This window comes from Ornithorhynchus anatinus, chromosome 6 (assembly GCF_004115215.2).
Source record: "Ornithorhynchus anatinus isolate Pmale09 chromosome 6, mOrnAna1.pri.v4, whole genome shotgun sequence".
Taxonomy (NCBI): Eukaryota; Metazoa; Chordata; class Mammalia; order Monotremata; family Ornithorhynchidae; genus Ornithorhynchus; species Ornithorhynchus anatinus.
The window spans coordinates 35,499,128-36,008,723 of NC_041733.1; the positions used below are offsets into that span (position 1 = coordinate 35,499,128).

A 509,596-nucleotide genomic window follows, 5' to 3' on the forward strand; every position below is an offset into this window, starting at 1 on the left:
CCGTGACTCACTCGATTAATCTGTCAGTCAGTGGTATTTACTAAGTCCTGATTGTGCAGAACGCTGTACTGAGTGCTTGGGAGAGGTCAGTCCAACAGAGATGGTTGTCCCGTTCCCTTCCCTCGTTGGGGAGACAAACTGGCCTAGTGGGGGAAGCACGGGCCTGGGAGCCTGGGGACCTGAGTTCTACTCCCTGCTGTGCGCTTGGCCGCTGCTGACTTTGGGCAAGTCACTTGACTTCTCTGTGACTCAGTTTCAATACCCGTTCTCCCTCCTACTTAGACTGTGAGCCCCATGTGGGACAGGGGCTGCATCCAGCCTACATAACTTGTATGTACCCCAGCACTTAGAACAATGCTTGACACATAGTAAGCGCTTACTAAATGCCGTTAAAAAAACAAAAACCAAGAACAAGCTTGCAGAGTAGTGGGTAACTTCAGCTCCCATTGATATTTCCATTTAAAACGTTTTGTTCCATGACAGGAAAGGGGAAGTACTTGCTCTCTGCTGTGAAAGTGCGACCAGAGTGAAAGCCCTCCTAAAATCACGCCTCCTCCAAGAGGCCTTCCCTGACTAAGCCCTCATTTCCTCTATTCTCCGTTCAGTCTGTGTTGCCTGTGCACTTGAATCTGTACCCCTTAAGCATTTGATATTCACTTCACCTTCAGCACCACAGCATCTATGTTCATATCCTTCTTTTCTACCATTTTCCCTTCTGGAATTTAATATCTGTGTCCCTCTCTAGACTGTAAGCTGATTGGTGGCAGGGAACGTGTCTGTCAACTCTGTTGTATTGTACTTTCCCAAGGGCAGAGTACGGTGTTCTTCATGTAGTAAATGCCCAATTAATACCATTGTTTGAAATCTGCTCCATTTCGAGCAGGGTTGGTGGAATTGGGTGCCACTGTGGTAAAGCTGACTTTCCCAGGGAGTCTCTTGTCTCATGCTAAGTCGTCTCCGACTTATAGCGACTCCATGGACACATCTCTCTCAGAACGCTCCACTCTCTATCTGCAGTCATTCCGGTAGTGTATCCGTAGAGTTTTTTTGGTAAAAATATACAAGTGGCTTACCATCGCCTTCTTCTGCGCTGTAAACTTGAGTCTCTGTCCTCGACTCTCTCCCATGCCGCCGCTGCCCAGTGCAAGTGAGTTTTGACTTGTAGCAAATGGCCTTCTACTCGCTAGCCACTGTCCAAGTTAGGAATAGAATGGATGGGCCTCTGCTTGACTCTCCCTCCTGTAGCCAAGACTGATAAAGTAGTGGAAACTCTCCAGGTGTGATCCTGAGAGGGTCCAGGGAGTGTAATACAAAGGAAATAAGCCACGGCCCCCAGATCAAACCCTCAGGTGACTCAGTGGGGTACTCATGAGCTGCCTGGGCGATTTGTCCGTATCAGCTGGATGCCAGAGTTCTCGTGATTATTTCTTTGACCTGTTTGTAGAACAGTGTGATACAAAAGCATTTTAAGGCCGTCCATGTGACTGTGGAGTCTCCCGCCAGAAACGATGGATGACTCAGTTGTGAGACTTCGCCATCAAGAACCTGTGCAGGGGAATTACTTCCAGTGCTAACGGCTTGTACAGGTTCACTCTCGTTCTCTCACGTCTGCCAGTCGTGTTCCCTCTGGGGCAGGGTGGTGAAGAGCAAGTAGACAAGGAAGCGGTTTCAATATTGGGTCTGACACTAATGTCAGTGTGTCCCTGGAAAAGTTGGGGAACGGCATGACCTTGTGGAAAGAGAATGGACCTGGGAGCTAGAGGACCTGAGTTTTAATCCCAACTTTGCCTTTTGCCAGTATGTGACCTTGGGCAAGTCACCTAACTTTCTGTGGCTCAGTTCCCTCATCTATAAGATGGGGATTCAGTACCTGTTTACCTTCCTACTTAGACTCCGAACCCCATAAAGAAGAAGGGACAGCTCCAACCTGTTTATCGGTGTCTGCCCCATTGTTTGAATAGTGCTTGGCACCTAGTAAGTCAGTGATTGACAAATCCCAAAATAGTTGTTACTATTATTTCACATATTGGTAGTCGGAGATTTCCTAAAATGATTTTGCAAGTAGCAATAATTTGAGCATCTACAGAGTGAAGAGCACTGTAGTAAGTGCTTTTACATATTGGGTACCTCTGAAGGGCCATTTAAATGTACCCTATACAATTAGGAATTCAGATTTGGGCATCGAAATTTGCATTTCATCCTAATAGTTGCTTCTTTCAAGCAGCTGTATTTGTTAAGCATCTACTGGGTCCAGAGCATTGTATTTAGCATTTGGGAGAGTGTAATAGACTTAATAGTGATGTTCCCTGCTTCATGGAGCTTACAGTCTATTATCATGCATTATTCGTGATTGAGCAAACATCCAGCAGCCAAGGGAGCAAAACTCCTCTCTCCTGAATATAGGTCACTTCCTACTGGTTATAATTATTAATATCCAGAAACAAATATTTGAATTTTCACTCCATTTAAAGACATGTCATTCACGCTCCGAATCGAACATCTGTTCTCCTAGTATGTATATTCCGCGGCCAGCAGTTGGGAACAATGTGGAGAAACCACTGGGGTAGCTGCCGTAGGGTCTATGGGACTCTGGTTACTGAGCTAAGGTGACCGAAATCTTGTGGGCTCAAAAGGGCGGGGAGGGACAGAAGAGAGGAGGAAAGAAGAAAGGAGTGAGGAAAGAAAAAGGGCAAAGAGCAGAGGGAGGAGAGGGGACCTTTATTTGATGAATTCATTCAGTCGTGTTTATCGAGAGCTTACTGAGTGCAAAGCTTTGTACTAAGCACTTGGGAGAGTACAGTTTAACAATAAATAGACACATTCCCTGCCAACAATGAGCTTACAGTCTAGAGGGGGAGGCAGCCGGTAGTATAAATAAATGAACTACAAATATTTACGTGAAGAGAGAACTTAGTGATCTTAAAGGGAGAACTTTAAGTGAATCCTGCCCTAGAGTTGTTTGGTGGATCAGAACCCTCAAAAGTATGATTGTCCTGCCCAAATGAAGATTTCTAGTCTCTTTATAGTAAACAGTGTTGCTTCAGAGAGTAGTGACTATTTCCCCCAGGGTTATGACCAGATTGGTAAAGGCCTGGAGGAAAATGATCCATTCAATCTGGGTCAGTGACTGAGCTCTTACTCTGTGTTGGACACTATACTAAGCGCTTAGGAGAGGGCAATACCACAGAATCGATGGACATATTTCCTGCCAACGGTGAGGTTACAATCTAAAGGGGGAGACAGATATTCAAATAGTATAAGTAAGTATTGTGCACTGAAAGTGGGTGAATATCGAGTGGCTTAGGACAGAGGCGGCACAGGAGGGAGAGGGAGTAGGGGAAGTAAGGACTTAGGGAAGGAGAGAAGCGAGGCCCAGTGGAAAGAACGTGGGAGTCAGAGGTCCTGGGTTCTAATCCCAGCTCTGCCGCTTGTCTGCTCTGTGGTCTTGGACAAGCCACCTAACCTCTCCATGCCTCAGCTCCCTCATCTGTAAAATGGGGATGAAGACTGTGAGCCCCACGTGGGACAGGGACTGTGGGGCCAATCTGATTATCTGCAATCTACCTCAGCGCTTAGTACAGTACCTGGAACATAGTAAGCGCTTAACCATCAATACAAAAAAAAGTCCTCTTGGAGAAGATGTGATTTTTAATAGGACTTTGAAGGTGGGGAGAATGGTGATCCGTTGTTAATAAAGGGGAAGGGAATTCCTGGCCAGAGGGGGTATGTGGGCAAGAGGTTGGTGGCGAGATAAATGAATTAAGGTACAGAGAGTAGGTCGGCATTGGAGGAGTGAAGCGTGTGGACTGGTTTGTAGTGGGAAATAGGCAAGGTAAGGTAGGATGGGGAGTGTTGACCGAGTGCTTTAAAGCTGATGGTAAGGATTTTCCGTTTGATGCAGAGGTGAATGGGCAACTTTGAATGAATGAATATCTCCTCATCCCTTAAAATTTCCAGTCATATTTCTTGAGCGCTTACTGTGTGCAGAGCACTGTATTAAGCACTCGCAAAGTACAGTTCGGCAACAGATAGAGAAAATCCCTACCCCCACCAACGGACTCACAGTCTAGAAAGGCGAGACAGACTACAAAGCAAAACAAGTAGACAGGCATCAGTAGCATCAAAATAGATAATCTCTTTAGAAAAATGATCGGGACAGCAGAGTGAAATATGGACAGTAGAGGGGAGAGACAGGAGTGCAGGGAGATGAGCAAGGAGGTTGATGCACTAGTCGAGGTGGGCTATGGTAACTGCTTGGATCAACATAGAAGTCAGGTTATTTAGATACATAGGAGATAGGCCACTGGAATCTCTTCTGTTGATGATTATTGCTTAAATGATTTTTAATTTTTTAGTCTAGTCCAAGATTGTCTTCGCACCTGAATTTCCTTAGTCTAAGCATCCCTAACTTGGGGATTGAATTCATTTGTTCCGGTATTCCCCTTTAAGCACATCATAACTGGCAGAGACTGAATGAACATTTTCTCACTGATTGTCAGTGTTATCCTCTTGAGATAACTCACCTTGAATTTCCTGGTGATCCCATGCAGCCGAAGAAGGGTCTCAGTCCTCTGAAACCCATCCTCTATCACAATCACGTTCATTCATTCATTCATTCATTCAATAGTATTTATTGAGCGCTTACTATGTGCAGAGCACTGTACTAAGCGCTTGGGATGAACAAGTCGGCAACAGATAGAGACAGTCCCTGCCGTTTGACGGGCTTACAGTCTAATCGGGGGAGACGGACAGACAAGAACAATGGCAATAAACAGAGTCAAGGGGAAGAACATCTCGTAAAAACAATGGCAACTAAATAGAATTGAGGCGATGTACAATTCATTAACAAAATAAATAGGGTAACGAAAATATATACAGTTGAGCGGATGAGTACAGTGCTGTGGGGATGGGAAGGGAGAGGTGGAGGAGCAGAGGGAAAAAGGGAAAATGAGGCTTTAGCTGCGGAGAGGTAAAGGGGTGATGGCAGAGGAAGTAGAGGGGGAAGAGGAGCTCAGTCTGGGAAGGCCTCTTGGAGGAGGTGATTTTTAAGTAGGGTTCTGAAGAGGGAAAGAGAATCAGTTTGGCGGAGGTGAGGAGGGAGGGCGTTCCGGGACCGCGGGAGGACGTGACCCAGGGGTCGACGGCGGGATAGGCGAGACCGAGGGACGGCGAGGAGGTGGGCGGCGGAGGAGCGGAGCGTGCGGGGTGGGCGGTAGAAAGAGAGAGGGGAGGAGAGGTAGGAAGGGGCAAGGTGATGGAGAGCCTTGAAGCCTAGAGTGAGGAGTTTTTGTTTGGAGCGGAGGTCGATGGGCAACCACTGGAGTTGTTTAAGAAGGGGAGTGACATGCCCAGATCGTTTCTGCAGGAAGATGAGCCGGGCAGCGGAGTGAAGAATAGACCGGAGCGGGGCGAGAGAGGAGGAAGGGAGGTCAGAGAGAAGGCTGACACGGTAGTCTAGCCGGGATATAACGAGAGCCCGTAACAGTAAGGTAGCCGTTTGGGTGGAGAGGAAAGGGCGGATCTTGGCGATATTGTAGAGGTGAAACCGGCAGGTCTCGGTAACGGACAGGATGTGTGGGGTGAACGAGAGGGACGAGTCAAGGATGACACCGAGATCGCGGGCCCAAGAGATGGGAAGGATGGTCGTGCCATCCACGGTGATAGAGAAGTCTGGGAGAGGACCGGGTTTGGGAGGGAAGATGAGGAGCTCAGTCTCACTCATGTTGAGTTTTAGGTGGCGGGCCGACATCCAGGTGGAGACGTCCCGGAGGCGGGAGGAGATGCGAGCCTGAAGGGAGGGGGAGAGGACAGGGGCGGAGATGTAGATCTGCGTGTCATCTGCGTAGAGATGGTAGTCAAAGCCGTGAGAGCGAATGAGTTCACCGAGGGAGTGAGTGTAAATGGAGAACAGAAGAGGGCCGAGAACTGACCCTTGAGGAACTCCAACAGTTAAAGGATGGGAGGGGGAGGAGGCTCCAGCGAAGGAGACCGAGAATGACCGGCCAGAGAGGTAAGAGGAGAACCGGGAGAGGACAGAGTCCGTGAAGCCAAGGTGAGATAAGGTATGGAGGAGGAGGGGATGATCGACAGTGTCAAAGGCAGCAGAGAGGTCAAGGAGGATCAGAATGGAGTAGGAGCCATTGGATTTGGCAAGAAGGAGGTCATGGGTGACCTTAGAGAGAGCAGTCTCGGTAGAGTGGAGGGGACGGAAGCCAGATTGGAGGGGGTCTAGGAGAGAATGGGAGTTAAGGAATTCTAAGCATCGATTGTAGATGACTCATTCTAGGATTTTGGAAAGGAAGGGTAGTAGGGAGATAGGACGATAACTGGAGGGGGAAGTGGGGTCAAGAGCGGGTTTTTTTAGGATGGGGGAGACGTGGGCATGTTTGAAGGCAGAGGGGAAGGAGCCCTTGGAGATTGAGTGGTTAAAAATAGAAGTTAAGGAAGGTAGGAGGGCAGGGGCGATGGTTTTAAGAAGGTGAGAGGGAATGGGGTCCGAGGCGCAGGTGGAGGGGGTGGCACTTGCGAGGAGGGAGGAGATCTCCTCTGAGGATACTGCAGGGAAGGATGGGAAAGTGGGGGGGTGGTTGGTGGGGGGGAGGGGAGAGGTGGAGGGGTGACTCTGGGGAGCTCAGACCTGATCGTGTTGATTTTCGTGAGGAAATAGGTGGCCAGATCATTGGGGGGTGAGAGATGGGGGAGGGGGAGGAACAGGGGGCCTAAGGAGAGAGTTAAAGGTCCTTTTCGGAATGACGTCTTTCTCCTCACTTGACTCTTGCACAGTTATATCTGTCCAGAGGGGTTCCTTTTTAGGGCATCATGCATATAATAATGAATATTATTCAGAGCTAGCTGGGTAAATACCTTTCTTCATCATCTTGGAGACTTATTCCACAATGGACATCCCTTTGACTGGCTTGAATGTGATCTTAAGGAGCGATGAATGTAATATCTGTGCCCTTGATTTGGCATCTCAAGGTTTGCTAAGAATATGGAAATGAAGAGCTTATGGACTACCCCTCCTTTAGAATCATTTTTAGAGATGAGTAGATTATATGACAACTCTAGCAAATGCACTAATTTCCCATTCTATTTATGCTTTGCTTTATTTCATTTGAGAATGAACCTTGGATGACTATTCCATTACAAAATCAATGTCAAACAACATCCACTCTTTTTTCTTAATGCTCTTTAATGTTAGGTTGGCTATCTAATTTTCTTTTAGAGCTTTACCTGATTTACTATTTGTATTTCATGTCGTGAATGTGCACAGATATTCTTCCTATTTTAGCTCTATCCACAAATTACCTCCAGTAATTCAGAGTATGTTGGTTTGGGCAGTGTCTGTAGGGTAACCACAAATTCATTACTGAGCCTAGGGCTTTCGGTCAGTTTTTCTTTTTCCAGAAATTTTTATCCTTCTGAGACCTGTCACTTGCCAAGCTGCCGGTGAGAGCGCAGTCCCCACTTGCGTCAATCAATTAATCAGTTGCACTTATTGAACACTTACTGTGTGCAGAGTACACAGAGTACTCTGTACTAATTGCTTGGGAGAGCACAATACCAACAACAAGCTTACAGTCTAGTAGAGGGGGAGACAGACATAAATAGAAGTGAAGAAATTATGCATATGTTATAAGCGCTGTGGGGCTGAGAGAAGGGTGAATAAAGAGTGCCAATCCAAGTGTAATCTCCCAGGAAATGGTAAGCAGAGAAAGAGGTGGGACTTTAGGAGTCTTTCCCACTACAGTCTGGGTCCTCCAGTTCGGGAAGAGGTCAGGCCAGATGGCCAAATCCTTTGTTGTTCCCCTTATGGACGGACGGTTCATAGTTTACTGTACCTGGTGGTGGAAAGGGGGTGGGGGAGTGAGATTATGAGTCTCACCCCCTAAACCTTTCTTCCCTCTCTGTCCCAGCACTTTGATATTGTGAAGGGTGATGGAAAAATGAGTGGGCAGGACCAGACTATCTTTTCAGAGGACACTGAAAAGAGTGGGGAAGGGAAGGGACATGAAAGGCCACAGAATCGAAGTGGTCCAGTTAGCCCCGAGAAAGTGCAAGTCACCTTGGAATGATCTATTTCACTGCCCCTGGAGCATTAAGGACTGTTTGCTGAGAGAGAGGCACTGGGATTTGAGGCCCTCAAGTTTTCCTTGGGCCTGACTACAGTGATCCCTGCAGCGCCCCTGAATTTTGGGCAACGATACATGAACGCAGCATCACCTGCGTTACCCTGGGCCTGACGCGTTTCACGATGGTGTCCTAGCTGCCATGTAGCTGAACCTTGCCTATTTAGAGTGACCTCAGACGTTGCCCTGGGGAAGTCCCAGAACCCTCCATTTACTCCAGAGCCTGCGTCTTCCCCTCCCAGGCCAGAGTGGAGTCTGGCCCAGCTTCTGAGATGCCAAAATTGGTGGCAGGAGTCATGGTGGATGAAGGGTCGGGGCTGAAAATTTTAAAAAGACATACAATCATTCACTCCAATTAGGAAACCAGTCATGGACAGTCCAGCTGAAAACTGAACTGTCTAGTTTAAAATTGGTCATCTGATACCCTCCCCCTGACTCACCCCTTATTTTTTCTCCATATTGCCACTCGGGTCAGGCGACTTGGATTCTAATCCCAACTCTGATACCCTGGAGTCCTCTACCTGAAAAAAGAGTGACACCCCGTAGTTTCTCCCCCTACCACATTTTCCTTAAGAGAAAGAATATATGTCTGCTGGAGAGACCCTCATCTCTGCTGTACAGTCTTAGACAAGTCACTTAACTTTTCTAGTTTGTAAGCTCCTCGTGGGCTGGGATGTGAATAGCTGCTCTGTTGTATACTCTCCCAAGTGCTTAGTAAAATGCTCTGAGCACAGTAAATGCTCGACAGATACCACTGATTGATTTGCTTTTCTGTTCCCGAATTCCCTCATCTCTAAAATTGGGATTAAATGCCTGTTATCCCTCCAACATGTGAGACAGAGACTGTATCTGTTAGTAGTGTGCTTGGCAGATAGTAAGCACTTAACGAATGCCGTTACTGTTATTATGCCGTTATTGTTATTATGCCCCTCACATACGTCCTGTCTCTGGCCCGGAACTACCTCCCTCTTCATATCTGACAGATTTTTCACTCTCCCCACCTTCAAAGTCTTATTAAAATCATATCTCCTCCAAGAGGCCTTCCCTAACTAAGCCCTCATTTCCTCTTGCCCCACTCCCTCTACATCATCCTTGTACTAGGATTTGCTTCCTTTATTCACCCTTCCCTCAGCCCCATTGCACTTATGTACATATCTGTAATTCAATTTGTTTATATTAATGTCTGTCTCCCCATCTGGACTGTAAGCTTGTTACGGGCAGGGAACTTGTCCACCAACTCTGTTATATCCTCTTCTCCCAATCACTTAATACAGTGCTAGGCACACAGTAAGCACTCAGTAAATAGGACTGTTTAATATTATTATTCACACGCACTGTAATAGTACATGCCCGTTCATCCTCTCTCTGTCCTGTTTTGGACACGTTTAATTTGTGTTGGCAGGACGTCCAAATGGAGATGTCCTGAAGCCAAAAGGAAATGCAGGACTGCAGAGAAAGAGAGAGATCAGGGCTGGAGAGAGCGATTTGGGAATCACCCGCATAGCGATGGTAGCTTGGTGTGGGAGGAGCAGCATCGTGTAGTTTAGAGAGCATGGGCCTGGGAATTAGGCCATGGGTTCTAATCCCCGCTCCACCACTTGCCTGCTGGGTCATCTTGGACAGCTCATTTCCCTTCTCTGTCCTCAGTTCCCTCATCTGTAAAATGGGGATTGAGGCTGTGAGCTCCACTTGGGCCAGGGACTGTGTCCAACCCGATTTGCTTGTGTCCACCGCAGCATGTAGTACAGTGTCTGATACACAGTAAGTGCTTAACAGATACCACAATTGTTATTATTATTATTGAAGCCTTGGGAGCAAACGAGTTCTCCGAGGGAGTGAGTGTGGCAGCTGTGCTAAATGCTACAAATACCTAAGGACAAGGTATGAAGTAGGTGTTGTCACGGTGACCCTAATTCACTCTGGTTGACCACTGAGGGAGGGAGGGGACAAAGGAAGTTTGTTGATATCAAGAGCATCATTTTCCTCTTACTCTGCACCCTCCCCCCCCTTCCTCTCCCTCCTTCCTCTCCTCCCCCTTCTCCTCCTCCTCTTCTTCCCTTGACCCATCTTTGGGAGGAGAGGACGGCGGGGGGAGAATTTATGTACCATAGGCACCAAAATGGCTGGACCCCACTGTGGCCTGCCCTCACTGAAGTTCTCTAATTATCTCCCGAAAGCATGACACCTCTGTGGTCTCTTCTGCCCCACTTAAGCCTCCCTGTAGCTCATTGTCTTTAAGAGAAAGATTGTAGGTCTGCCAGAAGGACCCTCACTCCTGACCTCCCTGTGGAGATTGCCAGCAAAGATGCCAATTATGAGGCCCACTTTTATGATTTTTGGCTTCAGAACATCAAATTCATTCAAATAGCCCTTAGGGTGAATCTCGAATGCCAACTCAACTAAAAACAATTTTTACAGCCAAGTGATAATGCTCTGAAGAACAGCTTTTAGACCTGAAATGCTGACATGACCCTAACCGTTAGTGGAATTGATAGAACTCACAACACGGAAATGCCTTGTTTAACTTTCTTTAGTTGTTGAGGGGCTGATCTTGCTTATCCAGCTGTGTGTTGGAATGGTTCTGCCTGAAGTCCGGTGTGTGTTCAATATTGTAGTCTTTACTCTCTGAGCAGTTTTACTGCCTTTTTTAGAAAAATGTACTGTCAGATTCAGAAAAACATATTTCAGGTGTGTGGATCTCGTGGTGACAGACCGAATGGGGGATAGATATACTCATTGCGGTCGGGGACACGTCTACTGACTCTATCGTGTCGTACTCTTCCAAGCTCTTAATACCGTGCTGTGTACACGGTAAGTGCCAAACACATACCATTGGTTGATAGGACATTCTGCATATCCGCTGTCAAATTCAGATGGGCTCTGGGGAATGTAGACTAACCAATGAATTAAAGATCATTCCCAGATTAAGATGTTCAAGATGAGGAAATGGAGGCAGAGAAAGACGCAGTGATTTAAAGCCACTCACATGTGCAGGAAATAATTGGCAGTAGTCACAAATAGCTTTTGAATGAATTCTCGTTGGGTGAAATGCGCTGCCCCAGCAGCAGAGTGTAGCGCTCATCACAAAGTCAAAGCTTAATAGCACAGAATCAAATCAAAGCTGATTAGAACTGATTAGAATTTGAACCCATGAAACACTGACCTCAGGACTCGAGACTCCCAGCACGAACCCACAGACGATGGAAGGACTATTAAGACAACTTGGCGTCAAACCCAGGGGGTGATTGAGTAGAGTGGTACTGTGCATCTTTCTACCCTGAGAGTCCTTCCACCAGTCAGTGGAGAGCATCTGGCCAAGGCTTCCTCCATCCCTCCAGCGCAAATTGACTCTCAAAATTCCTGCTTCAACCTCCTGCTCATTTCATTCCACTTGCTCCCATATACATCTTGTAGACCAGTGGCCTTCGAGACACTAGATTGGCCTATTCTTGGCCAGAGCGTGCTTTCCCTCCATCGCCGCACATAATGTCAATTAATTCTAATGGAACTAGGATCCACTTACCAAAGAACAAATATAGCCCTCATAAGGAAGATCCAAGTGAAGTAAATATGTCGCTTGTCAGGAGAAATGACTCTATTAATAAACAGTCACATTTTGGAAACACACTGTAAGTACAATAGGAACTGCCACCACCAAAGGATTATTGAAGGTTTCTCTGGTAAACTGATTGCAACTGCTCCTGCCAGTCACTGTGATTGATGATAGCATAAATACAGATTGAAGCACACTTCAGACGAATAGCCCTGTCTGAAGACTTGCTGTAAAAAAAAGCAAAACAACTCTTGGGAAGTAATTTAAGACTTAACCCCCAGAGAATCCTGAAAGGGTTTCTGAAGACTCTTGGAAATATACGATCCAGACAAGGGAGTGAAATAAGAAAAAATGAGGCCCAAGCACTGTTGTTGAACAATAAAAATAGTGGAAATTATGCAGTTGACAGGGTTGAACGTTAAAAAGAGAAAGTTAAGCAAATTTCTGCCAGAGTATTTTGACATGGTGCTTCGGAGAGCTAGTGAGGACCAGAGAAGAGATCCTCCGGTTGACAGACGTGGCTTCTGTGTCCTCAGTCAATCAGCCAATCGTTAGAGCTCATCGAGCACCAGATGTGGGCAGAGCACTGTTAAGTGTCTGGGAGAGTACGATAGAATTAGTAGTCACGGTCCCTCCTTTCCAGGGAGCCTGCAAGCTAGCAGGGGAAATAAACATTAGAATACTTTCCAGGAAAGAGGAAGTTGGAGAAAAACAGAGTTCAGGAGTTAGTGCTTAAATAATGGGGTCTTGAAATACACACATGAATGCTATGGGGGCGGGGGGCAGGGCTGAAGTACTCTAGTGGCACTGAAGTGGCTGTTGGGAGAGATATAAGCAGAGGAGAGGAGAAATTAGGGAAGAATTTCTAGAGGATGTGTGATTTCAGCAGGACTGAAAATGGGGACAGCCGAGGTGGATCACATGTGAAAGGGGAGAAGGTTTCATATAGGAAGAAAGCTAGAAGCACGAGATCATTGGTGGGAGAGTTGAGAATGAAATACATGGAATAGATTAGCTGAAGAGTGAAAAGTACAACCTGGGGTGTAGTGGGAGTAGAGAGTGGATACGTAGGAAGGAGAGAGCTGATTGAGTGCCATGAACCCAAGGGATAGGAGTTAATTCTTGATGTGGAGATAAATGATTAACCATTCAAAGCTCTTGAGGAAGTGGGAGATGTGGGCAGATGACTTTAGAAAGATGATCTGGGCAGAGAAGTGAAGTTTGGATCCAACTGGGGAGAGAGTGGAGGCAGGGAGACCAGAGAGAAAGCTAAGCTGGAATTCCAGCTGGAATTTGACTGTGCCTGGACAAGAGAATGGTCATATGGAAAAGAGGAGTTGGATCTTGGAACTGTGGAGGAAAAGGATATCCTGGTGGCAGGAGGAGAAGTGAGATTGCTGAGAGGAAGAAAGGTTGGGGTTAGCGAAGTAGTTCTGTGAATCATCTGTGTAGAGGAGCTAGTCGAAGCTGTGGAAGTGTAAAGAGAGAAGAGATAGGGTCCTAGATTGGAGCCCTTAGGGGACATCCACTTTTAGGGGTGCTGGATAGAGATGGAGCTGGAAAAATAGACTAAAATGATTTTAAAAGGGTGTTAAGAGGAGAATCGGAAGAGAAATATCTGTCAATCTAAGGTTAGAGAGTGTTTTAAGGAAAAGGGGGTGGTCCACAATGTTGCAGCTGCCAAATGGTTGAAGAGGATGGGGATAAAGTAGATAGAGGACATTAGGCTAGGCAAGGAAGATGGGTCACTTGGGAGCGAGGGATCTCTCTGACTAGAAAAGGGCAAAAGTCTGATCGTAGAGGGTCGAGAAAGGAATCGGAAGAGAGGAATTAGAGGGGGTAGAGTAGATGCAACCTCTTTTGAACAGCTTGGGCTATAATGGAGGCGGGAGAGAGGCGATAGTTGGAGGGTGCAGTGGGATTCAGAGGTGGCTTTTTAGGGGAGATGGGAGCATGTTTGAAGGCAGAGAGGGGTGGCGGCCATCACAGAGTGGCCAGTTGAAGATGACAATCAAGAAGAGCCAGAGTACCGCAAAGTGTTTTTAGAAGATGTGAAAGGATGGGATTGGAGACACGGGTAGATTTTTTGAAAGCCCGGCCAAGAAGGGCAAGAGAGAGGTGATGGAGTGGGAGAGAACTTGGGGAAGCTCAGCTCGATGATGCTGATTTTTGTCAGCCGAGTATTTAAGAAGGTCATCTGGTGTGAGAGAGGGGAGTCTATCTTCCTGATTTCCCATCATTATGAAAAGGCGAACGGTAGTGCTTGCCACCCACCTACCTCACAAGGCCATCGTCGGGACGAATGGTTTATTTTTAATAAAACCCTCTGAATGGGAAGTGCAAATTGTCATTATTATCCATCTGCCGTAATGAAACAGCCCGAGGATCATTCCAACCCCATGATTCTCTGCTGCTAACTGTTTCCATCTCAGGGTATTATGTTAAACATTAAGCCATTGAAATTCGTTCTTGGAAGTTACTTGCCTTTGAGAAGTGTCTCTGTAACGATCTTCTCTTTGCCAGAGATAATACTTTTCATTTGGCAAATAGCTGGCTGAAACCTCAGTTCTGGAAATTGCAGCTCTGCAAGGGAGTATTTTTGGACCTGTCAGGCTATTGTAACTACATCATTTCCTGAGCTGAGAGGTTTGTTTGTGCTTGCTTCCCCGTCCAAGAGATCTCTGCTAACCTGGTGCCGGCCCTCGATTTGGGGCTGTTTATATGATTATGAGCTTTCACTTCCCGACCTGTCTGATGTGCTGGCGGGTCTTGAATAATATGGATCTTTTCAGTCTTTCCTGGGAAGGGGGGGGTTTATACAGACCATCGTAGGGAATTGTTAGCTGGCATTGAGCTGTTTTAGAATTCCGCATATGGTTTTTTTCCTCCCCCCTGTCTCTTTTGCACTTGTACTACGGACTGTTAAGGACAGAAAAGTCTAATCACGTCATCACGCTCATTGTCGTTATCCCGTTGAAAAAAGTGTTGAGTGTGCCTTGATGCCGTGCTAAGAACGGAATAAAGGGTAAGCAGACACCGTCTCTTCCCTGTAGCAGCTTTCGGCTTAGGTAGGCAATAACCCATGTTGCCGGCTGTATAAAAGCCAGGTAAACAAGTGCCAAATATAAAGTAAATACAGGCATCTCTCTCATGCTATAGCTGTGATATTTTCTCTGATGACACAGATGTATCATGAACAGCTGTTTTTATGGGGTATCTTTTCACATGGGTTTACATACAATTTATTAGATTTCTTTCCTGATTAGTAGCTCTAGACTGTAAGTTTTTTATGGGAAGGGAACGTGTCTGCTAATTCTGTTGTATCGTCCTCTCCCAAGCGCTCAGTACACTGCTGTGCAGATAGTAAGTGCTCATTAAATACCACTGATTGATAGTAAAAATGACACCGTTGACCTCTCCCCTCCTCCTCCATTGGCTCATCCCTTCCTCTCCATTGTACCTAGGAACTTTTAAAATTCCATTTGTTTTGATGGTAATTCAGCAAGGTGCGCTGTGCCACCCTCTCAATCTATACACCACTGCCACTGCCAGCAGGAGAGGGGAAGGAAAATGCTGCGAGCTCTCCCTCCCGGTGCCCAGACATCGGACTCTCAAGGGGCAGAGAGGCAGCTGTGTTTGGCCCCGCTGTCTCACTGCTCTCTGTCTGGCTTCCATCTCTGGCCCCGAGCACCTGGGCTTCACTTTCTGCGGTTGTCCCTCTGAATGTCTGCTCAGACCCCACCTCCCCCTAGAGAGCCAGTTCCCTAGTGCAGAACCTGATATGCCCAAACCTTTGACTGCTCCCAACATGTTCTATGCCTACTGGATCGGGTACCTCCTTGGCACCCGTCTTACATTCACGACTGAGAAAAATGCGTGTCCTGCGTGTTCTTGGCCCTCCCGCCATGGCCAAGGAACTTACTCCCTGTCCCCAGCATGTCCTGCGCACGTCGGGCTAGGTATAAAAGTCACTGCCGAGTCTCCCTGGTTCCTCTTCACTTCCGGAACAAAATATCTGACACGTGCAGCCTCACCATCTCTCGGCACCCCACTCCGCGGTCGAGCTGACTGTCTTCCCTCCCCTCCGGCCAGGGCCGACACCGGCTCCCCCATATACCCCATCCGTGGGACTCCAGCCTGTCCTGCTGTCCACCACCCTGCTTGGAATGAGAACAGCACTTGCACCATGAGGCCTCGAGAAAGCTAGTGGCTGGGCAACCTTTACTGTGGAGCCTGAATCACAAGTAGAAATTCTACTCTTTTATCCACAGTTCCCTAGGCTTTGGTTTTTGTTTTGTGAATTGCGTATTTGTCCTTGTTCCTTAGACTGTTTTACTGTTTTAAGATTTCTTTATACCCATGTGTTTGGGTCTCGTCCTCCCCAAATATCCTCCCTCCTATATTCTTAGATTGTAAAACCCTCAAGGGGCAGGCAGATTCCATGGCAAATTCCCCCCGTGTACTCTTCCCCAGAGTTTAGTCCAGTACCCTGCACACAGTAAATGCTTATTAAATACCACTACTTCTCCCTGCCCTGGGCTACAGTGATTAACCACACCCTTTTCCCATGGTAGCTGTGCTGGCTGCTGCTCATGAGGGCCAGGTTCTGGGAGGAAAGTGAATCGGTGGAGTTCCCTTTTTCTTTTTTTAAATGAAAGGGATTGAAGAGAAATCGGAGAGGGAGAGACTGAGTCAGGTGTCCGGAGGGGGAGGAAAAACTGCTCAAATCAGGGTGGAACAGAGCCTAAATGGTGTGAGAGGAAGGGTGATTTTGCCCAGTGGTGTTTGGATGCATTGTCAGGTGGGACCTAAGGAGCCCAAGCCATACTAGCAGTTGTACATGCTGTATATCCAGATTTTCTATATTGTGGTGGTTTGGATGCAGAGGTATGCCTATAAACAAAATTCGTGATGATGATGATGATTATAGCAAGAGATTCCATCATCACTATCGACTGTGGAAACACCTTGGTCCAGTCACAACTATTTTGAAACCTAGAACCTACAAGAAGGAATCGATTCTATTATGAGTCCTTTCTGCAGCACCTCCTGCACTCGTTCAACCTTGTCAGTCCTGCTCTAGTTGAGTACTCTCTTCCTCCACGGCACTTGGGTTGGCCCTCTGCATGTCTCTCAAACCAGTCTACTCACTGGGTCTTGCCTTCGCCTTTGATGCTGCCAACCTCTTGCTCTTGCCCTCCCTCCTCTTCGCATCTGATAGACTACCATCCTCTCTATCTTCAAGGCCTTTCTGAAATCTCTTCCGGGAGGCCTTCCTTCAGTGATTTCTAACTTACCCAATTTGTATTTCCTCAACTGCCGTATCAGTGCCTAAGTGCTGAAGTTCAAGTGCTTAGCTTAGTGTACTGCACACATTAAGCACTCAAATGTGATTAAGTACTAATAACCACTGCATATCTTTATACTTTTGTTCGTAAGCTTTTCGCGGGGTGGGATCTTATTCAGTAATCCTATTATACTCTTCTACTGCTTGGATTAGTGCTCTGCACACAGTAGGCAGTCAATAAATGCTGTCAGTTGAGTAGTCAGCCGTGTATTAGGAATGTGGTCTTATTTTCAATTCTTTATTTTGAGCTGAATTAAATCCTTGAACTTTTAAGAATCTTAGCCACTGAAATCAATATATAGATAACCAATCCTTGACCATTTACTCGTGAGTTATTAATGTAGTGAAGTGCCTTCTGGGCTAATGACCAAGATGGCATGGATGTCCTCTGTGATCAAAATGCGAGCAAAAGCTTCACATCTTTGTAAGAGAGCCTTGGAGTGGAAATAAGGACGCAAAAGTATTTATGTTAGTCAGTTCTTGATAAGAACCCTCCTGCTCAAAATGCTGGGAAGGCATAATTCCGTACCAGTTACACAGACTCAGCCTGGCTCTCTAGGAATTTATATCTTCAACATTTCATAGACTGTGCCATTTACACTCCCCAAATTTAGTAATTCAGAAAAAAGTTGGATGTTGTATTTAATCAGCCCTGTGCAAAAGAAGAGGATTGCGAGAAGACACTCTTTAGCATGGAAACTCTATGCCATTACAACTGAAGCATGGGGAGTTGGATTCTCCGTTGCACTTGCGTTATTCCCCAATAGAAAGTTGGGTGCTTTGACTGCTGAATAGATGAAATGATTTTTTTTTTCCCAAGCACCTAGTTTTATATAGCCAACTCTTCTTGATTTATTGCTAAGTGAGGGCAAGAAAGGACATAGCACAAGACAACAGATAATATAAAAGAGGTAGTTGGTCAGTCTGTCATTTATTGAGCGCTCACTGTGTGCTGAGCACTTGGGAGAGTACAGCACAACCATATAACAGACATATTCCCTGTCCACTTGTTTAGAAAGCCATCATTGCAGTGTTAAGAAATGGGCCCAAGACCAGCTTTGTTGTATTGTGTTCTCTCAAGTGCTTAGTACAGTGGGCTGCACACAGCAGGTGCTCAAGACATACCACTGAGTGATTAACCTAAGGATAGGCAACCTTGAATAAATACATTCTGAAGAGAGCCATTGGGTCAGCAGAGATGAGTAAGACAGCTAGAGTAGAAGAAGGAAGGCAGTCTTTAAGCTGTTCAGTTTTAATAAAAACTAAGTTGGTATTGGACTGCATTGTCTTGAAAACAAACATTCAGCTCTCTTTGGGGGAAGGATTAGCTTAAGTAGGGTGAGTCAATCAATCAGTGATATTTATTGAGCACTTAATATATGCACAGCACTGTACTAAGCACTTGAGAGAGTCCCATACTGTGGAGTTAGCAGACACATTCCCTGCCCACAGTGAGCTTTACCCTCTAGATGGAAAGTCTCCTTAGGAGGCAGAGGGTATTTCCTGCTCCTCAAGAGGAATCTGAAAGAATAAAGCCTCCTTCAGTGACTGCTACATTTTCTAGAAAGCGTTTCCTTGCACTTTCAGTTTATCCCTGTGCCCTGACTTGTCGGATCTTTGAAAAGAGGTGAAATGGACCATTTGTTGTTCTCTTCACCTGGTGCCTAGAGATCTGAGCTGGATTCAGCTATTCAGTCTCCCTGAGGCAGGGAGGTGTTTGCTTCCCACTCCACCCGGATCCTTCCTGATGATGAGTGACATCCTTAAGAAGTCCTTTTGAACTCCTGAACCTAGAGCACTTGTCCCAGAGTACCCGAACCTTCATCCCCTTCCCCAGAGACTTTGCACTAGTCTCTGTCACGTAGACGCCACTGCCGACCTGGGGGAATCTCTGGCTCATGCTGCACACTGCCCCCTTTTCCCCCAAACCTTCTGGTCCCCCACCCCACCCCTTCTGAGGTCGTGCCCTGAGACGGCTGCCTTGTTCATTCCCAGTTTGAAGCTCACCCCTCATGGGAGAATGGGGAGCATCTGAGGAAAGCTCCTCTGCCTCTGGGCACAGTCTTTTTATACCACCTTTGTGGGGAAGCTCAAAGTTCTGAGGAACTTGGAAATTTTTGTTCTGGGGGAAACGGACTCTGAATTAAACTCCTCTAAATGTGACTACTGGGACTTTTTAAGTTAGAGTAGTTGAACTTACCATGCAATTACTGTCTGCAAAGCACTGTACTACATGATGGGAAAGAATACAAGGGGCTCACAACTTAAGGATAAAGGAGGACTGTCAACAGACACGTGAGGAAAAAAATAATGACACAAATTCAACACAGAACAGGGTTAAATACAAATATACTCTCACGAGTGTGTAGTACGGTGCTCTGCACACAGTAAGCATTGATAAATACCATGATCGATCGTAATAAAGTAGGCACAGGGTACTGTGGTTAGAGTTTTGGGCCTCTGGCAGTTCAGAGGCTAAAAGGATTATTTTGGGACACTTAACACCTCCTAAGAGCCTCTCTCAGCATCTCTCTAAGATCTAATATTTCAAAACCCCTGGATTTACTACTGTGCGGTAGGATTATCGATTTTCATCCAAGATATTATTTCAAGGATACGGCCCAGCTCTTGGAAAATCACTAAGTGGATAATCAGGTCTTGTCTATGCTAAGGAGGCACTGTGGGACCAGGAGGAATCGACCCCCAGGAGTTGACAAGGTTACCAAAATGACATGCATTGGATCATGAATTTCAAAGAGCAGAGAGCCTTTCCTTCGACAATTCAGATCTACCAGCACAATTGCCTGTATAGGAACTTAGGGGCTGTTCTCATTTTACAGGTTTCCAGTTTATCTGAATACTGAAGTCATTTTTAGAAACTGCAGGTGTTTGTAGTGACAGATGGGTCTTTGGCTTGTTCGGAGTTTAACAGGTCCCTGAATTTCTGCAAAAGAGGAATTGTCAAGTTACTTAGGGCTGAACTGCCTAGTTGAGCTGGCCCATTTCATATATGTCTGGGATACATGTTAGATATGCTGATATAGGCTTTCTTTATCAAAACGAATTTGGATACCATCCATTCCTGTGTGTACCCATGTATGTGTCTGAACTACTCTCAGACATCTCTACAACTTCTATTCAGGATGTCAGTCAAATCTCTAAATTCCGTGAGTACCATTGGGAAGCCAAATTGTCCTTTGAAAAATTGAATATCATTTGCCTTTGCACTGTGAAGGGGCGCTAGCCTATTCCCTTTTCTCGTCAGTGGTGTTCTGGGTCCTCAAGACTCACCTAGCTTCTCATTGCCCAAGTAGCAGAGGTGTGCGGTGATGGTAAATAAAAAGAAAAAGCAGAAATGTGGCTTTCTAAGTCGGGCCATGAGGAATGCTTTATGTCGCTTTTCAAATTTACAAAAGAAAGGGACTGGGAGGGAATTCCTCTGGGAACTGGCTGCTGCCCTCACACTGGCCCATCCTGGGTCTTGTTCCCCACCTGTCCCTCGCAAACAGAGCCGCAAGGGGGTTCATTTGTGGCAGCATGAGGCCACCTCACATTTGGGAATGTTGGGAAGGTTCTGGTTATGACTGGTAGACTCAGGACAGCCTACGGGGGCTAAGACATCTATAAATGGCATCTTCAACCTGTGTTCTGGTGCTTTTATTGTGTTTATCTTTGCATTCGTGCTGTGTTGATTTGCCGATATGTACGCAACCCTTCCTCCTGTTAGCCGCCTTTTAGATTGTGATTCTTTGACTGCATTCCTTCTCAGCATTTCGTCCCATGAACTGCACACAACGTGGACTCAGCGAGTACCTCTGGATGGTTGAATTCTCAGTTGTGTTGTCTGGCATTGGCCATAGAGGAAGAGAGTCCTGTGCATCGTTACTGAAAAATTCCTTTACTCCACTTTGACTGAGGGCAAACTGTGAGGGCAAGAGTTATCAAGTGTTTACTGTGGACAGAGCACTGTACTAAAATCTGGGAAAGAATTAGACATGAGTCCCTGTCCCTCGGGAAAACGAAACAGCATTTGTTTAATAGTGATTACTCCAGGCAGGCAAGATTAATCTTCCAAAAATTCTCATCCATTTCTACCCGCCCCACCTTGATTTGATGTATTTCAATCCTTCCGGGCTGAATTGTGACACAACATCCTAATGGCAAATCCCTTTCGCTGCCTAGCAAGGTAGATTTCATTTGTCCTGTTGAAGAACGTGGATTCTGCAAAATACTTCCTGACCAAAATGGCAAATTTGAATCACAAATGATAGTGAAAATACAAATTCAAACTGTCTCTTCTTGTATACTTTTGAAATTGTGAATGGAAATGCCAGGTACCGTTTGCCTGCAATTTGTACTAAGTGGCCTGATGTGTCAGGCTATCGTTGTTTCACTACCTGCATTGCTCGTCTTTCTGTTTTTACAAAGCTATTCATTTTCATAAAATAAATCTGGAATGGCATAGTTTATTTTTTTTAAGATGAAATGGAAAGGCTAGTTTTTGTTAACTTTTCTTTGGTACAGAATGCACTTTTAATTGTTCACTGGGGTGTAACAGCTCATTAAAAGCCAAAATGATATATAGTATCTATTAGTCGATCGGATGGCAATGCTTTAGTTCCCAAATGTACAGTGTTGAAATGTATCTCTTAGGGATCAATATTGTTTCTAAGTAACTAAAACTAAATCAATACCAGACATAGACTTCATTTTTGTTACAAATCATTACTTGCCTATGTTTCTGGACCCGTAAGTACGAAGAAAAACTGCCTAGAAATACATTTGGAGAGTAAATTTTCTTTCATTTTTGTCTTTACAAATGGATTTATCTGCTTTTTAAAATACTTGGTGGTATTTCTTTTCACTGGAGCCTACCGCTTTGATTTTGACTTGAGGAGGTGTAAAGGCCTTGATTTCTCAAAGCAAACATGTTTTCCATTAAATGTTTACGGAGAGCCTATGGGCCAAACCGCAAATGCATGTGGATTCATGAAAATCTCGTAATAAAATCCTTCTTATTACCGCTCTCACCAAAGAAGCATAAGAGAATCTAGTTGGCCTGAATTGCGTGTCCCGCCACAGAGTGCCAGCCCTGAAGCAGCAGGAAACGTAGGTGGTGCATTTGCCGAGCCTGATTATAATCTTGAAGTGGTAAAGGTACCCTGGTGACCTTCTTGCCCTGGTCAAAAACTTCCAAACTCTTTCCTGCAGGGAAGCCCAGTGTGTACAGCGTAACCAGTTAGGATACTGGACCAGTAGGTTATCCAGTGCTCTGATGTTAGTGCTCAGAAGAAGTGATTTGAGGACATTTATTGAGCGCCTTCTGTGTGTGCAGAGGACTGTACTAAGTACTTGGGATAGTACAGCCCAACAGACTTGGTGGACTTGTTCCCTTTTATGTTGTTTCGTATCTCTCTTCCCTTGTCTCTATCCAAACCCTTTCACATCTTAACTTTGGATTGTGAACCTCTAGACGTACCTCAGTTCCATCTTTTTCCTCGCCGACTCCTTGCCTACATCCTCCCTCTGGCCTGCAACTCCCTGCACTTTTATTTCTTAGAGGGCACCACTCTCCCCACTTGAAAGTCCTCCTAAATTCAGAGCTGCTGCTCTAAGAGGTCTTCCTTCCCTAAGCCCTCATCCCATTTACCCTTCTTTCTGCACTTTGGTGAATACCTCAAACACTTTGCTGTTTACCCCACCCTCTACCCCAGAGCACTTGGGTATATTTCCATCTGTAATTAATTTTCACGTCAGTCCCCTCCTCTAGTCTTTGGACTCCTTGTGGGTGGGGAGCCTGTACACCCACTCTTATTGTTCTGCATTCAGAGAAGCAGCGTGGTTGAGTGGAAAGAGCCCGGGCTTGGGAGTCAGAGGTCATGGGTTCTAATCCTGGCTCCGCCACTTGCCAGCGGTGTGACTTTGGGCAAGTCACTTAACTTCTCTGTGCCTCAGTTCCCTCATCTGTAAAATGGGAGTTAAAACTGTGAGCCCCACGTGGGACAACCTGATCACCTGGTATCCTCCTGTGCTTAAAACAGTGCTTTACACATAGAAAGCGCTTAACAAATACCACAAGTTATTTTTATTTATTTTTTGATTTTATTCTCCCAAGTGCTTGGTACAGTATCCCAGTGGAAAGAGCGCGGGCTTGGGAGTCAGAGGTCATGGGTTCTAATCCCGGCTCCACCGCTAGTCAGCTGTGTGACCTTGGGCAAGTCACTTAATTTCTCTATGCCTCAGTTACCTCATCTGTCAGATGGGGATTAAAAAAACTGTGAGCCCCACGTGGGACAACCTGATCACCTTGTATCCCCCAGCGCTTAGAACAGTGCTTTGCATATGGTAAGTGCTTAACAAATACCACAATTATTATACAACACAATTGATCAATCTGTGATATTTATTGAGCAGTTCCTGTGGCAAAGCACTGTGCTGAGTGCTTGGGAGAGTGCAAAATAGAGGCATATTGATTGACTTGTAGATTTTTTTCTCCAGCTAATAATATTTTTCCACAACCCCCATTCCTAAATGTACTACTTCAGTTTACTGGGCTATGTGCTTTAATTCCATGCTTTTCACACAGTAAGTACTTGATTTGCAGCATGGCTCAGTGGAAAGAGCACGGGCTTTGGGGTCAGAGATCATGAGTTCGAATCCCGGCTCTGCCGCTTGTCAGCTGTGTGACTGTGGGCAAGTCACTTAACTTCTCTGTGCCTCAGTTACCTCATCTGTAAAATGGGGATGAAGACTGTGAGCCCCACATGGGACAACCTGATTCCCCTGTGTCTACCCCAGCGCTTAGAACAATGCTCTTCACATAGTAAGCGCTTAAATACCAACATTATTATTAACAAATACCATCATTATTATTATTTAATACTACTACTGCTGCATTCAGGTTTTTTTGTTCTTGTCTTTTTTCTAGAGGGGCAGAGAGTGTGACTGGAGAAGGCCCTGGAGGCTGGGGAACAGGAGGTAACTACTACAGAGACAGAATAAATTACCTCTTGACAAAAATGGGGATTTGCCTTGAAACAGGGAGGGTCATATAAAATCATAATTATGGTATTTATTAAGTGCTTCCTATCTGCTGAGCACTGCACTAAGCACTGGAGTAGTAAACAAGGTAATCAGGTCCCACATAGGCTCACAGTCTAAGTTGGAGGGAGAAAAGTTATTGGGTTCCCATTTTGCAGATGAAGAACTGAGATCCAGAGAAGTGAAGTGACTTACCCGATGTCACACAGCAGGCAAGTGGCAAAGCTGGGGTTAGAGCCCAGGTCCCCTGTCTCCAGGGCCTGGGCTCTTTCCCGCAGGGCGCTGCTCATCTGGAACCGGCATCTCATTGCCCGATGAATTAAGGGGCCTTAGCAATGAGACTTGTTCTAGATAGAAAAAACACTTTTACTCTTAGACAGGACCAGTGAAAGTGAACTGCAGATCGGTATTCCTCAGTGCAATGCATTTGAAAGTGGAGATTTGAATCCAACGTGCTCGGCTACCGAAGAGAGGGACTGAAACCGCTGATCCCTGGCAGAATTGTAGTATGCAGTAGCCCATCACACTTGCGTGGGAGGTAACTTCAATCTTCACCCTTGAGCGGAAGCTATTGCACCGCTAAACAGTCTCCCGAATCTTCCACAACTGCCCTTCCGTGGGCATCTAAAGGACAAATCATGGATCTCCTAGGAGGATTTATCTTACCATCAATCCTAACCGGAACAAAACTCCTCTAACTTTGTCATTAAAAGGGAAGCTAATGGTGCTGTTCTTGCTCTTCCCAAGCTAGGGAAAGTTTTTCTCCATCTGACTGTAGTCACATAATTATTCTGCTCATATGCTTTGGAAAAATATCCAAATTTTGGAGGGTTCACAAGACACTCTAAACCATATTTCATGAGTTAAGGCTTCAACACCATCTGGTTGTTGCTGGGAGGAAACCTTTTATTTTTCATCACTGCAGGAATTATTTTCTTCTCTTCTCAAGGATGGAATCATCCATAACTTCCTGTAACAGTTAATCAGATGTCCTCACTTTAAATTACACTGGAATACTGATTTTACGTTCCATCCCTTTAATATGCTAACCAAATCATTTGCTGTTAAAGGAAACTCAAAAACTCCTTTCATTATTTGGACAAAGACTAGAAAAGATTTTTTTTTTCCTTCTCTATCACAAGCTATTGTTCCACTGATCAAAGAGAGGCCAGGTTTTTTGCAGCTGGCTGTTACGAGTTTCCAAGTTTTAGTCACAATAAAAGCCAAGTATGAAGCCTAGAGTTGTTCTCCTAAGGATTCTAAGAATCATCATTTTTTTCATTGACAAGACTTCCCAACATGTCTTGAAGAACAATACATTGTGACTTTTGGAAATGCTCATTGCTAGAGAGAGACGACTTTTGCGAAAGGTCCTTATATTTTTCAGCAGAAGCTTTCATACTCGTGATTTCTCAAAATGCATTTGAAGACAATGAAGTGACTACACATTTGTGAGTCAACTCATTTGTACTGTGTCTACACTGAGCAAATTGTGTGGCAGTTGAAAAAATAAATTCTCATTGGAATTCCTGCCTGCTACTTAAAAACTATTGTGCTTTCAGTCTGCCCGTTCTTCCTCCATAACCTTTTCAGAATTAATTCAATAGTATTTATTGAATGCTTACTATGTGCAGAGCACTGTATTAAGCGCTTGGAATGTACAGTTGGGCAACAGAGACAAGAATCCACCCTTTCCTCTCCATCCAAACTTCCACCTTGCTGATTCGTTGTGGGGCTGGAACGTGTCTGCTCACTCTGTTGCATTGTACTCTTCCAAGCGCTTAGCAGGTGCTCGGTACGCAGTAACCGCTCAAAAAACGCCATTGATTGATAGATTCCATACCTGTTCTCCCTCTTACTTAGACTGTGAGCCCCATGAATTGTCTCTATCTGTTGCCCAATTGTATATTCCAAGCGCTTAATACAGTGCTCTGCACATAGTAAGTGCTCAGTAAATACTAATGAATGAATGAAAAGGGGGGGCTTAGGGAAGGCCTCGTGGAGGAGAGGTGCTCTCAATAAGACTTTGAAGGTGGGGAGAGTAAATGTCGGATTTGAGGAGGGAGGGCTTTTCAGGCCAGAGGCAGGAAGTGGAGGGGTCGGTGGCTAGATAGGTGCCATCGAGGCACAGTGAGAAGGTTAGCATTAGAGGAGCGAAGTGTGTGGGCCTGTTGGTAGCAGGAGAGAAGCAAGGTGCGGTAGGAGGGGCAAGGTGATTGAGTGCTTTAAAGCCAATGGTGAAGAGTTTTTCTTGGATGCGGAGTTGGATGGGCAACAACTGGAGTTTCTTGAGGAGAGGGCAAATGTCCTGAGAGTTTTTGTAGAAAAAGGATTTGTTCTGGGTAGAGCCCCAGCTGGCATACTTATCATTTACCCTTCTGTCAGTCCGCATCGACTTCCTTGTTGCTCTGAGGCACCTCAGGATGGCAGAGGGATTAGGGGACAGAAATGGGAGACTGAAGAGCCTGAAATGCCGACAGTCAACCATCAACAAATGCCATTGGCGACGCCAGCTAGAATCCAAGTAAATTTATTACATACTCTGGGGGAATAATGGGAAGTGATTGGTTGGGAGTTCTGTATCTCTATGGAATATAGCACCTGTGTTGTTGGCATAATTCAGAGACCTGGCATTGAGCAGCTGGAGATTAAAACTGAAAGTGAAGGTGATTATTCTCTTCCAACTTTATATTATACTTCAAACAAAAAGGAAATAATTCAAAAACATTTATTCACACTGGCTCTTTGAAGCCAAAAGATATCTGTTAGTTCCTATCTGCTGCCAGGCGCGAGTACTTTTTGCTGTCAATAACTGTCATACTCAAGACACGATTTAGCATTCACCTCAGGAGTTTAGTGCCTGCCAAAGTCTCAGTCTTCTACTGTTATGAGCAGTAACATGCCAAGGGAATCTATTAAATAGTGTGCAGCCTACTTAGTACAATCATTATCCCCTTATGACTTCCTAAACCAGATGACAAGTAAAAATAAATGTTGTCTCCTTACTTAACCCGGAAAATTAGTCCAACACCTGAAACAGTGATTTAATACACGAAATCCTCATCAGTATTATGTGTTTATGAAGAGTGAAGAACTGCTCTTTGATCTGGGAGGGAGATTTCTTGAGGAAAGGTACACATGGTCCCTGCCCTTGAACCGCTTTCCGTCCTGGTTGCTGGGGAGACAAGCAACCGCAATGACAGGATCATATAATTAGATAAAAGTGTAAAATGATAAATTAGAGCAATATGTACATGTCGGTAGTCTGCTAGGTGCCAAGATGGCTGCAAAAGATGCATTCGCCAAACCTGAGTTTCTAAAACCTGATGGATTCCAGTAATTGAAAATCATCTGGAACCCAGAGAAGTTTAAACCAAGCTTATGTGGTTTTACTTAATCATAGTCTTTCCAAGTGGAGATAATAGTCTCTTCATAGTATATGAAGCCATCGATCTTAGAAGATAGAAGCTGAAAACGCGGACGTGCAGGTTCATGTATCAGCTGGCAGGGTCTTTCATTTGGATCTTCGCTCAGGCTTTCCGGAAAAGAGAAACCAAATGAAATGTGCCGAATGGATTGCCTTTCTAAACTTCGTTCTCTTCTCTGAGTTTTCCAACTTCACCTCAGCCTTCTGTAGTGGGTTTTTCCTTCCATAATTGATGTCAGAAACCTGAGGCTTTTTGAAAAACTCTGTGCTGCTATTCACTTTACAGAGTGACAAGCTCAAAAAACTCAGTGAAGAGTTTCCTGGAATTGATCATTTAATAAATCAAAACTGGAAATTAAGCTATTAATTTTTCCACAGTATTAAACATCAAAATAAATAATGGAGAGTATGAAATTAGCACCTAAGAAATGTGTCTTTTGGTGCAACCCCTGTAAAACATTTCCGATTCAGTGACTTTCTCAAGTCATACTATTTATTATTTTATAGGCTAGCATTGGTCATGAACTGCTCCAAATTAATTTCCTTACTGATGTTACGAATTGGCGGTTCAGGGCCTGAAAGTGATTCAAGTCGACATTAAAGTTATCAGGCTTTGAGGCAAATAAAATCTTAAAATAGGAAAATTCAACCCCTAGCAGGACTTTATTACTTTAGGCTATTACAGCCAGAATATAATTAGCATATTGGTAAATGAGGGAAAGGTGGTTTTCTGTGCATCTGATTGCAGTACAGTATTTCAAAGGCCAAAATAATTGCAAAAAAATTCAAATTATCTGTTCACTGTATATATGCAGTGTATTATTCAACTGTCTTAAAGGTTTTTCTCCCCATCATTCTCAAAATCATTTTTAATTCCATTTTGGCCAGGGGGCAGAGTGCGGATAGAAGGCTGAGGACCTGGGTTTGAGTTCAAGCTGTGTGGCTAACCGGCCATGTGACCGTGGATGAGTCCCTTGATTCTCTCTACCTCAGTTTCCCCATCTGTAAAATGGAGATGATAATGATACCTGACTTTTCTTCCTACTTCATAGGGTGGTTGTGGGGGCTGAAATGAACTAATTAATGTGAGCGCTTTGGGAATAAAATCTCCATAGGAAACCCAAGTTTCACTATATAGAGAGAGTATAGTGTACTCTCCCAAGGATTTAATACAGTGCTTAGCACGTAGTAAGCACTCAATAAATACCATTAATTGATGAAAATGAAGCAAGGATTCTCTACCAGATCAGAAGCAATGACATCTAGAACTCAGGTTCCTGATGTTCCTTTTCAGTTCCTTGTCGTTTTCTATTCTGTTGCCCAGGTAACAACAACAAAACATTCCAGATTGTGTACAATTTAAGGAACTATAAATAAAACACATGCTGAAAGTGTTAAGGAATTTCTCCTTATAGGATTGTTGTTTAAATTTGTAACTCTGGGAGTGAATTCTTAAAAACAACAACAACCAACCTCAGTTCAGTGTTGATGTTCTGGTTTGGACATGTTAAGTCTGAGGTATCAGCAGATATCCAAGTAGAGTCAGAGTCTTTCCAGAATTTATCCTGTCCTGTGTATGGAGCCACTGAGGTCAGTTTTGTTTCTTTTGTTGACTTTGCAGACAAGTTTGACTCTACAAACTATAATGTTGCATGTTGTAGGGCTGATGCATCTGGAATGCAAATGCTTTCCTCTCTGTCCCTCAGTTACCTTGTACAGTTACTTCTGTAAATTGGGGATGAAGACCCTGAGCCCCATGTGGGACATGGGCCGTGTCCAACCTGATTAGCTAGTATCTACCCCATCACTTAGTAAAGTGCCTGGCACAAAATAAGCAGTTAACAAATGCCAAGGAAAAAAATGTCAGGAATTTTCCCAAGCCTCAGAATACACATGCCATGATTTAAAAGGAACTTCATCTCCGTAGGTTAGCCGAGGTTTTCAAACCTGTGGACACAGCATACATTTTTTCTTTCGTGCAAGTTCCCGTTGTTCCTATAATCTTACCCAGAATGACCGGTGAGCACCCGCTATGTTATAAAACCTTCACGAGACATGGATGAGGTGGCTATCTGGGTGAATTTTTATTTGATGACCCTATTGCAAGTGTGTGTATGTGGAGGGAAGGGAGGAGGGGGAGGGGGGGAAAGAGTGACTCTCAACAGTCCAGGGCTAAGAGATCAGCAGTTGAGTCCAGGATGAGGTTTCAACTGTCTTCTGACCGGGTCCCTGAATTGCCACCTATTTATGTCCAGAGTTGTTGCCTTGCCTTATTTTAGCTTCTTAAATAATACTGCATTCTACGTATCAATTACACAGAGGGAGTCTTTGGTTTTATTGCTGCTGTCGTACAAACACTATTGAAAATCCCAGGACAGCTCTTTCTTTGACTTTTCTTTATTCCTTTGAATATTCCTTTATTATTAACTAAGATTAACCTACTTTAAATTGATCCAACCCACCGAAAGATTTTATTTTTAAAACTATAACAAAGACATTGTATAGTTGCAGAGGTCCTTCTCCTGTGAAATGCAGCAGATAATCTACTTGTCCCTTTTATTTTTCAACCCTCCCAGAGTCGTTGTAATACATAGCCTGATTAAGATTCCCTGTGCCATCTCAGGAGTACTAGTCTGAGGTTTCGTGATCTCCCCATATGGTCCAAGAATGATTGCTTTCTCCCTGGCGTTGGGAAAACTGACTTTACTGATGGTTTCAGAAATGTAACTTAATAGGATTTCAAAGATACAATGTCCCTTTGCTTTGCCTTCTCTTCCAGGGAAGAAGGAGTGTAGAAACCCCATTTCCTCCTACTGTAATGGAAGCCTGAGACACAGGATAGTTGGCAAGAGAAAACCTGCATTGGTGCTTCCTGACAATAACATGATTAGGCAGATTCAGAACAACATTTTCGGTGGAGTGATTAGTCTTTTGAAGTTCCCACAGGGCAAGACTAAACGAAATATCTTGACAGTAGAATTCTCCACTCAGCTAGTGTTCTCTCTTAGCATAGAGAAAACTGGAGTTTGTATGCTTAGGAATTCAGGAAGGAGTTGCATGAGGACAGAGTTGGCCAAAACAATGCCAGGACATGCCTGTTCTGACATCTCTGTCTTTGTCTCTATCTGTCTCTGTCTCTCTGTCTCTGTCTTTCTGTCTCTCTCTCTGTCTCTGTCTCTTTCTCTCTCTCTCTCTCTCTCTCTCTCTCTCTCTCTCTCACACACACACACACACACACTCACACACACACACACTAGTGTATGGTGAGTCTAGCTCCCAAAGTTACACTCTACAGTGCTTGAGAAGCAGCGTGGCTTAGTGGAAAGAGCCCGGGCTTGGGAGTCAGAGGTCGTGGCTTCTAATCCCCACTCCTCCACTTGTCTGCTGTGTGACCTTGGGCAAGTTACTTAACTTCTCTGTGCCTCAGTTACCTCATCTGTAAAAATGGGGATTAAAAAACGTGAGCCCCACATGGGACAATCTGATTGCCCTGTATCTACCCCAGCGCTTAGAAGAGTGCTCTGCACATAGTAAGTGCTTAACAAATACCAACATTATTATTATTATTGTTATGTCCTCAGACTCACATAATTTGCCCTATCCTTAATTTTAATATCTGTTTCTCCCTTTAGACTGGTAGCTCCTTGTGTGCAGGGATCAGGTCTGCCAGCTCTTTTGTATTGTACTATCCCAAGTGCTTAGTTACGTGCTTTGCACACAGTAAGTCCTCAATAAATATCACTGACTGACTGATGCTTCTGCATACCATTCCAGTTTGGTCTAATGTTTCCGCTGGAAAACTCCCCTGTCCTGGGGCTAACACAGGGAAATGGAAAAGGGGAGGTAAAAATAGAGGGGATCGAAAAGGAGAATTTAAAAAAATATTGAGGAGGAAGATGTGAAGAGGAGCATGCTTACTGGGGAGGAAAGAGAGATCAATTAATACGTTTCGATGTGTTTGTGTCCTTCGAAGTTTTAGAAAATAGGGTGGCCTGAGGGTGCAAAGAGAGATTGAGGTCTGGAATAAGAGAGCCACTCAGCAGTGAAGGGAGAGACCCTCAAAAAAGGGACCAAGAACAAACACCCAAGGCTATCTCACCCCATCCCACATGGGCTCACAGTCTCCATCCCCATTTTACTAATGAGGTAACTGAGGCGCAGAGAATAATAATGTTGATATTTGTTAAGCGCTTACTATGTCCAGAGCACTGTTCTAAGCATTGGGGTAGTTACAGGGTAATCAGGTTGTCCCACGTGAGGCTCACAGTCTTCATCCCCATTGTACAGATGAGGTAACTGAGGCACAGAGAAGTTAAGTGACTTGCCCACAGTCACACAGCTGCCAAGTGTCAGAACCGGAATTCGAACCCATGACCTCTGACTCCCAAGGCCGGGCTCTTTCCACTGAGCCACGCTGCTTCTCAAAGTGAAGTGACTTTCCCAAGGCCACAGAGCAGACAAGTGGCAGAGTCCGGATTAGAACCCACGACCTTCTGACTCCCAGGTCTGAGCTTTAGCTACTAAACCACCTCCCAAAACTTTAAGGCCATCTATTTTCATAGGGGAAAAAAATAACATTTTCATTTTGAATAATATCCCAGGAAATTAAAAATACTTTTTGCATCAGTTTTGTATGCTTAATTATCTTTACATTATCATTCTTTACCCTTGTCCTCTCTTCCATCAGATATGTTTGGAAAGAGTGCTGTCCTAAAGTATGTAATACTGGACGAGTTGTCCATAAGTGTAGGATTTATCAGAATCATAAAGTCCACACTAAAGGAGAACTGAGTACTCTTCTGGAAATATTTCTGTGGAAATAGAGCTTTAAAAAGTTCAGGGAGTGCTTTAGAATTTCAAATGCTCATCATTTCTTTCCTCTCAGCTGAGGCGCAACTTTGATTTAACAAATACGGTGTAAAGGGAGAGCTTTATTGTAGCAGTAGGAAAACAGCCCTGTTGTAACACACGGTCATGTGATTACCATTGACTATAGTGAGCATTTATCAGGGTGTTTGGTGCTCTCATTATAATAAGGTTTCAGCTGTATGAGCTCTTTTGAACTTGGTCCATTTGATTCCACATAATGGATTGAACATATAGCTTGAACATTGAACATTGGATTGAACATATTTAGTTTCAACACTGTGTCTTTGGACCTGAGAAATATGAGAGATAAATCATGTTCCGAGTAATAAAAAAAATTGGTGTCTGGATAGTAGCATTTTCAGTAATAAAATGAGCCTTCATCAGTCAGATGACCTGGGGCAGCAAAAAACTGGTTCTTTCAAGGGTAATATGTTTATCTCTCTGCTTAATTGTGGGCCATAGAATATGGTCATTTTCTCCTCTTTAAACTCTCCCCCGGTGTATCAATTTTGCTGACTAAACAGAGAGCCCGATCAATACTGAACAAATTCATTTTAACAAGATTTTGATTCTTTGACATTTCCGATCGATGTTTATTTGAGACACAAGGCAGGAATTAGATGTTAGCAATCTAATTCTCAATTGTTTCTCAAATAGGCAATCAAAAATTCTTTGATGTTAACAAATTTTTATAGAAGGTCATAAAGCCTTCTTGCTCAGGGGTAATTACCTTCAAATTGTCAATTGCGTTTTAGGTGTATATGTTGGAGAACAACTGTATATCTTTACTGTTGTTTTGTTGTTACTTTATCTGTTTTAGGGAAGTGTTGGATTGGTTTTTAAGTCATCAGCGCACTTAAATGAAAGTCTTACACATCAATATTGTCCACTTAACTTAAAGGTGGTGTTGCCAACAGACATATGTTCTTTTACATACGTAATGAAGAGAGCATATGCAATGGTGACATAGGGACCCACTGAAAGATAAAATCCATGGGATCTAGAGCAGCTTAGTGGAAAGAGCACGGGCTTGGGATTCAGAGGATGTGGGTTCGAATTCCACCTCCACCACTTGTCTGCTCTGTGACCTTGGGCCGGGCACTTCACTTCTCTGTGCCTCAGTTACCTCATTTCCAAAATGGGGATTGACTGTGAGCCCCACGTGGGACAACCTGATTACCTTGTATCTATCCCAGTGCCTAGGACAGTGCTTGGCACATAGTAAATGTTTAACAGATACTATCATCGTCATCATAAACTGGGATAACTGAACTCCTCCGTATTGCGATCCTCTTCAAGGTCTCCCTAAACACAGATATTTACCCCCCCCCCACCCCATTTTACAGATGAGGTAATTGAGACAGAAAAGTTTAGTGATTTAGCCAAGGACCCATATAGGTCACTGGCAAGTCTGGGATTAGAACCCAGATCTCCTGACACTTAATCCTGTGCTGTATCCTTTAGATCATGCTTCTTCTCTTCAGAGATGGGGAGACTGGGCTGGGTAGGATGGAAAAGTGAAGGGATAGGAGGAGGCTTTTTCCAAGTCTCCCTTGCCAGTGTGGACCTGTACTAGAGGCTGTTGAGCTCCTGGTTGGGGAGATGGCAGGGGGTAATAATAATAATGTTGGTATTTGTTAAGCGCATACTATGTGCAGAGCACTGTTGTAAGCGCTGGGGTAGATACAGGGTAATCAGGTTGTCCCACAAGAGGCTCACAGTTAATCCCCATTTTCCAGGTGAGGTAACTGAGGCACCGAGAAGTGAAGTGATTTGCCCACAGTCACACAGCTGATTAGCAACGGAGCTGGGATTAGAACCCACGACCTCTGACTCCCAAGCCCGGGCTCTTACCATTGAGCCATGCTGCTTCTCTAAGCAGAGTAGTTGAAGGGGAGAGGGCGTGATCGGGATCAGTAGCTAGGAATGGAACCAGCATGGATGTGAATCAGCCCCACAACAATCTACTTTACCTTAAAAAAAAAATGGCCCTGGGTGGGAGAAGAAAGGGAAACAATTTAAAAAAAACATAGTGGAGGTGAGAAGGGGGTAATTTGGGGAATTTTTCCGGGTTAAAAAAAAAAAAGATGACTAGCCTTGGTTTAGGACTGATTGCCTATTTATAAATATGTTCCCGTGAGAAAATTGGTTTTAATTTACATTATTTTGACTCAAGCTACCGTTTTCAGGAGCAGATTGTGTTTTAGACCAAGGACTTCCTGTTTAGAGACCATTCATAGAACAGGCATTTCAGCACAAATTCTGAAAAGATTGGTCAGCTGAAGCTACAACCTCAGAATGTCATCCAGAACTGTATTGGGGGAGTTATTCTGGGCAATTGGTGGAATAGCTTCCTAGGCACAAAATTGATTTTTCTTGACATGAGGGCTTTCTGCAGAGATAGAGAGAAATGGCATTTGTCAGCTGGCTGACCTTTCTTTTCACTGTGCACAGGTCAGTCTGCCCTGGCACTGGGATCTGAATAAAGACCCATGCAGAGTTTAAATTATCTGTGGGAAATAAAAGATTAAGGCACCTACTGAAGCCCAGTTATATGACAGTAAACCAGATTGTGTATACATGGAAATCATGTGATTGTGTCAAGCATTATGAATGTTGGGGGGAGGTTAAAAGCATTTTCTTTTCTTCACTTTGTTCCCCCCGCTATGTTTTTTTTTTCATCAGCTGCAATCGTGTGAATACTTATCTTAGCCTTGATTAAGAGCCCTGAAAAGAAAGGCTCTTTTCAGCAACTAAAACATATCTTTTCCAGCTCTGTATGTCTGTGTCTTTAGATGGTGTGTATATGTTAACTGTGACCTCTCCAGGTCAAATAAAGCTTTATGTACAATAAGTGTGAAATAAAACCCGGAAAATTCCCGTCTGAGGTCGTGATAGACGAACTTTAAGCTTTCAGTTTTTTTCTTGTGATGTTCATTTCCTGAAATAGAATCCTGAAAGGCCATTTTAGCCATATGTTATACTCATGGCTGTACTCTTACCCTTGTAGAAAAATGTAGGCTTGTTAGTAAGTATGCGAGAAAAGTGTAGTGATGCTGAAATTGCTGACTGCTTAGGTATACCATTGATTGGGAGTACTGCTCCTGCATTATTGAGAATAGAAATGGTACCCACTTTGTTCCCCCTAAAGCTGAGGAAGCTCTTTTTTTCATTTTCCTTTTTTTTTTCTTAAATTGCGGTGGGTGGCTCCGTCAGTCGAGTAGAGCCTGTGGTTTGTAATCTTAGAAAGATGACCTAAATGAATTGAAAGCCGGATGTCAGCAAAGAGAATGCTCTCTGAGAGCTGTGGGTAGATGGCTCATGTTTTGCCTTTGTGATGACATCAGCTTTGACCTTCATCAGTATCCTTCAAAGGGGACAGTTCTATTCCCACCCACATGGTCCGATATTCATTGTGCGATACTGATCTTTGCAGAAGTTTTGATATGCTACTGTTTCCCAACTGAGGAAGACCAGAGCTGGAGGAAAAACAAAACAAAAAACAGTGAGCATGACTGTTAAAATGTAGAGGTTTCCCCTTTGCTATTGTTCTTGCTTTTAGAATTTTATCCAGCCTCATTGCAAAGAGAAATAATTATGTAATCTGGAATCTGTGCTCATTTTTAACTATCACAGTTACATTTACTTTATTGCCACTTGTTACCAGCTCCACCGCTTGCCTGCTCTGTGACCTTGGGCAAGTCACTTCACTGGGCCCTAGTTCCCTCATTGGTAAAATGGGGATTAAGACCCTGAGCTCCATGTGGGACACAGACCGTGTCCAATTTGCTTGGCATGTGCCTACCCCAGTACTTAGTACAGTCCCTGGCACATAATAAGCACTTAACAAATACCATTAAAAAACTCTAAAATGAACATACCGGCTTTAATATATTGTATTCTCCGAAAGAGAAACTGGGTGTAACTATATAGAGTGAACTGATAATTTGGAAGGATTATACCTAATGAAGCATTATAAGGTGATTAGCATGGTTTATTTGCCTAGCAGATCAATCCCAAGCACCTCTTTAAGGTCTAGTGTTTCTCTTCCAGAAATATTTGGGGTTTAAGATGGAAAAGAAAACCTCAGGAAAGGATGTGGTTTAGGCAGTGGTTTGAGTGATGAACAAATGTCACCTAGCTCTTATTGAAATTGTTTTGTTATCTATGGGAAGCAGCATGGCTTCCTGGAAAGAACATAGGCCTGGGAGTCAGAGGCTCCGGGTTCTAATCCCATCTCTGCCATTTCTCTGCTGACTGATCTTGGGCAAGTCATTTACCTTCCCTGTGCCTCAGTTAACTCATCTGCAAAGTGGGGATTTAATACTCGTTCTTCCTCCTCCTTATTCTGTGCACACCTTGTGGGATCTGATAATCCTGTATCTGTACCTGTGTTTAGTACAGTGCTTGGTATTTAATAAGAACTTAAATATCACTATTATTATTATGGGATGAATTTAAACAGGTATAGAGTAAGTATCATTTTTCAGAGGTAGGTCAGCCAATGGATTAAGGCTAACTTATATCAGTTTCAAAAAATTGAATCCTCTATTACCTCAAAAGCATTTTAAAAATGCATCCTTGAGTTGCCCATGTTTCCCTTTCCTCCTTACTCTTTCCTCCTCCCTGTATATTTTAGACCCAGGCCCCTGGACTCTCCCTGATCTCTTGAGAAGCCGCAAGTTCATCGTGAAGCCATTGAAAGTTTATTTTGTTTTAAATTCCAGTAAGACCCTATAATTGCCATTTCTGGACATTGTTCTCTTGCTTGATGAGGATAGCTACCAACTTTGTGAATGGTTTCAGGCTGAATGCTGTCTATTGTGTTTAAAAATTCATCTCTGTGGTTTTAGTTTGGTTTTAGTTTTGTTCTGTAGAGTTTCACTTGGCCAGTATTTGAAAGATCGATTTTTCCGGTAGGTAAGTTTTAGTTTAGGGTGCTGCTGGCATAATTTGAAATCCAATAATCATTTTCAAGCTGGAGGAAGGGAATGAAAGGAGATAAATAGGTTCCCTAAACAAAGTCTCCATTTCCAACTGGAAATAATTCCTAGGATTGTGAATTGTTAATGGATCATGTGGTGTATGCATAAAATCCCAAACACTTATAAAATGGTATGCTTTACATTCCTCTGAAGCGTATATTCTAGAAAACAAGAAAACCATATGTTAAGAAAAACGAGAGATTTTGTCATTCAACGAGGAAATCCCCTAGTTAGCTGGACAGAATCCAGTATTCTAGGCCTCTTAAGACAACAGATTATAATCACCTCTCAAAGAATTTCTGGAATGTGGGCATTAAAATGGTAGTGCCAGAACACAGTTGCAGATGGAGGCCTGGCTGCTCTGAGACGGTGGGTGTTGCATGACGTTAATCTGTCTCCTTTCCCCAGAGCTCACCATAAATGATTAAAAATCTTCCCTCAAGGTCTTGGCTCACATCTCTTAGTTGAAACAGGAGGTTCATAAGTAAAAGAAGAGCTGCCATCTGCTACAGAGGTAAGAAAGGAATTAAATCCAGCCCAACCACTAAGGCTTGTGTTCTGCATATTTTCATACTATACAAAGATCCATAAAACTGACTGGGTGGGAAGCGAGAAAATGACCTCCATTCCCTACCCAGCTCAACTAGTTAACCGCAGCTGAGCATCTCAAAGTGTTTTTAGACTGTGAGCACATTGTTGGGCAGGGATTGTCTCTATCTGTTGCCGAATTGTACATTCCAATCACTTAGTACAGTGCTCCGCACACAGGAAGTGCTCAATAAATATGATTGAATGAAAGAATGACAGGGTAATGGAAACATGGCTCAGGAAGTGTCAGGACTTGACAGTGTTTCAGGACACCGGTTAGAGCTGGGAAATTCTGCTCCAAAAGGCTTTCCTTACCTTCCTCCTCAAACTTCACCTGAGTTTCATGAAACCGAATGTAAGGTATCTGGACTAGCCCAGAATGGGGGGCTGTGGAGCCTGTATAATTTAGAGGTTGGCTGTCTGGATGGGGTTGTGCTTCCACTGGTGGTATAGTTTGGGGCAATCTCGAGATGAATTCTGGGTAGCTTCCTGAGTTGGAGCAGAATCCATCAAGGCCACCCTGAAAGCACTGAAACTCTGGGGGCAAGAGGGTAGGAGAACCACTCTAGCCATGTGGGGGGAATCTCTGAATTGGGGGGCTATTCCAGTCCAGTTGGAACCTCAACCTCCTTGATCCCCATTCAGGCTATCCTGCATTGACTCAAACTTCCATGGCAGTCTTGGGGAAGCTGAAAATTGCCTTTGAAATTTTTTTACTATTGCCCATCTGCCCAACGTGGGAAGTTTGGTTATCTTCTCTGCCTCTGGAGGTACGTATGACAAAAATACAGTGTCGGGTCTTCATCGTGCCTCTGGGTTAGCTGCTTCCAAGTCAATTCACAGATACAGAATGCTGTTTTGGGGTGCAGTGCCAAGTCAGCAGTAACTAGTGCATTAGAAACTAGGGAAGTACATTTTTGAGAAAGTAATTGCATTTACAAGATGCACCTGTTTTAGGAATGCAAATCTGCCTTCTGAGAAGGTGAAGTGTGATCCTTGAAAATCTGGTCCATAAAGTGGAAAGATTAAATGTTTTAAGGGAAGAAAGAAGAACGAGTGAAAACATCAGGAAGATAATAATGATATAGTATATAGTAGCTTTAAATCCATCATTTTGTGGGAAATTGGTTTAGTGGAAAGAACAGGGACGTTGAAGTCAGGAGACCCAGGTCTAATCCCGGCTCATCCGCTTGTCTGCCGTTAGATCGCTTTACTTCTCTATGCCTTAGTTTTCTCATCTGTAAAATGGAGATTAAATAACTGTTCTCCCTCTCAGGTTGTGAGCCTTATGTGGGACAGAACTATGTCCTGTCTGAGTATTCTGTATCTGTGTGACCTTGAGCAAGTCACTTAACTTCTCTGTGCCTCAGTTCCCTCATCTGTAAAATGGGGATGAAGACTTTGAGCCCTACATGGGGCAATCTGATTACCTTGGATCTACCCCAGCCCTTAGAACAGTGCTTTGCACATAGTAAGCGCTTAACAAATGCCATAATTATTATTATTATTATCCCAATGCTTGGCAAATAGTAAGTGTTAAACAAATGCCAAAATAATCACTATTGAGCTCCTAATTACAGAGGGGTCCTCCTGGAAGAGGAAATCCACATATTTCATAAAGTTTCTGAAAATAATAAATATTCTTCAGGGCAAACTGAGATCATGAGAGGATAAATCAGCCCCATGTATGTGCTGGACAAGGCCCAGTTGGGGGAGGTTTTGGCAGGGCAGCTGAGGTTTTCACTTCCAAAGTGTCCTCACTGTTCGTACACTAACTCTACACAGGCATTCAAGTGAAGGACTGAAGCCCTTTTATTTGGCCCAAAATACTTGATCAGTCAGCTTAACCTTTAGCCTATTTGGACCTGAACATGGGGGAGCTTCGCTAAGGTAGCTATTTCTCTGTGCTGTTAACGGCAAATTGTTTGGATGTGTATATGTATGTGTATATCCGTGCATTCAGTTTGGAAAATGGCTTGTACCGTCATGACGCTTTTGTCAGTGAGTGCAGATGTGACTCATAAACTGACAGTTCCTTCCACATCAGGCCACACACATCTGTTAAAGATTTCCCTTTGCTTCATTGTGGTATTTGTTAACCATAGTGCCTGATGCTGTCTGACTGATTCTCCTTGACCGAGATCTACTAGAGGCTTTAGGTTGCCAAGTATATTTGCTGGGATTTTTTGCCCACGAATATTCCCGAGTAAAAATATTATTTGGTAATTTTGTCACATGCTACAAAAAAGCAAAGACGTCATTTTTTTCTCAGCTGATGTGTGATTTGAGGTGGCAATGATTTTTCAATCTAGTAGTGTTACGGTGCTCCTTTCGCACACCTGTTTCTCAGTGAAGACACCAATGACTGGCATAGTAGTTATGAATGTTTTGTTTTGTTTTGTATGGTTTAGCGGTATTAAGCACTTACTATATTGCCAGGCACTGTACTAAGCACAGTGGGGGGAAGGGAGAGTTTCATAGTCTTAATCCCCATTTTACAGATGAGGTAACTGAGACACAAAGGAGTGAAGTGACTTGCCCAAGGTCATAGAGCAGACAGATGGCAGAGTGGAGATTAGAACCCAGGTCCTTCTGACTTGCAGGCCTATTCTCTATTTACTAGGCCACGTTGCTTCTCCATTGTTTGTCTCAAAAATGGTTTACAAACTGGGTGAGGGCACGGAAGGCTCAGTGCAGAGAGGAAGAGCAGAGATATTCTGATAATAAAAATAGCATTAAGTGCTTTTTATGTCAAGCACTGTGCTAAATGCTAGAGTAGACACAAGATACTCATGTCCCACATAAGGCTTGCAATCTAAGTAGGAGGAGAACAGGTATTGAATTCCCATTTGGCAAATGAGGGAACTGCGGTCCACAGAAGTTAAATGAGTTGCCCAAGGTCACCCAGCAGGACTGTGGTGGAGCCGGGATTAGAACCCTTGTCCTCTGACTCTCAGCCTCCTGCTCCGTCTACTAGGCCGGGTTGCTTCTTTGGCCACAGACCACACACCCGATTTCCCAAGTGAAGATCCCAGTGTTTGGTAACAAAGGCATATAAACTGGATTAGCGCTACCAGAGGCCAGACGGACTTAAAGCTCGAAGGCCACAGAATGCACCGAATCCCTAACCAACCTTCTCACAAGCCCGTGCTTGGCTTCTGGGGGATTTGATGGGTTTGTGGAGGGTTCCGCACATCCCCACTAAGGACAATCAAGTTAAGCATAAGTCCTCTAGATGGTGGGATGTCTCATGGCATCACCCTGGCTACCGATACAACAGTAGACAAGAAAGAAGGACACTGAATTTAGATAGAGGGTGGCAGTAGCATGATATTTTCTAGACCCACAGAACCTCAGCATTGTCCAAATTCCTTTGGATCCCACACTGGTGTCCTGTCCAACCTCTCGAGCAGTACCATCAACATCACTTATGTGCTATCCTCAAATTAAGTGGCGGGACAAGATCATGAGCCGTGGAGTTTACGCCTCCTCAGCGTTCTCCTTACATTTCCTCTTGTCAGTGTTAAGACGAGTATCAGCAGTGTAGTTTTGGAGGGTAGTGAGTCTTGTGGCACTAAAGCTAGGGGACCGTGTGCTCTTTGGGGCCGGGATCTGGGTCCCATTTGGCTTTTTCAGCCCCATGGGTGAATTTCATCATCATTGATGACTTCGAATACGAAGGGCAAGTCTCTATTTAGGTTACCAGTGATGTTTTCCGTGGAAAAGATGTTTTTTTGTGGCTTGTATTTGAAATGACTTTTAAAGTCTCGGTTTGGCTGAATGCCTAACCCCTTTTCGGGAATCTGCCCTTGAATTTCCGGTTGTCAGAATGAAGATGGCGTTGACTTGGCTGTTTTATGATTGGAATAAAAATGGCACGATGCCTGCAGAAGCAAAATTTTGATAAATGGATCCCTTTTTAAGGATGACCTCTGAAGCAAAAATTTGAGAGAAGCAAAATTTCTACGATGACCTAGTTTTGCAGTGGTTCCCAAACTTTTAAAATGTGTCCACAACAAAATTGGACAGCTCTGTCAAACTGAATACTTTTAGGTGATAGACTCTGAATAAACATCATTATAGATTTACATTTAGTTAAGTATAACATGTCCCTTTCTGACTGCTGCCGTATACTAAATAATTGAATCTAAATCAAAAACATCCCAAGCCACTGATTAACATATTTAGAAATCATTAAAGCTGCCGTCTTTATCATTTGAATGTATCGCACTTAGTGAGAGGCACAGAAATTAAATTTGCAGTTGCCTTTTGGCTAACCAAATTTTTTTCTTTAATTTTCTGTAGTCTTAAGTTAGTTATGAGGGTGGAAAATAAGCACTGCATTAGTTAACTTTTTAAAAAAAGAACTTAAAAAGCAGTTCCTCAGATCTCTAGTGGTGCCTTTGCTGGTATTGATACAAGAGGGCTCTTGTGAATATTGATATCTTACACACAAAAAATCGCAAATATACTAAATGCAGGAAGATCAGAATTCAGAATATTTGACAGACTCTGAACAAGGGAGTAAAAGTCTGTTATATTGCCAAATTGTATGCCAAGAGGTTCCCATTCTAATCGATTTCAATTATCCACTAATTATTTCTATTCCTTGCTAATTTCCTCTATAATCCTTCTAACTACTCAAGAGTCCCCAGGTATGCCCAGGTATTTCGTTCGCTAACTAGAGAAATATATGGTTATGGGAAAGCCCAGATGATAGAATTATAATGTTCTTCACTGTTAGGATGCTGACTGCCCCCTGAGATGGTAAACACCTTGAGGAGAGGGATATGGCTTTTTACCTCTATAAAGTGTCTGTATTGCTTTCTCTTTTTTTGACTGGAACATTGTGCAGGCCATATAGTTGAAGAACTTTTGTCAATGACATAAATGGTTGTTTTATGTGAGGGGGTGACCTAGTAGTAGTAATACTTATCAATCACTTACCGTGTGCCGAGCACTGTCCTAAACACTAGAAAAGAGTTCACAGAGTTAGCCATGGATCCTGCCCCTCGAGGGACTCAGGGTGACCTAGCATCTTCTTTTCTAGAGACAGGTAAGAGACATTTAGATGAGATATTGGGAAAGAACATCTGGATAGTCAACACAGATGTTGGATCTGGTTATGTCAGCAATTTTCCACTCTCTTCCTTAGAGAGCTTTAGGAATCGGAGAGGTATTTGGTGAGGTTACTTTAGGACCAGGTCTGTCAGGAGTCAGAGGGTGGGTCAGATGTTCTTTGAAGTTCACTCCTGGTCTGGGGATGTCTGAAAGGACACTGGTGAACAAGTTTGCTTATCCTCTGAGAACAGGGCCTTTTGGCAGCTGAATTGATTCTTTTGGTCAAGCTTGCCTAAGTTTAAGCGCCTTGCCCTTTCTACATCCAGAGAATCATACTGATGCTTAAGCGAGCCCTAGCACCTCTTTTATTCCAAATTAAGTACTGCATTTCTGTCTCTGCCGCAAAGGGATTCCTGCTGCACATCTGCCCTTGTGAACTGGCATCTTGAGGGTCATTCATTCATTCATTCATTCGATGTTACTACTGTAGCAATCAGCTACCTGAGTAGCGCTAAATTGTCCATGCAGCAGGAGCGGGCTTTTCTTCAGGCCAAGGTTTATTATAGCCTTGCAGGCCCAGTGCTGAACGTTCTCTGCTTCCTGAGCTTTGGTTCTGTTTTGAGAAGAGCTGTATGAAAACCCTGCACTGAGCACTGACTCCTCATCAGGAGATTGGGTTCTGAGTCCAGGCCTGCCACTAGTTTATTGTCCCCACTTGAACTTGCCATTTGACATTCCGTTTCCACAACAGTAAAGTGGAAGTCCTAGTAGTTTTCTCTCTGTGAAAAATATTTCCCTCCCTATGAAAGACATCCTAATTGAGTGGCTCAGTGGAAAGAGCCCGGGCTTGGGAGGCAGAGATCATGGGTTCTAATCCTGGCTCCGATGCTTGTCAGCTGTGTGACCTTGGGCAAGTCACTTAACTTATCTGTGCCTCACTTACCTCATCTGTAAAATGAGGATTAAGACTGTGAGTTCCAAGTGGGACAGCCTGATCACTTTGTATCCCCCCAGTGCTTAGAACAGTGCTTTTCACGTAGTAAGCGCTTAACAAATACCACCATTATTATAAAATCCAAGGCATTGCATCATATCATGTCGTGTGTGTAAGGATAAGAGTGAAACAACTTGAATTCTGTACGTCCCAAGGCCAAGTTTGAACTCGCAACCTGGAGAGTATTCTGAATATCCAACAAAACTTCCACTCCAGGGTAGTTAGGATAGTTATGGAATCCTTATCAATGCAGATGAGAGCATTCCTCCTGCCTCAGAAAGCTCTATACCTCCTAATCTATAAGAAAGTATGAATACTCTGCATCAAAGGGTCAGGATCCTTAATTAACATTTAGATTTGGAGAATAGTTAAAATAAATTCAGTTCAGTGGGAAATTGAAAATATATTACGAAAACCCTTTCAGACTAATGTAAACTAATAAAGGGACTTGGAATTGCTGTAATAATACCTAGGATTGATGTAGTGCTTTTATTTTCCAAATAGATTTTTCACTGCTTATAATAAGAAGAAGAACTATGGTATTTGTTAAGCCCTTACTCATCACCACATTCCTGGGAGGAGGGGAGAAAGGCAGGTGGTGTTATCTCTATTTTACAGATGAGAAAATTGAGAGGTAAAATGGTTAAATGACTTGCCCGAGGCCACACAGCGGCCCGGTATCAGAGATGATCCTCTGACTCCCAGACCTGTTACTCTTTCCTTAAACCATACTCCCTCCCTTACTGTACCTGAATCACATGTTTCTGAATAGTAGCAATTCACTGGGATATGCTTCCTAATGGGGGGGGGGGAAGATCCGTTCCCCCTGGGGATGATGCGGTGGATATTTAGTGGCCAAAGCTGCAAGTGTGGTAATAACACCGGGTGAGGTTGTAATTTGGGGTTGGATGCATCAGTTAGGGCCATTCTCCCAGTATGATTTACACTTGATGGATCGGCACAGTAAACGTGATCAGACCTCATCATTTGGACTGCAGATTACAGTGTTGAAAAGCAATTGAGTTGCTTGTGCAGGAATGCTCAGTGTCGTTTAAACATATCATTTCATAGCGGGGGTAGCGCTTCAGGCAGATTCTGTATAAGACAGGGTAGGTGCTCACTGAAGATCAGACAGCAGTGGCCAAACTAGCGAAAAAGGGTGCAGTTTTCTCTACATCTGAAGACCAGCCAGGCCTAGGGGAAAGAGCCCCGACTTGAGAGTCAGAAGACCTGGGAGTTCTAATCCCAGCTTGGCTACTTCCTCGCTGCGTGGCTATGGGCCGTACACTTACGAGAAGCAGTGTGGCTTAGTGGATAGAGCGTGGGCCTGGGAGTCAGAAGGTCAGAGGTTCTAATCCCGGCTCCGCCACGTGTCTGCTGGATGACCCTGGGTAAGTCACTTCACTTCTCTGGGCCTCAGTTACCTCTTCTGTAAAATGGGCATTAGGGCTGTGAGCCATATGTGGGTCAGGGACTGTATCCAATCTGATTAACTAACTTGTATCTACCTCAGAGCTTAGAACAGTGCCTGGCAGAGAGAAAGTGCTTAACAAGTACCATGATTATTATTTGGATTATTATTAACTTTGCTGTGTCAGTTTCCTCATCTGTAAAATGGGGATTTATTATCTGTTCTCCCTGTTACTTAAGCTGTAAACCCCATGAGAGACAGGGACTGTGTCTGGCCTGATTAATTAGTGTCTACCTCAGCGCTTAGAGCAGCGCTTGACAAAGAGCACATTATTATTAATAATAGTAACAGTAATGATAATTTTGGTATTTGTTAAGCGCTTACTATGTGCCGAGCACCGTACTAAGCGCTGGGGTGGATACAAGCAAATGGGGTTGGACACCGTCGCTGTCCCATGTGGGGCTCAGTCTTGATCCCCATTTTACAGATGAGGTGCCTGAGGCACGGAGAAGTCACATGGCAGAAGTGTGGAGGAGTCGGCATTTGAACCCATGTCCTTCTGACTCCCAGGCCCCGTGCTCTATCCACTGTACCGTGCTGTATTACATAGAGAGATTTTGGTCATTTCGTGTGCCATGCCGTGCTCTGATTGCCAGGCACAAAACCGACTGTTGCACTTGTGAGCGTGCAGCGCGACAAATTTCACAAGTATTCCGAGAAGCCTCATGTACAGTAATCAGTCCATTAGTCGATAGGTGCATTCATTGAGCTCTTACTATATGCAGAGTGCTGTAAATAAATGCTTGGTAGAGTTCAGCGCAATAGAGTCGGTAGATATGATCCCTGCCCGCAAAACTTTCAATAACTAACCGAAGAAATATAATACTAATAATATAGAAAGGAAACTGTCCCAGGTGTTATAGTGAGAGGAATAAAATCGAACCTTAAGACCAGCAACCGTGCACGAGGCCCATGAGGCCCAGAGACCGAGTCTGAACTTTCACTTCTGTATTCTGTAAGGTGCTCTGCACAAATAAATGATTAATTAATACCATTACTATTAGAATTACGATATGTAATGCTAACCTTTTGACTAAAATTTCACAGATGTGTCCCTCAGTAAAGTAATACTCAAATCACACAACTTTATGTTTTGTCATTACATCTAGTTTGATGAAGCGAAAGAGACTGTTTCTCTGCTTGGAAAAAATATGTGGCTACTGCAGGATTCTTCTCCAAAGACAAAAAGGTCATAGTTTTATTCCCATACCCCCCAATTTTCCCTGATCAGTCAACTCCTGATATTTATTGAGCATTTAATGTGTACAGAGCACGGTACTAAGTAGTCGGGAGAGTACAGTGCAACAGAGTTAATAGACCTGTTCCCTGCCACAAAGAGCTTGCAGTCCGGGGGGAGAGTCCAACATTAATGTCAATAAATTACAGATCTGCAATTTATTTATAACCTGTGGGGACTTCTCTATGGGTCATCTCTATTTTCCTCCTCTGTCCCAGTACAATACTTTTAGTTCTCCTTCTAAATCTAAACACTCTTTTAACTTTCCCTACCATTGGTCTCCAGCCCCGTCACCCCTCCTTTCGCTCTTACTGTCTCTCATCACTGGGCCAAAATCTATTTTTACTGACTTTCCCGGGCATTCCCCTCTTTAGCCTGACTTAAGCCAAGTTCTCTCTTCCCAGCTTTGTGTCAAGTGAGAATTTTACATTCCTACATTGCTAAAATCTGCCCTTCCCTCTCCATCCATACTTGTTCGCAATGGCTTTCAAGACATCTCTACCTGGACGTCCCACTGACACCTCAAACTTTGCATGTCCAAAACAACTCACTCTTCCATCCATAGCCTATCTTCCCCTTCTCTTTCTCATTTACTGTAGACCACACCACTATCCCGCCTGTTTCACGAACCCCTTAGCTTGGCCGTATCCTTGACTCATATCTCTCATTCAACCCCCATAGTTTGTCACTAAATCGCATCAGTCCTCCCTTCACGACGTTGCCCAGATCCGCCCTTTCCTCTCCATCCGAAGTGCTGTCACGTTAATCCAAGCGCTCGTACCACCTGGGCTACTGCTTCGGCCTCCTCGCTTACCTCCCTGCCTCATCTCCCAACTCCAGTCCACACTTCACCCTGCTGCCCGGATCGATTTTCCCCCAAACCATTCAGTCCACGTTTCCCCACTCAAGAACGTCTAGTGGTTGTTCAGCCACCATCGCATCGGTCAGAAACTCCTTAACATAGGCTTTAAAGCACTCAGTCAGCTCGCCCCCTTCTGCTTTACCTCACTGATTTCCTACTCCAACCCAGCTCTCAGACTTCACTCCTCTAGTGCCAACCTACTTACCATACCTGTCTCATTGATCTCACCACCAATCCCTTGCCCACAACCTCCGTCTGCCCTGGATCTCCCTCCGCCTTGGTATCTGACAGGCCGCCTCTCTCTCCCTATCTTCGAAGCCTTCTTAAAATCACTTCTCCTCCAGGTGGCCTCCCCCAACTAAGGCCTCATTTCCCCTACTCTCTTCTCCGTTGTCGACGCATTTGAATCCATACCCTTTAAGCACTTGCTAGTCACCCTCTCCCCCCTTAGCCCCACAATACTGTACACTGTTGTAATTTATTTTAATGTGTGTCTCCCCCTCTAGATTATTAGCTCCTTGTGGGAAGGGATTTTGTCAACTCTACTGTATTGGACTCTCCCAAGTGTCTAGTACACTGCTCTGCACACAGTAAGCGCTCAATAAATACCATTAATAATGGTGGTATTTGTTAAGCGCTTACTATGGGCAAAGCACTGTTCTAAGCGTTGGGGGGGGGTACAAGGTGATAGGGTTGTCCCTTGTGAGGCTCACAGTTTTCATACCCATTTTACAGATGAGGGAACTGAGGCACAGAGAAGTTAAGTGACTTGCCCAAAGTCACACAGCTGGCGAGCGGCGGAGCCAGGATTAGAACCCATGACCTCTGACTCCCAAGCCCGGGCTCTTTCCACTGAGCCATGCTGCTTCTCATTGATTGCTTGATATATTAGCAGCAGTCATAGTAGTAGGGATAGGTAGTAGGGGTAATGACGATGGTATTTAAGCACTTACTGTGTGCTACGGACTGAGTACCCACGGAGTGCAGTGCCCCCAACGGCACAGTTGGAAAAGATGAAACAGAGAAGCCCATACTCTGATGGGGGAGATGGACTTAAAAATATTTAAGTCTCTGCCGCTTGTCTGCTGTGTGACCCTGGGCAAGTCACTTCACTTCTTTGTGCCTCAGTTCCCTCATCTTTCAAATGAGGATTAAGGCTGTGAGTTCCACGTGGGGCAGGGACTGTGTCCAACCTGATTATCCTGTATCTACCCCAGCGCTTAGAACAGTGCCCGGCACATAGTAAAGCGCTTAATAAATACCATAATAATAATAATGATAATACTTACAGATGGAGCCGTCAAAAAAATTGGAGGATCAATTGAATAAATATGTCCGACAGACCTGGACTTAAATTCAGGCATGTCTGCTGTGTGACCTTGGATGAGTCACTTTACTTTCCTGTGCCTCAGGTATCCATAAAATGGGAAATAAAAGTGTGAGCCCCACTTGAGATATGGACCATCTCCAGATACCCCAGTGCTTAATATAGTCCCTGGCACATAGTAAGTGCTTAACAGATACCATTTAAAAAATAATAATACATATACAAAAGTGCTGAGGGTGAATGCCAGAGGTGCCCGAAAGGTTTATATGAGTTGAGGATGCTGGAAATTAATCAGGGAAGGTTTGTTGGAGGAGATGGGATTTTAGGAGGGCTTTGAATGGGGGAAGAGCTATGGGGCTGCCAGATTGGGAGAAGTTGGGAGTTTCGTACAGGAGAATACTACAAGCCAGGGGATGGAGGTGGGAGATTCCAGAGTGAGGTCAGGGCAGAATCCACCTAATGTAGTTATCTATCATCGTGGGATATGAACATTAGTAGTATATCGTGAACATTCTCCAGTGAGCCTATTTGTATAATGAATTTTCCAGCAGCAACAAAAATATGAAGAATACATGTTTGTCAAGGGGGCATGTCTCTGATCTTTTCCTCTGGTCTTTTTTTATGGTATTAGCTAAGCACTTACTGCAGACCAGGCACTGACTTAGCACTGGGGCAGAAACAAGCTAATCAGATGGGACACAGTCCCTGTCCCACATGGTGCTCATAGTCTCAATCCATACTTCACAAATGAGGTAACTGAGGCACAGAGAATTTAAGTGACTTGCCCAAGATCACACAGCAGACAAGTGGCAGAGGCAGGATTAGAACCCAGGTCCTTTGCTAGGCCTCTGTACCTTTCTGTTCTAAGTACTGATCGAATACAGTAATTTGAAGATTATACAGAATTCAAGTTAAAAAAGAATTGGGGTGCATAGGTTCTGTCAGAATTTTCACAAGACAATCTGACTTCAAGCACTACATTTTTAATAAGTCCCCGGATTGCATTTGTTCCCAGATACAACTAATTGGGCCATTGGTTGGCAAATTTTTTTTTTTTTTGCCATTAGCCATTTGTTCTCTCTTAATAAGAGAATGGTTGGCAGATGCAAGTGCTTGGACACTCTCAGCTAACTCATCACCTGAGGGGAAAGGGATTTATCCTTTGGATCTCCTTGCAAATCTAAATTCTAGGTGTTCTCAAGTAGGGGATTTGTCACTGATTTAGCGCTGCTGCCGTTGTTGGTCTTCTGCCATATGACTCAGCTAACCCAGAGGAGATCCCTGACTTCTCCGAGAAACACTTTTGAGCAAGAGTTCACGGGAAATGGGCCAGGTGGAATGTCACATGGCCTAGGACTAGGGAGAAGATTCCCGCTTCACTTCTGTGGCATGTGAGGGATTTTAGGAGATGTTTGTACCTGGGCTGGAAAGGTGCCTGGTAAACATGGGCCTGTGTGGGGTTGAGGTGTTGGAGAAGTATATCGGAGGGATTGTGGCAATGGGTATTTTTCCGCCAAGGTGCGTAGGGGCCTCCGACCACTCTTAGGTGGGGCTGACGGGAACCCGTGGGTTGGGCAGGAGCAGGAGGAACGGGCCTTCAGTTTAGTTCAGAAGAAGGGTCAGCGAGGCAGTTGCCTCAAGGTGCAGCATCAGAGAGAGTGGTCATCTGGCCCAGCTGCAGGTGTGAGCGGTGTTCGTGTGGCGGTGAGCCAGCAGAGGTTAGAAGTTTTGAAGCACCCAACCCAAGTTGGAAGTGGCCCCGGCCTCCTGGGCGGGGAACACAAAAGCTCCTGGTGCAGAAGGAGATGTCAGGGCTCCCCTTCCACCCTCCACTACCAGAGAAATGCTCTAGGGTTCATGATTCCAACAGACTTCTGAACGACATCAATACGTCAGGCTGCCTGCCAACACAACAAAACGGAATGACATCATAGGGAACGTATGAGGGGGTGGATTTCTCTGCATCTCGAGGCAGCCAAATGTCAGAAACCAGCCATGGTAGTGGGAAGGGAAACCTTCTTCTCGTCCGTGTACTTTCCTGGGATTTTTAATGATGAGTTACTGCATTTAGTTCATTTGGCCAGTGAGCTGGCCCACCTATTGTCTAACTCAAGAGTGCATTGATGACCCACTGTTTTATCTTTTTGCAAATGTGTGTGCACACTCATTTATCTGATCCCTTTATTAAGTATCTAAGCCCTTTGAAGTTAGGATCCATGCGCTTGTTCAATGCTGTATATAATTTGGAAATACCCATAAAGGGCATGGAAAACCTGGATCAGAATTGTCGTTCACCAAATCTCACATCCTTGGGTCCTAGGATCATCTTAAGTGGTAACTTAAAACTTGACTTGACTTGACTTGAAATTAGTCAAGTCTAAGATAAACAAAAGGAAATCTGACTTCACTAGGGAGTGATAAAGAATGATAAGGAGGCAAAAATAGCAGTAATAGTAATATTTGTTAAGCGCTTACTGTATGCAAAGCACTTGCTTAGCACTTGGAGAGACTGCACAGGTAGAAATTAGACATGGTCCCTGTCCCTTGGGGGTAATCACAGTCTGAGCGTGTAATCGGGGAGAAGACATATCAGGAGTGATGAAACATGAACCGATACACAACTTAGGCTCAAAATCTCCCCAGGAATAGAGGAGTCCAAGAACACAAGGGAGCAGCTCTTATCCCCCGGAGCACGCCGGGTGCAGGGCCACTCAGTGGTGGGAGAGAAGGTGGCGGTTACCACGGTGCTTTTCTCCATGGAAGTGGAGGCGTCGGAGAGAGCGCGGGAGCAGCTTTTATCCCCGGCCTGGTGTGCCCAGAGCACGCTGGGATCAAGGACTTTCGGTAAGCCTCCTTTTGAATGATGTTAAAAATGGAACTTTTCTGTAGGATTGAGATAGATTCAAGGGCCAGTTGGGTCTGTGATGGAGTACTAAAGGGAAGAGTTAGAGGTAACGAAGGGCAGGGAAAATGTCTACATGCTCTCCCAAGTGCTTAGTATAGTGTTCTGCAGATGGTAAGTGCTCAATAAATAAATTTGGTTGATTGATTGACTTTCTTAACCCTGAGGTGAGGGTTAAGACAACTCTCACTATTTTCTTTCAAGTAATGTTTAGTGCAGTTATCCAGAGACAGAGTCATGGGCTTTGTGGACCATTGATCTTACTCATTAATGGCATTTCCTTTTGTCTGTGTTGCTTGACAGAGACTTGTTCACTGTCTGACTGACTCTTTTAGGGCATTGTTGGAGTGAAAAATTTTTTTGTCCATCACAAGAAGCAGCATGGCCTAGTACATAGAGCACAAACCTGGGAGTCAAAAGGAACTGGGTTCTAATCCAGGTTCTACCACTTGTCTGCTGTGTGACTTGGGGCAAATAACTTAACTTTTCTGTGCCTCAGTTACCTCATCTTTGAAAGAGTGATTTTAGAAAATTTTAAAAGATTGTGAGTTCCATGTGGGACATGGACTGTGTCCAACCTGATTAGTTTGTTTCCACCCCAGGACTTTAGTACTGTGCCTGGCATATAGTAAACGCTTAGCAAATACCATAAGAAAATTTAATCCAAACTCATTGGTAGGATTAGGGAAGAAACTGATGTCAAATATCCACAGCAGTGAAGTGCAATTAGAACGCAGTGACTCCCTCTTTCCACCTAAATATTTTCCAGTTTTCCAGCACTACTATCAAGTAGGTAACCCTCCTTCCCTGCTCATGGACATGTTTATGATCAATAAAAGAGTCAGTGAGAATCGAGAAGAAGCTGTAGTACAACAAACCTCTAAACCGAGTTGTCAAACTTTGGATAATTGAAACTTAGCTGTAGGCTGATTAAACAGAGTACAGCTATAGACGCATGCCTGAATATTTAGGTAATATGTAGGGTACTTCAATAAAGGGTTCTTTTTTGAAGGTCCATAGTATATGCAGCCAAATTGAATTCCTACTAAGTTTAATTTTTTTCTTCCACTCCAGATTAGTAAGTAGACTAAAGAAAGCAAAAAAGAAAAACACACACCCCATGAAAACCAAATATATAATCATTTTAGGAAAGACAAAGGTGGATATTGTTTTAAATTCAATCCAGTCAAATGGTACTAATTTTACTTGATTTTGAGTACCCTAAAATTACCAGCAAATGGTTTCCACAAAGGTGCTGAGTAATCAAGAACTGTTTATGGCTTTATAAACTCACAAGTGACAGAAATTATTTCTTTTAATAAAGAAGAAAAATGAAGGATGTAAAATAGGCTATACAGAGAGATTAATAAGAGCTGAGGCACAATCACAGTTTATTATTTAGAATTGATGGAGGGACTTATATTTCCAACAAAATGACTGACAACAGGGTGGGTGGTAGAACTGTGACAGAAGCATATTGATCGCCAAGAAGTCCTTATGAAAATAATCACCGCTGTTACCTTGCTTTTAACTTCACACTGGGTTTCATATGCCACATTTTCAGGGTCAGTGCAGTGTGGTGTTGCATTTCAGGATGATGGATCTGCTACCCTGGTCCAATCCAAAATGGCTCCCAGAAGGGCTGGTGGTCATTGCCATCTCAATAGTAAGTGATTGAACCTGAGACGGTTTTTCCAAATTGTTCTTGAATATGAAAAGTTAAGGTACTTTACTTTCTGCCAATTTTGACTCAAAATCTTCTGTGCTAAATCTCAAGAATTTGATGTGGAGTTAAGTACAAGCACCCAGTTTTCTTCCCCAAAGCTGCCCCTTCTCACTGTGCCTTCTCTTTCCCCATCCCTCCTCCATGCTCTTCCCTGGCACAACTTGGCAGCTCTTTTCTGAAGGTTTTAAAAAAATAGAATAAGTGCGAGGTTGACAGAATCTATCTTCAGTGACTCCAGAGGCTGGAGGGAGATGATCTCTCTCCCTCTCAACCCTATGTTCAGGCTGTAAGGCCCTTGCTTATAGATGCCACCTGCTTAGACAGTGGATGCAAACCTTCCTCAGATATACCAACTTGATTAATGACTGTGGCTGATGGCTTAAAGCTAATTCATTGCTTTTAAAAGGCATGCCTCTCCTCAGGGGCACACCTACATTTGTCTTACTTTAGCAAATGCTTCTCGGCAGACATTCACAAATGTCAAACATTCTGAATGGGGAAAATACCTTGTTGCTTTCCTAATCCACCTGTGAGCCCCGACTGGGACAGGGAATTCAGTCATGTGGATACATTCCCTTGTTTGGGCACAATGATTGAAGCCTAAATCTTGCTTCGGCTTAAATGCGTCAGCTAGTCTAGATGAACAGAGATGAACAGATGAGCCATGCACACTTGACAGTTGAGATAAGACTGTATTTTAGTGATTAGATCATTGGTTCATGGAGACAAATTTTTCATAGTGTATTTTTCATAGGGCACATCAAAAAATGCCCAGCTTAAAGATGGACATTTAGTCCACTTAATATAGGCTATTTGTAGCTTTATTTAATGAAGCATTAAATAAACAACACCGCCTAGTGGACAGAGCACATGACTAGAGGTCAGAAGACTAGGAGACCTGGGGGCTAATTCCTGGTCCGTCACTTGCCTGCTGTGTGACTTTGGGCAAGTCACAACATCTCTGTGCTCAACTTCCTTGTCTGGAAAATAGGAGTTAAATACCCATTTTCCTTCCCCTTAATACAGTGAGCCCCATGTGGGATTAGCTGTATTAGCTTGTACCTATCTACCCCAGCACTTAGTTCAGTGCTTGGCATATTGTAAGTGCTTAACAAATGTCATTATTAGTAAGAATAGCATAATCATCGTTGTGATTATTATAGACCACAGCACCAACACTGAAACTTCCACCTGGTGTACTGTGCTATTTTTAGTGAATGACTTCTACCAAAGAAGCTAGACAGGGGTGGCTTACTGTATTGATTTCAGGAAAAACCGCTCAGAGGCATATTGTTGTGGATAAATGCAGATATCTGGAACAAATGACAATGCGGTAAAGGTAAGCGAGTGTGCAAATATCCCTCTGCTTGTCATCCCAGAATCTTTGCTAATTTATTTCAGGAGCGATTTCTGCGCCCATTTCCTTTTCAGTGTAGGAAGATGAGAGAATTCATCAACGTTCAGCGAGTTGAGAAGCGGTAGCTTCTGAAAAAGGGGCTGACAGCTGACAAACTAGTTAACTCAAACCATACTAATCCCAATGTGACCCCACAGCCCCTTGCAGTGGAGGCAGGAAAGAGGTCGGCTAGGAAGCAGATAGCTGGCTGCTGTTTCTTTAGAAAAAAACATACATTATATACAGACTGTCCCCTTATGCAGGGAAATCTTTGAAGGTATTAAGGTCACAGCCCCCTAATTGTGGACAACGTATGGCTTTGAGATTAGCACAGACGGGGCGACAAGGTGGAAGGGAACAAATGTAGAGTCTATTGGGAAATGTAGACCGATATCGCAAGAATTCTTCCAGTGCTCCATACACTTTTGTGATTGGTTGGACAGAAGTAAGATCATATTGGGTCAAGCCAGTATTCTCCCCCCAAAGTGACCTTAGAGGGCCAGGTAGAGGAAGAGTGTGATGCTTCCTCCTCCTTCATAGCCATCCTTGGGATCAAGAAAGCTAAGATCCCTAGCTTTCTATGCTAATTCATTAGGATCCATCACTCAGGACTCTATTTAACCCCTTCTCGGGTCTTCTAACATTTAATTTTTTCCATTAATTCCTCATGGACTCCATAGCCATTTATTTTCCAGCCCCTCTTTGAACCTACCCAGATTCATCCTGAACTCTTGGTATTTTCTGCTTGACAACTTCCTGTGGTAACGAGTTCCATCTGCTTACTACCCACTGAGTGAAAAAAGCATTTAATGTGTGATTTTATGTCCTAGGCATCTTTTAATTAGGAAAGTAGAAGCTGTAGCAGGAAATATCAATCCCTGTGTACTGTTTGGAAAAGAGCTTGGGTTTGAGGGTGAGGGGAACAGGTAAAGAAGCACTGAGTTGAAAACTGGCACTCTTATATGCCTTGGTCAAAGAAGTTCCAAGAGATCCAAGATTTCTTCTCCATCCCCATCCGCCCCTTTCAGTTCAAGCTGTTTCATCCTTAAACCTTCTCCAGCGCACATTTAGCAATTCTAGGTGATGGGGCAAGATGTCCTGAAACTGAGCTGAAGTGGCCTTAAGTGGAGAGAGATTTAAGCTGGGGGGGGGGGGGGGGGGCGGGCATGCAGGGGAGAGAGAGAGATAAAAAGAGATTCACCTGGTACCTTGTCACTCTCTTGCCTTTTCGCTACCTCTGCAGGCATTATTTTCAAGATTGACTTTTGGGATATGGGGACTTTTTTAATGGCGTTTGTGAAGCGCTTACTATGTATCAAGCACTATTCTAAGCACTGGGGTAGATACAAGGTAATCAGGTTGGACCTGCTCCCTGTCCCACCTGGGGCTCTCAGGCTTAATCCCCATTTTACAGATGAAGTAACAAGGGTAGAGAAATTAAGTCCATGAGGAACAGGGACTGGGTCCATCCTGATTGTCTTGTATCTTATCCCAGCATTAGCACTAAGTAAGTTTTATGTAAACCTAGGTCATTCATTCAGTTGTATTTATTGAGAGTTTACTGAGGTCAATGGATTATGTGTTACATCTTCCTACAGTCTCACTCCACACTCATCTCTCCACTCCTCAAAAATATCCATGTGAAGCAAAAACATCTTACCATTGACTTCCAGGTTGTCCACCACTTTTCCCTGTCTTAGCAGTTCCCTTCACCTACTCCTCCTGGCCTGCAATCTACACTTCTCTTAAGTTTGCCCATACTGTCCCCCCAACCTGGTACTCTCTCCCCCTCCGAATCCACCAGACCACATTTGTGACCCCATTCAAAACCTTCCTTTAAAAAAAAAAAAAAGAATCACACCACCTCCTGGAAGCCGGTTTTGGCTGATTCCCAAACCTCCAAATGGTGTCAACCCAAAAGCTACCCTTAGCGCTTATGTATTTATATTCGTTCTCAGGACTTTTGAGTATGTACATAAAATCAAGTACTTATTCAGCTATCATCTCTTTTGTCCTTTTTCTTTTACCTGCTCCCAACTATGCCAATTCACTTATTACTGCCCGTCTTCTCGTTTAGATTACAAATCTCATAAGGTCCGGGAAGGTATCTTTTCTTTCTGTTTTTCTCTCCCAATCTTAGTAACATGGCCTTGTGGAAAGAGCACAGGCCTGGGAATCAGAGGACCTGGATTCAAATCGTGACTCTGCCACTTACCTTCTGTGTGATCTTGGGCAAGTCGCGTAACTTCTCTGTCCCTCAGCTTCCTCATCTGCAAAATGGGGATTCAATACCTCTTCTCCCTTCTACTTATACTGTGAGTCCCATGTGGGACTTGATGGTCTCGTATCCACCCCATCAGCTAGTACAGTGGCTGGCACTTGTTAAGCACTCAACCAATACAAAATACTCTAATACAAGTATTACTACTCGAATACTCAAATATAAAATACTCTAACAAATCAGAGAAGCAGAGGTTGTGGGTTCTAATCCCGGCTCCACCCCTTATCAGCCGAGTGACTTTGGGCAAGTCCCTTTACTTCTCTGTGCCTCAGTTACCTCTTCTGTAAAATGGGGATTAAGATTGTAAGCCCCATGTGGGACAACCTGATTAACTTGAATCTATCCCAGTGCTTAGAACAGTGCATGACACATAGTAAGCGCTTAACAAATACCATTATTGTTATTCTTTTATACCACAGTTATTAGCACTAGTCTTCCAGTTCTCTGCACTAGTAAGCATTCAGTGAATTCTATTAATTACAATACTTATTGATACTGAATTCTTTTCCTCTTCACACTATTAACCTACCTTCCAGTAGTAAGCAGTCTATCTTCTGTTAGATACACGACACACACAGGGGCTATCCGGTAACTACTGTTTGTTGATCGACTTAGTGTGATTATCAGTGGTATTATTTTACTTTTCATTTCCATTTTCGTTTTGTGATGAACAATTTTTCATGGGGAGTACTTAGGTGACTTCAGTCTACCTTGATTTAGTAATCTGAAAAATGTGGGAGAAGACTTTTTAATAGCTGTCTTTTCTGGTGATATTAAAAGTTCTATCCAGTATATCAGTGAGCTGAACCTTTTGGGATACCTCTAGATTAATATGCCAATCTATCCAATTGGCAAGTACCATTGAAATCCCGAGAGAAGCCGAGTGGCTCAGTGGCAAGAGCCCGGGTTTAGGAGTCAGAGGTCATAGGTTCAAATCCCAACACCTCCACTTATCTGTTGTGTGAACTTGGGCAAGTCACTTAACTTCTCTGGGCCTCAATTACCTCATCTGGAAAATGGGGATTAAAAAATGTGAGCCCCACGGGAGACAATCTGATTACCCTGTATCTCCCCCAGCGCTTAGAACAGTGCTCTGCACATAGTAAGTGCTTAAATACCATAATTATTATTATTAAGATTGAGAGGGCAGCTGGATGACTTTGATTTGGTTCTCCGTTGGTTTTGATTTCCCAGATTTCCTCCATTTTTTATTTCCATTAGTTATAGCATCCCCATAAGTTGTAGGGTAGGGGAAGCCTACCCACCTGAAATCCATTTGGGTGCAGGAAAGGGAACTTGTAGAAGAAGGTGGCTGAAAGGTGATACTGAAGAGTTGAACTCTACAACATAATGGTGCCCGGGTCAAGAAGAGACATTGAAAATTTCAAGTTATGGAAGCCCCCTTGGAGGGTTTGATTGCATTCCTTACTGGATTAGAATCTTTAGAATTGGTTGACCTTCTCCGATAAGGTAGGTCAGGAAATCAACAGTGTCCTTTTGTACCATCATCTAAAGCTTAGTGCTCCTTTTCTGAATGAAAAACAAATCTGAAGGGTAAAGAAGTGAATGTGAAGTCACAGCGACTTGATTAGGCCTCTGAAGACTAGTTTAGTGGCTAAAATTATAGACCACGTAATTTCATCTGGTTACCCAGGAGGGTATTTTAATTTTGAGTTTGGTTTCTAGTACTTGCCCCCAAAACAGTACTCCCATTGGTTTACTAAGCCCCTTTCTCCCCTCCTTCCCTTTGAAAGAGAGCCTGAAACTCTTTATAAAAGCATTTTTTGAAAGAGCTGGATTTGCATTATAATTTTTTTTATTTTCATGTCTTGGGGAGTTGATGAAAATCAAATGTCTTTCTAAAAATGTAATTGACCTCATTGTTGTGAGTTTTTGATTTTCATATGTGTCATTTATAAAGGATCCGCAATAAAGAATTCAATTTGCAGCATGAATAGTTCAACCACTAGGTATGGCACAAATTTGGACACTGTTTAATTACAGTTAAATCGTGTCACAGAACCAGTGGAGCATTAGTTGAACACAACACAACAGATATTTGTAAAACCATTTGAGGTCATACCCCTCTAAAATACAGGGGGAGTGTAACTAATTGAAAAGCAGCAGAAATTCTATTTAGATCATTTAATTAGTAAAAGACAGAGTGAAAAATTAATTAATGGTATTTGACATATGAAGTTCTAGCAGAACCCTAGCTTATCCAAGAAGTAAATTCTTCTGTGAAAATATCCTTAGCTATAACTTCGTGAGTATTGTTTTCCCAAAACCCTTTCTCTTAAATGTGGCTCAGTGGAAAGAGGAAGGGCTTGGGAGTCAGAGGTCATGGGTTCTAATCCCAGCTCTGCCGTTTGTCGGCTGTGTGACTTTGGGTAAGTCACTTAACTTCTCTGTGCCTCAGTTACCTCATCTGTAAAATGGGGATTAAGACCCGAGCCCCTTGTGGGACAGTATGATGACCTTGTATCCTCCCCCGCGCTTAGAACAGTGATTCACACAAAGTAAGCACTTAAATGCCATCATCATTATCATTATTATTCTTATTATACATTAAATAGAATCTAAGCTCAGAATCATGTTGGGATACCGTGATTTCTCTGTTTCAGGGGACATTCATAATTTAATTGGTAGTATTCCCAAGAGGCAGTTTACTAAAAGTGGGCCCACTTAATATTCATTTAATGTGGACAGAAGTCATAACTCTTTTTTTTCCCCTTTAACACCCGCATTCAGACACCTCTTATGAACACTTTGGTCTGACCTATTTTCTATTCGTATACACTTTTAGTCACATTTTCCCTACCAGTGCTTCCACTTATGCCAATTTTTTGCTTTTAGGTAAATATGGGGACACAATCAGGGAAAGCATCAAATATGATTGTCGGGCGCTGATTACTATTACCACTGTTAGGAGCCTTTTAAGATTGGTGGCCTTTATGCAGTATTAGCACTGCTTGCTCAGCAGAATGATAGAACTATTATCTTAGGAAATGTCGTAATGAAGAAGAGAATAATTTGCCACAGGAAGCGCTCTGATCCAAGACAAAAAGGAAGCTTGTGGGAGGGTTATGTAAATATTTGCTATTTGAATTCAGAAGTGATAACTGACAGTGAGATTTTTATCTAGGTGTACGAGAAAAAATCCATGCAGCAGAGTGAAGTAAGGACTGGAAGGGGAAGAGGCAGAGAGGTCAGTAAGGAGGCCGATGCAATATGATAAGTGCTTAGATTAGCGTGGAAGCAGTTCGGGTGGAAAGGAAAGGGCTGATTTTGGAGATACTGTGAAAGTAGAACCGACAGGATTCAGTGACAGATTAAATATGTGGGTTGAATGAGAGAGAGGAGTTGAGGATTTGAGGATTATGCCAAGGCTACGGGCTTGTGATATGGGGACATTACCGTTGTCTCCAGTGATGGGAAATTCATGGGGTGGACTGGGTCTGGGTGGGAAGATGAGTTCTGTTTTGGACATGTTAAGTTAGAGATATCCAGCAGGACATTCAAGTAAAGATATCAGGAGGAAGCGTGAGAATGCCTTCAGAGAAGGAGAGAGGTCAGGACTGGAGAGCTAGGTTTGATGGTAATTGAAGCCATGGGAGGGAATGAGTGCTCCGAGGAAGTGGGTGTAGAGGGGGACCCAGATCCGAAGCCAAGGAACAAGCAAAATATGGAGGTGTTTTAGGGTTAAGGGTTTGTGCTACAAGAACAGTGAAGGGATAGCGAGGAGAGGGATAAAGTGAGGGTGTGTATTTTTGCCTCAGGCGAGTGGAAGAGCTGTTTGTCTGTTTTGGTCAGGCGAGCGCATGCCATCAACCTACAGTCAATCTTCATTAGGACCCTAGAATTCATATTTATTCAAAGATATCATGTTGGAGAGGGAAATACGAGAGTGGAATAGCCGCCTAGGTCAGCTCTCCGACAGGCATCGGTATTCACGATTTTCCAAACAAAACAAGTTGCAACTTTCGGTTCCGTATTATTTCTCTGTTTAGTGCCCATTCTGTGCAAGAAAACCCTTCCAACACAGATCAAAGCAAGGCACCTGAGGCCAACCAAGTGGTTGGTTTCTTCCCCTGAGAAATCAAGGAAAGTTAGATACATTATATTCTTTTCAAGTTAGGCAGCTTTGGCTATTGACCACATAGTAAATGCATCAATTAAAAGAAAATATTCTATTTAGATGAGATTCACAACTGCCTCGATTACACAATCATTTGCCGACTATGTAATTACCAAAACATGGGATGAATTGATGCAGATTTGGTCATTGTATATGAAGAACCGGTAGATTGTTTCTACTCTTCAATTCTCTGTGTTAGGCTGATGGAAAAAAAAAATCCCAGTACAAAACGATACCTTTCCAATGTGGAATTTTGAAGCTTAAATCTATCTTCGCAAATATTTGATTTCGCCCAAGTACTTGAAGCTGACCACTTGAGCATTAACATTGACTTCATGCTCTTTCGATTTTACGTGATTCTTCACTCAATACTCTTGGTTTTTCTTCCATATCTCTCCAAGATCTGCCTCTTCCTCTGCATCCAAATGGCCAGTAAACCTGTCCAGGATCTCATCCTATCTCTGGCTACTGTGTCGATTTCCTCACTAGTTTTCCTACCTCCCGGCTCTCTTCTCTCCAGGCCGTACTTTTCAAAAACCTTAAACATGTTACCCATTCCTCTCGGTATCCAACTCCTGACCACGGGCTTCTCCCTTTTACCTGTTCTCTCTCTTTTCTCACTGCAGTCCAGTTTGCACTCACAGGCAAACCTACACAACCATGCCTAGTCCTGTTCTCTCCCACCTCCAACTCCACGCTTAAACCCTTCCTGCTGTCCCATTTCAAATCTGCCAGGCCTCAGATCTGCCCTTCTGAAATGCCATCTTCTCCAGGAATCTTTCTCTGATTAATTTTTGTTCTCCCAACACTCACCTCAGAACTCTAGCCCAGAACTTATAAACTCAAAGCCTTCCTTAGTTCTTTTGAGTATATTGGTTTATACCTTTTATTATATGGACATTTCTTCCACTTATTGGTAAAATTATTAGGTGTCTATCTCCCTTGTTAGATTGTTAGAACAGGAATCGTGTCTTCTACCTCTTATTATCCTCTCCTGAGCTCAATGCACAGTAGCGCTCAAATACTATCGATTGATGTTTACATTTTCTTACTCTCAGTGAATTTCTGTTAAAAGTAGAAGGATTTCCACCTTGGAGTATCTTCCTCTTGGACTTATCTTACAACTAAGTTATTCTGCTGATAATGTGACGTTTTCATAATCACAATGAATCATTTTACCATAGGAGTATAACTTTACTTCACGATGCAAAATAAAAACATAGTACAAGAGAAAGACATTTGTACATTTTACTTTATAGTGGAGTAACAGCTTATGTAGGAACTTATTGATAGTTATTTAAACTTTGTCCTCGCCTAAAGTTGCAATCACACGTAAGCTATAGTCTGAGGACATGTGCCTTCATTTTTTTTTTTTGAAGTAAAAGGATGATCACAGAAACCACAGAGCTCTAAAACCAGTTTCTACATCTGAAAAAAAATCACAAAACTGATTCGCAAACACCCCTAAAAGAATGGGAAGTAGGTACAGCCAGCATGGCTCTAAAACTAGGGAAAAAAACAAAGCCCAAAACAACAGCATCAGGCTTGTGATCCTAATTCTCATCATCTTCTAAAAGAGTGTGATTGGCCTTCGGTCTTCCCTGGAGGGCCTCCTCTCTTCCAGGATGGGGATCAAGGAGGAGTGTAGGGCTGGAGCCTGTGAAACTCCAAGCTTTTGTTTGTCTTTGAGGCTGAGACCATGCCATAGAAATTTCTGGAATGGGTTCTAGGTGGGATTAGGGGATGTTACCCCCGCAAATTAGTCTTGTCTGCTTGGGCAGCTACCAGAATGTATCTTTCAGAAAGTCTTTCCCTGAGGGTCCAGTGGTGCTGAACAATTTTATCAGTGATGATAATAATAATAATGGTGGTATTTGTTAAGTGCTTACTATGTGCCAAGCACTCTTCTAAGCACTGGGGGGATACAAGTTGATCAGGTTGTCTGACATGGGGCTCCCAGTTTTCATCCCCATTTTACAGATGAGGTAATTGAGGCACCGAGAAGTGAAGTGACTTGCCCAAAGTCATACAGCTGGCAAGCGGCAGAGCGGGATTAGAACCCATGACCTCTGACTCCCAAGCCCGGGCTCTTTCCACTGAGCCATGCTGCTTAAATGAAGAGCGTACTAGTTAAGTCTGCAGGTGAAACAAATATATACAAAGGGAGAGCTGAGAAGGAGGGCAGTATTCTCATAGAAGAAAATCTGTAAGAGGATCTTGGAATATTTAAGAAGTGGCCTGAAACAAACAATGAAATTCAGCCTTTCCTTAGGAAGAAAATCAAGGATCCCAAATTTAAGCTGGGGAATCATGGGCAGTGGGTAAGGAGAGTGAGATAGATCCAGGGGTCAGAGTGGACCTAGCTATGGTTAGGCTGAACATGCCGGAAAATCTCATGGTCGTTAAAAGTGAAAAACAATACAGGGATTCATTAAAAGAAGGAAGACTGTCAAATCATCCTTCCAATAAAGCCACACTGGATGATCTTTTCTGGAGGGCAGTTGTGATCATCACAGTACAGTAGTAATGTGACCAACTGTGGGAAATCGGAAGAATTAGAACGTGGTTCAGAAGGGAATTTTGAAGTTGATTAAAGTTGTAATATGTGACTATGGGGAAGGATAAGAGAAATAGGATTGTTCAGCCTAGAGTCAAAAAGGTTGAAGGGCAATTTAATTATGGGCTTCAAGTACAGAAAAAGAAGAGCTTTTCTACAGATCTGTCTTATCTCATCCTTCACTGATAACAGAATAGGGCAAAAATGGCTTAAACTATTATATGTGAGATTAGGTGGTAAATGAGGAAGATTCTCTGGAGTTATTAACATTTGGAGTGGTTACCAATTGGAAGTTGAGGTTCAGTTCTGTTTGTGATCTCTAAAAATAGGATATGGCCTCACCTATCAGAAATTAAGTGTAGAGTAGGGGAGGAGTAGAGGTTATCCAGGTAACCTCTCAAGGCTGAGACTACATATCTTCGATTTTAGTTATTTAATTTCAATTATTTCTGTGAGTCAGTTATCACACTTAGCGGTGAAATCTTCATTTTACTTTTCCTCTCCAGATGAACTTCAAGGGAATAAAATGTGTAAGAGAGAGAAAAAAATAAGAATTCATAATTATAGGAACATATATTATCCAAAAGGTATAAAGCTAGAGTAACTTAATAGGATTTTGATTTTCTTCATGACCTTTTTGTTAAGGAGCAAACCTGAATTTTAATATCCAGCATATTCATATTATATTTTTTCTTGAAAAATTGTCTACAAGGCAATAAAAGCCACAAAATATGATGAATTTTGCAAATATTTTGTGGTTGCAGTAAGAATAGAAAATATAAAAAATAATTTGTTCTGACATTTTCCATAATTCGAATATGAAATGTTGTGACACAGTTACATTTCCTGGAAAACAAGCCCTTTGGCTGCTTTTATTTCTTTAATTCACTGTGGATCATTATATGATTTATGTAAGAAATATTATCCTGGATCAAACCGATGAAAGTCCTATTCCGGTTTCTGGAGTAGGAATGAGGCCATTATCTTCCTTGTTATTGTTCCCCATAGGTAGGAAAGAATTTACCTTCTAATATCCCTCACGCTTTTTTTTTAATCTGCAGCTCACATTTGGCTTACGGGTGGTGTTATGGACAATTACTTGTTTTTATTGTTGTAAGTGAGCCCGAATGATAAGATTTAAACATAATTGCCAGTCCTGTCCACATTTCTCTATCATGTGCATGTCGGTTGTCCCCTGCAGAAACAAAAGAATTGCTCCTCTTTTGCCTAGTTCCATTTTAGTTTCTCCTCCTTTGTGTGGTGATTTTCTCAAAACTTCTATTGGAGGAGAAGATGCATTCTCCATAAATATATCTCTTTTGGAAAATGTTGGATAGACTCATAGCGACTGCATGCCCAGTGCCTTGTGTTAATGAATTCCAAATATTAGTCAAAATGCTGTTTGTGGAAGTTTCTCCTTTAGTCAGTCCCAAAACCATTTTCAAAATTAAGCGTATGCTCTCCAATTCGGGGGTTGTGGGGTTTAATGAATATTGATTCTGACTTTGCTACTTTTTGATAATTTCATGTATTTAAAATGCATGAAAATGTCACAGCTTCTCTGTACCTCAGTTAACTCATCTGAAAATGGGGATTAAAACTCTGAACCCCATGTAGGACATGGACTGTATCCCCCCTGAAAGTGCCTGGCACATAGTAAATTAATCAGTTGAATTTATTGAGTGCTGATTGTGTGTGGAGCACCGTACTAAGAGGAAAAAATACCTTTAAAAAAAAGCATGCCCTCAGTCACCTTTCCATTTTCCAATCAAATGAAGCCTAATCTTTTCACTCTAATCTCCTTTGGGAGTGTCTGCGCTCCCTAAACCATTTTAGATGTCCTCCTCCATATCTACTCTAGGTCTGTGTGATTGCGAAGTTGCTGTGACTGTGTCTAGGACAGTGACTTCACATGGCATTACAGGTGTGATAAACTGTAGCTTTTTGTGGTGGTAAAATGATTTTCTGTTTTGTTTTCGGTTCCCATTCTGTTGATGCCCAGCATCGCGTCAGACACACGTTAGGATGATGATTTTAAGGGGCCTTTGTAATAACCTAAAGCCCCTTTCTTTTGTTCCCCCCTTTTTAATAGTATTTGTTAGGTGCTTACTATGTGTTCTACATGCAGGAGTAGATATATGCTAGTCAGGTTAGACACAGTCCATGTACCACCTGGGTCTCACATTCTTAAGCCCCATTTTACAGATGAGGTAACTGAGTTCCAGAGAAGTGAAGCAATTTGCCCCCCCTCACCCAGCAGACAAGTGGCAGAGACGGTATTAGAATCCAGGTCCTCCTGATACCCAGGTTCTATTGACTAGGCTGTGCTGATTTTTCATATATATTGAAGGCTATGCTCTTCAATATTGAAGAAGACATCAAGTTGTGTTTTTTGTCATCCAGTAAAAAAACATTACTGTGTTTGGTGTAAGGAAACATCCATAAATCTGGTTTCTGGACACTTCCCTTTCCTCAGTTATTTTATAATGTCTTCCAGAAGACTGATTGTCTGGGTGACTTGGCTTTACAAAATTCTAAGAGCATAAAATATTCGGAGTGTGTTCATATGTTCCCGTTGAGCCCAACAGACATTTGCATCTGTAAATTTGAGCTTCATCATAGACACACTTTTATTTCTCAATGGTACTGTGAAACAGAATATTACTATTTTGAAAAGACAGATAAAGAAGTTCTACAGGAATAAGTCACCATTTCCTTAAAAATTCCATGTGAATAGAAGCAGCTGTCTTATCGTACGAAACGTGGAAATAAAACCTTTATAAAAAATCAACTCGGCATGTAATAACCTAGTATTAGAACACATAATGTTTTAATTTCTTTCTTTGTGCATCTTTTTTGCAGTTGAAATAGTGCATTTGCATGTGAATGGTAAAAAACAAAATTATATTCCTAGGTTTGTATAAAGAAATTACAAACTGGGTTTTTAATTTGGCATTACCATCTGAGGCACTTTCTCGATTGACTCTCAGCCTCTTCTTACTGCCAAAACAGTGTTTGCCAGACGAAGTTCTAAGTCAAGCTAAATATTTGATAAAGGATCTATGGTGGGGAAGGTTTACCAAAATCTGTGTTTGGAGACCTGTCTACCCTTGAAATTCCTTTTTATTTTCTTCTCTGTTAGAATCACATGCTTGGCGAAGACCTGGATAGATCGACTAGGCCATTCCTTTGTCAATCAGTGAAATTGGCAATCTTTTCTTATAATGGAATATTTGTGAAACACTTGTGCTAGCCTTTGGGGTGGAATACAAGACAGTCAGGTCAGGCATAGTCCCTGTCGCCTCATGGTAAACATTAATCCCAGAGAAACATATTTTTGGGAAGGAGGAAAGGTGGAAATGGCATTTTCAGCATCCCAGTTCCAGGTCACCCAGTCCCAAGAGACACACTTGCTGGTACCATTCATTAATATTTACTGACTATTTCCCAGGAACTGAACAGTGTACTAGACATATGGGAGCATACAGTAAGAGCAAAACTCAAGGTCTCTGACCAAGAGGAGCTTGCATGCACTTGAATGGGGGAGACAGGAAGACAAAGTTGAATACATACTTTGGACCCCGAAGGAAAAACGTGGATATAACTGATAAGAGCGAAAGAGGGGGAGAGAAAGGATAAATATATAAGTAAATGGAATAAACCAGTGTGCACGTAAGTGCTAAAGGCGGCTGAATGGTTGTCACCACGAAAGAAGAAAATACAAACTGGTGGAGGTGGGGAATTTATCTGGGAGTTCCTCCTGGACGAGCTGTCCTTTTAGGAGGGCCTTGAATGGGAAGAGGCACACGGTCTGGCCGACTTGAATAGGGGAAGAGCGTTCCACGCAGGAGGATGTGCGTGAGCGATGGGGCGGGTCCCAGGAGCTCCTGCCATTTGGGAGGCACTCCGGTTCCTCCCCTCTGACTGCGAGCGGCCTAGGACAGAGACCCAGGGTGTTACTCCAGGACAGCCCTGAGCCCGGTGCTTTTTGACGCCTGCCAATGCCACCCAGCGATGGAGTCGTTTTCTGTCCCCCAGAGTAGTCACGTTTGTGGAAAAAAGTCCATGTCTGCATTCTGTCGGGCTCGCTGATGCGCAGGGAGAGTGTTCCACTGTTTGGTTCAACTCATGATTTCCCTCCAACTCATGAGATGTTCGTTTAGTTAGAGCGTCATTGTTTGGGAATAGGAAAAGATTGTACTTTCTTCTCTCTTGGTGACAGCCATTCAGGTTACTTATAGAGCCAAATGATCGACATGTACAAAGTTGATTTTAGTATCACTTTGACTTGGTGTCTGTAACTCCAACCGTATCTGATGGTTTATTATTCTCTAAAATTCCCTTGACAGACTCAGAGATTAATTTTGTTTTGTGAGCTTCTCAAAAATATTTATACCCAATTCTGTTGTGGCGAAAAAATTTGACACTTAAGTCTTCTTTGGTATTGTGGAATAACATGAAATACTGCATCCAAGAGGGAAATTAAAATAAAACCTTGATTTTTTTTTTTAAATGAGATTCACAGACAACATAAAGTGTTTAGTGCCAGGAAGTTTCACCCAGAAGATAGGAATGACTGAGTGAACAAGTTACTTTTGGATGACAGATAAAACTGCAAAAAGAAAACATTAGGGTGATGGAAAGGAAATACCATTTGTCTATCTTTGAATTTTTATTTTCCTTTTCAGTGTTATTCAGATGTCCTTCATTCTACTAGAGGGCCGCTTTACCTATCAAAATTATTCAAGTAGATGAACATTTTGTAAAACTTGAAAGAGAATGTAAAAGGTGGTGCTGAAACCAGCTTCCGAGAGGAAAAGCGGTTTTCAACAGTAGTGCCGACGAACATCTGGAAATGGAATAACTACTTCCTTCCAGCTCATGTGAAGGAGAGAAAGTGTAACACTGTGTCTCTTCACTCAGCTTTGAAAGGCGTCAGCGGTAGAAGCAGAAAGAAAAATCTCAGTGCCTTTAGATTCTTTTGTATAACAGGTTGGGCAAAGTGAACCAACGTCTGGCCGTTCCTTTTAGAACAGGTTAGCTTATTCTCCTCCACCAAAGTCGGCTTTTTAGAGTTCATGAGAGATCCTGAGGACCTCAGATGGCTTTTTTCTTTACTGCTTCCTGAACACTTGAGGCCGTGTCTGGCCCTGGTGGCGAGGCTTGACCGTGGGCACGACGGGGGCCATTCGGTGGTACAGTCCCACAGCAGAGGTGCTCGCTCTGAGTTGCGGTCTTTCGATTTTCTCTGGCTTAATGGTGCGCACAACAAGATATGGCTGTAAGGGTGGGACTCGGGATGCCTGGGCCTCCTCACTCAGCTAGTTTCCAGCTGTACCCTTAGCTGGCAAACGGGGGCAAAGACTGCCCCTGCTCATGGCAACATGCCTCCTTTGGTCATTTTATTCTGTGCCCCAGGGGGAATGTGACGACGGGGACCCGCAAGGCACCAGCGCTGAAATAAGTTCCTCTGCGAAGGGTCCCAGTCCCAAAGCCTCAGGCCCGAGGCTCAGCCGTCGATTCTCGTGGGACTAACACCTCCATCATCGGGGCAAAGGGCGGCAGCGCCCTCACAAGCCCTTACTGGGCCGTGGAAGGAAGCATGGTGGGATAGCAAAAGCCCTGGGATGCGGGTGAGGAAGCCTGGCTCTCTCCCTAGCTCTGACACTGTATGATGTTGAGCAAGTCACTTCCCATCTTCCAAACTGTTTCCTCATCTATTAGAGGGGGATAGTTGGACCACCCGACCCACCCTATGCTACAGAACTGTTGTGAGATTAAATGAATTCGGTGTTGGGGTCTGGCAGGTACTGTCTCTCCATTATTATAGTTACTCATCCTACACTAACTGTATGTGGCTAAGCCCCGGGTAACAGCAGACCCAGAAAGTGAGGCCGCTGTGGCAGTGGGGAACAGGATGTCTGTTTCGGAGCAGAGGCTTTGGCACAATAGCAAGAACAAGGCAAAATGGAAAAATAACAGCGTCTTTCCGCAGATAGCCGATGCTGAGGCTCGTCTCTGTGATTGTAGAGTGGAAGGGCCCTTTCTTTCATGAATGGCTAAAACCTCATTATAAGCATCTTTGTTTTCCAAATCAAGGATTAAACATCTCTATTATGTAAAGGAAAGAAATGCCGGTGCCATCCTTTTTACAATCCCCTAAGATTATCCCTGAAGAGCAACGGTTTGGATTTGCAGTGCCAAGGTGGTTAGGTTTATTTAAAAGTAGATAATTAAGTACCCAAGAATATCCTTTCCCTGTTAGTCTCAGACATCAGGATGAAAAGGTCTCTCCCCAATTCACATCTTGAGCAAACGGCATCAGGTTAAAATTTTCAGCTCAAATCCATTGTAAATAGTGTGGAAAAGTGGCTCAGTCCAACTGATTTGGATCTGAATAGGCACAGTTCCTTGTGTAGTCTCCTCTCATCTCTCCCTGCCCATGGATTTTTTCCTGGCTTTTTTTTTTTTTTATGGTACTTGTTAAGCGCTTACTATGTTCCAAACGCTGAAGTACATACAAGCTAATGAGGTTGGTCGGGGTCCATGTCCCACTTGGGACACTCAGTCTAAATCCTCATTTTACAGATGAGGTAACAAACACAGAGAAGTTAAGTGATTTGTCCAAGATCACCCAGCAGACAAGTGGATTAGAATCCAGGTCCTTCTGACTCCTAGACCTGTGCTCTATCCACTAGGCCATGCTGTTATCATCATGTTGTCGTCATTATCTCATTGTTATCTCCATGTCATGTAAGAGGTATTTACTGAGCGCTTACTAGATGCAGAGAATTGCACATAGGAAGTACTAAACACTTGGGAGAGTACAAGAGAATTGGCAGAAATGTTCCCTGCCCACAATGAGTTTATAGTCCAGAGGGGGAGACAGACATTAATTTTTAAAAAAGTGTAATATTGAATTTAAAGATATGTATCAAAGTGTCAGTGGGATTGAGTGTGGAGCGAATATCAAATGGCCAAATGTCACAGATCCAAGTGCATGTTGGGGTTAGGAAGGCAAGTCTCAGATTGTTTATTTCCTGTTGCCTCTGTGGCCCCATCTGGAGCACTGTTTCTTTCCCCTTAGTGGAATTAGCTGAAGAAGATAAATAGCTCCTAGCCAGGCTCTATGTAGGATTGATGGATTCTAAGCAGAAAGGTACATTTTCAAGATTTATGTGGAGTCACATATTGGGCAGGTACTGTGATCAGAGCCTTGTAATTGGGTACCATATACTGGGTGCTTACTGGGTGTGGAGCCCTGTGTGCATGTGGCACTGTGGTGATGCCCCAGCCTTTCCTTGGCTGAAATCACTCCAGGCCCCTTGAAAGAGAGCTTGGGAACCCAGAGGTCTTCCCAGGGTTTGAAAGCCCTCAGGTTTTTCCTTACACAGAATGAGAAGCAGCATGGTGTAGTGGATAGATTATGGGCCTGGAGCCGGAAGGACCTAGGTTCTAATCTCGGCTCTGCCACTTGTCCGCTGTGTGACCTTGGGTGAGTCCCCTTACTTCTCTGGGCCTCAGTGACCTCTTCTGTAAAATGGGGATTGAGACTGTGAGCCCCACATGGGACAGGGACTGTGTCCAACCCAATTTGCTTGTACTCACTCCAGTGCTCAGTACAGTGCCTGGCACTTAGTAAGTGCTTAACAGAGTCCCCAATTATCATTGTCCCATGCCACTTACGTATTTATCCATGATTTTATTTATTTGTATTGATGTCTGTTTATTTGTATTTATGTCTGTCTCCCCCGCCCGGGTAGACTGTGAGCTCATAGGCAGGAATTGTCGGTCTTTATTATTATATTGTACTTTACCAAGTGGTTAGTACAGTGCTCTGCACACAGTAAGCACTTAATAAATACGATTGAATGAATGAATGAGAAAAGGATTCTGAGGGATGTCAGTGAAATAACTCTTAATACCCTCTCTGGCTCTGCCACAGATGATGCCCAGTGGCGTGTGTCTGGCTCCTGGTTGTTTATGCTAACAGATTTCCTTTGGGAGGAATAACTAATGTTTAAAATCAACTGTGATTCCAGTTGGACCCCGTGCACGTCCTGTGCAGGATTGCTGAGGCCAGAAATGACAGATTACTTAGTGGAGTCAGCCTCATCATCTGTGGATAGAAATGCATTTCCACTTTAACATCTCTCTGTTACCGTGACGTTCTGCTCAGTCAGTCGAGATACTTATTGAGCGCTTATTGTGGGCAGAACTCTGTAGTAAGGGTTTGAGAAAGTACAGTACAGTAGAGTCCTTACCCATAGGAACTTTCAGACTACATGGGGAAGACAGAAATAAAAATAAATTATAGATCAGGAAAACAGTAGAGTTAAAGGACATGTGCATAAATACTTTGAGTAAGGGGTACACAGCCAAGCATATGATGCGTGAATGTAAGAACATTTTATTTAGCTCAAATCTTGGAGTCCTTTTGAGTTATTAGAGTACGCAGGACACCGACCTAATTGTTGGTCCAAAAATCCAAGTTGGAACTCTTTGGGGCACATCTTTAGGATCAATTGGACTTTTATCTTTTCACTTTGCAGACTCCCAGCTGATTGGGTGGGGCCTTGCCTTTATCGAGAAAAGCTGAGCTGCCTCATTAATTAATTAATTCATATTTAACGTCTACAGTTTGCAGAGCACTCTGAGAACTGAGGAAAGGAATAAAAATGAGAATTCAGTCGAGCCCTGGTCCATAATGGGGCTTCACAGTCTCTTGGGTGAGAGATGGCATCAGAACCACAGAGAAAGATAGAAATAAGAAAAACACCAAAACAAATGAAGAAAAGAGGGATGATAGTGGAAACAGAGCTGCAGGACATTTTGGTTAAAGGAACATGGTTTGGGGTTTTTTTAAATGGCATTTGTTAAGTGCTTATTGTGTGTCGAACACTGTTTTAAGCACTGGGGTAGATACAGATTAGGTAGGATTCCTCACCTCTCTGTGTCCACAGTCACAACCTCACCATGGTTCTTAAGGTTTGGAAGTTCTGCTCCAAGCTGTACCAGTTCCGCTCCAAGCCGTACCATTCCCCCACCACCTAAGCCCCAAGGCCTGTGGGACAGATATTGTCCTCTCCCCTATGCCACCCTGGGGGGCTGGTTGACCTATTGACTTCTGCGCTGTGGGGGTGAACACATGAGAGTCATTTTCTGGACATTGTAAAGCAAAGAGTTAATTCAGTTACCTTGGAGAAGGCTGCAGATTCAATCCTGCTTGTTTATGTGCATCTCTCTAGCTTAGATTGGCCTAAAGGATTTTTTTTCAAACTTGCTCCTGAGCCATGACCTTTTATGACAAATTTCAGCCCCAAGCAGATTGTTTGCCGCTGAGTTATCAACCGCCCCAGCAGCATTCATAAACGGAAATGTGGCGCGTTTCCTTCATTACAGCTAAGCTGGCGGGGGCTGCTGAGAAGGAAGGTCACGGTGGCTGCGGAGCAGCTTCTGCTGTTGGTTTGCTTGCCCAGAATCCACTCGCTGCTCAGATCATTCTTTCTCCACTTGAAGTTTCATTCAGAAACTCAGTAAACTTTCCTTGCAGCTGAGTAGGGAACAGTTTCAGCAGTATTTCTTTCTCCAAATATACTTCCTGCTCTCTTTCCTCCCCCTGGACATCCCCTGGACAGCTCTATGTCATAATAATAATAATAATCATAATGTTGGTATTTGTTAAGCGCTTATTATGTGCAGAGCACTGTTCTAAGCGCTGGGGAAGATACAGGGTAATCAGATTGTCCCACGTGAGGTTCACAGTCTTCATCCCCATTTTACAGATGAGGTAACTGAGGCACAGAGAAGTGAAGTGATTGCCCACAGTCACACAGCTGACAAGTGGCAGAGCCGGGATTCGAGCCCATGACCTCTGACTCCCAGGCCTGTGCTTTTTCCACTGAGCCATGCTACTTCCCTAATCATTATCAACATTTGTTGAGTCCAGTAGGTGCCGGTCAGGATACGAGGTGAAGAGAGCTGTTGAGAGGAAAGACTGCAGGAAGCAGAGTCCATGTATTTGCTGAGAAGCAGCATGACCTAGTGGAAAGAACTAGGGTCTGAGAGGCAGAAGACCTGAGTTCTAATTCCGGCTCCGCCACTTTTCTGCTATGTGACTCGGGCAAGTCACATAACTTCTCTGGGTCTCAGTTCCATCATCTCTACAATGGGGATTAAGAACGTGAGTCTCATGTGGGACATGGACTGTGTCCAACCTGATTAGCTTGTATCTTTCCCCAGGGCTCGGTGTAGTGCATGGCACAGAGTAAACACTGTACAAATACCATTGAAAAAGAGCTTTTATTCTAAAAAGGAAGCTGGGACGATTACAAATAAAATTGCATAAAACTACAAACACAAAGCTTCATTGAGTAATCACAGAATCAACACCAGGATGCCACCTCAGAGGTCAGCGGGGCAGTTCCCTTGCTCCTGGGGAGGGCATGATTGGTTGTCTATTCACTGTCTAAAGATCTCCAGATGTTTCACTTCTGAAGTCAAAATGTGTTTCTCTACCCAAACTTTCTCTTGCTGTAATTTAAACTCATTGCTTCTTGTTTAATCCTCCATAGATGTAGTATCTTCTCTATTCAGTGTATATAGGGGTGCACGTGTTGTCTTCATCCTTAGATTTTAAGGGGGCACCGGTGATGAGGTTTTATCAATGGGGGTGGCTGATATAATCAATCAGGACCGGTAATCATTTCTGCACTGCTGCAGTTGTTGCCCACAGTGCCTGGTGTTGTCTCTGTCTCTCTCCCCGTAGCTTCTACCCCAAGACAGCGATCCCGTTTCTCATTGCTTCCAGAGTGTTTTCATCAGTGAATAGAAGTGTTTTGAGCACTATGGTGCTCTCAACCTGTTGGATTGCAAGAGTTTACCAGAGGACCATAATTGTGTTTGACATCAGTTTCCAGAAGCCTCGTTGCATCCCCAAATAGGGCTGTATAGAGTATGTTGATGGAGACTGGACTAGATACCCAGAGCCACCATCCTGATGGTTGTGTTGGGTACAGTAGAAATGCGCTCTGACCATTACATGCCACTAATGCTTCACACCAACTCCACTGATCGCCAGAATGCTCTTCTTTAGCTAGTTGCGGACAGGGAACCTGTCTACCAACTCTTTGATAGTGTACTCTCCCAAGCACTTAGTACAGTGCTCGGCCCACAGTATGTGCTTAATAAAAATGCCATTAATTGATGGATTGCTGGTGACTATTCTTTTCTGGAGTTGCCGACTGTCACCAGGTCATATACAAGATTAATTAATCAGTGGCATTTATTGATTGCTAGCCGTGGGCATAGAACTTGACTAAACTTGGGAAGTTAATCAATCAGTCTTATTTGTTGAGCCCTTACTGTGTGCAGAGCACTGTACTAAGCACTTGGGAAGGTATAATTTAACACTATAACAGTCACACTCCCCGCCCAAAGTGAGCTTAGAGAGTAGAGGGGGAGACTTGGTAGAGCCAATCCATGCCCATGAAGAGCTTATAGTCTAGAGGAGCAGACAGACATTCAATTCCACCCATCCAGCCTGTGTCCTTATTCCAAATGCATTTATCCCAATAGACAACCTTGAAGATGATCTAAAAGCCCCTACTGACTTGTAACAATGGTATGGCTGGATGTAGTTTTCAGCATTCGTGCTGGCCTGTATACGGTAGAGTTGTATCTACTGACAGTTAGCAACTGTGGCCTAGGCGTGGTGCTATTCTATGGCTTCTATTTTCATGGTTTCTGAAATGCCTACTCGAGAGCGGTCTGATTTGGGGGCCGGTGCACCTACTATCTTCAGTATGCCTTAGAGGAAAAGAATGGTTCTGGGAATCAGACGACCTGAATTCCAATCCCTGCTCTTCCACTTACCGGTTGTGTGACCTCGGGCAAGTCACTCACCTTCTTTGTGGCTCAATTCCCTCATCTGTAAAATTGGGACTGAAATGGCCGTCCTCCCTCTCAATTAGGTTGTGAGCCACCCGTGGGGCAGGGACTGCATCTGGCCCTATTAGCTTGTTTCTACCACTGTGCTTATACTAGTGCTTAACACACAGTAAGAATGTAGCAAGTCCCGTAATAATAAGTTATTATTGTTCAGTAGCCTCTACTAATTTAGAAGTGCTGTAGTTCTCTTGGCACTTGCCTTACAAAATGGAAAGCGAGTGAATGTCATAGCTCACTGTAATGATGGGTGAAGTGTGGGCCAAGATCCAGGCCCAGGTCCAGTGCTTAGACCACGAGACAGTTTAGCCCCTAAGAGGAGTTCATGTTGTAGTCCTTGTTGCAAGGTGACAATGTCATTATTTGTTCTGGCATCTTGTGGGGTCCTCAGGTGGCAAATGGGTCAAATACAAATTTCTAGTGAGTTACCCTTCACTTGGCTCTGGCAATTTTCCATTGAATTCATAGTCTGCTCATTGAATTGTGTCCAGCTAGAATTAATTTGCAGAGAATTGCAGCCTTTGCTGTGGGCTTCAGCAAGAAGGGCTGTTCCCAGATGTTCCCTTGAAAACCCCCTCAAGCAGCGCTGAAGGAAAACAAAATTTGAATCAGTAACGTTGCATTTTTTGAAAGCATCATCAAAGAGCTATTAAAAAGGAAGGGAACCTCTCCTTCGTTCTTCCCATCTTCCACCTATTTCAGGCAACATTACCACAGACTGCTTTTACTCCGATTTCTAAAATCTTAAGGAAGCCCCTCATTATAAAGTAATGTGGTCTGTTTCAGTTAGAGAGTGAAAAACAACATTACCTGTCCAGAAGTACCTTTGTCTTTCTGGGGTTTTTTTCTCGTTTCCTGAGATAGGAGAAACACTTCTGTCATGGAGGAAGGAAAATGTGTTTTGGAGACTCACATTATTGACTTTCTTTGGAAAGTATGGAAAGATCCTTGAGAGTGTTGCTTTTATGTGAATTGCCCTAGCACCCACAGCACTCAAGTAAAAGTTCTTATTCTTTACTATTTCCCCTATCCCTAATCTATTGAAATGTTTATCTCCTCCTACAGACCGTATGCTCCTTGATGGCAGGAATCTTACCTACCAATTCCATTGTAGTTTCCCAAGTGCTTAGGACAGTGTTCTACACATAGCAAGTGCTCAATAAATACCATTGATTGATTGACTGACTGAATGGACTAAGAAAGAGAGTGCATAGATAGAAAGGCAAGAAGTAAAGGCTCCGTGGTCCTCCAGAAAGTTCTCCTCATATCTGACTTAGTGTGTTGTGTAATTGTGGAAACCACAGATGGTTTTCCTCAGTGCTGTGATCCAGTGAATTGCCATTCCTGACAGTTACACGCTCTAGCACATCCCGAAAGGAACACTGACTCTTTCAGACTCCGATGGGATCGTCTTTTGCACCAAACTGAGCTACTTGGTGAATAAAAAAGTTCACCCCTTCCGCCAGACTGCAGTCCTTAGAGTCCCTGGTGATTTCCTTGCAACCAGGTGCTAGAGGTTTTACTCTGTCCTCATCCTCCTTGACCTCTCAGTTGCCTTTTATACTGTGGCCCACTTCCTCCAGCAGGAAACACTATCAAGCCTAAATCACTGAAATGGTCCTTCTCCTACCTCTCTGATCATTTCATTTCATTTCATCTCACTTTGATTCACTGACTCTTCATCTACTGCTCATCCCTAACTTTGCACCTCCTGCCGGGCACTTTTCTGAGTCAGAATAATGAAGCTATTTGTTAGGCGCTTAAATAGACCTTTAAATACGAGGCCTGTTAGGCCTCTAAATAGGAGGGAGAACAGGTATCGAATCCCCATTTTACAGTTGAGGAAACTGAGAAGTAACAGAGAATTTAAGTGACTTGCCCAAGGTCACACAGCAGGCAAGAGGCAGAGCCGGAACCCGAACCCAAGACTCTGCTCTTTTCACTAGGCCACGTTATTTCCCACCATTCTTGCTCCACCCTCACTCTCAAAGAGAGCTCATGCATTTATGAGGCTTTGGCTATTTATCACACTGTACAGACATCTTCCAAATCTACCTCTCCATCCCTGATCTCTTGTCTAATTTACAATCCCACATCTCATCTGGCCTCCAGGACATCTCCAGTTGGATAAGCCATTGACACCTCACTTGCAACATGCTTAAAAGGGAGCTACTCATCTTGCCTTTTCAAACCACTTCTAGCTTCCCAAATAACACCACCATCCTCTCTCTCCTAGAATCCCACAAATTTAGTATCATCCTTGACTCCTTCATTGCCTTTCAGCTCCCTCGTTTTAATCTATTGCCATATCCAATCCAACTTCCACTGGCTTCCATTTACTCGCTTCATCGATCAAAAACTCCTCACATTTGGCTTCCAAGATCTCCACCGACTCTCCTCACCTTATCTGTCTGCTTTCACTCCAGCCATTCCCCAGATCAGTCTCTTCATTCCTCTCAAGCAAACTTTCTAAATGTACCTTGCTCTCATCTCTTCCTCCTCTGTCCTCTCTCTCATGCTGTTCCTCTCATCTGTAACTCCCTCCTCCGTCACCTCTTGTGGGATTAAAAGCACTTACTATGTGCCAAGCACTCTGCTATGTGCTGGGAAAGATGCAAGATTATCAGATTAATCACAGTCTGTTTTCCTCAGGGGGGGCTCTATCTAAATGGGAGGAACAACAGGAGGAAACTGAGGCCCATAGTAGTCATGTGTCTTACCCAGGGTCACATTGCAAGCAGGTGGAGGAGCCAGGATTCGAACTTGTGCTCTTTCCATTATTCCTCATTGCTTCTTTTGTCAATCACCCCCCCCCCCCCCCCCATGTTGATAACCCTCCTGTAATCCAAGATCTTCCAACAGACCTTCCCCAATTTATTTATTTTCCCCAAGTCCCATCATCTCATCAGTCATCACAAACACTTAGGTACTCTTCCCATCCTAAGCACTTGTATATATGCTTATTCAGTTGCACATTCAATTCTTTGTTCTGATAACTCTGTAAATATTTTTTGTTCATCTCCCCTGTATTCTGATGGCCTAAAGTAGTGAAAGGAAGTGAATGATTTATTACGTGGTATCCAGAGTACCAATTTGGGGGAATTCATTGGTTACTGAGAGCCTTAGTTTGCTGGTCATTATTACCATTTTTTTGGCAGGGAGGAGGGGTTGGGGGAGATTTGTCCCTAAATTACCTGGACATAAAATTTAGACTACTCCTAGGCTACTGCTAGTGAAAAATCCTCATCAGAGTGTATGCGTGTTGTATATCCTTGTTGTTTAAACGTTATTTGTTAAGCACTTACTATGTGCCGGGCACTGAACTAAGCACTGGGGATAGAAGCTAACCAGGTTGGGCACGGTCCATGGGGCTCACATTCTTACTCCTCATTTTACAGGTGAGATAACTGAGGCACAGAGAAGTTAAGTAACTTATCCAAGGTCACACAGCAGACATGTGGCAGAGCCAGGATTAGAACCCAAGTCCTTCTGACTCCCAGACCCGTACTCTAGCCACTTGGCTATGCTGCATCTCAGTATTTTCTAATACTGGATCTCTGGGTAAGGTCTTTGATTTTTCAAGCTGAATATTTTAAAATCAGACTCCCTCACTTCCCTTCTCAGAAATGCCTAGGCTGATTTAAAGTTGTTGAACATTAAATTTAAAAAAAAAACCCAAAACCCAAAAACATTTATTCGCACAAATAGTTCTTAAAACGTGGGTAAAGATATTAAATTGTAAATCCGTTCCTCAAGCAAATGAATCACTGGGACCTTTAGTGTTCCTCTTGACCTTGCTAGGATCATGTGGAGGGATGTTTTTTTCTGATAAAGGAAAGACCTCTATGATCCCGCAACTCTGGGATTTAAGTCTGCTCTGATAAGCAGGAATTGCGAAAAGGGACCAAACTATGTCTGGTGGTTTTACAACAGACTGCTTTTTGTCTGAGACAGCAAACACCGGCAAAAACCTGAAGCCTGTTCTCCCTGCTCAGGTCTCAACAAAGAAATGGCCATGGGTCTTGGAAAGAGAAAGGACGCCGGGTTTAGCCTCAAAAACAAATATGATAGTTCAAGAAAATCCAATTCTCCTTCATTGTTTTCTCTTTGGTAAACTGATGGTTTTCAGAAGGCAAATAGAATAAATTTCACTAACTAAACTGTCTTTTAAAGATGGCTATTATTGACTTATGATGTTATTCTTCTTTAAATTATACACTCTGGGCCATAAAGACTTCCGCCTGGCATTTCGAGTTCAATATTTATATTGATTTCATGCAACTGACTGGTTTACTGCTCCAATTTTGGTTGCCGGTGACTCCAGAAACTTACACAGCCCCTTATACTCCAGCTGATTGGAATGTAATGCGGTTTTGCAAGTAAAGCAAATCGTAGTGGTGTATGCAGTCGATTTTGGTTAATGAAAAGTGTGTCGCTCTCGTTTCCTGTAATGGGCTATTGCCAGAATTTTATGACCTCAGACCCACATTTCTTTGTGAAGTTTCCTATTGCATAGAGTAGAAAAGATAGCTAATGTTACAAGGAAAGTATTGAACAGACTGAATCAACAAGGTTCTACTATTTAGGAACCAGAGGTGGGAACTGTTCTGTGAGCATATTTTGCCAAAGAGCAGTTTCCACCTAATAGTGGTTGTTTACATTAACAAGGCATTTAAATGTTATACAATCTCCAGAGTGCCCGAGTTGCTTCCAAACCAGGCTTCTTTGGAAGCTGCTTGAATGCGTTTGAACCACCAGGATCCTATTGAACATTACTATATCAGTATACTAATTAACCCCCCCGGTGACTAATTGCAGGGTAGCATAAGCACTGGGAGAATCTTGCTAAATAAGCAATAACCTCTGAATCCTCACTGACTTCATTTTGGGAAGATGATAGTATCAAATCAACCCCATTTTTACCAAGCAGTAAACCCATGAAATGATAAAAGCAAGTAATTATTCTCTAGTCACTCTTATTAAGTAATAGATAGCTGGGCAGCTGAGTGATTTTTGCATGCTTGAAGTGCACATTGTCAATAGGATTCATTTTCAACTGACTTCTATCCAGTTTAGCACTTCTCAACATCTTTGCATAGCTAGACATTTATATCTCCGCAATAAATGGTTCCAGCATAGTCAGGTTGTGGTCATCGTCTCATAATGGGTAGAAACAGATTAATCAGAGGAAAAGTCTGGTCACAAGAAGCCTCCCATATATGTAAATAGTATTCTTTTCCAATGAACTCTAACTGCCTGTACCTATGTCTAATGACCGCCATTCTCACGCTTTGTTAGGGTCTGGGAGTGGTCACCCAATTTGTAGCACTGAAAAACAGAGAGAAGATTGGGAACGGAACTCAAAGAGTCCCTTCTGTGTTAGTGCCAGGACTGGGGTGGGGGTGGTTATACAGTCTCTTGGAGCACAGTGAGCTGGAGCTCCTCTAGACTGTAAGCTCTTTATGGACAGGAACATGTCTGCTAATGATGTTGTATTACAGTCTCCCAACTGCTTAGTATAGTGCTCTGCATACAGTAAGGGCTCAATACCCCTGATTGATCGGAAAGGGTAGCAAAAAGCAGCTTCTATGCAAGCCCTGTGGAGAAACTAAATTCAGTTGCTTAATAATATACCCATTTTGGCATTCAGCTGACTTTCAATTTCTATTAGAATCCTCTTCTTCCTCCATGACCAATCTGATTTTTAAAGTGTTTTTCACCTAGGTGGTTTCAAAGATAGTTGAACAAGTGGAATTACCAGGAAGCATAATGCCTAGGACAAACATCCTTGACATCAACAGATATGCGTAAAGGACATACAGGCAACAGAGTGAACATTGAAAAGAACACTACTATACTATGAGTATACTGTGCAGTGGACAGCTGTTTATTTGTTGAAATGGTGTGTGTGTGTGTGTGTGCGCGCGCGCGCGTGCATTTCTGTGTCCACTTTTCAGGGATACGTAGGGCAGAGCAGTGAGGCTTAATGGAAAGAGCACAGGCCCAGGAGTCAGAAGGGCCTGGATTCTACTCCTGGATCTGCCACTTGTCTGCCATGTGACCTTGGGCAAGTCGCTTGTCTTCTCTATGCCTCAGTTACCTCATCTGTAAATGGGGATTAGGGCTGTGAGCCCCATGTGGGTCATGGGCCGTGTCCAACCTGATTAGCTTGTATCTACCCAAGTGCTTAGTACAGTGCCTGACCCCTAATAAGCACTTAACAAGTACCATTAAAAAATGTCCTCAGTGTGGTATACACAGCCCTGTATTACTTCAGCCTTGGTTTCTCCCTGCAGTCATGTTTGCTTCTTGACTTGTTCTGTACTCCAAAAGATAGACTTTGATAAGCGTCCCTTTTGTAAGAGACAACCACCGGAAAAAAAGAAGTTCCTGGTCTCTATTTCCAGGAGCTGACTTTTATCAGGAGGTCTTGCTGCATTCAGGGTTACGTTATCAACCAGGAATCGAGCCACCTTACACATGAAAGGTTCCATTCTTCTTATCGGATGCCTGCCGTTCTCACCATCATGGAATGTCCCCTGTACTGTGGAAGCGTTGTTTTTTTCCTTTGAGCTTGGTAGGATTTTGTTTTGTGTTTGCACTGTCAGGTGAAGCCCCTTCAGTTGCAGTTCCCTGGTGCCCATTATATTGGGATAAAACACAATAGTATGATATATGATTTAAACTGATTAAAAATAATAGGGTGCAAACCACTGGATTTCCAAAGATTTAACCTTAGATGAGCACAGCTGGTAGATAGAAAAACAGGGGACAGTTTGACAAGCCTCCTGCCAAGTATATATGCAGATTCTGCCGTGACAGACTCTTTGCCTAATATAAACAGCAAGTGTGATCTCAAAGCTTTTAGTGAAATTCTCTGAGACTGGATGTGTGCAGTTTGTAAGAACAAAATGTGGGAGAGGAGCCAAGAATAGGAAACTTGATAAGGTCATCCGCTTGATAAAAGATAATATATCTGAAAAGATAATTATGTCCATGTAATGATCCCAAGAATATTGGGCCTATACATTGGGCCTGTGTATTGGGCCTATAAGGAAGCTGTGTGGCTTAGTGGAAAGAGCACGGGCTTGAGAGTCAGAGGACCTGGGTTCTAAGCCCGGTTCTGCCACTTGTCTGCTGTGTGACCTTGGGCAGGCCACTTAACTTCTCTGTGCCTCAGTTACCTCATCTGTAAAATGGGGATTAAGACTCTGAGCCCCACGTGGGACAACCTGATTACCTTGTATCTACACCAGCATTTAGAACAATGCCTTGACACATAGCGCTTAACAAATACCATCATCATTATTATTATTGTTAGTTAGTGCTTAACAAATACCGTAATTATTATTATTATTACATGTTGTCAAACCCATCGATAAACCAGACATCACAGGCAACGGTAGAGCTCGTTATTTTCATCCATGGCCGTGAGTCATCTAGAGCCCCTTCCTTCACCTGCCAATTCAGGTTAGGGGAGAAGGCAATTTACTGAGCCCCTTGGGCTTTCCAGCCATTTAGGCTTTGCCCTCTAGTAGGGCCTGAGAGAGGGACCAGGAAGATTTCTCCTCAGGAGTTTACATTAGTCAGTGAAAACCTCCACAAGGGACCCGGGATTACTCCATGTCAGGTCCACAGAGATGGGAGTCCGGGCAGGGACGGGGTCTTGTCACTTGGAGTAGGAGCAAGTGGATGGGCTTTGCCCTCGACCTCAGACCTCCCCCACCCCCCTCCCGACAAGTAACCCTCCCAGTAGGCCAGAAGCTTGGCCCTGTAACCCAGAGTGAGTCTTCTTCATTTACTGAAGAATTAGCTCAGGCTATCTGGAGTGGGCTGCTTGAAGACAAGCAGGTGGGCGAATTAAAGAGCACTGATGCGTGTCGTAAATACTCCAGTACAGCTAGGGCCACAGTGGTGAAGGAGCTAAGGAAAGAGAGGGCATGGCATTGGGACCTGGGGGCACGTGGAAAGTAAAAATAAAATTGTGGTATTTATTGGAGGAGCAGTGTGGCTCAGTGGAAAGAGCCTGGGTTTGGGAGTCAGAGGTCATGAGTTCGAATCCCAGCTCTGCCACTGGATAGCTGTGTGACTGTGGGCAAGTCACTTTACTTCTGTGCCTCAGTTCCCTCATCTGTAAAATGGGGATTAAGACTGTGAGCCTCATGTGAGACAACCTGATTACTCTGTATCTACCCCAACGCTTAGAACAATGCTCTGCACATAGTAGGCGCTTAACAAATACCAACATTATTATTATGGTTATTATTAAGCCATCCTGCTTCTCTATGATTAGCCTTTGGTCACTTGATATTTGCACCTAGTTTAGGGTTGGGCATACTCAGTAATCTTTTGTCCCTCCCCATTTAGGGTGAAGAGTCCATTTGGAAATGAGACACCCGGATGCCCAGGGGACTTCTAAGCAGCGAATCTGCCCCCCCAGCAACCGCATGACTGATGCCCTGAAACATGTGAGTTATTTCTGCCGAAGTGCTGAAGGGTAACCCTGAGCCAACCTCATTCTCCCACCCAATTCTTCTTAAACCAATGGTTTGTACTGTAAGGCAGCCAGCTGGGGGTTGAGGGTGCTGCCTGCTCTGTGGGCTAGAATGTCTCTGTGTGCCTTCCTCAGCAGGGTGGAAGGGAATGTTTATGGAGGGAGTCCAGTCAAAAAAGATTGCCTATTTTGGGGCCAAAGCTTTCGAAGAGGATGCTACGACAGGGAGGCAAATGCAAAAACAGCCCTAGACATGGGGAAAAACAATTTGAGAGCATATTGCAGGAAAGAGTCTGAGTGACATAGTCCAGTATTCTGGGTTCTGCACTGGCATTTTAATGCACCCGAAGGTGAATTTCGCCATCAGTGCATTGATGATATTAATGTCTGACTCCCCCTCTAGACTGTGAAGCTTGTCATGGGCAGGGAATGTGTGTGATGTTATATTGTACTCTCCCAAGCACTTAATACAGCACTTTGCACCCTGTAAACGCTCAATAAGTTCTATCAATAAATAAATAAAATCTATAGAAGCAGCGAGGAGCCGTGTGGGCTAGTGGAAAGAGCACAGGTCTGGGAGCCGGAGGACCTGGATTCTAATCCCAGTGCTGCCACTTGTCTGCGGGATCACCTTGGGGAAGCCACTTAACTCCATTCTTAACACTGTTGTGCTGTTGGGCAGTTGGATTGGCCACTTGTTTATAGGATGGAAGCCATAACATTGTTACTCCGAGCACTCTACTGCCATGATCAGAGAAAGGAGAACAAGCTGAATGGCCCATTGGTTTGACCCAGTAATGGCCTTGTTTATGATTTATTTCTCCATCCCCAATATTAATTTATGTAATACCTTATATCGTTCTTTGGGATGTCGGCACGAGATAGCAAATAAATAAAAGCAGGAGCAATAAAAGTAGCGTGCAGTAAAGGTGACCTGTTTTGTGACAATACTTTCACATTTCTTATTGTATTATCGTAGGAAGGAAATTTATGATAGAAGAGGGGAATCTGACATTTGTAGTTTGTGAAGCAACAGATGCTAACTTCAGGCTGGAATTGAATTAAAGCGAAGGGGAAAGTAAGATGGTGATTCGGATCATGTGGTTTTACATCACCCCATTTCTTTAACCTTGTTTGAGATGGGATGATACATCAATAGAAAGCTTTCATTTCTGGATTTCCAGGTCTTTCAGGCTCCATTCCTCATGATAAGCATATTGTGTCAGACAGCCGTTCCTGTTCTTTAAAATGAATAGTACTGTTTTGAAGTGCGGCCAACAGGAAATAGGAAGTCTGTAATTTCATAACAATATCTAGGTGGAGACCTGAAAAAATAAAATCCTTCAAAATACATTTTATCTTTGGACCACCTGAAATTTAGCCTTTTTCAAGTTCTTAAGATGGTGACCTGCCATTGGCCAACTCTCCGTTGATTCCAAGGGAAATTAATTACACAAATGAATCCATTCAAGAGACTGTCTTGACATAGCTTATGAGTTTTCCTTAATTGATGTAAGTATTGACAATTACCTTCTTTTTTCCCCATCTCATGCCACTTTGGTGATTCTTCTCATTCTGTGATTCAGAAAGTCATTACATGCCGGACAGGTGAAGACCACTTGCGCTAACTATTGTGTTGACTAGTTTCTGAAGGCAGATTTTTCTTATATCCATTTACATTTGTACTAAATAGAAATTACATAACCTGGAATAAAAATAGGAGCATTTCACTTTGCTGGAAAGTAGTCTTAATAGACTTGAAAAAGACTGTGCGTGGCCAAATGTAGCTAGTTTTGCATTCACTCACAATGATTGCTTTATGCAACTTGTACTATCCTCATTTTGTATATAGATGTGAAACCATTTTCCTGTAATGAGATGCCTTACGTTCGGTTATCAAAATTCTCACCTGTGATCCTTGATTTTAGTCTTCGATAGATGAGTAACTATTGAGTTTGAGGCGATATGCAAAAAGAGTTGTTATTCTTTTCCATTTTAAGAATTTATGTCAAAGTGGGAGACAAAAAAAATGTTATGCTTAAACCTGGAGAGGTTAAAAAGGTAGCAGGACATGTTGGTTGTTTTGATTATAGCTGCTACTGCCTTTTTGAGTGAGATTAATCTTGGAAAATTAGCTGCTAGTAAGAATGGGATCACTTAGTGGCACGTGCAGCCATACCACTGAACGTGTCTATCAACTCTGTTGGGTGGTACTCTCCCAAGCACTTAGTACAGTGCTCAGAACTCGGTAAATGATGGATAAATACCATTGATTGATTGACACCACCATACCCAGAGTGTCATTCCCTGACTGGCTCCATTTTCAAATAAGGAGAGGTTAATATATCTGAACTCTATCTGTCCTGTAAATTCAAGTCCCCTAAGAGGCAGTTCCCAACTAATTTAATCAGAAGTTATATCATCCTAACAACTAAATTTTGCAGTCGTGTACATGCAGACACCTTTAACATCTATCTAACAATCATCGGTATCTATTGGATGCTTACTAGGTGCTGAGCACCCTGCTGAGTACTTGGGAAAGTGCAGTTCAGTATAGGTTTACATTCCTTTTGCCTGTTATTACCAGTTGTATCTATGCTTTTCCCCTTGCTCTCACTTTGTAAATAGTTCACTTCTGCCTAACTTTCACAGGCTGTAAGCTTCGTGAGGGAAGGGACCCATTTGGAAACACTCCGAGTCCCTCACGGATCCCAGTTCAGGTGGGAGCTAACAAGACACAATGAAAGGAGAAAGAAATTGCAGGCAAAAAATTGGCAGATGATGACATCAAATCCAGAAAGTTAGTGTGTCCTTTGAAGGACTCAAAGGCAGATAATAAATGATGGTGCCAAGAAGACATCAAGATTCAATAGAATGATCAGTTTCAAACTTTATGGCTGTGAGATCTGGATTTACTTTCTTGCCTTTCAAGTCTTTTTAACTCCTACACTTGGGAATTTTCAAAAATTTGTTACCCTTCTACTATTAGAAGTGGGAGTCAGAAGACAATAGCGTGCAGACAGGAGGCCCATTTTTTAACACCGACTCCATGGGGATGTTCGGCACCAACTTGGGAGTCAGAGGCCTGGGTTCTAATTCTGACTCTGTCATTTGCCTGCTGTGCGACCTTGGGCGAGTCACTTAACTCCTCTGCGGCTCAGTTTCCTCATCTGTAGAATGGGGATTCGATACCTGTTCTCCTTCGTACCTAGACTGTGAGCCCCATGTGAGACGGGATTATCTTGTATCTACCGCAGTGCTTAATGCAGTGTTTGGCACTCTGTAAGTGCTTAACAGATACCATTGTCATTAAAGTTAAGTTTCTCCCCTGCTCCAAACCATGTCCCTAATCTTTCAGAAGATTCCCTGAATTGCATTCATTCATTCAATCGTATTTATTGAGCGCTTACTGTGTGCAGAGCACTGAACTAAGCCCTCGGAAAGTACAATTCAGCAACAGAGACAACCATCATTGATGGAAATATCAGCCCTTTCGTGTGCATTGAAAGGGACCTGAAAAATAGAAGCACAAAGGTAAATGAAACACAGACCTGGGAAGGTGTCGTGAGATATGAGTTCAGTTAATGTCTTCTTTAATGGCTTTGAAAAGAATTAAATATGAGATTATAGGAAGTTTTGTGAACTTCAGTGATATAAGAGAAATGAAACAGTTAGAAGGGAGTAAGAGTTTATGAATGTGAATAGGAAAGATTTTAGCAATCCATATAAAAATATGATATAAGATATTTTACCTTAAGGAGACTGCTAGAAACCAGCATTCTACTGACATTCGACAGCCTCGAGAATGGAATTAGGCTCAGTAAAAGTCTGTTGATGGAAATGAAATGATATATGTGGAACTCCTTTATAAAAATACTTCATTGAAATTGAGGAGCCGTGAGCAACTGATGTTTCCAGTCAGTTCATACTAAATATTTATATTTCTTGGGGAATTCAGTGATATTATAAATGAAATGGGACCAAAGGGCCACAGTTCAGTTTTGTGTACATCTGATTGCTGTCTGCTCCAACTTGCTGCATATACAGCATTTGCAACTGCAGTGCTTCTTAAGTTTTAAAAAAAAATGCATCCTACTGGAGGCTGCAGGAGTGAATTTGCTTGTGAGCGTAGAGTGTTGAAATGAGCATGCAGCATCTAAATGCAGAGGAAATTAGAACCTCCATTAGTCCTTCTCTTTCAGAGTGACTCTTGTACTCCCCTTGAACATGACGAAATTAATAAATCCATAGTATTTATCAAATGCTTAATGTTTGCAGACCACTCTTCTAAGTTCTTGGGAGAATGTGGTACAACAGAGTTGGTAGACACGTTCCCTGCCCCAAGAAGCTCTCCCCCCGGTATAGAGGGGGAGACAGATGTTAATATAAGTAAATGACTGAAATGAACATAAGTGCTGTGGGGTGAATATCTACACCATTGGTTATGGAAGAGAAATCCATTAAGAAAACAGAGTTTCGCGACTTGCAACTGGGGAGGGAGAGTTATCCAAAAAATTGAGTCTTAGATCTGTCAAGTCATTCCTACAAACACTTCAAGAGGAATAAGGGAGGAGAGAGATGAATTCATTTCCCAGCTAGTAGAGAACAAAATCTAGCCAGCTTGGAGACACTGTAATAAGAGCCGGGCTGGATACAAGCAAGTCGGGTTGGATACTGTCCCGGTCCCATGTGGGGCTCACAGTCTCAATCCTCATTTTACAGATGAGGTAACTGAGGCACAGAGAAATGAAGTGCCTTGCCCAAGGTCACACAGCAAACACGTGGCAGAGACAGATTAGAACCCGTGGCCTTCTGACTCCCAGTCCTGTGCTTTAAAGGAATGTATTAAGTAGGTGGAACTATGTGTTCACTGATTTAGACACAGTCCCCTGCAGGGGCTTATACAATCTAAAAGACTCACTCTTTTTAAAAAAAACAACCAACAGATCAAATCAAATAACTTCAGTTTTTCAAATGAAGCTTGGAACAGTTGAATCACACACCAGAGTGTCTTCGAAGCTCCTTGAGAAAGGTATATTCACACCCTCCCAGCATTTGGGTCTCCAGAGCTCTCCTTCATCAGATAGAGTGGTTTCACCTAATTGTGTAGTATTGAATCCATATCCACCCCAATTCTAAGTTAAGGGTATGATCAGTCTTTGTGGGTAACTGCTCTTATACGTCCCATGATGTTCCGTGTCAGAATGATTATGTCCTTTTTATTTCTTTTCTGTCAGAGCACACAAGATTAATGTTCACAACCCAATCTGCTTTGAGTTTGAAGTAGACAAATTTTAGGGCATCTTTTTAACCCATTCCCTTTTTGGAGCTGCATCAAGTGTTTACTGCAGTGCTGTGCACACAGTAAGTGCTCGATAAATGCCACTGATTGATTACTACTTGAAAGGGTTGCTCAACTCCAAGGGGTCACTCAAACTCAGTGGAAAGAGCCCGGGCTTGGGAGTCAAAGGTCATGGGTTCTAATCCCGACTCCATCACTGTCAGCTGTGTGACTTTGGGCAAGTCAGTTAACTTCACTGGGCCTCAGTTACCTCATCTCCAAAATGGGGATTCAGACAGTGTGCCCCATGTGGGACAACCTGATTAGCTATATATACCCCAGCGCTTAGAACAGTGCTGGGCACATAGTAAGCGCTTAACAAATACCAACATTATTATTTTTATTATATTATAGCTGTCTATTCAGGGATGAAATGATCAATATTCTTGGTCACCTCGTTACATGGAACTTTTATGTATTAAGAGTCCCGGCTAGATTGTAAGCTCACTGTGGGCATTGAACAATTGTACAAGAGCACAATATTGCAATATAACAGACACATTGCCTGCGCACAGTGGGCTTAAAGTCCAGAACGGGAGAGAGACATTTCAAAAATATATAAAATTAGAGATAGGTACATGATAATAATAAAATCCCCATTTTACAGATGAGGGAATTGAGGCAAAGAGAAGTCAAGTGACTTACCCAAAGTTACACAGCTGACAAGCGGCGGTGCCAGGATTAGAACTACAACCTCTGGCTCTCACGCCCATGCTCTTTTCACTAAGCCATGCTGCTTCTCAAGTGGTTCTGCCACTTGTCTGCTGTGTGATCTTGGGCAAGCCACCCAACCTCTCTGTGCCTGTTTCCCCATCTGCCAAATGGGGATCAAGACTGTGAGCCCCACATGGGACAACCTGATTACCTTGTATCTACCCCAGCACCTAGATCAGCGTATAAGTGCCGTGGGGCTGGGAGGGGGGCTGAATAAAGAGAGCAACTTAGGGTGATATAGAAGGGAGTAGGAGAAGAGGAAGAGTCCTCAGTCAGGAAGGGCCTCTTGGAGGAGGGGTACTCTCAAATAAGGCTGTGAAGGTGGGGAGAGTAATTGTCTGTCAGACATAAAATCAGATAGATGTAGTGTGAAATCGAAACCTTGATCGGTCAGTTTTATTTATTGAGTGCTGTGTGCAGAGCTCTGTACTAAGCGTTTGGGAGAGTTCAGCGCAACAGAGTTGATAGACACGTTCCCTTGCCATAACGAGCTCACAGTCAGGAGGGGGAGACAGACATGTATTATAAATAAAAGAATAAAGGGGATGTACATAAATGCTGTGGGGCTGAGGGAGGGGTAAATAAAGACTGAAAATCCAAGTGCAAGAGCAACACAGAGGAATGTAGAAGACCCTTGCTTTCATTTATAATGAAAATATAGACCGGAAAGAGGTAGGAAGGAAAATCTTAAGTCCAGGATGGTAGTGATACCAATAGAGTGTTTTGTGGCCTTGGGCAGCTGGCACCATTGACTGAGCAGTTTTGATATTCTTGGGTCCGAGCAAAGAATTGCTGATCAATATGAGCTGAAAGCATAGATTTCTAGCAATCACTCTACTTTCAGGCATGTAATTGGAACCAGAATTTCTCTTGGACTGCTTATTATAAACTAAAACCAATAAAATCACACTTTAAAGTTTATTAAGTGGAATGGAAATCACAAATATGAACGATCCTCATTGTCTCAATTACCAGGCAGAAGACTGGTTCCTCTTTAAGCTTCTGTCATAATTCCCCAAATGCAATTTTATTCTATTATCAAACCTGAGCTAGCTAGATTCCTTGAAGTTAATGATTTTGAAGAAATAGCTCTCTGAGTCTTACTATAATTCTATGGGAGGGAAATTTTGTGGCCCAGCGCTACTGTCTTTGTCTTGAGGATAACGGAAGGCAAAACTATTTGCTCTAAATGTCAGTATGCTTTTTAAAATTAAAACTTTGATTGAATTTTAGATCCTGAGAAAGGGAGCGTTGTGTCTCTGAGCCTTGAATAGACAGATGTAGCCACGAAAGAGATGGGGGCGATGCAAGCTTTCCTCGGTAGCAGTTGTAATCCTTTCCCAGAATTTCTTTGGGCACGAGGCTTCAACTCTGCCGGATCTGTAGTCTTTCTAAAACCCTAAGGATGGGCTTCCAAGGAAAATGGTGAAAGCCTGGAGGGAGGAGGGAACTGCATTTTTGAATTATGTGACTATCAGTCTTGGATGGTTTAGACCAGACCTGCCTGGAGATGGTTGATCTCTTGAGATCCATTCCAGCTCTACCGTTAATTGACACTTCTGCTTCTGGGGCATGGGAGAAAGGGAAGCCCACTCCACTATCCTTTAAGGGAGCAGCTAGGCTGAGAGGGGTTCTCTTAGCATATTGGGAAGCCAGACATTTCCACTGCTGATATTCCAGATGCTTGGAAATATGTTCCTACCCTGTTGGAGTCCTGAAGATCAAGTCCTTGCCCCTTCACCGGATCTCTCTATGGGCTCCGACTGTTAGTGTATTCGAGTTGTCTCTTAGCATTTGTGCAGTAGCACCAACTACCTCTGAATGCTCACCTATTTGCATCTTGAAACCATCACCATCTGTGGTACTTAATCCTTAGACACTTATGAAATCTAGTTAACCAAGACATTTCAGACTCCTCCAAGAGCTAAATATTTTCAAGCTGAAACAAAGCTGTTTGTTTTGCTGGGTGGGCAATTTTTCTTGGCTTAATGTTTGTTTTTTTCTATTTGGAGCCCTCACCTATCAGAGCTCCACAACCAATGACAACAGTATGGCATTATGACAATCAGCTGCACATTTCTGAGGACTGGGCAACTTTTAGCCAATATTTCAGTCCAACTCTGTGTGTTTAGAGATTGCCCAAACTCCTGTATAAACTGAACTCCCACCCTCGCTCACTCCAGGTATCTGAGAGTTTCCAATCAGGGATGAAAAGATTATATGTATACATATATATGAGAGAGAGAGAGAGATTATTCATTATAAAACATGTAGCCTTTTCTACTAGCTGTGGCCCTGTACCACATAAGGTTTTTCAGTGGGTGTGATAAAACAGAAATGGGCCAAAATAAATGAGTCTTTGAAAAAATATTGCCCCTCATATTTTTCGCCACAGCCCGTGCTTTGTCTCTAAATATATATTTGAAGCCCTTAGAAATTCAAATTGGCTGACAGAGTAATGCCCTAAATTTCATATTTTTCTCTCCCTCTTTTGATATTCACTTAGTCTAAAACATGGCTGTGAACAATGATGGTAATGGGGTTAAGCGGCTGCAATGCATTAAGTGATGATGAGTTTTATTTTCCCTTTTTTCAAAGCGGCGTAATGGACTGATGAAAAATAATCTGGGTAAAATCCTTTCTATTTACACACACTTTCATTTAAGCAGGAAGATTTTCTCTTATCAGAAGACCAGATGAATTTTTCAGCAATAAAGCCTCTCTTTTTTCCTCAAGTCTCCATAGCGATGAAAAACCCGTGGAGAAAAATAGAACTTGATTTATAAACAGAACCATTTTCTAAATATAAAATATGTGTGAGAATGCCATATTTGTGAGGGTTAATACCAATCCTCACAGCAAGAGCAGAGTCTGCTTTCAAGAGGAAGCGAGGGGGATTGAGACTTCAGGCTCCGTTTCTGACATTAACACTGATTCACTGGGAAATTTAAGGGACAGGCTTAATCTGTCAGAACCCCGCTTCGTCTCCAAGATGAGTGCAAAACCACTTTCCTGCATTTCAGGTAGACAGATTCCCATGAAGCAAAGGCTTCTGGGTTGAGCTGCCACATACGGAGAGTCTGGATTTGCAATATCACAAGAGGGCAGGATCAGGGCCAGGTCAAGGATGCTTTTCCTCTCTCTCCTCCTATCCCCCCACCTTCCTTTGGGAAAATGGCAAAATGTGAAGTTTAACCCCACAGACCATTGGGCTAATGCCAAGGTGCCTTCTGGGGTAGTCCAATCTTGATTTGAGGAGGCATTGTTGATAAGAAAACTAATATGAAAGGATGTTGCATAATTAATTGAAATTTTGGTTTTTTTCCCAGCTCCTGGCCTGCTCATAACATCTACATTCTCTATTCCTTGAGACATCTAGGACGGAGCTCCACTCTTCAAGGTCCCTTAGTTGCCTTAGATGACTTCCTTTGGTCTTAGCTTTGTTTTTAATCCATCTGTACAAGGCTTCTCATGGACCCCGACTGATTCTGCGGGGCTCCTTTGCTGAGCTTGGCTCTTTAGTAATTGTAATTAAATATCAGAGTCCAGGATTGCCTAAGCCTTTAAGCTGTCAACCATTTGTAGGTATAAAACCATTTAAGTAAATGTTGGCAGATCTTCTCCTGTACTTGAGGTTTTTAGGCTTGGGCTGGATACACTTTTTCTGGGAATTTTCAAGAACTTAAACGTCGTGGTGTCGTCAGACCAGTGACCCAGCCGTCCCAGTATTCTATCACCAAAGGGCGCTTGGAAGATGAGCGTATAGGGCATTTTCCATACACATCCAATCTTGGGGGAACCTAGGTGCCCATTTCATGGGGCTTCTAGAAAGGATTGCCCACACTCTGTTTAAACTGAACTGTCACCCTCACTCATCCCATGTGTCTGGGAGTTTCCTGTCAGGGCTGAAAAGACCTAATAGAGCAGCCTTCTGGTAAGCGCTCAGTGAATACAGTTGATTGATTGATAGCTCTTTTGTACCTAACCCCTCACAGTCCTTATCCCTGCTAAAATCCCTGCTCCCTTTTAGTCTCCATGCTCAATATAAGAGTGGGCACCTCTGATGGCTAACGTAGTTTTCCTCGAGGGGAAGGATGTTTGAAACTTCATTCCGGAATCTAATTAGGGTTTCTCAGATCTTCCAATATCCTTAACTTCTCCATTTCAATATCCTCACTTTTGCCTCCAATAACCAATCGTGAACACCTCATCCATTGATTTAATTCCATTACCTCTGAACGTAATTGATATTGCCAATTTGTGAGATTGTTTTCTCTATTACCATCTCTCACCATCTCCAGGTTAATCGATCAATAGCATTAATTGAGCACCTGCTGTGTGTACAGCTCTGTACTAAGTCAGTGAAAAAGTAACATAGAGTAAGAGACATGAAAAAAACCACAGAAGAACTTCCCATCCAAAGAGGGAGACTGACAGGTGCAATTTATTTACAGATATTTTGAGGAGGACTTAAAAAAAACAACAGTGTTGCAGTTGTTAATATCAGCTTTCAGTTTAACAGGGGTGACAGACACAGAATTCATTATAGATGGGAGGAAGAAAACAATGGAAAGATGGATATGTGGCTGAATAATTGTTTAAATAGAGGCTAGATGTTGATATGTACAGAAGTGCTAACAGCTGTTGCGAGTGCAGAAGTACAGAGGTGGGAGTTGGGAGGAAGGATATGTCCTGGGGAGAAGAATTCATTGGGGAAAGCCTGCTTTTGGAGGAAGGATATCAGTGTGTTGTCTGCCTGGATGCTCTCTTGTATCTACCCAGCGCTTAGAAGTGCTCCTGACACCTAGTAGACATTTAATAAAAGCCACAATTATTATTATTAGCACATAATAAATTCTGTTGATAAAAACGACGGTGATGATGGTGGCAATAGCGATCATAATGGCAGAGGTTTTTGTAAGCTCATCTCTTGACTGTAAACTCATTATGGGCAGGGAACCATGTCTCCTAATTCTGTTTGTATTGTTCTCCCCAAGCGCTTAATCCAGTGCTCTGCACATAGTAAGTGCTCAGTAAATAGTACTGATTGACCAGTTACTATAAGAAAATAGTTTCTAAACAGTTAGAAGGTCTTGCCGGCACCTGTAATTGTTGGGGAATGTGGAAGTGCCATATTTTAGGCAAGGCCACTACAGGCAGCTTCTTGTGACTTGGGAGATTTAGGCTAGCTTTCCCTTTTCCTCTGTTTCCCTTTTGCCACAGAGTTAGTTCTGCTAGTTAATGGACATGCAGAATTTTCCAAGTCTGTGGTCACAACTATCCCATCAGTCAATCAATGGTATTTATTGAGTGGTTACTGTGAGCAGAGCACTCTACTAAGCGGCCGGGAGAATACGACACAACAGAGTTGATAGTCATGTTCCCTGCCCATGAGGAGCTTCCACTCAGGAGCGGGAAACAGACATTAAAGTAAATTAGCCATATGTACACAAGTGTTGTGTGGATGAGGTGAATGTCAAGTGCTTGAAGCGTTCAGCCCCAAGTGTACAAGCGACTCAGAAGGGAGAGGGTGTTGGAGAATTCAGAGCTTAGTCGGGGAAGGCCTCTTGGAAGCGATGCGGTTTTAGTAAGGCTTTGAAGGTGGGGAGAGTGCTGGCCTCTTGTATAGGAAGAGTTCCAGACCAGAGGGAGGACGTAGGATAGAGGTACATAGTCAATCTAAGAATGGGATGTGTTCATTGTCATGTTGGCATCTCTCTTTTGGTCTTCGTATCTGTATATTTCTCTTTTTCCCTTCTTTCCCCCTACATGTTTGGACACTTGGTCTCAACACCTGGTAGCCCCATCCTCTTTGCTCAGCTAGGACTCATTCAATCATTCAGTGGTATTGATTAGACCGTAAGCCCGTCAAAGGGCAGGGACTGTCTCTCTCTGTTACCGAGTTGTACGTTCCAAGTGCTTAGTACAGTGCTCTGCACATAGTAAGCACTCAATAAATACTACTGAATGAATGGTATTTATTTAAATGGGGAAAGAGTATCCCACCCGGAACCTGATAAAGTCTATCTATTTCAAGTCATATAATAATAATAATGATGATGGCATTTGTTAAGCACTTACTAAATGCCAAGCACTGTTCTAAGAGCTGGGGGGATGCAAGGTAATCAGGTTGTCCCACGTGGGGCTCACAGTCTTAATCCCCATTTTTCAGGTGAGCTAACTGAGGCATAGAGAAATTAAGTGACTCGCCCAAAGTCACACATCTGACAAGTGGTGGAGCCGGGATTAGAACCCATGATCTCTGACTCCCAAGCCCGTGGTCTTTCCACTGAGCCATGCTGATATGCCTTAGTTTTGAAAGATGCTAAAGAACAATACACTAGATCAGTATTTCCCTATCCTGAAACATAAAACCTTCTGAAGGAGTAATCATTTATAAACTTTCCTTTAATCTATTTTTACATTTTTAGACCTGCCAATGAGACCGTAATTTTTCATGTCCTTACTAAATTTTCCTAAAGTATCCCTATCAACTAGTCTTTATTTACCTGATCACTTGAAAAATGCCTCAGGAGAGTTTTAGTATATTTTGAAGATAGCACAGACTTTTGAGAGAAATTTAATCTGCATATCTCATTTACACTGAACTCACTCGAGTGGTCTTACGTTTGATTTATATGATGTGTGAGAGCTGTTATGAGCCAGCTTTATAACACCTTCTCCAGGAAACAGCAAAACTCCCACCTAAGAGTTAGGCTGTGATTTGAAATTCAGACCGGACAAAGTTTGAGGGGCTTTTAATTGAACTAAATTCCTTCACTCATTCTAAACAGGCACTGGAGCTAGAGCTCAATTTGGGTTTGAGTTTTTTGCATGATTTTTCAGGAATCCCCTTTGGTGCTCTATTTGCAAGTCTTCTACCTTAAAATAATCAAACTCTGATTGTGGTTGTTAGGCTTGTTTTTCTCTTTTTAATGTTCTTATCCGAGTAAACAGTTTCCCACCTGCAAGAGCCCAATCCTGTAAGTACTTCCTAAAGGAAAAATCTGACACAGTAAAGAGTTGACACTCATGAGCGGATTCAGACATTCGATTTTCCTGCGCCACTTCAGAAGAGGAACTTGCTTAAAATGTAGCTAGAGATTAGTTACAACATTTGTGTGCGCATGTCTAGGGTACAGTGTAGGATACAGTTTTAATCTTTGACTTGGCTGGGTTTTTTTTTAACATATTTAATGCTAAGCTTTTGAAAACAGGAACCTAGGAAACGTAGTGTAAGGAATTATTATCGTTGTCATTGTTGTGTTGTTATTTCTGATACTTGTTAAGCACTTACATTGTCCAAAGCACTGTACTAAGCATTTGGAATAGGTACAGGACTACTGATTTAGACAGTTGTGATCTGGCAGGGAGCTCAGTATCCAAAAGAGGGGGACCAAATGACATGCACAGGGAAGGATCTCCCAGAGGATTCAGCAAAACCAGCAACCAAAGCAGCCCTACATCCCCATTGAAGGGACTAGATTTTTGAGTCCCTAATCGACTCTGACGAGGCCGTCCTTGGTACAAGAGTCACTGCTTTCCCGATGTTCCAAAAGGAGAAACCCGTCCTCTCCGCTCCAGGCAACCAAATACTAGCAACAGCAGGCAGAGGAAAGTGGTGCCGCTCTGCCCACGCCAACATCCCGATGGTGAGGGAACTCCTGGCTGCATGGCTGCAGCCCCAACTGGTTTTTTTTAATGGTCTTTATTAAGCACTTACTAAGGCACTGTTCTAAGGCTGGGATAGATACAAGGTTGTCAGATTGTGTACAGTCCCTGTCCCACGTGGGGCTCACAGTCTTAATTCCCATTTTACAGATGAGGTAACTGAGGCACAGAGAAGTGAAGTGACTTTCCCAAGGTCACACAGTAGGCAAGTGGCAGAGCTAGGATTAGAACCCAGGTCCTTTTGACTCCCAGACCTATTCTGTAATCACTAGGTCACACTGCCCCCCACCGCCCCTGGCAGATGTGTCTTCATTCATTCATTCATTCATTCAGTAGTATTTATTGAGCGCTTACTATGTGCAGAGCACTGTACTAAGCGCTTGGAATGTACAAATCGGCAACAGATAAAGACAGTGCCTGCCCATTGACGGGCTTACAGTCTAATCGGGGGAGACAGAGAGACAAAAACAATAGCAATAAATAGAATCAAGGGGATGACCATCTCATGAAAACAATAGCAATAAATAGAATCAAGGTGATGTACATCTCATTAACAAAATAAATAGGGTAATGAAAATATATACAATTGAGCATAATGGCAGGTGGGCTAGGGAAGTGACACCCACTGGACTCTGAAGCCAAGACACCCCAGGAACCTGACAGCAGCAGTGTTAGGATAAAGTATCAGGATGGATCAGAAAGTCTCCATCATTAGTAAGGGGACATGGGTGCCCCACTTGAGAACTAAGATGAAAGTTTTCAGTAACTCTCCTCAAGTTTCTTTTCTGTAACTTAACAAACTGAGAAGCCTTTAGAGATGGGTTAATAGATGGAGGGAAGAAGAGAGAGAAACGATGAATCACATTCAAAATAACAAGTGGCCTTGCTCATGAAAGTTCAACTTGTACACATTCTTCCAGTCAAGAATGTGCCAAAATGTACTTGGCAATTAAGTAGTCCCACCTTTTTAAATTCAAAGCAACCCTTTAGGATGACAAATAATTTGAACTTTGATTGTAAAAATAACCACTGTGATCTGCCCCTTATGGAATAGACAGACTCACTTAAAAGCGGGCGTGGGATTAGGCAGAGCTTATCTCCTTTATCTGAAAGATTCTGTCAACAAGCAAAGTTTTACATGTATTTGGAAGAAAAACAGAGCTAGAAAATTCAAACCAGACTTGTTGCCATTCCCCCCATATAGCCAGGCCAGAAACTCAAAGTTACGGAGAAATGGGCTGAGACTTTGGACACCTCTATGCTGGGACGAATGTTGAACCCAATGCCCATGTAGCTCAGCTGTTGGGGAGAAGCGGGCTTTTGTACGTGATGATATCAGTTACATATGAAAGGGTAACAATGAGGTCCTGGAGGGAAAATTGAGGTGTGAGGTAGTGGTCATGGTAGTATTCTTTGAAATTGCTGCTGGATCCTTACACCAGGTTCAGAGGCAAGCTGAGATCCAGAGTAAAACTGAGAAGTCATGAGGTTCGAGGGAAGACTCTGTCACCGACAGAAAATGGAGTCAAAGAAAGCAAAGGTTAGGGATGAATAGCAAATTTTCAGGACGAAAATGTTTAAATGGTGGGTTTTCTGGTCTCTGGTAGAACCAGTTTTCTTTAATGCTCTCGTAAATGACCTGGATAAGAAAATGCCACAAGAAATATTAAAAGTTTTCAGGTGACACTAAGATCTTGTGGATGGTGAAATGCCACAAGGTCGGGGATAAACTGCAGAAAGACCTCCAGGTGGAGTGAGTAGACTGAATGGCGGCAGAGGGACCACTGTCGATGCGCTCAGGGATAGCCATGACTCAGGACATTGACACTACGACCAAATCCTGCTGTTTCTTCTCACATTTAATTCCCAGATCCACCCAATCAGTGACCTGATCTAAGCTCCTGTCTGATACTGTGGCTAGACTATCACATTGTTCTCCTGGCTGCTCTCCCTAACCTCCAGCCCCTCCCCCTTCAGATCTGGCTGTGAGCCCATTGCTTCACCATCCATCATCTTCTGTGTGTCAATTAGCCCTTGTCTCTCCTCTACTCAGAACCCTTTGCGGGATTCCTACGTTCCTCTGCATTAAAAATGCCCCATCTTACATATCTTCATTCTTCACCTGCTACTCCCAGTTTGCTCTCTTCCCTCCGCTCCAACTCATCTTCCAACTCCGGCTCAGTCTCGCCACTTCCTGTCCCTTCGCCCATGCTGTTCCCTCGGCCTGGAACTTCTTCCCTCCCCAATCTGATAGATCACAGCACTCCCCTGCCGATTCAGTGCTCTCCTAAAATGCCACCTTCTCCACCAAGCATTCCCCGATTTTTTCCCGGCACCCCGAGTGGTAAAAACCCAGTAGCAATCTCTAGCATATATGCACTTATTCACGCCCATCCTGTTTACAGGGAATGGGTTTATTTTCTCTTTTATACTCTTTCCAGCGTTTAATACAGGGCCTTGCATCTAGTGTGTCCTCGGTAAATGCTTTTCCTTCTGTTGCTACATTGTAGATAGTTCTGTAAACCAGGGCTTTATTGTGTGGCAGCAGCCAGTAAGACAAGCTAGATATTTGGCATGGTTAGGGTGAGGAATGAAAACAAAACAAAAGGCATCATTTTCCCCCTGAATGAAAGAGTACCTAGAGTACTGTTGGTAATTCAGGTCACCATGTCTTAGGGAGGACATAATAGTAATGGAGGAAGCAGAGAGAAGAACTGGTAAGATGATCAGAGGACTGGAGAAGTTTCCTTATGAGGATTAACCAAGTGAGTTAGGACACTTCAGGCTGGAAATATGTAGGCTCAGGGGATATGATTGAAGTGTGCAGATTCCTGAAGGGTGAGCATAAGTTGTAGTTTTTTGAGGGCAGGGATCATGTCTACTGACTGTATTGTATTGTACTCTCCCAAAGGCCAAGAGCAGTGCTGTGCACATAGTAAGCGCTCAGTAAATAGCATTGATTGACTGGATCATATGAGTCCCAGACCTTTAGGATACAGGGTCACTCATTAAAGCTCATGGGTGGTTTGAGTGAAAAAACCAAAAACACTCCTCTCACACTGGGTAGGAAGTGCATAAAAATTATTTCTACAGGAAGTAAATTGTAAGTAGTAACTCTCTTATGCCCCTGTTTAAATCTTTTGCCTAATCTTATGCCTAATGCCTGACCTTATGCCTTATGCCTAATCTGTTTAAATGTCTGCCTCCCCCTGTAGACTCTAAGTGCCTTGTGTGAGGGATCGTGTTTCCTTACTCTGTTGTATTGTACTTCACCCAGTGTTTAGAACAGTCCTTTGAACACAGTGTTCAGTGAATATCATCGATTAGTTTAAAGTAGTAATATTTATTAAGCAGATACTGCGTGCAGAGCATTGCGCTAAACCGCAAATTAATCTACAGGTTGGAGTCAGATATGTTGCCTGTCCCTCGGAGGGCCTCACAGTCAATTCTCCCCAAAGCTTAATTTACCAACATCCCCCATCTTGCCAGCCTAACAGCCACCTTTTTCATACAAGAAGTTATTTGCACCAACCTCACCTCACCGTTTATGTAGATTGGATTAAAAAATGAGCAAGTGTACTTAAGCACATTTGACTGCCCTGTCAGGTTCATCAAGATTCTGAGACTCTTTCCCGACAGCCCGGTCGGCTGAGTCGGAGCCGATGGAGCTTTATCCGGTCCATTCCCCCTTGCCGACGGCGTAAGGCGGGGATGTGTTGCTGGGTTGGTCCTGTTAATGTATGTTTTCGTGCGGGAAGGTTCATCGAAACACCTGGCTGAAGGAGTTAGGATGCATTGCCAACCTTGGGTCTATCAGTCAAAAGCGTTTATTAAGACCCAACTGTGTAGGGCTTTGAGGGGGTACAATAGGGTAAACAGACACGACCTGCGCCCTCGAGGAATTAGCTGGAGAGGCAGAAACAGGAGGAATAAGGAAAATGGGGATATCTATGTGAGGAATTACTTAAGAAAGAGGGTATGGGAGATGCAGCTTTGAGTACACCAGTGCCTAGGTGGAACAGCGGTAGCTGGGAGCTATAACCTGGGAGAGGAAAGGTTAATTGGAGAAGGCCTCTTGGAGATGTGATTTCAGAAGGGATTTGAAGATATGGGAAGTGGAGGCCTGTCAAATTTGAAGTGGGTTGCAGGGCCAGGTCGGCGGGGAAAGGTGTGAGCCAGAGGTTGGCAGCAGAAGAGACTAGGATGAGGCGCGGTGAGCAGATTAGCTTGAGGGGAACTAAGATCGCAAGCTGTGGTAGAGTGGGAGAAAAGTTGATAGGTAGGTGAGAGAGACCCCGTGCAAATCGCGTTAGTGCCATGTTATTACTTCACCTCTCTCAAATTCATCCCTGGCCCTCCTAGCCATTAGGTATTAGCTGTTAGCCCTCTGAAATCGCTCCCCCACCGCCTCAATTCCCTGCCCTCTTTTCACCCCACTCTAATAATAGTAATAATAATAATGATGATAGCACTGATAATACCAATAATTGTGGTACTTGTTAGTGCTTACAATGTGCCAGATAAGCAGCCTGGCGAAGTGGAAAGAGCAGGGGCTTGAGAGTCAGAGGACATGGGTTCTAATCCCGGCTCCGCCATTTGTCTGCTGTGTGATCTTGGGCAAGCCACTTAACTCTCTGTGCCTCAGTGACCTCATCTGTAAAATGGGGTTGGAGGCTGTGAGCCCCACCTGGGACAACCTGATTACCTTGTATCTACCCCAGTGCTTAGAACAGTGCTTGGCACATAGTAAGCACTTAACGAGTACCACCATTATTACAGTGACCATGCACTAGGGTGGATGCAGGCAAATCAGGTTGGACAAAGTCCTTGTCCCACATGGGATTCACAGGCTTAATCCCCATTTAAGTTAATTGATTAAGTTATGAGAAGTTGAGTTGCCCCAGGTCACACAGTGGATAAGCGGCAGAGCAGGGACTAGAACTCAGGTCCTTCGATTCCCAGGCCGGGTCTCTATCTACTAGGTCAGACTGCTTCTCAGTGTGGAAAAATTGGCACCTCTGATAAAGCATTCAAATGGCAGCCAAATGAGTCTTGGATTTAAAACATTTAGTTTTGCCCTCAAAGACAGAGCAAATATGCTCAAAGGACCAAGTGATAAGAACATGAGGGGTTCCATTTTACATCTTTAATCTCTGAATTCTCTCAACTTACTAGGGCAGCAACTGTTGCAAAGATGTTAGGGTATTTAAAACTATCGTGGATCAGAAACACTGTTTCTGGCGTGTTTTATTGTTATAGAAATAATATGCAGTAATGGTAAATGTTCAAAAAACAAAGAGTCCAAGACAGAAGGAAAGTGGGAAGTGACATCTTAAATCTATCTTGGAAAATATTCAAATATTGAATCATCTCTAAAAGCACTGAGCAGAAAAGTTAAAGATAAATGATACAATTTTGCTACGAGGCGGTAAACACATTAGCCAGAGCTTACGGTAGCATTAAGGTTGAAATTAGTCGCATTTCTTATAAAGAAATTCATGACCTATTGATATTATAACTATTACAAAAGAGTCTAGTGATTTAGCAAGTACACTTTGGACATATATAGTATATTACAATAATTTTCTCAGCATTTAAAAAGTCAGAATGCATTAAACACCTTTCTCCTCTCATAATAATTATTGCCTTCATAATGCTCTAACAGTTTAATAGTACTTCTATATCAAGTATGGATGTAATTTAATGATCTTCATAAAATAGGTCATATTTTATTATTTCAAGGAATAGGAACATTATCCTGTCCACAACACTTTACCGGATTTACGTAGAAAATACATATATTATTTATATTTGAGGTTACCAACGAGATGGATATTTTTCTGCATATTAAAAGGTCATTACGGTCTCAAAATAGATAACTGAAGCTGTTAATTTTCCTGTCCAGAATGGGCCGGGGATGAATTTGAGAGAGGTGTTGAAATGGCACGGCACTAATGCGATTTCTCAAAAAACTTAAATGAAGCGCATAAAGCATATTTTCTCTAAGTACACATAGCATGGGGTTGCATCTTGGCTGAAGAGCTCTTCAAGGTTATGCAGAATGTTATAAAATACCATAGATTCACTAACCTCAGTAAGTGTTAGGGAAGGAAAAGTTCAATCAGCTATGTTTGTTCAGATTTGATAACCTTTGTGGATTTCTTAAAATGCGAGAAGTGTTGGGAATAGTTGGGTGTGAGTGCTATTTCAAAAATGGGCTTGCGAGCTAAATGTTTTTTGAGCCCAGTTCTCCTGTATTTGCAAGGGGGTTTGTCACTGTAAATACCAGGGGCTGCATTGGAGCGGTGATACTATCTAGAGTAGAGAATGGACATTTCAGGTAATCACTTAGATCCCAGACTTTCATTCACTCTTTCAGTAGTATTTATTGAGTTCCTTTTATGTGCAGAACACTATTAAAAACTGAAGAGACGGGAAAGGGAGGACAAATTAGACACAGTTCCTGGCCCCATTGGGCACAAAAGAAAAGACTGAGAAAATTCAAAGGAAAGTCACGCTGACTTGTACTTGAACCTAGTGGGTCAGGGCTTCCAGTGCTTTATCAGGCTTTTAATCTCCAAAGTTATTATCAGGCTTTACATCTGGCCCTTCTTGCACAGTACCTTTTCCTGGAAGAGGCGACAGGCTGCCTGTAGCAGAGCGTTCATCTTGTATTCCCCTACCCTGAGTTACATAGTTATTAACACGTAGTGTCATTTGTCCCTTTCTCTCCCGCCACCGTGTGCTGGGCCTGGGACAAAAGGAGCTAGCTACCCGTACTCTTGGACCCCTCCAAGATCATCAAGAAAAGTTCCATGTTTACCACTGCCTTCCTTCCAGCCACTGAGGATCCCTGCTCCTGGATGCTCTAGGATTCCTCCGTGGCCGCCGAGACTTTGTATTACGTGTATTTTGTTCATATTGTGTTTTCATTTACCATCGATCCTGATTTGTCTGCTCCAGTCCCTTCTCCCTACTTCAATTCCCATGTCTAATTACCACCTGAGTATTCTCTCTCAGTGCTCAGTACAGTGCTGTGCACACGGTAAGCACCCACATATATGAGCCATTGCTAAATCCTGTCATTTCTACCTTCACAACTTGGCCAAAATCCACCCCTTCTTCTCCATCCTAATGTAAGCACTTATCCTATCCCGCCTTGATTATTGTATCAGCTTCCTTGCTGACACCCCCTGCCTCCTGTCTCTCCCCACTCCAGTCCATACTCCCTTCTGCTGCCTGAATCATTTTCCTTTAGAAATGTTCAGACCATGTTTCTCCACTCCTCAAGAAACTCCAGTGGTTGCCCGTCCACCTCCACATCAAACAAAAACTCCTTACCATTGGCTTTAAAGCACATAATCACCTGGCCCCTCCTATCTCACCTCACTACTCTCCTACAATCCAGCCCACAAACTTAATTTTTCTCACTGTACCTCAACCTCAGCTATCTTGTCACCATCCTCTCTCCCACATGCTACCTCTGGCCTGGAAAACCCTCCCTCCTCATATCAGACAGATAATTGCTCTCCCCCACTTCAGAGCCTTACTGAAGGCACATCTCCTCCAAGAAGCCTTCCCTGACTAAACCCGTCTCTCCTCTTCTCCCACTCCCTTCTGTGCCGTCCCCTACTTGTTCCTTCATTCATTCTTCCACTCATCCCTACAGCATCTATGTATGTATCTGCTTATATCTTATTTATTTATTTTGTTCATATTGATATCTGTCTCCCCCTCTAGACTGTGAGCTTGCCGTCGGCAGAAATGTTTCTGTTGATTTATTTTATTCAGTAGTATTCAATAGTATTTATTGAGCGCTTACTATGTGCAGAGCACTGTACTAAGCGCTTGGAATGAACAAGTCGGCAACAGATAGAGACAGTCCCTGCCATTTGACGGGCTTACAGTCTAATCGACACAGTTACTTACTCTCACAAGCCCTTAGTACGGTGCTTTTCACACAGTAAGCACCAGTGTTATGAATGGTATTATTCATTCAGTCAGTCATTTATTGAGTACTTACTGTGTGCAGACCACTGTACTGAGCTCTTGGGAGAGTACACTGTAACAGTAAACAGACACATTCCCTGCCTCCTCCTCCTCCTACCAACATGATATAGTGTTTCTGGGCTTTTTTCAGCGCGATCTATTGAGTACTTACTGTGTGCAGACCACTGTACTGAGCTCTTGGGAGAGTACACTGTAACAATAAACAGGCACATTCCCTGCCTCCTCCTCCTCCTACGAACATGAAATAGTGTTTCTGGGCTTTTTTTAGAGCGATCTGGGTATTTTCATATAGGCAGTGTGTAAAAGCCAAATACTACCAGACAAATGGGGAACTCTCCTAAACTTGAGCGAACTGAATTTTCTACATAATTAGTTTCTAGGCATGAGAATTTTAAACTGCAGATTGAAAGCTCCACAAAGTCAGGATGGGATTTGGGTTTCTTGCTCTGTATTTTTGCTCAGGCCCCAGTCAGACGACCTGCACACAGTATTCGAACTACATATTTATACCTACTTGCCAATGTATATATGGCATATATCCATATATATTGCTCAAATATATATTTTCTGTTCTGTAGACGTTAAAATATGTTACGGCTGGGGAAACAGAGTGTTTTATGTTTATATCTGTTTCCCTTTATAGACTGTAAGCACATTGTGGGCAGGGATCACATCTACCAACTCCATTCTATTGTAATTTCCCAGGGCTTAGTATGGTGCTCTGCATATAATAAGTGCTCAATCAATACCGTTGATTAATTATGTGATTGTTGTACCCGTCCTTTGAAGACGATATTCTCCGTGGTGAGAATTTGTGTGTGTGTGTGTGTAGAAGTGTGGCTGATAAGACCAATGTGTGACCAGTGGTCTAATTTGAGGATAAATACTGTTGATTCTGCCCGTTTTTGTTTACATAGGTCCAGAAACAATTTCTGTAATTCATGATGCCTGTCTACGTGCTTTATTTTGTTGTCTGTCTCCCCCTTGTAGACTCTGAGCCCATTGTTGGGTAGGGATTGTCTCTCTCTGTTGCCAAATTGTACTTTTCCAAGCGTTCAGTACAGTGCTCTGCACAGTAAGCACTCAGTAAATACGATTGAATGAATGAATTAATTTTCTGATGGAAAATTCCATTTTTGTCCAGGTGGGGTCAAAAGTGCAGGTAGAAAAGGTTCACAGGGTGAAAACCAGCAAACCGTTCATGACTTTGTGGGAAGCCTATCCCCCACTTAATTCTGGAGCTGAAGAGGGCTGGGGCCTCAGTTTGTGGCTCAAACCCATGGCATGGTAGGTCCTGGAGGCTCTTTTCCCTGGAGCCCTAATGTGGTGTCAGTGTCTAACTGGAGGCCTCCAGTTTCCTACAAGGGTTTAGGTGGAGCTCCCCAAAAAACTCGGGGGAGAGGTACAACTGTCAGCTTCACTCCCAAAGTCCCAGGTGAATGAGGGCAGTTTCCTTTTCTCTCTCCCCAACATCCTCCAGGAATTGGCACTCCTGGTTGCCAAGTGAAAAAAGGAAATTCCTGCAAATCCGACACGGTTTTGTGTAACGCAGACACTTTTCATTAGTCTTATAGGTAAAGAGTAGCCAATTGATTTGGGTGCATGACCATATGCCTGAATATTCTTAGACCTAAGTTAGCCTACATGGTTTTGCAATCGTTTGGGATGTTTAAAATGACTATTTTCTTTTCAGTAAATATGTTTTCCTGAAAAGGAAGTAGTCACTGTAAAAGACTGAGTGCAAATTATTGGGATTTACTGGATATATTGCTTCACTTCCATGAGTTAAAGCATTTAAAGGTGCCAACTTTTAAGGAAGGACTTTGATGTTAGAAGTTGAGGTAAAGGCCATCTGTGGTAGGCAAGAAAATATATTATTTCCTCACTGCAGTAGTGTCCAAATAGAGACCTTGCTTGTGATTGCCAGTTTAATGATCAACAGCACAGCCGTTTTATCATGCGCAAACGATGGAGATTTTCCCAAGTGAACCAGAAAAGCGATAAAAACAAGAAGTGCAAATAGAATCTGATCCCAAAATGGCACTAAATGTTGCACTATTGAAAGTTAAGGGTTGGAAGCATCTTGGCTACATACAGCCCCTCCAAACTTTTTGTTTTGAAGGGCCAAACTACTGAGCATTCGTGTTCAGAGATTGCATGGTTTTAAAATAAAACAGTCTCTATTGTCTTTTTTGTATTTGTTAGGCTTCTAGACTCTACTGACCTGTAACCTCCGCTGCATTCTTGAAGTGATTCTGCTCTCACCAGGGTAAGTGCCTGAAGTCTTCAGCTTGTCAGTATGAGAAACTCAGATTAATAGCATTTCTGTTAACTCTGAAGGGTTCTCTCCAAACACAGTGGTTTAACTAGCAGTGATTTGAAAAAAGAAAATGCACCAGAAGTGGTAGCAGATGGGAACATGGTTGTCCTGGGAAACACCTGCTTCTCAGCTATCTTTCTAAAAGAGTATTGCAGTTTGTTGTGGGCAGGAAACATGTCTACTAACTCTGTTGTATTGTACTCTCTCAAGCTCTTAGTACATGCTGTGCCCACAGTAAGCACTCAGTAAATACCAAGGATTTGGAAGAGTAACAGGGCACGTCTTAGCAGAAAACCAGTCCCTGCTTTAAACGAGCCATTAGGTGAGCAGGGTTGGGATGCAACTGGGAAAGGATACCAACATTTTGGGCACTGAGCATACAATCAGAGCAGCCTAGATAAATGAGGAAACATGGTCCTACCAAAGCAGGGTGAACATCAAGAGAAACAAACACAGCACAGTATTATGCTGAATTGAAAATAAATGACATGGACACCGGGTGGGGAAAGACTGATTAGACATAAACTTGATGTCATCTGCACTGTTGACATTTTTGGCTTCCTGATGATTATTACCCCTACCTCTTTTTCTGCCAATTAAAAAAGAGCTAATATAGGAGCTAATAAGGTACTAAAGTGAATGATAGAGTTATAAAATGCTGGGTGAGAAAAAAATGTACTCCCTCTTCAAGGGTCAGAGCTATATTAGCGTGTCGTGCCTGGTTTTGGTCACCTTTAAAGCAGTGATTTAAAAATCATGTTGAGAAACTGGAAGATGTCCGGAAGAGGATAATAAAAATTATGGGAAACAGATTGTATGAGGAAAGATGAAGGAAATTGAAGTGGAGCCCAGAAAAGAAAAATGAAAAGGTGTAGCAGTGATCCATATATAAGGACAGTTTTTTTGTGGGTGAAATTGAGTAGGTGTTCCCCACTGATTGATCAACCGATTCCCCATGCTGCCTCCCCAGAATCAAAGTAGAGGAAATACACTTATAGTCAAAGCAAGAGACATTCTGGCCTTAGACTTTCCAAGTCAGAAGCTCAAGATAACCCATATGGTTTCTTGTCTTCAATTTTGTTTTTATGCACCCAACTGCTGGATATGTGATTCAAGTCCTCCCCTGCCCTGGGCACCGCATTCTCCCACCTCCAGCAGCCAGTGGGGCCTGTCACGACAGGGCTTGGACCCTGGGCGAGATGGGGATTGGACTGAAGAGTCGGTGGGGAGCCAAGTGATGAGCGCCTGCTGAGCTATGCTCTCCTGGGGGAGTCCCGTGACCTCCCCTGCCGTTGGAGCTGAGAGCCGGGGATCAGGTGCTGAGCTTCTGGAATGAGGCAGGCTCAGTGATCATTAGTGGCCAGAAATGTGGACCCATCAATCAGAACTGAATAGTCCATTCATTCACCTGTCTGGAAGCAGAGGGACCAAAGTGATCTCTGAAGTTTGATTACAGCTCCAGGATTCCCTAGAATAAACACTGGTCCATTGCACTGGGGAACTGAAGGAACGAGGAAACAGAACATCAGATACAATGAAAGCCAAACGGTGGCCTAAAATATTTGGGCTCTTGGGCTGTAGGATATCTTTTTTTATGGTATTTTCTTCAATGCTTACCATGTGTCAGGACGGTACTAAGCACTAGGGTTGATACAAGGTAATCAGGTTGGACACGGTCTTTGACCTACATGGGGCTCACAGTCTTAATCCCCATTTTCCAGATGAGGTAACTGACGCACAGAGAAGTGAAGTGGCTTGCCCAAGACCCTACAGCAGACAAGCGGCGGAGGTTGACTTCTCAATCCTTCTGACTCCCAGACCTGTGATCTATCCACTAGACAATGCTGCTGCTCTTTATGCGATTACTATCTGTCATGTGGATTCGGCAAATGGCAGTTGACCCAGCTTTGGGCCTGAGTTCTGTTAAAAAAAAAAAAAGTACCTGTGAATGTTAGCGGCAGGCATGTTTATGTAGAAGCCTTTGAAGGCACCAACTGAGCTTACTGCAGTTGTTGCTCTGATTCCCACCCTGAGAGGGCAGAAGGGTCTATAATATCTTCTGGTTTTGATATCAAATTTTGAACTGTTGGCCTCTTTTCTAAATCCAGAAGGGACAAAGTGGTCTTTCTCCTCCAACGCTCTAAGGAAAACACTTGAGAGCTTTCCTTCGAACAGATCTGACCAAGGGCAGTCTGAAAACCCGCCAGAACCTCCAGGACGAGCTGACACTGGGCCAGGTTTGTCAGGGTCTGGAAATGCCACTGATGAGTTCCCTGGATTGTAAACTCCTTGAGGGCAGGGGTTGGATCCTCTAACTCCATTGTTCTCTTCCAAGCATCCATTACAGTGCTCTGCACAAAGTAACCGCTCAATTGATATTATCCATCGATTGATTCCCAAACCCTGTAGCATTTGGGAGTTGGGAATTCAGGGGAGCTGAAGGGCAGCTGCTCCTGGCTGCGTTAGGTTCAGGAGCCTGAGGATGAGCCTGCCCGGGGATGAGCCAGCCCAATGTCGAGCCCCGTCAACTCTAGCCGGGGCTAATGCCCAAGGAGCAGTAGTATGGAGGCCCTAGCAAGGCCACTTGGCAGAGACTGATGAAGAAAGCACCTCCTCCATTAAGACAGATGGAGTATCTGATTTTTTATAAATGGTTATTTGTTTTGCCCAGTATAGAACTGGCCATTTTGTACCCTGGAGCCAGCAATTACGCCACAGGAAAACCCTTCAGAAGCCATGACCTTTCCAATGTCACTGCAGAGTTGGTAAGACCTGAGCCTATAGTCTTATAGAGAAGCAAAGAAATCCTGTTTAGTCCAGGTGAAAAAAATCATTCATTCATCATTTAATTGTGTTTATTGAGCACTTACTGTGTGCAGAGCGCTATACTAAGCGCTTGGAAAGTACAATTCAAATAGAGACAATCCCTGCCCACAACAGACTCACAGTCTAGAAGGGGGATAACTAGAGTGTCAGGAGTGGGATTTGGACCTACGCCTCCAGAGGAGACTGCAACCTGAACCCAGCACATTAGACCGCTTGGCCATCCATATTCAATGGGATAGTATTCAAAATTAAAATGTGATTTTTTTCCCTCTATGAAAATAAATGGCCTTATAATTCTGGGAGATGGCTCAGTGGCTAGATCCCGGGCCTCGGAGTCAGAAGGTCATGGGTTCTAATCCCGGCTCTTCCACTTGTCTGCTGTGTGGCCTTGGGAAAGTCACTTCACTTCTCTGAGCCTCAGTTACCTCATCTGTAAATTGGAGATGGGGACTGTAAGAAAAATCACACTGGCCTGGGGATAAGAGACTTTAAAAGGGATCATTAGTGACCTCCTCAAAGTCAAGGCCAATGAATTCTACTTTGTCATTGTTGATCACCCCCTGTGCCCGGAAACATGATCTCACCTTGATTTCATCCTGTTTTTTCCTCTCTGGTCATGCTTCAGTCTTGATTGCAGGCTTTTCCACTCCTCATCCCTGGATGACTCTAATGTCTTGGCATAGGGTAGCAGGTAGGTAGGCAGGTAGCATGCTGTACTCACAGCGTGACCTAGTGGGTAGAGCACAGGCCTAGGAGTCAGGTGGACTTGGCTTCTAATCCCGGCTCTGCCACTTGCCTGCTGTGTGACCTTAGACCAGGCACTTCTGTGTACCTCAGTTACTGCATCGGTAAAATGGGGATTAAGACTGTGAGCCTCTTGTGGGGCATGGACTGAATCCAACCTGGTTAGCTTTCATCTACTCCAGCGCTTAGTGCATTGTCTGGCACACAGTAAGTTTAACAAATACCACAGATAAAAAAGAAACCTAAAAATAGTAGTTAAAGAAGGCTTTTTAGATGCAGTGCTCTTCATTAGGCATTTGGGAGGTAAAGAATAAAGAAGGGACAAGAACTGGTTAAGGTTAATTCTTAAATGAGCCTTCAAAAGAGGCAGAGGCAGACTGGACCACAAGACCACAGATTGTCTAACTCTCCCAAGTGCTTAGTACAGGGTTCTATACCCAGTAAGCACTCAATAAATGTGAGTGAATGATTGATTGATCGATTGATTTGTCTTTCTGGATTGCTTAGTTACCTTCCCAAGGACAAATAACCATAAAAATAGGAAGACTTATCCCAGATAGAGGGGGAACCAGTCAGATGAGATCTTGGTTAGTAGGGGTGGGCCTAGGAAGCAATCAGTCCATTGTTTTTATAGAGCACTTACTGTGTGCAGAGCACATAGCCCTTGGGAGAGTTCAACATTACAGAGTTGGTAGACACGCTCCCTCATCTGTAAAATGGGAATTGAGACTGTGAGCCCCTCATGAAAGAGCGACCCCAATTCTTAGTACAGTGTCTGGCACATATTATGCCCTTAATAAATATAATAATTAATATTATTACCTCAAACAAAAACTCTCGGCCATTGACTTCACGGTTTCCTACCAGTTCTTTTCTTCTTATCTATATGCTGTCCTCATCTGCTACTCTCTACAGCACACTCTATGCTACCTTCCTCAAGTGAATCTTCTCAGTGTCCTTCCCTTTCACCTCTCCTGTCCCTTGGCCAAGCCCAAGGCCAAGCCCTGAAACTCTTCAAATCCACCAAACCACAGCTCTCCCCATTTTCGGGGCTCTTCAGAAACCCCACCCTCTCTGGGAGGCATTCCCCTCCGGATAGAACTTGAGAACGAGCATGACCAGGTGGAAAGAGCTTGGGCCCGGGAGTCAGAGGGCCTGGGTTCTAATCCCGGCTCCACCATATGTCTTAGGTGTGACCCTGGATTAAATCAGTTTCACTACTCTGGGCCTCAGTTATCTCATTGGTAAAATGCAGTTAAAATACCTGTTTCCCCTCCACCCCCTTTAAAATGCGAGGTTCATACGGAATAGGGACTTTGTCTACCCCAGCATTTAGTACAGTGCTTGGCAAATAGTAAGTGCTAAACAAATATTATTAGTATTATTTTTTATATCTTCCAATTTATCACCTCAGTGCTTATGCACTCACGGCCACTGGGAACAAATAGGTACAAATCAAATAGGTACAAACTGATTTACGTACTCTGCTTTGTATTTACAGTCATTTTTCTGCTCCCATTTTTCCTCCCAAATCTAAATCATTTTGTGTCCGTCTCCTCTGGGGCAGCTGTGTTGAGGTGAATATAACTTTTGTTATACTTTCCCCAACGCTTAATACAGAGCTCTGCACACGGGTACTCAGTAAATATTATTGATTATCACCACCTGATTGGTGCTGTATATAGGCACAATGTAGGAATAGCCATGGACATCCTTGGGGGCTGGGTCCTCTGTCAATTTCTCTGACATTTCCTACAGATAATTGTATATAATAATAATAATAGCATTTGTTAAGCACTTACTGTGTGACAAGCACTCTCCTAACTTCTGAAATACAAGCAAGAGAACCAGGTCAGGAGTAGTCCCCATCACACAGTGGGCATGCAGATTCAGGGGGAGGGAGGAGACACATTTAACCCCCATTCTACAGATGAAGAAACTGAGGCACAGAGAAGCGAACTGACGTGCCCAAGGTCACACAGCAGCCAAGCGGTGGAACTGGTATTAAAACCCATGTCCTCTGACTCCAAGTCCCCGGCTCTTTCCACTAGCCCCTGCTACTTCCTAGGCTGTGCCATTCTAAGTCTTTGAAGTCTTTCACTTCCTATTATTAGAATTCGTGAGACAGAGAGATGGGCCGTGCCACCCACAAATCATTCCCCTATTGAAAGTTAACTGTGTATGGAAGGGAGAAGATGACAGGGCAGCGTTAAGAGCGGGCTGGCTTCCAATGAAAGGCCTCGCACAAGTGACTCATGCAGATAAATTCCACAAATATCATGCTGGGTGAATTAGGGAATTGATTATGTTTTGCCTTGGTGTAGGCAAAACCTTCTCAGAAGAGGATTGGGGAAGGGAGTTCCTCGAGGCAACAATGCGATGACAATTTTAGGAAGGGTAAGTCAGGTTACAGACATACCTCTACTTGCTTTGCAGCAGTGGGTTCTGTTTTCAACTGGGTTACCTATCTTTTCCTACCTTTGAGAAACGATTTCTAGTTGCTCTGTGCAAAGCTGGGCAAAAAAAGGTGCTCAGATGTTTCTCTGAGTAATAATAATAATAATGGTGCTTAAGTGCTTATATTATATGCAAAGTACCATTCTAAACGCTGGAGTAGATAGAAGTTAATCAGGTTGGGCTCCAGCCCCCATACTGAGAACAGAGCTCTTTTCGGGCAGCGATGGGGAAAGGATCATACAAGGGCAGGCACTTTGACTTGAGCTCAGTCAATTATGTGGCATGAAAGCTCCCTCTGGACTGTACTAAATGCTGGGCTGGATAGAGGATGATCAGGTCCCACATAGAGCTCACAGTTTAAGTAGGAGGAAGAACAGGTGCTGAATCCCCATTTTGCAGATGAGGGAAATGAGACCCAGAGAAGTTAATAGACTTGCCCAAGGCCACACAGCAGTTACATGGCGGAGCCGGGCCTAGAATCCACAGGTCCGCCGACTCCCAGGCCTAGGCTCTTTCCACTAGACCACGTTGCTCGTCTCGTTGTGGTCAGAGCGCCGAACTCAGCACTTGGGAGAGTACCGTATAACAGAGTCGGTAGGCACGTTCCTTGCCCACAGTGAGCTTACAGTCTAGAGGGAGAAACAGATATTAATATAAATAAATAAATTATGGATACGTACTCAAGTGCTGAAAAAAACACTGTCAATTGCTGTATCTTGACATAGCCCTTACTATAAGAATTTTACAATATCGGGATATGTAACTGAGATAAACTGGAAAATATGTTTCTCACAGAGATCATTCAGGAGAGGATTGTCAGTTCTCTGCAGTGTTTTAGGTACAGACTTGCTTGAATGTATTGGGATGGACCAGTTGATCTCAGATTGAGACAATTGTATCATTATTAGAAAATGCTGTTTTTCCGTGGAAATACTCCCCTGATTAATGGCTGAGCTTATCTAAATTATTATCCGATTTAGCCAAGTAATTTAGAAGAGTTTAGATAATCGAGTTTCAGGATGTTCTTTTAAACACTATGTGTTATGTTAAATGATTTAATTCAGGTATGCTTGCAAATTAATTAAGGCGATAGACTCGGAATGACATTAGCCAGTCTACATCCAATCCCAAATACAAGTTAACTCCATAAATCCTTCACGAAGCAGGCTACCCGGATTGCAGGGAAGGGGGCATGGAGGGGGCTCCTTTTAGTCATCTGACTGTGATGTGCCTGGATCATTAAGGGAAGCACTTCAGAAGTGGCGAATATGCAGTTGTGTAAGCCATCTGCGTCCTTTCTCTTCCCCCTGAGCACAAAGACTCATAGCATCCGAGCACCAGTGATGTGAGCTACAGAATGTCCGCCCGCCCGGACGACTGAACCGAGGAGGTGCGGTCCAAGGGTGGCTCGGCCCCTGAGGAGACCACTGCCAGGCAGTGGCCACCCACAGCCTTCACAGCCCATGGGTTGAATGCCTCGCTTGGTAAAATGTTCCTTGAACGCGGCATGTTACCATAATTCAAATTCTGAAGCGAGTCGAGTCACGTGATAGCGTGTTTAATTTAATTAAGTTTAATAATGCTTCTCGTGAACGACTTTGGTGGCGAAGGCAACCTCTTCTACAAGAGGCCCAGAGCTTGTCGAGGTTGGGCTCTTTTAATCAATTAATGATATTTATTGAGCGTGTTCGGGATGTAGAGGAGTGTACTCAGCACTTGGGAGAGTACAACACAATAGAGTCGAGAGACATTTTCTGGCTCACAGGTTGTGAGGGTTGTACCTCAAGTGTTTGTTTATTTTGCCGTTCATCAAACATTTACAGTCTTTCTTGTCCTCGGATAGTGGCTCTCCTAGTCCTAATAGAATTTGTTAGTCTTCATTAAGCACTTTCTGCAGGTAGAGCTCTGTATTAAGCACTGGGAAAGAATACTCAGGTGGGAACCAGACCTGGTCCGTGTCCTGCAGTGGGGGGCTAACAATATAAAATCCTCAACCCTTGACATGGTGCCCACCTGAGGAAAGCAGTCAAAGATGGATTTCGATTGATTGTCTTGTTAACATCTTATGAAAATGATATGTTTGTATAAAATAGATGTTTATATATGCATGTGTAGGCATTAGGAGTCAGAGAACCTGGGTTCTAATGCCGGTTCTTCCACTTGTCTGCTGTATGACCTCGGGCAAGTCACTTAACTTCTCGGGCCTCAGTTCCCTCTTGGGTAAAAAGGGGTAAGAATGTGAGTCCCATGTGGGAGGGACTGTGTCCAGCCTGACTGACTTGTTTCTACCCCAGTGCATAGAATAGTGCTTGGCACATAGTAAGTGCTTAAGTACAAATAATAATAATAATATATATATATATATGCACTTCAATTCTTTCCCAGTATTACTAAATATAGCAATAGGTATTCTCTCTCTCTCTGTCTCTCACACACACACAAAGACACACACAGACACACACACACGTCTTTTCTTTTTGAAGAGGAATTTGCTGTCAGGTAGATTTTATTGCTGTGTGCGAATGTGCCTGGAAAGACTAATGTGCAGCCCAACTGTCCTGTCCACACCACAATCACTTGTTCGGTGCTTTTGCAAATTGCAGTGCCTGGCACTGTTTGTGATCCTGCCTCTTCCAATCCCAATCTTCTCAAAGGCCTTGCTTTAAAATAGCTAGCTCATTTCTGATTGTGACATATCAAACGTCCCCCACGCCCCGCCCCCGGGACGCTGTTCAGTATGTTATTCTCAAAAGAGTCCTCTCAGGAGTTTAACTGAATCCCGCTATGGACATATATGCACCGCCTAGTGCAGTGCTCTGTCTCAAAATGGTGTACATTAAATACTGCTGAAAGAGAGAAAAGTTAGAACATGGCAAGGTATTCAGCATTTCCCTAAGGTATTGTCAGAGATGAAAAAGGTGTTTCCCTTAGGTTGAGAATACAGACACCTAGTACGCTGAGGATCTGGTGTTTCACAGACAGTGGTTTGTGCAGGGAGAAAAAGAAAATGAAATGAAGAGACTGATTGTGTATAAAATAGCACATGGAGAAAAGCATTTTGCTGAGTAAGTATAAATGACTCAGAAGCCCATGTCCTGAGCTTCCTTTATAAATACCCAGAAGTTGGAAAATTTTTATTTAAAGAAGTGGGCCAAGAAATGGCAGATGTGGCCGAATATGGAGAGTTAGGAACATTCCAAGATATTTGAACTGAAAATATGGTCAGGCATATACTTATTTGGAACTGTTTTCCACTTTAGCTGATGAACAGATGAGACAGTCACATAATGATTTTCCAGTACATTTCCTATCGTCATTAACTTGTTTCTACTTTTCTGTCTTCTAATTCAATGAATTCATGTATGAACTAATTAGATAGTCTGAAGATTGTTTTTTTCCTTTTAATCTAGTATTTTCTTTCTAATTGTAGAATACACTGTGTGTTACTTGTGAGTTTATATATCTACTCCTTTATTTCCCTTTAGTTGAGATATTTGTATTGGGTTTTGTTAATGAAGAATTTGCAGTTGTTTTAGATGGATGAATGCTGTGAATTGGTGCTGGATTAGTGCTCTATTGCCGTTTTTAGTTGCTGGTATATCCTCTACATTTGCAGTTCAGAATTGCTCGATGGTGCCAGGTAATTGAATCTTGAATTGGAATATTAGACTATTGATTATCAACAGATATTTTCCCGCATGACCAAGGTACTCCCCGACAATAAGGTCACATAATGGCCCCCTCCAAAGCACTGATGGCCTTCTATTTTGGATTGCTTTTGCCAATTTTAGAAAGTCATGATTTTCAAACATCCTGCTTGGGGTATGTCCTGTGTCTTGGATTTTCTTGTCAGGTATCTGAATTCCCAATATCTGAATTCCCTGTATGCACTTCAGAGAGGTGGAATCCAGTGGACTCCAAGCATATTCTTTGTGCTCTGGTTAGGTCAAGTGTTTTCCAGGCCTTGGTTTCCTTCTAAATGATAATGGTGTAGGAAGAGGAAAGTGTAGAATCTAGGGATAAGATTCCAAAGGTTAATAATAATAATGATAATAATGATATCAATAGTAATAATAGTAATAATTGCGGTAATTGTTAAGCATTTACTATGTGCCAGGAACTGTAGTAAGCTCTGGACTACATACAAGCTACTAAGGTTGGACACAGTCCCACATGGGCTCCAGTCTTAATCCCCATTTTACAAATGAGGTAACTGAGGCACAGAGAGGTGATGTGACTTGCCCCAAGTCACACAGCAGACAAGTGGAAGAGCTGGGATTAGAACCCCGGTACTTTTGATTCCCAGTTCAGTGCTCTAACCATTAGACCATGCTGCCTGAGTGGGTAGAACCATCTTCATTTGTTCAGGTTGGAGTCCCTCTCTTAACAAAATGCCTGTTCCAGGTTCAACCTTACCCAGTTTTTTTTTTTTAGGGGCAAGCAGGACTTACTTCCGAAGTCATGGCTCCATCTCTACCCGACTGCAGTGCATGGGTAGTCTTGAAAAGTCTAATCCCAGCAACACAGTGGTCTTCCTGGGCCACAGTCTGGCCCTCCTCACCAAAGAGCATGGGCCTGGGAGTCAGAGGACCTGGGTTCTAATTCCGGCTTGACGTCTTCTCTGCTGTGTGGTCTTGGGCAAGGCACTTCACTTCTCTGGGTGTCGGTTTCCTCATCTGTAAAATGAGGATCCATTGCCTGTTCTCCCTTCTACTTAGTCCGTGTCCTGCCTGATTTTCTGGTATCTAGTCCAGTGCTTAGAATAATGCTTGACCCATATTAAGCGTCAAGGACTTAGAACAACTTACAACGATAAAATAATGTAACGATAATAGTAAAAATAATGATTACTGTTAGCGTTGCCATGAAATCTGGGGTGTCGTCTCCTCCCTCAGTCCTCTCGGCTCAGAACGAGAAAGCACTGCTCTTTTTAAAGGAAGTAGGGACTAGGGCTTGAGCCAAGATTTGGTACTATTGTGGGGCACACTACACTTAAGGCTTAGTCTCCGTTTACTGCAAAACTCCCCACGAGAGTAAAAACGTAGTGAGACCTGAAGAGAGAACTGACTAGATTCTCTTATCTCCTATTACCTCTCAAGTAGGCAATACTTCCATCTGAATTCAACTCACCGGAGTCTCCCGAAGTATGAATTTATGTGTACTGGGAGAATCCAGCCCTGTGTGGGTGATTATTGTTATTAGACTTATTAGTGAATGTGAATTTTCTATCTGAGAACCTTGGTTTATGAAGAGTAATAAAAACAGGGCTTTTAATAGGAATGGGGAATGGAACAGTAGTCACCAAACTGCAGCAATTTCATTCTTTGCCACCGAAGCAATATTTTCAGGCCAGCCGTAGGTTTGGAGAATACATTATAAAACACGTGGCAAGAAAAATGATAAAAATGATGATGCTCAGTGGTTAAATGTTCAGAGACTGTGCACAAAGCTGTTATGTTTAGTTCCTAACCACCCAAATAGAAATCCCCAGAGATATTTCATTACATTTTTCAGCTATTCCACTCAGCTGAGCGTATCAAGAATAGTTGATCTTAAATTGACTTAATAACCATCATCTGTTGAAAATCTAGTGTATTTATCACAGGAATTTACAAATGCTATTTGATGAGTGTAATGATATTCACTCTGGTTTTTCTACCTGAAGGAGAAACTGAGACCCAGGCAAGAGATACATTAAAATTTGGGCCAGGTCCCTTACTGAGTCAGTAGTAGGCAAGCAACATTGCAGTTTGAATAGAGTAATAATAATAATAATAATGTTGGTATTTGTTAAGAGCTTACTATGTGCAGAGCACTGTTCTAAGCACTGGGGCAGATACAGGGTAATCAGGTTGTCCCACATGAAGCTCACAGTTAATCCCCATTTTATAGATGAGGTAACTGAGGCACAAAGAAGTGAAGTGACTTGCCCACAGTCCCACAGCTGACACGTGGCAGAGCTGGGATTCGAACCCATGACCTCTGACTCCCAAGCCCGGGCTCTTGCCACTGAGCCATGCTGCTTCTCTGTTGGCAAGCCTACCCACTCCTTAATGATGGAAACATTCCTAGCTATATTTTCAGTCTGATGAAAGGGAAATTGGTCATTTGTGGCCACACAAAGCTCACAGGTGTGCATTTTTCCACCTCCAGTATCTCTCCTAAGGTGGAAGAGCTAATGGCAATTTTCTTGGTTCTGGGAGCTGGATATCCTGCAGAATTCCAAATTTTTCACAGTTAACTGTAGTTTGGCTTGAGAAAGTCTAGTTGAGTTTTGAGAGACAAGGCAGCAGATTAATGATCTAGCTTTTTTCTGAGGAGCTCAGGAGCAGACATGATTGGGAACGCGTTACATTGAACTCTCCCAAGCACTTAATACAGTGCTTTGCACAGAGGAAGTGCTCAATAAATATGATCGATTGACAGCTGGTGCTCAGGCCCCTGACTAGTCGTGCTCTCTACCTCTCCCCACTGCCCTGCTGCTCTCCTTATTCAACTTTAGGGCTTCTTGAGAGTCACTTTCATTCAGTCATTCAGTCGTATTTATTGCGCGCTTACTGCGTGCAGAGCACTGTACTAAGTGCTTGGAAAGTACAATTTGACAACAGAGACAATCCCTACCCAGCAGCGGGCTCACGATCTCTTGGGAAGGCAGAAGCAGTGTGGCCTAATGGACAGAGGATGGGCCTGAGAAGCAGAAGCACCTGGGCTCTAATCCCGGCTCTGCCACTTGTCTGCTATGTGACCGTGGGCAAGTCACTTAGCTTCTCTGTGCCTCAGTTATCTCAACTGTAAAGTGGGGATTAATGTTGTCCAACCTGATTAGCTCGTATCTACCCCAATGCTTAGCATAGTGCCCCGCACATAGTAAGTGCTTAACAAATACCACACACACACACACACACACACACACAAAAGACAGCAGGATGGAAGAAAAGGCATGGGAGTGCTCTCTGTCAGTCATATTTATCTGATTGATTTGGTGTTTATAAAGGGCATACTGTTAAACAAAACACACTGCTAAGCACCGGGGTAGAGTCAAGACAATCATTTCTCTGCCCCACTACGGGGTTCATAATTTAAGTACGTAGTCAGGGTTCCTCGGTTGGGCTTGTATGGGCGGGGGAGAGTTATGGTGTGTATATCCGCTCAGTTTAGTTGCATCCAAGCAACCCACCCACTGTCCGTTTTAGTTTGGAACTGAGCATCAAGCTTGCTTCATGTGGCATTAAGGATAAAGTAGAGCTTTTTAGGGCAAGAGTAATTTTGCAAAAGCACCCACAATGGTCATCAGCTATTCAGGGGCAAAAAGCCCCGGCTAATTAAAAAGGAGGATTCTTTCACTGCAACGTTACCCAAGTAACTGCAGCTGAATAAGCCATTTAAGTGAACTAGGGAGGGGGGAGTAAATTCAACTCATATCTGGTTTGGCTGTTTGTACAGGTGTAACTTGTCTAACAAGGCTATGTCTACACAGCTCAAAAAAGAAGTGGGGTGGGTGGCAGTTATCTGGCTAATGTGACAGACGAGCAAATAATAAACCACATCGTTCAAATCCTAAAAACCGTCTGGCACAGTTTATACATTTTGTTGAGCCAGAAGTGACTCTGATATTTGCCGAAGCTCCCCTTCACTTCGTGATGTGTAGACACAGCTCTTGTGAATCTCCTTGTCCCAGCTGAAGCCTTACCTCTGTAAAATGCTCCAAGTGAACTATGCGGATATAATTTGATCAGAACACAGTAGTCTTGCCCCTCACCTGTGAGAACTGCTTCCCTATTCTTATTTCGAGACGTCACAGTTTTCACAAGATGATACGGCAATAATAGAATGACAGGCAAGGAGGCTTCTTGCCGCTTTTCATTTTGGCTAGTTCTCACTGCTGTTATACTGGCCTTGCCCCAGCTCCTTAGAAAAGTGATTATCTTCTATGGCTCAGTAGGAAATACCGGTCTCTGCCAGCCAAACCTTTTTATTTGCTGAGGGCTGATTTAGCCCCAGTAGGCTATTTGAAGATATCACATACAGAAAATCCTGCCCCAAGTGTAGGCTGGGAAGATGTCGGTTGACTTGCATGCGATGTGGTAGGGCCTGGTGGCCAGAGAAGCCTACACGAGGAGGGCGGGTCCCGATGGAGAGATTCTCTTACGGAGAACAGAGCTAGAGGGGTGTTGGCAGAAGCCAAGAAGACAGTGAGCAGGACATTTGGCCTCCAGTAGAAAAGTCTAGTAACAAATAGTGAGTAGGACAAAAATAAATGGAGTACTTTTTCAAGAATTGAAGGGGACTCCACTGAAAGCCATAAGTTGATGGAACCCCCTTGGACTTGGTCTTCCTCTCGAAAAATCATTTCTGTGATGATAAAATTTTCTGGCTGGGGTAGTCTTGCTGAGTGGTGGGTGGGGAGAATTGGAGGTGGCTGGAGGCAGCGGGAGGGAGTGCACTTACTCTCTTCTAGGCCCGTACTTCAAGGAGTAAGGCACTCTCGTGCTAAGTACTGAGTGAACCACCCTGATCTAGATACCGTATTGGGGAAAGGAATTCATTGATTGCCTAGCATGCCATAGACACTTAAAAGATTGGTGACCTAGGAAAATCCAGCTGTAATAAATAATGAATAAGGATGGATTATAGAACACTGTCGCAAAGGAATCAACCTGTGTGCTGCAAGGCCTGGGGAGTGTGGAAATGACGATCACCAAGGACTCAAATGTCACAAAGGATCTAGTTTTGGTATTTAGTGTTCTTCTTTCCCACGTTATTTCAAATGAAGAGGAATTCTGAAAGGTTTGTTTGTAAAGCCGATCGAGAAGGCCAAAATGAAATGTGATGATAAAAAATAGCATTCTCATAACAAATTTGAGTACTTTTCTTCAACGGGATAAGGAACCAAATGTATAGGAAATAAATGACTCTCCAGCATTAGGGAAACAAAGTAGATGTGAAATGGCATACTTTCTCTGCAAGGCCTAATAAAAGCATGTGAGCAAGTAGAGGTGACTGATAAATGATCCAAGACGGCTGAGGAAAATGTTGTCCTCATGTTTTTTAAGGAAAGAAAGTTACCTTGACAGTTTAAGGTGCTAACTTCTCCAATTTCTACTTTATCAGATTTTGTATTGAATATTAATAATGATAAATCATATTAGTATGCAATTTCACAGTCAACTTGTAAAGGCAAGAAATAGTTCATCTACTCTTTGGGGGTGTGGTTTTTAGAGGTGGTCTTAGGAAAACATACAGAGTGCACTGGTTATGCAGGGAATAGCCAATGATCAGTTAGGCCAACCCCTAACCAAAGAGTTAGTGAGTCTGTACTGACAGTATGAAGTATGCTTGTGGGACAATACCCTCACTCCTGCAGCTCTAAGATTGTAAAATGGACTTGTTCCTGATTACATTAGCTACTCAGAACTAAGGGTTCTCCATTGGAGAAGCAGCATGACTTAGCAGAAAGAGCAGGGGCCTGGGAGTCAGAGGACCTGGGTTCTAATTCCAAATCTCTGCCACTTGCCTGCTGTGACACTTCTCTGTGCCTCAGCTTCCTTGGCTGTAAAATTGGGATTAAATACCTGTCCTCTTTCCTTCTTAGACTGTAAACCCATGTGGAATGGGGATCGGGTCCGACTTGATGGTCCTAAATAAACAGAACAATTGTTGTTATTATTTTGGAGATACCCCTCTGAAATGTGGCTATATTAACGGTTGTGAAGTACAATTTCTTGGATTTGCTTTTGTGGTTCCTGATACACTGACTAGTGTTTAAGAAAGATGAGAGCAACCATCTTTCCTAATTGATCAGGACAGATCAGTTGGAGTGTGGAAGAGTAGAGAAGCAGCATGACTCAGTGGAAATAGCCCGGGCTTAGGAGTCAGAGGTCGTGGGTTCTAATGCCGGCTCTGCCACTTGTCTGCTGTGTGACTTTGGGCAAGTAATTTAACTTCTTTATGCCTCAGTTACCTCATCTGTAAAATGGAGATTAAGACTGTGAGCCTCACGTGGAACAACCTGTTTACCCTCTATCTATCCCAGTTCTTAGAACAGTGCTCAGCACATAGTAAGCACTTAACAAATACCAACGTTATTATTATTATTATTAATTTCATCCTCAGTAATATTTTCTGAGACATACATAAAAGGAAAAAGAAGCATACATTGTGGAATAAATTTTTGCTGAAAGAGCATTTCTGCATGCAAGGGATAAGGTCCACAAACTAATCCTTTGTTAGTGAGCCTGAAATATATGATGATGTTAGTATTTGTTAAGCGCTTACTATGTGCCGAGCACTGTTCTAAGCGCTGGGGTAGACATAGGGGAATCAGGTTGTCCCACGTGGGGCTCACAGTCTTAATCCCCATTTTACAGATGAGGGAACTGAGGCACAGAGAAGTTAAGTGACTCGCCCACAGTCACACAGCCGACAAGGGGCAGAGCTGGGATTCGAACTCATGAGCCCTGACTCCAAAGCCCGTGCTCTTTCCACTGAGCCACGCTGCTTCTATTTCAGGCTTAATAACAAAGGATATGAATGTATGCATATCCATCCATGTATACATATCCATCCATGTATACATATGTATGGGAAATGAGAATCTACATGGAAACAGAACCTTCCACATAAAATCGCTGGAAGTGAGAAAGTTAAGAATGTCGAATAGAAAACATAGGTGTTACGCTTGGCAACTCCTATCATCATGAGAATTTTCTCTCTTTATATTTGTCATTCTAGTTCTAAAATCTAGTGACTTGACCCTAACTTGGTTTCTTGTCTGTAATCCCTGTGTTTCCTGAATACGCGTTCTCATTCTTGACCTCATTTGCAAAGGCAGCTTTGGTTTCATGGTTTCATGGTAGAGAGAGAATATATCAGAGTTTGTATTTAAGGTGTGACTTCTTGATTCATTCAGTTGTGTTTATTGAGCGCTTAGGATTACACACAGGGATCCCGTTTGGTGCTTCACAGATGTTTCTGATTACTTGTCTTGATGTTCCAGTAGAAATTTCACCCTCAACCCTTCAAAACATTCAAAAGAAAAGCTTGCGCTTCTCTACTCCAGGAATAAAGTACTTGACTCTACATGGAGTCAAGATCAACTAGAATTGGATGATCCTGGATTAAGTGCACTGGGAAAAGTGGTTAGAACCAATTATAATTAAAAAATCTTAGTACAAACTAAAATGAGAGGGAAGTACAAAATCTGATGAGTTGTTTATGGATTTTAGAAAACATGTTTCCCACTTAATTTCTGTTTTAAGAATCCTTGAAATGGATTGAATCACGTTGAATGGATTTAAGGAAATATTTTTAAGCAACATGTTTGAGCAACATATAATTGACCTGTGGGATCCTTTTCTGTAGTTAATGTAAGGCAAATAACCAAGAAAGTTATAATTGCAATAAATTAATGCAGGAAAGTGGGAGTAAGGAATTCTGGATTTCACTTTCAAAACATGAATTTACAAGATAAATGTCCCCTGGTGACTTGTTTGATTTACTAATGGCTCATATTACTGTCAACCCTGCATCATGGGGATTTTATTTTGTGACAAGAATTTATTGCATTTATGATGTGGCTTTGTTTTAGGAAACTCCAAGCATTTCAAGGATATTATGTCTCTTAACCACAGAATGTTGCTCTAAGGAAGGGGGCAAGTATATTTGACTTCCTTTAAATTTCTGCCTAAATGGTCAAGGAGAGAATGTTTTGAATCTAGAAAGATGAAGAGGAACCCAAATATCCAAGAATTAATTGTACACTGTGATTTCTCATTTGAACCACATTTTCCCGTTCTTTAAGAGCGCTACTAAGGGAATTAAAAGTCAAAAGTGAAACATCAAACCTTGCTCTTTTTTTCTATGAATGAAAATTGTTAGAATAAGCATTTTTTATGGCTTAAAAGAATAATTATCTGGTTGTGATTATTTTGATCTCGTTTGATATTATCTATATAGCGTTATCAATCAATTGTATTTATTGAGCACTTACTGTGCACAGAGCACTCTTGTAGACACTTGAAAGAACACAACACAAGAGAGTTGGCAGACACTTTATCTGTCCACAAGGTTACGTCTGTATATTACTTGCCACCCCAGTATCTGGATCTTAAAACAATTTGCATAGTGAAAAGTACTTGAAAAACTAACAGCCATTTAATTTAAAATAATACTATCTGTAGTATTTGCTCACCACTGATTCTGTGCAAAGCAGTGTACGAAGTACTGGGGAAAATAAATTATCAGGAGGTCTGACAATCCCCGTCTTACCTGAGGATCACAGTCTCCGTGGGAAGGAGAACAGAGATTTAACCCTTATATTATGTGAGGAAACGGAAGCACAGAGAAGTTAAGTGTCTCATCCCAAGTCACCAGCAGGTAAATGGCTGAGCCATGCTTCCATGGCTGTGCCCTTTCAACTAAATCACATTGCTTCTCAATCTAGTGGTTTAGCTAGTCACACATCCAGTCACAAAAACAAAATCATCCGTCTCATGTCAGAAAAAGCCATAACTGAATCTCAGCTATAACCCCAGCAGTCACTATACCCCAGCCCTATCCCTAATGTTTTTTAGAAGTTTGTTTTGTTAAGGACTGAACTTCCTTATTGGCATTATCAATGAAAATAGTTTTCTTGCTGCTTGACCGTTAGATGCTTTATTTTCTGCTATTTGTCATCTGGCAGAAGCCTTCCCCGACTTAGCAGTGTGACCATTTTGCATCATTCCTCTGCTGGATGTCTGTGGAAGTACAAGAGCTGGAAAGCTAGCTCCCGTTCCTCACAAGGATCAGTGCTAAGGCCTCCTTGAGACAGGTAGAGTTGCTCCCCGTTCCTGGATCTCTCGCTGGTCCTCCCCCAATCCGCTCAAGAGTGTATTGGGTGTCAGCCAATGGACACGCTGGGCCTGGAACCCAAGATTGTGGATTTCGGGTCTGGTACTCTAACCACTAGACAGTGAGGCTTTTCCCCCAAAGTCTGCATAACTAATCTCATCTCAACTTTGAATTTTTGGCTCAGTTGGCCACGAAGGCAGAATCGGTATTGATTGATTGTGTGGTTGAACTGCGACTCAATATAGGAAGGCCTAGTTTTGGCATCATACTCAACTTTATGATGAGTGCTCAACTTTATGATGAGGAACTGCGCTTCCTGGAGGAGCATTGTTAAAAATCAGCCAAATGGTCTCCGACAGTAGGTGTGTACCCATCAATATGTATTAGGTGCCTGGACGTATGCAGAACTGCATCTCTACCAATCCCTAGATATGTGAGATAATATTTTATGTTTTCTTTTGAAAGGCTGCCTAGACACTAAGAAAGGTCTGTAGGTATTCATATTGCTTTGGATATGAACATAGGTTGGAAGGGGCCACAGGTACAGATCTGTATTAGGGAGTCTACATCTACATACAGTTCTACCCATCCATCATTGGTAGAATTGATGTTCCTTGTGGGCAGGGAACATGTCTACCAATTCTGTTAGATTAGACTTTTCCCAATGGACAGTCAATTTGATTGATTGATTGAATGGGAAAGTGCAATACAGAAGAATTGATAGACATATTTTGTTTTTGTCTAATGTGACCACAAATGCATAAGTGCAAAGAGAAAAATAAAAATGCCTGCTACCTCATTAAAACAACTGGTAAACCATAGCAAAGAATAGTATTGGAGCCTGAGACACTGTCTGAAAACTGTCCTGTAGACACTGTGTTTGTGCCCAGTATTCTTGCCAATCTAGTGCTGACATCTGGGAATTGACCCTACTATAGAAATAGCAAATGAACAGTAACTGAGCTGGAAAATCATGAGAGATTAGAGAATTGGGCAGAGGTCAGAGTAATTTTATGTTGACACGCGCTTAAGTTTCCACAAATCCTTTTTCTGGGTCTGTTTCCTCATTTGTAAAAGGGGAATTAAAAACCTACCCCTTAGGCTGCGAGTCCCATGTAGAACAAGGATTGGGTCAAATCTGATTGTATTGTATCTACTCCACTGCTTAGCAGGAAGCATTTAACAAGTGCCACACTCATTAGGAAGCAGGAACCACACTGGTTTGGGGTGGGATAAGGTGAGCACCGGAGAAGGGAAGGGAAGACGAACGTGTTTAAAGATGGGGTGCAAGGTCACCCTGGCCCGCAATTTAAAATGTGAATGTGTGCTCCGAGAAGTGTGCTAAGAATTATATCCACATCGAAGTCTCTTTGTCCATGTTCGAGCAGTATTTAAGTTCTGTCCCTCATTTCCTCCTATTCCTCCTCCCATTAATGAGGTCATGCTCAGCTTCACGAAGCTCCAGGGCCCCTGCTCATTCTTAACCGCAGTCTGCATAATAGAATTACACTTATGCACACACACCGCTCATTATAATAATGAAAAATATAAGGGTTGGCTCTGACAACCAAAGGATGCTTTGTTTGACATTGCAGAAGTAATTTGGAAGGTAATAGAGCTCTACGTGTTTTCCTTGTGGGGACCATTGGCTCATTTTTTTTATGTTTGCAAACGGATTGTCCCCCTCTTCTTTCTAGCAAGGAAAGCTAAACAAAAGATGATAAGTCTTAATTTGGGTAAACCTTAGTAGATTCTACTTGTTATTTTGGAAAAAAACAACAGTGGTGTCTAATAATATCAGAAAATAGCTCTGGTGCCTTGCCTTAGGTAACATATATGAAGTGGAAATTCACATTTTAAGAGATAAACATGTAATTTTGTAAAAATTGAATTAAAAAAATTAGATCATACTGTCAAATCTCAACTGTCTTTGGCATTGGCGAAAGGGAAATAGCGTGGATATTGAGGTCTGTAGCTAGCAGACATTGAAAGGTCCATGTGTTTAGTTAACAGGTATTTTCTTGAGATGTTATATACAAGTGAATGATTTAAATACCAATGGGAATATTATGAACCACTTGGACTCAAGTTAGATGAAAAAAAAAATTCATGGGTAAATAATCAAAAAAAAAAAACATGGTCCCAGAATATTCAATTTTTTTTTGGATAAAACTGAGAAAGGCTAATGAAACAGTTCTTAATCCTTCATTTGGAATTCGAAGTATTAGGCCAGTATAAGCCCACACTCTCAGGGCTCTTTGGAAGAGCGAGTGTTTTGCATTATTCAAGTTGGTGTTCACTGGTCTTACTGCTAATAAAGTGTTAATATAGATGAGGCTGCCGAGACTTCTATTTCAAAAGATTTTAGCTCAGAGTTGAAATCTTGTCATCAATCAGTTTATTACATGACTCTATTTTTATGGATGACTTTAGTGGGGTTATCTTCAATTTTCAATAAATTTCTAAATAACTGCACTCAGTCTAGTAAACTATTATACCATGAAACGCAAGGATCTGCCAATGAAATTTTAAGATAGTTTTTAAAATGCCAGGGGAAGACCGATATCTCCTCTAAAGAAGTAATGAAGTGAAACAGGTCATTTATAATAAGCCTGGTCAACATCTGTCAGACTCATTGCAAGACAGTGTTAAAAAGCATATCTAATTTTCCTATGATGAATCAGAAATGACAGATAGTGGAAATTGTAAATCCTTTATTTGTTTTCATAATTTTACATTTAAAATTGGATCTTTGTAGGAAATAAACTAGTTGATAGGCCAGTAGGAAACTTGAAATCACAAATACCGAGGAGATGGCATGGCCTAGTAGAAAGAGGCCGGGCCTTGGAGTCAGAGGATCTGGGTTCTGATGCTGTCTCTGCCGGTTGCTTGCTGTGTGACCTTGGGCAAGTTGCTGGACCTCTCTGTGCCTCAGTTTCCTCAACTGTAAAATGGGGATTCGATATCTGTTCTCTCTTCTACTTAGACTGCATGCCCCACGTGGAACAGGGACTCTGTCTAACCCAGTGCTTAGAACACTGTTTGATACAGTTCTTAACAAATACCAAAAAAAATTCACAAATTTGAATTGAATGTTGATTACTGAATGACATGATGGAAAATGAGTTTTCTACAGCTACTGAAATACGCGCTTTCTGCTTCCGTGGCGTGGGTTGTCTCCACCAACTCTGTTATAGTGTACTGTCCCAAACACTTAGTCCAATGCTCTGCACACAGTAAGTGCTCAATAAATACCAAGCACTAAGTACAAGCGCTTGAGAGAGTACAGTCCAATGGGGTTGAGCTTACAGTGTACAATCTACTACTACTGCTACTAATAATAATGTTGGTATTTGTTAAGCACTTACTATGCACCAAGCTCCCTTCTAAGTGCTGGGGTAGATACAAGGTGATCAGGTTGTTCCACGTGAGGCTCACAGTCTTCATCCCCATTTTACAGATGAGGTAACTGAGGCACAGAGAAGTGAAGTGACTTGCCTAAGGTCACACAGCTGACAAGTGGCAGAGCCGGGATTAGAACCCACGACTTCTGACTCCCAAGCCCGAGCTCTTTCCACTAAGCCACACTGCTACTCATATGCTATGTTATATCCGTAAGTACTATATGCCAAGTATCACACTAATTGGTTATTAAACAATCTATTGTTGCTCCACTGCCCTCCCACTGCCGTGCCAATTCACCCTCCAAGTCCAATTTGGAAATTCTGGTGATGGACTTTATCCTGAGGAGAGTTTGACAAAGACGTTACTGCAGGGGGAGAATTGTGGGTGCAGTCAACAGCCGATTCCATTTTTCAGCGTGCCGTATTGTCCCTCCTAGTGACTTTACTGCCGGCCATCGGTGTATGGCAAATACTGTCAAGCCCATTTTGCCGGTGAAGAAAGTGAGGTCCTGGAAAAGGAGATGAAAATATAAATGTTCAATCTTGCTCTGAGTCACTCACTGTCACCTCCACCCACCTATCCCCACACCATCCTATTGTGCAGGGATCATTATACTAGATGATGGGGAACGTGCAATAGAAGAAAAAGACATGGTCCCCTTCTTCAAGGAGTTTACAGTTTGGCTGTGATGAGTTTATAATCTTAGACCCTCAGTCTTTGCGGGTGCTTTTGGGATGCCCAGGCATTATAAGTTTGACTGAGACAACCATCTCATTTGTTATGGGACCCTCTCAATGTTTCCCGTAATGGTCACCCAGCTATTAGTCAGGCATCACAAACATGTTGATGTTTTTAACAGAGACTGGCTTCTTTTAGGGGAGGGAAAGAACCCAATCCTGTTTCTTTGACTGGAAAAGTTGTAAAAGGACTGAAAAACTACACACACACACACACACATGAACACACTTATATTAGGGTATGATTGTCTCATGAAATGTAGAATATTTATTAGTGGGTGGATATTGTTACTGTTTACTTCAGTGCCTCCTCTCTGCAAATGGTAACTTCCACAAATATGTGCCTTTTTCCATATCATTAATTGCAGCATGTGAAATATTGAATTAAGAACCTTGGGAATCCTGGTAATAACAATAATTACTATACTTTTTTACATCGTCTTTCACCCCAGAAGCAGCACATTTAAAATTAATTCTCCTGTATTTGGGAGAATACAGAAATTGGCTCCTTGGGATTATGTGGGGCAACATAGAACAGAGATATCACCACTGTTTTCTACCTTATTTCACTTGGGCTCCTCAGTCTTACGTTTATGAATTTATACACTCCCTTCAAAGAACGGGGGATTGCAGCATTTTGTTTTGCATATCGATATTGGATAGAACATACTGATGAAGAGTGAGAGATTTTTAAAAATTAATTAAGCACTTCAATAATTATGTACCTGCTGTGCTTTAGAACTAAAAAGCAATATAGCAATCCCCGAGTTTAATGAAACCCTAGAATTGCAGAAATCTAGGTAGTTATAAAGATGTGACACTTATAACAATAAGAGATAGGTGTTTTATTGCTGCTTCTGCTAAATATTTTATGTCTTATTTTATACTGCTTATTATATTACATACTATGCTTTGGCAGTCGCTGAGCCAAAATTCATCTTCTTTAAAAGAGCTATATTGAATCAAAACACTCCCGAGTTGGAGTCAGTGATAGTGGAGACATTGGGTGTCTCTGAAATATACCACAGTGAAGGTCACTTTCACTTCTTGGCTATTCTGTTAGGGAGGAAAAGGCTGTTGATCTGGGAAGGGTAAAAAATATGGCCAAGCTTCTCATGGAGTTCTTGCCAATTTCAAGTCCGTCACATGACTCAGGTAAACTGTAAGCTCCTTGAGGATGGGAATCAGCCTGGGCCCGGGAGTACTGTGTGCTCTGCACACGGTAAGCGCTCAATAAATACAACTGAATAAGAGTGAGGGGATCTGGGTTCTAACCCCGGCCCCACCGCATGTCAGCTGTGTGACCTTGCGCAAGTCACTGAACTTTTGGGGCTTCAGTTCCCTCATCTGTAAAATGGGGTTTAAGACGGGAGCCCCATGTGAGACATGGACTGTGTCAAACCTTGTTAGCTTGTATCTACCCCAGTGCTTAGTTCAGTGCTTAACAAATTATTATTATTATATGCCATCGAGTTGTTTCCTTTTCATAGTGACTCCGTGGATATACATTTTTCAGAACTCCTGTCCTCTACCATAATCTGCAGCCTTTCTAATGGTTCTTCCGTTATCGTTGTTACGGTGCTTACCAAATACCATTAAGAAACTAAGCACTCAATAAATGCCATTGATTGATTGGAGGGGGGGTGTGACAACAAACTATAAATAACCCCTGCCCTTCCTGGGGCCACTTGACACTTTTGCTTATCTTATACTTGAGGTGACCTTAAAAATGGATGAGAGCAAAGTAACCTCTGCAGCTGTTAAGGTCTCAGAGATCACGTGTTCTGTGATTACAGCCTGCACCCATACGCTCTACCGGGTATCTTGCAGTGGATGTGCCGAGGCTACGGAGAGAGGATGTGGGTGGCTCAGCACAAGCCATTGCTGCATCAACAGCTTGGGCAATGGGACACACGTGTCTCCTTCTTACCATCGGAGTGCACTGTTGAACAAACCTGACCCTGCCTCCAGCACACGCTCCCACAGAATATGATGTGCTATAGTTTGAACTTAGGGAAGCAGGGAAGCTCCCACAGAATATGATGTGCTATAGTTTGAACTTAGGGATGCAGGGAAGCTCGGGGAAGGTGAATGGGAGAAAGAGGAAGGGAGGAAGCGGGATATCTCCCAGATCTCTGAGCTCTGCAGACTGAGGCAGCTCATTATTTTGTTAATGAGATGGACATCACCTTGATTCTATTTATTGCTATTGTTTTAATGAGATGTTCATCCCCTTGATTCTATTTATTGCTATTGTTTTTGTCTGTCTCCCCCGATTAGACTGTGAGCCCATCAATGGGCAGGGTCTGTATCTGTTGCCGATTTGTACATTCCAAGCGCTTAGTACAGTGCTCTGCACATAGTAAGCGCTCAATAAATACCATTGAATGAATGAATGAATGAACCTTTTCAAAGGATAGGATTGACTCACTTTAAACTCTTCCCCGTTGACCTTGCAGACGATACCGTGGGGACAAAAGAGAGCTTGGATGACTAAGTGATCAGAGCCCCGTGGCGGAGAAATGGCCGGGAGCTCACCAAACCCAAGGCATTATGATCTTATCTGCAGGGAATTGCAAGTCCTGGCCAAATGAGCCTTGTGATTGATCAGCCCCCGAAAATCCTGCATTGTTAATTACGCCACATTTGTACATTTCCTTATCATCCCATTACAAAAACAGATCATCTTCTGGGATCAGTAGGATAGCGTTAGTTTTAATTGTCTGTTATGAATCATGAGAACAAAAAACAGTGTCTATAGCAAGGACTCTATTTTGCCTTTGATTTTCTTCCTTCAGGGCTATGGTAGAAATATACGAAATCTGAAGGAGGGACTCAAGCCGTCAGGAAGGTTGCTCCGAATCATTTTCTTGAATCGAATCCCACCTTCCTCATATGCAGCTCTAAAAACACGAAAATTTCCCTGTCAGCAAAGGGGCAACCTCTTCCAAAGAGGTGGTAAAACCACGGTTTACGGTGTCGTAAAGGGGAATTACCAGAGAAGCAGCAAGTTGTAGTGGATAGAGGCCGGGCCTCGGAGTCAGAAGGCCGGTCTAATCCCGGCTCTGCCCCTGTCTGCTGTGTGACCTTGGGCAAATCACTTAGCTTCTCTGTGCCTCAATGGCCTCGTGTTAAAAATGGGAATTAAGAGTGTGAGGCTAATGTGGGACAGGGACTGTTTCCAACCTGATTAACTTGTATCTACTCCAGTGCTTAGAACAGTGCTTGGCACATAGTGAGCACTTAACAAGTACCATAATATTGAAATAATAATAATAATTACCTCTGAGGTGTTGGGCTTTGCCGGAATGAGGGGCGGTAGGCCACCTGCTCTCGCTGGGCCCATCCTAAACTCTTTTTCCAATTAAGCTTTAAACACCAGAGATCTTTCCCATCTCTCCCACTGAGCTCTTACTCAAACCCATGCCCCGTCTAAAACTCCCTTCCAGTTCGTACCCCACAGACCCCCATCTCTCAAGCGCTTCTGAGTTCCCATCTCCTCCAGCAGACCTTCCCAAATGAATTTCTCCTCTCCCCATCTGCCACCTCAGCACTTCTGGCCCTATTAAATTACACATTAAAAACTCCCAACATCCAAGTTACATTTACGTATTCTGGACAGGGATCAGGTCTCCCTTCTTTCTCCCTCCCTTCTCGAGTGTTCAGTACAGTGCTCTGCACACAGGAAGTACTCAAACAGTCCCATCGATTGACTGAAATCTTAACTCAGAATTTTGAAGTCATTGACAAGAGTAATAAAAAGTAAAGCTGGCAGGGAGGGTGTCCACTAAGATGACTGAGAGCTAATGCTGACTCTAAGATACAGGAACCAGACTCACTTAAAAGGAAGTTCTACCTTATCCTCAATTAAAATACTCTCACTTAATGAGCCAATGTGGGCTGCGTGCATTGAGGTCTTGAGACAAATGGGGCAAGCTTTGTGCATGCAAATCATCATTTAAAGCTACCCTGGTCTTGTTTTGCAGTGAAATTGGAGGAGTGCTGGGAAAAAGTAAGCACAAGAAACAGCGTGGTCTAGTGGCTAGAGCACAAGCCTGGGAACCAGAAGGACCTGCTTTCTGAATCCTGGCTCTTCTACTTGTCTGCTGTGTGCCGTGGGTAAGCCACTTAACTTTTATTTAGCTAAGTTACCTCATATATAAAATGGGCTTTGACTGTGAGCCCCATATGGGACATGGACTGTGTCCAACCTGATTAGCTTCTATCTACCTCAATGCTTAGTAGAGTATCTACTAGAGAAGCAGCGTGGCTCAGTGGAAAGAGCACGGGCTTTGGAGTCAGAGGTCACGGGTTCAAATCCCAGCTCGGCCATTTGTCAGCTGTGTGACTATGGGCAAGTCACTTAACTTCTCGGTGCCTCAGTTACCTCATCTGTAAAATGGGGATTAAGACTGTGAGCCCCACGTGGGACAACCTGATTCCCCTGTGTCTACCCCAGCGCTTAGAACAGTGCTCGGCACATAGTAAGCGCTTAACAAATACCAACATTAACATTATCTGGCACATACTGAGCGCTTCGTTCGTTCATTCATTCATTCATTCATTCATTCATTCAATCATATTGATTGGGCACTTACTGTGTGCAAAGCACTATACTAAGCGCTTGAGAGAATATAACAAAAAACAGTCACATTCCTGCCCACAATGAGCTCACAGTTTAGAGCTTAACAAATACCATAAAAAAAAAGTATGCAACTTTCCTGCCCAACTCTTCCCTTGATGTAGAGCATCAGAGATCTTGGTTTGCCCATAGCATGAGGCATTGGTGATTTCTACCTGTAATTTTTGCCATCAAGTTGGGGAAAACAGTTCTTTGAGGCCAGTTGTTAGAACCAGTATCTTCTCCACCATCGTCTACTCCTCTCAGGGACTCTAGCAGAGATGTTTAACCATAACCATGGCATTTTTGTATTGGGGTTTCCTGGAAATAGCAGGAAATTCTCTTTAGAAGTGAACTTGGTAAGCAAAGCCATGCACTCACCTTTTCCAAGTGTTTGATTTTGTGACTTTCATCCCAAATCCCAATTCCGTGTAATCGGCAAGGACCACGTTTGACATAGGTCAGGAAGCTGGATGAGATGCAATCATCTGAAAATCCCTTTTCTCTCTCAGCATGGGTGAGAGTCTAATGTTTAGCGAGTAGAGAAAACTTTACAGAAACTTTATTCTTGCAAAGAAAAAAAAGATCGATTCACAGAAGATAGATTCCCCGTGTCTCGTTTAACGAGCTCAGCCTTTCTGCTCATCTCAAATAACCATTAAAGAAACCCAACACACACAGCTTCCCTAGGTTTTTATTGTTATAGTTCAGTCATATTACAAGCAAGAATACATACGTACATTCATTAATACCAAATGTCTCTTGCGGATACTAAAATCGGATTCAGTGATACCATTTCTGAACCTTCCACTCATTATCCATCCCTTGATGCCTCTGTTGATGGTTGAGGCAACGCTCGCGTAAAATCCAGCCCCAGTTCATTAATATAGGCCATTTCACAGTGAGCGCCATGCAAAACTCCCTCCGTCCTACTCTGTTGATTTGTAAAGGCTCCCGGTAACAAAGACGTATTGACATTATAATTTTCGTGTCCAGGCTGAGGTGTAACAGTTTCCCCGCTGTAGTTTGTGTCGGCGTCAGCTTCACGGGAAAGACTGTGCTTTATCATCCGCTAGCTTGGAAAGGTTTGGGTCGAAATGTTGAATCTCAGACACACGCCGGTAAAAGGCTCCCGATCTGATGATGGAGTCAACAACAATGAAGGGTGGATGCGCCTCTGTCCTGGGACTTCAGGGTCATGAACCGGCTGGAAAGAATTGGTAGAGTGAGAGTGGTTTACACAGTGCCACTCGTGCTGCCTCTTCCTTGTCAGAGGTCCGGGGCTTAGTACAATGTTTTGCACCCATTAAGCGCTCAGTAAATACCGTCGATCGATTGAGTCATGTTCAGGCTGAGGCACAGGGCGCAGTGAGCGAGTAAGAGGGCTCAGATTCATGTTCAGAACGAATTTTTGGCCAAAGCAATCGGACCCGAGCTCCAATGCTGTGTCACTGGTGCCACATATCAGTGGGGGAAGTTACTTGGGCAGCTGCTGTGATCTCTGCTGTCTCAGGCGAGCCAGCTATTTTCAGGATTCTGTCATACAAGACGTCCTGTGAGGTTCTGAATGATCATGGTGTTTGTTAAGCACTTATCATGTGGCAAGCACTGTTCTGAGCACGGGGGTAGATACAGGTTAATCAGCGTGGACATAGTATCGAGTCCCCATTTTACAGTTGAGAAAACGGAGGCACAGAGAAGTTAAGTGACCTGCTCAAGGTCACACATCAGGCAAGTGTGGCCTAGTGAATAGAGCACGGCTTGGGAGTTAGAAGGACTTGGATTCGAATCCTGACTTGCCCGCTTGTCTGCTGTGTGACCTTGGACAAGTCACATAACTTCTCTGTGCCTCATTTTCCTCATCTGTCAAATGGGGATTAAAGCTCTGAGCCCCACGTGGGGCATGGACTGTGTCCGATCTGATGATCTCGCATCTACACCAGCATTTAGTTCAGTGCCTGGCACATAGGAAATGCTTAATAAATATCATTTAAAATACTTTTTTAAAAAAGTTTAAAAGAGTTAGTGGTGCCCAAAACACAGACCGGAGCCTGATCTTGGTGCTCAGGCCTTGTAAGCCAAGCCATCCGTGTCTTGTTCTTCACACTGTTCTTTTTTTATAAGATGGGAGGTTTTGCCTTTCAGATCTGCCTCGATCCCGTGGGCCGCCTTCCAGAGGGACAGTTGGCTTTGTCTGGGGTGCCAAATTTGCTCCCTCCTCATGGCTTTTGCCTTGAATTGCCCGGCGAAGGATCATGAGGAGAGAGAATCCAGTCCTACTGTGAACTGACTGTAGCTACTGTAATAGATCAGAGAGGGCAAGTCCAGGCTGCGAATAGAAATGCAATCCGGGAGAGAGTTAAGCCTTAATAGCCCTCACAGAAGGACCCTGAAAACATTTCATCGTCATCTTTTCAACGATGATGGAGTCGTATTTAATAAGGGGCTTTTTATTTTCTTTCTTTGCTTCCCCCGACTTCATAGCATCCTGTGACTGATTGTCAGCTTCTTTTTGTCATGTCTTTTCCTGGTGACCCAGAGGCCGCCCACTCTGCTGCATTGCAGGCTGAGGTGTGTAAAAGATGGTGTGTGAGAAGGGGAGGTTTAAAAATTGCCAAATTTATTACACTCATTAGTGCTTCAATAAAAGGTTATTGTGAGATCAATCACTGCCTTGTCTCATTAGCCTTGACTAGTTGGGACAGCTATAGGACTTTTAATAGGGAGTCAAATTATTTGCTTCATCATTGCCGAACAGAACACATTGCCAAGTTGCCGTGGCCTGCCTGGCTTGAGTCTTAAAAATCTAAAGATAATGAGTGCAGACACGTTTTCCAGTATGCACAAAAGGAAAATTCTGGGTTGAAGTCACATTATACTGTGACAGATGTATACTGTGAGAGGAGATGTCTCAATAGGAAAATTGAGAATAAAAACCAGGTGGGTGGATATCCTGGGGAGAGACAAAGAGGGAGAAGAGAGCTCTGGTCATTGCACATGATTAGTTGATTGCTGGGCTGACTGAAAGTTGTGTCCATTCTAGGACTGGTGGGGGGTTTGGCCTGGGATCTCCAGAGACACCCTGCAACCGCAAAAACAATCCAGGCTAGGCCAACCTGATCTCCCTAGTGTTCTTTGGACTGGGGATGTCTTGTGGCTGTACTCCTTGACCCGACGGCACCCAACCCGTTAAGGACCTCCAGCCACGGCATCGGCCGGTAATGAGGGTGGGATTGCTACAAGCGGCAAGCAACCAACAGGCTCAGTCTTCCCTAGCCATGTCAGAATGCACCTGCAGTATGTCCCCCCCTGGACACCAGGACCTCAGTGCCACGCGGTGGCACAAAGCTTTGCTGTCTCTATCTCTTAGGGAAGGGAAAAGTTGGCAACCCCAAAAGATGGAAAGCCATCAGGCAGAGTTCCTGAAAATGGCCACCACAGTGCAAGCCTTTCTCTGATGGCACTTCCTGAGCATTCTAGACTGGAAGCCCGCTGTGGGCAGAGATTTTCTCTGTTGCTGAACTGTACTTTCCAAGCGCCTAGTTCAGTGCTCTGCACACAGTAAGCGCTCAATAAATAGGATCGAATGAATGAATGAATCTAATTTGACACTGTAGGAGAAGGAAGCAGACAGCCAAAGGCTTTGCAACATCTTTCTTTAATGAGACTCTTTCCTCGGTCTTTTATGCCAAGAGGAGCTTCTTTTAAATTTAAAACCCTTGGAAGATCTAAAGGGAAAAAAATTAATTTACTACTCTCTCCCTCAGTCTTCCACACAATCAGGACTGCGGCACTTTGAAAAACTGGAAAATATTTGCATTCTTTCAATTTGGCTAGACCTTTCTAAACATGAACTTGGCTTAAGCTTGAAAGTGCACCTATTTGCTTTACACTCCCCTTTAGTTTCTGAGTGTTTACTTCAGCAGTTGCATTGTTTGATTCCCAGTGGCAGATTTGTTTCCCTTCTGCTTTTCAAACAGAGCTTATTCTTGTTAGGAACCAAACAGAAGACTGAATATATATCCTTGCATTTAAACAGCTTCTCTCTAAGCTACTGAAAAAAATCAGGAAAATAGCATGTAATTTCAGCACTTAACATTTTTCCCTCTCTTTTTTTTTTTTACCATCATTTGAGGCCGAAAGCACCAGGGATGATAAATAATTCTATTTGACCTGAAATTAACTAGGTTACCATTCATTTATATGGCTTTCCAGAGTAAGATTCTAACATAAAACTGAACATTTATAGTTCCCCATCATTGTAAGTTTGACATGGAAATGTTTGCCATGTTTTACTGAACAGGAAAATTCATTCGGTAAGCTATATATCATTGAATTGATGTCAGATGGCATGTTATTAACTTTCAGTTATTATAGCAAAGCTTTCCTGTGGACATATATCAAAAACTAAGTACAGTTCAAGTATCTCCAAATCCAATTTCAGGTTCTTTAGAGAAACTTACAAATGCCACGTGTGCAGTGTTTGTCTCCTCTGAGCCATGGAATTCTGGGAAACTCACCTTTCCCCCCAAATTAAACTTCCTATATGGGTTTCTACCGTGTTTACGCTTCAGCCAGATGCATCCTGCCTTCGGGCACCTTGTGCATCATCACTCAGCGAACAAAACCTAATCGCTACTGTGGGGAAAAGGAGCTACATTTTTCAATGGGCAAAATTCGTCACTTTTGAAGCCTCTGTGTGATGATTCTTTTCCTAACCCAGAAAAACTGACAAAGCAAAAATTGAGGCTTGCGCACCAGCCACCCTGACGGTGCTGCACTGCAGAGTCGGAATTGGGTCTGAGCCCAAATATTTTTGTGGCACAGCAGCACATTACTTTCTGGCCCAGAAACCAGTGCTATAAAACTGGCTCTTTAGGCTCTATTATGGCTGTATTTGCATTTGGATTTCGCGAGGGGTAAAAACCTGGAGCTTTAAAGCCCTGACAAGATTCTCAATCAAACGAGTTGCCACTCACTGGAGAGGCAGTGAGGACTGCCCTTTTGCTTAGTTTGTAAAACCCTCCTAACCAAATGCGGGAAGGTCGCAGAGCATGCTTTTCAAGCACCGGAGGCTGGAAGTTTCCCACTGACAAATATCTTTTTCTGTAATCTGGACCTCAGTTACGGTTCTCTAACACCAATCAAGCAGCGGTATCGACTGAGTGCTTACTAGGTGCAGGGCACTCTACTCAGCATTTGGGACAGTATAATACAACAGAATTAGCAGGCCCGTTCCCTGCCCATAGTGAGTTTACATTCTAGAGCTGGAGACAGATGTTAATATGAATAAATAAGAAATGTATAATATATAATTTAAAGATATGTACAGAAAGCCAATGTCCAGAGGTTGCAGATCTGGAACCCTGCCTTCCAACACTCTCCTGGTCCAGGCCCGAGGGAGACGTGCTTTTCCCAGTCTCAAAACTCTCCCGCCCCGATAAATCTGTACTAAGCACTTGGAAGAATACAGTATAACAGAGTTGGTAGGCATGTTCCCCGCCCACAAGGAGATTACAGTCATTAATAGCTTAGTTGAGGAAGGCCTCTTGGAGAAGTGCTTCAATAATGCTTTGAATGTGTGGAGAGTGATCTTCTGTCAGATGTGAAGAGGGAGGGCGTTTCAGGCCAGAGGCAGGATGTGGGTGAGAGATTGGCCATGCGATAGACAAGATCGAGATACGGTGAGTAGATTGGCAGTAGAGGAGTGAAGTGTGCGGGTTAGGTTGTAGTAGAGAAGAAAGGTGAGGTGGGGGGCAAGGTGATTGGGTGCTTTAAAGCCGACAGTAAGGAGCTCTTGTTTGATGCGGGGTGGATGGGCAACCGGTGGAGATTCTTGAGGAGTGGGAAAACAGGGACTGAATACTTGCGTAGAAAAAATGATCTGGACAGCAGAATGAAATATGAACTGGAGTGGGGAGGATCGGAAAGCGGGGAGGCCAGCAAGGAGGCTGAGGCGGGAATCAAAACCAGATAAGTGCTTGGATTAACGTGGTAGTAGTTTGAATGGAAGGGATAGGGCAGATTTCAGCTATGTTATGAAGGTTGAACTGAGAGGATTTAGTAGCAGATTGAATATGTGGGTTGAAAGAGAGAAGTCATTCAAGTTTAACACCAAGATTATGGGCTTGTGAGACAGGAAGGATGGTGGTGGTGTCTACAATGATGGGAAAGCCAAAGGTGGGGGGGACAGGGTTTGGGTGGGAAGATAAGGGGTTCTGTTTTTGTCATGGTAAATATAAGATGGCGGTGAGACATCCAAGTTGGAATGTCTTGAAGGCAGGAGAAAATACGTGACTGCACAGGAGAGGGAAAGAGAGAAGGGCTGGGGATGTAGATTTGGGAATCATCTGCATAGAAGTGATGGTTGAAGCCATGGGAGCGAATGAGTTCTCCAAAGGAATGGGTGTAGATGGAGAATAGAAGGGAACCCAGAATTGAACCTTGAGGAACTCCCACAGTTAGGGTGTAGAAGGCAGAGGAGGAGCCTGTGAAAAAGACTGAAAATAAGCCAGAGAGATAAGAGGAGACCCAGGAGGGGACAGTGTCAGTGAAGCCAAGCTTGGATGATGTTTTCAGGAGAAGGGGGTGGTCGACAGTGTCAAAAGTAGCTGAAAGGTAGAGAAGGATTAGGATGGAATGGAGGCCATTGGATTTGTCAAGGACATCATTTGTGACCTTTGAGAGGGTAGTTTGGGGGGAGTGAAGGGGATGGAAGCCAGTTTGGAGGGGGTCAAGGAGGGAATTGGAAGAGAGGAATGTGAGACAGCGGGTGTAGACAACTCGCTCAATGAGTTTGGAAAGGAATGGTAGGAGGGAGATGGGGCAATAACTGGATGGAGCTGTGGGGTCAGGGGAGGGCTTTTACAATGGGCATGGCATGTTTGAAAGCAGTGGGGAAGAAGCCACTGGAGAATGGACAGTTGAAGATGGTGGTCAGGGAGGGAAGAAAGGAGGGGAAAGTGCTTTGATACGGTCAGGTGCACAGATGAGGGGGTGGATTTTGAGAGAAGGCAAGAGATCTCCTCCTGAGGTACTTCTGGGAAAGATGGGAGAGTTGAAGAGGGTGCAGAAGGAACAGAGAAGAATTTAGGGAGATCATGCCTGAGGCCTAGCGTGAAAAGTGTGGGAAAAAGAGTCAGGAGACTCCTTTCCTAGTTCTGTCTCAGCCCCTTTGCCTTCTGTGTGACCTGGGGCAAATCACTTAACTTCTCTGTGACTCTGCCCTGCCCAGCTCCCCACAACAACCCGTAGAACTGTGCTTGGCGCATAGTAAGCGTTTAACAAATTCCATTAAAAAAAATAACAACCCAGCTGTCTCCCCCTCCTCCATACCAGACATCCCTTTGCCAGGCCGTCCCCCTCCATATTTTCATTTAAATAAATAATAGTAACTTCAAAGTATAAAAAGGTTTATAACAATGTCCTAAAGACATGCACACCCAAAGGTCATTTATGCACAATTTTAGAGCCTATATAGTTTGGGTCATTTAAAGTTAGAAATACTGCACTTAAAGGTGTCCGGTGTCGTATTGGTACCCAACAGAGGACGGGCTAGCCGAAATTTGGACTGTCCATATAAAACCAGATGAATGGCCGCCCTATCCAAAGCCTCCAGTTGTCCACAGGAGCCCGGCTATGCCTCCACAGCCCAGCAATGACTCTCGGCTGTTCCTCCCTTTTCCAAGGTGCTGAGACATTGATAAGAAGTGGCTAAAGTGCTTATGGCCCGGTATATTTTTAATAGCTGTCTGTGATGTTACTTTAATTTGATGAATATTTGAATTTAGGAAATCATTTTTCACTGAGAGGAAAAAAAAAGTTGCATTGCATTCACAAAGTCTGTATCTTTCCAGTAATACTCTGCCAGGCAAATTCTGTTTCTATTGGACATTGAACATGATTTTGAGAAAAGAAGCGTCATAAAAAAACTTAAAAATAGACTTCTGGGTTATTATTGAAGTTGACAACCTTATATTATTTTGGAAAACAACCACTGTAAACATTGAGACCTCACTTGGTTTAATCCATTGGATGAGCATCAAAAAGTAGAAATTTTAAAACCAAAGTGTTCATTAGGCAAAGTGAAGTGTTTTGTCCTATTGGCTGAAGTTTTAAAATATCTCGCCAGGTGTGTGTTTAGTACTTACTGCCCACGTGAGAACAGTCCAGTTATTTTTGACCAGAATAGTTATGCTGGTTATGCCAAGAGCAATCGTTCTTCACTCTTTCTCACCAGAAGGTTGACATTGCTGGGCCTGGGTCTAATAATAACTCTTAGTGCAGTCAGCTAGTAGAACTTCATTGAGCGTATGTTAGAGCTTGACCCACTAGTAAATGCCATCTGTTCAGTGCCAATTGTTTCCCCATTCCCGAACGGGGTGAAACGTGACCTCTGATAGTGTGCCAGAATTGTGGACAGTTTAAAGAACTACTGCAGAAGGCATGTCAGCCACTCTGGAGCAATCAGGAGTGGGGCAGTGTCTTTGGAACAGTACCTGAGAGAAGATTGGGTATCACTGGAGCCAAAATCACAAGTCCCCAACGCTACAGATGGGGGCTGCAGCCTTTAACCCAAGGGCAGTCTTTTTGAATGGAAGCAAGAAATGATTTTTGGAGCCAAACTCACATTCAGGGTAGAGGTCATCTTCAGAAAATGGCATCTTTGAATGCGTTCAGTAGCTCTACACTTTGCATGAATGGAGCTTGCTTAAACTCTTTTTCTTTGTGGTCCTTAATCTTTTAGAAGAACAGTCGAGAACACTGAAATGGAACATTGGTTATTTGAAAGGAGCTAGGCCTAGTGGGAAGAACACGGGTCTGGGAGTCAGAGGAACTGGGTCCTGATCCTAGTTTTGCCACTTCCCTGCTGTGCCATCTTGGGCAAGTCATTTACCTTTTCTGGGCCTCAGCTTCCTCATCTATAAAATTGGAGTCAATGCCTGTTCTTCCTCCGACTTAGACCGTGAACCCCACGTTGGATAGGGACTGTGTCAAACTGATTATCTTGTAACTTTACCAATGCTTAGTACAGTAATTGGCAGAAAGTAAGCACTTAACCAAAACCGCCATTATTATTATTATTGTGAGCTCGTTGAGAGCAGGGAACATGTCTACCAACTCTGTTGTACTGTCCTCTCCCAAGAGCTTAGAAACAGTGTGGGCACACAGTAGATACTCGATAAGTCAGTTAATTGATTGATTATTGAATTTTGGATGGCCTTGCCTTCTTTTACCATTAGAGCAAAACTAACCATATATTCTAGTTTATCCATGGCAATGCCAGAGTTTTGCAGCTTTCTTGAGTAATTGTAGAAAATTATACAAACGTTCCAGAATTGGGGCTCTTAAGGTGACATAGTTCAATCTGCCTGAACACTGATCCTCAGATATTCTTGCTCACTTTAAATGCTTGCACATTCTCACAGGGATGGAGCATGCTCAGAACAAGTCCCACAGTATTCCAGACTAGTCATTTGAAGGACCTAATGTTCAGAGATTTTTAGCCCATCGGCCTTCTCCTTCTGCGCTCCTTCGGTTGCCGAGAGGGAACGAAAAGGTTCCCGGTTGTCCCAACACTGATGCTGGGTGACATGGTTATATGTGTTGGTAAAGGGAGAGTTACATCCCCTCAGTCACACATTCCTGGGATTGCACAGAGCCGATTGGAAACATGGCTCAGTAAAAGGTGTTGCTTTTCCACTTTATTAGGTCTAAATCAATGATTTGGTGCCATTTCATAGGATAGCTCTTCAGAAGGATCGCTTGGTCGTCATTCTTTTCAGACTGACACCACGTGTCTGCCTAAGGATTTGTCTGCAACTGAGGTTGCTGAATTCCTCCTGTTCCCTCTTCCTCCCCGTGCTCTATCAAGTTTTCTGGCCACCATGATGCCTTCCGTTTGAATGCAGGCTCTGTTATAAGTAGATGGTTTAAATCAAAAGAACTATCCCTTCTCCCTCAGAAAGATGTATCCCTCTTGTTGAAAAGCCAACACATAAAGAAATGGAATTATTTCTTCACCCCCTGTAAGTAATATAGTGGTGGGAATTTAAGTTGATTTGCCACTGGTGAGAGCATCTTTGTCAGAATGACTCAACGTCAGACACCCACACGTAATTTGTGGGGAAAAGAAAGGTCCGACAGGAAACCTTGCAGTTTCCAAGACGCCAATTGGCTAAATGCTGCTGCTTTGTAGCATGTAGGATCTCTGTAGAGAAGCATATTTGTGGACTTGTTCTACACCAACCTTCATGAGATCTTAAATGAAAATAGGCCTCTGGTTTCCAAGATTTTGCAGGAGTTTTTTGTGGGAGGGGGCAGGCTTTGTAAATGAATCACCCAACTGTGCTGTGAATGTTTCGCTCCGCTAACAGGGTCCTCACATTTCACTTATGAACAGTAATCTGTGTTTAGGTTTTGTTCAGATGGCTCTTTCTTAGGGGTTTCCAGGCTCCTCAGGAGTCTCTGGTATTGATGCTCATAAAAGTGGACATAGTTTTTCTTTCTTCTCTGAGACATTCAGAAATGTGTCTAATGTGAATTAAGGTTCCCATTTTCACGCAATCCACAGGCCTGCTATTTATGTGATTGCCCATAGCACTCACTATAAGATTCAAAGCCACATTCCAGAAGAGCTCAAATAGTTTTATATGTTCTTGTAATTATGCAATTTGTGGTTATAAGGCATAATTGTCCAAAAGAAGTGGCTTATCCTCATTTTCATCTGCTTGCATTGTTATTCTCTGTCACTTAATATTCAAGCGAGAGAGATGAAAGAGTGGGAAAAAGATTAAGAGCTTGATTCTGATAATGTGTGTGCATTTTATTGGGTTTAAATAGAAACTGAGCGGGCAGAAGATCACCATTACTATCATTAAGAAGCCTTGTCATCAAGATGATATTTTTTTGGTTTGCAGGAATTAAGTGACATGAGGTTCAGCAGTTGTCAGCCCTTTGCTTTTTCAAGCTTTGGTGTTGTTTTCTAGAAGAATCCTGCCCCTTCACACCCTTGTCTTTTGAGTGAATTAGCCCAACTAGAAACAGCAGCGCTACCGTTTGTTTGTCACCGATGCCAAGATCAGGCCACTTTGATGATGTATCCAGCACAGAATTGCAGCCAAACAGCCCCGTACCTTGCCTTTACATGTCACTTGTCAGAAAATCATTTCACAATAGGAGAAGAGAAAAAGAAGAGCTGGTATTGACTCGTTGTGGGCAGGGAGCATGTCTACCAACTCTGTTGTATTTTATTCTCCCAAGTGCTTAGTACAGTGCTCTGCACACAGTAAGTGTTCAACAAATACTGTTGATGATGATGATGGAATGGAAAGGCAAATCTTTGATTTCCTCATTTCCCAGTCTGAACTAACCACATGAAGACCCTTCCTCGCAACCCAGTGTTTCTCCTCCAATAACTAAGCTTTCGACAGATCAGTGTTTATTTTAGCCACTGTTTCACACATGGAAACCAATTCCTACAGGAAAAAAATCGGAATTCAAAAAGAGAAGGTTTTGGGTTGCCCCTTCATTACTCACGGAGATGCCAGGAGCCTGTAAATCCCAGATTCTGTTTGCTCTCATGCACAAGGGTGGTCCAACATGGGACAGTTGACAAATTGAGAGCAGCAGCATGACGGGGCAGGGAGAGGCATTCTTCTGGCCGGGAAGTCGGCTTCTGCCGTAACAGCCCAACTCATCTTGATGCCACTTCCTGTAGGGGGAGAGAAGTAGGAGGGGATGCCAGTTTTCCCTGCCATAGGGGAAACCCCACCCCCATTGGAAAAGTTACGCCCTTGGAAGCCCAGCACCATAAAAGACCTGACACCATAAAAGATGTGAAACTGGAGGATTTCTGCTTGGAGAGAGAAAAGTTTGGCCACTTTACTCCTGTTAATAGTTTATAGTCCGGAGCTTTATTGCGGATGGATGGGAAGCATCAACATATCTGCATTCTCTTTTCTGTCAGAAGTTCCCTTTGGCCAAATAATAGATGCATGAGCTCGGTTGCTCAGTAAACTTGAAGCAACCCTGATGGCCGGGAGCTAGGAAGCCAAGAAACATCTGAACAACTGCCAGTAGGGAATTAGAGCAATTTCTTCTTCTTCTCATCCTCCCCCTCCTCTCCTTCTCCACCTTGTTCCTGTCCTTCCTCCTCCTCCCTTTTTTTCCCTTATTCAACTCCTTCCTCCTTCTCCCTTCTCCTCCTACTCCTCCTTCCCTTCTTTTTTCCTCCCTTCTTCTCCTCGTCCCGCCTTCTCTTTCTTCTCTCTCCTTCTCCTCCCTCCTTCCTCTTCCTCCTCCAACTCTTCTTTCTCCTCCCTTCTCCTCCTTCTCCTCCTCCTCCTCTTCTTCTCCTCTCCTCCTCCTCCGCAATTGAACTTTTGCACCCTGCCAAACATCCCAAGGCATTTGAACTTACTTTGAACATGCTCAAGACCAGTTTGTTGTGGGGGATGCTTTCAAGGTTTGGGAAGGTAGGCTTTTCCAAGAATAGATTTGGTTCAGATGGGCTGTTTTATCTGTGGAGAACTTTTGATTCTGAAACCCCATCCCTGGCATTTCTCAGTTTCCTAGGTGCTGACAAGAGCTTCCTCAAGAGAGAAGCTTTGTTTTGGTGCGTTGTGGACAGTCACCCGGGTCAGAGAGCTGGAAGGCTTAATTGCAGATCTGGGAAAGAAAGAGAGTAAACATCGAAAGGGTTGAACAGCAGGTCTTCAAAACTTTTGCAAACTTAGTTTCAAACTTGCTTTTCAATTTCTATCCTTTTTATCCCCCAGAAATCTCTGAAAAGCATTTTGCCCTCCCACTTCCCTGGGCCTTCGTATGGGAAGTAATTTGGACATCAGTGGGTGATTTTCAACTAGTAAGTAGGTCACTTCACCTGAGAGTTGTCATTTCAGTTGAAGCAAAAAAAAAATAAAGATTTTAGCTGCTTATTTAATAAGAATGCACACCTGAAGAACATCATTGCCGTGCAAATGGGGTAATAAGCAAAGTTATTAAAGTCAAGAATAAATACCAGAGTCTGGAATCCATCATTGTTTCTCCTTAATTTCTAAACTGACAAATGATAATTACATTAGCAATTAAAATAATTAGGAAAATGCAGAGGCACAAAAGGAGACGCCTGTTAGACATGCAATTTAAATGCATAAGGAGAGATCAGTGTATGTTTGCTGAGTTTTACCACATAGCAAGCTAATTACCAGGTTTATTTTTGTGGGTTTGACAATTGACAGCTCACCTGCCACCTGAGTATGGAGTAGGAAAGTGGCTGACGTTTTTTGACTTGTCACTTGAGTTTAAACTCAACTTGGAAAAAAGTTGGTACGGCCCCCAGAGGTTTGGGGAGAATTTGTCCAGTGGCATGTTGAAACTTTGGTGTTTAATAAGTCAAGCACTGTACTAAGCACTGGGCTAAGTACAGTGCAGTCAGATTGAACAAAGTCAATCTTCCCAGATGGGGCTCACATTCTAAGGGAGCAGGAGAATATGGAAACTTGTCCCTATTGTAACAGATGAAGAAACTGATGAGAAGTTAAGCCATTTGCAAACTAATTAGGTTGGACAACAGTCCATGTCCCACAGAAGGCTCATGGTCTTAATCCCCGTTTTACAGATGAGGTAACTGACACAAAGAAGTTAAGTTACTTGTGGCCGAGCAGGGATTAGAACCCAGGTCCTCTGGTTCCCTGGCCTGCGCTCTCTACTAGGCCACGCTGTTTAGTTTCTGAGTCATTTTCATCAGACAAGTGGTGGTTAACTGACTTGCCACAGGCCAGATTCTTGATAGGTGAGTGATGAGCAGTCATGGCGAAATGCTCATTTGCTCTTGACACTGGAGCTTCATGTAGTGTCATATCCTTAAACCGGTGTACCATCAAGGTTTCTCTAAGGATACTGCTGAGGTCCCTGCAGTTCTCTCCATTCTCCAGAAGCCAAACATCAGGTCGTTTCGGTGGTCTGGTGGTAGTGTTGTCAGGCTGTGCTTAGGATGCAGCGTGGCCTACTGGATAAAGCACAGGGCTGGGATCCAGGTGGCCTGGGTTGTAATCCTGACTTCTCCACTTGTGTGCTTGGGCAAGTCACTCAACTTCTCTTTGCCTCGTTTCCTCAACTACAAGATGAAGATTTAATACCAGTTTCCCTCCTACTTAAACTGTGATTCCCATGTGGAACAGAGGCTTTGTGTGGCCTGATTAACTTCTCTCACAACAGTGCTTGACACATAGTAAATGCATAACAAGTACCATAAAAAAAATTAGTTCTTGATCCCCTCATTTGCCATGGGACGTCAGCTCATGAACTTCCTTTCCATTAGAAGGTATAGTGCAGATAGGGAACTGACTTTGTCATAAAACTCTAGACAGACTCCATTCTCTGTCAACTAGAGCTGGATTTCAGAAGGGTGATATTTGGGAAAAAAAAACAAAACGGGAGTACAAATTCATTTTCATAGCCTTCCTCATTCTCCCAGGTACCAGGTGAGGTAAAGTGCAAGTAGAATAACTTGTACATCTCAGGCAGGAAGATGTCAATCTGAAATCACTCTGGGGTTCTGCCTCGCCCTTCGCAATACCAGAATGGCGGGACTGGAACCGAAGGTCTTGTTGAGTTCCACGCTTGGGAAGACTTGGTTTTGCTCATTTCTTACTCACTTCCTAGGAGATAATTATAATTGCTTTCTTCTCTGAGCGGATTTTAAATCTTGCTCCCATTTCGGTTAGCTCTGAAGGTGGAGGAAATGAAGGGCTAAGCAGGAGTAGAGAAGAAAATTCATCAGGAGTTTGCACAGAGCTTTCTGCAGTAAATAAACAATATAGCCTTGGGGAAAGGGGATAGGGCTGGACCTCTTGAACCAGACATACTTATATAGATCAGCATAATAATAGAACTTTGAACTGGTGTGGCCTCTTTCTTCCAATTAGCCATCCATTGTACTGCCAAGGTACTGACTAAATTGAGCTCATTCGTTTTTATGAGAACATACCATCTGTGTTGGGAATAAATTCGATTGACTGACCGATGGAATAGCCTCGCTGCACATAATTTACGTCTCCTTTAAATCAATTAATCATATTTTTTGAGCACTTACTGTGTGCTTCGGAGCAGTGAATTAAGTGCTTGGGAGAGTACTTAGAGTTGGAAGACATGTTCCCTGACCACAGTGAGCTTCCAGTCAAGAGGATTTGATTTTAAAGGCTCGCCAAGTGATGTTGTTATTATTTCTGAGTCCCCAGACAAAATTCTGTCATAGACTGACATTTACAAGACTTGATTTCTTCCTCATTCATTGTGAAAATGAAAAACTCCTTCATTCACAGGCTGCTCATCTGACCTCATGTAGGTGTCTGTCAGCCTTTGTGACATATTGGATTGTTTGTTTGGATTGACCAGTGAGTCCTTCAATAAAGGGAAACATAACAATCATGTAAGCACTGTTCTTGGTGCTTTAGTGGGAAATCTGCTATTGCTTTGTTACCGAAGCAGCATGGTCTAGTGGAACGAGCTGGGGCTTAGGAGTCAGAGGTTGTGGCTTCTAATTCCGGTTCCATCACATGTCTGCAGTTTGACCTTGGCCTGTTATGCCTGTTACCTCATCTGTCATACAGAGATGAAGACATGGGACTTGGCTGTGTCCAACCTGATTTGGTTGTATCTACCCCAGCACTTAGTGCAGTGCCTGGCACAAGTAAGTGCTTAACAGATGTCTGGTCTTACGCTGTTGAGTCGTCTCCGATCCATAGGGAATGCCCCACTCTCCATCTGCAATCATTCCGGTAGTGTATCTGTAGGGTTTTCTTGGTCAAAATACGAAAGTGGTGTACCATTTCCTTCTTCCACGTGGTAAACTTGAGTCTCCTTCCTTGACTCTCAGTCATGCCGCTGCTGCCCAGCGCACGTGAGTTTTGACTTGTAGCAGATTGCCTTCCACTCGCTAGCCACTGCCCAAGTTAGGAATGGAATGGGCCTCTCTGCTTCACTCTCCCTCCTGTAGCCGAAACTGGTAGAGTACTGGAAACTCTCCAGGTGCAGTCCCGAGAGGGGGCTGCACAAATACCATTTGAAAAAAAAAAACATCAAGTAAGCCAAAAAGTCATGTCAACCTCCCATCCGGTCATAAGATAACTGGGTTGTGGGAGGGAGAAGAAAATTGGGGTTTGATTAACTGAAAGACTCACACCATGCGACCCTCAGTGCTCTGCATCAGGGCTAAATGAAATTGCCAGTGAGATAACAGCGTGAAGGATAGATAGTCCTAGAGACTCAGGGACTCTTCGGCTAAGTAAGTTTTGCACTGCGACCTGATACAGTCAAATGGATATGGGTTCAATTCCACTCCTTATAACTTCTGACTCTGATTAAACAACTGATATTTACTTTAGGGCAACATGGCTTTTCTTTTGGTTTGGAAGGAATATCGCTCAAGCGCTCTGTATTCTCTGATTAACTATTATCCTGTGATGACCAAGCATATTCTAGGCAGATACCGTGCCAGCATTTTAAAAGCACCCAGTGGGTTTTTCTCTGTGTTTCTTTTCTTGCAATGAAATGGATACTTTGAGAAGATAGATAAATCACCCTCTTTCTTCTCTGCAGGCAGGTTTTTTTCCCATGGCACAGTTCCAGGCCATTTAGTAGCGTGGCCTACCTGAAATCAACCATCAGTGCATCTTAATGCAATAACCCACTGCCTCAGGGTGCTGCATTGGATGACATTTTCCCTAGACTTGATTCTGAATCAGCCAAAGAGGCAGTCTTGTACAGTGCAACACTAGTGTGGAACACAATGCTCGCTAAGGATGCGGAGCTGTTTTATCGTTATAAATGTAGCCTAACCTTGTGTGACTGCATTTTCAGTCAACGTGGCAGTATGTGACTTTACTGTCAGTGAAGTTGCTGCTTTGTTATTCAGCCTGGATTTTATGAAATCGAAATGCAGGTGACCACTAAATACTAAAATAATTTACCCTTTTGTTCCCCTCTGAAATCATATTTTAGACATCATGTTCATGGCCCAGTTGAACTGTGTCATTCCATATACTGGTAATAGTGCCGTAATGCAACCTAGGGCGAGAAGCCTGTACACATACTAGGATCTTTAAAAGAACATATATTAACCACAAGATGATAACAGTAATACAGAAACCAAAAGCCTTTGGTAAGATCAGTGGGACATTGCAGACAAATGTCCCTGCTGCTACTCACATTTTTAAATAGGATGATTAACATAACCGATTTTACTTTAAATACGTCTTGTTACAGACGATTTGGTCATTAACCTTGGCAATGTCAATCTGCTCTCCCTATCATATTCCATTAAATTAGTGTCCCTGATAACAGTTAAAAGTGTACTTTAACGGGATTAATGAACTATTGGCTGCTAAAAACCCAATAGCAGTCAGAAAAAGAGCTAAGCTCGGCTAGAAGATGAAGCAAGGGGAAAAAACGAGAAACAAGCAAGGAGGCTTAAGGAGACATTAAAGAGCTCTAGTCTAGGAGAGTGCAGGTGTCCTGTCAGTTAAAGCGACGATATCCGAGTTTGGAGAAAACTCAGAAATTGAGTTAGAAGAAAAGAGTAATACCAATATGGAGATGGGGAAAGGGTGTGACTTATCCTTGAACTTGTTTTCTATAAAATTGTTCTTAGGATCATAGAGGGATCTGAGAAATGTATCCAATCTGGCCCTCGGGTTAAACTAGTATTTATAGATTGTGAGCCACTCAAGAGACAGAGTTCGGGTCTAATTTCTTCTCTTCTCTTTCCCAGCGTTTAGTGCAGTGCTCGGCACACAGCAAGTGTTTAGTAAGTACTGTTGTTTCTACTTGTAGGCCCAGGTCATAAAGGAAATTGAGGTGGACTGAAAGGAAAGCAGAAATTGAGGTTTCTCTTTCCCTTTTAGTTTGGATGTCTTAGTGTCGGTGTTTGTCGGGGAACACTTTCATGTGTTTTCTGTTGGAAGATTCTAAATTCCACTAGATTGTAAACTCCACCAGAATGTAAGCTCTTTATGGGCAAAGATCATGAATCCCCACTCCTTTGTAGTATACTCTGCCATGTGTTTAATGCAGTGCTGTGCACACAGTAAGTGCTCAATAAATACCATGGGTTGATGGACTGATTGATTGATTCATCAGCTGTCTCCAAGTAACTTCTCCCACTACACCCCTGCTTCCGCTCTTCATTCCACTTAAGCTGCCTCATTTACCTCTCTCTCACCTTTGATGCCTTGGGTCATGGCTTCCTCTTGCTGGGAGTAACTTCCAGCCCTTCCGAAAGTCTTTGAGAAGTAGTATAGTCTAGTGGAAAGCGCACAGGCCTGGGTGTCAGAGGAACGGTGTCCTCATCCCAGGTCTGCCACCTGCCTGCTGGGTGACCTTGGGTGAGTTCTCTGCCCCTCACTTCCCTCTACTGAAATATGGAGATTAAATACCTGTTTTCCCTTCTACTTAGACTGCGAGGCCATGTCGAGCAGGCACTATGTCTGTCCTGATTACCCTGTATCTGCCCCAGAATTTAGTGTGTGGCTCAGTGGAAAGAGCCCGGGCTTGGGAGTCAGAGGTCGTGGGTTCGAATTCCGTCTCTGCCACTTGTCAGCTGTATGACTGTGGGCAAGTCACTTTACTTCTCTGTGCCTCAGTTCCCTCATCTGTAAAATGGGGATTAAGACTTTGAGCCTCACGTGGGACAACCTCATTACCCTGTATTTACCCCAGTGCTTAGAACAGTGCTCTGCTCATAGTAAGCGCTTAACAAATACCAACATTATTATTACAGCGCTTGCGCTTAAATACTATTCCAATTGTTATTATTCCGAAATCCCACCTCCAGGCTCCAGGTCATATCCCCTCAACTACCATTCAGCTGTTAAGTGGCGAGTTGCCAAGGGGCAACTGAAAGTAAAGGAGGAGTGGGCAGACGGAACACTGATAGGTTGCGCGGTTGAGTGGTCTCATACCGTCTGGCATCGCAGCTAAAAACGCGGAGGCAACTGAGACAAACACCCACACGAATACGGCAAGCTGCAAGAAAGAAGGGAGCAGCTCTTTCTGTGCAGAAACTCTGAGAGGATCATGAGACTGCGGTTTGCAGTGCCTTGGCTATTTTCCTCTTTCCCTCGAACACAACAGAACAATGGACAGTCTTTATTTGTGTAGAGCATGGCCCAGGCTAACGACTCTCGCATTGGTCTCTTCGGCCCCACAGATATCCAGAGGAAATTTCACCATCTATAGATTGTGAAACTACATTTACACACATACCTACAAACACATATGCATACAAATATTTATAGGTCTATATTATGCGTGCCTCTACATTTAATTTGTTTTGAGAGTGGCAGGGTAGAGGGTTAACACACACACCCCTTCATAAATGCATGCAATACACATGTGTGATTAAAACCCCAATTAAATGCATTTCTTTGGGAAAAGAAGACACAGTCTACACAGTTGTTTCCATGGTGTGCTGTTTCTTACCCACAGCAAGGCAATCCCTCTGTTTGAAGAGTAGACGTTTTCCAGATGCCAGCTCCTCCCTCATCTAGCAACTCCACCTCTTTCAACTGCTCTCCAGAGTTTTGCTTCAGCCAATTAATCAAGTAATCAGGGGAATTTGAGAGCTTATTGTATGCGGAGCACTGTACTCACCATTTGGTAAAGTACAATAGAGTTGGTATCGATCGATGGCATTAATTGAGTGCTTATTCTGTGCAGACTACTAAGTATTTGGCAGAGCATAATACCACAGAGTTGATAGATGCATCCCCTGCTCACCATGGCATACAGTCTAGTGGGAAAAGTGGAAAATAATATAAATGATAGTAGTATTTATTAAGTGCTTACTGTATACCAAGCATTGGGGTAGGCATAAGATAATCAGATCAGACAGCCTCTGTCCCACATGTGACTCCCAGTTTAAGGAAGCACGTTGCCTAGTGGAAGTAGCATGGGCCTGGGAGTCAGACAACCTGGGTTCTAATCTCCACTCTGCCGCTTGTCTGCTGTGTGATCGTTGGGAAGTCCCTTAACTTCACTGTGCCTCGGTGCCCTCAGCGTGGCTCAGTGGAAAGAGCACGGGCTTTGGAGTCAGGGCTCATGAGTTCGAATCCCAGCTCTGCCACTTGTCGGCTGTGTGACTGTGGGCAAGTCACTTCACTTCTCTGTGCCTCAGTTCCCTCATCTGTAAAATGGGGATGAAGACTGTGAGCCCCACGTGGGACAACCTGATTCCCCTATGTCTACCCCAGCGCTTAGAACAGTGCTCGGCACATAGTAAGCACTTAACAAATACCAACATTATTATTACATTATTATTAAAATGAAAATAAATCCTACTTCCTCCTCCTTAGACTGTAAACCCCATGTGGGACAGAGAGCGTATCCAACCTGATTATTTTATATCTACTCTAGAGCTTCATACAGTGCTTGGTACATAGTAAGTGCTTAATGAGTACAAAGTAATAATAATAATAATAATAATACGATGATGGCGGCGCAGGAGGAGGAGAAGGGATTTGATGTTGAAGAGGTAGCTTGGGAATCACGTATAGGCAGGTGTCCACAGAAGAGTGGTGTCTTGAGAGAGTGTTTATGGGAGTGTTTAATGGATGCTTGCCCTCAAGGAGCTTACAGTGTAGTAGTTTACAGAAAAATAAATACAGAGCAAAATTAAAAATCAGAAACCAGATGAGTTCATTAAACCCAATGGCCAGGGCTTTGCCCTTGTTGCGGACAGGAATGGGTAATTGTTGAATGATGATGTTTATGGTATTTCTTAAACGTTTACTATGTGCCAGGCACTGTACCGAGTGCTGGGGTAGTTAAAAGCACCTCGGGTTGGACGCAGTCCCTGTCTCACGTGGGGCTCATATTCTCAATCCCCATATTACAGATGGGGTAACGGTGGCACAGAGAAGTCAAGTGACCTGCCAACGTCACACAGGAGACAACTGAAGAGCAGTGGGGATTTTTGAGCAGGGAGTTGCTTTGGAAAGTGACTTGGGACTGCCAACAGACACCTAAGGAGAGATTAAACAAATCACTAAGCATAAAGGCAAAAACAAAGATCATTGGGGCACTTTGGCCACAGAAACAGAATTTCAGGCTCCTCACTGCTTAGAGTCTCCAGCCACAACCGTGGCCATGGTGATTGCTACAGCAGCAGCCTCCAAGGCCTTCCTGAGGTTTCTCAGAGGTGGTGCCAGGTGGTGGCTGCTTTTCCGCATCCTGCCTCCATGGTGTAGGTCTGGTGAGGTCGGGGTGAATGCGGAGGAGAGCCGGGTGGGATCCCGCAGAGCCATCATGGCCGTCTGGTAGAGGAGGATGCTGAGGTCCCCGAGAACTGCGATGGAGGGTAGCAGTTGCCGCGAGGACCCTGGCGTGGCGGTCCTGGCTGCAGTCGCAGAGGTTAAAGTCCCCGCAGGGCATTGTGAGACAGAGCCCTGCGAGCTGTGATGAAGAGGTGGTGGGCACCTGGTGGAGGACACCGGTGGGCCAGCATTAGTCAAATGGGCATATGAGGAGTACCCGGCCCAGCTGGGCTTAGATAGTTCACACTCTGCCCATAATTTCATTTTTCTGAGATGCCATAGCTAATCATCTTCTCTTACTATTTCTCTCAGGTTTAGTTGACTAGAAATAGCAATCTGACCAAGATTGGGAAAAAGATTTAAATGTATTTTTGAAACAAGAGCTAGTTTTGATGACACTGTTGATAATAATAATAATAATGATGTTGGTATTTGTTAAGCGCTCACTATGTGCAGAGCACTGTTCTAAGCGCTGGGGTAGACACAGGGGAATCAGGTTGTCCCACGTAGGGCTCCCAGTCTTAATCCCCATTTTACAGATGAGGTAACTGAGGCACAGAGAAGTTAAGTGACTTGCCCACAGTCACACAACTGACAAGTGGCAGAGCCAGGATTCGAACCCATGACCTATGACTCCAAAGCCTGTGCTCTTGCCACTGAGCCACGCTGCAGGTGACCTTCTGTAAAGAGCATGTGAAGACCTCTTTCAGGATGCTTTGGTTATTTTGTGGACTGTGGATTAAGAGGAGCTGACGTCTATGCAGAAGCGACGTTTCTGGCATTTCATGATCCCTCTTTGAGCCTGGAAATTCAATTAGTTTATACAACATGGCTTCTTTAGCCTTTTGTAGGAACTTGTTAAACGACTGGAAAATTTGATCAAAATTCCCCAGAGCAGTTGATTCAGCAGCCAAAGTGCTTGCTGAAGTTTTTCAGTAGTAGGCCTAATCCATCTTCCAAAGGCTTGAGAAGCTCCTTTTGGGAGCCAAAAGCAAGTATTCTTGCCCAAGGACTATTGAGTAAGAAAGAATACTGGATAGCATTTGGGGGGGCTTGGGAAAATCCTCCACCACGCCTTAGATTAGCAGACACCCGGGCAGGATCTATTTGAGCATCTGTTTTTCATTCCAGGCTTCCATATTGGACAAGCGGTAGATCCAACATCCGGCTTGGCGGCTCTAAGCATTCCTTTAACTAGATCACCTTACTCCATCAGACAGACTCCCTAAATCCATTCAAGAATCTCAGGTCACAGGGCTTTGTGACACTTGTAAAAAGGTGCACCCTTTGGGAGATTGGAGACTAAGGGTATGCCTTCTGCTGAGGTAGCGTCTGGATATAGCTAAATGGTGTTTATTGGGTTTGAAAAAATAAATTAGCTCATGATATCAGAGAAATCTTGAGCGATTACAGAGACCATTCTCTGAGTATTTCGTAATGGGTTTTGATGGCAATAAGTCCTCAGGTATTTGGTTTGTTGTGTTCTACTAAATCGTTTTTATACCTGGAGAGAATTTCTACCATATTATCTTACTTTTTTGGCCACTTCTAGCTACCAAACAGTTCTTTGGTTAAATTATATAATTATCATATTGAAATATACTGAAACAGGTTAGAGAAACAGCGTGACCCAGTAGCAAGAGCATAGGATTGGGAGTCAGAGGACCTGGGTTCTATTCCCAGCTCTGCCCCCTGCCTACTGTGTGACCTTGGGAAGATCACTTAATTTCCCTGTGCCTCCATTTCCTCATCTGTACAATGGGCATTAAATACCTGTTCTCCCTCCAGTTTAGACTGTGAGCCCCGAATGGGATAGGTACTGTGCCCAATTGATTATTTTGTATCTGCCCCAGAGTTTATTACAGGGTTTAGCACTTACCCCTTAACAAAATACCACAATCGTTATTGTTATTACTTAATCCAGTGGGTGGTAAATTATAAGTTTTCTGAATTCTACCCTCAGGATACAGAGAGAGTGCTAGACAGGGGATAGTCAGAAACCCTTTACGTGTTTTTTTCTTCTAGATGTTTAGTAAAGGCAGTAGCACTATCAAGCTTCATTATGGTGTAGTTAAACTTTTAAATCCTTTTAGTCTCATTCAAGAGGAATTTTGTTGACTATTACGTACAGCGTAGCATTTCCTAAATGTAAGAGCCGTAGGTCTCGGGTTCTTCTCCATCTATTATTTTTGCACTTTTTCCTTTTCACATGCAAACCTGCCTGCCAAACAAACTCTAATCTCCCGTCGCCTCCTCCATCACCTCCTCCCACCCCAAGTTAAAAATAGGGTCAATGGAATTATCAGGATTTTAAAATTCCAATGAAGTAAGTCATTAATTTATCCAAGAAACACAACTCTGAAGGGATTAATTAGTACAAAATGAAATTAGAAATGTGTCATACTACCTGCTCACGAGAAAGCAGATTCCCCGAGGAGAAGAGTTACCAATGAGTAGCCGAGAAGTCTCCCTGCCTCTTTTTCTGAGCTGCATATTAATTTCACTGGGGAGGCAACGGCATACATTTTAGAGTGAAGCTGAACAAGTGTAAACAGGGAGACATTTGGTGCCATTTACTCAACCTAAACTACTGCTTATTATGGGAGTTCTCTTTGTTATTGCTTAGGTAGCTCCCTCATCAAAACAGTAAAAAATATGCCACCGACTCTCCTTCTTCCTGAACCTAAGCCTCGATTTTGTTTGTCAATCAATGGTTTATCTAGAAGGTTGTTGGAGAGGACTGGTTTGAAACAGGAGGGGTGTGTTCCATCCTTATATTTATGGATTGATTTTTCTCATTCCCAGAAAGATGGAAATCCATCGACGTTTATATTCTGCTATACTGAAAAACTATTTGGTTTCCAACTATATAAATTTCAAATGAGTACTACTGTGGGAGATTTCGAGTCACTGAAAATGAAGGAAAATAAGCAAGAATAATAAAATAAGGAAATAGGAAATAAGAAAAATGAAATGAGGTGTTTTAAAAGAACCACTGAATAAGGGACAGTTGCTAGTAATCAGCATGATAGCATCTTTGAATGTTTATTATAATATCACCAGTTTCTTTCACAAAAAATGTTGAATAGCACAGTCCACTTCAGCCTTACGAGTAAAATAGGAATATTTATCGATATCAGAACTGGCCAGCTGCTGAAGCAGATAACTGTATTTGTATTTTTGAGTTAAGCACCCAAATTCACATAAATCTACTTGGTGATATTGATTGATTCAGAGTAACATAGACTAATTGCAATAATAATTATGGTACTAAGTGCTTCGTTCCATGCACTGTACTAAGCGCTGGGGTTGTTAGAAGCAAATCGTGATGAACACAGTCCCTGTCCCATGTGGGGCTTACAGTTTCAATCCCCGTTTTACAGATGAGGGAACTGAAGCCCAGAGAAGTGAAGTGACTTGCCCAAGGTCGCACAGCAGACAAGTGGCAGAGCCAGGAGTAGAACCCATGACCTTCTGAATCCCAGGCCTGAGCTCTATGCACTGTGTCATGCTGTTTCTCACTATGCCCGTTATCCTTGCCCTCAAAGAATTTGCAATGTATAAGACAGTGTAGTTCTATTGAGAAATTGGAAAATTAAAAAGGTGTTTCCGTTGTCGTGGAGGTATTTGTCTTGTCAGCCAAACTCACACTTGCTAGGTGCTTCATCGCCAGTAGTGTTTCCCGCTGCTTTCCTCTGGGGAAGCAGCGTGGCTCAGTGGAAAGAGCACGGGCTTGGGGTCAGAGGTTGTGGGTTCTAATCCCCGCTCCGTCACTTGTCAGCTGTGTGACTTTGGGTAAGTAACTTAACTTCTCTGTGCCTCAGTTTCCTCATCTGTAAAATGGGGATTAATACTGTGAGCCCCACATGGGACAACCTGATCACCTTGTATCTACCCCAGCACTTAAAAAAGTTCTTGACGTAGTAATCGCTTAACAAATGCCAGCATTATTATTATAATTGTTATCCCAAGAGACTGCTGGAGAGAGTAATAGCAGTATTACACCTTACCAACTAGAAAGTTCTACTAGTTGGGGCCTTGGATAACCACCTTTGCAAAAGCAATCTCTTCCTTCAAGGAAATTCTGCCGTATCCTCCCAAATGCTTAGTTAAGTGCTCTGAACACAGTAGATGCTTAGTAAATACTATTGATTGATCCTTCCTTTGTAGAGAAGGAGTTTGAATCCAACGCCCCAGCGGTGTTTACAGAAACTCTCTGATTGGCTGATTTAGCCATCAGCATGAGTTCCCATCCCTCAGTGAGCTCCCACTCTAGTTGGTATCCGTTCTTCATAATTACAATAATAATGTTGGTATTTGTTAAGTGCTTACTCTGTGCCGAGCACTGTTCGAAGAGCTGGGGTAGATACAGGATAATCAAGTTGTCCCATGTGAGGCTCACAGTCTTAATCCCCATTCAGTCTTAATCCTCATTTTACAGATGAAGTAACTGAGGCACTGAGAAAGAAGTGACTTGCCCAGAGTCACACAGCTGACAGGTGGTTGAGCCGGGTTTCCCTCTGACTTCTAAGCCCGTGCTCTTTCCACTGAGCCATGATTCTCTCTAGACCGTAAACTCATTGTGTGTGGGGACTGTGTCTGCCAGCTCTGCAGTACTGTACTCTCCCAAGCACTCAGTACAGTGCCTTGCATACAGTAAACACTCAGAAAATACCACTGATTGATTGAATTCTTTAGGCCGTTGAACTCCTCAGGGGAGTTCTGCAAAAATCCTACCCTCGCCCTCCAGCCCCTACCCTCTCCCGACTCCCCTTGCCGAGCCCTAATAGGGCAGCCGTGGACCGTTCCACTATCCTCTCGCCCTAACAACCACTTTATCAAGATCTTCCGTCTGTGTTCCAATTAAGTGGTCTATATTGTGTTCCCCATCTTACCCGGTGGCATTTCAAAATGAGATAGTCAGTTTCTCTTCTTTCTTTATCTTTTGGGCTGGAACAGTGGTGTCTATAAGCCTATGGAATCGGACTTAATAGGAACCTTGAAGAAGTTGACCAATAAGAGCTCCTTAAGTCCCCTTGCCCCGTCCTACCTTACCTCCTATAACCCAGTCCAAGCACTTGTCTCCTCTAATGCACTGACTTGCTGTATCTCAGTTTCCTCTATCTCATTGCCGACCCCTTGCCCTGGTCCTGCCTTTGGTCTGGAATGCCCTCCCTCTTCATATATCAGTCAGATTATCATTTTCTCCACCTTCAAAGCCTTATTAAAAGCACATCCGCAAGAGCCCTAAACTCACTAAGCCCTCTTTCCTCTTCTCCCGCTCTCTTCTGTGTTGTCCTTGCACTTGGATTTGCGCCCTTTATTCATCCCTACCCTCAGCCCCACAGCACGTATGTACCTAGCCATAATCTATTTATATAATGTCCGTTTAATCCTCTAGACTGTAAACTTGTTGTGGGCGGGAAACGTGTCTACCAATTCCATTATATTGTACTCTCCTAAATGCTAAGTACTGTACTCTGCACCCAGTAAGTGCTTAATAAATACAATTGATTAATTAAAATGTAGACACCATCAGGGTTAAATGTCCATTGGATTAAACGCAACCCCTTGTGGGATTTTTGGAGGAATTTTCATTCACAGTTCCATTTAAATTTTTGGCATCCTGAGATGGATTCACATTTGATTTTGATCCTATTGATTTTGATGATGGGTCCTTTCAGCCTCCCTTGCACCTAGGTAGGATCTCAATGTAGCACTCTCTTCAAATGGAAAGGACAGATGTCATTTATGTAGAGATATGCACCCTATATCCAGTTTGGATGGAAAGCTGGATCCTGGTAACCTGCTGGTTTCTTCCCTCTTGATTCTGCCTCGTTGATTTTTTTTTCATAAGGTTTGAATGGAGTTTTTATGGCATTTGTGAAGTATTTAATATGTACCAGGCACTGGGGTAGATAACAAGCAAATCGAGTTAGACACAGTCCCTGTCCCACATATGACTCGCAGTTTTAATCCCCATTTTACAGATGAGGGAACTGAGGGCCAGAGAAGTGATTTACCCAAGGTCACACAGCAGACAAGTGGCACAGCTGGGATTAGAGCCCCGGCTCTTCTGACTCCCAGGCTCATGCTCGTTCCGCTAGGCTACGCTGCTTCTCAGTTCAGCTGCCAAGACTATACGGACCCATTCCGTGGACTTACTGGCAACACTCTCCCAACCCAGAGGATAAAGAGAGAAGAAGCAGTTAACCATCCCATTCTGAATCGCCATCTGGTAAAATGCTCAACCCAATTTATGGCACTTGGTAGGAACATGGATTTGTTGGCCTTTACAGAATTGGGAGAATTCTTCTATTTTAGTTGAAATATTTCTGATCTTGATGGAGGTTGGGGGAGTATCCTGAGCACTCCAGGGGGTATAGGAAGTGTTGCAGATTTGCTGTCACCAATAACCTTGAGATAATTAACCAAGTGTTATAGACTCTATGCCAAGATTATGGACTTTATAGGTTTTACTACATTATAAACCAGCCACTAGAAGGTAACATTCATTCAAAAAGGTTTAAATGCATATACCCCGTATAACCCCTGGCTCTGGAACTGGTTTGTTTAAGCCTCCTGTAAGCAGGATTTGTTAACCCACTCTGTCTTCTCTTCAAAACAATTATCACCTTTACAAGGGCTCCCTCTTGCCCAGTGTAATGTAATCAACTCTGCTAACAGAGAAGGGGTGCAAGACACCGAAAACTGTAATTGTGAATGGAGCTGGGTTCAGCCTGGCTAAAACTGATCTATACCAATCAATCAATAATATTTACTGAGTGCTTGCTGTGTGGCGAATACTGTACCGTGCACTTGGGAAAGAACAGTACAGTAGAATCTAGCGGTGCAGGTTGCCAAACAGTTTTTAATTTGTCTGGAAACTTCGGAGCTTGTGATCCAGACTGAGACATTTATGAACTTCACGCAAAATAGCAACATAAGAAAATGAATAGCTGTAATGAGTAGAGAATGAATAATTAAATGATGAAAAATAGTTCTGATATTTTCTTTAAGAAAAAACCAACAGCTGTTTAATCATTTCAAATGAAAATTACAGTCTCCCGTGTCGTAATTTTTCAGGTAGTCCAGAAAAAGCCTTCTTTCAATACCCTTACTTCATTATCTAACCTTATTTAAATTCAAAGGTGAATTCTGTTGTCATAAGAAATTAAAAATATGTTCAAATATTAAAATGAGCACTCGTGTTCTTAGAAGCAGTCAATCAATGGTATTCATTTATTTTTTCCATGGTATTTGTTAAGCACTTCCTATGTGCCGGGCTCAGTTCTATGCGCAGGGGTAGTTACGGGATAATTTGGTTGGACACAGTCCCAGTCCTACATGGGATTCACTGTCTTAATCCCCATTTTACAGATGAGGTAACTGAGGCACAGAGAAGTGAAGCGATTTGCCCAAAGTCACACAGCAGCTAATTAGTGGCGGAGCCGGAATTAGAACTCAGGTCCTTTGGACTCCCAGGCACATGCTCTATCCACTGGGCCATGCTGCTTCTTGTGGTTATAGAGCACTTACTGCCTGCACAGCACTGAACTAAATGCTTACGTGGAAAATGTATCTGAAATCTCCTATATAAAATAGACCCCTTTGTCTTTTAACAAGCTCAACAGCCAGGGAGGCAGGACAGAGTTTGGGGCCTTCTTGCAATCCACCTTGGAAGGAAATCTTCCCCAAGAGGGGCCAGTTCAATGCTAAAATATTGAGTATTTTAGGGAATCATTTCATTTGAAATGAAAGGAGCTGTTGCGTACCTCAGCTAGATATGCATTTTTAAGGTGTCTTTTCAGTAGAGTAAAGTAAAACCCCATACAGTGCAATATACCTAGTTACTTTAGTAGTAGGTGAGTTTAAAGACCCGGTGCCTGGTCCATAAAGCTCCCTTCAGGAGAAGACTTTCCATTTAAGTAGATCTGATATCACAGAGACTTTTCTGGAGTGTCAGCCATTATGGGCAACTTTTGTGAAGTCTTTAAAGGCTGACTGAGAAATGGGCATAGACTCTATTGTGAGAGGTTTGGGTGGCAGGTGAGAAGCAGTGTGGCCTAGTGAAAAGAGCATGGACTGGGGAGTCAGAAGGACCTGGGTTCTAATCCCAGCTCTGCCAGTTTGTGCTGTGTGACCATGGTCAAGTCACTTCACTTCTCTCTGCATCTGTTACCTCATCTACCAAATGGTGTTAAGACTGTGAGTCCCCTGTGGGACGTGGACTGTGTCCAACCTGATTAGCTTGTATCTACCCCCAGAACATACTTCAGTACCTGGCACATAGTAAATGCTTAACGAACTACCATTTAAAAAAAAAAAAAGGCCAAAGTAAGGTTTTTGTTGGTGAGGATCAAAATTGGACTTAATAGTGAAGAGAAGTTAAAGCATTCTCCTTTCTCAAGTATTTTGAAAGGAAGGATGGGTTTTCAGCTCTCTGAGTGGCTGGCTATGTTTCTAAGATTCCATGATGATGTATTGATGCTAGTCATCCACTGCTGTATTTCTACATGGGATTAGGTGGGTGCAGAATGTATTTCTAAGGGTTCACTACGCAAACATATTATTCAGCTTACCAAGTATCACTAATGAGTGTGAGTCCCACATTCACCAGATTGAATATATGTTTCTCTTTTGCCTAATGAAAAAGGGAGAGTTGTTCTGCCGGAGGGAACTGACTGATTCATTTATTTTTAAATGACCTGTGAGAAAAGATGCATGCTGTGACCCGTTGCAGGTTTTTTCCCTTTTTTTTTTTTTTTGCTGAACAGTGGTGGTTAGAAAAATCTCTCTGTCTTTGGGTAAAGATGGCCTTTTTCGTCAACACTAAGAGTGGAAAAAATACACAGCTTCTCTCTTCTTTGAAACGGGTACAAAGAAATTCAGAGCATTGGTAATTCTACCCACGAGTTTAGATCTGATATCAAATAGAAAGATATCCTAGGCATACATAAGGAATTTTGGGAAGCTCGGGTTGGATGACATGGATTTAGAACACGCTTTTAGCTTTTACTTGGGGTTGATGGCAGGCTCTTAATGTTATTAAGACCCATTTTTCTTGCTTAATTTTCTCTTTACCCTGTGAGCTTTTCCTAGATGTGCAGCTAGAGATAAATATCATGAACTGTTACTATGGAGATGTTAGAGGGATAATACAAATCAGAGATGGAGGAAATTACTCCTCCAATGCCGGGCCCATTTACGTCTGCAAAATCACTTTTGGAAAGCTAATCTCCTTTTTGTGCAGGTGGAAAATAGGAACAACTGGGAAATGCTCCCTAAGAGAATGGAGGATTTAAGGTTTTGTAAACAGAATATCACACAAACCTGTGCATCGATTTGCCCAAAGTAAGCTCTTGATAAAGGCGTCTGACAAGAGTAGGAGTGACGGTGACGAGGAAAGTCAGAGAGGATTTGCCACTTCTCAGTGTCACTCAAGAGTCTTGAACTTAGCTCTGTTTCAACTCTTTTCCTGTCCGCACTATTCCGTTCCCTGACTTAAGCCGGCTATTCTTTGAATCCACTGAGAACCATTTATTTAAATGTTCAAACGCTTTTCTCATCATATAGCAAAAGAACAGGAAAGGACTGAAGCCCTGAATGCTGATCTCAACTAGAACATTAGCTCCCACTGTGGGGCTAGAGCAGAAAAGGATCCCGAGGGGTTATCTGGGTTGTTTGTCCCCTGCATTCAAGTAAATGAATGTCAAAATCATCCTGAACTAGCGATTGTTTATCCGAACGTTAGGCAGCTGTCTGCTTGGCTACCGATCCAGTGCCTTATACCCACTGAAATCAAGCAGTAGTCACAGTGGAGAAACATTGATGCCTAGAAGAAAGAGCATGGGCCTGGGAGTCAGGACACCTGGGTTTTAAATCCCGGATCTGCCACTTGCCTGCTAAGCGAACTGACCTCGGGCAAGTCCCTGCACTGCTGGGAGCCTCAATTTCCACATCTGCATCTTTAAAAATAGGGATAAGATAACTGTTCTCTCCTTAGACTGTGTCCAATCTGTTTATCTTGTATCTACTCTAGTGCCTAGGTCAGTGTTTGGCATGTAATAAGTGCTTAACAGATACCACAGATATTGCTTACGATAATGATAATATTAAAAAGAAGAAGCTCTTTGTGTCTAACTGAACTCTTGTTGCAGTTGCATCTCTTTTCTCTTGTTAGGTTTGCTGTGGTCAGCGGTCTTCCCCTTAAAAAACCTTGAAGACAAATATCGCATTTTCTCTTCTTCTGGCTAAAAATCCCAGTCATTGACTCTGTCCCCACAGCTGCCTCATCATCCGTAAAATGGATATTTATTTCTCAATAGGTACTCCATATCGATTAGTTGTTGCACATTAAGTTCTTGGAGGATTAAGAGTGCTAGCTTGATTTAAGCCAATAGAAAATCCTTCAATTCTAGAAGAGTTGCAGCCAGGACTGTTCCTTTCAACTAGAGGTTGTGATTGCCTAAGAATGGAAAATCCTAGGAAGTTTAGACTGATAAAGATGATACATGTGTATTTTTTGAGCTCTGCAGTTAAAGAGCATAATCAATTGACTTTGGCCTATTCATATAATACTAGAGCAGGAAGGACCTTTGAATGTCAGGCCTAAAATTAAGTGAATAGCGAAGCGATCCAGTACAGATTGATGTCTGTTCTCTTCTGCAGTCTCTCCAAGGATGGAGACTCCAGATAGTCCTTTGATGTCCTACCTCTGTGTTTTAGCACCTAGTAAGGTAAGAAGCTCACTTTCAAATCCAACCAGATTCTCTCCTGCCTAAATGTAAGTCCATTTCCTTTCAGTCCACAGTGGAGGTGAAGAGCAACTAGTTGACGTCCTCTGTCCTATCACTCTTCTCTATTTGGAAAAGGAAATGTTGTAGCACTCAAAACTAAACGTTTCTTCATTGTTGCACAGAGAGATTGTTGCTACAGGAAGGATGCATGAGAAGCAGCCTGGCCTAGTGGATAGAGTCCAGGCCTAGGAGTCAGAGGGATCTGGGTTCTAGTTCTGGCTCCACCACTTGTCTGCTGTGGGATCTTGGGCAATTCACTTTACTTTTCTGGGCCTCGGTTCCCTCATCTGTAAAATGGGGTTGAAGATTGTGAGCCCCATATGGGTCACGGACTGTATCCAATCTGATTAAATAGTATCTACCCCAGTATTTAGTAGAGTGCCCGGCACATAGTAGGCATCTAACAATTACCTCAATTGTTATTATTTGTTTTGAAAAATATCCCTGTGGCAGCAATACACTGCTAAATGATTTAAATCCATTTCAGCAGTGAAAACATAAGGAAAAAAATATTACGTCTTTAATTTGAAAAAAATGATTTAGGGGCGAAGGTAGAATTCGGGAAATAGTGGGTAAAACCTTATAAGTCTGTACCCTACTCATATACATGGGCCTTCTCGATTATGTTTTTTTTCTCTAGGACTTCTAGAACTTGAAATTCAATTTCCTAAGAGGAAAAGTGTAGCGTAAAAGGGATCATCAAAACTGAAGCACAATTGTGTAAATCATAAAACAGTATTTTATGTGCCATTGTCACGGATTTGATTCATAATCTAGACCATTCATAGCTATCTCTTTCAGTAAAGCTCCCATGGATGGCGTAGTTTCGATAAGCTCAGCCAGACAGAGAGTGTGTTTTGCCTTGCGATAACTGATACGTGACAATTTCACTGATGTCATGGAGATTTGTATATCTTAGGACCTAAGGGCAGAAGTAAGTGACTAAAAAGGCAGAAGTAGACTCCTTGACTGAAATGTTAGGACTTTGGAAAGAGATAGGCAGTCTTGAAGTGCATCAACACCATGGGGGCTGGTGATTTCAGTGGCCCCAGGTGACCTGGTCTATTGAAGACCAGGGAAGGACTTACAGAGCGATCATCTCTACTCTTTCCCCTGTCCCTGATCTATTCGAATGTCAGTTTCCCCCTGTAGACAGTACCTTCTTGAAGGCTGGGATTGCTTACAATACTTTCCCAAGTACTTGGTACAGTGCTCTGCACACAGTGAGCTCACAATAAATACCGTCAATTGATTAATATCACTCTGTGAACAGCCCCTTCGCACATTGTACCTGGAAGCCATTGGATGAGGGTCCAACAGCTCCTGGGGATTGCTCTGGGCCAGGGAAGGATGTTAAAGAGCGGTGCTGTTAGGACAGTAGTTAGTTCTGCTCTCCTTACCCACCTTCGAACATGCCACCCACCACCTAACATCTACCCCATCGAGGCAAGAAGAAGAGTAGGAGACAGCCGCTTATGGTCACGGGTGTGCTCTAGACCCATAAAAATTAGTGGTCTTGGATGGTTCATTCAGTTGTATTTACTGAGCACTTACTGTGTGCAGAGCACTGTACTGAGCCCTTATGATGATGATCATCTGATCCACTTATCCCTCAAACTGGTTCTACTCAGTATCTTCCCCTTCCTCTTTGTCTGTATGCCTATTGTTGGAAATAACAAATACAGACTACAGTGGAGCTTTAATTAATCAATCAGTGGTATTTATTGAGTGCTTACCATGTGCAGAGCATTGTATTAAGCACTTGGGAGAGGAAAATATAACAGAGAAGCAGAGTGGTCTAGTGGAAAGAGCATGGGCCTGGGAGTCAGAGGGTCTAATCCCGCCTCTGCCATTCATCTGCTGTGTGACCTTGGGCAATTTACTTAACTTTTCTGTGTTTCAGTTATCTCATCTGTGAAATGGGGGTAAAGACTGTGAGCCGGATGTGGGACACTGGACTTTATGCAACCTGATTTATCTTGTATCTACCCCAGCTCTTAGTACAGTGCCCGGCACATAGTAAGCGCTTAACGAATACAATTTAAAAAAATGAAAAACAAACAAAAAAAGAGTTACTGGGCACATTCCCTGCCCTGGTCTTGGAAGGCTTTCCATATAATTGGAGAAACAAATAACTACAAGAAGAACAAAACAAAGCCAAAAAAACCTTTTTTTGTGTGTGTAAGTGCCAGGGCCAAAACCTTAGTGGGTTGGGAGATGGAAGTGTATGTGGAGATTTACAGAATATTCAAGATCTGCTAGGATAATCAGGGGTCTGACCAGAATTAGAGGGGAGGAGCTATGTTTCAAACAAGAGGGGGTTTATAGGGAGTTGTGAAGGAGAGGAAGGTTGGTTTGAGGCAGCATCGTCTGGGAGGAATGGCATAAAGGAATGCTCAGAGGCAAGAGAGTCAGGAGTGGGGACAGGGAGCGGGCTTGTGAACTGGGGCTGAGAATAACAAACTGTTCTAGTCATAAAGGAATAACAAAGGGAACATCAAATTGAGCGGTTAGAATAAGGAACAAGAAAGCAGGAGACCCGGCCAGATTTCTGTTCCTTATCAAAATTACTGGGCCTCTGGGTAAATCATTAGTGTCTCTGGGTTTTCAGCTTCAACAACTATAAAACTGGAATAATAATACATGTTTGAACAGCACTCTGGAATCACTGAGGAAAAGGCGTCCTAAAGTGTAATAACACAGATAAATGGAGAGAGGAAGAAAGTGTTTGTTTATGCAATAGCTCTGGATGTTTCTGGAACCCAACCAGTCCATGCCCTAAATGATTTCCTATTACTGCAACTCTCTCAAAGCTTTGGAGGAGATTTTGATTTATTTTTTTATGCAGAGGTGACAGTTTCTTCAGTTTATGGTTGGGGGTTGGTCAAAACTTCTTTTTATCGATACTAGTGTAGTTCTCAGCTGTTGAGAACTCTTTCCCGTCTAAAGGTCGTGTTTATTTCTGACATCCTATGCTGTCGCCAAAGGTCCCGTTTCCTTTTACTCCTGTGTCTCTTGGAGGAGGTTAAAATTCCAAACAATTGAATGTCTTCCAAGCTTTCCCTCATTCTATCTGTCCCTTTTTTGTGTGTGATTCTAACACGGCTGTTGGTGAGATCAGATCTGGAACAGGTTGAGTGTCAAGGAGGACCCCAAAACATCATTAGGAAGTCCCACTGCTGGCTTTATCACTTGACCAAGGAGCACTGTTTGTTTAAGGAACTGCAGGTCATTCATTGCTCTTTAGATTCAAACACACACACACACTCCCACTTACCCACCGACACACCCACCCTTGAGAGGGAAGAGAGAGAGAAGTTACTGAAGAGGAATGAGGTGGTAACTCACTGAGCTGTTACTGTCATCACCTCTGACCAAGGCTGGGCTGGTTTCCACCCTTCTCCACTGCTACCCCTGCTTCCAGATAGTCAATAGAGCTCCCCCACGACCCCCAAGTCCCACAGCCACTTAGGTCAAAGTGGGCATCAGAGACATAGAACTGTAGGAAAGAGGAGAAAAGATGGAGGAGAAACTGCCGAGACATCTTCTTTTCCTCCTCTTTCTCCCCTTCTGCATCTGTCCTGGTGGAACTGGCAGAACTTGTTTCTGTTCCTAGAAGTTTCTGGTGCTGCCAGAAACACATCTTTCCAGCCATACCTGGAAGTCCCTGTATCGAGGGATTCGGCTACCCTGGCAAAGGAGACAATAGCAACAGTGGCTTCTGCTATTTTCACCAAATGGAAGGGGCGGGATGTGATGTATGGGACGGCTTTCCTTCACCCCTTTCACTGCCACTCTTCCGCCGTGATGGCTGTAAGTTGCTCTTCCACCACCCCGACTTTAGTGGATCCCTCCCCAAGTCTTTTGGGTGGATGGAGGAATCCCCAAAACCATGACCATCCCAACTTAAAGAGGATTAAGTCTCTTCTTCTCCCGGGAAATAGATTCCCCTGTAACACTCACACTCAAACTGCTGTTTCCTCACTTTGCTAAGTGTGCAGCATCCTTAATTCAACTTTCCAGTTTAGTTTGAAAATGTAACTACTGGGGAATGCGGTGAATTTCTCTTCCACAGAGCACACCTCTATACCGATTTGTAAAGGAAGTGTCAACAAGAAAGTATGCATTTCTTATTGAGTTGCTATTAAACAGGTGAGGTAGGAAATAGGGAGTCTGTTATCTTCAATGGTGCAGATCTTTATTTTATAAACCAAATTTCCTCAGAGGAATAATAAAGGAAGACTGAATCAGAAGAAGGATTACCAGGCTTCTCTTAGTGTGAACTTTTGCCAATAGCAACTTTATCAGAACACTGCATGCTCAAGGTGCTTGGCACCGTGTTAATTTGCTTTTACCACCAAATTAACTCTCCTCTGTTTTGTTTTCTTTACAATTTTACATCCTTGATTACACATTCATGAAACTGTCCCTTCTTCCAAGCATAAATACAACTGCTTTGAAAATATAATTGTGCATGTTTATCAAGCACCTAATTTGTTTTACTTGCCAGTTACTAATTGCAAATGAAATATAGGTGAATTATGGGTCATATAGTCCATTAAAAATACTTTGAAGAGAACTTTTAAAAGCAAAGAATCAACCTGCAAGTTGACTAATACACAAGTCCGTCTCTGGTGCCAGAAAAAACGTTAACCTTGTCACGACTCTCAGTGAACTAAAGCCCAGTAGTTATTTTGATTTCTCAACAATCCATTTATAAGAAGGGGAACAGAGAAACCCATATGCTCTCATCTTACCATTTTTTGAGCTGCTTGACTCTAGTACTCTGAAAAACTACCATTTGTCCTCCTTCCACATCTTCCCATAAAGCAGGAAATAGCAATGGAATGTCAAACAGATTCTGCATGGGTGCTCTGGACTCATTCTTAGTATATACCTCATTTTACAGCTCATCCACTGATATGTAAATTCCCTTGTGTTTCTGATTTAGATTATTGTACCATCGCAATCTATTCAAAGCAACAGAAAGAGATTTAATAGACTTCATCTGTTAATTGTTTCGGAAACACAGTCTTAATCACGGTGACTACCTCGTATCTGGAAGTAGAAAGAATCCCTTTAGCACAAATCATGCTACTTGAAAGAGATGTGATGCCAGCTCAGAATCCAGAAATCGCACTACTAAATACACCACCTGGATAATTTACGTTTACATTTTTAAAAATAAAATATTTTAGGAACATCATAAGCCACCTAACCATCGCAAACAAACATGAAAGCCCACAGATATCTGCCAGTGAATTCCCATCGGATCCATCCACTCTGAAAGTCTAATCTGCAGTTATAGTTAGGTCAGGGTCCCATTTTCTCCACAGACACCAGGCATGGCTCTGAAGTAGTCATTTAATGTCTCACTGCATCTGCCTACCCACCCATGAAGTGACAATAACATCTCTTTTTAAAACCCATCAAGATCCTCAGATGGCAGGGCAGTAGAAGGGCAGTGTATCGCGTGATCTCTTCATCTCGTCAGGTCCTTTGGTACCATAGCTACGTAAGTAACTTACTGTGACAGATAGCTGTGGTTGAGAGAAGAGATCCTCCAGAGCCAGACAGCTAGCCAACGTGTATGGAAAGAAAATGGAGCGATGGAAAACAGAGGAGCCGATTGTCACCCTGAATAATTAACGTTGTGTTTTCAGGACTGCATATGATAAATCTGATGGGGGTGGATGATGGAGTCTCCCATCGTAAATGGGAGATACTTGATTCAGTCACAAAGGATTTGGGATCAAGAACTTGGATGAAGGAACTGATTGCAGTATTAGCGGTTTGTGTGTTCACAACCGGTCACTGGCGTTCCCGTTGGGCAGCAGCAGGAACAAGGGAGTAGGTCGGGAGGGGTTCTGTACGTTGTGAAGCACGCACGAGACCTTAAAGTCCAAAACACGCATCCAGCTAAAGTGAAGGCGGCTTCGGGCCTGCTCTGTGCCACAGGGAACCGCCTTGGTTGTACCTTGTAGTTCTCTCCTTCTACGTTAGCCAGCTGTTTTCAGGGTCTATGATGGACCCAGCCACCATGCAAGGACCCCTTTTGGATTTTGGGGTTCTTGGGTCAGAAACCTTCACCACCTGTGACCTAATGCCAACTGGCACCCCCCTTCCTCTGGCTCATTCAAAACTTCCCCCCCCCTCAGGTGAAGAGTGGGTCACACATTGGGGAGGGATTGGTAGAACTATTTGAGCTCTGGAACGCAATCCTTCCTGGAAGCAAGACTGGTCAGTTGTGTCAATTGAAAGAAGACCTCACTGGAGTGTAAAATTCCACCTCCTCTTTAGCCAGAAAGTTCGAATGCGAATGGGGGTATGTGCAGCCATTTTTATCATGACGGTCCATTTCAAATATTTTAGAGATCTATTATTTTTAAATTGTGTCTGTGGAACAACCTTTTTTCATTTTCTTCCTTTCCCAGTTAAGCCCTTTTTTTCCCCAGTTTCCTCTCCCTTCCGTGACCTCTCTGCGCTTGGGATCTGTGAGTTTTGGACGTTTGGTATTAGCCCTATCCTCAGCCCCACAGCACTAACGTACATAGCTATAAATTATATATTATAGATCATTTATAGTAATGTCTGTCTCTCCCTCTAGACTGTAAGCTCATTATGGGCAGGGGATGTGACTCTCAACTTTCTGTGGTTGTACTCCCCCGGTTGCTTAGTACAGTGCTCTGCACGTAGTAAATGCTTAATAAATATCATTGATTCTCAAATTTTAATAGATTTACAGGGCAGTAAAGATGTTTAAAATCTAAGATGGATCTGAAAAATGTGCCGGATGGATTTTCAAGGGGAAATTTTGAGTTTCTCCTACCTTGGGCGAATTTGAAAATCTCCCACAGATTCTGTGCTAGAGGAAGGTGAGGTAGAACCTCTTTGTTCTTCAGTCTTCGGAGCTGGTAGTAATAGGAATGACTAGGGTGCTAGCCTCTTGAATTTCATAGCAATCCAGAACTAAACTGAAGGAGTGGAATTTGGAGATGCTAGTGGGATGTTTCTTTTCCTGGCATTTTTTTGAAACGGGTCAGGTAACCCAGAGGAATCCTGGTCCTCGAAAACCTGAAAAGGAAGCATTACTCCTTGCTCCTGTTCACTGATATTGTGAGCCTGCTGAGACATTTTGCACAATGGTGTTTTTCTGGCATGTCCTCAACGATGAGGTGATTATCTGGGTCTCAGCCAACCCCTTCCATCTTCCTGCTCTCAGCAGGCAAGGATTTTATCTTTTGTCTCACAGAGCAGTTGTGAATGAAACAAAATTCAACTCATTCCAATAACTTTGTTATTTCAAGTTGAAACCGCCCAGGTTCAAATCTGTTGTTCCAGGATTGTTTAACTTGTTCACTGTTGAAAAAGGTTAAAAAATTTCCTTTGCCGTTTGACCCCTGGCTCCCAAAATTATATTGATGTCTAAGCCTGTTTGGGGTAGAACGTACACTCCGTGGGGTCAAGGATCATACCGATCGTGCATTACTTTTGTTTCAGGCTTAGGGAAGTACTAACCAAGGGCACAGTCCTATGTTTATTTGATTTCAATGACTTAGCAGAAAATATTGAACTCAGTTTCTGCTTGGCCCTTTGTAGCCAAAAAAGAGTTGAAGTAGGTGTTCCAAAATTAATAAAATAAAACCGAATTGATGTTCTAGTGATTCGCTCATTCAGCATTTGGCATTCCTTTATGCATCCCTAATGTAGCTGTATATTAGTAACTTCACTGTCTCAATGACTTTTGCAGCCCGTCCTTTTCAGTTTGTAGCTCAGTAACTTTGCCCATCTGGGGCAAATAGTAAATTCCATTGACTAGGCTGAAAAACCTGTTTGTGATCTATTTTAACCAATATGGTACTGTGAAGAGATAATGGTATGGAGAAAACTCTGAACAGAAGCAGCAGACCCAAGTCAGTGGCATATGCCCATCTGTGTCACATGGTCATTTAGAGGACAGTTTCATTCCATTATGATATTCAGATTCATTGTCTATATCATCTCCAACCAAAGCTGGGTTCAGGCTAAATCTGATGCTAGGGGAGTCTGTCAGGTAAATTCTAATCCCCAAAACCCTCCCAAAATGTTTTACTGGCCCGTAATCATTTCCCCACGCTTTCTCTCATGTCTCATTATCCAAGCGATGGCAGTGGCCCATACGTGCCAGAAGAGGGGCCAGCAGCTGTTTTTGTAATCATCGTACTCCCCCACGTTCACAGTTCATCTCAGGCTGAAGGTCCAAGCACCTCTTCAGGCCAGACCCTTGGTTTTGTGTCAAGAAACGGAGGCTCTTTGGCTGAGACATCAATTATTCCCGTTGCAGCTTCTTCCAGAAAAGATGACGAGAACCATTTCAATTGGAATTTTTTTAGCTGAGAATCTCAGAAAGCTTGATTTTAAATGTATAATCCGAGACAACTGATACCCCACCCCAGGCACCCTGCCTCCTCCCTTTAATCTGGCTCGGGCACATCTGCTCACACTATTGGAACAGAGTCCCTTGTCCTTACACATTATTGGTTCATCCCATTAATTCATTCACTCACATTTATTGAGCGCTTACTGTGTGCAAAGCACTGTACTAAGCACTTGGGAGAGTACAGTATAACAACCAACAGACACATTCCTGCTCAAAATGAGCTCTCAGCCTCCAACCAGCCCTTCATTCATCCCTTTCCCCATGATTGGAGGGCATTTAAGGAAATATAAATGGCCAAATATGCAGTAGGTAAAAAGAGACAACCGACACATAGAGAATAGTGGATGGTAAATCAGTCAATCAGTGGTATTTTCATATATAGTCTTATGTAGATATTATGGTATTTGTTAAGCACTTACTATGTGCCAGTCCCTGTACTAAGCACTGGGGTTAATACAGGATGATCAGGTTGGACACAGTGAGCCGGTCTCACATAGGGCTCACAGTCTTAATCCCCATTTTACAGCTAAGGTGACAGAGGCACAGAGAACTTCAGTGAGTTGCCCAAGGTCACACAGCAGACATGTGGCAGAGCCAGGAATGGAACTCAGGTCCCGTGACTACCAGATCTGTGCTCTTTCTACTAGTACATGCTGTTCTGAGTGCTTACTCTAAGCAGAGCACCATACTAAGCACTTGGGAAGGAGAATACAACAGAGTTGGTAGACACATTCCTACCCACGAGGAGCTTGCAGTCTAGAGGGGGAGACGTTTATTAAAATAGATGAATTACAGAAACATAATAATATAGATTGTGAGCCTCACATGGAATAGAGACTGTGTCTGACCTGATAAACTGGTATTTATCCTAGTGCTTGACACAGAGTAAGTATTTAACAAATGCCGTAATAATAGCAAGCATAAATGCTATGGTGATAAGGGTGGCATGAATATCATGTGCATAAAGAGCATGAGAAGCAGCGTGGCTTAGTGGAAACAGCACGGGCTTGGGAGTCAGAGGTCATGGGTTCTAATCCCAGCTCTGTCACTTGTCTGCTGTGTGACCTTGGACAAGTCACTTAACTTCTGTGCCTCAGTTACCTCATCTGTAAAAATGGGTATTTAAAAATGTGAGCCCCACGTGGGACAATCTGATTACCATGTTTCTACCCCAGCACTTAGATCAGTGCTCAGCACCTAGTAAACTCTTAACAAATACCATAATCATTATTATTATTATTATAAAGGGCACCAATCCAACCGAAGCAGAAAGGAAAGAGAGTAAGAGATAAGAGGATGTAAATGGGGGAAAGCCTCCTGGAGGAGACGTCATTTTAGTAAGTAAAGCCTCGAGGGTGGGGAGAGTGGTGGTGTGTGGTATGTGAAGCAGGAGGGAGTTCCAGGACAGAGGGAAGATGTGAGCAAGTGGTCGGTGGTGAGGTGGGCGAGATCAAGATAAATTGAATAGGTTGGCATTCATGAGATGAGGGCGCAGACTGGTTTGTAGCAGGAAATCAGTGAGGTAAGATGGGGAGAGCCATTTGCTTCAGAGCCGTTGGAAGGAGTTTTTGTTTGTTGCAGAAGTGGATGGGCAACCACTGGAGGTTCTTGAGTAGGGAGATGTGGACTGAATGTTCTTTGTAGAAGGCCGATCTGAGTAGCACGGTGAAGTATGGACTGGAGTGGGGAGAGAAAGGAGGCAAAGAGGTCAGCGAGGAGGCTGATGCACTAGTTGAGACGGGATACGATAAATGCTCGGATCAGCGTGGTGGCAGTTTGGATGGCGAGGAAAAGGTGGATTTTAGAGGTATCGTGAGATAGAACCAACAGGCTTTGGGGACAGGTTGAATAAATGGGTCGAACGAGTGATGAATCGAGAATAATGCCAAGGTTATGGGCTTATAAGATAGGGAGGAGAGTGATGTTTTCTATAACGATGGGAAGGACTGAGTTTTGGGGGGAGGATGAGTTCTGTTACAGATGTGTTCAGTTAGTGGCGTCAGCTGGTCGTCCGGGGAGATACGTCCTGAAGGCGGGAGGAGATGCAAGGTTGCAGAGAAGGAGAAAGGTCAGGTCTGGAGAGGTAGATTTGGGAATGGATCATATAGAGGTGAGAGTTGAAGCCGCGAGAACAGCAGGGGGCACAGAACTGAGCTCTGAGGGACTCCCATTGCTAGAGAGTGGGAGGCAGAGGAAGAGCCTCTGAAAGAGCCCGAGGAGTGGTCAGGGAGACAGGAGGCAACCAGATGAGGACAGTATGCCCCCCCTTTCCCTCTGCTCCTCCTCCCTTCCCCATTCCCCCCCTCCTACCCTTTGCTCTTCCCCCTTCCCCTCCCCTCAGCACTGTGCATATTTGCATATATATTTATTACCCTACTTATTTTGTTAATGACGTGTATATCTCCATAGTTCTATTTATCTAGATGATGTTTTGTTTTGTTTTGTTCTGTTCTGTTTTGCTCTGCTGTCTGTCTCCCCCGTTTAGACTGTGAGCCCATTTTTGGGCCCATTATTGGGCAGGGATTGTCTCTATCTGTTGCCCAATTGTACATTCCAAGCGCTTAGCACAGTGCTCTGCACATAGTAAGTGCTCAATAAGTACTATTGAATGAATGAAGCCAGGGTTGGATCGTGTATCCAAGGTAGCAGACAGGTCAAGGAGGATTAGGATGAAATAGGGGCTAAAGGATTTGGTAAAAAGGCCTTAGAGAGGGCAGTTTCCGTGGAGTGAAGGGTGCAGTCAGGGAAGTTCAGGGTTCTACGTGAGATTGTCATCCGCAATAACTGTTCAATCTGGCTGGTTCCATTGACCAGCAACTGAATTGAACGCAGGTCTCTGGATCCCTAACAGCAAAGAGGGGAATGTTCAGGAGCAAACAGGTTAATTGAAGCCAGGCAGTCGTTAACGTGCAAAAAGCCCGGCCTTTGTCCCCAGGGTGTCAGCCAGCCACCCACGCTCTCTGTTCCCCACTGTGTATGCACCCAGGCCGGCCCTGGCCGTGGGCAGAGTGGCAGCAGGGAGAGGTAAGATGAAGGAATAGCCGTGTTTCATCGTCAGTGTTCATCAGTGGTACTGGTTGAGCGCTTACTATGTGCAGAGTACAGAATAGCGCTTAGTACAGTGCCTGCCACATAATAAGTGCTTAAATAGCACAAATTATTATTATAATCAGCATAAATTAATTCACAAAATGTCAGTGAGGGAATTTGAGCAGGAGTGATTGTTTGGGTCCAAGAAGAAGTAATAATGGTGTTATTTGTGCTATTTCTGTGTATTTGTGTGTATTTGTGTCCAAAGCACTGTTCTAAGAACTGGGGGGATAAAAGGTGATCACGTTGTCCCACGCGGGGCTCACAGTCTTAATCCCCATTTTACAGATGAGGTAACTGAGGCTCAGAGAAGTGAAGTGACTTGCCCACAGTCACATAGCTGGCAAGTGGCAGAGCAGGGATTCAAACCCATGACCTCTGACTCCCAAACCCGGGCTCTTTCCACTGAGCCACGCTGCTAGTAAAGGGATACAAAAAAGAGAGTGGCTTCTTTAAAGACTGCTCGCCCAGCTTTTCTGGGTTGGTCTTGATCTTCCTCCTTGAAGCAAGGCTCGGGAACACCAGTGTTAACTGGGGCTCTGGCTTCTTCTTGCCTTTGGTTTTTTGATCAGTGGCCTTTTTCTGACCACTTTCTTTCTTTTTCTTCTCTTCCTGCTTCTTCTTTTGACTTATTTTCCATCAAACATTCCCTTTCTTGTGTTCCTTGCCCTTTCTCCTTTTGTTCTTTTTTTCAGCAGTGGCTGCAACAGCCTGGGAGGGTATGATGTTACGGAGTTGGTGGTAATAATTATATTAATGGTGTTTGCTAAGTACTTGCTGTATGTCAGCGCTAAGTGATGGGATAGTTACAAGATAATCAGGTCAGATACAGTCCCTGTCCCACATGGAACTCACAATCTAAGAAGGAGGGAGAACCGGCATTAAATCCCCGTTTTACAGTTGAGGAAACGGAGGCCAGGGAAGTGAAATGACTTGTCCAAGGCCACACAGCCACCAAGTGGCAGAGCTGGGATTCTAACCCAAGTCCTCTGACTCCCAAGCTCATGCTCTTTCCACTAGACCACTTTCCCTGCCCAGTCCAGAGGAGGAGCTTACAGACTGGGCCAGGCTTCCTTCCCTGCAATTCTACTGCCAGTCTTCCTCGGGATTTTAGAGTACCCAGCTCCGGCTGGAGCTTTCCCTCCATCAGTACTTAGGTGGGACGACTGATTCTGCCACTAAGACAGGCAGTCTTCTGGTCTTCCGGACAGTAAGGTCGTCTTCTAGAATGTAAGCTCTTTGTGGGCGGGGAATGTGTCTATGTTATATCGTACTCTCCCAAGCGCTCAGTACGGTGCTCTGCACACAGTAGGCACCCAATAAATTTGATCAATTTAATGACATAGTTGGGGGTCCCATGCCCCTCTCTCTAAAGGCTTCCCTTGAAGACTACTGAATTGAGCTTAGTTGTATGAGGTGGGTCTTAAAGGGAAAAAGTTTAGAGTTGGATTGTTTTTTCAGGAATATTCAGGAATTCAAGACTCACTATTGCTTAAGGAGTCTTGGGACAAGATGTAAAATAGAAGTCTTATATCATGAAGTTTGCCGGGCACAATAACAGTCTTTGCTGCAGCCTTTTTATTTATATAGCTTTGTGTTCAGGTTTCTAGCTGTGTTCTAAGCTCGGCTCATCTTAAATAATGGGGTGATTTTTAAAAAGGGCTGGTAATGTCCTTGCACCAACACAGTGCTCTTTGGAATCCTGAAGTGTGTCCTTTGCAACCGGAATTGCAGAAGCAAAGCTAGCGGTCGAATTTGATCTTCCTTCATAATGTTCGGTCGCTGCCTTAGTAGACATAAGAATCATCTTTCTCACTGGCACCTGCTATATGTGCAGATTTTTATCTCAACAGTGCTCCCGCTTGTGGACTTTATGAGGTAAAATGCAAGATGAAAAAGAGATTTATAATATTAAGATGGATTATTTTGAGCCCAGTGATCTCTGGGTGCCAGCTGCAATTTCCTCAAATCCCCTCAGATGGAAAAAGGTTGGCATGATCGATGCATCTTTTGTTAGTAAAACCAGGCGGGCATTACGAAACGATACAGTAGAAATTGGGAATCTGTCTAGAATTCATGGCAAGGAGAAAACAGCTTCGCTATTCTGACTTGGGGGTTTCTGCGTCGATCAGCCTGTGTCCCCCTCTTCCCCGTGGTGGAGGGAGCAGAAGCACCTGCAGTGCTAGAGGCCCGCTGGGGTGTGTGTGTGTATCAGAAACGCTGTCTCCGCTGTGCTGCTACTGCTGACGATCAGTAGAAGAGGTTCCAAACCTCCCCTCGCCGAGTACACGGGCAACCCGACCCGGGTTCAGCGGCTGCTTTACCCCCTCGGGGAATCGCACGTTGCCTTTGCGACATCTCATCCCCGCTTGGCTTTTCTCTCTCCTACTTGTTTTTTCGCAGCAGCGGACAGATCTGCCGCATCGCTCCATGTTGTGCTTCTGTGTGTTCCTCGGGCCATCCTTCTTCCACCGAACAGCAGCGGTTAAGCCAGGCTGCTGTCGTCAATCTTTCATACGCGCCCAGCCTAGTGGAGCCGAGATGTCTATTGTGGCAGCTCCTAAATAATCTTCACGGCATTGGAATAGTGACCTCGAGGTGCTCCCAGCTCAGGGAACCGCTTCTGAAGGTCAGTTCTAAGTTTTACTCCTCATTGTGTTTTGCCCAAACTGGCAAAAATGCAGCCTGATGAGGAAACACAGGGTGAGCGAGTCTGTGTGAGGCAAAACAAATATCTGTTTCCAAAAAGGGAAAAAAAAAAGATGAGACTTTCAGTGGTGTTTGCAGTACAAGAATGGGAGGTGTCCAGTGGTAGTGCCATCTTGTGTGATCTGCGTCAGCTGATGCGGGCCTGGTTCAGGGCCGCACGCACAGATTGATCCCCATGAGCTCCGTCTTCGGTCCGAGCCCTGTTGGGCTTATCAGTCTGCCTCAGTGATGGCTGACAACTGCAGGGACGCCTATGGCCCTGGCGGAGACCCGACGAGGAGACGCCTGTGAGGTCAAAGGTGCTGGGCTGGCGTCAACAAGATGACGTTGTGTATACCATTCTGCGGAAGTTGGTCTGAGCCCACAGAATCCAAACATACCCAAAGGGGCTACCCTTGGCTCTCCCTTTTCCTCGAAGTGTTTACATCCCTGGTCCTTCCGCTTCCGTGCCCGGCTGGCTGACTGCGGGCCTCGGCCTATGACTTGTGGCAGAAGGAACCTTGGCGTTGTAAGGGACAATCCTGAATGTCAAGGAGTTGGTTGCCTGAATGGGATCTGTGTGGGACCCCCTGATGATCAGACTGCCCCGTATAAAAGCAGATGACTGACTGGCCATCCCAGTGGCCATTGTGGGCAAAGCCCCAAATCCTTCTAGAATAGGGCAGAGTAAATTAAAGGGTAAATTACCTCATGAGCTGGGATCTTAGAAATAAATAATGTGAGCTGATCATCTTTTTTGTGTTTTGGTCTTTCAAGGATTCGCCCATTTAGAGATAAGCTGAGCCAAGCAGCAGAGGAAGTACATTTTGTAGAGAGGAAATTTGCCAAAGGGTGACAGAGAAGTAAAAGGAGCGACCGAAGTGGGTGGTGGAAAAATCTGAAACACAGTCTGTCAGTCAGAGGAACAGCTAACATCAGCATTACCGTACCTGACCTTCATACTGGCTTAGTAGAAGGAGCACAGGCTTAGGACTCAGAGGACATGGGTTCTAATCCTGGCTCCACCACTTGTCTGCTGTGTGACCTTGGGCAAGCCACTTAACTTCTCTGTGCCTCAGTTACCTCATCTGTAAAATGGGGGTAAGATGGTTACACTCCACGTGGGACAACCTGATGACCTTGTATCTACCCCAGTGCTTAGAACAGTGCCTGGCACATAGTAAGCGTTTAACAAATATCATACTATTATTATTACCATCGGCTTTAAAGCACCCCATCAGCTCACCCCATCCTACCACACTTCACTAAGCTCCCACTACAGCCCAGTCTGCACATTCTGCTCCTCCAGGGCCAGTTTACTCACTGTGCCCTGATCTCATCTGTCTTGCCCTTTCCCATTTCCTCCTTCTAGCCTGGAGCTCTGGCCCCCTCCATATTCGCCAGACCACCACTCTCTCCATCTTCAGAACATTATTAGGTCACATCTTCTCCTAGAGGCTTTCCCCAATTAAGCCCTCTTTTCCCTAGCTCATTCTCCATTCTGCATCCTCTAAGCAACTTAGATCTGTGAGCTTTGGACATTTGATATTCTCCCCAACACCAAAGCACTTATATGCATATCTTTAAATTATATATAATAAATTACCACTTTATTCGTATTAATGTCTTTCTCCCCCTCCTGTCTCTCAGTTTATGGACAGGGAATGTTTCTGCTAATTCTGCCGCATTGTACTCTCCCAAGTACTTCATACAGTGCTTTTGGATATAGTAAGCGCTCAATAAACACCATTGATTGATTGATCAGGGCTCCTGGGACAGGCCCTGAGCCGGGACCAATAATGATAATAGTAATTGTGCTACTTATTACATGCTTACTATGTGCTAAGCATTATACTAAATGCTAGGGTAGTTAGGAAATAATCAGGGCGGACACAGTCCCTGTCCCCCTGAGGCTCACAGTTTAAGCAGGAGGGAGAACAGGTATTGAATCCCCATTTTATGGAAGAGGAAACTGAAGCTCAGAGAAGTTAAGTGACTTACCCAAGGTCACACCTCAGGCAAGTGGCAGTGACTGGATTAGAACCGAGGTCCCTTTTTGCCTAGGCCAGTACTCTTTCCAATAGGCTATGTGGCTTCTCTCGTATTTGCATCTATTATTTCATTGTTTGTATTTATTCAGCACCCACTCAGTTTAGTGCTGTGTGGTACTAGACTCTTGGGAAATACAGAGTAAAGTGACATGTGCCCTGACTACATTTATGAGTGGGAAAATAATTTCCTCCATTTGTCTGGAACAGAAATGCCACAGAAGAGAATCAGTCCATCGGTGGTTCTTTTTGAGTGATTACTGTGTGCAGAGCCCTATACTAAGTGTTTGGGAGCATAACACAGAGTAAGTAGAATACATTCCTGCCCTCAAACCTGGCATAACATCCTATTCTTGTAAATGTCAATGTTTATTTTCCATTTCATTATTCATGTTTCCATTTTATTGCTGTTTGCAGGTGGGGCTTTGATTTTTTCTTTTGTCTCCTAGCCCGCTGGATCAATACCATGTTGTTTCTCAAGGGCAGGGACTGGGTCTTTAACTTTTTGGACTCTTCCAAGCACCTAGTTTGGTTTTATCCCCAGGCACTCAATAAATCCTGCTAATTGTCTGGCCGTGAGAAAGAGGCCTTCCCCGGCTAAGCCCTCGTTTCTTGGTGTCACACTCCCTTTGCTCCTGCACTTGGTTTTGTACTCTTTATTCACCCCTCTTTCAGCCCCACAGCACGCATGAACAGATCCATAATGCATTTATTTATTTGAATGTTTGTATTCCCCTTTAGACTGTAAGTTCTTTATGGGCAGGGAACATGTCTACCAACTCTGTGATATTGTACTCTCCCAAGCGCTTACTACCCTGCACAGAGTAAGCACTTAAAAATACTTTTGATTGATTGAAAGCATATAAGAAATCATACCTTTAGTGAACTAATATCTTGGATCTTCCACCTCCCTTTAGAGGGAAAGAGTTCCCTGAGAAGGTGGGAAGGAAGGAGAGGAAAAAAGTCTCCATATGTATAAAGACAGTTAGGGGACAAGATATTGAATAGCCATGGACCCTCTCTTCAGGGAATTCCCACTAGCCATAAAAACATGATTCTTTGATGCATTATAATCAGATAGGGAAGCATTGTGGCCTAATGGATAGAGAAGGGGCCTTGCAGTCAGAAGGATCTGGGTTCTAATCTAATCTAATCTGGGCGAGTCACTTAACTTCTCTGTGCCTCAGTTTCCTCATCTGTAAAATGGGGATTAAGACTGTGAACCCAATGTGGCACCTGGACTGTGTCCAACTTAATTAACTTGTATCTATCCCAGAGCAGTGCTTAGCAAGTACCATTAAAAAAAAATTAATATAATACCAAAAGGTAAAGAATGAAATGATAATTATAATAATTGGGACATTTATTACAGATGGATTGCTTTGGTAGGGTTTGTTAAGTGAGATTTTTAGCAGTTAGGCCAAGAACTGCAAGTTTCTCTTTGGAGAATGGGTTTAGTCATAAACTAAGGGGAAATGTCTGAGAATTTTCTCGATCCAAAGTGGGTCAGCTGGAATCTTCCCGCCCTACTGTGGTAGGTGGGATGATTGAGTACATTTTCAAGTGGGTGACAAAAAGATGCCCTTGGTAGTATCTGAAAGGATGATAAGGACCGTGCAGCTATTAGGACAGCAGCAGTTCCTGCTCCTGCCGAGCTGGTTCTTGCTGGGTCCCCTGCAAAGGGAAGAACTCAGGGAGGTAGAGCAGCAGCAGGTCCGAGAAGAGGGCGAGAAGGGAAGCCGCTCCTACCGCTGCTCCTGGCACCGCTGACTTCCTGGCGTTGCCGCCTCTGCCGGGAGCGCGGCAAGAAGCAGATCTCCAGTCTGACAAACCCCAATTTCTGCAGTGGATAGCACAGCAACAAAGGCAAGGTTTCCTTTCAACTGCTCTTACAAGAAGGAGAAACACAGTTGCAGATGCTAAAGAAAGGAGCCAAATACAGGGATACCCCTGCAATATAGCCACCGCCATACTACATGTACAACCCAGGGCTGCGGTAATTGCTGTCGTACCTCAGGATCCGTAAGCACCTCCTCACCCATACCCACAATTAGGTCCAATCCCAGCCGATCAATCAATTCCCTCCCTGCCCGTCTCCTCTCCACCACTCTGTCCTGACTCTTTCCTGTTTTGGCCAGTTTTCCTCCCCGCTACAGAAGTTGGATTAATCTCCTCCATCACCTGACTCTCCCTGGCCCTCCTGACTTTTCCCCTAGCACTGTTTTTAGAGCAGTGATATATCCAGTACCCCGTTCCACTCAAGGATTCCTGCCTCCACCAGCAAGAGGGGCTACAGCAAAATATTAGAGGGTCCTGGCTGGGACCCTTCCGCTGTCCAGGTGCCTAGGTTTTGCCCCGCCTCTGGGCACCAGATAACGGGCACAACTGGCTCTCACTGTTCAGTGACGGCTCTGACCATCTCCTCCCTGCTGCTCGTACCCGGGTTCTAACCTCACTGCAGTTGATCTCTTGGTTGTGCTAGGAAAGGCACTTTCCCTCAAGGCCACTCAATCCCTGGGCAGCGCGGGCACAGCTCCGGTAAGCTCTGAAAGGCGTCTGGCCAGAAAGGATTCAGCCTTCTCAGAACAGGCAGGCCCCTTCCGATATTTTCAGCTCAGTAAGGCACCACTGAAAAAGGCTAGGGCTGGAGAGCTTTCAGCTTTTGAGTGAGAAACCGGGTGAAAGAGAGAGAGAGAGAGAGACAGAAAAATTTATGAAGCAGCATCTACTGAAGAGTAATGCTTTAGGCCCTTGGTGCCCAATCATTTTTATCAAAGACCTCAATGAGTTTTTTTAATGAAGCAGATCGTCTCTCAATCAAGGTGCCTGTGTTATCATTTTGATTGTGTTGTACTAAAAAAAGAATTGAAAAAGAGGCATCCTTTAGGCTACCTAATGTTTTTTGAGAGTCCATAATTGTAAACATTTTTTTTTGGCTTTAACTCAGAACGAGGTTCTTAACTGGGAAAATCTGTTAAAAAAATGTAATTTCATTGTTACCGAGCAGTCCCCCGACTCGAGCAATGCAGAAACGAAGGCTTCTGGAGCCATTAACCAATATTCACATGCACCTCGTGGAGTCTCCTGGAGCTATAAAGTAAAAACGTTGGTCTGTTTGAACTGATTGCAGTATGTGCAAATTAGTTACCGTTGAAACAGCCCTTATGCGGTCTAATTCTCTCAACACGTTGCTCTTGGAAGTGCTTATTTTAAGACAGACTCCATAGTTTACGCCAAGCAATTCCGAGGCATCACTTGGAATTAGCGCGCGTGCTGATTTAATTAGAAGCCCAGGTTTTCCAGCAATAGTTCTGACACTTTTCATTAAGATTCTGCAGTGCACCATTCTATTTATTTATGACAAGCTGGAAGGCTTATTCTTTCCTAGAAAAGATTTTCAACTCTCGATTGTCGATCCCGAACAAAGGGCGGGAAGGAACACAACAGGAATAAGCACCCTCTATTCTTTCCCTTTTAGAGTCCTGGAAGTGAAAGTATAGGCATTGGTGACTAAAATAGTCTTCAATTTGCAGGTTGCTTTGGAGTTAGAAGTTAGAGGGTTCCAGTGGTTTACCTCTGATTATATATTTTATAAAAATTCCCAGACACACTTGAATGAATCTTGAGACATTTGAGCTGAAATGAAAAATTACCCACTGTCAGTTAATCAAATTAGATAGAGAAAATGAAACGGGATGTCAGTCTTTTCCAAAAATAGCAAAGAAGGTGAGATTAATATGTACTTCTTTAGTATTTATATATTTGCCAGCTGCCATTATGGGCATTGGAAGACCAGGTGCCATAGAGACCTGAGGCAGAGTAGTCTGTTACTAGTTTGGCAATCCATATCTTCCTAGCTGAGCAATTACTTCCTTCCAGTGTTCTTTTAGAGAACAGCAGCTATCTGGATTTCATATCTTTCAGAAAGGCCAAGCTTGCTGTCAGTTGACAATGAGGTATTGATCTTGAGTGCTTCACAGTATGTCCACACGGGTTTGGTTACGAGAGAGGCAGTCCAGGGTTTTTAACTAAATTCAGCAATGTGATCATTTCCCCAAATTATCTGACCCGGAAATGAGAAGCGATGTGGCCTAGTGGAAAGAAGCTCGGGCCTGAGAGTCAGAGCACCTGGCTTCTAACCCCCACCCTCCCACTTGCCTGCTGTGTGATCGTGAGAGAATCACTTAATGTTCTGGGTCTTTGTTTCCTCCTCCGTGAGATCCTGTTCTCCCTCCTACTTAGACTAGGGGTCATGTGAGGGACAGGGATTGGTCTGAACTGATGGGGTCCTGTGAGGGACAGGGATTGTGTCTGAGCTGATTAGTTTGTATCTACCCTAGTGCTTAGTACAATGCTGCCGCATAGTACGTGCTTAGCAAGTGCTACATTATTATTAGTAGTAGTAGTAATTATTGTAAGTAATAAAAAAATCCGTATGAAGAAATTGATGGAGTGATATTAAAAGTGTTGGGGTTGACTTTTATAAAGTTAAATGCAGGGTCGCCATAAAGTTAAAGGCAGCTGAAGGCCTCAATTCAGAGAAAAATCACAGCTCGGACCATGATGATGAGTTTGTCAACTGCCCGTCCCTTACGCACAGTCGTCACTGGAGCCGGGCAAGAGAGTCATTTGGGACCCTTAGGAGACTTAATTTCATTGACCTATCGATCCGTCAGTGGTATTTCTTGAATGCTTACCATGTGCAGAGCGCTGTACTAGAGGCTGGGGAGAGTACAATACATACATTAGGGTTGGTAAACATGATCCTTGGCCCCAGAACTGCAGTTTAGAGGGGGCGACAGTTATTGACATAAATTACCAAAAGGGGAAATGGAAGGGTATAGGATTGGTCCATACGGTCTCTGGAGCTGAGAGTGTACAGTTCCAGGTGCATAGGTGACACAGAAGGGAGAATGAGTAGGGAAATGAAGGCTTAACTGGGGAAGGTGTCTTCAAGGAGAAGTGATTTTAACAGGGCTTCGAAGTTGGGGAGAGTGATGGCCTGTTGTATACCAAGGGGGAGGAAGTTCCAGGCCAGAGGGAGGATGTAGTCATTGGGTTGGCAGTGAGATAGATGAGATCGAGGTGCAGTGAGTTAGTTTGGCATTAGAGGAGTGGAGTGTGCAGGTTGGGTTGTAGTAAGAGATCAGTGAAGTAAGGTAGAAGGGAGGGGGACTGCTAAGGAAATGTGAAATTTTTCTATTTCAGCTTCACTTTTAGCACTTGAGGAGTTTAGGCCAAGCAGTCTGTAATGAACTGGAGAAAGAAAGAGCTCGTACCATTGAGCTCGATTCTCAGCTCTAAGCCTCTAAGGCCCCTGGGCCTTGTTCTCCAATCACCCACCGTCCCTAAGGTCTCCACAGTCTCTAGACTGCAACTGGGAAGACGAGGAGGTGCGAGGTTTGGGGCTGAACTTGGAGGTTTGCGTTACGGCCTTGCCTTAGAGCCTGGGCCACTGTCACTCATCTGTTTCTCAGGAATGAGGACCAGGGCAAGGTCTCCATCTGACTGTACTTTCCGCCAGCGATGGCCACTGCAGCCGCCTCTGCTAGGGTGGGAGCAGTGGCACACGGCAAACTGCTATCGCCAACCCACTGTGTACAGACACTGATACGAAATTATGGGCCTTATGGATACGGCCAATTTTAGCTCATTTTCAAGGACCCTCCGTGAATTTACAGACGGTGGGTCACCCTGGACGTGGGCCCCCATGGGGTCTGAACCCGAAGGTGGGGTGGCAGACATTTTCATATCAAATGTTCATCGGCTGAAATGGACGTTCTTCCTTGCTATGTTGGAGGGGTTAAAGGAAACACTAAAAACAAAAAATCCATAGAATGGACCCTATCTTGTAATCAGTCACTGAGAAACTCAGTGGAGAACAGGACCTCTTACTGGACTTGGCTACCCAGAGCTAGTTTGGGGGAGGGCCAAAGCAGGGCATTGTCTCAGGCCTGTTCTGATGTGTGACTATTACCAGAACCAGAAAGTTCTGGGCTAAAACCATTCATTCAGACCTTTGCTCAGGAAAGCATGAAAGGTCAGGGTCAGGGATCGTAATGGAAGTGTCTTTAAAAGAGTTAATTCCATCTTTCACCATTCCCCACCACCCCATGTCCCCTCCCTGCCCCATCTGGGGCGGCTGTTGGCCAGTGCCTGCAGTCACTGCAATTCTAGGAACTTAGGTAAGGAAAAAAAAACCCCTAGCAGTAGAATTAATTGTACAAATCAAACAGCATAGTCCCCGTTTCTCGTGATGTCATGGGGAAAAGTTAAAGAAGAAAATAACCAGCAGTGAAGGATATTCTTCAAATAAAGGCAAATGGAATAGTGAAAGTACCCCAGAGATATTTCCAAGAAATTCACAGTCATTTTTGTCCTTTCATTTTACATTTTCCTTGGAGAGTTGGGTGGAAAGGTAGGCCGGGAAGGCTAAAGAGAGATGTCATTATTACATATTCCTTAGATGGTTGAAATTGGGGTCAGTCACTGGAACCTCAGGACAAGGCACCCTTCCAATTGACATTTAGGTAGGGGAGAGGAAAGACTTTCACATATAGGAGTGCCTGTGTAGCTGGCCTTTATTTCTGAAATCGGAGATACTGAAGGTGAGATCCTATCCGTGCGTAAGAGCTGGGCTGAAATTGCCAGTGGGTGATTGACACTCCCTTTGGCATTGAGTCCACATACAATGTTTCCTTGCTACAGTAATGTGTTTGTCCCTTTTGGGGGTCTTTCAGTGTTTCAGTCCTGCCTCTTGGTGTCCCGATCTTATCCGTGTATGCTCTCCCCCAATTACCGCTTGTCCAGTGGTCTTCCTGCAGGGCTGGTGTTCCAAGAGTCCCCTGCCATGTCGGATGATTTCAGACTGGGCTTCCCCACGTCTCTATTTGAATTGTTGGTTCGGCTCTCCTGGTTTGAATGTGCTCCCTTTCAGTTCCCCATCCAGCTGTTGTTTAGAAAATTTATCATCCAGCTTCCTCACATGTCCTACCCATCTCATATTAAGCCTTTAGCAGAGAAAGGGAAGCCGTGTGGTCTAGTGGAAAGAGCACAGGCCTAGGAGCCGGAGGATCTGGGTTCTAATCCCAGCTCCGCCACTTATCTGCTGTGTGAATTTGTTGTCGCTTTACTTTCCTGGGCCCAAGTTTCCTTTTCTGTAAAATGGGTATTAAAACCTACTCTTTACTATTTCGGACTTGAGCACATGGGTCAGGTATTGTGTCCAACTGGATTATTTTGTATCTGCCCTACGCTTAGTACTGTGCTGGGCACAGAGTGTGTGCTTAACAAATATCATAAAAAGGAGACACTCCTTAGTGTGCTCCCAGTTCTGTTAAAGCAGAAGAATTGTGTCATTATTGTTCATTAATTGCTGAGCCCCAGGAACTACATCGAGGCCCTTCACCACTTAAGTTGGTCTGCTGCCTGTTTACTTCACCCACACCGTGCATTTACCATATCATGTAACTATTTTTTTTAAATTTAGGAAGGTTTTTTATTTCAACTTTAATCTCTTTTCCTCTTAGACTCGAGGGTGGGAAGCGTAGTGAGAGGAAGCTTCTAGCAGGATGGGAGAAATGGAGTTGACTTGTGCCAGAGACATTTCGGTTAGATCCAAGGAAGAATCAGCACCTTAAACTGCAGCTTCCCAGAGGAAAAGGGACCGTGTCTACCAACTCTGTCGTATTCTCCCAAGTGTTTAGTCCAGTGCTCTGCACACAGTAAACTACCATTGATTGATTATGAGTCCTCCACACCCCTGTATTAATGGTATTTGGTAAATGCTTACCATTTGTCAAGCACTGTTTTAAGCACTAGGATGAATCTAAGTTTCTCGGGTTGGACACAGTACCTGTCCCACATGGGGCTCATAGTCTGAATTGGAGGGTGGAAGATCTAATCCCCATTTTATCGATGAGGTAACTGAGGCACAGAGAAGTTAAATTACTTGCCCTAGGTCACACAGCAAACAGTTGGCAGAGGCAGAATTATAACCCAGGTCTTCTGACTCCCAGGCCCATGCGCTTTAAAGACCATTTAAAGAACTACAGTCCGTGAAGACCGTTGTCTCTCACTGGAATGGATTATTAAAGTAGATATTTAAAAATGAAGGTGGGATCCCTATGTCTCTTCGGGGATGTTTAAGGCTAAGCCTTCCTGGAGTCAGGGAGCTGGTTTTGGGGGACGTCAGGGGCCGGGGGGTTCTTTGCGTCCTAGTTTATGTCATGGGGAAGTGGTAATTGGTTTTCTTGGACTTCCATCAATAACTGGGTTCTGAGAAAGGCAAGACTCTGGCTGCCAATAGAGAATAACACGAACATCACCGGAATGAATTTTTCTCTTCTGAATCCAAAGAGAAGGAAACCAAGAGATAAAAAGCGTCATTCTAATTGATCTTGCACCTCCCACAGTAGTCTCACATTTGAATTCAAGAATAGTTTTGACAGGTCCTGTAATGATCCGCTTATTACTTCTGACAAAGGATCCCTGACCATACTGTGGGTGAGTTACCCGGCAGCTGTTATTATCTGATCTGCAACAGGGAGGGCTGGCTGGTGAGTGGGGGAAGCCTAAAAAATTCTGCATGGGGAAATTAGCATCATAAAGGAGTTCCATTTTGGTGGATACTGTTCAAGGAATCCAAATTACTTGCTTGGTCATTTCCCAATCAATAATGTTATAAAATGGAGCCACATCAAAGGAAGTGCTGAGACAACATGCTTAAGGATACATTTCTATCTGGAATTATATCTCCTCTCAATCACTGGTAGTTATAGAGTGCTTTCCGTGTGCTCCTGGACTGCCACTAGCACGATAATCAATTTTGGCTTCTGAAGTTTCAGTCCAAGCGTATTCTCCCAAATGTGTGGTGATTGGGAGCACGGTGTACACAGGAAGTGCTCAGTAAATGTGATTAATTGAATAAAGCTAGTTAAGATCAGCTGCCCAAATAATGGTGTCCAACCAATCAGTTAATCTATAATTAAGAGCCTCTTGAATGTAAAACACTGTGCTTGGGAGAGCACTTCAGAAGCAAAATACATTTTCCTTACCCACAAAGAGCATACAATCTAATGGAACAAACTTTTTTTTTTACGGAGAGTAGGAGAAAGGCCAAGGGTTAAAAAAAAATGAGTACTGTAAATGCCAGGAAGGAATATCAGAATAAAATCTGAATTAATAATTCAATGTACAATGGTGTATATGTAAATAAATGCTAAGGATAGGAACTAGTGCTAAGGGTGACAGTTAAGTTAATTGGATTTAGGGTGTTGTGCTTAGCACAGAAGAGTTATTGGAGGAGATGCGGCTTTTGGAGGACACTAAAGATAGGGTAGGATAGATGTGATGGGGAGGAATGGAGATCCCTCTAGGCTGCAAGCTCAATTCTCCTTCTACATCCCGGCCCGCACACTCCACTCCTCTGGTGCTAAGCTTCTCACTTTGCCTCCTTCTCGCCTGTCCCGCCATCGACCACTGGCCCGCGTCCTGCCTCTGGCCTGGAATGCCCTCCCTCCTCAAATCCTCAATCCCTCTTCCCTCCTTCAAGGGCCTACTGAAGGCTCACCTCCTCCAAGAGACCTTCCCAGGCTAAGCCCCCCTTTTCCTCAACTCCCTCTCCTTTCCGTGTCACCTCGACTCACTCCCTTCGCCCTTCCCGCCCACTCCACAGCACGGGAAGGGTTCATTCCAGTGACTCTGGGCAGACACTGGCCACAGGGAGAGATCAGAGATTAATTATCCCAGGGGAAGGGAAGGAAATACCCTGAACCTCCAAGTCCAAAGTCAGGACTCCAGAGCAGCCGAGGCTCCTGCCCCGAGGGGGAGAAAGGACACTGAGAGACCCTGGAATCCGAATGAGTTGGAGAGAGTGAACCTGACAGCTGGGACATCCTGAGAAAAGAGGGAGAAGGATCGGTGGCATGTAAACCGCAGGACTCCTTACGGGAAAGTGCAGAGGGTCCTGGAGAAAGAAGTATTCCATCTAGGGAAGGGTGTTTAAGGCAGAAATCTCTTTATGGTTACCAATTTAAGACTGCTGTTCAACATTATTGAGAATTTGAGCTCTCACTTTCATTCATTCATCCATTCGATGGTATTTATTGAGCCGTGGGTGATCCATGCAGCAAGGCGAGAGTATAGATTAAAATGAGGAGATAGGAGTCCAATGAAAAGGCCCACATGAGGCTCACACTCTTCATCCCCATTTTAATAACAATAATAATGATAATAATGTTGGTATTTAAGTGCTTACTATGTGCCAAGCACTGTTTTAAGCGCTGGGGTAGATACAGGGTAATTAGGTTGCCCCATGTGAGGCTCACAGTCTTCATCCCCATTTTAATAATAATAATAGTGTTGGTATTTGTTAAGCGCTTATTATGTGCAGAGCACTATTCTAAGCGCCGGGGGGAGATACAGGGTCATCAGGTTGTCCCACGTGAGGCTCCCAGTCTTCATCCCCATTTTCCAGATGAGGGAACTGAGGCCCAGAGAAGTGCAGTGACTTGCCCACAGTCACCCAGCTGCCAAGTGGCAGAGCGGGGATTCGAACCCACGACCTCAGCCTCCCAAGCCCGGGCTCTGGCCACCGAGCCACGCTGCTTCTCTAACATAGTGGGCGCTCCACAAATAGGATTGAATGACTGTATTGAATGAAAGCGAGGGGAAGGGGGGAGGGCCTCTGGGTGGAGGAGGAGGAGATGTGATTTTTTCGGCCCTCGGGGGCCACGTTATAGCTTCGTTCGCCTGCCAACTTGCTCGGCCCGTCGGGGGCGGGGGGCGCGAGCGGGGGCGCGAGCGGGGGCGCGAGCGGGGGAGGGCACGTGCTGGGAGGGGCGCGAGCGGGGGAGGGCACGTGCTGGGAGGGGCGCGAGCGGGGGAGGGCACGTGTTGCGGGGGCGCGAGCGGGGGAGGGCACGTGTTGGGCCCTCGGCCCAGCTAGGGCGAGGCCGCGGGCCCACGTGCGCCCTGGAGGCGCGAGCCCCAGGCCCCCGTGACGCACGGGGCGCACGCGCACGCAGGCTCCCCTCCCCCCCCCCCCCCGCCCCAGCCAGTCCATCCTCGGCGAGCCAGGCCACGGGTTCGAGGTAGGACAGCGAACTTCCCTCCGCCCCCCTCCCCCCTTATTAATACTACTGCTAATAATGGTACTTGTTAAGGGCTTAGTATGTGCTGGGAAAAGCAGCAGGCTGTAATGATAATGTCGGTATTTGCTATTAATAATAATAATGATGGTATTTAAGTGCTTCCTCTGTGCAAAGCACTGTTCTAAGCGCTGGGGTAGTTACAGGGTAATCAGGTGGTCCCACTTGGGGCTCACAGTCTTCATCCCCATTTTACAGATGAGGTCACCGAGGCCCAGAGAAGTGAAGTGACTTGCCCACAGCTGACAAGCGGCAAAGCTGGGATTCGAACTCGTGGTCTCTGACTCCCAAGCCCGGGCTCTCAGCGCTTACTGTGTGGAGAGCAGTGTTCTAAGCGCTGGGGGAGATACAGGGTCATCAGGTTGTCCCACGTGGGGCTCACAAGCTTCATCTCCATTTTACAGAGGAGGGAATTGAGGCCCAGAGAAGTGAAGTGACTTGCCCACAGTCACACAGCTGACAAGTGGCAGAGGCAAGCCGTAGTGGATGGAGCATGGGCCCAGGAGGCAGAAGGTCATGGGTTCACTCATTCAGTAGTATTTTTGAGCGCTTAAGATATGCAGAGCACTGTACTAAGCGCTTGGAATTCATTCAATAGTATCTGAGTGCTTATGTGCAGAGCACTGTACTAAACGCTTGGAAGGGACAGATAGAGACAATCCCTGCCCAATGATGGGCTCACAGTCTTGAGCTCTGACTGTGCAGAGCACTGTACTAAGTGTTTGGAAGGGACAATTTGGAAACAGACAATCCCTGGCCAAAGACGGGCTCACAGTCTAAACGGGGGGAGGGTTCTAATCCCAGCTCCACCCCTTGTCTGCCGTGTGGCCTTGGGCAAGCCATTTCACTTCTCTGGGCCTCAGTTCCCTCGAGTGTAAAATGGGGATTGAGGCTGTGAGCCCCACGTGAGAGAGGGACTGTGTCCAATCTGATTTACTTGTAGCCACCCTAGCGCTTAAAACAGTGCCTGGCACATAGTGAGCACGTGGCTCAGTGGAAAGTGGAAAGTACCTGGGCTTGGCAGTCAGAGGTCATGGGTTCGAATCCCAGATCTGCCACTTGGCGGCTGTGTGACTGTGGGCAAGTCACTTCTCTGTGCCTCAGTTCCCTCATCTGTAAAATGGGATTGACTCTGAGCCTCACGTGGGACAACCTGATTATCCTGTATCTATCCCAGCGCTTAGAACAGTGCTCTGCACATAGTAAGCGCCTAACAAATGCCAACATTATTATTAAATACCAAAATGAACGTGCTATACACTGTTCTAAGTGTTGTGTTAGACACAGGGTATTGAGGTTGTCCCACGTGGGGCTCACCCTTTTGATCCTCATTTTACAGAGGAGGGAATTGAGGCACAGGGAAGTGAACAGTTGCCCCAGGTTACATAGCTGGCAAGTGGAGGAGGTGGGATTAGAACCCACGTCTTCTGACTCCCCAAACCGTGTTCTTTCCACTGAGCCACACTGCTCCTCTCGGCGCCCCCATGTCCCATCGGGTCAAGGGTGGCCCGCACCTGCCCGCACCTGTCTTGCTTGGCTTTGTCGGGACCCTGTGGATTTCTGGCCTCGAAGCTCCTCTAGCTTGTAAGCTCATTGAAATAAGGGAATGTCCATTGGTGAATATATCGTACCCTCCCAAGTGCTTAGCACAGTGCGTGGCACACAGTAAATGCTTAAGTACGAACAAATGAATTTCTCTGCAGCGGGTGGCCTCATAACACCCGACGGGACCGCCGTGACTCTGTGCCGAGCGCTGGTTAAGGCCTCTAAACACGCCCCGTCCACTGCACACCTTCAGAGAGAAAATTGGGGTGCAGCGGTGGGCGAAGCCTTAGTTCCCTCCATCCCTTCTTCACTTTGGCCTGCTGACGGTTGTTTATTGCGTATCTGGGGTGTAGCAGTGCCATGTTTTAAAAGACTGAGTCAAACAGGTGGACCAGACGGGTGCTTACGAGCAGCAGGACTTGGCGAGTTTAAGGCTGGCAATTAAATTCGTTGTGTTGAAGGGCCTCCAGTAATTTGGGCTGCAGGTGTATCCTGGCAAAGCTTTTGGTATGAGCGGTTAAAGATTTCTTTTACGAATGCATTTAATGGTTTCGGTTCATGTTTTAATCTTTGGAACATGCTTGTGATTTAATCGTGTTGACTATTCATTGAGTTTTGAACCCATTGAAGAATATGTTCATCTTGTTTGGTCAGATTTTTTGAAACATCCATGTGCTTTCATTATCTGTGGGAAACTCTTAAAGGATTGTGAGGGGGGGTGGACCCTTTCTGAAATAAAGTGTGGAGAAAAAAAGTAGGACCCTTCTCCTAGAGACAACCTAGAGGAGAGGGCCAGAATACTCCCTCCCCCCATTAATGTGTCCAGATGTGGGGATGATTCGAATAAGTGTATGTACAATTAAACATATCAACACGTGTGAAACAATAGTGAAAATAAGTCCCAGGGACAGCTGATGGGTTTGTACAGATTGAGGTGTTGGCATTAATAGGGGAAGACTAAAGTCGACCAGCTCTACTATATTGTATTCTCTCAAGAACAGTGCTCTGCACTCAATAAATACTATTGACTGATTGCAGGCTTGTTGAAATCCATAGTATTACACCAGGCCTTTAACTGTGCTGCCTGCTGCACTCTGTTGGAGTTCTGATACAGGGGAACAGACACTGTTTGCAAGGGGGTGGACCCAAATTGAGAGGGAGGTACCGCTAAGTTGGTTTTGGGGAAAAGAAGCAAAAGAAGGTGGACTAGCTGGTGAAAATAGCAGATACATAAGGTAAGTTGGCGAGGAGCCTTTAATTTGATTTGTGAGGATTTTGTGTGGGGAGGAGGATTTTAAGGAGTGGGGAAATTTCTACGGAGTAGCACTTCCAAAAAGTGATTTAGGTTGGACAGATTTGGTAGTATGCTGAATGAAAGTCTGACAGGTGTGGAGGATGACGACGGTAATAACAATTAAGGTATTTGATTCCAGGGTTGCTGGTTTCTCAGACACCAGGTGGCAATGGCAGCCAAGATGAATAAGTTAAGAGGAGTGGGTTTAGGAGGAAAGTTGAAAAGTTCTGTTGGAGATGTACAGATTTTGAAATGCCAGCAGGATGAAGGTGTCTTGGAAGCAAGAGGAGGTATTTGAGAGCAGATTAGATGAATAACTTCATTTTATATGCCATGTGAGACCACTGAGTAGTGTATCGAAAGCCACAATTTTGTAATATTGATTGATGACTGAGGAGGATAGAGCCTGGGTCTTTTTCTTTTTAACTGGTATTTAAGTGCTTACAATGGGCCAGATACTGTACTAAGCACTGGGGGAGGAAAAGACAGTCAGGTGGGACACAGTCCTTGTCCCACATGGGGCTCACCATCTTAATTCCCATTTTACAGATGGGGTAACTGAGGCACAGAGAAGTGAAGTGACTTTCCCAAGGTCACACAGCAGACAAGTGGAGGAGATAGGATTAGAAACCAGGGCTTTCCGACTCGCCGGCCGCTGCTTTTTCTACTAGGTCATGCGGACAAGGGTCGTGAAGTTTACAAAAGTATTTTTGGCTCCATCCTGCACAAACATACTGTCTTATTGTTATTATTAGTAGTACTGCTTCTAATAATAAATTAAATCACTAAAGTACAAGTGAACAGTTTCAGTGTCCCTTTAGGACCTAGTGGTATAAGCAGTCCTGGGAGATGTGATGATGATTGATGGAATCTCTTGTCGGGAACTAACTGTGACTAAAATTTCAGAACCAAGAATCAGTTGTAGTGCTGGAGCCTTCAGGGCTGAGGCAAGGTCCTAACAGGAATGTCTAGGGAACACGTGGAGGCTGGTACCCCCCTGGGCCTTTCTCTGCCATCCCTTCCTTCCCCACTGCAGCCACCTCTGTTGTCAGGGGAGCGAGCTGCCTAATGGGGGAAGTCATGTTCAGGGAAGGGAAAGGAAAGGAGAGCCACAGCAGGAGATGCTGCTTGATCACCGTGGGGCTGGGGCGGCACCCAGGTGTTCCCTTCTGCCTCTCAGAGCTGCTGGGTTCTTCCTGGCTCCAGCCACCACCATGGACCCCTCAGACAAAGGTCCCCATGCCTGCATAGCTCAGCTGGGTACGCCTGGAAAACTAAGCTAGCAGACTTCCCCTCTGTTCCCATCTCTGCCCATGCTCAAGCTGGGGAGGCTAGGCTCCGGGAGGTGACCTCATCCTGCTGTGCTGCAAATGGTGACATCAGGTCACGCTTGCTCGTTGAACTTGGCTGTGAGGTCATGGTGGCTTTTATTAGAGCGGTGTAGTGTCGGAAAGAAGGAGATAATCATCAGATTGTAATGTTTTAATAATATACTTTGTGGAGAGAAAGTGAAGTTAAGGAATGTAAAAAAAACAAAACTATAGGAATTTCAAAGAAAAATGGAAAGCGCGAGTATGGCAGATGCTGTAGAGAAGCAGCGTGGCCTAGTGGAAAGACAATAGGCCTTGGAGTCAGAGAATCTGGCCTCTAATCCCAACATTGCTTGCCTGCCATGTGACCCTGGGCAAGTCACTCAACTTCTCTGTGCCCCAGTTTCCTCATCTGTTAAATAGGAATACCTTTTTTCCCCTCATACTTAGAATGTGAGTCCTGGTTGGGACCGGGACTGTGTCCTACCTAAATACCTCTGCTTATACATCAGTGCTTAATACAGGGTTTGGCATTTGGTAAGTGATTAACAGATACCACATTTATTATTATTTTCATGGGATCCAAAGAAGGCTGCTTTTTTTTTTGTAATTATTTTAGTGGGGGAATTGAGTGTGTTTGAAGGTAGCCAGAAAGGAGCTGTCTGAAGGTGAAGGGAAGGAGTGAAAGAAAGGGGTTTCTGAAGAGATGAGTGATGGCGGTAGAAGCAGAAGAGTTTGGGTCAGCGGGAGATCTCCTGATAGACTTACTCACCTAGTCCTCCAAAGACAGAGGGAGCAGTTAACTAAATTGTCACAGTGGAAATTGTTGGTGGGAATTCAGTACAGGAAACACCTGTCATATACTTTCTAAGACCTACTGAAAAGCCTGTTTTCTTATTTTTTTAAATTCCAGCTAATGAATCCCACTCTTAAAAATTGATAGTGTGTTCAGTCCCTACAAACTAGTGCTTCTGGTAAAGGATGAGAGATTTAACTATTGTAAATGTAACTTCAAAGGAGAGTTGGATTTCCTCTTCCACTGGGTAATGAAGTGTTTTTGCTACATTTTAGGAGCTTCCCCCCATGCATTGTGGACAAGGGAATATGTCGACAAACTCTCCCAAGCATTTAGTGCAGTACCCTGCACATAGTAAGGGCTAAGTAAAAACTATTGATTGAGGTTTGGAGAGTGCATTGGAAACAGGTGGTCTTGTTCTTACTATGGGGGCTCAAGAGCACCTTATGATTTTTGCAGGGAACCTTTAGAGGTGTGCAGAGGTGGTTCTTCAGGTGTCTGGCTTCTGATCCTGGCTCTGCCAGTTGTCTGTTATATGACCTTGGGCAAGTCATTTCTCTGCGCCTCAGTTGCCTCATCTGTAAAATGGGGAATGAGACGATGTCTATATCTCTAATTCTGTTTCTATTGATGTCTATCTCCCCCCTTCTAGGCTGGGAGCCCAGTGTGGGCAGGGGTTGTCTCTCTTTATTGCTGAACTGTACTTTCCCAGCAGTTACTACAGTGCTCTGCACACAGTAAGCGCTCAATAAATACGATTGAATGAATGAACGTCACAAGATTGGGGGAGCCCTCTGTGGAGGACATGTTCCTCTCAGAGAAGCCACTATACTTTGAGGAACTGAGTAGCCACAGGGGCAATCAGAATGCCAGCCACCCTAGCTGATATGGAAGCAGTTCACTTGAAGTGCTCACTAATTTTCCAACCACGATTCCTTTCTTACTACTTCAAGTCTTGCAGACTTAATATTTCCCTTCTCATTTGTAGCTTATTAGTTTCGGCCTCTGTGTTGTACTGCGCCCATGCTAAATGTGTTTTGCCTCTACCTATTTTAAAGCTATGGTCATTAGCACGTGTGCATTTTCTTCTTGGCTTTTTCCGGAGGCTTTTTTTGGAGTTTATTGCTCATTTTCCTGGGCTATTTCACATATATTTTCCCTCTTTGTTAAAATAGAGTTCTCCTTTGATTATTCCCACTGTGTAAGCACACATCTCTTAGAGAGCAGTCAGAGATTTACCATCACTTTAGGGTAATCAAATTAACAGGAAATTTGATAGATGGCCCAATCATGATGTAAATACTTTCACATTTCCCCGAGCACTACATGACGTAACACTTACTGATGAACTAATCTTAAAAAGACATCTAAAACAATAGGCTTGAAAAGGAAAAAAATCAGAGCAAGACTTTATTACTTCATAATCTTTAAAAGTTATTAGAAAGAATTGAGAAAGGTACCGGTAATCACTTGTAAGAAATTATGTATTGCCTTTGCTCCATAACACACAAACTTTAGTTTTTGTTTATTTACTCAACTATTGTTAAATAAAGGGCAAGAGTTCAAATGCACTAATCCTAATGAAGAACCTACATCATTGTACCACTTCTGTGGTTTTTAAGCTTTTTGGGGGGGGACAGAAGTGTGGGAAATGGGGTTGTGTTCAAGCAGCAGTTAGTTTATTCAACAGGATAGCCGTGCCTTGAAGTAGGAGTCCTGGAGAGAAGTGTAGGGAGCAGTTTTGAGGTTGGATTTAAGGGGAGAGGAGCTGGTACCACTTGGTTTGGTGTCTTTTTTTTGTTTGTTTTGAGTGGACCTGCAGTGGGCACACTGACCAAGGATTCCATCTCCTGTAAATAATCCCGACATGGCCAATTTAAGCCTTTGCTGTGACCTGGACTTGGGCAAGAAAACTGGATGCCCCAAAGTCCAGAATGCTATTCTAAATGTTCTTTTCCCGTGGAACGCAACACTACATTGTATCTATCCATCCAAGTGGCACTAAGCTACTTTCTTCTATGAATGCCTATAAACTGACCCGCTGACTTGGATGTTGAGTTGGTGAGATCTGAAGCTTTGCTTGGTTTGAAGGTAACCTTGGCAGGCTTCCCACTGCCCAGTGAGTAGGCTTCGGACAGGTCCCCCTAACCCAGGTGGATATCGTGCTTAAACCCAGATGTGTTGATAACAGTTCATTTGTTCATCCCAAAATCAAATGTGAAGCTGAGAGAGGTAACTTTGCTAGACAATTATAGACTCACCGTATCCAATTATATTTGAATACTTATTATGTTCAGAGCAGAGGACTAAGTGCTTGGGAGAGTACAGTCGATAGGATTGGTGGACATGACCCCGGTCCTCAAAGAGCTTGCAATCTAGTGGGGGAGAGAGGCAGTAGAATCATTTATAAATAGGGGTAGTGGCGAAGTAAAAGGATAAGTATGTACCAAGTATGTACCAAGTATAAGTATGTGGGGGTGAGGTGATTATCAAAGTACTTAAGGGGTACAGACCCAAGTGCATAGGCAGTACAGAAGGGAGGATGGAAAGGATGTGGGAATGAGAGGCTAGTCAAGGAAGGCTTCTTGGAGAAGATAGGATTTTTAGTAGGGCTTTGACAATGGGAAGAGCGGTGGCCTGTTGGCCAGAAGGAGTTGTCAATGAGAGGAGTGAGATGGAGGTACACGGAGTATGTTGGTGTTAGATTGAAGTGTATGGGCTGGGCTGTAGTGGGTGATAAGCAGAGTTAGGTAGAAGTGGGAGGGCTGATTGCCTTAAATCAGTGGTATTTATTGAGCGCTTACTATGTGCAGAGCACTGTACCAAATATTTGGGGGAGCATATTACAACAGAATTAGCAGACACATTCCCCGCCCACAACGGGTTTATAGTCTTAAAGCCAAAGTGTTTCTGTTTGATGTGCGGATGGATGGCCAACCGTTGGGATTTTTTTTTAGGAGTAGGAAGACTTGTGTAGTTGACCCTTTTTCATTAAAAGAACAATTATCTGGATAGTAGAATGAGTGAACTGAAATAGGGAAATACTGGAGTCAAGGAGGTTAACAAGGAGGCTGATTGAGTAGTTAAGGTTTCCTGCTTGAAAAGACTGTGAGTAAGGGGATGCAAGAACTGTCCATATCCATGAAGATGAGTCTTTTGCAGGTAAGCTCCAGGAGGGAGGGTTTTTCTTGTGCTATAACAGATAGCATGCACTAGTGGTGTATCCAGGACCATTTGATGCAGTGACCATCTTTCTGGCCTCTCCCCTGCAACAGTGTCCTGTATTGCAGAGGTGGTTGGGTGCTCTCAGTGGGATTTGACTTTTACTTGCTGGGTTAGGGTCAGGGAGGCCGGGATATTTGTGAAGAAATGTCCTGCTTCCCAGAAGAGGATACTTGACAAAATAATCAATCCCTTCCTTGCTCCCTTGCCCCCTGCTCCCCCATTCCCCAATACACCCTCCCCCCCCCCCGGGTGTTGCTAAAGTCTGGAACATGTTCTCCGAGGATGTCTTGAAACTGGCAAGCTCAGGGCACACCAAATGCCACGAGACTCCGGTGTTCCAGCCAGGGAGGTCCCTCACAATGCAGCCCCCATAGCTGCACTGCTCCGGGGGCAAAAGGAAGCTCCAAGGACTCCTGGCCCAGGGACGGACAAGACTTTCCTTGACTCAGCTGCTCTCCCGTAGACAGTCCTGGGCCTCCCTTGCTGGCCCCATGCCTGGGAGAGAGCAGGGCTAATTGGATTTAATAAATAGACACTTATTTTGCATGATTCATTCCTTCTCCTATCTTCTCCTCTCCTTAACCTTCTCAATTAATGTTATGTGTTGGTCTTTCCCATAACCTGGTCCCTTAAATCTTCCCCCAATGAACCTTAGACCCAGGCTTCACTTTACCAGATAATTTTGTTACTTCACCTACCCAATCTACCAGTCTTCCACAGTTCACAGATTTTTGTAACGATACAGTTTGACAACCATTTTCAATAGTGGAGGAGGCTTGTATTGTCTCTAAAGAGACTGTAAAAGGCTATGTCCCCCAATAACCAGAAAGCAGGCTGCAGTGACTGACAGTTGATCAACATCAGCAATGTACTAAACTCTGTGCTGAAGCGATATTCCTAAACTACTGAAGATGTTTGCCAGAGATTAAAGTACATATAGGCCTGGCTGTATCGTTCTTGTTGGCAGTTGATTCTCTGAATAAATGAAGTTTTCATTTTCAGTGACTTACCATATGAACCCTTGTATCTGGCACCTTTTAATTGAGCATCTGGAAGCACTTTTATAACTTCATCATTAATCCCTTTAAAGAGGCTCTCAATATAGATCGTTAGCAAGAATTACTCTCCCCGTAGTGTAAGTGTGAAGGCTAAAGTTCAGAGAGGTTAAGCAATTGGGGTAAGGTCATACAGCACTTTAGAGTCTGAAAATCAGTCCAGAATCTTTTGTTTAAACTACTGTGCAGTCTGACACTCGTTGAACTTGGCACATAGTAAGCGCTTAACAAATACCATAATTATTATGAGGATGATGTAGGAAACCTACTTTTCTTAACAGACTTTTTCAAAAGATCATTCATTCTGAATCATGCATATTAATAATGTTCAAAATTTGGGTTTGATTTTGCAAGTGAATCCATCAGAAAGGGTCAGAATAAGTAATAGGTATTCCTTCAACAGTATGGTCACTCCAAGCACATATGTATTTCAGTTCGCTTTCTGGTAGTGATGTAATTGTCTTCCTTCCCTTCACCATGAAGAGAATGAGTTACTACTTTTACCTTGCCTCCATTATACCATCTTTTCAAGAAATCCGGAATGGGCTTCTCTCAACCCAGCATCTAGTTTGTTTCCATGGGGAATGCTCTATTCACTCCCTATGCACTAATAAATTGAAATGAGTATTCTGTCTGTCCTCGGCCCGGTATGAGTAGAATTTTAGAATTATTTTAGTGTCTTCCATTCTCCAACTCAGTCTCTGTATTTTCCTTCTCTGATTCCGTTTATTTTGATTGGTTTGTGTTTTTTTATGGTATTTAAGCACACATTATATGTCAGGCACTGTACTAAGTACTGGGGTATAAAAGTATATGTACTTTAGCCTCTGACAGACGTCTTCAGTAGTTTAGAAATAGAACTTCAGCACAGTGCTTAGTACATTGGGAATTGTTGATCAGTTGCCAATCACTGCAGCCTGCCTTCTGGCAATTGTTGGACATTACAGCCTTTTGAGAGAGAATACAAGCCAGATAAAAGTGCTTTTAGATGCACAGATGTGGTAACTGAGGCACAGAGAAATGACCTGCCTAAGGTCTCACAGTAGTTATGTGGTGGATCCAGAATTCAGACCCAAGTTTTCTGACTTTCAGTCGCGTGCTTTATCCACCAGCACACACTACTTTTTCCCAATTTGATACGTGGAAAACATTTCTACATCAGGTAATGATTAAGCTCACTCTTTAGTAGTTTTCTGTGAGTAGTAGGAGGAGTAGCATTTATTGAGCACGCTCTTGCTTTGTGTACTGAAGAGGGAAAAAAAGCAAGTGACCCTGCCAACAAGGAGCATACACTCTAACAGGGATGCTGAGGCATGAATAAATGATTTATGTAGGCAGCTCAGAGTTCTCAATCTGGATTAGAGTATCTAGACTGGCTTATTTTACTGTTGTCCAAATGACCAGGCTTCCACTTAAGCGGGCCACTGTCCCATCTCAGCCCTCTGCTGTGTTCAGTTGGAGTGGATGTCTGCTTCCCCCAAAAGTTGTCATCTTCGGAGAAAGTTGTTAGGCATGATGGTGGCTTTGGAGTGTAGATGACAGTGAATGCTGGGGGATCACTTATAAAAATCACGATGATCTAGGGAAATTCCAAGTGCCCGCCCAAAGCAGCTGCTGAGAAAGGACTGAGGGGACAGCCACCTTGGATTTCATTGCCTGGGCCTCTATGGCATGACCTTAAGAAGCAAGGCCTCTGTTGCTCAGGCAGGTGGTCTCCCAAAAGCCTCACAGGAAACACCTTCAGGGAAGCAAATGGCTTGTCCCAGTCAATAATAAATCTGGGCACATCTCTTACAGTTCTGAACCTTTTCTTGGCCTCTAATTTGTTATAAGGCTTCCTTTGAGGGGGTTTATCCAGGACACTATCTTAACTTGTGATTTTTAAATTGGTTGTGTCCCAGCGCCAAAGTATAAAGCAGGAAAAAGTGACGACAGATAGCGAAGTAAGAGAAACATGGCAGTTTTTAAGGAAATGGTTCCAAGATGCACTCAGCATTCTCTAAGCAAGTGGGGGTGGCAGGGAGGAACCATAATAGGTACCTTTTAGTAGCAACATTGAATTGACTTCTGACTAATACCATTGACAGCAATAGGGTTCTCCTTGTTCCAAAAGCCTGCAAATTTGATGTCATCCTTGATTCCTTGTACTCCTGCAGGTCTCACTCTCTATCTGCTGCCAAATCCCATCTGTTATCCCAACAAAATACCTTCCAGAACTGTTCCTTCTTCTACCCCATACTGCTGCCACGGTGGTACAAGTTATGCTGATAGTGTGACTAGACTATTGCATCAGTCTTTTCCCACATCTGTACCGCATGAGTATCTTTGTAGAGGGTCACTCGGCCCTTAGCCCTCCGCCTTAAAATCCTCTGCTGGCTTCCCGTTTATCTCCACTAAACTCCACCCAATCAGCTTCAGGGGTCTCCGTCATCTCTTACCTCTCTGCTCTCTTTCTAACTGTACCTCGCTCTCAACCCTGCCAAATCTGTCCCTCATCACACTGTTCTTCCAGATCGGAACTCCTTCCCTTTCCTGACAGATTCCGGCTCACCCTACATTCATAGCCCTCCTAAAATTCTATAACCTCCAAAAAGCCTTTCCCGGTGAATTTCCCAGCATCCTAAGCCATATAAACCCATCAGACAGCTCTACCACTTATGAACTTATTTATACCCATCCTCCACAATCTTGTATTTGTGTGTATTCAGTGGTGCATTCGGATATTTATTCTGTCTACTTCTGAAAATATTTTTAGTTTAGTTTTCCTGTGGGCAGGATTTGTGTGTCGTTTATTCTGCATAGTTAAGTCCACTGCTCCAAGTGGGTACTCAGTCTTACTGTTGGGCTTAGAACTCAAGTTTTGATTTCTCATCCCATTTTGTCACTGGTTTATGACCTTGGGTGGGTTACTTTTTCTATAGTTCTTTGGTGTGCAAACCTCAGCCTCATAGGCTCCTTTTGCAGTGAGGAGTTAATACTAATGCATATTTTCCTTATGAGGAAACTGAGGCACAGAGTGTTTTAAGAGAGATGCTCAAGGTCAAACCCAGCAGGACAGTGGCAACTACTAGAACTAATGCCTAGATCTTTGACTTCCGGACACATCCTCTCCGCTACTTAGCTGCTGGGGAAAATGAAGACCGGACTACTTCCCTCCCTCCCCTCTCCTTCTTCCCACCCCCATTCTGGGACATTTAGAGGGCAAATTTGATAATTAGATCCTTTGAGAACAATGGTCTGATATGATAGGCTTGACAGCCTCTGAAAATATCGCAGGGCAAATTTCTTTGTAGATATTAAAATTTGCCTGATACTCTGAAGCATTCAGCATCTAAAGTGTTTTCCTCCCTGGGGTGATTGAAATAATAGTGGCAGAGGCTGATGAGTAGTGAGTGTTGAGTTGATCTCTTTCTCTCTCTCTCTTGCTGGCATCTTTAAAAATGAGGAAATAGAAGAATAGGGAGCTGATTCAGTTCCCTTTTCCGTTCATCTTAGCAGGTGAGAAATTCCAGCAGTTAGCTATTATAAGCAAGACTGTATAAGCATCAATATTGCATTAATCAGATTTTTTGCAATAAAAGGCATATGTCAAGAATTTTTGGAGATATTTGGGGAGGCTATTAACAGGCTCATAAAGCAGTTGGGCATGTAGGAGCATCTAGTGAAAATGGCACTATTCCTTCCCTGGAGAAAGAGCCAAAATGTCTAATGACTTGAGGCCCAAGAGCTACGTCCCCCACAGCAGCAATCACTCTGTGGCTGAGGTGCCTTATAATACTTCCTACCATCCGTAGTTAAGGCTGTTGATTTAGTTTTATGTCTATTTGGCATGTGGCACCTTGCAAAACACATCCTGATTTTATAAAAGTCATAGAGCCCATAAATTGCCAGGCAGTGTTGGGGACAATAGCTTTCCTTCCTAAAATGACCTTGGAGACTAGAGTGCAATATTAACTTTTTGGAAAATGAGAGATGTATGGTGGACTGGGCTTAAAAAAACCCAAATGGATATCTATTCCATAATGAAGAGTGAAGCCTGGGTAGGAAAATGAGCTTTAACAGGCACTGGACCACTGTAGGCCGTAGACCAAGTTGGCGCCATAAAGGAGGCCTGTCATGTAGAAGTGGACCTGGTCTAAAACAAAACAAACTTTGTAAGCTAAAACAAAGTGTTGATTTGGAAGCGTTGTGGAAACTTGAAAAACTGCATCGGTCAGCGACTTCCCCAGCTCGGCATTTTTGAGCCACAGAGCTGAGAGATGGCACGGAGAGGAGAGGTGCTATGAGTGTGACCTCTCCTTGCGTTTTAAGAAGGCACATATGCGTGCCTGAACATATTGAACGCCGTGTTTCCAGTTCCTGAGAAGGATATGTTCCTTTGCTTTCTTCTGGCTATAAAGTTTGAGAAGTAGGAGGTGTTAACCTGAACCTGACTAAAGTTAGAAGAACCGAAGGAAGAAGGAGAGGAAAGAAAAATAAGCATTGGTGAAGTTGGGTGGGGGCTTCTCCTGTTATTTTAGGTCAATTATTCCTGGCTGTCTAAAATCGGATGCTCTGGAGCCCCTTGTAATAGTGAGATCTGGAGCACCAGGCAGGTGCAGGGTTGAGGGATCTCAGGGAGGAGGACAGAATTGTAGCGGGCCTCTGCTGATGGCCAGCTCTTCCCCTTTGTCCCTCAGGGGCGACCAGCCACGGGGCGACCAGCCACAGGGCGACCCCCAAGGTACATGGAGATGCCTGTCAACCTCCGCACGAAACATAAACTCCTCACTCTTGGCTTCAAAGCTCTCCATCCCTTTGCCTCTCACCTACCTTCTCTTTTCTACTGCCCACCCCGTACACTCCACCCCTCTGCCACGCACCTCCTCACTTTCCCCCGATCACGCCTATCCCGCCGTCGCCCTCTGGGCCACGTCCTCCCTATGTCCTGGAATGCCCTCCTTCCTCACCTCCGCCAAACTCACTCTCTTCCCCTCTTCAAAGCCCTACTGAGAGCTCATCTCCTCCAAGAGGCCTTCCCAGACTGAGCTCCCCCCTTTTCCCTCTGCTCCCCCTCCACCCTCTGCTCCTCCCCCTTCCCCCTTCACCTCTCCGCCCGACCCCATCCCTTGCTCCTCCCCCTCCCTACTTCCCCTCCCCTCAGCACTGTGCTCATTTGTATATATTATTTATTACCCTATTTATTTTGTTAATGAGGTGTACCTCCCCTTGATTCTATTTATCATGATGATGTTGTCTTGTTTTTGTTTTGTTCTATTTGGCTCTGCCGTCTGTCTCCCCCCATTAGACTGTGAGCCCGTCATTGGGCAGGGATTGTCTCTATCTGTTGCCGAATTGTACATTCCAAGCGCTTAGTACAGTGCTCTGCGCATAGTAGGCACTCAATAAATACTATTGAATGAATGAATACTGAACCACCTCCCAACTGTCAGGCCTTGAGAAAGAGAAAATGACCCAATGTCGCCTAAAGAAAACAAGAGTTCCGTTCACTTGCAGTTCTCTTAGAGTTTTACTATCTGATCAGAGCACTAGAAGGGTCTACCTATAAAGTAGCGCAGGAAAACAGACCTGACCTTTAAAAGATGGTGAAGATAATGGCCTGGTTCACTGAGCCTCAGTTGCTCTACTGTCATTCCTGGACATCCCCTCGATTTGAGAACATAAAAACATCGGTAAACTGTGTTTTTTACCTTAAATACATCCGTTTTGTAAATAGCACTCAAAGCTGTTAATTGCTCAACAATCTAAAAAAACACAATATGCCAAGCACTGTACTAACACTGGGATAGAAGATAAACAGGTTGGTCACAGTACCTGTCTCCCATGAGGTGCATGGTCAAGTAACAACAGGTATTTAATCCTCATTTTAGAGTTGATGAAACTCAGGCTCAGGAAAACAAAATGACTTGCCCCTGGTCACACATGAATTACATGCCGGAGCTGGGTTCAGAACCCAGTTCTTAGGCTTTTCCGGGCCTTTGCTCTTTTCACCAGGCCACACTGTTTTTCTCTTATGAAATGGCCTCAGGTTCATCTAGAAATCCCAGGATAAGTCTGGTATTTCAAACCTTTTTGCCCAATTTTTTGTCAACATTACTCTCCATACCAGAAAACAGCCCAGTGGGTGTTAAACTTCACTGCAAGAGAGATCTGGAGGCACTGAAAGTCAGCCAAGAGTCCAGCCTTTTGAAGTACGCATTTGAAGAACAATGAAGAGTAATATTTTCCCATTTTAAAACTAGATGAAATAAAATAAATTCCCTTCAAATGACTGTTGGGTCCAAGGGCCATTACTGGGGTTTTTAAGCACTTGCCCTTCTTTGGCCGGTCTCTTCAGACTGCATGCTCTGTTCAGTACAGTGCTATCTGCACACAGCAAGTGCTCAATAAATATGATTGAATGAATGAATGAAGCACAAAAGAAGTAAAGTGAATCAAGAGAGTGGCTGCAAAAGGGGCTGTTGACGCTAAGTGCCTCCAGGCAGTAAAACTGTATTGTAATCAATGTTTTACTAAGACATCTGCAAATCTTGTTTTAGACAGAAGGGCATTCAGTGTTTGGAAATGAAATTTCTTTGCAGGTGAGTGAATTTGAGCTGATGGAATCACATTGCCTTGTAGTTTCTCCCCCAAACGGAATGTCACCTTGACATCTACTCTGCCTTTCCTGGGCTCAGCCAGACCCCCTTAGCGACAAGGGAATGTCATCAGTGCTGCAAGATGGCCATCCCTGGATCTGGATGGCTGCAAAGAGCCAGTGGCCTTGCTGGTTTCTCGGAGATGACGATAGCTTCCTTCTCATTCGTAGCCCCTAGAGTGAACGGTCCTCAGGGAAACATGACTGTCTTTCGGCCCGGCTCTCATCTGGCCACTTCTTCGCTGCCTCCACCTATCCATCTCTTTGAACCTGTGGCGACCTCTGCCTCTTTCTTTCCCGCTCCCTCCTCTCAGCTTTAGCCAGTTTCTTTTTGTCTCCTTCAGCTGGCGAGGTGGGATTGGTGCAGACCAATCTCCGGGCTGGGTTGCTTTTGTTCTCACTCCCACTAAATCTCCGTTCTGTCAGCAAGGATTGGTCTTTTTCTTTGCCAGTTCACGTTACCCTCTTGTAATAAAGCCATATCTCCCATCTCTCCTTTCAGTGAAATATTGTGAATGACACATTTCATTAGCTTAGACATGGGGAATCCTGTAAGGTGGGGTCAGAGGGAGAAGGGTTATACTGTTATCAGGATATGGTATGTTGGGGCTTTTCTGTCCATAAGCCAACCCCTCTGGCAGCTTTGTTGTCTCCTTTGACTGTAGTCACAATAGCACAGCCTTTTTTCTTTTCAGAAATTTAAGGATCATTAAGTGCCTGAGAAGGTGAAGAAAGTTACTGGGCAGCCACCATGAAGCAAAGGCCCTTCTTAGTGAATGTCAAAGATTTCATTGGGCTTTTGTTTCCAGTGAGAAATCATGATAAACTATAAACCTAATCTCAGCAAATATATGCTTTGTACTCTGGGAGGTGAAATGTATATTTCCATTTCTGTTTGCACTGTCATGCTATTTCTCTCTTTTTTGTTTTTTTCACTCTTCTTTATTTGCCACTGGAACTGCATATTTCCTAAAAACCAAAGAAAGGGACTGATTCTCAAAGAGTTTCTTCCCGCACTTCCTCCTCCTTTCTTTCTATACGATGTGATTATCCTGGATATCTGAAGACGATGTTGCTGATTTACAATTACTGATGCCAATACAGTAAGATATCACTCCTTTCTCGAGTGTTTGAAAAGCCCTTGATCAGTGTGGAGAGACCTTTCTGGAAAACATAGCACTCAATGGACACAGACCTAGGGTTAACAGATAGGTTTCCATTAGAGTTCACGGGAACTAAAGTCAAGTTATTTGAGTTGGCAGAGCTGTGTGCTACCGAGTGTCTAGGTTGAATCAAGTTTTCTATTTTCAGGGTTTGAAAGAAGTACAAAATAACAAGGTTGAAAACTTTACTCTCTTGAGTTGAACCATCCATTTACTTGCTTCTGGATGGATGAGTATCGGTCAGTTTTTCATGCTTTCCAGGGATAAAGAATCCACTCCATCTTATCCTCCTTAAGTGTTATCCACCTCTTTCTTGAGTTTTGAAATGGAAATCAAGACAGTATCCTGTTAAGGGCCGGTCTGTTGCTGGTGCTAGCTGGGATAGTCATTTGCATTTTTTTTTACACAGTAATCTCTTGTTTCTCATCTGGGGATCAAGTTCATCTCACAGGGAAATGAGCAGGTGTCGGAATACCAGAGTGAACCTCCTTCCAGCTTTACTTTTGATTTACTCTAATCAGGTCCCTTACAGCCCCAGTGGCCCTTTTTTTCTATTGGTGGAAACATTATTTACCATATGGGAATTGGGTGGTAATTAATCATATTTCTTGAATGCTCACTAGATGCAGAGCATTGTACTAAGCACTTGGGAGAGTAGGGTACAACAATTAGACAAGTTATCTGCCCAATGTGAACTTACAGACTAGATGGGGAGACAGACATTAATATGAATAAATACATTATTTTTAATATATAATTTAAATAGATCTACATAGGTGCTGTGGGATTGGGGAAGCATTTGCCAGGTACTCCTTGGAAGAAGGAGTCTTAATAGGGCTATTTATTCTTTCTCTTCCCTGAGACTGGAACCAATAAAGTCCTTAGAGAAACACAAGAACTCTCTCCCAAACTGTTCGTTGTACTGCGACAGTTATGAGCAGAAACTGGTCTTACTGTAGTTCTCTCTGCACCTAATTTAGTGACATGGACTGTAGGAAGACACTGCCTTCTGGCATTATTACCAGAGGTCGAAAATCAAAATATTCAGGAAAGCATCACCTAGTGAAGATAATGTCTGCCTTGGGGGAGAAATTTTGGGAGCTCTACAAGCATTAATACTCATACCGATTTTAATTTAAATTTTTGAAGGCAAAGATACTGGAAAATGTATTGCCTGTATTTGAGTCAACATTTGTTCTTTGAAAGGCAAATTTTGGAATCCAAGGAGAATTTATGACTTTGTAAATTTTAATACCATCTTGGTCTTTGCTGTAGTAATTGTAGTCCAGACCAATGACCCTTCACATCGGTGAAGGTACAAGAAAAACAGCCTGCTAGGTGAAAGCAGTGTGCCTCGTCCATGTTTGTATTGGACAGAACAAAACTGAGAAGAAAAACATTCCCGAGATTTAGTTTAACAGCTGAGGCAGTGGCTATATCCTGAAAGAGAGTAAAATTTGTGTTTGCTTTCTTTTTTTCAAGATTTGATAGCTTTTCAATCTCTATTTCCTTCATTTCCTTGTAGCATTCTTCTTTTTCCTGAGGAAGAAGCCTTAATTTTGAAAACTTTGAGAGAGAGAAATGTGCTATTACTGTGGCTTTTAAAAATCTGCAAATAGGGGTACGTTTTTCACTACAAACAGAATATGATGGACTACCTGCTTTTAGAGTGAGTGAGTGTGTGTAAACGCGTACATACAGATATAAACTGTGCTTTTGGGGGACTAATGGCTATTAACACTTAATTCTCAGGGGAAAGCAAACAAATTTACATACTGAAAGCACGGGGCAATGTTTTAGTTAAATCCTAACAAATTTAATGCTGGTACGTATATTCCTTAGCACTTATTAGCAATGCTGCTTCCTTTCAGGTTATTTGGAAAGGCCTCCTATTTTCAAAGGAAGCAAATTTATTTATGTAAATTCATTGCACTGGCAACAGCACCACCTTCTTTAGTGTTGACTGGTCCCACCTCAGATAAGACAGGTCTAATTTCATTTCCATTAAAATGCAGTAAAAGTGCTTTTATGAACTTAATTTCTTGTCAGAGCTTGATAGGAGCATTAAGGTTTAGTCATTTAACTATGTTAATAAATATTGATGTTTTTAATTAAACGAGACTGAAAATATCCAGTAGAATAGGATTTTTGCTGTTCGTTGAAATGACAGCCTTTTGCAAGATGATTTACTTGGTGCCTTTCACTGATCACTTTGCCAAATATTTTTCAAGCATAAAAGATTATTAACATAGAGGTGGTGATTTTTCCACGTTATCTTCCTGAAGAAATAAAAATTTAATCAAAAGGGCTTTGATGATCTATTAAAAATAGAAAATAGAGAAGCAGTGTAGCTTAATGGACAGAATGTGAGCTTGGGAGTCAGAAGGACCTGGGTTCTAATCCTGGCTCTGCCACTTGGCCTGCTGTGTGATCTTGAGCGAGTCAAGTTAAGCAACTTCTCTGTGCCTCAGGTGCCTCATCTGTAAAATGGGGCTGTGAGCCCCATGTGGGTCATGGACTGTGCCCAACCTGATTAGCTTGTATCTACCTCAGCACTAATACAGTGCCTGGTACATAGTAAGTGCTTAAATACCATTTTTTACAGAATGCAGATTAAAGTATTTTAAAATGTCTTCACATAGACAGCTTTGAGGTCCACCCTTTCTTATGCCTTTATTTGCATAATGGCCCCGGCCCAATATTTGAGGAAAGAAATAAGATTATTTTTTATACCACCTAATTGTAGGCAGTGGTATGAGAGCTCTTGGGGATGAAGTGGAGGTTGAACAGCAGCATATGAGCATGGACCACCCAGCAGGGGTGGGGAGAGTTAATTCACTAATGGCTTATTGTATGCAGCACCAGAGAGCCCTCCCCGACCCCTCCTTTGTTTTTTATAGTTGAGCACTTTAAATAAGCCCTGGGGTAAATACTAGATAATGGGGCTCATAGTCTAAGTAGTCCTCTTCCTTCTCTACTCCTTTTCTCCCACTTTTGTTCTTTCTCCTTTTTTTCCTCCCGCTACCCCTATTGCTTGAGTTGATTCCTCATATAATAGTCCTTACCCTGTTGGTTGGTAGCAAGAATTATGCAGGAAAATTTTTAAAAAGGGCAATTCTTTGAGTTGAACATGGTAATTTTTTACCCATTTCATTTGTGGCCTAGTGGAAAAAATGTGGACTTGGGATTCAGAGATCCTGGGTTCTCAACCTAGATCTTGCATTTGCCTGCTGTGACCTTGGGCACTTAAGTTCTTTGTGCTTCAGTTTCTTCATCTGTAAAATGGAAATTCAGTGGTGGTTCTCCTTCTTTCTTGAACATTGAGCTCCATATGGGTCAGGGACTCTGTCCAAGCTGAAAAACGTATATCTACTCAGGTTTTAGAATAGTGCTTGACACACAGTATAGTCTTAAATGCAATAAAACACCATTTGGTGTGTGGCTAGCCCTCCTCTCCAAGGACTTCCTTAAATCCTTTTATTGATGATGATAACGTCAGTGGTTAGGTGCTGGGGAAGATAACATTCAATCAGACAGGGTCCTTGCCCCATACCAGGCTCAGAATCCAATTAGGAAGGAGACTAGGTATTCCCCAATGAGACTAGGTATTCCCCAATTTAAAGATGAAAGAACTGAGACATAGAGAAGCAAAGTAACTTTCCCAGGGTCACACTACAGGCAAGAGGTGGAGTGGGCATTAGAACCCAGGTCTCCTGACTCCCAGTCCTGTATTCTCTAGTCTGTAGTGAAATGGAATTGCATTCTAGTGTGCACCTCATCCAGCATGAGCAGCACTGTTTTGTTGTCTCATGGCAACTAAAAATAAATGGCCAGATTCAAAGAGATATATGTAAATTAATGGGAGTGGAACAAACAAGGTGCTTTGAGACCAAAAATGGAACCAAGTAGTTTTCAACAGTACCTTGTTGCTTTGTTGCCTTTGCGGTATGCATAAGCTTCTAGAAGGTGGGGGAAACATCTTCAGCCTAACTGCAGTGTCTCCAACTGCGCATTGTTGAACATTATTGGGCAGGATGATTAACAGATAATGCATGGGTTGGTTGGCTCATACCCCACCAAAGGATGATGCCCCAAAGCTCCAACCTTTGGAGTTAATCAGGCGCAGGGTCCCTTCGATTTGGTAAGGCCCTGGGCATGATATTGGGGGCTCAGGTCTGTCTACCACAGCATTGGTAAAGCGTTCCTTTGGGGAGATTCTGCCGCTGGTCAAGTGAGTCGCTCGGTTCCGGGGTTGTATATGACTTAAGGTGTTTGCTGGTGATAGGCAATGGCCAGCCAAGTGTCAGGTGGAAATTCTCCTTGGAGGAGTTCTCAGCCTCACTCTAGTTCTCAGTTCCATGATGGAAAAGTTTGGAGAGTGTCTGTGGCAACAGAGTCACCTTGAAAGTGCCTGGTAAAGAAGAGAAAGCTTCTAAATATATACACATGTATACATATGTGTTTTACTAAATGTATATAGTTGGAAAATACTGTTTCATTGGAGGACTGGATTTTGGAGAAGCATCAAGGTTTTTGACATTAGAGGCTGTGAATTGTGTTACTGTTCAGAGCCTGCCAAGACATGGAATCCCCTCTCACCTTCTGCCATTGCTGCCATTCTCAGATATTTAAAGAATCTGATATTCCTTGTTAATTGTTAGTGAAAGTCAAGCCACCAAGTTGTTTGTCATTCGTCTTTTCTGTTTATGCCTAATGAGATGGTCTTAACCAGTCTTCGAACTCATTTGCCAAGGGTACCTTTGTTTACTACTGTTCATTTAGTATTCATTGAACTACCAGAGGGTATTCGAAAGCAGCAAATAACATATTTAACTTTTTCAGCCTTCTGGGAATTTGGGTATCCTAACAGATTGTTGGCAAGCCAACTCCAAATTGTCTATCATCAGAACATTCTATCAACCAAAGCAGATGATTCAGATAGCGTTACACAAATCAAATATCAACTTTTCTTTATAGCCTTAACCTTAATTTGATCAGTGATGAGGCTTTTTGAGCATTGGGATTTTTTGAGTTCTGACATGATGAAAAATCCTTGGTAAATGACTAAGAGCTGTCTGTTTTATTTTTTTGTGATTTGTTGTATTTCTGTAAATTGTACTTAAACTCTTACATTGTTGTGACCCATGTATATCACAGAGAATATACACATCCCACCAAAACTCCTGCTGCAAAGGAATACGTTAGCCTCTCTTTTTGGCTTTCATTCCTTTATAGGTTTCATTTTATTCCTTTTAAGCCATCTTTGTGGTATCTACTTTGCAACTCTATTTGTTTCTTGAAGGCTTCCTGTACCAGCACTTCAATTATCTGGCGGTCTTCATTTTGTTGGCAGGAGACAAACAGGACATTGTGTATTCTGAATAAAACAGGGTTGAAATCAGGGAAGTAAAAGATGGTACCTATGATAGAGATGAAACACTAGATGTATCCTTTTCAGTAGAGGTAAAATATTTTGCATTCATCTGAATTAAACTATTTTAATCCTAGAACTATGTCTTTTTTATCTGCTAAAGGCTGCCTGCTGGTATAATGCAGAAGACTTCTGGTAAGCTCTAAACAAATCCATGATGATCTGTACCTTAAGGAGCACACATGATGTAGGTCAGAAAAGGTCTTGGTCCATTTGCCTCTGAAACGGAGTGGGGAGGAGAGGGGTCTCGAATCTCTTGTAAACACAGCACACTCAGCTCTTAAAACCTGGGGAAAACGCTCCTTGGAAATGTTTTCTTTATTGGAATATATTTCCATTCCGTAATTGGATGGATTTGGCACCCAGATCCCTGGCTGTGTCATGCTTATCGCATTTTCTAAGGAACGATCTCGCTGCCCTTTAGGCAAATGGAATCTGCCTTTGAATAGGTCTAGATATTTGATATTATACACTGGATTTCCTTCATTATTGTGAGGTCCTCAGGTTATCCTGAAATAAGGGCAGGAAGACCTTCCTTTAAAGGGCTGGCCTTAGATTCAATCAGTTGGATTTCTGAAAAGCTCTGGGGTTAGGTTGTTAAGCTGCCTTGCTGGTGCTGGTAGCAAAACTCTGCAGGTTAGTCTGAAAGCCTGGGTCTGTCTGGGTGTTTCAAGCAGGCCTGTTTATAATTCTGTGTATTAGCGAAGGAGAACACGTACAGAGATGCTTCAAAGGCTGGTGAAAAGCTCTGTGTAGGTGCTCGTCAACAGGCAACGTGCGCAACTGAAAGCAGCCAATGCAGATGTGCCGAATAGGAAAAGTTTCCTGTGTTGACAAGTAATTCTCCAGAGGATATTTCTTCCAGAAATGTCATTAAGGAAACAGGCAAGGAAGAGCTCAAGCAACAAAGCAAGATCAAGAAAGATGAAAGGATTGAAAAGAAGCCTGAGGCTTTTTTAGTTGCAGGAGGTGAGGGGAGAACTGTCAGTCCCATCCTAAGGAAAGCCTGGTCCCCAGACCCTCTTTGTTCAAACCTGGCTCAGTATTGATTACTTATTTTGCAGAAAGCCCAAATAGCATCAGTATTTAGGGCTCTTGACTGTCAGGCTGACAGAATCCTCCAAACAAGCTGTGGAGTTTGCATCCCGCCCAAAAGCATGCAGAATGATTTCCAGTTGAAAATAGGAGATTTGATTTTTAAGGGAAGGATAGATCAAGCCTCGGGGTTGCAATTAGGTAATGGGATGTGAGTAACAAAAGCTATTGCCACTTGCGATCTTTTCTCTTTCCTAGAGAAAAGCAGTGGAATGAACCAGGCAAATTTGATAGTAGTGGCAGAATTTCCTGGCCTTGAGATCTGGATGTTTTATTTTAGATTGAGTAGTTTGGGATCCCCAAAGAATAGGGACTGAAAGTCCCTCATTTAAGAAGTTACCTTTTTCTAAGACCAGGAGTTACCTGTCTTAGGTTGGTTGTGCTGCCCCTATCTATATGCTTAGTTGAGAGTGGTTGGATTCAATAATGTTGGTATTTGTTAAGCGCTTACTATGTGCAGAGCACTGTTCTAAGCGCTATGGTAGATACAGGGTAATCAGGTTGTCCCACATGAGGCTCACAATCCCTATTTTACAGATGAGGTAACTGAGGCACCGAGAAGTTAAGTGACTTGCCCACGGTCACACAGCCGACAAGTGGCAGAGCCGGGATTTGAACCCATGACCTCTGACTCCCAAGTCCGTGCTCTTTCCACTGAGCCACGCTGCTTCTCTTTTCTAAAATTTAGGAGTTAGATATTTCAACCCCTTTCCAGTTGCCCTCCATGTGGAATTAGTGGCTTTTGGCCTTATCCTGCTCCATTCCTCCTCTGCCTCCTGAGAGATCTTTCTCTTTCTCTAGGCCCACCCACTCAGAGAGGAATGTGGAGGGATAAGGGAAATGAGCCTGGCTTGGGGGGAAGGGCGGGGGGCGCGGCGGCTAGGTTATAGGAAGAAAAGGGTAAATATATTTCTCTGATGTACTTGCTGAAGTAGAGTCCCAAACTTCAATGACTTTAGAAAGTGACTTCTTCCTGGCTGACATGCACCCTTGCTTCTGATTTAGTGATGATTTATTCAAGGTGGAGGACCACAAGCTGAATACAGTTTTATAAAGTGTCTGTGTGTATGTGTTCACACACGCATTTTTAATAATAATGTTGGTATTTGTTAAACGCTTACTATGTGCAGAGCACTGTTCTAAGCGCTGGGGTAAACACAGGGGAATCAGGTTGTCCCACGTGGGGCTCACAGTCTTAATCCCCATTTTACAGATGAGGGAACTGAGGCACAGAGAAGTTAAGTGACTTGCCCACAGTCACACAGCTGACAAGTGGCAGAGCTGGGATTCGAACTCATGAGCCCTGACTCCAAAGCCCGTGCTCTTTCCACTGCGCCACGAGTGTCTTTGGGGTCCAAGATAGCTTTACCTTCGGTGAGAGTTTTATCAATATGTTCAGAGGATGTGGCTGTTGAAACCAGTGGGTGATGGGCAGTCTCAGTTTACTCTTTAGGGGGGGATTTGGCGAGGTATCTCCCATCCTTATAGAGCATCACATGACATTACATCATTTGTATTGACCAGTGATGTCGTATAACAGCAGAGAGAGAAAGGGAAAAGGTGACAGCCAAGGGAGAAGTTTCCCTGGAAACTTGAGGCTCCCTTCTCTGCCGTCTGTCCCCTCCTTGCAGATTATTCACTCAGTCAGTATTTATTGAATGCTTACTGTGTGCAGATCACTGTACTAAGCGCTTGGAATGTACAGTTCGGCTACAGATAGAGACAATCCCTACCCAACAAAGGGCTCACAATCTACAAGGTTGAGGCAGACAGAAAAACAAAACAAGTAGACAGACATCAATACCATCAAAATAGATAAATAGAATCGTAGATATATACACAGATCTGGGGTGGGAAGGCTTATCTAATTGCAGTGGGCATCCAGGATCATCTACTGGCACTCTGAGCACCCACCTGAATGATGGGGAGGGGTGCGTGTGTTTGCCCAGTACCAGAGTTACTGGTATTCTGGTTCATTCCATCCATACAGGAAAAATGAACTGTGCTTTTGCTGCTCTGCAGGCTCCCTTCCTGCTAGCAGAAACCTGTGGCAAGACTTCCTGTGTGGGGTTTATCTAGTGAGGGGGTGGCAGAGGGGAGAAAGAACAAGCATCTCCTCCCGGTGTCTGTGTGAGTGTGTGTCCACACAACCCCGCCCCCCCAAATCCATCAGTCCCCCCCATTTGGGCCCAGTAAGGGGAGGGCTGGCAACTGTGGCTATCTGGAAGCCACCGGCCGAGCTTACCGGGAAATAGTGTTGGGATGCAGGAGGCCATAAATCCGGTTTTTTCTGCCCCTTCCCATACTTCCCTCACCGAATCCCCTTGCCAGAGCCACAGAGAACACTGACTCTCAGCTAACAAGCCTCCGCTCCAAACGGGTTAGCCTGGTTTCAGGGGAGACCACCGAAGGGGATTGTGGAGGGGAGTTCTTTCCACCCATAGAGGGTCATCATTGAATGCTCTGACCCCACAAAAGTAGCCTTCAAATTCCTCATCAAATCTGCCTGGGATCAAAGCAGCTCTCATTTGGAGGAAAAAAAAAGAAGTCCCCAAATCACATTATTCTTAATGGCCCGGGCAGAATTAGTCTTGTTACCGATCCAGCTGAAGGGAATGCACAACTAGATGGGATTTGTCAGCATTTTCCAGTAGAGCAGAAAGCCATATGGGTAAATCTGGACAGATTTGGGTTGGGGGCTGTGCAGCTGTGAGTTTGAGCCTGCCTCTCAGCTGGCCTGGCCTCCTGCCCAAATCTGCTGCTGCAGCTGGCCTGGACCACCCAGGGTTTGCTTCCCCTACTGCCTGCAGGTATGTGGGCTCTGAAGTTGGGAGGCCTGCATCCTGGGAAATGGCCATCTGAGTGGAGGATGACCCCAAGTGCTGCCTGTCAGGAGGAGGGGTTGGAAGCAGGATTCCTCGGATGGTCTTTGGTACAGGGCTGTTGGTATGTGACCCTCTTCCTGCATGGCCTCATCTCCATAAATAATAGCTCCACACCAAGTATTTCAGTGGTGATGGTGGAGGTTTGTTTTCCTGGTGCAGATTCTGGATTGTAATGGTTACTCACAATTGAAAATCCCTCTCATTATGTGCTTGCCTTGTGAGGACAGGATCACTGTTAAAAGGGACCCAATCACTTCGGATGGGTTGGGAGTCGGGGGCGGAGGAGAGGGGGAAGAAGGAGGGTGTACGTGGAACAACTAACTCAGTTCCGATTTCACTGACCAAACCATTAACTCTGGAGACCCCTAGCTAGGCTGTTGCCAGTTCCCAGGGAAAATTTAGTCTGTAGGTGACACATGGTCCCAGAAACTTTTATAACTGATTAGGGAATGCATTTTGCCTTCCCTATCCTCAGCACTCTCGGCCGTTATGGTCTTCAGCAGCATTATTTGAGCTCTCAGAAAATGAGTGAGCAGCAGCTTGCCTGCAGGTGAGCCAGTCATCCCTTTCCAACCCTTCTGCAAAGAAACGAAATGCCGATGCATAGTATTTTCTTGCTAAACAAAACCACTTTGCATCAGCTGGTTGTAACGCTGAATCTCCAGCTGCTGCCATTTGGCCTTTTGCTCCAAAATTTGAACAGCAAAGGTAGCTCATCTCCCTGGATACCTAGAGTGCCCAGAAAGGATTGCTAAGGACCTCTGAAATCAGAGCATCCTTTCTAGCAGTTGTTGTTCAGGAGAGATAGCAAGTCATCCCTCAACTTAATTTTGTTCTTGTGGCTTGGGAGAGTGACAGGCTCAGCTCTTGAGGTTGATCTGCCATTAACCCTGTTTTTTTAGAAGTAAAAACAGAAGAAAACATGCATTTCAACACGAGGCTCAGATGACTAAAAAAAAAATAAACGTGCCTGCGATATCCAGTCTCCCGTCCTTATGCGTCCTTTGTGGTGAGCCAACAGTCCAAATACCTGAGACTCCCCAAGCTCCGTACTGACTGCTTTTACAACTCTTGGTGTTGAGAAGAAACGAGTGATGGCTTTGGGGGATTTGAGATTTTTGTGTGAGCAGTGGTCGGGTTGATGGTTTGTAGTTGCGGAAGGACTCCTGTGTATGATGATCATCTTTTATCCAGAGGCTGTCACATTTTACTTAGCTTTCCTCTTGGTCTGTTGTCTCCGTAGCCCTTTCTCTGTTGTCCCTTGGATGTTTATAGATGCCCAAAAGGAGAATGGTGTGTGGTGCCTGAAATTTTGCATAAACTGACATGGAGTGAAATATTGTGTGAGTGCTATCTTGCTGGGGCCCTGAACCTGCAATTTACCCCTCAGAAAAATGTTTTTAATGGTATTTGCAATATAATTCTGGCACATGTTCCACACCCTTACAGTAGTCTACACATACAGATATTGTGACCTCTGCTCTGGAGGGCCTCACTCGCCGTGCGACCTCCCAGATACACCACAAACAGGTGAACATTAAAGGGGAAACACACAGCTTGAGGTGTGAAAGACCATTTGGACCCTGTGCCAGGTTGAGAGCAGTTACTCAGTCGTCTCATCCCGCTGGTTCCAATGAGCCTCTAGACTGAATTGAGAGATTTAAATAACTCGTGCAGGTTACTGTCATAGAAATCTAAACTTCTGCCTGTGCCAAGTAAACACCTTCCGTCTGTTGTGAAAAATTCCTCCGGGCAGCTTAAAGACAAACCTGGCTAGCCCCTGCACTACCCCCAGTCCAAACTTCCAGTTTTAGATGCTGAATTTTAAATAAGAAGAAGAAAGCAAGCTGGAGGCCGCAACAAATCGGGTACGATCATTCATTTATTACCCAGAGGTTCACGATTTGTTGCTTTAGGTGTCCAAATTAATTAGTGACAAAATGAAAGCGGCCTTCCATTGAACAAATTTCAGGTTTTCATCAGGTTTCTAGACTCGGGCTAGAGGATTTTTTCAAAAACGAAAACCACTTAATTATTCCCATTACATTCTCCAATCACCCCTGTCACATTTCCTCTGATTCAGTGGCTTGCCAGAATTTACCCATTGGCACTGTTATTTGAGGCACGTTGCTACTGTTCAACTAAAACTCACTGATGCATATAAATTATCCATTTATGCACTGATTTGAAAATAATATGTAGTGCTTTAGCAGTGTGTCAGAAGAGCATTAAATGTAGAGTCATTTTCCAAGCCGTAATTGCAGGCAATCCTTGGTTGTAAGACAATTGGGAGTTTGAATGACATTAGAGAACATATGGCTCAAGGAAAAAGGTTGAAGATTGGATGATATTATAGCCACAGGGGTTTCTTGAGGTCCTTCAACCTATCTGTCCGGCCATCCCAATTTGGAAAAACTGAGCAGCAGAGGTTTTCCTGAGAAATGGAGGAAATTGGTACCCAAACCCTAAATGTTTATGAAGGCAGAAATGAGTTAGCGTGGGGACCTTTAGGGGTATTCACACTCTCCACCCAATTTATCTGTTCTCTTCATTCACTTCTTTCCAACCTGCTCTCTTCATTCTTCTCGCAAACCAACTTCACAGTACCTCATTCTGGACTCTCCCTCTAGCCCGTAAGCTCAATATGGGCAGGGAATGTGTCTACCACCTCTGTTATATTGTTCCCTGCCAAGCGCTTAGTACAGTGCTCCGCGCACAGCAAGTGCTCAGTAAATTCAGTTGGACTCCCCCACCTCTGTTCCCTTGCTCATGCTATTCCTCTGGTTCAGCTGTCCCGTGATTATCATGCATCTCGCCTTCTAAACTATAAGTTCCTTGTGGACAGAGAACAGGCCTACCAACTCTGTATTATACTCCTGCCTACCCCAAGGCCTGTATTACCCTCTTCAGGGAAGCATGGGCTTGGGAGTCAGAGGATGTGGGTTCTGATCCTGGCTCTGCCACATATCAGCTCTGTGACTTTGGACAAGTCACTTCTCTGTGCCTCAATTACCTCATCTGCAAAATGGGAATTAAGACTCTAAGCCCCACATGGGACAACCTGATGACCTTGTATCGACCCCATTGCTTAGAACAATGCTTGGCACTTAGTAAGCGTTTAACAAATGCCGTCATTATTATTATTACTCTCCCAAGTGCTTAGTATGGTGCTCTGTACACTTTGATCTCCTTTAGTGCGTAGTGCAGTCCTTAGTGCTTAGTACAGTACTTGGCACATAATAAGCACTAATTGAATATCATGATGATGCCAATTATTCAAAGTGCACCTCCCTTGATGTGCCCTCCCTAATTAAATAGCACTTGCCCAGGTTGCATAAATCCATCAACCATCTCTAACACTCATGTATCTACAGAAACCCTTCCTCAGTACTGATTTGTACTGATAGAGATTTATCCATACTTATATATATATATATATATATATATGTATATACGATTGTTCAGTTATTTATTTTGGTAATAGTATTTTGGTTAGTCTGTAAAACTTCAGGTGGTGAAGTTGCACCCAGTGAGGGCTGCTCCAATAAATGTCTTTACTACTGTTAATATGTTCATACACTCAAGGTGCCATCCAAGTCACTGGAAGCTTGGCTCAGACCCACCCTCCAGAACAAGCTAGGCAAATTTTCCGACTACTAGGCTCCCGGCCGTGTTCCTGAGGTGTGTGGGATTTGAGTTAGGTGACTACTTATTGTGAACATTGTTAAGAAAAGAAATCCCAAGTGTCATCGAACCTTATAGTCTTCCCACATATAACAAACCCAGCTCTGCCTTTTGGGCACTCTCCACTAAGCTGTAAGCTGCTAATAATAATGTTGGTATTTGTTAAGCACTTACTATGTGCAGAGCACTGTTCTAAGCGCTGAGGTAGATGCAGGGTAATCAGGTTGTCCTACGTGAGGCTCAGAGTCTTAATTCCCATTTTACAGATGAGGGAACTGAGTCGCAGAGAAGGTAAGTGACTTGCCCACAGTCACCCAGCTGCCAAGTGGCAGAGTTGGGATTCAAACCCACAACCTCTGACTCCCAAGTCCAACTCTTTCCACTAAGCCACACTGCTTCTAAAAATGGGCCCATTTCAGGCTGTGGCTCCAACAGAGAGTCCTGTGATCTGCAGCAGTCCGTGCTGCTTTGTTGGCCTTACTTTTTTTTTTTAATTTTTTCTCTGTCTTGTTCACACCATCTGCCTCTTATTGTCCTGCTACCTCCACCATCTCCCCTTCATTTTGTCCTGCTCTCCTAAGCTTCCTTCAGTTTCTCACCCTCCGCATTGGCTTCTCCCTCTTCTCCTCCGTTGTCAGCGTAAAATGGAAAGTTTTTTTCTAACCTTGGGCTATGCAACCAAGAGTTCACATTTGGAATTTGAAAATCAGTAGTCCCTGGCCGAAATGGGCTTTAGCGCATCTCCAAATTCTGGTGAACACAGGTACACGTACACTTTGTCCCGTGCTTTTGCATACATTTTCTCGTGCAAACTGTCTCTCAAATCATTGGTGTTTACTGAGCGCTTATTGTGTGCAGAACACTGTACTAAGCCCTTGGGAGAGTGCAGTGCAACAAATTAGTAATGTTCCCTGCCCACAAGGAACTTATAGTTTAGGTGGGGAGACATTCACTAAATTGTGGATATATACTTTGGTGCTGAGGGGCTGAGGATAGGGTGATTGTCAAGGGCTTAAAGGGTACATAGCCAAATGCTTAGGTGATACTGAAGGGCGAGGGAATAGGGGAAAGAAAGGATTTAGTCAGAGGGGACTTCTTGGAACAGAGGTGAATTGAATAAAGTTTGAAGGAGGGAGAGTTGGTGGTGTGGTGTTTTATGCTCCCAGACTGAGCCCCCCCCTTTCCCTCTGCTCCCCCTCCCCTCCGTCCCACCCTCTGCTCTTCCCTCTTCCCCTCCCCTCAGCACTGTGCTCATTTGTATATATTATTTATTACCCTATTTATTTTGTTAATGAGATGTATATCTCCTTGATTCTATTTATCTTGATGATGTTCTCTTGTTTTGTTCTGTTTTGCTTTGCTGTCCCTCTTCCACATATAGACTGTGAGCCCATCATTGGGCAGGGATGGTCTCTATCTGTTGCTGAATTGTACATTCCAAGCGCTTAGTACAGTGCTCTGCACATAGTAAGCACTCAGTAATTACTGTTGAGTGAATGAATGGGATGAAGGCCAGAGGGAGGATGTTGTGAAGGGGTTGGCAGTGAGGCAGATGAGGCTGAGGTCCGTGATGCGGTTGGTAGTAGAGGAGTGAAGTGTGCGGGCTGGGTTGAAATAAATCAGTAAGGGAAGGTAGGAGAGGTGAGCTGACTGGGTGTTTTAAAGCCCATGGCAAGGAGTTCTGCTTGATGTTGAGGTGCCTGGCCAAATGGCAAGGAGTTTCTGCTTGATGTTGAGGTGGATGGCCAACCACTGAAGGTTTTTGAGGAATGAGGAGATGTGGACTGAAGACTCTTTCAGAAAAATGATCCAGTCAGCTTGTAGCTTGTGTACTGATTCTTTATGCAGATGATTCTTAATTTTACCTCTCCAGCTCTGATCTCTCTCCTTCTCTGCAGTCTTGGCTTTATCCTCGACTTATCTATCTCATACCACCTGCATAGTCAACCTGTCACCAAATCTTGTCGATTCTACCTTCACAACATCACTGGAGTCCACTCTTCCATCTCCCTTTAAACTGTTCCTATGCTGATCCAAGAACTTAGCTTATCCTGCGATGACTATTCCTCTGCCTCCCTGCTGACTTCCCTGCCTCCTGTCTCTCTGCACTCCCATCCATACTTGACTCTGATGCTCTGATCATTTTACTAAAAATATATATATATATATGTATATATATATATATATTCACCCGGGGCAGTTTTTAAACAAAAATTAATTCCACGTCTTTCCACTCCAAGCACTTCCAGTGGATACCCATCCACCTCTCATCAAGCAAAACTCCTTACTATCGGTTTTAAAGAACACAATCAGCCTGCCCCCTCCTACCTTTATTGACTGATTTCCTACTGCAGCCCAGCCCATACACTTTTCTTTATTAGCTCCAGGTTATGAACTGTGCCTTTATCTCATCTATCTCACCTCTCACCCCTTTCCCTCATCCTACTCCTGGTCTGGAGCTTCCCCTCCATATACATCAGACCATCGCACTCCCTTCAAAGCCTTATTAATCAATCAATGGTATTATTAAGGTCACACCTCCTCCAGGAGGCCTTCCCCAATTAAGTCTTCTTTTCCTCGACTTCTTCTCCCTATGCACTTGGATCTCTCTCCACCCTCAGCACTTATGTGCATACCCATAATTTATATTAATGTCTCTCTCATCCTCTGAACCATAAGCTTGTTGGGGGCAGGGAACATTTTTACCAACTGTGTTGTAGTGTAATCACCCAAGCACTTAGTAATGTGCTCTGCACACAGTAAGTGCTCAGTTATTGCCATTGATAGTTTCATTCATGCGTGTGTACTCGCACACTCCCACATTATATGATGAGTAATGATGAATAATATGTGAAGGATTAGGTTGGGAGTGGGAGTTTGTTAGGGGAGATATTTAGGATCTGTGACTTTAAGTGGGGGTGAGTGAGTAGTCCAGTCATATTTTTGCTGGAAGGTTGTGCTTAATTGTATGAGTGAACTTGTTTATTTAAAAACTCTAACTTTCTTTACCCATGGAACCTTTTCTTATTTTAACACCAGCAAGAATAAATCAGGAAACTGCATCTTTCATGTGGTGGTTACTCCTGGCGGACTCTTTGCTTGAGCGGATTACTTAGGCTCCACTCAAGTGCCTGCATTTGTAAATGTAAACTTCTGTGAAACTCACTCGTGTGTGTCTGAGGGGTACTGTGTCTGACAGCTTCTTAAATAATAATAATAAAAACACAAAGCAATAAAGTAGAGCTAAAATGTCAGTTTTTGAATATATTAATTTGGGTTGGGCTTCATGGGCTCTTAAATGGCAGAGGGCAGAGGGCCCCCTTGGTCCCCAAATTTCCACCAGCAGCCATGGCTGTGCTTCAGTGACAGATGTCTGGGGTGGTGGAATCTTGGCTCAGTCCTTGTGTTCTAGAAGGTGCAGGAAGTGTATCGGCTCTTCTTATTGATTCATTCAATAGTATTTATTGAGTGCTTACTATGTGCAGAGAGTTCAGTGCTCTCCCCACCCATAGTAAGAGCTCAGCCTTTGATTGATTCTCCTGACTAAACTGAAGCTTCCAGGCCTATGACAATAGAGGGAGGCCTTGGTGCTGGGGGAAGAAGGATGGTAAGGACTGCAAAGACCTGCTTGTGTCTCTGTCAGACTAGAGGCATGCAGCCCAAACTGTTTTCCCAAACTGGCATTCTCCATTACAACCTGGGACCTTTGCCCTCTTATCTCCTATTGCTAAAGGAGGCCTGTCATTCCATGGATTTTTGTGGTTGGCCCAGGCGCCAGAGGTACCATTGGAAGTCTGGATCTTAACCGTCCGTACCTTCCCTTGAAAGTAGATATGTCCACAAGGTGTCCGGGTCCCCCAGAGCAGCCCGTCCATCCAGATATTCTCCTCAACGGGGCTTTATGCTGGGACGTACTGATCCTTTCCATGCCATGAGGAGCAAGTGGGCTATTAAGCGTTCTTTCTTGAAACTTCTTGCAGAGGTTTATGCTATGCACATTTCCATAGGCCTTGTCTGCCAACAGGGAGGGAATAGGATTGTTGTTAATCATAACATAATCATGAAATAACTGTCTTGGGCCAAGTGAGCATGTATGACCAGCAAAAGGAGCAGGGCAAGGAGAAGGGAAAGAAGGTGACCAGGCGCGGCAGGCGGTGCAGGGCTTGAAAGGTAGCCGACTCTTTGAGGCTCTGTGTCCGCGAGGAGCCGGTTGAGAGATGCTTTGACTCCTGGGCACAGCTGGGGAGGAGAGGAGTCAGCTGGTAGAGAGGAGATCCTGAGCAATGGTCCCAAATCAAGAGAGAACCAGGCAGTGACAAAAGGGATTGGGGAGATGGAGTTCGGTGGCAGTAGACGACCTATAGGTGGAACCCGATGGCCGTGGGCCCTCTGGATTGTAAGCTAATTGTGGGTAGGGAACGTGTCTTCATTGTACTCTCCCAAGACTTGGTAAGCACTTGTGGGCCGTGTGGGGGAAGAATGCTGAACTAGGGTAGGGGTTGAGGTAGGCGAAAGAGGCATACTTGGTGGGTGGGAGGGTTGGGGTAGAAGAAAGAGAGATCTCCTTGACTCTGGGAGTCAGAGTTAGGGGGAGGTGGTCACAGAAAGCAGTGAAATGTTTACTGTTTTGATTCTTCCGGTTTTCAAACGATTAAAATTTCAACCTCTTTTAATAGGGGACATTCCACGTCAGCCATTTTGTTGTTCAGAAGGAGGAATTATATTATTCATGTGTAAATTGATGCAGAAGCAACATAACAATGCTTAATACAACCTGACTACTTGAGGAAAGAAAGATAGCATAGTGGATATTTCAGATTTTGAGACTAACGGATTTCAGAAGTTGACTTTACATGTAAACGTTGGAACAAAGCCCATTTGACACATTAAATTTTTTTAAGTGATTATTTTGGTCCTTTGCATGTCTCATTTTTTAAAAGAATATTAGGTTTGGGAAAACAGTAGGAAATCACCTTTTGAATATCATTTTCTAAATAATGGAAAATTATAAAGGATATAAACTTTTTGAAGTCTTCATAAAATTGAGTAGGAAGAAGGGGGAAGGAAGCACATGCTGAAGTGATAAACTTTGTATTTTCCACAGTCAAATTCTTTGTTTAATTTATGGTTTTCAACAGGCTGGCAAAAGCTGAGATTAATAAAGTCCTTCCCCCCTTCTCATTTCCATGGAAACTGCGAAGCGGTCACCCTGTATTCAGCCTTGTGGATCAAATGTGAGCTCAACTAGTCCTTTTATATTAGAAAAATATACTTTTTCACTATAATCTCTTTAATTACATGGCCTGGATATTTTGACAAATGCCTAACCTCTCTCTGAAGAGACAAATACAACTCAAAAAATATTTTAAGTATTCAAGTGTAGTTCTTGACAATGGTTATGAGAGCTCAGTTTGACATGAAAGGGAAGAAAGTGCATTTCTTGAAGTTAATGCAAGATCACTACTTCAGCAAATATAAATTTAAAGAGAAACTATGATTTCTTAGGATGTTTTTCTTCCTTGTACATAATCTCTCTTTTAACTCTCCTCAATTAGCCTTCTGGTTCTGATCCTGAACACAACTATGGAATATGTGACGTTTCACTATATGTGACTCTGGACACGAAGAAATGAGTTGTTGGGTCTTATAATTTAAATTGAAGCAGCGTGGCTCAGTGGAAATAGCACGGGCTTGGGAGTCAGAGGTCATGGGTTCGAATTCTGGCTCTGCAACTTGTCAGCTATGTGACTGTGGGAACGTCACTTACCTTCTTTGTGCCTCAGTTACCTCATCTGTAAAATGGGGATTAAGACTGTGAACCTCATGTGGGACAACCTGATTACCCTGTATCTGTCCCAGCGCTTAGAACAGTGTTTTGCACATAGTAAGTGCTTAATGAGTACCAACATTATTATTATAAGTTACAATCACTTGGACATGATACTAGACTCCTCCCTTCTTCCCTTCCTCACCACCATCTTCAACTGTTCACTCGCCAAATCCTTCTTCACCCAGTGCTTTCAAACGCTCATGTGTCTGCTCTCCGAAAAAACCCCTCCCTTGATCCCATGGCTCCCTTCAGTTATGGCCCCATCTCCCTCCTACCATTCTTCTACATACTCCTTCAGCGAGTCGTCTACATTCTTGCCTTCATTTCTTCTCCTCCAGTTCTCCCTCTGACTCCCTCCAATCTGATTTCTGCTCCCTTGAATCCTCCAAAACAGTCCTCTGTAAGGTCACCAGTGACCACCTCCTTGCCGGATCCATTGGTCTCTATTTCATCCTAATCCTCCTCAACCTCTCAGCTACTTTTGACATTGTTGATTACCCCCTTCTCTTGGAAACATTATCCAACCTTGCTTTCACTGACCCTGCCCTCTCCTGCTTCTCCTCCTCTCTGGCTGCTCCTTTCGGTCTCTTTTGTGGGCTCCTCCTCTGCCTCCAGCCTCCTAACTCTGGGAATTCCTCAAGGCTCAGCTCTGGCTTCCCTTCTATTTTCTATCCGCTTGGAGAACTCATATGCTCCCATGACTTCAGCTACCATCTCTTTGCAGATGAATTCCAAATCTACATCTCCAGCCCAGAGCTCCTTCTCTGCAGTCTTGTATTTTTCTCCTGCTTTCAGGAAATCTCTACTTGGGTGTCCCACCTCAGACTTAACATGTTCAAAGCAGAACTCACATTCCTATCTAAACGCAGTCCTCTCCCTGACTCTCCCATCACTGTAGAGCACCACCATCTTTCCTCTCTCACAGACCTGTAACTTTGGCTTTATCCTCTGTATTGTTCTCCCCCAAGCCTTTAGTATAGTGCTCTGCACACAGTAACCACTCAATAAATACCACTGATTGGTTGACTTAAACCTACAGCCTCCTGAGTAATGTGGGATTTTCCATTCTAATAGTTGGTTTCTGTACGGTCAGGCACTCCCCACTTTTGGCATTAACAAACTCTTAGTGAACAGCAGAAAACTTGACGTTACAAGGGGACTTATAAGGGGATAGAACACTCCTTATTTCGCTATTTTCTGTGAAACCCAGCTCAGCATGACATGTTACTTACTGCAACTGCACCGGTAGGTCATTGTCTTGAAGAATTTCTTCATGTTGGCATCGATTGAGAAATGGGGATATCTCTTTGTTTTCTAAGAAATTTCTTGTGGTGAAGTATTTCTCTCTGCTTAAGCTCTACTTGGGATTAAAAGGAAGCTGGCGTAAGTCATTTTGGTGGGAAAGGTGCAGAGATTGTGATTATTATTAGGATTGATTACTGGGCTGCAAGATCACAGGGCAGGAAAACGGATGATTCCCCCACCCAGTGTTTCAGAATATCCTGGGAGTTCCCAGAATCCTGTGGAACAATCTGGGAAGGGAGAGGGGTTTCTCTTCTCTGCTGCCGGCTGCTCCAAAGATCCACACCACTCGCCTAAACCTCCAGGGGTGGAGCTGAGCTCTCCCGAGGGCCAAGCTGAGCCAGGTCAGAGTGGTGACTGTGATAAGGCCCTGCGGATCCAGCCAGAAGAGAGCTTCATGTGGTCATTAATTTGTCTTCCTAGATTGTACTTGGAGCAGAAAGAAAGCTAGAGTGGGTTAATTTGATTATCTATCTTGGTGCTTCAGGTTAAACCCTGTTTCCCAGACTTCTTATCAAGTAAAGCTCTCAGGCCTAGCCCATGACTTTGTACTTTGGTTAATCAATTTCACAGCTTGACTCTGACAGTCTTAGACTTCAGCGAAGGTGAATGTTACCTTGTTTTTAATGTTCACTCTTGTGATCTCTTCCCCTATGTGTTGCTTAGAAAATCCTAGCTATGATCTTGTCTGGTTTAGCGGTTGGCTTGCTGGGGCTTTCACAGAGCAGTCACCTAAGCTCTAGTGGGAATTTTGAATCCCTAATATATATGTCATATATATATATATGTATGTATCTCATATTTTGGCCCTAGTTTGGGAGTAATAGAGCTAAAAGGCTCCAGTTTCAGTTTCGTGAGGCCATAGGTGCCAAAGTATATTATTTTTTGAATAATGTAGAGGTCGAGTGGAAGGCTTCCAGAGAAAGTATCGTATTCTATAGTTTGACTTGCAGGAGCTTGAGATTTTAAAGCTTGATGTTGTTAGTTTCTAGGAGCGTTCATTCTTTGTTTCTCATTATCTGGAATCATGGGTTAAAGGTAAACCAGAAGAGACCAGGTGAGGCTAGTCCAGTCCACATAGCCTCATGTCACAGAGGTGTTTGGGATGGTTAAGGACCTATTCTCTTCTTCTTTTTTTTTTTTGGCAGCATTTGTTAAGAGCTGCTTAATCAGGTTGGACCCAGTCCCTGTCCCACACAGGCTTCCCTTCTCCTAATCCCCATTTTACAGATGAGGTAACTGAGACCAGAGAAGTTAAGCGATTTGCCCAAGGTCACACAACAGACAAGGGGCTGAGCTGGATTTAAAACCCACATCTTTCTGATTTCTCCAGGCTTGTTCTATATGCACTAAGGCTCGCTGCTTCACTTGACTATCTTGGCCTCTCGGCTGGTGCTTTAACAGTACTGGTGCTTGTTGGTGGAATAGGTGGCTGGTATGTTTGTGTCCTGGGTTCCTTTACCAGGAAACATCTCGTCCTTTACAGACAGTCTTAATAGCTTGTTCTTGTGGGGCCGTTAAGAGCATCTGCCAAAAGAAAATACTTAGGATCAAGTCAGAAGAAGAAATAAGCAGCATGTTTACTGAATATTAAGGTTTCCTTTCTGTATTGCAAGGCTCAGTTCTCATTGCTCTTCAGCTTTCCAGTTATTTTTGCCCGTCCTTTGCCTTGGAGACTCAGATGCCAGCAGTTAGGGAATTGCAGGTAGTTAGTAGAAGATAACATCTCGGAACATTAGAAACACTTATCCACGTGTGCAGTTGGCTTCTCTAATGCCAACTTACTGTACCGCAGCCTTGTTTATCATGCCTCCAATCCCTCGTCCTCATCCTGCCTCTGGTCTCCCTGATTTGTATCCAACAGATGTCCCCCCCTCCCCACCTTCAAAGCCTTAGCAAAAACCCATCTCCTCCAAGAGCCCTTCCCTGACTAAACCCACATTTTTCTCTTCACCCCACTCCCTTCCGCTTTGCTCTTGCACTAGGATTGGCGCCCTTTATTCACCCTTCCCTCATCCCCTTAACACTTAGGTAAGTCATTAATTTCATTTATTTATATTGTCTGTCTCCCCATCTAGACTGTAAGCTTGTGGTGGGCAGGGAAACTCTTACGTGTGCTATATTGAACTCTTCCAAGCATTTAGTACAGCTCCGCACACAGAAAGTGCTCAGTAAATGCTATTGATGATAATGAAGCTATATAATTCTCAAGGGTGGTATGATCTCATGGATATCACTCTTTGTCTATGTCTGTTACTAGGCATACTTGTATTTCTTTAGGTTAGACTTTTGAACACCCTCCTCCCATTATGTCCATTCATTCAGATAATTATTGCAAGAGCTGTGTCAGAAAAAAAGGTCACTCCAAGCAGACATTTTTACACTTAACTGCAATGTTATATTTCCCAGGAAAGAATAACTACCATCAAACTACTGATGAAATAGTTTAGACAGTTTATCCCAAGTAGGTTCCCGAGACTTGACCTGTTAACTTACTCATCCTTCCGATAACCTCAGCACTTGGTACAGGAGTGGGGAGGAAACACAATTGAGGGGGAAGGGATCCATTTCAAATGGATTGCTGACAGTCACGGATACCTCTGCCAGAGACTGTCCACAGCGGTATTGGAGCAATTGGCAAAGGGTTGAGAGGAATAAGGTGTCCTTCCTGTTTGGCCAGCCAAACTCTGGACCTTTAGGGCTGGAGCTTACGAAGCTCTGAACCTGTTGGGCCCGCTCTAGTAACCTTCCCTTTCTTACCCTTAGGGATGGTGGTGCTGTCTACAGTGATGGGAAAATCAGGGGGAAGACAGGGTTTGGGTGGGAAGATAAGGAGTTTTGTTTTGGACTTGATAAGTTTGAGGTGTCTGCATGACATCCAGATATAGGTGTCTTCAAGGCAGGAGGAAATGTGAGACTGTAGAGTGGGGGAGAGAGAAAAGGGCTGGAGATGTAGTTTGGGGAAGCTTCTGCATAACGGTGGTAGATGAAGCCATGGGAACGAATTAGTTCTCCGAGGGAGTGGGTATAGAAGGAGAATAGATGGGAAGCCAGAACTAAGCCTTGAGGGTCTTCTGCAGTTAGAAGTTAAAGTGGGAGGTAGGGCAGTACCTGAATTGGGAACTGTTTTCTCAAAATTGAGACATTTTGGTCAACTTGAGGGTAAAACTGCTTGAGGGCAGGAACCAAAGCTTAGATGCACTGGACACAGTAGATATTTAGTGAATTCTTATGATATGATGGGTAAACAACAGGGGACGTGCTTTCTAGGTTGTCAAAAATGCTTGATTTTATGGTGTGAATTTCATCTGAATCTGAATAGAATTGAGACTTGTGTGCCGTGGGACATAGAGCTTGAAACAATGCAAGAATCCAGAATTTCTTATTGTGCTCCAAATAGGCTGAACCTATCCCCCTAGTTGAAGTAGAGCAATTCAGGAGGTTTGTAGGCAGATTTGAGTGGGGGGGGAAAAAAAAGAATCCCATGCCAATGGGACTCTCCCTGCTATAGAGATTAGTTCACTTTTGCCCAGACCCCAAGAGGATGAAGCTCCTTGTGTGCTGGGATTTCATATGTCAGCTCTTATATATTGGACTTTCCCAAGTGCTTAGTATTGTGCTCTGCACAGTAAGTGCTCAGTAACTACCATTGCTTACATTTAAATATCTGAATTTCTTACTTGAGGTGCCACGGTTTGTTGGGATAATGTTCTCCTCCTTAACCATTATTCAGTTTTCCAAAATCTGCTCTAATTTTAAATCCAGAATCCTAAATCCTCTCCCATCTCCTCACCCTCCCCACTTCGTCACGGCAGCCTAGACGGTTGAAGAGTGCGGTACAATAAGCAAGAGGGATAGTTTTAATTTGATATTCTCCAACTGTCTCTGATGTTGCTTCAGCACCAGAGAGAGTTCACTGCAGAATTGCATTAACACTGCATCTGCATTGTGTTTCGGCTACCCAGCCAGAGTGCCTGATGGTTGGGGTCAACAAATTCTGAAAATGAAATCTTCTGCTTCTGCCACAAGAAGCCCTCTAAGATAAATGACTCAGTGGATTACGAAGGTCTAGACTTTGCCTCAGTTTTTCACATCTCACTCAGAGTCATGCTTGTGCAGGTGGGGAAAAATGACCGGTTTAGAGATGGGAAAAGATCTTTACTGAAAGTAAAGTTTAACCAGAAAGTGAGTTGAGATTGTGGCATATAAAAAGACAAAGTATTGTTATCGGCACTTCTGTGGGATTTCGTTCTTGTTTCTAAGACTGAAAACTATACTACTACTACTAATAATGTTATTTAAGTGCTTACTATGTGCCAAACACTATACTAAGCTCTGGGAGCGAGATACAACGTAATAGGTCCCACATAGGGATCGCGGTCTGAGGTAGAAGGGAGATGAGGAATTGAATCCCCATTTTGCAGATGAGGGAACTGAGGCACACAGAAGTTGTGACTTGTCCACGGTCACATGGGCAACTGGTGGAGCTGGGATTAGAACCCGAGTCCTCAGACTCCCAGGTCTTTGCTCTTACCACCAGGTCATGCTGAATCCCTGTAGCCTCATTGTCATCAGGATGTGGGTCACCAGTATTTTTGTGTTGCTTGGAATAGCTCACACTTGTCAATGTTCTAGTGAGTTTAAAAAATTTCCTTGGTCTACTGCTAGAGTTTTGGTTAACAGATGTCCGTGAATGCATTGGCTATCTTCAGTCTATACCATGACAAATCTATCTTCAATCTATACCATGAGCACAGTAAGCGCTCAACAAATTTTTGCACTCTCAAGCTCTTAGTACAGGGCTCCGCACAGTAAGCCCTTAATAAATGCCATTGATAGGAAATGTCAATGATTAAATGCAAAGATAATTTATATTTGCTATGTTTGTGCTCTGTAAAAACGGTTGATCATTTCCTTGCCTTTTCAGTCAACCATATAAAAACAGAATTATGTTACAGAACACTTTATCATTTCACAGAGTCCATCATCACCTCAACTAAATGCATTTGTTCTATAGTTATTTAACATCTCCAGTTTATTCAGTAGACTCAGTTCAGCAGTGATTAGCCTATACTGATGGAACCCTTCTCTAATGTGTGAGCGTTTTAAAAATTTTTACCATTTTGTACGGATTTATTCCATGAATCTGAAATGTTCACTTGAAGTTGGAAGCGTTTCTTGTACTCTCTAGCATTTGCTTGGCCAGAACACTTTGCAACCTGATAAAGATCACCCTTCCATTTTTCAGAAGCTCTGGCTTGTCCCAAGATCCTCTCATACTTTATCGAGCGCTAACTGTGGTCAGAGCCCTATATTAAGAGCTTGGGAGAGTGAAATATAGTTGCTAGGCACCATCCTTGCCTATAAGGAACTTCCCCTCTTTTACAACAATCCAGTCGCATCAGGTGAACACTTACCCCTATCACATATCTACCTTAATCCTATCCTCACCACTTAGGTACAGCTGTACATATCATTTCTAAATTACTCATATTTACAGATCCACTTCACTATTTGGTACTGTTGTGTTCCCTTCCTTCATTCTTCTTCCTCTTGCATGTTCACTCTCTGTAAGTAACTTTTGCCTGTAATCCCCATTCGGTAGTGGTTCCTTGAGGTCAGGGAACATGCCTCACCACTGTTATAATTCTCCCAAGTGGTTACTGCAGTAACAGGCACTCAATTCTATTAACTGATTAATGAAAAATATCGGAGTGTTTGTTCAACTGAGTTTCTGTGTTTCCACACTGCTTCCCCGGGAAGCATTCACCAGAAAGCTTTGAAAGGCTAAGAGCACGAAGCTCTTCTTCGAAGTGTTACCAGTTCTGCACAGTGGACTTCTGTGTCCTGCAAGAGAGTGGGCTAGCTCTCCTGATCCCTAATTTTCAGAAATGTGGGATAAATTAAGTATGGTTGTTAGAACCTCGTTCAAGAAGAATTGACGAGCGACGGATGTGTGTACTATCGCTGAAGGCGTCTCTGACAGTGGAAGCGCTATTGAGATTGTATTTCGCTGACCTGATGTCTTGAATGAAATATTAAAATATCTCTATTACATGCTGATCTACAAAAGACCTATAGTATTTTTCCTAAGGCTACTTTGTGAGGGTTGAGAAAAGATTGCGGAAAATGCCTGAAATTTTAGCTTGACTCACAGTTGGTTATGCATCTATATTCTCTTTGTAAAAGAGCCCAGTGTAATGATGAAAATTAGGTACTTTATCTGGGGATTCAGAACTTAGGTGTTTTACTATAGAGCAGCTGGTAGCAATTGGCCTGTTAAAGCATGGAGTACATAGCTTTCAAATCAGGCTTTTATTCTAGGCAGATAATGTGCCTGATTGGATATAGTTGAATCAAGAGGTAAGGTAAATTGTTCCAATTAGGTGGATTTCTCACCCTGCCCCTAATAGTACAGGAAAAAACCTGTCAGGGAGAGATGATTCTCGTTAAAGTGACAGGTTTTCTTTGTGGTTGCTAGGGAAAGGGAGGCAGCTTTGTGTAACTGTATTTTTTTCTAAGCATTCACCAGAAGACTAGTCAAAGGTTTGTCCAGCCAAACTGCTGGGACATGTCCGTCCCTCCTGACAACATTGTGGCTGTGTACCTCCCGTTTCCTCTTGACTTCGGTCTGTAAATAATTGGCCAAACAGAATTTAAGACAGAATTTCCCGTGAGGTCCAAACCGAGTCACCTTGCCTCTCCATCCTATGCGAAATGCAAACCAGTGACAAATGGTTTGCTTAATTTATGTTGGTGTCATTCGCATAATTTGGTATATGAGTGGTGAGAGCTATGGGAGTAGATTGCAGAGAGAGTGAGTTGTCCAGTGAAGCCCCTACTTAATGCGGACTCCTACCAACATCACCCTAGTTCCTCTAGAAGAGGTAAGGACACGATGAAGTAGAATTATGTAAGAACAGCTTCAGCTCATTTAATTCATCTTTTCATCTTTATTAGGTCCAGATTAACAACTTGTTCCATTTGGTTTTGATTGTGTTCTTCTAAAGGAAATGTCTTGATGACACATGTATTCATCCACCCTAATTAAATAGATGGAATGGACCAGTCTTTAGAGTAGTTGCAGTATGATCAGATTTGTAGTTTATTTTAGGCTGGGAAGGGTTTTTTTTTTCCCCAAGTACTATACAAAATTGATTTGACTGGGAGTCGACTACGATTCGAACCTTCACGTGTTCATCACCTTGATTCATTTCTAAGTCTATTGAAGGAGGCTTAGAACAAAACACCAAATGATGGAAGTAGTCTAACTGGCCAAAGTTGGGGTCCCAACTCCTCATTTTGAGTGCTTGATGAACTTGGAATGGGACTCAAATGATAGAGTTGGGGGTGGTGGGGGGTTGGGGTATGTAGAGAAGCAGCGTGGCTTAGTGGAAAGAGCACGGGCTTGGGAGTCAGGTCATGAGTTCAAATCCCAGCTCTGCCATTTGTCAGCTGTGTGACTGTGGACAAGTCACTTAACTTCTCCTCGCCTCAGTTACCTCATCTGTCAAATGGGGATTAACTGTGAGCCTCATTGGGACAACCTGATTACCCTGTATCTACCCCAGCACTTAGAAAATGCTCTGCACATAGTAAGCGCTTAACAAATACCAAATTATTAGACCCACATACTTGTCAAAGTGCCTTTGCCCGTACAGTGCTCTGCCTGGGCAGCTCCTGGTAAACACTTTCAGTGATGCTGGTGATGTTCAAGGCGAGAAAATCATGGAATAAAAAGATGGGATATAAAAAGTGATTGACTTGGCTTTAACACAAGTACAACGCAGACAGTGAAGGGAGGAAAAAAAATCAAGTTTTTTGAATTTTTCTTAGCCAGCCTTCTTGGCTGCTTTTACTGCTTCAAGACTTGCAGACATTTTATAATCCTCTTATTTAGGTTTATCTGCCTAACGGCATGTTTACTCGTGGCTTTCTAAGATAAGTGCATTTATAGATCTACTTCTGGGGAATGGACAGGCGAGCATTGTGAACCATAAGTCTGGTAAGATGGAAATTGAATTGCAAGTATTTACTAAAGAAATACTTTCTGTTACTGATGATTTCGCCAAAGATGGGCCAGGTGGAATGGTCTGAGTGCCGAAAGGAGATAGAGCACAAAATGATCTAACTAGATCCTGGAAATCTAGCCCAGGCAAGACTAGATGAGGGATTAATGCTAGTGGTAAAGGGAGAGTTTTCAGATGCGACTACAATAGAAGATTTTCTATACTTAGCAAAATGTTCTAGGATGATGAATTTGCTTGTCATCCAACAGAGGGATTAACCAACAGAGTTACCTGGGATAATTGTCTATTTCCATTTTAGAACCTTATTTCTAATTTCAAGTTTGGTTACCCCTACTAGCCCCAGACTTTTTCAGTCTATTAATCATATTTATTGAGCATTTACTGTGTGCAGAGTAGTGTACTAAGTGTTGGGGGAGTACAGAATAGCAGAGTTAGCAGACATGTTTCCTGACCAAACGGCGCTTACGGTCTAGAGGGGTAACTTACAGTCTTTGCTCTGAAAGCATTTTAGGACTCGCTTTCAAAGGACTCCACCCTTTTTCACCCTCCCAAGGGGCTGATCGCAATTCATTCTTTCAGTTGTGTTTCTCGAGCGCTTACTGTATGCAGGGCACTGTACTAAGCGTTTGGGAAAATACAATATGGCAATAGAGGCAATCCCTGCCCACAACAAGCTCACAGTCTAGAGGGGAGGAGCCAGATGTCAATTCAAGTAAACAGACATTAATATAAATAAGTAAAATTACAGCTATATACATAAATGCTGTGGAGCAGGGAAGCGGGGCAGAGCAAAGGGAGTGAATCAGGATGACGTGGAAGGGAGAGCAGTGTGTTCATTTCCTCTAAGTAAAGGGAAGGTGGCTAAGAGTATCCAGGAAGTTTCTCCTATATATCCCCAGTTGCTGACTTTGACGAGAATTTTATGTTCACTAATAAATGATGGCCAGGAGAGGAGCATGCTCCCTAAGAAGCAACCCACTAATAAAAAATCTCTAATAAGGTTCTGGGAAAAGTGTGCACTGGTTCCTTTTTTATTTTCTAAATTAATTGGAGACCTTGTTCTCTCAAACGGAGCTCATTAAGGTTTTTTTGCTGTCCTTAAGTAGCCCTTTTCACCTAGTCCTCTTAGCAAAGGCACATGGAACCTGGCAACTGGTATTCACAAACTACATGTAAACGTGGTCACTCAACTCCTCAGAGAAAGGAACCTCTACAACTCTTGAAAATATTAAGGACCGTTCCCTGTAATGTTGCCATTTATTTCTCCCAGTCTTTTTACCAAAGGCCCAGGACAGTGTTTTCTGCAGCAGTATAATGTTTTCCTACTTAGTGTATTGTCCGAATACCTTGGGACATATGGGAACTTCATTTTATAGGTGGAGAAACTGAGTCACAGGCCAAGTAGCCTGTCAAGTGATCCGAAGGTTCAGCATTGTAGCTGATCTCCCATATTCATTGAGCCTGAGGGAACTCTCTGTGATGACGGGTGCATCTTTTAGGTTTAATTGCCGCATTGCTCTTTCCTGCTGATTTTTCCCGTTGGTGGTGGGTGTTATATTTTAAAGGGAATTTCAGTATTTAGGAATACATCAGTTGAATCTCCTGTTATGCAGAGAAGGCGTGTGGAACCTTGAGGACATATTGTTCACATACCTGAGAAGGGAAGCCCCAAGGTCTGAGTGGGGAGAGAGAGTGTGTGTGTGTGAGAGAGAGAGAAAGGAAGGAAGGGGGAGAAAGAGAGAAAGAAAGAAATGAGGGTGAGCAGCTATGTCCACGAGTCATTTGTTGGCTTCAGCAGTGCCTACTCCATAGGATGCTAGTAAGTAAATTGCCTGTTGAAACATTGTATTCTCTTCTGTGGGCTAGTAACTTCCAGATAGCTAAACCTTCGGAAAAATACACAGATTGTCTCTGGCGGTGAGGGAACTGCTCATTGGCAAGGAGTGTTATGCTCCTTAACTCCACTGTACTATGCACTGGTTAGACTCCTATTGCATTGATTTTTTCCAAGGGTGGTGGCCAAAATTGGAATAATATTGAAAGTGATCTGTTTGTCAAGGTTAAAGGAATTCACGTTTACTCTGGAGAGTACAAAGGTAAGGGATGAAATTCATGTTTGAGTAGCCCCATTATGCCACTCTCTTTGGAGAGTAACAGTTTCCAAAGGAATCACACCCAAAGATCCCAGTTTGCAATAGGTCTGTATTTATTAGATTAGGTTAGATAACGTTTCAAGGAGAAGGGGGTCATCCACCGTGTTGAAGGCAGCCACGCAGTTGAGGTGTATTAGGATGGAGAAGAGGCTGTTGGATTTGGCAAAAAGCTCATTGGCTTGTGGTCTTCCATCAGTTTAGGAACCCTGTGATGGCATCTCAAGGGGTATTTGGGATTTTTAGGGCTTTGTTTTCCACTGTGGAGTCTATCTTAAGCACTGCTCTCTTGGAGAGAGAGACTGTCATTTGTAGTCATTTGTGAGACATGACCCAAGGGGCCTGTTTTTTCCATTGTAGTATTTCCCAATTCCATCTCTGTTTCTCTTCTGGATCAAAGGCGTCAGCATAGAAAAGATGCATAGGATGCCGGACCCGTTCCCTGGTGTATCAATCAATCCTCAGGAATAGATGTAAATAGATAAATACGTGCAGTCCGCTGTTAATTCTGGTTTAAAATTGAGCCTCTTGCTTATATTAACCATTGCATAAGTCTAATTTGAAATTCAAAAGACTGAGATTCTCCTAAAGTCTTTCTGTTTCTTTTTTATTAGTGGAACAGCTGACCAGAGACTACCCTCCACAGAACCACTGCAGTAGCTTTCATGTATTCTCTGCTGGAATGAGCTGCAGAAGCAAACGAAAATCACTGCAGTGCCAGAGTCCAGAAGGACTCTGCTTGATAACAGAACAGTTCTTTGGCATACTACAGTGCCAGCCACTGGGAGTGAGTCATCAGCTGCCACGGCTGAATAAGGTAATAGCTTTTCAACTAGGTTGGGTTTAATTCCTTTTGGGGGGTCAGATTCACTCATTCACTTTTCCAACTCACCATGTAGGAGTGAATTATTTTTCTTTGTTGGAAATGGCTTTTTGTATAAGTGGGAAGTTCTTCACAAATGTTTCATTATTAAACATAGGAAAGGTCAAAGAGACCGGGAAGTGAACCCTTTAAAGGTGAAAGCCTAGTTAAGAATCCTTGGGATAGCTGGCCTGCAGGGTTGGATTACCCCAGCAAATAGTATAGGGATTGCACAGAGGCCCGAGGGGAAAGCTGTACTTTCTTTCCTTTTGGAGGGAGGAGGGAATGGAAATAGGGAGAGAAATAGCACCTGTGACCTTCCCCTACCCCTAGTTATGTTACCAAATGAAGCACCACTCAGCGACTTGGGATCCCAGTCATTTGCTTGGCCTGGTGGATGGAGATAGTGCAATCTTGCAGATGTATCACTGATCCTGTTAGGCTTTGCGCCCTTCTCCATAAAATGCTGCCCTGATTCATAGTCTAGAACCATTCCAGTAATTTCAGTTTAACCAGGTGAAGAATGGGTGTACCTGGACGAGATCCGTTTTGCGATCTCATCTCTAAGCGCCATTAACCAGTCAGTAGTATTTGAGGGCTTACTGTGTGCTCTCCTTACTTTGCAGCTAGAATCTTCTCGGATCTTTTCACCGGCCCATCCATCTTGTAATGCAGCCACTCGAGTGGGGTCCATCTTCACCAATTGGGAAAGAAGGTCTCTTAAGAAACCAGTCTTCAGGTAAATTGGATAAAATGACAGAGTTTTATTTCGAAGCCTACTTGTTTGGGGGCTTTTGGAGTTCTACCTCCTAAAGTATATAAAACATGAAAGATGAGTCAAATTATGAGCCATTGAGTTGACACAGGAAAATCAAGTGACTTAAGAATTCGCTGAAACTGCCTTGATTAGAAAAATGTTCAACTTGTATCAATGGGGAAAAGCATTGAGCCCAATTTAAATGATTGGCTCTTAGAAGGAAAGCGGCAGCTAGAAGATTCAGCACTTTTTAATGGGTTCCTTTTCTTTGGCTCCGTTGAGAGAATCCTGCAGTCAGATATTACCAGCACTAAAATCATTATCCAGTGTACAGGCAGATGGCAGGCCAGTAATTGTTTATTGGGACAGATGGCAGTTCCTTGTACCGTCTTTCTAGTTTCTACGTTTTTAAGGGTCTGCAGTTGCAATGTACAGCCGTCCCTGGACTCTAAAAATCCAAGTGTCTTTAAATAACTCTGAAAAAGGATTTGTGGTGACTTCCTAAAAAGATTCAGGGCTACTAAAAATGAATATACTGGCAACTTTTAGATGTTTCACCAAACACGTTAAAATTTAGAGATATGTAGGGTGGCAAACTTGCGTGTTCATCGATTGTAGCCTCTTGACTAGAGCTTGGGTCTTGGGCTTGACTGGAGATCTTTGACAGAATGCTGAAGGATGTATGCATATAATATAGATATTTGAATGCTCCCTGACTCAGGAAGATGGGGAAAGTTGATGGGGAACGTGGAAACTGATTGTGGGGAATTTTGGCTTAATGCAGAGGGAAATGGGAAGCTATTGGAGGGTTTCGAATTGTACATTCCAAGCGCTTAGTACGGTGCTGTGCACATAGTAAGTGCTCAGTAAATACTATTGAATGAATGAATTTTGAGAGATCAAATGAGATGAGCAAAGCTTAAGGATGATTGATCCAAGCAGCAGATCAATATCTTGATGAGTGTACGTGAAAGGTGCTGTAATGAAGTAATGAATAACTTCATTACTCAAAGCGCATATGCAGCAGTAACACTCTTTCGAAGAAATTTTCCAAACGTGGGGTTCCTGATGAAAAATGACTTTTTGTTGTTGCAAATCAGAGACCGTGACTCTAAGGTGAGTTGTTTATTGAGAGCACTAGATCCTTTATGGGATCTCTAAGTCTAAAGGCTGTATGGGGCCAACCTCTGTTGCATCCTTAATGGATCTGGAAAGATCGGCTGTCCACCTAGTGGAGATTCGGCAGGCTTTTCGGGGAGGGTGAAAACTTGACCCCTTGAGTAGAGTCCACTGAGAACTAGCCTTAAGAGATATCCGGAGTTGGATTGTCCCAGCGCCGGTCAACTCAGTTAAAGGGTCTCTGTGCTAATCCTAGAGAAGTAGTGCGGCCTAGTGGAAAGAGCATGGACCTGGGGGCCAAGGGACCTGGCTTTTAAACCCAGCTCTGCCAATTGTTTGCTCTGTGTCTTTGGTTAAGTCACGTACCTTCTCTGTGCCTGTTTCCTCAACTGTAAAATGGGGATTCAAAACTTGGTATCCCTCCTGATTAGACTGAGAGCCCCCTGCCAGTCAAGAACTGTGTCCAATCTAATTAACTGTATTTACCCCAGCACTTAACACAGTGCATGACACGTAGTCAGCACTTAACCAATACCATTAAAAAAATCCTCCCTTGGAGTTGGAGTGTATTATCTTCATCAATACACAAACTCAAGCCTTTGTAGAAAAACAAAATGTCCAAGTGGACCCAGATCCAGATTTGAGAAGTAGCATGGCTCAGTGGAAAGAACCTGGGCTTGGGAGTCAGAGGCCATGGGTCCGAATCCCGGCTCTGCAACCTGTCAGCTGTGTGACTGTGGGCAAATCACTTAACTTCTCTGTGCCTCAATTACCTCATCTGTAAAATGGGGATTAAGACTGTGAGCCTCACGTGGGACAGCCTGATTACCCTGTATCTACCCCAGCTCTTAGAACAGTGCTCTGCGTATAGTAAGCGCTTAACAGCATTATTATTATTATTTGGTATCAAAGGAAATATTGAGTTGACCTCAGTGGAATAGGCCTGAACTCTCTGGAGTTTTGTTTCTTTTTACTGCTCTCATGTGCACATTGTGAATTAGGTAGGGGGACAGTTGAAGATATTTCTGAGTTCCCATAAAACAGTTAAGTGCACGGTGAAAATACACCTTAGGGAAGAAGAGGGAGTATCTTATTTGCCAAACTTCCAACCTTAATTTTCTGTCACACCTGGAAATTTTTGCTGTCCCCAGTTCTGAAACTCAGCATGGGCAGTATCACATCTCCAAGAGGCCTCCCACGACTAAGCCCTTTTTTCCCCTATTCGCTTCTGAATTACCTAAGGACTTGAGAGTCACCCCACCCTCAGCCCCAAAGCACCTGTCTGCAGTTTATATTATTGTCTGTCTCCCCTCTAGACTGTAAGCCCCTGTTGGCAGGGAACATGTCTACCAACTCTGATTGCTTAGTAAAGTGTTCTGCACTCAGTAAGCACTCAACAAATACCAGTGATTGATCTGTCCGTGCAAAATTATGTTAGTAATGGGATCCTAAACATGCTTTTAGTCCAATTTTTTTCAAGAGTTTAAAAAAATGAAACAGCAACAGCTATCCAGTTGATGCCAGAGCTTACTTTTGAGGACTGAATTTTCCTGACTTTGCATGCAACCACGTAGTTTCTTATTTTCATAATATTAAAAGGTGGGAAGGAAGCAAAGCTGTCAGTCAGTCTTAGGAAACTGTATTAGCAACGTTTTCCAGGGATGAAAATACCATATCAAGAGATCTCTTATTGCAAACCTAGAAAATACAAGTATTTCTTTAGGTGTAAATAATTGCTATGAAGATATTCCTCTTTCACCTCAGGGAAAAGAACAATAAAGTCAAGAGACAAAGTTATAATAAGGTGCCCTTCCTCCTCTGTTGCGAACAGATATGACTTACGGAAATAACGTATCACTACCAGTAAAACACTTTTTTTGTGTTAATATTAATGGTATTATTAACTTCTGAATTTTTTTTGTGTAGAAATTACTTTAAACCCGACAAGGCCCCTGTGGTTAAATAGAATTCGTGGTAGGAAAAAATGGGCACAAAATTGTGTATTTCAAGATGGTTGTTTACCCAGGGGAGCAAAAGGATTGGTTCTCATTGTGTCTCTGTGTAAAAACTTGGTGTGGGACCTTAACCAAACCCACTGCCAGTTCTGTGTATTACCGGAGCCCTCCGCATAACCTTTTTCGGCTGGACAGACAGTCCCTCGATGGTATTCGTCGATTGTCCGCTGTGGGTAGAGCCGGGGCTAGAATAGAGCAGAGGCCATCCCTTTTCTGGTGGGGGCCAGTGATGGCACGGGGCCACGCCTGCAATACTCTGGGCGCACAGCACAGTAATATAATGTCAAGTTAAGTCAGTCCAAGTCCCCACTGACTTAATCGATGGTATTTACTCTGTGCAGAGCGCTTTACTAAGCTCTTGGAAGAGTCCAATCCGACAGAACCCGTAGACACATTTCCTGCCCATAACAAGCTTCCGTTAGAGAGGACTTGAGCTCTCTCCTCTCATTCTCCCCCCCCTTCTGCACGCTCTTCCCCGCCACCCCGCCCCACCCTTTACTGCCCTACCTCCCTATGATGCTTCTCCCCTCCCGGCCCGGCGCTGCCCCTTCGGCCACACTGCACCCCCATGCTGCCCTACTCAAATTGGCCTGCCTGCCCACGCTACCAAAGTGTTCAGCACAACAGGTATAATGTTCTGTGGGCTGACAGCTGCAGGATAAGTGCAGCGGGAAACGCCTATTCTCCTAGACTTTTGTAGCCTTTGAAAGCACTTAGTACAATCCAAGTGCAGCTGCTCTGAGTAGTTCACCAAGCCCCTCGGGCTGCTCTACAGGGATATGATCAGCGGAGTCAGAGTTGGTGTCCTCGTTTAACCCTTTTCTCAGCCCCAGAGCTTGGTTCGGGCCTCTTCTGCGCTATCCACTGGTAAGCCACTCTGCTTGAGGGAGCTGGAAGTTAGAGTACCGTACTGATTTGACGGGCTCCAAACATCATCAAAAGTCCTTTGAGACAGGAACTGCTGTATGCTGACGACTGTACTCTTGAGACACATACATGAAAATATATGCAAATAGCTGTGAATCGCCTCACAGATTCGGCACAGTGTTACGGGCTGACAGTAAGCCTGAAGAAAAGCTAATTAACGTACCAGTCTATGCCCAGGAAATATTACACGGTACCAAAGATTTGCATTGGCGAGACAGAATTTAAAGCTGCCGTTGAAATCCACTACCTAGGCAGTATGTTACCAAACAGCATTGGAGTGGACAAAGAGATAGAGACAAGGAATGGCAGCTGGCGAGCTTGATGGCCCAAGTTTTATACCAAGTAAAAGCGTCGAAAGCTGAAGCGGGGTCCAACAGGCTTTCCGACGAACAGGCCCCAGAGTGCCCGTCCGCTCACCGACGTTAAGGCGGTGCTCATAACTGCCCACGGATGAGAAAGGAAGATAGGAGGATTCATTCATTCGTTGCTATACTTATTGAGCACTGTGTGCAGAGCACTGTACTAAGCGTTTGGGAGAGTACAACAGCCATAAACAGACACATTCCCTGCCCACAGTGAGCTTACTGTCTAGAAGGGGGGGAGACAGACATTAATATAAATAAGTAAATTCAGATGTGTACATAAGTGCTGTGTCCTGGGAGGGAGATAAAGGGTGCAAATGAGGGGGATGCAGAAAGGAGTGGGAGAAGAGGAAAGGGGGGCTTAGTTGGAGAAGGCCTCTTGGAGGAGATGGGTCTTCAATAAGGCTTTCAATTGGGGGAGAGTAATTGTCAGATTTGAAGAGGGAGGGCATTTCAGGCCAGAGGCAGGATGTGGGTGAGCAGCCTAGACAGGATCGAGGCACAGTAAGAAGGGTAACATTAGAGGAATGATTTAGCATTAAAGGAACGAAGTGTGTGGGCTGGGTTGTAGTGAGAGAGTAGCGAGGTGAGGTACAGTAATAATAATAATGTTGGTATAATGTTGGTTAAGTGCTTACTATGTGCAGAGCACTGTTCCAAGCGCTGGGGTAATTACAGGGTAATCAGGTTGTCCCATGTGAGGCTCACAGTCTTAATCCCCATTTTACAGCTGAGGGAACTGAGGCACAGAGAAGCCAAGTGACTTGCCCACTGTCACACAGCTGACAGGTGGCTGAGCTTGGATTCAAACCCGTGACCTCTGACTCCCAAACCCGGGCTCGTTCCACTGAGCCACACTGTTTCCCTAGCGGGCAAGGTGACCGAGTGTTTTTAAGCCAGTGGTGAAGAGGTTTTGTTCGATGTGGAGGTGGATGGGCAACAACTGGAATTTCTTGAAGAGTAAGAGTGGGAAGATGTCTCCTGAGTGTTTCTGTAGAAAAATGATGCGGGCAGCAGAGTGAAGTAAGGACTGGAGTGGGCAGAGCCAGGGGACTGGGAGGTCAGCAAGAAGGCCGATGCAGTAATCCAGGCCATATAGGATCACCGACTGTATTAACGTGATAGCAGTTTGGACTCATTCATTCATTCAGTCGTATTTATTGATCGCTTACTGTGTGCAGAGCATTCTAGTAGGTGCTTGGAAAGTAAAATTCAGCAAACAAATGGAGATAATTCTTACCCAGCACTGGGCGCTCAGTCTGAAAGAGGGGAGAATGGAGAGGAAAAGGTGGGGTTTAGTGACATTATACTCAGTCAGCTGCTGCATATGGTGAACTGAAAAGGACCTATTTGGAAACACACATTTGATATCACTCTGTCAAACAAAGCAATAGAATAGTGTCGTGCCTGCCCTCCAGACTGGTCAGTTTGGTGCCAGCACAAAAGGGGCTGTTGACCCCCCAAGGCAGTTTCCTTCACAGATGTCAAGGATGTCAATGTACAGTGTCAAAAACAGACAGATCCTGCAATAGGTGAAAACATCAGTGTAGTAAAGCACTTATCTACCTTTATGTGCCCTCATAAAGATAGATAGTCTTTTTATGAAAGATCAGACTTTGGAGAAGTGCCCGTAGGCGTGGCAGTCCAGACTGCCTTCTACAAAAATGGAGACACACACACACACACACACACACACACACACACTTTGTCCTAAGCTGTCGAGTCTTCTCTGACCTATAGCGAGTCAGTGGACACATCTCTCCTAGAATGCTCCACTCGCCGTCAGCAATTGTTCTGGTAGTGGATCCATAGAGTTTTCTTGGTAAATATACGGAAGTGGTTTACCATTGCCTCCTTCTGCACAGTCAACTTGCGTCTCCGCCCTCGACTCTCTCCCATGCCACTGCTGCCCAGCACGTGAGTTTGACTTGAGGCAGATGGCTTTGCACTCACTAGCCACTGGCCAAGCTAGGAATGGAGTGGACAGGCCTCTGCTTGACTCTCCCTCCCGTAGTCGAGACTAGTAGAGTATTAGAAACTCTCCAGGTACTAGCTTGAGAGGGACGTGTATATATAATAGTAATAATAATAATATGGTCATTTGTTAAGCTCTTACTATATGCCAAGCACACTGTTAAGCACCGGGGCCGGGCGGGGGGTGGATATAAGGTAATCAGGTTGTCCTACACGGGGCTCACAGTCTTAATCCCCATTTTACAGAGGAGGGAACTGAGGCACAGAGAAGTTGAATGACTTGGCCAAAGTCACACAGCTGACAAATGGTGGAGTTGGGATTAGAACCCATGACCTCTGACTCCCAAGCCCAAGTTTTTCCCACTGAGCCACGCTGCTTTATATACCACTTCTGTATTTTTACCAAGAAAACTGTATGGACACACTACCAGAATGATTGCAGATGGAGAGTGGGGCATTTTGGGAGAGAGGTGTCCTTGGAGTCGCTGTGGGTTGAAGATGACTTGACAACATAAGACAAGGTGAGTGTGTGTGCATGTATACTTATGTGTTTCCATATATGTATTGTATAGATATATATGTACTGGAGCAAAGATATGTATTAAAGCATTGGGGTGATTCCTTTACATTTACAAGACTGCAAGAACCTCATCAAAATAAAGTTAAATGTATCTTGAGTCTAATTTTATGATCAGAAAAGTACTGTATGTTTACTTTCTGTTTTTTACTGGAGTATTAAGGTAAAGCCAATGACTGTTATTGCTTGGAATGCATTAGGTACTCTGGGGAAGTCCATTTACTCTTTAAATGAACAGAAGTAGCCTGTCATAGTGGAAAGACCCTGGGCCTGGGGACCTGGGTTCTAATTCTAGCTCTGCCACTCGTCTGCTGTGTGACCTTGAGCAAGTCACTTAACTTCTCTGTGCCTCAGTTACCTCATCTTGTCAACCTGATTTTCTTGTTTCTAGGCCAGTGCTTAGTAGAATGCCTGACACACAGTAAGCTTCTACTGTGCTTAACAAATACCATTATAAAAAAATCTTGGTTTTAGGCACTAGAAAAAAGTTTTACTAGTAACCTGAAACTAGTAAGAGGAGGTCAGGGATGAAAGGAAGTTTTCCCCACTATGGTTGTATTCTGTATTTTGATGGGGGAAATGGTTTGGGACAGTGGGAACTGTCAGGCTTCCAGCTGCAGAGAAAACTAGGAACAACCCCAGGATAGGCCAATTTCAAAAGAGGAAATGGTGACACTACAGCTGCTGCAGGCAAGAAACACTTCTCTTCCATGTCTCCTCTTGGCTGCCATTTTCTGTTGTATTTATCGAATGCTACCTGTGTGCTCTGTACTAAGCGCTTGGGTAAGTACAGTATAACCATATAACAGACGCATGTTAATGCCTCCCCCGAAGGGCATTGGCATTGCTTGGTGCAGTGGTGACGGATGGTGCCGGAGCTGTAAGCAGTCCCTCTTCCCCCTTCTTCTCTTCACCTCTCTCATGTGCCCTCTGGAGTCCCAACCTCTGTCCCACATAAGGCGAACATAACCCAGGGGGCTCAGTGTATCCAGTTCATCTCCAATATGTGAGTCCATTATGGTCTGGTTATAGTTTCTTTACTTAAAATAATTTTCAGAGATTTTCAAAATCAAAAACTGGAAAAAACACAGGCATGTCCAAAATCTTCAAGCCTCCAAAAGCTTTTTTCCATTCAGTTTATGATGTGCTTATTGACTTTACCTGACTAACTTTTGTAGGAGAGCCAGGGAACAGAAGCAGCTTTCTGGTTTGGGAGAGGAGTAAAACACATTGCTTTGAGAAAGATTGGGGTCGGGGGGCGGGGGAAGCTAACTACTATTACATCATGAGTTTTGTAAAATCTGCACTTTATGCGGATGAATAATATTTAATCAGTGGTATTTTTTGAGCACTGTGTAAGAGCAGTGTATTACCAGCCGGGAGAGTCCAAATAAATAAAAATGATAGAAAAGATCCCATCTGCCTAGGATCTTAATCTACTGGGGAATAGTATTGAAATACCGCATACTTGGGCTACTGTAGTCATTTCAGGGATTCTTTGAACATGTGCATAGTTTTTGGAGTTTTTTTGTTTATACCTGTTAAATTCTCATGTATTTTGGTAATCTCATCCCTCTATCGTGCACGGAGTTTCCACCGACAGCTACAGCTCAGCTGCCGGAAGAAAGATTATGGGGGTAAAAAACAGGCTTAAGGTTTGAGCTGAATGAATATCTGCTTTAGACTGTATTAGTAAAACCATGGATTGTATATTACCACAGCAACCTAAGGCATTTGATTTTTTCTTTCGTAGAGAATGGTGTTTCTAGAGAATAAAAACTGATACAGAAACCCCTCCGGCATGTTGCTGAGTTAAAAAGCAATTTATGCAACTCTCTTATGCATACACAAGTGTGCACGTGCACACAAACATACAAACACACACATACACACTCTTTCTCTCCAATGATGAGGTTTTCTATGGGGGAAGAGTGAAGGGAAATCAAGAAACACCACCAGAAAGATAACAGAAAGCGTTCCAATGCCAACTGAATGCTCTCGCCATTTGAAAAAGAGACTTCCCTGTCTGCAGAATTGAGTTTGCCTTTACTGGCCGCATGCCACCATCCCTTGCTGCCTGACAGGGGTTGATGGTGAAAGAGGCAGCTGTAAGCCTAGGAAGCTGTCCTTCATTAAGTGGCAAAACAGTTACACAATCAGGGCACTTCCTTGCATTTGAGCCATGATACCTGGCAGGTACCAACTGCAGGTAAAGAGTGTAATGAAGATAAAGTTCAAAGCAAAAACTGCCGGGTGTGTTACATTGCAAGTGTCTCAGGGGATCAGGGCACAAATCACAGTTAATAATAATTGTGGTATATAACTGCTTATTATGTGTTAAGCACTGTTCTAAGAGCTGGGTAAAATACAGGATAATCTCGTCAGAGACAGTCCTGGTCCCACATATGGCTCACAATCTAAGTTGGAAGAACGGGTATTGAATCCACATTTTGCTAAGATGAGGTAACTGAGGCACAGAGACGTTAAGTGAGTTGGCCAAGGGCCCCCAGCAGGAACGGGACGGAGCTGAGTTTAGAATCCAGATGCTCTGACTCCCAGGCCCGTGCTCTTTCCACTAGGCCACGTGGGTCAATAGCAGGAACGCCTGGGGATTTTTCCCCCTACAGTCCCGTGCACGATTGCATAAGAGCCCCGAAGGTATATGTAGACAGTGGGAACTGGCCTGCCGCAAGATGGAAAGCCCCTGGGTGCCAGGGCTGATTGCTACTCCTTTCACAGAACCCCACGCGTTAACAGGGCACTCGCTAGATTCATTCACTCAATATTATTTATTGAGCGCTTACTATGTGCAGAGCACTGTACTAAGCGCTTGGAATGTACAAATTGGTAACAGATAGAAACGGTCTCCTCCCTTTGATGGGCTTACAGTCTAATCGGGGGAGAAGGATGGACAAAAACAGTAGCAATAAATAGAATCAAGGGGATGAACATCTCATTAAAACAATAGCAAATAAATAGAATCAAGGCGATGTACATTTCATTAACAAAATAAATAGGATAATAAAAATATATACAGTTGAGCAGACGAGTAAGGTGCTGAGGGGATGGGAAGGGAGAGGGGAAGGAGCAGAGGGAAATGGAGGGGAAAGAGGGTTTAGCTGCAGAGAGGTGAAGGGGGGTGGTAGAGGGAGTAGAGGGAGAAGGGGAGCTCAGTCTGGGAAGGCCTCTTGGAGGAGGTGAGCTGTAAGTAGGGTTTTGAAGAGGGGAAGAGAATGAGTTTGGCAGAGGTGAGGAGGGAGGGCATTCCAGGACCACGGGAGGGCGTGGCCCAGGGGTCGACGACGGGATAGGTGAGACCGAGGGACGGTGAGGGGGTGGGCGGCAGAGGAGCGGAGCGTGCGGGGTGGGCAGTAGAAAGAGAGAAGGGAGGAGAAGTAGGAAGGGGCAAGGTGATCGAGAGCCCTGAAGCCCAAAGTGAGAAGTTTTTGTTTCGTGCGGAGGTCGATAGGCAACCACTAGAGGTTTTTAAGAAGGGGAGTGACATGCCCGGAGCATTTCTGCAGGAAGAAGATCCGGGCAGCGGAGTGAAGAATAGACTGGAGTGGGGAGAGAGAGGAGGAAGGGAGATCAGAGAGCAGGCTGACACAGTAATCTAGCTGGGTTAGATCTGCTGGGGCCAGGCATATTTACAAAAATTATTTTGAATGGAAAGATTCCTCTTTGATCAAATCTTCCTGCTATCAGTGGGCATCATCCTCTGCAGAGAAGGGTATTTTCTTGGAGACAAACACCAGTAGGGGGAGTTGGGTTTGGGAGCTCTGTCGTTGGCTTGCAGACCAAATGAGGGGAGAGTAGCTCAGGTTGGGGCACAATACCCACTCCTGCTCCCTCCCTCGTCACCAGTTCAGACAGCCTTGGGGCTCAAGGGCCTGCGAGGGACCCCATGACTTGTTTAGGAAAGCAGCGTGGCTCAGTGGAAAGAGCGTGGGTTTGGGAGTCAGAGGTCACGGGTTCTAATCTCGACTCCACCACTTGCCAGCTGTGTGACTTTGGGCAAGTCACTTAACTTTTCTGTGCCTCAGTTACTTCATCTGTAAAATGGGAATGAAGACTCTGAGCCCCTCGTGGGACAACCTGATTACCTCGATCTCCCCCAGCGCTTAGAACAGTGTTTGGCACATAGCAAGTGCTTAACAAATGTCATCATTACTATTATTATTCCCAGTGATATCTCAAGAGGAGATCTCACGCCACCTGAAATTACCACCTCTTCGTGCTTTTCTGACCCCATCCCCTCCCACCGTAGCAAAACAATTGCCCTCCTCCTGACTGTAGGCTTCAGTGGCATTCCAGTGGCTCCTTTCCCACTGCTTTAAAACATGACCATCCCCCCCGCCCAGTCCTAGATAAACCCTCCCTTAACCCCACCCTTCCCTCCAGTTACTGACCTTGTCCCATCTATCATTAATTCACTCAATTGTATTTATTGAGTGCTTACTGTGTGCAGAGCACTGTACTAAGCATTTGAGAGAGTACAATACAACAATAAACAGACACGTTCCCTGCCCACAAGGAGCTTAGAGTCTACATTTGCCATTCCTCTCCAAACTCCTTGTGTGAGTTGTCTACACCCACTTCCTCCATTTTTCTTATCTTCCAGTCCTTTCCTCAACTCCCTGTAACCTGGTTTCCACATTCCCCCCTTCACTCGGCGGAAACAGCCCTCTCTGAGAATTACCAGTGACCTCCTCCTTGCTTTAAATTAGATGATATAAATTATTGTGCTCATTGTGGGCAGGGAATGCATCTGTTAATTCTGTTGTACTCTCCCAAGCACTTAATGCAGCACTCTGCACATAGTAAGTGTGCAGTAAATACTATTGACTGCCAAATGCATCCTCTATTCCACCCTAATCCCCCTCAGCCTTTCTGCTGCCTTCCACGCTGTAGACCACCTCCCTTGTCCTGAAGACATCATCTAACCATGGCTTCCCTGCCCCTCTCCTCTCTTGGTTCTCCTATCTCTCTGTCCTCCCCTTCTTGCTGTGTTTTGAGGGCTCCTGTACCTCCCACCCTCTAACTGTGGGGGTTCGTCATGGCTCAGTTCGGGTTCAGAGGCCTCATTTTGCCTGTAGTGCTCTGCCCACAGTAAGCACTCAATGCCATTGGTAAATTAAGGTTACTCCCGAGTTGATCTGGGTCGACTTCTACCACCGCAAATTGGGAGGGCTGTTTGAATCCACTCTTCAGAACTTGTCGCAAACTCGCCTGTTTGAATAATCTTCCAGCTTCTCTTTATGAAGTGCCTATGATCTTAATAATGACAAGCCCTCAATTTTAACCGTTGAAATAAAGATCCACGCACACCGAGGACTCCAGTTCACTCTTTTAATGATAATGTTGGTATTTGTTAAGCGCTTCCTATGTGCCGAGCACTGTTCTAAGCGCTGGGGTAGACATAGGGGAATCGGGTTGTCCCACGTGGGGCTCACAGTCTTCATCCCCATTTTACAGATGAGGGAACTGAGGCACAGAGAAGTGAAGTGACTCGCCCACAGTCACACAGCCGACAAGTGGCAGAGCTGGGATTCGAACTCATGAGCCCTGACTCCAAAGCCCGTGCTCTTTCCACTGAGCCACGCTGCACTCTTTTCTTGGTAACAGCCCTACTGAGAGCTCACCTCCTCCAAGAGGCCTTCCCAGACGAGCTACCCCCTTTTCCCTCTGCTCCCTCTCTGCTCACCTTCCGCCCTCTGCTCCCTTCCCCTTCCCCCTTCACCTCCCCTCAGCTAAACCCCCTTTCCCTCTGCTCCTCCCCCTCTCCCTTCCCCTCCCCTCAGCACTGTGCTCATTTGTATATATTTTTATTACCCTATTTTGTTAATGAGGTGTACATCCCCTTGATTCTATTTACCATGATTGTGTTGTCTTGTTTTTGTCCATCTGTCCGTCCGTCCGTTCCCCCCCCCATTAGACTGTGAGCCCGTTATTGGGCAGGGATTGTCTCCATCTGTTGCCAAATTGTACATTCCAAGCGCTTAGGACAGTGCTCTGCACATAGTAAGCGCTCAATAATAATGTTGGTATTTGTTAAGCGCTTACTATGTGCAGAGCACTGTTCTAAGTGCTGGGGTAGAAACAGGGTAATCAGGTGGTCCCACATGAGGCTCACAGCCTTCATCCCCATTTTATAGATGAGGTAACTGAGGCACAGGGAAGTTAAGTGACTTGCCCACAGTCACACAGCTGACAGGTGGCAGAGCTGGGATTCGAACCCATGACCTCTGGCTCTCAAATCTGGGCTCTTTCTACTGAGCCACGCTGCTTCTCAGTAAATACTATTGAATGAATGAATGAGTATTTTAAAAGCATCTGGGTTGTATGTGAGTTGGCCAGGAAACGAAACTTGACTCCCAGAGTTTCTGACCTGGCAAAGCAATTGAACTTAATTGCATAATAGTTTCAGATTCAGTGTCTTAAAGCTTCTTACTTCAATGCAGTCTCACTCATATTAGCTGCTAGCTGTTTTATGAGTTCAGAGGTGTGATCAGGTTTTTCCAGAGGGTTGAAATAAAAATGCAGATTCCAACTCAGCCAACCTGCACCTGTTGCTCTTCCTACAGGCTTCAGCCTCCATGCTCTGTCAGCAGGGATTACAAACAACAGGACAAAGGAGGTTTTTCCACAGCACTGAAGCTCATGTTGTCTGACAGAGTTTTCCCAAAGTGGATAATTTTTTTTCCAGGAGAAAAACTGCTTTTTAACTTCAATCTGTAGGGTGTGAGGTGTGCTAATTTGCAAAATTGCTCTGTCCTGCTGCCTTTGAGGGTGTGTCTGCACAGGGCAAATCTAATAGGTTTTGTTTCTTAATGACAATCCAGATAGTTTTTAAAGGTTTAATGGCCTGTTGCTTGTCATCTAGCTATGGCCAGGAGAATTTGATAATTCACTCAGTGGGACTGAAAATCGTTAACGTGGATGGGGTACGTTCAGAATGTTTTCTGTGAGATCGGGTCCTTATGTAGAAGTCCCGGAAGGCCAAGAAAACCATTATTATAGTACCCAGGAGCTTACTGTGTGATAAATCCTGGAATAGATGCAGGGTCAGCGGTAGAACAGTGCTTCGCACATAATAAGAGCTTAAATACCATCATTATTATTGTTATTATGAAATTGGGAGGAGTCCCTGTCCATGATTGGGTTCACCCTCTATCATATCCCCATTTTACAAGGGAGGAAACAGCCCCAGGAGGGTTAAGTGAGTCACACAGCAAGGCCAGTGGTGTTGCTGGAATTCAGACCAACGACCTCTCCCAGTTTTGTGGTCTTTCTTCTACTAGGAATGCTAGAAAACCATAGGGGCGAACTCCACTGGGGATTACAGTTATAATCTCGTTATATCCCGGCTAGACTACTGTGTCAGCCTTCTCTCTGACCTCCCTTCCTCCTCTCTCGCCCCGCTCCGGTCTATTCTTCACTCCGCTGCCCGGCTCATCTTCCTGCAGAAACGATCTGGGCATGTCACTCCCCTTCTTAAACAACTCCAGTGGTTGCCTATCGACCTCCGCTCCAAACAAAAACTCCTCACTCTAGGCTTCAAGGCTCTCTACCACCTTGCCCCTTCCTACCTCTCCTCCCTTCTCTCTTTCTACCGCCCACCCCGCACGCTCCGCTCCTCTGCCGCCCACCTCCTCGCCGTCCCTCGGTCTCGCCTCTCCCGCCGTCGACCCCTGGGTCACGTCCTCCCGCGGTCCTGGAACGCCCTCCCTCCTCACCTCCGCCAAACTGATTCTCTTTCCCTCTTCAAAACCTTACTTAAAAATCACCTCCTCCAAGAGGCCTTCCCAGACTGAGCTCCTCTTCCCCCTCTACTCCCTCTGCCATCCCCCCTTTACCTCTCCGCAGCTAAAGCCTCATTTTCCCCTTTTCCCTCTGCTCCTCCACCTCTCCCTTCCCATCCCCACAGCACTGTACCCGTCCGCTCAACTGTATATATTTTCGTTACCCTATTTATTTTGTTAATGAATTGTACATCGCCTTGATTCTATTTAGTTGCCATCGGTTTTTACGAGATGTTCTTCCCCTTGACGCTGTTTAGTGCCATTGTTCTTGTCTGTCCGTCTCCCCCGATTAGACTGTAAGCCCGTCAAACGGCAGGGACTGTCTCTATCTGTTGCCGACTTGTTCATCCCAAGCGCTTAGTACAGTGCTCTGCACATAGTAAGCGCTCAATAAATACTATTGAATGAATTACGGAACGAATTACCCTCCCCACCCCTTTTTTTTCCTGTTGGACTTCCAGTTTAACTCATCCCAATTTCTGAAAAGTCCTGAGAGTTCTCATTAAGGGCTGCAAAGACTTAAAGTGGTGGCTTTTTGTTCTGGTAGCTGTTTGATGCCTCTCCCTTCCAGGTCCAATCCCACTCCACCCCACCCTTTCTCCTTTTTAACCCACTGTCAAAACGGAAAGTTGGCACATGCCGACCACTGCGCTTCAAATATGCTGGTAGCTCTGTGTTGCCCTTCTAGATTGGCCGCGCGGGCCCTTCTCCTCCATCTCCCCTCTTAGGGAGCAGGAGGATACCTGGTGGAGGTAAAAATCCAAAATGGTATCGTCAGGCCGTAGAATGTGCTGATCTCAGTGTACTTGGATCGGGACTGTTGGTACGAAGTGTCTGGTTATACGCTGATCCTGACTACCCGGTGCAAACCTAGCTAATATTAAAAAGGAACTTACCACATACTGTGTGCATTGGGCAGTTTGAGGAAAATATTTGTCTTTTGGGAAGGTAAATTCCTTTGTGAGAAATGCCTGTCCTCTGCACAGGCCATGGTTTTCCCTCCAGTCAGCCGAGGACAGTTTATCCTTTCTCACTGTACTGTGGCAAAACCCTAAATAATCATAATACGTAGGACTGTTTCATATATTTCGAAATAATATGGATCCAGAGTTACTCCCTGAAGTTTTTTCAAATCCAGTTGGTGAGCCGAAAGTCTGAGCATTCCGAGTGAGAGCGGAACCCAACCGATTATGTTTTATTCGCTCTTCTGAAGGGTTAGTGTGTCCTGTGGAGACCGGTGGCTGGAATCGTGTCATTGGCAGATCAGAACCTTGGAGTTTGATCTCTCAGGATTGACCCTCCACCACGCCCGCTAACTTACCCCCGTCCTTTCAAGTGCCACAATTACTGGCAAGCTCAAGAACAAGTCAGATATATTTTCCCTGACCAGAGCCAAAATATTCTTCTAGCAATCTAGTGGCTAAGGCTCACTTGTAATCTTTTCCAATACACATGCTCGTTTCATTTCCTCCGCTTACTTTCATACTTTTTCTTGCCCCGTACGAGCTGACAGATTTTTAGTCATCTCTTCTGTAAACATGTAAGTATTCATTTAATGCTTGAATTCTTTTACCATCCTCAGTGACTGAATTTCTCATTCTCTTCCAAAATAGTCTTTCTTCATCCTTGACTGCTCTTTCACGCCAGCCTGCTTGAAAAGTGACTGGAATGCTTACATCTCTTGTTGCACAAAATATGATTTCTTCTTCCTGCCTGCCTATGCTCATGTCTCCTTCCCCCTCTTCCCCCCACCCCGTAGTCATCTCTGCAGTTTCTTTCTGCTGACATGCTATCATTTTTCAAACCTGCCTTCTGGAATTGAGCCGGATGGGAATGCAGAGCTGACCTGAGTGTGCACCTGACCTGTTAGCAGCATAAGGGACCCCCACAGGGCTTCTGCCGCTCAAACATGGGACGAGTACAGGCTATCGCCCAGCAGCTCATCCTGACAAGACAGTAAAATGAGGGACACTCCTGTATTTCCGAGATCGCCCTGATCAGCAGGAAAGTCCTTGATTTACGATTGCAAACAAATCAATGGGTGGGGAGAACAGTGGTCTGTGGGATATGAAGTGGGAGGGAATTCCAGGTTTGGGCAAGGAGTTGGCCATGAGATAGATGAGATTGAGGTACAAGAGAGTACGCTGGCCTTATAGGAGCAAAGTATGCTGGCTCAGTATTGGTAGCAGGTGGGGAGGTACAGTGAGGAGATTAGCAAGGGAATGAGCTGTGTGGGCTGCACTGTGGAAGGAGATCAATGAGGTAAGGTAGGAGGGGGCAAGCTGATTGAGCGCTTTAAAGGCAGTGGTAGGGAATTTGATGCAGCGGTGAATGGACAACAATTGGAGGTTTTTGAGATGCAGGAAGATACAAACCAACGGTTTTGCGGAAAAGTTATCCAGGCAGTAGAGTTAAGTGTGGACAGACCTGGAGAGGAAGCAGGAGGTCAGCGAGGAAGCCGATGCAGCAGTCGAGGCGAGAAATGAAGACTGCGTGGTAGCCGTTCGGACGGCGAGGAAAGAGCGGATTCTAGACTCGTTGTGAAGGTAGAAATGGCCAGATTTCATCACAGACTGAATGGACAGGTTGAGTAAGAGGGATGAGTTTAGGATATTGCCAGGTTTGTGGGCTTGAGATGGAAGATTGGGGTGTTATCTACAGAATCCCGGCACCACCACTTGCGTACTGTGTGACCTTGGGCAAGTCACTTCACTTCTCTGGGCAAAGGGGGATTGAGACTGAACACCATGTGGGACAGGGACTGTGTTCAATACGATTTGCTTTTATTCACCCCAGCGCTTGGCACAGTGCCTGGCACATAGTAAATGTTTAACAAATACCATTATTATTATTATTGTTATTGTTAATATTTGGGGAAAATCAAGGGGAGGGACAGGGTCTGGGTGTGAGGATGAGAAGTTCTATTTTGGACATGTTAAGTTTGAGATGTTGGTGGGTCATCCAGGTCCTGAAGGCAGGAGGAGATGTGAGGCTGCCGAGTAGGAGAAAGTTCAAGGCAGGAGCGATAAATTTAGGAATCATCTGAGTACAAATAGTAGTCGAAGCTGTGAGAGAGAATGATTTTTCCAAGGGAATGAGTACAAGTACCTGCAGAGGCAAAAATATTTCAGTATTCTCCCTTCCTTCCAGATTATCTTGAAAGTAAAAAAGAGAAGAATAAATGGGGAGCACATTTAATTTCTTTCAAGCCCACTGGCTGCTTACCATTGGGGCAGAAATGATTCATTCTAGGCCCAGGTCTCATGGGCCAGTGCTCATTTTCATGGCTAGCATAATGATTTCAAGAGGAAATGGATAACTTATTTACTTATTCCATATGAATTCACTCACCAAGCAGGACTAGAACAACATAGATGATCAGTAACCATAAAAAGAAATCTCATTTCAGTTTTAAACTGCATAATTTGCTCAAGGGCAATTGATTAGTGTCCAATTTCATCCCTTAAATTCCTGGTGAACCTAGCTTCATTTCAAAAGCCAGACATTTTGTTTTGAGTATAAGAAGACCTAAACTGTTCTTTGTGGGTGTGTTTATTTTAACCTTGGTGATGACCGATTCCTTTTCGTAAATTTTCATATTCACGGCCAGCGTGCCTGGGAACAATAGGTTTCTGGGCCGGAAATGTTTGGGGAGATGCAAGTAGTTAAAAATGTAAACGTCCGTGATCCGGGGATTGGTTAGGGTTTGTACTTCAGTGATGTTCTTTAGAAGTGAAAAGCCACAGTGCTTGACTGGAACAGAGGAAACAGTTTTTTGAAGTTGGCTAGTTATTTCCGCTAAGACAATTCCGATATTATGAAAAGCCAACTGAAACAACTTAGGCAAAGGGGTGAGGTGAGGGAACAAAGTCCAGAGGAAGGAAAGATCTGAACTCTAGGCTGACCGAGCCCTCCGTTGGCGAGGTCAGAGCATGGAAGCTGAGTGTTCTGGACAGGGAGGTGCAACCGGGTAGGCTCCAGACCAGCCTGGTTCAGGGGGCAGCCAAGGAGGGGTCCTGATTTAGGAGGGGAGCTTGTTCTCCTGAGTTAGGGGCCATATCGAATAGGATTTAGTGGTTCTGTTCAGAGGAAATCTTAGCCGGCGTTTCATGTAAGAGAGTTATCCCTTGAAGTCATTGGGTTAAATTAAATCTGCATAATTACCTGGCCAAGCTAGTGGGACTCAAGCTCCTGAGGGTCACATTAACAAGAGGGGACAGAAAGGCCGGAGGCTCCTCCCGCCCGCTTAGCACCCTCCCCTGCCCACGGAACCTGAGCAAGCGGGAACCCTTCTCCACTCACTCATCCAGAGGGGTTGATGCTATGAAAGTCAGGTGGTTGCTGCAGCAGTGAAAAGGAACAGCCTCACGGGGTTTGACCGCGGTAGGTGCCTTAGCTTCTGACCCAGATACTGGAAATGAGAGACACGAAATGAGTGGCTGCAGCCATCAGGGAGACTGTCACTGTATCCCTCCTCAATATTGGCAGAGAAGCCTTTTAGCGATCGAGCGATCCATCAATGGGATTTATTGTAGGCCCACTCTGTGCTTAGGTCTTTGCTCATCCCTAGGGAGAGGGCTACCCGAGTTAAAGGTATGGTCCCTGCCCTCCAAGGGCTTCCAGTCTAATGGTACTGTCATCAGGGGGACTGAGAGCCCAGTTCACAAATCCGTTCAATGGAAACCTAAGAATGTGGCAAGCAACTGGGCCATGGAGAGAAGAGCGTGGCATACAGAGAGCTACTGGGAGCCTGTCTCGGAGCTGAGGGCTCTGGGGTCCATACGGTTTTGTCCTTTTTTTTTTTTGGCAGAGGTGTTTGCACGCAGAATGGCTGATCCATTGAGAACCCTCACTTGCATTGAGGTGGAAGCACTTTCATTAAGGCTTCCTCTGGGCACAAGGGAATTCAGGGAGGGTCACAATCAGTTGGTTAAGAGAGGGGCACTTAGAGCTAAGACCCATCTTGGAGAAAGTAATTTTCTCTCACAATCATGATTTCGGTCCTTCTGTGGTCTGCAGTGTCTTCAGTTATTGCCAATTTTATTGCGGCAAATTAGTCGCATATTGCTTGGCGTGAATGTATTCATTAAACAGACTATTTTCATCAATTACCTACCTCTGTTGTTCATGTCTGTCATAAATCCAGTGGCTTTTCAGCTTCCAGCTGAAATGGAACAGGTGGCCATAAGATAAAAAAAAAAAAAAGGTTTCCCCTAAATGTTTTTCTGAATCAAGAAACTCAAGCCCCAGTAACTTCTGCAAAGACTCAATCAGTGAATAGTATTTAGTTGAGTACTCATTGTGTTCCAGGCCCCGTGCTAGGTGCTTGGGAGAGAACAGTGCGGTAAGGTTGTTAAACACGTACCCTGCTTAGGAGAAACTCAAAGCCTAAAGGGGGAGACAGACATTAAAATAAATTACTATCTAGGCTGTAAGCGCATTATGGGCAGGGAACAGATCTGCTAATTCTGGGGTCCCGTACTCTCTCAAGCCCTTAGTACGGTGTTTTGCTCATAGCAAGCACTCAATAAATACCACTGGTTGATGGATAGGAGATTGGGAGAGTGGAAGGGTATGTACGTAAGCGCTAGGACTGGGGAGGGGTGAATGTCAACTGTTTAATATATATGTATGTTTAATAATATGTGTATGTATCTGTTATTTATATTAATGTCTGTCTCCCCCTCTAGGTTGTGAGCTTGCCGTGGATGGGAATGTGTGTGTCTGTTGTTGAGAAAAGTGAAATCAGGAGGAAGAGTGGGATGGACACAGAGAGACAATGGCATGGATAGATGGCACGACCCCTTAATTCCCAGCTCTCCCAGTGCACCTCAGAGTGCGTCTGTGCAAAGTAGTAAAGCACAGGGAATCACTGCCTGGCCACTTGCTCAATCTGATGTCTTTAAGCCCCCGTATGAGTGACGGAGGTTTAAGCTGGTGGGTACAGGGTGCCTGTGGTTTAGCTGCCACCTGCTCCCCTGTGAGATCGCTTCAGTCCATCCACTCAACCCATACAGTTGGGAACGTTTTACCCATCAGTGGTAAATATTGATCTCCCGACCTTGTGCCGCATACTATACTAAGCCCTTAAAAGAGTATTCACGTTAAAGCCCATCTTAGGTCCTGGCTACCTCAAAATAAACTCAATCTTGGACTAATTATTTAAAAGAGTTCTCTTCCTCTAAGTCTTCATATTTTCTATTCTGTGGGATCCTTCCATTTGAATGATGGAAGGTAATTGGTTCTCCCTTGCAGTGCTTTTAAAGATGTCAGCTCTTTTGTTGTAATACTATTTTCCCCCCAAATTACTCTCTGGTAGCCATCTGTTGAAATAGTTGGTATAATGATACTTCAGGGCAATCCCACCTAGTTGCTTGTCGGGTGAGAGGTGGGAGGGAATGACCAGTAGAGAGTTGATATAAAAGAAAGTGAAATAATGAGCCATCCTCTCAAATCGATGTCATCAAAAGGCTGATCTTGAGCAATCCCCCTGCACTTGGGTTCATTTTCTCAGCTTGTTTTTTCACCTACCTATTGAAAGAGTCGCTCTTTAATACCACTTAATTTCATCTAAGTGATTTCTTTGCCTACCCGTCTTCAGCTTATTAGACCGTCGCAAGAAGCCCCCACCTTTGAGTATGATACCAGTGTAGAGGATGAAATGTTCTGGGCTGGCCTAAGCATTTAATCTAGTTGGGGGAGTTGGAGCAGTGAGCTGGAAATGGCAAAAGACACTGATTCCTAGGTCAGTCACTGCTCAATTTTAGTCCCGTCACTTTCCAGCATGGTTCCGGCTTCTTAAAAGTTTTCATTCATTTGGATCTTTCCCTTGGAGGTAGGATCATTTCAAAGGAGGAAGCCAGCAGCAACAAAATAAAAAAAAAAAGGAATTCAAAAACATACTGAGGAATGAGTTGGGCCTAAACAGGCTAAGCCCTCAGAGAGCAGAGACCCCTGTTTGATATGTTTGGTTCTGACCCCGTCGGCATGGCCTGAACTCTGGCAGCTGTAAATTGGGCTCCGCTGGGTTTATAAGGAATTTAAAGCTTCCCCACAATGGGATTACTGGCCATGTCAGAATAGAGAGTGCCCTGTCAGGTTCTGTTACCATTGCTCATGGAGTACAGTCAAGTTGGGTAGTGGAATTGGTTGCATGGGGCTGGATCTGTGCAGCATCGTTTGAGGATGCAGAAAACTGATTTTAGGTGGCCAGTCTGGTCTTTCAGGAAACTTCCCACCCAGGAGCCTGAGGATTCTGAAAAGTTCTCGACTCAGTCACGTAGGCACCATTAGACACCGTGCTCCACAAGTGCACATTGCAGAAAACATGCAGGTGATTGTAAACGGCTTTTCAGAATGAGCCTGACGACCGAGGTTGTGCCAGGCTGCATTTGGCAAGCCCTTCACACAATAAAAGATCTCCATCAGTAACACAGGGTTGGATGGTCCTAACTGAATTCTGATACCTGCGTGTCACATTTTCTGGAACATTTCTTCTGCCCTCCGTGCAAACAGAGGAATATCACAAGAATATTCTGTGGTGCACAGAAAAGCAAATAGTTTTTATCTGCACCCGATATGAAAGGGTTTGTTTATCACATAGCCTCACCAGCACAAGTGCTATGTGCATACTTAAAATCTCTCTCCTTCCCTTTCCTATATATACATAGAAAGAGAGAGAGATACACCCACCTATATCACCTAGTATATCAGTGTGTTGTGATCGCAGATGAATCTGTAGTTAACCTTCAAAATATGAATGCTCTTTGTGCTTCCTTAGGGGTTTTTGTGAGGCTCACAATTAAACGCCAAGGGCTGGTCATGTTGTAGTTTTAAGTGTCAAGCCAATAAGTAATGAATTATGGAGTTCACAATTACTTTAATGTCCTTGAGATTCTTCCATAAATTTGTGTGAAGTTATTTTTTGGCATTACGCTTGTTGATCAAATCAGGTGGGTCTTCTGACGGCTGAGGTTTCACTTATTTTTTGTGCTGGTGCTTATGAAAAAGTGAATAGAATTAGAATAGAGTTTTGTCAACTCAATGATTTTGCTTGGAGCAAATGTTACAGCAACCAAGAAAATCCAGACTGTTAGTGCACCTCATCATTATTGCTGTTGCCTGGTGAAAGAGGAAAAATACACATGCATTCAGCGTAATTCTTCTACCGTTCCCAGCTTGATGAGGAGAAGGCTTTTTCTCATTTCCAGGAAAGATCCCCAGCCGGCTGTCGGAGGGAGCCAGATCCCCAGCTGGTGGGTCGGCCAGTGGCAAGTTTCCTTATGAAAAAGGAAATGAAAATGTGTTCTGCAGAATGTGAAATAAATGTGCTCTTGGGCCCCTTCACCCCCTTTCCCATTGCCTCCCAACTCTGACCAACTGGCATTTTGAGACTGAATAGCTGGGCCTAAGCTCAGTGCTACAGCACTACTCACTCTTGGCTTCAAAGCTCTCCGTCACCTTGCCACCTCTTACCTTACCTTCCTTCTCTCCTTCTACAGCCCATCCCGCACACTCTGCCGCTGACTTCCTCACTGTGTCTCATTCTCACTTGTCCCGCCGTGGACCCCTGGCCCACATCCTACCCCGGCCCGGAATGTCCTCCCTCCTCACATCCACCAAACTAGCTCTCTTCCCCCACTTCAAAGCCCTACTGAAAACTCACCTCCACCAGGACACCTTCCCAGACTGAGCCTCCCTTTTACTTAGCTCCTCCTCCCATCCTCATGGCCCTGACTCCCTCCCTACCTCTACTCCCCTCCCCGCCCCACGACACTTGTGTATATATACATATTGATTTTTCTATTAATTATATTAATGGTGTATATATATATGTATGTATCTATACACCTATAATTCTCTTCATTTATATTGATGCTATTGATGCCTGTCTACTTTTGTTTGGTTGTCTGTCTCCCTCCTTTTAGACTGAGCCCATTTTGGGGTAGGGATTGTCTCTATTTTTTGCCAAATTTTACTTTCCAAGTGCTTAGTACAGTGCTCTGCACACAGTAAGTGCTCAATACATATGATTAAATGGATGAATGAACCTGGGCAAGGGGTGTGAAGGGGGAGATTAAGCTCCACGCACTTTGCTTCCAGGATCCCATAGTGCTATTCTCCCCCTCTTTTCCCCCTCTCCCCCAAACCCCAACCCCAGCCTCATAGTGTGAGAGAATCTGGTCACCCATCTCTCAAAAGGTTTTCAAGTCTGTCCGTTTGACTCACTTTCTCACAGACTGATACATAGATTGTGAGCCCCTCGAGGAACAAGCTCTTTGTATAATTCCTATTTTCATACTCTTTCCCAGCAGTTAGTACAGTGCTTACATAATAAGCATTTGATAGATACTATTAACACTAGTTTCTAACCGTATTGAATGAATGAATGAATTTGACTGTAGTGAACTCTCACAGCTCTTTTGTCTGGTACTCAATGGAAAAAGGAGAGCTACGAGACTCTGGGAGCTAAGCATCATAGGTAACCAGTTCGAGTGTAAGGAGGAAATTATTTTCAAAATTGGAAGGGGAAATTTCCATTATAGAATTCCTGCAGTGTGTACTGCAGTGCTGCTGTATGGTTGTGGAAAAATCACTCCTTTCCCATCGCTCTTCCCCTCAAAACCCACTAGTGATGTCCTTTTTCACTCTGAATCAAGCGGAAACTCCACATGACTGGCTCCAGGCACTATCTGTGTAATTTTTTTTTTGGGGGGGGTCTTTAAGTGCTTACTATGTGCCAGACTATAGTAAGCATTGGGATAGATACAAGCTAATCAAGTTGGACACAGTCCATGTCCCACATAGAACTCAAAATCTTAACCTCCATTTTACAGATGAGGTAACTGAGGCACAAAGAAGTTAAGTGACTTGCCCAAGGTCAAACAGGCAAGTACTGTCCGCGCTCTTCAGCCATTGCTCTCCAGCTCACACTCTTCCTTCCTCCCAAATGAACCTTGTAGCTCCAACCTTGCTCTGGATTCTCCCTCTCCTTCCACTCCCTCACACTGTTTCACTGGCTTCAAACTCCCTACGTTCCCCAAATGGATATACTACACCTTGAAATCCCTCTTAAAGGTCTGCCTTCTCCAGCAAGCCTAACCTGATTAGCATCCTTTAGTTACAGCTACCTCTAGCAATCATTTATTTCTGTCCTCCCTCTCCATCTGTGCGTATGTAGATAATCCACTGTACAAGCCATTTGTCCTGATTGCCCCACTTGTAAACATTTTTATGTCTGTGTCTCTGGTTAGAGGGTAAAGCCTCTAAATATGTTTTGTTGTGGGAAAGAGATTCTAGAGAGCGTAAAGCAATCTGCAGAGCGTTTAGGAGGCTGCCCTAGTGGCCTTTTGGCCAAAACTCTAGCGAGTGACTTCTCTGTCCTCCTCCACCCTTCCTCTGCCTTGACCTGAGATTGAGATGCTTTTCCAGTATCACTTGAGAAAATTCCATTGAGAAGAGAAGGAAGAGGATTTTGAAAGGCCAATGTCATCTTGAAGAGAATCTCCCGAAATTATCATTATATAATGACACAGTAGCGAAAGGAAAATCAAAAGATAACCATGAATGATGAAAGATGAAAATATTTCTGTTCAGTGGAGAATGTGTGACATGTACTTCCAGGTGGAGAAGGAGTTGACATAGGAGACCTTCCAAATGTATGGGCTTGGCCTTTGAAAAGCTGCGTGGTCTAGTGGAGAAAGCATGAGCCTGGGAGTCAGTGGACCTAGGTTCTAATCCTGGCTCCGCCACTTGTCTGCTGTATGACTTTGGACAAGTCCCTTAATTTCTTTGTGTCTGTTTCTTCAACTGTCGAATGAAGATTCAATTCCCGTTCCCCCTTCTACATGTGAGTCTCATGTGGGGCAGGGACCATGTCCAACCTGGCAAGCCTGTGTCTATCCCAACGCTTAGAACAGTGTCTTACAAATAGTAAGCACTTAAATACCATAAGAAAAATAATAATAAGTAGCAGTGTCACAGACCTATACCGAGAGGGCTGGAAAGTGTTGAATCTCATGCCTTCCCCTGCATTAGAATTTTTTTATTCTTGCTTATGATATCTGGTAAGAATATAGGCTGCAAGTAAACAGATTGTCCTCATAACCTGTGTTCTTTTTGTTTCACACATCTGTCCTCCAGTGTGAAACAGAGATTCCCTCAATGAGAATATTGCATCCGCAGAGACAAATGAGAAAAAAACCAAAACCCATCCCAACAGGGGTTAGAAAAATCTTAATGTGGTTAGAATATTAGACACTTAGAAGATGTGGTATTTGCTTTCAAAGCACCTTGCCAGCTTTAAGTACTGAAGGACTCGCACAGCTTCCACTAGTACAGAGCTTGCCTGCCTGCAACATTTAAACTTGTATTGCAGATATCATACCAGTGTTAATGGCTTGAGGGCATGCATTTGGTCAGATCCCACTTATAGAAGCCTCTTCATGGCTTTTTCTTTTCTCAGCCTTTTGAGAAGTGTAATAAGACAGCTTAACTGGCGGCACAAATTCGTCATAAACTGTATCTAGGCATATTTTGGGTGAGAATATTGCACCTGGTGTAAATTGAGGTCTCCAAATAGTTATAGAGAACCAAAATCGCTTCGTTTCTCAGACCAACCTACTCACTGTGTGCCTTTGTTCATGACTTTCCAACCACCGACCTCTTGCTCAAGTCCTCCCAGACCTGGAACTCCCTCCCCTTTCACGTTTGAGAGGTTATTGCTCTCCCTATTTCTCCCCCAACATCCCATCCCACCTTTTTCCTCTTAGAACGTTTTCCTCTTTGAGGGTTCATTTCCCCGGGGTGACTGTGAGTGAGACAAGAATCCTTCGAGGGGAAAGAATTGGGAAGTCATCTGAGGGACAAGGCAGGCCATTGCCCAGTGAGCTCGGGGTTAAGCTAATCTGACAGGGTGAGACAGGATGTTATTGCAGCTAGCAGGAATTATGTGTCTTTTTGAGCCATCTCACTGGAGATTCAACAAGGGCAGCACCCTGCCACATTAGGTCAGTGCAAGAATAAATTCCATTTTTTCCCCACTTCTTTAGGTGAAGGTAATGTATCCTACCAGCAAAACCATAATATGAGTGAATGCAAGTGCACGTGTACACTTGAGTATATACACACAAACACACACTTTTTATCAGTCATCCAAAGGTACAGGGCAAAGCTCTCCTTTGATCTCACGGCTACAAGGACACCTTCCCTGCCCACCGTGAGCTTACAGTGTAGATGGAGTATCAGGGATGAAGCAGAGAGACTTAGTGAAGCTAGAAAGTATGTCTGTAACTTTTGGAATGGGAGTCCTGGATAGATGACTCTCAGAGCAAAACCGACCCATGGTTCTCCCACGTGGCCTCTTTGGAGACAGGATGAATGGACTGTACAGCCATCTGGTCCTTGCTAATGTCATTTCTCACATTGGTTATTTAATATTATTTAATCTTAAGAGTGTATTTCCACACTGTTCATTTGTGAAACCGACAGAACCCAACAGGTAAATTGTCCTCTGGTAGCTCAAGGAGGTACAGTAAGTAACTTTCTTTCCTAGAATTGCCCCTTCCTTGAATGTTGTGCAATGACGAGATGGAGCGGAGACTCTTCCCAGGAAGAGCCACACACTCTTTCTCCCATACTGTACTTTCTCAAGGCAGAGAAGAGGGTAAAGAGCTTATTTTCAACCAATAGTATTTATTCAAAAGTATTTATTGAGTGCTTACTATGTGTACTGTACAAAGTGCTTGGAATGTACATTTCAGCAACAGATTGAGACAATCCCTGCCCATTGACGGGCTCACAGTCTTATTGGAGTCTAATTTTGGCATCGGAGCTGCGGCAGCAGCATGCCCACTGGACACGCAGGCTCACCCACAAGGGATGCTCAGCGCTGGCGCCCGTGTGTCATCTCGAGGATGGCAAACACTGTCTTTGTGCTCTGTGTGCAAGAGGGAGGCATTTGGCTCTCTTGGGAAGCAGCATGGCCAAAGGGAAAGAGCAAGAGCCTGGGATTCAGAGAACCTGGGTTCTAATCCTGCCTCCGCCCCCTATCTGTCGGGTGGCCTTGTGCCAGTCACCTCACTTCTCTGGGCCTCGGTTCCTTCATCTGCCAAATGGGAATTCAGTATCTGTTCTCCCTCCTACTTAGACTGTGAGCCCCCCCGTGGGACCTGATTGTCCCATATCTACCCCAGTGCTTAGTTCAGTGCTTAGCATATAGTAAGCCCCTGACAAATACCACAGTTATTCTTCCTATGTCTGCTTAACAAAGATTTTCCTTGTTGAGGTCAGAATTGGACTCACATCTTTACCAACATTTGGCCTTATTGGATCTACTTGGTGAATGATTATTTCTCAAATCTGCAAAAATTTGTCTCTGCGTTAACTTCTTAACTACCTCTAGCTTTCTCTGTTTTGGAGGATAGAGTTGTAGACAGTTTTCTAGGATAAAAACTCAATTAAACCTGTCTGAATGCCCGTCCACATGGCACATTTGCTGAATATTTGAATTGCCATCATTATCCTTGAGGGAGAACACTTTTTGGTGTCTTGCCAATTATCCCCCTAGTCACTGTTTCCCTCTGGGGTATTCTGTCACACTGGTATCCTGTTTTTTGATGTTTCATGTGATTCCTTGGGCTTATAAATAAAGCAGAACATTCATTCAGTTGCTTCTCTAAAACTACCCTATTAGTTTTAGCATCTGGTATTCCTTTTCCTCAGGAGTAACTTCCCAGAAAGTCAGAGACCAATGGGGAGTGTTGGTTTAAACCAAGAGCTTGGTGCTTAGATTTGGGACCTATTCCAAATCAGGATTAGCCATTGCAAATTATTCCATTGCAGGGATTAGCCATGTAGTTATTGCAAGGCAAGTTCTTGTAGCCTGTTTACCCTCTACCAGCAGGACTGCCCTTCTGGTCAGAGAGAGCTCTGTGGGGTGAAGTATGGACAATGAAACGACACATGAGGATAGAAACTGCAAAAAAAAATTGTCTTTACCTCTGAAGTGGCAGATTAATGCTACTATTTTTACTATTATTGTATAACATGCTTTCTCTTTGCGAGTCGCTAGGACAGATGGAAAGTAATCAGCTACCTGTCCCTGTCCTACATCTGTATGGTAGGGAGAGCGTGTATCTTAGCTCTGTTTTTCAGATGAGGAAACAGAGGCTCAGGGAGGCTCGGTGACTTGTCCAGAGCCATAAAGGAGGCCAGAGGCCCCACAGCACTTGTGTATATGTGTACATATCTATAGTTCTATTTATTTATAATGAATGCCCGTTTACTTGTTTTGATGTGTATATATCTATAATTCTACTTATAGTGATGCTATTGATTCCTGTTTACTTGTTATGATGTCTGCCTTCCCCCTTCTAGACTGTGAGCTTGTAGAGGGCAGGGATTGTCTCTCTCTGTGGCTGAACTGTTGTTTCCAAGCACTTAGTACAGTACTTTGCACACAGTAAGTGTGCAGTAAATGTGATTGAATGAATGAAAGCTAGGTTTAGAAACTGAATTTCCTAACTCCTAACCCATGCTCTCCCCCCCAGGGCATAGTACCTTTCACAGGGCTCTTACCTAGTGATCTCATAGTCATTAGAAGGAGAAGAATCTCTTTATTGGCTCCTGCTGGGCTTATTTTAAGTGTTTGAGGGTTTTTGCAGGGGGGAGGAAGGGAAGGGTTGTGTGTGTTTTTCTTTCCTACTGCTGCTCAAAAGAAATATGCAGTTTACATTGCCTAGTTGAGAATAATGGAGCAGGGAAGCTGTCTAGGGTATTAACAGAAAATATCAAACTACAGCCTTTTCCAGCGGAATTAGGGCAGAACTAGAATCCTATGAGTCGAGTAGAGGATTGTCCTGAACTAACTTCTTAGGTATTATTTGTTAAGTGTTTCGTTTGTACCAAGTGTCGGGGTAGATTAAAGTTGATCAGGTCAGACACCGTCCCTGTCCCGCATGGGGCTTGGTGTCTAAGGGAGAGCGCGAGCAGCTGGTGGGAATATCAATATGTCAGACATTGCAAGCCTCGTTATACAAAGCAGGAAGCTCTGGAAAAGGATAGTCTAAGTAGGTCGATTTGGTAGCTGTGGTATAGTAGAATGGGCCTTCCGTTGATCCATCAACCCATCAGTGATACTTTTTGAGTGCTTGCTGTGTGCGGAATACCGTGCTAAGCGGTTGGGCGACTACGGTACGAGAGTCGGTTGACACGTTCCCTGCCAGAGGAGCTGTATTAAAATCTAGAGGATAACGCTGTTGAAGATAAACACTGATGGGGAGATGGTGTCCATGAGTATGTCTTTGAAAAAGATTCTCCGGCATACATGGTGCTTGGTCTGTGAAAAATATAGGACATCTTTTCTGGCCTTTTGCCATTGATGGTGAGCCAGTTGGTAGCAGTGGTTAAGAGGGGAAGGGGATGCCCTGCAACCTGTAGGACACTCAACTGGAGTAATTCTCACACTAGTGGTGATGGTTTGTATCGAACCACTCACTTTCTCTCACCTGCCCCCCCTAAACTCAACAGTGCACTGTGTGGGATTAAGGAGGACATTCTAGAGTCAAGAAGCAACGTGGTAAGGCCATGAGCCAGGGCGTTGGAGGACCTGGGTTCTAATCCCAGTTCTTCCAGTACCCTGCTGTGTGACCTGGGACAAGCCATGAGATCTATGCTTCCACTTCCTAATTCGCAAAATGGAGATTACCTATTCACCCTCCTGTTTAATTCTGTGAGCCCCACGTGGAATAGGGACTGGGTCCAACTTGATAAACTTGTTGTTAAGCACTTACTGTGTGCCAAACACTGTTCTAAGCTCTGGGGTAGATGCAGGGTAATCAGGTTGTCCCACGTGGGGATAATAGTCTTAATCCCCATTTAACAGATGAGGTAACTGAGGCATGAAGTTAAGTGTCTTGTCCAAGGTCCCACAACAGACAAGTGGCGAGCCAGGATCAGAACTCACATCCTCTGACTCCCAAGCCCATGCTCTTGCCACTGAGCCACGCTGCTTGGTGATTCCCTGCTTCTCTGCTTTTTCTTAGCACATAGTAAGTGCGTAACAAATATTAATAGTATTATTGCTAGTAATGGTATTATTATAGATCTCACCAGCAGGATGCACACTGGGCCAAACAAATTTTGTAAACAGTATTGAGTATAATGCTCAGAATGGCTTAGGTCCGGGGCGGGGCTGGGGCCTTCCCATTTTCTTGTGAAAATCAAAAATAAGAAAAAATTTAAAAAAGTAGATTGGCTTTTGCAGAAGTAGAAAGCAGGAGCTGGAGAGTGTGGGGAGCTGGAGAATACAGGCAAGGGTGGTTGTTTCAGAGGGCCAATCGGCATCACTCGACCCTGACTTCTTATCTCTGGGCAGACTTGAGAGACCTGATACCAGCAGTTGTCTAACTGCAAAACGACGTACTGACAGCTTCCTCTCGGGTGAATTAAGACCTTTAAGGTGCATCCGGGTCCAAAACCTACTTTAGCGCACTAAACAGATGTATTGACCGGTGCCGTGATGATGTCCCCTGCCCCGCTGTGGACCATATGCCACAAGTCATGATGCCCCACCCTTTTTTCTGGGACATGACTCTTCTTGTTTCCACGAGACAGCGTGAAGAGACGGCGGGGAGTGGCCATCTTAGTCAACTCCAGCACCTAGAATTTCTGAGAGTATCCTTGGATGGAGAAGCTCCAGACCTCTTCGCTTAGTATGCCTAGCTCCCTTTCAAGATTTACAAAACAGCCTCCTCCCCCAAAAGTCTAAACCACACCCCAGTGGGGTGAGGGGACAGGGAGACAAATTCTGACTGAAGAGCCACGGGGCATCTTGCTTGGTGGAGGGGTCAGCGGGAATCCTAAGAAATAGCTGGCGCTCGTAGGCGACCAGGTCCATCAGGGTGACTTTTGACAACTGCCTGCCGGCTTGTGGCACTCCAGCGCCAGCACTATTCTCTGGCCGCCTTGGCCAAAACTGGGTTTTGCACATTCGGTTCTCACACGCGGATCACAAGGTGCTGTACCCCCGCCACCTATTCTCACTCTACGTTCCGGGCCCAACCGGGTACGTGACTCTAGCAGAGACCAGAGACTGCCGGTGTCACTGCACGAAAGGCCAGCGCCGTCTCTGTGACGGGACTGTGGCTCGTTCAGCATTTTCGATGGGAAGGTCTGTCCTCTCCACGGGCTCTCTTCCTTTCCACATTCTACCGCCACTTTACAGACAGCTTGTTTTTTCTAGCTTCAAGTTGTTAGAACCTTGCCTTGTGGTCTGCTCCTGAATTTCCTTGGAACCTTCTGTTTTTGTCAAGTAATTTCCAGAAAGGATAGTTGACAGTTTGTGTAGGCTAACGGCTGTAAAATGCCAAAATATTTTCACAATTTTGACAAATTTCTAATTTCTCTTCTTGAAGATATCATGAAAGAAAAACACATCAAATGTAAAAAATTCTGAACAGTCATCTGAAATTTGGCCACATTGATTCTATTAGTTTTTCTTTTCAACTTGGTCACCTATTTTCCCTCATATGAAGGAAGATAGTTTTATAATGTGATTTCCATATGGACGTAACAGCGTTTCCGTCGATCGCAACTCAGAATGCAATTTGTGTCAAATCAGAAGGTTTGCGAGGTATTTAGGTTTTTTTTATTGGAAGCATAACACAATTTTGTCGTTTCACCGTGTGAAAAGCCTTTTGCAAAAGAAATGCTCATTTCCTTTCACCCATTAGCTCTACGGACATTATCAACTGCCTGTCCAGGAATGCCGTTAGGAGTTGACATGAACTCGGAATATCAGCGGGTGCAATGTAGATAGATTCTGACAGTGTGTTTAGTGTGTGGGAGGAAAATGGGACTGGGGTTTCTAGGGAGTTAAGCATTAGGAGAGGATTTGGGGATAGCAGGTGCAGAAGCTTTGGGGACTCAATTTGGGGTACTTAGTGCCACTCAGGTCTTGGCAGAGTTGGGTGAAGCTGGGTCAGACGAAAAAGCTGTGAGGGGGAATCACTGGTATTTATCGGACATATACGGTGGAGAGTACACCTGGGAGGGTACAGTGCAGCAGACGTGGTAGACCCTTTCCCTGCCCCAAATGAACCTGAGTCTAGAGACGGAAAAAAAGAAGGCTGCAGCCCCACAGCTGGAAAACAGCGAGAAAAATGCAGCCTCCCAGCCCCATAAAGTCAGTACCCCTGCCTAGACAGGTCTCATGTCAAGTAGTAATGTCAAGGGAAGCAGCGTGGCTGAGTGGAAAGAGTCCAGGCTTGGGAGTCAGAGGTTATGGGTTCGAATAATAATAATAATGTTGGTATTTGTTAAGCGCTTACTATGTGCAGAGCACTGTTCTAAGCGCTGGGGTAGATACAGGGTAATCAGGTTGTCCCACGTGAGGCTCACAGTTAATCCCCATTTTACAGATGAGGTAACTGAGGCACAGAGAAGTTAAGTGACTTGCCCACAGTCACACAGCTGACAAGCGGCAGAGCCGGGAGTCGAACTCATGACCTCTGACTCCGAAGCCCAGGCTCTTTCCTCTGAGCCACGCTGCTTCCCTCCCGGCTCTACCGCTTGTAAGCTGTAGTTACCGCAGTTACCTCATCTGTAAAATGGGGATTAAGACTGTGAGCCTCACGTGGGACAACCTGATTACCCTGTATCTACCCCAGCGCCTTAGTGCTCTGCACATAGTAAGCGCTTAAATACCAACATTATCATTATTATTAATGTCACTTGAGGAACTATATCCTCACTCTCTACCACAGCACTGCTGAAGGTTAGCGCAAAACAGAGGGCGTCTTGTTCAGATAGTTAAGAGCACCCCATTGCTGTTCTAAACACGCTGTCAGCCACTGGGCATGGGCCCTATGACAGATAGAAATCCTGCCCATGTGGAAAGGTACAGACCCAGTTTCAACTTTGAAGGAATAATAATAATAATGATGATGATGGTATGTGTTAAATGCTTATTATGCGCCAAGCGCTGTTCTTAGTGCTGGGGGAGATACAAAGTAATCAGGTTGTCCCATGTGGGGCTCACAGTCTAAATCCCCATTTTGCAGATGAGGTAACTGAGGCACAGAGAAGTGAACTGACTTGCCCAGAGTCACACAGCTGACAAGTGGCACAGCTGGGATTAGAACCCGCGACCCCTACTCTGAAACCCCTGCACTTTCCAACAGACCACGTGCTACTACTGCAGTCAGTCATAAACCATGGTAAAGCACCTCACTCTAAATGATATGGATATCTGGCGGTCGCTTGAGAAAGCGTTACAGGGACCTCCGGGTTAGTGGTTTGTGAATTGTAATGGTTGTCCAAATAGTGAATAATGCCTTAAAAATAACACTGAATGAGACTAAAATGAGGATCAGTCCAAATTCACACGGTCCACCGGAAAGAGCCAGGGACTTGGATCGTCAGACTGCCGTGAGCCTCGGTTTCCTCATCTACGAAATGGGGATGATAATACCCGTCTATCCCGACGTCATAGGATGAAACGAGATCATTGATGTGAAAATCACTCTGGAAAAGTAAGTGCTCTGCAAAGAATTAGTTCAGTAATTCATATTGCAAGCCCAAATCTTTCTTTCAAATAATATTTTCTGTGTTGAAAGCTGTTGACATCTCTGCCCACCATGGAATTTGCTCTAGTGAAAGTCTAGCTTGGATACAAATTTTCCCAGGCAGTGCCCAGTACTGTGTACCATTGTTCGAGGCCAAAACACCCTGGGCAGCCCACAGGAATGACAGCCACCTCATCTTCATCCCAGAAGGTGTCAGGGAAATCCATCCCTCCCCGGAGAGTGCAACCTTCCTTTCACGCCACTCCACCCGTGGCACAGTTTGGGTATATGGAACCTGAGGATTGAGTTATAATAAGGTTCTGGTATGCTCAGGAAGAAAAGCGGTTCACTTGGGCTGTAATCTAAGTAGAAAACTTGCGTAACACATGGTATTTTTTCCTCTGAGAGATAAATAGTTTAATTTCTATAGCTTCTTAGATGATAGATTAATTCCATTTTAGGGAGTATGCCGATTTTCCAAAACTGGAATTCTGGTGCAAAAAACATGTTCACTTAAACTGTTGCCATTCAGTCAGAGTGTGTGTGTGTGTTTAATTCTGAATGGTTGGACAAAATGATTTTGTGTTAATGGGGGACACCATGGTGTGTTAATTGTTTTCCTTCATCAGCTCAATGGGTAATATTGCTGCTTGTCGGTCCAGTCATCACATTGTGCTTTCTTCAGTGAGTAAGAACAGTTTGCAGTAGCACAAGATAATATTGAGCAATTATTTTTCTCCCCCCCACCAGACTTTACAAAGCCTTTACAATCTTCTCCCTGGGAGTCTTTTTCAAACACTCTTATTCTTGTTGGAGTTTCACTCAATCCTTTCAGCACTCCACAAATGTAATAAATCACGTCAAGTTTGATTGTGACTATAGTTTGGAATAGGATTTAGAGTTCTTAAAGACACGTGGGAACTACTTAAATCTGACCCCTCCCAGCCTGCCGTCACAGGAAAGTAGTTCGACAATTACTTGGGAAAGTTGATCTAAAGCTAAAGCCAGCCTATCGGGGATTCAAAGTTGGTTTTTTGAGAATGAAACAGAGGCCGAGATTCACTTTGTGTCTGGAAGACCCCTCTGCTTGAGGACTTTTCTGAAAAGTCCTCTCAATGTGGCTGTTCCTATTCAAGTTCTGTATGCCCAGGGGAATAGGTCTTTGCAGTATGCCACGAGAAATAATTTCACGCACCACTGCAGTCTCTCGAAACTAATTTAACGTCCCATTTTGTTACCGCTCTTTCTTTGTCGAAGCCGGCCCAGCTTACGATCCGCCTCACCCACGGGCCGCCTTCCCTGGTTTTTCTCCAACGCTCAGCACTTTAACTGTTTCTATTAGCAGTGCCACTAATTAATGAGCTCTAATTTAAACTCGTAATCATTTCTTTTCCTCGTGTGGTTAGAAGAGTCCCCCATTAGTTTTCACTAAGGACCAGTGAGGAGTACACATGTACTTAGACATACATTAAAATAGGCTCTGGGGCACCTTTAAAACTAAGAAATATGCTATAATTTGCAAAACTCACCTGGAGCTTGCATCAGCTACCCTCACATTATCACTGCAGGGGAACAGGCTTATGTCATTAAATAGTTTTTTACTTAATGTGCCCTTTTTTCCATTAATTAGCGGGCATTCAGTTGTCTTGATCACTTCCTCCAGACCGTGAACTCCTCGTGGTCAAGGATCATGTCTACCAACACTGGTGCATCGTGTACTCTCAAGCGCTTAGTTGAGAGGTGTGGACACAGTAAGCACTCATTAAGGACCGTTTGATTTTAGTTACGTAATCACGGGTGACGGTAAAATCCCGAAGACACTACCGAGCGGTGAATAGGCCTCTTCAATGAGCCTGTCCTCCATTTCCCCTCTAAGTCTGCATTCTTGCAGGGTAGCTGGAGACAACAGGGTGAAGGACGACGGGGAAACTTATTCAAAAGTCTCCCTTCATAGATCAGGGAGCCAGGGACAAAAAGGTCTGCATTTCATCAGCACCCCAGCGGCGGTTCCCTCCAGGTACACTTGTGGTGCCTTGAGTTCTGAGAGTCCAGAGCTAGTTCTAGCTCCATCACTAACCTGCTGCGTGACCTTGGAGAAGTCATTTGAACCGCTCGGACTCGTCTACAAAATGGAAATGTTATTATCGTCGTTATTTCCTGTGCTTCAGGCACCTGTACTGTGCTTCCATACCTTCTTTCTGTCTGAATTAATTAGTGAGGTTAAATTGGCCTTCCTGCACTTAATCATCTGACCTCTTCCTAAATGAATATTCATTCATTCATTCATTCAATAGTATTTATTGAGCGCTTACTATGTGCAGAGCACTGTGCTAAGTGCTTGGAATGAACAAGTCGGCAACAGATAGAGACGGTCCCTGCCGTTTGACGGGTTTACGGTCTAATCGGGGGAGACAGGCAGATGAGAACAATGGCAATAAATAGAGTCAAGGGGAAGAACATCTCGTAAAAACAGTGGCAACTAAATAGAATCGAGGTGATGTACATTTCATTAACAAAATAAATAGGGTAATGAAAATATATACAGTTGAGCGGACGAGTACCGTGCTGAGGGGATGGGAAGGGAGAGGGGGAGGAGCAGAGGGAAATGGGGGGAAAAGAGGGTTGAGCTGCGGAGAAGTGAAGGGGGGGTGGCAGAGGGAGTAGAGGGAGAAGAGGAGCTCAGTCTGGGAAGGCCTCTTGGAGGAGGTGAGTTTTAAGTAGGATTTTGCAGAGGGGAAGAGAGAGGGAGGGCGTTCCAGAACCGTGGGAGGACGTGGCCCAGGGGTCGACGGCGGGATGGGCGAGACCGAGGAACGGTGAGGAGGTGGGTGGCAGAGGAGCGGAGCGTGCGGGGTGGGCGGTAGAAAGAGAGAAGGGAGGAGAGGTGGGAAGGGGCAAGGTGATGGAGAGCCTTGAAGCCTAGAGTGAGGAGTTTTTGTTTGGAGCGGAGGTTGATAGGCAACCACTGGAGTTGTTTAAGACGGGGAGTGACATGCCCAGATCGTTTCTGCGGGAAGATGAACCGGGCAGCGGAGTGAAGAATAGACTGGAGCGGGGCGACATAGGAGGAAGGGAGGTCAGAGAGAAGGCTGACACAGTAGTCTAGCTGGGATATAACGAGAGCCCGTAGCAGTAAGGTAGCCATTTGGGTGGAGAGGAAAGGGCGGATCTTGGCGATATTGTAAAGGTGAAACCGGCAGGTCTCGGTAACGGATAGGATGTGTGGGGTGAACGAGAGAGACGAGTCAAGGATGACACCAAGATCACGGACCCGAGAGACGGGAAGAACGGTCGTGCCATCCACGGTGATAGGGAAGTCTGGGAGAGGACCGGGTTTGGGAGGGAAGATGAGGAGTGGTGTTTGTTCAGCCCTTTACTGTGTCCCAAGCACTATGCTAAGCATTGGGGTATTTACAGCAAGGACCTGGGGGTCAGAGGGTGTGGGTTCTAATCCCGGCTCCACCACTTGTCTGCTGTGTGACTTTGGGCAACTTCTCTGGGCCTCAGTTAGCTCATCTGTAAAATGGAGATTAAGACTGTGAGCCCCTCATGGGACATCGTGATTACTCTTTACCCCAGTGCTTAGAACCGTGCTTGGCACATAGTAAGCACTAAACAAATACCACAGTTCTTATTATACAAGTTAATCAGTCCAGACAGTCCCTGTCCCAGATGGATCTCACAGTCTGAGGGAGAGCAGGCATTGGATTTCCATTTTACAGATGAGGAACCTGAGGCACAGAGAACTTAAGTGATTTATCCCAGGTGAAACAGGAGGCAAGTGGCAGAGTTGGGATTAGATCCCGAGTCCTCTGACTCCCAGACTTGTACTTTTTCCACTAGGTCACACTGCTTCTTGATACAATATAATCTGGTCAAAAGTAGTTTGTGTTCTGGGAGGGTCTTACCTCCTAAGGGGAAGAGAGTACAGGTATTGAGTCCTTATTTTACAGATACAAAAACCAAAGCCTAGAAGTTTGACAGCAGGTGAGTGATACAACTGGGAATCTTGTGACACCCTCTCCCCCCTCCCCCAATCCCATGCTTTTTCCATTGGGCCGTGCTGCTGCTCAGTCAGTGAATGTCCTTTCACCTGACTAGCTGTTACCTGTGTTACGTGTCAGGGCTGTTATATAAACCCAGCTAAGCATGTTTCAGTTCTTTAAGAAACTGAAGTTATTTTCTAGTATAGTCCATTTGCCATTTTGTTAATGTTTTTCCTATTTCCCCAAGTGCATGGACATAAAGAGAAACTTTGGAAAGTCCTCTGAAGAGAATTAGTTTTAGGTGCTGGTGAGGAGCCTAGGCATCTTGGGTTTCTTTTGGCCCCCCTTTGCACCCCTTTGTGTTCTCTTTCTGAACATATAAAATTTTCTATTCCTTCTCGCAAACTTCCTTAGCTGCCTTTTATTCTTTTAGCCACAGTTTTTTTAGCTAAAATGTGGACCTAAATACGGCCACGTCATCTCAGATTCTCCATGCAGTGTAATACACTTGAAATGCCTAAAGTTGTCCAATAAGCCTAATTGTTATGGTAACCTGATCTAGGAATAATTAAAGACAGCAGGAAACATTAATGTATTAGAATTTGAAAGGGTCACAGACTTCTATGTAGTTTGCTATCCATTATCGTGGTGTTTACACTTCTCTTTAAATGCTTTAAATGAGAAAAGGGGAAAGTGACAGCAAATAGCCTGGAAATCTTGATGTTAATTCCTTTTAAATTCTGTCAGTTTGTTTCATATGCAAGTCTCAGGAGTCTGTTCCTGTGAATATGCCTCATAATTTTGATCTAGACACTTGCCGGTCCATTTTTTATTAGTTTACCTCATTTCTGTGGTAAATTGAACCTGTCGAAGTGTCTCTATTATAGAAGATTCCAAGCTTGACATTTTGAATTTGCATTTCTAAACTTGAAAGTTTGGTATAGTTCATGGAAGAGAATGCTTTAAAGCCAACTCTGTTAAAGTGATAAGACTTAAAAAGACCATGAGAAAAATCCCTTATTAGTAAATGAGTCCACAGGTCGAGCATGGTAGCTCAGAGTAACATTCAAGCCGAAGGACACCTGATGCTTCATATGCAAAATCAGGGTCTTACTCTTTCCTCCCACGGTTGAAAAGCACAAAATAGACAAAAGCGGAATGAGGTTTTTTTTTGGCAGCAGGCTGGCAGAATTGCATTTCACCTTGATGTAGAGCTATTGTTTGAGGTTTGCAGATCATACTTCTGGTGGTCAGATTTTATGGATCTGCTTCAGTGCCTACTCTAGACTGTAAATTAGTTGTGGGCAGAGAATGTGTTAATTGTCGTATTGTACTCTCCCAAGTGCTTAGTGCTCAGTAAATCTTATTGAATGAATCTACTGCCCGAGCAGAAGGAGGCCCTGATCCCATGGATTTGTATGTTTTTTTAAATGGTATTCGTTAAGCAACGTGGCTCAGTGGAAAGAGTCAGAGGTCATGGGTTTTAATCCCAGCCCCGCAGCTTGTCAGCAGTGTGATATTGGGCAAGTCGTTTAACTTCTCTGCACCTCACTTACCTCATCTGTAAAATGCGGATTAAGACTGACTGTGGTTCCCACGTGGGACAGCCTGATCACCTTGTATCCCTTCCCCCAGTGCTTAGAACGGTGCTTGACGCACAGTAAGCTCTTAACCAATACCATCATTATTATTATCAAGTGCTTACCACGTGCCAGGCACTGTTCTAAGGTTGGACACAGTCCATATCCCACATGGGGCTCACAGTCTCAATCTCGTTTTACAGATGAGGTAACTGAGGCATGGAGAAGTGAAGTTACTTGCCAAAGGTCACACAGCAGACCAATGGGTAGAACCCACATCCTTCTGACTCCCAAGACTGTGTTGTCTCCACTAGGCCATGGTGCTTCTCTGGGTCTTTTCCATGCCATGAGGGACCTACATGGAAGTGCTAATAAGAGCACTTAGGTGGAGTGCAGCATCCTGGAGAGGGAAGAGCAGAAACGCATTCTTTGTGAGAGGCCCGAAGTTGTTATGCCAAGCAGCTTGGGTTGCTATGCCATCCTTTGGCCAGGGGCCTGGGAATTAGTAGTGCTGGATCTGTTGGATGTGTCCCAATTGGCACTTCAGAAAGATACTACCAGAAGCTGCACGCACATGGAGTGAAGAGGGCAAAGGTGACAGACTCAGTCAATGGTATCTGAACGCTTACTGGATGCGGTGCACACCGAAGAGCCCACTGCGAGTCAGTGTTCATTCATTCAATAGTATTTATTGAGCACTTACTATGTGCAGAGAGCTGTACTAAGCGCTTGGAATGTACAAATCGGTAACAGAGACAGTCCCTGCCCTTTGATGGGCTTACAGTCTAATCGGGGGAGACAGACAGTTGGTCCTGCCGGTAGAGGGTGAGAGCTTGAGTCTGGATGTTGGTAGTAAGGATGGAGAAGAGGGGGCAGATTTCTGAAATGGCAGAGAGGAAGAACAAGAGAATTTAGATAGACTGAATATGGTAGGTGAGTGAAGGATGCTCAGGTGGTGAATTTCTGGGAGATGGAGTATGGTGATATTTTCAAAAACCATGGCAAACTTTAGGATGTGGAAAAGGTCAAGAAGGGAAGATGAATTTGATTTTTCCGGGTAGCATTTAAGGTGCCTTAAGGAGGGGAGATCCTACGGTTTGGAGGAAACCTACAACAGGAAAGCAGGTGATGGATCAAGGAAGGACTGTCATTGGCCATATTTACTCTCTTGCCGGACTATAATTTATGTTGCCTTTCCAAATATTCACTGCAACTTGGAAAGATCCGTGGTGACCTGCAGGCAGTTATAATGTAGCCACACGGCTACCCTACTGAACATAAATGCATCCCCACATACACCCACGGAAACAACTGTTCTTTATTGTCAAAAAAGCCATTCCTCCCTGTGAGGTCCTATCTATGTGTGTGAATGTAAGCGGAAAGACTCATGTGGGATTGACACACTCCTCTTGAGGTTTTACAATTGAAAAAAGATCCTTAATGCGCTGTAGGTTTGTCCCAGACTGGCCTCGTTCTGTTAGCTAGTCTGTCTCCTTTAGTCCCTTTCTCCATTATGTTGTTAGTTAATGGAAACTTTTCTCCCAGTTACTGTACTCTAAGCGTTTCTGTGTGCAGCTGCGGTCTCCCAATAACCCCCCGCTACGTTACGTTGCTTGAGATAACTACTGACTTCTCGCCCGTCACCTGCTTCTGGCCCGGAGCAGCCCCCCTCTTCACATCTGACAAATGATCACTCTTCCCACCTCCAGTGGCTTATTAAAAGCACATCTCCTCCAAGAGGTCTTCCCTGAGGAAGCCCTCATTTCCTCTTCATCTCCGTCACTTGTTGCCCTACATTTGGATTGTCACCTTTTATTCACCCCCTCCCTCAGTCCCACAGCAATTACATACATATCTGTAAATCAGTTCATTTTATATTTGATTTGAATATCTGCCTCCCCATCCAGACTGTAAGTTCCTTCTGGGCAGGGAACACATCTACCAACGCTGTTATACTCTCCCAGGTGTGTCATATAGTGCCCTGCACAGAGCAGGTATTCAGTAAATACGATTGATGGATGGAGGCCGTGCTCTCTTCTTGTCCGCCCCGGGGTGGCATGTGCCACCTTTCGGGTCTCAGTATAACAGCTGCTTGAATGTCCTGCCATTCTCTTGTTCTCCTTCCTGATCCAATCCAGTAGAGCTGTCATGGTGTGGGCAAGGTTTTAGGGCTTGGGGGCTGTTGGCTCTCCAGGCCCTTGTCATTGATCATCTTGACCCGCCAATGGATGTTGAATATGAGGGTGCCGCCCAGTCAAGTTGGAGTAGATGATTCCTCGATGCCCTCTCTCTGGAGCAAATTTTCCTGCCTACATTTAGTTTCAATTTTAGGTTTTGAGGCTCTATGTACTACTGCATTTCCAATTTAGATTGTAAGCCCACCAGGGAAGAAATCTCATTTACCTTAATGTTTGAGTGCTGTTATTTGTAAAAAGCTTAATAATAATTAAAATTTGATGTCAGTTCACTGCTTGGAGAGAAGTCATTACCATTAGTTTCTGGGTTGGTTTTTCTGCAGCTAAAGGGGCAAAACCTAGTGAGATTGCCTCAAAAGGTGATATATTTTTTAGATTATTTTTATACATTTATGGTGTTAACTTTTATCCCTTTGCATTCTCAAAACACTTTAATTTTGATTAGCTATGCCGTACAATTCCCTTATAAAGTGCACAGGTTATGAAGAATGAAGAAAAAACAGTGAGAAGGAGGGGAGGAATTTCGGAGTATGATTTCTGGATATCAGTAATCTGAAACGAGAATAATTTTTTCAAAGAAAGGTTCATCTGCTGAGGCACAATACATTAATTTATGTTGGTACCACCAGCCCGATTGCGGCCTTAACTGTTAGGAGACAGGCAGTAAGTACAAATCTCAATATGTGGGTGTTTAGATCCTTACATGAAAAGCCTTTAATTAGGATGCTAAAACCGAGGTGCTTATTTTAAACCCAATCCCGAAACTTAAGTGCCCTTTGTGTCTACAAGAGAGCATATTTGCAGGGAGAGACTCTGTCTAACTCTATTGAAGGCTGTGTTTTCTTTAGTGGCAAAAATCCCATATCACATTGTCTTTAATCTTATTAATGCCCACCAGTGGCATGCAGGTTACAAAGCAAACTGAAACTGTTCCAGAAGGGGCAGGAATGGTCAGAAAAACATGTCAGATAATTCTTGGACATTCTAATTTGGCCATTTTAAAAGTAATTGTGGGAGCAATTTACATAGCAATTTTAGATGGAGCTTTTTATGTTTTCTGCCAGAGTGCAGACATTTGTATTCTGACATCCTTCTCCCCAGGCCAGCCTCTTGAAAGGAAAGTGTCAGAGAAATGTGTGGTTTAGGTAGCATCTTTTCTTCACTGACAATAACCTGTGTGTCACTAGGGTGCTGCACACGTCACATGTCACAGCTCTGTCATCACAGGCGTCTGATCTGCACGTCACAGCTCTGGATCCACTAGGATTCACACTTTCTGTAAATTCACTTCCTGTTGCCTTGCTGGGATTTGGCACCCAAACAGGCCTCTTGGAGCCCTCAAGCCTGCCCCAACCCTCCTTCCCCAAAAGTTTATCCCAGCCTTTAACTTTACCAAGTTCACATTCTTTACCCTCGGCTGAGCTGGACTGACGTGGCTTTCTGCACTTTCACTCCTGCCTACTCCGGCGACTGACAAAGTGGACAAAATCAGAGAAACCCTGACATAACAATCTAAGAGGGGGATGTTCTCACTTAAAGGGAGAAACAGCGTGGCCTAAGAGGAAGGAGCATGGGCCTTGGAGTCATAGGACTTGGGTTCTAATCCCAGATCTGCCAATTGCTTGTTGTGTGACCACGATAAAATCGCTTAACTTCTCTGTGCCACAGTTCTGTTCTCCCTCCGATTTAGGCTGTGAGCCCCATGCGGGACGGGGTCTGTGCAATCTAATTAACTTGCAGGACAGTGGCTGTGCAATCTAATTAACTTGCATCTACCCCATTCTTAGAATAGTCTCTGTCACATAGGAAGTGGTAAACAAATGCCATAAAAAACCAAAACTAAGGCAGAGGCTTTAGTAAGATTGGGGTACCGAGACTCTATCCATAGTCCTGAGAGAGACAGACACAGGAAAGTCGGCAGGGACTCCTACGAAGGTGACTTCAGTAGGTGGCTGGTCTTTTTAGCCTAACACACTTGTCTGGCCAGGAGCTCCCTTTCTTTGCTTTCATCTAAAATACGAAGCATAGTGTTTTGTTTTCCCTCCCCATCCTCCTTTTTTTTAAAATTATCTTCCTCATATTTTGGCCTTCCTTCCCCGCTTTCCATCCTGCTCTCTTTTCTTTCATCCCCCTCTCTCTTCTTCCCTTTTTTTCTTTCCCTCTCTGACTAACCTTTGACCCACAAGCAAATTCCACTTTTGGAATTTAAGTGCGTGGGTCTGAAGGGGTCACGTAAAGAGGTTTGCTTTCCCTCTTGGGTTGATTGCCTCTCTCTGATCACTTGTAGACTCACTCTACCTCTGGTTGGAGGAGATAAGAGCATCACTCCACAGTCATAATGGGGATTAATTAATGCTTAAAATGTTCCTTGAAAGCAGTAGACACAGGAGGGAGAGCTACCTCAGTTCCTTTAGTACAGAGTCTAGAAGAAAATGTTAGCCAAGTACTTTATCGACAGGAGGCATACCACCACCTTTGGGGTGGTAGGGAGTAGTCGGTATTAACAGCTCCACAGCCTCCCTGCTTGGTGACTCCTGGAATTAAAGCATTCTTATGCGATTCCTTGGGATTCGCTAAATTCATCATAGAAAAGTGTTTCTTCCTAGAGATGCGAAGTTGGTCAGATCCTCAGTGGAAGAGTGACAAAAGTCAAATTACACTTCGGTTGTCTGTGCATTTCAATCATTTTCAGATATCCAAAGAGACCCACTTAAAATATCAGTCATCTGGAAATGCTCATTAGTGGCACAGTGGGGCAACTTGTAGGATTGAGGCTAGAGAAGCAGCGTGGATGGGGTAGCGGATAGAGCTTGAGCCTGGGAGTCATTAGACCGGCTTCTAATCCCAGGTCTAACACTTGCCTGCCATGTGACCTGGAGTAAATCACTTAACTTGTCTCTGCCGCAGTTTCCTCATCTGTTAAATGGGGATTGAACACCTGTTTTTCCTCCCCCTTAGCCTGTGAACCCCTTGTACGGAGGGGATGGTGTCTAATCATGATTGTATTGTATCTTACTCCAGTATTTTTGTGCTTGGCACATAGTAAGCACTTAACAAATACCAGATTTATTATTTATTGCACGCAGGATTTTTGGCAACCTGGGATATGTGGGCAGAATACCATCAGGAATTACCGGAACTTCTTAGGGATTGTGCTGTGTGGCACATGAATCGAGAGGAAAAATTGGGCTCCTATGGAACTTTCCAGAGACACTCCCTCGGTTGCACTGATATTTGTATGCTCCTTGGATTTAAGGCTGGAATATTGGAAACTGAAAACTCCCAAGAAGGTCAGCCAGGGAGATCACTGCCCAGAAGAGGCGTAGTTTTGAACAGAATTGCTAAGTGGAGCATTCCACTCTTGGTCTGAGCGTGCCTGGAGCTCAGTACAAGTCTACCAAGATTTGACTATCAGGAACGTGTTCGGGGCTAGAAACCTCTAGAACCATTCCGATAACCCAGTTCCATTCTTCTAGGAAACTGACATATCACTCCCGCCGTGACTAACTTAAGGTCTATCAGGCTTTTACCTCAGAGCCCTGCTCCCTCACTCCGATGTGGTTGCCCTGAGGCAGCCTCCACAGTCTAGGCCAGTTACATTTGAGGAAACACTCCTGTGCAGGGCCCAGTGTCCAGGCCAGTTATGTTTGTGGGCACAATTGAATCGAAAAGCCATTCATACCTTCAGACGGACTTCAATTAGCGGTGTTTATTGAGCGCTTACTGTGTGCAGAACACTGTAACTAGGTCCTTGGGAGAGTATAATATAACAGAGTTGAAAGACATGTTCTCTGCCCATGAGGAGCTTACAGTCTACAGGAGGAGACAGTTGTTAAAGTAAGTTTTGTGCTGTGGGGCTGAGGTGGAGTGCATATAAAGTGCCTAAAGGGTATAAATCCAAGGGTGAGACAGAAGGGAGTAGGAGAAATGAGGACTTAGTTGAGGAAGGCCTCTTGGAGATGTGATTTAATAAGTCTTTAAAGGTGTGAGAGAGCGATGCTCTGCCATATAGAAGGGGGTGTGGGGGGGAGGTCCAGGCCAGATGGAGGATGCAGGCAAGGAATTGGTGGTGAGGTAGATGAGATTGAGGTACAGTGAGCAGGTTGCCATTAAGTAGTGAAGTGTGTGGGCTGGTTGGTTGTAGGAAATTGAGATAAAATAGGAGAGGGTGAGCTGATTGAGTTATTTTAAAGCCAATGGTAAATTTCTCTTTGATGTGTAGGTGGATAGGCAGCTACTGGAGGTTCTTGAAGAGAGGAGAAACAAGGACTGAATGTTAAGGGTTCTGGGGTTTTTTTGTTGTTGTTTAATGTATCGAAGAAGCAAATTGAAGTGTAGACTGGAGTGGGGAGAGAAAGGAAGCAGGGAGGTCAGCAAGGAGACTTGCAGTAATCAAGGTGGGATTGGGATTGGGATTGGGTGGGCTGGATCAGCGTAATAGTATGGGTGGAGTGGAAAGCATGGATTTTAGCAATGTTGTGAAGGTAGAACCAGTAGGATTTAGTGACCAGCCCCCCGATTAGACTGTAAGGCCGTCAAACGGCAGGGACTGTCTCTGTTGCCGACTTGTTCATCCCAAGCGCTTAGTACAGTGCTCTGCACATAGTAAGCGTTCAATAAATACTATTGAATGAATGAATGAACCAATCGAATATATGGGTTGAATGAGAGAAATAGTAATAATAATAATGTTGGTGTTTATTAAGCGCTTACTATGTGCAGAGCACTGTACTAAACACTGGGGTAGATACAGGGTAATGAGTTTGTCCCACATGGGCTCACAGTCTTAATCCCCATTTTCCAGATGAGGTAACTGAGGCACAGAGAAGTTGTGACTTGCCCACAGTCACACAGCTGACAAGTGGCAGAGCCGGAATTCGAACCCATGACCTCCGACTCCCAAGCCCGTGCTCGTTCCACTGAGCCACGCTGCTTGACTTGAGCACAATGATGAGGTCATGGGCTTGTGAGCTAGGGAGGATGGGATGGTGTTACTGTCTATGGTGACGGGAAAGTAGGGGGAGAACAGGATTGGATGGGAAGATGTAGAGTTCTGTTTTGGACATGTTAGGTTGGAGGCGTCAAGCAGGCCATCTAAATGGAGATGTCCTGAAAGCCGGAGGAAGTGCGAGACTGCCGAGAAAGCGAGAGGTCAGGGTTGGAGGTAGATTTGAGAGCGTTTTTCAGGATTGAAACTTGCTGATGATACCTGGTCTAACAAGTCAAATATTTTTGGTGTCTTTAGGACACTCGGCACCCACCAGAACTTTGTAACTCTTCATCTGGTCATTCGGTGTGCTACATGTAGACATCTCATTTGCTACTGTAGTTGCTTAGTGCAATGCGATTTTGCTGGGCAGGACACATGAGGAGAACTGATGACAGCAGGATATGCAAACTACTGAATGGTGCGCCTGAAGGCCTAAGGTCCAGCAAACAGACGATGCAGTCTTAAAAGATGTGGAATAGCATTGGACTGTTGATAGTAGCAGATAGACCGATCTGAGTGCAGTAGTCAGGAGTGGGGTGGTTCTCCTTTAGCAGAGAATTCAGGATACCAAGGAATTGGTTCCCAAACAACATCAGGCTCTGTGAGTAGCAAGCATGTCAGCATTGCAAAGGACAATCTGTAAACACCCGGAGCGTCCAAAGAATGGGGTCGGTCGTCCATAGGACTCTTCAGCCACAGTACCAGGATAGCATCGCACCACCATAACCTAAACGTCAACATCGAACACAGAGGGCTGGTCTCCAAAGCGAGTTTGTTACAGGTCCCTGAACTTTTCTTTTGTGCTGACAGCTTCAGTCTTTAAACATCTCCCTTGAACAGATCAATTGCCAGGCAAAATGTTGCATGCCCACCTGCAATATTAAATCAATGATTTTCTAAAAATTTGCTTACAAACACCATCGGCGACGAGCGGTTTTGCGGCAGACTCTGGAGCCGATGGAACTCTCAGGTTTTTCATTTAGAACAGTTAAGAGTTTTGTCTACTCAATACAGATATCTGTTCTGTTCTCCAGTCTTTTGTCTTTTTTTTTGCTTAAAATTGATATTTTAATAACCTTTCAGGATATTTTTTCATTTCCAATGCCACCATTAATAGATGGTGATAATGAAGGTAATAATGCTGGTTTTAAAAAAGAGCCAAAACAGATGGTAGAGAGCAGTTATTAGCTATTTAATAATAACAGAAAAGTGTTTGAATGTGAAAGCATTAAATCAGAGCAGAAAATTAGGTGTTGGAATTGCATGTTATTTGAACACCAGAGATTTAAAAATTATGCGTAAGAACTTCTTAGGAAATGATTTATGTAATCATTAGACTTACAGAGCAGCTGTAGTTAACAAGGTCTCAGTGTTGGGTAATTGCAGGTATGGGTCTGTGGCACTGTTTTCCAGTTCCCACATATTCTCGATCCCTAAGTGGAGCATGGGGTAATTGCTCTACGATGTGGTCTTCCCAGAGGGAAGTGGGAGTGTGTTTTACTGTGGGAGGGAGGAGAGAAAGATAGAATCGGAGAGAGGAAGAGGCAACAACCCCAAGGAAACAGGCAACCACAAACTCGAAGAGCTGCGGACTCTATCGGCCATTGTCAGGCCAGGAAATAGCCTACGTGGAAGATAGATGGCCCCTCACCTAGGGGCATTTGCAGACACCCAATCTCTAATACACACAGACACGTTCGAAGTGGACCTGAGCAGCGACTGTTTTGTTCAGTAGCTGTCACCCCTGGCTTCCTGGAGTTCTGGCTCCAACTGGATGGCCAATTGGCAGAACTTCTCCACAGCCAGAAGAGGCGAGAAGCAGCATGGCTCAGTGGAAAGAGCACAGGCTTTGGAGTCAGAGGTCATGAGTTCGAATCCCGGCTCGGCCACTTGTCAGTTGTGTGACTTTGGGCAAGTCACTTCACTTCTCAGTGCCTCAGTTACCTCATGTAAAATGAGGATTAAGACTGTGAGCCCCACGTGGGACAATCTGATTCCCCTGTGTCTACCCCAGCGCTTAGAACAGTGCTCGGCACATAGTAAGTGCTTAACAAATACCAACATTATTATTATTATTATTAGTATCTCAGGGTTGTGGCATCCGTGGCTCCTGTGGTCTTGGCTTGCTACAACACATAGGGGGCCACAGCTGCAAATTTATTAAGGGGTCACGCTACCCAAAGGTCCCTGCGTCCCATTGCCTGAAAATGACTTATGCCAAAAAGGATGTCTAGCCCTGTAATAGTAATTATAGCATTTACCAAGGGTTTGCTGAGTGCTAACCGCAGGGGTAGCTCTGAGGTTTTTAGGTGGGACACGGTCCCTTTTCCATGTGTGACTCACAGTGTATCTCAGCTCCACTCAGCTCACTTCAGGTGAGGAAACCGAGGCCCAGAGAGGTTAAGGGATTTGCTTTGGGTCACCAAGCAGTCCAGTGGCAGAAGTGGGACCAAACCCCAGATGTCCACTAATGCCCCCTCCTTCCCTTCCCTCTCTTCTCCACTCCCCTGATCTTTTGGGTTTCTCTGTTTCCAGATCCTAGACCTGTTACTGGAATTGCCTAGGATGCCCACGTTGGCTGATCTTTGAAATATCACCTAATTATATCCGACCTGTAACTTTGCACCTCCTGCCACTGGTGCCCAGTGCCGCACCTTCACTGGCTTCCCAGAGTTTTTGCTGCCTCCATAGCTGGCACCCCCTCCCCCCCCACCGCCATCGTGGCCCGTAGCTGGACATTTGCCCGATGAGACAGCCTGCCGGGAGATTAGGATACAATACCTGACGGTCAGTCAGTCAGTCAATCAATGGTATTTATCGAGGAGGGCTTACTGTTAGCAGAGCGCTCCATGAAGCGCTTGGGAAAGAACAATACAACAGAGTGGGTAGATACCCTCCAGTGTAAGTAGTCTATGGGGTCTGCCGGCGGGGGACTATCACAATACCTGTCTCAACTGATAGCGTCCCTTTTCCGAGGTCACTGTAACCCTTGACATTAGTTATCTTTCACACAAAGACACACGCAAAACTGCCAATGAATCGTCTTTTCATTGTATTCCATTTCCCAGAGGGGAGGCTGAAGTAGAAATAGACAAATTGGGGCCAAACCTCAGGGGCCCAGTCTACTGAGGGCCCCGTGATGTCTCACTCTGTGGAAAAGAGGACAAGCCAGATCATGGCTGAGGAGTCTAGGAAAGTTTCAGATTTTTTTGGAGTCCTCTCTGGGACCAAAAACATCCCTTTTCAAGTGTACGGCCTTTTAAGGGTGTTATCCTAAAAGATGCGAAGAGTGACATCCAGCTGAGATGAACTTAGCGCTCGGATGTGTGAAGTGCATAAAAATGTTCCCGGGTGATTTGAAATGACAGGAAAAGTCCGTTTCATCCACCTGGGGATTGATGGAGAAATTTCGAGGTTATCCCAGCTTGCCAAAGCCGCTCGTGGACTAGAAGGTGAACTAGGTGTTCTCGGTGGCTTGGCAGTTGGCTCTGGTCTGTCTCATCGCCGATTCCTTGCCCTCGTCCTTCCTCCGGCCTGGAGCTCCTTCACCTCCATATATGACAGACCACCACTCTCCCCACCTTCAAAGCCATATGGGAATCACATCTCCTTCAAGATGCCTTCCCCAATTAAGCCGTCTTTCCTTCTACTCTCTCTCTGTGTCGCCTGTGCACTAGGAGTTGTGCCTGTTAAGCACCTGATAGTCACCTGTGCTCAGCACTGTAGCACTTACCTATATATCTCTAATTTTTTATATTAATATCTCTCTCCCCCTCTAGACTGTAAACTTCTTGTGGGCGGGGAATGTATTTACCAACTCAGTTGCATTGTGCTCTCCCGTGCGCTTAGGCACAGTATTGTGCACACAGTAAGTGCTCACATTTCATTGATTTCTAAGCTATTCTTCATCATCCTATATGTGGTGAGAAGCATCTTCCTGCTTCTTCTTACGTGTCAATTTCAGCTTTCGACACTCTGGTCAGAGCTGTTATGAATTATGCCCTGGGGCCTCGTCCCAGTTTCCGTGTCCCTCACGGATTATGCCCTGGGGCCTCGTCCCAGTTTCCACATACCTCTTTTCCACTCAGGTACTTTTCTAAACTGGCAACTCTGGTTTCCCAGTTGGGAGAAAGTGCCTCAAAAAATGAGTACTGCTCCTTTAGCTGTGACTCCCCAACTATTTCCTCATGGTCATGCCCATCCCATCCCTTGACAGCCAGGGTTTCTGTTGGAAAAAACACCTGAGAAGAGGATGGCAACTTCTTGCTGCTGAGCCAGATGCGATTTTTTGTAGAAGCAGATGAGTCGCAGAATGGCCCAACTCTAGGGACCAGCCTGGGAATGGGTTGGGGGATGAGGGACTGCCCAAGGTCTTGGCCTGACTGGGTGGGACTAGTCCAGTTTCATCTGTTCTTTAGATAATAGAAGCCTCTGAAATGGGGAAAGGGAGTATTATTTGCTTTGTTGTTCTGAGAAGACTAACTTTTGAAAAGGTTCATTTTGCTCTGAAGTATGTATTTTATTAGACTTCCCAAAAGTAATCTCCCAAACTAACAATATTTCAGAAAAATGATGAGTGAGAACAATAAGCACGTTTTATGCCCACATGGCCACACAAATGTAATCGGATTGGCTGCTGATACTGATGGACAGAAAAGGATCATTTTTATTGATGATACAAGATGAAAGATCCTGAATTTTCTTCTTCTTATTATTATTTTGAATATTTTGTTCCTGAAAGCGATAGTTTTCCTCCCTAATAGTATGTTGAAAAGCTGTTTAGTTCTCCAGTTGTATTCTTGGTATCCTCTGCTTACGGGAACATGAACATTAATGAGAAATACCAGTATTAATTACATTATTACTGTTCTTTTAGTGGGAATATAGATGTACGCATCTGGGAAGGGAACCAAGCTGTAAGTCCCTTCAGCCCTTCTAGTTTGCATCCTTTCAGACTCCACCTAGAACAATAATAGTGCTAACAAGAGGCTCATCTCTATTCTCTAACTGCAGAATAGAGGCTGGCACTGGAATTTCAGCTGTTTGTGTTGGAAAAAACAAAAAGCCAAGGTTTCTTAGAATAGTCCAGTACCAGTACATCCTTAAATCCGGGGAGCAGTCATGGAATGGGCCTTCATAGGGCCAGCCTCAGTCTGTATAGAACAGTTAATTTCGACCTGAATCTGTAAGGGATAAGCCCTATCCTTGGGGCTTACAAAGTTAGCAGCAGTTGAACTATACAGACGGACCCTTCCGAGCCCCCTCCAAGAACCCAGGTGTTACCGCAATGGCTGCATTCATCTAGTTCATCTCAGACTGTTCTCCTCTCCAACCTCTATCCTCTTAGGCTACTGCTGCCCTAGGTTGGTTGGGGAAGGGCAGAGATGCCTGCATGAGTGGGCTGCCTCTGTCACTCTTTCAGATTCCCAGGCCAGTCAGGAAACAGTCCAAGAAAACTCAAGCCCAGATGGCATTTTCCCTATCCAGCATAGTGAATTGCAGCACTGGTGCTCATTAACAGCCTGTTGCTCCTTACACTAGAAATGAGATCACAAACTGAGCATCTTGAAGAAACGAGTAGTTTTCTCTGTCTTTAAATGGATTAATGTTGAACCGACCAAGTATTTCCATAGACTTAGAAGCCGAAGAGTGGCTTGTTAAATCATTCAGTCCACCTCCCCTATCATTCAATCAGTGGAATTTATTGAGTGTTTACTGTACTGAGTGCTAGGGAAAATAGGATACAGCAGAGTTGGTAGACATGTTCCCTGCCCACAGCCAGCCTACAGTCAAGAGGGGGAAACAGACGTTACTATAAATAAAAAAAACTTATGGATATGTGAAAGAGTGCTGAGGGTGGGCTCCCAAAGGTGATGGCTTGCTGTAAGCCTCCTGAAGCATACCTTCCGGTAGCCTAGAAATGCTGCCGTTTGGTCAGTTTTCTTCAGCGTTTTGAGGTGGGGATGAAAGTTTGGAGGTAATTCAGTTTATTCTGCCACCATAAAATTTTATACTTCCCAGGCTCTCCCTTGCAGGGATGCCCATTCATAGAAGACTAGTGGTAATGTCAGGCGAGTAGTAAAGAGTGTTTGTTGATTTCACTGGATTGATTGCCTGAAAAAGTTATGGAGACTTAAAGCTGATGCTATGACTAAAAAAGTTTCCATTTGAAAGCCAGGAAATTGATCAGTATCAGCATCTTCAATAGTTGCATTCCTCAAGTGCTCAACTTTCAATTTGCTGATCTTCAACCATTAAAGTGAGATGCCGGCAGTATTTGCTTTGTTTTACAGATGAGGAAAATGAGAAACATGAATAATACTGTAACTGAAAGAGCGACATTTTAAATAAACTATCCAAATCTCTTTCTTCCCCAAAACTCTACACTGGTCACCTCTTTCCTTCCATGCTGAGCAAAAATTCCTTTTATTTGGCTTCACGCCTCTCCTTGAACCCTGCTGTCTTCACCCCGTACTCCCCAGCTTGCTCATTTTGTTCCTCCTAATTTTGTAACAATACCTCACACTCAGCTCTTCTGTCTCTGCCCCTTTTGCTCAGGCCAGCAAGTTTTTGGCTTTCCAAATCTGTGAGACCACAGCTCTCCCCCTATTCAAAATCCTTCAGAAATCCCCACTAAGTCCCTACATCACTAACTCTACAAACCCATCAGCCCTTTGTAGCCCATATGTATTCATGGACAGCGGGATCCTCAGTGTATGTTTATAGATGTGACTCAGTTATTCAATCAATTATTGGTTTGGATTACCCTAATGTGGACATTTTGAAAGACTTTTCCCCCTCCCATTAGAATGCAAGTTCCTTTTCAGGCAGGGACACATCACTTCTTTGTGGTGGGTTTTTTTCTTTTTTTAAACCAAGTGCTTATTGTAGTGCTTCATCCTCAACTGTATATATTTTCATTACCCTATTTATTTTGTTAATGAAATGTACATCGCCTTGATTCTATTTAGTTGCCATTGTTTTTACGAGATGTTCTTCCCCTTGACTCTATTTATCGCCATTGTTCTTGTCTGTCCGTCTCCCCCGATTAGACCGTAAGCCCGTCAAACGGCAGGGACTGTCTCTATCTGTTGCCGACTTGTTCATTCCAAGCGCTTAGTACAGTGCTCTGCACATAGTAAGCGCTCAATAAATACTATTGAATGAATGAATCCTCAGTCAGCACTGATGATCAGTTGATCAGTCAGTGGTATTGAGTATTATTGGTGCAGGCTGTTGTTCTAAGGGCTTGGGAAAGTAAAACATTGTATTGATTTTCTTGTATAATAATGATAACTGTGGTATTTGTTAAGTGCTTACTATGTGCCAACCACTATAATTTGTTGGGGTAGATACAGGATCTCCAGGTTCCACATGGAGCTCGCAGTCCACCCAGGTGCGAGAACAGGCATCGAATCCCCATTTTGCAGTCGAGGGAACTGTGGCACGCAGAAGTTAGGTGATTTGCTGCCCAAGGTCACACAGCAGACAACTGGTGGATTAGAACCCAAGTCCTAAGACTCCCAGGCCCATGCTCTTCTCACTAGGCCACACCGCTTCTCTCAGTAAGCACATAGCAAATGTTACTATTAGTATTGTGACTGCAATACAATAGAATTGGTCGGCATGATTTTTCCCTCTTTGCCATTCTCTGTGCTTCTCACATCCCGTTCTCCCTCATTGATGTCAACCCCTCGGCCCCCCAAAAGGAAGCCACTGTGAGACTCAGCAGGAAACGCCTCTGAGCCTCATGTGGCTATTCTTTGTACCGTGTGGGATCACTACGAGAGGCTGGACTTGTCTGGAAGAACTGCAAACTCTCAAAGTTGAGCTATAGCTTAGAATATCTTGCATGGTAACTCTAGTCAGGCTATGTTCATCGAGGTCTGATATTTTTGAACAACAGAGCATGCAGTTCTGTTTTCACAGTGATTTCAGTTCTACAGAAAGTGGTCATGGTATCGAGTTCCTCAGTCCAGAAACCCCAAGTGAAAAGGGTTTTTAATCCCCCTTAGCTCTCTCTTTTTTGTTTGTTTTCTTCTCGTTCCCTATCAGTGCATCTTGCCAAGATGGTGAATTGAAAATGAGATCGATGCTTCAGCCCATTAACACTGTATTTGATGAAGCCCTCTCCCTTTATGTTCTGTATAGACTGTGAGGAGCCCCTGCGTTGCTACAGTAGGTAAGATGTGAACAGTGACTGAGCTGAAATCGCGCTGCTCAGTACAGGGAGGATGTAGGAAGGGATGGGTAATCAGTGGTGGGATTTTAGTCACGTGGCTGCCAAGATCGTAAGCTCAGACTATCAGCAAGCCCTGAATTCTGGCATCAAGGTGTAGAGATGTTGTGGTGGAAATGTGTTTGGAAGCCGTTGCGTTTTGATGTTGGGTTGTGCTGAGCTGGCTGTAGTCTGAGAGCTAAGACCCACTCCAGCAGATTCAGATCAATCACTGGGATTGTCACCCTTTGATGGCAGATGACAAGAGTACCTGTAAGTGGCAGCTAACCAAGCCACACGCCAAGAAGACTGTCCCAGTGTTCCAGAGAATCCCAAAACTCCAGCCCAGTAGGAAATAGGAGGAAACAGAGTGGTGGGTGATTGGTCCAGTTTTTGTATGCTAGAAAGTGTCACCGGCATTCTATTATTAGTCTTTGCCTTATGTTAATCTTGTGATCATCATGCCGAGTACCAAGTCTAGCCTATGAGATGGCCACCAGTGGAAAACCAAATTTTGCAGAAGCATTATTATTCCGTCATTGGTTACATACACATTCATAAAATCTTCTCCTTAGAAGGTGCCGGCTGAAACAAGTGCTTCCAATTAAATTAGAGCTTTCAGTTTGGTGATGCTGTCCCTGGGGGAAGAGTAGTAGTTCAGATATGGTCCTGGCTTTCTTTGTCCCAAAGGAATCAATCAGAGGTATTTAATGAGCGCTTAATGTGTGCAGAGCACTATACTAAGTGCTTGGGAGAGTATAAAGAGTTGGTAGGCGTGTACCTGGTTTAGGAGGAGCATATAGTCTAGAAGGGGAGCTTATAGTGTAGAGTCCTCCCTGGTACTGAGTTACTGTCCTTTCTCTTGAATGGACTCTTTTTTTGCTTTTTTCTTTTATTTTTTTCCCTGAGTGAATGTACAATATGGTCGCCCACGTAACTCTTCGATTGTCTTTTGACAATTCCCAATCAAGGAAAGGTGACGGTCTGTGAAACATTTTTTTATTGGTGAGTGCAAGGGCAATGTATGATGATTTACTTAAAAGTGTGTGGCATTTTCTCCTTGGTGGTGGTATTTGGGTCTTGTTCAAATGTTATTCAATAGGCTACACCAGTTTGCTATATTGCCGTCTGGGACTTATTCTCAGAATGAGAGAAGCTTAATGAGAGCTACAATTTTCTTATAGCATGTCCCAGACTCCCTGATTACTGGACACCCAAAATAATTTTTACTGATTTTTCCCCCCTTTTGTTTTGTAGGGAATCACCAGGAAATAGTTAAAAACAGGATAAAACCAACTGGAACTTTCTCCATCTTTTGAGCCTCACTTACAAGGATTAATGAGCAGGAGGTGGAAGCTTTTGTTTAGGATCAGAGTAAGTCTTACAGCCTTTATAACAACTATTTGTTGATTTAGTAGAAATTGCGTTTCACTAGCAGGGTAATTCATCAGATTCAGGCACCAAGACCACTGAACACAGTAAAATCAATTTTACAGAAGACTCGTAGCTTACCAGAAATCTTCTGCTTCAGAGCAGCTGATTTTGTTTTGTTGCTTTCAAATAAAAAAAGAAAACCCGAAATGGTAATTTTAAACAGAGAAGTTTTATAATCCTTGTGCTGTGTAAAGTTTTATCAACCAAAGCTATTTGACAGAGTTGCGTAGATTTCATAAACGTTTCTGGAAGAAGGAACTAATCGTTTCTATTTTTAATAGGTACCTGAAACTTTGAGTATTGAAATATACAAGTTTGCTTTTTTCTTTTTCGCACTATTAAGTCTTGCAATTAATATAGCACTCTGGAAGTCCAGAGGACTTGGAGGCTATAAATTATTCCCTAGTGCAAACTGACGTTAGAATGCATTTTCCTACCCAAAATAAGACTTTGTGAAACAGCCATAACAGACCTCGAATTCAGACTAGGAAATGCTGATTGCCTTTTACTCCAATTCAACCAAAAATGCTTTTCAGTGATCAGGACTACATTTCTGCTAGAAAAGATGGCTGGAAGACATTTTGGTTGTTGGTAGCTGAGGCCTATTTCAATTGTCCTCTCCTACATTGAGAATATTTCATCCTCGCTAATAATTTGTCACAATATTTCTGTGAAATACATGCCTATTACTGTTGAGGTTTTATGGGGGTGGGGAATGGGTTTAGAGGCTCTAGACTCTAACAGAGGTCCAGGAAGTTATGACCTCTTCCAAGGGGGACAGTGAGCTTAAAACCCTCAGAACCTGCAGTCGTACCTCCCCTTTCTGTAGCTGGTCTAATGGGATTAATAACTATGGTATTGAGCACTTATGATGTGCCTGCACTAAGGTAGAGTATGTGATAATCCCTGTCATACAGGGAAGGGCTAGCAGGTATTCAGTACTCACTTTATAGGGGAGGAAACTGAGTCACGGAGCAATTAAGTGACTTGCCCAAGGCCCCAGCTCTTGTGCCTCCCGGCATGATGCTCTTTCCGCTAGGCCGCTACTCTTGACCAAAGTCCAAGGCTGTGGTCACCAGTAGATTCTTTAAGGATTTCTGTGCAACATGTGGACATTTTGCCAGCCCTTTTCCTTCCTTCGTCTGATATTTTCCAGTCCCAGAAATCAGCATCAAGGCACACAGGTGGGAAAGGCCACCCAACTCCGATTTGGTCGGAATATTCCCTTTACCATTTTCATCTGGATTCCAGACATTTCCCTGGTGAACGTTCCTCCCCTTCCATATGGCCACTTGTGTGTCCCTTTCCCGGGGATATATAATAATTAGGGTACTTGTTAAATGTTTGCTGTGTGCCAAGCACTGTTCTAAGCACTGGGTGGATACAAGATAATCAGGCTGGACACAGTCCCCATCCCACATGGGACTTGGTCTTAGTAAAAGGGAGTAGGATTTAATCCCCATTTTATAGAAGAGAAAACTGAGGCACAGAGAAGCGAAGTGACTTGCCCAAGGTCACACAGGCCAGTGGCAAAGCTAGGATTAGAACCTAGGTCCTCTGACTCCCAGGCCCATGCTCCTTCCGCTACTAGACCACGCTGCTTCCGGGAGTTTCTGCCTGGAAGCACGGAGGTGGTGCAAGGAGAGGAGGGAGAGCACGTGCTTTCCCACACCAGAATCAGCTCACCCTCTCAGCTTCCCCCTCCCTTGTGGCTCTGGCTGCGCGACGGAATCGACTAGGAGTTTGGGTGGAAGCGCTAGTGGGAGAGACGTCACCCAATTTTCTTGTGGAAATCTAGTTTGGCCAATGCTTGCCCACCCAATTACACACTTTACCTCTCCTGATTTTCTCCCCTTCTCTGTTTCCAGGGCCACCACGGCTCCCAAGTGCCTTCTACAAAGATCTTTCTCTTCAGCTGTTGGAAATTGTGCTGCCCCAAACCTATGGTTCGTGACTAAGAGGTAAGGAGAAGATCCTGGCATGGAACAGTGCTTCCAGCCTTTCTCCTCATTTCCGATTAATCTCTCAGTGTCGTTAGTGTGACATTTCTGCAGCAGTGAGAACTCCCTTGTCGTCAAGTGGGTTGGGAACTGGCGGAAGACGAGTTCTCCTCCTGAGAGCTTCCTAACGGTTCCTCCTGCCCTTTGAGCAGTCGGTTTCAGTGCTTTTGTATAGCTTTTCTTATAGTGGGGGGCGGTGGGGTGTGGAGGGGAGATGAAATTATATTCTTGAGCACAGAATGAAGTACAAAGTAAATGAGGCTCAAGCCTGTTTTATAATTAGAACACGTTTGTTACTTTGGAATTCTCGATATATTTGTTTGTTCAGGGGCAAAAACTTTCCTGGATCTGAAAAGAGGCAGTGATGGCATATGAAACATTAGCGGTGCTGCACAGGGAACAGGCAGAAAATGAAGATCGATGGTTATTTTCCTCAAGCTCCTTAGAAATACACCTCTACTGGGAAAGTAGCCATATATTTCAGGAGATTGTACAATACTTATCCTTGACGATTTATTCGGAACAAGCCGTAAAGATGCAATGTGCATTTATGAGAAAGCAAACTTTTGAGGACCCCCTTTTATTAAATTTGATTTGGCTTCAATAAGGGGCTTTGCATTCTCTACAGACCAATTTTGAGACCTTTATGGTGAGTCTTCTAGTGAAAAAGATTGCCCATTGGAAGAATTCCTGCCAATATAAAAGAGGATTATTTATGGTAGGACCAGAAAGATGCCATTTCTGATGGGGAGATGGGTCGAGCTGAACACAAGAATCTAGAAATGATCTCCATTGATTGTAACGCAAAGAACAAAATAAAACGATAGAAAACAGCAGACAAGAGAAATACAAGAAGTGTCTGATGTGTGATAATTGCTGACTCTATCATTGACCTCTGGTGGGATTTCCTTAGACGAGGGCCATGAGCTAGAAAAGCCAAGGCCGACACTTGCCTAAGTGGAGTACCTACTTTCGCTGTATAGTTAGTATAGATCCTTCCTCAGAGCTCCCAATTCCAAATAGCTCATGGACACTGTAATCATGAGCTCCTAAGGAGGTGGAAGGGAGAGGATAAAAAGAGTCTTTTTTTTTCCTTTGTTTCTGCCAAAAGCCAAAACTCAGGGTTTCCCAAGAAGATCTTTAGAGGCCTAGAGTATTCCTGGTGCTCTCTCCCTTCGCTCCTGCTGTCAGAGCCTTTTTGATCTAAAACAGGGCCAGGATCCCAAGCAGGTGAAATTCTTTCAAAGCCCTGGTGAAAGGCGCCCTGTTTTAGCATGAAAGAGCTAGAAATGCTGGTGTATATGAGACCTCTGATGGGCTCCACTCTGTGGGAGACAAAGTGGAATCGGAGCAAATTGATGCTCTTGGGATGAGGCCTCTTCCCCTCGTTTAATGGCTGAGGTCTGGCTCCTGGGGCCGGATCTCATCTCCCTGCCGCTTCTGTGGTCAGGTGTGGTCAGATTATGTCCAACCGGATGGATGGGGGAGGTGGCCAAACTTAGGCCCAGGATTCGGGCTCAAAATGGAGGCAGGCCAGGCAGGGTTGCTCCCATCAACGGTCTGCCCGACGCTGCTGCGTCGCTAGCGGTACTTGCATCCAGGAGCAGGCAGGATTGGCCCAGAAGGGCTACGGTGGGTCCTGGGTGCTGTAACTTCTAAGCTGCACCTGGGCCCGACCTATTCTTCTGGCTTTTGACATCTTCCGGACCCCTGTGTGGTTGGGTGGGTACCTGGGCCATTGAGGCGAGCGGCATTGGGTGCCGACCTTCCCCGAGAACCTGTAGGTTAACTCCCAGAGCAACAGTTGACCCGTAACGGTGTCACCCGTGCACCTCAAGGCGGCAAGTATCGATCCTGCTTGGAAATAGTTGGGAAACTGCCACTGGGTCCCTGACCCTCATTCTAGTCATTGGTTGATTCTTGCATAGAATTTGGAACTAAAGTGTAACTCACCCCATACAGAGGCCCAGAAGCAGGGAGAGGAGAGTTTGATCATGGGGTAGGGATCCTGGAAATGTAATCTTTAGCTCACTGCGTTTGTTTAGACCCCGTGGAGAACGTTCTGGTTCCTCTTCTCTCCCTCATCCTTGCTCTTTCTGCAGGGCTGTTAGCGAATAGATCTTGGGTTCTTGAGAAGCCGAATGGAGGGCTCCCTCCCTCCCTCCCGCCCTCTTTTCTTCCCTTCCTCCCTTTTTACCTTCCTCCCTCCCTCCCTGCCTTAGTTTTTCATTGTTTTCATTAGACCTTCCTTAAGCCCTCCTTTCCTCTTCTCCCACACCATCCTGACTTGCTCCCTTTTATTCATCCCCTCTTCCAGCCTCACGGTACTTATGTACGTAGTTGTAATGTATTTATTCATACTGAGGTCTGTCTCCCCCACTCTAGTCTGTAAGGTTGTTGTGGGCAGGGAATGTTTACTGTTATATTGTACTCTCCCAAGCACTTAGTATGGTGCGTTGCAAGCAGTGAGCATTCAGTTAATATGATTGAATGAATTAGGCTTCAGAAATCTGGAGTTTACTGCTCTGTTCAATGAGACAAAAGTGGTGAGGGTATTAGGTATACTTACTGAGCAGTTACTTTATACAGAACACTGTACTAAGCGCTCGAGAGAGTACAATGCAATAGAATTAGCAGACACGGTCCCTTCCCGTAATGAGATGACAGTCTAGAGGGGGAGATGGACATTAATATTAACAAATAACGTACAATATATGATTTAAAGATATGTAATAATAATAATAATAATGTTGGTATTTGTTAAGCGCTTACTATGTGCCGAGCACTGTTCTAAGCGCTGGGGTAGACACAGGGGAATCAGGTTGTCCCACGTGGGGCTCACAGTCTTAATTCCCATTTTACAGATGAGGTAACTGAGGCACAGAGAAGTTAAGTGACTTGCCCAAAGTCACACAGCTGACAAGTGGCCGAGCCGGGATACGAACCCATGAACTCTGACTCCAAAGCCTGTGCTCTTTCCACTGAGCCACGCTGCTTCTCTAATGTACATAAGTGCGGTAGGGGTGGGACGAATATCAGATGCAAACATTAAGTGCTCACTGTGTGCAAAGCAGTGTATTAAACGTTGGGCAAGATTCAAAGTTCATCAGGTCAGGCACAGTTTCTATCCCACATGGGGATCCCAGGCTAATTAGGATGGAGTACAGGTATTGCATTCCCATTTTACGGCTGAGGAAACGGTGCACAGAGAAGTCATGACTTACCTAAGATCACACAGCAGGCAGGTGATGGAGCTGGGATTAGGACTCAGGTTTTCTGACTCGGGCCCATGCTCTGTCCGTTGGGCATCCTTGCTTCCTGTTGAATTATTATTCTTTGCTCCAAGTGCTTTAAAGTAACCTTTAGCTTTGATATTTTTTCAATTTTTGCAGATGAAAAAGAGGAATAGATTCACCCCCAAACCCGACAGAACAGGTCTCAATCTTTACTCATCTCGGACAGTTGTAGCCATATCTCTGCCATGGTGATGGGACGCATGAAACAGCACAGCGGGGTGGCCTGGAGAATGTTAGAGCCGAATCTCAAAAGAAAATTTCCCTTAGCACAGATTTTGGAAGGTTCAAAAAGAAGACTGTCTCTCAGACATTTTTCTTCATATAACCTGGCTCTTTTCCCCCCTAGAAACATGAGGGAAGAAAGTTCCTTTATACTTATTAAAAGGGGAGGTGAAAACACACAGCAGGGTCTCGGTGAATGTCACCATCATAGCAGCAACTCTCAGGTTAGGAAAAGATAAGCAGATGGGTGAGGTTTTCAGGCAGCTCTCCATTCCCAGATTTCTGGGAGCCATATTATTGAGGAATTTTGTATTCCTTGTCCCCAGCTGAATGACGAAACCTATAGTTTTGGACCCGTCTCGAATAGGACAAGAGCATTGCGTAGCTGCATTTCATGATCAGTGAAAATCCAATTTTTCTAACGTGCTTTAGAACCAGGCTACCTAGGCAGTATTGTGATTTGCATTTGATTAAAATAATGGATCGTGAAGACTGGGAACGTGTGCCTACCCTGTTGACAGTTCCCATTGTGCAATCCCTGTGTTGCTTGGGAATGAAGACCTAGTGAACCGTAAAATTCAGGTAGATGCAACACCAGGAGTCCCCATTCAGCTTAATATTGTTGTCAGCTGCCTAATGGAACGGTATCACTTACTAAGTGATCTCTTCTCTCCCCCGCCCCTCCCGCCAGTACAAGACAGTCAGATTGCCTAATCTCAATGAAGTGGGTTTTCTCTCATTTAGACTTCTGCTGCCCCATCATTGCACTGTAAACTACGTGATGAAATAAATGAATAGGCATCTTCATCTTGGGTCCCTTTCCTTTTTAATGCCTCATGTTCGAGAAGAACAGTGCTAATTCAGAGAATAAAAAAGATCTAATCTGGCTATTCTTTAGAAATGCCACTTCATAGCGAGTTCTGTGACCCTACTGTCTTCATCAGTGATCCCATTTCTGATTATTCTTCAATCATGGCTTCCTGTCCCTTTCAAAGATGTCTTTAGCTTTACTGTTTGACAGCTGTGGTGATCACACATTTTCCCCGAGAACCTCCTTTGCATTTTTGGGGGGTTTTCTTTATGATGCTTGAAGTGGGTGTTTTGGGGTTTTTTAATCGTCTAGACACTAGAAGCTTGACAACATGGCAGTGAATGAGCATGTGTGAGAAAGGAGACATTCTCTAGGGCCACTGAGTTTCTCAAGGGGGTTGCATTTATTGCCACGGGGTCTCCCCCAGACGGTTTTGAGCAATCCCTGGACCCAAACTGGTAAAACATACATATGGAGTCTTTCATCCTTAGCCATAAGATCCAGCCCATCTTAGAATCAACTGGAAAGGAACCGTTGGTCTTAAGGTGGAAAACCCACTTCAGTCTCACCGAATTATTTTGCCAACAGGGTTGGTAGAGCAGTCCCTGAATATATTCTACTAGTTGCTGAACAAGGCACCCGCCTGTCTCCCCTTCTCCGCACCCATGGAAAAAGTCATAGTGCAGGTGGGTTATAACCCCAGATGCTTCTTCTCCTCACTGGCTCCTGCCTCCTGCCCCTGTTCCTTCCGGTCCACCCTGCTAAAATAACCATTGTCAAAATAATCTTTCCCCCTCCACTCCCAAGCACATCGCCCTTGGCCTTCTTCAGTGGCGATCCGTCATTCACGAAATTGAAAAGCTTGCTTTTTCACCTCTGCTTCACGGTACCCACCAAAGCAGTCTGTGACCAATCAATTCGATGGTATTTATTGAGCGCTTACTCTGTGCAGACCACTGTACTAAGTGCTTGGGAGAGAACGGTAGAAGAGAGCCAGTAGACACGATCCCTGTCCAGAAGGAGCTGGCAGTCTAGAGGGAATAGCTTACCTCCTTCAGACAGTGCTCTGCACACTCATCACGTTTGCTCTCTGTTTCCCATGATACTGTCACCCGGGACTCCGCTATGTCACCCGCTGTTCACGATTAACCCCTCCAAACCCCCGGAGCCCCCTCCCGATACAGCTCAAGATCCCTCTTCCTCCGGGCCATTCCCAGTGTAAGATGATTATGCCTCTCCCTTGTAACAGTTAACACGCCACCGTTCTGGGTGTGGGAATATGGATGTCTTCGCACACATAGTGTCTTCCATTTTGGGGACGGGGAGTTGGTGTTTATTATTGCTAGCCTGCTCTGTTTACTTGCTGGTTTCTCTAGGTTGATATCATATGCAAAGTATATACCTAATGGCTTATTTGATAAGGACGAGGCCAAAGAGCACTAAAATGGGATGTTTGCCATTTCGGAACAAAAGATCCCAGAAAGCATGGGCGCCTTTGAAAAAGAAAACCAAAGGATCGGGCTGATGATGAATCCCTTATAAGTCTGTCTTCTGTGAATCCAGGTTTTAGGGGTAAGTCCTGTGCACGTGGACATGCAAATGAAAGACGCTATTATTTGAAAGAGTTTCAAATCCTACTGCGATAAGGATTATAGAATTGGATTGGGAAAAAGAAATTGGAAAGAGGATAGAAAATGAAGCTATAGTTACTTGAGCTAGGGTGCCCATTTTATGACCCGCCAATGGATCCGGCCCTTGTTTCGAGAGAGTCGCAGGTAGGTTGGAGGTTTATGGTTGGACAAATTAGGAGAGACAAAGTGAAATGGACCGATGCCTCTATTCATGGTGATTCTGACTGCACAGTGCTTTAAACAGCAACTTTGACTCTGTCACATCAGTTGAGTCTGCTAAAATAGAGATCTTTCCTGGAATGTCCCGGGCCTGTCATCCAAGCAGCCTTCTGCTCTGTGGTCTGTGGTCCTGCTTTTCTAGATTGTTGTCAGTACTCTCTTGTGGGAAATTCGGAGCTCCTGGGAATGGAAGGAAACTGGAACAAATACATGGGGCTTCAAGAATGGAGAGGAGGGCACAAGAAAATGCTCTGCCTTAGACACAGTTCAGATACACTGGGTTGAGTCAGGTTTATGAGACTGGCAAGGCAAAGTCAGGTGCTGCTGGGAACCAGAACTGGAGGAAGGGAGGGCAGCCTCGCAGTAAGTGGGGTCCTGTTCTGGCCAAGCAGTTTGAGGTGTATTGGGGCTGTAAGTTGCCACTAAAGAGCACTGTTGGTCCAGACCTGGAAGGCCAGCGGGAACTCTGGGCTCAGTCTCGTGTGTTGTGGAGAGCTTTGGGCCAGGATTCCTGTAGCTCCTGTTGTCCTTCTCGCCGTCTCAGAGAAATGCGTTCTTCCAGCAGGAAATGCAGACAGCCCATCAGTCGTCTTTATCGAGGACTTACTGTAGGCGGAGCACTGTACTGAGTATTTGAAAGCATGCATTAAAGTTGGGAGACATGATCCCTGCCCTCCTAGAGTTTAGAATCTAGTGGGGGAGGTGGACATTGAAACAAATTAGGTCGAGGAAGCTGCAGAACATAATGATTTGTACACAATTATTGTGTGGCTGGGATTAGTATCCAAACGCTTAGAGGGCATGGACCCAAACATTTAAGCTATGCATAAAGTTATGCTATGCATCAGCCTCCTCACTACCTCGGTGCCTCCAACCTCTCCTGGCCCTACTATATTCTGCTGCCTGGATCATTGTTCCCCAGAATATTTTTTGGCACACTGTACTCCTCCTAAGCCACCTTTGGTCACTCATCCATCTCCACATCAAGCAGAAACTCCTCACCATTGGATCTATGCACTCAATGAGCTCTCTCCGTCCTACTTACCCTCGTTCCTACCCCCCTACAACTCAGCCCACACCTTTTGCTCCTCTCCTCACTGTTCCTGGCTTTTTTTCTGTTTCACCACCAACCCCTCACCTTCATCCTCTCCCACCTAGAACCCCCTCTTACTTCATATCTGACAGATCACGACTCCCCATCTTCAGTGCTCTGTTAAAATCGTATCTCCTCCAGTAAAACGTTTTCTGACTAACCTCTTATCTCCCTGCCCTATTTTACCTCCTTATGGAGATAAGTGGCAAAGCCGGGAATAGGACCCAGGTCCTTGTGACTCCCGGGTCTGTGCTGTGTCCACTGGTCCATGCTGCTTCCCATATTCTGCTTCTATTCCACAGTCTGCCCAAGACTTTATTCATCTCACCTTCCTATAAAACCTGGTGAGAACCAAGGACATTGTAACATCATCATTGTTGACTCGTGCCAAGCCCTAGGGTAGGGAGAGAAGAAAGAAGGCAGAAGCTGGGACTGAGTGTATGTCCCTGGCATATGGGCCCAGTTTAAACGTTCCTTAGCTCTGGCAGGCCTCTCCACTGAAGATCCTGCCACAGTGACAGGCAGCCTGCCCTAAGAAGGTGGTGTTGGAGTAGAATGAAACCAATGAAACCAAAAAAGCAAAATCACATCTTTTAATTTTAATCAAGATTTAATCCCCATCCATTTTCATTTTGGTGCTTTGAATAACATGCTACTGTTTGTGCATTCCAAACTGAGTGTTTCCCGTTGGAGATTTGGAGGCGAGATGGAAGGTTTTCATTGAAACGGGTAAAGCTAACGGAGACAAACAGATTTCATTTCTTTAATAATATACAAACCTAAGTCAATATACTTGGAATCCTATATTCTTTCTTTAGTTGAACATCAATTCTTTGTTTTGGATACTTGAAAATAATCTAGGGATCAGGCATTGAGTCTGTTTTCAAGCACCATGGGTAATGGAGTAAACACTGTATTAAATCCAGCACTGCAAAAACATGCGTACAGAAATTCATGGTGGTCTCATCAGAGTAACAGCATAGCCTAGTGTAAAGAGCACAGTCTGGGGAGTCACAGGACCTGAGTTCAAATTTCCGCTCTGCCATATGTCTGCTGTGTGACCTTGGGCAAGTCGCATAATGTCTCTGTGCTTCAGTTACCTCATCTGTAAAATGAGAGTTAAGACCGTGAGCCCCATGAGGGACAAGAACTGTGTCCAATCTGATTAGCTTGCGTCGACTCCCGCGCTTAGTACATCGCCTGGCACATTGTAAAGGCTCAATACCCTAGCTAAAAATCAAACTTTCAGGCCTAAAATAATTCCAGTAGTCCCTTTTGCACCCAGCAACATAGGTGTCCCCCGAGTCTTGCAGCACACTCTTGTTCTCCCTCTTGTTCTGAGTGCTGATCTTGCTGGCCCTTAGTAAGCCAGATCATGGTCGCTGCTGATAGATATTGAGAGAATGAAAAAGTGCTAATGGAGATCATGAGAGTTTAGTCCCACTGCAGTAAAAACGAGGATAGAGAGGAAGGTGAAATTTTATCTCTGAACTAGAGAATCCAGTCCAGGTGATAAAGTGAGTCATTGGTGCCCCTGCTAAGTGGCTGGTTCTGTTGGGTTGTGGGAAACAAAACGTGTCTGGCTTTTTGTTCTCTATTCAGCTCAACCGGGAAATCTCCTAGCTCAGCCGAGCGCGCCAGTAGCCCCATCGAGGAACGAAACCTCTGTCTCCAGGTTGCATTGGCTGCTGAGACCTGGAACCGAGCCAGCCGGGGAAGTGCAGAGAGAGCCGCCAACCTGCCAGGTTGCAGCCCGTCCAGCTGTTTCCCACGGCCCACCGTCTCCCCTTAGCCCGGGACGTGGACGTGTGTGCAGCCGATGGGCCACAGCCAACAGTTAACTGGTGTACGACCTCCTGGTCTCTCACTGGGCTTTCTAGGCAGGCAGGTGCACTCTTAACAGTGGTCCCGGAAAAGTCCCGGCTCCTGCAAAGGCAAGATGGTTGCCGCTTTTGGACTATGTTATTTGGCAAATTGAACATTAGGACCTCTTGAAGAGGGAGTGCTTAGGGACCAAGGGGAAGAGGAAATATGGCTGGAAGTATTTCTGTGTACTTCCTGCCCAGGTAGATACACTGCAGCTGGGACCTTGAAAAGGTAGGTTGGATTGAGCCGTTTCTCTCTGGGCTCTCTCTCCACTTAGGGGCTGGAACGTGTGGCCTGGAAGCCGTGCTAGTATTCTCACCCAGAAGGGCTTCCTTGTGGGTAAGCGATCGCTCTTAGAACCCTGTTTGGTTTTTAACCTCCGTGGGGAGAAACCGAGGCAAGATGTTTATTTCCAGTTTTCTGAATTGAATCCGTGTATGGATGTAGGGATATCAACTCTTTCTCAAGATGTATCTCGGAGCTGCGCTCCGGGGTCATCTGGCGCTTCGATTCATTTGGACGTGTTTCACAGAAGAGGGGCTTTTGATTCTCATCTGAGATCCCGACCAGTGTGCCCTCCTGTGCAGGGCAGGCCTAGAGCTGAGGTGACCTCTAGTCAAGGTTACAGAAGTCTGCCTCCATTTCCTGGGCTACAGTGGGTGTAGATGCTTAAGTGACCCATCAGGGATTACTGAGCACCTGATGTCAGCAGAGCACTGGACTGAGCAGTTAGGGGCATTCCAAGGAACAGGTGCGGTCCTGCCTCCAAGAGCTAAACCGCTGTACTGCTTAACCACCATGGCTGTGGTGTTATTACCGGGATCGTCGACCTGAAACCGAACGGAAATATGTTTGGGCAGGGGTCAGAACCTCTCACGCTAAGCCTCAGGTTCTGATATAGGTGGTAAATTTGTCTCTGTTGTTCGAGCAACAGTATTGATTGAATAAATCTGCCTATTCCTGAACAAATAATCAAGTTAGGAGAGGCAATCATCTCAGCTTTTCCCCCAGTCATTGGGGGCAGAGATGTAAAAATCCCAATAAGCTCTGGCTAGTTGGGAAAGTGGAGCACCGGCAACTACTCTTGCTCCCCTGGCTTGGTGACAACAGGAAATGGCAGCAGCAGGTCAGAGGTGTTCTTTCCACTGCATTTGAGCTGCTTGGATCTCCTCCTTTGGCAGACTTGCCAGGCAAGTCACCCTGGCTTCTTCACCTCTGCCTTAACCATCTCCCCTCCGTCCCCTTTCAAGCTGCTTTTAATGTTCCCGTCCCCGACTCCATGTGGCTCAGGTGGAAGACCCCGGGCTTGGGAGTCAGAGGTCATGGGTGGGAATCCCGGCTCTGCCACTTGTCAGCTGTGTGAATGTGGGCGAGTCACTTAACTTCTCTGGGCCTCAGTTGCCTCATCTGTAAAATGGGGATGAAGACTGTGAGCCCCACATGGGACAACCTGATGACCCTGTATCTACCCCAGTGCTTAGAACAGTGCTCTGCACATAGTAAGCGCTTAACAAATACCAACATTATTATTATTATCTCCCCAGGCCACCTCCTTGCTTCCCCTTTTATTCTCTTTCTGCTACCTTAATTGATATGTTTTTCCTTCCGTTCAGTCCATGGAAGTTCCCCGTGGACAAGGATCCTGCCTAATAATAATAATAATGTTGGTATTTAAGCGCTTACTATGTATAGTTAATCCCCATTTTCCAGATGAGGTAAATGAGGCACAGAGAAGTGAAGTGACTTGCCCACAGTCACCCAGCTGACAAGTGGCAGAGCCGGGATTCAAACCCATGACCTCTGACTCCCAAACCTGGGCTCTCTCCACTGAGCCACGCTGCTTACCAACTCTGTCGCATTGTGCTTTGCGTGCAGCAAATGCTCAGTACCAGTCAGTCAGTCACAGTCCTAAGTGCTTGGGAGAGTTCAGTGTAACAGAGTTGCTAGACGTGTTTCCTGACCACAAGGACCGTAGTCTAGAGGGAGAAGGTGACGGTCTAGAGTCTCCAGTGAAGGCTCAATAAATACCACTGATTGATTGAATCCCTTGAGGGACCTCACTGTTCCAGCTTCTGTTACCCAGCATTCCAGCTGCCTCGGGGGCTCGCGATCTCCTCTTCCTGGGGATGATAAGTTGGGATATGGGGAGGAGGGGAAGGGGTAGGAAGTGATAGCATAATCTGATTCCAACCCTCTAGATCCAGTCTTTCAGGGAAGAAAGGAGGGGGTAGCAGGGAGTGGGGCCTTAATACCTGAAACGTTGTGGACTGTGTCAGACAGAGGAAGGGGAGTTTGTGGTATTTGTTAAGTGCTTACTATGTGCAAAGCACTGTTCTAAGCGCTGGGGGAATACAAGGTGATGAGGTGGTCCCACGTGGGGCTCACGGTTTTAATCCCCAATTTACAGATGAGGTACCTGAGGCACAGAGAAGTGAAGTGACTTGCCCAAGGTCACACAGCTGACTAGCGCCGGAGCCGGGATTAGAACCCGTGACCTCTGACTCCCAAGCCCGGACTCTTTCCACTGAGCCACGCTGCTTGCCTGTTTTCCCAAAAATGGTATAGACAGCAAGCTCCCGGGGGGCACGGTGTTGGCAATCGACACCTTGGTGTGGGCCCAAGAACCCTAATCCGGTACTGCCTCTGCAGGGAGCATTCAACCCATACCAGTAACGGTAATAATCACGAAGCACTAGGTGGCTCTCCGGCTGAATGGGCCAAGCGTGAGTGTGTGTTGGAGCCTGTTCTTCCCAAGGTGAACCGGTTAAAGGATTAGCGGTCTCCCAACTCCAGCACTGAATGGACTCTAGCCACCTCAGAAACCGTCTGGAAAATAAGCAGGCAGGGCTGCTGGTTGGAGAAGCAGGCATTTCTCTTCTGCCTCAGAGCCGGGCCAGCGCAGCAGGTGAGACAAGTCCAGGCAGAATATAAAGAACATTCAGCGAAAGGGTAAAATGAGCAGCTTGGGTCCAAAGCACTTTACGGTCGTCACCTGGGTGTCGAGTGTGTCGTTTACATTAGTACGTCCTGTCGAAACCTTTTCCGAAAAGGGATGTGGGAGCCAAAAAAATCCTCCCAAAAGCATCCTGGCCACTGGCTAACACCAATACGTTTTTCCATCGACTTGTTCCCCAGGCTAAACGTTATTTTCCGATTCAAGCGCCCTAACGGCCGGTACAGGAAAAAGCGCTGACAGTAAAATAAGTCTCTCCTCCTGTGAGTTTCATTGTCACGGCAGGCTAGCAGGTTTGCTTCGTCTCCTCCGGAACCCATCACGTACTTACTCTTCCCCAACAAAATCAATCTCTTCGTGGGTCGTAGTTGAGGTACGCTCTGTGTCTTCCATCAACGCGACTTTATCAGGTGACTCAGGCGAGTGTCTTCATCCCCAAGAAGCGGGAAATCTCACCGACTGCAGAGGGATCCCACGGGGCTGGAGCGGACCTGTCGCAGTGGCGACCAGCGGGCGGTCCGGCGGGGGGGGGGCCGAGCCCCGAGCAACGATGCACTCCGGTAACAGAAGCCACAGTGGACAATCAGACTGGCAGGGAGGCCAACCGGTGCGTTAGTTGCCCCACTCCGCATGGAGAGCCCATCGTTGAATGCCGGCAAAGGGCGGTAATAATAATAAAAACAGTGGTATTGAAGTGTTCACCCTGTGCCAAGCACTGGGGTGATATAAAAGATGATCAGACTCGACACAGTCTCTGTGCCGTATGAGGCTCAAAGCACTGTGAGGAGGGAGAACGGGTATCGAACCCCCATTTTTCAGATGGTGAAAGGTGCGGTGAAATGAAGCGACTTGTCCGAGGACACGCAGCAGCCAAGTGGCGAGGCAGAGTTTAGAACCCAGGTCTTCCAGCCCCCAGGCCTGTGCCCTTTCCACCGGACCACTCTGCGGTAAAGTGATTAATAGGTCAGGACCTGCTCCTTTCCTTTCCCTCTGGGCATAGTCTAGTTCTTGAAAATCTTGTCTTTGAAGTCAGAGACATTATAAATGGCCTGAATTCCCCCCCCCTCACCCCCCCCTCCCCGTCAGACCTGCCAGGGCCGGCAGATGTCATTCATCAGAAAAAGCAGAGGGAATGTGTCTGTCATATTGTGTTGTACTTGGGAGTCAGAGATTGTGGGTTCTAATCCTGGCTCCACCACTTGTCAGCTGTGTGACTTTGGGCAAGTCGCTTCACTTCTCTGTACCTCAGTTGCCTCGTCTGTGAAATGGGGATGAGGACCGTGAGCCCCACGGGGGACCTGATTACCTTGTATCTCCCCTAGCGCTTAGAACAGTGCTTGGCACAGAGTAAAAGCTTAATAAATACCGTCATTAATAGTAGTAGTACAATGCTCTGCACACTGTAAGTGCTCAAAAAAATACAAATGACCGGTCAACAGTGGCCCAGCCTGAGAGGTGACTCGTAGGAAGGTAGCCCCAGGAAGTCTGTTTGGAGCAAAGCTTCTCCTGCTTACCATAAAAGCAACTATCCACGACCACATCAGTCCTGATTTGGAAAGGTGGAAATATCTTTATCCCCTTTCACTCATCTAGTCAGTCGCTTTCAGCAGAATTTAAGGATTTTTCCAAAATCTAAATATATTTTGAGTGTTGGCGTTATTTCACATGATTCTGCCAGAACGTGTGCTTTCACTTCTCAGGTTGGACTAGAAGGTCGCTTAGGGAACGAGGCTTAGATCGTCCAACAACCCGGCCCTGTTTGGGTGTAGTGGAAAGGTGGTGCAGGGAGAAGTGTTTGGCTCGTGGATGGCATTGGAATGGGCAAGTACTACAGGACCGGTTTTCCTTAGCGAGGGAGAACATTTTGGGAGAACTGGGAGTGCTTATTCCCCCTACAAAGACTTTACTCCCTTGTAGATAGCTATTAAAAGTTAGGAAGCGGGAGTGGTGGAGGGTGGGGGTTTGTGGTTAATGTTTTTTTGATCCTTGAAGCTGAACTCCCCAGAGTGGTTTGTTTTTTTGGGTTTTTCCCCCCAAATCCCTGGAGGAAAGAGGGCTGGCCTGGGAGTCAGGACATCTGGGTTCTAATTCCAACTCGTCCACGTGTCTGTTGTGTCACCTTGGGCAAGTCACTTAACCTCTGTGGACCTCATCTGCAAAATATAAATGAAATGACTGTACTCCCTCTCTCTTAGATCATGAGCTGCTTGAGGAACCCGGGACTTTGATGTGCATGTAGTATATCTACCCTGGCGCTTAGAACAGTGCTTGGCATATAGTAAGTGCCTAACGTGTCATCATCATCATTATTGCTATCTCGATGTCTGTTCTCTCGACAGTGACTATTGGCATTTTTTGAGGTTTGACCACACGTTCCTACTCTCCACACCCATGAATAGAGGCTGTGCTGAGCTTTACACTTTTAGTAATTATGTTCTTGAGGGATTGTTTCATCACCCAGGCGAACCAGACATCCGATGCTTGCAGATGCCTTTGACCCCCTTATTGGCTTGGCCTAATTTTGCAATATGTCGGGTCAAGATAAAGATCAAAGAGGGTGAATGGTGTGACTCCGAATTCCGGAGGAGGCAGCATGGCATAGTGGAAAGAGCAAGGGAGTCCGAGGATCTGCGTTGAAATTCCGGCTCTGTCGCTTCTCTTCTGTGTGACCTTGGGCAGGTCACTTGACTCCTCTGTGCCTCATCTTCAAAAAGGGGATTGAATCATACTCCCTTCTACTTAGGTAGTGAGCGCCATATGGGACAAGGACCGTGTCCAACCTAATTATCTCCTATCTACCCCCAGTGTTTAGTACGGTGCTTGACACGTGACATCATTGGAAATAGTCCGAGAAATTGAACGAGGGACTAGTGGCAAATGGAATGCAAAATCTTTAGAGGTAACTCTGATGTGCACTAGATAGAACTTGAGAAATGTAACTGCAAGTTTGGAATACAGAAGGAAGAAAGGACTGGTTATTGAGCATGGAAATAACCCCCAGTCGTTCTGATACCTTACCGTGATGCGTAAATGTCATGAAAAAAGGGTAGTTTTCCTTTACCAGGGACTTTAGATGGTAAACCTAAATACTTCGTAAGCATAGCATATTACTCATTTATAAACAGTTAAGCATTTCAATATTCATTTTTGTTTTTGGCCATAATCTCACAAGGCATGACGGCAATGGTTTCCTAAAGAAATCCACAGGGCAGACCTTCCATTTGAAGAAAAACTCAATATCCTTCATCTGTCACCAGATGCAGTTTAGGAAAAAGTAATCGTGGACAGAAATTTGATTTCTGAATCAGGTTTAGGAAATTGGTGCAACATCGAATTAATGGCCCAAAGAGATTTTTCAAATTGATGTAAACCACAATGAGATTACCAGTTGGTTATTAAAACACTTTGGAGGCATTATTTAAGAGAAAGTGTACTTCAGTGAGTGAAGATAACTTTTCAATAAATGTTACTGTTCTCTTGGAATTATAATCAATTTACTGTAAGAATAGATTACCAAGCTATAAATTCATAATAATTCTTAGAAATTAGGGGAATCAGAAAAATAATTTAATAATAAAAAAGTACTGCATATATACTGGGGGGAAAAAAGCAGTTTAGTGTTAATTATTTAGGAAATTTCATTGGGTGCTGAAGTTTCTGTTATACATTAGGTAATAAAAATTAAATTTAGCAGTCCTGATCTTGGCTATTAAATATTTGAACAGCCGGGTGAGACCGCTCTGGGTTTAGGGGGCGAATTATAGAGGTGGCAGGTTTATTAAGTGGGGATTGGTCAATTTTGGGAAATTAAAACAACACTTCTCTCTTTGGACTTCAGGTGAAAGCTGCTGCACTCAGGGTGTAAAAATACCACATATAGTAATGGTATATGTAGTTTCCAGCCAAGCTAGGCTAAAAACAATATATTTCTACCCTTTTAATATTCATCCGACCTATATTGATCATCCGGCAAAACTAAATTAAATGCACAGCTTAATACATTCAGGAGACATAAGACACTAACAAAACCATTCCGTGGAACAACTGCGTATACTTCTTGTGTGACTGTTCGGAATACGGGGCTTTGGTATTCCCACTGTCACATTTCTTAAGTCCAAAAGATGACCTTGGGTAAACCACATGATATGTGTTTTTGAGTGCCTGCTTCTTAGCCAAACATTAATATTTGTGAACAGATGGAATACGAGGCAAAGTCAGTTCTCGTTCTGCTCTTCCCTTTGCCATCTCTTTACTAGCCAGGGACAGTTGGACGTGTGTGGCAGATTCCTGCAGAGAAGCACAATTCAGACATTTGGGAATGTTTATCCTTAGCCTCCTTGTACCCAAGACCCCTTCAAGGCCGCTCACCTTCCGGCCGTCTATCTGTCCAGCCCACTTTGCTGGCTGTTCCGTCAGAGCGTAGCCGAAGTAGGATCTGGGGATAGCAGCAGTGGTGACTGGGGTGGGGAAGTTGAGGATCGGGCCTGAAAGAAGGGGGAGACCCTTTGTGGGATATTGAAGGCTAAAGGACAGTGGCCCCACTGGGTTTTTCTGCCTTTCTCTGGCCAAACTTTACCACATGTGTCTAGATGATTTGCAGACCTGAAAGAATTTGACAGACCCGCGCACTGTAACGTTTTATTCTCCCGACCTAAGATGGAATCATGAAATGGAAAAAAATGACTGGGTAGGATAGCCTCCTTTGCAGAACACCTCCCTGGGCTAAATAATTAGGAATCCTAGCATTGTAGAGCTTTAGATTGGTGCATTATCTTTCCTGACTCATGTGGAAATAGGGAGGAGAAGCTCACTTAAAAGATTTTAATTTAGCATAGCCTTTCAATTCAATGAATCTTTGTCTTTTGAGTGTTATCTCCCATATTCAGCCTTCCAGTGCTTGTGCTTTTTCTGCGATTCATGCCGTTACTAAATGAGTTTAGTTTGCCTTGATTCAGTTGGAGCCAGTCAAGAAAATTATTTTGCTGTGTGATGCCAGTCACTCCAAGTACTTTTCTTGCCATTTGCATTTAGAAAAGAAATGATTCATATATTCTCCCCCATCCCTAAAAAGTTAGCCGGTAATTTTCCGTCACTCAGTTGGCGGTATTTATTGAGAACTCGCTGTGTGCAGAGCATGTAGTCAGCACTTGGGAGAGTACAAAAGAATACAGATTAGATAGGGCCACTGCCCTCAAGGACCTTGCAGTCTGTTTTTCTATTGAACATTTGTTTTGCTTCCATCTTAATCGATGGTCTCTAATGAGCACTTACTGGATAGAGAGCATTGTGCTGAGGGCTTGGGAGAGAGTAAAATGCAACAGAGTTGGTAGACACGTTCCTTGCCCACAGTGAGCTTAAGGGCTAGAGGGGACTCCTCTCTTGTGATTTATCATCTTTGAACAGTTTTAAAGTGCATTCATTCATTTCAAAATGGCCAGGCTCATTTTTTCAGAGACCCATGCATGGAAAGAGACTGACCGGTTTATGCCGAGTGGGTGGAGGAGGAGTGAAGCACACTGAGCAGTACAATACCTCAGCCCAACCTCACTCTGGTTAGGGGCACTGAGGGGCAACGTCACTAGTTGCCTCTGAATTATTTTAATGGGATTTGTTCAGCGTTTACTTGGTGCCCAGTCCTGTACTGAGCAGAGAAGTAGATACAAGCTATTCTCCTGGGTCTGTGCTGCTGGCTGTCTTCCATGACCCAAGAGGGATTTGGCGAGCCGGTAATACTGATGGAAGACTGTAACAATCCTCCCACTCAGTTGCCTAGGCATGGCTGTGACTGGGCTGGAGAATCAAGTGGCAAGTGGTCAATCAGGAGTTTTTATTGAGCACAGTACTAAGCACTTGGGAGAGTACAACAATAGAGTAGGTAGGCATGGCCTCAGAGGAGTTTACAATCCAGTAAGGAAGACAGCAGCTTTGAAAAGAAGAGACTCAGAAAGATTACCTCCCCTCCTCCAAACTTGAGCACATGAGGAAGGTCCCCCTTAGGAAGCAGGGAGAATTGGGAATCATTAAATATTGGGGAATAGTGAAAGCAGAGCTAACCTGCTTATCGTATAAAAAAAGATTGAGCAAATTATCCAGCACCAGCTATAAAATCAGTCATGACTGTTTTGGATGCAAATCACGTGTATTCCAATTGCTTCAAAATGAGGATTTTTGTGTGTGCGTCGGGGCGGTGGGGAGACGGTGGGGGTGATGGTGGAACTGACAGAATATTCCTTTGAAGAGATTTGATGTAGTCCCTCCACGATGATATGTGATTAAGCACTAATCTTCTGTCCCTTTGTTGTGATGTAAAATAATATTTTGCATGTAAATTGAGCCTCTCAAACTGAAGTAGATGCTGAAGAAAACCCACCATTTGGTTAATGTAGTCACTTATCCTGACAGTAAAGACAGCTAGCTACAAGATGAATGTTTTTTCCAATCCAGTCCATTAATAAATCAATCAGTCGTATCTATTGAGAGCTTACTCTGTTAAGAGCACTGTACTGAGTGCTTGGGAGAATACAATACATCAGAGTTGTAGACCCGTTCCCTGCCCACAACTGATCCCTGTGTAGGGAATATTACTGACAGTAGTAGTACTTATTTTTGTGTAACCTTACTGAGTGACACATTAAATCAAGTACTATATGGGGAATTCTAATTGCCAGTTATATAAAATTGATTCATATCTTCAATAATTAGTGGAAAACAAGTAAAAAATGGCTCATAAGGATAAGTGAGTCTTCACATCTGAAAAGACTCTTGTAATATTTTTTCCCTTTAGTTTCTTTTGATTTTTTTTTCCGTTGGTTACACTAAAATGAAAGTTTAATGATGTGTTGGGATTTCAAATGCCCTAATAATCGTTGTGGGTGAGGTCCCTCATTTTAAGAGTAACATTAATGAGAATCATCCATGTGGTATAATGAAAGTATTTCTGTATATCTTCTGGGTTGGTAAATGGTGTTGTGGATTTCCATTTTGAAAAGTTACAATGCTAAGTTACAACGAGCAGCAGCGTGGCCTAGTGGGTAGAGCATGGGCCTGGGTGTCCGAAGGTTGTGGGTTCTAATTCCGGCTCTGCCACTTATCTGCTGTGTGACCTTAGGCAAGTCACTTCATTTCTCTGGGCCTCAGTTCCCTCAGCTGTAAAATGGGGATTGAGACCGAGAGCCCCAGGGGGGACAGGGTTTGTGTCAACCCAGTTTGCTTGTATCCACCCCAGCGCTTAGTCCAGTGCCTGGCACACAGTAAGCGCTTAACAAATACCGCAGTTACTGTTAAGGCCCCGAGCAGAGGTCACTGTAAATATCTAGTTGTATTTTCATCTTTTCCACCTAAAACAACTTTGGCCGAGGAGATCTTGAATTAATTTACTGGTGTGGAAAATTGCAAAGGCACAGATATTTATCTTTGACTACTGAGCCAAGTATTATGATGTTCCTCAAAGAAGGCAGAAGGTTTCAAGTGGATGACTGTGAAAAGTTCAGGGTGGGTGTTTCTCCTTTGGCTTGTACTTGAAAAGTTGTAAGAATTACATCATCTTGCTCCCTCATTACTCCCTCTTCAAGCATGTAAACACAAGAACAATGAATGTCATGACTAATGACCCATCTGGCCCAGAATTCTGTCTCCAGCAGTGACATCAGGTTCCTGGGAGGGCCAGTTTAATACTGCCTTCTTTAGGCTTCCATTTTAATGTTCAGGGATGAACCTTCTAACACCCTTTTTTCCCCTCTACATTCATTCATTCATTCAGTCGTATTTATTGAGCGCTCACTGTGTGCGGAGCACTGTACTAAGTGCTTGGAAAGTACAATTAAGCAACAAGTAGAGACAGTCCCTGCCTACCACGGGCTCACAGCTCTAGGATTTCCTCTAGTGACCCATTTTCAACCGTCATCCGTATACTGATCATTTTGTCAGACTGCTGCCCGTAGTAGGAGCCTCCGTACATCTGTCGCCTATTGTAGGAAGCCTAAGCTCGTCCTCTATACTGTAAGTTTGTTGTGGGCAGGCAGCGTGTCTGTTTATTATTATATTGTACCCTCCCATGCACTTGTTACAGTGCTCTGCACACAGTAAGCTCTCAAAAAACACTATAGAATGAATGTATGCATCAATTCTTATTTTTTGTTGGTTTCAAGTTTTAATGCCCTTAGGTTTTTACTGTGGGATTGGCTGGGCAACAGTTCCATGTTGGGCATTTCCCCGACGTCGGTGATGACATGAGCGTGAGTCAAGTCCCTCTTAGCCTTTGTTATTCCATACTGAAGAATCCTCACTCTTTCAGTTGACCCTCCTCCTAAGAGAGCTTTTCCCTCTACCTTGAACATCTGGTTGCTTTTACATAGACCACCTCCAGGTTATTATAGCCTTCCTAAAATGTGATGGCCAGAAGTGTACTCAAGGGGTGGATTTAGCATGATTTTGCCTACTTGGGAAACTGTGTCTTTTGTTTTTTCTGTTTCCCCTCCAACCTTTTATTGGTCGGAGAAAAAGAGTAAGCCTGAGAAGTTTGGGCTGGTGCATATAGAATGCAAATCAGTGCAAATGATTGAAAAGAAATAGTGATTTCTCTGAGTAAACAGCTTTCTTGGTAATCTTTCTCCTGGGTGTTATAAAACTTAGTCAAGCTTTGTAAAGCACATTAAAAATCAAAAACGCATAAACAAAAAAGAGAAATGAGGGCAATAAGAAATTCCAACAGGAACGGAAACCATTGATTAAATCAAGGAAAATAAGTTTGAAAAAAGCCGAACCCGTGAAATTATTTTTGAAAAATCTCCAGTGGTTGAGCGATGCCAAAGAAAACATTATTGTTGATGGATTATGTCATCCCATCCCTCTCTCGCTCCCAATGGATCCCTCACAATGTTAAAATGACCATTCACCCCTTGTATGTGAATGGCTACATGCCGTGTTAGACTGAGACAACTGCGAGCTATAGTAAAATTCCAAAAGAAAAATGATTTTATTAAAAAGGAAGAATACTCCCCTTGGTTAGGCCGAGCTCCAAGGGACCTTGCCCTCTCCCGACCGCAGTGGATTTCGCATCAGGGTTCGTCTGGATCTGCCCCGTTTGTCTCTTCCTGAGCAGGTATTGAATCCCCATTTTACAGATGAGGAAAATAGAGGCACGGAGAAGCGAAGTGGTTTTTTTTGTTTGTTTTTAGGTGGCAGTTGAGTGCTTACTCTCTGCCAGGCACTGTTTTGAGCAATGGGGTAGATACAAGCTAATCTGGTTGGACACAGGCCATGTCCCAGCTGGGACTCACAGCCTTAACCCCTATTTTACAGGTGAGAGAACTGAGCCCAGAGAAGTGAAGGGACTTGTCCAAGGCCACGGAGCAGAGCTGTGATTAGAATCCAGGTCCTCCTATTCCCAGATTCGTGTTCTTTCCCCTGGGCCACGCTGCTTCTCCTATCTTTCTCTTAGTGAATATATACAGTATTTTATCATCCCGGGGATGATTCCAACCATTGAGAGGAATAATGTTCTTTATTTCATTCGGCCAAGTCCCTCTTCCCATAGCCTCGAAGTCATAAGACCCCGGGTGAGTTAGTCTATCTTGCAAAAGGGTGAGAGAATCGGGTCCACTGAGTCATGAAAGTTCTGTCTTCTGTGTGACGGACAGGCTAGCGGAACGACTTGAGCAACTGAGGAGATGAGCCGGACGAGTGAAGTCCACGTCTCCTCCACCTCGACGTCTCCGTCTCCCTCCCCATCCAGTGAATCCTAGAAGGTGACCCTACTGCGTGATAGGAATCAGACAAGATGCTACTCTGTGCTCACCTGTGCTCATCTGCTCAGTTGCATATATATTTTATTACCCTATTTATTTTGTTAATGAGGTGTACATCCCTTTGATTCTATTTATTGCTATTGTTTTTGTCTCTCTCCCCAGATTAGACTGTAAGCCAGTCAATGGGCAGGGATTGTCTCTATCTCTTGCCAAATTGTCCATTCCAAGCGCTTAGTACAGTGCTCTGCACATAATAAGCATTCAATAAATACTATTGAATGAATGAATGAATGCATGCATGATCGTTTCTCCCAGCATTAGGGCCTGATAAATTCAAGCAGAAAGTCGGCTTGGCTGGCATAGCGTGTGAGTGGACACAAACACTGACGGATAAAGTACAAATCTCTTCTGCCATTAATGCCCCATAATGTTTATGGCTCTCATTTGCTCTCGGCTGCCTCACCGTTCTCCATCTTCCTTTCTATGGTGTTTTTAATTCCTCTATCGATTTCCTTGGTGGGTTGTTTTTGAAGCAGGTTTTTTTTTTAAGCCTTTAAGAAAAAGGATCAATGCATCAGCCCCCGAGACATAAGCCCCTATACCTCTGGAGCAGTACTCACAAATCTTCATACAGTAGCTACTTCGGCCATTCAGAAAACAGATAAATAATGGAAAAAAGAAAAAGTGGTTTGGAAACAATGACATGTCCTGGGGGCTTCAACCTAGAATAACAAAGAATTTCGTAAAACTGAGTGGAGAGCGATAAATGGCTAAACTTCTCTGGTTTTCACAGGGCCAAAGACACCACCCTTGCTGATTACAAGAAGCGTGGGGTCCAGGAGGGCCGGCCGGTGTCGTCGACGATCCGGCGGGTCTCCAGAAGAGCGGGAACATTTGGACGTGGCACTGTAGCACCTAGCCACTCAACGGTGGGACCAACGCCACCCCCGGAATGAGGTAAAAGTGACAGTGTCCAAATTATGTGCCCTGGGCTTCGGTGAAACTTCTGAGCAATCTACCCCATTGCTCAGAACAGTGCCTGGCAGAGAGTAAGCACTCAAATGCCACTTAAAAACAAACAAAAAGTAAGTGCTCAATAAATACCTTTGATTGATTGAAAGGAACCCTAAATTCTGTCCAAGGGAACTTCAATTCCCTAAATTTCCCTAAAGTGAAAAGCAAAACCAGAACTTTAAAAGGCCCATGGTCTGGGAAGCTGGTTTTAAAGAATTCAGACTCAACAGCTATAGCCTGTGCCGGTTTCCCTCTGGAGTTCCAAATGTAACTCCCTCCTCAGACCCCCTGTACTCCCCTCTCTTGCCCCTAATGACCTCCTCACAGGCTTTACAGATGAAATTTGTAGCATTGAGGCATTGTTTCCCTAAAATGTCTCACGCTTTTCTCCACCCATACGTTTAGCCCCCTCACCTACTCCCCTGTCCTTCTCAACAGTATGTCACTGGATCTGCACCTCCTACCCCATCCCCTCACACTGTATTAAAAGACTAGTCCTCTTTCCTCTTGACTGCCAACTTTTTTAACTTTGCTTCAACTTCTTCCTCACTGTAATAATAGTAATAATAATGTTGGTATTTGTTAAGCGCTTACTACATGCAGAGCACTGTTCTAAGCGCTGGGGTAGATACAGGGTAATTAGGTTGTCCCACGTGAGGCTCACGGTCTTAATCCCCATTTTACAGCTGAGGTAACTGAGGCACCGAGAAGTTAAGTGTACATGTACCGCCAATCTTAAAAACCCCTCCCTCAACCCCGTTCTTGCTCCTTCTGCCTCCTACAATTCCTCTCCAAATTTAGAGTGAGTTTTATACCCACTGCCTCTACTTCTACCCCTTCACTTCAGGGAAACTGCCCTCTGTAAGGTCACCACTGACCACCTTCTTGCCATATCCACCACTTGTCCTCCACTTCACCTCAAGAAGCAGCGTGGCTCAGTGGAAAGAGCCTGGGCTTGGGAGTAGGAGGTCATGGGCTCTAATCCCAGTTCCGCCGCTTGCCAGCTGTGTGACTTTGGGCAAGTCACTTTACTTCTCTGTACCTCAGTTACCTCATCTGTAAAATGGGGATTAAAACTGTGAGCCCCACGAGGCACAGCCTGATCACCTTGTATCCCCCTAGTGCTTAGAACAGTGCTTTGCACACAGTAAGCGCTCAACAAATACCAACATTATTATTGTTATCCTCTTCGACCCTGCTTCTGCCTTGGACACTGCGGATCACCCCTTCTCCTGGATGCGCCGTCTAACCTGGACTTCACCGACATTGCCCTCGTCTTGTTCCCCTTATCTCTCTGGCAACTTCTTGGTGCCTCTGGTTCGCTGGCTCATCCTCCGCCTCTCATGCTCTAAACGTGGGGTCTCCTAAAGGTTCAATTCTGGGTCCCCATTTATTCTTTACACCCACTCAGAGAACTCATTCACTCCGGTGATTTACGACTTCCATCTCTATTTGAAAGATTCACCAGTCTATCTCCTCCTCTGGTGTCTCATATCTCCTCCTACCTTCAGGACAGCTCTACTTGGATGTCCAAACTTCTGCAGAACAGAAACTCCTCATCTTCCCATCCAGAATCTGTCCTCCACCACCTCCCGCTCCACCTACATTCTCATTATGGTTAACACCACCATCCTCCCTGTCTCACGTGCACGTGCCCGTGACCTTCGCGTTATCCTTGACGTCTCTTTCGATATTAATTGTGTTATCTGTTAAGGGCAAACGGTGGATCGAGTACTGTTTGAAGTGCTGGGGTAGGGACAGGTTGGATAAGGTCCCTGTCCCAAGTGGGGCTCACCAAGGCTAAGCGGGAGGGAGAACAGGTGTTGAATCTTCTTTTGAGAGATGTCATAACTGAGGCACAGAAGTGAAGAGACTTGTCCAAGGTCATACTACAGCCAAAAAGACGAGCCAGGATTGGAACCCAGGTCCTCTGTCTCCCAGGCCCGCCGTCTCTTCAATAGGCCATGCTGCTCCAACCCACATCGTCAGTTAACAGGATAACCGAATCCTGCTAGTTCTCCCTTGACAACATCTCTAGAATCTGCCCTTTCCCCAACTCCAGACCGCTACCGTGCCGATCCAAGCTCTTCTATCCCACTTAGCCTACCCGTCAGCCTCCTTGCTTGTCCCCCCGTCTCCTGACTCTCCCCTCCGCAGTCCATACGTGGTTCAGCTGCCTGGATCTCTGTGTTAAACTGTTCATCAGTCCATGCTTCCCTATTCCTCAAGTACCCCCAGTGGTTGCCCAACTAATTCTACATCAAACAGAAGCTCTTACCCTGCAGATTTAAGACACTTGATCCGCTCGGCCCCCCCTTACCCTACCTTGTGGATCTCCAGCTGCACCACGGCCCACCCACGTGGCTCCTCTAATGTCCACCCCTCCCTGGACCTCTAACTAGCCTGCCTCGCCACAGCCCCTTTACCGTCTCCTCTCTGTGGTCGCCTCATAGAACCCCTCTCTCCCCATCTTCAAAGCCTTCCTAAAATCACACCACCTCCAAGATGCCTTCCCCGACTAGGCCCTCCTTTCTCCCATGCACTCTCCCTTCTAAGTCGCGTCCACCCTTGGTTCTCCGTCTTCTAAGAATTTGCCATCCAGCCCCCCCCCCAGCATTTTAAGTATATTATCTCCACCTCTCCCTCTACCTGGTTGGGGGCAGGGGAAGTGCCTACCATATGCCTACCATATCTCCTGTATTGTTCTCTCTGTGAGGCCTTTCCTCTGCTCTGCTTGGGGCCGCCCACGTCTGTCGTACATCCCCAAGCATTTAGTACAATGCTTGGCACACAGTAAGTGCTCCAGTGCAATGGTGTTGATGGATTCCCATTTAACATCTGATTGTTTCGTTTGCCGTTTGTCAGCGAGTATCAGTTTTCACTGCTTGGGCTTATATTGTCTTCTTGATGGATCTGTGTCTTGGATGGATGAACCTAGGGTGGTCAAATGTCCTAATGATAATCGTGAATAGTTATGGTACTTGTTAAGTGCTTACTATATAATAATGTTGGTATTTGTTAAGCGCTTACTATGTGCAGAGCACTGTTCTAAGCGCTGGGGTGGACTGTATGCCAAGCGGCGTTCTAAGTGCCGGGGTAGATACGAGTTAAGAACGCTACACACAGTCCCCTTCTCACATGGAGCTTGGTCTAAGTAGGAGGGAATAGGCTCTAATCCCCATTTTACAAACGTATAACGAGAAGTTAAGCGACGTGCCCATGGTCGCACAGCAGCGACGAGGCAGACCTAGGATTAGAACCCAGGTCCTCTGACTCCCAGGCCTTGCTCTTTCCACTAGGCTATGCCGCCTCTCCTCTTCCAGCCCCGATTGGTGGTATACGGCAAAGACTGGAAGCTTGTTGAGGACAGGGAACGTGTCTGTCAACTCTGTTATAGTGTACTTTCCCAACTGCTTAGTACAGTGCTGTGCACCCAGTAAGTGCTCAATAAATACCTTTGATTGATTGAAAGGAACCCTGAATTCTGTCCAATTCCCTAACAGCCTTCTAGCCAAAATGCATAGTTGTAAACACAGGGTCTGGCAGAACTGGACATAGGGCACAGTTAATATTTAAAACCAATCAATAGTATCTGGGTGCTTTGCCTGGGCAGAGCATTGTACTAAGTGCCTGGGAGAGTACGATAGATGTGGGCAGCACCAAGGAGTGCAGAGGAAAGGCCTCGCAGTAGCCCTGTGTGGAGGAACATCTAACAATGCTTGGGGCTGCAGGAGAAGGGAGAGTAAAGGGGGAGTAGTAATAATAATGATAATTATCTTTATTGCGCTCTACCCTTGGAGCCTCTGTAAGCGCTGGGTTAGATAGAAGACAATCAGGTTGGACTAAGTCCCTGCCCCACGTAGGGCTCCCAGTCTGACCGTCGGGGAGATGGGGTATTGAGTCCCGTTTCATAGGCCTCTCATACCCCTGCAGTCCTCATCAACAACTGTATTTATCGGCACCTGCTCTCTGCAGTGCAATCAAGAGATTGAGAAAACGGTCATTCCCACTCGGTGGCCTCCGACAGACTTTGAGCTCCACGTGGACGGGAACTGTGTTCAACCAGATTTTCTGGTATCGACTTCCGTGCTTGGAACGGCGTTTGGCACATAGTAACTGCATTATAAACACAGTAATAATAATAATGTCATAGAAACAATGTGGCTAACTCTCCTAAGGGAAAAAGCTGGGCAGGGGCGAAGGGGTGAGATGGATAAGGAAGGCATCTTGGAAGTGACAGCCTGTGGACCCTCAAACCTCACATGATCCTGCTGACATTCTCTCTGCCTTTAGGGTCTTTTTGTTTCGAATCAGGGATTTCCCATTTGGTAAATGATAGCAGTATAGGGCATTCCTTTGACCTTTTCAGCCCTCTGTAAGGAGATGGGGAGCTATTGTGCACTTCCTCTTCACCTTCCGAGTGGCCTCTGGGAGAGGGGAAGAAGGCTCAGATGCTCATAATCTGAAGTATTTTAAAGGTCAGTGCAATGGAGCCTACAAGGGCATTTCATGGAAATTGCAGCATCAGCTCCTTTCGGAGGAGCCAGAAAAGGAAGATGAAAGGATTCTCTTCCTATGCTTCCCCAGATGAGATGCAGATGACGTGTACCGTCATCTCGAACGAAACAGCGTGCTTCAGAAGAGGAGAGTTTTCAGAGAACACCAAGCGTGGTAGATGACTAGAGCTGGGAAGTCCTGTGACCATTCAGGTGGCTTAGGGGAGGAATGATGAAGGTCCCACTTATCCTAGGATGGTGGGAGATGTAATATTCCCATCAACGGGCAGGTGCGGGAATGGGCCCCCAGTCAACCCGTTGGGTGTCGGCGGCCCCGTCACCGGCAGCGCGGGAAGACGGGGCTTTACTCAGGCTGGAAGCTTTCGTTGTAGGTGGAGATGCGTTACCGGCCCCACGTCAGAGATTCCCGGGAACTGCCTGGAAGGGCCAGTGCCAGGTTGGGTGGGCGGGCGCCACGGCCACCCGGCTTCAGTGGTAGTGCCTGCCGGCGGCCCACCCGGCCCCGGCGGAACTGCCCTCCCAGGCCATCGTCGGGACCCTGCGCTCGGGAAAGGCAAATCCTTCTGACTCCGTGACGTCGTAGCCTCTCAGGTGCTTAGCGCGGTGCTCTGCGCACTCCTAGCACTCAGTAAATATGATTGATTGATTCTGCCTGGCCCAAGGGCAGCAGTTACGATAGTGGAAGATGGTGGTTCAGTGAAGCCATCCCTCTTGTGTCATCTCCTACCCTTGACTCCCTCTCCCAACTTCTCCCTTTCCCTCTTTCCTTTTCTCTGTCCTCTCCCTCTCCACATCTCTAAGCGTCTCATCCCTCTCTGCGGCCCAACTTCCTGATAGATAGCTCCGGCTTCTAAGACCTCACCCCCATCCGAAGCTGAACCCCCGGAAATCTTGTCAGTGTTTTCTCGCGCACCCGAATGTCCCATCTCTGTCTCAGTTATGGGCGTGTCGATTTGGGTGAGGGCTACCGAGGACCGTAATTTACGGAGACTAGTCAGCCACACTGAGATGTGTGAGGTTGTCCACGTATTACCGCTTATTGATTTGTTGGCCTTAGTCCCCCAATCAACCAAATGTATTTATTGAGCACTTACTGTGCGCCAAACACTTAACTAAGTAGTCATTATTTTATACAGCGTTTACATTAAACACTGAGGTAGATTCAGGGTAATCGGATGGGACAGTGCCCCTGTTGCACTTAGGGCTCACGGACCGTGGTGGGAGGGAGAACAAGCTTTGAATCCCCGTTTTAAAGATGAGGAGTCTGAGGCACAGAGGAATCGTGACCTGCCCAAGATTGCACAGCGGGCCAGTGGCAGATCCAGGATTAGAACCCAGGCCGTATGACTCCCAGTCCCATCGTCTTTCCACTAAGCCGCGCTGCCTCTCATTAGCGTAGTTTTCAGTTGGAAATGAACTGGTGCCTGGCACTAGTTCTCCCGAGGCTATCTACAGCATCCAGCAGAGGAGGTTCAGAATGTCATCTTTGATGCTTTCGGGGTCATTGATTTTTTGGGAGAGGAGAGCCGGGAAGATTTGGAGTTAGAAATACTTGAAGCCAGAAACTCTTGAGCGAGGATTTAGGAATAGAAAGAATGGCAGACTACGCTACGCTGTTTATTTGGGTTTGTGGTCATTTTCAGCTCAAAAGCTGAACCCCGCCCCTTACATAAAAGCTTGGAAGGGAAATACTAACTAACCCTGTGTCAGGGTTTCAGCACGGCCTTTCTTTGAAGACCTTTTTTCATTAGATGTAATTAATTCCACATTTCAAACATGCACATAGTAGTATTTTGGTACTCGGTGAGTGTTCGTAGTGGCCAATTGTAATATTTCAGGAGCTGTTTAAAGGAAACCTATTGTACTGTATTTGATTTAAGTGTTGATTCATCTGTTAAAATCTAACATATAGGAAAGAAAAAGTCCCCTAAGAAGCATTAATGACTGTGAATTGAATTTCCAACCACTGTGGGATGGTATTTCTCTCTTTTTTTTTTAATGGTATTTGTTAAGCGCTTACTACGTGCAAAGCACTGTTCTAAGCGCTGGGGGGATATAAGGTGATCAGGTTGTCCCACATGGGGCTCACAGTCTCAAACCCTATTTTACAGATGAGGTAACTGAGGCACAGAGAAGTTAAGTGACATGCCCAAGTGGCAGAGCCAGGATTAGAACCCATGATCTCTGACTCCCAAGCCCGTGCTCTTTCCTCTGAACCATGCTGCTTCTCTTGATATTCAGGGATTTTTTTGTTTTATGCCGTCGAGTTGTCTCCGACTCGTAGCGACGCCGTGGACACATCTCTCCCCCAGAATGCCCCACCTCCATCTGCGGTTATTCTGGTAGAGGATCCGTGGGGTTTTCTTGGTTAAAAAAAATACAGAAGTGTTTTACAATCGTCACCTTCCGTTCGGTCAACTTGAGTCTCCACCCTCGATTCTCTCCCATGCTGCTGCCGCCCGGCACGGGTGAGTTTTGACTTGTAGCAGATTGCCTTCCACTCACAAGCCGCTGCCCACTGGGAATGGAAAGGCCAGGCCTCTGCTTGACTCTTCTTCCCGTAGTCGAGCCTGGAAACTCTCCAGGTGTGACCCTGAGAGGGGACTGTTAAGGGATGGGTATACATTGAAACTGCAAGTGCTCCGTGACTAGAATTTATAGAGGTTTCCTTGGGTCTCTATCACCCAAGCATGTCATCCATTGCCTTTAGTTATACCAACAATAAGTCAACATTCAGTTCATTGAACTAGAAAACAGCAGACATATAGAATAGGGCCTTTCAGTTTTTGCCAGTACGTATGTTTTGTCTGGAGGGTTTTATATCTCTTGCTAAATTATCTTTCTAATGTGGAATTAGGATGGGTTTTTAAGATAGTAGTTACGGTATTTATTGAGCATTTACTATCCGATGAACTGCACAAAACAATTGGGAATGTGCAGTGGACACCTTGCCTGCCTGTGAGGGGGTTAGAGTCTCCAAAATACTTATGAAGAGTGGGAGCAGTAGGAAATTGAATGGATACGCTAGGTCGAAGTGAATGTCAGACGAAATGATTCAAGGTGTAGTTGAAATGCTGAGGGTAGGCGGTGCAGGAGTGACTGTTGGTTTGATGTGACTCAGTGTTGGAAATTTCACTGGGTAAGGTTTGCTGGGGGTGGGGGGTATTAGGGAGGGCCTGAGATCTGGGGAGTTTGGAAGGTGGTAGAGGGCATTTCACTCTATCAGTAGTCTTATGAGTCTCTAGTAGACTAAGAGCTTGGGAGGGATCAAAAGAGTTAGAAGTCATCTTTTTTATTATTATTATTATTATTATTATTAATATTATTATTATTACTACTACTATTACTATGGTATTTAAGTGCTTACTATGTGCACTGTTCTAAGCACTGGATAATCACTTTGTCCCACGTGGGGCTCACAGTCTTAATCCCTATTTTACAGATGAGGTAACGGAGGCACAGGCGTGAAGTGGCTTGCCCAAGGTCGCACAGCAGACAAGTGGAGGAGCTGGGATTAGAACTCATGTCCTCCGACTCCCAAGCCCGGGCTCTTTCCCCTGAGCCACGCTGCTTCCCTGCCCTCAAGTCACGGTCCGTACCCTCAAATGGCTTCCGGTCTAGTGGGGGAGTCAAGCATTTAAACCCTATCACTCTCTGACACGTAAATGATTATACTGTTTTAGCGCTGGGGCGGTGGCGGGAGTTTCAAGTGGCAGTAAGCAAGATAGGGACAAAAGAGATTACTCAGGGAAGGTCTCCTAGAGGAGATGTGATGTCGGAAAGGATATGAAGACAGGGGTCTTTTGGGGGCCTTTTGCTCTCCCTCACTTCAATAAACCTCGGAAGGCATGTCTCCTCCAGGAAGCCTTCCCTGACTTAGCCCTCCTCTCTTCTCCCACTCCCCTTTGCATTGCTCACACTTGCTCCTTCATTCATCTTCCCTTCCTCCCCCACAGCACATCTGTATATATCTGCAATTTATCTATTTATTTAATGTCTGTCTCCCCCTCTAGACTGGGAGCTCATAGTGGGCAGGTAAGCAGCGTGGCTGTGGGAGGCAGCGTGGCTCAGTGGAAAGAGCACGGGCTTGGTAGTCAGAGGTCATGGGTTCAAATCCCAGCTCTGCCACTTGGCAGCTGTGTGACCTTGGGCAAGTCACTTAACTTCTCTGTGCCTCAGTTCTCTCATCTGTAAAATGGGATTAAGACCGGGAGCCTCACGTGGGACAACCTGATGACCCTGTATCTACCCCAGCACTTAGAGCAGTGCTCTGCATATAGTAAGCGCTTAATAAATACCAACATTATTATTATCTGGTGTTATATTGTACTCTCCCAAGCACTCCCAAAGCACAGTGTTTTGCATACTTAAGCTCTCAGTATTATTAGTAGCAGTAATAATAATGATAATAGAAAGGGAGAGGGAGTTTGAGGCAGGTGTCCAGGGGCTGGAGGGGAGGACGAGTTCTATGGTAAGAGAGGAAAGGCGTGGGGCATAATGAGTAGGTTGGCTTGAGAGGAGTAAAGAGTGCAAGCTGGTGTGGTGGGAGAAAGGAGAGTTGGATGAGTAGGAAGGAGTGAGTGAGGGGACGGCCCTGAAGTCAATGGTGAGGAATAATTTCTGCTTGATGTGAATAAGATTGGGTTAGAGATATGTGTAGATTGGTAGAAAAATCATCGCAGCCACGGAATGAAGTATTAACCAAGAGGGGAGGAGATCTGGGCAGTAGTATGGAATATGGACTGAAGGAAGGCAAGGCTGGAGGCGGGAAGACGGAGGAGGCTAATATTGCAGTCTGTCTGAGATGAAGAATGCTTGAACCGGAGTCATTCATTCAATCGTATTTATTGAGCGCTTGGGCGAGTACAGTATAACAATAAACGGACACATTCCCTGCCCATAACGAGCTTACGGTCTAGAGTGGCTATTATAGTGGAGAGAAAATGTCGTCCCAAGGACCGGTAGGATGTAGCCATTGATTGAGCGTGAGGATTTGTGAGGCCTAGTGGGAAAGAGAGAGCAGGGACCTGGGTGGTAATCCCAGCCTGCTGTGTGACCTTGGGCAAGCCAGTTGACTTCTTTGTGTCTCAGTTTCCTCATCTCTAAAATAGGGATTCAATACCTGTTCTCCTTGCTACTTAGACTGTGAGCACCATATGGGACAGGGACTGTGACCGACCTGATTCTCCTCTATCTACCCCAGAGTTTAGTACAGTGCTCGGCACATAGTAAATGCCTAATACCACCATTATTCCTCTGCACAGAGTTGAAAGAGAGCCAGGAGTCAAAGGTGCCACCAAAGGTGCAGGCTTTTGGGGCAGGCAGGATGGTGTGATTGTTGGCAAAGAGGAGAAGTTTGTTAGTTAGGAGGAGGGGACTATTTAAGGAAGGAAGATGGGAAGTTGTGAAGCTTTTGTGATTTGTCTATGCAATTCATTGTCCGATAGTCTCTTCCCAAATTGACAGTGGCCTTATCTTTCTTTCTTGAAATACTCCTGCCAGACTGATGGAGTGGTGGTGTAATTGCCGACAAGAACGTAAGTCGATCGCTACAGACGACCACAGCGTGGAATACTGATGAAACTTCGTTCCCAAGAAGGGCATCAGAATGACCGTGGAAAGTAGACTGGTATGTCTCAATTTCTCTACCTCTTTTCTGCGAGGGATCAGTATTAAAAGTATGACTAGAAGAAAGAGGACAGACATCACACTTACATTTTAAAAAGGTTTCTGGCAAGACGCTAGGACAGGGGCTTCTGAAAAGAAAGCCATTCACCTGCTAGGGAGCTAGGGGGAGGGTTCCGGAATAGGTAGCTGAAATGTCTAAATGAAGGTAAAAGAATAAAGATAAAATGCCACCTATCTGAATAATGAAGTTGTAATAGTGGGGTCCCTCAAAGACCAGTGCTAGAACCTGTTTCATTTAGCGTTGTCATTAATGATCTGGAAAGTGAGACCGAACAGTGAAAGCTCTGAGTTGGAAGATGACACTGAGGTCTTTTGGGTTGTGAAACCCCACTCAGATGGCATTAAACTGCTTCAGAGAACTCCGAAAGCCACGTGGGCGAGAGTTGGCCAGTGGGCTGGAATGGTGGGGAAGTACGAGGCCATACACCTAGGGAAAAATAATCCAGCGTATAACCACATGAAGGTGAGCCTTGAGCTGTCAGCCTTCAGACCGGAAAGAGACCTAGAAATCACGGTCAACTTTGCCTTAAAATTATCCATCTTAGTGTGTGGCAGTGAGCAAAAAGGCCCAGAAAAGTGTCGCTACAAGTGTCTAGAAGCATAAAGAAGGACACAGTTTTGGGACATAAGAAAACTGTGTTCCTTGCACATCTCTGGGTGGCACTCCTTAGGAAGGGAATCGTATACAACAGAAACGGGTACAGGGAAACTCAATCAGCAAAATGGAGCAACTTCTCTCTGGGGAGAGACTTGCAAAATTAGGACTTCACCTCAGAAAGACAGGGGCTGAAAGCATTCTTGAGGCTCATGTGTCATGAGGAGTGTGGGTGGGTAGACATTTATTTTTCTCGGTTGTGTTAAGCGCTTACTACATGCCAGGTTCTGTACTAAGCACTGGCATAGATACAAGCTAATCTGGCTGGACACAGTCCATGTCCCACATAATAATAATAATTTTGGCATTTGTTAAGTACTTACCGTGTGCCAGGCACTGCACTAAGCGCTGGGGTAGATACAAGGACACAGTCCCTGTCCCACGAGGGGTTCCCAGTCTTAAAAATCCCCATTTTAGAGATGAGGTCACTGAGGCTCAGAGAAGTGAGGTGACTTGCCTTAAAGTCACACAGCAGTCAAGTGGCAGAGCCTGAATTAGAACCCAAGTGCTTCTGATTCCCAGACCCATCCATGCTCTATCCACTAGGCCACGAAGTGTATTCACCAAATCCCTCACGCAGAACTAGGGAACACACACTGATGCTTGAAGGAAAAAAAACCCAACAATCTTGTATATCGTTCACACTAGGGTTTTCGGGAGTGTCCGTAGCTATGAGGAGAGCTCCTACCCTTTTTTTCCAAGCATCCTTGGATATCACTCTCAGAGACGGAGTATTAGACGGGAAGCATCCATGAACTGCCCCGATGCAGGTTTCATTTATAATATCGATGTTAAATGGATTCCTGGGGGAAAGTTGAGTTGCCTGGAAAAAAACATTTTAAAATATTGGGCACCAGAGGCTCCAAATTCCTCACATTCACTTTTGTCCACAGAATAGGTCAGTGGATTGTGATGGTTACTAACAGCTATGGGCATTCTGAACAATCTGTAGCCTTGGAAAGCCCTGCTGCTAAAGGTGAATGCACACTTTAGAGAGGAGCTAAATTGATTTATCCCCACGTAAAGCGCGGGTACGATGTCGGGTTGCTTTCTGTCTGGATTAGGGCAGAACGCAAACTCAGGCAAAACTTAGGGAAGAATCGTGGCCTAATGGAACGAATACGGCCCTGGGAAGTCAGAGGATCTGTGGGACCTCGAGCAAGTCACTCACTTCCCTATGCTGCAGTTCTCTCATCTGCAAAATGGGGATGACGACTTTGAGCCCCACGGAGGACCTGATTATCTTGTGTCTACCCCTGCGGTCAGTACATTCAATCATTCAGTAGTATTGAGCGCTTACTATGTGCAGAGCACTGTACTAAGCGCTGGGAATGTACAGTTGAGTGTTTGGCCCATAGCTAGGGCTTAATAAATGCCACTCCTGTTGTGGTTATGTTGAGGAAATGCATCAGATTAAGCTACCCCTGGACACACCGGAACAGTGGTCTCATGGGAAACGTTTCTCCATCAGGAGAGAGATTCCTAGGGGAAACATTTCGTGACCCTAGAAGCCATTTAAATTCCCTCCCCTCCTTTAGAAACATTTCTTCGGGTACTTCCATCTCTGAACGTTTTCTAGCTGACTGTGGAAACTAGGAAGTTCGTCTTGGAAAAGATGTTGGAAGCGGTAGTTAAATCTTGACCTAAAAGCCTGATTTTCCTGTACTAAATGTTCATTTGGGAGGGAGTTCAATGATTTTTTTCCCCCCTTACTGTGGCTAATTATACTCTTTCACTGATCAGGTCCATGAGAACTGATCTCTCTGTGGAAAGTTAAACCACACCAAAGAAATACCACTGATTGATTCTTGGATTTCATTTTCAAAATAATTCCTGAGATTGGCCAGGAAGAATGATTCTTTGAATAAGTTGGCTGACAAGTTCTTATTGTGCATGCTGAGCCTTTTTTTTTTTAACTGGAGGTAGAGGAGGAATATTCTGAAAAGTTTTTACTCACTTTTGCAGCCAGTTCTGCTCCAAAATATTAGTTGTGTTTTTGGAGACTCTAAAATAATCGAAAACTGCTGTTATAGCATTCACGCCATGGCTGCCACACTCGCGACAGAGTTTCATTCTCCGCAGTCATTGCTCTCGTATCGTTCCGTTGTCTTCATCCACACGAAGCCGTGTTTTGGTACGTGAGCGAGCGGGCAATAGGTGGATATATTTTTTTAAATTTTACTGTACTGTATATCGGTTTGTCAACAAAATCTCTCAGGCAATTTTTAAAAGAACTTTAACGTGGCTCCGATTTAGAGATGTCAGCCTTCCGGAGGACGTTGCCAGGTCAACGGACTGTTCCAAAGGTAAAAATCTGAAACCTTTTATTAATCTGTTGCCACAATAAGCCAACATCTCTAAAGCTCCTCAATTGAAAACAGTGGCAGGCAAGTTGGGGCACCCCAGCTACCGGGCTTAAAGGATATTGTATCCGGGTTGAAAAATAAGCATATACGAATATCCAAACGTAAAAATTGTATTTTTAAATGTCATCCGTGCCCCGAAAAACAGAAAAGAAACCAAGTTTGGGAATAGTGGTCATAGAAATGTAGAGACCACTCCTCTCCGGTCAAGACAATGGATCCCGGCTCCACCACTTATCAGCCTTGTGACCTGGGGTGAGTCACTTAACTTCTCGGTGCCTCAGTTACCTCATCTATACAATGGGGATTAGGACTGTGAGCCCCACGTGGGATAACCTGATTACCGTGTACCTACCCAGTGCTTAGAACAGTCCTTCGAACATAGTAAGTGCTTAAATACAATTACTATCATCATCATTATCTCGAGAAGTGAGTGATGGGAGGTTCCTGCACCACCACCACCACCATTAGGCCCTTGAATTGAAATAGGCAGGGTGGTATTCTGACTAGCTCCTGTCCCCATCGTTTGTGAAATAGGCAGGGTGGCATTCTGACTAGCTCCTGTCCACATCGTTTGTGATTTCTTTATCGTTCCAGGGGCCTGAGAGGGAGGGGGCAGTATGCTGTCGATATCCAACAAGGCTCCGAATGCCAGAATAATAGGTTTAAGGTGACTCATTTTAAAAGAAGGCATCAAATAAATGCCTTCGTTCCTAGATTAGAATAACTAGCACCAACCCCAAGAGTTGATGCTTTGTTCCTCGTAGCTCCACGTGCGTGCGTGAAGATACACGCTTATAATTCAAACTCCCGAGACTTAGAAGAGTCTTCGTATCGCATGCAGTTTGCTGTACTTGTCTGAAGGCCAAGCTAGGTTCAGGTGGTCTTTTGGGATTCCTTCGGCACTACGGCATAATACTCCCGTAAAAGGGAACTACCCAGTCACTGATTTGGAGTTTATATGGTTGAGGATTTTCCTGGCTCCCTGTCATGTAACGAGCAAGCTCGTCAACTAGCCATGGTGGGAGTCCGAGTGACTGGGAGAGGTTAACTTAGGGGAGGCTGGAGACTCTAAGTTGGTTGAGGGCAGGAAGCGTGTCTGCTAATTCTATTGTATTGTGCTTGACCGAACGGTTCCTACGGTGCTCCGCATATAGTAAATGAGCTCAATAAACACCACTGATTGATTGACGTGGCAGCAGGAGAACCGGAGAGAGGCCCAGCCGGGGGAAGCCCCGCTTCACCGACCTCCACTCAAATCCACAACACCCCCTTGGCTCTTCTGCTAAAATGTGGCCAATCTGACCCTCCCCTGCCCTTGTGCTGCTCTGCCTGAGGATGCAAGATGAATAGTCAGAAGCCCCTGATGCCTGTGGTGCGGATGTTTTGATAAGTAATCAGCGTTTTTCCTTTGTTCTTTCATGACAGGTGCACTAAGTGATATATGCAAATGGAAGCGAGTTCCTATTATCGAGGGAAGCATAGTGTTGATTAGTAAATTACTTATTTATAAAGTGAGAAGGCATTCTGTGGATTTAATAGCCCGGACCTCGGGAACGGGAGGGACCTCTCCAACCCTGATAGAACATTTGCCTCTTCCCTGGCTTCCCCAGCCCCTTCAGGAGAGTAGTCTGGTTGGTGGGCCTCCCCAAACACCACACAGTGTTTTCACAAGCACAACTCTTGGGATCTATTGTAAAGGGACAGAGGACACGTGGTAAGCAATCTTGTGCCACTTGCTAGCGAAAGCAGGCTTGACAGGTTGGGTAAAGCCTGGCACACACACTCACACTTCCCCTCCCCTCCCCCAGTATTTCATTTTTACTGAACTGGAGGCTCACCGGTCGGTGGACTTCCCCCGCCTCCGGTGTAGCAAACCTCCACTGGCAGACACTTGGATCGGGTTGGGTTTTTTTTTTTTTTTTTTTTTAATGGTTTTTGTTTAGTGCTTCCTATGCAGCAAGCACTGTCTGAGTGCTGGCCTCAGGTACAAGTTAATCAGGTCGGAGGCAGACCGGTTTGGAACCAAAGCCCATCCTTGTCAGTCTCTCCCGCCACTGGCTTCCGCTGCCCCAGGAACACAGTCAAGCCACACAACCTGCCTACTGAACTGCTCCTGAATTTGGAAAATGCATTAAAAACCGAGGACCGATGTTGACTTGGATAGAGAGAATAAGTGTTTCTGGTGTTTCTCTTTGCAGGAGAGCACTGGGGAAAAAGAGAACACCAGTTTCTTCTGGAGAATGAAGTTCTGAGGGAGAACAGCATCAACATTTGCACTGCAGTGTGCTGGAGACATTCAGACATGGTAAGGGTCTTCTGAAATCGCCTATGGCTTGTGATCATCCCCCTCCTCCACATGTCCTTACGGTCCTCTTGATCTAGCTTGGGATTCTCATCAAAGGTAAGGCCTTAGAATCCATTAGAAGAAATAAAACACTACCACCACCACAAACAACTAAAACAAAACTAATAATAATCATTCATTCATTCAATAGTATTTATTGAACGCTATGTGCAGAGCACTGTGTTGAGCGCTTGGAATGTACAATTTGGCAACAGATAGAGAGACAGTCCCTGCCCATTGACGGGCTCACACACACTAATTGGGGGGAGATGGACAAAAACAAGACAACTTAATCACGATAAATAGAATAATAATTATTACAGTGTTTGTTAAGCGCTGAAGTAACCTCATGTCCAGCACCGTTGTGAGCCCTGGGGTAGGTACAAGTTAATCAGCCTCATTATGCCGAGCCTCCCACTAAATGCCCGCAGGAAGGCATGTAGACGTTGGCCCCGGTTTGTCCATCGGCTCATAATGTAAACAGGGATACACATATGCGCCAAGCAGTGTTCTAAGCGCCAAGGTAGATCAGGGTAATCAGGTTGTCCCACTTGGGTCTCATACTTTTAATCCCCATTTTCCAGATGAGTTCCCGGGCCAGACAAGTGACTGGCCCAGGGTCAGACAAGTGGTGGAGTCGGGATTAGATCGCAGGTCCTCTGATTCCCAAGCTCTGGCTCTGCCACGAAGCCAACTGCCTTGATGGATCAGTGCGGCGGCCCCTTTTCCAGGTGAGGTCTGCTCGGTGCATGACTGACTGTCCCGGCCTGGGCCCAGAGTCCCCGGGCCTTCCTCCCTCTCCTCTCGTATATCTCCCAGGCCCACTTCTTCCTTTTCTTCCACGTAGGTTCTCCTTTTTAATACGCTGAGATGAAGGCCATTATGCAGTTAGTCGGTATCTTAACGTATGAAGATTAAAAACCTATTCCTCTCCACGATCTCTATACCCCACTGCAGAGAAATTAGTTTTCCTCTCGGATCGTTTGTCCCAGTCTGTGAATTTGAGTAAATCGTCAGTAGAACTTTTGTAAAGCCTCTGATTCTCTCTGAAGCAGTCTTCTAATAGAAAATGAGTATCAGAGGCGGCCCGCCCTGGAGGTACATAGCATTCGTACGGTACAGAAGACTAAGTCATTTCGTCAAGTTATTTCTAAGATTCTTTTTTTAACATGGCATCACCCACAATTTCTCCTTTTAAAAAAAATGAATCGAGTTCTTACATTTATAGCCGGTCCACTGATTTTTTTTTCTGAAACTTTAGTTCCATTTGGCACCTAACAGCCAACAAATCTCAAGGATGCAGAAGTGCGATTAGAATCGATTCTTTTGAAAACAGGCTCATCGTTGTTTAAAGTATACTAGATTTATCTTTTTTCAATGACATTTGTTATGTGCTTCCTATGTGCCAGGCACTGTACTAAGCATTGGGATAGACCGAAGATCATCAGGGTGGACATAGTCCATGTCTCAGGAGAGAGTCACCTCTGTACAACTGAGATACCGAGAAGTGAAGTGACTTGACCAAGGTCACACAGGCAGATGGTGGCACCAGCATTAGAAGCTGGCTCCCTTGGCTCCCGGGCCCAGGTTTTTTTTTTTTTTACATGAGGCCTTGCTGGTCTATTGATAGAAGAATTAAAAAAAAGGGCTGGGAGACCTGATGCCCCCCCAAAAAAAAGGCAATTCAGCCCCTGACAGGATTGGAGCTGGGCTTTCCAGGCCTAATGAAGACCTTTTATGCCTCGAAGTGGCATTTTTAAGCTACACAGACAAATACCCGTCACCGGAAATGAGACGCAGCTCCCAAGCTCGGAGGCCCTGCTGCTCCGTGCAGTTTACCGGAGCTCTGGCACTCAGAAACAAATGGATCATTTTTATTAGCATCCGCCCTGGGAAGTTTGGTTATCACGATCCCTTTGCTCTTCTTAAGTGGCGGCTAAATGTCCTCATTTTGCAGTCCGGCTCACCGGTCGAGGCCTCGTCTAGAGGTTCTTAGTCTTGGTAAAGGGAGTGGCTGGCTTCATCGTCCTGAGCTACCATTTCTGCTTGCCTGGTGAGAAACAGCCTCCCCATTCTCTTCCACTTCAAATCGATTGAGAGTTACATTCCCGTAGGTCCCTTTTTTAATGATTACATCATCCTCTGCACCACCCCAAAGATTTTAGCAGAAACTCCCGCTTTCTCTCGTGATTCAGAAGAAATTAGTTTAGACAAAGGTGAACTGACCCCAAATCTACACCTCAAACATTTTTTCTCTGTGATTGGGATTAGAAAAAGAACAACATGGAAGCTGAGAGCCAGAGGAAGGACCTGGGTTTGAATCTTTGCTCTGCCACTGGTCTTGTGTGTGATCTCCGGCAAGTCATTTGACTTTTGTGGGCCTCGCTTTCCTCATCTGTAAAACGGAGATGAAATTCTACTCTCTCCTTCTTAGAATGTGAGCTCCCTGTGGGACTAGACACAACCTGATTAACTTATATCATACCCCAAAGCTTAGAACGGTGCTTGACACACAGTAAGTGCATAATAAGCACTACGATTCATTTTTATTATTATTGATATTCAGCACTCCAAATTTCTCCAAGCAAATTAAAAAACAATAAAAAAAATCTCTCCCTCAGCCCACAGCCAACTGTGCATTTTAAAAATAATTTCGATTTCCATTGTTACTTTGAGTGTGGTTGCGTAACCTGGCTTAAACAGCTTCTAATGTGGAATAGACTACCCCACCAGTATCCGCTCCTGGAGAAGGTAAAAGTGGAGCTGCTGTTGGAGTTACTCAGTGGAGTCGATCAGCCTCTTGCTGTGTCTGCAGCACCGTACTAAACATTTGAAGTCTAGGGAGGCTTTTTTTTGTTTAGCCATGAGGAAAATCACCTATGAGAAATCAATTCTGGAAAAAGGCAGTAGGTTTTCCAGAGTGAATGAAATAGCACCTTTGTTTTTAAATCAGTACCAGCTTCCCTACGCAGAACAAAATCCTTCCCTGACCCATTTCATGGCAACCCAAAAATCTTACCAAATTACCTCTTGGGACCTGATCCCGTCTCTGATAATACCTGACTCAGCTCCTCAGTATCAGCATCGAAAAATGCAGTTAAAAGGGAAGTTTAAGAGGTCTTTACTACCTGGGAGTTGATTCTTTTTCAAGAGATCTTTGAAAGGTCTGTTAAAAGTGCATGGGTTACCTGTACCTAAGGAAAGCTTATGTTTTGGAGGCATTGTTAAAAAGGAGCTCGGTACCTTATCTACGGTAACTTGATTGCTACCGGAAGGCTCAGGGGAAGAGAGGAAATGGCTGTTTGTAATGTACGTGTGTAGCTCGACTTACATCTTATTTCAGCTGTCTGAAGCAATCACTGGTGTAGTATACTCGCAGCATTTGGGGGAATGGTTTTCAAAGCCAAAGTATGTATGAAATTTGGAAGTCATATACACTGGTAGTGTCCAAAGGCTTAGGATTCCTACCCGAAAGTTGGGAGGTGATAGCTTCATTTCCCGTTAAAACGGTTTCACTCTGCTTCCCGTAGTCTGGACTCGTCCACGTGTAGATGCCCGTACTCGTCGTCACACGGTCTGGAAAACAGACAAAATCAACTCAGCTGGGAAAATCTGATAAGCGAAGGCCGTGAGAAGATCTCCCACATCCGAGCCTCGGTATATCGTCTCTCGTCCGGCTGCGCTCTTCCAAGTCGGAGACTTGTGATCGACCGCTACTGAACGCTGTGAAGCTTTGCCGGCGCAAAAATCCACTGGCTCTTCCGTCAAGCCTCTAACACTTCCTTCCTCATTTAAGTCATCTGCAAAGGAAGTGAAACATTCCTGGGTGAAGAAGAATGAACAACCACAGAGCATCAACTCAAGGCATTGGTTTCTAGCCTGTGTAATGGGGATTCCATGCATGCTCTTCTCCCCACTAGACTGCAAGCCCCATGTGGGACAGGGACTCGATTAGACCTGATTAACTTATATCTACCCCAGCACAGAGATGCCAATTAAGTTTCCTTTACTACGGTGTGCACCATAAAATGTTCCCTTGCCCATTGCTTTTTCCCCAGCGTGAATAAATTTCTGAATTTAATGAATGTGTGAATTTATTCGATCCTATCTTGGTCACAGTTGCCCACATGCTTGGTGGAGTGTTCAGAAAAATTCCACAAAAATTCTATTGATCAGCAGGTACATGATCCTGTCACACAGCATGACACTGCAAGAAGACAAAACACCACCTCCTGCTGGAAACAAGGAGAATTGTAGAGACAGGGCCAGAGAGCCAGAATGTGCAAATTGCAGTCGGGGGTGAAAGAAAAAAACTCCTCCTCCTCCTCCTCCTCCCCCCCCTCCTCCCCCCCCTCCTCCCTCCCCCTCCCCCCCCTCCTCCTCCCCCCCTCCCCCCCCCTCCCCCCCTCCTCGCCCCCTCCTCCCCCCCTCCCCCTCCTCCCCTCCTCCCCTCCTCCCCCCTCCTCCCCCTCCCCCCTCCTCCCCCTCCCCTCCTCCTCCTCCTCCCCCTCCTCCTGCCTCCCTCCTCCCCCTCCTCCTCCTCCTCCTCCTCCTCCTCCTCCTCCTCCTCCTCCTCCTCCTCCTCCTCCTCCTCCTCCTCCTCCTCCTCCTCCTCTCCTCCTCCTCCTCCTCCTCCTCCCTCCTCCTCCTCCCTCCTCCTCCTCCTCCTCCCTCCTCCTCCTCCTCTCCTCCTCCTCCTCCTCCTCTCCCTCCTCCTCCTCCTCCTCCTCCTCCTCCTCCCTCCTCCTCCTCCTCCTCCTCCTCCTCCTCCAAAATAAAACAGCATTAGAAATAGTCTCCTTTCAGGAGGCTTTTCTGAATCATCAACCCTGCCTTCTTTTCATTTGATTTTGACCATTCACACATTGCCATGGTGATTCCACAAAGAAGCTGAAAGGAAAAACAATATTAATAACCCTGGCATCTTAGAGAGGAGTGAGGGTGGGAAGTGGGTGGAATTTCACCAAGGTAATTTTGGGATTCATTTCCTTTCATTCTGGCGGAGACTGATGCCGTTTGACTTTTCTGTTAGAAAATCTGTGGGCTTCGGGAACCGAAGGATGTAGATGCACAGCAGATGTCTGCCCCAGAATATTTTGGTATGGAACGTTCGGAAATGTCACCGTTTTGGACATTCCTATCTCCTGTGCTCCTGCTTGTCGGCCAGAGTGACCGTGATTTCCGACACCTTTTCAGTACCCTCATGGTGAATTTCCTCCAACGGTATCAAGCTTAAGTCAATTTCCGGGCAGACCAAAGGACGTGACACTGCAGAGCAGCGAGTCCCAGCCACTGTTGCCGTGATAAATACAGCAACAGTCTCAACGATCCTATAGATATTAAAATGTAAAATCGGAGAGCTGTCAGAGCCCCCAAAACACCAGAACTCCAAGCTGGTGAACGGCTACGTCATCCAAAAGTATCCAGGAAGAGAGTCTTCACAATCGGGCATTTTCTTTTGCTTTAAGACTCTAAGTTCCTTGTGGGCGGGGAGCATGTCCGCTGGCTCTGCTCTCCCCCAAGAACTCAGGACGGGGCTCTGGACACAGTAAACATTTAATAAATTCCATTTGATAGACTGACTGAGCCGAGCTCCCTGGGTAGGGTTAGGACCCCTGAGTGAAATGAGGCCAGCTGCAGCCTAACTAACATTAACATATCTATTCCTTAATTTCAGAGAGTGGAGAGAGCTGAACACACAGAGAAGGCATTTGGATCAGGAGGTGAAGGTTGACGGGGAAGAGAAAATACTTAGTGTGGCAACGTGGATGAAGAATCTAGAATAATGAAAATGATAACTTTGGTATTTAAGTGGCTTTTTTATATTTAAGTGCTTATTATGTCAGTCATATTTACTGAATGCTTACTTGTGCAGAGAACTGTACTAACACTTGGGAGAGTACAATATAACAGTATAACGGACACCTTCCCTGCCCATAACAAACTTACAGCCTAGTAAATTATCAGTACAGTATCAATAAATTACAAATTTGTATGTAAATGCTGAATGGCTGGGCAGGGGATAAATACAGGGAGCAAGTCAGTGCAAAGCAGAAGGGAGTGGAAGATAAGGAAAAAAGGGCTTGGTCGGGAAGGCCTCTAGGAGGAGAAGTGTTTTCAATAGGTGGAGATGTAATTGTCAGACATGAAGAGTGAGGGCATTCCAGGCCAGAGGCAGGGCATGGGAGAGAACTCGGCAGTGAGATCGAGGTACAGTAAGTAGGTTGGAGAAGTGTGCAGGCTGGATTGTAGTAGGAAAACAGCGAGTAAAGGTAGGAGGGGGCAAAGCGATTGAGTGCTTTAAAGCCCATGCTGTTCTAAGCACTGGAGTAGATACAGATTAATTAGGTCCCCATCCCACAGGGGGCTCACAGTCAAAGTAGGAGGGAAGGTGGTTATCGAAACCCCATTTTACAGTTGAGGAAACCGAGGCACAGGGAAGTCAAGTGACATACCCAAGGAGACACAGCAACTGGCAGAGCTGGGAATAATCAATCAGTCAATGGCGATATTAACTGAGTGCTTATTATGTGCAGAGCACCGTACTACGGGCTTTGGAGAGTACAATACAAGCGAATTGGCAGACACATTCCCTGCCCATAATGGGCTTAAAGGAAAAAAAATTTGGCCTCATGCATTAGAAGCATGGCTCTGCCAAGGAGCCCCATCCCCCAGAATGGACAACACAGGTGCAGGCTCTATCCACTAAGCCATTCCCCTATCTATATCAGAAGCCCTTTGGGAGAATTCCTCGAAGATGCAAAATGGTCACGACGCTTCAGCTACTTAAATCTTTGTTCTTCTATTATGGGATATTAAATAGAAGCTTAGGCTTCAAGCCCACTTTATTAGTCTCCCCGAAATGAACCTAAAGAAAGAGGTCGTTTTAGCAGGGGAGGCTTCAAATGCAGGTGTTGGGATGAATCAAGAATTTCAACAAAGACTCTGCAAAACAGTGCAGTGAGAAGAGTGCAGGGTGTGTGTGTGCATGCTTTAGAGCTCCACTGGTTGAAGATGACGGTAATTTTGTTTCATGATGTTAAAAAAGCATTTAAAGGACTAGAAATTATGCAAGGTTGAAAATACCTACCAAGAAAAGCCTGGGTACATGTCTTTGAAACGTTCAGAAGATCTGAACCGAGATTTGTTTTGAACAAAACAGGCAAACTACTCGTGAGCTTTCTCCCTAGCCTCTAGACTTACAGCAAACTATTTCTAACCCACCTCAGCTTTGCTCTGTGTGCGCCTCTTGTCAGATACTTGGATAATTTATGCTTCTCTGGATACAATTCTTCAAATATGTGAGGTAACTTCTGGATTTATATCCAGATGCTGCAAAACTCAAAATTCATCGTGGTGGGTTTTATGGCCTGTTAGCCTCAGTAAGTCGCTTCTGCTTCTCAAAAGTGAAAATGTGACTCAGCTACAATGTTCACAATTTATCAAACGGAATTCGAATGGGGTGATTACACTCATAAGAAGTAGCTCGACATCCACATTGGATTCGGGATTGGTTATAAACCGTTCACAATGCACCATTGCTTTCCTTCAGAAGTCCTCGGGCTTACTTCACGATGGCATTTGTTAAGCGCTTACTATGTGCAAAGCACTGTTCTAAGCACTGGAAAGGATACAAGGGGATCAGGTTGTCCCACATGTAGCTCACAGTCTCATTTTACAGATGAGGTGACTTAGGCACAGAGAAGTTAAGTGACTTGCCCAAAGTCACACAGCCGGGATTTGAACCCATGACCTCTGACTCCCAAGCACACTGCTCTTTCTAAATGTGTATACGACAGAGGGTTCTGATTAGGCAACTTCATAAAACGTAGAGGTCATGTTTATGATGAGACCCAGGCAAGGGATAGAGGAGGCTACAAATATACTTAACAGTGGCACCTAACAAAACTCAGGGTTGACATAAGTCTTTTCTTTTTTTAATTCAAAATGCAGCACGGCAGAATCGCCGTACCAGATCAGCGAGATAGAAGCAATAAATGCACATTTAAAAACTAATTTAACTTCGGGAGACCTGCAGGCCTGCTCAATAATGAACTCTTGTCATAGTTTGATCAGCTATTACTACTCCGCAGCAGCAGATGTGAGCGGCCAATGGCCATTATGATGAGAAACCTATTAAAGCGCCAAGCCGGGCAACAGTACACTGTACCAATCACAGGTTCTCTCCACTGTTCCTCTCCGGATTAACTCCGCTATCACTGTAAAAATAAGCATACGCTAATTTCCCCTATCAGCTGCTTCTGAGTATTTCTTTACGGCGGTTTGGCCTTTCGATGCATTTCCGCTCCAGGCTCCCTTGAATGTACTTGACTTGGACCAGATCTACACTTGGAAATGAACTGTTTTTGTTAGCTGTAATTATCCGATGATTTCCTAACAGAGAGGAGGCTCTTTACTAAAATGACTCGGATTCTCGAGCGGGTCTCGCGAACAGGGTTGGACGAAGGGAGCAGCGGGGGGTGAAAGACAGTCATTAAAATAAATTACAGATAGGGGAAATAACAGGGTGCAACACTCGGCCCACAGTAACCTCACAATGAACACCACTAACGGATAGGTACACATCACGCTCTTGGCCGAGGGTGAGGTGGATGTCAGGTGCTCAGAAGGCACAGAAGGAAGTTCACAGGCGAGGCAGAAAGGAGGGCGGACGGGGGAGATGAGGGTTTAGTCAGGGAAGGCCTCCTGGAGGAGTGCAATTAGGATTTCCTCAAAGTGTACTTAATGTAATATGGAAACCAGAAGATAACCGTATGAGGTACCAGAATGTGAGCAAAACTGCAAATCAGCACAATAATAAAGGTGGTAGTTGTTAAGTGGTATGAGCCAAGCACTGTGCTAAGCACTGCGGTTGCAAGATAATCAGGTCCCACACGGAGCTCACAGTCAAAGTAGGAGGAAGAGCAGGTATTGAATCCCACGGTGAAACTGGGGCAAAGAGAAGTTAGGTGGGTGACTTGCTCCATCCTACTCCATTCTAATCCTCCTTGACCTCTCTGCTGCCTTTGACACTGTCGACCATCCCCTCCTCCTCCACACCTTATCTCAACTTGGCTTCACGGACTCCGTCCTCTCCCGGTTCTCCTCTCATCTCTCTGGCCGGTCATTCTCGGTCTCCTTCGCAGGCGCCTCCTCCCCCTCCCATCCTTTAACTGTTGGAGTTCCTCAAGGGTCAGTTGTTGGCTCTCGTCTGTTCTCCATTTGCACTCACTCCCTCGGTGAACTCATCCGCTGTCAGGGCTTTGACTACCATCTCTACGCAGATGACACGCAGATCTACATCTCTGCCCCTGTCCTCTCCCCCTCCCTTCAGGCTCGCGTCATCCTCCCGCCTCCGGGACGTCTCCACCTGGATGTTGGCCCGCCACCTAAAACTCAACATGACCGAGACTGAGCTCCTCATCTTCCCTCCCGAGCCCGGTTCTCTCCCAGACTTGGAGTTGTATTTACAGATGGTATAAAATCCAAACTTTTAGAATCAGGGATGGGAGAGAAGGGGTGTGAATAATTTAGCAGCAATGTTAACTGTTGAGCATTTAACTGTTAAATGTTTCACTGTCGAGTTCTTCTGGCCTGTGTCCGGCAATATCACTGTTCTCAATGATCTCCTCAACAGCGTCACGGGTTGGAAAGGAGTTCTAAAAAGTCGAATTGATTCAGAATAACTTACAAAGGACAACGGGACCAGAGACTTTATGTATCAGGAACATCATCCATTAAAAATGCTTCAGCAAGAAACTCCAACGGGGACCAAATTATGCATGAGTCTGAGAGGGAGGCATAAAGGATGAAGCCGCAGTATGCACGTGGCAAGGATATACAATATTTTCTGCTTTACAGATGTCAAAAGTCATCGCCAATGGCACATATGTTTTGAAAATAACTATGTGCTTCTGAATGTGGCTGGGAGAGGTGCCTGAATAATATCTACACACCCACAAGCAAAACTCACTCTTTTGGCCCCTGATTGGAGCCACCGTATTTTGGGTGCTGAGTGCCTTGTGCTAAGATATAGAGAAGCCTGAGAAAGGCTGGTAAACTCCCCAGGGACATCTTTTTTTTTTTTTGGCATATTTTCTCTTTCACTAGGTTATCTTTCATTCTAACCCCCTTCCTCCCATCCCACTCTCCCTCCGCACCCCCTGCCCCCCACCAAAAGAAATTGTTTCCTCTTAAAAATGGAACAATTTCATATGCACGGCAGGGAAGATAGGCAGTGAGAATGCTAGCACCTACACACTACATTCTAAAGTGCTTTAAACAACAGTTCTAAATGCTACAGAGAGCGAGTGTCTGTTCTCCAAATGTCTAAATTCTCTTTTCCAGTGAGCTAATTTTTGGAAAAGAGAAAATAGAACTTGAGAATCTGGTGGGTCTTTTAGAAATTTAGCTGGTTTTGTTACTTGGCAACCTAGAAGGAGCCTCTAAACTCCCTAGAAAAATCTCATTCTGTTCTGGTGGTCTGCTGGTTTTTCCCCCCCTTTTGATTTTAGAAACCTCACAACCATAACTGATTTACTGAAACAGAAATGTTTGGAAGCGATGCTCTTCAAGCTTGGTTCCCGGAGCAGATATTTGTACTGCTGACACTGCCGCATCATTTCTGAGTTTCTTTCCGAAACAAAAACCATAGTGGGGAAGAGAGACTTGCCTTCCTACTACTTCGGAGCTGACCAAGAAGGTCACCGATCAATCCGTGGGTGAGGAAAGAGGCGTCTCGAATCTACGTCTCTACCAAACTGAACGTTGGAGACAGAAAAGCCGCTGAGCTACCTCCTCGTCTCCCACAAATCACCGGGGTCCACTTCTTTTTTCGCTTTCCAAATCCCAGGACCACTGACGGCCTTGTCGGCATAGGGTCCGCGTTTTTAAAATAGGATCTGTTTAGCACTTCATATGTGCCAGAAACTGTGCTAAGCGCTAACTGTGCTAAGCTGATCAGGTTGCGTACAGCCCATTACCCTCATCAAACAGAAGTATTTACTGAGCACTTACTGTACGCCGAGCACTGTACTGAGCACTAGGGAGAGTAAAATATAACAACTGGTAGATATGTTCCCTGCCCACAGTGGGCTTACAGTTGAAGGGTTCGCTGTCTTGATTCCCAATTTACAGGTGAGGTACACGAGGACCAGAGAAGTTAAGTCACACAGCAGACAAGTGGCAGGGCTGGGATTAGCAAGGTTCTCTGACTCCCAGGCCCATGCTCCACTTGAGGGAGGACTGGTTATTGGCCCCGTTGTGTTCGACCTGGTGCTCTTTCGAGTCTAGAAACTTAGCCTTCAGGGTCTAGGACGGGGTAAGCAAAATAAGGCCTCCTTAGTGATTTTATCCACTTCATGGGCTAGCGAGCTCATGGACCTGGCAACCTACCCCCACCTCTCTGCCCAGAAAAATAACAGCATATGCACTCCTTTCATTGGGCACGGACATCTCTGAAGTAGGTATATAAGCCCGTCTTTCTAGAGCATTGTTTTTCACCAGACCTCACACCACCAGGACGAACGGCCACCCGCTGAAACCTGAAGGGGATAGTTCGAAAACGAAAAAAGCACGGTTCACCCCGCCAAGGGTGCGCTCGTGGACTCGGTTACCACAGGAAGTTCTGGGGGCCAAGTGGATCGTCAGATTTAAGACAGGTTTGGCTACACTGACAACCACAATGGGCTATTAGAGGGAAAGTTAGGGATGCAGAGGGGAAAATATGGGGTGTTGCAGAGATAAAAGTTAAGACGGCTGTCGGCCAGTGGGGCTGCCCGTGTCTCTGCCAGGCATCCTGCTGCCGCACAGGGAAGGTATACCAATATGAGTGGGTCATTGGCGTGACCTGGGAATGTCATCTGGCATTGCCCTTTCTGAAGTGTCCGGGATTCAAAATGTTTTCTTTTTTTAACCATCGAGTTAAAATAGTGAGTTATGATTTAAAGCCTGACGTACCAGAACATAAAGCGAGAAAACCATAGAAAGTAAGGACTTCTTTTTTTTAACCTTCAGACTTTTCGCCACTGGTCCAAGTTGGGTAAACCCGCGCCAACTGAGCAATGCCATCTGGGCTGCTGGTGTGACTTTTAGCAGATGCTGACTTCACTGACTCTAAGAGCAGCTGGTCCTTAGCCCTATTGAGCTGATTGGGAGGCTGCACCTTTGATTTCTTTGTGACATTTGCCAACTATTTGGGGTCAAATTAGGGCTCTTCCATCCAGGGCTTAAAAACAGAGGGTCGGTCAGGCGCAGGGCATTCCAGGACATTCATACTTTAGCTGTGTCAGGAGTCAGAGTTTCCTCACACTCAAGCACAGGTGTTTAAACTGTGTGTTGACTTTTCAACTTTTTCAGCTAATGAGCAATCAGCATAGCTTTAACAAGCTGTCTGGGGTTACCTATGAAGCCACAGACTTTGGCTTTTGTTAGGAATGCTGAAAATAACACCTTTCAAATAAAAGATTTAATTTAGCTTTCACGTTAGACAGCTTTGGAGGAGGAGTCAGTTAGAGGTTATAAGAGTACCAGGTGGAGGGGAGAAGCCTTTTAAGTAAAGGCTTCGCCTCCAGTTCGGCAGGCTATACCTAATGAATTGTTCTGATGAGAGTCTCACCTAATTACCGAAGGAAGAGTGCTATAAACAGGTGACGGAAGAAGAGGGCAACTGGATATTTCTCCTGGGATCCATAGAGAGAGACCTCAGAAAATAAGAGGAAACTGAGGCGGAACAAATCCCTCCAAAATCCCCTAAGGGATCAACCCCAATGCGGGGCAGTCAGGCCACCCGCACCCACTAAGGCAGGAGAGGCTAGTGGCAAGGGGGCCTGGGAATCAGGGGACCAAGGTTCTGACCCTGACTCTGCCACTCTTCTGCTGTGGGACCTTGGGCAAGCCACTCAACTTTTCTGTGTCTCAACTTTCTCACCTGTAAAATGGGGATCAAATACCTGTTCTCCCTCCCCCTGAGACTGTGAGCCCCATGTGTCCATTCGGATTATCTTGTAATAATAATAATAATAATAATGGTGGAATTTGTTAAGTGCTTACTATGTGCCGAGCACTGTTCTATGCACTGGGGTGGATACAAGGTAATCAGGTTGTCCCACGTAGGGCTCACAGTCTTCATCCCCATTTTACAGATGAGGCACAGAAGTGAAATGACTTGCCCAAAGTCACACAGCTGACAGGTGGTGGAGCCGGGATTAGAGCCCATGACCTCTGACTCCTAAAGCCGGATTCTTTGCTCTGGGCATTAGAGAGTCATTTGGGTGTTTCTCTTACACAATTCCCTTCCTAAGACTAAGCAACACCAGAAATTCCATTACCTTTCCTGTAGGCCAGCCCTGCCCTGTGATTCGAAGTTATATTCCAAATGGAACATGGAGGTTGGGAAATAAACCTCCCAGTTCCAGTGAATGCCGGTCAAACATCTTGGAATATGGATGGTAAACCAGTATTTCCAATAAGCAGAGAATCAATCAATCAATGGTATTTATTGAGTGCTCACTATACGAAGCACTTGGGAAAGTACAGTACAAAAGATTTGGCAGACATAATCACATATCTGCCCTACTCTCAGCCACACATCATTATTAATTTATAGCTGTACTTTACTTTAATGTCTGTCTCCCCTTCTGGACTGTAATATTCTTGAGTGAAAGGAATGTGTCTACCAACTCAAACTGCAATCTCCCAGGCACGTAATAATAACAATAATAATAATAATGACAACCGTGGCATTTGTTAAGCGCTTACTATGTACCAGGCATTGTACTGAGCGCTGGGATAGATGCAAAACAATTGGGTCAGGCACAGTCCCTGTCCCCCACAGGGCTCATAGTATTAATCCCCATTATGGATGATGTAACTGAGGCACAGAGAACTGAAGTGACTTGTCCAGGGTCACGTAACAGACAAGTGGTGGAGCTGGGATTGGAACCTAGGTTCTCTGACTCCCAGGCCCGTGCACTTTCCACTAGGCCATGCAGTGCTCTGCACACTGAAAAAACTCAATAAATATGATTGATTGATGCCCTAGCTTCCCTAGCCTTTCTTCTGGATGTCTAAAATGCTGAGGTTCATACATCATTCAAGTTGCCACCGGTTACTCGTTCTTAATTTCGGTGGCTGTTCTTGCTGTAGGCAGGAGCCTGGCGTAAAGAATGCCGCACTTCTCCTCACTAGTCCTTTATACTGTCAGAAGGCATTTCCCTGACTTATATTCAATACGTGATTCATGAACACCCGAATGGGTTTGTGTTTCTGCTGATAAGCACCACTGCCTGCCAAAAGTTGCTGGGCTTTTATTCACAACTTCCAAGGATGCATCCGATCGGGTGTTTATATGGCATCTAACCACAGAGGGGCCATTTCTTTGTGGTTTTTTTTTTTCTGCTTAGCTTTACTGGCTCCCTTTTCTTTGCCCAGCAAACCATAGGTCACCCATCTGCACTGACTTCCAGTTTCCTTTTGAGAAGAGGATGGTGCTCTCTCCCCCATTAGGTATTGACTTTCTCCCAAAACCGTGTGCCCTCAGCACATTTTACCACCTTGCTGCATACTCCATCCTTCAGGTCACTGAAGTGCAGAGCACACCAAATCAATCTTTATGTTGACTTTTATGATCTTGATGCTATCCAAAATACCTCAGGTTCCCTCTGCAGGTTTCCGCTGAGCGGAAAAGGAGGACGAGCAAAAATGATCTGACCTAAGGTCCGATCTGTCCTTTTGGCAAAAACGAACAGTTTGATTTTACATCTCTGACACTCCCCTCGTACCCGCCAGTAGGTTGTCGATAAATCATTCACATCCTGGCCTCAAAGACTTTCTTTAGGGGAACCGATAAGGTTAATCCCTTTTCCTCACGCTCCAAATTGGACAGGGGTCACATTTTAAAATCCAACAAGAGACTCATCTCTGGTTTTACCGGCAGGATTGGGGACCAAATAGTGTAATGAATAATAATAATGACGATTTTTTTCACACGCTTACTAAGCGTCGAGCACTGTTCTAAACACTGGTTTAAGTACAAGTTAAAAATCTTTTCCAGCCCCTGGGAATTCCCCGTATCACTCTCCCTCCACTGGTGCCCACCCCTGTCTTTCCCGTTATGCACTCTGTAAACGCTCAATAAATAGGATTGAAGGAATGAATGAATTTTGCTGCAATAGTCCTGGTGCGTTGCCCGGATTACACACTGCCCTCCCTGCTGTTACCCCAGCTATATGATCTCACTGACAGGCCACCACAGAATTTGTTGGAGGTGGAGAAAGGATTAGGAAAGGTCAGAGCTGTACACGGGAAATGAGCAAGTTCTGGTCTTCATCCTTATAAACAATTCCATCCATCACTGCTGCTGGTGGCTCTTAGATACATGTGGGGCAGGGACTGTGTCCAAGCTAATTATCTTGTATCTACTGCAGCAGTTAGTACAGCGCCTGGCACATATTAAACGCTTAAATACCACCAAGAAAGTGCTTACAAGGTACAGATCCAGTGCACAGGTGACGCAGAATGGCGAGGGAGCAGGGGAAAGGAGGACTTAGTTGGGGAAGGCCTCTTAGATGAGATGGGATTTTAAGAAGGTGTAGAAGTGTGGAGAGTGACTGTCACTGGAGGTTTTTGAGCAGCGTGGCTCAGTGGAAAGAGCCCGGACTTGGGAGTCGGAGATCATGGGTTCGAATACCCGCTCTGCCACTTGTCAGCTGTGTGACTCTGGGCAAGTCACTTAACTTCTCTGTGCCTCAGTTACCTCATCTGTAAAATGGGGATTAACTGTTAGCCTCACTTGGGGCAACCTGATTACCTTGTATCTACCCCAGCGCTTAGAACAGTGCTCTGCACATAGTAAGCGCTTAACAAATACCAATATTATTATTATTATTTTGAGAAGTGGAGTGATGAGGACTAAACTTTTTTTGGTAGAAAAATGATGCGGGCAGCAGAGTCAAGTATGACCTGCAGTGGGGAAGACATAGGAAGTAGCAAGGAGGCTGACGCAGCAAGACAGGTGCTCGGGGATCGGTGTAGCAGCATTTTGGATGGAGAAGAAAGGGAAGATTTTAGCGATGGTGTGAAGGTAGAACTGACTGGATTTGGGGACAGATTGAATGTATGGTTGAATAAGAGAGCAATGAGTCAAAGGTGATACCGAGGTTTTGGGGTGGTGAGACAGGGACGGTAATGGTGTTGTCCACAATGATGGGAAAGACAAAGATGAGGAGTTCTGTTTTGGACACATTTAGTACTGTAGTAAGTGCTGGGATAGATACAAGATAATCAAGTTGGACACAGTCCCAGTCCCACAAGGGACTCACAGTTTAACTAGGAAGGAGTAGTATTTAATCCCCATTTTACAGAGGAGGGAACTGAGACACAGAGAATAATAATATTAATTATTGTATTTGTTAGGCACTCACTATGTATTTGTTAGGCACTTACTATGTGCCAGGCACTGTACTAAGCGCTGGGGTGGATACAAGCAAATTGGGTTGGACACATTCCCTGTTCCACGTGGGGCTCACAGTCTCAACCCCCATTTGACAGATGAGGTGACTTAGGCCCAGAGAACTGAAGTGATTTGTCCAGGTCACACAGCAGACAAGTGGCCGAGCCGGGATTAGAACCCATGACCTTCTGACTCCGAGGCCCCTGCTCTATCCACTATACCATACCGGGATTAGAATCCAAGTCCCCTGACATCCAGGTCTGTGCTTTTCCATGTCCGAAACTGAACACCTTATCCTCCCACCCAAACCCTGTCCACCCCGTCTTTCCCGTCACTATAGATAACACCACTCTCCTTGCTACCTCACAAGTCCGTTACCTTGGCGTTGTCCTTGACTCATCTCTCTCATTCCACCCACATATTCAATCTGTCACCCGAATCCTTCACAACATCACTAAAATCTGTCCATCCAAACAGCCACCATGTTAATCCAAGCACTTGACTGCTGCATCTGCCTCCTCGCTGACCTCCCGACCTTCTGTCTCACCCGCTACAATCCAGACTTCACTCTGCTGTGCGAATCACTCGTCAATCAAAATGCTCAATTCACATCTCCCCCCCCGCAAGAACCTCCATTGGCTGCCCATCCACCTCAGCGTCACACAAACTCCTTACCACTGACTTCAAAGCACAAAACCGGAATCAAAGGCTGGGGATGTACGTTGCAGCAGGAATATACCTTGGAGCGCGTTTGTCTATACATACGCAGAAACACATGCACATGAAGAGACAGAATCACGCAGGTGAATGATCCAACCAGACAAGAGACTTCCAAGACGCAGACACAGAAGCAAACCTTTACCTGCAACTATTATCACGAGTCTGTAAGACTCTAGTAAGCTGTAACCTAAACTTCTCACACGCTGTCATATCCTTCTACTACCAAGAGCACACACGGGCAAGCATTACATAATTCTCCCTTACCTTTGAACACATTAAAGAAATCACTTCCGATAGGCTGCTTCTTTGAACTCGATATCCCACTGATCAGTACAAGGTAGCACCATTGGAAAATGGCTTTGAAACTTCAATTTGGGAGTGGACCAGCCACTATCAGAGGTAGTTGGTAGAACTACGTGTCTTGGGCTGCATACCAATAGAAATGGCTTTACCATTCCAAGTACTTCCCTGGTGACCACCTCGCAGTCTGTAGGAATTTTTCTTTTTGGTATTTCTAAGTGCGTACTACAGGACAGGCTCCATATTAGGTGTTGGGGTAATTTTTTTTCGGTGGGGGTATATTTGTTAAGCACTGACCTAAGCACTGAGTTAGGTGCACGTTAATTAAGTAGGACAAAGTCCCTGTGCCGCATGGGGCAAGCTAATCATGGTTGGACACAGTCCCTGTCCCACACGGGGCTCACAGTCTTAATCCTCATTTTACAGATGAAGTCACCGAGGCACAGAGTAGTTGAGTGATTGCCCAAGATCACAGGACAGACAAGTGGCAGGATCGGAATTAGAACCCAGGTCCTTCTGAGTCCCAGGCCTGGGCTTTAGCCAGTAGGCCATGGCTAGAATAATCGATCGGGACCGAGTAGACATCATCATTGTAGAAGAATCCCGGACGCAAGGTCTAAGTGGACAGTGTACTGACCAGAGTGCAATGAGAGTTTCGGGAGGGTTGAACAGAGTTCAGTACGAATTTTAGATTGAGACTATAATAGCAGATTCAGCACTATGCTAAGATGAGGGCACAGTGGGAGTTCTAGATGTTGGAGTTTTAGTGCTTGGAAACGTCTCTAAACATTGAACAAGGAGTGTTAGGGATTCAACCCCGGTAAGGGTACATTCTCACTGTTAGCAACAGCAGCACGGTGTTGAAAAGAATACATCAATTAAATTCTGGTCCTTCAATTCCCTGAATGGTACAGAGTGACTTAGCGGAGGCCAGGGAGTGAGGGGACTTGGGTTCCAATCTCAGCTCTGCCACTGGCTTCCTCAGTGCCTCTGGGTAAGTCACTTAACTTCTCTGTGTCTCAGTCTGCTCTTCTATAGAAATAAGAAAAGGAGATTAAATATCTGTCGTCCTCCGCTTATATTGTGAGCCTCATCTGGGGCAGGGACTGTGTCCGATCTGACTATCCCCTCTCTACCCCAGCACTCATTACAGGGCTTGGCATATAGTAAGCACCTAACAGATAAAACAATTACTACTATAATTATATGTGTCGGATGGCAATTTTACCTTTCCAGGTTTGAAGGAAGATTTAGAAATTAATGGATATGACCTTTGGAAGGTGGGCAGTTTGTGAATCCCAAGTATTTTATTTTTATTTTTTAAAGTTTTATGATTGCATCCTCTATTGACATGCTTCAGGGCAGAAATGGAAAAGATAGAATGAATTTTTCCCAACAATACTTAAAACAGCACATTCATGCAGTGTGATCTAAATTCAGCCAATGGCACCGTCAAGAAACAACCTCTGGGAACAGAACTTGCCACATAACTCAGTCATGTTCGAAACCTAGTGATCCAAGGGAATAAATCAGACGTGACCTCCCACTCCGGCAAACCACCCACCGACGCCCACCGATTATCCCTGCCTCATCCCACCTTCGGCTAACAGCCAGGGCCTTTGTTCCTGACCGGCCCTGGACCTGAGGGGCCAAGAGGGAAGACAATTTTGGCAGTGTTGCCTCCACTAAATATCTCTATAGCTTGCCCATAGACTTGTCAACTCCAGGAGGACAAGGATCGCATCAACTAACTCGGGTGTACTGGACTTTCCCAAGAGCTTAGCCTGAGTATTAATAGTATTTGCTAGGCCCTTACTATGTGCCAAGCACTGCATTAAGCAATAGGGGTGGATACGAGATAATCTGGTCAGAAAAAGTCAGACAGTCGGGGCTCACAATCTAAGAAGGAGGGAGAATTGGCATTTAATCCTCATTTTACAGATGAGAAAACTGAGAAATAGAGAAGTGAAGTAACTTGGCCAAGGTCCCACAGCAGGCAAATGACAAAGGTAGGATTAGAATCCAGGTCCGATGATTCCTAAACCTATGTCCTTTCCACTCTGTGACCCTTTCCCCAACACTACCAGAGGAAAGCAACTGTGGGTGGTAAATCCAGGCAATTTCACCTTATTTTAAGCCACCGATACATCAAGAGATCGAGAAGCTAGAGAATGAAAATATTTCTAATCCACCAGGATTAGAACCTCTTCCAATACCACCGGTTGTGTCTCTCCGAGGTTGTCGTCCGGGAAACTCCTTGTGAGCAGGGAACATTTCTACCAATTCTGTTGTACTGTACCCTGCCGAGTCCTTAGTACTGTCCTCTGCAAACAGGAAGTCTTCAATAAATGCCACTGATTGACTCACCCCCAAGATGACAAATTTATAATTAACATGAATTGCTTTTAAGCTTGATGTACCTACATTCTACTCTACTCAAATATTTCATGCTAAACTTTCACTTACTCTTAACCCCCTTGTATTGGTAGAATACTGCATTCTACTATAAGGACTTCACTGTGCTCTAAGTTTAGTAATGTATTCTAAATGAAAAAGTTTCACTTCTTCCAGGGTGAAGATTGTTTTTCACATCCTGGAACACTCTCCCTCCTCAAATCTGCCACTCTCCCTGCTTCAAAGCCCTACTGAAGGCTCACCTCCTCCAAGAGGCCCTCCCAGACTAAGCCCCCTTTTCCTCAGCTCCCCCTCCCTTCTGCGTCACCTCGACTTACTCCCTTTACTCTTCTCCCCACCCCCCCACCGCCCCACAGCACTTATTTATATATCTGTAATTCTATTTATTTATATTGATGCCTGTTTACTTGTTTTGATGTCTCTCTCTCCCCTTCTAGATTGTAAGCCCAGTTTGGGCAGGGATTGTCTCTCTTTACCGCTGAAATGTACTTGCCAAGCACTTAGTACAGTGCTCTGCACACAGTAAGCACTCAATAAATACGACTGAATGAATGACTGCCAAGAAGAGGAATTAGATGATTGCAAACGAGAAGCGGCCCGGCCGAATGGATAGAGTACCAGTCTGTGAGTCAGAAGGACCTGGGTTCGCACACCGGCCCCTTCACTTATCTGCTGGGTGACCTAAGGCAAGTCACTCCACTTCTCTGTGCCTCATTTCCCTCATCTGTCAAATGGGGATTATGACTGTGACCCCCATCTCGGACATGGTCGGTGTCCAACCTAATTAGCTTGTACAGCGCTTAGTACAGTGCCTGGTACATGGTAAGCTCTTAAATACTGTAAAAAACGAAACAACAACTAAAAAACAAAGACACCATGAATGTGGAACTCTGACTGATCTTTTGGGGACACATTGAAAGAACAGCTGAGTTTGTCCCCCACATCTACGGTTCTCGGTATATATTCATTTCCCATTCGGTGAATCCAGTTATTGTCAGCGCTCATATTTTCAGTAGTTTTCTTAACACACTCTACTCTGCATTTTCTTTTTTCTCCTTCAGCCCGGTTTTGTTGTAGATTTAAAAAAATCTCGTAAACCCTTCTTTTCACCTTTTTATTACCTCACGATTTCCTTTTTCACCCATTTTGACCTTATTCTTCCTCAATGCCTGCATATCTGGTAATAACTGCACATCTCCATTGAACGTGCGCTAAAGAGGAGGCATCGTGCACGAAGAGTCACGTAAATGCAGTGTGTCGGACAATCTGTTTCTTCACCTTATGTCCACTTCGCTACCGGCTCTCAAGCCACATTTTCTTTCCGTGGGAGATACTCTCATTTCATTTCCCTCTACGCTCAGGTTCGGAAACCTCCCTTCTTGATCCTAAATTCCAATAACGCTGACTGATCGGGGTCATCACGATCAGAGCCAGAACCCCAGCCAAGTTACGCCTACTAAACAGAATTTCAATAGAGGATCGAGAACGGGGACGGAAGAGAGCACTGGAACGAGCTACCGAGTGGGCTGCTCTTTCAAGTGGCTGGAAATACAGGGCGGGCGGCATTCGGCGTCATATAATTACACACGGTCGCGATGGATCTTTCGAACGCAATCCTAACGCCCGTCGCTTCGGAAGCCGTCTCTCCCGGAAGGACCGTATATTCTCTCCGGGTGGTTTCGGCGAGGTTGCCGAGGCGGATGTTCATTTGATTACTGTAATGGGGCTCTGCTGGGCCCAAGCGAAAGGGATGAGGCTGGATTCTTTCATACGGCAGAGGGGATTTTGGAAAATGCCGCCAGATAGAGTACTTTCCAGAGGATAGGTTTTGGAGATTTGCAGAGGCCGCCCGTCGGAAGGGCCCCTTCTGACCCTGGGACGGGCGCTGCTCCCAGAAGAAGATGCAGCAGTGCCACCTAGCGGCTGCCCCCCAGCCCCCCGTGACCTCCTCCGGGGAGATAACGGCAGTGGAGATTTCCGTTACGCAGCCTTGACCGGTTCCCCCCCTCCCCGGCCGGTCTTCCATCTACAAAGGGGAAGGGCAGGACAGCGGTGGGTCTGACCGCCGAGGCTTTTTACCCGGTATGCTCATCGGATTCTGTCACTGGAGAAATCGTCTAGGGGCTGCCCGTGTCTCCCGTCAACGGCCACCTCCACGTAAAAGAAAGCGGGGCTGTGCTGCCGCTCATCGATAGGCTAAGGGGATGCAAACCCATGCCTTTAGAGATGGCGGCTTCGAAGCCAAGTGAGTCGGGAGAGTTTACCTTCCACTGCACACCAGGTTTCCTGTACACTTGAAAGGAACGAAACCTGTACAGGTTTACGGATTACAGGGTTTTTTAACTTTAATTTTCACTTTGTACAGTTGAACCTTATTTTAGACTCCTTCTATGTGCTCCTTACTATTCCTTTTATGCAGTTGGGAGAGGAGGGTGCCTCCAACCTTCCCCATTCATTCAGTCATTCAACTGTATTGATTCAGCACTTCCTCTGTGCAAAGCAATGTACTAAGCGCTTTGGAGAGTACAATTCAAAAACAGGCACATTACTGCTCACAACGAGCTTACGGCCTAGAGGGGGAGACAGGCATTACTATAGATAGATAAATACATTACAGATAAATGCAGATTTATACATATGTGCTGGTGGAGGATGAATGAGGCAGCACGTAAGAGAGGAGGAGAAGAGGAGAGGAGGAGTTAGTCAGGGAAGGCTTCTTGGAGAAGATTTGCCTTCGGTCAGGTTTTGAAGTGGGGGAGAGAGATTATCTGTCTGAAATGAGGAGGGACGGCGTTCCAGGCCAGAGGTAGGATGTGGGGGAGAGGTCGGCGGCAAGGTAGACGAGATCAAGGTACAGGTACAGGTACATTGAGAACGCCCTGACCCCTGAGCTGTGCTTCTGTACCCACTTCTTCCTGGGTTTCTCTTGTCTACATAAAAATTATCATAATTATGGTATTTGTTGCCAAACACTGTTAAGTGCTGGGCTACATACAAGACAATCAAGTTGGACATGGTCCCTTGTCCCACATGGGGCTCACAGTCTAAGTATAGGGGAGAACAGATACTGAATTCCCATATTACAAATAAGGAAACTGAGGCACACATAAATTGACTTGCTAAGGTCAAGGAGCTGGCAAAGTGGCGGAACCAGGACCACAACCCAGGTCCTTTGACTCCCAGGCCCGTGATCTTTCCACTAGGCCATACTGCTTCTTGTCAATTAATAAATAATAAATTTTAAAAATTACAGTATTTGTTTAGCATTTACAATGTGCCAGCACCATACTAAGTACTGGGGTGGATACAAAAAAAATCGGGTTGGATACAGTCCCTGTCCAGCATGGGGCTCACAGTTTTAATCCCCATTTTACAAATGAGGTAACAGAGGCACTGAGATGTCAAGAGACTTTCCCAAGGCCACATAGCAGACAAGTGGCAGAGCGAGGATTAGAGCCCATGACCCACGTCCGTGCTCTATTCACCATGTCATGCTGCTTCAACTGTATGTACTGACCAGACTTCACTCCTCTAATGTCAACCTACTTGCTGTACTCTTGTCTATCTGGCTGCCGACCTCTAGCCCACGCCCTGCCTCTGTCCTGGAACGCCTTCCCTCTTCATATCAGACAATTAATCTCCCACCTTCAAAGTCTTATTGAAGGCACATCTCCAAGAGGCCTTCCTTCACTAAACCCTCTTTCCCTTTTCTTCCACTACCTTGTGCGTCACCCTGACTTGCTCCCTTTATTCATCCGCCCCCCGCCCCCCAGGCCCTCAGCACTTATATACATATCTGTCCTTTATTTATTTATTCATGTCTGTCTCCCCCTCTATGCTCACTGTGGGCAGGGAACGCGTCTGTTATACTGCATTCTCCCAAGAGCTTAGTACATGGCTCTGCACACAGTACGCGCTTAATAAATATGGTTATTTGACTGACACTATGCACAGAGAAGGAGAAGGAGCGTGGCTCAGTGGAAAGAGCACGGGCTTTGGAGTCAGGGCTCATGAGTTCGAATCCCAGCTCTGCCACTTGTCGGCTGTGTGACTGTGGGCAAGTCACTTAACTTCTCTGTGCCCCAGTTCCCTCATCTGTAAAATGGGGATTAAGACTGTGAGCCCCACGTGGGACAACCTGATTCCCCTATGTCTACCCCAGCGCTTAGAACAGTGCTCGGCACATAGTAAGCGCTTAACAAATACCAACATTATTATTATTATTATTATTACAGCACTAAACCATGCATGTGGGAGAGTAAAATATAACAATATAACAGAGTTGGAGGACACATTCCCTGCCTACAATGAGCTTACAGTCTAGAGGAGCTTGAACCTTAATTCAGAAAGTTACTGAGATCAGCACTCCAGTCCATTTTACTGCAGTCTGCCTCTTAGTGGCAAGAACACCACTTAAAGGCATTGTATTCAGAGCAAGAAAACTCTCCTGGACAATTTCTGACAAAGCAGTTTCTTTAGATGAGCAAACATTGATTAAGCACCGAATTTCCACTACCTGCCACAAACGCTCATTTGACACAGGGTACATAATGTTACAGCTCCTGATGGCAGGTTTCCGTGAAATAGAAAAGTATCGTGTTCAAATTAAACTTTTCTGCAAATTCAAAATCCAATCAATTAATCAATGGTATTATTGACTTTCCTGTGTGTGGAGCACTGTACTAAGTGATTGGGAGAATTCAGTGCAACAGAGTTGGTGGACACATTCCTTGCCCACAGTGAGCTTCTAGTCAGTCTACAGGCGACCGGGAATGTCTCATTGTGAAGCTAAGGGGGTGAGTGATCATCTTTGAAGTGGGCTCAGGGATCATCAGAGGATTGTAGGGAAAATACAGTAGGCACTGAAAATCCGCATACAGAAACAATCAGCTTTTTGACAAGATAATTCAAAGCTGAAGAAGATAAGTAACTCCTGTGAAGAAGGCTTTCAGTGGCCCTAACATGCTCTTGGTAGATCCATTTTTTAGGAATAGCAAAAAAAAAAAAGGGTCCTCATCTAATACTGCCTGAAATGCCTCTGTAATTGATTTTTTTCCCCTTTTTTAGGGACCAATTCTAGAAAGCAGGATTCAAAACCACGCTACAACAAAAACAACAAATTGAAAAAAAATCTGCTCCAGGGATGTTCAGAGGAACTAATCCCAATATCTGATCCAACAGGCTCAGCCTTGAAATTTCTGTTTGGAAATGTAAACTGATTCACTGAATCATTTAGCTTTGCTTTATCTGATTATTAATACCGTAATAAAGGATTGGGTTTATTAAATATTAAAATTCTTTACAGCTTTCTTTCAGAGCTGTGTTCGTTTAAAAGGTTCATATTATCAGCAAGAGCGAATGGATTGTCCATTCATGTTAGAAGAATCTCTCATTTAGGTGCTATTAAATAATCCCTTGTAGCTACAGGAATTGCCTTTTTTGTCAGGAAAAAGGTTTACGTTTACATTGCAAATCACTCCCTTAAAGGAAAATATTGCTATTTCTATTTCACAGCTTGTTTTGCCTTGATCACCTAGCCATTTACGTTTTGCACCTTAGCAGACATTTTCATTTATCATTAAGAAAACAATACTTGTCCTAAACGATTGGAAAATGCTTTCTTGGCTTTCATTTGAAAAACGTATTTTCAATTTTTTTCATTATTTGCTCTTCAGTTTCGCTGTGTATCTTCCTTCCATCCCAGACATGCCCTTAGTGCCCATTATTTCCCATCTTACCAATAGTTAATATCCCCCCATGGCATCTGAACCTTCATTTAAAGACAATGAATCTGCTATGCTAGTACTCTATAAATAGAGGTGGTAAATCTAAATTATACTTTCAGATTGCTCTGCCTGTTTCCAGCTGTGCACATGAATGTTTCTGATCAGAATGTATGTTCTAATGGGTTTATTTTCAATCCTAAATTACAGCCTTCATACTGCAAGATAGAATGTTAAACAATTAACTTATTGACAGGGGCATGTGTCAGATCTGATCAATCGCTCCGTCTTTATGCCCTTCTTAATTTAGCTTTTTGGGATTTCTCGGCCCCACTCAGAGAGCGAGGGGGAACATGCACGCTTGGGTTTTCATTCCATGGTCTGCTTTTTTATGGTTAATTCCCAAGTATAATTGTTAGTTTGGAAGCAAAAGGGTATACCATCCTCCTGCTAGATTATTTTCCCTTCTCTGGGTTCTGTGATAAGCTCAAAAATGCTGGGTACTTAAGAAAAGATTTTATCCTGTAGCTGGGGAGCTCTTCTGCAGTAAGGAAAGGTTGAAAAATACTCTCTCCCAAGCTAGTGTTTCCAATGAATCTTGGTTGGAGAAGTGGGGAGGGAGGACTGATGCTCCGCCCTAAATTGTGAAGGAAGCATTTCCTCGGAAAAAACTTTTCTTCTAATAAGAATCCCAACCATATGGGACCCCCCACACACAAAAATCCCAACCCCCTTGACCATGATATAGTATGCTCAGGGTGGGTGTGTATGGTTTAAACCCATTCACTGCAAGAGATTTGGTACTCAACTGTCTCTTTTATGCTGCCAGGATTCATCAGTTGCACAGGCAGAGAGTCTGCTCATTCTGGTGCAGATGTAGGTTCTGCATAGAAACTACATTCAAAAAAATCCTACACCCAGCCTGAGAATTCAGCATTCACCCTCCAGTAAATTTCTTTAAATCCCCATGGGACATGGACAATTTCTTTTAATTTTCCATTCTGAGCCAATCAATCAGTCATTCAATCAATGGTATATTAATTGAGCACTTACTGGGTGCAGAGCACTGTAACTAAGCACTTGGGAAAGCGCAATAAAGTGTAAGGCACAAAGTTTAAGAAAGGAAGACGTGATATCTTGGAAGCGTTTATGGGAGTTGACTTCCTAAAACAGAATGGCAAAGAGACACAATCTTTTATTCTAGCTGGAAATCTTCAAGAATCTGTCACTAGAGAGTTAATTCAACAAATCCAGGATATTGTGGGTGCAGCTTGGGGCTAAGCTACCTAGTCCAATTCCATGAAAATAGGTTTTTATGTTGTACCCTGACCACTGACTGTCCTAGAACCCTGACAAAAGTTATTGCTCTCTAGAAATCTCCTGTTTACATCCACCATGACGGATGGGATTCAGGCTGATGTAATATCCAGAATAATGATCTCCAAAAGCAGGCAAACCTCTGCCTTGGGACCTTTCAAGGAATTTAGAAACCATCACTCTGGCTGGTTGTCGCAATTATCTAAGTCGTTTGCAACTGCGAAATGGGGTTCAGAGTGACTATGCTTTAGGAGGGGTTACAGTTTTCAAAGGCTTTTGGCTATCCTTTTGGAATGAAATGAGAATCCCACCATCATCATCAAAATAACTGTGGCATTGGTTAAGTCCTTACTTTGTGCCAAGCACGGTACTAAGCTCTGGAGCAGATACAAGATCATCAGTTTGGACCCAGTCCCTGTGCCATGTGGGGAAGTCATCTCAGTTTTTCAATCAGTCAGTGAATTTACAGAGTGCTTATTGTGTGCAGAGCACTGTACTAAGCACTTGGGAGAATACAATACAATAGAGTTGTACTGCTTTGCCAACTTTTCAAATTGGCTATAAGGGTGAGGAGGGAGTACCATATTAATGCAACCACTTATCCTATCCTGTCTAGATTACTGTATCGACCTCCTTGCAGACCTCCCTGCCTCCTGTCTCTTTCCAAACCAGTCCATACTCCATTCTGCTGCCCGAATCATTTTCCTTCAGAAACACTCAGACCATGTTTCCCCACTCGAGTGGTTGCCCATCCACCTCTGCATCAAACGAAATCTCCTCACCATTGGGTTTAAAGCACTTAATCACCTTGTCCCCTCCTACCTCACCTCACTGCTCTACTACAACCCATTCATTCATTCATTTTCAGTCTGTGTACTAAGCACTTGAAAAGTACAATTCAGCAACAAAGTAATCCCTGCCCACACCGGGCTTACTGTCTAAAGGGATTGGGAAGGAGGGGGGGAACACACCATAGATGACTACAGTAACTAACTGACGAGGACTGTACCGAAAGTTGACTTGAATTTTAAAGACAAACAAGGGGGGTAGTGGACATACAGAGATGGAAAAATCTCAAGAAATTACTGCCAGCCTGCACACTTTGTTCCTCTAATGCTAACCTTCTCAATGTACCTCGATCTCATCTATCTCACCACTGACCTCTCACCCACATCCTACCTCTGGCCTGTGAGCCCCTCACTGGGTAGGGACTGCCTCTATCTGTTGCCAAATTGTACATTACAAGCACTTAGTACAGTGCTCTGCACATAGTGCGCAATAAATACTATTGAATGAACTGAATGAATGAATGGAACACCCTCCCTCCTCATATCAGACAGATAATTGCCTTCCCCCACTTCAAAGCCTTACTGAAGGCACATCTCCTCCAAGAAGCCTTCCCTGGCTAAGCCCTCCTCTCCTCTTCTCCTGCTCCCTTCTGAGCCACTCTTACTTGCTCCTTCATTCATCCTCCCTCCCAACCTCCCACCACTTACATATAGACATATCTCTTTAGCTATAGAGATGGATTATAGACACATCTGGAGTTTATTTATTTTCCCTTTTGACTGTGAGCTCATTATGGTCAGGAATGTGCCTGTTTGTTGTTATATTGTACTATTCCAAGCTCTTAGTACAGTGCTGTGCACAGAGTAAGCACTCAATAAATATGACTGACTGAATGAATATTTTGAACTTGGCCATTACATTGCTGATTTTACTGTCTTTCAGCTGTTGTACCAACAAAGTTCTGAAGATTGCACTGTGGTAATCCCAACAGTCAAGCTACTATTTATGTACTGTCATTTTGCAACTATATCTTTCCCCTTGCTCACACCATATATATTTTATATAGCCTGTGACTTCCCCAGTAGACTAAGTTCCTCAAAGTCAGGGAACCTGTCTTTTACTGTGCTTGCATATTCCCAAATCAGAGTCCAGTACTTCACACACACCAGACACTCAAGGAAAGATAATGAATGAATTTCAGACCATAAAACTTTCCACTGGACTTTGTTTCTAGGAATTAAGAAAATGCAATGCCAGATGATGGCTATCTCCCAGGCCCTTGGTCAACCAACAATAGAGAAGCAGCATGGCTCAGTGGAAGGAGCATAAGCTTAGGACTCAGAGGTCATGGGTTCTAATCCTGGCTCCACCACCTGTCAGCTGTGTGACTTTGGGCAAGTCACAACATCTCGGTGCCTCAGTTACCTCATCTGTAATACGGGGATTATAAGTGTGAGCCCCACATGGGACAACCTGATTACCCTGTACCTATCCCAGCGCTTAGAACAGTGCTTGGCACATAGTAAGTGCTTAACAAATACCATCATTATTATTACTAGTTGTAGCAGTATTATTGTCCATAAGCGCTTAGTATAGCACTATGCACACAGTAAGTCCTCAATAAATGATCGTTATTAACAACAATATTAATGATAATAACAATAATAGCCTTATACTCCGCCATTTCCCCTCCCTGAAATTTATTTCATTGTCTGTTCCCCACTAGTCTGTGAGTTCCACGAGGGACAGGGACTGAGTCCAACCTGATTAACCTGTATCTATCCTAGCATTTCTAACAGTGCTTGTCATGTAGTAAGCACTTAAATATAATAGTAATAATAATTCCAACTTTACCGTATTTTACTTTCCCAAGGCCTTAGTACAGTGCTCAGCGTATGGTAAGTGTTCAATAAAGTCCAGATTCATTGGTTGATAGCAGCCATAGCAGCAGTATCAGTTACAGAGGGCCTGCATGGCAAGGTGCACTTTACTGGGTGTTTGGGAAGTTTAGGAATAAGGGGGGATGAGGTAATTAAGGTGAGGCCAGGCGGCAGACAGCCTTGAAGCAGACTGTGACAGGTTTTGCTTGAGCTTCAACCACCCTCTGGAATGGGGTGCAAATTGAACTGGCAGGAAATGGAGCTGGCCATTTACACCTCTAGGTTCCAACTTGCATTTCAGAGATTCAGCAAATATTGACTCAAAGATTCCTACAATTTTAGAAGCAGAAGACAAAAGCAAGAGGGAAAGGGGAAGCCTCCCTATTCCTAACAGAACACTTTCTTAAAACCAGGCTTTTGTAATAAAGCACACCCTATCCACACACCCTATACTGTTTAGTACATCAGAGACCCGATTTAATCATTCTAATGAGCATATTGGGAGGATGTCACTCTGAACCGCAAAAGGAAGAGCCCTAGGGAGGTTCCTTTACAATATTAGGCCAGTTTCATACCACTAAAGGAGGAGATTCAATATGAGATTTGTAGGCCACAGGAGATCAGTTCAGCAAAAAGCTTACAGAGGAGTCAGCCAAAAGCGAAACTCTGCAGATTGTAATATTATTATTATTATTATTATTTGATTTACTACGGTTTTACTATGTGACAAGCACCATCCCAAGCACTGAGGAGTTGAAAGATAATGAGGTCGGACACAGTCCCTGTCCAATGTGAGGCTCAAAGTCTAAGTAAGTGGGATAACAGGCACTGAATCCCCACTTTACAGAGGAGGAAGCCGAGACACAGCGCAGTTAAGTGACTTGCCTGAGGTCACAGAGCAGGTAACAGTCAGAGCTGGAATATGTCCTTTCATTCTGAGGACGTTACCACAAAGGTTTGACACTGGTTGTATCCCATTCCCCCTGAGGGCCAGCTCAGCCTAATAATAATAATAATAATTGCGGTATTTGTAAGCACTTATTATGTGTAGAGCACTGTTCTAAGCACTGGGGTAGATACAGGGTAATCAGATTGTCCCATGTGGGGCTCACATTTTTAAATCCCCATTTTTACAGATGAGGTAACTGAGGCACAGAGAAGTGAAGTGACTTGCCCAAGGTCACACAGCAGACAAGTGGCGGAGCTATGATTAGAACCCATGACCTCTGACTCCCAAGACCGTGCTCTTTCCACTAAGCCACGCTACTTCTCTAAATGATGTCCAGAAGCAGTGTGGGCTGTGGAAAGAGTATAGGCCTCCAAGAGGGATCCTGGCCTAATACTGGCTCTACCAAATGCTTGTTGTGTGACCTGGATGAGTCACAACTTTTCTGTGCCTCAGATCTCCTGTCCTCCCTCCTACTTAGACTCTGAACCCCATGTGGGCCAGGGACTATGTCCAACCTAATCTGTACCTACCGCAGCACTTAAAACAATGCCTGACATAGTAAACAGTTAACGAATACCATTAAGGAAAAAAAAGGTTGAGAGCACAATGTATTTCCCCAAGGAACATGCGTCCATTCCTATTAGTCATCCAAACCATGATTCTGTAATTATATGAAGGTAACAGTCAAGTTCTTTTAAAAAACCATGTTTGCTTCATATCAGAACACATTCAAATTGTGATCACCCTCTCTTCACATCTGTTTCCAGCCAACAAAACTCGATTTGCACACCAGGCACTTGGGGTGCGACATCAACGGGGAGCGAGGGAGTTGAGTTTGGCCATGAGGGCAGAGTTGAGGATGTGGATTTGAGGATCGAGAGAAGGGAGGCTGGTGCAGGGAGCCCAAATGGGATCTGATGGTCTTGGAGAAGTGGAGGAGGGTCTAGGAATCAGAGGACTTTGCGTGGGAAGAAAGCAGTTCTGTGGGGGAGGGAGAACAGGAGAGAAGGCAGGTTAGGAGGTTGTGGTCCAAAAGTGGGATTTCAGAAGTGGCACCTTTATTATCACTGATGACAGCCAGTGTGTGCCCAACCTTTATTAACGATGACAGCTAGTGTGTGTCCAAGTTGGTGGGTGAATGAGGGGGGTGCAGAGCAGGAATCCGTGGTGCTGAGTTAGAGGAAGTGGGGAGCTGGGGAAGTGTGGAACTAAGGAAGTATGGAGCTAGGGAAGTCACATGAGGATCTGTGTTTGGGAGGATAAAGAGAGAGGAAAATGGAGAAAGGTGTCCAAACCACTCAGAAAATTGTGGGACGGACCAGAGGGATTCATTCTTTCATTCAATCATGTTTACTGAGTGCTTACTGTGCAGAGCACTGTACTAAGCACTTGTAAAGTACAATTCAGCAATAAAGAGACATAATCCCTACCCACATCAGGCTTACACACTAGACGGATGGGGAGAGGGTAACACACACCACAAATGATTACGATAACTAGGCGAAGAAGACAGTACTGAAGGTTGACTTGGGTTTTAAAGAAAAACAAAGGGGGGGGAGGGAGAGGTGAGTGACACTGGACAGACAAATGGAAAAATCTCAAGAAATTATTGCCAGTAGTGAAAGTTAAGCCCCAGCTCCTATTTATTCTTCCTTAGCTCTGTGACAACAGTAAAAGGGCAGCAGCAGGTAAAAAAAACAACCATACTTCCCACTCTTCTTGGACCACCTGAATTTCCTCCCTTTGCTAACTTTTTTTTTAATGGTATTTGTTAAGCACTTACACATTGTACACACTTACTACATTGTAAATTCACATCCAACCACCAATCATCTCTAGCCCTTCTTTATACCTTCCCTCAACCAACCCATCACACAGTCAATGCATTTATTTTGGTTACCCTATTAGTAAATACATTTTTGTCTGCCTCCCCCACTGGAGTGTAAACTCCATGAAGTCAGGGAATGTGTCTTGTGTTTCTGTTGTATTTTCCCAGGTACATAGTACAGTTCATTATACTGACTGGATGCTCAATAAAATACCTTTACTACTACATGCTCGGGATTCAAGGAACACGTGGTAGCCTATTATTGAATGTCCCTCCATATCTTTTCGGGATTGAGGGAGTTCAGATGAAGCGGCTTAATGAAATACAGCCTTCTGAAGACCACTGCAATTTCAATCTAGAAGAGAGGAAAGCTGCAGAGGATCTATATAAACGCCTTGCTCCAACTCCACCGTGCCTACTGAAGATGATTTAGGAGGAAATAACACTCAGCTGAACCTGAACAGGAAGTCTAGAGTGTGGTTATGAAGGCATGTCCTTTACTCTGCAATGGCAAAAGACAAGTATTTTCCCTACTTTATCCAGTCCCAATTAACCCTCAAGTTCCTTCCCAAATTTCCATTGTGGTGCAGTCTTACGCCGGTCAACATAAAAGCCACTGAGGTCTAGCTTTTGATCATCAAAATCGTAGAAGTCGGATCACAGTGGCAAGTACATCTCTACCTCTCCCTTTTTATGTTTCAAGTCTTGATTCTTTTTTTCCCCTTGGGAAAACTAGGAAGACTGAAGTCCAAATTCCTTAAATATATACATATATATCTCTTCAAATGCCCTCTATCAAGTGTATTCAATGTGGTTTACGCCTAGAGGTGTTTCGATCTACAGTATTCTGGGAACACGCAAGAAAAAGGGAGATAAACTATTTTGAGCTGTCACCCTACCGGACTATTGAGATCATTAAAATAATGAAGTGAGAGTCCAGCCTCTGCACCCTGCCAAAGGCTGGCCATGTAACTTCAGGAAAAGTACTTCCTTCAGGTGTTAAAAGAGAATTATTATACCTGTCCCTACCTTCCCTCATCTGCCATCTTCCTCTGTGGGGTCATTGTGAAGATCAATTAGACTTTTGAAGAAAACTTTAAACTCTCTACAGTACTTTTATTCCTCAGAGATAGGAACTCTAAAGGATGCTTACTACTGCTTGAAGCGGTTTAACTGTGTTAGACCTCATCCTGCATCAAAATTAGAGAATTTTAATTTCTGTTTAAAGCCAATGCACTTTAAATGAATTCAAGTAGATACACCATCTTCCCTTGATACATTTTGACCAAAATGTTGTTATAACTGGAAAAATGGGTCATTTCCCAGTTGGCAATTACAATAAAAATAGCCCGTCCTCAAATGAAGAGCATGCTTGAATGCAAGGCTGTGTTTCTAAATGAAAATCCAATTCTGGACTTTATTAGGGTAAAGTTTCTGAGTTGCTTTGTATTTTAATTGATTATATTTTAAGTGTCTGTTTCTTTTCAATCAAAAATCAAATTCTTTTAAATCAAGTTTAAAGTTTTCCTTTAAACTTTTATAGTAAGATTACTGAAAACGTCAATGCCTTCAGAAAATGCCAACAGATACATTAACAGAAGACTGAAGGAAAAACATTTGTCAGCTAGAATGCATTTTTTTAAATCTACAGTGTCTCGGCTAATAGCAAACAGAGTATCTAGAGAGTCTAGTTGGCCATGGAGCAATTTAAGGTGATTTGTGCTTCAGCCACATCTTCCTAACAAAAAAAAATATATATTATTCCTTGATTAGGGTAAAATCAAAAAGACTCTAGTTACCTAGCTGTGTTAAACTCCCTCTGAGCACTCTAAAGGAGAGAGGTTACAGTTTATTTCCTTTGGTAGCATGAGATTTGAACAGACTCTGATATCCAACTTTTGCTTCCTCTGTGGAAAGTACTTAAAATCCATCAACTTTGTAACTTTCTGGTGACTGTTAAGGAAACAAAATGAGGACTTGGCTTAACTTGGCTTAGTGGTGACCTGTTAACCTGCTGGCAGTTGTGAGGGCAGCACAGTGAAAACCTTTTAAATTGATGACTTTTGATAGAAAGAATGGAAGCCCTCTGACAAAAACGGAAAACGGAGTCGGAAATCCTGCTGCCAGACTAAAGGCGTAGACAGTGGCAAGATAGTTGTCCTCAAGAATAATCCTAAATGACCCTGAGTTGGTCCAGATAAAATGGTGTTGGGCCCGGAATCTGGATATTTTTGATTCTGGTGAGCAATGTGGGGAAAGTTAGTTCTGAAAAGTGTCAAAAATCCTTATTCATCCTAGGCTTTCTAGGGTGAACTGTGCACTTTCCTCCGGGTGCCATCATAAATGAATATAAGGGCAGTTTGAACACTCAGCTCACTCCATTCTCTCTTCAAACTCAAAGCCCTCTGAGAAACTGGGGCGACAGCGTGGCCTAATGAACAAAACATGGATGTCAGGAGACGGGTTCTAGTCCAGCACTGCTCCTGGCCTGCCGTGTGACCTCGGACAAGTCACTTCCTGTCTCTGTGTTCCAGTTTGCTCATCTACAGAATGAGGCTAATACCTGCTCTCTCCACTCCTCTTAGTCTGTGAGCCCCGAGAGGGGCAGTGACTGTGTGTATCCCATCTGAATGTTTTGTATCTATCTCAACACTTAGAACATGGTAACTGCTTGTTAAATTCCATTTTAAAAATTAGAATTACTTCATTCTCTAATTTTTATGTTTGCAAAGCACTGGGTTAAGGAAATAATTCAAAACAACATAATCCACTTTCATCACTGATGTTTCATTCCCGAGGTGCCCAAAATGTTTTGTCAGTTACAGCTTTGACCAATCACTCCTTTGAATAACCCCAGATGCAGAGTGGAAAGATCATACTTAGATACAACCAGAAATTAGGAATGACTAAGCTTCTGCAATTTGCTGGGCCTCGTACTGACCACATATGAGTGCCAATGTCTTAGTCTATAGTGCCATGTAGACTCTTTGAAGCCGGGCATAATGGCTTGTGTGTTTTCTTATTCATTTGCCTCTAGACCAAGTATCCAATGGTTTTTATTAGAATGCTTACTGTTTAGAAAGTACTGTACTAAGTGCCAATTGCCGCATTGTACTCTCCCATGTGCTTAGTACAGAGCTCTGCACACAGTAAGCATTCGATAAATATGGCTGAGTGAATGAAAGTGCCTGAGAGAGTGTAATACAGCATCATCAGCATAAAGGGGTCTCAAAAAAATATCTCAGAGACTAAATAATGATAATAGTAATAACTGTGGTGGCTCTGCCTTTATCCCCATTTTACAGATGAAGGAACTGAGGTGCAGAGAAGTGAAGTGACTTGCCCCATATCATACAGTAGACCAGTGGCGGAGCCAGAATTAGAACCCAGATCCCTTCTGACTCCCAGGCCCAGGCTCTTTCCACTAAGCCATGCTGCTTAATATTGCCGATAGTTCTTTGAACTAGAACAGTTTCTTGTTGGCTCGGTCATGGTTTGTTACCGGCCTCAGGGACTCTCATCACTTCCCCAGTAAAGGTAGCGTACAATAGGTGAACAAGAATAATAAGAATTATTACTTTTATGGTGCTTGCTAAAAAACTTACTGCTTGACAACTACTGTACCCAGCGCTATGGTAGACACACCAATGGGCTCACAGTCTGGAAGGGGGAGACAGACAACTATACAAAACAAATCGAGTAGACAGGCAACGATGCCATCAAAATACATAAATAGAATCATAGACATATACACGACATTAAAAAAATAGAGTAATAAGTATGTACAAATTTACACAAGTGCTTTGGGGAGGGAAAGGGGGTAGAGCAGAGGGAGGGAGTAGGACAGGAGGGCAGGAGGAGCAGAGGGAAAGGGAGGGCTCAGTCTGGGAAGGACTACTGGAGGAGGTGAGCTCTCAGTAGGGCTTTGAAGAGGGGAAGAGAGTTAGTTTGGCAGAGGTGAGGAGGAAAGGCATTACAGGTTAGCAGTAGGAGGTGGGCCAGCGGTCGACGGCGGGACAGGCGAGAACGAGGCACATTGAGGAGCTTAGCGGTGGCAGAGGAGCACAGTGTGCAGACTGGGCTGTAGAGGAGAGAAGTGAGGTGAGGTAGGAGGGGGCAAGGTGATGGAGAGCTTTGAAGCCAATAAAAAATATGGAACGCTTCACAGGACACCGATTGAACACAGTCCCTGTCCTACTTGGAACGCACAAACTACGTAGGCGGGAGAGGAGGTATTGAATCCCCACTTTACAAGTCAGGAAACTGAGGCACAGAGAAATTAAGTGACTTGCCCAAGGTCATTCGGCAGGCAAACAGTGGAGCTGGGATTAGAGCCCAGGTCCTCTGACACACAGGCTCTTTCAGGGAGGTTGCGCTGTTGCTCTGAACAGGAATGACCTCTCATTCCTGCTTTCCAATTGTGTTGGGGAAAGGATCAGATGGTGCAACTTTAACTTCGACTAGATTGGCAGTCCATCATGGAGCTACCTTTGGATTGAGATGAGATTCTCAGGGCTGTCCAGGTTGATGGTTTCCACTGGTTTCCTAAGAGCCCAGAGAGAACATTTTCATATTCTGAAACAGCAGCAGTACTTACAGCTCTTAAGATCTGACTGTCAACTAAAACCTATTTTCTCAACAGTTTTCTTCCTTCAAATTTTCCCAATTTTTATGCTTTCCTCTTAATTCTTTAGTATACTGGAGACTAACCAAAATCAGGTTGAACTGTTACCAAATTATCAGAAATTAGCATTCTCATGGCCTAAGGCGATATTCATCTGATGGAGAATGGCTTGAGCTGAAGGCAGACAGAACCATAAAGCCTTATTCTCTCTCTAAACTGCATCTCCCCTATACATTAGTAATCTCATTAATATCCACAGCCCTGGCAGCAATACTTAGTGTTCATCTAAATTAGCGAATGCATGGGCTGGAGAGAGAAATGCTGCAGTGAAGGGATTGGCCCGGGCTTTGGCAAGAGTTCCTCCGTATCTGGGTGAGATTTATAGCGGCGAGGGATACTAGCTGTGTATGCTAGGGATACAACACAAACTGCCCTTGATTCAAGGTCTGACATTTCACCTAGCTTGGAGCAAGCTCCAAGAGAAGCATTTTCTAGTATTTTTCCTCTTCTTATTTGTAACACCTATTCACCAGCTTCCCTGGATCTCTACTTATTTGCTGACTCAAAGCTCCTTGCAGGCAAGGAACACCTCTACTACTTCTGTTGTACTGTACTCTCTCAAGCACTTAGGACTGTGCTCTGCACATAGTAAGTACTCAATAAATACCACTGATTACCTGCACCCAATTCTCCCTTCATACACATTCTAAAATTTCCACTCCAGTACTCAGACGCTAGAGTGGAAATTTAAGGATGCACCTGTTGTTCCCTGCCCCTTGGGGTCCCCCGCCTGAATGGAGATGGTTTGTCCTTGCCATCTCACCAATGCTAACTTCACCTCACTCCCATCCCAGACATGGCTGGATGGAGCAAATGAGCACACTGCATGTGGGAGAGTCAGAATGAGAATTCAAGTCCTCTACATCCCAGGTCCTAAGCTCTTTCCCTTAGGCCATGCTGCTTCTCAAAAGTGAATGGGGGTATCTGCTTTAGGAAGAGACTCCCTTTCTGCATCTCTTCCAAATCATGCTAATAAAATGTCTTGGTGCGATGGAGAAGGAGCAGATTATTGGAGGAACTTTTGTCTTCCACACCCCCATCCTCCCTGCCTACCCCAAAATCAGACAATACAACCGCAAGTGTGGAAGCCCCGCAAGGAAATCATGAAGTATCTTTGGGCCATGCTAAGGACTGTAATCCTTTTCTCTTGTGACTCTTCCCTAACTCAGTCTGAGCAGCTGTCCCTCTACAGACTAGGAAAATCCAGTTCCCTCTGCAGGAAATGCAACTGGGCTTATCAGGAATAATCCTTTGCAGAAATCCACGCTTGTGTCCTCAAGGAATTTATATTCTTTCATATATGAGGTGAGAGGCTCTGCTAGTCGGCTCTCAGAGCTGCGGTAACCTATAAATGTGTTAGAAACTTCACAATGTTGGGAATTGTGATGTCAAAATAAAAGAAAAATTGGAGGTGCCGTTACAGTGGACAGATGTTTTCCTTCTCCATTAACAGCATTTATCGAGTGCTTTCTGTGTGTCTGCAGCCCTATTTAGGGATGCAGTGTTCACTCCAGAATGGGAGGAACTAGAAAAGGGGACTTGCAGCCTGCCTGCTTCACCAAATTCAAACCTGGCTCACCAGAAGTCTGTGCCTGGTGAACTTTTATCTTGCCTCATGGATAGGATATTATTATCTGTAGAGCTATCTTCAAAAACAAAAGGCAGTTCTCTCTCCCTGTCCCCCTCTCTCTAATATATTTGTCATCAGTCATATTTACTGAGGCTTTACTGTGTGCAGAGCACTGCACTAAGCACTTGGAAGAGTACAGTATAACCGAGTTGAGAGACAGGTTCCCTGCCCACATTGAGCTTACAGCCTAGAGGGGAGATAGACAATATAAATTACGGATATACACCTTACCTGCTATGGAGCTGAGAGGGGGGTGAATAAAAGGTGAAAATCTCAGAAATAGGGCAACGCAGAAGGGAGCGGGAAAAGTATTCGGCGTGTAGTATATACACAGGAGTTGACACACAGGAGTAGACTGTGTGCAGAGCACTACAGATGTATTAAGGATAATATTAAATTACACAAAACAAACTCTACTCCTGAGGAAGTAGTAGTCGAACAGGAGAGACTGGCAGATGTAAATTTCCCAATTTATGAGAGTAAAAAAAATATAAACACAGTGTGAATGGTCCCTAGTAGACAATTAAATAGCTAAATAATAAACAGATATTCAGAACTGCTAGGGTGTCAGACAAGGTCACAGAACTGATCAGGAAGGTGAGATTTAATCAAAAGGGATGAACATTAGGCACAATGGCTCGCCTTGTTTGGTACTTGTTAAGTGCTTACTACGTGCAGAGCACTGTTCTAAGCGCTGGGGTAGATACAGGGGAATGAGGTTGTCCCACGTGAGGCTCACAGTTTAATCTCCATTTTACAGATGAGGGAACTGAGGCCCAAAGAAGTTAAGTGACTTGCCCAAAGTCACACAGCTGAAAAGTGGCAGAGCTGGGATTCGAACTCATGACCTCTGACTCCAAAGCCTGTGCTCTTTCCACTGAGCCACGCTGCTTCTCTTCCACTTCCTCTTCTGCCACTAACCTTCTTTCTGTACCTCCATCTCGCCTGTCTCGCTGCCAACCCCTGGCCCTAGTCCTAGCACTGACCTGCAATGCCCTCCCTCCTCAAATCCGCCAGACAATTACTCTCTCCCCACTTCAAAGCCTTAGTGAAGGCCCATCTCCTCCAAGAGGCCCTCCTTTACTAAGCCTCACTTTTCCTCATCTCCTACTTCCTTCTGCGTTGCTCTGACTTGCTCCATTTGCTCTTCCCCCATCTCCCTGACCCACAGCACTTCTGTATATATCTGTCATTTTATTTATTTATATTGATGTCTGTTTATTTGTATTGCTGTCTCCCCCACTCTAGACTGTGAGCTCATTGTGAGCACATCACTCTTTACTGCTGTACTGTACTTTCCCAAGCACTTAGTACAGCGTTCTGCACAAGTGCTTAATAAATACGACTGGATGAATGAATGAATGGAGAGAAGGAGCCTTTATAGGAGGACAGATGTGAGCAGTGGGATGGTGACGGGAGAGTCATGAGGGAGGAAAAAAAATTAGAAAGTTAGCTTGGGAGATGTGAAGAGTGGGAGGTGGGATGTAGTGGGAGAATCAATCAATCAATCAATGGTATCGATTAAGCACTTACTAAGTGCAGAGCACTGATCGAAGCACTTGGGAGAGTATGACACAACAGAATTAGCAGAAACGTTCCCTGCCCATACTGAACTTAAGGTAGCAGGTGAGTAAGAAAGAGGGAATCTTCAAGCCATTTGTGAGAAGTTTGTATTTAAAGCGAAGACGCATGGATAACCACTGGACGTATCTGAGGAGAAATTCAACCTGATTATCTTATATTTACCCCAGCGCTTAGTACAGTGCCTGACACATAGTAAGTGCTTAACAAATACCATTTTTTAAAAAAAAGTCAGGCAGGCTGTGCCACACAGTGATCTGGACTACAGAGAAACAAAAGCCGTGCCTAAATCCAAGGTGTTTTTTTTTGGTTTGTTTAATTTTTAAAAAACCACCACCGCTCAATCTAACAGCCCTAGTCAAAAGGAAGAGGATCTAATCCCCAATTTACAGATGAGGTTACTGAAGGAAAGAAGTGACTTGCCCAGGTTTTTCGAGCAGGCAAGTGATGGACCCAAGATTGGATCCCAGATCCTGACTCCCAGGCCTGTACTCTTTCTCCTAGGCCCTACTGCTCCTCCGAATGCTTTGTCTAGTGGCAGTCGTGCACCACAGCGGTTTACTGAGGCAGTGCTGAATGCAGGGCAGAAATGCATATGATCATAATGAGCTGCTATTGTGGAACTGCACAACTCAACACTGACGTAATGAGGTTAAACCAGGAGGGCAACCACTTTTTGCGACTAAAAAGGAAGCAGCCATTATGACGAGTTATGTCATTAATAATATTGTTGGTATTTGTTAAGCGCTTACTATGTGCAGAGCACTGTTCTAAGTGCTGGGCTAAATACGGGGTAATCAGGTTGTCCCACATGAGGCTCAAAGTCTTAATCCCCATTTTACAGATGAGATAACTGAGGCACAGAGAAGTGACTTGCCCACAGTCACACAGCTGACAAGTGGCAGAGCCGTGTTTCGAACCCATGACCTCTGACTCTCAAACGCATGCTCTTTCCACTGAGCCACGCTGCTTCTCTTCATTCAGACACTATCAATCATATTTCTTGAGCACTTACTGTGTGTAGAGCACTGTACCAAGCACTTGGGAGAGTACAACAGAGTTGATACACAGAGTCCCTGCCCCCAAAGAGCTTACAGCATTACAGTCATTCAACAGCTACTTCTCACAGAAAAATACACCCTAGAGGCACCCCACCCCCAAAGATATATTCATTCAATCGTATTTATTGAGCACCTACCATGTGTGGAGCACTGTACTAAGCACTTGATGCACATCAATGGTACTTACTGAGCACTTACTGTGTGCAGAGCACTGGACTGAGAGTTTGAGAAAGTACAATTCGACAAAGTTGGGAGACACATTTCCTGTAAGCAGGGGGCCTTACAGTCTAGATTGTAAACCATTTTGAGGAATGCTCACAGCCAGTCACTAGGGAGGTGGTATGGCCTAGTGGAAAAAACTTGGGGTTGGGAGTCCAGACACTTAGGCTCTCATTCAAATCCCCGCTCAGCCGCTTGTCAGCTGTGTGACTTTGGGCAAGTCGCTTCACTTCTCTGGGCCTCAGTGACCCCATCTGTAAAATGGGGATGAAGACTGTGATCCCCGAGTGGGACAACCTGATCATCTTGTATCCTTCCCCCAGCTTAGAACAGTGCTTTGCACATAATAAGTGCTTAATGTACCACCATTATTATTATTAATATTATTATTACAATTCAGCAACAGAGACTATCCCTCCTCAACAAGCTCCCAGTCCAGAAGGCTGTTTGACTTCAGTGATCATCATCATAAGTAGGGAAATAGCCTGGCATAGGGGCAAGAGCCCAGGCCTGGGAGTCAGGGGTTGTGGGTTCTAATCCTGCCTCCGCCACTTAGCCATGTGACTTGGGGCAGGTCACTTTCATTCATCCAATCGTATTTATTGAGCACCGACCATGTGCAGAGCACTCTGCCAAGCGCTTAGAAAGTACAGTTCGGCAACAAAGAGATGATCCCTACCCAACTGGCTCAAAGCCTGGAAGGGGGAAAAGAATGATGGCATTTGATAAGCGTTACTATATGCCAAGCACTGTTCTAAGCACTACAGGGGATACAAGGTAATCAGGTTGTCCCACATGGGGCTCACAATCTTAATCCCCATTTTACAGATGAGGTAACTGAGGCCCAGTGAAGTGACTTGCCCGAGGTCACAGAGCAGACCAGTGGCAGAGTCAGGATTAGAGCCCAGGTCCTTCTGATTCCCCGGCCTGTGCTCTATCCACTAGGCCATGCTGCTTCAGTCAACATTTTCCCATTTCCAACCCCTCCGCAGTTAATTTTGAAATTAAAAGTAGAGACTCTTTACTTCCCCAATTATGCCCTCTCTTCTTAAATGGAATTTAAGTGCTTACTGTGTGCCAGGCACTATATTGAGCATCAGAGGAGATAGAAGCAAATTAGGACAGGTCTATCTGGATGCCCCACAGACACCTCAAACTTGTCCAAAGCAGACCTCCATATTATCCCACCCAAACTCTGTCCTTCCCCTGACTTGCCCGTCGTTTAGACTGTGAACTGTTATTGGGCAGGGATTGTCTCTATCTGTTGCCAAATTGTACATTCCAAGCGCTTAGTACAGTGTTCTGCACATAGTAAGCGCTCAATAAATACGATTGAATGAATCCCTGCTCTTCCACTAGCCTGCTGTGCAACCTTTGGCTGATTGCTTAACCTCTCTGAGCTATAGTTTTCTCTTCAAATAAATGGGGATAAAGTAGAGTGTGCTTCCTATGCAAGACTGGGACTGTGTCCCGATCGTTAACCTCGTTTCTAGCCCAGCGCCTGGCATACAGCATATGAAGTTGTCCTTCCCATTCGAAGAAGACACCGCTGACGGTGAAGTTCACCTACGAGTGTGTGTCGGGCTGAAAAAGCCAATGTCAGATCCAATCCTGGCCGTACAATGGACTCACAAACAGGCTGTCCTTTGCTGTGCTGTTGCAGCTGTTTGCAGTGCCTAGTAAGTACTTAATACATGCCATAACGATTCTAGACCGACAATAAATCTGAGGGAAACCGAAGCAATTTATCAGAATGAAATAGGACCACGCAACATGCAACGGAGATCATCAATGGCAACAGGAAGTTGGCCCACAATCCTGTTACTCAAGCAGTATACTTATACCCTGATATAACAATAGACTTGGACGTAGGAAATCCGACCCATTCAGTCAAAGCTTCCTTCGGGAGGCCACTAGACAGAGGAAGACAGCTGTGTGGCATTAATCTCCTGGGCTAGAGTGCTATTAAATCTTCTCAATGATTTTTGAGACCCGATTCCACTGAGAGGCTACAGCCAAACAGTTTCATCAGAATCGTAATACATGCCGCTCTCAAGAAATAGCAAAACAGGAGCACGGACAACCAAGTCCTGGAACGGAGTCGGGCTCTTAGTTGTGAAGCTATGCTTATCTCCGCCCAGGTACTCCGGGTGGGACAAGCGAATGCATGGATGGATTAAATGGATGACCACAGGAGACGCAACTGCTTCTGTAGGATTAACTCAAATTGGGCAATGATAAGCAAGGGAGATGGAGGGGATATTTCAAGAAAGGAGCTACTCTTTTTGAATATAAGCTTCAAGGAGATCACAAAACAAAGAGGCAAAATTGAAAAGAGCACCAGGTGCTGCAAACAGCAAACCTGACATCTCAATAAAATAGAGTCTTTACAGATACACGCTTGATACACGCTTTGGTGGCAACTATTTTTGGAGGAAATGACCCAATAAAATGAGTTAATGTCCCAAATATAGACTCTTTTGAAAACGGCTATTATTACTGTATTTGTTAAGTACTTACTATGTGCTAATCACTTCACAAAGTGCTGGAATAGGTGGGGGAAAATCAGGTTGGACACTGTACCTGTCCCACCTGTGGCTCACAACCTAAGTATGAGGGAGAACAGATAATGAATCTCCCATTTTAAAGAAGAGGAAACTGAGGCAAAGAGCAGTGAAGTGACTTTCCCCAGGACAACTGCTGGAGTTGGAATTAGTACCCAGGTCCTCTGACTCCTAGGCCCATGCTCTTTCCACTGTGGAAAGATGCGTTCTCTTCCCTCAATACTTTATGAAGCATCTGACTTGGGAATATTTACAGTCTACAATTTATTGTCCAGTCATCACAACAATAAGATCAATGGATCTAAAAACAATTCCTTGGCACATCAATAAATGAGTCAAACAGGGTGAAATGTGAGCCAGAATGGAGATGATGACTAGAATTAAAAACCCGTAAGCCCAGAAAATAGACAGGAAGGCTGACCCAATGCAAAAATAACAACCGATTAAGTTAATGAATTGAGTGCCCAGATAATTATTCTCCTTGCACTGAATGACTTCAGCAAAGACAAACGGTGAGTGATAACGCAGAAACACATGGAGAAATTAACTGTTTACTCCAAAAGGTTCTGAAGATGATAAAGAAAGCCAAGAGAGCTTCCCCCCTCAAATCCACCAAGCCATACCACACCCCTCACTACTTTCAAAGTCCTTCAAAGATATTTCCTCAACAAGTCCTTCCCTGACTACCTCATGTCCCTAAGGTCCTGTCATCCTGCTTGCCATCACTCAGTATACACACACACACAAATATATATATACATATTTATATGTATATATCAGTTTACTGATTCTACTTTTTAATCTGAATTCATTATTTTGCCTTTTTTTGTTACCAGTTACATCTGTTTTTACTTCTGTTCCCAATAACTAGATTGTACCGTTTCTGCCTGCATCCTCCACAAGATGTACACTTCTTGAACACAGGGATTATGTCTTCTATTTTTGCCTTATGCTCCCAAGTACAGATTCAGTGCTCTCAGTGTTCAATTAACACCGCTCCATGTGCTCATTACATTTCTTAGGTTCTGTTTAAAACAAAACACTTGATGTAGAAAATCTGGTCACTCTGATTTACATGGAAGATTCAATCAAGAGGGTGGATGACATATCATTAACCGTATGCTCGACAGAGATCATCTGAATCTCTAAAATGACTCAAACGATAATAATAATAATGTTGGTATTTGTTAAGCGCTTACTATGTGCCGAGCACTGTTCTAAGCGCTGGGGTAGACACAGGGGAATCAGGTTGTCCCACGTGGGGCTCACAGTCTTAATCCCCATTTTACAGATGAGGGAACTGAGGCACAGAGAAGTTAAGTGACTTGCCCACAGTCACACAGCCGACAAGTGGCAGAGCTGGGATTCGAACTCATGAGCCCTGACTTCAAAGCCCGTGCTCTTTCCACTGAGCCACGCTGCTTCTCTAACGATGCCTCATGAGCTACTAAAAACTTCCAAGAATGATAAAATATTCAAATGTATTTTAAGCCATTTGTACAGGGGTTCTTTAGCCACAATACTGTGTCATCAGTCAGTTGAGAAGTGGCATGGCCTAGTGGATACAGCATGGGCCCAGGAGTCATAAGGACCTGGATTCTAATCCTGGCTCCATCATGTGCCTGCTGTGTGACCTTGGGGAACTTCTCTGTGACTCAGTCATGCCCCATCTGGGACTTTGTTGGTGTCCAACCTGATTAGTTTGTATGTACTTCAACACCTAGTACAGTGCCTGGCACATAACCAGCTACTACCCCAGGGTCCGGAGGCCTTGTTTTCTTTCCGTCACACCTAGCCAGTAAGTAGGCCTGGATTCTGCAGGAGGGAACATCTGGAGAGTGGAAAGGCCGGAAGTCTTTCAATCACCACCCAACTGAGCCAGTTTCAGGACTCCTCGAATGAGTTTGGAGGTGTAACGGACTGGTCATGTGTCTCGAACAAGTTTGTCTGCCCATTAAACTCCCTGCCAACCAATGGCTACTAGTCCCACGTGGGGCTCCCAATCTTATTCCCCATTTTGCAAGTGAGGGAATTGAGGCAGGGAGAAGTTAAATGACTTGCCAAGGACACACTGCAGACAAGTGGTGGAGCCGGCATTAGAACCCGGGTCCTTCTGATTCCCAGGCCCATGCTCTATCCACTAGACCATGTTGCTTCTCTATCATGTCTACCAACTATACTGGGCTCTTTCAAGAGCTTAGTACAGAGTTGGGCACACTGTAAGAGCTCAATAAATCCCACCGAAGGATGGACTGATTTACTTTCCCCACTCGGGAATCCTTCCTACGGGGATCTTCTTGACAGCTTCAATAATGTCCAGGGCAACTTTTCAACTACAAATTCAAGAGCCCAGTCACTTTTTACTTTCTTTGCAGTGCCCACTAAGAAGATTTGTTCAGGTAGTTCACTTATATTATTACCTTCGAATCTGGAGAAAACTGGAATGATGTCCTTTCAGTGAGTTAGTCAACAGTATTTATTGAGCCTCTACTAGGAGCACAGCAATCAATGTCCTAGCCTCTGTGGAGATTACAAATGAAAAACAAGATCTCTGTTTCGCACAACTACAATCTAATGAGAAGGCTGAAATTGGTACTGTCTCAGGTAAGACAAATTCGGCAAAGAGAGAGCCTTTTTCATTGATAACCACCAGCTCGGACCTCATCATCAACATCAATTAATATTTTTCACTGCGTGTCTGGAATCACCCTCAGGGCTCCTGTCTACTAAAGAGATACAGAGTAGGTGGGGAAACCTAAGTGGATATGTATGGCAAAAGAGAAACTAATAAAATCAGAATGCAGCACAATATTAAGTGTTTCATCAACAAAGCACTTATTTTGCATGTGATCTGATGCTCAGACCATTACCCTCCTGGTTAACGATCTTCTAGGGATTCTTGTGGCTGAATTAATTATGCAGAAAATCTCTTGCTAGAGTGTATGGGGCTCTGTTTAGATGCCTGAGCTCTAGTAAGTGGCATTTCTGCTATTCAGGACTGTATTCATTGGTTCAATCCAAGTAGGAAGGCACCCAGGCTCATCCAAGCCCTCTGTAGGATGTTGTGGATGTTCTTGCTGGGCAGTACTCAACAGAATGACTGGCTGGCACCTCCCATTCTGTTATACTTGCTGGATAATAAAGCTCTTCCTGAACTAGTAAGGAGTCTTGTGGTTTAATGGATAGAGCTCAACCCCGGTAATCAGAAGGTCCTGGGTTTCAATCCTGACCTCGCCAACTGTCTGCTGTGTGACTTTGGGCAAGTCACTTCACTCATCTATGCCTCAATTCCCTCACCTGTAAAATGGGGATTAGGACTGGGAGCCCCATGTGGGATAGGGACTGTGTCCAACTTGATTAGCTAGTATCTACCCCAACACTTATTACAGTGCCTGTCACATAGTAAGCCCTTACAGATACCTTAAAACAAAACCAAACAAAAAAACCTTACTGTCACATATGACAAATAAGACACTAAATTCAGGTACCAAGCTCTTTTGTATATCCCTGTCATTGTTTCCTCTTCCAGAATAATAGGAGAATGTCGATCTCCTACATATGTACGTGTCTATTTATTCAAATTGGCTACCTTTGACAGATATATACCTACTCCATCTTCAAATATCGAAGCATCAAAATTAGTGAATAGCTCCTAAAGAGGTATTAGCATTTCAATAAACCAAATGTAATTCGATGAATTGTTAAATGCGTGATTAGAAACTCGGACCGCAGTCTTTGTATTCTTTACATTTTTCCATTGTAATGAGTTATGTTTAAATTTTGAAGCTTTAATATTAAAATGTTAGAATTCCATAAGTAGAACATGATATCGGCAAAAGAAAGCGGCCTGTGAGCCTATTCACATACTGACTGATTTGACTTTCCAGTCTCCAAAATTCTACCTAAAGAGAAAGAAATGCACAAGTTTTCGGACTTATTCATACACATTCAGCAGCTTCCCAAATGGCAAATTATGGCACAACTTCAACTGGATTTCTCAAAGGAAGTGAACTGTGCATTTGGCCAACCCTTTGCACATCAAAATGCCCCTCTTTCAGAGAAAAAAAAGGTCACTGAACCTTCCTGCATATCTAGGCAGGGGCCAGTACAGGGTCAAACAAGCCCATGATATTTCTTATTAAAGTGCAATGACCTGGAAGGAAGGTAAGCATTTCATTCGGTAAATCACCTCAAGACACCACTGAGAGTCCTATAATGACGAATAACTCTTCCCAGGGCAAAAGCAAGTCAGCTGACCATTAGCAATTACTTCCACAAACTCTTTGAGGCTGCCCTTAAATAAAACATTACCTAAAACAGCCTGCAATGCCTCTGATGTCACCTGCAGCAAGATGAATGTCATATTATACTCCATCACCGACTTTCAATTAAAGATGCTTCAGGGAGTGTTTCGATCATCTGAATGCAGAATTTTGACTCCTTTTTCTTTTTTGTAAGGGATGACTTTCTCCCTCAGGACCCAAGACTTTCTCCCTCAGGACCCAATGAACACTGACTCCCCCCAAATACGTAAATCCATTAAATACCTATACATATAAAGATGGATATGGGTATTTTTAATATGAAACTCTGACTACATTTTATTAGATGGATTCTTTCTGCCACCGGTTCTTCATTTGCCAGGGATCGTGCCTGAGTCATCAAACTGAAAAAATGTAAATATACCGCATCATTTGGAAGGGCCCAGAAAGATATGCAAAAAAGCGTAGGTGGCTCCTATAAAAAGAGAGGGAAAAGGTACAGAGGGTGCCAAAAATGATTAGGGGGATGGGACAGCTTCCAAAGAAGATGTACAGAAAAGTTGAGAACTCTTAGGTCTGGATAAAAATTGAGAAAGGACATGATAGAAGTTTTCAAAATAACGAGGAGTTGTTCGTGAAATCACACATAACCAGAGCAAGGGCTAAGAGATCACTGAGCACGAGGGGCTCAAAAGAAACAAAAGGAAACACTTCTCCACTCGGAAACCGTACAGGCAAAAAATATCAGAAGGTTCAGGAAGGGTTATGATATATTCATGAGGAAGTCCATAATGGGTAACTACACGGAGAGTTAGTCACATCAGAGGGAAATGACATTATGCAAGAAGACTTCAAAGAGAGTTATGTAAATATATGTTTAATGGGTCCCCAATATATTTTTAGAGGGGGACTGTAGGGATGTTAGGTGTACAACCAAAACCTTCAGGATGAATGTACAAGAATAACTATCTCACAGTACTTCCCATCATTCTTTAAGGCCTCAGTGAATAGCATATCACTTAGCTACATGCATCACAGATCAGAGCCAATCAGTTCTTATAATCTTAGCACAACTTCCACTCAGGCTTACCTTGTCAAGTATCTGGAATTGTAGGGTGGATGAAGGTTTATTTAAAAAATAAGGAAATTCATTCAGTTCCTTCAACATCTCCAGGTATTTATTTACTGTGTGCGGAGTACTGTACTAAGTGCTTGGGAGAGTATGTACTATTAAGCCAGTTAATAGAATGCCAGTGGAAAAGCTCCTTTCTGAACCTGACCATTGATGAGTATCATCTGATGTTATAGGCTCATCAGTCAAAGGAAGGAGAGGCCAAAAGACATGGAATAAGGAGGCTGCAGTTATCTCAGGCACTGGGAAAGCAGAGGTCTCTACCCACAATCAAACTCCCTCACTGTCTATGGAGACACAAAGGAAGAGATTTCCAGCTCCTCAAATAATTCTACACTGACTAGTCTAGAACCTCCGAGGGCCATGCCTTTTCAACACTGTGTTAAAATATGGAAAAAAGGAGGGAGGAAGGTGGGGGGGGGAGAGAGGAATGCGAGAGAGAGAAGGGAAAGGGAGAGGAGGCAGAGAGAAACAGAGCAATAAAGGCAGAGTGAGAGAGGAGGCTGTCCTTTCCTATTTGTCAGTTTCTTTAAATTTTAAGGTCAAGGAACAAACCAGCAGCCCATTATCAGGCTTGAAAGATAACTTCTTCCAAAAAAACACATGGAAACTAATGTTTTACATATTTTCCCAATTAGAATGTCACTTGGACAGGGAGAGCGATTAATAGATCATTATGGGAAAAAGGAGATCAGGGTAGAGATTCTTAAACTTCTCCAGTGTCCAAAAGAATACCAAATCCCTTGTGCTGTCGCAACTGCTGTAATTATTTTACTTATCTGGACTACAAAAGAACTCCCCATCTGAGACTTTTGAATGAGGAAGTACAGCTAACATGCAATAACTCTTGCAGAGTTTAATAATTCAAGGTGAGGAGGGCAGCTATAGGTATCCTCAAGTAATATTCCACCTAATTAAAGAAAAGAGTAGGAGATCGTTGGCTAAATTCAGATCGCATAAAACAAAAAACAAACAGACTGATAGGAACAGCATAAGAAATAAATGTTTTCAGATTAGAGCCCTCTGCAGAATCCAATAGACCAAACTCATATCTTTTCTGAGATCAATAGCGAACAGCTGATTTAGATGGAGTTGTTGAAAGTAGAAATAAGGGGTGTGAACTGGGGAGGAAAGTCTTGATTTATAACTGCTTCTGGGGGATTTTCAAAGGCGGACAGAGTTCACTGTGGCTTCAGTTTGAGCAGCATTTGCTCATTTGTTAATATTACTGTGGATGTGATGCTCCCTACTACTCTTGACAAAAAAATTTACCCTGCATTTTGATTTTTATCACCGATAAGCATTTATAATTCAAACGCACAATCATGTGTGCAGTGTAATGCATGGATAATTTGCAAGCACTCCACTTTGAACTGTGCTCTTTGAAAATGTGGCCGAATTGCTAAGGACTGTATTGTTGAGGATGTTTTCTCTCAGTTGCACAAGCAATTAGTTAGATTTTGTTTTCAAAGCAGCCTCCCCAAAACCCTGATGAGACTTATGTGTCTTGTCTTGGGCTGTTGAGTGGCTTCTGATCCATAGCGACTGCATGGACACATCTCTCCCACAACCCCCCACCTCCATCTGCAATCCTTCTGGTAGTGGATCCCTAGAGTTTTAATGGTAAAAATACAGAAGTGGTTTACCATTGCCTTCTTCCATGCCGTCAACTTTAGTCTCCACCCGTCCTTGACTCTCTCCCGTGCCGCTGCTGCCCAACACAGGTGTGTTTTGACTTGTAGCAGATTGCCTCCCACTAGCCACTGCCCAAGCTAGGAACGGAATGGACAGGGCTCTGCTTGACCCTCCCTCCCATAGCTGAGACTGGTAGAATACTGAAAACGCTCCAGGTGCTGGACAGCTGTTAGACTACCTTATATAAAAGTTTTAGGCAAGTATGTGGCCCAAGATATTGGTCATTTGAAAGTTGAAGAGAAGCAATGGCACTTTGCATCACCCAAGTCACACTAATCTGCATTACGCTGTTCAACCCAAGTGGGAGGGCAGCTGAATCTCAGAAGGTGAGTAACATTACACTGTAAATCCCTACTCCTACTGGCTGTTCCCTTGCCCACCTCAACTTCCCTTGTTCTTAGTGTCTTTCCCGCCCCCCAAACTTTTCTTCCTGCACCCCAAACTTACTCTCCTCCCCTTTCCGCCATCCCCCTACCCTCATGCCCCAGTTTTTTTTTTTATTTGAGCTATAAAAATAACAACAGCTGATAATAATAACCTTGGCCGGCTAAGTGTTGATTCTCTGCCAAGCATCGTACTAAGAATCGAGGTAGATACAAGATTATCAGGGGTAGATACAAGATTATCAGGTTGGACACAGCCCCTGTCCCACATGGGACTTGCGATCCAAGCAGTGGCACCGAATCTCCATTTTATAGATGAGAAAACTGAGGCACAGAGAAGTGGTGACATGTCCCAGGGCACACAGTGGGCAAGTGGTAGATTCAGGAGTAGAATTTAGGGGAAGCAGCATGGCACAGTGGATAGAGCACAGGCATGGGAGTCAAAAGGTCGAGGGTTCTAATCCTGGCTCCTCCACTTGTCTGCTGTGTGATCTAAGGGAAGTCACTTCCCTGTGCCTCCCAGTTACCTCATCTGTAAAATGGGGATTAAGACTGTGAGCCCCATGAGGGACAAGGACTGCATCCAGCCCCATTTGCTCGTATCCACGCCAGCACTTAAGGCCGTGCCTGGCATATAGTAAGCACTTAACAAATACCACAGTTCATTCAGATCCTCTAACTCCCAGGCCCATGTTCTTTCCACAAAGCCAAGTTGCTTCCCATTAGGGGGCGGCCACCACCAGCAGCACTTTCGTACCATCCCAACTCTCTACCACAGCCACACCCACTGGGACAGGAAGAGGGCAGGGTGGGGTTGATGACATGGCAGTCCCCTACACAGCTGCCCCCCACCTTGCCCACACTGCAACCCAAGTTTCTGGGACTGGGGCGGGGAGGGGTGGGAAGAGGAAAAAGGAAGGTATGGTGACAGTATTGACGGCAGCGGTCCCGCCTGCAAGACACCTATCGCTCTGCTTCAAGTTCAAACAAAGCGCTTAATATAGTGCCTTGCACGCTGCAAGCGCTTGATAAATAACTGAATGAATGACACAAAGAAAAAATCTACCCTGAGGGAGGGAGAGTGAGGTGAGGGCTGGGAAAAACAGGGGAGGTGCAGGCCAAATTTGGGGTGTGGGCTCAGGGTGGGAAAATCACTGGCAACAGGGAAAGCCAAGGGGGGAACAGAGCAAGGGGAGGAGGGGGCAGTGAGAGCAGGTGATCAACTGCAGCGACTGCCCATCACATCCAAGTCAGCTTAAGTGTGCTGGGTTCATCAGAAAAACGGTACGGAAGAAATCACTCTCCCAATTTTTAAAGCTCTATTAAAATCATTTCTTCTCCAAGAAGCCTTCCCTAACTTAACCTCCTTTTTCAGAGAAGCAGCGTGGCTCAGTGTAAAGAGCATGGGCTTTGGAGTCATGGGTCATGAGTTCGAATCCCAGCTCTGCCACTTGTCAGCTGTGTGACTGTGGGCAAGTCACTTAACTTCTCTGTGCCTCAGTTCCCTCATCTGTAAAATGGGGATTAAGACTGTGAGCCCCACGTGGGACAACCTGATACCCCTGTGTCTACCCTAGCGCTTAGAACAGTGCTCTGTACTTAAATACCAACATTACTATTATTAATATTATTATTTTTCCCCACTTTACTTACCCTCCTTTCTATATCACCTTTGCTCTTGGGGCGGCATCTCTTAAGCACCTGGATAATCATTCCACCCTCAGCTCCACAGCACATAGGTACATATCCTTACAGACCACTGCTTCTCCTATGCGTAATGGATTTTAGGGTCTGACTTCCCCACTAGACTGTAAGCTCTCTAGGAGCAGGGATAAGGTCTACCACTTCTACGGTACTTTAGCCTCCCAAGCACTTTAAACTGTGCTCTGGTCACAGTAAATACTCCATAACAACACTGACTGACTGATTTATCCTCAGGTCACATATATGGTGACTCTCTGTGGGCAGGGAATAGGTCGGTGACACTGTTGTGTTGTCATCTCCCAAGCACTTAATACAGTGTTCTGCACAGAGTAAGCGCTCAATAAATATGACTGATTGATTCATAGGGGAGGGGCATAACTCAGGCTATGCTTCTGTTTTCCAGTAGATCACTGAATTAGTTATATAATTGTTTCTTCCCAGAAAAAGATATTAAAAAACTATTTGAACAGTTGCCCTAAAGAGCCAATTTTGGCACTGCTACCTAACAAAGGGAATTTTAGGTTTAATAAAGATGATCGGTTACCTCATTAAACACATTTCCACTACGACTTATTTACCTGGAGTAAATGCACGGAGAGAGGAAAGGCAAGGACGGAGACCGCAGAAACTTTAGTATCATTCCTAGCTGGATTCTACCTATCTGTAAAAGTGACTTTTCCCTACTCTAATTTACAGGGTACATTATATCCCTTGGTGCAGTGGTTTTCCACATCACCTGCCAGTTTTGCTGAAAGCAAGTTATAACTTTCCATGATAGCAGAGAAGCAACATGGCCTAGTGGAAAGAGCATGGGCCAGGGAGTCAGAAGACCTGGGTTCTAATCCCCATTCTGCCAAGTGCTTGCTGTGTGACCCCGAGCAAGTCACTTTATTCTTCTGTGCCTCCGTTTCCTCAACAATAAATTGTGGATTAAATACCCTGTTCTCCCTGCTACTTAGGGTGTGAGCCCCATATTGGGCAGTAACTGTGTCCAAACAGTGCTTGACAACTATTAAGTGCTTAATATAACAACAACACACTTTATTTTATGAAGTTGGAATGAAAACTCCTCTAATGTGAAAAACCCAATACAAAAGTTTATCCCTAACTGTCCAATCCTCATCTCAACAATATTTCTAACCATAACTCTAACATAGTTTTCAATAATTATTCTTTCTAGATCTCTGTCATCCATTTACAGAAGCATCACCAATGACATTTATTGAGTGTCCACTGCTTGTAAGCATTAGGGAGAGTATAAAAGAGATGACAAGATCCCTGATCTCAAGGATCTTACAGGGGAGAGGAAGAAACAGTCCCTTAAATACATTAGATAGGGGAATTTTTATTAATAAGTGTTTCTGGGACTGTAATTATAATAATGTAGGTATTTGTTAAGCGTGTACTATGTGCAGAGCACTGTTCTAAGCGCTGGGGTAGATACAGGGTAATCAGGTTGTCCCACGTGAGGCTCACAGTTAACCCCCATTTTACAGATAAGGTAACTGAGGCACAGAGAAGTGAAGTGACTTGCCCACAGTCACAAGGCTGACAAGTGGCAGAGCCGGGATTCGAACCCATGACCTCTGACTCCCAAGCCCAGGCTCTTTCCACTGAGCCACGCTGCTTCTCTAGTAAATCAAGCATTGACTCTCTGCAGCTGCAAATGCTTACTTGGTTAGACTCTGATTTATATTTTGTTGATCTGCCATTCTTTTCCTAACTGGTAACGGGGAACTGGTCCTCCAACTGGGACCGGGAACTGAGGCAAATTCAAGTGCATTCCCTATATGCAAGAAATTGGCTTGAGGAACAAGCTAGGAAATCAGGAGGGGAACCTGTCAAGAATCAAAACTAATGAATGCATACGTGGTATTTCAGGAAAGCCAAATCAACTTTAGGTTAAATCAACAAATGAGCAAGCATCTGTTTCTGAGATGTATATAAATACCAATGGCAATGTTCCAGACCACCTCTAAGCTAGAATATTTATGTGAAACTAACATAGTTTATCAGGCAATCAACTTGGAACGCTTTATTTACAGAAGTAACTGCAGGAGAATGGAATACCTCAAGGGAATGATATTGCCTGCTCAGTTTAAACCAGCTGAGGTCTACGGTACCCCAGATGACAACACAACATGACAATTCTCATCAATTTGCCAGGAAATGATCAAGTGATCACCTACCATCGGGACAACTGAAATTGCTTGGACCCCTTCTCGTCAGTCTCACCTGATGAGGCATGAATAGGTAAGCTCGAAGACAAGCCTATTTCCTGTGAAAGGAAGGTGGGCCCGTCAGATCGTAATGAAGTCCAATGGAAAGATGCGCATAGGAAGTATAGCAGCTGGGTATACTTCCCCAGCTAGCCAGTCTGTCAATCATATTTACTGAATGCCTACTGTGTGCAGAGTGCTGTACTAAGCACTTGGGAGAGTACAATATAACCATAAACATATTCCCTGGCCACATGGAGCTTACAATCTAGAGGAAGAGCTTATCCCTGACGCACTTATTTCATGGACAATATCTGGTATGTAGTGGTGCAAACAGAGGATGGGGTCTGGGAAATATTGGTCCCACCAGCAGCCAAATTATGGAACAGTACACAATTCCCTCTCTCAGGTCATCTATAACCTCCTTCTTGCCAAATCAATGGCCGCTGCTCCTCAACTTCTCAGCTGCCTTTTCCAAGAAACACGATCTAACCTTGCCTTCACCGACACTGTCCTCCTCTGGTTCTCCTCCTATCTCCCTGACTGCTCTCAGACGCCTCCTCTGCCTCCCACCTCCTACCTGTGTGAAACCCTCAAGGTTCAGGTCTGGGTTCCCTTCTCCACACCCACTCCTTTAGAGAACTCCTTCACTCCCAAGGCTTCAAGTACCACCTCCACATGGATGATTTACCAATCTACCTCTCTAGCCCTGACCTCTCTCCTTCTTGGCAACCTTGCGTTTCCTCCTAACTTCAAGACATCTCCACTTGGATCTCCTACCAACACCTCAAACCTAACGTACAAAACCCATTTCCTCACCTTCCCTCTCAAACCCTGTCCCGTTCCTGACGTTCTCAGCATTGTTGACACCACCACCATCCTCCCTGTCTCTGAATGTCATAACCTTGGCATTATCTTTGACTCACAGCTCTCATTTTCAATCTGCCACCAAAACCTGTCAGTTCTACTCTCACAATAGCTCTAGAATCTGTCCCTTCCTCTCCATCCAAACTGCTACCACGTTGATCCAAGTGCTTATTATTATTATTACGTTGGTATTTGTTAAGCACTTACTATGTGCAGAGTACTGTTCTAAGTGCTGGGGTAGATACAGAGTAATCAGGTTGTCCTTCGTGAGGCTCACAGTCTTAATCCCCATTTTACAGATGAGATAACTGAGGCACAGAGAAGTTAAGTGACTTGCCCACAGTCACACAGCTAAGTGGCAGAGCCGGAATTCAAACACATGGCCTGACTCCCAAGCCCGTGCTCTTTCCACTGAGCCACGTTGCTTATCTTATCCCACCTTGACTACTGTACCAGCCTCCTCACTAGTCTCCCTGCCTCTCCCCTCCCCAGTCCATACTTCCCACTGCTGCCCATATCTCTTTTCCAAAAAAAAAAATAAAATTCAATTGACATTACCCCATTCCTCCAAAGCGCCCCAAGGTTGCCCAATCGACTTTACATCCAACAGAAACTTCCTACTCTCAGCTTTCAGAAACTCAATCAGCTCTCCCCCTACCATATTATCTCAATGATCTCCTACTACTATCCAGCCGGCACACTTCACTCCTCTAACGCCAACCTACTCTCTGTTCCTTGACCTCACCGCCGACCCCTTGCCCTCACCTTCCCTCTGGCCTGGAAATTCCTCCCCTTTCACATCTGACAAACCATCACTTTCCCCATCTTCAAAACCCTATTCAAATCGTATCTCCTTCAAGAGACCTTCCCTGACTAACCTGTCATTTCCCTTATCTACCCTCCCCTAGTCACCTATGAGCTCGGATATGTACCCCTTATGCCCTTGATCTTCCCAGCACATTTACATATCCTTACATTCTGCCATTTTCCCTATCTGTACTGTATTTTAATTCATCCACTCGTACTTACGGAGTATTTATTGTGTGCAGAGCACTGTGCCTGTTTCTCCTCAAGACTCTAAGTTTCTCGTGGGCAAGGATCACATTTACCAGATCTATTGTATTGTACTTCCACAAGTGCTTAGCACACAGTTAGCACTCAAAAAATACTCCTTTTGGATTGATTTGACTGATAACAACCAGACTTTCCAGAGTTAACAGTATATTCCATGATTCTCTAAGCACCTCAAGGGCCGGGGGCCACATCCTTTTCCCTCACTGACTCTCACCACCCACAGTTCAGTGCTCTGTACCCAGAAGGCAATTGATAAAAATCTACTAAACCAATGAATTCCACCAATGATTGGAAGAGCAGTGATTTTATTCCGTCGCCAAGGTAGACAAAAAAAACTCCGTATTTAAAATGAGATCTGTCAGAAGGGAAATCCCTTCATCCCCAATTAAGAGGATCACTCAATCTCACTCATGACCCATCACTGTCACTGCAATCATTCCTCAGATATTTTTTGAGCTAAAAAGCAAATGGTCCTTATCCAAGATTCCTCAATCCTAACGTCAGGTAAAGTAGAGAACGACTGCATGTCTAACTCAAGGGCAGCAGAGGGTATCTCGAACACTGGGGAAAGACAGACCAAGCTACGGAATTCATACCATGGAATCTAGAATCAGTCACACAGTGCAAGCAACAGCTGTATATTGCTATACTTCCTTTGAGGAGTCATATTAAGATTTCATAACTACCATCTCCCAAAGGGCCATGTCTCCTTGAGTTCCACAAGCCATTGAAAACTTATTCTGAAACTGTGAAATGAATTAACATTTTTTTTCATTTGAGGGACAGAAAGAGATCAGAAAACTATGTTTATGTCCAATATCACAGCACTCTAAGGTACCAACAGCTCATTGGATATTTTGCAAGGCAGAAGAGTCCCCTTAACAAATAAATTAATCCTTTCTAGGGATTTCAAGGCATAACGCTACATATGGCATTAAGACATGATGTAATTCCAGTTAGCCCAAAGATTCTGGTGACAGAGAAGACAGGCTGGAACTTTACCCAACCTCCTCTATGTAACAGTAGTTACATTTTCTAACCAAGTAACTCGTACCTACAACCAATCCAAAAGAGAAAAGTAAAAAGGATAAGGTATGTCTCTAACTCTTGAACATGACTGGCTAGAGATCAAGTTGCTTCTTTCAGAGGATGACATTAAAAACTTTGGAGGAAGGCAATGAAAAGGGATCACTATTCACAGGGGTGACAGCCTCCTAGACTAGTAAAGAGAAGTCCTGGTGTGGTAAAGCCCGACAGGTGCTTCTACATGAATACCTAATCAAGTATGCCAGGTTGTTATAGTACCTAGACCTGGGAAGAATCAAGAATGAATATTTGGTCAATGGCCCTCACTTGGACCAGGCATCAAAAGACCGACATGACAACATGCAAGGCTCCATATTGTGCATCCCTAATTCCTTGAATGGCGACTGGAGCTTTTTGCCCAGTAGCCGAGGGAGCCAACCCAAGCCGGAGCTGCCCAGGGCAGCCTCCACTACAACTCCCAAGATGAAGCGACAGAACTCTACCGGATAACAGCTAAAGAAGAAAGTTCCACCTCCTTCAGAGGCCACTCACCCCAAGGCCATGCGTCTCCTGCAACAGGATCAGATGATGTACATGATTCACTGCAAAATTCACATCCACTGGAGCCTCCTGTGGCGATTCCAGTTCCACCACTGTCTGGTTATGAAATGGCTTCACTGTTCTCGTGAAGAATTAGCTTCCAGGAAGAGGCTTCTGACGCTGCAGTGGAATGGCGATTAAAGGAGGTTAACCCAAATGTAAAACTCATAAGGGACACAAACAGAACTCAGACACCCCTGAATGAAGACTTAACCAACATCACATTTTTGCTCTTCTTAGTGGAAGAGCTTCTCCTGAATACTATGATAATTTGGGGTAGTCTACTCCTTTAATCATATTTATTGAGAGCAGACTGTGTACAGTGCACTGTACTAAGTGCTTGGAAGAATACAATATAACACAGTGGTAAACACGTCCCTCCCCACAAGGAACACAGAGTCTAAATTTACACTCTACTACTTAACTATCCTCAAATTTCTCCAAAGCCCCAGGCTTTAAAAATGAAGGAAAACCAAATGAAGATTAAGCATCTTCCCCTGGGCCTGGAACTCCCTCCCACTTCATATCCAACAGTCCACCTCTCTTCCACCTTCAAAAATCCTCCTAAAAATCGCATCTCCTATAAGAGACACTCCCTAAGCCCTCATTTCCCCTATCCACGCCCCCTTCTGTGTCGACTACGCCCTTGGCTGGGTATCCCTTAAGCACTTGGCTATTCACCCGAGTCCCACAGCAGTCATGTGAAATACCATTTGCTCTACTTTCCCTCCATCTGTAATTTCTTTTAATGTCTGTTTCTCCCGGTAGAATGTAACCTCCATGTGGGCAGGGATCCTGTCTACCAACTCGATTGTATTGCACTCTCCCGAGCACTTAGTGTAGCGCTCTGCACACAGTAAACGCTCAGTAAAAATCATTGATTGAGATGACCACTTTCGGTTTTGAAGTGACTTTTACTCATTTACTCTCCAAATTGTTTTAATACAAAGAGACTTGAGAGTCAAAAGAGAGAAATTACTCTTTTTGTTTGTCAGTTATCTATCAGAGACTCAGTGAAGTGTCACATTAAACATCTTGTTCTTGCTCAACAGAATTTTTATGTTGCTTGATAATCTCTACAAAAGCTTTCTTTCCTGCTGTCTGAAAACTTGTGAATCCTTCTGTCGTGAGGGAGCCAGAACAGAAGATCACACTTTTCTTTGGAACTTTTCATTTAAACGAGGCTTCCCGCTGCTTGGACAATGGCTGACCCGTGTGTGCACCAGGCATTCTAACATCCTCTAAAAAAGCTTCTTTTTTCTCTTGTTTATTTGGAAAGACCCTCCTTAGACTGAATTCTCAAGGAGATTTGATTCAAGTGCAAGTCTAATAATCAGACGATAAAACCGATGCAGTAAAAGGTTAGAAATCCTGGGCTAGCAACAGTGTTTCGGATTTGAATGTGGCAATGATGATTCTTAAATGACCCGATTCAAAGATCGAGTGAAGGCTGCTACTATTTGAAAAACACTTTGAAGAATTTAAGAACATGTGCTATGACATGCCAGACAACCCGATGTGGCATTGCTCATGTTCTTAAATTATCGGATAATTGACCTATTATCTACTGAGCATGTGCCCTGTGCTAAGCATGGTGCTAAGCACGGTGCCAAGTGCTTTAAAGACTACAAAGCAAGAGTTGTTAGACACGATCTCTGCCCTCAAGGAGTTTACGATCTAATGAGGGCGACAGACACTAAAATAAATTACAGATCCATCCCAGGACTTCAGCTCCAACATAGCACCAAACCGTGCTGGGAGGAAGAGTGCAACAACTGCCCTTCTGGACACCAACTTTACAGTTAGGGGTGGGTTTTCGAACATCTCTAATTTTCCTCTCTGATCACCCTCTATGGATTCACTCATAAATTTATCCAAACCCATCTTGAACGCGCTGATTTTTGCCTAAGCAACTTCATCCAAAAAAGAAGCAGCGTGGCTCACTGGAAAGAGCATGGGTTGGGAGTCAGAGGTTGAGGGTTCTAATCCCGGCTCTTCCACTGATCAGCTGTATGACTTTGGGCGAGTCAACTTCTCTGTGCCTCAGTCATCTCATCTGTAAAATGGGGGATTAACACTCCAGTACTTAGAACGGTGCTTGGCACATAGTAAGCGCTTAAAAAATACCATCACTATTATTATGCTTCCCCACAGCTGGGTGAAGAATTTCCTTCACCTGGTACAGGAGGATTTCTTGAACAACAATTGATACCCAGTCATTATATTAGATATATCAGGTAAACTCCCCTGGGATCCCTGTCAGTCCCCCAAAAGACACATCTTGCGGCAGCCAGCTAATACGAGGTACATAATTTCCATTTTTGATCTCACTTTCTGTCCTCCTGGCCCCTATCACCACTCATTCTACCCCTCCCATTTACCAAGCCCTCCCCTAACCCAGACCAGTTCTCCTAACCTATACCCTATACTCCTATACCCACACCGATCCCACCCTCCCATGCCTCCAACACACCCCACCTACCTATTTTGTTCCAATTCCTCCCCCCTCACCCCATTCCCTTCCTCGCTGCACTGGACTCCCCTTGTTCCCATCCTCCCCCACCCACCAGACTGCAACCCCTGGGTCCACGAGCCAAATGGAAGGGGATGGTAAAGAGGGAAGAGAAACGGGCCCAGCACTGAGATGGCTGGAGTGAGGGAATGAGTTCCCCGCCAAAGCCAAAGGCATAGAAATCAGAATGGGAATGAAGGAGGAGGGCACAGTTTTCATGACAAAACTCGAGGGCGTGACGGTGAAGTCGCATGGAATGATGGGCCCTGGATGGGTGAGGGTGGGATAAGTGGGGACAGAGAAGGGGAAAGACCAATGAGTTAAAGGAAAAAACTGCTTACCTGAGACAGCTGGCCAAAAGACAGTTTTTCCTCTGGTAGCAGGAAAGATTTCATCTGGCAGTTTACAGCTGTGAAGTATTGATCTGCCCACACTCTTCAAGCCACCCTTTATATTTTGGGGTGTTGTGAAAAGCTACCAGAGACTCAACTTCAATCTGCTGGAAACGTTTGCACATGGGCAAAAACTTGGCCTCTTCTGCACAGCATAATATGCTACGAAAAAAGAAACAGAAGGAATTCTTCACCAGGTCATTCATGCCACACATTTCTCACATGGCTTCAACCTTTCAGATAATCAAAACAAAATGAATTTGATCACACTAATGAAATGCATGACTTAAATGATGCTCTGCAAAAGCAATATATTTTCCCTGTCTCTCATCTGCGTGCTATGAAAAAGCATAATAAATAAAAGGGAAATGGAGTGTTTGGGAAAGAGTCGGAACATTTTACGTAAATCCCCGGATGATATTTCATTCGGACTTACGGTTTAAGTATGATGTCGCTTGAAAAAAATGAAAAAGGTGGCAAAACACCAAAATGGGTTTGTACGGCCCATCTGACATTTTCTGACAAGTAATTTAGCCATACTCTTCTGCCTGAATGTACACTAGGGATGATATCAATATAGATGATAGATAAATGATGAAGATGGAGGGAAAAAAAGGTTTTCAAGACAGACTTTGTTAAGAGATATTCTTTACATTTTTTCAAAGATACTCTTTAATTTTCATTTTCTGTTAATTTACTCTTAAGGAATGATTAAATTATGACCTTAATAAAAGTTGGCTGATATAGAGCCACACACTCGAGTAGACTTGCACTGTCTGCTCTTTAAACCTTTTTCCTTTATCCCGGACGCAGAGATAGGGAGGTGGGGAGAAAAAAGAGGTCGAGAACAGGACCAAGGCAGTGGAAAGAGAGACATATTAAAATGAAAAGGTGGGTGAGAAACGGATGAGGCCTGGGAGGAAGGGTTGTGGGGAAGTTGGGTTGGATGCACATGGATAAAAACTTTTTACCTAAGACATCCTTACTACAGCGACTTTCCACCCAGAGGGGCGATGACACCCAGTAAGGATGCCCACCTGGCATGAAAGTGTGCAAACAGAGAAATACACACAAACATGGTTACTGATGGGCTATCTCCCAATCTGAGACCTTCTATACATCAAGGCATGTGCCTTCTGATTCTACTTCCAACACGTCAAGAAAATAAAGGAAGGGAGGCGCTTAAACCAGAGTACCCTGACAACACAATTTTCCCTTCCTTTCTAGCAGCACAAGGAAATGAACCAGTCAAAATCCCAGCAGTACCATGGAGGCTTAGTAAGAGAAGTAGCAGGAGCAGCAAGTTGTTGAATTAAGGCCCATCAGGTCCAATGCTTGGGAAGTACAATCAATCATATTTCTTGAGCACTTATTCTGTGCAGAGCACTGTACTAAGGGCTTGGGAGAGTACGATCTAACAGACACATCCCCTACCTACGACAATCTTAACTTGCTGTTGACATTTTCCCTGTTCAGAGAGAGCTCTAAACGGGGAATAGAATACACTGTAAACCCTTGAGAGCGCTGGAAAGGCCTGGACTGGCATCCCACCCGGCTAGAGCTAAGCAACCTACAACGTGGCAGGGTCAAAGTTTGGGTCAGTTTGTGGGCAACCTCTCTTATCCAGTATACCAGACGGCGAGAGATAAGAAGCACCACGACCAAGTGGTTCCCCCCTTCAAAGCCCTACTACAACCTGATTACCTTGTAGCTACCCCAGCACTTAGAACAGTGCTTGGCACATAGTAAGCGCTTGACAAATACTGTTATTATTCTTACTGAAAGCTCACCTCCTCCAGGAGGCCTTCCCAGACTGAGTCCTCTTTTTCCTCTGCTCTTCCTCCCCTCCCCATCGCCCCTATTCCCTCCCTGTACTCTAACCTCCTTCCTGCCCCACAGCACTTGTGTATGTATTTATTATTCTACTTATTTTAATATGCATATCTATAATTCTAGATATAGATATATCTATAGACTACACAGATCGATATAATCTGCCTCCTCCCCCCTTCTAGACTGTGAGCCCGTCGTTGGGTAGGGATCGTCTCTGTTGCCGAACTGTACTTTCCGAGCGCTCAGTGCAACGCTCCGCACCCAGGACAAGGTCGATAAATAGGACTGCACGAATGGATAGGGCCCGGGGCCTGAGAGTGAGAAGGGCCTGGGCTCTGCTTTCTTACCTTGCCAGGTTTCTGGTGGGTGGCCTCGTCCAAGTGGCCTGGCTTCCCCCACGTGTCTGTTACTTGCTCTGTAAAATGGCGACCGAGGCCGTGCGGGCCGGGCCCCCCGCCCAACCCCTTTTAGCCCGCATGTACCGCAACCCTCGGCAGCGGGGCAGGCACCTGGCCACCACGGTCAAGAAGGGGAGTGAGAACTCAGGGTAGAGTCGGCGGGGCCCCGGGCCCTGGGCTCGGAGGGCCCGCCCCTCCAGAGGCACGCATGCATTCATTCATTCGTTCAATCGTATTCATGGAGCGCTTACTACGTGCACAGCACTGTACTAGGCGCTTGGAATGGACAACTGGGCACCAGGTGGAGTCAGAGGTCATGGGTTCGAATCCCAGGTCTGCCACTTGTCAGCTGTGTGACTGTGGGCAAGTCACTTCACTTCTCTGGGCCTCACTGACCTCATCTGGAAAATGGGGATGAAGACTGTGGGGATGAAGCCCGTCAAAGGGCAGGGACTGTCTCTGTTACCGATTTGTACATTCCAAGCGCTTAGTACAGTGCTCTGCACATAGTAAGCGCTCAATAAATACTACTGAATGAATGACTGTGAGCCTCACGTGGGACAACCTGATGACCCTCTATCTCCCCCAGCGCTTAGAACAGTGTTCTGCACAGAGTAAGCGTTTAACAAATACCATTATTATTATTATTATCCCTGCCCCATGCCGGGCTCACCGTCTAAACGGACGAGAGCGGGGCAAAACAAGACACCACCATCAAGATAAATACAATCAAGGGGAGGTACACCTCTTTAACAAAATAAATACGGTCATAAATAATATATCCAAATGAGTAGGGTGCTGGGGGGAAGGGGGGGCAGCGGGAAAGGGCACAGAGGGGGAAGGGTCGCTGGTCCCGCACCCCCCCCCCCCGACACACACTTGTTTGTGTGCGGGGAGGGAGGCCTAGGCCCGCCAAGGAAGGAAGAAAGGGCCGCCTTACCGTCACTCGCCCGCCAGGAGGGAGGGCCAGAGGGGCAGGGACGCCGCCGCCCACCCCTGCGCCCATTGCTGGGGTGCTTCACCAAAGCTGGGGCACTTGGCGGGCAGGTTCCCCCCGTGCCCTGGCCGCGGAGGCCCAGCCCCACGTGGCGGCCTGACGGCTGAGCGAGGAGGAGGAGGAGGAGGAGGAGGCGGGCCACGAGCGCTTGGGCCTGCCCCTGCAAAGCCTCGCCCCTTCCCCTTCTCCGCAGGGGAAGTCTCCTGCGACTCAACAAATAGATAAAAAGGCCGCCAAGACCCCCCCAGCACCCTCCGACCCCCCAGCTCCGCTCTCCCAGGCCCATTCCCCTCCGGGCCAGACGCTGTAATGACTCGCTAATCGCAGCTCGGCACGTGTGGATCGCCCCCGGGGGGGCCCGTTTGCCTCGCCCGCCTGCCGTTTCTCTCCCAACTGCCCGAGAGTTGTTTACTCTTAACCTTATCGCTCCTGGATCCCCTCCAATCTGGCTTTCGCCCCACAGAAACACTCCTCCCTAAAGTAACCAGTGACCGTTTTCTCGCCAAATCCGACGGCTCCTACTCCTTCCTTACCCTCCTAGACTGCGAGCTCCTTGTGGGCAAGGATCGCCACCGATTATTGTTGTATCGTTCTTTCCCCAGCGCTCAGTATAGTGTTCTGCACGCACTAAGCGCTTAATATACACGATGGAATGAATGACGGTGTAGACCGCCCCCTTCTTGAAACTTTATCGAACCTTGGCTTCACTCGGACTGTCCTCTCCTGCTTCTCCTCCCAAGTCTCTGACGGTTCCTCGGTTTCTTTTGCTCTCTCCTCCTCTGCCTCCCCTCCCCTATGACAGGGAGGGTCCTTCAAGGCTCAGCTCTGAGGCCACTTCTGTCGACACCCAAGGCTAACTCATTGGCTCCCTGGGCTTCAACTGCCCTCTCTCTGCAGATGATTCCCAAATCTATATCTCCGGCCCTGCCCTCTCTCCTTCCCTGCAATCTCACATTTCCACCTGCCTTGTGAACATCTCTACTTGATTTCTCACAGACACCTCAGACTACAAGAGTCCAAAATTCTTCATCTTCCCACCCAAACCCTGTCTTCCCCAACACTGTGGACAATACCACTCTCCTCCCTATCTCACAAGCCGGTAACTTGGCTCTGTCCTCAACTCATCTCTCTCATTCCACCCACACATTCAATCTGTCACCAAATCCTGTCGGTTCTACCTTCACAACATCTCTAAACTCCTCCCTTTCCTCTCCCTCCAAACTGCTGCCATGCTGATCCAAGCATTTATCCCATTCCACCTTAACTACTGCATCTGAGAGCCCACCTCCTCCAGGAGGCCTTCCCAGACTGAGCCCTCCCTTTCCCTCTCCTCCTCCTTCCCCCCTCTGCTCTACCCCCTTCCCCTCCCCGCAGCATTTGTGCATATTTGTATATATCATTTATTACTCTATTTTATTAATGATGTGTATATATCTCTGATTCTATTTATCTTGATGGTACTGATGCCTGACTACTTTTGTTTTTTTATCTATCTCCCCCTTTTAGACTGAGCCCATTGTTGGACAGGGATTATCTCTATCTGTTGCCACATTGTACACTCCAAGCGCTTAGTACAGTGCTCTGCACATGGTAATTGCTCAATAAATACGATGGAATGAATGAAAGAATCTGACTCTCCCCACTCCAGCCCGTATTTCAATTGGCTGCATGCATCATTTTTCAATAGAAACATTCAGTCCATGTCTCTTCACTCCTCAAGAACCTCCAATGGCTGCCCATCCACCTCCACTTGAACAGAAACTCCTTACCATTGCCTTTAAAGCATTCAGTCAGCTCGCCCCATCCTACCTTACTTCATTTACCTCCTACTATAGCTCAGCCCACACACTCCACTCCTCTAGAGCCAGCTTACTCACTGTGCCCCGAACTCATCTATCTCACCTGCTGATCTCTTTCCCATGTCTTCTCCCTAACCCGAAGTCCCTCCCTTTCATTGTGGGCAGGGAATGTGCCTACTTGTTATGTAGTACTCTCCCAAGCCCTTAGTACAGTGATTTGCACACTGTGATCTCTCAATAAATGTGAGTGAACTGAATATACACCAGGCCACTGCTCTCTCCACCTGCAAAACATTATACTAAGGTCACATCTCTTCCAAGAAGCCTTCCCTGATTAAGGCTTCTTTTCCCCAGCTCAGTCTCCCTTCTGCTTTGTAAATGCACTTGGCTCTGTGACCCTTGGACATTTGCTATTTGCCCTACCCGCATCCCCACTTATGTATATATCTTTAAATGATATCTTATACATTTATATATATATGTTAATTACATATATTCATATTTTTATATAATATATTTGTGTATATTAATGTCTGTCTCCCCTTCTAGACTCTAAGTTCATGACGGGCAGGGAACGTGTCCACTAATTCTGTTGTATTGTACTCTCCCAAGTGCTTAGTACAGTGCTCGGCACATAGTAAGTGCTCAATAAATACCACTGACTGATTGATTGGGGTCCACAGGCCCATCACACTGGAATGGACCCACTGTGGTCCTGCCCGGGACCAGATCTGGCAGGCCTCCAGGATTTCAGCCATCACGATTCTAGTTGGCAGCCCCAGCTCAGTCTGTGAGATGGACCCCACTCCCTGCTCCCATAATGGACACAGACTGGCTGCAATTAGTGTTTTAATGCTAGCTCTTCCTCACCTGTCTCTTGGCTCTTCATACAGTAGGTGCTCAGTAGTACCAAAGAATAAGAAAGAATGGAAGAGGGGAAGCTCTAGTCATACAAATCCCAATTCCTATATTTCTCATTGTTCATAAATCATCAAGTAGTTGTCCTAGCTTCCTAAGAGAGGCAAAGGCAAAGAGTACATGGAGAAGGACTTTTTTGACCTGTCCTAGTCTCATGGGAGATTTACAAAAGAGGGGAACACAGAGGGAAGCTTACAACTTATCTGCTCTGTGGAACGGAAACTTCGGGTTTCAGGGTCATGTGTCAGCTTACAGGACAATAACAATCAATCAGTCAATTGTATTTACTGAGCACTTACTGTATGCCAAGCTTTGTACTAAACACTTGGAATAATACGCTATAGCAGTTGGTAGACACGTTCCCTGTCAACCACGAACTTACAGTTTAGAGAAAAGAGAAGCTACAATAGAAATGCAGGCAGAGTAAATCTCTTCAAGAAAGAAGTCTTATCGGGCCCACTTGCCCTGATATCACATACATCATTTAGTATATTTAATATCAGCTCAATATTTGACTTTCTTTTTATTTGCATATTCTACATCAAACTACTTCTGCCTAAAGTCAGTTTACATATCCCGGAAGCACTGCTGATTTACAGTGCCTAAAATGAGGACTGGATATCTCAGTTTCTTCGAGAGAAGCCTCTAAATACTGTGGACAGTTGGGAGGGAGAGGAGCTGTTCAGAACATTTTCTTAAATTTGTTCATTCATTCATTCAATCATATTAATTGAGTGCTTACTGTGTGCAGAGGTCACACAGTATCCTCTCCCAACGCCCCGCACTTAGAACAGTGCTTTGCACATAGTAAGTGCTTAACAAATACCATCATTATTACTATCATTATTACTATGTGCCTTGCACTGTTCTAAGCACTGGGGTAGATACAAGGTAATCAGGCTGTCCCACATGGGGCTCACAGTCTTAATCCCCATCATACAGATGAGGGAACTGAGGCACAGAGAAGGTAAGTGACTGCCCCACAGTCACACAGCAGACAAGTGGCAGAGCCAGAATTAGAACCCATGACCCCTGACTCCCAGGCCCAGGCTATTTCCACTAAGCCACACTGCTTCTCAACTTATTTGTTGATAAAAAGAACACCTATAATGGTCCCTCAGGACAAAATACAGCTGTCTTTCTTGGTTTCTGCCACTGAATGGAATGTAAGAGACAGGAAATGGCAGTGATATTGCAGGGCTGGCTGAGGCTCAGGAGTGGAAATAGAAGTCTGGTCTCAAGGCTAGATCAAGACTCTGGCGGGCCCAGGAAGAATGAAGCCCCATGGAAACGGCCCCTATCTACACAGATGGTCTCCATCCAGATCTTGCAGGCCCCACCCAAAATGGCCACGGACTGGTGTGTGTGAGTCCGGAGGGGAAGCAGTGATGCACAGTATGTTCTCGTAGAAAGAGCTCGGGCCTGAGAGTCAAATGACCTGGGTTTTTCATTCGGGTTCTGCCATTCACCTCCTGGGTGACCTTGGCCAAGTCACTTTAACTTCTCTGTGTCTTAGTTTCCTTCTCTGTAAATTGGGGAATCGATACCCAATCTCGCTCCTACTTAGACTGTGAGGCCCACGTGGGACAGGGACCATGTCTGACTTGATTATCTTGTACCTACTGTGTCTGACTTGATTATCTTTTACCTACCCCACACTTAGTACAGTGCTTGGCACATAATAAGCACGTAACAAATACCACAATTCTTCTTCTTTATTAGGTAAGGCCTTAGAGGCTCCATAATAGAGAGCAAGCTGCCTCTCTTTCCTAATAGTTAAAACCAGTCTGGCTAGTGTACCCTTCCATATCTGAATGCTAAACCACTCACTGTGAGGGGAGCTAGGGATCAATTGCAAGAGAGGTTTGTTTGCCTTTTGGGAGAGCTAGTTAGCTTCTTGAGATACAATCTAAGCTGTGAGTCCTTCTCACAACTCTGTTTTGACTCAGGGGTTTATTATTCACCGGAGACAAAGTCGCTTCCCTCTTAGAACTATCAAGAAGCTCCAATTTTAAGACCCCACATATCACTGAAATGCATTCAGAAGTGTATTTGGGAAACCCATTTCGTGACAGAGAAGAAGATGGCTCCTTCGCAGACCCTTTTCCATTCCTCATTTGTCCACCAGCCCGTCACTTTTTTTTTTTTTAAAAGACATTTGTTAAGTGCTTACTATGTGCCAGGCACTATACTAGGCTCTGGGGCAGATACGAGATAATTGGGAGGACACAGTCCATGTCCCACATGGGGCTCAAAGTCTTAATCTCCATTCCCATTTTACAGATGAGGTAACTGAGGCACAGAGAAATTAAATGACTTGCCCACGATGACATAGCAGATAAGCGGTGAAGTCGGGATGAGAACCCAGATCCTCTAGCTCCCAGGCCCATGCTCTTTCTACTACATCATGCTGCTTTCTATCATTCCAGTCTGTTTGGCTCCATCTTCCAGTTTTCAAATCAATACTGGTGGGAGCCTCTAATAATCTCTTTGGATAGCGCTAAATACAAGATGGCTAATTTTGGTCCTAGTTTGAAGCTATATAGATAAGTAGTGCCAATTTCGATCCCATGTGGTAAAATCTTCAGAGCCTAATACGTTATCAGAATAGCTTCATGTTCTTTCCCCCATTAAAATGTTGAACGATCAATAACAACTGTTTCCTTCCTCTCTCATTGGAACATTTAAGGGCTTTAACTTGGTAGGGGCCCATCTCATTTGTACCAAAGCAAATGATTCCAGATCATTATGTTTTTTGCTTCACAATGATCTCTGCCCATGGCACCGCACCCTCCTCATTGCTCCTGGAAAAGCTCAGAAATTTCAATTTCGGAAAAATATTGGCAGCATCATTCATTTTCTTTTAAGGGCTTCATGTAAAAGCATTTGGTTTCCTCAAAAAGTCCCCAAGAAGACAGCCTCTAGACAAGTCATGGAGAGAACACAAAGGACATCATCATCAGTGGTATTTACTGAGCTCTTCCTATGTGCAGAGCACTCTACAAAGCGCTTGGGAGAGAACAATACAGCAGAGTTGACACGGGCTCTGCACCTTGTCCCAACTCACTCTGGAGAAGTGTAAAGCAGAAGGAGCCAGGCTTTAAGGTCTTTCAGTCCTTGTGCCCTCTGCTGAGACTGAAACAATGGCGCTCCCTGTGAAGAGGGTTTGCCTGTTAGATTTGCGAGTAAGAACTATTCTTTTCCAGCCACCTCTGGAATATCCAGCGTTTGGATTATCTACACTCTTCACTTCTCCTGCTACTTACCTTTAAGTCATTTTGCTGCTCATTAGCCCCTCCAGCCTAGGGTTTGCTGAGGCAGCAAGGGAAGGTGAAATTCAAGCACTGAAGTGTGGCCCTTCTAAGTAGCTCTGGTATGAAAGTCTGGTGGGGGAAAGGATGGGAATTAGAAGCCAAAATGAGGTTCAGCTATTCATGGAATCCGTTCCCCCAGGGACTGAGGGTAATTGAGAGTTTAATGCAAACAACAAGAATTAAATGCAGTCCCTTCCCATTAAGCTCACCAGTTCACGATAAAATAAGGGGAGGAGCACATTCATGGGGTGGAGGGAATTCGCATAACACCTGATCACAACTCTATGCACATCAGACACTAGTCAATCAGGAGTATTTATTGAGTGTCTACTGTGTGCATAGGAAGCCTTTGGGTGTACTATGAAAGGCTGTGAGTATTTAAGCAGTGCAGACGTGGCTGGTGGGGAAATATAAACAGGGGCCACTCATATTACTCAGGGAAGACTCCCCAGATGAGCTGTGATTCCAGAAGGGCTTTGAAGCAGCATGGTGTAGTGGAAAGAACACGGGCCTGAGAGTCAGAGGTCATGGGTTCTAATCCCAGCTCCACTACTTGTCTGCTGTGTGGCCTTGGACAACTCACTTCACTGCTCTGGTCCTCAGTTACCTCAACCGTCAAATGGGGATTGAGACTGTGAGTCCCATGTGTCCAAAGCAACCTGCTTGCATCCACCCAGTGCTTAGCACAGTGCCTAGCACCTAGTAAGCACTTAATAAATGCCATTATTATTATTATCATTATAATTTGAAGATGGTGGGGTGGAACAGTGGTCTGTCATATATAAAAGGGGAGGATATTCCAGGCATGGGGAGAAGAGAAGCACTAGCAAGAGATCAGTGGTGGGAGAGAGGAGTTGAGTAGGTTAGCAGAGGGATTAAGAACGTGAACTGGGCAAAGGGAGAGAAAAGAATGGAAAATTAGGAGGGAAAGAGCTGATTGAGTGTCTTTATATATTACATGTTTCTTATGTGTGCGCGCGGGCGTCTCACATATTCCATACTTCCAGTTAGCAGCAGCCAGAAGCTCCTGTGTAACCAACTGAAGGATTTTGATGCCCTAACCTGCTGATTTGGAAGAGTTTCTCAGAGGACCTGATAGTTTGACGCTGATTTCTGGTTGCCTCCTGAAGTATGGCTAAATTAAATTGGTTTGAATGTGATTGGACCTAGCTTCCTGCTAGTGGGAGGGTAAGCGGGTAGTAAGCAAATGGAATTTGTTCCCATAAGAAGTTGGGCAGACTGAAAACAGCAATACGTTCAAGAGGACTTCGTGGAAATTTACAGATAAGCAGTCCTTCTTGGATTTCTATAGGGAAAGACAAGGACGAAATGAGGGAAAGAAGCAGCGTGGCTCAGTGGAAAGAGCGTGGGCTTCGGAGTCAGAGGTCACAGGTTCTAATCCCGGCTCTGCCACTTGTCCGCTGTGTGACCTTAGGCAAGTCGCTTGACTTCTCTGTGCCTAAGTTACCTCATCTGTCAAATGGGGATTTAAAAAAAACTGTGAGCCCCATGTGGGACAACCTGTTCACCTTGGTTACTCCAGCACTTAGAACAGTGCTTTGCACATAGTAAGCGCTTAACAAATACCACAATTAACAATTAAGCTAGATAGTCTATTCCTAAAGACAGAATGGATATGATTGAGGACCACCACCATATATTTCTCCAGGCAATTATTTGCCTCTATCCCAGGTAGAAAACAGGATTCTGATGGACCTCATTGGCAATGGGAAATTCACCATTTTTTGAAGAGTAACTCATTAATATTCAAACCATCCCAGTAAGGTAGATGATTGGAATAGGGACTCACAGCTCCTGGCAACATGGCAGGATTCAAAAGCAGCCAGAAATCCTTAAGAAATGCCCTTGAAAATTTCCTTTTTGGAAACTGTCATTTGGAAAAAAATTCAGCTTGGAGACTGGTGATAGGAATTGGCATTTTATGCCATCATATCTACCAACTCTCTTACATTGTAATGATAATAATAATGATTATAATAATGGTATTTAAATGCATACTATGTGCCAGGCACTGTTCTAAGCTCTGGAGTAAATACAAAGCAATCAGGTTGGACACAATCCCTGGCCCACATAGGGCTCACAGTCTTAATCCCCATTTTTCTGATGAGGGAACTGAGGCACAGAGAAGTTAAGTGACTTGCCCAAGGTCACATAGCAGACAAATGAGGGAGTTGGGATTAGAACTCCTGACCTTCTGTCTGCCAAGATCCTTCTCTATGCACTGTGCCATGCTGCTCCTCCCACTTAGTACAGTGCTCTGCACCCAGTAAATGCTTAATAAATATCAGATTGGTTGGTATTTGTAGAGTGCTTATTCATTACTTCATTCGATCATATTTATTGAGCGCTTCCTCTGTGCAGAGCACTGTACTAAGTGTTCGGGAGAGTACAATACAACAATACACAGTCACATTTCCTGCCCTCTATGATCTTACAGTCTGGGGGGGATGGGCGGGGAGACAGACAACAATAAAAATAAATAAAATTACAGATAGGTAATTACGTGCTGTGAGGCGAGATGGGGGGAAGAGCAAAGGGAATAAGTCAGGGCAACACAGAAGGGAGTGGGAGATGAGGAAAAGTGGGATTTAGCCTGGGAAGGTCGCTTGGAGGAGATTTTCCTTCAATAGGGCTTTTAAGGGGGGTGGGGAGGAAGAGTAATTGTCTTTCGGATTTGAGGAGAGAGGGCATTCCAGGCCAGAGGCAGGATGTGAAAGAGGGGTCGGCAGCAAGATGGGCAAGAGAGAGGCACAGTGAGACTATTAGCATTAGAGGAGTGGAGTATATGGGCTGGGGTTGGAGAAGATGAGAAACGAGGTGAGGTAGGAGGGGGCAAGATAGTGGAGTGCTTTAAAACCAATGGTAAGGAGTTTTTGTTTGTTGCTGAGGTGGATGGACAACCACTGGAGTTATTTGAGGAGTAGGGTGACTGGGGAAAAATACTGGGGAATCAGAACAGACCCAATCCATGTCTCACAAAAGGGCTTACAAATGTATGCAGTCCATCCATTAAGAAAAATAGTTCGAGCTATTTATGGGTATGTCTATAATTTCCTTTTAGGCTTTTGAGGTTCTGGTTTTATGGGTAATGATCAATCCATCAATGATGGAGTGGAGTCATCCATCATTACGGCGGATGAGCTCCAGGCCAGTCACAGAGATTTCCCGCCTGCTGAAAAACCTCATGAACACCAGCTAGCTCATCTAGCCATCTAGGTCAATACAAAAAATGCATATGCGATTATTTTACCCTCATATCCTCTCTCCTATCCCTGCGGGATGCTGCAAGCAAAAGGGGAGAAAGCGCTTAGTACAGGGCTCTGCACATAATAAATATGATTGAATGAATGAATGAATGAATGAATGAATGAATATACAATCCTACCTAGAAGAGTCAGGAGGTCAAGAGCCCTCTCCAGGCCAGGCCCACCTATTGGTTTCTCTGGTAGGAGGCAGCAGAGCACAGCAATCAAGATGTTTCAATAGCCACTTATCCACCAGTTTCGTTTGACCCAGCAGAATTCCCTATTGCTTAGGGTGAGGCACCATTTAAATGTAAATCAACCAAAAAAGATAAGCTAAAGACTCCACATCATCGTAGCATAAAATTCTGCTTAGAGTGGCCTATGCTGGGCCTGGGAGTCAGAGGACCTGGGTGTTAATCCTGGCTCTGCCACTGGCCTGCTGTGTGACCTTGGGCAAGTCATTTAACTTCTCTGTGCCTCGGCTTGTTCATCTGCCAAATGGGGATTCAATAACTATTCTCCCTTCTACTTAAACTGTGATCACCATATGAGATAGGGACTGTGTATTCGATCGGATTATCTTCTATCCACACCGAGGTTAGTACGGTGCTTGACAGCTAGTAAGCATCTGACAAACATAATTATTAGTAGAGGATCTGTTACCTTGGTATGCCAAGGGCATTGACAAAACAGATTTGGGAGCATGGGTTATGGAAATGGCAATAATTGGCCCTCATCCTTCCAGCCCTTCATCTCTTCATGCCACCCCAGAAAGGCATTTCAAAGGGGAGAATATCACATCCTCAAGTGACCACAGAATCGATCCATTTGCATTAAAGAAAATGGTGGACAGGGTTGTCTGCAACTGAGAGGTGCATGTGTATCCAATTTACAGAGCTTCGATGGGAAAATCACCAGGATTGGGTGCAGTACATGTTGCTTGAAAGATAAAGGATCCAGGCTGTGACCTTGAAAATTCTGATTTTTGGTAAACTGAGTTGAAGAATGCATTCACTAGGGAAATAAAAAATGGGCCAACAGCCCATTTAATCAATCATATTTATACAGCAATTGCTTGTACTGTACTAAGGGCTTGTACAATTTAACAGTGTTGGTAGACACGTTCCCTGCCCACAACTAGCTGACAACCAACCAAAATGATCTGTTCATATTTATTGCTAAACTCTGGCCCTGCATCAGATGGCCCCACTAATGGATTTGGTCCAAGGCATATCCAAAACTAATCTTTCTTTAGGTTTTAGAAAGAGCGATGGGGCAGGAAAACTTTGCCTCCTGTCACCCAGGTACAAGCTTCCCTATGAACATTCCCGCTTAAGTACCAGGAAGTTTTCGGTCCCCTTTAGCCGTACTTGAGTTTTATGACTCTGAGATTTCTATTTAAATTTGTCATGTTAGGTAAGTGTAGCTTTCCCCATAAAATTGCAATATGTTTCCCTTTAAGAGGATACTTTGCATTCTGTTGTCATAGCAACATAATTTGCTCGTAGGTTGAAAGACTGACATTTCCCCAGATGTTTATTATTCATGATGCAGGCACCACTTTCCCCATTACCTACATCAGCTCCGAGGGGTCTCTCCATTTAAATGTAAATCAACCATAAAAAGATAAGATAAAGACTTCAGTTATAGGGTCCAAGAAAGGTCCATCCTCTTGGCCATATTCTTCTTTTTCTATATTTGTGATTCAGTATAAATTGGGCAGGGAGGAGCTACAGAAGCTTCAAGGATGTTGTTCCACCAAGACCTGAAACATTATTCAAGAACTACAAGATTGCAAAGGTATTTCTGTATCACCAAAAGACATCTATACAATTTCTCAGGCCAATACTTCCATGGGAGCTACCTCTACAGTATGGAAAAAACAAATGTTTCCAGGATTTCTGAGAGAGAGAGAGAGAGAGAGAACACACACTATATATGTTGCCATCCCTGAGCCTACAAAGATCATATTTCAATTCTCCCCACTTGCTATTCTGCTACTCCTCTTAGTCATTTCAGTTGATTCCTCAAAGATCATGAAGCTGAGTAAGGGAATAACCTAAGCCTACACCCTCAACCTGCTCATGATTTGACCTGATATGTAAACGGCAGGCAACACATTAGGTTTTTTTATGGTTTAAATTCAGTTCAGTCCAATTCTACAAGACTGAGATGAAAAATCTGGGAAAGATTTTTATAGATGGGATTTTTCCTAAGTGGTATTGGCTCCCATAAATTTCCTGCAGGGGTCTTTATGTAAGATTTCACATGGTTCTGAATATATGTATGAGCATAAAAACAAGCTTCAATATGCAAGATTCATAGAATCAATCAATGGTCTGTATGCAGAGCAATCACAAAAAGGAGAGGGAGTTCGGAGTCAGTCTTGTCTCCTGTCTCTAGTCAGCATAGGTCTGGAATCACCTTAAATAAACAGAAAGCTCTCTCACCCTTAAATATCTCTAAAAACGGAGACTGTCCACCTCCAGTCATCCACTCCACAGCCCGACACTCTTTATATTCAAGATGTTCTCCCTAGGGCCAAAAAGAATCTATATCAAAAAGCATAGCTATGCAGTCTTTAAGACAAAGAGCCCCTGATGGAGAAATGTAGAAAACTCTGGTCACTTGGAGCATCAAATTGCCGGTGGGAAGGTAACGGCCCAAACCACAGTCTTTCCAGCCTCCGGCTACTCCACAGGATCCCTGCCCTCAAAGTACAAACTACATGCACAATCTCAGCAATCGGTGGTGTCACCGTTCTCTGTTCCTGTTTAGGGTCCAGTTCCTGCAGACTTCCTTTCATTCATTCAGTCGAATTTACTGAGCACTTACTGTTTGCAGAGCACTGTACTAAGTGCTTAGGAAAGTACAGTGCAACAGAGTTGTTAGACTCGTTCCCTGCCCAAAGGAGCTTAGAGTCTAGAAGGGGAGACAGACATTAATATAAATAAATTTCGGATACAGACTGTAAGCTCGTTGTTGGCAGGGAACGTGATTGTCACATTACTGTGTTGTACTTTCCCAAGTGCTTACTACAGTGCTCCACCCGGGGTAAGCAATCAATAAATATGACTGATTGGATACTTATATAAGTACTGTGGGGCTGAGGGTGGGGTGAATTAAAGAGTTCACATCCAAAGGCAAGGATGAGGGAGAAGGGAGTAGGAGAAGAGGAAAGGAGGGCTTAGACAGGGAAGGTCTCTTGGAGATGTGCTTTCAAAAAGGCTTTGAAGGTGGGGAGAGTGATCTTGTGTCAGAAATGAATCAATCAACGGTATTTATTGAGCAGCTACTGTGCGCACAGCACTGTACTACTGGCTTGGGAGAGTACAATACGATAAGTTGGTAGACACGTTCCCTGCCCCTAGGGAGCAGCATGGCCTAGGAGAAAGAACTGGGCCTGGGAATCAGAGGACCTGGGGTCTAATCCTGGCTCTGCTGAATGCTTTCTGTGTGACCTTGGGCAAGTCACTTAACTTCTCTGTGCCTTAATTCTTCTGTTCTCCCTCCTACTCAGACTGTGAGCTCCATGCAGGAGAGGAACTGTGTCCAACCTAATTAACTTATGTTTACTCCAGGGCTTGGAATAGTGTTTGACACATAGCAAGCGCTTAACAAATGCCATTAGAAAAAAGGCTTACAGTCTAGAGGTGGAGACAGACGTTATTCATAGTAATAATAATTATTATTACTCGCTTTTTCCTCTTCATCCAAGCTGCTTCCACATTAATCCAAACACTTAGCCTATCCTGCCTTGATTACTGTATCAGCCTCCTTGCTGACCACCCTGCCTCCTGTCTTTCCCCACTCTAGTTCATACTTCACTCTGCTGCCCGGATCATTTTTCTACAAAAACATTCAGTCCATGTTTCCCCACTCCTCAAGAACCTCCAGTGTTGCCCATACACCCCCGCATCAAAGAGAAACTCCTCACCGTCAGCTTTAAAGCACTCAATTACCTTGCCCACTCCTACCTCAGCTCAATGTTCTCCCAATACAACCCAGCCCACACACTTCACTCCTTTAATACCAACCTTCTCACTATACTTTGATCTCATCTATCTCACTACTGACCTTTTGCTCACATTCTGACTCTGGCACGGAATGCCCTCCCTCTCCATATCCGCCAAACACTTTCCCACCGTTCAGTCTTACCGAAGGCACGCTTCTCCAAGAGGACTTACCTGACTAAGCCCTGATTTCCTTTTCTCCTACTCTCTTCTGCGTCGCTTCTGCACTTGGATTTGTTCACTCCGTACACCCCCTCTCAGCCCCACAGCACTTAAATACACATCTATAATTTATTTCCATTAATGTTTGTAAACCCCTCTAGACTGTAAGCTCACTGTGGGCAGGGAATGTTATCTACCAACTCTGTTTTAGTGTACTCTCTCAAGTGCTTAGTACAGTACTCTGCACACAGTAAGCGCTCAGTAAATGATTGACTGACATGGGCAAGGGTCATTTGTGAGATAGATGAGGTCGAGGTATGGCGAGGAGGTTGGCATTTGAGGAGTGAAGTGTGTGGATTGGACTGTAGTCCACAGGGAGGTAAAGTAGGAGGGGGCCAGGGGTTTGAATGCTTTAAAGCCTATGGTAAGGAATACCTTTGATACAGAGGTGGATGGGCAACCACTGAAGATTCTTGAGGAGTTGGGAAACATGGACTGAATGGTTTTGTAGAAAAATGATCCGGGTAGCAGAGTGAAATACAAACTGGAGTGGGGAGAGCCAGGAGGCAGGGAGGTCAGAAAGGAGGCTGATATAGTAATCAAGGTAGGATAGGATAAATACTTGGATTAATGCGGTAACAGTTTGAATGAAGGGGAAAGGGCGGGTTTTAGCGTTGTTGTGAAAGTTGTACTGACAGGATTTGGTGACAGATTGAATATGTGGGTTGAAGAAGAGAGGTGAGTCGAGGATAATGCCAAGATTATGAGTTTGTGAGGCAGGGAGGATGGTCGTGCTGCCTACATTGATGGGAAAGTCACAGCAAGGACGAGGTTTGGGTGGGAATATGAGGAGTTCTGTTTCAGACATGTTGATTTTGAGGTGTCGGATGGGATATCCAAGTAGAGATGTCCCGAAGGCAGGAGAAAATGTGAGACTGCAGAGGAGAGAGATCAGGGCCGGAGATGTAGTTTTGGGAATCATCCACATAGAGATGGTAGTTGAATGAGTTCTCCAAAGGAGGGGGTGCAGACGGAGAATAGAAGGGGATCCAGAACTGAACCTTAAGGATCTCCCACACTTAGGGGGTGGGAGACAGAGGAGAAGACTGCAAGCGAGACAGAGAACAAGCAGCCAGGGAGACAAGAGAACCAGGAGATGACACTGTCAGTGAAGCCAAGGTCGCATAATATTTCCGCAAGATGGGGATGGCCCACAGCTTCAAAGGCAGCTGGGAGGCCGAGGAGGATTACGATGGAGAGGCTGTCTGATGTGGCAAGAAGGAGGTAATTGGTGACTTTAGACAGAGCAGCTTTGGTAGCATGAAGGGTGTGGAAGCCAGATTAGAGGGGGTCAGGGAGAGAAGTGGAAGAGAGAAAGTGGAAGGAGCAGCTGTAGATAACTTGTTCAAGGAGTTTGGAGAAGAACAGTAGGAGAGAGATGGGGACATGAAGGCGGAGCAAGTTCCAAGCTGCAGGTACGACGTGGGCGAGGACTGGCGGTGAGATAAATGAGATCAAGCTACAGTGAGTAGGTTGGCATTAACGGGAATAATGTCCCCATGGGGCTAATGGCTGCTATATGACTACCAGGTTTGAGGAATTTTCAGTACCAATGGAGAATTTGAGTGCCTTCAATATTATAATCAAAAGCTCCTGAGATTCATGTCAGCCATGTCAATGAAATGTGCAATAGATGAAAATGTTTGAGTTTGAGTTTCTGTTAATCTTTTATCAGGAATTGAGAGTCATCCAAGAACCTATCGTACCAGCCCAAAGAATCCAACATTGAGAGAGAACAATAAAGGAGATTTTTCTGGCACTTAGGGATTTCTTCTTCTTTTTTTTTTTAACTGTCACAGTTTGCTCATTAGACTTCTTATGGCAGGTCACTTCAATCTGAAGCCTCCTCACTGACAAAAACCTTTACTTTATGTTCCTATGCCAAGACTCAAGCTGTTAAAAGTCACTGTCAGTCAAGTAAAGGTGAATCTTTTGTTTCCTCTACTGCTTATCTCCCTTAACAAAATACTTCTTTTCTTCCAAATGCAGGGAGGCATATGCATGAAACTGTTCAAAGCTCTTTAAATCCTCCCATTAATACATTCTGAGGATGAGAGAGCAGTTTGAAGCAACCTCCCCCCCCACCTCTTCCCACAGAAGTTCCATTTAGGAAATTCCCTTTGACATTTTTAAACGAATTTTTCTTCCAGTCCCTAGAATCCTAAACCAGAGCAGGATGAAAAGCTTCTCTTTCCCAGAGTGGTTGTCTCAGAGATTCTCAGAGGCTTTCCTGAACCCCCTCCTCTTCTCTCACAGACTCTCAGGATAACGTTTGTCCTATTTCTTGAAGTCCTCCAGCAACACGATCGTAAAGATTTCCATCAGGGCAATGTAAAATAAAATCTGTCAGTTCTTTCCTTCTCTCCAGAATTGCTCAGCTAAAGAGGGACTAAACAAGACCATGTTCATGTCATTATTCATGGGCAGTAATTGAATTAACCTCAATTAGTTCTCTTTGTTCTCCAGAACATGCTTTCCATGTAATTGCTACACTTCTCTTTTTTGGTTCCCTTTCCCCTCTAAAAACCATGAGTCATCTTGTAAAGGAACTAGTAAAATGGCTGTTAACATAATATTGAAACACAGCACATAATAAGATGGAAAAAAAAATCTCTCCTTTTAACTTGTAGTAATTTCAGCTCTGATTAACAATATTAACCTGATTAACCTTATTAACAAATAAGCCACAACCAAATGGAGTATCGATCAAGGGTATTAATTGAGCAGTTGTGTGCAGACCACTGTACTAAGCGATTGGAAGCATGTCCTTTTAAATTCCTTTTGGCCATAGGTGAAAAAGGTTTCGCTGGGGCATGATCACAGTTGAATGAACCGACATAAAGGAGTTCTGCACTTCTCTCTGACAATTAGCTCAGATGTGGGAGGCTCACCCCTGCCTACATATCATTCTTGGCTTCTCATATTCAAAAATACATTCCAGAAATAAGGCTACCAAAATGTCAGTGAACGCTCATTTTTCTGGCACTGATGCAAAAAATATCTGAATAAACATTCAGAATTGCTCTCTGCCAAAAACCGCTACGCAGTAACTTCAAAAAATGATCAGACCAAATTCTTTGTCACAAAGGTGTTCGAACTTCTCTTTATGAACAACTCATTAAAACAGCAACTAACTTTCCCAAGCTACACTGTGTGGCATTTTATGTTTCCACAGAAGCCACAGGAAGAAAATCCTTTCTATCTTCAATCTTTTGAAAACTATTTAGCTGGATCTTTTACGTGTTTTTTTTTAATGTGCTTTGGAATGTTTTGAAGAGATGCTTAAATGCTAATATATAACCCTAACCATACGAATTGGCTCCAGAAAAATACTCCTGGTTAGAAAGAACTAAAGACATGGAAAATGTGAGGTGTGTCAAGCTAATAAAAAACACACCCTGTTACCTGAGTTGAAGTAAAGAAGAGGAAGGCACAGCTAAACCAGGGCGGGCCACAGAGATCTGGGTTTCTCTTGTAACACGGAACATATCTACCAACTCTGTTGAACTGTACTCTCTCAAGAACTCTGCATGCTAAGTGCTCAATAAATATCAGTGATTGGCTGACTGAGTACCCTGAGCCATTCCCCCACAAAGGGCCAAGATCCTTCCAGGGAGCCAGTTTATAGAGCATGGGCCTGGGTTCTAATTTTGTCTCCACCACTTGTATGTGTGTGTGTGTGTGGGTGGGTGGGTGGGTGGGTGTGTGCCCTTGGGTGTGTGCCCTGTGCTCTGCACAGAGTAAGCGCTTAACAAATACCAACATTATTATTATTATTAATAATCTCAACTGAAATGGGAAGCTGAGTGGCAGACGCAGCTTAAGATGTTTCTGACGCCACTTATGACATTTCTGAGGGAAGGAAAAGGATTGGAAGACTGATCTTCTCACTTTTAAGGATTTAAGGCTCTTGAGATTTACATGACAAAACCATGTAAATGAAACTCCCCATAAATCTGAGAGTTCCATACTGGAGTCAGTGCTCTCTCCCAACCTCACCGCTTATTTAAAATAGCCTCTGGTTCTGGTAATATGTGGGAATCTTGAATTTCTTTCCATTAGCTTGATCTTACAGTGCTAGCAAATGCACAACCTTGGATTTTAAGTGCTTTGTAGAAACGTTTCAAACATATACTAAACGAAGATATAACTTTGGGAGTCCCCCAGGGTTCAGTTCTGGGTCCCTTTCTATTCTCCATCTGCAAGTACTCCCTTGGAGAACTCCTTCGCTCCTTCAGCTTCAACTATCATCTATGTGGATGATTCCCAAATCTACCTCTCCAGGCTCCTGTCTCTACCCACTCTGCTGCCCAGATCACTTATCTAAAAAAAAAATTCATTCCACAACTCCTCAAGAACCGCCAGTGGTCACCCATCAAGCTCTGCATCAAACAAACTCCTGAACATCGGCTTTAGGGTGCTCAATAAACTCACCCCCTCCTACCTTATCTTGCTGATTTCCTGCTACAACCCAGCCCTCACCCTTTGCTCCTCTAATGCCAACTGAAACTCGATCTCATATCTCGTGGCCAACTCCTTACTAATGTCTTCCTGATGGCCTGGGACTCCCTCCTTCTCCATATATAAGAGAACATCACTCTCCCCACCTTCAAAGCCTTACTATCAATCAATCATATTTACTGAATGTTTATTGTTTGCACAGTCCTGTACTAAGCACCTGGGAGAGTACAATGTAACAGAGTTGGAAGACATGTTCCCTGCCCACAGTGAGCTTTCAGCTGAGAGGGGGAGACAGACATTAATATGAATAAACTACAGATCTATACACAAGGGCTGAAATACTCTTCCAAGAGGCCTATCCTGATTAAGTGCTCATCTTCTCTACTCCTTCTCCGTTGTGTGTCACGTAGGCATGTGAGTCTATACCCTTTGAGCACTTGATACTCACTCTACCCTCAGTCCCAATGCACTTATGTACATATCCGAAACGTATTTATATTCTACAGTCTGTATCCCTTTCTAGGCTTTAAGCTCCTTGTGGCCAGGGAATGTGTACACCAAGTCTATTGTATTGTACTCTCCCAAACACTTAGTAGAATGCTCTGCACACAGTGCGTATTCAAAAAATAACATGGATTGATTGCTGCATGCTGTCGGGGGTAATCAGTCAATGGTATTTATTGAGTGCTGTATGCAGAGCACTGTTCTAAATACTAGGGAGAGCAAAATACAACATAATTGGTAGGCATATACCCTGCCCTCAAGGAGCTTACAGCCTAATAGTAAACCAAAGGATTACTTCCACTGCCAAGAGCAGTGATTCATTTCCACCACCAGTTGAGACTGTGTATGAAATGCAAATATAGACATAGACCCTCTACCCAGATTCCTGATCTCCCGACTAGAGATATGAAACAGCACAGATTAAGAGTGAGAATTCTTGTAACCAGTTATCTAGATGTCAATGCAATCACAGAATGCAATCTGGCACACAAAAACTCTTGTTGCCATCTTCACTCCTTTTAGCCTTTAGAAAGAGACCGGAATGAGTTTGACCCAGAATTAAATCCTAAAAAAGATCCGCCTTACCAGAAGTGGGGAGTCACGGAGGAGACACAATCCATCCTTCAAGGAAAAATTTGCAAACATAATATGCCAGTATCTGATGACATAAGGTAGCCTAGTCTATTTGAGGCAGCACCTAATGAATTCCCAGACTGGGCTTGCAAAAAGAGAAGTTTCCCAGCAAGATCCAATGTTTGAATTTACTTTGCCAGCTTTGAGAATTTTCTTTTAACATATAATCCTACCCATTGTATAACTTTTGAGTGCCTGAACACCCACCTGCATGTGGTGGGTTTGAATTTTGTTAAATGCCAAAGGAAAATGAACTCCCAGAACTCTGGCTCCAACGACTGTATAATGCAAATTTCATGCCTATTTTGGGATTCCAAACACACTTTTCCTCTTCTGATTCCTTATGAATCAGGGAACTTCACAATTAGGTGACAGCCATGGAGGGACACAAGTCTCACTCCAAAAATTTAGAGGGATCCAAAGCAGCTAAGCTAGCAATTGACTCACTATATCAGGTGTTTCAGGGCAAATGAAAACCTGAGGTGAGGACTGCAGAAGATACTTGGGCAAATGTGGAATAAAAGCATTTGCTTTGAGAATATTTAGAGCCAAGGCAGCATTAAATTCTGCAAAGGCAACAATTTAAAATCTGCAAATACTAAAGTGCCTGAATAGGTTTGGTTACTGTTTTCTTCTCATCTTCCAGCCTGAAATGTTTCTTAGCAATGAGAAGTGAGGGCCTAGAGTTCCCCAGTTCCAGTGGAGAAAGCGGCAAAGAAAGGGGTCTGGAGGGTTTCCTTGTCTGTCTCCCCTTAGGCTCTCTGCAAGCTATGCCTCTGGAAAGTTGTCTTCCCCAAGGGCAGGTCCCAGAAACCCACCTACAGCGGAGCGGGCACATTAGAAGTGGAGAGGGGCTCTTGGGGCCATTCTCATCCACCACAAGTTCATCCTTGGGTGCTTTAACTCAAGGGAGGGAGGGAGTCAGGGTGATAGAGAGGGGAGGAGGAGCAGAGGAAAGGGGAGGAGGTGAGCTTTCAAGATGGCTTTGAAGGGGGGAAGTGTGCTAGTTTGGCGGATGTGAGGAGGGAGGGCATGCCAGGTTAGTGGTAGGACATGGGCCAGGGACAGGCGAGAATGAGGCACAGTGAGGAGGTAGGAGGTTAGTGGCAGAGGAGCAGAGTGTACGGGGTGGGATGTAGAAGGAGAGAAGGGAGGTGAGGTAGGAGGGAGCAAGGTGATGGAGAGCTTTGAAGCCAATAGTGAGGACTTTTTCCTTGAAAAGAAGGTTGACAGGCAACCACTGGGGAGTTTTGAGGAGAGGGGGGACATGCCCAGAGCGTTTCTGAGCATTTTCCTGTTCTGATCTCTTTCCCTCTCTGCAGTCTCACATTTCCTCCTGCATTCAAGTCATTTCTACTTGGATGTCCTGCCGGCACCTCAAACTTAACATGATTAAAACAGAACTCCTTATCTTCCCACCCAAACCCTGTCCTCCCCCGACTTTCTCATCTCTTGTATCCAGCAGCATCATCCTACTCAAATCCTACTCCCTTGTGAGCCCTATGTGGGATAGGGACTATGTCCAACTTGATTTTCTTGAATATACCCCACCATTTAAGATAGCCCTTGGCACACAGTAAGTGCTTAACAGGTACCAGTAAAAAAAAAAACAACCAGAAAAAAACAAAGTTCACTTTTACCAAGTGACATGCCTTAGATGTTGTGAATTAAATAGCGCCCGACATTGGTCCCCCATTTGAAATTCTGGAAAAATCCACCTGAAAATTTGTTCTTTGGGGGGCAAACGGTATGCTGGCAACCCAATGTCATTTCCCCAAAATACCACATTTCCTTTCTGGAGACCTTTTTTAACAAGAACCATCGTGTTATTTGTTAAACTCATGGCTGCTCCCAGGATATCAATAGATTAGAGGGGTGGACAGCCTGGAAGCAGATTGGAAAGTAGGCCAGCAATTCAAAGGACTACAATTCAGTTTGGGCAGGTACCCCCTGCTTTCCTGTGAAATCCCCTCACAGGTGGTTTTCCTTTCAGAATTGTTCAGTTCTATATAGATATTCCCTTTGACATCAGAGTATGCCGAGTATACGTTCCCGCTTCACGATTCTCCCAGAGCAAGGTAGTGGGGAAGACCAAAGAGGGAAACGCATGTGGGACCTAGGGACTGCAGGTGTTTACAATCCACTAGATTGTAGTCGAGGCCAGGAATCATGTCTACCAGTCCTATCGTATTGTACTCTCCCAAGCCCTTGGTACAGGGCTCTGTACATAGTAAGCACTCGTATATACCACTGACTGCATCTGATTGATGCAGAATTGTTAGAGAAAACAAACCTGTTTCAAGAGGCTAAACGTGAGACTAGCTTAGGGGCTCCTTTCCCTGCCCCTTCAGAATTAGCAAGGCTAGCGATTCTTTCCAGCCTTTACAAATCAAATTGATCCATCAATTATACTGAGTGCTTACTGTGTGCAGAACACTGTACTAAGCACTTGAGAGAGTAAAACAGTCAGCCAGTCAGACAATCGTATTTTTTGGACCAATTACTGGGTGCAGAGAAGTGGCAGAGTGAGGATTAGAACCCAGGTCCTCTGACTCTCAAGCACATGCTCTTCCCACTTGCCTTTTCCTGAGTTTTTTTTTCCACAGTTGCCCGTTTTCATGTTGTACTCCCTGAGTTACTAACTTGAGGGGAGAGAAAAGTTTGTTGCATCGTTATCTATTTTTCTACCCAGCGTTTGCCACATCGTGTCTGTGAGCATTAACATCAGAGTAGTTTTATCTTTGCCCTTCCGGAAAATGTTGCCAGACCTTTCCCAATTGTGGATGATGGCTGGTTTTAACTGTTCTCCTCTCTGGCACCCACCCTGATGAGTAATACGGTCCATCTGCTTTATGCTCAACAAAATCCAATTGCCTTTGATTCTGAGACTGACAAGGCACCATTCCAGTTTTGTGAGTGGGCAGTTTTTACCATGTTAATGGAAGAAGAGAGGCCTGGGGATACATTCGCCCAGTGAATCAATCAATCAATGATATCCACTGAGCACTTAATAGATGCAGGACACTGTACTAGGCTCTTGGGAGAGTACAATAGTAAGTGGTGTTGATAAACATGTTCTGAGTACTTTCCTTAACTTTTTCTTTTCTTTTTTTCTTTTATTTGTTAATAATAATAATAATAATAATAATTATGGTATTTGTTAAGCACTTACTATGTGCAGAGCACTGTTCTAAGCGCTGGGGTAGATACATGGTAATCAGATTATCCCACGTGGGGCTCACATTTTTTAATCCCCATTTTTACAGATGAGGTAACTGAGGCACAGAGAAGTTAAGTGACTTGCCCGAGGTCACATAGCAGACAAGTGGCAGAACCGGGATTAGAACCCACGACCTCTGACTTCCAAGCCCATGCTCTTACCACTAAGCCACGCTGCTTCTCTAGTCAGTTAAGCACTGACTAGGTGCCAGGCACTTTACTAAGTGCTGCGGTAGAAACAACCTAATCAGATTGAGCACAGTCCATGACCCACGAGGGGCTCAGAGTCTTAATCCCCTCTTTATCAATGAGGAAACCAAGATACAGAGAGGTTAAGTCACTGCTCAAGGTCACCCAACAGATCAGTGGTGGAGCGGGGATTAGAACCCAGGTCCTCTGACTCCCAAACCCATGCTCTTTCCACTAAGCCATACTGCTTCTTCCTGGGAAGAATCTGGCCATTGTGTTAAGGCAGAAAGGAAAGATCAATATACATGTATTTTTGTTCCATTTTTATTTTCCTGAAACTCCTGAAGCAGTTTTCCACTGAATGGCAGGCCCTTATTTATTTACTAAGACACTCAATCTACCATGAAATGTACTCCAAAGGCACAGTGAATGATTAGGTAGTTTGTTCATGTCCAGGTTACTCTGCACTTTTAAAAGACACATTGCCCTAGGAATAAGTCACTATGGAAGCAAGATTTACATTATCGTATCAGAATCACTAAATTCCCATTTACTCTTCAAGGAATAGTTTTGATAAGTGTGAAATGAAATTCTACCCTCTAAACTTTTAAAAGATGAATTAAATGATAAGCTTAAAATAGATAAAGTATGAAATACACCCAAAATTAGGAGGGAGAAGTACTATATTCACTGAGTTACCGCTCTAAGATACCTTTACCGCAGACAGATGTATACAGATGCATGAAAAAAATAATTGGCTCCCTTCAAAAAATCTTAGTGAGGGAATCTGTGTCACTTGGATAACAAAGTATGCAGTGTATATTTTCACACATACAAAACTATTTAGCTTATATATTAATATGTTAATATGCATGGAGGGATATATACATTTTATATACATGTGTATATATGGATACATACACAAGCACATATACATATATATACATTTACACCGTTATGGATTCATATTTCATATATTATATTTTATATTACAAATTTAAAATACTATATATATTCATCTTCCCTCCAAGAACATTAATGCCTCTGAAAATTCCAACAAAAGTATTAGAAAGAAGAGTACAATTATTTTAAACCAGTTGGCCAATTAGCACGGGTAAACTCTATATTTCCCAAATAAACCCTGACCCATATATCTATCTTAAGGACTCAAACAGGCCCAGCTCCAATCATTCAACCAATAAATGGTATTAATTGAGTGCTTAGTCTGTGTAGAGCAATGTATTAAGTGTTTGGGAAAGTACAAAACAACAGAGTTGGTAGACATGATCTCTGCCCACAAAGAGCTAAGTGCCTACAGAGAAGCAGCGTGGAAAGAGCACGGGCTTGGGAGTCAGAGGTTGTGGGTTCTAATCCTGGCTCCACCAATTATCAGCTATGTTACTTTGGGCAAATCACTTAATTTCTCTGTGACTCAGTTACCTCATCTGTAAAATGGGGATGAAGACTGTGAGCCCCACATGGGACAACCTGATTACCTTGTATCTACCCCAGCACTTAGAAGAGTACTTGGCACACAGTAAGCGTTTAACAAATACCATTATTATTATTACAGGGGGAGATAGACAATAAAATAGATTAGGGATAGAGTAAATAGTAGAGCATATCTCAACACATTCAGGCCACATTTTCAATCTGTCACCAAATCCTGTCGGTTCAACCTTCACAACCGCTAAAATCCGCCCTTTCCTTTCCATCCAAACTGCTACCACGTTAACCCAGGCACTTATCCTATCCCACCTTGATTACTCTTCCAGCCTCCTTGCTGACCTCCCTGCCTCCTGTCTTTCCCCATTCCAGCCCATACTTCACTCTGCTGCCCAGATCATTTTTCTACAAAACCATTGATCCCATGTTTCCCCACTCCTCAAGAACCTCCAGTGGTTGCCCAGCCACCTCCACATCAACCAGAACCTTCTTACTATAAGCTTTGAAGCATTCAGTCACCTTGCTTCTTCCTTCCCACCAAAAAATATGGTATCTCCCCCTCTCAACTGTAAGCTCACTGAGGCAGGAAATGTAGCATGGCTCAGTGGAAAGAGCCCGGGCTTGGGAGTCAGAGGTCATGGGTTCGACTCCCGACTCTGCCAGTTGTCAGCTCTGTGACCGTGGGCAGGTCATTACACTTTTCCAGTGCTTAGAACAGTGCTCTGCACATAGGAAGGCTTAACAAATACCAAAATTATTATTATTATTTTTATCTACCAACTGTGTTACAGTGTACTCTCCCAAGTGTTCAGTACAGTGTTCTGCACATAGAAAGTTCTCGATAAATACGATTGATTCTAATAATATTCACATATGTATTTGGGGCTGGGGTGAGTATCAAAGTGCTAAAGGAGTACACGGCCAAGTTCACAGTTGATGCCACCAAGGGAAAGGTGGACAGCAAAGAAAGAACTTAGTCTGGGAAGGCCTCTTGAAGGAGATGTGATTTTAGGAGGGTTCTGAAGGTGGGGAGGGTGGTTGGCTTTATGATGCCGAGGGGGAGGGAGTTCCAGGACAGAGAGGGTCAGTAGTGGGATAGATGAGACCTTAAAGCCAATGGTCAACAGTTTCTCTTGGATGTGGATGGGCAACCATTGGAAGTTTTGAGGAGTGGGGTGATACGGCCTGAATGGTTTTTCAGAAAAATGATGCGGGCAGCAGAGTGAAGCACAGACTGGACAGGGAAGTCAGTGAGGAGGCTGATGCAGCAGTCAAGGTGGGAAATGATGAATGCTTAGATCAGTGTGGTAGCAGTTTGGATGCTGAGGAAGGAGCAGATTCTAGAGATGTTTGAAGGCTGAACCAATAGGACTCACAACACTGACTGTGAAGACAAGCAAAAAGGGAATGACAAGCATTTAATTTTTGTGAGAATAATCTCTCATAGTCTGAAGACTACTTCTACGAGGCCTTAAAGATGAGGATTTTGTGACTGGGCTAAAGCATGCCACCTAGTTGGCAAAGATCATCTGACTGACTGCTGGTTTGCTAAGGATTCTGTACTATTCCTTCTTCTGGTCCTGCAAACTTGGCTGGTGACTGGGCACTAACTACAGTATGACGGGGAGATACTGCTTAGGGCTGAAAGAAAAAAATTATCTGCCAATCAGGCAGAGATGCTGACACCGGAGTACCCTTGGTAGACGTTCAGAGGAAACAAACTAGTTTTCAGGGCACCAAAGATGTTGCTTGTGGTTTCCCAGTGCTCTCCCTGAAAACAGGGTGCTTAGATTTGATCGTGTGCAAATTTGGGTCAGAAAGAAATCAGTTCTAAAACACAGTGTCCAGAGGATATCCAGCACCACCCAGATTTCCTTTAGACCCAGACTGATTCTTCACAGATTTTATCAATACCATTTGATGATGATGATAATGACTATGATTATTGTATTTGTTAAGCACTTAATGTGGGCCAGGCACTGTACTGTGCCCTGAGGTGGATATAAGCAAATTGAGTTGGACATAGTCCCTGTCCCGGGGGGGGGGGGGCCTCACAGTCTCAATCCCCATTTTACAGATGAGGGAACAGAGGCAGAGAGAAGTAAAAGGACTCTCCCAAGGTCTCACAGCAGACAAGTGGCAGAGCCGGGATTAGAACCTATGACCTTCTGGCTCCCAGGCTTGTGCTTTGCGCCATGATTTATTGAGCACTTACTATGTGCAGAGAGCAATGTACTAAGTGTTTGAGAGAGTGCAAAACAGAATTAGCAGGCACCTCCCCAGGCCATAACGAGCTTACAGTTTAGAGGATTCTAGGCAAGGGAATGCCAAAGTGGATGCCACATACACCCATATGCACTTTCCCCTCACACACCCTGCCTTTTCCATCTTTTTCCTTTATTTTTTGTTCACCCAGTCTGTTCTAGTGTAGCAAATCATAAACCTTGAATTATCCCAGTTGGAATACCTGAGAATCTACCATAATAAAAATGCTTCTCGAAAGTCAAACTATCATGTACCACATTCCCTTTCTCTTTAGTGAATTAATTATTTTATTAAAAAAAATGCAGGGAAACTTTTTGGTCTCTCCAAGAACTCAATTATACTGCTGGGACTGTGCAGAAAACTTGTTTTCTAGATAGATTATATAAAAAATTCAACTCAATTATCAAGCAAGGCATGGGCTTACATTTGCACAAACACGACTCTCTCAAGGAAGCAACGGTAGAGTGGATTATCTCCTGGAACAGAAGGTGGAGAAATTTCATCTAGGTCCCTGTTCCAAGTTGTTAGCTACATTAACACCAAGGGAACAGATCTATCCACTCTGTCTAGCGCTGTAGTACAGTGCTCTGCATGACAGTAAGTGCTCAATAAGTACGACTGATTGAGTGATCAAGCAGCTCTTTAATAACCAACGATTTGGAAGCTGGGTGAGAAACACTTTGAAATGCGCTTGACCCAAAATATTCTTTCAAATCCTCATGGCTTCTCTACATGAGTTCTCTATGGTCTTTTTTTACTGCCTAAAGAGTTCACAGATGCTCATTTGCTCCAAAACATACTGCTTCTGTCCCCGCTCCCACCTTACTGATGGTATCCGGCTCCTCATATTAGTTATTAGTTTAAAACTTCAACCTCAGTGTTCTACTGCAGTGTTTTTAAATACTACCTGGCACACCTAGACTTTTTGAAGGAAAGCTCATCTCTAGACTGTAAGCTCACTGTGCGGAGGGACTGTGTCTACTGTTGTACTGTACTCTCCCAAGTGCTTGGTACGGTGTTCTGCACACAGTAAGCGCTCAATACAACTGAATAAATATGATTGAATGAATGTCATGCTGTGCTCTTTTGCAATCTATATGTTTCTAATTAAACCCCAACTTTAGTAATAATAATAATAATGATGTTGGTATTTGTTAAGCACTTACTCTGTGCAGAGAACTGTTCTAAGCACTGGGGTAGATACAGGGTAATCAGGTTGTTCCACGTGAGGCTCACAGTCTTCATCCCCATTTTATAGATGAGGTAACTGAGGCACAGAGAAGTTAAGTGACTTGCCCACAGTCACCCAGCTGCCAAGTGGCAGAGCCAGAATTCGAACCCATGACCTCTGACTCCCAAGCCCGTGCTCCTTCCACTGAGCCATGCTGCTTCTCCCTTGTCTTGTTTTGTGGAGGGCACATGGCTACCAACTGTTACATTGTACTCTCCCAAGTGCCTAGTACAATGCTCTGTTCTGCACATAGTAAGTGCTCAATAAATATAACTCATGATTGATTGATTGATCTTGGAATCCATTCTAGCTCTGATAACTCTCAACCTCAAAGGAGATTTTAATTCCTCATCTGACTTGCATAATATTGAACAGAGGGTGGTCAGTAATTTTAGTCCAATTTGGGGCTTCCATCTATAAAACCCCCATAAGAGAGCACAATAAGACAGACAACTTAAATCCAGATTCTCATGCTTCCCTAATTATAAAAAATTTAATTAGTACTGACACTTCTATAACCACCTTTTTTTTTTTTTTTTAAGTCTGAGCACATATGTCTGACCTGTACTCACATTTAGCCACATAGAGGAAGCTTGCTGCATGTAAGAACTGAAAAGGGAAAGAGAGAAAGAGAAGTAGGGAGAGTGAAAAGAAGAGGAAGAAGGAAAGGAGATGGATATATAAAGTAAGGGGACAAAGAGAGTGGGGGGGGGGGGGTAAAGAGGGAGAAACTGGGAAAGAGGGAGAAGGAAAAACGGAGATGGACATGGCATGCCCATTTCTCCTTAATATCTCCACCTGACAAATTAGCTGAGCTCCTTGTGAGGCCCTATTTACCAGACCCACCTCCTTCTAGAAAGTTTCAACTTCCCAAGAGATTCTGATTTGAGCAATCTCTCCAGTTCCTTGGGAATATAATTCCTTTGGCCATGGACCCTTGTAGGCAGACACCCACCGAAACTCTTTTCCTGCCCAAGATCCCTAAGTAAGGAACTGACAGTGAAATAGCCAAAATGCATGTTGGGGAAGTACCCAAAAAGGTCCACAAATAAGATCTCCAATCCCAAACAAATCAAATTGCCTCTTTATGGTAGATAAAAGCTTCTGAGGAATGCTATTATCCAGCCCATTTGCTGGCAGGTATTTATGTGGCCTCGGTTATAATAAAGGACCAAACTGAGTGCCCTGATTCTCATTATCAGGTACTTTTAGAAAGCTGGTCATAACACCATTGCAGATTTGAACAAAGAGCCTCCACTGTCATGCCTGCCTTTTGCAAGCTTGGCCGTTTGGAGTAGAATTGGCCTGGACATTGACTTACTTCTAGTATTCTGCAGATGAAAGGGCAGGAAAATAAAGTTGGTGCTATTCAACTAGAGGAAGGTTTGGCCATGAGATCTGAGAACATCTATTATTTTCACTCTACCTTTTTTCTTTTCCTAACTTCAGAGAGAAACCAGTTTGCCAATATTTTAGTTTCTATCTAAGGAATAAGTACAGTGAAAGATGTTTCTTTTAAAGATTGATTTTGTGCTTATTAGAAGAACAAACAATTCTCTTTTTGCTACAGAGCACTGCGATTGATTAGACAAAGTGAAGACTCATGATTTTTCTGGGGCTTTATTAAAATAAATAGGGTAGTTTAAAGAAGATTATTAAGCAGAAGTACATCTTATTCCTCCTTTATAAATTTTGGGTATTTTTTTTTTCATAAAGCAAGAAGGCCTGTTCTATAATCCAAACCCAATCCTCTGCAATCTATTATGTTCTAGAAGCCCCCAGAAAATGGCAGCTCAAAAATCTCAATATATTTCAAGGTTGTAAAGGAGATACCTCTGTCAGCTGCACAACAGGACAGCATCCTTAAAAAGAAATGTCCCTAGCCTCTTAAACTGCTTGAACATCTGCTCACGTTTACTGATTCTTTGGTACTCTCCCATGTAGTGCAGTGCTCTGCATACAGTGAATACTCAAACACTCCTGAATAAAATTCAGAGAAAATGCAGGCCCTTCTCCAATTCATTTACTTTTTCTTGTCTATCAACTCTACTGCAATGCTCTCCCCTAGGTGCCCAGTATGGTGTTTGGCACAGAGTAAGAGCTCAATAAATACTACCAATTGATTAACTCTTCCAGGGACTACCCTCTCCACTGTCACCTCAGCCATTTTACCCTCACAACCACCTTTAGTACTTTTATATATCAATTTACATACTCTACTAATGAAGCACATGTCTATCTTTCGATTCTTAATCATTCGGTCATAATCACTAGTATTTATCAGGCACTTACTTGGAGAAGCAGCTTGACCTACTGGAAAGAGCACAGGCCCAGGAGTCAGAGGACTCTGGTTCTAGTCCCTGCTCTGCCACTTGTCCTCGGGCAAGTCACATGCCTGTGTTACCTCATTTGTATACTGGGGATTAAGACTGTGCACCCCATGTGTGATAGGGACTGCATTCAACCCGATTAGCTTGTATCTACCCCAGCACTTAGTAAAGTGCCAGACACAGAGTAAATGCTTAACAAAAATCATTTAAACACACAAAAAAACTATTAGTGTAGCAAGCACTGAACTAAGCACTTGGGAGAGTACACCAGATGGAGGAGATATCATTCCTTCCCAGAAAGGTCTTACAATCTAATGGATGAGACAGACACATAATTATTTCACAGGGAGGTGGAAGAAGTGCTTCAAGAACACGGCTTTTAGAACAAATGTACAGATGTGGAACTAGAGATTGAGTGCAAATGTGCAAAGTTGAGAGGAGGATTAAAATGGGGAAAAGAGAAACCTCTCTTCTTCCTTCCATCTGTAAAGCATTTTAATTGTCTCCCCTTTCAGACTGAGAGCCACTTGAGGGCAGGGATTGTGTTTTGTACTTCCAAGGTACTCTTTCTCATGCGCAGTACAGAGCTTTGCACAAAATAGGCACTCAATAAATACTACCGATTGAATTCTGACCACCATGAAAGAAGCAAACTGAATTCTCCCAAAGAAAAAAGAAAAATGCTGGAAAGTGTAAGCAAGGAAATAAAAATGAACAAAATAAATTAAAGTCAATAGGTTGAAGCACTTCAGTCTAGCACATTGTAAGCGCTTAAGAAATGCCATTAAAAAATAAATGCCAATACAAATAGCTAATTGAAATGCAGTGGGACCTGCAAAGGACTAAGATTGGCAGGGCTGGGCCAAAAATAGGGCCACAGAAGCCACGGTTGGGAATCCACAGCAGGAGGAAAAATCTGGGGAGGCTTCCCTGACTGTTCCCTGCTTCCCTGCACCTGTTACCTCCTTGGCTAATCCAGCAGTGAGAGAGGGGGCTGCAGATGTGCTGTCCACTTGGACCTAACATGACCAGACCTTCATGCCACCCCCAAGAAGCAAAGTCAAAAAGTGAATGGGAAAGAAATGCCACAAAGATAATCCATGCCAGTAATTCATTCATTCAATCAATCATATCTATTAAGCATTTACTGTGTACAGAGTACTGTAATAAGTGCTTGGGAAAGTACAATACAGTAATGACATGTTATTTATCAATTTGCTTTGGTCTTTGATTTTCCTATATCGATCACTCACAAGAATGTCTGTGTGCTTACCCTTGGTGCCATTTGCTTTTGTGGAGGACAGTTATAAAAAAGATTCACAAAGGTTTTCCAGGGTGATAACCAAAAGAGTTAAAAATAACCGGAGGAACAAGCTAAGTCTTTGACTTGCAAAGCTAGACGACTCACAATCCAGGTGAACAAAAATCAATTTAACACTTCATCTCACATCTTAAATCTCTGCACTGCATCTCATTTAAGAGTTGTTTGCTATTTGCTTAAGAGGTTTCTACATAATGAAAAGGCTATATCGTATACTCTGATGAACAAAATGAAGGAGATCGGCCTTGGAGGCGACTCATCCACAGAAGACTGAACCGAGGTTGAGAACCCTCTGCCACAAGCAGCCTGGAATGTTTCATTTAATAAAACCCACTCGTTTGTACTCATCAATTCAAATGTTGTGGTAATTTGAGCCCCAATGTTCCCTCCAACTGCCCTCTTTACTGCTACAACTACTGTAGTTGAAAAGTCTTAGAAAATTTACAGGGGGCAAGAAGAGAACTGAAACATTTCCTGATTCTCCTAATGATCTAGGCAGATTTTAAAAGTCATTCAGAGAACACGAGCCAGATCTGTCCAGATCCCTGGAAGCTAGCCTTTCACTTAGGGAAGCAGCATGGCTCAGCGGAAAGAGCCCGAGCTTGGAAGCCAGAGGTCATGGGTCCTAATCCCGGCTCCGCCGCTTGGCAGTTGTGTGACTTTGGGCAAGTCACTTCACTTCTCTGTGCCTCAGTTCCCTCATCTGTAAAATGGGGATTAAGACTGGGAGCCCCACGTGGGACAACCTGATCACCTTGTATCCCCCTCAGTGGTTAGAACAGTGTTTCATACATAGTAAGCTGTTAACAAATATCATTATTATTATTATTATTATTATTATTATTATTGTTACCAGCCAAACAGTGACACCCAGAAAGCCGGGGAGATACTCATCCACAGGATAATAGGTGGAATTTCTTTCTTTTATAATCTGAATTAGTGAGGTTTTCTCGTGCACTTAAGCTTAGTCCTCCTACTTTCAGAGAATGTAGCTGCAGCCCCTCGGCACTTAAGTACACATCCCTCTACTCTCCCATTCCTCCACCCATAATTTATTTTAACTTCTGTCTCTCCCTCTAGACTGTGGGCTATTTGTGGGTAGGGGATGAGATTAACCAACTCTCCTGTAGTGTACTCTCCAGTGTCTTATTTGGTGTTGAGCACATGGTAAGCACTCAATAAATGCCCGGGATTGATTGATATTCAGTTTTTAAACTAAAAAAACCAAGTCCGCTGAGTAGCAAGGATACCTTGCTGTAATAACTTTACGCATAGTGGTTTTTGTCACTCTACAGACCTCAAAATCAGGGGTGATTAGCACTTCAAAGGAACCAAAATAACTAAGTGGCTAAGATCAGGTCTTCAGAAATTGCTCCTTTAGGAAAGGTAACTCTGTCTATCCTCAACTACATTGAACTATTTTATTTAAATAAAATAATATCTTCCCCAAACTCCTGACTCTGTAAAATAATCTTTTAGAGCGAGATTCCCATGTTTGTGCCGAGCCCAAAAATGAGAATAATCTATTTAAACTGACTTGAGCCATATTTCAGTGGCACAAGCTGTTTCTACACAAAATGAAATGCTTGGCAATTCAGTGTGTTACCACGATGAATGATGTCGTCAATTCTGAGGTACAATAAAAGTTTGGTAGTGCAAAAGTTCTTTTAATCTAGAATTAGTGCTCAAAACCTACTTAAATGTTTGTAAGTTTTAGATGAGACACTTGAAGCAAAGAACCTACTTTATTATAAAAATAAAAATGTTTGCACACCTTTTCACTTATATGGGATGGAGAGGAAGCAATTAAATTACATTTCCAAAGAGTGAAGATCCTGATTTCTAGATGGGTTTTTTCAATCAATCAATGAACGTTATTTATTGGGCGTTTCCTCTGTGCAAAGCACTGTACTAAGTGCTTGGGAGACTACAATATAAAGAACAAAATAGTTTTAGCTGTGGTCTCATCCTCCTCTTTCAGCCTTTTTTTTGCCTGAGTCATCTGATGTAAGCCTATTGTGTCAGGAGGAGCCTAAAACACAAAGTGTGACCTGGACTATCTCAGAGACAAACTGCCTTATGGAAGCAAAATTGTTGCAGTCTCAGTCACTACAGCCCAACAGATTCTCTATTTGTTTCAAAAGAGTAAGGCATTTATGAAGATCATTCAGAGTCAAGATCTATTGCCACCTAAGAGTGGGCTAGCCTGAATGGAAAATTCACTCTGACCCATGAACCACAGAATTACAATGAGCTGTAGTAAGGTTGTTCAAACCACTTAGGATGGGGCTCAGGTGAAGTACTTTCTTGGTGAGAAATTGGGGCTGAAGCTGAGCTGCTTCTTGCTCCTTGTACGTGCTTCTGTGGAAACCCAGAAGACTCTACGGGGAATAAAACTGAGGGATGCCAAGCCTTTCATTAAAAAGCATTTCTCCACTCAAAATAATTCTTCCAAGTTTCCCTTTTAAAATGTAACTTTTGCCTCCATTGGGGTGAAAACAGAAATAGGGCTGATAAAATGAATGTGAGTTTCTATGGCTCATTATTACCTAGAAGTAACTGTATATAGCAGAGTGGACACCCAGAGACACAGTGACACCAAAAAAAAAAAATGAACTGACCACTTAGGTTAGATTTATATTAATGAAAAGAAGAACCACTGTCATTGAGGAAATAGTAAGAATAGACACTTTTCTACAAAATATCCAGGTAACTGAAGTAAAGCTGAAATTTTTGGCTCAAATTTTCTGGATTCTCCTTTCCTTTGCTAGCAAAACCCTAGCCATAAATTCCCAAATGTATTCTTTAATATGTATTCCCCTTTGGATGAGGGCTGGAAAGAAATCCCAAACCAAATTACTCTCAAAATCTCCAACATTAGTTATTCTTTATTACCAAGATGGCTTTTTTTTTTATACCAGTTCAATCCTGGCAAAACATAATAGAGGGAGTCATCAATCAATCAGTGGCATTAAGTGATTACTGTGAGCAGAACACTGTACTAAGTGCTTGGGGGACTACAATACAACAGAACTAATAGACCCACTCCCTGCCTACAAGGAATTGACAGTTTAGAACAAAAGAAAATATCTGTAGAATTCCCTCCAATCTCTCACCTTGCCAGTTAGAAAAAGAAACCGGAGTGTTACTGACTGGTTACAAATGAGAACTAGATACTCTACGGTAATCCCCACACACACCTATCTACGGTAATCCCCACACACACCAACCCACCGTGCCTGACACTCATTTTTCCTTATCTGTAATATTCCACCTGAGTCCTTCCGACTCTAAGAGGATGGTGAGATTTTATCAGTGTCTGCTCATGTGGCTGATAAGACCAATGCTTGATGGACAATCCTCCTTTCCCCACAGGGCCCGGAGGCATTTTCATTTCCCCCCTTGGTGTTGACATTTTTCCAAAGCTTCCTGGAAAGCATCCGATTTCAATTGCTAGACACCAGGCTGAACTGTCAGCTGTAGCTATCTCCCAGCTGCCCACTGCTATAACATATCATTTGTATTTTTAAAATATTTCTTCCATCCACCTGTTTACATCACCTTAGAAGAGCTATTTGAGCTGCTGTTGCCATGCTCATAAGGAATAATATTTTTCTCTAACAACCACTTTTTTGCTTGAACATTCTATCTGTTATTTACATTTAAGGATCCGTTCTATGTTTTCAGGTATCTGTGAACATGATTTAGATGAATGACTTCTTTTACTCTTATCTATATGATAGTGGCTTTCTCTTTTTTATCTGCAGCTCCGTTTTCTCATTCCAAATCCTTGATTGCTATTATTTAGAGAGGCATGGTAAGGACTGATGTATATATTTGTCAAAAAGATTATCTAAATTTTGCATGCAGTTGAAATTACAATTATGCCTTCTGGTGTTTCATATTTTTATCTGTGGAGATGCACACAGACTGAACCATAGCTGCTTACATTAAATGCTTCTAGTGAAATATGTTTTCAAAGACATCGCTCAAACAATGCCCATAGACACCTAACTTCTGACCTGAAATTTTCCAGGTAAATAGAATCTGCTGGAAGCATTATTCTTCGTACTTTGGGATATGGTAGCTTTGGGTATATTATTTTAAGATTTGTGCACTTGTAATCAAAGTTCATTGACATATTTTGTACTCTGAGTTAACTCTGAGTAAATACAAATCTGTCTGACTGAACTTGAATGTTGGACCTATTATGAAAGTTTCCCGGTGGCTTTCCCTTAGAGTAATGCACAGTATTTCGGAAGATCTTATACTATATCTTAACTGTTTTCTTCAATGGAATTTTCCGAGCCTCATCGACAAAAACATCAATCAAGCAATCAAAATATATATTGAGTGCTTATTCTCTGTATTTAGCACTGTAGCATTGTGCTCTCCCAAGTGCTCAGTAGTCTCTGCACACAAGTGCTCAATAAATACCACTGATTGACTGGTGAGCATCACAGAGTGTCTGTCTCCCTCTCTAGACTGTAAGTTCATTGTGGGCAGGGACTGTGTCTGTTATAGTGTTATAACAGCTATATTACTCTCCCCAGCACTTAGCACAGTGCTCTGCACATATAAAGTGCTCATTAATAATAATGGTATTTATTAAGGGCTTACTATGTGCCAAGCACTGTTCTAAGCACTGGGGGAGATACAAGGTAATCAGGTTATTCATTCATTCATTCAACAGCATTTATTGAGCACTTACGATGTGCAGAGCAACGTACTGAGTTCTTGCAATGTACACTTCGGCAACAGATAGAGATAATCCCTGCCCAATAATGGATCCCATGTGGGGCTCACAGTCTTAATCCCCACTTTGCAGATGAGGTATCTGAGGCACAGAGAAGTTAAGTGACTTGCTCAAAGTCACACAGCTGACAATAAATACGAATGACTGACTAGATGACATGATTCCCGCTTAACTTTGAGCAGGGGAAGCAGACAAATAAATTAGAGGTAGGAAGAAGCACCGGAATATAAAATATACACATAAGTGTTACGGCAAGAGGCAGGGGATGAGTATCCAGGCGGTTAAGTGACTTGGAACTGCTGAAGTAACAATAAGGGGCAGAGAAATTGGGTAGGGAGATGAGAAGAAAGATGGGAAATGTAACATTATGATGATTTTTGAATAAGAAATAGAGAATTCAATGGTGCCCATTTTGTACATCACACTGGACAATGGCTACATCGTTTAGCTTCTGGGAATGAAAAAACAAATAGCAGGGGGTTATAAACCATATAGAAGAGTATACTGTAAACTAGAAAAGTGAAATCAGTGTAGGGCCTAACATTAAGACATGCCCTTAAGGCTTGAGTTTCCTTGAATCTTTTTTTTGGCTTCATGGTATTTATTAAGCATTTACTATGTGCCAGGCACTGTACTAAGCACTGGGGAAGATACAAGATAATCAGGTTGGACACAGTCCATGACCCATATAGGGCTCACAATCTTAATCCCCCTGTGGCAGATAAGGTAACTGAGGCAGAAAAAAAGTGACTTGCCCAAAGTGTCACAGCAGACAAGTGGCAGAGCCAGGATTAACCCAGATCCTTCAGACTCGTAGGTCCTTTCTCTAGCCACTAGGCCACAGTGCTTCTAACTGTTATCAAATCAGAATCAAAATCACCAGAAAAGTGTCAGAGGGCAAAAGTACTACAGGGTGATGTCAATAGGTAATTATGTCTAGGTTCCCATTCAGTGCTGCATATATTTTCCTAATGATTTCTTGATAGAATAACTAATAATTTAAAGCTTTCCCAAGATACAACGTGCAAAATGTGGATTTTAATTCCTATGCAGTTTAGATATTTATTTGGGCCATATTTGGGCACAGGTTGTTTCCAATAATGGAGAGCTGCTCTGGAGGAATTAACTGTAACTGGTTAAGCAGAGCATTTGCATATAATAGGTGCTCAGTAAGAGACCCATAGCTAAGAGTGAATTTAGTTAATTCAATCACTGATCTTTAGTTACCTCTGAAGCATGAGCTCCATCTATACTCACTCCCTTGGTGAACTCATTCACTCCCACAGCTTCAACTATCATCTCTATGCAGATGACACCCAAATCTACATCTCCTCCCCTGTTCTCTCTCCCTCCCTCTGCAGACATCTCCTGGATGTCTGCCTGTCATCTAAAACTCAACATGTCCAAAACTGAGCTCCTATCTGTCCTCTTCCTGACTTTCCTGTCACTGTGGAGGGCACGAACATCCTTCCCATCTCACAAGCCCGCAACCTTGGTGTCATCCTTGACTCAGCTCTATCATTCACCCCACACATCCATTATGAAAGTGTCCTGGTGGCTTTCCCTTAGAGTAAGGCAAAGTATTTCTGAAGATCAAATACTACCTCTTCACTGTTTTCTTCAATGGAATTTTCCCGAGCCTCATCTACAAAAACATTTATCAAGCAATCAAAATATGTATTGTGTGCTTATTCTCTGTATTTAGCACTGTAGCACTGTGTAGCATTTCATGAGGCCTGCCGGTCTCATCTTTACAATATCGCCAAGATCCGCCCTTTCCTCTCCATCCAAATGGCTATCGTGCTGGTACAAGCTCTCATAATATGCCGGATGGATTACTGTGTCAGCCTCCTCTCTGATCTCCCCTCCTCCTGTCTCTCCCCACTCCAGTCTATTCTTCATTCCGCTGCCCAGATCATCTTCCTGCAGAAACGCTCTGGGCATGTCACTCCCCTCCTTAAAAACCTCCAGTGGTTGCCTATCAACCTCCGCACGAAACAAAAACTCCTCACTCTCGGCTTCAAAGCTCTCCATCACCTTGACCCTTCCTACTATACCTCCCTTCTTTCTACAGCCTACCCATACATTCCGCTTCTCTGCCGCTCACCTCCTCCCTGTCCCAAATTCGCGCCTATCCCACCGTCGACCTCTAGCCTATGTCCTCCCGCTGTCCTGGAATGCCCTCCCTCCTCACCTCCGCCAAACTAACTCTTCCCCTCTTCAAAGCCCTACTGAGAGCTCACCTCCTCCAAGAGGCCTTCCCAGACCGAGCTACCCCCTTTCCCCTCTCTTCCCCCTTCCCCCTTCACCTGCCCTCAGTTGAGTCCCCTTTCCCTCTGCTCCTCCCTCCTCCCCCCTTCCCCTCAGCACTGTGCTCATTTGTATATATTATTTATTACATTATTTATTTTGTTAATGAGGTGTACATCCCCTTGATTCTATTTATCATGATAACGTCGTCTTGTTTTTGTTTCTTTCTGTTTTGCTCTGCTGTCTCCCCCGATTAGACTGTGAGCCCGTCACTGGGCAGGGATCGTCTCTATCTGTTGCTGAATTGTACATTCCAAGCACTTATTACAGTGCTCTGCATCCTTCCTGTCTCTCAGGCCCGCAATCTTGGTGTCATCCTTGACTCGTCTCTCTCGTTCACCCCCCACATCCTATCCGTTAGCGAGACCTGCCGGTTTCACCTTTACAATATCGCCAAGATCCGCCCTTTCCTCTCCACCCAAATGGCTACCTTACTTCTCGTTATATCCCAGCTAGACTACTGTGTCAGCCTTCTCTCTGATCTCCCTTCCTCGTCTCTCGCCCCGCTCCGGTCTATTCTTCACTCCGCTGCCCGGCTCATCTTCCTGCAGAAACGATCCGGGCATGTCACTCCCCTTCTTAAACACCTCCAGTGGTTGCCTATCAACTTCCGCTCCAAACAAAAACTCCTCACTCTAGGCTTCAAGGCTCTACATCACCTTGCCCCTTCCCACCTCTCCTCCCTTCTCTCTTTGTACCGCCCACCCCGCACGCTCCGCTCCTCTGCCGCCCACCTCCTCACCGTCCCTCGGTCTCGCCCATCCTGCCGTCGACCCGTGGGCCACGTCCTCCCGCGGTCCTGGAACGCCCTCCCTCCTCACCTCCGCCAAACTGATTCTCTTCCCCTCTTCAAAACCCTACTTAAAACTCACCTCCTCCAAGAGGCCCTTGTCCCTCTACTCCCTCTACCGCCCCCCCTTCACCTCTCCGCAGCTTAACCCTCTTTTAGCCCCATTTCCCTCTGCTCCTCTCCCTCTCCCTTCCCAACCCCTCAGCACTGTACTCGTCTGCTCAACAGTATATATTTTCATTACCCTATTTATTTTGTTAATGACATGTACATCGCCTTGATTCTATTTAGTTGCCATTGTTTTTACGAGATGTTCTTTCCCTTGACTCTATTTATTGCCATTGTTCTTGTCTGTCTGTCTCCCCCGATTAGACTGTAAGCCCGCCAAACGGCAGGGACTGTCCCTATCTGTTGCCGACTTGTTCATTCCAAGCACTTGGTACAGTGCTCTGCACATAGTAAGCGCTCAATAAATACTATTGATTGAATGAATGAATAATAAGTGCTCAATAAAATAATATTGAATGAATGAATGAAAAACAGTCCATGTCCTGTGCATCAAACTCTATCCAAAGCCATGAAAGTCATTAAGATAAGAAAATATCTTATCAAGTCGTCAAGACAAGCACTTAGATATTATAAAACTGAAGAACCTGTTTTCTTCCAAGAATACAATTAGTTCCCTTCAAAAGCTGCGGCTTAATGCAATGTTAAAATGTCAACCCAGAGACATTCCCATTTTTCCAGGAATTCATTTTCTTTTTGTATGACATGGGCCTTGCTTGATGGAAACCAATTAGAATTGAATTTAATTTTGTCAATTGTTCACTTAATTTTTAGTTGTGTTCATCAGGATAAAACCCAGGGTAATTTAAATGTATGTGAATCAAGTGAAAAAAGCAATATACTGAGAGAAAAATGAAAGACTGTGAAAATCAACTCCACAAATTTGATTTTTTTCATTCAGTAATATAGCATTCTTGACCAAAATCATTATACCTAGAAATATCTTCTATTTTTGCTTCTGTGTAAAGTAAACCATAAATTTCATCTCGTTAATATGGAGAGCTTAAAATATTGTGAAACTGTGAAAAATTCAAGCAGGTGAATTCTCTTTCAAAAAATTAAGGTAATGCATTACAGGCCCAGATTAATTCTCTAGAAACAGTATAGTCTCTAGCTGAAAAGGATCAATGTTACAGGAATTTTAGAAAAATAAGGTAATTTTAAAAGTAAAAAGGTTCTAAAAAGTTCATGCAACTATTCATTTCTGGATCTAAGAAGACTGTAAAACTAGAGGAGGGAGTATAGCATCCTACAGACTGTAAGCTCATTGTGGGCAGGGATAATGTCTACCAACACCGTTGTGTTGTCGTCTTCTAAGTGCTTAGTACAGTGATCCGAACGTGGGAGAGCTCAGTATAACAAAGTTGGTAAATACGTTCCCTGCCCACAATGAGTTTACAGTCTAGAGGGGGTTGGAGAGATTAATAAAAATGAATTACAGGTATGTACATAGGTACTGTGGAGCTGAGGGAGGGTTGAACAAGGGGAGGAAATCAGGACGATGAAGAAGGAAGTGGGAGAAGAGGAAATGAGGGCTGTTGGAGATTTGATATTAATAAGGCTTTGAAGGTGGGGAGATCGATCGTCTGTCAGATATGAAGAGGGAAAGTGCTCCAAGCCAAAGGTAGGATATGGGCGAGATGTCGGCAGCGAGATATACAGGCTTGAGGTACCGTGAGTAGGTTGGCATTAGAGAAGCAAGTGTGATGGTTGGGTTGCAGGAGGAGAGCAGCGAGGTAAGGTAGGAGGGGGCACGGTGACCGAGTGCTTTGAAGCCGACGGTAAGGAGTTTCTCTTTGACGCGAAGGTCAATGGGCAACCACTGGAGATTCTTGAGGAGTGGAGAAACCTGGACTGAATGTTTTTGTAGAAATATGACCTGGGCAGGAGGGTGAAGTATGAACTGTAGTGGCGAGAGACAAGAGGCAGGAGGGTCAGCAATGTAATCAAGGCGGGATATGATAAATGTTTGGATTAACATGGAAGCAGTTTGGATGGAGAGCAAAGGGTGGATTTTAGCGATGTTGTAAATGTTGAAATGACAGGATTTGGTGACAGACTGAATATGTGGGTTTAATGATAGAGACAGAGTTGAGGATTATGCCAAGGTAACGGGCTTGTGAGACAGAAGAATGGTGGTTCTGTCTACAGTGATGGGAAAGTCAAGGAGAGGACAGGGTTTGGTTGGGAAGATAAGGAGTTCTGTTTTGGACATGTTAAGTTTAAGGTTTCTAGACTTAAATCTAAATACTATAGGCAGAGATTTAAAATCCAAGGCACATGGCACATGACTGGGACCGTGGCATATCCTGCTTTTTAAGAGGTCTCTGGCTCCTTCTTTAGGGACATTAGTCTGAAATTAGCATCGGTTGTTTTTAAAGAAGGTATAGTTGAAAGTTTTGAGTACATCCAGGACCGTGTTCTCGGCATAGGTCCCATATCAGACTGGAGATGTGGATTTGGGAATCGTCGGCATAGAGATGGTAGTTGAAGCCATGGGATCGAATGAGTTATCCAACCAAGTGGATGTAGATGGAGAATAGGAGGGGACCCAGACTGAACCTTGAGGGACTCCCACAACTACGGGGTGGGAAGCAGAGGAGGAGCTCACCAAAGAGAATGACAATGAGTGGCCAGAGAGACAGAGGAGAGCCAGGAGAGGACAGTATCAGTGAGGCCAAGGTTGGATAACATTTCCAGGAGAAGAGGGTGGTTGACAGTGTCTGAAGGCAGCTGAGATGTCGAAGAGGATTAGGATGGAGTACAGGCCATTGGATTTGCCAAGATGGATATCACTGGTGACATTTGAGAGAGCAGTTTCTGTGTAGTGAAGGGGGTGGGAACCAGACTGGAGGGAGGCAAGGAGAGAATTGGAGGAGAGGGAGTGAAGAGAAGCAGCGTGGTCTAGTGGATAGAGCACGGGGCCTGTGAGTCAGAAGGACATGGGTGCTAATCCTAGCTCCTCCACTTGTCTGCTGTGTGACCTTGAAAGAGTCACTTTACTTCTCTGTGCCCGAAGAGAGTCTGTGAGCCCTATGTGGGACAGGCACTGGGTACAACCTGACAACCTTGAATCAACCACCCCAGCACTTAGTACAGTGCCTGGCACGTAGTAAGCGCTTACCAAATACCATAAAAACGGTGGAGACAGCAGGTGTAGATGACTCCCTCAAGGAATTTGGCAAGGAATGGCAGGAGGGAGATGGGGCGATAACTGGACGAAGATTTGGGGTCAAGGGACAAAGGCAGGAAACCCGAACTGCTTGCTGGTGGTGTCATGTCTAGATCAGCTCAGTGAAAACCCTTCTTCCTCTTTTCTTTCCTTGTGCATGTCTGCTCCCCCGTACTTGTAACTAGAATGTCACCTCACTCAAAGAGGTGCCGTGCATTGCTGCAGAGACCTCAGTGGATGGATTTTAAAGTATTAATAGAGAAAAAGGAGCTGCCCCAAAGGCTTATTAAATTCTAGCTTAAAAATTATACATTGATCTCAATCAGCCAGATAATTCCAACTTAAACCTCTTTTCTGATCACTATTGCTGAAATGATTCCTAAATTTCTCTTCTTCATCTACTTAGTTCAGAAAATGGTGACTTTGGCATTTCACTGCTTATCACTGGAAAATCCAAATGAGTTGCTTGCCTCCTGGGCATTTACTTAGCATGAAACGCGTAAGACAGATGAAAGGGAAGAGGAAGCACAGGATCACATGCCAAGGAAATGCACTGAAAAGAGAAGCCAGGCTTCCCTCCTGTTCTGCCAGTTGGTACTCTGAAAAATCTGGGGCTCAAGGGGAGGGTACTCTGACCTTGAAGTTTAGATCCCCTCCCCAACTCACATGGACAACCATGGGAAAGGCTGTGAAACTGCCTTTTCTAAATGCCTGGAAAGCAAAAGAGTCATTCCTCACAACACTCCTTTAAGGATCTCATACTCTGCAAAGGACTAATTAGGAATCATGGCTGGGTGGCCTAGGGGAAAAAGCATGGGCCTGAGAGTCAAAGGACCTGGGTTCTAATCCTGGCTATACCACTTGCTTGCTGTGTGACCTTGGGCCACTAACCTAACTTCTCTGTGCTTCCTGATCTATAAAATGGGGATTAAATCCTACTCTCGCCTACTTAGATTGTGAACACCATGAGGGACAGGGACTGGGTCCAACTGGATTATCTTGAATCTACCCTTGTGCTAAGTACAGTGTATGGTACATAAACAGCACTTAAGTACTATAATTTATTAATTATTATTAATATGAAATGAGTCTGCTCTTTAAGATCGATGCTAGATGATAGTTATTTCCGGAGGCAGAATAGTAGAATATATAAACACAAGATGGAATGCAATTTAGGTTATAATTGAATGATGGATAATTTTGCCAATAAAATGTCAAGGAATCCTTAAGAATAGTAAATGATCTGGATCTCACTTTCCCAATTCAGATAAAAAAAATTTTCCTTCCAAAAAACACATCCACCAATCACCAACTCAATAAGCCTTTCAGACTGCCTCAGAGACAGAAGAGTCAAGAACTGAATCACATGCACCACTGTTTGAACCCTAAAGGAGACTTTTAGGAGGGAGCACAGTTGGACACAGAGTTTATCGGTGATATGCAGTTTAGGTCGGAACGCTTTACATTGTTTTACCAGCAAGGGGGAAATAAATCACATTCAAATGTCAATCAACTGTGGACATGATCTTTGCTTCAAGGTAGGTAGAGTTGTTCAGGAAACAAAAATCAAGATAACTCTGTGATATCTGCAAAGCTTACAAAGACTTTGGTCAGGAGAGGCAGACCTGGCATCACGGAGCTACTGAATAAATTGAGCTAGTCTGAGAAGTGCATCCAGTCCCAAAGACACTTCATGATGACACCACTGTTTCCTTCACAACTTTTAAAAAATTCACTCCTACCTCTCCACCCATGTGGCCCCCAGAGGGATCCATGCATTTACCGTATCCCAGCTTGACTACTACCATCATGCTTGCCTTACTGGTCTCCTAGGTTCTCCCCTCCCCGGGAATATTTCATTTTGCTGCCTGAACATCTGGGGCAGAGGGAAAGGCGAATAAAAGGAACAGATCTAAAAGCAAGGGTGATGTAGAAGGGAGTGGGAGAAGAAGAAATGAGGGCTCAGTCAGGAATGTTCTCTTGGAGACCATGTGCTTTTAATAAGGTTTTGAAGCAATTCCTTTATTTTCCTCCCCTCCCACATGGATTCATATAGCAGAAAACCCTTAGTTGCTTTCCAGGATGGGCCAAAATCCCGTTTCATCTTTCCCTTTTGACCATTCTCTTGCTTTACATTTTCCCAGAATCTGGGAATGGAGGAATAGGGTCATAGGAGTAGGACATATACTTTCTATTACTGAGTATTAATTGCATTTGTTCAATGCTTGAGACAGCAAAGTATGAACAACTGGGAAAAGGCAAATCACAATTTCACTAGTAAGTGCCATCAACAAAAAGTGTAGAAATTTCACTGCCTATTTTCCTCAGGCCACTCAGGGAATGCATCACAATGCAGCCTATCATCATTCCCTTACCATCATTAACTCATCCTTTACATCTAAAACCTCACTATTACAGTGAGCATTAATCACCATCATCAGGATAATTACTATTTAGCTTAGAGGAACCTGGAATCAGTGCTTCGAAATACCTCTTGAAATAGGTACTTTAAGCCTACTCCTCTCTAAAGATGCATTTGGAAATATTTAGGCAATAATCATTTATAGGGCTGACACTTTACTACCAGACCTTGCCATCAGTAATGAATTTCTTTACCTGCTAAATTGTTTAGAGCGCATCAGTAGCATGTTTTCGGAAGCAGCTAGACGGAAGCCCAGGGACCTGATCAATGGTCTGACTGCATGGGTTCTTGAAAACCCACATCCCCATAAAGACCTGGGTCACCCTGTGGTGGAATCACAGTAGAAGACGACTAGGTTCGTATGTCTTGCTTCTGTTGTATTCCAATTAATGATGTGCATGGTGATGGACCCCCTTGCATCTGAGCATCGTTGCTTCCCAATCCAGCCCATCCTACTTTCTAGGGTTGACAAACTCTAGAAATTCCCAGGCAGCAAAGTTTTGCGCAGAACCATTCTGTGTGTTAGGAGGAGACAGATTCTCCCCCAGCTTCGGCCCACTTCTCGCACTTCGGCTGCCTAGATTCTATTCCTGCTATGTCCTATAGTCTCTGTATCTCCTCTCCTTGGAAACCTTGACAACAAGATGAAACTCCTTCCCGCTGATTTCTAGATTCTCCACCAGTTCTCTCGCTCTTACCATCTTCTCTTCACCCATGACTCCCTAGCTAGCTCACACTATTTGTTGCTCCCAGGCTCACTTCCTAACTTCTCCCAGCCTGGAACTCCCTCCCCTCTTCAAAACTGTCAGACCACTTTGTAGACAGTCCACGGGGGTAGAGTTCTAATGTCTCCCCAGTTCTGAGTCTGTCTCTCTTCCACCTCTCTGCAAATCCAAACAGTAGCCACCTCCACTTTCCAAGGATCATGATTGCCTTACCCACCCTAAAAAGATTCCCCACAACAACTCCAAGGCCCAAGTGCTTCTGAGTTGTGTTCTCCTCTGCTTTATATTATTTATACAATTTTCCACTTCATTAAAATGGATAATTAAAAATTGACTATGAAACATAGAAGACATGGTCCCAATCCTTGGAGGGACTTGCCTTTTAATTTATCAATTACAAAAGGGAAACATGTCATCCCAGATATTTTAATATTCTAAACCTCCCGGTTGATACCAATTCTCCCCCACCCCCGCCCCAAGGATATTATTTTATCCTGCTCTCTATTCTGCAACCTTATGATAAATGACCCACCCGAGTTTATCTTTCCATCTTGATTTATTTCTTTTTATTTTTGCTGCTGGAGCAAATTGTTCTGTACAGATCAGGAACCAAACTGGAATTATTTTCAAACTAAATTTATCTTTGCATATACAGTACTTAGCCTACTTTAAAATAATTATCAGTCTAGGTGTTCCAAAGGGGAAGCAAACTGGGCCAGAAGCACTTTCTCTATGCCTAAAATGTCCTGGGCCCCTACATCACACTACACAGGGAAGTGCCACTCTGAGGAAAATTCCACTGAAAAGAAACAGGGCAAACTTAAAGACTAACTTGAGTCCATCTTTTCCGAATAGAACCGTAAAAGTTATTGCATGTTTGAATGGAGGTAGTTACAAGGGCATTGAAAATAGTTCAGTTGCAGCTCTTAAAACTTGAAGGAAAGTGCAGACGATTCTTAGGGAATAAACCTTTGGTTTTGTGTGCATCTCCTTTCTCTAGAAATTCAGAAATGAGAAACCTACCGAAAAGGCCCCAGCAACATTGGCTACATCCATCCCTCTCAAAGGGCTGTCTCGTTTGGTCATCCACATCGGCAAAGCTTTGGCAAATATAGCCAGCACCTAGGAATGTGGAAATAAGAGAGGTTCAGTCTTATTGCAAATTATCTAGTTGATAGTAGGCTAGAACACCACCTCGATAACCAAGAGGGGGAATCTCTCCTAAGAGGGAGCAGTGAATTCACTCTGCTGGGAGAAGGAGGTAAATTACAACACCATCAACTCGGTCCTGTGAGACTGGAATGCTCTCAAAAAACGCCATCCTATTTCAAGACAATGTTCAAAATTGTGCTTAGAGGAAGACTGGCTATAAACCATTAGTAAGATTTCCTATTTTAGAGGCAAGTGATAAAGACCAGCACCCTAGAAGAAAATGTTTTTGCACTTTCACCCACGCTGTCCTTGTGGGGGTCAAAACCACAGTTGACCCAAAAGAATCCAATCTTAATGGAAATGGATTACATGTGGTACTTCAAAGATGGCCCCAACAACAGAAGAAGGCTTGAGAGCCGGGTTGTTTGCCTGAATCTTATCGAGAATTTGTGACTGACTTGGAAAACTCAGACTGTCAGCTCCTTGAAGGCAGGGATCATGTGACTTGCTTCAGTTTTACACTACCAAGTGCTTACTACTGGGTTTCATACTCAGTAGGTTTCACAAAAATCACTGGTTGACAATTTGATTTAAAAGAAGAACAAGTTCTACTCTGAGACACCGGGCACATCTCTTCAGGACAAAAATCTCTTGGAGAGATGCATCAAGAAAAATTAAAAAGGAGTGAACCTAACAGATATTCTATCAAAGGAAAGGCTACTGAAAAAGTGAATTTTGGAATACGTTGGTCGACACCTTGGGAAAGCACACAAATAAGGAAAAAGGGACCTTTTGAATTCTTACTTCCAAAGGGATATCAGGGACAGAAAGCTTTCTACAGGCAAATAGAGAAATGACTAACATTCTAGAATTTTATCAAAGGATAACCCCAAAGAGAAAACCCATCTCTGCTACTAAATTAGTAAATACCATACTCAAACTCAGAGGGTAGGCAAATGAGGAAGGCAAAATGAAAGAACTGTGACTACTGAATTCGCCAAAGTGCTGTGAAGCAGCATGGCCTCGTGGAAAAAGTACAAGTTTGGGAGTCAGAGGATCAGGCCACTTGCCTGTTGTGTGGCCTTGGGCAAACCACTTCACTTCTCTGTGCCCTAGTTTCCTTAACTGTAAATTGGAGGTTCAATAGCTATTCTCCCACATACTCAGACTGTGAGTCCCATGTGGGACAGGAACTGAGTCAGACCTGATTAATTTGTATTTGCCCCAGTGCTTAGAATAGTGTTCGCAAATAGTAAGCACTTAACAAATAACATTAAAAAATAACAAAACAGGATTACTCTTGTAATAGGTGCCAGATGATTACATTACATTCAAGAAGAAATAGCCCAAATGGCAAAGATGACAGTTTGAATCTAAAATTTAACAGTATCCTCATTTTTGTGAAAGCTGTATTTGGAAAAGAGAAGAGTGATGGCGCTTGCATAAAAAATAAGCCAGTTAACCAACGAAGTGCCACACATTTTCTATTAGACTGCTACCTCCTTGTGCCCAAAAAACATGTGTTTTCAATTTATTTTACCTTCCCAAGTGCTTAGTACAGCCCACTGCACCCCATGGACATTCAACAAATAAAACTATTCCTACTGCTAACACTACACTAGGAAAGAGAAAAACAAATAAACCTATCATACAATAAAAAATGACCCAGGTTTCCAGAGGGCACAACTTCAAAGACACACTGATTTCAGTCATGACAAGTGGAGTCAATGAAGGCTTATGGCACAAAAGTAGTAGGTCTAATTTATTTGACCTGCCAATCTAAGATGGATTTGTAAATCTTCAAATCCACCTTGGTTGCAGAAATGTTAAACCCAACTCAATTTAATGGTGGTGGTGGGTGGGTGGTCGTGTGGGTATGTGTTTGAGGGGGGCTGGGAGGGTGTGGGGGAGGAAGGGAAGTTGGGGTTTAACCCAATTTTTTAAAATGACCTGAATGTAGAATTCTGGTTAAATAAGGAAAAACCCTGAATATCCATATCCTAGTTATGTGCCCTCCAGAAATGAAGCAAGTCTTTCACTAGATCTGTGGTCTGATGATAAGACACCAGGCTTTGAGAAACAAATGAGGGGGCAGTAAAAACTGTTTTCAGTCACTCCAGATCTTCCCAGATCTCAATATACAATGAATCCTACTGAGAAGGAAGCAATAGCTCCCCACTTGTCTCTCTGAGGGGATCACCAATGATATCTCCTGGAAGACTAATAGATTTTGAGTCCACATTCAGAAAACCACTTTCTAAAAACAGGTTACACAGTTTATAGGAGGCAAAATAATCTGTTTAAGGAACCCAGTTGGTCCAAATGTTCCACACTTTTCCTGGACGATACATCTCTTGAAAGAAAGTCCACCTCTGAGGTGTCAGGGTGGCCCAAGATGGTGTAGGATGAAGCATGCTTTCCAGAGTGGCGGTGTTCCCTGGGTATGAGCCCGGGAAAGCTGGAGTGCCAGTTTCCAGAATCTCACAGATGGGAATTTAGCAAAAAACGCCATCTTGACAGATAAAGTATTCCTGGCCCATTTGGATCTGTTATTGACTGATTTACAGTATTCATGATGATTATTTATAGGCTGCTTTATTAAAATTAGAATTAGAGAATCATATTAAGCTGAAGAGTAATTAAAGCTGAGAGCTGGTAAAGGGGGCCAAAAAGAAACAGAAATGAGATAGATTGATAAGATGGGCGACTTGGGATTTATGAAGCTTTTACATTCCAAAAGCTCACGGTGGGTCGATAAACACAGAAGCAGTTTTGATTTCCCTAGTCTAGACTTAAATCCTTTGGTGAAAAGTACTGTCAAACAGAAAATCCTGAACCTCAAGCAATTTGGAAGAGGCCTGAATAACTTGTAGAGCCTACTTATTTCCAACTTTCCGTCTCTGCTCCCGTGAGAGACAACCCTGACAATATAAAGCCTGAAGTTTGGAGAGCAGGGGAGAGGAGCAAGGAAAGATAAAGGAGAGGGTCACTCTACTGAAACGAGCAGCCGAGTTCTCAGCACACCCCAAGTCACTGGTCCTGTTCGATTCTGTTGCAAAGAAATCGACCAATCAATCAATTAATAGCATTTATTGAGCACTTACTGTGGGCAGAGCACTATACTAAGCACTTGGGGTTTACAGAGCCCGGGCTGGGAGTCAGAGGTCATGGGTTCTAATTCCGGCTCTGCCACTTGTCAGCTGTGTGACTGTGGGCAAGTCACTTCACTTCTCTGTGCCTCAATTACCTCATCTGTAAAATGGGGATTAAGACTGTGAGCCCCCACGTGGGACAACCTGATTACCTTCCATCAACCCCAGTGCTTAGAACAGTGCTTTGCACATACTAAGTGCTTAACAAATACCACAATTATTATTATTATTATTATTATTACAATATAATGGAGTTGTTAGACTTGTTCCCCGCAAAAAAGGAGTTTACAGTCAATTTAGAGGGGGAGACAGACATTAATGTACAGACATAAATTATTAATATATACATCAGTCCTGTGGGGCTGAGGGTGGGGTTGAATATCAAGGGCTTTAAGGGTACAGAGCCAAGTGCAATCTTAATAAAATTCATGATGCCTCATTGTCTTTCTGCCTCCATAAACCATCAACTGTTAAATCCTGCTGATTCGTCCTCTAAAACATTACCTGGATCTACCCTATATTCTTCTCCCATACAGCCACTACCTCTAGTCCTGAGCGAGCATGTCCAACCTACTCCTGTAGAGAGGCCACAGATGCAGTTCTGCAATTGTGCACAGGTCATTTCGGCAAGTTACTACCGAATTCTTTGTCAAGTGAGTACCAATTTAAGGCATTGTTATTCAGTAGAACAAAAGGAAGGGAAATTGGGGAGCAGAGCTTCTTTCTTGGTGATACACTGCTATTGGATGGAGCTCACTCTGGGGGAAGGAATAGCTTAGTGGAAAAAGTACGGGCTTGGGAGTCAGAAGTCATGGGTTCCGCCATTTGTCAGCTGTGTGACTTTGGGCAAGTCACTTAACTTCTCTGTACCACAGTTACCTCATCTGTAAAATGGGGATTATGACTGTGAGCCCCACGTGGGACAACCAGATTACCTTGTATCTACACCAGTGCTTAGAACAGAATGCTTGGACATAGTAAGCGCTTAACAAATACCATTATTATTATTATTCCCAAAGACAGAGGGGCAATCAATCATATTTATTGAGCACTTACTGTGTGCAGAACACTAGTTAGGAAAAGGACCTTCAAATTGTTCAGTGGTGTCCAGTGGTTCTCTGTTTTGACCATTTTTTTACATGATATCTGTTAAGTGCTTACTATTTGATAATAGTAATAATAATCCCCATTTCACAGATGAGGTAACTGAGGCACAGAGAAGTCAAGTGACTTACCCAGAGTCACACAGCTCATCAGTGGTGGAGCCAGGATTAGCACCCATGACCTCTGACTCCCAAGCCCGGGCTCTTTCCACTGAACCACGCTGCTTCTTGTGGGTATATACTACATGCCAGACTCTATACTAAGTGCTGGAGTAGATACAAGCTAATTAGATTGGACATGGTCCCGGTCCCACATGGGACTCAAAGTCTTAATTTCCATTTTACAGATGAGGTAACTGAGGCACAGAGACATAAAGTAACTTGCCCAAGGTCACGCGCAGACAAGTGGTGGAGCCAAGATTAGAACCCAAGCCCTTCTGACTCCCAGGTCTGTGCTCTATACACTAGGCCACACTGCTTCTCAGCCTAACCGAATGGGCTCCATTGGGCAGGTTTGAACTTTTGTTAAGGCCTTGATGAGCCAGATGTGTCCAGGTCAGGGGGAGTCTAGCCATAACCTCTTCAGGCCGGTTGATTTTTTTTTTTTAACTGGTATTTAAGTGCTTACTATGTGTTAAACATTATTGTAAGCACTGGGGTAGATACAGGTTAATTAGCTTGGACACATTCTAAGGGAGAACAGGAAAACCGAGGCACAGAGAAGTTGAGTGACTTGCTCAAGGTCACACAGCGAGCATTTGGCAGAGCCGCTATTAGAACCCAGGTCCTTTAATTCCGAGGCCTGTGTTCTTTCCACTAGGCCATGCTGCTTCTCATTTCCATTTTAATGGTGTCCCTGATTATTCTGCCTCTGCTCTGGCTTACTGCTGGGATTGTCTGAGTTCCTTCAGGACCGTCACAACTGCCAGCTAATGAGACCCTATCACCGAGCTTTACCAGAGCCAGAAACAATTTTATAGCTGGAGAGAGGTCTGCTCTAGTCCTAATTTGAACCTCACTACTCAGTTGTCTGTCCCCAAGTATAGTTCCAGCCCTTCACATTACTGTGAATCCATCCTTACTGCACAACAAAACTTCACCTAGTGACAAGAGCCAATGTTCAAATGAATCCAACTAATCCAGTAAAGGCTAAATTCTCTACATTCACGTTTATTTGCAGGCACCAAATCCAATGTGTTATTCTAGAATCAATAGAGACGTAGATCAATTGTGGGGGTGGATTAAATCAGATGATGCTTTCATTAAGCAACCGGCACTTGTTCAAGTAAATATAGTTGTTTATACACTCATCCATTTTTCCTGTCCCAATTATTTACAAACCAACACCTTTGGTATGTAAATATTGTTTAATGACACTTGTCAGGCATTTCATTATGGGATGGCTCACAGAATGTGTACGACATTTTTATTTGTAAATGCTTAAAAACCCTGTCATTCTGTCACCAGCCATATCTACAATATGTCCAGTGCCTTTTTAAAGTCATAAGCTATAGACCCAACTAAATTAACACAGGATCAACGGGTTTCCTCAAGGAAGAAAGAAATAAACATGAACACACACTGACTTTGCCTGCTACTGGCATATATAATATTGTGAGATTGTGAAATTGCGACCGACAGGCTCAAATGACTCTTCATTTAGGTGTGAAAATTAAAAAAGGAAATAATAAAACGGAGCAGATGGCTGCATTTTTATTTCATATCACCTAACCAAGTGGTTCTCTGAGAATATTTTGCTGGAACGGTGCCTTTCTTGAAAAGACTAATAATCATAAATAAATTAGAAGTGACTCGGCAAATAGTTCCTTAATAAAATCCTATTGACACGGGACAACAGCAAATAACCAACCACATTTTGAAACCCGATTTTCTGCTCATCTACTTGCTGGGGTTTTAACTGCTGCTAAAGGATCTGGTGGGGGCATTTTGCCTTTACCTGTCACAGTGAGGAAAAAGAAAGCCACAGCAGAGAAAAGTGGAAAGATGTAATATGTTTTTCCCACAGAGGTCACTTCCTATATTGATCATTACCCTGGCATTCTTCTTTGTAAAATAGACATGTTCACATATCCTCTTCAACCTCTCAGCAGTCTTCGACATGGCAGACCATTCCCTTCTCCTGGCAACACTGCTCAACCTCGGCTTTGAGGTCCTCTCCTCGTTCTCCTCTTATATCTCTGGCAGCTCCTTCTCAGGATCTTTCTCGAACTCTTTCTATTCCAACCAACTCTTAATTGTGGAATTCCCTAACGGCTCAGTTCTGGTTCCAATTCTATTCTCCATCTACACCTACTCCCTTGGAGAACTCATTCGATCTCACTGTTTCAACTACCTTCTCTCTGTGGATGATTCCCACATCTATCTCTCCAGTCCTGATGTTTCTTTTTCTCCACAGTCTAGCATTATCCCCTGCCTCCAGGACATCACTTTTTGGATATCCCGCAATCACCACAGACTTAACATGTCCGAAACAGAACTCCTCAGCTTCCCACCCAAACATTTTACCATCACCATAGACAACACCAACATCCTACCTGCCTCACAGGCCCATAGCCTTGGCATTATCCTTGACTCATCTCTCTCCATGAAGCTGCATATTCAGTCTGTCACCAAATTTTGTCAGTTCAACCTTCGCAACATTTCTAGAATCCACCCCTTCCTCTCCATCCAGACTGCTCCCACACTAACCCAAGCACTTATATCCCACCTGGACTACTGCATCACCCTCCTCAATGACCTTCCTGCCTCAGGACACTCTCCCTTCGCCAGTCCAGATAATTTTTCTAAATAAATATTCAGTCGACATTTCCCCACTCTTCAGAAACCTTAAGTGGTTGCTCACCCATCTCTGCATCAGACAGAAACTCCTCACCATCTGCTTTAAAACACTCAGTCAGCTCTCCCACTCTTATCTTTCCTCACTGATCTTCTCTTACAACCCAGTCCTCACACTCTGCCCCTCTAACACCAATATACTCACTGTACCTCAATCTCATCTATGTCGCCACCGTTCCTAGCTCGCATCCTCTCTCGGGCCTGAAACTCCCTCCCCATTCAATCTGACAGACCACCACTCTCCCCACCTCCAAAGCCCTCCTAAAATCATGTCTCCTCCAGACTTAAAGTACTTATGTCCACATCTTTTAACTCTGCCACTTTCCCTATCTGTAAGGTATTTTATTTAATGTCTTCCTCCTCTTCCCTCCCTGTGGGCAAGGACCGGGTCAAACAACTCTACTGTACTGTACTCAAGTGTTTAGTACAGCGTTGTTTGTGCACACAATATGTGTTCATTAATACCATGGATCAATTCACTGATACTACTAAAAATCAAATCCCAAGGGGTACCCCCAAGCTTGTCTTGCCATCCCAGGCCTCTGGCTCACTGGAACATAACAGTACAGCAATTTGGCAAATCATGGCTACACAAGGCTAACCAAGGCTTCCGGACAGAGAACAAACTGTTCACCTATCATATCTGCATGTCCTCGATGGCTGTGGAATCAGGGGTGCTGGGTTCTAGTCAGTGTGCTTGTAAGGTTTTTGGTGTGGAATACGATTGCTCCAGGGGAGCAATCTTCTTCTGTCCCGGTGGTCAGGGATCACGTCTACCAACTTGACTGGATTCCTTCTTGCTGACCTCCCAGCTCCTGTCTCTCCCCTCTCCAGGCCATACTTCACTCTGCTACCCAGATCATTTTGCCACAAAAACATCCGGGACATGTCACCCCACTCCTCAAGTAACTCCAGTGGTTGCCCATCCACCTTGGCATCAAACAAAAACTCCTCACCATTGGCTTTAAAGTACTCCATCGCCTTGCCCCCTCCTACCTCGCTTCACTTCTCTCCTTCTACAACCCAGCTTGCACACTTCGTTCCTGTAGTGCTAACCTTCTCACTGTGTCTCGATCTCTCCTGTCTCGCCGCTGACCCCTAGCTCACGTCCTGCCTCTGGCCTGGAATGCCCTCCTTTCTCAAATCCGACACTTACTCTCTTACTGAAGGCACATCTCCTCCAAGAGGCCTTCCCAGTATAAGCCCTGCTCTTCCTCATCTCCCACTCCCTTCTTTGTCACCCTGACTTGCTCCCTTTGGTCTTCCCACCTCCCACCCCCACAGCACTGATGTACCTGTCTGTAAACTTATTTATTTGTATTGATGTCTTTCTCTCTCCCCGCCCTCGTGCACCCCCACCACTACGACTGTAAGCCCGTTGTGGGCAGAGAATGTGACGGTTTATTGCTGCATTGTACTCTCCCAAGTGCTTAGTACATTGCTTTGCACACAGTAAGCACTCAATAAATACGATTGGATGAATGGATGAATGACTGCATTGTACTCTCCCAAACCACTTAATACAGTGCTCTGCACATGGTACATGATTGATTCGGAAATATTTTATCAAAATATTTCTTCCCCTTTCCTGCCTCCGCCTCTCCAAACTCTTGTTATGCGCCAGTGGACATTTATCTTGAACGAATAAATGAGGCCTGTATTCATTTGGGTAAAATATGACAGTCCCAGGCAGGAACTCCACCTATTTTGGATTTGACCTGGCAAATGAAAATAGGATTCGTTTTTACAGTTAATGATCCCAATTACTGCTTTAAAATCATTGCTGTATGCCTGCTTTCTTTATTATTATTACGGGCATAAAAAGATTCAAGAAATGTTGAGGCACCATATCTTTCCTCAGTTTTACCCATGGGTAGACCAGAATCCTGGCAAATGATAATTACTCATTCAGGCCTGTGACCAAAAGAGTAACTGCTCCTTCATTAAATTCCTGGGCCTAACACTACACGGCATTTCTCAGGACTACATCCACCTGGGAAGTGGCCAACCTGGAGCTCTACTTGAAGCAACTTTAGGAGCTCGTTGTGGGCAGGGAATGTGTCTACCAACTCTGTTAAACTGCACTCTCCCAAGTGCTTAGTATGGTGCTCTGCACAGAGTAGGCGCTCAACAAATACAATTGACTGACAGAGAAGCACTACCTGATGCAAAAACACATGTCTTCTCTGATTTGTGATAGTCGGAGCTCTGCGGAATGCATTAGCGATCGATTGGCTCCCACCACCTGAGTTACCTCAGAGATCAACTTCTCCCTCTCTGTCCCCACCTCCCTTCACCCATCCATATCTCACACATGCACACCCTTTCATTCTCTCTCTACACATGCAACCAACACATTTAATCTCACTGCACAAGCACGGTCCCCCCTCCCTTTCTCTCTCCCTCTCTCTTCTCCCACCCTCGCTTACAGGACCATATTTCATTGCCCAAATAGCCACAGCTATTTCATATGCTCGATATGCTTGCAGCCATAAGCATCTTATGCAGCAGCGGCTAACTAAACTGACCATAAATTACAGCCCCATATCATTCGGCATCCAGATTTCTGCATCAGCACAGGCAGGATCCTGTAAGAATGAAGCCTATGAAACCCAGTAAACCGACTCTAAAGGCGAACACTGGCATGTCTTGAGGAGCATCAGTGTCAGGTGTAGTTACACTCTCCAATGGGAGAGAATGGCCTGGCTTCTCTGAGCTCCAGTGACATACCTTCCTGTTCCTCTTCTATCTGCACTCTCCCCAAGCAGGTTCAGCATCCCTAATTACAAGGTGCCTCTCCCTTGTGAGTTGTTCTTTAGAACCTAAGTGAATGTCAAGAATACCTCGGTACGTATTTTGACACAAGTTCCAGTTCCTGAGAGACTGAGGTAAAAACGGTCAAAGAAAGCAAAATTAAGGATATTTAACTCAGGCCAGAGGGAGGATGTGGGCAAGGGATCCGTGGCGAAATAGACGGGATCGAGTGACAATGAAAAGGCTGGACTCAGAGGAGCCAACTGTGTGCACTGGGTGGTGATAGGAAATCAGCGATAAAGAGATAGAGAGATATATAGATATTCTGCCTGGCCCTCGTAGGCAGAATAAAATTGCTACCAAGGAATAAGTTGGCACCTACAATACAATCTTCATTACTAAGAGGATGAGAATCAGGGATGCTGGCTGTCTACAAAAAAAGGGGAATCCTATATGGCATTAAAAAAGTTCACTTGAGTAAGAAAGTGAAACTTGCTGTGGCCCATACTGAAGTATTTTTCCCTGCTCTTCTCTATAAAACTAAAGGAACGGACCAACGGCAAAACTTAGGTCCTTTAAGACCTCTTTCCTAGGAAGGATATTTATCTTTCTCCTGTCTGTTTTGTCATCACCCATCTCAATTTCAGGTCTATTGATTCTCTGTACTCAGCTTCTCTCCTCACATCCTCTTCTAAGCCCTGGATCATCAGCTTTCCTTTCACAGAGGTTGCTTTCACTAAATTTCTTTGCTCATGCAAGACAAATGACAGACAAGATCATTTTCCAAAAAGAAAACCTGAGTCAAATCTTGATCACTTTGCTACACCAACTAGGCTCATTTCTGCCCACAAAGGTAAACAGTCATAAATCATTATTTTTGGAATTGTATACTAAATATGGAGCTTAAGAATATCCATAAAAAAGGGTTTCTAATATTCAACATTATTACAATTTGCTTCCAAGTAGGTTGTAAAAATTACCTTAAGGTGGCTACAAAAGTGAATGAATTCATGTTTCTGATCCTGCTTCATCTCTGTCACAATTATGAGTCATCACGGAAGTTTACTGCTTAAGTTTCAGGCTTAATATCCTGCTAATTTCATGCTTGTATAAAAGAACGTGTATTATGCTGAGATACTTGGAAAGCACATCAATTTTTGAGGAGTAACTTGAAGCAGAATGAAAGACTTCACCTCACTTAGACTTTGTCCTCTAGCTTCCTTTCTTACCAAATGTCCAACTCTTAATTTAAAACTTCAGAGGGGCCAAGAGTCGCGATCCTAGGAGAGTTAACAATGTTAGGCACATGTTTAAAATGATGTAGAATTTTAGTTAGGACATTTTGTTAAGATGAGCAGTGAAGAGCTGGTGGTCTTCAGTAACCACATCATGGAGGTTGGTGCAGATTATCACAGGTAGCATTTGTTTTATTACTTTGACTTTTTTCAGTATTCCTGGAAAGTTAGAGAAGTAGTCTGGCCCAGTGGATAGATCATGGGCCCGGGAGTCAGAGGACCTGAGTTCTAATCTCGGCTCGCCACTGGTCTGCTATGTGATCTTGGGCAAGTCACTTAACTTCTCTGTGCCCCATCTGTAAAATGGGGATTAAGACTGTGAGGTAACTGAAGTCCAGAGAAGTGAAGTGACTGTGAGTGGGGCAGGGACTATGTCCAACCCGATAATCTACCCCAGCACTTAGAACAGTGCCTGGTACATAATATGTAAATACAAATCATTGAATCATATGAAGTGATAAAGAAACCAACAATGCCACCCAGCTTCTATAAAAACCAATACATTCTTATTCACTGATTTCAAGTTCTCTAGGATTAAAAAAAGAACACTGAGATCACGATCACATGTGCCCAGGATTTTAACGTATCTAATGAAATCCTGTATTTCTCTATGGTTCAGGAACATTTATTACACAGTAGAACACCAAATTTCTAGGCAAATGGAGTGATCAAGATATATGAGAATGTGCCGAAACCACGGTCTGTTTTGTTGTTAATGGTATTTCTTAAGTGCTTAACTATGTGCTAGGCACTGTACTAAGCACCAGGGTGGATACAAGTTGGGTTCATTCATTCATTCAATCGTATTTATTGAGCGCTTACTGTGAGCAGAGGTTGGACATAGTCCCTGTCCCATGTGGGGTTCACAGTTTCAACCCCCATATGACAGATGAGGTAACTGAAGTCCAGAGAAGTGAAGTGACTTACCCAAGGTCACACAGAGCAAGGACCCATGACAGGCTTGTCCTCTATTCACTATGCTATGGTCTGTCTCATGCTCTTTGGTCTGCTGGTAGCACTCCAAAAAGTGGGTTCTCCTACTGCCGACGCAGAGTGATGGCAGTCGATTAATCCTGAGACAGGAGATGTCTTCCTGCATCCTCCTGTCCAGGAACGTCAACAATCCAGCTATCTTCCCGTGCACGCCTCATCTCTCTACCTGAGGCCTCGGCGCCGCCATGATTCTTCCCACCCTTCCCTTCACACCATATAAGTATTCCGAGGAAGCAGAGTGGAGGAAAGTAAGGCAGTAGAAGTTATGAGGAGGCAGTGGAGGTCGGGGGCAGAGTTGGGAGGAGAAGCATTGGCAGGACTACTGACTGACGCATCAAGAAAGGAGCTGAGGCCTTGCAGGCAGCAGCTGACAGGATGGGGAACTGCCATGTGCTCCTAGAGAGCAGAAAGCAGACAGGGGCAACATTGTGGGTGCTTTTTTGGTCATACTACAGTCGGGTGATTAGAAAATACTCTTAAGAAGGACCTGGGTTTTTAACTCTGGCTCCACCTCCAGTTTCTTGGGTGACCATGGGCAAGGCCCTTCACTTCTCTATGCCTCAGTTACCTCATTGGCAAAATGGGGATTAAGACTGTGAGTTCTTGTGGGACATGGACTGTGTCCAACTTGATTAACTTGTACCTACTCCAGCGCTCAGTACAATACATGACACATAACGAGTACTTAACAAATTCCGTACAAAGACTGTTGCTTAAAAAGTCAAGAAAACATCCCAAATTATTTATATTTTTGATGATATCAATTGAATTCTGTTCTAGCTTCTTTATCTGTGTCTCTCTCACCTATGTATATCTTTTTTGCCTTGCTTTTACTAACAGAATTTAAGTAACTTTGCCTAAGGACATCTTTCTAACTGGTTCTCTCTTTCACATGCTAGGGCGGCAGAGAAGAGAGAGGGAGGTGGGAGGCTTCAGGACTCTGTCCTCCCAACAGGAAGCAGAAGAGACAGCCTAAGTCAGTGATCAGGCGAGGAGGGAGGGAGATGGTGATAATTGATGGGGCAGCAGAGGCCTGTGTTAGCAGCAGGCCACCAGAGGAAAGCCCTCTGCGTCAGGAATCATGGCACGAAATAGGCCCGTGGTGAAGAGCGACGGCAGAGAGCTTACATTTTCAGGGGTTGAGAGGCTCAGGGGAGGGATGGCTCAGGGGGAAGAATGAAAGTCAGAGGAGGTTAGCTGAGGTGACTGGAAGGAGGAGGGTGAAGGGACATGGAAAAGGGAAGTCAGAAAGGAAGAAGCCTGAAAATAAAGCAAACTGGGTAAGATCAAGAAGACTACGGTCAGAGGGGAAGTCTGAGAAAGGACAGTTGAAGAAAGGGTGGGGATTTGGACATCAACAAATCAAGAGGACAGTGAAATTAGGAAAGAGATGGCAAGAGGGAGTGAGAAACAGGTCCCAAGGAAGAAGGATGAAATAGTACAGAATAGACAAAGATACAAGGAGATAGAGAAAGAGGCGACTGAAAGACCAAAAAGGGAATGTTGAAACATCGGGGCTATTCCATGGATACCAGCCAATATATTAGTGTTTTGCAGTGTGTGTGTGGCATACATACATGCAGGCAACACTAGTCAATGATTTACAGATAGATAAGGAGGTATAACATTAAATGAAGGGGACCAGCACATACTTTAGGAGATTTTCAGAGTATGGCAAGACCAGGCTCTACGGCTCCACACCCAAGTCAAGATCCAACAAAGCAAGGTGCTATCCAGATGCCTTAAGTGACATCCTGAGGGGGTTCCAGCCGGCATCACTTACTGCCTACCACTCAAAAGCAAATGGCAAAATAGGAGCCCAGACAATAAAGTCCTCGACACAAAGTGCCAGAGGGGGCTCAGGAGGAGAACGGATGGAAGCGGTAGCCCCAAACAGCTGCTGTGTGGTGAACTGAAATTGGGAAACTGAAAGTGAAGACAGAGAATATGTTTTAAGGATAAGGTAACACAAAGCCCAGACGACACCACATCCCACATGAAAGCTGGGAGTCAACTTGGGCAATCAATCAGGGCTATTTATTGATTGCTTATTAGGTGCAGAACACTGCACTGAGCACTTGGAAGAGTACAATACAATGGAGTTGGAAGAAACGATTCCTGCCCACAGTGAGCTTACAGTCTAGTGCAGACAGACCAACACTGCACATCGCCATCAAGACAAAAGTGGCTCTTCTGGAGCAGAAATATCATAAAGATGATGAAGAGAGGCAAAGGAGAAAAGAGTGCTAGATGATGCCAACAATGATCAACAGGGCCCAGTCTTTGTAGGTGCACAGTGTGGTTGGAATTGTCCACCCCAGTTTGGTCTTTTCAGTCACACACACCCATTAGCGAATTTCACCATGAATAGTGCTCTCAGAGCACAAAAGACAAATATATGTGCGTATGTGTGTTCTGTGTGTGGGTGCATATAAGATTATATAAAACCGATTCCAATAGATTCTCAGCTTAACTCTAATACATAAACCCACTGCTCCTTGCTTGCCTCTTGCATGGTCTAATAGACTCTTCCCCTTTACAAGGAATCTCTCCCTGCATAGCTCACAATTGTTTCATCTTCCTAGGCTTTCAAAATATTCCATCACACGATGAGCTGCCCTGGCATAACGCATCATGATTTCTTTGGCAAAGCATGTTTGTCCAGCAATTCCTGCGCTTCAAATTAGTATTTACACAATGATATCATTGCGGGATAAATGGGCAAGAACAGTCATTTTGAAAATTGCCTCAATACCTATTTACATATACATATATATAATAGCCCCATGGAGTTCTGTTGAGTAAACGCTCTCCATCTTCCCACATGAGGCAGTGTTTCTGCTCTGCTGTATAGAACAACTTGATACAAGGGTATTACTTGAGGGTTTGTCTTAACTGGGTCTGTTCAACTGAATGAATTTAACCATTTGGTAAACAGTTCAAACATAAAAATGTAACTCGTTTTTAGAGTATAGATGAGGTAGAACTTTGCTATGAGTTCTGAAAACTATGAAGTCTCAACCACCGCTTGTTTTTCTCTCTTCAATACTTAGTCTCCTAGTTTACTAATTCTTGACCTAAATCTTTGAATTGCTCACCGCGATGCTCAAGCATGTGTTGTATATATTCGAGTGTTAATATTTTTTAAAGCCTCACCCCCTGTGTCTTCCCCTCTAGATCGTAAACTGGACAGGGAACGTGTCTACCTACCAACACTGTCGCATTGTACTCTCCCAAATGCTTAGTCCAGTGCTCTGCACACAGTAAGCACTCAATAACTACCACTGACTGACTTTCTAGTTTATCCTCTATTAATCTGAATGAATAAAACTGGGAGCCTACTGGAAGCTTTACCATCTCTTTTCCCGAAAAAATTAACCAGGTTCAGGCTTTTCTATCAAGGAGAGGCAGTTCAGAATTAAAAATCAGATCAGACCCCAGCTTGCTCCTCAATTACTGCCTCAATTAATTTGAAGAAATCCACCACTCAAAAAAGTTCACACTCTCTAAGCCTCATCACAGAAGCTCCACTAAGATGTGGTTTATGATTTTGGTTGGCTTAAATCAAGCCCGTAACATTAGTTACACTTAGGTATGAGGCAGTGTGGTCTAGTAGAAGGATCATGGACCTGGGGGTCGGAGGACCTGGGTTCTAATCCTGGCTCCACCACTTACCTGCTGTGTAACTTTTGGGCCAGTCACTTAACTTCTCTGTACCTCAGTTCCCTCATCTGTAAAATGGGGATTCAATATCTGATCCCCCTCCTAGACTGTGAGTCCCATGTGGGACCTGATCATCTTGTACCTACCCAAAAGCTTAGTAAAATCAATCACTCATCTTTATTGAGTGCTTACTGTGTGTAGAGCACTGTACTAAGCACTTGGAAAGTACAATTCAGCAACAAGTGGAGACAATCCCTACCCAACAACAGGCTCAAGGTCGGTTATAACAGAACCTTCTGTCTCCAAACCTACCTCCAGCTTTTATATTGGAAATAATGATAATAATAATAATAATGATAGTATTTGTTAAGCGCTTACTATGTGCCAGGCACTGTACTAAGCACTGGGGTGGATACAGGCTAACCAAGTTGGACACAGTTCCTGTCTCACATGGGGTCCACAGTCTCAATCCCCATTGTACAGATGAGACAACTGAGCCCTAGAGAAGTGAAATGACTTGCCCAAGGTCACACAGGTGACGTGTCAGGGACAGGATTAGAACCCATGACCTCTAACTCTCGGGACTGCTTCTCTATGTGCCTCAGTTTCCTCATTTGTAAAATGGGGAGAAGATACATACTCTCCCATTTACGTTATGTACAGAACAGGGATTGTACCTCATCTGCTTGCCTTATACATGTCCCATTTCTTACAACAGTGATTTTTTTTTTTTAAATGGCATTTGTTAGGCACTTACTATATCTCAGGCACTCTTCTAAGCACTGGGGTAGATACAAATCTGTCAGATCAGAAACAGTCCCTGTCCCACATGGGACTCACAGACTAAGTCAGAGGGAGGGGGATTTAATCCCCATTTGACAGATGAGTTAACTGAAACACAGAGAAGTGAGGTGACATGCTCAAGTTCACACAGCAGACAAGTGGTGGAGCCAGGATTAGAACCCAGGTCCTCTGACCCCCAGGTCCGTGCTCCTTCTTCTAGGCCACCTGCTTTTCAACTCACAGTAAGCACTCAATACTATTATTCTTATTATTCTTAACAATGATGATGCAAAGCAGTGTGGCTAGTGGAAAGAGCACTTGTCTGGGAGTCTAAGGACCTGGGTTCTAATCCCACTTATGCCACTTGCTTGCCGTATGACCTTGGACAAGTCACTTAACTTCTCTGTGCCTCAGTTACCTCAACTGCAAAATGGGGATTCAATACTTAGATCGCGAACCCCATGTGGGACAGGAACAGTGTCCAACTTGATTACTTACCTATTCCAGTGCTTAGAACAGTGCTTGACACGTAATAAGCCCTGAATACCATTAAAAATAGTAATAATAATAATAGAATGAAAAATGTCGATGTGTGCAATCCCTGGCAGAAAGAATCACAGGCGTTAAGTTTCTCTGAAATACACCCTCACTAGGAAAGGTGGCCATAATTTTTAAGCCTAAGCAAACCACTTGAGGAGGAGCTTTTTCCTTCCTGAAATGTTAGCAAAGGGAAGAAAGGAGCTTGGTTTATTGGAGAAACCAGGAATGAACTGATTTATAAGGCACAGGAATACTTGGCCCTTGGCCACTTGCTAAAGGAGAGGAAGCTAGAACTGGTAAAAACATTCATGGGTTAGAGGGGAAAAGCTAGGGGAAATAAAAAAGTTGGAAGAGAAGGGTTGATATGGTCCAGAAATATATGTTAGAATTCTGGCACCTGCTGATTAATTGCAAGCTTCAGTCATGAGGACCCACTTGGGTAGGTATTTTCAAATATAGTTCTCTGGAAAATGCCAGAGGAAATGGAGCTGTAGTAAATCACGTCTATTTTAAACTCTACCGCCATACGTCACCCACCCTGATTAGCCTGTCTTGTACAGACTTTCAGGACTGCAAACTCTTCGAACATTTGACAAATGATGCAGTTTTCTTTAAAAAGAAGATGAAGGAGAAATCCCCTTTTCTACATTCAGATTCCATTTTTTTCTATTTTGTTCTATTTGGCCCTAAGACACACTTGGAGATGTAAACCTGAAACATGGAAATCAACGGAAGTCCTGTCCATGATGACTGAAATGGTACTGCAGTTTCATTTTTCTGCTGATGAAATTTCACAACAGTTTAGGCGCATACCACCCAGCCACCTGGTCCCATCACCCATCCTGTAACTCAGTTCCCATCACAGAGCCGCATCTTCTCAGGGCCACGGGGCCAATCACGAGGGCGGAATGTGAGCCGACTGTGTTTAGAAGTAGGATATCTACTCCGTGTCTCCCAAGGAGTAGCTCAATATAAAGACTCTCCATCCTGTTTCTTCAGATCCTGATTTCCACATCGCAGGTGGATCAGGACTTCCATTCTCCTAAATGCCGGAATGCTGACAGCCACCACCTTCTACTTAATTGGTTCCTAAATCTCTCCCCAGCCCATCAAAGACAAAATCAATAGTCTGTGAATTAAGTCTAAGGTTTTTTAGCAACATACTGTCAAGACTTCAGGACCCTTCACTTCTCATATAGGTGAGACTATATTCTGGGAAAACCTTTACCATTTCAGAGGGTGAAGGCAACTGATATTTATTTTTACTTTTTTTAATGGGGAGCTGGAGTTTACAGTGAAATGTGTAGATTGGCAAAAGAAATGAAAATCTATTTGTCAATTTGTAGCTGTGCAAAAAAAGAAAGTAACAGCGTGTCTCTCCTATGTGGGCGTGCATGGCCTTTCCAGCAAGGTGTGTGTGTTTAAAAAAAAAAGGATCGGTACAAGAGGGCGAGAACAGTTCTACTGAAAACACCAGGCTGCCTAGGCTTGGCAGATTCAAACCCTGGAAAATTTCCGTTTGACATTTAGAGTGTGGTTGAATGGCTTAAATTAAATTTTAAAATGCATTTTCTATAGCCTCTATTTTCCTCTAATTAGAAGAAATTCAAGGAGCACTAACGCATGAGTTTTGCAGACTGCCCACCAAAGGCACGACTATATAACACTCACATATGGCAGAAAGACTGAATTTGTGAGAAGCATTCCCAGGTTAGAAAGTGAGCATGGGATAAGGTATGCTGTCCAAAAAACTAAGAGAATTTCTATTGCCCGTTTAATTATATCTCTCTCATCATTCAATCGTACTTATTGAGCGGATACTGTGGCAGAGCACTTAACTAAGCACTTGGAAAGTACAATTCAGCAAAAAAAAAAAAAAAAGAGACAATCCCTGCCCACAACAATGAATCTCTTGGCATTCCTGGTTCATCTACGTTATGCGTCGCTCATCTCACTCAGGGCTGCACTCTGCATCTTTATCCCAAGAAATGCTACACCACTGAAGAGCCTGACTAGTTCCAAAATCCCTCTAGACTGTAAGCTTGTTGTGGGCAGGGAATGTGTCTATTATATTGTTAAACTGAACTCTCCCAAGTGCTAAGTACAGTGATGATGATGATGACGATGGCATTTAAGAGCTTACTTTGTGTCAGACACTGTACTAAGCGCTGGGGTGGAGCTCACAGTCTCAATCCCCGTTTTACAAGATGAGGTAACTGAGGCACAGAGAAGTGAAGTGACTCGCTCACGGGCACACAGCAGAGCCAGGATTAGAACCCATGACCTTCTGACGCCCAGGCCCATGTTCTATCCACTCTGCCATGCTGCTGCTTCTTATCCTTGCTCTCCACTCTCCCACATCTGATCCTCCTTGCTTTTCTTCCTGCCTGGAACCTCGTCTTTCATTATATCTGCCAAACCACAGCTCTGTCATCTTCAAAGCTTCCTGAAAATATTCCTCCTCCAGGAGGGTTTCCACAATTTAACTTATCATTCCTGGGTTTTATCAATCCAACAATCACTCTTGCAACTGAGATTTATTCACTAGTGCTATCAGCACATAGTAAGCATTTAAATAACATTATCCTTAGCACTTATGCTAAGATTGGCACTTATCCCACCATAGTCCTATCAACCACTAGAGGACTGTCCTGCCTGCTCTGCCCATTGTTTGAAAATGGTCTGTGTCTTTCTGCCCTTCCCATTAGACTGCAAGCTCCTTGAGAAAAAGGACTCTCTCAAGTGTCCAGTACAGTGTTCTGCACACCAAACCCTACTGGTTCAGAATGGAATGAAGTGTGGAGAGCCTGATGAGTAAAAGAAATGTACATAATCTTCTCTTTCTTTTAGATAAAAAGTACAATTGAGCATCATTCTAAGAAGTCACCTTCCAAAGGAGATCATTTCAAAGGAGACAGTTCCTACCCAAAACAAAGATTACAATTTTCACAAGAAATGTGATAGGGAAACTCCAGATGGCTGTTAAACAGGACTTCATCCTGAAAACTACCTGTGCTCTTTCGATGCCCCTACAAGTCCCGGCAATCTCCAGCGTCGACAGGGGTTTCATATTTTACAGCTCAATTCTCTTCACAGTTGGCAAACCAAGAGTTCCCATTTGGATACATAAATTGTCAGGTGTCTCTTCACACACCACGCTTGCAATTATATCCTATTCATCCAAATGGTCTTCATCGTGCTTAGCGTTCCTTCATGTGGAAGGCTACCCTTCTGTAAATTATTTAGGCTCAGTTCCATTAAGTGAGATGGAAGTGAGGCCCCCTTAATAATCGAAATGGGATACAGGGCAGATGTGGGCTCAGGGAGGATTTAGTGTAGTTCATTCCACTGGTTCAAGAAATCCTATGCTTGTCTATTATTACCATGCTGACTTCCGATCCTCCTTTTTTCAAGATTCAACTGTTCATCCTATTTCTGCCCCTATTCATGGAAGGATTTTAAGCCCTCCTCCCTAGGAAAATTGCAGGATTCCATTCATTTCCTCCTTTGCTTCTCAGTGGAAAAATCTGATTAGCTCTTGAAATTCAGGGGAGAGTGGAAGACAACAGCAGGTCCGGTTTGGCATTCCTCCCACCTCCTCAGAATCGACTGAAGGGAAGGTACGCAGAGATCAGGTCCGGCACACTCGACGGCAATGTCTGCTGACACATTTGGTGTGTCACATCACTCTACTTTCTGAGCGTTACGCTGGCCTGCTGGTGTACTGTGTCATCTCAGCAGATGAGTGGCTCAACCCCTCGTTACAATAAAGCGATATGGATTCTAAACAAAGCCTCATCTCAACCTTTCAGAACCTCTTTACCTGAAGGAGAGGAAAAGAAAAACCTAGGCAAATAAGAACAGTGTGATAGAAACCGGTGATTATGCTGCACAGTATAATTTCCAGGATTTCTTCCAATTCACATACAAGTCATTCCTCTGCTAATGTGACACTGCATTGTGACTCCAGGCAACACGTGGGTGGGAGATGGAAGGGCAGATGGAGCCTCCCAGGGTGCTGAAACTTATTGGAATCACATTCAATCGGAAAGCGTTCAAAACATTTGGAAATTCCATGGAGAACATTTTATGCTCTCAGCGTGAGGGAGGAGGAGCCTGGAGAAGAAAACCAGGGGAATCGTGTGCAAGGTTCTCTGCTAGCAAATCGGGGATTGCTTTCTTTTCATTCATTCAATAGTATTTATTGAGCGCTTACTATGTGCAGAGCACTGTACTAAGCGCTTGGGATGAACAAGTCGGCAACAGATAGAGACAGTCCCTGCCGTTTGACGGGCTTACAGTCTAATCGGGGGAGACGGACAGACAAGAACAATGGCAATAAACAGAGTCAAGGGGAAGAACATCTCGTAAAAACAATGGCAACTAAATAGAATCGAGGCGATGTACAATTCATTAACAAAATAAATAGGGTAACGAAAATATATACAGTTGAGCGGACGAGTACAGTGCTGTGGGGATGGGAAGGGAGAGGTGGAGGAGCAGAGGGAAAAGGGGAAAAAGAGGGTTAAGCTGCGGAGAGGTAAAGGGGGAATGGCAGAGGGAGTAGAGGGAGAAGAGGAGCTCAGTCTGGGAAGGCCTCTTGGAGGAGGTGAGTTTTAAGTAGGGTTTTGAAGAGGGAAAGAGAATCAGTTTGGCGGAGGTGAGGAGGGAGGGCGTTCCAGGACCGCGGGAGGACGTGACCCAGGGGTCGACGGCGGGATGGGCGAGACCGAGGGACGGTGAGGAGGTGGGCGGCAGAGGAGCGGAGCGTGCGGGGTGGGTGGTAGAAAGAGAGAAGGGAGGAGAGGTAGGAAGGGGCGAGGTGATGGAGAGCCTTGAAGCCTAGAGTGAGGAGTTTTTGTTTGGAGCGGAGGTTGATAGGCAACCACTGGAGTTGTTTAAGAAGGGGAGTGACATGCCCAGATCGTTTCTGCGGGAAGATGAGCCGGGCAGCGGAGTGAAGAATAGACCGGAGCGGGGCGAGAGAGGAGGAAGGGAGGTCAGAGAGAAGGCTGACACAGTAGTCTAGCCGGGATATAACGAGAGCCCGTAACAGTAAGGTAGCCGTTTGGGTGGAGAGGAAAGGGAGGATCTTGGCGATATCGTAGAGGTGAAACCGGCAGGTCTCGGTAACGGATAGGATGTGTGGGGTGAACGAGAGAGACGAGTCAAGGATGACACCGAGATCGCGGGCCCGAGAGACGGGAAGGATGGTCGTGCCATCCACGGTGATAGAGAAGTCTGGGAGAGGACCGGGTTTGGGAGGGAAGATGAGGAGCTCAGTCTCGCTCATGTTGAGTTTTAGGTGGCGGGCCGACATCCAGGTGGAGACGTCCCGGAGGCGGGAGGAGATGCGAGCCTGAAGGGAGGGGGAGAGGACAGGGGCGGAGATGTAGATCTGCGTGTCATCTGCGTAGAGATGGTAGTCAAAGCCGTGAGAGCGGATGAGTTCACCGAGGGAGTGAGTGTAAATGGAGAACAGAAGAGGACCGAGAACTGACCCTTGAGGAACTCCAACAGTTAAAGGATGGGAGGGGGAGGAGGCTCCAGCGAAGGAGACCGAGAATGACCGGCCAGAGAGGTAAGAGGAGAACCGGGAGAGGACAGAGTCTGTGAAGCCAAGGTGAGATAAGGTATGGAGGAGGAGGGGATGGTCGACAATGTCAAAGGCAGCAGAGAGAGGTCTAGGAGGATTAGAATGGAGTAGGATGGAGCAAGTCGCCCACCTAACTTCTCTTTGCCCCAGTTTCACCGTGGGATTCAATACCTGCTCTTCCTCCTACCTCTATAAAGAAACACTGAGAGCCCGGTTAAGCCCAGGACAAAACACTTCCCCTAGGGTGTTTTCCTTTCATCCTTTCATCATCATCTTCTTCCTTTCATCATCATCACTATGTGGCCTATTGGAAAGAGCACAGGCTTGGGAGTCAGAGGACCTGGATTCAAATACCGGCTCTGCCACGTATCTGCTTTGGGACCTTGGGCAAGACACTTCTCTGTGCTTCAGTTCTCTCATCTGCAAAATGGGATTCAAGACCTGTTCTCCCTCCTACTTAGACTGTGTGCTCCATATGGGACCTGATGTTCTCGTGTCTTCCTCAGTGCTTAAGACAGTGCTTTGGTGCTTAACAAATACCGCAATTCTTCTTCTTCTTCTTCTTCTTCTTCTTCTTAGCTCTTCAGGCCCAAATCCCAGCTTCCTGCCATACATATTTCATATGTATGCCATTGCCATTGCCATTGCGTGCCATTTGCACGCAATGATCACAAAGGGCTGCAAGGTGTTGGTGACGCCCTGCTCGTCTTTACTGTGATGGTTCTTTAATCTTTGTGAGGAGTTCCAAATCGAGATCACAGACCAAAAATGTCCAAAGTCTTCATGGCTGCCTGATGAACTGTATCAGAGAGAAACCACATCTGCCCTCTATGTTGCAGTCAATCAGTCAGTGGTATTTACTGAGTGTTTACTGTGCGCTGAACACTGTACTAGGTGCACGTGAGAGTATAAAACAGACACGGCCCCTTACACTAAAAGGGCTGCTCAGATTTTGCTGTTAAGTTCTTGCTTTCTAGATTCCCGACGCCGAGCAACCTTGACAATTTGGAAGTCACTCTTTTCACAGACTGGATATATTACCAGCCAGTGAGGTTTAAGAGGTTGGCAGTTCATGGGTCCAGCCAGCACACAGCACTTCATATGCCAGCAGTGACCCCTACACTCTTCAAGGCCGCTTGCCAAACTCATTCCATCAGTTTGGACTGACCTGTGCCCTGGCAGATCTTGGCCTGTGTCTCAAGCCAAAGCATGGTAAATCAGAACCATTTTTCTCATGGTAACTGTGTTATAAATGGGAAATGGGTTGCCCAACCTATTTTGTTTTCTCTTTTAGTGGGGCAGAAGAGTGTCGGGAGAGTATTTGACCCATTCTCCGAATAACAGTGGCCGAACTCTTCATAAAGATCTACTTCCAACCAACAATGCAATTGTAGAAGTTCCCGGAGCAGCAGGCAGTACTGACAGAGGGCTGCCAAGGTAGGCTTTCTATCCCGGCTGGCCAAAGAGCAGGGAAAGTGCCCGCTATTCTAACAGCCCCCGGGTACGATGAGCGGTTTTTAACCTTCCAAATCGTTGCACGTTAGAAATACCTAATCTAACTTCAATCCAGTTATGCTCTTTTGTCTTTCCATTCTGACTTCATCTAGACTTTCAAAATCATCTACTCACAGCTGGAGCTTTTCGTTTCAAAATTTCAAAGTATTTTCATTCGGTGAATTCGGTATGCTCGGTATTTTAGATCGAGGGCAGCTTGTGAAGACCTTTTTCTCTTGAGTCCTTTACAGGTATACCTTTATATATAGGTATCAGTCCCACTAATCTGGAATAGTTTTTCAACTACTCAGTCAGTCAGTAGTATTACAGGGCACTTACCTTGCGTAGAGCACTGTAATAAATGCTTGGGGGAGTACAGTAGAGTTGGTAGACACATTCCCTGCCCACCAAAAACTCTGGGACTTTGGTACATTCTAGGCAAAAGTCCCTTCTGGCGTCTAACCTAAATTCCTTATGCGATAATCTAAGCCTATTTATTCCTGTTCCATCCTGGAAACAACCGATCTCCATTCTCAAGAAGACCCTGAAGCTGAGAAAGGGTTACTATGGCGATTGCGTCCAGCAGTATATGTGTAGCAGGGATCCCTAGCAGCTGTAGCGGGTTTCATGGGAACTTGAGGGTTACTATGACAATTGCATCAGCAGTATATGTGTAGCAGGGATCCCTAGTAGCTGTAGCGGGCTTCATGGGAACTTGAGGTTGAGAGGGAAAATAGGAAAAGGGAAGGAAACCGGCTTTGCATATGTACCCCACAAGCCTAATTTTCAAGAAGGAAAATCTGAAAGTCCCTGCCTTGATCTTTCATTTCAGAAGTTCCTTAGAGCTACTCAAATTGAGAGAGAGAGAGGTGGGGGGAGAAGGGAAGGGAAGAGGGGAATAATAATAATAATAATGTTGGTATTTGTTAAGCACTTACTATGTGCAGAGCACTGTTCTAAGCGCTGGGGTAAATACAGGGTCATCAGGTTGTCCCACGCGAGGCTCACAGTCTTAATCCCCATTTTACAGATGAGGTAGCTGAGGCAGAGAAGAGTGAAGTGACTTGCCCACAGTCACACAGCTGACAAGTGGCAGAGCCGGGATTCGAACCCATGGCCTCTGACTCCCAATCCCAGGCTCTTTCCACTGAGCCACGCTGCTTCCCGAAGAAGACTTAAATGTGAATCAGTAATAAACCCAAGCCTCATAATCCCATATCCTCAGATATCTCCTCAGCCTGTCTTGGATAAGCAGCAGGTAATATTTCTTAGCTATTCTCTTACCATCTCTGAATGCATCAGTTGAGTCTTTAGAAATGCAGTTCACACAGGCAAATACGATTTCTGTGGGAACAATAAAATGTGATCAAATTTGGCTGCACTGAAAACTGGCCTGAAATTCATGCCCATTCAATTAGTTTTTTCATATAAGTGCTATCGCCCTACATAATTTCATGCTGATAGCTAATAGGTGCTAAGACAGGCTCGGCTCAAGCGTTTTCCAACTCCTCAGGAACTGGGCAATTTTTGGCCACGACAGATTGCAAGTTGCTTGAGGAATCAGATCTATTAACTCCATTGTACTTTCCTAAGATCTTAGAGTAATGATCTGCACAGGGTTAGTAACATGAGTGAGGCCCAGGAACCGGGTCTATTTTCAACCTGAGTATTCTCTCCCAATATTCAGTACAGTGCTCTGGACACAGGAAGCACTTAGTAAATACTATTCCCACTTCTACGTGATTAATTGCTCTAAATTGCCAAATTGTACTTCCTAAGCACTTAGTACAGTGCTCTGCACACAGTAAGCGCTCAATAAATACGACTGAATGAGTGAATGAATAAAATGCCATTTTATCGGTGGATTTTCTCCTTCTGTTTCCCCAATATGTATTTCCTGGTGAAATTTCCTTTGCAATGAGTGCTCACCTATAGGCAGGGATATGCCCATCGTTCTTCCCAGTTGTAAAATACACCTATATCCAGATTGACACTGTCCCATGTAGCACTTGACTGTACATTTTTTGAGGTCACGGGTTTATATAACAACAACAACAACAATAAAATAATAATAATAATAATAATGATATTTTTAAATCCTTACTATGTGTCAAACATTGTACTAAACATCATGTTAAATACAAGTTAATCAGGTCAGACACAGTCCCTGCCCCACACAGGGCTCACAGTCTAAAGAGACAGGTCAACAGGCATTTAATCCCCATTTAACAGATGTTGAAATGGAGGCACGGAGAAATTGAGTGACTTGCCCAGGGTCACATAACTGGCAAGTGGCAGGGCTGGGATTAGAACCTGAGTCCTCTATCAAACAGACCTGCGCTCTTTTCACAAGACCATGTACAATTAAACTGTTCTCTCCCACATAGGGCTCAGTCTAAGTAGGAGGGAGAACACGTATTGAATCCTCATTTTACAGAAATGGAAACAGAGAGAAGTTAAGTGATGTGCCCAAGATCTTACACCAGGCAAGTGGCAGATCTGTGATTACAAGCAGTAAATCAGTGGTATTTATTGAGCATTTACTATGTGCAGAGTATTGCACTAAGCTCTCGGGAGGGGATGATACAACAGAATTAGCAGTCACATTTCCTGCCCATAACAAACTTTCAGTCTAGAGTGGAAGACAGGCATTACTATGAATAATGTATTATATATAATTGAGAGATACGTACGGAAGCGCGGTGGGGTTGGGGTGAATATCAAATGTCCATAGGTCACAGATGGAAGTGCATAGACAATTTCAACCCAGGCGTTCTGACCCTCAGGCTTGCTCATTTGACTGTACTCTCCCAAGCGTTTAGTTCGGTACTCTGCATACAGTAGGGGCTCAATCAACACAAACTGTTTGAATCCTATGGAGCCTTCAAACGTCTAGAAAACCCTTACACGGTAATGAAGGCTGACGACTTAATCCCTGGACTTTGAGTCAAATGTGCAAGTCCGACACTGACTTGCTGATCGGCACTGGATAAATCACTTCACTTTGGTACCTCAGTTTCCTCTTGTTCAAAGGGGAGAAATGGACATGGTAAAGAACCATGGCATCACGTGTGCATGGAAATTTGGAAAGACAAGCCCTTGAAAGGTCATCAATATTCACCTGCAGGCGAGTGCCAGTGAGATCCGCTCTTTCCGTCCGTCTCTGGAGCGGCTGGGCAAGCAGTGGAGGCAGGGCGAGGAGGTGCTTATCCACGGAGACTGGGCCCATCATTCAGACACGCTGACTCTCTGGCCCTCTACAGGGATCATAAAAACAGTCCAGTCATATTCAGTTTATTGCTTATTACCACATTCTTATCGCTGGACTCTTTTCATTTATAATCCCATTATGCAAAAAAAAAAATCCCTGCTTGATTAATATAGTATTGGATGACCTGTGACTAAGCAGCCTGCTTGCATGTTATAATTATCAGTCAACCTCAGAACACACCACTGTACATTTAACTCGATTTTTAACTGCTGTTCTTGGCATAGAGATGAAAACCTAACTACAGTTTTACACGGCCTTCCAAACGGTCTAGCTGCAAGACAAAAAGGAAAAATAAAGGTTGGTTCAGATGAGCCACTTGCAATGGTCACTCTGAATCAAACGCCTGTCTAGCCTGCTTCAGTTGGCAAGACAAAATCATGACTACTGCCAGGGTCATTTGGTGTTGATGCCAGCCACCTTTATCGCGGTAATAATTGTGGTCTTTGTTAAACGCTTATTATGTGCCAGGCACTGTACTACGCGCTAGACGGTGAGTCTGCCTGGAGAAGGAAATCATCCTCACAGCTGTCCACTGCATTCACTACAGCCCTGACAGAGGCCACTGTCAGGTACTGCCTTTGTTTCTCTGTGTCAGGAAAATCGGTGGACAGCCTAACACTAAGGAAAGGACTTTGTGTTTTTCCAAATAACATTCCTGGCATTACCCTGGCTCTTTTCTCTCGGGGGTTTCCGCACCAGTCCTTGTGGAAAAGTCCAGGGGGAGGGAGGTGCTCAGAAAACCTTCACTTACAGTTCCAAAATAATGCCTTAAATGTCCCTGGCCTCTCCCAGAGGCATCCCTTTAAAGCCATCAAGTTTATGCTCAGAAAAACACGTATTTGACGTGTGAAAAGACAAATCCTATAGTAAGCTCACTGTAGGCAGGGAATGCATCTGTGACTCCCAAGTGCTTAGTACAGTGCTCTGCAGACAGCAAACACTCAATAAATATGATCCAATGGATGAATGAATACACGTCTCCTCTTTCTCTTACTCTTTGATTTTGAAGGAGTGCAGTGAAGAAAGCTGTCATTGGAGGCTTGCATGTTTGGCTCTCAGTGGAAATTTAACAAAGAACTTACCATTGCCAGTAACTGTAGTATTTGCTAAGTGCTTACTATATGCCAAACTGTCCTAACTGCTGAGACAGATACAAGATAATCGGGTCAGACACAGTCCCTGAACTACATGGGGCTCAAAATCTAAGGGGTAGGGAGAACAGGTACCTCTTCCCCATTCTCATAAAAATAATAATTGCAATATTTATTAAGATGAAGAAATAGGTACAGAGAAGTTAAGTGACCTGTACAAGGTTACACAGCACACTAGGGGCAGACACAGGATTAGAACCCAAGTCCCCTGACTCTTAGTTCCTTCTTTCCACTAAGCACATTTGCTTAAACAACAGCATCTGCAGTCTCAGCAAAATAGCCATTGCTGCTGGGAAGACCTACCCTTCTTTCCAAGGAATGTCTCTAGTTCTTAAATTCTACTATAATTCTAGTTGGGCCTTTTCTTCCCCTCTCTGGCATAACACAGTGACGGTCCAACTATTTTTTCCATTTTTTCCAAATATTTTTCCATTTTTCCATTTTTTCCAAATATTTTCCCATACGAAGACTCATTTTCATTCTGGACTGTGAGCTTGTTGTGGACAGGGAATGTGTCTGCAAATTCTGTTGTACTGTGCTCTCCCAAGCGCTTAGTACAGTGCTTTGCACATAGTGAGTGCTTAATAAATACTACTGATTGATTCCAGAATTGGAAGTTCAATTCCTCAGTGTCCAGCCTGTGCCCACCTAGTCTCCCTATACCTTGCCATAACTATGGCAGAATCAAGTTAACAGAGCCATATTAACGAATTTCTCTTAGTTGCAAAAAGAAAGGCTAAAAACTATTTGAAAGCAATGCAACAACAATTAAAAAAAAAATTGGACTTATTTTCATGAGTACTTGATGCCTTCCTGAAACATTTTCCAGTCTGTTTCTATATGAAGATTTTAATTACCTACAATAAGCTCAGGGCATACCTCTTCAACGAATCTTATTCACTGAACATTTAATGTGTGCGGAACACTTTCTTAAGCGCTTGGGAGAGTACAGCATAACAACATAACCAACACGTTCCCAACCCACAAGGAGCTTACATCTAGAAGGAAAGCTACTTCTTCAAATTGATACTCAGCTCTGTCAATAAAAAGAATGCATCATCTTATCCAAGTCCCGAATCTTATCAATTATACCAGTTGAGAACCATTATAGTCAAAAATCAATCAATTGAATATTATACCTATATTTATGCCCTCTTTAAAAATTGGTGGTCCAGAGAGATGCAGATTCACATTTTCAGAATTAAGGTTCTTTGTTAGTCACAGTTTTCTAGCAAGTTTTCAATTTTTCTCCTGACAGAAGGCTGTTTGCCAGGAAGAAATCTGCAATGTTCAAGGTAGCTAGAATGGCAAAGTCAACAATAATGGCCTATTTATGCAACCGATAAGTTCCTAACTGATAACAGGGGAAAGACCGACTTTATCACGTCGAGGGATGAACATTCAAATAAAAGAAAACAGTTTGGGCAAACTAGAAAGGTTTTTAAGATGTATAACTGAACAGGAATAATCAAATTTAATCTCAGAAATATGATCTCATCCAAAAATTCACTCCATCAGTTTTAACTTTATGGTCATGTCCGCATGGGGAAAAGCCAGGCTTTACCTGAAAAATGAAAAAAAAAAAAGGAAATCTCCAAGCATAGGTTAGCAGCCTCATTTTCAAACCTAATCTAGGACTGTGAGGTATAATTCAATCATTCATTCAATAGTATTTACTGAACACTTACTAGGTATGGAGCACCAACCTAACTGATTGGGAGAGCACAGTTCAAAGTAACAGAAAAGCCTATGCCCTTTGGGATGGTAACGATCTAAGTCAGGCCTTCAGAAAGCCATTTATTATTGGCTGTGCTACTACCTCTTTTGCCTTGGCTTCTAATTGCCCTGCCCATCTCCCTCAAAGAGAGCTCCTGCTGCTGGACCACTCTCTGCCTTTACCCCTCAGACAGTGTCACAAAATTCAAAATGAGTGTCCCTCAATTCAGATTGCCTTTTTCTTTTACTTTTGAACAAAATGCTCAGTACCCAGCACTGTGCTAAACACCAAGGGAGAAACAAGATGATTAGATTGGATAGGGTCCCTGCCAGACACAGGGTTTAGGATTGAAGAAGGAGCCTTTTCTGGGGTAATAAATGTTAGGAGTATTGTTTTTCAAGTTGAGCACTGGCATTCCTGTGCTCCATCTGAATTAGAATAGTTGGCTTAATCTCCCATTTCAAAGAGCTTCCCTTTTAATCTTGTGGGATGTCATCTCCTACTCCTTCCCCTCACAGAGACAATTAATCTTTTCCTCGGTACTTCAGACTTCCTCCACCTTTCCTGAGCACTACCTATGACAGAAGAGTCTGCCTGCTTTATAGATGGGATTGGTTCCTAGCTGCAATTTTTTTTTACCATTATCTGCTAAAAGTTTAAAAATCTTGGTCATTTTGAATGCAGATGCTTCAATTACCTGGGCTTCAGCCCAGCTGGGAATAATATGTACTTCTGGGTGCACCAGGCTTTAAGAGCAAGAGCTTCAGAAGGAGCTGAAAGAAAAACAACAACAACCCCCTCCCCCCCCACTCTTTTCTCTTATCTCGCCTGATTGCTTCCAATCTGGGCAACCAGAAACATTGGTCTTCCCCAGAGAGAATGGTAAGAAAAATATTTTCTCCAGAGTGAAATAACCCTCTGCCAAACAATCCATCATCACTACCATGTTCTCAGGAGAAAAGTCAATTTGCCATTTGAGTAGTTTACACCGAACTGCATTTTCCAGAACAAGACTGAATTCCTTGATAATTCTTAAAAATTCCAGAGATGTCTTGAAGTGGGCCTGACCTCCAATGACAGTTCTGCTTTATGGAAAATGTATTTCACAGAGAAGATTTTGCTCCATGGTATCTGAAATGTATTGACTATCAACTAAATATCTCCCTCCAGGAAACCAGTTCAGTTTTTAGTACAACACTCACTGCTGACTCTTTAAAAAGACTTGAGAATTACACTTTTCAATCCTTCAATCCATGAGTCAGACCTGAGGTGTACTCTGGATTCTGTTTCATCAAAGTCCTAAAACCAAAATGGTCTAGAGAAGAGGGATTGTTCTTTGACACTGTGTTTGATAGCATCCTCCCAAAGTTATGTTACAGTAAAAAAAGGTCTCAAAGTGACAATCGCTCAGAGAGTTGTCCTGCTACTGTTCCGAACTGACAAATCAATCAAACATATTTACTTAGTGCTTACTGTGGGAAAAGCACTGTAATAATAATAATGATGATGGTATTTGTTCATTCATTCATTCATTCATTCAACAGCATTTATTGAGCGCTTACTATGTGCAGCGCATTGTACTAAGTGCTTGGAATGTACAATTCGGCAGCAGATGGAGACAATCCCTGCCCATCGACGGATTTACAATCTTTGTTAAGGGCTTACTGTGTGCCAAGCACCGTTCTAAGTGCTGGGGAAGATACAAGGCAATCAGGCAGTCCCACGTGGGACTCACAGTCTTCATCCCCATTTTACAGATGAGGTAACTGAGGCATAGAGAAATTAAGTGACTTGCCCCAAGTCACATGGCTGACAAGTGGCAGAGCCGGGATTAGAACCTGTGACCTCTAACTCCCAGTCCGTGCTTTTCCCGCGAGGTCACGCTGCTTCTCTATGCACAAAGTGCAGGGGTACAATATAAACAGAGTCGGTAGACATGCTTCCGAATGGTAAATCACAATCAGTGACTTCCTTGGGTTGTTATTTTTATTTTCCTTATATAATAACCTCTTTAAATAAGAAGAGGTTTCTTTTTTTTTTCATCAGTAAGCACGCTTGAAACAATATCAATGGAATGGAGTGATGGCAAACAAGCGCCACAGATTAGCAGCTACTGAAGCATTATCCTGGGAGAACAGTTCCGAGGAGACTCCTGACCTCTGGAAGCTGTGTCTTTCCATGATGTGGACGTGGTATTTTTTTCTCTACTGCACTATCACTGGGCCGACCTACCCTACTCCCCATTCTGCCACCTCCCAAACGCCCTCCCTCATCCCTATCCCACGCCACCCCAACAAGCCAGGATCCCTGAATGCTGCTGTTCCAACAGGATGACTCTCCACGTGGCAAGATGCCCGTCAACACTCTGGGACAATGTGACACTGAACCATAAAATGTATAAAGTCAGGGATAGAAATGGGCTGAGATGCCCAGGAAAGGACAGGTTCCTTAGAGCGAGCCGATCCTCAATGGGATCCTTTCCTAATGTGTGTCTGTCTCTTGTCCCGTCTCCCCACTTACACCCTTTCCTTCCATGTCTAATTCCTACCTGTGGTTTCCCTGCTGGTGCTTAGTACACAGTAAGCATTTAATAAATTCTGTTACTACTACTTCGGGATCCCAAATCTCAAAAGCCCAGGCCCTGAGACCTTTGGCATACCAAAGCTTAGAAGAGAAAGGAGCCAGTTTCTTTAACTAAAGAGAGAGGAAGCTTCAGGGGAAAATAGTAATGTAGAAGTCAGTAGTATTTACTGAATGCTTATTGTGTGCATCGCACTGTATGAAGTGCATGGGAGACTATAACAGACACATTCCCTGCCCACAATCAGCTTTCAATCTAGAGGAGGAGTTAGATATTAATATAAATAAATTTGGATATGTACATAAGTGTTGGGGGTGGGGGTGGCGCATAAAGAGAGTGAGTCAGGGTGACAAAGAAGGGAGTGGAAGAGAAGGGAAAGCGGGCTTTGTCAGGGAAGGTCTCTTGGAAGAGATGTGCCCTCAATAAGGCTTTGAAGGTGAGGAGAGAGTAGAAAAATCACATATACAAAAATTGTTTACTGAGCAAAATAAGGAGGTAATTGTGAACATTAAGGCAAAAGCATGAATAACCTTAGTTAGATTTAGTTTCCATCTTTGTAAGGATTATTTTCCCTTTGGTAAAACTTTCCTGGCACAAAACAATAATTGTGGTATTTGTTAAGCAGTAACTGCGTGCCAGGCACTGTACAAAGCGCTGGGGTGAATACAAGCACATCGGCTTGGACCAAGTTCGTGTCCCACATGGGACTCCCAGTCTCCATCCCCATTTTACAGATGAGGCAACTGAGGCAGAGAGAAGTGAAGTGACTTCCCCAAAGTCACACATCACACAAGTGTTGGAGCCGGGATTAGAACTCATGACCTTCCGACTTCCAGGCCCGTGCTCTATTCACTAGGGCATGCTGCTTCCCTTGAACAAGGTACACCTAGGCCAAGCTCCAACGTAACAACAGACATTAAGGCATCGGCAAGACAATGAATCGACTAGGCGAATGTGATCCATTAAAAGGAAATGGAGCTAGAACTATCAGTCATGAAAAGGGGCTCAGAAAGCAACTCCAAACCATTCAAATTTGAGGCGCAGTGATTGACAGTTGTTCATGTTTTCTGATTTACTGGAGCCTATGCCTATACCTGAAGGTTTCTGAAAAGAACAATAGCACTGCCACACACATTTTCTGACTTTTTCTGTTCTCCTGAAGGTAGCGAGGCTAGTGGCTGATCTTGAGAAAAAAGGGAATTGGAGTTAGTACCTACTCAGATTACACATCTCTTCTGTTAGAAAAAGTGTTGAAGAGGAGGTGGGAAGGGGAGAGACAGAGAGAGGAAGATAGATTGTGAGAGAGAGAGAGAGAGAGAAAGCAAGGCAGGGGGCCAGAGAGAGAATTCCTTGAGAAAGATAAAAAAATCTCTTGTTTGTTTGTTTTTTAACTCCAGACCTGAAAAGTCAGATTTAACAACTTTAGACATTAAAAAAAACCAACAAAACTTTTTAAATTTCTAAACCTCTTTCAACTTTCACAAATTTTTCCTAGACCACCCAACCTCAGTGACATTCTAAAATGTGTTATGGTGCTCTCTCTATATATTTTAAATTGTTTGCACATTCAATCTTGCTTGTTGCCTTAGATCTCATGATATAAACAGCATCTTTCTCTATTGTAGCCTGTTTATCCTCAGGACTATTTATTTCTCATAGCTCCAGTGTAATGGTTGTTGTTGCTTTGGGTGACGGAGTTGGCCTCTGAGAGAGAAGGCAAATCTTAATTTGCTTTTCTTTAAAAAAAATAGCTGAAATTTATTCAGGACAAGAGCCCTGCAATTGGAAAATAATTTATACTGAAATCCTCCAAGGAGAAGGACATGGGTTGAATGAATGTTTCTTCAGGGCATGGGGTTCTCTTCTTATGAATAAAATAATTTGAAATCAGGTAGGAAGTTGTAACAATTTTTCTTCTTTATTACTTTCTCTGATAAGTTGCACTGAATAGTCTCTTTTGTACCAGGAATGAGGGATGACCAACCAGCTACACTGCCTGTGTGATCACATTTTCTTGGAGTAATTTTATTCTGCAAGGCCCCTTTACATTAGGGACAGACGAAGGGGCCAGATGGCACTTAGGATATTGATATTTTGCCCAGCTTTATCATTATTTACTGTTTTCATTTGCAATGTTTAGATAGCCTTACTACACGTACTATCTGTGACTCTGTGGTACTAAATCTGAATTAAAGAGATACAATTGAATAGCTTCCCACTAAGATGACAACAAGAAACCCTACTTCACTGCTACCAGAAACCTGTCCCATCCTCCACAGCCATTTTGATCCTCTAGTCCATTTCAAACAGCACCTGATCTCTTCATTTCAAGATTCACCTCTAAACTGAGGCTGAAGGCCTTTTATCCAGTTATTTTTCCAACACATCTGTACCTAGCTGCACTTGAAGTGCTCCAGTTGTGTGGCTCTTTTAGCAGCCATAAAAGATTGGCATCATTTTTGGCATCATAGCCCATCCACCTGCATCTTTTCGATGGAGCCTAAGATGATTAGATGAACTCTCCGGGAGAAAAGACTCTATTCACCTGCCCCACCTTTTCCTGCCTGATGTAGTTCTTGGGAGGAATCTGGGTTGCCGTGCTTACTCTCATTAATAGATGGACACTATGTGCATGCAAATCTCCAATAAATCAAATTTTCGCTAGGTGTTTTGGACAGAATGGTACTAGGAAATTTCCTCTCGAAAACACATGACCAACTGGATAGAAGGCAATGCAATGACAGAAGAAACAATCCTGATTGGATCTGTGACTTAGGTCACGACTTACGGGACTTCAGTCAAGACTTACGTTTTCATTAATGTTCATTTTGAACATAATAAACAGAAGAACTGACTACATTAAAAAGATGGGAGTATTTATTTCTATTCATATCTGTATCTCCCTCTAGACTCGAAGCTTACTGTGGGAATGGAACATGTCTACCAACTCTGCTGTACTGTACTCTCCTGAGTGCTTAGTATAGTGCTCTGCCCACAGTAAGCACTCAGTAAATACGAATGAATGAACTAAAATCTAAGTTTGGTGCTATTTGTCTAGTCTTGCTTGGGAAAAAACTAGGAAACACAATTTAGTCCAATATAATCCCCAAATTAAGATAACAACCAAATTTACCTACATTACCCTTCTTTTAACACCCAGTATACATCAGACAGAGAGAAATAAATTTACCAGATTCAGATAGATCGCACTTGGCTCCGTAACCTTCCGGCATTTGATATTTACCCCACCCTCAACCTTGCATCACTTATGAATTATTTATCTTCATGTCTGGCTCCCCCTCTAGACTGTAAGTTTGTTTTGGGCAGGGAATGATTCTGCCAACTCTGTTGTACTGTACTCTCCCAAGCGCTTAGCACAGCGCTCTGCACACATTAAATACCACTGACTGATTGAAGATCTTTTCCATCTGGGTCTCAGGGGAATAGGCAGGGTGCATACCTCTAGAGCCAGCAGGAAGCTCGCAACTGACTTGACTTTGCTCTGCCCAAGGGGAACTTGGCCCCGGCTCTGGGAGGAGAGAGCTCTCCACTATTGGCAGAGTAACTGCCCGCTTCCCTCATCTCATAATCATTTCTAATCCACTTCATGGAGTCAGAATAGCACAATTCTTCAAGACTGTGAGCTTCCTATAGGCAGGGATCTTGTCTACCAACTTTATTCTACATATTCTCCCAAGAGGATAGCACACACACACCTCCACACACTAAACACTCAATCAATATCCTTGATTGATTAGACAGACAACCAATCTAATAGGTTATGACCCAGCTTGCACCACAAAAGCCTTTAACCCAAAGACTATCATCAGCCCCAGAGCTCATAATGGACAGTTCAAAAAGAAATTGCATATTAAATCGAGGCGACGGTGTTTTCTTTGACAGAGTGACAGCCCCATGCTGCATAAGAAAATTAAAGCCTACACACCTCAGTATTGTTTAAACCTCTGCAGAATTGAGAAACCTGGACCTATCGTAACAGGCACCCTGAGCAGTTTGAGTGGTTTTAGTGCACCTATGAGCCATGCTCGGTATCAAATGGCAAGATAGGATCAGCAGCCGGTAATCCAGCCAGCCAGTCAGCTTCGTGGCAATGCTTAAAACAACACAGCTTTGCAGGGTGGGATAGGTTAGGAGAGTTGGTTAGACAATAAGTTAGGCAGCAGGATACCCAAACAGCTGCTGTTTTTTGAACTAAATGGGGATTATGCAAGAAGGGAAGGCAAAACAAATGTTTCAAATAAACAGAATAACAATTTTACACAATAAAGAATAGTAGTAGATTCCTGGGGACAGACAGACCAGCCTAGTCTCCGGGACCTGAGCAAAGAGTTGCCGTCCTCAAGCAGGGGACTTCCCAAGACCATGATACCAATCGACCTACTGGAAAAAGTGAATGTTGTTCCCCGTAGTACACCCATTAGCATGGCAAAATTCTCTCTTCCCATGCCCACTGCTAGTTGCCCACGGGAAAAGGACTCCTCAATGACAGCATCCACTTCCAAAACCAACGATAGATATAGAGACAAATTTTTATTTACATCACTGACCCCTCCACTGATCACTTAGTAGCACTTTTGTCCATTGGCCTCTCACCCTTCCGGACCCAAAGAAATGAGAACAGAGAGAACACCAAGAAATCACCACACGATGTTAATGGCTTTAGTTATCATGCTGTCCTCCTCCACCTGAAGCTTTAAAGAGGGTCCCCCAGTATCTAGGCCGACTTTGGACAGTTTACCCAGAGAAACAACATGGCCTAGTGGAAAGAGTCCAGGCCTGGGAGTCAGGGGTCCCACCTGATTATCTTGTATTTACCCCACTACTTAGTACAGTGTTTGTCACATAGGATTGCTACAATACCAAAATTAATACTATTATCATTTGTATTCATTAAAGTGAAGGCAGCAGCAGAACATCTTGATAACCATGGCCTAATGGAGAGAGCACGGGCCTGGAAGTCAGAGGACCTGGGTTCAAATCTCTAGCTCTGCCACTTTTCTGCTGCGTGACCTTGGGCAAGACCCTTAACTTCTCTGTACCTTCGTTACCTCATCTGTAAAATGGGGATTAAGACTGTGAGCCCTATGTGGGACAGGGACTGTCTTAACCTGATTGGCTTGTCTCTACCCCAGCACTTAAAACGGTGCTTGAAACAAAATAAGCCCATAATACAAGCTATCATTATTATAACCACCTCCTCCACTCGCCTGAACCATTTTTTCTTCATGATGCAGAAGTGGGCAAGTCTCTTGTCTGCATGACTGATTTATTATCTGCCCATTAATTACCATCTTCAGGTTTGCATCTGGGGAAACCTGCTTCCTGTGAATCGCATGGCATATGATTTACGTATTTTAACTTTATTGCTACCGCCCCTCCGGAGACTACTGCGGTAAGCTCATTAAGCATTCAAAAAAAATGGAGAAGGTCGATTGAGAATTCGGTTATGAGAGCAGCCTCAAACCTGTTCTAGGAAGAGATTATTATTAGGTGGGTGAACAATCTAAACCACAAACAACAGCCATAACATGATTAAGAATTGCACTGTTCATTTCCTGAATCCTAGTAGACCTTGATGGCCTTTATTTACTGACTACTTATAAAATCCTTTCAGACAAGCATAATGGGGGTTTTCAGAGCCGTGGCACTGCATCGGCCCTGGGTATATGGGAACAGATATAACGACCTTTATTTATGGATGATCCTAAAGTCACACTTGCCTCAAGACAGCTATTACCAAAACCTCCATGAGAATAAGTAGCTTCTTTCCACATCTGATCACTCCTAGGAATTATCCTCTTCAGGTTTTTTTTTTATTCAGAGTCATATTTTAGAGGGTCAATTATTACTAGGGAGTTGAATCCCTTCATTAAAAATTCACTTTCATATGTGGAAACCGTTCACAGCTGGTTTTCCAGTTTTGCCTCATCACCATTATGACAACAATTATTTCCAAAACTACTACTATTACTATGACCACACCTTTCCAACTAAAATTGTCTGCAGCATTTTGCAAACATGGACTCTTTTCAAAACCCCCATTATGTCCAAATGTTTCAGAGAAAAACAGAGGATGGTATATTGAGAGTCTTGTTAAAGGATCCTGATTAGGTACTTTGGCAAATTCTCATCAGAATATGGAAGCTAATCTCTAAATGCTTCATCCAAGTCAGGCACATTTCTGAGTAGGCTAAGTGAGAAAAATTGGCTTTGTTTTCCCAGAAACGTTATTTGCTCTACCTGCACTTAGTACTTCATATTTTCTATTCCTTTCCTTGGCTGCTCTTTTAGATTTAATAGAAGGGGAGTAAAAGCATTTTCTCCAGAAAAAAAAATTACAATATAACAATATTTCACTTAGAGGCAGACATAACTCACCACGTCTTCAATAATACAACATTTGGAGAATGAAGAAAGGTCAGAACTCTATCCCTAAATCACCTATATGGTAATGGAAGTTTTTGTTCTTTCAAGCTATTACAAGATAAAGTCTAGGGATCCAGAGGTCAGTCCTTTCATTATTTACTACTTAGGCACGATTTAGCCGTAAATGCGCCAAATAAGCTACCGATCTTCCTTAGATTTAGAAAAGTTCGACAAAATGGTTAGGAGAGAAAGTAAATTCAGAGTCCATTTTCCTTCCCTTCTTCATTGCCAAATCCAATAATAAACTAAGAGATGGCTAGGACATTGCCCATTCCACAGCAGAAATTTAAAACAAGTATTATATTTGCCCAGGTTAAGGTAAAATCACATTTGTCTTGTCACTTTGAGGTACGAAGAATAGCATTCAGCAAAGAAGGAACCTTTTGAGTCAAACTCACTTTCATGTAACAGTAAAAATAATGCAATAATAATACCTGCAGCATGTGTTAATCAGGCTTACTATGTGCCAAACACTGTATTAAGCATTCATTTAATCAAATTTATTGAGCACTTACTGTGAGCAAAGCACTGTACTAAGCGCTTGGAAAGTACAATTCAGCAACAGTAGAGACAATCCCTACCCAACAACGGGCTCACATTCGAGAACACAGTTCCTGTACCATTTGGGGCTCACAATCGAAGTAGGAGGGAGAACAGGTAGTGAATCCCCATTCTACAGATGAGGAAACTGAGGCACAGTGATATTAAGTGACTTGTTCAAACTCACACAGCAGGTGAGTGACCGAGCAGAAATTAGAACCCAGGTCCCCAAACCCTGGGCCTGTGCCTTATTCACTAGGCCATACTGTAGGGGTTTATTAAACAAGCAGTCAACCAGACTCAAATCTTGTTGACAATGATTACTTCACTGAAGAGCTGAGGTTTGGGGGCTTTGTTCAGACATATTCCAGGAGTCCTCATCTCTGTGGGAGAGTAACAACAAGTGACATTTCCTGAAAGTCCCAAGAGGATGATATAATGAAAAGAAAGTGGGATTTGCACACATTCCTCTTAGACAAGAGCTAAGACAAGTGAGAGAGAGACACAAAAATGAACCAACAGGTTGGGTGTTTCAAAGCAAAGAGTTCCAGAATCCTAAAAAAATCTGTTAAATATTTATTCCCAAATGTCTATTCTAATAATTGGCAGTATTGATACTTTGTTCTCCTTGTACAAACAGGACGCAAAACTGCAGAACAGTAATGAGACATCTGTTAAGCTCGTACTATGTGCCAAGCATTGTGCTAAGCACTTGGGGACAGGTTGGACACAGTCCCTGTCTCATATATACTCACAGTCTAAGCAGGAAGGAATAGGATTCATTCCCCATTTCACAGATGAGAAAACTGAGGCACAGAAAAGCTAAGAGACTTTCCTAAGGTCACACAGCAAAGTGGTAGAGCTGGGATTAGAATCCAGACAGTCAAGGTATGATCCACCTATACACAACATACACACAGAGAGACATATTTAAAAGATGCATAAAACCCATATTCACCAATAGTATATATTCACAGAGTTTCTCCCATCTTCCATTATCCTTATTTAGCTTGAGTTTAGTCCTGCTTGTTTTAGAGATTAAAGGTTATTTTCCAAGACTCTAATTTTCCAATGCTCAACATGAAGCACACTTCAGTGGGCACAAGTGCAGGTACCTTTGACTTAGGGACAAAACGAGGATCCCCCAGAAAGGAAACCCATCTCAAAGGCCCCTAACTAACCCTTTTAGTCCTATGCTAACAGTGTCTTACTCCTGCCCCAACTATGCCCCAGAAGACACCACTTTCAGCCTCGTACTGTTTGGGCCGTTCCTCCCGCAGTCCTTTGAGGTTTCCTGGGGCCAGAAAACAGTCTATGCCACTTGGAGCATTTACATGTGACCATGAGCCTTACTCAACAGCGAATTCAGAACGGAGATTTAAACCGTCATACGGCCACACACAGATACCTGCTCCCCACACCATTTTCCTGAACAAATAACAGGACCAAAGCCATACCACAATAAGGGAGGCAAGAGTGGAAAGCAGTTCCAAATGCCCCCAGAGAAGCCCACACACGCACCGTTTTAGAGACCATGCAAAGAATCGGCTATCCCCTCCCCTAACTGGGAAAAGGGTCTTCTATGCAGCTAAATGAGTTTCTGCAGGCAGACCGAAAGATCTCAATTTGGAGAAAGGGGCTTCCCATTCCTTAAGTTTTTTGGGGTCTTCAAGACTAACACTCATCTCATCAGAACTTTGCACTTTTCCCAAGCATATGCGTAAGATGGGGAACAAAATTAATCACAACGATGAGATCAGGAGCAAAAGGCAATTTCTCTTCTAAAATCAATTAAAACAACAATTCACCCTCAGGCTACATCCAGCATCCAGCAGACACACAAAAAGGTGCTTTGTGATCCCTGGATGGAAAGCATCAGGTCTTAAAATTCTACCCGATCCCATTAACGCCTTCATACGAAGATAGCTGGAAAAAGCTGTCTGTAACCAAGAGGGCCGGTACAATACAGAACACGAGTTTCTAACTGCAAGGGGACTGGGGCTCCTGAATACAAATGGATCAAGTAGGTAAAAAGATAAAGGAGCCCAACTGAGAATTCTATTAAAAGCTGAATCACTGTGCGAGTGATAACCTACGTACCTTTACATGATAGAGTACCAGGATTTAATAATGAGATTGAAGATTTACTTCAGATAACCAGCAAAGGCGCTCCAAGTTTTCAAATATTTCACTAGGCAATTGCGAAAGAGACTGCCCCTTCACAGCTACATCATAATTTCGCCTCATTTCACAGGTTGCCTTGGAGAAGGCACAGCTTTTCAGCACAGCACGTGGGACTGAGAGAGCAACATCTGCCTCGACACTGTTGCCACGCTTCATCGTCTCTGTGTAAAAGGAAAACTCTCCGCACTTCACCCCGACCCATTCTTCGACCCAGTCCTCTCGTCTTCTTGGCCCACGTTCGAGGAGAGCAAGGTCCGTGTACGGACGGACGGCAGGCCGGGGAGACGGCATTAAAATGAGTTCAATGCCATCAACCACAGTGTGAGGCTGACAGAGGTTCCCGTGACACGTGAGCTTGCTTTGAGAGAAACGGATGCTCCGCAAAGCATGAATCCCGTTACAAAAAGAACAGCTCTCCGCCCTCCAACTTTATAATCATTTGGTCTTTTTTTCCAGCGCACCTCAAAACCCTCAGCCATTTCACTGAAGAAAGCGAACTGAGACAAAAGGGCTGAGATCCAAGTGCCCAGCCTTCGAAGATGATGCAGAGGGAAACCATCCCTCATCATGGCAAACACCACTTACGGAGGTCTTATATAAGACGCTGCTAACCAGAGCCTGTTAGAAGCGGGATCCTTGCATCCCTACCCCATGGGAGCTTAAAATCTCAAATGGAAAAACAAACAGAAACTGCACTTAAGAAGGCATCTGCCCCCTCCTTAGTACTCATATATATTTAGCAATTTAGGTGGTGGTGTAAATAGTTTTCTGTTTGTCTGCTCCATTAGAGCTTGGGCAGGAACTGGGCCACTTGGTTATTCTGTACTTAACGAGCTCCTAGTTCAGTGCAATACACCTGATTGGGGTGGAGGGCGGACAGTAAATATCACTACTCCTATTACCTCCAAATAGGTGCTCGCTGAAGGCCACTACTCCACCACCACCATCGGAAGGGCACTCAATGAATACCTCACCTTCTGCTGGGATTACTACAGAAAGGCAACCTCTGTAACCACCACCTGGCCCAAAGTTGTCGGTTTATCAACCCAGAGGGAAATGGGGTGTGTGTACCACCAGAATGAGGCATTATGCACTCATTAACTCAATCGTACTGACTGGGCACTGACTGAGTGTAGATCACTAAACTAAGCTCTTGGGAAAGTATAATAAATCAGGGTTGGCGGACTCCCATCCCTGCCCGCATGGAGCTTACAGCTATAGCTGTCTCACACCAGGCAGTCTGCCAAACCCAGAAGGGGAGAGGAGAGTGGAATGGAGAGAGCATCCAGGAGTTTAAATCACCGAGTGCTGAGAACCGTTGGATAGACACTGAGCTTGCTGGGAGGGTGAAGAGATGGCAAGTATATTACAATCTGTCCGGATGCAAAATTACCAGGGAGAAGAACTTCATTTGTACATCATCATCAATATGTCCTGTAAAACTTGACAAGTTCTGCTGTTGGAAGTCATCAAGTAAAACTTATGCTCTATAGTTATATGGCACAATAAAGCAATTACTGTGAAAATAATTAAAACCACAATCGTTACCAGCCAGGTTTACTTTCTTTAGGACAGAGCTTCGCATTTCGGGGAATGATTAATATTTCTTGTAAGGCTACGCTTATGTGCTATACTTTCTATTAAATAATTGCATAAAATATCGGTATCATATTTTTACATTCTGTATTCCCAATTACAAGAACTATATCGTCTGTTCTAAGGCAGTATTTCCAGCACACTTTAAAATAATGTGCTTGTGTTACTACAAAGAAAGAAAATAAACATTTGAAACCCTAAGTTATTTAAATGCTAACTGATATAGAAACATCTCCGCTACATCATAAGCTCTGAAAAAATAGCTAATATTTTTGTCTGCAACAATTACAAAAAATGCACTTAGAGGTTGAAGCGATGTACACTTGTGATGGTAATTATCTTTGGAAGACCAAATGTAGAACTAATGCAGAAATGCGAAGCAGCATGGCCTAGTGGATAGAGCACGGGCTTGGGAGTCAGAAGAAGCTGGCTTCTAATCCTGGCTCCACCACATCTGCTGTGTGACCTTGGGCAAGTCCCTTCATTTTTCCGTGCCTCAGTTACTTTAAATGCAAAATTAAGAATGTGATTGAGGACTAGGGAAGGATTTAGAATGTGAGTCCATGCAAGATATGGACTGTGTCCATCCTGATTAGCTTGTACCTACCCCAGCGCTTAGTACAGTGCCTGGCACATAGTAAATGCTTAAGAAATACCATAAAAAGGGGAAGACACAAACTGGGTTGCGTATGAAAGGCATTTAATGACACATAAGGAAAGGTATGCAAAAACACAACTTGTTTTTGCATCTGTTTTGGCCCAGAACAATACCCATTTGTTTCAAATCTCAATAAGTTGAGTCTCCATACAAGAAAACTTTTACATTTTTTCTTCCCCATGAGTATTGTTGAACTGAATTCCCGAAAACATCATATATTCATATGTGTTTTTTGTGAAAGTATGTTTCTCACCAGAAAGGATTTTTAAAGGAAGGTCTTAGTTCTACTAAACGGGACACCATGAGGTATGCTTAACAAATTTTCCCCGCTTTTAAAACCATTAATGATATGCAAAAATAACAATACTCCCTAGAATGTGGATAGCAGCTTTTTTTAATTTTCATTTTTCCAAAGCGCTTTCACACCACTGATCTCATTTTGTCCTTACTACCTCCCTGTGAGGTAGAACAGGGTAGCTACTAGTCTTCCCAATTTACTACAGGAGAAAGTGGCTTGGAAAGGTTATCATCTACTCACGGTCACCCAGCAGGACGGTGGTAGGGTAGGGGTGGAACTACGATGTAGATCTGACTTCCTGAGCCAAGCTCTATCCATCAGATTACAAGACGGTCTCACCACCACGATAAATCCTCTTGGTCTACCGAAACAAATTGCCTTCAGACACTCCATAAGAACTGAGATATATTCTGGCTTCAATGACATTAAAAGCACAAAAGCAAACATTTCTGTCTGAAAAACATGGAATATGCTTTTGGTTTTTTGTGTCTTTTTTTCCCACCTCCACCAGCCATTTGATGAAAATCGGCCATGGTCACATTTAATTTATCCATATTAATCCCACGGAGTATTCAGAGCAGTGGCCCCAATATGTGAGATTCCACTGGCTCATCTCCATAACCCAATGGAATGTGTGCCTCACAAATCATTTTTGGTCCTTCTACTTACATAGCCCTTACAGTCTCCACTTATGTTCTCTTCCCTTCCATCAATTTTAACCACAGGCAAGGAAGTCAAAAACCTTCTGGCTACAATTAGGCCTATTAGTCTCAAATAGTATTTACTTAACACCCTCAGGCACTTGGTATACTGCTAAGTATTATGCAGAAACTAGATTTCAAATATCATTATTATTTCATTATTTTAACATGAAATAAATATTTATGAAGTGCCCAGACTATATTAGGTATGCAGTCGTATTACTATATTAGGTTTAGAACTATGCACAAGGAAAAGGAAGAAAGAGATGGGAAAATTTCGTTACATTTCTAAGACCTCCTAAGCTACACTACTTTGGACATATCCTTTCCCAAAGTTCTCCAGAGATCAGTCACTGGGACAGTTCCTGAACATGATAATGCAAGCTAACCAAGGGGAAAGAGAATGAAGGGTGAATTAGGAAAGGTCAGCTCCACCGGGCCACATAATAACAGCACTGCACTAATGACTGGGTTATCATCATCATCCTTATCGATGGAATTTGTTGAATGCTCGCTGTTTGCAGAGCACTGTACTAAGCACTTGGGGGAGAGTCGGCAGACAGGTTCCTTGCCCAGAAGGAGCTCACAGACCAGAGGGGGAAATAGACATTAATATAAATTAATAATTTATAATGTATAATTTATATATATGGGCCTATCTATATCTATCTATCCTATCCTATCTATATTTATATATATATAAATTCTGTGGATATGAACATAAGTGCTGAACATAAGTACATAAGTGAGGTACATGTAAGGTAATCAGGTTAGATGCAACCCCTGCCCTATGGGGCTTAGAGTCTAAGTGGGAGAGAGAACAGGTATTTGATTTTCATCTTAGAGATGTAGAAACTGAGGCACAGAAAAGTGCTAAAACAGAGTTTCTCACCTTCCTACCTCAAATTTGTTCTCTCCCTGGTTTTATAACCCTGGCTGTCCCTCAGTGCTATTTTCTGGGTCCTCTTCTCCCTTGATATTCACCACCTTGGATTCAACTACTAGGTCTACGCATAAGACACCCAAATCCACTTGCCGGCTGTGTGACTGTGGGCAAGTCACCTAACTTCTCTGTGTCTCAGTTCCCTCATCTGTAAAATGGGGATTAAGACTGTGAGCCCCACGTGGGACAACCTGATTCCCCTATGTCTACCCCAGCGCTTAGAACAGTGCTCGGCACATAGTAAGCGCTTAACAAATACCAACATTATTAAATCAATGTCCGGCCGAGCCCCGATGTAAGACAGTTCTCAGTGGGAAGCTGCCGTGTTTGCCTTCGGCAGTTCCCGTCATTTTTCCAAGAGACATCTTGGCATTCCAATCATTTCAGAAACTCTTTCGATAGGACAGTAAGCCCACATCCTGACTGCGGCATGCCATCTTGGTTTGCTGCTATTTTCTACTAAGAGACCACTGCTCTTCCCCATTCTTGAATTGGCTCAATGATTGATTGATTGATTGCTGTTTCTTTAAAATTGGTGCCTTCTTCCCCCTCCTGCGTATGCCTCCTTCTATTTGCAGCTGCTTGAGAACTGCATTGGCATATTCCGCTCATCTGACCCAACTAGTGAAAAGCTTTGGTGCAGTGGGAACACCGCCTTGGGGCTGATGAGCTGGATTTTGTCCCTCGGCCCCACGGTTGGCATTTGCTGCTGCCAAATGATGCTGAGTTGGGTTCAAGCCTCGTTAAGTCCGACGTGCCTTCTGTGGCAGGTCCAGATCTCAAAGTCATATCTACATTTGGCCTACCTCATTTTGGAAAGGGATTCTGAAATGAAACATGTATCCTCTGACCGACAAACACTTAACATTCACCACTGTGCCCACACCACCGTGAAGATGTGATCCAAGTTTCCGGAGCCTTCCATTGCTGGGTTTTCCTCCAATCCCACCAGGCAGGGAAGCCTGAAGATTGACGGAGAACACTTCGGGTTTTTCCAACCACATTCTGGCACCGCCTTCTTATCCCACCGCCCTGGGGACCCGGCAGACTTTCGGGAGATGGCAAATCTCACTCCTGACTGCCCAGATTGAATAAGAAAAGAAACTGCCCAAATCCCTAGCCCACTATTTCAAATTAATAATTCTGGTATTTGTTAAGTGCTTGCCTTGTGCCCAGTACTGTATTAAGCGCCGGGGTACATCCAAGTTAATCAGACTGGACCCAGTTCCTGTCCCATAGGGACTCACAGACTAAGTAGGAGGGAGACCACGGATTGAATCCCCATTTTACAGATAGGAAATTGAGGCATGGAGAAGTTCAGTGACTTGTGCAAGGTCCCTGTATTAAAGTGGCAGAGCAGGGATTACGTACGGTAAAACGGGGCACTGCACCGATAGGAGGACAGTGTCGCCATCACCATCAATGACAGTGACTGAGCAACAGCTGTGTGTTTGTAGATGCTAGGCAGATGCACAGAAATGTAATGACCCAGGCTGCCATGAGATAGCAGCCTTCCTGGGGGCTGGAAGAGACATGTGGGGCTCCCACATGCCCAGAAGCAGTTACCAAGAAGGTTCTCTCCCAGCTCCCGTAAGTATTGTGCCCAAAGACACGATCCTACAGAAAAGGACCCAGATCCACACCGTCCCAACCTGGCAGTTCACGGTCCTAATAATAATAATGTTGGTATTTGTTAAGCGCTTACTATGTGCAGAGCACTGTTCTAAGCGCTGGAGTAGATACAGGATAATCAGGTTGCCCCATGTGAGGCTTACAGTCTTCATCCCCATTTTACAGATGATGTAACTGAGGCCCAGAGAAGTGAAGTGACTTGCCCACAGTCACACAGCTAAGTGGCAGAGGCGGGATACTAACCCATGACCTCTGACTCCCAAGCTCTTTCCACTAAGCCACGCTGCTTCTCTACCTACCTACCTACATCCTACCACGATGATTTGTGACACAAAGTTCAAGCAACAAACTCCTCTAATGTTAGTTAGTTGACAAAATGGATTTCAATAGCACCATTAAGAAATCTGTGGATTCTGCATGCTTGCTGGGGGCTTTTTCAAGCTGTGATTAGTTCTCCTTCATTCCGCGCTGGCTAAAGAGTCAGGGAGCTAGCAGAGATAACAAAGAGTAAGGAAGCCCAGGTCTCTGACTCTACAGAAAAGAGACGCTAAGTGCTGACTGAAGGCATTAACAGAAAAGGAAATTAAACTTTGGTCTTATCACAATAGGGAGCATTTGGTGAGGTAGCAACAACCTGGTCAGAAGGATGGGGAAGCAGTGTGATCTAGTGGATAGAGCGCAGGCTTGGGAGTCAGAAGGACCTGGGTTCTAATCCCACTCTGACCCGTGTCTGTTGAGTGACCTTGGGCAAGACAAGACACTTGACTTCTCTGTGCGTGTTACCTCACCTGTAAAATGGGGATTAAGAATGTGAGCCCTGTGTGGATGGGGACTGCACCCAACCTGATTAGCTTGTATCTACCCCAATGCTTAAGGTCAAACAGCAGACAAATATTGTTGTGCTGTGCTCTCCCAAGTGCTTAGTTCAGTGCTCTGCACACAATAAGCACTCAATCAGTATGACCGATTGATTGAGAAGCAGCATGGCTTAGTGGAAAGAGCACGGGCTTGGGAGTCAGAGGACAAGTGTTCTAATCCCGGCTCTGCCACTTGTCTGCTGTGTAACCTTGGGCAAGTCAGGTTACTTCTCTGTGCCTCAGTTGTCTCATCTGTAAAATGGGGATTAAGACTATGAGCCCCAAGAAGAGAAGCAGCGTGGCTCAGTGGAAAGAGCACGGGCTTTGGAGTCAGAGTTCATGGGTTCCAATCCCAGCTCGGCCACTTGTCAGCTGTGTGACTTTGGGCAAGTCACTTAACTTCTCTGTGCCTCAGTTACCTCATCTGTAAAATGGGGAATAAGACTGTGAGCCCCACGTGGGACAACCTGATTCCCCTGTGACGACCCCAGCGCTTAGAACAGTGCTCGGCACATAGTAAGCGCTTAACAAATACCAACATTATTATTATTATTAGTAGTACAGTGCCTGGAATATAGTAAGCACTTAACGAATACCACTAAAAAAATCCTGAGGGCAGGGATCATATCTATTTACTCTATTGTACTCTCCTAAGGGCTTAGCAATATGCTCTGCACAGAGTAACTGCTCAATAAATAGCACTGACTGATCAGTAAATCACCTAAATACCCTCACAGAGAATCCAACTGTAGCCAAGACCATCTAGACCATCGCGTTTCCATACCAGAGCTCTGAGAAACCATTTCTTCACATTCAAAATACAAGTGGTAGCTTTATTAGTTCATGCTCACAAACTCAAACTTGCTTTCTCTTTCTTTTTTTTTTTGGCTCTGGAGGTTCTTTTTAGATTTTTCTAATTCATGGCAAAACACCAAATGGCACCAACTAGATGTTTTTATAAGATGAGACAGATATGTCAATTCCTCCGGTAAAACAAATTATTCCACTTTACAGACACAAAGCTGGAGCCCCTGACTCTATTTTCTGAAACTGTCATGTTTCCGCTCTAGTAAACGTCTGGAAATATTTGCCTCCCTGAGAGTGTGCATGCATATGCAGTGCGATCGACTGACCGGAATAGACAAGCACTGCTCTCCTTCTCACAAACAGTTGAAGGGTGTGGAGCAGATTTGCTTACTTAAGACTTGATTCGTGGCCACTCTGGGCTCCCAGGGCATTGGTCAAGGATGTGCAACAACTTCATTTTGAATTCACTGCAAAAATATGTCTCAAGTCATGAACACTGGTGAAACTGACCAGAGAGCTCTCCACAAGGGTAGTTAGTGCAAATCTCAATGCCTGATTTAACAGGAGCTTTGACATGGGGCTCCATGTTTTCCACGGTTATGGGTGATCCAAGAGTGAATAATTACTGCACATACCAATGCTCTGGAAAATTAGGATGACCCACCTTAATTCATTCATTCAATCGTATTTATGACGGCTATAAAGCGGTCCTTTGGATTTGAACAGGTCTCTACTGATGGGGAGATTCTCAGAGTGTGCGGAGTAGCCGATGACACCGCTGGCGATCGACAATTTTTTCCACATCATGAAAATGGTCAAGGTCACTCCCCTGCTGCAGTCTGCCCTTGCAACCCAGAGTGTCTGATGCTGTTTCCGTTTGTTCTCTTTAGAGTCACCTTCTCTACAAGCACTCTCACCTTGTCCCTGAGCTGAACTCTCTTCGACTGATGCCTCCATGTCTCCCATTCTGCCACATTTTTGCTGCATTCTGTCTTAAATCAGGAGCAGTGTGGTCTAGTGGAAAGGGCACGGGCCTGGGAGCCAAATGACAATGGTTCTAATTCTGCCTCTGCCAGGCGCTTGCTGTGTGACCTTAGGCAAGTCACAGTTTCCTCATATGTAAAAGATTCAATGCCCGTTCTCCCTGCTACTTAGATTGTGAACCCCATGTGGGACAGGTACTGTGTCCAACCTGATAACTATCCCAGTGTATGGAACACAGTGCTTGATCGATAGTAAGCGCTTAAAAAGTACAACAACAACAATCCGAACAATAATAATATTAATAACAACAAAAATAACTGAGAAGCACTGTGCCTAGTGGATAGAGTGTAGGCCAGGGAGACAGAAGGACCTGGGCTCTAATGGTGGCTCCACCTCTTGCCTGATATATGATCTTAGGCAAGTCACTTCACTTTTCTGTGTCTCGGTTACCTCATCTGTAAAATGTAGATGAACTCTGGGAGCCTCATGTGGGACCTGGATTATGTCTAACCTGAGTAATTCGTATCCACCCCAGTGCTTCGTACAGAGCCTGGCACACAGTATGTGCTTAATGATACCTTTAAAAATTTTTTTTAAATGATAACCTTAATGATAGAAAGCATCTCTTCTAATTTTCTGGTTATCCCTGTTCAGCTCACTTTAGAACGAAGGTTTGGCTATTTTTTCCTTGTCTGCCTTCCTTCTCAGGCCTTCTCCCTGTGGAAGCGGTGATAAGGCAGGCGTTGCTTCAATTCTAGCGGTCCGACTTTGCTCCAGAACCTCATTGCCCGTGATTGTGTCATGCCATATGATGGCAAGCATTTTTAGGTAGTATTGGCCTTCACTAGACCAACAATTCAATGTAGTGCTGCACTGAATTATTCAAATTACTGGATGACTTTTCTGACCACGTTTGTTGATTTCCCATAAAAAAATGTGATTTTTCCAATGCTTTACATTCAATTTTTCTAAAGTGACAACTGCTCCTGAATGCTGTACACACTAAATTGTCTTGCTAATAAATTTCTTATTGATTGAAAAATCTGTTACCCGGACAGCTTGCTGACACAGTTCTTTGAAAGGCAAAAAGCCCAATCTGCTCAAACATGTGGAGTGAACTTATTTTTTGTGGGTGACCTTTTGATAATTTTAGCTAGAAGCAAACTCAGTGCATTCTTTCCATTAACTGGCATTCTGTTTCTGTAAGGAGGAAGATAAACTAAACCTATCCCTTTGCATTATCTGGAGGTCTGTGGCTTAAGTGAGGGCCCTCAGCACCTGAAGCTCAACTTGAGGCCTTCCCTCCCTAGGCCCTCTTTTTCTCTTTCCCCCTCCCTTCTGCAGTGCCCTGAACTTCCTCACTTTTTTCATTCCTCTCCCCAGTCCCTTGGCACTTGAGCATATATCTGTCATTTATTTATTTATATTAATGTCTGTCTCTCCCTTTAGACTGTAAGCTCGGTGTGGGTAGGGAATGTGTCTGTTGAACTCTCCCAAGCGCACGGCAATAATCATAATAATTGTGGTACTTGTTAAGCGTTTACTGTGTGCCAACCACTGTACTAAGTGCTGGGGTAGAAACAAGCAAATCGGGTTGGACACGGTCCCTGCCCCTGTCCCACATGGGGCTCACAGTCTCAATCCCCATTTTACAGATGAGGCAACTGAGGCACAGAGAAGTGAAGTGACTTGCCCAAGGTCACACAGCAGACAAGTGGTGGAGTCTGAATTATAACCCATGACTTTCTAACTCCCAGGCCCGTACTCTATTCACTACGCCTTCATATCCAAGAGATCACCACCCTCCCCACCTTCAAAGCGTTACTGAAATGACATTTCCTTCAAGAAGCCTTCTCCAACTAAGCACTCAATTCCCCTATTCCCTCTCTCTTCGGTGTCACCCTTCCACTTGGATTTGTACCCTTTAAGCACTCTTTAAGTCACACAACCCTTCACCCCACGGCATTTATGTACATATCTATAATTTAGATTGCAATCTCCTTGTGGGCAGGGACCAAGACTACCAATTCTGTTTAGTACTCTCTCAAGCATTTAATACAGTGCTCCGCATAAAGTAAGATCTCAAGATGATTTGTCAATTGAGAGGCAGGATGGCCTAGTTGAAAGAACAGGGGCCCGGGAGCCAGAGGACCTGGGTTCTAATCCCAGCTTGGCCTCTCATCTGCTGTGTGACCTTAGGCAAGTCATTTCACTTGTCTGTGCCTCAGTTCCCTCATCTGCAAAATGGGGATTCAATACCTGTTCTCTTTCCCACTTAGATTGTGAGCCCCATGTGGGACCTGATTTTCTTGCATCTATCCCAGCATTTAGTACAGTGCTTGGCACAGAGCAAGCACTTAACAAATATTATTATTATTTTTACTTGAGTGAGTGAGTTAACATCAGGTCATGTGGGCAGCATGATATGCTTACTCCATGAAAGATCTTCCAAAGGGTGAGCAGTAGCCTGAAAAGCCAGTGATCAATTTGTTTCTGTTCCCTTGTGGATCTTCAGCAGTGATGACTTTGGAAGATGGATGGGGCATTCTATTTTTCCTCTAGGACCACGCTGATACTCAGTGACACCAAGGGAATAGTATCATTTTCTTTTTCTAAGCAACCTGAGGGAAGCACCTTCCATCTTACACTGATTAACTGAGAAGCAGCATGGCCTAGTAGAAAGAGGATGAGCCTGGGAGTTCTAATCCTGGCTCTGTCAATTGTCTGCTGTGTGACCCTGGGCCTATCGCTAAATTATCCTAGTTTCTGTGATGATATTCTGAAGTGATATAATGGATGACCTAGAAAGTGGAAGCTCCCTAAGACATTGGAAAATAAGGATCTGGGGAGCAGAGGTGGACACTTTTCTTTACATTTTTTTTAAAGCTTAGGCTGAGGCCTGAGCTTTGCACAAAAATTTCCAAAAAGTACTTCCACAGTGGATCTTAAGTGGACAGGTTTACAAAATGCATAGGCTTACTAACAGCCTTCAGGTCATTAATGAAACAGGAACATCCATTTATAAATATCCGGAGATCAATCAGTCAATTGATCGTATTTATTTAGCGCTTACTATGGGCAGAGCACTGTATTAAGCGCTTAGGAGAGTAAAGTACAACAGAATTAGCTGACATGTTCCCTGCCCCATAATGAGATTACAGTCTAGAGGGGGAGAGATATATTAATATAACTAAATAATTTTTAATATTTAATTTTAACATATAGACAGTGCCGTGGGGTTGAGGGTGGGGAGAATACCAGATGTCCAAAGGTTACATATTGAAGTGCAGAGATGACACAGAAGGGAGAGTGAGCTGGGAGAAAGAGGGCTTAATCGGAGGGGGCCTCTTGGAAGATATGTGACCTTAATAATGCTTAGTAATGGAGACGAGGCGGATATTGTCTACTATAAGCACATTTGAACTATTATAGCAGCCCTGACTAAAACTTACATTCCCGAGGTGAGATTTTATTTAGAAAAGCTAGCCAGCATAAAGAATGAAGCCATAGTGTGGGGAACCAAATTAAATGGACTGCTCAAAGCTGCATTTTCGATCATAACCAACAAACCATCCATGCTCTTCAACAGCTTCGCTTTCCTTCTAAAGCAATGCAAAAGCACCTTTTAAGCACGGCCTCAGGATTCCTAATCCACCCTCGCTTTATGGAACTATGTATGGCAACCTGGCAGAAACAAAACTCTTTACTGTTACTCAATTGACAGTTCCACTGTTTTGTTTGAGAGAGAGAGGGGTGACCCCATTTTTCACCGTGAATGGCTTATGCGCTTTCCCGCTTAGATGCATATATTTTCTTTGGTGGGCTATATATTTCAGGAAGGACTGCACTCCCAGTTAAGTGCATGTCATAAGCGAGAGAAGCTTCAACATGACAGTTCCCATGTTTAGAAAAGATTCCTTAGGGTGGGATTTGTGAGGTCTTTCCCTCGCTAAAGCAAGAAAACCTTAAGTCAATAGCCAGCATTTGGACTATGAAAGAATCAGGATTAAGTAACACGGAGAGGCTGTCACTTCCCCTCTCACAACAGAGCGATACTGGAGGCTCCAGGAAGACCCTGGAGGTCGCGGAGATAATTTAGAAGGTTTTGGATGAGCCCGTCATAAGGCTGCAGGAACAGTTCATGGGGATTCTAATGGGCCTGAAGTTAGATGAAAAATTCAGGAACCCGAGAGACACAAACACAAGAAGCCACAAGGGGGAAGGGGAACTGAATGAAGAGAGACGTTTGAGAACCTGATTCAGTGAAGAAGAAAGAGTGGGCAAGAAATCAGAATGGTATCCATACCCAGAAAGAAGTAGAGCACATAAGCAGAGAAACTCCCAACAACGTGGAGTTTAGGGGAAAAGAGAAGGGAAAAAAATAAAATGACAGATTTTTACTTATTGATGAGGTAGGATAACACGTTGTTCAGAACGACAACCAGCAGAAAAGCATAAGCTTTCCAACCCAGAAATGGGCTTTGCCGTCTGTAGACCTCTCTCTTTAGAAACTCTGATGCAAATAGCAACTCAGGCATTTTAGAGTCATATACTTTGAGATCACGAGAAGAAGTAAAGTCAGTCATTTTCAGAGCTCTGTATAGATTCAGAAGCAATTGAAATAATTCCATGTATTTAATTATGGATCGGCTCTTATTCATTCATTCAATCGTATTTATTGAGTACTTACCGTGCAGAGCACTGTACTAAGCAGGTGGAATGTGTAATTTGGCAACAGCTTATCATAACTTAATCATAACAACATAATCTTATCATAACTGAAGCCCTGTTGACAAATGATCTCAGCATTTATGTACATATCTCTAAATTTAATTATTTGCATTCATGTCTTTCTCCCCCGCCCTAGACTGTAAGCTCATTGTGGGCAGGGAATATGTCTGTTTACTGTTGCATCGTACTCTCCCAAGCACTTAGTACAGTGCTCTGCACACAGTAAGTGCCACTACATACGACTGAATGAACAAATACAGTGCCCTGCACAGAGTAAGCACTCAATAAATAGTATTGACTGACTGATTGATTAGCTTTCCCGAGGTTATACAAGGCCCCAAGGTGCCTGTTCTCACTCCCACCAGGGTGGTGGAAAGCAGGACGGGCTGGGCTCCCCTGGATAGGGCGGAGCGGGGAGCCGGCTTGGGCCCTGGGAGGCGGGGAGGGAAGGCAGTTTGCTCGGCCGAGGTGTCGGGGGCCGAGACTGCACGCATCAGATGTTTCATTTGGTTCCAAAGGTGAAGAGGGGCTGAAGAGGCAGAAGAGCTGAGGAGGCAGAGCAGCGGCTTTTCTACCTCAGTCGGTGCGCGCTTAGCGTGCCAGAAGTGGGGAGAGAGTTCCTCACACACACACACACACAGAGAAAGAGATTGGGGTGCGGATGGGCGGGGGACCAGATGGCAATTACCAAGTGCTTCGGGTATGGCCTAGTAGAAAGAACGCAGGCCTGGAAGTCAGAGGACCCGACTTCAAATCCCAGCTCTGCCACTTACCTGCGGCATGACGCTGGGCAAGTCACTTACCTTCTC

At 44.2% G+C, this 509,596-nt stretch overlaps 3 long non-coding RNA genes and 2 other non-coding genes across 9 annotated transcripts; 2 read left to right on the forward strand and 3 right to left on the reverse strand.

Annotated features, from left to right (window-relative positions):
• Window positions 1-1,157: 1,157 nt before the first annotated feature.
• On the reverse strand, window positions 1,158-1,295 carry LOC114813028. Its single transcript, XR_003760639.1, has one exon. It is a non-coding gene; the product is annotated as a small nucleolar RNA SNORA7 (small nucleolar RNA).
• An 82,915-nt stretch (window positions 1,296-84,210) lies between these two features.
• Window positions 84,211-135,451, forward strand: LOC103170662. Its single transcript, XR_486330.2, has 3 exons — window positions 84,211-84,305; window positions 108,273-108,336; window positions 135,374-135,451. It is a non-coding gene; the product is annotated as an uncharacterized LOC103170662 (long non-coding RNA).
• A 16,471-nt stretch (window positions 135,452-151,922) lies between these two features.
• LOC114813084 lies at window positions 151,923-152,058 on the reverse strand. The gene has a single exon (XR_003760695.1). It is a non-coding gene; the product is annotated as a small nucleolar RNA SNORA7 (small nucleolar RNA).
• Window positions 152,059-230,781: 78,723 nt separating this feature from the next.
• Window positions 230,782-345,813, forward strand: LOC114812936. Of its 2 annotated transcripts, XR_003760543.2 has the most exons (10): window positions 230,782-230,870; window positions 243,563-243,765; window positions 244,437-244,549; window positions 299,715-299,841; window positions 301,135-301,251; window positions 303,180-303,272; window positions 325,942-326,105; window positions 336,182-336,308; window positions 341,587-341,693; window positions 345,263-345,813. It is a non-coding gene; the product is annotated as an uncharacterized LOC114812936 (long non-coding RNA). The 2 variants fall into 2 exon arrangements; XR_003760545.2 differs by lacking the exon at window positions 299,715-299,841.
• LOC114812937 lies at window positions 342,327-480,941 on the reverse strand. 4 transcript variants are annotated; one of them, XR_003760546.2, is made up of 7 exons: window positions 480,811-480,941; window positions 478,974-479,033; window positions 453,332-453,430; window positions 403,658-403,870; window positions 400,757-400,924; window positions 345,201-345,308; window positions 342,327-342,597 (listed from the first exon to the last, which is right to left on the reverse strand). It is a non-coding gene; the product is annotated as an uncharacterized LOC114812937 (long non-coding RNA). The 4 variants fall into 4 exon arrangements; XR_003760547.2 differs by lacking the exon at window positions 478,974-479,033; XR_003760548.2 differs by lacking the exons at window positions 453,332-453,430; window positions 478,974-479,033; window positions 480,811-480,941 and adding an exon at window positions 406,880-407,019.
• Window positions 480,942-509,596: the final 28,655 nt, after the last annotated feature.